Source organism: Anabas testudineus, chromosome 14 (assembly GCF_900324465.2).
Source record: "Anabas testudineus chromosome 14, fAnaTes1.2, whole genome shotgun sequence".
NCBI classification, from domain to species: domain Eukaryota; kingdom Metazoa; phylum Chordata; class Actinopteri; order Anabantiformes; family Anabantidae; genus Anabas; species Anabas testudineus.
Genome location: NC_046623.1, coordinates 11,075,791 through 11,563,377, shown reverse-complemented (window position 1 = coordinate 11,563,377; position 487,587 = coordinate 11,075,791). Strand labels below are relative to the sequence as shown.

Genomic DNA, 487,587 nt, shown 5'->3' with positions numbered 1-487,587 from the left:
TTACTCGCTAATGCCTGATCTTGACATTTACAGGTTTGCTTTCAAAATAAAATCATCAGACTATAAAGGAGAAAATCATTATTGATGCTATTTTTCTTCTCGTGATCTAATTTTCTTTCACCCATTAATGGACCCCTGACAAACATGCTCTTTAAAGATTTCATTTGCAAGACACCTTGTTGCTTGGTGTGATTTATATCAATATGCCCTAGTTTGTATTCTAAAGACACATGGTGTTTTTATAACATATGATTATATGCTAACGTTAATTATCTTTGGTATAGTGAAACCAATATATTCATTTATGCCCAGAAATATCAAAAGCCAAAGTTCAAACTAAAAATTTTAGGACTAAAAAAAAACTATTCATCTATTTCATGGTATGTCATACATTACTTAAATATGGGGAAATGAAAGTAGACACCAGCCTTTATTTTATACAACCAGACAAACAAATGGTTGAATGCTATATGTGGACATGTGAATTACAAGAATATGCAGTTTGTTTCTTACGGTTAGGAGTGTATTTGCTTTCTTTGCATTTCCTCTACTAGGTCATACTCTTGCTGATGATTGAGTTGGACAAGTTGGCTGAGAAAAAGGCTCGGGGTTATCACCCTCTTGCAGAGGGCTTGCTGCCGATGGACCCTGACAAGATGTTGAGTCCCACTGTGGCTGTAAACCCTCCTCTTTCCCAGCCATTTAAGGGCGCCTGCCAACAGTTCCTATTAAGTCTGTCTCTGTGCGTATGTGTTACTACTGCCCATGTGGGCATCACACTGCATGGAAATGTTGCCCACCTTTCTATGCAGTGATGACATGTCATCTGTTGTACTAATAAAAAACAAGCCAGTAAAAAATTTGCATTAGTACCATAAATAAAGTAGATTTCTTTGAGGTGATCAAAACTGGTCACTTTTAGCATCATGCATGGAGTCTATGCCATGTTTGCTATTTGTAATTACATTTACACAATAATTAAGTGTCATCGGAGCCTACGCACACTTCCGACATGACATGAACGCATCACCAGCCCAGTTCCAACATCAAAGCGTGCCGAGTTTCCCAGGCCTGCTGTGAGGGTAGCTATGGACTAAAAACACATTTTCACAGTGTGAGAGTTGCATTTGCATGTCATTACACAGAGATTGCTGCACAGCCCAATCAGAAATTATGTATTTTCTGATTGGATAATGAGGCTTTTCTTGGCAGCATACATAAAGTGAAGTATGGTCGGCCAGCAGCAGCAGGGAAAACAGCAGCCCTGCAGTCACCTGTCATTGTCTGCCTTTCCTCTTTTTTCCAGTGAGGTTCATAGAGCAAGATACACACAGGAAAAAGAAAAAAGAAGACCTCAAACAACTGATTTCTAAATATTTTTCTTATTTAGCAGGCACGTCTGTGAAGGTTGCACTCATGCAGTGATATAATATCACACACATCGCAGTAATCGTGGGTAATTCTTGAGTTTTAACTTTTGTTTTTTGAGAGTCATGTAAAGAGCAAAACAGACTCTTGTGAGCATAATTCATATGTGAGAAATCACCTAGAAGCAGCCTCAAAAGGCTGCTGAGTGACTCTGGACACATGTCAGGAATCTGACGGCCTGAGCCATCAACACTAGTGTTGTTGTTTATACATTAAATTCTAATAAATAAATAATAATTCCAGGCCCTATAGGACAGGACAAGATGACAATTTTGTACTGGGGTAAGAAAAGTTGAATTTTTCATTGGGCACTTGTGCTCATAAAACATGTATGGGAATTTGTGTGTGGTATAGTAGCTGTCTCCAAGTTCACACTGCAGCTTCAGCCTAAAGAGACTATCAAAAGACAACAAAATTAGGCTTAAAAGCGTATCTATGGTTCCCTAAGTGTGTACCTTTTATGATTGTTTAATATTTGAGTGCACACCAGTTTCCACCTGAGAAAACTATCAAAAAAAAAAAAAAAGAAAAAAAAGAAGTTTCATTGTTCAAGGTTGAAGACAGGACACACTCACAAAGACACACCTTAAGCCTCAATAAAACATTAAACTGCTGTCATGCCCATCATGATGAAAAGTAGTTTTGTTGTCCACAGCTGTAAAACCTTGTTCCCATAGAAAAACAAAAACAAAACAAAACTAAAAAACATCCAGATAGATTTATTTAAAAACCACCAGGACACTGGTAGCTGCACTCAGCCTGCAGCGCCTGTCCTTCTGACAAATAATAAATAAAATAATATAAAATAAAAAAAAATAAAGGAAATGCTGGAATTATGTGAGTTGAGCAGTGGGAAGACACATTGTTTTGGTCAACACTTGCCAAACGCTGCACAGTAGCTACTGATTATGTGTGTTTAAAGCAGTGAACATTGTTGGTTTGGAAGAAAAGGCTGCTGGCACAGCACTCTGCCCTGGATGGGAGATGTCATATGTCAGTGAATGCAACTTGTTTTGATGCTGCTTCTTTCTTGGCAAAGAAAGTAGCTTTGATGATGAACTTTATTTCTGGTTAGTTAATGCGTTTTGCTAACTGCTTGTGACAAAATTGTTCCCCAGCTGATGCTACCTTGTCCTCTGCACCATAGCCTACAGTTATTTGGGGACTCTAATCATCCTTTTCTCTGTTGAGAAATATTTTACACTCATCTGGACAGCAGACTACTTTGCCACAATTGGAAAACAGCATTTTCTCACTTACCTCAAGTGGCAGTTATGCAAATAGTTTTGGGTTGTTTTCCGAATTCCAGTGCTGTCTGATGACTTCTCAATAGAATGTCTTTTTCCCAACAGTTATTTTGGCCTTTTATAGCGGCAGACGTGCACGTGTAACAACCTGATACTCCTAATGATTGTTAACATTTATCCTAAAGCTACAATATGCAGTTTTCCCTGCTCTGCTATACTCTGCCACAACAAGGATGTTCCAAAACTTGACCTTAAAGCTGAAACAAATTCTCTCATTGGTTATAAGGGCAGCAACATCTCTCCACATGTTAGAACATATTAGAAATTTTCATAATTCTTAACTTTAATTAATTATGATTTGACATTTTGTGGTATGAAGTGACAAAGTGACTGCTGCTGTAAGGTTTTATGTCACCTCACTATCAAGCATTATGCAACTTCAGCTTAGTACAGTTCAAGCACAGAAACTTGAACTCAATCAACTCTGTTCCTCCCTCTCCACGTCTTCTACACCGTGCAGAAACTGCCATGGTCCGCCCAGTGCCTCAGGTAGTTGTCATTATGATATTACAATAAATGAGAACACTCCATGAGTTATTAATCAAGCAGAAGTCATTGAAGTTTTAGATTAATAGTTAGACCCTTCTAACTAATCAGAAAAGCCTCAAAAACTTAATTCTGGAAGCAAGTATCTCTGCCAGTTCTGTCTTTGCGGGACGTGTCAATAGCACCTCTTCACAATACGTTTTTGAACATATTTACATTAAATAAATATTTAAACAAACAAGAAAAGAAAAGAAAAGAAGAACAGAAAGACAAGAATCTTCAGTGGTTTCCCCTAATTGTCCCCCAATAAAACTATAATATATAGTAAAATAACTTCCACCTACTTCAGTTAAATGTTTAACACAGCTACCTGTGCAAAAGTAAAGTAGTTTACATATTTCAGAACAGTGGAACGAAAAATTAGCATTTCAGCCCTTACCTAAAATGCAACATGTCTCATTTCTGCATTGCATTCTGGTCTATGGAGGCACCTGTCAGCGTTAAGCTGTTAGCACTGCTTCAATGATGGATTTCTCCCTGCATGGCTGTTGAGTGCCTGTGAAAATGGTGAGTCTAGAAAGAAGCCTCTTTGATTTGGAGGGACTGACACTGAAGCTTGACATTTACTGTTGATGTTTTATATAGTTAAAGCTATTTCTGCTGTCAGACTTTATTGTAGCTACTGTGGAAATATCTTGACATGAGATCACAGTATCCATGACTGGTCTGTTAGCCACAGAAATAAAAAGCAAACAAAAAAATATAAGAAATGTAAGCTACACCTTCTTCAGTTACTTTTTCTTTTGTCCTTTTAGCAAAAGATGTTGAATATTTATTGAATATAGAGCTGCAATAAATTTAAGTTGAGTCATTTTAGAAGTGCATGGTTTGAAATATACAGGTAGATACCTGCAGAGGAACTCCTCCTTGTTTGGAGGAGCAACATCACACAAGTGATCCTTTATCTCAGGTTGGATAAAGTATAAATGGCTGGTGTGTTCACTGACTAATGCACTCAGAGTCACCCATGCACTCAATAAAAATTACCCCTGGGCTGAATCTATTCAACTGCTGAAATACCACTACCGTGAGGAATCTGAAAAAATAATACGCTAAACAAGAGGAGCCCTGTTATTAGGTGCATTTTTACTGTTTGAGTGTCAAATGTGTATTTACAGTAATGGGATCAGAGAACTTGATTACTTGTAGGGTATTGAATTGCATGAATGGATGCTCCAAGTACTCCAAGTACTGCATTTGTCTGTATGTTTATGCTGTTTGCTCACTGCTGAAGACTTTGAATTTTGTAGAGCTTTTATGAAGCCCTGCTATTTGGAACTTCATGATTTCAAACATGTAGTTCAACCAAACACATGAATACAAATTTAATGTAAAAATCCTTCCAGATGATAGTATTTTCCAATTTATTTCCAATTTATTATGCAGGTTTTTGGGATTTGCTAAACCAGATGTTAGCAGCAGGTTCCTTAGTCCCATAAACATACTCACTTTCCTAATGACCTATGCGCCTTACCTAAATTCAAAAGGCTTTGATCTCAACTGCCCAAATAAAGCGAACTAAAGGAGTAAACACTCCAGACCTCAAGTAAACACTATGGATTTTTGGGAGATGCTGGGTGAGTAGAAATGCAATACAGTAAGTTAATATACCCCTGTTTCAGCAGGAATCTTTATGGTGCTGTGGGAATTGAGAGTGAATATGACGGGAGGGCCTTCAGACTCAGCACAGCAAGGGATGAACAGCAGTGATCCATGAACTTCAAATACTAGCAGGATTCAAGCCAGGATCTGATCAGCCCTGGCAGGGTTACGTGCATGGGTAAAAGTGTTAGCTACATGCTGTAGAGTAAAAAAAAAAAAAAAAGAAGAAAGCATGTTGGATTCATTTTCACTGAATTTGCCAATAATCCAAGTTTGTGAATGAGGGGAATTATACATAACATGTATAAATGTTAATTTATAAAAATTATTGGAACAATAAGGCAAATTCTCTCATTTTGCTGTAGACTAAAGACATTTGGGTTTGACATCAAAAGATGTTGATGATGTTGAGAGCACGAGAGAAAAGATAACGTTTCAGCTTTCATTTCCAGGTGTTTGTCTGGATCTGATACACAACGTAGAAGAACCAACCCATTTTTCATCTGAGCAATATTTTTGGAAGATGTAGATTTTAAAATAGATTAAAGTAAATAAGTCTCTATATTTAGTTGCATATCGTTTTGTCGCAATAACTGCACCAAGCCTGTGACACACCGCAGCTTCTTTCAGCTGTTGTTTGTTTTGGGGGGTTACTCCCTTCACTTTCCTCTTTAGCAGGCAAATGCTCTAAATCTGGAGATTGACTTGTCCAGTTTAAAACCTTTCACTTTTTACCCATGATGATGTTGTTTTGGCAGCGTGTCTTTCGTTATTATCTTGCTGCTTGATGAAGTTTCACGCAATCAGTTTGGTTGTATCTTTCCTTAAATTGGCAGATAAATGTCTCTGTAGACATACGAGTTCATTTTGCTGCATACATCATCAATGAAGATGATTGAGCCTATCTCAGAAGAAACCATGCAGCCCAAGCCATGACATTACCTCCACTATGTTTCACAGATGAGCCTGTATTTTTCACCAAACTTTCCGTGACTGTGGTAAAAGTTCATCTTTGTCTCATCAGTCCATTCAACTTTGTTCCAGGATTTTTTAAGTTAATTTCTGTACCTTTTGGAAATTTCCAACCTGGGCTTCCTATTCTTCTTGGTAATGTGTTGTCGTTCTGGTGTAGCCTCTTTACTTTTGTTCATCAAGTCTTCTGCGAACAGTAGATTGTGATACCTTCACGTCTTTCTTTACAGCTCTCACAATGTTTCTGTCAGGAACTGCTGTTATCTTCCTTGACATCTGTTACTTAGTACACCAGTGGTTTCTTTCTTCTTCAGGATATTCCAAATGTTTCTACTGGCGATGGCCAATGTTTGTGCAATGGCTATGATTGATTTTCCATCTTCTCTCAGCTTCACAATAGCTTTTTTCTCTCCCATAGACAGCTCTCTGGTTTTTATGTTGGTTACACCTCTTACCTATAAATGCAGTCTAAACAGGTAACAGGCACTGGTAAGTGAAATAAAAATGACAAATCATTAGTGTATTGCATTTTCTTTAGTACTTTACAGGTAACGGGAAAATACAAGGTTTTGTTTTCAAGAAGATACAGGAAATTTAACAGTGCTCTGTACATTAACACATTATAGTCAGTGTGGTGGTTACTTGGCACAGCTGACTGAGCCGTGCACGTCGTGCAGAGTTTTCCATAGGGGGAGAGAGGCTGGGATACAATTTAAGATCTTCAGTAGTTACAGTACATGTTGTAAGAAGACAAAGTTTCTATTAGCAGCTTGAAGAAAATACAAAATGAACATTATTGTCACAGTTAACAAAACATTTAAAAAAAGACATAAATTGCACAAAAAAAGATGCAACAGCTATCATTTTGGAGATGTACTGTGTAATGTTCAACATATTTATATACTACGTGAGTAAATTAGTGGGAAAAAATAGAAAAACCATAACAAAAGGGTGAATGAAGCTGCTACTAGATACTTAATCTGTTACATTAATTTCGCTAGATTGGGCTGAACATTTTAAAAATACAAAACAAAACAGCCAGGTTTAGTTAAGAATCCTACATTCTTCCTGAGAGACGATCATGTAAAGTTAAAACCTTTTTTTCTTTTTGTTTTTTCCAATTTCATTGCAAATTATGTTGATGCTGTGGCTGAAGTACGGGCTTGGACTGTCAAAAATAATGTCCCATCTTCTCTTTAGATGTTAACACAGATTGGATATTATTATACAGTAGAATTAGGTCATTATTTCAACCACATGGAACATGGAGAGAGCATGCAGTAAACCAAATCTTAAAGTCCCAATCCAGGATTTATGAATACATCAAATGTGGGTTTATATACATGTAGAATATTGAAAGATATGGTTTACTGAAAATAATCTCATAGCAACTTTTAGTTTAGAGAGAAAGCAAAGCATGTTCTGCTCCAGTATTTACAATGCTGCTGTAAGCAAACTATTTCCACCATCAGATCACGTTTAACAATGGTGTTTAGTGGCCACATTTGGGCAGTGAATGAATAGGGAGCTCAAGAAACATAATGTCTATTAAGGTTTTTGTCCCATGAAGCTGAAATGTTTAACACAGCCACAAGCAGAACAATTCTGGATTGGGTCTTTAATAAGACATGGCTAAAAAAGCTGGCAGGGTGGCAACAATATGTAACTTTTGAGTGACAAATATAACTTATGCTCATTACAGATGGGGCAAGTCAAATTAATTTTCTCAGGATTAGCAAAATCAGTCACTTTGTTCAAATAAAAGAAAAATCCAAGCCCTTAGAAGCAGTAGACAGAAAGTGACACAGAAACCATTTTTTATTCATGGTTTTTTCATTAGTTCAGAAAAGAACTTGTTTAAAGTGAGATCAGAGCTGGAATAACATCAACCTTCAAGAGCATCTCCAGTTATCTACTTGAATACTAAAAATGATATGCTACACTAACAGGGAAACTGCAATTAAAAATACTATTAGTTCTGCTGTCATCGTGCTCTCGGTTGCTACGTGTCTCGCTACCTTGCAATGTTTGGGTTGAAATCTCACTTGAGATATAGTATGCTTTTACTGATCCAGCCAGATCATTCATATTTACTGAAATAGTGTAATTTAAAAGCCATGTCACTAACTCTTTAAAAGCACAACACAGCAATTAGCACTTAACAGAATCAGCACAAGACATCCTGGCTAGGCCGTTTTCCATCACTCTAAATTGCCAGTGAAGGCATTCAGCATCCTGAGATACCTTTACATGCTCTTACAGCCCCATCCCTGACATCTACGTCCATTAAGTTAAGACAAAGCAAATCTGTGCACTCGAGATGTGAGTTAACTAGAGGAGATAAAGGAAAAGAGGGAGTACATACATACCAGCATGTTTGAAAAACAACATGACAGAATGGGATGGTGGTGATTTAAATGATGAAGCAAAATTAATAATTTATTCATTAATCTTCTTTATGGTAGATGACACTTCCTGCAGAGTTTGGAGGCTGTTGTGTTCAGTGAGAGTGTTTCTGACTAGAACATTATAAGTTTCTTATCTTCCTGGAGGCCAGATGAACTTGAGGAAGGGAAATAAATCATCAAAAGATTAGATCTGTTACAGTTCTGATGCATAGCAAATCCCCATGTTCAACAGTCAAGTGTGATACCAATTTGTTAAAAACATTACTGAGGGGAACTCTCTACTCACCACAAGACTATAAAATTTTCAAGACTTCAATCAAACGACCCACTCCTCCAGCTTGGAGCACGGTACTTGTTCAACGTTGTGCTAGAAGCGACTCTAGCTTGATACAATATATACATATAGTAGTGAGGAATGTTTGCATGTATGTAGGCCCGACATGCCATGTTTGTGATGCATGATAACATATTTACCTTTGAAATGTATATGAATGATTATATAATTACGATACAAACATTTACAAATTTGGAAAAAAAAAAGTTGCTGATTGTGCCTCAATATGACCTTCCATGCAAAGACTGTCGGACAGCCTCACAACACACAAGCTCTTGTCTATGTATAACTTCATGCTCAAGATCAGTCGTAGTATTTTAGTTGCTCTTACTACACAGTCTCTAGCCATAGTGAGAAAACGGGGTGTCTGACTGATATATGAAGTGAACTGTGACCATTTTGATAAGGCATTAGATTTTGTTCAGGGCCAGGAGGACTAGTAGTAGGGCATTACTTTTGACTACCGATGAAATGTATAAAAATTTAAGGAATGGATATGGAATGAGTACAAATCATGATTGTGCTGCACCAAGAACAACAATGAATTAAGTTTTGCCATTAAAAGAATACTTTTCCTACTTTGGCAAAAACAAAATGATTTTAACATAACTTTCATGAGAGTCTTTGACAGTTTTTTCGTTCATCAAAGGCCTCTTAGTTTGAAGAAGGTACAGTTATGCAGAGTCTCTGTGAGCCGGTCAAAATACCTCCTCTACACTCCTGTCCATATCAGGCTTTCTATAGAATCCAATCCTGAAAATTAGACAGCTACAGGAGCTATCACATCTGGTCATGGCTCAGCTTCCCAGTGAAACACATTTCCCATAGCCATAATTTACAGATTTCGCTAGAGATACACATCCTCTGGCCAAGTCTTTGGCTTCCTGGCGTTCTCTTCTGTGTGTGTGTGTATGAGATTACAGCACTGTGCAAATTAAATGGAACAAACCCTAACTGAAACAACAGTTGGCCTTTTAGTCTGTGAAAAACTGTCTTTCACATAGGTGAAAAAGAGAAAATTAGAAAGGAATGTTTCATTAGAAAGCTGAGAGTCGTGCTTCACACTGCACCTCTTATCTCAGGCTATTTCTTTTATTCTGCGCATGTAATCATGCAGTTCCTCTGGGTCTTGAAAGCCCATATCCTGGCAAACCCACTGAATGTCCTCTTCGTCTGCTATGGGGATGGAGTTGTAGGGTAGCTCCTCTGTAGGGAGGGTGGTAAAGGTGGTAAACTTGACCCTTTTGCGCTTAGACGTGGGTGAACTGGCCTCCTCGCTGTTATCCTTTGTAGAGCCCCCAGAGCTGCCGTCACCCCGCCCGTGTACCTGGCTTTGAACGCTAGTCTGGGAACTGCCACTGCTATGGTGGTCCCCGTGGCAGCAAGTCTGTACGCCCTCCATAGGGTTACTGGGACTTTCTACCTGCTGTGGCGACATATCACACTGGGCCCTCAGTGGCTGGCCGTTTCCAAGGAACACCCAGTGGTGGGAATGGTCCATGTTGGCCTGACCCTCAGGTGGGATCCGTTTATGGCGGTATTTCAACACAAACACAATGCAGTTAATGAGAAAAACTAAAATGGCCAGGCAGAAGACACCCAGTAGAGCATACATGCCAATCTCAAGGTCGGTCATGTTCCGAGGAGAATGCACAAAGTCATCTTCCTCTTCTTCATCACTCTCAGTAGGTCGTTCCTGGTTGCTAATAGTAGGGAAATTGGTGTAATCAATGGGAACACTAGCAGGCTGCTCATTAGATGTCTCATAAATTCTTCCACTGATGTTCGGATCAATAACTGGACGCCTGGTGATGGGCACCAGCTCGATCTCACCCTCCGTAGTCGCCTCTTCCTCTGAGTCTTCCTCTGGACCAAAGCGGACCTTGACATAAACTGCAGCAGATGCAATGACACTTTTGCGTTTTGTCTTCTGGCAGGCCTCACAGATGGTCATCTCTACACGCACCATTTCGCCAGATCCCTCTCCTTCTGCCACTACGACAGGCCAGCGTTGCTGAGGCTCATGAGATACTGACACAACTTTGTCATCTAGGGTGGAGGCATTAAGGTTGTAGTCCTTGGGATCAAAGTAAGTCAGGGTGGCGGCTGTGTTGTCACTGAAAAGCATCCAGACAGACAGACTGGCCTCCTGTGAAACAAAAACAGAAAAAAACTATTTAGACGGATAGTTTTTTTAACACTGCAGAAATAAACTTTTATTTACTACAATGTCACTGATCTGTGAATATTTCAGTGTTTGTTGGTATGACAAAAATTAGTTAGTTCTTGGACAGTTATTAAGATTTAATTAGAAGATTTAGCTAATTTAATGAGTTTTCTAATAATCAATACTAGTTTTTTTTTTACTCAAAATCAAGATGGACAAACATATTTAAAAGCTAGAAAAGCTGAGTGTGCTTCAAACAATCTGAATCTGATCAATGATTTTACTGTTACGGAAATTCTTCGTTAGTTTTGTGAGAAACACCAACTCCACTGAATGTGCATGCTAAATTTTATGGTGCAGTAGAAGTTGACCCTAACACTGCTCAGAATAATTTCTAACTTATTAAGATAAGAGGCAAATGCTAGGTTTGATCCTGACATACAGAGGGTGAGGGAGAAAAGTAAGGCAAAGTCAATACGGTTCTTTCTCCAAGGAGAAATGTTAAATAGTCAAAAAACTGTGGTTCTGCTTTGTGCATATATATATCTGAAGAATATATCAATGGCTCAGACTGCATTATTTTATGACATTGACCATGATTTGAATATCTGTTCCCAATTGAGCCTTTGATGGTCTGGACTTGCTCCAATCTAGAAATCTCCAGAGTGTTTGTGAACATCCGCAGTACCATGTGCTCAGAACAAGCCTTGACATGCACACAGGCGGCATGCCTCTGATGTGCACACCAGCAAACTACTTTTATGCACGGAGGAGGAAGGGGCGGCAGGAATGACTGTGTTGTCCTGAAGGCTACAACACAGCTCGGCGCTGCAGCAGAGACAGATAAGGCACATACAGCAGCAGCAGTAGCAGCAGCGTGTGCTTCGAATGATGAGCTCTAGTCCGTCTCTTTAAGTTTGTTGTGTGTGATCTCCCTCTTTTTGTATTTTCTATCACTCTTCACTGTCTATCCTCCCCTAAAGAGAAACCAGATAAAACACCTCAATTCCTGCATGCTGGTTATCTGACAGTATTCATCCGCTGCAGAGTACACCACAACACTGGTGTCCATGTAATCAAGGCTGTGTTTGACAGCCCTCTTTGTTGATCGCTTGCTTAAACATCAGCAAGCAACCATTGAGATAGCTCACAAACAGAAATTATGTTTCTAAACAAGATTCAGAGAGTTTTAGGCTTCTCTCTCTCTCTTTTTTTTTTCTTTTTCGGAAGGGCAGCTGATGCACACCCAGTCCTTTCAGCATATATCCCTTCACTCTAATTTGGGAGAAGACTGCTATATTGCGCTGATATTCCACAAGGAGATAAACATCTATCATCTTAGCATGACAGAATGAAAACAGTCTTTGATATGCATGATTTAAATAATACATAGAATAATATAGCATATCTGTTTTATGATGGAACTACAAAAAGACTGATATATATATATATATATAACTTCTGACACCTGTTTTTATGAAGATCCAATTCATGAAAGTGATCCATGTGGATTTATTTTATTTATTTATTTTTTGGGGGGGGAGGGCGTTGCTAAAAAGAGTTTTGTTGTTGTTGTTATTGAAAAGGATGGCTGGTGCATCAAAGACACGATGAAACCCAGAGGGATTTCTGCACTTTGTAGATATTATTTTGTGCAGCTAACCTCACAAACCTTCGGCACACGACTCCACAAACTAATGTTTCTCATCCTTCATTTCCTCTCCTTCTCTGTGGCAACAAGGAGTAAACTGTATGTGCATGTAAATTGAACTTAAACAGCTTGCATTGTAAACAATGCACATGCAGAACCACTCTTCTTTGAAAGTAACATTGTGGGACATTCTTCTTGAAAAGTAATAACAGTATTTATCTTCATAAATAGCTTCTAAAGTTGCTTATTTACAACGTAACACTGAGTAAATTAGAGAAACAGAAATAGTTTATAAAGACCCTTCAAGTACTGAAGCCCTTAGTTGTGAAAAGCTTGAACTTTGTCAAGTGGAAGAGAATAATGCAAAGAGACCTTGATTTTCCAACTCTCTCCATCCATAGTTTATGTGTTTCATTCATTTCTAGAGTAATAGAGGACATTTAGAAAGTTTTCCTGTGAAACAGAATCAAATGGCTTGAAATAGCTCCAGTGCTCCTCTGAGAGCTTTGCCGGCAGAGGAATTGGCTGCCTTTTATGGCCCGGCCTTGGAGAGCACTTAGGACAATACATTACAATAATTAAATTTCAAGGTGGCCAAGAAGCGGAAAGCAAGAAAAATTGGAATTTAATGCTTGCTTCTCTCTCACTGATGCTTGATGTGGTTGCCGTTGCATTTTTAGCAACTTGCAGGCCAATGAAAGGGCAAAGCAGGGGAAGAGCTTTGACACACACACACACACACACACACACACACTCCCAAGGTAAAGCAGGGCTGCAAATTAATGTTTTGCAGATAATTGCAGAGATTCTGCATGAAAAAGCAAAATTTTTTTTTTTTTTTTTTTTTTTTTGCGTCACCCAGACATCTTTTCACATCTCACATGAGCAACAAGATCTATTTGGATAAAAGTATTTGGAGGTATCTGAAGGGTTTTGTCAGACGTGGCTTATAAGGAAATTGTAATAAAAATTGTAAAAAAACAGCACCTTTGATACTTACTACCGCACTTGACTGTAGCTGACTTTTTCTGGTGTCCTTGCTAACAATGCTGGCTGGAGCTTAAAAGATTTAGCTCAGAAATAATTTTATTACTGAGCAGTGGAACCAGTGCCTGCTTGTTGATAGAGCCACTGAAGGGGCTTGCTAATAAAACTTCATTTTGGCACTCTGGAGAGAGAAATAAAGGAACACAGAGTTCTTTGGCTGTGATACCGCAGCACTACTGCATATACTGTAATGCCATAGTTACAGGAAATACATGCAGATGGCATTGGTGTTACTCTTATGTTAATAGTAAATATCATCTATTTATAGAGTATATTAATGAATAAACTTCATAACCTGGAAGTTCGAGCTTCCATAAAAATGTAGCAAGGTTTGTGATACTATCTACACATCTTTATGACACTGAGGAGCATCTTGCAAACTAAAATAAACTAAACACAACCACTACTACAATATGAAACACTTTTGTTCCCAAACGGAATATGAGCATCTGTAATGTGACTGTGAGCACCTATTTCTGTTTGCAGGACATAATGAGGCTGGTTGTATTATTTCTCTTTTCTGCACTGTGTGATAAGTCGCGCTGTACCTGTTTGGGAGCAGTGAGGGTCTGGAGCCCGGTTGCCTTGGCCACCATAGTGTGGCTGTTGCCAGGGCTGGGCTGCAGCGACAGGGTCAGGCCTGAAACGGCGTGTACTCGCAGCTCCGTGATGGAAACCTTGTCATCTGTGACCGAGAATGCCGACTCTCCCAATACCGCATCCACTGCCAGCGGAGACTCCACCTGCAGAGAAAAAGATCTTTTATTGTTTCTCCACATGACAGAGGGACGTTTAAGTCCGAAATAGACAACAGCTTTATTGTCTTCCTGAAGCTCATAAAGCCCATGACAAGCCAATTTTGGATTAAAGTGCTTTGTGCTGTTGTTTGTTATACTGTGTCTTGAATGCATGTGTCAATGCCTCTCTGTCCATCATAGTGGGAAAAAAAAACACACAAACAAACAACAACAAGAAAAAAAACAAAAAAACAACAACATTTGAGACGAAATCCAGCAAGCATACAACAAGCTACGCTCCAAAGTGTCAGCCACCACATGCTTCAAAGTGACAGTTAGCAGAAACAGTTGTGCCCATCTAAGTGTCACCACATGAAACACCAAAACCATTTAAAGCTGGTCTCACTTCTTCGGGTAATCCCGGGCTTTTGACAGGCCTCAACACCCAGTACTCTGAGCACTTTTCAAAGATTGTCACTTTAGCTACAATTGCACCCAGAGGTCATGCGAGACTTACACAAAGAAAAAGCCATTCAGCAAAGCGCTGGCCTTGTCCTCAAGAGTGAGACGGAGAAATCTTTTCCACCTTCACATGGAGCATTTTTTCTAATGCTAGCTGGCATCAAAAAGTGTGTAATGTTAGAGCAGTGAAGGGCTTAGTGCTCTCACAACCCTCCCCCATCATCATCACCTGAAATCTTGAAACCAAATACATACATTTTTTTATTCCTGCTTCACATATTGTTGAACAAATTAAAAGTTCACTTAGGGCTTTTTCCAGAGCTTCTGATTGAGTCTCACAGTGTTATTCAACCATGTGAAACACAGATGCTGTCATCAATGTCACATTAATATAGCACGGAGACACAACCAGAAAAATAGCTTCATTTGAGAATTTTCGCCTTCAACAACTATTTATTTCTTAATTTAACCTCGGTGTTATGGCATGTGTTAATGCAACATTAAACTAATTAGATGGCTTGAAGAGTGTTTAAAATTTGTGTTGCACACCTACAAAAAATGGCATAATGCTTCTTTTCTAGTGTCTATACTCCTCTTAAACTACAGAGGTTAATAGCTCTGGATAGGAAACAATTAAGTGCTGCTGTTAGCTGTGTGAAAGCTGTGTATCCGTAGTTTCATGTGATCCCCCTGTAGCACCCCTTGATTTCCTCATCCCTTGATATTTTGCTTAATATTTTTGATGCCATTTGTACCCTGCAATCATCACAGTTAAATGATAAAAAAATGTTACAAAAGTGCAGTTGTAAATAGAAACAGAAAATAATCATCTATACTGGTCAATGTTCAAGGGATAAAAATAGGGAAGCTCCAATTCTGCAGTCAGGTTCTACTTCAGTATGCATATTGTTTGAACGTGATGAATTAATATGCCAGAAAGGAGAGTTATGGCTCACTGGGCAACACACAAACATGAGCACACACAATCTCTCACACACACATACACACAAACATAAGTGTGCATGCAATGCAAAACCCTGAGGCCAAAATAAACCCTAAATAAACTTCTAAAGTTTTCATGAGGACAACTCCGTTGCATGATGGATCACTCTCACTACAAGAGCTTTTTCCGTTCCAACTCAAATGTTTGCAATAAGCTTGGTTGGGGTAATGTTTAATTCTAGGAATAGTAGACTTGAAGACCACGAGTCATTTTATGGATCATGACAGAGGGGGTGAAGGATGCATCCTGAACAAAAAAAAATTATTATTCTGTGTGAAAATGTCTACACATAAATCTACAGCGCTCGGACCGGGTACAACTCTGCCAGTAAAAATGTTTGCTTAAAATCGATTTTCTGCTATTTCACGTTCTGTTCAGCTGTGGCTGATATTTTCACAGGCCAATTAAAGTGACTAAAAAGAAAATCATACAATTAAAATCAATATTGGTCACTATGTACAAATGTCAGAATACGATTCAAAAGATACACCACATTGTTTATTGATTGTATGAACCTATGAATATAATCGCAGAAACTAATCTTGCACAGGGTTATGATCCATGGGTGAAATATGTCATATTGTGTAGGCATTTATTATTGAGCTGTCATGTATCCAATTTCAGAGATATTTAAGAGAAAGAAGCAGTTTGTCGCTACAAATCAGGTGCTGCAGAGCAACTTTGTTATCATTGAACCTCCCCGCCTCTGCCATTTAAATTGCTGGATTTGGCTTAAAAAAATAAAACAAAATAAATCACATAAACCTCTTTAATGCATGTTCTGCTTGTCTTGTAGCTTCTTTACCCCAAATTTAACCTGAACACAACCTTTTAAACTCTACAAAAAAAAAAAAAATTCTATTTTAGATCAAAAAGGAGCCAAGCAGGCATTTTGGGACATGTGGGGTACCCAGTGATATTTATAGATCGCTCATAGCAATTCCCACCCACAGTTGCCAAAATATAAAAAGCTTGAATGTGGAGTACAACAACTTTGGGAGCAAATATTAGAAGTACACACAGGGCGATGTATGATTCATTCCTTCATATTATTGTAAGTTCAAAGGATGCACATCTCGTTAGGAGATGCTCAGTTGCCCTATGTTCCCTTCAACTCAACTGTCAGAGCCATGCTGCTATTACTGCTATTAAATAGTGATGTTATTTTTATAACATTATGTGCTACTCTGCCTTGTGACTCCACACAGGCTGGAAATAAATAGTTTCTTGTTATTAGCAAAGCTGACCAATCCTCTAAGGCAGAGTATTGCACTGATAATTTGTTCCTACAATTTAAGTTTGTAAGACATGTCAGGCATGCAGATCCACAAAGCTGGTCCAGTTCTTCAGAACAGAAAAGAAGCTATTTGCCATTTATACCTAAACTCTACATATTTTTAAATTGGACAATTTCACAATGCACTCAGGGTAAATTTTAGCTGCACTACACAATTATCTTCATGGTCACTGCCGTGTCTTCGAAATGTAGAGCTGAATATGTATTGACTCAGAAAAAGGTGAATGTCTCAGATTCTCACCTTGTATTTTAGTTTCGGTTATTATGTTCAAAAGATGGTCTCACTTGAACAATTCTGCTCTGTTGAGACTACCTTCCTGTATAATACTAAATGTTGCCCTGTTAAGCAATTCACCTCTGGGTTTTCTGTTATTTACTGTACTTTACTTGTGTAATAAAACTTATTCTGAGGACAAGTGGCTTCAACATGATCTAAGAATTTATAACTAATTGGTCGGTCTATAAAAGTTCTATTGATGGTTCTACTGTGCAGAATCCTGATGGCATGAAAGGACCTAATGTTTTATCAGATGTTCTATGTCTCAAAATAATTAAAAGCCTAACAGCAATGGTCAGAGAGTATTATTCATTCTACTGGCACTGATGCAGTCTTCTGTTTTTTAAATAATACTAGGGAGAGAACGGCTGGCACTGGCAGAGGGAAATTAAGCTTCAAACAAGCTTTTGTTGCATTAAATATGAAAACCCAGGAGAGAGATTTTCTCCCTGACTGTTATCAATTCGTGATGTTTGTGATGTATTCCAGGGTGTACTTCCTGATAAAGTGCAGCAATTTGTTTTTTTGTTTTTCTCAGACTGCCTCATTTACTTTTACCACAGTTACTGAGTTTCTCCCTATGTCTGTGGAAAACCCCCACAGAACCTTTTAAGGCGTGTTGCATCCAGTATGGGTAGGTGGCATTATTGATTGCCAGAACACAAGGTAGTAATAAAGCTATGTGTTGTTTATGTAGCCTATGGAGCTGGCAGAAGAGGGAGTGTTCAGTCTGTTTGTTTCAACCATAGCTTGGTCCACTGGCCAGAGTGGCAGGTCCTAAAACAACGTCTCGGAAGACATACTGCACAACAGCCCATTATAACAAATAAAACTAAGAAAAAAGAACGTTTTTGGAATTGTAAATTGTTCTAACGTATTTAAGAAGACCTCCACAATAATGTAATGTAATAATATGAGCCCAAAATGATGCATAATAAGGCCTCTTTAACTAAGAATAAGTTTCTACTGCCACGCAATTAGCTTTGTGAGGTTGTACTAACACACAGCGGTGCTTTAAGTTAATAACAACATACTTAAAATGACAACGCTAACACAATAATGTTTGGCAAGTAGGTTTTCCAATGTAGCACACTAACATTTGCTCATCGGCATTGTACACAATTGCATTAGTGTGATTCATCACTATAACTGACTCCTTTTCAACCAAAATGCTTTCCCCACTCCTCCACTAGTATTTCACGCCTGAGAGTACACAAAGCTATTTTGGCCAAATTTAACAGTCTAGGATGAATATTGATTCATAGCTACTCTAAGTAATGAATGATGAATGTGCTCCATGTCTGCCATCTGCATTTCTCTATTCTAGCGAGGAGAGGTCAACTGTAGTCGTGTAGCTCCTTCCGGCCCAGCTCCCAGTTGAATTTGTCATTGGTGCTGCAGGCAGGGGAAGTGAAGTGAAGCACAAATTTAGTTACACTTTACATGTTCCTGAGCCAGAAGCTCCTCTATCTGTCACTGTTAAGCATACGGTCGCATGTAGCTATGCACAATGTTGTGCTGGTGCCCTTCACAGGAAACCGTGGCATTACTTTACTGATTCTTAAAGCAAATCGATTATCATTGATGACGTTTAGGCCGAAGATTGACACTGATCAGCAGAGTTTCCTCTCTAAAGATGAGTGGGCGCCCACTCATGCTAGTGCATATTACTTGCATCACACTACATTATCTTCTGCCTACCACACTCTTCGCTTCCCGTCTCATACCTTGCATTCGGTAAATCACACTTTTGGTGCAAAAGAATATCAGTGGAAGATTTATTCATGCAAGTTGTAAATTTCATGGGCACCTTATGATATCCACTGTAGCAGAAATGCACCTGAATAAAACAAGCCACCTCTGAGGCAACAAAGCATCCCCTCACATCTACAGAAAATTGCTAATTTCAGTTTGGAGTGATTGCCACTCTAAATAGATCCAGAGAGGAGGTGAAGAATAACTTTTATTGCACAGAAGTTTGACAAAGTTGAGCAGCAGTAGGAGTGTGTCATTCACTGTTGTCCACTAATTGCGACACTGTACATTCACAGTATATGCCCATAAATAATTCCTGTGCTCGATTGGGAGACATCTTATCAGACAGAATCTGATATTATCTGAACCCAGCATACTAAAAGTACTTCACAGTCTTTGAAATTCAAACATTTTTTTTTTTCTCTTGAAGACACTCGGGAATGTTTAAGTGAGTTAGATGCATAGTACATTTTTATGGGTGCTTTTAAGACTTGTGTACACTGCTTCAACCGGCTAAAGATTCTCTTGGTGTGTAAATAAGAAAATAGAAAAATTCTGTAATAATTGTATGTCCTGTGGCATGGAGTAAAGTCAAGCATGTAAAAATAGATCTATTGCTACACTTTGGATGTGACAATTAAGGCATACAGCAAATTTTCTACTAGCAAATGATACTAACTACATGTATTTTTATTTGTTCTACTCTTTAAAACTAGAAAATGGTTAGGGGTTATGGTTAGTTCATCCTCAAGGCTGTCCCTGATTGGCATGTACAGTATATGCAGCATGTAGCGGACGTCATTGGTTAACATCATCAGAGTACCCATGTCTGACATCAATAAAGAAAACTCCCAACAAAATACAATTTGCTATTTAGAAAAACAGCTTTAGCAAATCGAGCACCGAGTCATGTTTTGTACACTTAGGTAACAGATCAATTCAGCCTGGTTACATTTTGACATCTACAAGCACTAACCCTAGAAATGATGAGTATTTTTTAGTATACTGTACTTTTCCATCAATGTAATTAACATTGACGAGCACTGAGATGTTTTCTGCCTCTTTATGCTTGTTTGCACAAAACACAAAGTGCTTCTCTTCCAGGAGGATGAACTGATGAAATACAAATGTAATAGCTCTTGAAACACAGTGAAAAAAAGAGGAAAACATGACCCCCGCTTTCAACTTTTACAACCTGTAAACTTTCAGGCAATTACACAGCTTCCCACATTGCAAAGTAAGTGGGTGCAACAACTGTAAAATAAACCTCTGCACCTAACACAAGGCACAAGTCCCCTCCACAGCTACAGACCATCAGATACACCAGGTAGAGTACAGGGAACTCCACCTGCAGTCCCTGTCCTCATTTCAATAAAATTACTTTCTTGGGAGATATTATCAACTGAATTGGACAAATCAGAATAACAGAAAAGAGACGCTGCTCATGCATTTGATTTCTTGAGATAGAGGTTGGGATGTGAGAGTGTTTACATAAATGATGTGTTCTTTTATACATTTCATGTGTGTAGTTTGGAATTTATTATCTTCTCAGCTATAGAGCTTCACAGATAGATTGCATAATTAAACACAATTCTTTTTCAATCTTCTGTCTGTTGCATGTTTTTAGATATGAACTTAATAATTTCTAGCTTTTCACATTGAATTCCTCTGAATCCGGCTCCCAACTCTCACCAGATTTGGTTGATTCTTAGAAATCACTCGACACTGCTCCATCTTAATAGGATATGGTTTAGAAGCATAATTAAGAATGGCTATGCTCATAGTTTAACCTCAAACCATTTGTGTCTTTTATTGAATATCTGTCAAATTTACGATAGAAAACTTAGGAGTACATAAACTAATCATCAGCTTCAAAAAGAAAATTCAAATGTCTGGAATTTTGCACAAAGTAGACAAAAGCTGATCCCTTTTTTTTTTATTCATATTCATGAGCTGGTGGACAATTTAAATCAGTCTCCCAAGACCCAAAAACTAATTTAAATCCTCTGACAGACAAAAAATTTCAGTAAAGGAACAACTGTAGAGCAATATTATGTTCATTTCAGAAAACCAGCATAACTATTTCACTATCTTTTGTAAAATACACACTGAAAACTGACAGTCTTCATTTTGTAATTTGAGTTTTTAAGCCACCAATCATTCCTGTAGATGTGATTCCGCAGAGATCTAATTTCTGTTTCCTTCATGGTGTTTTAACATGAGACTTTGAGGATTTTCTTTTTAAGGTTGCATTGACCTTTCATCATTCACAGTCACACCCACAGGGAATGAACTGTAGGTTCAGTGACCACTGATCACCTGACTTGAACGCACAATGAAGTGAAGCCCTGCAGGGAACTCTTACACAAGACTGAGTAAGTGAGGGATGGCATGAACCTGTGAAGACACGTAAAGTGTCCTTTAATTTTATTATCCATGTCCGTGGATGACGGTGGACGACGGTAACTCCAGATCAGAGTTTGGGATTGAAATATCTACTGAAGGCATTGCTATGTCATTATCCACAGATGTTACCAGTGTACTGTCAAAGTACAGCCTCGCAGAGCCACTGGCCACTTACAGTCAGTTAATAATAATTACATCTGACATGGTGATCAACATGTGATCATCAGGGGAGCCTGTTGGCCACCTGACGAAAGACTCAGATCAGTTTGTCTTGTCTGTTAGAATAGTTTGAGGGATGAAATCCTTTCTGAAGATCTTATTTATTTATATATTCACATTTGCTATGAGTCAATGTGGCAAGTTACGTCTGCTGGTAAATTGATGTATAATTATTCATACCTTTCAACAGATTACAAATGATCAATTGCTCATTTAAAATGATGGATTGGTGACTTCTATCTTTCCTCCCTATTTCGCCATCATCAGATGCATCCATCAGGCAACTATTCTTTCTCCTGACAGGATGAAACTGTGATCTTTCATGGTCATCAAAACTTTCACCAACCGTTAGGTCTCTTGGTCCCCGTAAATGACCGCTGAAGCATCAGTAAATCACTGCACAGGAGACAGAGCTTTTGCTGGTTCCTTAATAGGGATTTCTGAACCTGTCCTGGCTGATGCATTTTTATGCACTTTATGTCAGGGAGCTGTTTCATTTGAGAGAAGTGGACATCAACTGCAGCATACACTTACCGAGAAACAAGGAGCTCCTTGTTTTATAACAGAAACAGACAAAAGGTGAAAGAGCATAAATAGAGAATAAACTGTGGCACTGTTGTGAATATCCTTCAAGGGTGAACCTGCATAATTACAACTCCAGTGTTATGATCATAGTTGTAGTACGGCATCATTCCTCGTGTTAATTACTATATAACATCGTACTCACAGAGTTCAGTGAGAGAAGGGGAAATGGCAAAACTAAGTCAAACATGGTGAGAAACACAAGCAATCAAAGCTCAGCTGAGCTACATATAGTTGGCAGAGAAAACAAAGATGAAGAGTAAAATCATACACAAACTGTGTACTGTATCCATCAATCGCAACTTACTGACGATCTTCTGGGATTATCCTACAACTAGTGCCATAGTTGTCCAGAGTAATGAGGGATTATTACAGAAATTTCAGGTGTGCTCTCTTGAGTGTGTGATAATAAATAACAGTTTTTAATATTTTAAAATTCTCTGTTCTCTACAAGACTTCATTTTTCTCTGTGAATCCTCAGGACTGAAGTGTAAAAAGTGGTTTACCTTCAGCGTGGTGAAGCCAAGCTCCAGGCCAACCAGGACAGTCCTGTCCACCAACTCTGCTATTCTAGGGTCGGCCACCTTCAGAGAGTCCTGGACCAGGTCAGTGACATCCACCTGCCAGTCAGACCCCAGCATGGTGATGACTTGGTCAGTTCCCTCTGTGGAGGTGGTGTGGAACTGGGTCAGCACCTTGACCATGGCCCGCTGGTACTGCAGGGTGCAGCCTCGACTCACTCGGCGCTCATCATCTTCCTCGTCTGCATCGCTGTCTCTGGTGCTCCTTAGGCAGACAGAAAAAAAGGAGATGTAAGTAGAGAACGGTAAAACATTAAACATGAATCTATTCAGTGTCAAAGATGCAGCAAATGCAGTTGTACAGCTATCCTAAAACTCTGTGTGTGCCAATTCAAGGCAGGTGTTAATCTGTAAAGAGAGAAAACAAATGGGAAAACTTGAAAAGCTAAACTCAACACCCAAAATTTGGCCACGTTTGTGGAACTGGCAACCAAAAAGATTGAGAACCACTGCTAAAAAATGAAAACCATCACCAATCATAACTTGACACTTTTTAAAATTGAGCAGCTGCTGCTAAATTATGCTCAGCACTGCGGCATAATGCTACGTCTCAATTTGTGCCTTCTGTTCTTAAGGATCCCTACTCATTTTATAATTTGACATCATAACACTGATGAGAAATTTGGCACCACTCCACACAAATCCATTACATTATCGGTTCTGATGTTGTGTTATTGAGAAAAAAGTCCTCTGTGCCAGCAGCCAAGGAGATAAGTACCAAAAAGCGGAGTTTTGGACTGATGCCCTTCTTATTTCACAGAAGCCCTGGGCAGTGGGGTTAAATATGCCAGGTGCATTCCCCACCGAGTACAATCTGCGCTACAACAAGATGTACAAGTTCCCCAACTTTCCTCAGCAGGCTTGACAGTCTGCCGGCTTCTCCTCACAAAGCACTCCCGTTCTTAATCTTTGCTTATCTTAACTATCTGAACAACTTGAGATTCAGGAAAGGAAGCAGGGCTGTCAGCCACCGACAAAGTATATATATCTCACCCACTAATTCAAGGAACAAGTCCAATTACTAGGCTAAGCACTTCTGTCCTGGGGTCTCATAAATACTTACATTACATTTCATCAACAGCAAAATTCCTTGTTGCATGTACCTTTCCACCTGTCCCACCAACTGGGTTTGATTATTAATTCATCTCAGCATCAACACTGTCTACAAATCACCATTCTCACCAATACCCCAGCACTGTGCTCTGCCTGTAACTTTGTAGGGCCGGGTAGTTCAAGCTAGTTCACCTCATGAACGTCACCTCATGTGCTCCGAAAAAGCTTCAGTCATGGACGTATCATATCTGTGTCTATGGCTGATGGGATTTCCTTCTTTTGTGATACATTCAAAATGTAAAATACTTGACAAGGTGGAAAAGCTATTTTGACTTCAATATAAAAATATACGTGAATGCAAAGTAAGTGTCTGATTGTATTAGATAACATATTAGTACAAGCTGCATGTACTGTGCAAAGTACTCAGGAAAAAAGAAAATATATAAGCATTTAGTTACAGCTGGAAGTTACATAATCTTGCATATGGATTCTGTCTTACATATCACTTTACAAATTGTTTTTTAAGAATAATAATAATAATAATAATTTACTTTACCTGAATACTACTAAAGGGGAAAGCTGCATAAAAGTAATACTAATAATAATAAACAGTGACATGTTTACATGTAACATGATATGATAACATGAGAGACATGATTTGAGCCATAATGCATTTTTCCCTCAGTTCAGAATACATACATACATACATACATACATACATAGTGGCACCGCCTCTGTGTACTGACAGAGGAACTTCAGGACATGTTGTTGCTGATGTACTTAGATGGTGGGTGAGTTAACTCCACAGCAGGCGATGAGACTGCACACTCAGTTACTCATTCAGTTAAAGGCAGAGAAAAACTCAACGAGACAGCAAGACTCTGTCTCTGTCAAGGAGTTTCACAACTCTTGGCTCAGGTCAGTAAAAGTTTACCTTTCTCGGCCTGTACCTGAAAATAAGGTTTAGATTTTTTTTTTCCCCCCCCAGAAGAATTTTGTCTGTTCTTATTAGTCTCTCTGATACAACCGTACAAGCTGAAGCTTCAATGCACACGAACTGCCTGCCCGATTACTCTTGGTTTCCTTTTTTAGTGCATGTTACTGGATAATGCAGCCAGTGAGCAATTCTGCTGCACTGTAGCAAAGGCCCACTGCAGGCCAGGAGACCTTGCTGTGCATGAAGGTTCAGAATGTGTCACTTTGCAGAACTGAAGGGATGTGGGATGGAAAGACTGCAACAGAAAGGAAAATAAAAGAGCTAAGGAGGCGAGGGAAATCGTGTGGGAGGTTAGAGGTTGTGTAAAGGAGAGTCAGAGTGCTTGTGAGAGCAGTAAAATAAGCAAGAGAGAGTGAGTGATGGCAAGATTGAGGGGAGTTAGTGAAAAGGAAATAGTTGAATCAAATAATCACAAACTAAAGCAGCTTAGGCAGGTAATCATCATGATTTGATGTTCCTGGAGTGCATTTAAAATGACTAATGAATTACATTAGGCTAGATCACAGTTTGAGGTCAAAGAACAGTAAAATGGCAAAGAAGTAATAGTTAGTTGTATGTGAAATTGACATTATTTAGGACAATGAACACACACTGGCATATTTATATTTTCACTCATCGTGGACTATAAAAGTTCACAAGTGAAAGTTTTTAAGTCAGCAAGCAGAACAGGTCCTCGAGATGCTCAGAATCACCTGCATTTTTATTCTAGTGATCAACATGTATCATTCATTCATGTATCATTGCAGCCCACTCTTCTCAAATTAAAATGGTAAACATGTCATGATATAAAATTGCAATATATTTCATGTAGTAGTATACAGTACTTACAGGGCCCCCAATGTACTGCCACAGCTATGAGCTATGAGCTACCAGGTAAAAAAAAAGAAAAAAGAAACACAACATCACATATCGCTATAATGCATCCATCAAAAATGTGCCAAACATCCCCACTATACATATCACTAAAAACCCACAGACTCCTGTGGGAAGGCCATTCTAGTCAGTATCAGCACCTGCATGTGGCACCATTGAGAATGATGAGAGCGGCTTTTCTGTCATTTCCTGATGCTGAAAAGAACTACAGGGAAAAGTTGAAAAAAAAAAAATATATATATATATATATACTCTCAGTGAAACCAAATGACAGCATGCAAGACATGAATGCTTCACCTGTAGTGAAATAAAATCCATTGGTTTGGTTGTGTAGCAATCATAGTGACTGAAAATACAGCAAGAAACCTTTGATTTTCATGAAGGCACAAGGGAAGTTATATGCATAGAAAATGGCCCGGAGAATTGTAGACATACACACTTTAGAAAAACAAACTTTAAAACCACACCAATTTGCTTGAAACAACTAGTTCAACTATTGATATTCAAAGAACATCAAATAACAATGGTAATATCGTTATGCGAGAGTTATACCCCCTCTAGCAAACCCTGGGGCCTTGTAAACACCGGACAAACGGCAAACACCACTCAAAAATAACGAGGTCTGAGAATCTCACAAATCTTATAAGAGCACATATACGATTCCTCATCTGCAGGATTCACTTTTAATAGGCTGCTCCTTTTACAAACAAAAATGAATGAATAGTGCTAAAGTGGGGATTTAAGACACATTCTGCACGTCAAAATAATATACCACCTATACCCCATTATAGCCCATTGGGGATCTTTGAAAGATGAGGCTATGCAAGATGTTTTCCAAGCACTTTAGGTCATTTAAAATACCTCGATTCCTCAAACAACTCTTTAAACATGCCATTTGTATTCAGGTTGGGCAGAAATGGATTTGGTCTACGGTGATGTACTCCAGCAGCGCCGACAGCAGCCACCCGCGTGAGTGTTAATGCTCCCATTAAACATTTCCTAAATGAAGGGTTGTGGGCCTGTTTGTTACTGCTCCAAGCATGACAAGAATACTGGAATATTTTAATGAGCCCAGGTTCCTTAACCTAAGACCATATTTTTCATCAGGGTCCAGACTCGATCTGCTTTAATTTCCCACTGGTGACATTTTTTCCTCACACATCTAAAGGTGTTATATTTTTAAGGCTTGTAAGAAACAGCTCATTCATTTTTTATTGCCTGCTGGATTTTCTCTTTCATCCACAAGCTTCGGTAATATTGACATGAAGGTCACACAATTGGCCTTGATTTCTTACAATGACAGGAATGGCAGCGTATAAAAGGAATATAAGTATAAGAAGAGATAACTATATCACACTGCTACAGTCATGATTACTGTATTTGGAAAACATGACCATACTACTGCATCAGCATTGTAACTGGAAGTATATCTACAACTGTTTAACTCTGAATCATTTAGAATTCAAAGCCCCGAATTACCGGCTTCTGAGTCTAAAAATATCCTCATCTTTCACTGTGAAAAGCTTTCTGTGTACTTACTCAAAGTCAAATTAAGTATAAAATGGGTTCAGATTGGTATGACACTTACATGACAACCTTGAAGATCAATTTGCGCTTAATATCCAGGATAACCGAGAGAAGTTGAACTGCTTTTAAGTTTCTAATATTTGACAACGCAGATTTCAGCTTTCTTTGGATAATGAGTCCTCTGGTAAAATCGTGTATAAAAATAAGACTAGACAAAGATTTCTGCGCTGAACGCAGCCTGGCTGTGCTGCTTTTACGATGGCATATAGATAATCAAAGAAAATGGAGCCAACAGGTTTTAGAGCACTACCTTGAAACATACTTTTAACATTGAAGAGTTTCACCAAGGTAAAACTTTACATTAGAAGAAAGCTATGTTTTTATTTTACACCTTGGGCTGCACTTTCCTATTGATTGGTTGCTGAAAGTGTTGTTCCACCTAATACTTGTTCCAGGACGAATAAATGTTATTTATATCAGTTCTGCGAACACTGCAACATCGCTACTAACAAAAAGCACAAGTAGCAAGATCAGAAAAGGTGCAAATAGCGTTAGACAGATTGTTTAAACCACTTTATCCTGAGATGAGACTGAATGCTAGTGCAAAACCGCTCCCTGTGCATAACTGTTAGAATAGAAAGCCTAATGGTGGCAACATGAAGTTACATTCACAAATCTTAACAGTTAACTTGGTGTTCTCCCAGATGGGAACAGTAGAGCCTCACCTTCGGTCAGGCAGAATGGGAACTCTCCAGCCTTTGATGAAGCTGAGATTGTTGTCAGAAAGTTCCACCTGCAGAGGAAGTTTGGGCACCCACACGGTCAGCTCCAGCGGGGAGCTCAGGTGCTCGTAGCTGAAGATGACTCTGGCATTCATGGAGCCCCGCGTCTCCTTCCCGTTGACGAACACATAGTCACAATTCATGGACACCTAGGACAGATCAGGGTCACAAGTCAGAGACCATCTATATGGTAATGGTCACATTGGTGGCAGAAGATCTTAGTGATATGTGATGATATACAGCAGAGTACAGATGCAGCTGTCAGTGGCACAATTCATTACTAAACATTTCAAGGTTGTAACTTTCAGTAGAGCAAATATACAGCGAGGAATTCAATCTGTTTGAACGTGATGTGAAAGTTTGGGCCACATAAACCACGTCTGGCCTATACTTTCATTTTGTCTTAGAGGCCTGGTTCACCACACTCTAATAAAAAGCAAACAAACAATATTTTGGTCAGTTTCCACACACAAGAAAGGTTTCTCTGAAGAAGCCTCTCACTGACGTCTGCATATTACCCACACTAACGGGGGCACTGTTTCTAGAGAACGTATCTCATTTTGAATTTTTAAAACTGTCACTTGCATTAAAGCGACTGATACGAATATGAAGCACATTTAGCACATTGCAGACCCCCTGCTGCACTTCTCAACCCCAGTCTACATGTTTTCATTTCATCCAAACATTAAAGAAGCTAATTCTACTGGTCTGCACCAGAGACAGAAATGCTGCGTGAAAATGCTGCTGTCTTCAGTCAGACTGAAAACCTGCAGACTTTCCTCCCTTAATGGCACAGTGCTGAGAACCACAGCTGTAAACAAGGCTTACCGGCTGTGGGCTGTTCGCTGATTTAATTTGAATCTTTTATGCAGTCATATTAGTTCTTCTAAGTAACTCAGTGTTTGTTAAATATGTACAGTGCAAATTAGGTATTCAAACCACATCATAACCTTGGTGCCTCTCTTGCCCATTCTCAGCATAATGATCTATGAACAATTATACAAACACATGATATGCCAACAAAAGCTTTTAGGCAAAAACTATTTATATAATATGAAGGCTGACAGTATTTTCACATATCACATGAACTTTAGTTCATAACACCTACAAGGCACATTACTAAACATATTCATACATTTCCCCTAGCATGTGACAGTAATGTTTTGTGATATCATTTGTGACACAGCAGTGACACAGGCTATGAATTCAATATATGGATATTTCTAAATTTAAGCCTTACCAAATGCCATTTTTAACTTTAAGTCATTCTTTAGCTTTCCCATCTAGTCAAAAATCTCCAGTTCAATTTGAATTATCATAAATACTTGTCCCCCCAACACTAAATTATTAACTGCAATGGATCTGGAGGGCTTTGCTTCTGGGGTCCCATTGAAGATTTATCTAGTGGTGGGAGGTAGCTGGCATTGTAATCAGAGGATCTAATCTCCTGCAAATGGAGGTCGGGCTGGCCAGTTTTCTCAGGGCTGGGGATTCATCATAACTGGGAAGAGGTCGGTAATATAATTCCCCTCCATGCAGACAGGCCAGAGAGGGGGAAGGGTGGATGGTGGAGGGACTTCTTAAGATGACAGTCTTTCCCTCTGGTTCAGTTAATGCAATTGTGCAGGATTTGACCTCATGTTGCTACCGCAGTACAGCAGCCTTTGTGTGTTTTGTTTTATCTGCTGATGTGTAGCCCAGTGTGCATGAACCAAGTTACAAAGTAACTCAACGCAATGGCCCCGGCCACTTTGATTGATCATAGCCTGGCTTGTTGTATGTAGAGTAGAGAACATTTGCCTGACTTGTACTTCCTTCCACTCTAAAGCCACACACATATGCCCATACACACCAACGGAAAATGTGCCCTAGCTGCAGCACTGCTTCATCTCCTGCAGCTATTGCTGCTGATAAACTTGGCCGGCTAATTGCAAGTCAAAAGCTGTTTGCAATTCTGGGTATCAGTGGCCCTGTGGGGGCTTTCTGAGGAGGGCTTTCACACACTGAGCCGCCACATGCAGTCACACTACTACTAATGTGCTATGGCATCTTCCATGATGCCAGCAGATTGCCTGGGTGGAGACGGATCATCAGGACAAGTGCCAGTGCTGCCTGCATTGGTCGTACTCTGGTCACATGATGCAATGTAAAAGACCGGCTGGGTTAATAAAGGTGAAGACACCAAAGGGCTTTTCACACATTTATTCCATAACATTAACTGAATTAATTTCCCAAATGGTTTCTGTAGCTTCTGTCCTTCAAGCGAGTTCTTCAGTCCTTAAATGCCAATTTATTATGACGTGACCAGTCGCACAGCATCACATAATTCTGAGTGTGTTCACCTCATCCATGCACATAATGCGCATAAAGCAGTTAAACACATATTTCACATAATTGAGTGTGAAACTTCAGCCAATTTCATTTCATCTTGAGCAGTGATATCTCTGAAACAGATTAATTGCTATTACATCATCAGCCTATTGTTTACACATGACCACCCTAAATAAGTAATTCAACACAGTATTTACTTTCACAAAGTTACAGAATTTGCAAGAGAAATAAACCTGAATGGTCAAAAACACAGGCAGAAACTGTATATCCTGGCTTTTGGTTAATTACATGCATCCTGTATGCCGACGTGTTTCACACAATGGTGGGCTCTCGACAGCAAAGGAGAAAAGCTCCTATCTTGCGTTTGGCTGAACATGAAAAAAATCTAAAAGAGAAAAGAGTGTGTGCTCCTGCTTGGTAACAAAAGGACTGAGGATGTGGAACACAGTCCTACATACAGTACACAAAGCAATGCAGACAGTTTGCGTGGTTTGGGCTGCACAAAGATGTCCACATAGGGGTCGCTCACAGACTTAAGAAGGGATGACATTTACATCATGTGGACCCTCACGGTCATATAGATAAGAAAACTAGAAATGGTGAAAACAGAAAAAGACACATCTTCCCAGCCACATACCTCGGGTTTGTTGGAAAGAATGTTTTCAAATATAATTTTAGATAACAAGAGCAGTAAGGCTAAATTTTATAAATCATGATTTCATCAATAAACAACATAACAAGTGTAACAATGCATCGTTGACATTAGATTTTTTTTTATCTGACTATACTCAAGGGTTAGGTACTGTGCATGGGCGTGATATGAACGTATAAGGCAGCACAGTGTGTTGGAAATTTAACTTTTATTAGACAACAGGAAAGGTTAAGAGAGAAAGAGGATGGCATGCAACATCCTGGACTAGAAGCCCAGTTGCTACGGTTACATCATCTGTGTTGCAAATGTACAAGCTCCTTGGTCACCCCAAATCAAAAGAAAGGATTTCACAAAAAATGGGTTCAGACATAAATAAACAAAACCAGGCACAGACAGAGTCTGCAAATATTTCCCATGTTGGAGTTGCAATTATCCCAGAAGCAGACAGAAATTAACGCTCAGCTGGGCTGCTTAAAAGCTAAAATACACCAAGTAATTGCATAAACACCCCTTTTATTCCTGTGTTACATCTGCAGGTGCAGTTATGCTCAGTCACGATTTCCTTGTGTATCAAAAAAAAAAGAAGACAAATGATTTTCTCTCCCATGTTTCAATGTTAAGAACAGACACAAGAAGAAGAATGGAGCCTGCCTGATGGCATTCCTGTGTGGCAAGTGTTTCCAAAGCAAAACCACAATTATGCTCGATTTTATTTTCAAATTTAAAAAATCCCTTGAATTTACTGCCACATTAATCCGCAAAACTCAGTTTCTATTTAGGGATAACATATGTATGATATGAACACTGAATAAAAGTTGACATATGGCTAGTGTTACTGGGATTGTGCCTCGTAGCTGTTGTGAAGCTTTTCTTCGTGTGATGAATGTGTGGTAGCTTCCACAGCTCCACAACCAACGAGTTAATTTAACTCTGTTAGCTAAATGAGCCAGCCCCCATTAGCCTGTTGTAGGTAGGATAAATGATGTTGAGTGTGAAAATGACCTGCTTGGAAAGCTGGGACTTTGGGAAACAGTTCAGATGTAATTAAAATATAATTAAATGTATTATTGAAAATTGTGATCAGTGTATTTTAAGGCATTGTAAGGTTTATTAAAACAAACAAACAAAAGAAATCTCTGCACATTCTGGCCCGTGTGAGAGTCAAGTCCAGTTAACGCTACAACTAGATACAAGCACGAAAACATTTCCAGCCAAGCTGTGTGAATATTTAAGGGCACCTCCAAACAAGAGCTGTCTTTGATATTACTATATTTCTTTTCTTTTAGTTGCTAAATTTGGAGTTGCGCTTAAGGTAAATGTGTCACACTAATATGGAAGTGAAGCATGGAGGAAGGAGCCTTTAGTCAGGTACAGTATATGTACGGGATGACCACAGGCATATGATGTGAGGCATGTGCAGACGCGGGGCCTTATCTCTGCCTTCAGATGGGTTATATGAGTCACAAAAGGGAAAGGATGAACAGTGGGGGAATAGGGGTCGGTCTCCATTGCCTATGATGGCTGCCAAGTCCCCCCCCCCCCCATCCCCGCCTTACACACTCACACAGCTGCCTTTTCTCTGTCGTTTCCCACCTTTTACAACCTTAATAATTATTTCTGCACATGCACACGCACACAGCTACAACTGTGCACACACAGGATTGGCTTATCTGCAGCAGGCTCTTGATGCACACAGCAGCTCGGTTATTTCCAAAGAAGAAAGAAATAAAGAAATACATGAAAGTTCCAGTACAGGAAAATGACAGCCTCTCACCTATTTTTACTCTCAAAGTTAAGAAATAAAAATAAAAATGCAGCAGCCCATGGGTTGGCAAAGATCCAAATGAACAGAATCCTGAGTTGAAAAAAAGCTTCATGAAAATAATCTTAGTTTAAATGCTGTTTGAGTTGCAGTCTCAAGACATGAAGCAAGCAAGAGATGTGACATGTAGCACTGGAAATGTTTGAGGTTTATGTATTTTGCACCACATGTCTGCTGTGCTGCAAAAGTAGTGCTCGGAATAAGAAAACTAAACAAACCAGCATGGCTAACTCAAACAAGAAAATGTGACTGGAATACATCAACATGGTATTAGGCATGACAGTAACGTGTGGCATAGAAACAACAACTAAGTAGTGGAGTGTTTCACCTTTGATGAGCTCTCTGCGAAGCATTTCTTTCTGTGGGACATTTTATTGAATTGTCATGACTCGTGTACTTCCTAGGCCTGAAGGGCTCATTTTAAATTAGCCTTGAATGTTCAATGGCAGACGCACTGAAGCAAACCCACTCAATATCACATGGCCCAGCAGCTTGTCTCTAATGGATAATGAAAAATGATAAAAGACATGCTGAAGCTAGCCATCTCAGTGCAACACCTTTAATACCGACAACACACCACAACTAGAACCCCTGTCACCTAAAATAATCAAATCAATCTAGAAAACTCACAGATCTAAACTCTGCTCTGAATCATTTTCATATTTTAATGTCTTGTTATTTATTTGAACCTATTTACTTGCAACATAATGCGAGCAGTGTGAGGCAGAAATATAACAATTAGACCAGTATATCAGTAGACAGTGAAAATATATTAGACATAAACTCATCTTTTATTAAGAACCAGTCACAACCAATATGATAGAAGTCAGTGTCAGATTTAGCTTCATGGCCTCAGTCTGTAAAATCTGCAATCAAACCTGCCTCATCTGACCTTGAGGAGCTACTAAACCACCGAGAAGGATTTCATTAGCCTGACATGATATAATAGTTTTACTATTCAATGAACAAAATGCTTTTTGACACACACTGAATTCAGTTTTCTTCAAATAGAGATTTAAAGATGTGTGTTATTAGGAGACAAATCATAAGCCGGAGTCAAAGCTCATCACAATGCAAGTCACATCGCCTCCCTCCGTCTGACGGCTGTTTCCCCCCAAGTACAGTGTATTCACATGCAGCTGTTACTGTATTCATAGTTTTTCAATAGATGCACAGCTTTTGAATAAGGAGAGTCGGAGAAACTATCATCTGCCAGGTAAAATCCTCCACTCAGGGAGGCAAGCTAAAACTTTGTAGGTGTTCTGATAGGCAAAATGAAACCTTGCCACTGCCAGAATATATTTGTTCACAAAACGATATATTTTTGAACAGTTAGGATCAACCTCCTGGTAATTAGTAAGTGGGTGTAAAAAACAGAAACAATGCACAATCAGGATCCTCTTTCATCTTGCTGCCATTGTCACCCATGATTGTGTCCAACACCCAAGTGAATGTTTAAAAAAAAAAAGCCATGATGACAAGTTTGTTTGGAAGTATGTGACACACCTTTGAGAAATTGTATGCAGATTTTCAGCTCAAGAAACCAGAGAAGAACAAAAAGATGCCCTCAATTAAAATGTACCAAGAAAAGGATGTTTTTTTTTTTTCAAACTTAAAAGTTTAGTGTGTAATTTTTGAGTTTCCTTTGATGCATAAAAGGAATTTTTTGGTCTGGTGATGATTACATTCTCTTTGTCTGATTCTTTATTTTATAATGGGATGTGCTCCCTTCATATTTATAGTCTCATCTTGCAACCTGTCCTGTATCATAAAGTCTGCTTTCAGAGACTGCTATGTAGGGCGAGGTTATTATTATTATTTGTATTATTAAAAGTTGCATGAGGTGAAATAGCACCAGAGGCCGACTGCTCTGTCTATAATGTTTAATATGATTAATGGTGCAAAACAACACAGCAACACTGTTCTGCTTATACAATTATGCAATCTGCATATAGTGCAATCTATTATAATTGTAATTGACTGGAGAAAATAATAATAGTGTAATCACAGCCCCTAATGTGCTCTGCAAGTTGTTGTGATCCTGCATTAATTTATTTAATCAACAAACTAGATTTGATATTGTACTCTCAGCTCGGTTCCCCTGTGAGCCTGAGCAGTGATTGTTGTGCATCCTGGGGCCACTGGTGTCATATCTGCCTACAGCCATCAAACTTAGCTGAGCATCTAGTGAGTTTTGCACTACAGCACATCAGGTGAGCAGCAGTCTCGGGACAAGATGGGTGTGGTGCTTCAAAAGAAATTTAAAGGAAATTTACTGCTTCATTGCAATAATAAGGATTTATGTTATATTGAGTTTGTCGAACATCGATTGATTTTATCTGAGGCATCCAGTAAAGCAAGAATCAAATCAAGAGTGCATATGGGGCGGCCCAAAAGGAAGTTTTTATGTTTTCCTCACTGATATGACTATGGTGCTCAGCCACTCTCCAGTATTAGCAGGAGAGTAAAGGGATTACATTTTCTAAATTGACATCATCTTCCAGATACAGAGGTTGAGGAAATCAGGTTTACTGTACCTTAACAATGTCTTCATTTGAGGACTTGCACTGCACAGAAGCCGAGATGTCGGTGACTGCTCCATTCATCTCTATTGAGACCATTTTGACAGGAATGGCCACAGTGCGTCCGGTCAGGATGGCTGTGTTGATAATCTCGGTGTCCTTCAGAAAAAAGAAAAAAAAACACATGATATTCATGAAACAGCGAGAGGCAGAGCGTGATTTTTCCTTGATATTTCATCAGCATTACTGATGTCCACATTTAAAACGATTACCATCAGGACTCCTGTGCCTCCCAGGTGACTCTCAGTGGGCAGATCAGAACTCATATTGCTGAGATGTCTTTCATTGCTTTTCATCAACTGACATTTCCATTTCAAGTACACTTTTCTTCCAGTGAGCAACTGGAAGCAACTGAATAAAAAAGACAGACGTCAAAGAGGGGAAATAATCTTAACCTTTGCCGCTTTGGGAAACATATTTTTATGTGGTCCTACTAGGCAATTCACAGCATCGAGCTTAAAATTCAGACTACAGAAAAGGCATGACATTTACTGTACTGTTGTAGAGGATCTCATGCAACTATCCATTTTCAATTTTAGGTTGAACACATAAGTGGAAATCAGAATTGGATGTTAGAAGAGATGGGTTTTGCAAAATCTCATTAGGGATGGATGTCTGTTATCAAAAATGTTTCACTGAAGTGCACAATGAGTGTGGGAAATGCAACAGGAACTGCTTCTGTCACTATGTCCTGTAATATGTTATGTAAATTATATTAATATTACGAAACATGGCCGAAAAATGCATAAAAGCATTTTTTTCCTCATCATTTTCATCCATTTACGCAATTCTGTTTCAACACTCAGGTGTACTTAACACCTGCAATACCTACTCCTTTCTTATTCCTCTACTCAAAAAGCTCTATTATTAGATACGTTTGAATCATTTAACCATAAGATAATGATATATAGAGACATGTATAGACTTTCTCAGCTGCTCATATTCCTAAAACTAGAATGACCTAACTGCAACTCAACAGCTTTGGTTGGGTCTGGTAAGCCATTTATTCATGTATGACATACAAACACAAGGAGATAATCCCTATTAGTAAGTTAAACAATGCACCAAAAAAGCACATTCAGTTCCTTCTTTGTGTATGGCACCTACATTGACATATTATCCAATTATGCCCGAGTTTATGGAGATCATGTATTTAATACTGCTTCTATATAGTTAAAATTTTGAACATCAAAAGGGATCAAACTGTAATTAATACGAGTCGTACGCGAAGATGAGAATAATCCTTGAATTCTGTTAAACTAACCATAAACAAGGCAACAACATTTCATCCCATCGGGATTTTTTATTATGAATGCACTGGAATGCAAATAGCCAATTAAAATACACACCAGGCCTTCAGCGGAGGTTCCTCTCAATTCATTGTGCTTTTTTGGAAGAACATGCAAACCACAAGCGGGTAACACTTTTTTTTTTTTTTGTGGTGCGCAAGTAGCACAAGGGAGCCGAGGCCATGTAAATTTCCCCAAATCCAAAATAGCATATTTACATTTCTGCCCGACACTCATCTCACAGTTTTAATTAGGGTGTCGAACATAAAGTGTGAGACTTTCTTCCCCCTTTAGTTTTTCATGGATTGAGAAACTCAGTATTTATTCATAGAGGGAATTTAACAGGTAGGCTCAGCACTGACTGTTACTCTTTGTCTTAAACAAATAACAAAGACAGCCAGTTCTGAAGTCTTCTTACCGCAGAAATGATACTAGTGCAACAAGGCCAAAAGTCAGTATAGACAGAAGTTAAAGATAGAAACTCGATTCTTTTCATTTATTTTTCCATCTAAGTCTCATCTCAGGTCAAACCCTTTATTTTTGTATGGATTAACTGGTCAATGTCACAAATACAAAAAAGGAACAAAGCAAAACAACTTCCAAAACGTTGTAGTGGCTTCAATCCATTTCTCTTTTATGCATATTTTCATTTTGCATAATAACACGAATACAACACCAGAGAAACACCAGAGTTCTGAAAAGAAATATTGCAAAAACCATTCTACACTCGACTGAAGTAGAAAAGAGGGTTTATTGCTAAAAGCTAAATGCAACAAGTTCAAGGCAGACCTCAACATCAGACCTGTGTGGACTGATAACATCAAGTATAAAGGCCATATCTCACCCTTTCCATAATGTCTTCATTTGTTAGAGGTTTGAATTTTCTTACTTTCTTTCTTATTTCCTTAATTTGCATTTTATGTTGCAGTTTTTCTAGAAAATTCGTTTAGACAGATACCTGGCTAGTTTCTCTGGGTTTCTCATTTGCAGCAGACTAAGGAACATCTGCATTCAACACATGCTGGACATCATTGATCTGTCTATGAGTTACAGTATATATATATCACAGGATCATGTCCTTTACAATGACTGCTCATAGTCTCTTCTGTAGGTTCTTTGAAATCCAAACACCAGAACCTTGGACTCCATTAATAACAGCAATAGCCAGAGCTTCACTCCATTAATTTTACACACTGAGTGAGAAACTAACTGTGAACTAATGTCACTTTGTTCTATTTGTTAATCAACCTCTGGTTCGGCTTTTGACAGATCAATAAAGAAGGCTGAAGAGCTCGGCTTCTGGTCTAAAGAATCAATAATATCATTCACAGCATTCACTGTGGCGGTAACTGTACAAGATTCAGACTGATAACATTGATAGTATTAGTACTTAGAACCTCTTTTGAGCCCCCTGGTAAGTTACAGAACCAGCACTGTGTCATTGAGGACGGTGACAGCTCTTGGTAAAGCAGCAATATGTAAGAATGCTAAGGGATCTAACTTGTTGGGGCTAGCAGGTTTTTGTGTCTCCAGTTTTGACAAGACTTCAAATAAATTCCATCAACACCCACATAATCATCTGTCTAACATTCCCTCACATTCAGAGAACAACAGGACACAAAACGTTAATTAGAGCTATTCACAATCTGTCTGAACCTTTAGATTTACCCATCACATGTTCTGGGATAGAAGATGTTTAGTGCTCCACGATAATGTGTCTAAGTCCAAGCCCCATTCCTCATTTCTTTACTCTAATCTGTAGAATTTAAAACCGGCTAACTCATAAGTGAAGTAAATGTTATCCGAATTAACCCAATAATCCAACGGGTTGTTTCAAAATCCTTCCATTTCAATTGAATTATTAAGTGGAGTTTATGAATCATGGGCAGTTTATGCTAAACAAAACCCAACAGACCTAACTGACTGGACTCTGGGGTGAAATCCTAATTGAAAGACATCATCTCTAACGTCCCCCGTTTTGGCATCTGAAAAGTATTACACTACACAAGACACTTTACAATTAAACGTGTGCTGCTCTGGGAACACTAATTATGCTTACCTGAATTCAGTTTAGAATAAAAATCAGTCATCACTGCACGCAGCTATCATTTCACTTAATTACTACGTCCTGTATGCATCAGCAAAACAGTTATTAGATGTGCTGTTTAATTGTAATACAAAGATGTTGACATCCATTATCACACTGGGTTAAAAAAGTGTATTTTAACACTGCAGTAAACTAATTGAGAATAATTTTAGTAAAGCCTATACAAAATATGACCACATTAATTTATTGTTTTTTGTTTTCGTCAAATTTCTTCTCCGACATAAATGGTATTAAAAAACGGGATGACGTCTAAAAAACTGTTTTATTGAATATTTGGTCTTTTTTTATCCAGTTATGAGTTGAATTGATATAATGTTGCTTAACTGACAATTATTTAGAACTTATTTAAAGATCAATATATATTTGTAATGAATAACTGACTTGGACAAAATGGTTCATCAGATGTTTGTGTTTGTGTGCAATCTTGATTTTAATGTCTTACTCATTTACATTTGCTTTATTAGACCAACAAACGATTCCTGTTATTGTCTCAACAGTATTTACAGATAACAGATAAGTGCTTGTGGTTATTGTCATCCCATTAAATGTTATCCATTACTGTGGCATCTTGCTGGAATGGCTCACAGGCGCTTGGTTTGACAACTGAACTGTACAGAGGAAAGGTTACGTAGCATGTGAGACTCAAATGCTCTGTTCACTTATTACCTTTTGAATAATAAAGATGCTACATTTGGCTCGATGCGTATCTTTAGGAATGCACAAAGATCTAAATGTGAAAATTTGATGCGTGACTACAAGCTGTGGGGTTCGTGCAACACAAAACATCATTTTTTATTTAACATCAGGTGGCTACTGTGGCAAAGAGCAGCTAATGGAATTGGTTTCTGGTATAACTGTGACCCCCTGCTCTGCCGCATCTTTCCTGTTTTCTTCAGCTGTCTTCTCTCCGTGGAATAAGAATGTCCTGTGAAAGACGCCTTTAGTGGATTGGTGTTAATAGTGGCGTAAACTGTGTAATAAGCCCCAGGGCTGAGTTAACCTTACAATCTTGGAATTGTTTCTCCTTTTGCATTGTAAATTCATTGATAATGCAGCAGGTCAACTGTAGCTGGCACACCATTTTTGATCCCACAACCATGAAACCTCTCTTCTTCACTCTCTTTCCTGTCGCTTTTCTTTCTTTCACCTTTCTTATTTATCCTTCTTCACTCATTTCTCAGTCAGAAGTTAGTGCAGGGGTCCAGTGCAGACTTTCATCTCCATTGCTTTGTAAAAAAAAAAATGCATCATGTTTGTATTTTGAAGACAGAACCACCTCCCATCTCCCTATATCAGCAGTTTCTGAAAATGCTGATCTGTTCTACGAGCTGTCAGTGGGTGTACGCCACCAGCCAGAAAGTGCTGATTGATCTGCATCTGCGACTAAACTTAAAATGACACTTATTCCACAGCAGGAAGTTGAAGGATGTGAAAGTTCAGAGACACTCTTCTGTTGCACTGTTAGATTTTTCCAATGCTCAAGTTCCCCTGATATAAGCAACACAGACTTGCTCATAAAAAGCACTTGAGACGCTTTGGCCATGTTCGCTGTGCTAATTACAGTACATTCTAACACTGGCCATAACACGGGGTTTATATCTCAGTGCTCTATTGTGTTGTTTTGAAAGGGCAACACAGATATCAGACCATAAACTTTCATAGCAACCACTGCAATTATTGCTGTTCTTCCATTTAACCGTGAACCATAATCAGTATACTATTCATGTCACATTTCAACAGCCTTAAGGGTCATTTAAAACACATTCTTGCTGAAGAGGTTAGGCATAACTGGCCTGCTGAAACCAACAACTGCTATAACAGTTGAAAACACATACACACCACTGACACTGTCTATGATAGAATTATGATCTCACTTAAAAATTCAAGGGCAACCACTTAGAGAATCAGTCATTAGCAATTTTTGGGTTCCGATTTTCTCATTGCACCACAGAGCCTTGTTACGTCAAACTGTCTCATTAAGCTACTCAGCAACCTGCCAAATTGATAAAGTTGGTCTGTTTGATTTGCACTGACAAGACCACCTTGTTTCTGCTTCATCAATCATACATCATGGGTGTTAACATTGTTCAACTGTGGCACTTCTCTCGATGGGGGAACAGGGACATCAACTTTTTTGCATCGATATTATTCACAGTCCAATTAATCATCACAGAAGAAAGGATGGATTAAACCTCATCTTTGAAGGCGACCACAGCGGCTACCTGCAGGATGCCATCACATTTGCAAATCAATAAATGTTGCTTGATGATCAAAGTTTTTAGCTTGACTCAAGAATGTTCTTGACCAGATGCCAGCACCCACTTCACTATACCTTCTGACAGCTTAGACAGGCATAATGAGCAGGTTTAGTTGACCTGACATGGTCTCAAATTTGGTTTTGAAGTGAATTGTGACTATTTATGTCATTGAACAATGTTGGATGTTCTTGATAGACTAATTGGAAGCACTCCCACAGTCCCACAGCGTGGAAACTTTCTGAATAAATAAAGCCCAACTAGGTTAAATCTTTGGTGTGTTATAGATATTTTTTTTCTATCTTTCCATTTAAAAGAAATGAAGCCAAGTCACAAGATTCTATGTCAACTAAAATCACTAAAGATGATGACAATATCAGTCACTTTGTACTGTTCTGTCTGGTTTGAATGGGTCCTGTGCTTACATACTGCAGCTAAACAGCTTTATAATCATGTAGCAATGCAGAATGCAGAGGTGGCAGGCAGCTAAGAGAAAGTACTCCAATAGTTCTTGCCATCTTGCTTCTTAATGTAAATTTTACAAGGGAAAGTCACACAGGCAGAAATCTAATTTTGCAACACAGCTAAACACATCTGGGTACAAGATGCATGCTAATCCCAAATGTCAAGGGGACCAGAGATATGAAGCGAACCTTATGTTACAACAGATGTGCCGTACACAAAGTCATAACTGCAGCTCGAGTATATTTAATTGAGTTTTAGGTGCAGAGAAGACTTGTAATTATGCAAATATATATCGGATAAACACTGATTATTCTGGTAAAATGCCTTTTCAATCTTTGGTATTCCCAGAAACACATATTATGTTTATTTATGTAGTTGGTAATATTTATGTATTTTATGTTCTGCAGCACACGTCGTGAAATGTGCAGCCTGACTAAAGACCATACAAGACTCCCTGATCTGTAAGTTATAACCTTTACCCACCATGAAAACTGCAAAATCCCCCTAACTCTCCAACTACACGCCACCTGCATCCAGTCTTCTATATTATTTACCAACTGCAGGTACTCAGGACCTCTTGCTTGATTAATCTCCATTTGTTCCCATAATCTCTTTACTAGTCAATAATTGTTTCCTTTTATGAGACAAGGAGAAGAGGCCTGATTAAAAGAGTAATAGACATGTTAATCTTCTGGGACTAGTTGACTTTCTTAACAATTAGCAAATCAGTACAGAGAGAGCAGGTGCTGATTGTATTTGTAATGACAATACATCGGTCTGTATTATGTCTGATGCTGATACACAAGTGAAGGCTGTCAAAGGCGAGTTACATAGTTTTAGTCTAGATACAAAAATGTCCTCAATTGGATTCCTGATGACACGACAAATTTAATTACAGGCTTTGAATAACCTTGGGAGCTCATACAAATACAAGATGTTTTGGGCTATCTGGATGTACTGTAGGCTGTATCCCGTGGATTCTTAAGGACAAGGAATGGTTAGATATTGTTTGCTCTGTGTATGCCAGCTGTTAAACACACTGCAACCCTGTACTTTAAAGAGATCAGCCAGGTATGATATGCTTTTGTGTGGCTCCCAGCATACCTGCCTCTACAAGTATGTCTTCACACAATGTGTAGTTTAGTGGAGAACATACTCACGATTCTCACAGTTAAATATGTGACTGTGCATTTTGGCATTTCATTGTTTATCTAGCTTGCTGTACATTTTTTAAATGTGTATGTATTTTTTGATTTAGCCCCCATAGAAATCTGTCTATTCCTTCACTCACCATGGCCAGAGGGATGATGGCCTGAATGTCCCGCTGCACCACTGTCAGCTCCGTCACAACCTTCTCGGAATCGGGAGGTGGGTTCTGCCCCTTGTAGTCGATGTTCCAGTTGATCCTTCTCGTCACCGAGAGGCTGGTGAAGTTCTCCATCTCGAAATCCAACTGCATCACCTCAACGTTGCCCAACACGTCCCTGTCAGACCATAAAAACACAGCAAGAATTAAAGGCAAAACATCTGTTACAGCAATGCCTTCTGGAAAAAGACTGTGTACAACAAGAAATCCTGGCACTGCATTCATTTTTGGTAACGACATAGTTGACTGGATAGAGTTAATTATTGAACATGCCATTTAGTGAACTGTCAACACACTATTCTGCAGCTATTTTTAACATTTTCCTTAAGTCACCCTTTGTTGAAAAAAAAAATATTTATCAAGGGTTCAACATGTGAAAAACGGCAGACAAAAGCTTTCAGGTTGAGCAGATTAATGTGACATGGTGTATTTTTAGTATTTGTTTATTATTCAGTGATTTTCTATATCTACATATCCTAAGGCATGTCTTTTTGAGAAAGGCAAGTAATTATATATATCTGCAGTTTATTTCCTTCTGAAAAGAAGTATACTGTAGAAGAGCTGAATACATCAATATCCAATAAGCTGTCCAAACAATTTGAGATTTCAGAATAAAAGCTATTGTTTAGCTCTTGGCTTCTGGTGGAGTGTAATCAGTAATGTTACGTATTCAGCACAGCTCACATAGATTGTCACACATACTGTCTGAAGAAAAGGCCCCATCAGAACATTTCATTCAGTCAGCACCGGTCTAAACAGCTCCTTCAGTTTGACTGGTGGGTCTCAGTATTCCTGACAGATACGAGGCAGTTAACATAGCTCTTACAGATCTTAAAGGTCACAGTGAACTGTTTACAAGCTCATGGTTCACGTGGAATACTGACATCCTTTTTTATTTTTAAATGTACCTCTCTCTGCTCACACACATAGCTTCATAAGAAAAATAGGCAGCAAAGGCAACATTAATTATATTAAGGTTTTGATTTCAATGCAAAAGCTGTAAGTAGACAATTAACGTGAGTGGTCTAGATTATTATTCCTTTACTGTTCAGCCATTATGATTAGTATTAGTGAGGAGCCAGACAAGAAAATTAGAGAAGAAAGTGCACTGCAAGTTTTCTCCTGCACTTTCATGAACAGCCGAGGATCTGAGAGTTCGTTATGGTTTATGCACTAGAAGTATGTCTGAAGTGCTTTAAAAACAGACACAATAATTTAAATAAATGGCTGCACTAGGTAACATTCAATCATCCTGGTAAGACAATGCAAAGATATGTAGTGAAAAAACCCATATAAACCTCACAGTGATGTTCAGAGTCAAAGGTCAAAAAGGTTTGCACCTTGTTGGCTTGGGTTAAATATGCTGTTGTTTTGTGTCCAGTTTCTCTGTTCATACACAATTTATGCAGTTTGTAAGCATAATGCATTCTGCTGAGTATATTCATTTTGTCAAAGCACCTATAAACCATCAATCTACAATCTTAAAGCCAATATACAATAATTTTACATGAACAATGGATGAAATTACAACATGTTACATTTCAAAGTGATGAAAACATACAGAGCAAATAAAGAGAGATTCAGTATTTCCCTTGAGCTGAAGAAAATATATTTTGACATATTTCAGCACCTTGTTTTGGTTTTAGGGCCTTAAGTTTTTTTTAAATTTATTCTTGCTATTCTCATTAACACATTTTTCAAATGCATTAGCTGTGACCTACAAACTTGGTGTAGTGCCCAGATATAAGACCGAAGTACATCCAAAAGGAGAGTCGATACTGGATTGACCTTCGTCAGGAGGCCAAATACTCAGAGTACTCAAAGACTCAGAATGAGAAAGTTGCTTCATGTGTGCATAAGCGTAACAGAGGCACTTTGCAAAACAAGAACAGCGCGTCAAGTTAACAGATGATAATATGTGCGTGTTACGTTTGCACATCCATTTGTTTTTCTATTCACTGGTGGCAATTAAAGAATCATTAAATTTTTTTATGTTTAGAATGAACTCAGAACACTTGATAAACTTAAATTTAGGAAAGGTCACATACTGAAGCACTAAAAGGAGCATGACTTTGTAAAATCAACAGCAACAGTATTTCATAAGCCTAAATTAAAACTCCAATGACTTCTATGCTGTATGAGAATATGGCACATCCTGGTTAAAGGGGGGCTTTTTCCTAATCCAAGGAGCAATCACATCTCCCCCTAATTGTATTTGTCAAAACTAATTAGCATAAACATTTATTTTGTAGGACACTGGAATGGACAGAGCTTTATGTATTTACATGGGGCTCTTTTAAAGCTGATGGCTGAATGACGGTTTTCTACTGGCATTGCTAAGGTATTTGATTATTATAGTTATATAATCAGTGATTGTCTCTGAATGAACAATGTGCAGGGGCTGTCAATAAACAATCACTATTCCCTTATCTTACTGGCCAGATTCTTCCATCTTAAAGCCTGAGTTTAGAGCTTGTGCAAGAAGATTGCACATTTCGTTCTACCTTTTACTTTCAAATAACAGTAATTGAAGCGGTTGTGTGGATTTGCTTCTGACCAATCAATAACTTTTGGGAGGTAGGCTGATTGTTCTAATGGCCATGCACATGAAATACCTGAGCTCTTTCTTTAGTTTCTCCCCTCAGTGTAAAAAGTCTTTGACCAAGATCTCCATTTTACTATCACAAAGTCGCCAGCGATGTAGAAGCGATAACCACCTTCCTGTTATGAGAATCCTGCTTGTTGGGCTTGTAATCCGCATGTGAAACAGTCTCACTGCTGGTGATGGGGCAAATTAAATCTCTCTCCACCCGTGACGAGAATCACTCCATCCAATCCTCACCTTTAGCTGAAAGTGAAGCGCTCGCTGTCTGTCCTTCACAAAAGCAGAGGCCCATCTCAGCCTTCACCCCGAGAGCCTTTTAATGAAAGCTGGATCAAACTATCTGTACGACTGTCTGCCCACAAAAGGTTCCTCTCAGGAACATCATGATGAGATCTCTGCCTATTTGTCTCAGCATCACTCACTGAAAACAAACACCCCGGTCTGTCTGTGACACACTGAAGCTGTCATCAATATGGCCCACTCGGCTGAGCACATGTGCGGCCGCTCAATATAACACCGACAGCCACCACAGCGGCAGAAAGGAAAAATTATGTTCACAATGAATTAATTGGGTTTAGAGGGCATTCTGTTTTGTCGGAGCGATAAGTAAATTGTAAAACTGTAAGTGAATGCAGCACAAAAGTTACACCCTCGTTCACATAATCAAACCTTCACATTTCCCTTTAGATTTATGACCTATCAGTCAATTTATTGTGATGCGACTGTATTTTAAAAACAACTACAGTAAACACACAAATGGTTTTATTAAAACTAATCTGTGTTTTCATCTCCACTGCTTTAGTAGCTGCTGTGCTACAGTATGTCTTATTACATGCCTTTAGGGCATCTCAGTGGGATTAGAGGGTGACCTTTTCATCAAAATACTAAATTATGTATGTGTTAGCTAATTAATATAATTTGAATCCACTTCATAATGCCCCAGAGAGAAAAAGAATGGCTTCACAATGACTACTCAAAGAAATGTTTTGGTTAGCTCCGCTGCTCTCTATTTTCCTCCATCATTTAAAAGATTAATTTATCACAGGTTTCATGTAATTATTCCCCTCAGCTTTGATAACAACTAATATAAAAAAAAAACTACTGACTACTGATGTTGGGCAAACAAAATTCAACATAAATGCATTTTTAAGAAAGTGGTGGGCGGGGAAAATGTAAGTAAGTGATCTCATACCAGAAGAGCGAAGGGAGGAAGTAAACATCGCTCAACAAAGTCCGGCCTTGTTTCCATTAAGTTAATGATGTACTGTCTGTATAGCACAAAGCATATATTTTAAAAGCTGTAGCTTGGAGCTTTTTCAAGACTCAGGGGGATTTCTTTCTTTGATAAGAGGTCTGTTTGAACTGATTAACAAGGAGAGTTCATTGGATCAAAGCGCTGCACAGTAGAGGGGCAGAGACGACGAAGGAAACTGTATATAGTACTCCCTTCCGTTCAATTATACTACAAACTTGAAGGATAAGTCTATAGTACTATAAAGTCAATACTATGAGAACACATAACTTGGCTCGATCCAAATTAAAAAAACAAGCCTCCCATCGCCTCTAAAGTGCAATGATGAGTTTAATGTTGTATCATTTGTGCCTGTGGGAGGAGTAACGTGCTGAAACTTGTTTCGGTAAACAACAGCTGCGTGCAACACATATGCATAGCTTCTCACATGTTTGCCATCACAGCGCGACTCCCATATTTAGTACCACTGGAGCTGTTCAAAGACCACGGCCAAAACCCCTTAACATCTTATCTGGGCACCCATGACATAGACACTACCGGGTTAAGCAGCTGTTCAACAAATAAACTTCCCCTAATAGCAAAAAGTGTCATTTTGTGCATTTCTGCTGATGTAAATGCAAAACAAACTATTACATCGTGCACACTAGGTAGGACAGCTTTAGCGGTGTTAGCAGATGTGGCAGACTCTTATTAAATGAATGAATTTGTTGTCCTGAAGGCAACGGTGGCATCAACAACATTATTCATTTAAAACTCATTGACGGCGATCAATAATACATCGCTTCATCTGGCATTAGAATGGGACTGTTCTAGACAGAGGTTTACAGAAGAATAAATATGCCGAATAATTCCAGCACTGAGTGTGATCTGGTGAAGACAGAATCCAAGATAAGCAGAGAATAATAAAGAGAGGGGAGAGATGAAGAGATCAACAATGTGGCCTGAAGGGAAAACACTGTCACCTCATTTCCTCAGTCTCAGGTAATTTCGAATAAACAAAACCAGATGTTCAAACAGAACCGGTGCACCAATGAGATGCAAAATGATACTGGAGTGGGGATGTTTGCGGTTTTTCAGGGGGAGAGGGCACCGAGTGTGTGTATCAGCGAGAGGAGGAGGGGAGTTTATACAGTGAGCAGTTACTCGTTTGCTGCTTATATGAATGAGAACATTTATTGAACTTAGAAAAAATAATTACAATTCTTCTTATTACTTCATTTAATTGGGTAATTAGGGGAATAATTGTCTTGAGAATTTGAGTATTTTTGGGCTCATTACTGTGAAGTCTGTTGAAGCCCGCTGCACATTCTCTCACATTTCCAGTCATCCTGCAGCACAAGCTTATGCACTCAGACAAGAAAGGATACAGAGTTGGGTGCACGTTCTTGATAAAATAAAGAATATAATAAGAAAAGCTCGGAGTAAATGTGATAACAGAACTATCCCCAAAACACAACTGAATCATTGTGAACTATTAAAGACGAATTGCAGGTGTATATTTGTCAGGTTCTTTTTGAAGAATTAAAGAAGCAGTTAAGTATTCACCTTTTTATTTCTCCCCTGAACCCCATAATATTTATGCAACTAAATATGCACAAAGTACATTTATTTGGGATATTGAAGTCTGGAATATATGCAAATGAGCATTTCCCATCAAAGTGAAGCAGACATTTAAAACATATGAAAGCAAAATATTGCATTTGCATGACAATCTATCAGAAATTTTCAGCACCTCGACTTATTTGAGCTGCCAACCAGATATAACAGAGCAAAAAAAAAAAAAAAAAATCTATTTATTCTGCCACTGCTCACAGGAAACAAGTCCTTGTACTTGAAAAAAAGGTCACACTGGATGCTAAGGCTGTGAAGGTAATCTTTTTTTTTGTTTCCTACATGGCCACCCCAAGTGAAAATCTGGTCTGAAGTGACTGTTTAAAATCTGCTTAAAGCTGCTGTGTATAGGATATAAAAAAGATGGTGTCTCACTGTGGTAGTATCAGATAACAAAAACACTGTCGCGTGAAAAAAAACATTCCAGACTTTACCAATTTTCACTCACTTTAGATTAGACATTATTTTTTTTTCAGTCATGTCACTATCAAGAACAAACAGGCTGATTTTTACCGGTGACATCAAACAACACAAATTTGTTGGAATTTATTACTTTAACTTTTGTGGAACAATTTTATATAAAGAAGACTTCACAAAATAAACACAAAAATACAAGTATTGTGAACCAATTTCACAACAATTCATTTCCACGAGAAAATCTCTAGAGGCATGAAACCCTTTTATATAAAAATATTTCATGCTCATGTTCATTCAGTTTGATGGGAATAAAGCATCAAAACAGAAACTCTTCCGTGACTCTGGTCTTTATATCTTTAGATGCCTATTGTTTCACTGTTTGGCTTTAGGTGGTCACAGAATTGACTGGCTTTTTGACAAAATGCAGCTTGACACACTGTTTCTCTGCCCATGCTTCACCCCCTACTGGACATTTCCCACATGGTGACAGGGTGGCAAAGATTACATGACATGGGTCACTAAATATAGCAAGAAAGGCTGCCACTAAGGTGCTAAGAAGTAAATAGGAGAGGAGTGGTGGACTTCTTTCTCAGGTAAAACCACTCTGTGTGTCTTCTTTCTTGCTCTTTACTTTCTCCCCAGCTATAAGAGGTTCCATAGGGACGGCAATATTTAGACTAGCAGTTGCTTAGGATGCTTGGAGGCTCGATGTTAACCAGCCTAACTCCCTGCACTTCAGTTCTTAATGAATTGGACGCATCACATATTGTGATTTATGGTTGCTAATTTTTAGTTGCTTTCTCTCAGTGGGACTAGCTCAGAGTCAGGGCAAACTGCCCTTGTGTACAGTAAACAGCACACTTCAATACCAATATGAAAAACCATCAGGCCTTACTGAAAATAGCCACCTGCTACTTTTTTCACTGCTTTGAATATCAAATGTTTGTTTTTATCTAGTTTTCATTTTCCTCCGTTGGAAGAAATCTCTGTAGGCAGACTATTCAAAATCATCACAACTATTTGCGTAGCTACATTCCACTGTTTGACAGTTTTTGTTTTTTCTAATTCTGGGTTAATCGTCCCTTTGAGTAGAAGAAGGACAAGGCCACGGAAGAACTGCTTCTGCTTGTTTCTCTCTCTCTGCTGCAATTCACTGGTCAAATCATTCTAGCTGTATTCCTAACAGCAGGCCGGGCTTAGCAACTCTTGTTTCACTATCACCATAAAATTGCATTTACCATAGAATCTGGCTGGACAGAGACCATTACTGTCCTGACAAATGTGCTTCTTCACTTGGCATAACTACTGAACATAGACGAGATCTCATCTCAAAGGTATGTTAATGTTGGCAGTCACAATCTGCCTCGTCTCGCCATGTAGACGGAATTAACAGCAGATACAGTGAGACCAAGCAGATACCATCTCCATTCATTTAACTGCACTGGGTATAAAGCAGAGGGTGCTTTAGTCACCGCTTAGGGGCAAAGCTGTATTTTATCTCCTTTAACTCCTGGGGCATTTACGAAAAATATTGCATGCTTTTAAAAGCTGCCTTTAATCAACGAGGGAACAACCACTACCATTAAACACGAGGAAACCATTTTTGGAGACCTTTTGTCCATTGTTAAGGAAGACAAATATCTTTGCCTCCGTGTTGCATGAGCGAGAGCAGAAATCAAAAGCTGCAGCAGTTGGTCAGACAGACGCAGTTTGTTTAGGCTCGGGGCTGTTGACTTACCCCTGTTTCACTGCTTTGTTCTTGTTCACTTCGATGGTGGTGATGGAATGCTTGGCACCGGACTGAACCTCCCAGTCCACCTTCCACTGAGCGTTTTTCGACTTGGTCTGGAGCAGGTTCACCCCCTTCTTTGCTTTGACCCTGCAGCAAATGACAGGGGAAAAAGAATGGGATGCGTCAATTTTATTAGAGGTGATGATTTATGTGCAAGGTCAGAGGTGAACGCCCTTTGAGCGCAGTGGACTTCCTCTTTGTATTGCGTCATGGCAAAAGCAATTCCACAGATGAATCAATAACATAGATGAATGAAGATGACAGTACAATGATACATGAGAGCAGAAGGCTAGGGCTGCTTCGGGTCACGGTGTTCACTAACACTTTCTATAACATCAAATCTACAAATCTGTACTATAACCACTGGACATTTTTACAGTATTGAACAACTCTGAAAGCCTCCAAAACGTGAAAACTAATAAAGTGATTAAGTAATGTTGGAATACCTGCAGACACAATCTAATGATACATACATACATATATATATATATATATATATATATATAGATATATAGATATATAGATATATAGATATATAGATATATATATATTTATATTGAAACGCTCACTTTTCAGCCTGCAGAAGCTCAGAGAGGACATACTGCACTGTTAGGTCAGGGTTACCTAAAGAATCTCAGGGGCTCATAGAAATCCACAGTTTTTGCTCAAGGACACTTCAGCAGGGAGTATGCTTGAATATCAGAATCATACTGCATGTTGTCTTTTAATATTTCAGGTTTTCACGTAAAATATTTCATCACTATAATGTACCGGGTGGAATATACATACACGCTAAAAACGTAATTTTTAAAACAGTTTTCATTGAATATTAATATTAATCACAGTTAGTTATACAGTTACTGGTTTGATAAAACTGGATTTGATACTGTACCTACACAGACAAACAACTCTGTATTTGCATACATGCACACCTGAAAGCCATGAAATACGGTAATAGCAACACACAAGTGCTAAACATCATTCTGTTAAGACATTTACTGTAGCTGTGGAAAGTAAATATGCTCCAATATGAAGCGAGCGCTTTTCTTAACCAATGATAAGGCCTTCATAACATTGTCAGTATTTACCATTATAAGCTACTGTATTTGTTTTAGCTACACAGTCACGATAGAAGCCGCTTTAGACTCGAACCTCAAACATCATGCAGCTGCTCCCAGACAATTAATAATGTAATAAAGACAATGTTTAGGTTCACTGTGACTTTCTGGAGACAAAGTGACATTTCTGATAAAACCAACACAGAATCGGTCTCATTCTTAATGTGTAATTTGCTGTTCTTTTTTCGATAAGTATCTTGATCACAGCACCGGTTTCCACCTCAAATAAAGGGGCCGATCAAATCTGATGATGAATAATTTGACATTTTCATTTACCAGTTGGATAACAAAACAGCTGCGGCTATGTCATTAAGGTGTCCATTGGCAGAGAAAACAAACAAATACAAAGTTCCTGGTTATCGTGACTCTGGTTATCTGACCACACTGCACTGATGCATGATGTATACAAATGGCTTATCCACAGATGTGCAGAGTCAATTGAGATTATTGATTAGACTGTCTCATTTTCATGAAATACAAGCCGATGATGAATTATTAACATATCTGGCTTTCAGTCGTCTGTCTTTTGCCTTCAAGACATATCATGAAAAAGCAGATTGGAAGATACTTTGGCTAGAAACTATGACTTGCGTCAATGCAGGTAAAACTCTGAGAATCTTGTTTTCAGGGAGGCACAGGGTTGTTATCGCCTTTCCACCGTGAGATCACTGCATTTCCACTCTGATAAACAAATTATTTCTGGACAAACTCACTGAAAGCATTATCTAAAATCATATTTTCCTCACGTGTCTCATTTACATTCAGCTCAAAGTTTGAGGCCCTTGCGACATCTTCCAGATCGTTCCATTTATATTTTTGACAGATAAAAAATTCTGAAGTCCCGTTGAGGTGTTTCCATTTGATACGCTAACCTGTGCTCAGTGCACTGACCACTCATCCATGATTTTGCAAGCAATTGACTTTCAGCTGAAGCCGTCTCCCCCTCTTCAGCCAAAGTAGGCACACATAGCTGAAGAGCTTAGAATCTGTATTTTAATGATACCACCGCCATCCTCGGTTTGCTGATGATATTTAACGAGTGATTTAAGCAAACTGTGAAAGCTTATCGTCGCCATTAACTTCTCAATAGTCGCCGGGCTGTTCTCAATGTATTCCACAAGTTCAAACTTTAAGTTTAACTTTTGCTCGTCTCTTTTATTTGTGTAATTTACTGCGTGCCAACTTAATGAGTATACATTCGTCATGCTGCACAAAAAGGGAACAACAAAGCGAGCCATTGTCCCCGCCGTCCAACATGATGAATATGATCTGATGTTACAGTGTTATCGGCTGCTCTTCCACAACCCTTAATAACCAGTTATAAGAATTCACACGGACAAGTCACCAGTATAAAAAAACTGCTACTGGTTAAGGTTGAAGATTAATTGTAGCTGTAACTAGTATAAAACAGCGCCACCTGCAGGTAATTGCATGTGGACAGAAGTTGTTTGGACACAGGACCAGTGCTGTTGTTTTCCCCTGTGTAGACTGTTCCAGTTGTTTGCAGTGACACCTTTAACACGCACAGCCTCACAAATCCCCCAGTGTCCTGGCAGACAGATATTTATTCGATTACTGTATCTGAGCTTTAAGAGGATTAGAGCTGAACATTTTCATATACTGTAAATATACAATGTATATCCACCTTATAAGCAGAGCGGCAGCCACTAGCGAGGAGTCTGATGTCATGTGTGTAGAGTAGTTTATGGACATGGCAGGTTTTAACAACTTAAAGAGGAGTTTAGGCTCCTCATAAATCGTTTTTACAGTTGATATTCACCGATTTGACTGAGTTAAGTCCAACATTTATACGCCATTTTGTTGGTATTTGACATATTTCTTCTTTGCAATATCAACAGTCAGTACAACTACTGTACTACAACTCCAAGAAATCTTCCTGTGTCATATCTATTACCAAGTGAAAATCGTGTATTTTACGTTCATTGTGTTCTGAAATAAACAGAAGAAACAGTTGTCACATGTTGCAACCTTTAAAAACGCTGTTTCTTGTTATTGCACCTCTTATTGTCTTCTTTCATCAAATCTTCCACATTAGAGAAAACACGGTAATTATCTGATAGAGCACCGTCAAGGGGAGATGAAACGGAAATATGTAATGTTTAAGAAATCATCCTGATCAAGCATGTTCGCTTTGATGTGAGTTGAAAAGAGGAAATTTAATACCCTCAGACACTCACTAAATGAGGTGACCCAGTTGCTACTTGATTACTGTAGCTTGTAAAAATACTGATCATAAGAAATGATAATTACACATTATTGTAGGGCATAACCACTTCTAGAGCATTTTCTGCTAGGGATGCAACCTTGGTGAGTAATAATGTGTATTTATATTCATTACCTACACTCACCACCAGCCTATAAAAGCCACTACATATTCATCATCATCTTTTGAGATAGCCAGCATATTATACAGAACCAATGTTTTTAATCAGACCGTCCTTTTCACAGACCCTGGTTAATTTTTGCGACGCAAATGAGAGGGGACGAAGCATTACCCACGGGAGCACCGCGTGAATTGGGCTCCCCATTGAACAGTGTTAATGCTGATTAATGAAAGAACACTGCAAATGGAAAAGCTGTACAGCAGTAATCAGCAGTAATACACACCCAAATTCTAAGAAGCTCTGCGTGCCCTCCTCCTGCTGCCACACAGGAAAAGTGAAGAGGCAGTGGGAGCCACTTCAGCTAAGACAGAGCTATTACTTACTCATTCTACACAGATGCCTTCTGCCATGGCAACACCTATTAGACTGTGAGTTGGCGGACGGACTGCTAAATAGGAGGGCTTTTGGTCAACACATTCCAGGCCAGATTTCTGGAGAGCCTGTTAGTTTTCCCTAAGGTCTCACATTCAGTCTAGTATTTAGTGGCAGAATAAGTACTGTGCCGGAGCATGAAACAACCGCAACGCCGAGGTCAATCGGTGATCAATACTAAATTTACTTCATCAGCTGCAGTAATTTTGTTTTCAATTTTACCACAGTCAGAGTGTGGAAAAATCCACACATAGTGCATCTGTAAGCTACTTATTCTGCCTCAAACTTAAACTAACATTAACTAACTTTTAACAGCTAAACTGTTGACCAACTAAAAATATCTCAATGTTTTGCATGACCTTTATTCCAGTCGCCTTCCCGTCCCTTCCCTGCCGCCCGCTGTGTCTCCATGCTGCTCGAGAGTTTGGTTCACTCTCCACAGGGCACAGAAGACCATGTCCACATGACCCATTTATGACACTTGCTCCCAGAAATCATGTCAACTGGCATGCCACACATTGTAATTTAATCTAATTGGCTGCTGTTAATAAATAATGAATGCAAACCAGAATTAAATCACATCATTGCTCCCTAGTCTTTCATTTCTCCTTATTGGCTCTCTTAAAGAGTATTTATTGAAGACATTTGAGACAAATGTCCCCACAGGCAGAGCAGTGATGAAAACTGGAATTTTTCCAGAGCATAATGAGACTTTAAAAAGTGCATTTTTAGACTGTCATCACTTTAAATTTTGACAATGAAATGAATTTTTTACACTACACATGTGTAATGTATCAGATGCATCCTCCAGTAGAGACAGAAGTAGTAGTCAGGCTACACTATGTTAGGTATTACTTGTTTCCCTTTGGAGAAAAGCATAATGACCTCCAATGATGATATTTAGTAAGCGTCTGAGGCCATGTTAAGTTATCATTTCAGACACAGGCAATGATTGGATGTAATCATTTGATGCTTTTTTAATCAAATAAATTATAATGTGTTCAAATATGTAACATGGCCAGTATGAGACTGGTCGACCCAGATGTTTGATACAGGTGTTTGCCAACAGCGCCATGCTCAAGAGGCACAGCAGAGCACACTAAAACACAGTTTCACTAAATACATTTCCAGGCCTTCGGCTACCTGGCTAGGTTTAACTGAGCAGTGGCTGCCTATTAAGACTCAGAGGTAAAACTATTTCACACCTGGAAGACTCTGCTGCAAGTGTAACTTTGCTGGGTTCAATGTAAGAAAACATTAAACTACAAATGGCTGCATTTATATCACAAGTTTACACGAAGAATTTTCTTCTCATATTCACACACACTTGATGGGAGTAATTTGAGGTTTCAGTGTCTTGGCCGGAGAGACACTGGACACTAACCTGTTAAGTGCACTTTTCTTAAATAAACGCTTTTTCTGACATGCTCCTGTGGACCTGCCCTTCTTAAACATGTCAATAACCGTTTTATAAAATGTTCTGCATCAGAAAAGGTTTCCTCGCAGTAGACAGCAATTGGAGTGACAAACATGGCTTCGCCCTCGGATCACAAGCAGCAATCTTATCAATCATTTCATGCACTTTGATATCTATGGTGTTTATTTTCAGTAGTAAACAGCTTTGAGGTTTTCTCAACAGCAGTACAGAGGCATACAGCTGGAAAACCAGATGGGAGGGTGAACCTGCCAGGGACGGACTTTTTAATGGGAGGCTCTGAAAATTAGGATATGAGGAGCTGGGGAAATATCACAGAGCAGATTACAAATTTGAAACTGCAGCTGCTGGTTTGCACATGCTGGGCTGATTTATTTCTTGTAGGTGAAAATGAGCAACGCAGTGCAGTGATAAATGTGGCTTCTGCAAACGCACATTCACCGATATTAACACCCAAAATCTCCTTACAAAAACAAAGTTTGAACCGGGGCCGTTTGATATTAAAGTACATCAGAGGCGCTGTATTCCAGCTTACGGTGTGCTCTGTAATTAACACAAACAATAAAGTCACATTCGGCTGGAAGAAATGTGAGCCAGATAATTACAGGAGAGACGCAACTAAAACATCTAATGTCGAGGTAAGATATTACCCTACTAAACACTGCTATTATAAAACTGCTTTGTCACTTCTTTTTGTCAGAGAAAGGTGCTTCTTACCCTTAAACTTGAAGCATTTTATAATGCCAGTCTCCCGAAGGTAGCTGTGTCCTCCCTTTGGAAAAGCTTGCATGGAGTATGAAGTATGAAGTATTTTGTTTTTTTTACATGGGTTCATATAGTTTTTAGTAAAAATGACTCAGTCTAACAGTGTGAACTCATTTACTGTTATTGTTTTAATTGTGTGTCGACAACAATGGCAGATTATTGGCTACACAATACTAGTTAATAGAAATAAAATATAATGGCAGCTTTTAAAACCACAAAAGTATCTCATGAAGTCATCTTTAATTTGCTGCCACTGATCAAAACCACCAACAGTATGATTGTCAGTATACAATAGATAAAAATCGTACTATTGCTTTGCTCCTTTAAGTAAACATAAAGGTGGTGATATGGCTTGTGACTTGCTTTGAGGGAATCTCTTCTGAAGCCCTTAGGGAGCGCAGAAGCAGAAAATTAAGTATATTGTGGCGCTACATGCCTGAACACAGGTATTATCTTCCTATTTCTTTATCACATTCAAAGGCAGCCTGAACATGTGTGACAGAGATGCACTAAGGGAGGACTTTTTTGTATTCCACTGGATTAACCAGCATCTGGTTTTCAAACATTTTCTCTCTCTGCCTTTGAACTGCAGAAATGCTCCCACAGCACTCACCTTATTAAGCTCAGGCCTTCTTGCTCTGAGGAACAGGCCCATGATGAATAGCTGCAGTTAGCTCAAACTAGGCCTTAGTTCACACTAATCTCCTTCCCACCAACTTGTATATCTAGATAAGAATTCTATTATTAAAAATAAATGATCGCTGATGTCCTTTCAATATAAATAGTTACTGTTATACGTCCTCTTCCCGCGGAATCTTTGGTGAAGAATTTGGTGTGTTGTCCAGCTTGTGCAAGCTCCAGACTGAGCTAGGTTTACTTCTTCTTTAGCTGATATCAAAGGTAACGCAGAGCCTTTTAAATCCAGTTTGTAATTCTTTCATCATACCAAATTAAAAATCATTACTGGAAAACATTGCAAGATGTTTCGAAATCTGCCATGAGTCATTGCAGCTTATACACCACAGGTACAGTATATTTAAAGTTTCTTATGTTACTGAAATTTCATACAAAGTGTAACTAAAAAGCAAACTGAACTGTTCACACTGTGATTAACTCCATATGGGCTTAATCACAGTGTAAGGATAACACATTATTTTAGTTCAGTTTAATTAATAACATCTGAAAATGAGATTTGAGTTTTTAAGGGAAATAAGTAAATATTACTACTATGAATATTTTTATTTAACATATGCTTCTTGCCTAGGACTTAACTGTAATTAATGAATCATATCATCATGTCTTTAGACCCAAGCAATGATTTTAGTGGGTATAATATCATCACAGCTGATATACACTCTGGCCAAAATGACAAAAATAGGACCCACGACATAATAAACCAGGATCCTTTAAATAGGCTAAAAAGAACTGTAGGTGTTTTTCCTTTTTGCCAATTAATTTTGGACATTTTACAGTTATACAAGAGAACTAATGGCAGAATGATTCAAAATGTCCTTCCCTTAGGGGTGAATATGAGTTACTAATTACAACCATTCCCTCCAATCGCCATGAAAGGTCAAACTGGATCTAGGGCTTTGCCAACACGCCAACAAAATTGTAGTTTTGATGCAAACTTGATTTTCATTACCACTTCCTAAACATTCCCGTCCCTTTTTCTGAGCTTCACCACATTCAACTCCCTGCTCGGGTGTGTGCATTTCATTGAGGCCTGACTACAATTCCCTTGTTAAATTATCAAATGAAATCACCAAGACCTTTATTTCTGTCTGCCAGCCCTAAACAGATTGGACTGTGGTATTTGGCATTCACTAGTGGCACATTATGCTGCCGAGTGGGACGTCGTAAGCAAACATTTGATCCCGGCTGTGGTGACAACAGCCCACAGAACACTTGTAGTGGCACCACTGGTGAGCAAAGCCCTGATGGATGGAGTCGTGGCTCACGTTTGTCCCTTCAGCGCTGCACAGATGAAGGCAAAAAAGTAAATACACAACTAAAATGTCAGCACTTGAATGTCTCAGAGGCATTAGCTGCACTGCCTTTTGCATCACAGCAGAAACAGGTTTCTCCCCAACAGCTAAATTTGGCCAGCAAAGCCTTTTTCTCCTAACTCATCTGTAGGTAGTAGCTCCATTAGTTCCTCTGAAGGGGCACTTTACAGACAACTTTGTCACTACTGCAAACACAACAGATTCCATGCCACAGAGATATGTATAATTCAAAATAAGTGCAGATTTTTATTTGTCCTTGGTCAGTTGTGGATGCGGTGCTTTTATGTGTCCAACGACATGTCTTCAATGTTGTACTGTTTTTGAGCTTCAGCTGAAACATGTTATGATTAAAGTGTGCAGCTTAAATTTACAAAACGTTTGCTCTCATTGAAGTTTTCAAACTATCCTGCATTCAAAACAAATACTAAATAATTTCTAAAGTACCATCAAAATGAAAAGTAACATACATGGAGAAGTGTAAACAAGATGAGCATTCAATAGTGGAACTACCTCCAGTTATGGAGTCAAGTTTTTATTTTACAGAACCCTTCATGAAGAGCTGTAAAGGTACAATGGAAGATATAATGCACACAAACATGGAAAAAAATGAAAAGAAATGCACCACAATGAATGATTCCTTGTAATAGAGACCTGTTATATGATCCGCACTCCCTGGTTAAAGCAAATACTGTGTTTCTTTCTGACAAATAAACGCCCACTACATTAGTCTTTGTTGCTGAATATTAGAGCACATACAGCGAGTGGGGACCAAATGGAGACAACACAGAAAAATGTGATATTTTCATCTAAACATGGAAATAATCTAAATAAAGGGTGAGGACTTAGAAACACAAGATGAAGAAGAACAAAAAAGATTTAACATTCTGCACTCCCTCTCTCTGCAGCTTCCACCAGGTCTCCTTTCCACTCATCAAACAGTCGAGGCAGATGACCATCCACCCTGAGCAAGATCCTGCTAGAGGGTTCTTCCTGTCTCCACTTGAGTTTACTCAAGAGCAATTTGTTGGGTTCTTCTCTGTAATTCTATAAGGTCTTGACCTTATGTAAAGTGCCTTAAGATGATTTTTGTTATGTTTTGTTGCTGTATAGTATAAACTGAACTCCACTTTTTCTAGGTCAGAAATCAAATTGAAGCCTGTGTGTAGAATTGATCATGTCAACTCTTTTGGACAAAAGGTCAGATCTCTGTGGGCTTTATTCTTTTCATTCACTCTATCCTCAAAAACATCCTGCTGATACAGTGCAGGGTGTACAGTGTGCTACTAAATGACATGAGAAACTACAGGCATGTGGTGATAACACAGCAAAATACTTAACTTACTGTTACTTTAATACTTTTTTTACTGACACAAATTGCTTCACCCTTGATTACTAAAGGAAACAAGTCGACAAGAATTAGCGGAGGTGTCTAATTACAAATCTTAGATATTATATCTATGAATTCTCCATCAAGGTGGCAACACTGTCAATCTGTCCTTTGAAGGGGTATTTAAATTACTTCAGTGCTAATTGTTACTGCCACTGAATGAGCAAACTAACTCTATATATATGAAGCTACACTTAGGCTATTCTTTGCCTAAATGGCGTTTATGAGGGGACAGGTTAGGAAATAGGCTGGGTGTGGTCAGAGAAGGCATTATTTGCTATCCCATTATTACCCCTTTCTGGTAAAGCTCAGTTTCATGTATTTCATATGAGGGCGCCTGGGCTTCAGCAAAATGTATTATTATATCATCAGTCAATCAGAGGGCAAGTAAAGACTAACAAGTGAGGGAAGTTTGTGTTTCCTAGTCAGCTAGTGAAATATTACATCAACATCTCTGTTGTGTTTGTAGCTGCAGGGGGCATGTGAGAAATCTGGGTGGCTGCAGCCCTTCATAGCACATTTTTAGTTTAGAGTTTATTTGAGAAACAGAGCCGAAAGAAACTGTGTAGTACTTGACAATAGTTATAATGGCTCATCAGACATCAAAGTACAGTATCGAAATCAAAGATGATGATGAAAATGTAAAAGTAAAGAAGTAACAGTAATTGCCATGATGCTATGACATTTTGACTTTAACTTTGACAGCAGGGGCTGGAGAATGCAGCGCAGTGACACTGCTGTAATGAGCACTTAGCACAAAACACGGATAAAACTCTATTGACTTTTTATTGTGTCTTTTTTGGTTTTACTCTAAAGCTCTACAATCTAATCTTTATTTTGTGTTCGTGATGATAATTCTTGCACCTCATGGGTCCACAACAGCAGTCAAGGAAAAAATGCATCCCAGAGACAAGAGAGGCGTCAGTGTCAAGATGCAGACTGAACAACATTGTCAGTCATGAAGATAGGAGCAGCCATCTCCACAGATGTTCACTTGGCAGAGTGATGCACAGCGCTGCAAAAATACCTAATGCTCATTATGAGAGTCAGATGAAAGAATACCCCTCTAAAAGTAAACAGAGCAGCCAGGCAATGGGAGATGGCTTGGCCAACAGGGACATAATCAGCAGCCTCAGTAATTCAGTCATTTCTGACTGATATAGAAAAAAAAAGCTTACAATGTGCAGCACAGTATGGACCAGTAGTCAGGATACAGCCTAATCTGACAATTCACTGGAGGAGAAAAAAGGAGTGGAAAGCAGGAAAATCATTTAGTTGTTTTGATGACAGGCTTCTCTGGGCCTGCACAGACAGATGCATACAACTACTGATCTAATATGGCTCCATTTAGACCTACAGTATGCATTGTTATTTATACAGTGGTAGCAAAACCAAAGACAGGAAAAAGCAATGTTTCTATAATACAAAAGAAAAGCAACATGTTTTTGTAGACTAAAAAAATGTTTGCAGCCACGGGGTACTGAACACAGTGACGTCTGTTGCTATGGAAAAGATCTAGACAATATAATTACAGTGTACAGGAGAGGGTTTTAAAAGCTTCGGCTCCTTCCTCTTAAGTTTAGGTATCTTAGAAGTTTAAATCTCTGTCCTGTTCCTACTTGCTTTGACTGGATTCTGACTTCTTATTGCAAAACTCAATTACAGGCTTTAAAAGCTGTTTGTCTCTGCAGCAGATAAAAAGGCTTTTGTGGGTCTTGTGGTGGGTTCTCCCTAAAAAGGTAGAGGGGTTATAAAATCTCCCTCAAGCTATTCTAAGCTGCTGCATGTCATCAGTGTAAATGGACCAGGCAGGGATCACTTCTAGCTGGGGGTAATACATGCACTATAGACATAGGTGTATACAATTGTGTTTGTCACTTGTTTTCAACCTTGAGTGTATTTTTTTTTGAGGGTTATGTGTTGGGACTGGCCACAATCTGGGAGACAGCTCAACAGATTTAGATTCATACTGTCTGCCAAATACACTTCACAACACTATTATAAAAATTTTTTTTTGAGTGATGAAACACAGGTTGAATTGTTTGGAAAGAACACACAGCACTGTGTATAGTGTAAAAAGGGCACCGCATCCCAGTGGTGAATGGTGGAATGGGCTATTCCTTGAGGGATAACGATAATATCAGTGTTGCTGTACCACAGCTGAACCTCAGCGGCTGATAATGCATCCAGACAATAACCCCAAATATCCAAATACATCTACAACAAAATAACAAAGAAAATATGTGTTCTGCAATAGTCCAATTAAAGCCAATAAAAATGCTGTGGAATGAGCTCAAGAGGGCCATTTATTGTGGCTATGCTAACGATAACACTGACAATAAGGCAGTAAGGATGGTTCAAAAATCCTCTTGAACATTATGCAGATCCATCTGCAGCTATAACAGCAATGTAAATGTTCAATAAAGACACCACTCATTACACTATAAAAGTAAGTTATTAGCTTAAGCACATTGTGCTTGTCACTTAGATGAGGATCAGATAACATTTTATAACCAATTAATGCAAAAATCAGGTTATTCTAAAAGGTTCACGTGCCCTTTCTAGCCAGCTGATATTAGCCAACTTATAGATTCTAGCCTGTGTGGCCTTGGCAGACATACAGTTTATAGTAGTCAGGTTGGAGGTAGAATTATACACATGTTGAATTTTTTTAATTTGCAGTTGTTGGCAGTGAGAATGAATTCAAACAAATTAAGGAGATGATCCTTAGAATGGCTACTGGAAGTGCAACTAACTATTAATTATAGTATTAATAAATGTTATTCATTGTTTGATCAAATTCAGAAATACAGTAACATGCAGTAACAGTGATGAAAGTGCTAAAACTGCTCTGTCAGTCTTTGGAAAGCTGCCTCCACAGCCACAGAAGACAGAGTACAACTGTTTCTACAGTCTGAACAGCACTCCCCATAAACTGATGCTCATGTGGTAGAGTACCATTTAACCACAGCTCTTTACACTGTGGTGCATTAAATAGCATCGATGTAGATCTTCTGATCTACTCGTGTCATAAAGCAAATATAAAAACATAAAAGCTCTGTGGGCAAACGAACTGATCATCAGACACCAACTGACTCCACATGACATCACTTAATTGTAGTCATAAGGTGCATTTACATAATTCTCTGCATTTACTGTTTTCTAATGTATGGATCAAAATAAAGGCAATAACAATGTTACAGCTGTCAGGGCAAAAATGTTTCACTTGCTGCACCTCAAATAATTGTCATCTGGCCTTTCAGTGCTACAATAACAAGGCAGTGCCATGAGTGAACAACCAAGTTGAACACAAATCCTGACACCTAATCTTAGAATAGGTATCCCCCTTTTTTCCCTCCCTTGGTGTATTTCTCTGAGTCTCTCTCACACATACACACAGGATGCACATGCAGCAGCATGGAGGCGACAGCATTGGCTGGGAAGGCGTCCTTTTCGAGGACAATTATTCTAAGTAGTATTCCCATCAGCCAGAGCCATGAGCAGAAGACCCTCGGGTGAGCCACAACCTTTCTGAGGAGGCAATTGGGGAAATAGCCACTGTCCAATTTATTTGATAAGGCGAGTAGAGCTCAGACCTGCCAACAGATGCAGAGGGAAAGAAAATTGGGGCCGTGCTGCAACCTAGTTGCTGACATTTGCAGAGTTCAAATCACTATGCACACATAGTGATTAGAATAACATTTCAACCAGAGTTCAGGGTAGATATTCAAAGTTCAGGGTGCAATGGGCGACTGTTAGCTTTCAGTATACTGCACCAACTAAGAGATCAAGAAAATGTAGGGGTTACAACGTATCACTGGAGCATGAGATACGAAGGCTGTACACTCCTCCGCAGCAGTGATTACAATGAGAGTGAAAGTGGGCAAGTGAGCTTCCCTTCAAGACACCGACAATAGGAGATTAAATTCAAAGATCTTTTCAAGTGGGTGGGGTGGTGTCAGTGCTCCTGATGATCTCAACTTTTCCCTTGAGGAACTCGGGTTTCAAATTGGACAGCTCTGAGTAAAACTAGCTCTCTCTGGGGATCCTCACCCACACAGAAGCCAGTGCCAAAAGAAATGTCATCCCTCTCTAGGGACGCTCATTCACTCATCCAATAACAGAAAAGATGCCTTCACAAGAATTAAAATAAAAAATAAAAAAAAAGAAACACAAAAGGTATGGCCCACAGCATCCTGTCAATTAAACCTTTGACATGATCACATTGCTAGATTAATGTATAATGGTAATACTGTATTTTATTCATTCAGTGTAATAACAATAAACGTCAATGCTAAATACACACTGAGGGTTCCACGATGTTTAGTTCATCTTATCAGTACCAAAATATGAATAGTTCATAAGTTATTGTTTGGACAAAATTGGCATTTGCAAGATGCAACACTTTGCTCAACAACTTTAGCATATTTGTTAAATTCATTCTTCCGAATAAGAATCCTCATTAGGTTATTCATTAATAAAAAACAATTATTATGTTAAGAAACTAAACTTTATTTAATATGGTGTAAAACAGTCTATGGTTTTCAAACATCTTAAGCAATCTATGATGATACAGTGCTGGCAGCAGCCCTCTGAATGATGTCAATTATCCTGCAACAAATGACAGCAATACACTTGAGAACGGCTCTCAGCTATCTGACATACCCTTACCTTGCAGATCTACCTCTTTCAAATGCAAATCTGCCTTTATTTCCCCTAGGCACAGGAATTCCTCCCTCTACACCTACTGTATTTAAATTTGGTAGCACCTATGACGTCACTTAAAAAAAGATGCCTGAATATACAGCCTAGAGTAGCCAATAATCTGCCTGAGATGGAGTTTGCTCCACCACCAATGTCATCAAGACGTCTTTGAGCTAATGTAGAGCTGGCCACGCTCTGAACAGAACTGAAGGGAACGCTAAAGGAGATGAGTGAAACCTTCTAGGCGCCTCTCGGCCAGGAGTTTAATATGAAAATGGGAGACACTTCAAGTGGTATTTCGAGAAAGATGACATTACAAAGAAATCACATGCCCATAAAGCTGTCATTATCTGCTAGGACGTATACCCTGGCCTGCTTCCAGCTACTGTAGACCACAAGTCTGTTGAAGTCACTTCTTGGAAGAGAATACTGAACCCAGAAACAAAAACCTGCATGTCCTCTGTGTCCATGACTACAACTTTGCCCAAAGTTTATCTAGTCCCAGGCACTGACTTTTTACTTACCGCAGCCTTCGTTACTTCAAGGAATTGAAGTTTTATTGCCATGGGACCAAGATGCAATTCAGTTTGCCCACTGCACTAACAAGACTACATTCCTAATCCTTAACAGAAGTCCTTCCTCCGCGTGTTTGTCACTGAAAGGTGTACAGTATGTGTGACATTTGCAGTGTTGTTCTGCTTTTGCAGCTTAAATTTGACAGAACATCCACAGATCTTTGCAAAAATCTTTTTCCATGGTCAAAGTTACCAATCACTGCCCCTACACATGCCTAAACTCTTGATCATACATTTTAATCAGGCTTGCAATTTCTTCAGTTCAAAAACATGCCTAAAGGAGCACAAAGATTTGGGAAATTGACTGAGGCAAATTTAAGGTGAAGTGCAGAATGGATAAAAAACTACCCTGCGGCATTTTTGAAAGATGATTCAGAATACCTCAAAAATCAAAAGGCAGGAAAAATGAACCAAACAACTGATAACAGTATGCAACACCGTTTCATCCATACTGCCTTCTTGATATGCACTTCCCATACATCATTAGTATACATCGGGCATATCCTCTTCATAGACTACTGTCCGAACTCTCTCTCTCTTTTTTATTGGGTAGTGTGCAAATAATCAGGTGGTCAGCACACACCTGCCTTTACACTGGCTTTATCTACTCACCACTGAAAAAAGACCCATGCGATCTTTGAATTCATGCAACACGCACATTTCGGTGCTAAGAAACATAATAAGCGGTGGCTTTAAAAATCAATATAATTTTCCAGACTTTACCTAGATATGTTGCAGATGCCACTGGATTTCTGTGGTCCCTCTAAAGGGCAATGGCAGGGCCATTGATGAAAAGACGGACAAAAAAAAAAAATTATAGAACAAAAATTTTAATTTGCTTTTTAAAGTGCGGTGCAGCAATTAAAACAGACCTTGATTTTCCCTGATGTTATGAATGGCAATGTAACTAGCTATTACTGCATCCAGAAAGTATTCACAGCACTTAACGTTATAAATATTTTGTTATGTTACAGACTTATTCCAAAATGTACATGTACATGTGCTTTTTTCATTTTTTATTTTTCATTCATTTACAAAGTTTTTTTTTTGAATTTAAAGGAAAATAATGATTTTAATCTATTTTGGAATAAGGCAGTAACATAAAAAAGTTAAGCACTGTGAACTTTCTGGATGCACTGTTTTGTCTAAGTGCATTAAAAATATCACTTTACTCATTTTGAACCATTATTCATCCATCCATTATGATCCATTATGCCTATTATGGTGATATTATGTACAACTTAGTTAGTTTATAACCAAACTATTTTCAGACTAGTCCTGAGGTAAAGTTTTATCTAATGCCTGTACTACCACTTACTGAAATACTGTGTATATAAACCGTAAGGCTCATATCTCTCTTAAACACTGTTTAATCTACCACTAATGGCTCAGTAAAATTAGTTAATATTTAAACTGAGTTGTATTTAAATACAAACCATTAAGTTGAGCTAATCAGCTGTATGAAAATTACCTACCATAATTAAAGTGTATTCAAAATGTTCACTTCATCTAAAATGATATAATGATACAGTCTTCTACAAATTAGATATTAATGTTGAATGAAGACAATCTACTGTTACATCATTTTCAAAGTAAATATGTGGCTGAAGAAAGTACTGGCGTGATGTGACTGCATGAGACCCCCTCTACTGCTGCCGCTGCTGGAGAATTAGTTCCTTGAATTGTTGGACGGTTAGTAGAAATCCATAATTTCTAACTTCTGAAGTCACTTCGAGACTAAGCAATCCCCACATACAGTAAGACTGTAAGCAGTAAGGCTGCTTTGGATGACTCCCTATGGGCATCTCATTAAAATGCAAACACTGTGATTGTGTACCACAATCTCTATAAAAGCCGCCATACTTTTCCTCTGCTGTGCATTTTATTATCAGGCATCATGCATAATGATAGATACATAGATTTGTGCTATGAAGATACACAAATGATTTAAAGCTACAAAGGTCATTACAGTAGCTACTCAACAGGGCTCTAGGTGTAAAATATCTATTTTGGGTGTTTTTATAGTAAGTTTAGTTTGAGCTCTCTTCAACATTCACACAAACAGTTGCTAAGGACAAACTGTCCTCCGCTGTTATTGCTTTGCTCAAGGGCAACTCAACTCATTCGCTCCCATTCGACATCTTTTCCACCATCTACCAACCTTCCAGACATGGCTTTCCAACCTTGGCCCCACCGTTTCGAATGTCAAATGATCTACATTTAGGGGCATTTGGGTAAAATAATTTGGAAAAAACATTTTCAAGACGAAGAGTAACGCTCATTATATTTTGAACTCTTTGTGGTCAAGAAGATGTGCATACATACTAATGTATAGTTAAATAAACTGTAAAATAATAAACATTTATGTATAAAAATAAAACTATATCATGGAAATTATATGAAATGAAAAAACTGTACAACACCAAGCATCCTTGCTACGTTTGAACTTTTTGTTTCTATGAAATAAAGTGTTGCTCAAAATGAAGTCGCAATTTTCCATACACCCTATTGATTTATTCACAGATACATCACTGTCTTTGTCTTTATCATGCTGAAGCTCTCTCTTTCTGTTTATAAGAGTCTAAATGATGAAATTTGTTGCTCTGTCGGCCTTTTGCTCCTTCCACCTTCTGGTGTTGTGTGAAATAAATATATTAAGCTCAGCTTGCAGTGAAAAAACAGCACCACTTTGTTTAGTGCCTTGAATCAATCTCAGTCTGAATGTGTGTTTGCAGTAATTATACTAAACCTAAATGTTGGAATTAAATTGTTTATTTTAAAATCTGATTCATAGCAAAGGTACCGATATGTTTCCTATAATAAAATGATTCAATTTTCTTCCATATGGCCACTGTGCCATTCTATCCCAGCATCTCATTTTTTATCTTATCGGAGTGAAATCCTACGGTAGCTGCTGTTGACAGTTGAGGACATGAGGGCTTCACTTCCTTGTGGTACTTAGTGGTGATGAAAATGGTCTTATTTGTGTGCAGTTTATATAACTTCTCCATCCATCGTCTTCATCCATCTTTGTGTGCACTCTCATTTCTCTGCCCTTTCACCAAAGAGCAGAAACAATGATGCCAGATTAATTTCAAGGAGATTTAAATGTCAGGTGGAGAACCTGCGAAAATCAATGAAATACCAGCTACTCTTCTCTGCATACTTAATATTATGGAGTATGAAAAATCACAAAGGAGTGTTCATAAGAAAGGGAAGAGTGAAAGTGAAACTGAAGAAAAATATATTCTTTAGATTTCGATCACACCTGCATGAACTGCATTTTAAGAATCAACATAATTTGTACCTACTTTTTACTTTTTTTGCACCTTTTGTATGATAACCATACTCACTTTTACATACACAAACATCCAACATACATCTGTGTTAAACCTTTCCTACACAGCTGACGGCTCTTCCATTAAATCAGCACAAAGTTGAAAAAAGTTAGCACAGAACACCAGGTACTAAAATATCATCTTTAAATTACATGTGGGTTTGAAATGGCATTGCTATTTGTTCACAGCCTGTACTGGATGACTCCAACAGCATTAATGTTTTATACAAGCTCCATGAAATGTAAGACCATCCTTCTAAAAGCTGGAAAATAGAGCAACAGATGCGGTTTGTCCATTAATGTATTTTAGGCTATTTTTAGATCCATAACATGGATGCCACCTGTTGATGAGATCCAGCTCTCTGAAATCGCACGCAGTCGTCCCTTTTCTTTTCAAAAGAGGAAAAACAATGTCTCTGGGGAAATGTGGGAAATGCTCCTTTTGTCTCAGCTGCTTTGGAAGGGGTGTGTCCCCTGTCTGAGTGGCCTGACAGCAGGTAGAGAGTAAGACACAAAGTCAACAAACATGCGGTCTACCTGTCTCGACAGGCAGAGTGCCGTTTGCAGTAACTTTGATGAGTAAGGACAGCAACGTCTAACTGGACCAAAGTGATACTTGCAGGTACGTTTACATGCTGTTTAATTTGCTCCAGCTGAGCAGCTAATTAACTACCTAACTTGCAAAGTGACATTAGCTGCGTGCTTTGTGTTTGGTGACATGTTCAACAAGCTGGCGTGCGTGACATAATGTCTGCAACTTAGACAGGAAGGAGAATGTATTGCAGATTGTTGTTCCGTTCGTGGCTGTTGTCTCCTGTCCCGGCTCGATGTGATCGTCTGCTGCCAACACATGCTGGTTGATACATGCCAAACTGCTCAACCATATGCAAATAATGAATCAAACATCACACAGAAAAAAAAATTAAACCATCTGAACTGTACTGTTGTTCATCCAAGGCTGTATTTCTACATCATGTGTCGCCTGTTTTCCTAATGCAGCCCATTAAAGCGACTCAAACAGAAAAGGCAGGAAGTGAAGTGAATCAACTTATGTCGCACTGAGCAAATAACTATTCCAGCTCTACTGATTTCACCTCTTTACGCCTTGCTCTTAATACTCGCCGACCTGTCCTCATGTCAACCCCACCTTAATGTACTTCCCCAGGCTCCATTTAAATCACTCCGCTCCAGTTCCCCCCATCCCACAGACCTTGTCCTCCGCTCCCCTTTGTCTACTTCTTCTTCACTTGCTCTTCCTTTTATTTCTTCTCACCCGGCCAATCTAATTGCCATGCTTTGCCAAATGAGCCAACGAATTGTGCCTCCAGTTAAAAGCTGATGAGGAGTCTGCCCTATCCAGCCCTCAAACTCGTTGGGCTTGGGAAGCTCAATAAAGAAGAGAGGCGTGAACGAAGCCCACTGCAGAATGCAGATGCCACCTCTTCTGTGCTGACAACCATTGGCTGCGACAGGCAGCATCCAGTCATATTCCAGCATCCCATGAGAGTCATCTTTGCAGTTTCAAACCTCACGTCAGTGTCATTTTCATGGATCAACTGATGTGAATATTGGGTTACTGATACCTAGAGGAAACAGAAACTCTTTCTATGCCTGCCTTGTCAAATATTTACAATAACGTCCAGTCTCAAACAGTATTGTACATTTTGCTGAAGGGTAAACAGTGAAAAAATAAAGGTACACAGAGAACAGGACAGAGGTGACATTGTAAAATGTGCCTAAACAAAATGTGTAAACCACCTAGGTGGTAAACAAACCTGTGTCTTCGAAAATTCCCTCAGCTCTTAAGTATGAAATGTTTAAAGATGACATTACACACATGAAGGTATTTTTGGTAAAGAGAAATAATAAAATATACTGGTTTGGTCTTGGGCAGTTGAAATGAATATAAATGTGAATCGAACTACAGATGAATTTCCTGATGGAAGGTCATCTTCGCTCTCACCACGAAAAGGTTGGCTGACTTCTCTGGGCTTATATATTTGTTGTGTTGTCTAATGCCAGGTTCAGACTATGCCATATTTATTTTCTGATAAGATGGTCATTATGTCAACACGGTGACTATGAAGTCAAAAATTCGTGCCATGGCCTTGATGTGACATCTGACAGATGTAATCTTGGAACCAGACTAATCACAACTCAAACGATATTATGATGGCTGGTTAACTAGCTTAATCCTGATGACAGTACTCATTAAGTTGTTTGCGTCTTTTGTAAACATTTTGGAAACATAAAAAAGGCAGGGATTTTGCTGCCATCTATGATGTGATACTGGCAGCCATCCTAAAGCTCCAAAGCAGCTACTGCACACGTGACCTCTGAATACCAAATATTAAGCTGAGACTATGAAGAACAGGTAGATACCCACAGAGAATGATTCACAGATAGTTCCTACGTGTCACTGAGTTTAGCTCAGTCAGACAAAAACGTGCTCATCATCAACTTTAAACCTCAAATTGAGGTTTAAGGAGCTGTTGGCATTGATGTGTAAATGCTACACTCATATAAGAGGTGTTTACTAGAGACTATACATACTGGAGTCTGTATATAGACCCAATCCTTCCCTTACAGCGCCTCATGGCACAGATACAAAATGCTCAAAAATACTTATATATCTCAAATAAAGATCCTGTGACCTGTGGCCATGTTCCAATTTTAAATCTGAGTAAAGTGTCAATGCACTGACAGTGAAATGATTGAGAAACCTCCTAGGGGAGGCAAGTATAACAGGAAGCTTTTAAAAGGGAAAACTGCACCTGCTGGATGTTCTGTCTTACTCGACATATGGATGTTAAAAATTAGGTGGATGTTTAATTTAAAAAGCTTTTTTTAATATTACAGTGGTATCAGTTAAAGGTGTTATAAATGTGTACTAGGGTAAGTGAATATGAAAACGTGCAGAATTTCTATATAACAGTCATAAAATTGGTTCAACTATAGCTGAACTGAAGTTGCATGCTGAATTATAGACGTAGTTGTATGTATGACATTTGTGAAGTAAATTATACAAAGCAAAGTGTTTCTTCAAACCTCAAGCTAAGCTGCCGCAACAGGAAAACGGGGCCAACCAGGGCTAACTCATTATTCATGTTCCTCAGTTCCTTCCTCCAACAATATTAATGTGAATGTTGTTGGTAAAGGACATGATTTGTCAGTCCAGCTCTGCTGTCAAAATATCTGTAGTGTGTTTTACACCGTGGGAGAGAGGAGAGGAGGTGATTATGGGACAGATTAGAGGAGAGGAGAAGAAATAGGGGCAGTGGTAGATCGAGGTGAAGACGAGTGGAAAAACGGATGTGGCGAAAGTGAGACGTGTGCAGAGTGATGAGCAGCACGATGATATATCAAAAAACCTATTTAGGTTTGGACAGTCTTTGCTACTGGAGGAGTGTAAGCAATTTGCACTGATAAATCTAAGGATGTGTGTGAGAGAGTCCCAAACACAGAGGGAGCAACATACGACTGTGTGACTTTTCAGAAAAATAGTAATTCAGTAACGCAACTACATGCTCGAGTTTGTTCATATACTGTGATTTACATGAAGATGTGTCTAAATCCACCAACCCTATCTACTTTTTCAACCCTGTTTGTGCTGACTTGGGGCTATATACACACACACACAGTCATAGCAGACAAGCTCTAGGAACAGTGTTGACTTGCAGTACAAGCAACTTTTTAATTCATAAAGGATGGTGAAGCAGAACATTTTGATATTACAGCTCATGTAGCTTTTCGATTCCCATTGTAAATATCATACAGAGATGATTTCCTGTGCCTCCTTTACAGATTCAAGGCCACTTTGAGATAGCTCATAATCAGGCACAGCTAGATGAAATGTCCAGGGGGCTTGAATATCTGGGTTTTTAATCTTTCTTTATAATCTCTTATCTATCTCTATATATATAATAGTCATATACATATATAATATAGTGATCTCTGAAATTCTAAACCAAAAAGATCCCAGAGGCAGGAAGTTAAGTTGCCATTACTTGAGCAGAGGCAATGTGGATGTAATTGTAACTGACCCTGATGATGGGAGCGATTGCTGGTCATTAAACCGTAAAATACCAGCCAGGCTAGGAGATAATAAATCTCAGACATGAACGTGAAACTCAGCAAAATCAACCAAGGCCAGAACTGTAACAGCTAGGGGCTCAGTGAACGACCTCGCCTGAATTTCAATTGTGTCTTTGTCCAAATGTCCAGCTGATGACACATGCACCCACTCCAGATTGTGTGCGCGGGGACATACATGTACATGCCCATACATGCAGAGTTGTACAGAGGATCTGTCCCTGGTTCAACTAAGTGTGCACGTCCATATCAACAGTGACAGCAACAATAATAATAGCGAGCCTCCTGACCCATTCAAAGCATGAAACCATGAAAGCAGTGAGCTGAAAAAAACCATCCCAACACCATCAACCATCATACAGTTACGGCCAGGACGACTTGAGGTCTCATCACCAGCTTACGAGGCTCTGCAGCTGCTGGCCCGACATTTACTTTTCACACTGCTAGCTGTATTTTTGGTATTCAGCAGTAGTGTGCAAAAATAGAGCCTTATATTGTTTTGTGTACCCAGACCTCTATCAAAGTCAAGTTCATATCTGCTTTTTCCTTTCTCTCCCCAATAAAGTGCAGCTGAGGTGAAACCGGCTAAAGATAAAACTGGATGCCTAGTTTCCTTGGAAGACAGCCATGCTCTGCACATGGCACAAATATGGATGCATTCATCGTTCCCGTAGACACTTCTGTGTGAGGTGTTATGTGCCGTGATTGATGGTACGGTAATACAGCACACCGCTACAAGCAAATCAACACATGAAAAGGCTGTGACGGTACGCCGCTCTCCCGACCACATGAAAAGGTGATGCAGCACGGTGGTTTGCTGAAAACCTGATAAGACTGATTTTAAAGACAGACAGTACAGCTGTGAGTATAAAAATACAAACATTACATATTACATTAAATATGTTCTACAGCAGCTTATTTGTATATAAAACGATCTAAGGATCTGTTCCATTTGTTTAGGTCCTGTTGGTATTTCCTGCTTAAAAGTCATCTGCAGGAGCACATCAGTGTCAAATAAAAGTTTGTTTAGAAATTTAAAACTGCGTACAATGATGGAGTCTGAGAAAGTTGTCTGCTGTGAACTGAATTATTCTGTAATTAAACTTTACATTGGCTGCCTAAATGACACTTTAAGTTGAGAAAAGGCCTCTGATGTGACGAGGTTTCTAATGAGAAGAAGCTGCGCAGATAGCGTGAGCAGTGTTGTTAAAAAGAGCAAAATCTATACGAGCACAAAATATATCAACAAAAAATGAAACCTGATGATATGGGTGCGGGAGCTGAGCGTGCACTGTATGAGTTCTTATGTGAAAACTGAGCAAGAAGAAAAATATAAACTTAGTTAGCATCAGTGTCTAGTTTTATTTTAAACTAAAGTTTAGACGATAATATGGCTTATTGTTTTTATGTTTTTGTATCAAAGCAGAAACTATTGAAGTGTCACACAACAGGTGAAAAACAAAGGTGGAACAAAACAGAGTGCCTTCCAACAATGTGTCAATCAGACGCTGATTGTGTATACTTTTTCAAAACAGGCAAAGCTGCTGAGCATCTGACACCTTTGTTCTAAATGTGAACAGATCAAGCTGAGCTTATTTTAGGAAAATCATAAATACATGATATCTGCTATTATATTACCATTTCATTTTATTTGTTTTTCTTTCAAATAGCTTAGAATGCTGTCTTATCACCTGGTTGCTTACAGTTTGTTTTCAGGAGGTGGAAATAGATAGGAGAAAGGCCCTAAGCAAAGCAACAGTGGGGGCATGTGCCTGTAACTGTTTGCTTTAACGAGACACAAAATTAATATAATAGAACAATGTTAAAGTGATTAATTCCAAGTCAAACAGTAAAATGTTTGCTGAATCTACAGGATCAAAATTAGTAGAGAGGAGACATTGTTTTCTCTTTCTTCTGTCCCACCGTGTGTCCCATGTTGGCTGACAGGTGCATTTCTACATATAATCTTATCCACTGGAGCTTTAACATTGTGAAACATGATAGGTGGCAGATCCACTGGACCCAGGTGTTTGAGCTCTGTAAACACCCACTATTCCACTCGCCTGCCTACACACCAGATAACACCAAGCCTTGAGGGAGGCAGCACACCGCAGTCACAACACCAATAGGTGGGGAGAGCGGGTATTAGGGACCTGTTGTCAGTTCCAATTGGCTTGTTGTCCCACATAGAGCTCTCCAACGGCCGCTAAGGTAGTGGAGTTGAGCGCCTGCTTGTTTGGGGACAGATAGGGAGGGAAAAGTGAAAGTGAGATAGGATAAACTCTGACGTCTGAGCTTACTCCACATCCTCAGCCCCGGTGCCACTTTGGTCTATTGGTTTCATTAGGCTTCAATTAACTACAGCAATGATAAGGGAGGCATTGCAGCTGCTTAACAAGTTAATGCACATGCTGTGTACCTAAGGGTGCTTCAGCAAGAGTAACAGATGATGCGGCTTTTTGTCTTTGCACAGAGGCAACACTAAGTTGTTATTCGGCCTATTTTACATCAGAGGACACTTTGGCTTCACAGATCGTGTTTCTCAGTGCTCAGTTGTGACAGTAGATGAGCACCAAAATACCATTTGCTGCACAAAGGGACAGCAGTGAGAGCTGAATTACTACATGACTCCATTCAACAGTGACTGTGAGAGTGAACATGAGCTGAAGCCAAACAATCCTCTGTCACTCGCACTGAATTCAGTTTCAATGTCTGTGCCTATCTTAGGTTTCGGCAGGAGAGAATAATTAACCCTCCTTCTGGTGACATGTAGCAATTTTCTTAAGTAAATGAAGGGCTAATATTGCAAACAAATGCATTCAGACACCTTGCTCGTCTTAGGCTTGTTGCCTGGTAACCAGGTTTCATAAAAGAATAGTAAATCCTCATCTGATGTGAAGGCAATATGTTTTTGAATTCAAAAACCCACATGATCCAATAACAGAAATGCTAAATTGTTCCACTCTTTGTGTGATCATAAATTACATGTTGAACTTATTTAAATGGTATTTTAGACAGATCCTGGAAAACATTTTAGAAAAATTCAGTCACATAAATGCAGACAGCACATGCCAGCATAGAAATACTGTAAAAGGAAGTAGGCTACACATGGAAAACGACAATTTGAGTATTTCAAAATACCAGTTGTCTGTATATGTATTTACTTGTTGTTGGAAATGAATCATAACTTCAGTTTATAATCACAGGTAGGAAAATAAACATGAAATTGTAGAGGTGACTCAGGTTTGTGTACAGTTGAATAAAGGTTAATGCTGACATCCTGTGTTTGGTGTGATATAAAGTTTCAGTTTGGACTTTTTAAAAGTTTGTCCAATCCGTTCTGGGTTGCTACACTTGCTGACTTATTTAGTTTTCATATTCTATTACTCTATCACTGTGCATTTACTTCTTTACGGTGCTCAATCACTACATGGTTTAAAAGTAAAAGAAAATGCTGCTGGGAGCTGTCATATTCACTTTTTTCACTCTCTCTCTCTCTCTCTCTCATACTGCCTAACTTACACAGTAGACCCTGCTAAAAATACCTCTGCTATAGCATGAGTATCAGTTGCTGTTTTGCCAAATGGATGATTTTCTTGTCAAAATGATTTTGCACTGCAATAATGTGACTTTATCTAAACTCCAAACCTGAATATCAAGGGGGTATAAAGGGTTGCTGCAAACAGAGTTAGGCTCACAGCTTTCCAAGACAGTGGCAGGTATTATATGTGAATGACAAATCACATGTTAGGTTGGTGTGTGAAGGGGGCTGGATGAAGACTGACAAAGGGATATATCCCTACAGGGATCAAGGGAGTATGACATATCATAATTACTGTCATTGCACTGATTTTCTATGAATTCAGAAATATTGAATTAAAGCTTTAGTATTATATGTGCTCTGAGTCAAAGTGGAAGTGGTGTTGATGTACACGGAAATATATCATTAATATGAAACTAATACTGGGTACCAGATACCAAGTGTGTTTGTAGTTGAATATTGTTGTTATTTTTTTAAACTAATAGTAGTGTAGCATGAGGTTTTATCAGGTGATAATGACATATTTTACATGGCCTTCACTTGATAACTTTGAAACGTCCATATTCAGAAAATACACTACATGCACATCCACAAATAAATAAAAAGATTCAGGCAGAAAAACTGTCTGGTTTGCTTTACATGTGCAAACTCACTTTCTTGCGTAGGTGTCAAATTTATTTGAAATAGCCTCCACCCGTAGGCTGTAATACTCAGTGATTATTGTAGTTCTTAACTGTTGCTTTGTGGGTGGGTAGAGAACTAATGGAGGCTATCTTAATGGCAAAGCAATTAACTATAGTCAATTCTAATACTAAGTAGTTGGAAATTTCTTTACCAGCTTTATTACATATCACACATTGCTAATGAAGAGAGGAATAATGATCTATATAGTGTGTAGGGTGGAAGAACCACCATTATTGATAGCAAATCAATCAAGCGGCTTGATAGTGTAGTGGTAACCACCCTCCATGTGGGAGACGGGGGGTTCAAATCCCAGCTGTGGCCTACCTCCAGTAGGGGTACGTCTATCCTTGTACCCTTCTCTCACTTGTAAGTTGGATAAAAGTGTCAACAGACTAAATGTAAATAGAATTAAAGGAAAAGGAAAAATGAGCACACTGAAAATCTTGGTTATTTCTGTAGCTAAAAACTACCATAATACAGTACATAAAGCTGGACAAAGTTGAAGCAGACTCTCAATGTGAAAAACAACCTTCTGAGCTTCTTCTTCTTTGCCCTTTAGCCTCCATTTGCCCTCTGATTTAATGCATCGCCACACTGTAGCATTGATAAGTATGAAAACAAAATCCTGACTAGTCCACAAAGAACAACAAAAAAAAAAATTTAGAGAAGAGACAGCCTTCAAGCCTGAGCCTGAAATAACAACACTGCTCGGTGTCTCTTGGTCCCTCTGCTGCAGGATGCTTTCTAGCACTACAACAAGAATTGCTTTCTTAAACAAAACTCTTCCCACAGAGGAATAAACAAAGACAACCACAGCCCTTAAAACTTCACCACCATGGAGAATAATGTTTTTCTTGGATATGTTACCAATCCACTTCATTCAAACTATTTTAAAAAGAAAAGTTTCATGTGTGCCAGCTGTTCTGAGCTACCGAATGATTTGAGGTTGCACTGCCCTCTGTCCTTAAAATGTAAAAGAAATAAAAAAATCTAAGTGAGAGTTCACGACTCAGTGCAGAGCTGTGAGGCTGGAGTGCTAAACAGCCATTAAAGAGCATGGGAGGGCATAGCAAATGGCCATAACAAATGTGTCCTAGTTTGCTGGGAGGCATCAATTTTGAGGAGTGTGCTCAAAATTATTCTAATTTAAATCAGCCTAACATAACAACCTTCGAGCAGTGGGGACCTCCACTCTAGAGCCCACTTCTCTCCCAGTAAGAACAAAGAAATGAGATGAGAAAAGGAGAAAAAGGGTTTCACACATGGTGGTGTAGTCAGCGGGGCTTCACTGCATGGGGGAGGATTCAGGTGGGAGGGGCACACTCCAGTCCAGCTCCATGCAGCCTGGGAAGCGATCAGCTATCGTCTTACAAATAACTCTAACCACACATAAATGCAATTTGCAGTTGTTAGACATCACCCCTGCACTGTGAAAGAGATACAGCAGCTCTACACAGGTGCCAAAAAAACATGACACTGTGCAGATTCGTTTGACCCCCTTTACGACAGCAAAATGAGTTTTACACAAGAAATTCACAGTGGAAAAAATGGTACACACTACACCGCAGTTTCTTCATTGTTGCCAAATTACATATTGTCCTTCAGTAAGTAAAACGTTTCTATTAATATTTTAGTCAATATGACCATTAATGTGCATTTAAGTCAAAACATTTAAACATATATTGGGAAGCAGGAAGACTTACAGTGAGATAAAAACTCTGCCACTAGAGTACATCACTGCACATGCTAAAATCAATAATGCCCTGTCTCAAAAGAAAAAAAGGTGAGCATAAAAACATGAAACATTTACGAATATGCATTAAGCCATTCATGTCTTTATATAAATTTCTTTCATTAAGATTGGCTAGTTTCCCATAATGCTCAGGGTGCATTATCGTACCCATTAATCATTTACCATTACCCCCGTTGTGCTGCATAAAAGACAGGAATGCTGCCAAGGTGCATTTATTTCAGCGTTGAACAGCACGATTCCGCCTTCAATGGGCCATCGTGAATGTGCCCTTATAAATGATCTTTGTTTCACTCCTCCCTCTCGACTCTGTTGTGACTCCCAACCATCCGCTGTTTACAGTGAACACAAGGTTATGACTACATATGGCATCACAAATGAATAACATCTTAACAGCCTCAACGTAAAAGTTGCAGGGAACTTTTGTTCTTTCCGGGTCATTAAAAAGCAACAGCAGAACCTTTGTTCTGATTCTTAAGTAGCTCACAATTACTTTATGTTCCAAGAATTTAATCCAACTATTTATAATCTAAAGAGTCTTGCTATCAGGACAATAGTAAACAGTGTATATCTAGATGTTTGTGTACAGGATTTGATGTTCTGTTTTGTGAAGAACACTTACTCAAAGTCGAGTGTACATCATTAAAATCAGAAGTGAGTTGAGTTGGGAAGACGCAGATTCTCTACACCACTGCCTCCTTTGAAACTGTAGCCTACTGTACAATCCTTCACGCTGGGTAGAGCTGTATCTATTACTACAGATTGGCTGGGCAAATCTCTTGAAAGGCATCATAAAAAAAATGTAAAAAAAAAAAAGGAGGAGGAAGGGAGGTAGTAATAAAACATCGCCAATTTCTCTCTGTGACAACATGAAAGAGGGAGGCACAGGTAAATAGAGGCTGTCTGCAGTGAAAATATGGCTTATCTTAGTCTTGTCCCCTAAACCCCTGCATAGGTTTTGACGATAACCACATAAGAATATGTGTGTTGGGGGATGGCTGCTTTGTGCAGGTAGAAAATGATCTAACAGCTGAGGAAGGGGGACAGAAATTTGATGCTGACTGAGGAATATGATAACCTCCTAGGGCAGATGCCTCACAACCTGCCTATCAAACCTACACATACCGTAGTTCCCTCATCAGATTTTTCACAATATTGCATTTCTTTCACTGAATGTCATCCAATCATGAACGGAATCTGCTACTAGATAAAAAGTCACTCCGTCACCCGTTTATTTCTTTAACAAAGTAAAAAAAATGCAGCACTTGAACTCATAACTGATTACAGCACATTTAGCAGCAGTGTCTGCGGCAAAACATGTCTTGATGAATTAATCAGCTGCTCCCAGACGTGTGGGGTAATTTGGTCCACACGTCATGCAGAACTGCTGTTAATCAGGAACATTTGTGGGTTTAAAGTGCTCATTTTGCTTTTTCAAATTAATATTTTGACTTTTCTGCCTGTAGAGGGTTTTTCCACAAAGTGTACTTTCTGCTAAACCAGACATGAGGATTCATAGAGTCTGCTATTCCGCCGGGGATTTCACATTTTGTGTTTATAATAATGGAGTCACGATCACAGAGAGAAGTGAAGAAAGTTTTGATGTTATTTAAATGCTTTTAAAAATGTTTTTGTGAAATTGTGGAAGAGTTGCTTTGGGGGACTTGAGGTAAGAGTGACACTCCAAAGAAGATTCAGTGTTGTGTCTGCTGTTTTAACAATTTATAGGAAAGATGAACAAGAACCTATTTACATGAAATAGTTATCAAAAGGCTGTGCAGTCAAAGGAACCTGATAACTTTTTGTGAGATTGAGTTAACAGTTAATTCTATCAAGTTGTTCTTAAAACACTCTTTCTTGAATCCTCAAAGAATTTTCATCAGAACAATATCATGACTACAATGATTTCTTCCTTAAAAAGTTGCTAAATTACTTTACACAACTTCCAAGATAACCTTGCTTGTGTTAAAAAGAAATGGATAAAATTATATTTTTCTAGGTCCAAACTGGATTGCTTACAATAACTGATTGATTGGACCAATGTAACATAATGCTACAGTGAACATTTCTGCACAGGCCAAGCGTTCATCACAAATCTGTGGGTTGACTCTTAATGAAAAACCAAACCTAAGCAGAGGGGGGGGGGGGCACAAGGAGAGCTTGAATGAATGCTATGCAGCTGCATTTTACATCATATTAATTAAAATGGATTAATGAAAGCCATTTAGACTACAAAAAGGCCTGCACACTAATACTTAGCATGGGAATAGATGATAGGGATGAAATTTCACTCCAAACATATGGTTTAAAAATGACACGACCTGCAGTAAAATAAAAAAAAGAAGTAAAAATGAAATGATTTTTATACAAAGTCGAGCACATCACAAAGGTCCAGCACAATTAACGCTGTCAGAAAGAGTTCACTGAAGATGGATTAAGTGGTTGTTGGGGAAAAAGTGCTGATTAGATCTTCTTCAGCAACACTTTTATAACACTCCAGATTACATCATTGTCTTATTTAGCTTTATATTTAGGGTCTTAAGATCTTTAACTAGGATTAAAAATATTCTGGTTGCTCTGAACAGTGTTTGCCTCCACAACATTTTCCAACAGGGTGAAAAAGGTTTTAATTATTAAGATGCAGAAGAAGCCAGTGGTCAAAGCAAAAGCGAACAAATTTGTGTACTCCAATCAGAATGGGATCCATCTACTGATTACATCAAGTCTCTCCTGGCTGCCTTTGCTAACAATCATGGCTAATAACAGGCTGTAATGACAGGTTGGGGAGGTAAAAAAAAAACAAAAACATGCTGATATTGTATGTGTCGATGTCTAATGAGTTTCTAGCCGAGTACTTGACCCAGATGAACTTTGTGGGTTCAGGTTGAGTTAGGTAGAATGCCTAAATAAGTGGTGGTGCTCGGGTCACTGCTTCTCTCAAAAACCACCAAACACTGTGCATAACAAAGAGCCTTCAATAAATATGGATCTAAAACAGGAATCTTTCAAGCATATAAACTCAGATCACCTAAACAAAGTTACACGGCCCTGCCTATTCAAGGTTAGAGAAGGGCTGAATTCTTTTAGTAGTGGCCAAGCGCAGGAATAACCCTGCATAAATATCTGCAGTTCGCCTGGCGTGGAGAGCTGACACATGCAACTTTCTTTCAGCATTAAAAAACTAACTTGAGCTCAAAACAGCCCATTTCATTAAAATCTTGGCACACAGAAGATGCCCGTTCAGTGATTTGTGCCAAAAGGTGTTTAAGAGGAAATCCGCTCGCATTAAAGTTCACAGGGGTAAATACTTTGCCCCTTGCTGTTTGACCCCAAGTAACTTCTTCACAGTTGAGAAACAAAAAGTCAAAGGAGGGATGAAAAAAAGAAGAGAGGATGGAGGCAATAGAGGATGTAGTAGTGGTGGTTCGATGCAATTTGGCCTAATGGAAAGGCTCAGTTATATTTTGTCATTGTGAAAGTGGGAGCACTTTGAGGCAAGCAAGACTCCCCTGACCTCTTCCTTTATTATCAAAGATGAGCGCTGATAAACAGCGTTTGTCACCCTCACCCAGTGTGTACTGACAAGATGCCCCATGGCAGAGGCATTGATTCCCAAGTCATACGATCTGAACTCGCACGCGCTCCGCGGCGAGAGGCGCTGACATTTCCCATCAAAGAATCGGGAAGAGACGAGCCTATACTGACAATGAGACATGGGACACGGAGAGGAGAGAGATCGCAGAGCTGGCAGGAAGCAGAGGCTGAGGTCAGGAAGTTGCTGTCTTCCCTACAAGGAGCAAGCAACCATCTAGGTTGTTGGGGGTGAAGCCACTACTGCTGAATGTAGGTCAGTCTTCTTGGCTTCCACTACACTTTGTCCCTTCAAGTCTTTATTTGGAGCCAGGGAATTTGAATACTGTATGGCTTACCCAGGATTCAGGAGGGCTACACATTGTCCAAGAGCCTTGTAGTGTGCACATATATGAGGATAATATGAATATTATGTGTGTGCTGCTATGTATTTGTTTACTTCACCATCATCTACAGTATATTAGCAGCTCATCATAGGTTAGCATCAACTGTACATGCATGCACCGACCAAGTTGTCTAAGTCTCTCTCAGGTATGTACACGAGCCTTCGATATCCTGAAACTGAGTTGACTGTGAACTGTGAATAAATTCAAAGTTGGGTGTGAGCCCATCATTACATGTGCCTGCCTTTCATCTTATACCTCCGTCCATCCGTCTATCCATATTTTGTCAGCTATGCAGGATGCAGCAAGCTATGCAAACATATATTTACAAGATTTTAGACATCCCCAGGCCAGATCAGATACACAAAATCTCGTTTGTCTTCTTGTTCTCCTATTATTTTGGCAGATGGTCATTTAATTTTTGTGTCCAGTGTTATTTTCTGTTGAAAATTTAACTTTTCTCATTGAAAGAACAGAGATGTACTACAAAAAATATCACATACTGGGAAACACAATACAGTAGCTTTTATGTAGTACTGGATAATGAGCAGAGCAGTCACCATTATAATTTTACATCAATCTGTGAGGGTGCCTAAAAATAATATAGATGATTAAAGAACCACAACAGAGGACACTAGATAACATCTGACACACAACTACACCACATCCTAGTGCATGACAATGCACTTTTCTGACAGCAACACTGCAGCTGTGGGAGAACAAGAGCAGACTCCACGAGTGACCAGACTCTGCCCTATGCCTGGCATGCTATCATCTGCAATAACAAGTCAGACGTCTTCAAAGCTGGACGACTGAAAAGGAGGAAAATTGGAAGGAATGGAGAGTCAGTGGAGGAAGAGAAGGCTTTCTGATTTATCTTTAAAGGCCTTCTTATTGCATCTTTAATCATCTTCCTCGATGTGGAGGGACAACTCGACAGTTGGATTCCAGTACTATTGAATTCACACACTATTGAGTTAACTCGCTCAGGAGGTTCAAGCTGGGCTTTCTTCTCTCTGCCCCGACTCTTTTTTAACTCTCCTGTTTTATCACTCCTCATTTCCATCTCTGCAAGGGGCTCAGAGAGGCAGCCTGCCTAAGAACTGCAGTAGTGTGTGGATGCTAACATGGTCAGCTAAATGTTTCAAGAGGCATGGGATATGACAAAGCCTTCCTCTTGTACTACAAAGCCTTGCTGTAACTTTGTCACACCACGTCTTGACTGACAGATTCCCTCAGCCACTCGTTTCTCTGATTTAATAAAACCATTTTGTAATCTAGATGAAGGCGTACATCAGTAAAAGTGAGGAACATTGACAGGCAGAGGCTCTGTGTTATGGAGGATTTTGTGAGAACAAAATATTATAGCTGGCACTAGATCACAGACTTTACAGAGGGGGAGTTTTAAGGAGCGTAAATGCTGTTCTGAAGGTGTGAAGACAAATGCTTGGGATTCTTGGGGGTTGGGACTTTTATGAGGCTACAAGCAACAACTCTGAGAATATCTTTAAATACTGTCAATCCAATCAATTAATGTATTTATTTTTATTATTAATATACTATACACTATACACTATACACTATGACTGTACAGTGTCTTATTTCCTTTTAGCTGATGAGTATATTTGGAGGTGCAGTTGGAATCACTCCACAATGAGTTTTATTGTAGGAAGAATAATTATTAATTACCTCTTTCTGCAAGGAAAAATGGTATTGTTTTCTGTCTGACCTTAATGAACTACTGCAGCGTAATTAATACGATTAACTACATTAAATTCTGTAAGCACTTGTGTTAAAATATTAACAAAAATCATATTTACAATGTGTTTCATCATTATTCCTGAGATAGCCTGTAATGGGTTCCTCACGTTTCCATTCTTCCTGGTGCCATCACGCCTATAAGCAGAGAAAAACTTGCTTTCCTCAAGCTTTGTCAAGTGAAAATAATCACTTATTCTCTAACCCTGAATATTGTGTTGACAACCGAGGAGAGGCAAAAACTTGCAGAGAGCAGAGAGCCAAACTGAGCATGTTCCCTCAGCTCCATTTCTACAGGGTCAGACTTAAGAAATGTAACACTGGCAAATATTATTTACTGTAACAGTCATTGTGGCCCTTTTGAGACACAGCTCTAATGTCAGAAAATATATAACTGACTGTTACAGGAAAAAATATTAAGCTAGAATTTAGAAATTCTTTAGTTGGGGGAGGTTGTGATGAACTCTACCTAGAAAACAGCAAGTTGATAGCTGCTGGCTTTGTGGACAGTTATTAAAAAATATAACTATTTAAAATCAACATTTTAAATCTTTTAGGATATATTACATGTACCCAGATAAAGTTTAGCTATTTCAGTTTGCTAGGCTTTTGCTATTTATATGCTAATAAAATGAAGATATTTGTGAACTATGGATGATAATATCATAACAAATGGCATGGATTTAAATTCAATCATTCCTTTTATCCCAGCTCTTTAAATTATTATTACAGAAAAAGGTAGAAAGTCTATTAAATGAAAAGTGTATTATGTGGATTTTACGTGGTGGAAATGACCATCCAATGGACATGCTGAACTATTAACACGTGTCTTAGTTTAAAAAGCACCAGCTGTCATTATATAAATATATATATATATATGGAGTATGTTGCTGTAGGCATATCTACATTTGTGGAAAAAAGTTAAAAATAATCAGCCATTACGTAGTCAAACAACATAGGTCTTGTGCTTTAAACACAAACAGCTTTGAGCAGCAGTTCACTGGAAATTATTCATACAATCATGTCCTGAGAGAATAAAGAAATCTCTCAATGTTACCCCACCACTTCAAAAGGTGAACCTGACAGTGCTATTACCCTTTAACCCTGTCCTCTCCTCTTTATCTTACCTCTCTTTAATTACTGCTGGCACATTACTTGGCTCAGTGAAGGAGAAATTAATGAGAAGGATGAAATATGTGATTACATGCTCATTTGCCTCTTTAGACCTAAAATGAACATAAATGGCACTGCAACTCGTGCTTGAAAGCCCAACACAGAGATTATTACATGGACTGGGATTACATAACGTTGGCCACAATTACACGCACACCCTGATCTTATGCCATAAAATGCTGGAATTAATTTTGATGTTATGAAAAAACCTTTATCTAATTATGCTGCTGTGAATGAGGCTGATTATTAAGACCATAATGAATACACCCAGTGCTGTGATAATTGTTCCATTAATGGAAGACTATTTGGACATCTAAATCCTATATTTCTTATTAAGCCTGTCCACTCAGGACCTCACAAGATGCGGCATACACTATGCACACACAGCTTAGTTTGCATGCAGTCTTACTGCCTTAAGCAGAAACCTTGGACAAATTGCAGATGGTAATGTGTGAGCATAATTATAAAGAGAGATATAAGACTGCAGTTTATGACAGGAGGGAAATGACTAATGTTGGCTGAGGTCTACTGGAAGCAGGCAAATAATCTATTCATCAATAATTCTTGTGTACATGATTGCAAGGAAACAGGAAAATTCACAGAATGAGTTTCTGCTGTGCATGTAAACAGTTAGATCACATTTTTTCCAAAGGGTAAATGTATGAATATAAAGACAATAAATGCAACATTCAGGATGGAAACATAATTAATTTGCCAGCAGCACACAGTGAAGGCCTTCAGTATACACTTAAAGGAAACTTACTTGAGACTGAACTGGTCAACAGTGGAGTTGGGCATCAGGTAGAGGAAGATTTTGAGGGTCTCTCCAGGTTTCAAAGGTTTCTCAGGCAGCCTCAGGAACATGTTCTTGTCTAACTGCTTGTCCACCAGCAGCTGCTCTTGACTAGCCTGGTACAAGCTGATGCTCCCTATGCGCAGTAGGGGGTGCTGTGAGAGAGGTTCTCCCCTGGAAACACCACCACCCCTATGACCTGAACCCTCACTGCACTCCCCTTCCAGATTAGGCTCATGGAGTGTGTAGTAGAGCTCAGCCTGGAGGGTTTCACTGGTTAACCCATCCAAGAGCCCATCACTGGAACCTTTCCTCCGACCCATCGGAGCCACATTGGTGTTAAACCAGGACGGGGGCAGTTCCAGCTGGGCCAAGCATTGTGCCAGGTTCCCTTTCATGCGGCAGGAAGTTTTAATTTCACGGACATCTCGGAAGGCGTGCAGACGGACACAGGGCAGCTTGTCCTGAGCCTTGAAGTCATCCCAGTCACGGCCAGCAATGTAGAAAAACACCTGGACTGTGGGATTGTTGGAGAAGACCCGGGCCTGGACAATGAAAGCCCGCACTTTCCAGTTGACTGTTAGCTGGCCGGGAATATCCAGTGGACTGGCAGGCTGGAGCAACTCCTTGGAAAGTGCCTGATCCCGGGCAAAAGGCCCAAAGCTTATGTTGATGGCAGGGAGGTCTTTCGTTTGGAAAACTACAAAACTCTCAGAGCGCTGCAGTGGGTGTCCAGTACTAGGCCCACTGTTGCTCTTACTGCCGCCACCAATGGTTTGTCCTGTGATCTGAGCCTCTCGCAAAAAGAAAGCCAGCTGTGCATTGGACATTTTAAAGTTGGCTGGAAGGTACACATTTGGTGGTGAGGGACTGGCTGTCAATGCTGAGGAACTAAGGAGGGCATCTGAGCTAGTTGGAGAGATTTTACCTGCAAGAGCTGTGAAGAAAGAAAGAAGAAAAAAGGAGATCAGACTTTTGAATACAATATAGCTTCATTTTTACTTGACTTTAACAGAAACTAAAAGAATGTGATGCCTACAACATATAACAATCTGTGTATTATAGTGGTTTGTGAGGAAGGCAGACACAAAGAGGAATGAATGAAGTTATTAGAAGAAAGTCACCAAGGTCCGCTCTACTCAGTCAGCCGTAGATGGAAGGGGTCAACACACACTAATCAGAAGATAACTAGCCCATACGTGTCAAACATCCAGAGCAGAGGCTATCCAATCAAACAATGTTGACATACACTAGGTGCACATGGCCGTGATCTTTAACTGAGCGGCAACAACACATTCAAACAGTTTGTTTTTTCACCTCTTTGAAACAAATCATCCGTGAAACTCAGACGAGACAAACTCACAGGGGTCACGAAGGTAACCAAGTTACAGACAAATTAAGAAACGTGTGCTTGTATTTGAACAGGACACCATATACGTCATTGTCCAACACACTGCACTTGTTGAAAAAAACATTAAAATAACTAACTAAGCATAGCATAACACCTACGTTACTACAGTGCAATCATAGTAGGGCAAAACCATCGTAAAACAAACAGAAGAAATGTGACATACTTATCAAAATTACCCAGAGTTGAGCACAAAGACACAGTTGCCTGTCCCCATGGTCCAAATCATAGATTAAAAGTCCCATATTCCAAATAGTTCTATCATCGAAATCTCATCCTTTAAAAGTGAAAAAATAGGATCTTTTTGAATTCTACAAAAAGAAAAGTCCTTTCAATAGGTTGTGTGACTCAGTGGGCACTTCACAGAAGTTTTTCTTCTTTTCTGGTTTCTCTTTAGAAAATCCTTGTCATGTGTTGCAAGAGAGGAATGAATGAATGTGGGAAAAAAAAAGAAAAAGAAAACAGCAATACACTCCAGCACTTCTTCACTTGGTCATGTTCTTGTTGCTGACTACAATGGTTCCACCGAGCTTCTTGAACTTGTGCTTGTCTAATTCCCCGTGGCTTAGGTCTTGTTTTAAGAGTGGCTCTGCCTCACACAGCGGCTCTTTCAATCCCAGACTGTGCATGGCTCCGGGACAGACTCTGATAGACAGGCAGAGTCTCCTCCCGGTTGGTGGGCTGTACAGGAACTACAGACAAAGCCTCTGACACCGCCCCATCTTGCCACACCTATGTCTCTACTCTGTAATCACCATTTTAGCTCCTGGTCAGAGCTAAGACACACAGCCCTCTGAGGACTCGACTTACACCACACACACAGACACACACACGGGGGTGAAAGAAATAACACTCTCCAGCTCGATTCATCCTCTCCCTCTGGACATGTTCAGGCAGATTCTTGTGTGTGTGTGCATGCAAGTGTGAGTATAGGGTGTGTGTGTGTGAGTGTGTGTGCACGTGTGAAGTGGGGTGGGGGATGGATGTATTGCTTGAATGCCTCCAGGCAGAGAGAGTGAGAGGGAGAAGGGTAGAGGGAGGGATTAGGTAAAGATTATTGATGAATTAGCCTAGCTCTCCTTCCCTTCTCCTCCTCTTTCTCCTTTTTTTCGCTCCTCTTTCTCCTCCCCCCCCTTTTTCGTCTGCTTTACCCCCACGAGAAATCCATGAGAATGAGGGGATACTACTGGCTGGAGGGGGAGGGGTATCTGTACCGCTTCCCTGCTTCACTCACATGTGCCTGGAATTCCCATAATAAAAGAGAGAGGGATCCATGAATGTGTGTGTGTGGGCCCCATGAATTGAATGGCAAACAGTGGGGGCAACAAAAGATGAAGCCACAGTCGGGGGAAACATCCCACACTTACAAATGAGCAGTCGTAGCCATAGAGAAGCCTGGAGGAACTATAATGATGAGAGAGGCTACTTAGAGGCTGTCTAGTCTTTATCGACCGAAAGCTCCCTACCTCACAGTAAAGTGTGTTTGTGTGTGTTTGGAGCTGCTCACAATTAAAAGCGACAAGAATGCACTGCAATCCGCAAACCTTCTTCTCTTTTATTGTAAACACAGAGGCAAAATTCAAACGTCCCACCATTACTGTTTATTTTACCAGTCACATGACAGCATGTCATCACCAATCCTAGCCTCGGGACCCACTCATATGTGACTATACTAAGTATGCCTGCCAATGTTCATATCAAAGGGGCATGTTTTTCCTCTCCACCATTTAAAGCTCTAGATGACTTTATTGCCGTCTTTAAAAAGCTAGTGGATATTGGAAGAGCTTTACCCACCACTTTGCTCCATCTATCTTACTATGTCTTGAGGCAGCAGTAGCCTAGAGCTCTGCAAAACCTTGAATCCCTAGACCTGCTGGGACTTTAAAAGTGAATGTGTAATGTTCTCCGTTGCCTCTGAAAACTACTGTCAAGGTGGCCTTGAGCAAGGCACTTAAAGGAATGTGTCTCCATGTGTTGCACAAGCACCTGCTGCTGGCCAAACAGCCCAAAACAAATTGGTTTCCAGCTTGCTACTTACTGTTTTTAATGGCAATTTAGGTTTTGAAGCAGTTTGCTTTTGACTTTGTTTTTGCACTGTTGACTTGTTCTCTCCTTGTTAATGTTTTAACAAAGTCTAGGCAACACAAGAACAAAGTGCCAACATACTTATGACAACCATCTCTGAGGAGACTAGATCCCAATTTTTTAGTTTTTTGTGTATTGAACAACATGTTTTTGTTCTACAAATGATCAAATGATTATTAAAACAGTTTGAATCAAATGTAATGTAATGTTGGGGTTTTGAGTAAATCACAGACGATAATTTAAACAATAGTAAATGCTGAGCACAAAAAGAAAAATATAAATAAATAAATACAGATTGGAAATAAAATGATTAACTGTCTATCACATGAGTCCAATATGTTCCAGTACAAAAGCACAATGCTAGTACAGGAACACATGGAGAGAAGAGACGATGGAGCTAGCTTTACACTACGGGGATCTGGGAGCAATGGCATAAAATTATTAGCAGAAATCACTTTATTTTTATAAAGGTGCATTAATGACACCTTCCATATTCAGCCGTTGATTGAAAACAGAATAAAGGATCTCATTCAATCAGAGCAATAGGAAACATGTAAAAATAATTATATTCAAGGTATTGAGAAAATAATGAGAAAACAATATTCATACATAAATTACTCAGGCGTTTGTTCATTAATACAGTTTGAATATTTTGGGACAAGAACCCACTGTAACTCTGGTGTCACCAACACTTTTTCATTTTATTTATTTATTTATTTATTTAAACTGCATCCTGACCGACAGCATAGCATGCAACATGGAGCACTGGATGCCTTGTTGTGCTGGTCAGTGTTGCTTTTTCAACTAGCATATGTGTTTTTACCCAGGTGTAATTAGGGTGCAGTATACTCCTCTTGATTGCGTGTCACTAAGACTTTAAGAAGTGTGTTCCACATGGTCTATTTGATTTGTTTCATGTCCCACATAAGTTTCCTTTCAGTAGAAATGGCTCTGGGTTCTTAAAGGTTAAAATTACTGCTTGTTACAACCTTACATTCTCTAATAGTTGTCCTTAGATATAATTTAATTGTATAGTTGTATTTATTGATTCTGCTTATACAGTATATGATTAAATATGTCCATATGAACTCACTTATTTATTAGTAAAACTGTGACAGTAGATAACTATAGATATTACTGGAACAAAGCAAAAGTATACAGTATAAATATAAAGTATATGCATATTGCACCAAAAGCACAATGGTTTGTTGCCTCTGGCAAACTGCTAAGGACTTTAAACCAACGCTGACATTGATACTTTCATGTTATGCCTGAAGGCGACGTAACTAGGGCCCTGGAGTCTTCTGATCCCTCTTAAATGCAATGAAAAACTACAATGACAATATACAGATTAAATGCCATGAAAAAAAAAATCTTTGCCCCCTGCTCTCAACCCAGTGGCTTTATGGTGTCATTTGAGAAGGTGATTACAGCCTACGATGCATCAGGGTGCTCTTGTCTCATTTCAGGCAAACAGCATCACTGGGTAGGTGGGTTTTACAGGGGAACATGGACACAGATGGGTTTCCAGTGTGAAACCCTATCGTCTTCCTCTTCCACTTGATGCCCTATTAGACCTCAGGCCAAATTGAATTGAATCCTTTTCCTGTTGCGCTCCCATTACGTGAAACATCTGCTCTGTGTGTATGTGGAAGGGGGATGAAAGGGTGTCTAGTCTAAGGCACTTTCTATTCATCAGATTACTTTGTGTGATGTCAATTAATGAAAGTATTCAGCCACTTTGAGGCTGAATCAGTGCTCTTCCACTGCTACTGTTATGCCAATAACACTTCAGATAAGAAAAAAGCTAATGATTCCAACAATACTGCTGATTTATCCCAATGGAGAATTTAATCTTCAATCCACTTATAGCAGGTTTGTTTAGTTTTTTTTAGAACTACATTAACTCTGAAACTCACCTAATAAAGCGTTTTGCTTTCTCAGAAACTACTGCAGAAAAGCTTCTGTGCAACACACCTGTCATCATTCTCACAAAAGGAAAGACATTCAAACTCTTAACTGGTGCTGAAACTAAAATCACTGGGTCTGAACATAGCCTGAGGGCCGAGAGACCAGGTGGCACAAAACATCTTTGGAGCAAACGTCTGTAAAAAGCATCTGTTAAAGAGGGATGTTGTGTTGGTAACGATGCGACTAAATACACTTTCACAAGATTTTACAGTGTAACCAGGTAGGGCACATAATGCAGCCATATAAATCTGGAAACTTAGCACTGTTTAATCTCCTCAAAAACATTCAACAGACTAAAAATAGCATTGCTTAACAGTCCCAGAGTCACTGAACATAAAACCACAAAACCGTCTTGCCGCCCATACAAAACCTGTGACACATAAAAACTGGTTGCCAAGACAAGGGGAAATACAGAGAGGATCGTTATGAGGAGGGCAGACATTTGATCTTGAGAAAGAGAAGTGAATAAATGCCTCTTCAAGTAAAAGGTCAGAAAAATTGTTGAGAGGGTTTAGAGAGAATTGGAGCATCCTCATAGCATTGCTAATGTACCAGCGCCAAGGGTTTCCCTATCAATCTTTACTTTACCCCTCGTTCTCCGTCGTCTTTTACTCTGCTGTGAGTATACTGCCATTACATTCGGAGTGGTGAAATAATACCTCAGTTCAATAAAAGACATAGCAATGCCCCACGTTGCTCTAAATTACAGTGCGTGAATGCACTCAGCCAACACTGTTTGTGCACTTTTTGTCAACTTTTCAATTCAGAATTCTTTATTCATTTTCCATTTTTGCTGAGACGTGTACGCAAATAAAGACGCACAATCTAAAATGGTTCCCATTATCATTCAATTAGCTATGAATGCAACATAAAGTGCAGATGAAAAGATATGTTAGCCTGCGGATAAAGGCTGTATTAGCATCTGAAACAGTGGAATCAGTCCTATTTTTGCTCCTCTCTTAGGAATGTCTATTTCCATCGCAGTTAGACCTGGATTACTTTTACAAATGGACTGCAGCTAGATTATCTCTCAAACATGCTCTCACTGCATGTGGCTTTATGGCTCATCAGTTTTCATCTATATGAACAGGATAATTACTTTTCAAGTTTCAGAAAGAGTGGTAGTAAGTAAATCAAGTCATTAAACGGGCAATTTGCTATATGTTTTGCTACAACATATGTGCCCTGAGGCATGTATGTACTGGTTTCATTGTCACATCATCATTACCAGCAGTGCTTAACAGCAACGAGAACAATGCATTAACTAGGCTATGCAACTATACTGCAAACATAATTAGTTATTGTTGGGGACGTCCTGGATGGATTATGCTTTAATCCAACATGTCTTTTGCATAAATAAAGCCTTACAACAAGTCGCGCAGAGCTGGTTGGGAATGATGACAGGTGTACAACATGCAGCTCTGTCAAACCACAGACCTGAGTTCAACTCCGTGTGTGAGTCATGTGTGTGGTTAAGTTCAGGGACAAAAAATACTTTGGTTAAGGTTAAGAGCTTGAAATCTTTACTTTCCAACTAGTGTTCCCTCTAGGGAGTTTAGAAATTTGCTCTCAATTTACAATAAGTCATTTCCTGTGGACAAGAAATGTCTGATTCAAGAACGTAATCTGGAGAATCTACACAGTCAATTAGTGGAGATGGAGTGTTTTCTCGGTTTATGTCTCACTTTGCAATTTGGGCTGATAAAAGCACTGTAATTCCACATTAAATTCATAGTGCTGCTTTAACGACGAGGCATAATTTACAGATTAAAGGCAGAATGGAAGGAAATGAAACATTTCATCAGTGATACATGCACCCATACAAAAACATCCATAATTTATATAATATGCCAGTTGCCTTCATCTAGTCCAGCGGTGGCTATAAGGACGAAGTGACAAATGAGACCTGATTTAATGTGGACTCTGATTAAAGACTTGGTAAGAACATTTAGTTATTCCTGATGAGCTGACTGGATAACAACACCACTGTCTGACATCAAATATTTACCAACCAATTAGTCAAAAGCTGAGCTTTGAAACACGTATTGCAGGACAAAAGATGATTCATTTTGTTTTAGAAGGTCTTTGAAAAGGTTAAAAAAAGTGCTCACTCAAACTTTCTTTCTATCTTCTTATTACCTTGATCATGATAGTTAATGTGCAAAAAGCAAAGCTAAAGTCAATGTCAGTCAATGAAACACAAGCATGCTAACACTGAATCCACCACAAAAGAAGTGGCTAATGGGAAAGCAAATAAATAGTTTAGATTAAAAATTAAAAATCTCCACTAAGCTTTTACAATCCTTTTTAAATATACATTTCAGAATTTCTTATTATACAGCATTTAAATTAACTTTGACCTAACCTAAAGTCTTTTTTTGGGGGGGGGGGGTTTCTCCAAATCCATCTTTACAAACAGCACAGATTCTCCTCTTGGGGTCCACTTATTTTGACACTATTTCCAAATACATCTGGAAGCTGAAGAGGTGAACAAAGAATGACACACTCGAGCTGAACTATGAAGGTGCAGATGTTTACTATGTGTAGTAGACTGTGTTCCTCCATTCTCTGTGTCTTCCAGCATGGCCCCCTGCCTTATGTTTCACTGCCAAATAGAGCTTTGTGGGCACAGCTACTGCATGCATTAGTAATGTATTGATGAAAGCACACAAATGCCTCATGGCAGCATGATCTGCGCCTCAATACGATCTAAGGCTGATGCAATCTATAGGGCTCAAGACAACAGGGTTTTCCATGGGGGATACTCTACATGAAGTAAACTGAGCCTTGTATGCAGCAGCTGTTACAAAATGATTTCCTATACAAAACAGATTGTACAAAACAATTTACTTTATTATTTGATGCATTAAAATATGCATAAAACCTGGCTAGCTTTTAAATAGTCACTTCAGGTTGTTTGGCTGTGTTTATCTACAGTTTATTGTAAATGTAAATTCTATATATTGTCTACGAGTTCCTTTCTTTTCATTACATCATTTACATATATTTAATCTAAGTATATTATTTATATAATTAGACAATTTATAACTAATTAATATATTTACTCTACTCGAATGAAATATCAAATTTCCCCATTGCAATGAATGGATTTTGTAATGAGCATTTTAGGCATTTAAATCTAAAATGATGACATCTCTGTACATGAACAGGTCAGACTGGAAAACAAATACAAATAAATCATAAAAAACAAATAAAAACTAAAGAGGAAACAACTCAAAGCGATTTGAATGCAAAAGAAATTTCAAGATACAACCATAAAAATGAGAGAGTGCCTGAGATTACACTCAATTTACCACTATTTCATACCATCATTTTGACCGATCTTGTCAATGGCTTTGCCCTGAGGAGTGCAAGGACAATGCTGATGCATGCAATTCACAGAGACAAGACAGCTCCTACATTATTTGGCATATCATTCATAGACAGAAGCTAACTATATGTGGAAGGATCCTCATTCAGTATCAGGTTTGTGCTCTAATTTCACTGTACTCACTGGCAAAGCAGGCTTTCCTGACTTTTATTGTAATCACTGTGAATCTAATTAATGTTACATTATGCTGATTTGTAGGTTATACATTGGCAGTCTTTCACTGTATCTGATCGGATTCAGCAGCACAGCTCTAATTGCAGCCCGTTGGGTATAATAAAGCTCTGCTGAACATTGTAACAGGATACAACACTGGACAAAGCTACTTTTTTATCGCCATACTGTATATGATTTCAGCCTTCTGGTGTAAGCCATTAATGTGTCTTGGCAAGCTTAAATGAAAGCTGCATTATTGGAAGAAGTGGGCATTCGTTTAAAATGATGGGGCTCACGAATGCATTTGTAAAGGTTTTAAAACAATGAAAAGTCAGAGTTTGACCTGTGCCGAGTATAAACCATTAAGTATTGTGGCTGCATAGCGACGAGTCTCCAGTATCTCAAGCACTTCACATACATATAGACTCACTAAGGAGATTTAAACACCACAATTCTCACAGCATGTCTGCACTATGCAGAAAGCATCTTGCTTGTCATTGTTACATCCTTCTACACCATGGTAACAGTATTAGTGATGAGCTAGAATTATTTTCCAGGTTGTTAAACTAATTTACCTTGAAGGACAACTGAGTGGCCCTTCCTCTTTCACGCACAGCTACCTACAAACAGGTTCCTCTTCAAACACAAAACTTTCAAGGCTGTTTAATTAACTGGGAATAAATAAGTGCGACTCTATGTGTGGCCGCCACTACTTCACATTTCTCATCAAGAAATGGTTTGTTGTTGCTAGTACAGCTTCCAGTTTAGTTTCTTAGCCAATTCAGAAGAGATGCAACATGATTTTGTGTATGTAACTATTTAATGAAAAGTAAAACAAAAACTTGGCATAAGATGAAGAAACGAGCCCATTGGACCCAAACTCAGGTCCTGAGGAGGCTGAGAAGTGCCTGTGTAATGTTGAGGTCACACAACTGTTGCATTTATTTTCAGTATAAATGAACTATAATTTATGGGTGATCAGCTAAACCCTCCAAAGCTTTTTCCTATTATCTCATCATTTTTTTCCAGTGGCAAAATGAAAATGAGAACTTATTTTGGCTCCTGGGGGGAATAAAAGCTGCAATGAGGAAATAAGATTGGTTTGTAGACATATGTGTTATTTGCCAAGGGGTCGTAGTCAGCACTGGGTGGATATTTCCTTTCTGCTTTTGATATCCCTGTCTCTGATTAAATTTCATTGCCAGCGGGGATACTCTTCATCCCCTCGCTGGTATGCATTTCATTTAGTCATGGTATTAACATTTTTCTAACCTTTGTTTGTTCATGAAAGCTATTAGTGACTCTGAAAGCTTTAAGCCACATCCTGCTTAAAACCTGTGAACCACCTGGTGTGACCACAATCATCTTGTTCTTGTTGACCACCAAGCAGCTGGGAGCTCGGCTCCTTGCTTGAGGCTCCTTGACAATAGTTGCTTTGAGACGGACGGAGTCATTCTGTTTTCCACACTCATGGGACATGAAAAGGGAGCTTCCAGCTTGGTTTTACTTTTACCTGATGAGTCTTTTAAATACCTTAAAGTACAGTTTTGCTTTTGGAGAAGACTTAATATGCACAAGACACAATATGTTTACTTAACTAACATGTAATTAAAACTAAAGTGTTTTACATTTGTGTACTTAACCAGATCACAGTATCAAAGTGACTTCTATGAGACTCCTATGCTTTTATGTCCAACATCTATCTTAGAAGTACTACTTTAGTGGTAGTAGTAGTAGTAGTAGTAGTAGTTTCAAAGCAATTATCTGAATAACTGACTTGTATGAACATTTCCAGTCAGGACATCATAGTACAGAAACAGAACTGGTAAGATCCTCTCTGCATCAGATAACAGACTTCTCTCTATATTCGTTGTTAGATCTTATTGCTGCATTCGACACTATAGATCACATTTTATTACAGACTGGAACATGAAGCACTAGAGTGTTCTTATTCTTCTTTAAGCTCAAGCTCCTCTCCTGTGGAATCGCTCCCAGTTCAGGTTCTTGACGCAGACACCCTCTCTACATTTAAGACTAGGCTTACAACTTTCCCTTCATTAAACCTTATAGTTAGAGCTGGCCCAGGTGACTGTGGACCATCCCTTAGTTATGCTGCTATAGATTGGTCTGCTGGGGACCTCTACTGATACTGAGCTCCACTCCTCTCCTCCGTCCATTCATGTCATTAACTTTGTGTCTCCTCTCTCTCTCATAGTTGTGCTTCCTCCTCTCTGTACTTTTTTGCAGGTTTCCCTCTTTTCAGAGTTACTGGCAACCTGTCCAGTGTTTTTGCTGCTTGTTGTCACTGTTTTTTGTTGCCTGCTGTTCTTTTCTCTCTCCTCTCTCCACTCACCCCAACCAGTCGAGGCACATGGTCGCCCACCCTGAGCCTGGTTCTGCTGGAGGTTTCTTACTCTCCACTGTCACCTAGTGTTCGCTGAAGTGGGGCTTGTTGGGTTTGTCTATATAACTCTGTATACAGTTATATTTTGTATAGTCCTAAACGTTACACTGTAAAGTGTCTTGAGATGACTTTTGTTGTGATTTGACACTATATAAACAAAATTGAACTTAATTGATATTTAATATTAAGTGAGCAACATAAAAACCCAGTGGACACAAATTCATGCTGTTGTTTCTTGTATTGAGGAGTCAACTTACTTTTGTTTAAAAAAAAAGGGAGAGGAAAGATTGTTTCTAAAAACTCATGAACTAAACTTAATTTTGATCCTAGATTTCCTCAGATAACATTAGGTACATGTGGTCCACTTAAAAATAGGGAAGACCAACATATCCACTATTGCAGTGGTATGATGTAAGCGTGCAGTGTTTACTGAACCCAAATCTTTGTTTGAACAAGGCTAGACACTCCAATAGCTCCTCTCATGACACTAGGTTAAAGCATTTTCACATGACATCATACACCCTTCATAAGAGGCCCTTGCTCAATGAACATTCCCATTTTCCCTCTCAGGGGACCCATGTGACATTTTGGTTTCACAGCTTATCCACTGCTTGTGATGGCTTCCAAATAAAAGTAGCAACAGCAGCCTTTGGTCTATTGTGGAGGAGCTCTATTGTATGGCAGCCCTTCATAGTGTCATGGCCGCCACACAGCCAGTGTGGTGCTTTTTGTGTGCAATGCCTCCGCACTCTTGAGAAACAGAAAAGGATATCTTTGTTTCAGATTTCCTTCATATCACTGTCACACAAACACACAGCTTTTAGTTGTTTTGTTCCCATGGTGATGGGTTACACAACTCGCTGCCAAATCACAATAACGGCAAGCTAAAAAGGGATGTCACAAAAAGAACTTGCCCATGTAGCAGCTTAGAGCAAAAGATCTTGATCTTGATTCTTGCATAGTAACAGTGTCTTTGTTTCCACTGGGAGATGAAATAGACAGATTTTTGTTTTAAATCAAATGTTTAGTCAGTGAGTGTAGGAACTAAAATCAACAACAACCAAATAAACTCCAGTCAACATCAACAAAAGACATAGAAATGGCATCAAACAGCATCTTTGAAAAAAGGAATTTGTAAGATAGCAGCAGACTGGACTTATTTCTGCTTGTTTCCCCTCACTAACGTTCACTATCTGTATCTGTTTTGGATCACTGCTGTGAAATGCTGGGCGACAACTTGTAAAAGTCATCATCAAATCTGATGCAATGTTACGCTCTACTTTTCGGTATTTAAATGCCCCTCACGGGATAACTCTTCAAACATTCATTACCGTGGCAGTAGCTGCGAGTGTCAAATTTCTTCTACTGAACTTGGTCATTAAAATGTCAGACAACTCCACATTACTGACCATCATGTCCAAACCGTGGCATTATTGTTTTTACAAGCCGCCTTTTCAAAACAGTGCATAAACCACTATCCTCTATTTTAACATTGCCAGGCTTTTTACAGACTGACATTCACACATACTGTACCAGCTAACTAATATTGTTTTGCAGGATTAATTCCTGTCAAGGTATTACTTCCCAGAATAACCTGCCTACTTAGTGAAGACAGCTGATTCTGTCATATCGGCTTTTCATGTGTGATGAGTTTCTTTTTCTTTGCTAACCACCTGTCCAGAAAAAAGACATTTGGTGCACTGTCTTATCATATAAGTTAAGGCAACACTACTGTATAAAACTACAGTACAGACAGTAGGTGAACGAAACACAAAACACATTCAGATGTCATCAGATTAATGGCAAGTACTACATGTCTGAAGGGAACTAATATTTCAAACTAGAACTACATGATTAAGTGAAGAATAGTGCCTGTACTTCACTTCAAAAAGAAATCAAATTAATATAAGAGTGTTCTGTACTTTAAAAGTGACTCTTTAGATCATCATGGCTTTTTACGACTTATAGACATGGTTACACATACAAGAACAAAAGTGGAAGTCGAGTAATATAATATGTAGAGCAACTCCACACATAGAGGAGGAAGAGGTGGGTGAGTGTGTTGACTTAATAGAAATACACAGGACTTCAACATGGTAGACTACAATTCAGACCATTCTCTAACCTCAGAGGTACAATACACAACTTAAGCTGCATGTTTATTTGTACAAACCATGACTGTGAAGGTCATCCAACCTTAACAATGTACTTATCTTTATACTTATTTTATAGCTATATTTGTGGCTAAACCTAACTAAATGTTTTTAATAGGAATCATGATGTGGAAGGTCCAGTTCCCACTGCGGGTAAACTCTTTTATTAATGATTACAGTAATAGTAAAAGTCATGCTTATTACTGTAACAATCATGAGGAAGGCTGAGCTGCCTCCTGAGCTGGGCACTATTAAGAGATGCTTGTATGGGAAGTATCATAGGTAGGGACAAATGACAAATATGGTCATTTAGAGTTGCTGGACTATGTACTATATGGCAGCTCAAGATGAGGACATTGAGGTGTCCTAGCAAGACATGGGATTTGTGTGAGACAAAGACACACTTTGACTTATTATGTGCATTATATCACACACACTCCAAATCTGTAATCCATTTTGAAGTCATTTATTGTGACACTTCGGATGAGCCAAACATATATATAACACAGAGGTCATTTATTCCTTGTAGTGCTATCTAAACCTGATGGAAATGAAAATGATGAAAACAGAAATTAGCATAGCCTGAAGCTCCACAGTTGGAAAACAATGTGTAATTATCAGTTTCGGAGTTTGTAGGATGTTTTTCTTAATTAGATCAGTGTAAATATTAAATTTCTAGCAAAACTGAACACATTAATAATAAAAAAGACAAACTGTGTAGTTTGCACAATATATTAACAGAAAGCATAATCCTGTTGCAATGCCATTACTTACAAATGTATATGCGTTTGCATATTAGGTGTATAGAACTGTTATTTTTAGAAGACAGGGTTGCTTGGTTACTTAGGTTTATTTAAGAGTGATGTGAAAAACATGTGATCAGAAAGAAAGAAATATCTGGTAATCTGCAGTAAAAAAAAAATCAGTCTCTAAGGCTGACGAAATATGGGACCTTTCTGGATGTGCTCTGCTGTGAAAAGGACCATAAATACTCTTGGTTACAGAAAAGGGATGAATTTGCACTTTGTGGTTCTTAAAAAAACAAACAAACTGCAGTATCTAAAGGAAAGTATCTATTGCACAGTTAGGCACAAGTCTAACAAAAACTACTTTTTCTAGAATCGTATATGTGAATCAGCATTTTCTAAACAGACACAAACCTTGTTGATACAACATTAATCTTTACAATTTTATGATTTCTGCTGCATGTTCTTGGCATCATGATAGAATGTTGAAATATAGTTGAAAATATAGCCAAGAAAAAAAAAAAAAAAACAGCATTAGAGCAGGTGAAATTTGAAAATGTGCAAATGCACTGTCACTGCAATCATTTATATTGCTTTGGAAGTAGTTTATTTCTTTTCTCCAAAGGTTGAAGTTAGAAGATTATGCATCTTTCATTTTTCCCTGCTCTTCAATCTCTTTATACATGCATTAATATGGCCCAGCAGCTGACAATTGGCATACAGTTTGGAATTTCCTCATCATTAAAATGTCATTCAAACTGTCAGAAGAAAGGATACTTTATCCAATAGGACATAAAATATCATTAAAAAAGTAATTCCAGAGCTGATGAAAAAACCTCACCTGATATCAATATAACCACATGTTGTGAAACTATATTTATTGTATCTGGAAATGGAAGCAATTTTGCGGTTTATCTTGCTCCTGAGAAGTGTCCATTAAAAGATTTGGTTTTACTTAATCTGCATTATTCCTTGTGTTATTGTATATTTTTCATACTGTATACATGTTCAGAATCTGTCAGCAACCACTGACTTGGACAATGAAGCCATAAATGCCTACATACTGTAACAGAAAATAAACTGCAGATTGCAATTGTGAATAATGATGTACTGTTTACTGATTACACTGAGGTTATGACCTTAATTATGTAGCACTGTTATGCAGAAATGCTTCAGAAATAACATACTGTACATATTTACAATGCACACAGTTTGGATTTACATTTAGTCACGGATGGAAACATCAGGCAGGGGGGATTGTGAGGATGGATGCACTGACATAAAAGAATAGCACTTTAGATACTTTTCCAATCCCTTTGTGTTTCTAAGTTTATTGTTTCCTTGCTTCAAATTGGGCGTATAAAAGAAAATATTTCTTGAACTTTCTTTAGTGATTTGGCAGATAAAAGGAAACAAGTGCTGAGATTAAATATTCACGAAATCTCAAAATGCAGAGGCATATGTTTTATTGATACAGAATAAAGAACAACAGAGTCTCAGGTTTTTTGACTTTAAAAGCATTCGGAAAGTGAATGGAAGTTTCCGCATTGAGGAATCATAGTGAATACAGGAAAAGTGACGGAGTCCTCCCTCCAGAGCTATTTTTCCGCTACGCTACGAAGGCTAAGGTTAACACTCTGCTCGAGAGGCTAATGGAATGCAGTGGAGCTCTCCACTTAGAAGCATGTATGGGGTAGCACTCACTGTCTGGGGAGGTATTATGGCTTTGGTTTTGAAAAATGAATAGGAAGGTAAAGAGATTGTTTGTTTAGGGATCAAATAGCTGAGACAAAGGAATAGGTGGATGACAAAGAGCATTGCCAACATGAACACAGGTTAAGTGGAAGCCATGAATGTCAGATTCAGCATTGTTCTTTAATGGACCTAGAAATCTACACTTTTGTTTTCAGACCATTAAACGGGGCAGAGGCCTACCTGAGTGCCGTCACAGGAGACTGTAAAGATACTAATGGTTGCTGTGCCAGTGAAAAATCCATGAGGGGAAATCTCAGCATGGGGAATTTGGTTAGTGAAGTGGAGCCATTTGGTTTTCTTTGTGCTCGATTTCTCATTTCTGCAATGACCTTAACATATTCTTAACAAAGGTATCAAATATGAGTACTTTGTGAGTACTGTATAAATGTGCCATTGTGAATTTAGAAATTCTCAAATAGCCTACTAAAACTGGTGCTAAAAACCTTGTCCTAGTTCCTTTTTTATTTTCTAAAACCTAACAAATCTACCATAAAACAAGCTTGATTTTCAGCAGGCAAAATGTCATCACAGTCTACATCTGAATCTCAGTGAGGGACAATGGATCAAGATGTTTCAAACCGAGCTGACATCACTCAGCCAAACACAATACATCACTGAGCAAGCTGGGCCTAAAAAAAAATAATAATTCAAGGCTACTGTTCACAGGAACGTGTCCAGGTTGCCAGTGTGTGCTTTCCATTCTAGATATGAAGCCGCTCTTCTGTGTTGCAGTCAAAGACGTTGAATAAACAGTGCTTGCAATTTAGTCAAAAGGATTACTCAGCCTGCAGAGTGCTCTATCACTGCTTCCTCTCTGTTGTGGTGATAAAACATGGGAATGAGAGATTAGCAGTGGCAGTGTCCTCGGCCATCTAAGAGAGTTGGTCAAAGAAAAGGAGCGCAGCACAGTGGCCAGGAACAGCAAAGACATGACAAGATTACAGTTCCCTCCCTTAATGTAATGGTGACCTAAGACCTGGGTCCCTTTTACAGCTTGCACTGAAATGTCAAAATGCAAATGTAGACTACAGCGATGTAAACAAAAGTCCTGGTAGCAAGACTAAGTCTAACCATCTTTAGCACTTTGCTATTTTTACCTTAGACATTCTGTATGTTTGATTTAGTTCAGCTTACAACGCCTGCAAAGGTGTGCAAATAAATTTAGCAAAGCTCATAATATTATATATTTTATAGTATATCAGTCTATCACAGTTTAGATCAATCTCTGTTGATGCAAATGATTATTAAATGTAATTTATTAACATGATATAATTATAATTTCTCAAATGGTTCAGGTAGAATGCTACAGAGTTTGTAGAATGAAAACTGATATGATATGCATTGTTGTTGTTGTTTTTTTGTTTTGTCCCTACATACTGTATTATTTGCTAGGGATTCAACACAAACTGAGAGTGAACTTTGTTCACCATGAAGCAACCAAACAAAACATCCAGATTTTGCACAGCCTACATTTGCCTGAAGCAACAACTGTTGCCACAGATGACACAGTTCACATAATCGGGGGCACCACTAGCTCAATTATCATTAATTGTGCTGTGAAAAACAAAAGAATTGTATTCTTGCTGTCAAAACACACGGTATTGTCCAGTTTTTCCATACGGAATAAAAAAAATTCCATCCAAAAGCTATTTCCTCTCACAGATCAATTAGTTAATACAGCTGCAGACACACACACTGTATCTGAGACTGTACTGGAGGGCAAGTGAGTAATTCTCAGCACAAGGTCAAAGTGTTGTTGCCTGAGCACTTTGCAAACAATAATTCTGCCCATGTTATGTTATTAAAAATTGCTTTTCTAGCTTAATCTACTTGGTCATGGAAAGATTAGCCTCTGCTGTTCCCCTGCCCATGATAATGAAAACTGTAACACCCGGGAAACAGCACTGAATAGAATAAAGATGAGAAAGCAGTGTTAGAATGACTGACCCAAATTTTTCCCCTTATGAGCCAATCGTGTTCCCAGTAAATAACATCACTGTTATCTTTCATTGTAGTACATTCAAGTCCATTTTTTATTTTTCATTGTGACAACTTTACATCACTTCTTTTACACATATGTGCATTTTAGATTACCACCAAAAAACCCAGAATGAGCATTTTGAATTAGCGCCAGTAAAATGCACCAGTTCTGAATTTGAATTAAATTTGCTGGTTTTGATACAGTGAAGATATAACTGGAACATAGAGAAACCTGATTGTTCTGGTACCTGATTGTGCAGATGCTTGGATACTAACACAGCATTCAGTATCCAGGCATCTGTTTTTCTGAGCTGATCCGGGCATGCATCCAGATTTTGGCGTACCAACTGGTGTACCTTAAAGTCGAGAATGAACCTACTTTAGTTCTTGGCAACTAGGCTTTTACCACTTTGCTGTCTTGCTAATCTCTCAAACATATACCTAATAATGAAGGACAGAGGTGACAAAGCTATTTAATCTGTAGCACATTGTAGAAATTCACTTAGATTCACTTAGACTTCCTTGTAATTAAGTTACTAAGAAATTAAGTTGAAGACACCTGCAAGAAGGGCAGACAGTAAAACTAGTGACAGTGTGTACTGACAAATCCCTGAATTTTGTTACGACTCAGTTTCTTTTTTCTGTTTCTACTTAATCACTGAGTTTAATGACTACAGTTCCCATAATGCTTGGGTGATGAAAGAAGAAGGAATGTGTTTGCATGTTTTATTAGATGCAAAGACACAGATGACTGGATTATTTTTTTATGACACATTACATTACATTTAGTGACTTATTATTATTAATTTATATAAAAGACACTTCAACATGTGGATTGGAGACAGATTATAACCCCCTATCCTAATGTTTATGAGGCAAAAAGCATGTTTAATTTGTAAATTTCCAAGTGAAAGTTATACCCATTTTTAACATCAATTAATCTGTTTTCTTAATGGTTAATCTATTCATCATATTTTAAATAAAACATGACAACAAAATGCTAAGTTGTGATCTTATTAAATGTTTTGTTTATCCTGACCAAAAGAAAAAAAAAACATTAAACCTGGTTTAAAACTAAGAAAAACTGTGAATTCTGTCATTTTATTAGCTGAAACCATCAAATGTTGGTGAAAAATGAAAAATTACTTAAGATTATGTATTAAAAAATATTTGCATACTAGCCTATTCAACAGCCTGTTTTGTGTTCAAACAGTGTCAAATGTGAAAATGCATATGCAGGATATCCCCAAACCCCTTTAACTAACAAGATACTAGTGTGACTACTACTGGCAACAGTTTCATGAGGCCCAGTAACATCCTTATCGCACTGGATCTCTATGATGCTGCTGCCACAGGTTCCTTTTCATAATCACATTCTCATTTACTATATGAAGAAATGTGCATATGCTTTTATTGTGTAATCCACTGTAGTTGTAATTGCTTTTCCCTGCAGGTATCTTTTCTTTATACTTCTTTCAAAGACCTGATCTCTTCCTATGCAACAATTTGCAACTGACACAGCAACTACAGTACTTCACCTTGCACAGTTGCACAGCTGTTGGATTATACTGGGGGAAAACCCCTTTATCTCCATATTGATCGATTTATGAGACAGAGAACTTATCTCAGCTGTGACAAGTTGAGAAAGGCAGTATAAAGGAGTCAGCTGTCTGACATTAATACAACCATGAAGAAACTGTATTGATGGTGCTCCAAGTGGGACAGGTACAGACGGTGCAGCTGGAGGTGTCTGTTCCAGTCTGTCCTCACATCAACATGACAGAGGCCCTCACTGCTCCAGCCTCTACATCGAGCAGATGGGAACAAAAGCGATGGCTGTTTGTTGGAATTACAGAGAGCGCTCATTGATAATCTCCCAGGATGAAGAGGTTGGAGGCAGGGCTGAAGGAGAATGAGCACATCAATAATTTATGGAAACAGTATCAAATGGGCACAAAATTGTATTCATTTTTGGAGTCTCTGTGCATTTGCAGGCAGTGTTAGGCTGCAAATTTAGATCTTAAAACTGTCATCAGAATTCAAAATGTAATCAGCAAGGAATTTGAAAAATGTGCAATCCTGCTACACTTGCATTCTCAGTGATAATTACCACGAGATACTGTTTGTCATTCTCAGTTGACAAGTTCAGCTAGATGCAAATGACTGATGCTGTGATCACTGTTGAAAAAAGAGGTTTGTGGCTCATTTATGGAGCTCAAGCTGTAATATCAAGTGTGTTAACTGTGTTATGTCTGAATCTAGCAAGTGATCAAGTAAAAACTTAACACAAAAAACATGTTGTTGAACTGGGTGCAAACACAAGTACGGACTTATGTTGTACCTTCTCAAGGTTTTGGCACAACATAGGACAAAAGAGCCAGAGCAGGATGAATACACTGTGACTGTAAGATGCAAATGTTAGATTTGGAAAAAAAGCTTCTGTTCTAAGTGAGATATTATTACTGGTGTCTTTTATAACGGCTGCAAGTGCTGTCAAATTAATGAAGATCTCAATTTGCATGTGTTTTCATAACACGTTGTTCTTCTACTATGGATGCAAATATGATAATTAAGCAAATTAAATGCATAAATAACTTTGCTTATACATTGTGTTGTCCACTTGGCTTCAAGTGGGCTTGTGTGATACTTTAAAAACTGTTACAGCGCAAGGACATTTTTCAAATTAGTTGAGAGGCACAACTGAAGAGTTTTAGTTGTGCGTTTTATCAACATGCTACCATTGCCTGCAGCCAGCTTTGGCCACTTTAACGAAAGCCTAGCGCATTTGGTTTGGCTGTGTATGTTGACTTCTTCTCTGAACAGAGAAAGGACATTTTTTGACACTCCAGTATTTTCAAATCCACCAACTGCCTCCTCCATCTAGGCTAGCGCTCTTCAGTGGAGCAGAGGAGGACATCCAAAGACCAGATCAAACCCTCGCTGCAAAGATCTGCCACTCCATCTGTCAAAGCGAAAGACGTGGTCACAAATTATTCAAGCTGGCAGCATGTCTGTCAAGATGCAGGCCAACATAAAAAGACAGAGAAGCAAGAGGAGGAAATGAACTCTGCCTACTATTAATCCAACAAAGAAGTTGTATAATGAATTTCACAGTGCTCTGTTGAAGTGTATAAAATCTCACACACACATGTAAGTCTAGTTTAACACTACACTACAGCGTGTGGAATTTATTAATTCAATGGAAAAACATGGTGGATCAGGAAATAGCAGAAATATGGCATGTTTCCATCTAAACTGTATCTGAGAACATGTCCAAACTGACCTTGTTCTACCTGATGCCTCATTTCTAGTTCATATACTAACACTGATTCCCACTAATGCAGTCATTCTGGGGATTGACACATGGTTCCAGTGCCATACTGCTACTCACGCTGATTGTTCGGATGGCTCGTATTAATAATACTGACAGATGCAAATATTCATGCATCCCTCTCGATTTCCCATCCGCCCCTCGCTCCTGTAGGCTGTGTGTTTGTTACAATGCCAACACACCGAGATTCCTGTTAATTAACTGTAGGAGTGCTGCCACTTCTTGCTGATTTCTTTACATGTTTCCAAACAGCTTGCTGGTGTGAGTGCTGCTGTATGGGCTGATGATGAACGAAGCTGTTTGCCTGCCCAGTGTAACTGCACTTACACCAATGAAAATAGTCTTCAAATACACCACCATGCATTTACGCAAATTCAAGGGTTTAAGGAATGTATGAATTTAAAGGCTAAGTGGAATTAATGTTAAAACTTGTAGAGGCATCAGTGATTCTATTACTGGATCTAATCTCCCTTCTAGCTGCTGCCATTTAGAAGTGGTCACTGTGGAATTACAAATTATTAAGGCGTTCATATCAATGTCCACATTAATCAAAACTAGAATCAAATTTCATTTAAGCTGAGTGAATGCAGGATAACACCGTTTAAAAAGGTGCAAGAATTTAGCTGCCACTGTGTCATGAGAGACACATTTTAATTAGGAGTTTGGCAGCTTCCAGGTGTAGATACTCTAAAATTATTTGACCAAACTGGCATGTGCTGCTGCCTTGAACTAAGAATAAAACCATGTGTTTTAATAAATCCATCTATCTTAATATTGTGTCCAATTGCCTCATTTTAAATGGACAGTAAGGCAGTAGTAGGCAGTTGCTATAAATTATTGTACTGTACATGACATTAAAAGATAAGAAATTAGATATTGGTGGGTTATTTTACTGAATATAAAAAAGCATATAAAGTTTTGTTCCAGCATCATGACTTGAACTACTCTTGTGACATCTGTTGTAAATATGTACTATTAATGGTGATAACAAGCTTTAAAGTACCTGAAAATAATAAATTGGTAGAATAATTTTGAAGTCACAATGTCAGAGCGTCTGATTGGATCTTGAGGTTATTTTATCTGCTGCTAATTCTTAAGAATATTTAGAAGCACATTTAAAAAGTTGGAGTGGGGATTTACCAAGCAGGCAGAATAATGGATTCTGCATTTGTTAGACTTTACCAAAATTAAGGATCAGGAAATCCTGGCCTGTGCTACTTCATTTTGATTTTTTTCTGTTTGTATTTGATTTCCCTGATATTATGGAGGCATTTCCTGGAGTGTCTTTTTTTTAGCATACAGCAACTGCCAATTAGCAATTATGATGGGTACTCTTCTACTGTGGTACAAAAGAGGAAGTGTGCTCATTTTGCAACCAATACCCACTTTTTCCTATACTCCAGTACCTGTTAATTTTCAACTTGACATTACATTACTTTCCAACCTACATGTATTATTATTTTTCAAGGGCTGCTAGTGGCTCTTAGCAGCTTCATGCTCTTCAAAACAAAAATGTGATACTGGTGATGGAGATGAGATAACATCCTTTTTGCAGGGGTTTATGGGATTATGATAAAAGTTTTGAGAGAAAAAAAGTAACATGCTGTAATAACACCTGCATTTGTACAGCTGATATGATGCACTTAAATGACATGTGCTACAAGTCAAATTAGCAGGAGGCTGGTAAAAGAAAAAAATCAGATGAAGAGAAGCTGATATGATGCACTTAAATGATTGTACATCTGCTACAAGTCAAATTAGCAGGAGGCTGGTAAAAGAAAAAAATCAGATGAAGAGAAGCTGATATGAGTCATTCTGTGAAACCCTTTGAAAGCTATTAAGCAAATTTGAAATAAATCAATTACTTAATAAATGGGTTTGTATTAATTAGTTAGTATAATAATAATAATAATAATAATAATAATAATAATAATAATAATAATAATAATACATGTATTAATTAGTTTGAATATTATGTATATACACAGTAAATAACAGTAATAGCATATGTATATAATGTAGTACCTGCTGACAGTGCTAGAGCTACATTATCCACAGTCACAGTAAAAGAAAAATCCCTGTTGCATATTAATGCTAAAATATGAAAATTGAGTGTACTGCCCTCTGGACAACCAATAAGCACCTAAAAAATTGAAACATGACTGTGTTTGGCTTTCACACTTAAAAGGCTTTGCATACATATGCAACTCTTTTTGTAAGTATCTTGCGGCGTTCCACCACTTCAATTTGGGATTCTGGAAAGCTCAGCTGGAAAATGACAACACTTAGGAGGGGCTCTGAAAATAAACTATTATTAAAAGATTCCTTAGATTTACTGTATCATATCCATCAAATTAGGCAGTATCATTAGCAGCAAAGCTTTAAAAAGTGTAGTGTCCTTTCTTTAAATGTAAGACTGAATGTTTTGAGTGAGTTTGCAACAGTTTGTAGACAGCTCTGAGCATGCAATAAAAGACGTGTGTCTCTAATGGGCCTGAGACAGTTTCATTACCACTACACTGCTCTTATCATAAAAGTACAATGTGTGATGGCAATTCACAGTATAATCATGTTATGGATTGTGAATATAATTGTAGTAGTGATTCAGATGATAAAACAGTGACACAATAGTCAAGTCTTACACCCTATTATATAACGCTCACAAACGCAAGCAAGGTTATACATGCACACATTGCTAGAATAGTGAGTGCTACATGCAATCCATGTCTAATGGAATCAGTAGTGATGAGTAAACCGTGATAATAAATATACACCATTGCAATAGGGAACCATATGCAAGCAGAAGGAGAGAAGCCAAGTCATATTTCTACAGCCAAAAAGCCAGGAAGTGATTAGCCCCACTACTTAAAAATACTAAGTTAACTAATCTAAAGATGGTTGTAAATGTTAGTGATTGGTAAATTAGTTCATCACAAGAGTCTGGCAATTCGTGTGCAGCCTGTTTACATGCTCCAATGCACCACATAGCCGAAAGCAAGCGGAGATGCCAGAGCCTTCCTTCCACTGTCGAGGTGGACTCAGATTTGTTGCTGTGCGTTGCCAAGGACAACAACAACCTGGGAAAAGCTGTCAGAAAAGTGCCAGAAAATCACAGGCAGCCACCAAACATATGTATCTGTGCTGTGCACTGATGATGGGGAAAACAAGGCAGATTGTAGCTGATAAGATCCGTGCTCTCCATGGAAATGTCTCTGGATACAATGGAAGAGGAGCTGACTGTTCACACAGATAAGTTGCATGAAGGAACTCCCATTTCCCTGTGGCCACAACACTTTATGACAGCTTGAACCCACTTTTTTTATTTTTTACTTCCACACATTTTCCATCTGCTTGCGAGTGTAGCAGGACAAACTTTTTCTTTGCATTATGATATTAGATGTGAATAAGTAGGAATTTTAACCTGACAGGGCGATAATAATCGTTGGGTTTTATTCCCTGGTGATTCCAAATGTCTTGGCTATTACTTCTTCTTACAGAAAACACTGCACCTGTATAGACTGCTTGCAGACAAAGTGCTCTCTTCCACGCTGACACCCATTTGCTTTTTTCCCTACGGCAGAAAATACCAAGTAAATCCTGATAAGTGTCTCTTGTGCTAATGCATAAGGACTTCTCATCTCATGCACTTGGAAGGAGAAAAAAAAATATTGGTGCAGTTGTTGAGGTTTCAACAGCCGACCAAGTTCCCATCTGAGCTGACAGCCGAACACCTGACAAACTGTCAGCAGAGGCAGAAGGGGAAATCTCTCCAGGAACAACCTGTATATCTTACAATAACGTATGTCACACCAGTCTGTCTCTAATGAGTCTGGAAGTGGCAACAGCAAAGACAACCTTTGCTTTTTTTTTTTTTTTTTTCCTCTAGAGGTGGAGCTATGGCTCAATACAACCCCACCTTTTCTCAAGCTAGAAAGAATTTGACAGATATGATCGCGCTGATGTTATTATTGTCATCACCTGAATGCCTGCACATTTGTTATCAGTCAACTCTACAGTGATTGATTGTGAATTTCCAAAACAAAACACCAAAATTCATCAATCCATCATTTCTATCCGTTATGACAACTTTGTACTCACAGTAATTGCAGGGATTTGAAAACAGGGCGACAACAAAAGTCCAAATGAGTTGTAAGCAATCTGATACAGGCCACTTTATTTTGACGAAAAACTGAAGATGAACTCATCCGGAAGAATAAAAAACTGCTGCAATCATCTGATTTCTCAGCATATTTATCATTGTTATTATAGGAACAATGTACTATTATTGATAGAAATAAGAGCTGAACCATACTGAACTGTAAACTACAGAGGACTTTGGATCATCAGACAGGCTGACGAGGCCACCAGGAGCCTGATAGAGAAGCATCTGGATGACCATATTGTTCCCAAAGTGCCACAGGGCTCCCTTGAGCCTCTTCTTTTTCACACTCTCACTGCAGCTCAGTGTGAAGGCTCTCTGATTTAAAAAAAAAAAAAGAAAGAAAGAATAGAAAAGCAGTTCTGGACAGCCGCTCTGGCAGCTATGGACCATTAGACGACTTTCTCTTGCTTCACCTGCACGACACAGCGCATCAAGGAATCCGTTGCGTCTTCTTATTTTTACAGCCATCTTAAGTGAACTGTCATATTCAAGTTTGAAATGGTAAAAAGGTCCTTGTATTTCTCCTCCTACACAATCCATATCTCTCTGTTTTATGATTTCTTCCTTACATATAAATACTAATTATACAGGCACTGAAGTGAAATTGAATTTCTTTGATCTTACCGAGATGGTTACAGAGATAAATCCTGCCCAGGATCCTATTAGCTCTGCCAGCTCCGCATTTGTAAGGAAAAATAGCTGGCTTCCTCGTAAGATTTAAAACTCTTTTTGCATTTTTGATGGAAATGTGTACTCCGAATGTTGTCTTAAATGTGAAAGATAGCAGCCTTGCTCTGGTCTTGGGTAATATGTTGTTTCCTAGCTGTCTTTCTGTGCCAACAGTCTGATCAAGTCCATACATATATCAAACAGTTGAGAATTACTCCAATTTAAACCGAAGGTTTGTCTAAGATCGCATATACATACAAATGAACAATCACAGGTTTACAGCCAGACTTTATGAAAATAAACTAAAGGTCTTTTTTCATATGAACAAATAGTAACTTCTTCTCTCTCATTTGTGTTCACCTGGGCCGAGGTTGTGTGTCTATATTCATCATAAAGACTCCGTTTAATTAATTAGGCCACCAGAAAGTCAGAGTTTTAAAGAATAGATAATGCTTATTGCTCTGAATTCTTTTAAAAATTGCTTTGAGGTGCAATTAACACAAACACAGTTGTTACAGACCCCAACTGCTGATGCCAACTAACCATAAAGTGAAAGAAAGCACTCATTCTCCTCTGTGGTGTAGAAGAAGAGGTTTTAATTTCCGAAACTCTGTCGCGAGAATTTCGATTACATCAATATCTCTGCAGAAGCAAGCAGCTATTTTAAAGGACAACGTCACTTATCTAAGACACTATATGTCATGACATTCTGTATTTAAATAACCGCTGTGTTCACATTGATCAAATTAGTCACCAACTGCACAGACTGCTTAACAGGTTTCTATAGCACTAAAAGTGGATGAGTTGTGAAGTGGCTTTTAAAAGGACTGCTTCTTCTTAAACTCAAAATGAAACCAAGGATCTAGACGTTTCTAATTAAAATTTAAATCTTATTGTGTATTTATGTACTGTACACAGTTACTGAGATTGTCAGCATCTGACATTCATATTCTTGTAATGTGAGATTGTTAATGTAATATCACTGCAAAATATAATTTATAATATAATTATAACATATCTTTAAAAATATATAACAATGCCACAGATATATTTTGTCCCATTCATTGCATCTTTGTTTACTCTCAAACAAAATTATTTTCAAAATAAAGGCCAAGTGGGGAAAAAAACTGAATTCAATCATTATTATTATTATTAATCTGGGTCTCTGAGCTAAAAATATCAGGTTTGTTGTATAGTAACATGATTAAGACTGTTTTTAGGAATGCACCTTGGAAGTAGGCAAAAAGTCAGCTGACATAATGAAGACCCTGGAGTTATATTCTTTTAAAAATAAAAAAATAGAACACTAATCAACCTTAAAGGCCACATCAGATCAGCTGATAATGGGCTTTAGTGTTACATATTTTCATATTTCCAACCAACGTAACAGTTAATTGAATTACCATAAACTAATTGCCACACAGTGAACCTGGGGCTGAGGTCTACAGGGATCTGGGTCTCTGCTCTACATGGCTGCTAATGCAGCTTTGGTGGTGCCAGTATTCAAACACATGAAGCATTGTGACAGTGTACATTTAGGAAAGCCTAGGCTCTCAGAGAGAATTATTCAATAAACCTGTTAATCACAAATAATGAGACAGATTCATGAATATTGTCTCTGGTATGATGACTTTGGAGTTAGTTAGTTATTTATTCATTCATTTAACCCTTCAGTCCTGAGCATCACCCAGTGGTTCCAAATGTCTACAGTTTACCAGATTTTAAATAAGATAATACTGAACAATAATAATTATATAACGATGTACATTGTTAATTATTTTTAATATAAGATATTGATTTTAGAAATACAGATATAGAATCTAGGTTTAGATTTTTTTATTTATTTTTTTTCGTCCATTCAAGTAAGGTCCACCTAATTTGCATGTCACATGGTGGTGGCAGGAATTTGAAGTTTGAACCATATTTTTATATATTTATTTCTTTGCTAACTGCATCAATTTGAATTTTCATCTAAATATATAGTATCAACTATTTAGAAAAAGGTGCATATACACTGATCAGCCACAACATCAATACCACCTGGTGGTTTTACTATAACAGTGAAGATAAAATGACCCTGTATTGTGCTTGAAACATTCATTTTACAAGGTTTATTTTAATATCGTTCGTAGCACCATCTGGAACACCAATGAAGCAGCATTCTCTAAGTAGGTCATCTTAAAAGTCACAACAACATATAGTGCACTGTTGTCAGCAAAACCATACATCTACCCGTTAGCGCTGAAAACACGTTTTAAAATAGAACTGATGAGATTAAGCTTTTCGTGAATCCCATGGCTTTAGCACATCCAGCTGCCACAAACGACACATATCAGAAGTCACCTCATGAGTTCAAAACGGGAAGGTCTTTTTGTCTTTGTCGCTGAGGATTAGGATATGTTGCTCACAGGTAAAGTAATAACTGCATCATGTTACCACTAATGTCACCTGTGTTATAAACCGTGGAGTATGCGTGTTGTTGGGGATTCATGTAATTGTTCTGACCTGGTTTTTAAATGCATTTTGCCATATTTATATTGTAAATTTTTCCTGTTTGGATCAATATTTAAATATTTATTATAAGTCTTATTTATATGTCAGTGCTTCATACAGAAAATACATGAAGTGAAACATTTGTTATTAGAACCTGTCATCAGCTTGAATTGCCTTTTGCGATGCTGAATTCAACTCAGTGAACAATGTCTCAGGATAATGTCTTGCATTCTACCTACCTTCTGCTGCTAGAATTATGAACATAAAGGAATATGGGAAAAACATTTGACTGCTGTCAAACTGTGCATAAAGCCTTTACAAAATAAAAGCTTAGCCATATTTCTTCTTGGGAGAAAAGAAAGTAATGTAAAATCCCAGTTGCCATGTTATATTCTGTACTTACTAATTTGGCACATTACAAACTGAATTTGTAATGTTCAATAATTGCTCACTTGCTATTGTCAATACAATTGGCACACTGGCTGTTTTGGGCCAATAAAAACAGGCTGTAAACATTTTCCAGTGTTCAAAAGGTTCAAAAATAATGTGTGGCAAAAAACTAGCAAATGAGGGTGTTGTCTTTAAATTGAGGACTGGATGAAAAAAGTCTCTGGAAGCTCGTTAGTGCCACGTAAATGAAACTAAACATAGTACTACTGCCACTATGAGGCCTGAGAAAGAAAGAAGCTGGAAAAGTTGTACATGATATTTGATTTTTTTTTTTCCCCCGGTGCAGGATGGCATCACCTTGCATGTCCCCAGAAAATGAGCCTTGGTATTACATATTACATCACTGCCATTGAGCATATTTTCATATAAATTAGATTTTCCCCTATTTGTGATGTAAGAGGACTAAAAGTCAGAAACCCTGGTAGCAGCCCTGCAGGGACGGACTAACAAAGCAACAAATCGACAGCCTGTCATTGCCATCCATAAGCCTGGCTGCCTGGACTGAACTCTGATTGACAAGTCCCAGCAGGAAAGTAATGGCTGCATTGCATGTAGGCGGGATACAGTATAAGAGCAGTGGAAAACAATATCGTTTGAGCTTCATGCATCTCTGAAAGCACCTTCTATCAGTTTGTCACTGCAACACGTTACCCTGTATCAACACGTTGCTTTCTTGCCATGAGCTTGAGATGCTCAATAAAAACTTGTTCTAATTTCACAGGACAATCTCAATCATTTCCTTCATAGTCATTTGTAAAAAAAACAAAAAAAAAAAGAAGGATAATATCCCAGAACCACCCATTTATCTGGTGACCACTGGTGTTTGAGTGTCAGGCTTGTATGGTGATGCACGATGTGCTGTTATGTTCCCATCACAACAACTTAAATAGTCATTCCCTCACATGAAGTACAGGCAAAGGGACCACTGATCATGTTAATGCATGCTTGTCAAATGTAATGAAGTGAAAAAAGACACCTGCAGGTAAATTTTAAGATGATGCAGCGCTGCCGACTCTCATGCAAGGTTAAATGCAGATACACTGGCTGTAAGGCTTCAGTCGGCAACAAAGTGTTTGCACTCTTTGTAGTCAATTTAGTATTTCCAAGTGTGATAGATGTGCACAAGGTTCCTAACTGCAGCCCTGCTTTCATCTTGAAGCAATTCTTAGTATGCATTTAAACTACACTACACAATTTAAGGGTTAGGGTTAGGGTTAGGGTTATATAGGGTTATAAAACATTAAAAGTAAAATTAGATTTTGTTCAGTTTGTTTGTGTTTGATACATTTTTTTTGCATTTTTCATTTTAAAAGGATGTTTAGTAATCGATGTTAATAAACTACTCAAAAGCACATTCAAATGCCAATCAAGGTAACATTAATACTTCAGTTGCAGTAATGGGGCTCTTGATAAATGTTATTAGTTAAACCTGTGCTTCTCCCTTCTCCCTGACAGCTCAAACTGTTGGTGATTAAAGCATCTGACACACCTGTATATATAAGCACGCTCATGTCCCACAGATATGTTTAGAGCAAGTTGCATGGAACTGCGAAAAAAAGAGAAGAACAAAACAAAACAAAACAAAACAAAACAAAAGCGAAACAACGTTCCTGCGTCCTCGCCACTGTCTCTCTCTCTTGTTGTGCCTCTTCTTCCACTTTTATCCACCCCCTGCTGTCAGGATGAGTGTCAGGCTCTTTGCTCTCCCGGATGTTGGCTGGCAGGAAGAGGCCCCGTGTCTGTCATCAGTTGGGACAAGTGACAGCCACGTTGGCGGCCTGTCACAGCCGCCATTCCTCAGGTCGCAGAAGGTGTCTACATCAAGCATCCGCGCCCAGGCGACCCCCACAATCCCACAGACTGATAAGAGACTAGAGGAGGGGGATGCAGACCTGTATGTTTATGAAAATCATATTAAAGGAACTATGAATGATTTTTAATGAGGATATTTCTGTGTTTAGAGTAACATTACACAGACCGGAGCCTTTTTCTAGATTTCCTGTGGACACATATGCACAAATTTATATGGACAAGGACATATACTGCACTCCCACACGCTGACGTAAGTGCAGACTGACCTGTAAACATCTAGCATAGAGAAAGTCACCAAATATTAAACCCCAGACATGCAGCTTTGATTAAACCATTATTCCAAAGAAGGCAGACATCATCTCATCATCAAGTGTTGTGACCCATTTTTGACTGCAAGTGAATCATGAACAACCTTTGATAGTCCTATGAAAAGATTCAAACTGTTTGTCTCAAACTTTTCTAAGCCCGTTTCAGCTGACCTACACAACTGAAATAAACCCAAACATAGAATTCTCCTCCTCTGATATCTTTAAAACAGTAAAGGCAGAGAATCAGCAGAGGGTCATTGGATGAAGTGTTTGTAGGTATAAACAGTTTTCACGACCTCTTATGACTCAGATATAAAGAAATCAGATGATGATGTCAAACAAATTATGTAAAAGCAGCATTCAGTACTAGATATAGGAATATCCTCTATTGATTTTTCTTTTTTTTTTTTAACTCTGATAAATGTTTTTGTCTGAACCTTCACATGCATCCACTTGTATCTTTCTATTCACTGCAGTTGCACCACCTCAAAAATTACCATTGCATTCACCCACACTGGACTGAACTACAATTCTAGTGATCTAGAGAATTGCTGCCATTTACTGCATTCATGGCAGTCAAATAAAGGCTGGAAGCACTTCTGGTTATCTGTCCATCCGTATGGCCACCCACCCACTTTTTGTAAGCATAATATCTAAGGAACACTCGGAGGGAATTGCTTAATGTTTGGCATAACTGCCACATTGGACTCAGTAATTATTTATCCCCAAATATCCATCTATGAAATGTCTCAGGAACAGCAGAAGAGAATGTCTGGCCCAATTGTCCACTTGGACTCATGGATGAACTAATTAGAATATGAACTATGGACTTTCGTGCATATAAACAGGAACTAGGCAGAGGCATGGAACCACGGGGTGGTAATTTTAGTTTTCTGAGTTGAAGCTATTCTAATAACTTTAGGGGAAATAACAACTGTGTGATTCAAAGAAGTAACAAGCAGAGTGAAGAGCACCTCAAAAAACAAAACTATTGTCTGGGCTTTCTCGAGATTCTACAATGGTTTTTTCATTGGTAATTCGAGGGCTGAAGCATGAACCTTTCTAAGTACACAAAAGACCACAGACTCTTTCAATTGGGGGGAAAAACTCTGAGACTGGCACTGAAATGTTTTCCCTAGACGTCAGGGAAAAGCAAATGAGGGATCTGAAAGCTAAGCCAGCGGTGTCAACACTAAAAACTGTCCATACTAATTACTTCCCAGAGGGAGTTTCCACTTTATTCCCTCTCTGTTGTCAGCACAGTCACAGATTCAACTGCAGGAGAGCATTCGCACATCCACTCCTAGGGAATGCTCAACATCCCATTTCCATTTTGATTTGCAGACACAGTATAATACCGTCGTTGTCTTCTATTCAAATGCAAAACATGACACCATTCAAAGTTTGCACCGTATATATAGCACTGCTACAGAGATGCAGTCTACAGACACTAATCAGGAGCAGTGTAACTGCGGGAATACGCTGACATCCTGCTTCAAACAATTCAAATTGATGTGTTTATTTAGCGGATGTGCTCAGGTTTATCATAACTCATCATTGTCATGCTTTATCCTCACTCCCATTTCTTCCTTTTTGTTTTTGACCCCACCTTCTAGCTTGTCCTCCCCTTTTCTCCATCTCTGTTCACTCCAGTCTTCATCAGTCATGCACTCATTGCTGTTCTCTTTGTCTTTGCTACCTCTCCTCTCATTTCTCACACTCTCCCCCTTTGCCTCCCCTCCTTTCTATTCAAATCACTCTCCTTCATTTCAGCACCCCTCCTCCCTCTGGATTTCCTCGTGTATTCTCTTTCTCCTTCTATCCTTTCCTCCCTGTCTGTCCATTTTTCCATCCCTTCCCACTCAAATGCGATGGACCAAAGAGGTGACAGGCTGATAGCAGTGTGATGTGCATTCGCTGGGAATCATGCCACCCAACTCTCTTCTGTCAGAGCTGTAATAAACTACCTCTGCTTCTACTGATACATGGCTTAAACTTCCAAAAAGTCAAATACATCACATTAACTATTAAGACACACTTTGAATGGTACAGCAGGGATGTGCATGTCGGCGTGACTCACTCATGATCGCTGCTATTTTGCCTGCAGGCATGGTAGGATTGCATGCATAAAAAGCATGTGCTACATGTATGGATGCAACTCAGAGAGAACCCACAGAGTTTTTTTTAAGCCACTTTGCCCCTGGCATCAACATACTACCTGAGAGATCATTGCATAGTGCGCCAAGGCAGATGGGAAGCACTGAAGATCATACAAGACGCTATAAGGGCACTTTTGGGGCATTTTATGTTGCATTACAATCTAAGCACCTGTGAGTAGAAACAAAGATAAACTAATAATAATAAAGATTATGCTGATAGATTCCACATAATGGCAGATTCCATATGAGCTAATGTAGCAGATTGCAAACCATGCATCACATGTAGCCACAACGCTGTGCACCCATCACTGTTATATTTGATGGTAATAATTAGTCTTATAATAATTATGTGTCACAGGTCAATAATGAAAAAGTCTGTCAATAACAATGAGCGCTACAATATGTTTTGGAATCCAGAGTTGTAAATAAACCATAGCTGGAGTATAGTTTAGGCATTAAACCCCTTGAACACCTTTTGACTCCTAGGCTTGGATGCACTATGGATCCATCCATCCGCAAACTACACTCAATGTCAGCATGGCACATAAATTCTGAGGTGATGCGTAAGTGTCCAACGTAAATATAGATACTGGTCTAACATAATAGATCATGCACTGCTGTGGTGGCTGCTTTGAGGTGAAATCTGTTGAACCTTTATCTACACCCATCACAGCTAAGAGCGGTACTGTACTGTACTTGTAACCACACACTGTGACTATTCAGGGGGAAAAGATTTGCCTGGGTGAAGTTACTTGTTAACATAACAACTCAAAAGCAAAGTATAGATACGCATAATAAAAGAATAACTGACTCGAGCTGTGATAATAGTGGAAAAGAAAGTAAATAATGACAGAACAGATTCACCACATTTCAATTATGCACCTGCAAAATAATGTATTCAGTAGGGCACATTACAATGGGCAGAATAATTACTTCCTGCAACACTGATCATATGTGTGATTTGTCAGTGTTGTCAGATCACAGCCGGTTTTCAAGCAGAGATGCAGAAAAGGGGATAAGGTTGAAAAACGTCCTTTGTCTTAGAGAATATAATAAATGGTGCTGATATGTTTTGCCAGCATGGACTGATTTGTTGTGTTCATATTCCAATGCATGGCATCCACCAGCTACTGTATGAGTCCACCTGCTCTCTCCCCACATCATCTCCTGTTTTTCAGCCCTCTGGATCGACATTATGCGTTTCCCCTTGAACTAACTCGTTTTCTTGCCAGTGATGTATACAGTCTATCACAGAGCATCATTTTACTTGTCCAAGCTCTCTTAGTGGTCCTCTTTTGATTGGATTGGTCTGTCTCTGCGTGTGAGACTGTGTGCTGGTATTCTGGATGTCTGGCAGGTTACGGTTGGACATTTTTTTCTCCACACTCAATTTAACTTGTTTTGCCATTTCTGATAGAGTAAATCAATGCGACAGCAGCACTCTCTCTTGCCTAGGTGGATGATTTTACACTGCCAGTCTAGAATTTTTTTATTCTTCCAAACAAAGGAGAAGCGGTTGCCAACAGGGGCAAATCAACCAAATAAAATGTTGGCAGTCGAAGAGTCGAGGAGAGAGAGGAGGAGGACATTATAGGCTCAATGTGAGCACATGAGACTATATATAGCCACGTTTATGTAACAGTAAAGCACATACCTGCTACACACTGTACACAGCCACATATGTTGTTGAAGCAGCGGTTCACAGTCCATAAACTGCAGAGGAACTGAAGCAGATGCGTTTTTTTAAATTGTGAATTTTAAGATGAAACATTTAATTTACGTACTCCTTCTGTCACAGTGCTGAGCACATCCATCCCAAAGTCCCGTGGGCCTGCACTGGGAACTGACACCACAGCACAACAAAGCCGCTACCCAGCCACCAGGTCAGAAGTCTTTCCTGTGCTTCAAGCATGCAGACGGAGCAGCAGAGGAAGGCTGTGCCCTCCCGCGGAGACCTCCCTCATCCTAACTGTAAATCATCGGCTTGTCTGGACTTGAAACACATAAGTAAAATATATGTGTTACTCCAAGCCAGACAAGACAGCCGACCTTCTGACGATCTTCAACTAAGAGGTAACTTGGGGGCAACAGAATCCCCGCTCAGTGCCTCATATTCTCCTCCCACTCTGCTCTTCGATCTTCGACTTTCTCTCCAGTTCTTTCACGACTGCAGTAAATGCTCTGTCAGTCAGCATCACAAAACTATTTTGTTGAAGAGGTTTACCAACTGTGACTTGACATGGCAGAGTAGGAAAACAACTGCACACTAGCTCACTTATTCTTCAAGTGTCTCATCTGATAGTCACCATCAGAATGACATATAGTGACAATAATACGGAGGTAGCTAGGGTAGGTACACTAAAGCAAATAGCATAAACATCTGGCCCAAGCATCCTCCAAAACAAAACCAGGTGATATGTTAGTATTTAATCCTTAATGATGTCAACCAGAAACAACTGTTTGCTATAGCTGCACTATGTGTTTCTTCTGTTCTTCTGTTTTTATTTTAATCCAGAGCTGTGAGATTCTAAACATCTACGTTACAGGTTGGGAAGACAGATACGCCTTTAAAATCACACACTGGTGAATGGGGTGCTGCGGGGCATCAGTAATGAATGTCATCTGGACTACCATCACTCATAATTCAATCAAACTGCACTTGATGCTTCTCCAACCTCACTCCGATCAATCAAATTTCCATAAGCGAATTATGCTCCAGTAGGTCCTGAAGATCCTACAAATCATTCTGCTGTCATTAGAAAGGTTGAGGTTCATATATGTGCGGATCTATAGATTTCCGTGCACATGCAGAGAGTTCATAACCATGACTAGTAGAGAGTTCAGTCAGAAGGTTAACTGTTTGTCCCTGTGTCTGTTATAATCACAGAGAAATAGTAAATTAATAATTAATAAATTAATTAAATGAATGAAAAAGCCCCAAAATAATGTCACAGATGTAACTCGTGTGCAGACTGCCTCACTGTTACTTTTGTTAGAAAAAGCCATGTCAGGAAAAACTGCACATAGCAGTGGTTGTTATGGAGATGTGTTACTTAGATATGGTCGTTTGAAGCAGAACAAGTGGAGAACATAACGACAGACGTACAAACCAGATTCAGTGTTTTGAAAGTCACTTTCAAATATTCTCCCACCGCAGCCAGACGTTAACTGCTTTTACCTCCACCATTTGACGTCAGCGGTGTTTATTATTTTTCAAGAGTAGGTACCACAGCCAGTGATTCACCATTCAGAACCTCTGGTACAGTGTGTCCCAAAACTCGTGCTCTGTGATGGTGCAGTTTATAAAATGCCCTCTGAAGGCCATGACACAGTATCTACAAAAGAAAAAACCCAGTTTCTCCAGCATGTGATTTAGTCATAAATTCATAGGAGAGTAAGTATTGTGCTATTTGGAGGGTATTCCCTGGTTTTATATTGTAACAAACTAATTAGTGAAAACACCATTCACCATCTGTAGGATTTCTGTACCGCTTCATTTGCCAGGTTTAGGTTTACCTACACTGGTGTATTTACAGTATTTAAATAAACCAAGTATAATGACAATTATTTCTATTGTTGGGCATTGATTTTAGTGTTTAGTTACTTTAGTGTCTGCTAATCAAAACATTTCCTCTGGTGACCTCTGCAAATGGAGGGGTGGGAAATACAATAAATACCATTCCCTAAATATCATACACTCAATTTGTTTCTTGAATCACATTTAATAGTATAAAATATATGTACTGCATGAATAATTCATAGTGTTTCTTGAATGCCCCTGTGCCATTTACTGCTGTATTAAAGATGCAGGCTCAGGTGCCAAGCACTATCTTTAATATTAGCCAGCGCACTAGTTGACATTCATGTGGGCTGCTACTAAACCAAGGGCACAGGGCTGTAAATCACTGTCAGAGCTTGACATGGACCTGCACACCTAACTTCGGATTCAACTCTCTTGGTTAGAAGCAGCAGCAAATGATCTAGGCTTAAGTTAGACAAATAACTCCCCTTAACTCCCTTGTGCCACTTAGTCTGCTCCGGGCTGCGTTTGTCAATATCCGGTTTTTCAGTTTCTACTTCTCCATCCTGCTCAAGCTCGTTTCTCTCTTTATCCATGTCTATTGTTCTCTTCTTGCTGAATGCTGCTGGTTGGATTGAGAAGTGCCACAGTGAACCATCAGTCTCAGTAGAGCAGAGTTAGTGTCGACCAAAGCTGGTGATCAAAATCCACTTCGTTTTGGTTGGTGAAAGAGCGGATCATGCTCCCATTTACACAAAGTGGCCTCGCCTCTGGCACTGCTTTCTGAAACCCCAGTTGATGGTATATTATCACAAAAAGCAGCGCTGCTCAAAATGTATCAGACCAAAAGGTGACCTACTCACCAGACTGACCACTGCTGTCTATCAGCAGTAATCCTTCCACCCATATCAGGCTGACACACACAGGGCCACTGAAGCACTAACACGTCAGCATAATGAAATTAGACGGCATAGTTAGTGACGCGGCATTGTCCTTGTTCATTTGTGGCACCATTCCCACCACACACAGCCTGCTCACCCCTACCAGAGCCGAGTGACCAGGATATTGCTAATCGCTCACAATAGAAGGATTAGTAGATGAGGACAATGGGGGTCTAAATGTCAGAGCCCAGCACCTGCCCAAAGCACGCTCTGTCAGACAACAGTCAATGGGCAGGAGGCGGCTGGCAAACTGCAAAATGTTGCTTGTTGATAACTGCATGGCGGGGGGTGGAGTCAGAAGGCCTCTAGAGACGCTGCATCAGTCCAGTTTTCTATTTGGACCTGAAGCACATCTTTTCACATGTTCTCTAATGTTTATTAATCTAATGTTAATAAACTGTGATTGTAAGAATGAAGGTACCATTCACTTCATCCAAAAATCATCCACATAATATTCAGTGTCTCAGAAGAAATGCAAGTGTAAAGCTTTACTAGTAGCTCATAGAAGCAACAATTTTCAATAATTACAATAATTAGTTTCCACTGTAATGAACATATTGAGGATTTGTCTTTACTTAATGGTGTTTTACACATTAGTATGTTTGCTCTGATCCAAATCACTTAGTGAGTTTACAAATCAGTAATTTTTTCACCTTTGCTTTGGTTTCTTTTCACACAGACAAAAGCACTTCAATTGCAAGAACGTCCTCTCTGCTTATTTATCCGGTGAGTCTAGAGCAGGAACAAAACCGGAAAATACAGGAAGATGTTGTTGCTACTGTTTCTATGACACGGGAAAGATAATTCACAGTAGGCCTATAAGTAAAATAAGTGGGTTGGACGTTCCTCACAAAGCACCTGCTCACATTTCTCATCCTGTATCCTGTTTTGGATATGCAAAAGAAAAAAAATATATACCCATACATAATCCAATGCTCTTAAATTATGCATTTCATAGCTTATATTCTTGCTTTGGTTCAGAATGATTTTTCCCTAGTTCAAAGTAACACCTGGGATGGAAAAGAAAAAGAAAAAAGATGACAACACAGGAAAGAGTGCTGCTATTCTTAGGGTCAACGAGATTTTATGATAGTGACTTACTGTAAGGTCTTTTTTAATTAGTGGTTTTAACGACCAAGGAGCAGAACTTGAGAGGGCACATCTTGCTCACTGTCATTGGTATAAAAATCATTTCATAACAGCTTACACTCTCACAAGAAATATGGTATTCTTTAGCAGCAGTCACGCTTCCAAGCAAGGATAAGGGAGAAATATGGAACTTGCTTTTTTTTTTTTTTTTTTTTTTTTTTTTTTTGCTTTGAACCAATGACAGAAGTTCAAGACCTTCAAAAATGCCACTCTTCTGTTTTTCTTCTCACATTCTCCTGAATACAGTTTTGAAAACCAACCAAAATCAGCCTTGGCACATGACAGTAATTTTCTCACCAGTGCCATCCAAGGCACTACAAATTCATCCTGCTCGCTGCTTCACTTATGGTGCAAGTGCCTCTTACTGCTCAGCAATTCTCACCCTAATCTTATCAGAGCATACTGCTCTCAGCCAGCCAGACAACCTCAGCGGCTGCTCTTAGCTCATGATCATTGGAGATCACTTCATGGGTAAAATAGAAAAATCCAACAGTCCGTTATCAGCTGAAGGTGATACTAAAGAGGGGTTGAAGAGGAGAATTTTTTTTAACATTCTTGATAAGTGTGAATATGCCACCACAGGCAGTCACTTCAGACATTAGGACCAAGTATGACACTTCACTGCTGTTTGCCTTCAGTGTCCCAGTTAAAAATGAGCTTAGTGAAAATAGCAGGTCCAAGTCAGATACCTTACATGTTCACGTTAAATCAGACTTTGTTGATGTCAAGTAGCTAAAGTGTGAACCCAAAGAGTAAATGTAAATAAGGAAATGTAAACTGAAACAATGCCAGTGCTTAGTAAAATCATTTCAATCTGCCTACTAGATTTTGAAAATGCCAAAACATTCAGTTACATCTTCTGGGGATGATAAACATCAAGTGTTTAACAAGTGTTAAAGTTGTTGGCACAAATCATGGATATAATGAATATTGAAACAGTACCATTTGTTTCACTTAACCTGACATATTTCTTTGTTAAAGGAATAAAATAAATAGTGCAGCCATTCTTAGGCAGTGACTTTCTTTAAATGTTTCAAATTCGTCTTATAATGCACCATTTTATATCGAGTTGTTTTTGTTTGTTGTGGTCTTATTCATGTCTCTCCAGTCACTGTTGTTCCATTCATTTGAAGCATAGTCTCCAGCTATACAGAACACAATATTAGTGGCTTTAATGGCCAAGGAGCAGAACCTGAGAGGGCAAATCTTGCTCACTGTCACTGGTATAAAAATCATTTCATAATAGCTTACGCTCTGTAAGGAATATGGTATTATTTAACAGCAGCCATTCTCCCAAGCAAGGAAAAGCAGAGAAATATGGAACTTGCTTTTTTTGGCTTTCTTATAAATGAATTCATTAAGTGATAAAGGGAGAATATTAGGACACCCACCTCTATTGACCCCAGGACCACTTGAACTATTTTATCCTACATCACCGTAATAATAACTTGAGAATCGCACATATACTTAACAAATGCAGGCAAACCCCCATTCATCTTCTTGTCACACAAATATAAGTTCCTTGTAAAAGACCTTGGAGCCTGAAAGTAGGTAGTCCTTGTTTTATTTTCTTCAACTCCAAGCATCTTTTCTCAAAAGCACTGTTCAACACCGTAACACACAAAAAATAAATTAAATGTCAAACTACCCCAAACACAGCAGCCTGTAGCCTGTAAAACCTACTTGCGTTGTGGATGTGTAAGAAAAAAAAACTGGGGTGGGTTCAGAAAAGATGGGACTTGGGTTTCAGATTTAGTATCACCAGCCGTCATTGGCTATTTTTGGCAAGAAAGATTCACCATAAGAGTTTAATTTAAAGTGAGCTTCTCTATCATATTTCAGTGTCGGGTGATGTCATTGACACTCATCACTTTTTAATTACCCGCAGATCCTAAGTGAAGTTGACACCTTCATAATAAACCCATGTGTCCTTTGAGTTAATTTGACACAGTGATAATGTATCTGGATATGATTAACTGTCTAAACAGTTGCCTGTCCATCAATCACTATGATTTGCACCGAAGTGATCCATGTGGGAGTGTTTGAAAGAAGTAAAAATAGACTAATGCTTATATGAAAAGTGATTGTGAAATCTATTAATTAATTTATTATCACTACTAATAAAAGCAACCATTTTCATTTTGCATCAGAAACGCAGATTATGGGTTTAAAAACAGGTGACTAACCATCAACAGCTTCTAGCCGTAGAAAATAAAAGCCCTTAGAGGACGCTCAATTTGAATATTCACACAACAAATGGAGCTGTGGATCAAGCTGTATCTGCACATCTCAAATAACAGAAAACAGATGGAGCAAAGGACTACGGGAGGTTTGTGGGGGAATGCAAAGTCAACAAAACAAAACAAATCACAGAACAAGAACATCCCTCTTCTATTCTGAGCAAAAATACAGTGTTGATCACCCACTTTCCATGTAAAGGAGACAACCTATCAAGGGCCCTCGTACATTTGTCTGAAAAACTGTCATTACTGACAGAGAGAAAGAAAGGGATGGGGGAGAGAGGGGAAAGATGAGTGGCAGGTTATGTGGGCCCCCCCCCCACCATCCCGTTGCATGTACTTAGGAGCTGCTAAACCTCGTGAGATATTAATGTCATCTGCCTTTTGTAATTTGACTTGGGAGTTCAAATCTTGTCTCGGCTTTGCCTTTCGTCTGTAGGGTCTTACTTCTCCCACAAAGAAAAATAAAAAAAAGAAGAGAGGCGCTTGTTGGGCTCCGGTTTCAAGCAGATGTCAGATGCACCTCACTTCCTGCCATAAACAGGGATGAGTCTGCTTCTTGCAGGAGAAAAAAAAAAAAAGGTCATTTGGCAGAGCGCTCTGCATTTCGCAGCAATATTTCTTGCATATGAAGTGGTAAATGGGAGCCTTAACTCACAGATGGCACGCACTTTGGTGAGGGTCATAAACTGACTGCTTCCTCTGAGGGATCTGGTTGCGTCGAGCACCTGATACATGCTCAGGATGTCTGATAAATCCTGACAGCAGCAAACATGACGTCTTCATGCATGAGAGTACCTTTAATGTGTGAGCAAGCATGCCAACTAGCTCAAGGTCATTCATCTCAGATAAAAACAATAGATAATATACCATGTTCTAGTACTGAAGATGCACTGTTTTAGAGGTTTCTAATAAATGAACATGACCTGCAAGTTAAGCTGACCAAAAGAGGAGTTAGAAGCCACTCACATCTAGACGAGCAAGCTCAGGACACCAAGTGTAGGCTGTGTAAAGAGAAAAACCAGCACATAAAAGCAGGACGCAAGATACTAGCAGGCAGGGAGTATGTGGACTGTCATAACCAAGGGGTTGGCATAGAGTCCAGGAACATCTATTGAGTATGGGCTGAAAGTCCCAAGGTCAAAATGCAGTTCACCTCTATGGGTGGTTGAGAATGACCTGTAGGACATCCGGATACAGACTGACAAACTGGTACTGGCTAACCAACCGTACAGTGACTACTGCTACCAGGTTTGGCCTGTTGCATAAAAAAGCTATCCATCAACAAAATGATTCTGGTTTTAGCATCCCCCCTGCCTACCTTCTCTCGCTGACCCTGACCTCAGAGCGGGTGATGGCGTCTGTTCAAATCCGGCCTACATCAATAATAGATAACATTACATGATTTAAAGAGCACCATATATTTGCAACACAATTTCAATCTTCCTATTTCCCTTTTCCAATCAGGCAGCCTGACCTCAGCACTTTCAGTACACCGACAAAAGGTAAAAGGACCAGTACACTTTACATCGGATTTCCATATTCTGACTCAAGCGTTTGCAGTCCGAAAATGAGAGTCGGCCCACACAAAGAGTTAGGAACATCAAAAGTATCCAACCTCTGCCCTCTGATGATTATCTTACACCATGAGGTAGTGGGTGAGACCTGACAGAAAAAGAAAAACACAGGAGCAAATAAAACGAGCAGATGATCGAGAAGCCACTGGGCAAGATTTGAATTATGCAGCGAGGCTGTATGGAGGCGAGTTCCTGTTAAGACCAGGGAGAGATGGAAAATAAAGAGGAGCCTCAGTCCTCCGTTAATGGCTGGAGCCAGTGGATTGAATTTCAGAAGATAGTGGCACCAGCTATCAATTTTGGGCCAGATAATCAATATGAAATATGGCCTCCATGTTACTGCTCTGCTGCACTGGATTATGTCAGAGAGACTAGAGAGGCAAAACCTTCTTAAACACCCCAACATACAAATAACGCTCATGAAAATGTACTCTTTCAGAATTCTGAACAACTCTTTCACTGTGGTCTGAGATTAAAAACGTGGCTCAAGGGCATCTTGACAGAAATTAAAAGAAAGCAGAGCAACACTTCCCCTATAAAATTATAGATTGATCATCATTTATTATTTGTAATATATAGAAGACCCAGACTGGACATTTTATATTTATTAAACACACATTATCAAAGTCCAATGACCTTGGCTCTGATAAATTGATATCATTGTTTCATTTTTATGGATCAGAAATATCCCTAATTTAGATTTTTCCTCAATACTAGCCAATTAAGTTATTACATTTTTTTTTAGTTTGACCTTAAGTTTTGAGGTGAATAACATAAAATGATTTAGCTCCAATATCTTGACCTTTTGAAAGGCATTCATAAAAAGTCAAATATCACTGGGCAAATAGTCTCATTAATAGAAACGTTTTCTTTTTTGGGCAAGTGAATGTGACCTAAGGTTAAAGTAAAAGGGCAAATACTTTTCACCATTAATCCATAATATGCACTGTAAACGTACTATTACTATCATATCTAAAAAGTGACTTTATGATAATATTTTCCTCTTTGTAATGACATGTGTATTGCTATCTGGTAATGGTTCTTCCTCAAATTTCTCAAATTCAAATGAATAATTCAATTTTGTGCAAATTACAATCAGATATTTTTAATTAGGAAGTCATCTGTCTTACTGTGGATGTGGTTATTTACAGGTTTTGGCAAAGATATGTAATGAGCTGTTACAAAAAACAACACTAAAAACCACCAATACCAATACAAATACAGACTAAATTAATTAAAATTGAAATTCTCTATGGTATGATTGAATTTATTGATGCCACTTGTCAATTGATTGTCATTGGCACAGTACAACTCCTTCATATGAAATATAACCTTTGGAAAATACATTATCTTCTGTCCCACAAAGTCCATCAGTGAGCTTTATTTTTAGGCGTCTTAAATGGAGTGGGAAAGATTGAAAAGTACCACTAAAGGCGAAGGAGGACACGATGTAAGCATCAGTCCCCAATGGTTTTTATTTAGTATTGAAAGGACAAGAGTACAAGAGTCTGAAGCCTCCAGAGATCTGGCTACAGGGTAAACACTCTGTAGGTAATGGCACTGCAACAAGTGAGTGGCTTCAGCATCGCTGCTCTTCTCTGTTGAAGCACTGACACACAGGATAACGACAGTGACCACTGCTGTAAAACCACCAGGTTTACAATTCTCTGAAAATGCTTTTTATTTCATTTTATTTTATTTTTTCTTTGACTTTAATTATCTTGACCATAATGAACACTTAAATATAACTTAACATAACCTAAAAATAAAAAATAAAAGAAAGGTATTTTCAGCATAGAATATTAATTGTGTACTGTTCTTTGGAATCAAACTGATGCTATTGAGGGGCCAATAGGTCACATACTTTACAGGTAAATGGAAATAAATAAGTCAATAGAACAAATGTTTGATGAATCTTAAAGTGACTTCGGTGCAGTCTCTTCTTCGCCTGTGCTCTTATTTCGCATGACAAGACTTCACTGACTTTCTCAAGGACCAGTGACATTTTAAAAGCCTTGCCCCCTTGTTGGCTGCAGTACTGTTCTCCGTGTATGAAAAAAACAAACAAACAGCTTTTACGCCTTTTCTTACTATAGATGCACTTGTTCAAATTCCATCTATGTACTTTGGCTCCTCTTTACTAGGAAAGTGGAAGTTACAGCTTGAGGTTTAAAGTTTCAGTGCAAAACTATTATTCATTATTCTAAACTGTGAACTTGCTGTAGCGCAGCCAACCATTACAGTCAGTCACAACTGCTGCGTGACAGTCAGACGACTCACAGTCAGGCGACTTTGATATCATATCAAATCCAGTTTGTGGTTTATTATCCATTAGCATAATAAAGCAAAAACCCCTAGTTTTAGAAAAGAAACAAACTGATGATGGAATACCTAACAAAACGTTTAACAAAATATAACTCAATGTGGCTGCAAGCAGCTGTTAGCGGTGTCTAAGCCCACAGGGAAAATTATTTGACAGTGAGAAATTGTGGTAAATTCATCAGTTTGAGGTAATTTGGGTCCTGCAACTGCACAAAAACTGGTACTGGAGGTACTGCAGATTAAATCAAATTGCCAATTTGACCTAATAGTGGATTCAAATGGAATCTGACACCTGTTGGCCCAATGCAAGCTAAGGCCAGCAGAAAGTCTAACCTCCTCAGATCTCTGGCAACCAGTTCTTCTTAGAGTAGAAAACAACCAACAGGGAACCTGAACAACACAACATATGGCCTTATTTTTTTTATTTAGTTTTTTGCTTGAAATGTCACTGACAAGCTTACTGCAATTCTCAGATTAACCTGAACAGGTTTTCGTCAGGTTTTATGATCTCTATACAGTGTGTATTGAGTTCGTCATTTAAAGCTTTAAGATGGAGGGTAACACAAAATCACTGATTATTTTCTAAACATATGAAGTCCGAGACAGATTTACACAGACTTTTTGCACACAATTCCAGTGTGTGTGATAAGTTACTGTACATTTTTTTGACAGAGAATTAGCATCTCTGTAGAATATATTATATATATATATATATATATGCTCTTTAACAATGGAATCATCAAAGCCCATCTTTTATTTCATTTCTTATTACATAGTAGATGTGTTGTCTCTCTACCATGTCTTTTGTGGCCTTATGGATTCTGGTCAGCTCAGCCTGCAGCTACGTGCTGCTTCAAGGTAGACAGCTAATCAAGATGAGTGTCGGGGCAGGACCGAGATGACCGGAGGAGGAGGAGGGACAAACAATGCATTTCCTGTCTCTGATAAAAAAAACCAATGATGCATATTTACTCTTAAAGGGAAAGTTCACTCTAAGAAAATGAAGCACACTTTTTTCAGCCAAGCAGTGTTGTAATATAATAGAGAAAAAATAGTAAGAAGAATAAGTCTAAGCTCAGCAAACTGGCCCTACAGTACATGCTGCTGAATGGCGTAATATCTGAGAGGATATTTTAGAGAGCTGTGCATGTATCTCTTTGCTTGGACTAGGTTCAGTTTTTGTAGATTTATTGTGCTTGTTCCAGAAACTGTTTCTCTGGATTTAATCAGCTGGTTTGAAGGAAAGAGACTCTGGATGCTCAGTGCACAAGTGAAGGACCAGGGGAGCCATTATCTCTGTGAGATGAAGTTATGTGCCGTATCTCTTCCCTCAACACAGATGCAAGCCTAACAGGACCATGTACTACAGCCAGGGAAACCAGCCAAGTGGCACATTTCAGCAGCGTGAACACAGAGCGAACATTTAAATGCAGTTTTTAATTAGAAGAAAAAACTAAATTAGAAAAACTAAAAGCATCACGGCAGAAGAGGTTCAAGTACCTCTTGTCCAACATTGTTATTGCTGATTATTGTTACAGAAAGTCAAGCAATGGTTTGCACTTCTTAAATTTAATTTAACATTTGATAACTTAAGTGTCTTAGCACATTTAGTAACTTTATAATCAAACTTCAGTCTACACTCTGATGACAGAAATTCCTTGTGTGTGTGTGTGTAATGTACTGTATTCCCAAAGTGAGTCTAAAGATTAATGTCTGTTTTTAGTTTTCAAATTCAATATTTATTTAACATCATTTGAGTTTTTCATAGACTCATACCTTAAACTATAAACTGACCAGAAACTCATATTCTGACAAGTAACAATACTTTTTATTTTATTATTTTTTTTAGATGTAGTGTGTGGGAAGAATACTGGAGAGTTTTTTTGAGTGGTTGCATCATCCTCTATTTCACCCACCTGAACTGAAAACATGTTCCCCTGCTGATGGGATTGTGTCTCACAACCTCATCTTTCACTGTGTCAGCGATTTCTTTATAGGCTGGGGAAAAAAATGCATAGAGTATCCCGGGGACTTGTTTTGTGGGCCAAACAAAACAACAGCTGAAATACTTTCATGTTATAGTTACAAGGCAAATTTAAAGTCTTCTTTTTCTTTTATGGCCAGGCCAAAGATACAGCTTTGATAGAATATTCTTCTATCTGAATTAAATCTGTTTCACCAGGAACAGAGAACACTTTACAATTATACTTTAAATAATAAAAATAAGTAAATACATGCATCATTACGTATTATTCGAATAAATAATCTGTGGTCAAAACCTTTCATTATTGTTGTTCTGCGGCACATTTCTGATAATATTAGCAATAGCACAATTTAAAAATAATCAAATACATTCAAAAAAAGCAAAAAGTAAATCACTATTAGAAACTGTAATTAGAATATAAAATGTAAAGGTATTATATATACAGGATGCATTATAATATTAGTCAATAATTCTTCAAGCATTAATATGCAGGTAGCATTTTAAGCTAAATAAAGTAGCATAAAATAATAGGACTGAAATAAAATGAGTTCTTGTCCATGCTGATAGTCTCATCAGCCTGAAGACTGTTGTCTTTAACTTTATTGTTGCAAAGAAAATGAGTGTGTAAAAGTCTGTTATGGATAAAATCCACCACCATCGAACCAAAATATATCAAAAACCAAAAGGTCTTTGCGATAACAGATCACCAGATAAATGAAAAAACTGCAACAATACACACAATCAAACACACCACTGACAAAACGGTTTGTTGTTATTCTATTATGTACAGACATTGTACATCCACCTGATTACAATTGCACCTAAGTTGCCATTATTGTGCAGGTATTCTATAGCTGAATGACTGCTGACTGGGTATCATATTGCATGAGCAGTCTTCATTATCAGATAACAATTGCTGGTAAATGGTAACAAATAGAGAGCCCAGTAGTGGAAATGAGGCTAGATAACATATAATAAAGTTATACAAGCCTTGTGCATTCACGACTGATTCAATTACAGCCTAATGTTCGAGATTACCCAGTCTGTGATCAAATAAAAAGGACCACTTTCCAATGAAAGTACACCTAGTCCCAGCCGTAATTGCAGCACATCCAGTGTGTCACTGTAATTAAGCCTATGTAGTTAAATGATGTTGTATACCATGATCATCCTACATCCTGAGCAGCAGCATAATGACAGACAGTAACACAATGCAAGGCATCCTTTTGTTGTGTCAATGCATGAGAGCAAAAATGAGAATCTTGCCAATTTCCTAGACGTTGTCTACTTGCAGATTGATGGGTGCGTGTGTGCGCACAAACAAAAATGTGTTTGTACATGTAACCATATTGTTGCATTTAGTCATTTAGCAAAAGCTTTAGCCAAAGTGACTTTCCTGTTACACACATACACACATTTTTGAATGGCAGTCGGTGTGAGGACACTCATTATTATAATGTATTCCCCTAGCCCCCTACTGTTGCGTAGGCCATACTAATCCACTCTGTTTCAATTTTTTATTTATCACATGTACTGCCTTACCCTAACCCTACACACACAGTGAGCAAGTTGGGGCTTCGTCTTGCTCAAAGAACCGAGAACCAAACCATCAATGGGGTTAGTAGACGATTGATCCACTGACTGTGCCAAAGCCCTATTGTTCCTCCAAATACTGTAGAATGTGCGAAGGAGTGCATCAAACCATGCCACTGTCTACATAGTACAGAATACTTAGATTACTGCCGATGCTCATACAGGATTATCCTCTGGTGGATTTCCACATTATACATTTCATCTCCTCCTGCAGAAGCCACACCGCACAATAGCAGGCGACACAATGAGTGCTGAAGTAGAGATCTCATAGGCTGAATAACCATCTAGCTAACTTCTTTTTTTTTTTATTTAACCCATTACAGAAGGAAAACTTCATTTGATTTGAGGCACTCGAGATGTTGTTACTATTGTGTGCTCTCCTGAACACCACGCACGTTTTTACCAGATGCCATAGTCATAAAGGCAATAAATTACAGTATCTGTGACTAACTAAGAAACAACAACAACAAAGACAACTACCATACAGTCCATATTAACACCTGCCGGACAGGTTGGTAGTATTTCTGTTGTGATGATTTGTGTTTCTAAAGTACATGCAGCTTCAAGTGTATTATTATGATCACCAGACTTCCACATAAAACTTTACATTTTATCTAAACAGAAGGTGTACAGTGAGCAGCACATTAGCAGAACAGCTGTAGCTCCGTGTCTCCATTCATCTGTGTCTACACGGGAGGTGATCAGGCACAGTAGAGTAATTTTTAGGTCACCTGAATTTCAAAAACAAACAAAATAAAATCCTGCCCCACAAATAACTCACCTAATATACTTAGGCATACTAAAAGTACAGTATGTTGACTTTAGAAAAGCTATATCACACAGTGGAATACAAAAGAGAATAGCTGCATTTTTCTTTAATAGAGAACTGCCAGCTGCCTATTTCAAATCGTGTGCCACCTTATCCACAACCTGCCAACTGTAGTGCAACAGCAGAATCACCACATAATGGAGCTTGGTGAAAGACATGTATAGAAGCCAGCAAATTAGCACAGGTCATTAAAAGCCTACTTGACGTTTATAACAAGATGCAATAAATCTGTCAAATCTGACAGAGTATCAGCTGCAGAAAGAATGGAGTAATGATGGTGGGGAGGAGGAATGGTGCTATGCTCCAAGTGGCTTCCCTGGCGCCTATTTTCTGAATGCCACAGTGGTTGTTCATAGATATGGCAGATGTTCAAAACAGGAAAACAATATTTCCATGTTTTTGTTGTCTGCAGTTTTTGCCATTACCAAAATCACCTATCAGATACTTTTACCACCATGTCACAGAAAAGGTGTTCAGTCACCTTCTGAAGGTCAAAAAATATATATACACTATATGGTTGCAAATATACTTTGGAGTTCTATACTGAGTTCACAAAATATTTTAATAACATCTCAAAGCAGCTGACAAGGAAGTAACAACGCTGCCGTGTTAACGAGGGGTAGCAGCATTTTGGGAGAAATTTAACACTTACTCTATTATCATTTCCCGTAAAGGAAAACAGGTTTCAAAAACCAAACAATACCTTTTCATCTCGAGGAAAACTGCGCAATCTCCTCTTTTTTTGCCTGTCCACCTGGCCAGGCAAATATAAAAGCAATGAACATCAGTCGACTTTTTGTTCTGTTTGAACCACAATACGGCTTCTAGTGTAAACTGTCAGAAAGCATCATATTACATCTTGCTTCGATCTGTTCGAGGGTTAAAGAGCAGAATCTCTATTATCCTTTTGGATTTGTGAGAACCATAAAATAAAGTACGCGCTCATTGACTAGAGCTGAAAGAGGAGATGATGAAGAAGAAGGCATGTTCACGCTTCCCACACCCACATTGTACCATCAATATTTTGTACCTGCCCGCAAAGCTCAGCGCCTGTCGGTAAACAAGACCGCCTCCTCATCCTCTCCGGAGGCTCATTAAAATTTGAGTACCAGCTCCCCTTGTCAAACAGAGAGTGCTTTTCTTTCTGGGCCTAATAGTCCAATAAATATGAGGAACTTCAGCTAGAGTGACCTGTGCAACATAACAAATGAAAGTTAAAAACGGGGCAGAGAGACTTTAGGCGACAGAACAGGCGACTTAGAACAGGAAGCTCAACGCTCACATCTTTATACCTGTCATTAAGCAAAATTGTAAAAGGAGAATATTGCAAACTGAAGTGATTCCCATTCGTTTTCCCAGCTTGATGCACTTCTATTTATTCTATGATCTATAATAATACAACAATCCATGACTTACTTGATATGATGGAATATGAAGCCTAATTGCACAAAATGCTATACAAGTGTAAATGTGTGACCCTATCAGGAGGAACATGCAGTACATACAGTAAAAGGTGCCTACATAGAGGGGATTGTAAAGAAATATCTTTGCCCTTATCTCTTCTGAGAACAATGATGAAAATGAAATCTGAACTGTGGTCCATTAAAATGTAGTGCGAGAGCGATGACCTGACCCTGCGCATCTCTGAGCTTTTCTTACTCACAGCCTCCCCATCAAACACACTGCCATTTTTAAACATGTTCCAGGGAAACAACCCTTCGACTATCTTCGTGGAAGTGGCTCTAATTCAAGCCAGCTTTTGTGCAACCTGTGTGGGCAGCAGTCTGAAAATGATTACATGTGTGTGACTTACCTATATGATGAGAGCACCACCAGTAAAGCGCAGGTCAAGAGCATGTGGAGAGATGAGAAGAGATGGAGAAAAAAAAAAAAGGAAGTTAGAATTGGTTGGAATAAATAGATAAAAGAGCAGAGTTCATCCTCACACAGAGAGAATGAATTTACACCCCTAAGGAGCATAATAATGTCATCTTGAGACTGGCAATGATCACACCTTCCACCTTCATCATCCACTCCTGGAGGCTCTCTGTGATTCACTGGAAAGGAACCTCTCACACAGACATAACAGCACTCCCTAACCCTCAATTTGTGACATTTCCAGTTTCAGCTATCAACAATAGCTCTGTGTTAGTAATTATTTTTGCAGTTATTATAAATTTGACTGGTTTAATTTCAGCTCATATTTGCCCTGGGCTTGCACACACACACACACACACACACACACACACACACACACTTATCTTTAACAACTCAGTATTTCCCTTTGACCCAGTCAGGCAATATCTTCTATGGGCTTTTACTGTAAAATTTGTAATATAGTAATACATATAAATATTATTATGGAAATAAATAGCTAAACTTAACAAATGTAAAAACTGTTTGTTTGTTTTTTAATGTTATTTTTGGGCATTGAGAGTTTGACAGGCATTAAGGTCACATGTCAGTAACCTGAAGGTTAGATCAAGAAATGATAAATAAAAGGTCACTTGGTAGCAAATATTCTCAATGAAACTCAAATGAAACAACAATCAAAAATAATGGTCCAAACTCACTGTCACAAAACTTAGTTAGCTATAACTTTAATGCTATAACTATAATATGTCTGAATGTTGACTCATTTCTATTTTCTCACGTCATATTATCAAAGAAGAACACTTTGTTCCAAATAGAAAATGATTAACTAGATTGTGAGGTCTTTCACATTTGTTATAAACATGGTACAAGCAGACAAACAGCATGAGTCAAACTGTCTGTACACACATCCAGACACAAACCATATTGTTCAAGTCACTTAGAAATAAAAGACAAACAGTCTGAGCTACTTCTTTAACTTACCGTTTCTTCCTGACTGATTTAAAAGTAATCCACATTTCTCATACAGTCATTTTCACTTTCAAATAATATAAAACCTTCCATTGTGTATTTCATGACTGAGTGGACTATCTAAGATTATATAGATGCCTATATCATTTCGACTGAAGGGATAGATGGTTTAAAGTAGATAAAGAGAATGGGAGTGGTTTTCCCTATAGCTTGCTTTGAATCACTCTCATAAAAGCACTGTGAAATTTTCCTCCCACGTGCTAACTCTTAAGGTAGGTTCTTTAGCTTTCTCCTACATAAGCAATTTGGCATGCAAATTATTATAACTTATTATAACTTTGCTGCCAAGACATAATTTCATCAACTATTTTAGTTCAGCTGTATAATAAACAATGCTCAGAAATAATTAACAAGTTAGAAGCAGTTTGAACCAAAGCGGGAGTCTGCAAAAATAAATTACTGCAGAGACTTTGCAGACTGTTCCAGATATTTCCTGAGATGGAGATGAATGACTGGACCTTTGCAAATTGGTACTTCTTAAATTTGGTTTCACACATAACTGCAACTTTAACACTCATTTTCTGCAAGCTAGAGATTACACTCTGGTTAAAAAAATAAAATAAAAGTACCACTGAGCAACCATGATTCTTATGTACATGAATGACTCAGACCTACAGGGCAGATTGAATTTGAAATGGGTGCAGTCGAGACAGGGATACTACAGCTAACAACCATTTTGAAGCCAGAACAAGAACACGGCTTTTAACAGTGGTCCACAGGTGTCCCCTGCCAAAAGGTTAATGTGGCTCTGTTCTCTGTATGTGGGAGTAATTACAAAAAGCAAGACATCACATTAAGGTTTGAAAAGCTGAGAGGCTCTGCTTCTTTAGCTCTCCAGCTAAACAAAACCCAGGAGATCAAGTGCATGGTCAGTTGGAAATAAGAATATTTACATTTAAGACTCAATCTACAAAACTATTATTCTGTAGTTCTACTGTGGTGTAGCTATTAACTTATGAACAGAGGAAGTGTGTTTGTAGGGCAAAGCTGCAAATATCTATGCAATATCTGAAGCACTACTGGCTCATACTGTACAACCACATGCTATTCATCCCTCTATTCATGCATTGCAATTAGCTCACAGGATGTGTGAGCGACTGGATGACTGAATTGCACCTTATCATGCAAACCATTGCACGAGAGTGCTACAAGCTCAATCAAGCACAAGGAGCCGTGATAAAAATCACAAAAGAGAAAGGACAGTGGAGTAAAAATTGCACTGCAGGAGATCCAAGTCTGTGTCTGAAGAATTAGGGAGTGGCCACAGTGATTCCAACTGAATGGACAGAAAAACAGTGCTGTCCTTCTCGCTTCTGTTGATGCAGCTCATGCGTGGACCATTTACAAAGCAGTAACATGGATAGCAATAAAAGTGAACATAAATCATATCTGTCAGATTCAAAAGGTTTAGCCTCTTTAGACCTTTTGGTCTGTCAAATTAGACCCAAAGCTGGCAGAGACAAATAGAGTGAGACCCAAAATGTGCATTATGAACTGGTACAGAGTTTGCCATCAGCTCTAAATGGTCCCAGCAGGTGTGAGAGCGGATTTTGGTTAAGTTATCCAACATCTACAGCAATTCTAGAGGCATTTGATAACTGGCAGATAGAAATTTAAGTTATAAACGTTATATTCATCTGCATACACTAATTATCAATGAAGTGCTAAACACACATGTCATATATCTAAATCCATATATCTCTATCTTGCATCAGGAAAAGTATCCAGCGTGAAAACACGGTGACCCCAAAGGGCCAAGCCGAAAGAAAAAAAACAAAACGTCTATTTGATCAGAAACTTTTATTCATTGCCTAGAGCAAAACCGGCAGCAGGTTACACGACGAGTCAAATGTTTTACACACATAGAAACTACATTTATATGTTTTTCATGAAAAAAAAAAAAAAAAGATGAATGTAGCAGCTGCGTTACCAGCACGAGTTGCAATTATAAAATTAATAAACTACCATGCAATTGGAAGGCTGTACTAATTTTTAATGATGATAGAACTAGACATATTCCTAAAAAAACCCCAGCTGTTTCCAAATACATCAGTTATTTACGATATGAAATTTGCTTTTCTTTTAAAAAACATGATCATTTCTCAGTAACTCCAAGCTTTAGACTGGTAGTGCATGTCTACTGTTTTTGTTTTTGAAGCAAAAAAACAACAACATGTATATTTAGTTTTTGCACTGGGCTTGGAGAAAATACGTCCTGTACAGACACAAACACACCCAATGCCCTTGAATAAGTGAGCATGCCCAAACCCCAACAATAAATTGCTGATTAGATTGGGATGCAGACAGTAACACACGACACAGTACTGTCAAACTGATCATTCCCATGATTACCCAGTAGTGCAAAGAAGGACTTGTTTCTACAGCTAACTGAGAGGGAAAAGTGGAATCCGGTGATGTGATATTAAATAGGCTCCATGCACAATGCAATTTATGGTTTCCTCCGTGGCTCCAGCTGTACCTATGATTTGCAAGATTACATTTGTATTTTGCTACTACCTGAACGGGCAGGTAGAGAAAAAAAATAGTGGACACTTTAACAGCTACACGAGCTACTGGTTGCTGCTGCAGCTTTCAAGTCTGTGAAACAAAAATAGAAGATTACATTTATCCAGCATTTCTTCCAGAAACAGAAAAGCAAACACTGGCTTTACCAACGCAGCCGCAAACCTGCAGCAGGGTTAGGTGTTTGTGACAAACTCTACACACCCTCTCCTCCCTGTCACTGGGGCTTTAGCGTGTTCTGTCCTAAAAAAAAGGGAATTTACAGATTCTGCATGGGCAAACACGTCACTGCACATGCTCAAGGACATGCTTGACGCCCTATTAGAGCATTTTTAGAACATTTTCATTCAGCCAACTCCAGAGCTCCACTATGCCTGTTGACCCTAAGATTTTGTGCACTGTAAGAATTCACGAATACAGCTTTGTGGCAGTGTGACAGGCAATTAGTGGCAGATCTTTTCTGGACAGCGCCCATTTCTTGGGGGGGGGTGGATCAAGATTAGTAAAAGAAAAGAAGCACCTGGCATCAGGCACTACTGTACGTCTTTTGCACGCTCCAGATGTACTTTGCTATTTAAATAGTGTCGTTTTTTGACTAAAACATCATTGTACTGTACTGCACCCTGTAACTGTGACCAAGAATCAGTTAATCATGAAAATAACTTACATTTTAAGTGAGGGCTAAACCAGATACAGACTATAGACATTGGTTCCTCCCCTTGGAATGCATGCTAAGCTTTAAAACAGTCAGTTCTGGTGTGTCGCTGCACATCCTGGGTGCTGACATTTATGGCTGAAATGCTTAACAAAACAGACAAATGTCAACAATTACTGACCCTGACTGGAAAAAAAAACAAAGATCTGCTTTCTGTCATCTGTATTGTGCAGCAATAACGTTAAATTAAATAATACAACTACAGGCAGCATCAGGCAAAAACAGCTCTTGTACTTGACACACACACTGCAGCACATTTTGAGTCTTTACGCTGTTAACTACATTGATTCAATATTGGGATGTGACTGCTTAAACAATGATTCTGAGTAAACAGTAGTGCAACGGCTGAACACATCCAGTGAAGACAGTCCCAGAGGGCCGAGGCTGCTGTTGTGCTGCATGATCAGTGTATACAAGGTGTTAACGTACAACTTAGCTTTGGGAATATCAGTCAACTTCTTTTTTTTTTTTTTTGAAAAAAATAAAACCAAGTCCTCTTTTTTTACATTACAGTTTGAAGACTAATTAAAACCTGTGCTTAAGAAGTGAGACAACGGCAGAAAGAATATTAATCACGAGAGAAGGAATCCCTCCTTTTAGGAGCGGCAATAGATATGTCTGAGCAGAGCAGACAGAAGTAGTAGTGGGTAGAATCACAATATAACAAAACTAAATTTGTCCCAAGAGTCTACAGATTGTGACTGAACACCAAAGCGGCTACACTTCCTAACAGATGACTTACAGGTGCATTCAGCTGATTTGGTGCCACAGACTCCTGGGCCTGCGTGTCAGAAGACTGAGAACTAATTAAATACATTATGAAGCAGCAGCTGAAGTCAAAAAAGATCACCACCTCTGTCCCGATGGCTATTCACCAAGACATGATCTCTCACAGGTGCTTGTTAGGATGTTCTCACTGTGGGAGGAAGCTTAGGCACAGAAAAGAGTATTTCTCTGCTATCTGTGACATCCACTGCTGTCAGCACCAGAGCTCAACATATTTTATGTGGACTGTCTTATGTGACTTTTTCTCCCGAGTCCATTGTCAGAAAAACCTTCACAAAAACCTAATTTATCTGACTCAGATCAGCTAGAACTTCATTCTCTCAACAGTCATCCTGATGAAATCCCCATAAAGCGAGTCCCTCTACCTCCTCACCCCCTTTTCATCCACATCCTCTTCTCTTCCATCTCCAGGGCTGGTATTTTAATCTACACTTTCTTAAACGTCTCAGCAGACGTCACTTATCATGCTATTAATTTTGTGTGTTGGCGGTGCATCAACACAGTGACCTTGAGAGTCTAGCTGGAGCTTTAAGTGTGTTGGAGCCAGTATTTGGCAGTTTCCACTTATTCTCTTTGTCCAACACCTGTGTCATGGAATTACTACAGCACAGTGTACAATTTGTGTGCTCTGATTAGTTGAACAGTACATGAAAAAGCCTGCAATCCTGTGAAACCTTGGTGGGTTTACTACGATGCAATTACAGATAACATCATCGATGTGACAAGACAATGCACAAGTGTCCTGGTTCCTGGAGCAGTTGAATGTAGCACGCTAAAAAGGTTGAGCACATGTATGAGATTCTCACACGCTGTGCAGGTAAGCAGGTGCAGACCTGAGTATGAGCATACTAATACGTGTGCAGATCTGGGGCACTGCAACAGTCACGTATGGCACACACACAAATATAAATTTAAAATCAAATGTTTGCTATTAATAAAGTTTAATGGTTCTGCTGTATGTCACTGACAAACAGAGGGCTGTTAAAAGGTCGTTGCATTGGTTCATGTACTGAGGATAGAATTACCAGCAGGATTAGATGAACTGATGTAATTGGCAGATTCTTTAAAGTTGTACTGTAAAGATCTGTTACATTTGCAAACATTTTAATTATAACCACACATTTTAGCAATGTCCTCATTAATCAGATATTCAGTACTTGCAGAGGCGGCTTGGCCATCTGTGCGAATCCCAAAACGACCAAAGTCCACAATGGCCGATGGTGGACAGTTCCAGGAGGCCTTCGCCCACACTCCATTGAGCCTATAGACTGTAGATTTGTCCTTAAGGAGTTAGTAAAGGTATCTAGAGGTGCTATAAACACCAGATGCTGTTGGTAACACTGTTTGATTGCAAAAATCATAGAATAAGAGGAGTTAAAAAATAAACGAGCAGGGTCTGCAAAAGGATAATGTGAGAAAAGAAGAAAGAAAATGGAGAGTTTATGGTACAAGTACAGGGCAGGTGGGCAGTAGTGGTAGGTACCAAAAGGTTGAGGGGTTTCCAATATTTCATTACTCTTACTGTAGTTGGTAAACTTCACAACCTCTTGGTGCATTAATACCTCACAAATGTGAGACTTTGCTTGACAGGTGCAGCAGCTGAAGGATTTCACACGTTTCCTAATTCTAATGAGGTCAAATGCAGTAAAGCTGCTGACAAGTAAAAATGTAATTAAATTAGACGGGGACAGGATATATCAGTATTTGCCGGGACAATCCCCAAATGCAGATATTTAAAATCAAACTGCCTAAGTTATATGTGGCAGATGAGTAAAATACTGGATTGATCGCCCTCAGTATTTGTGATCAGCGTATAAGTAATGTACTTTCATGTACAGGTACCAGTTCTATCTCTTTTTCCATGGGAAAACATAGGGCGATAATGTAATCTCCTATACCCCAAGTTGAGACAGTGAAGGCACCTAATTGACAGACGTTAATTCAAATTGCATTTTGCAAAACAGATGGATTGGGGTTTTTTACTATATGCTCGGTGGACATGAAATGCAAGCAGACATTGTTTTCATTTTGCAAAAACACATCTGCTCATTAAAATTAATGTCTATGATTCTATCAGGAGAATATTTTCAATGATGTGCACTGATTGGTGACCAATGTTCCCATTCCCGTGTTAACTCAAGAAACCCATAACATTCACTCGGGTACTGGTAGTGTGTCTTAATACACTGTAACACACTTGTCAGTCAGATTGGTTCTCTGCACGACACCCAGTCTTATCATTCCAGAAGCTATATCTCCAACACTGACACCCACCACCATATGTAACACAAAATGACATCTTACAGAGCCCGCCGCCACACACAGAGGTCTACAGAGGCAAGAGCTCATGTTTCTGTTAAAAAACAAAGCCCGGCATAAGACATCCCTCTCCAACCAAGTGGGACATCATGTCTTCGTCTCAGCCATGATCAAATACGTTTTGTGATCTTGCTTTGACAGCTCTCTAGTTTACTCACTGGGGTTGAGCTGCCGCATTCCCATGAGGTCGCAGAAAGCGCCTGTCCAGCATTTCGCTCCCTCCTGCAGTCCCTGGCCCAGTCTTTCGCCTTTTTATAGCCCCAGTTCTTTTACTTTTTTGTTCTCTCATCCATACAGCCTATTTCTTCACATTTACATCAGCCTCTTCTCTGAAATTTGCTGCTCACTCATCCTCTGTCTGTGACTGCTGCCCCAGGGCCCTGAGGGTGGACCATTAACACAGGACTGGGGATTAAGGGACAGGCTTTCCCAGCTGAAGATCCGGCACAACCTGGACAATTCAGAGCACGGCCGCTGCACAACACACTGCCTGCATCAGACTGACCTGGAAGTATGCAGGACAAAAACAGACACACGAATATGCAGGCGAGGTGTGCACATAACTGAATTAGAGGACCAATATAGCATTTGACCCCTTTTCTGACCCATTATTCACTTACTTGTTCAGTTGTTTCGTCTTTTATGAATTAATTCTTCATTAAAAGGGTAAAAATGTATTCCAAAGTTTGTGTACCATTAAAATAACACGGTTCCTCACCCCTAGCATAACTCCTAGCTATAAATGTCTGGGTTTCAGATGAGTTTTGGTGCACATCTATTTAAGCTATGGATGTAAAGCGAGTCTACTTAAGAATATTTCTAACACTGAGGTGCAACTTTTCATAAAGAGACGCTATTATAAGCTTATATTACCCAAACTCTGTAACTAAAACACAAGTGCGCAGTGACTCACGTGCATGCACAAATGCTTGCCTGCGTTCAAACGTCCTTGGATGTTTCACCTTTAGGGTAACTCAGAAAGTGGAGTGTGGGAAGAGGAAAGTAGTCAGAGTCACAGTGCACCTGCAGGCAAACACACACTCTCTGTCCCAGTTTGTGTTTGTTTTTTTCTCCATTCAATCCACATTCAAAAATGGCTATATCTCTTCCACCCTACCTACTATCTATCTGTCCAACTGTATATGTATCAAACACGTATCAGATCCAGACAGAAATTGTGTCATTCCGAGTTCAAAAGTGCACAACACTATGGCAAGGACGGGAAACCTGAACAATGCATTTTTAGGCACTGGAAAGAGCAGAGTGTGTGCACATTCACAGTGCCTGTGGCAATTCTCAGGATGTTATCAAACCTGAGCACAATTTCCATCTGGGTGGAAGACATAACAGGCACGAGTATACAGTAAATGACTTCATCTACCAAGTCAATTCCCCTAAAGGCACGATAAATCCATACATTCATTATGAATACATATGTGACTATTAGAGTACGACGAACCAAAAACAGATTTTAATGCCATACTTTATGCAGGCTTTCAGATGTAGGAAGGAAGCTGGGTTACTATTTTTGTCTTGCTTATAGCCTTTCATTAACTGTAACTAAAAATCAAAATTACACTAAAATGCTTTTCTGGGCCTGAAAGCATATAAATGGGTGTTAAAGAGTGTACTTCTACCTCTCTTAGATCCGATTCTGAGATTAAATAAAAGCTTTTGCGGACTTTATATTCCCTTTGTATGTCTTCATAATGCCTTTCTTGAAATAACAATAGCGTTAGCTGGGTATGGGTGGTAATGAAGGCATTCAACGGTGAAATTTCCCTCTCATTTGAGGACATAATAACAATAGACAGAAATAGTGACATGGCTGTGTATGAAAGATGCTGCGGTTGGGGAGCGTCTTCATGGGGATTGGGTGGCTCTAAATCTGCCACTTCTGATTCCATAAGGCCATGCTGTCTCCTTGTACAAGAGGAAAAAGGAAGCACAAAACATTTTGCTGCACCCTTACTTTAATGCAGATGCATCTAAAACGGCTGGTGAGGTACAAAAAAAAAAAAAAAGTCTTAATGGATTATTTAACAGGACACATCCGCTCTGCATGGCTGCTCACCGGCTGTTACACAGCCTGCTTTTCTCCAGTGTTACTGCCAAGTGTCTTGGTGTGACAGCTGGCACACCTGATCTATCTGATTGGATTAGTGCAATCAGTGGGCAGTGTGCTTAAAGCTAACCAGGGTGATGTTGGTATGAACGCTGGTGATATTGTCAGTCAGGTATGAAAATAACTCTTCTGCCAGTGTCACGCACCAAAGTCCGTTTTTAAAGTCCTCCTTTAACAGCCAAGAGATTATGCCGTCTTTGTTTTAAGAAGAAAAGACTAATCACCGTGTATATGAGCAATAGAAATTATAAATTATGCTTATGAAATCTTTAGTTTGTATTTTCACTCACGCTTTACTATAACCTTTACTGTGACCTAGTACGTGCTGCTATTGAAATGAAATGGTCAAAGTTTTCAGGCTAATAAATGTAGAGGCTCAACACACTCAGCACAGCAGTAGGAAATCAACCAAATATTTACTTGACTTTATTTGACATCACTCGCACACGCATCATCACAGTGAATAGACATCACTCTAAATGTGCAAGAGTTAGCCAAAAAGCTCATTTTCATCTGCTCTCCCTGGAAAGATAAAAGATGGGTGACAAAGCCACACCTAACATCAATGTACAAGATTGAGCACACAACAAATTTTACCACTCAGCAGTTTTTTTTTAAAGAAGAAGAATAACATCAACAAGCTCTTTTTTAAATTCTTACACCTGATAGTGACTTTTATGTAAAAACCACCCAGCACATAGCCTTGGCTATGTTTCGTCTCTGGGTTTCTGTCTGACCACATTTAATACAAGTGATATTTCTGGTATACTTATACATTCCTAAAATCATATTCTCAAAATGAAACTTCATGACATTCAGAGGTCACAACGACAAACCACCAGTGGTTCAATCAAATGTGTGATAGCTCTATGGCCATGATGACAGATGGCAGTCTTCACTTTGATTGCTGAGTTAGTGCTACTTTCCCAGACTGACAAGCTGACACTCATCCCTAAATCCCGGAAGTGCCACTGAGTTTTAAGATAATAACCCTAAAATATATGATACAGTGATAATAAAAGCTAAAACAGGAAGAGTTGCTCGTCTTGTTTGACACTCAGAACACTGCATTGCGACCATGTTAGCTCCCAACTTGCTTTTACTAAAATGAAAGAGTTTAATCTGCTTTCAGATTCTTTAAGTTCTTAAGCTAATGAAAAATGCTATATGAAAAATGCATAATGTATATTTGCTTGTTTGCCATTTCATTACAAATATTGGGAGATAAGGAACGAAGTAGGGTAGAGGCACAGAAAACAGCAACAACATACAACAAATGACTGCCAGTTGTAAACTAATTTACTTAAACTGAATCATATGCATAATATTCATCCTACCTCCAATTTCTCCAATATCTGCTTAGTACCAACAGTGTGTAATGAGGGGGAATGACCTACTTTTACAAACACATGCAGCATGGCTGCCCTCTCAGAAACTCGATGAAAAACCACAGACTGTAAGGTAGACAGAGTGACAGTTTCTTAATATAGCTGTGTATTGCTTCATCAGGTGAGCAATATATTGCAATGAGGCCAGGTGTAAACACGACGACTCCCAAGTCATCCAAATGACATTTTACTGATAACTAAACTCAGTCATCTGAACATGTGATGCTGACCCTTGACCCTGGAGAATGAGTGTACCTAATGATTCAATCTCTAACTACTCATGCCATCACCAGCAGTACTGTGTAGACCAGGATTTTACATGTCAGATTAACACTCAGAAGGAGTCCAGTCAGTAAACAGTATTATTTTGAGCTGCAATCTTTTCGGTTGTTGCACAGCAGTTGCTTTCATCGTGCGCCAGTGGCTCGGTATGCAGGCAGTGCTCCTGAGCCAGCTCTTGGATTGTTTTCCTCCATTCATACAATCTTACTTTAAAGCTACTAGAGCTTTAAAGACATGAAAAAGCTTATGTGCATCCAGTTGCGATTCAATATAATGTCAGTCGGTGATTTAGGGCAGCTGCTCAGAAGTAATATTACTCTTTACAGAGAACCAGACATAAGGTGCTCTGCTAAATGATGTGGCGATATATGCTCATACAGTCTAACACACCAACTACATTACCTAGCGCATGCCATTGGAGGATTCTGCTGATGGCACTTTAACGCGAACCGTGATTTGTGATACATTATATGCATGAGCACACCTCTCTGGCTGGAGAGAAAACAATGGGACTCCCATAGACAACAAACAACAGAAATATGCCTGTTTATGCCAGAAAAACAACAAAGAAAAACACTGATCTGTGTGCCCCGCAAGGCACCTGATGCCCATTCAGACCGGCATAAAAAACAGCGCATACAGAGAGAAAGGCAAAACAGCTCAGATGTTTTTGTTTTGTTTTGTTGTTGTTGTTGTTGTTGTTTTCCTCCTAGCCCACAACACAAAATGAGCATTATTTATCCAGTGGGACTGATACGGTTGCTGCTTCATAACATATAGTCATGTGCTGATATGTGAGGCCTTTAAATCTTCTTACAGCCTGTATGTACAGTATGTAGGCTCCTACAAATCCAAGTAAAGTCAAAAGCAGCCAACAACCTGCACCAATTAGCTTACTGTGTTATGAACGTGTGATTTAATTAGCGGTGTCAATCAAAGGTCATATAAACCAGCCAGACACTTGACTTCAAGCTTGTCGACAAATTAAAAAGCTGTTTTATCTGATCTCATGTAAGCTTTGTTCTCTGTGCCTGAAAAATGAGCCACACATATATAAAGAAACGTATGGCCACACCTTCCATTGTCCCACAGTTGGTCTCTAGATGCAGCTGGAGCCTTTGGTGCTTTAAATAATGAAGGAGGTTTGAAATTCGTTCTGAAATTTTAATTGTGGTCTGGTCTGGGGATGTGCATTAGGGAGCAGGGATGGAGCAGTGGGTGGGAATGGACATAAGTGCTTCTAACTGCCTTAGGCTTCATTATGAGGGGCAGTGGGAGGGGGGTATGTCAGGGCGGGGAGATGAAAGTAAAAGGCCACTGCAGAAACAAAAAATTGTCTGGAAGTGTCTGGTCTCCACTTGCCATCTTCCCAAGAGAGTCGTGTTGCACTGTCGTCCAACTCCTCGTGTCCAAACCATCACTGTCTCCCTTTAGTATTGATCTGAGCATACATTCACCACCCGCTAACAAAAAGTTCTGCAATTAAGGGCAATTATGCCACATCTAGGACCACATGGGTGGCGCCTGGTCTCCCAGAAATGCTCATCTTCTGCCATAATTCATAAGTAATGAGACAGCTACTAAATACAGTCTCACCAAGAGGAAATGGTTGTTATTCCTGGATGATTTGGACCCTGAATGGATTCATATGTCAATTTTGCAGTGCAGTCACAATTTTATAGATAACAATGTTCAGTTACTAAAGTAAAAACATTACTATCAACTGGCTAATGCCATTTCATACGATGCAATTTTGGACTGATCATTTTTGAAACTCCTTTAGAGCTTCTCCTTAAACTAGCATTTGTCTAAGATTAAGGGGAAATATGTATTCTAAAGAATGTCAGACGAAATGTCAGTAATCTGCATTTTCTGCACAATGCTTCTGCCATTCCCCAAATCTCATGTTAGCAAAACAGATTGTCTGTTGGTAGATTCTAACAAACTGGGCTTAATGTGTCATTAACATTTGCAGAAATGCAAAACTGCGTCATTGTTTATCCCCATGTATTCTGTGTTCTTCTATTAAAACACTTAACCCCCATATGGGCCCTCTTGACCTTTAAACCCGCCATCAGGTCAACTAGAGTTTGTGAAACAAACACAACACTTAATGCAGCTGCACACAGCATATCAGAAATGACCTACATGTTCATTAAATTGTGTCTTTAGAGGCCCTCTCATCTGCAATGCAAACAAAACCCATTGTTGTTCAGTAAGCAGCTTATGAAGGTGGGAGGGGGAAGCGGGCTGTAGCATGCTCATATTAGTTTAATACAAATACAACAGTTCTTGTGGGTATGCAGTTCTTTTTCTATATGGACTCATACATATAAGTGGTTTTCAACTTAATTGCAAAGTTGGCCAGAAATAAAAATTTGATTACACTGCTAACATGATGATGCTACACATTTTGTTAAATAAAAATTGATGCTTTAGATTAGACTAATTGAAAAAGGGCGAGAGGAACCAGACACTGGGACTCACCCCCCCAGCAAAATGGCACGTTATTCTATATATTCGCCATATTCTCGAAGGTTGTTAAAATGTGACAGTTTTCACTCCCACAACCTCATTGTGCAACTTAAAAAGCTTAAAAGCTGCAAACACAAACTCAAATTCACCTACTGTGTAAGATTAATTTGCCTCCCCCCCAATGTAAAATGTTTATTGATATCAGTGCATCTGGTTAGTGCATTTTAATTTCTAACAAACAAGAGGACCTATATAGATAGTTGTGGGTTTTTTTTTTTTTTTTTTTTTAAATCAAACAAAATTTTCCAATTAAATCACACTGCTTATTGCACTGATATAATCTACAATGTGCTCAAGGCATTAAATAAAACCGGCTTTTAAGTGAATCTTTTCTGGAGTAATAAAAGCCATTGAAAATGAGTTATAATTAAATGTGTGATCAACACTGCTTTTTATGATTAAAAAAAGAATGACTTCACTGACATCCGTGGATTTAAACCTTCAAGGCTGTTAACTGTGACAACACCGAGTGTGGTCAGATGAGGCTAAAAATCCAAATCTTGCCCTCAACCTTTGATGCATCTGTTCCTTTTCTTTGCAATATTTCTCTTTCTGAAATTCTCTCTAATAATCAAAATGCAAATTACAAATACGGGGTACATTTTTTAAAAGTACTTGCTGGTGCTGGGAGCTGAGCAAAGACATGGTTATTTATCATACCTTTGTGTTAAGTCTAGGGGCTAAGCAGTTTAAGGGACGAGGCCTTTCAACGCATACAAAAAACGACTGTGGAAATGTGATTTTCTTTTACATGCATTCCCATCAGCTATTGCTCGAGACAACATCAGATGACAAATATGCTCTCCAAACGCAGAAAACAAGATCTAAGAGAGGTTTTTTTTTTGTTTTGTTTTATTTTTTTGTCAAAGAGATGAGACAAACCATTTCCCTCCTGAAGTGCCCTTTAGCAAGGCAAGTGCTGTAGGGGAAGAAGAGCTCAGTGATCAACAGCAGCTTCTGGTTCTGCTGGGCATCAAATGGGTTTGAAAGTAGTGTTTTGGAAAAATAAAAGTGTTCATAATAAACATATATGTTTCATGATCTAGATAGAGGTATTTATAATACAGCAAATGACCATTAGAAACTGCAGGACAAAGCTCTAACTGGAGCAAAGAATATGCATCCATGTGTAATTGCATAATATCCATCACGTTATACATGATGGATATAGGTATTTAGGGCTGATAATATAGAGGATCCATTCCCAAACGCTGAGGGCAATCAATGGCAGAGAAGATGAGAAGCCATAATGACTTGCATGCATGATGAGGTTAACCCCACTGCCCTGTCTCAGGCCATAAAATAAAAATAAGGGGCCTGAGCAAATACCTCCCAATGCCATTAGCCTCGATCATTCAGTGCACATCTTGATAACTCCAGCAATCCTCATGAAACAACTGTGGCACAATTACATGGAAATTCAGATGCAAGCCTGGAGCCACTTCAGTAAGACTTTAAAGTGAAATAAAGCAATCTCATGTAAAGAATCTATGCTTTTTAAATTATTTTAAAATGCAAAGCCTGAAACTACAGGCTACACACTTTTTTTGACAGCTACATATCGGACATGTCTACAGAAACAAGCTTGTAATTGAAGATTCATGGTATGAGGCCTGACCTAGGGGATTTGGTGTGGCTGAACGTGAACATGCGCTATCAAGACTATTCCTGGCAAGGAGGCAATATCACATAGCACGTGTCTTAAGTCGATCTGTGTCTGCTACTGGTAAAATGGATATGTTATGTGTACAAGGAAATCTGACTTCATAAAATAAAATATTTAAACCACAAAAAGCTACAAAAGTAAAACAGGGATGAACACAATTTACTGATCATGTAAAATAGTGTAGCCTGAGCTATTGACAATGTCCATTAAAGCATTATTCTTTCAACATATTAAATATATTACAGTCATCAACATGTCCACTTTATCTATTCCCTTGCTGACCTTTGCATGGTAAATGCCTGTGTTCGATTTGCAGACCGGAATCCACTGCCTGAGAGTAAATTAAGCAGGACAAAATATGATAATGTTTATTCTAATGCTTACGAGATGAAATAAAACGTTTGTGGCTGAAGCAATAAAGGAATAATCTTCATGCCATGTTGGAAAAGTGGTTTCACATGTTTCATATGTTCCAAATGTTCTATCTTTTTTTGACTATTCTTTTTATTTGCAGGAATTGAACACAGGTCTGGAAATAAGCTTAATTTGTATAAAAATGTAATGCATTTAAAGAAACACCTAATTACTGATAGTCAATACCACCTTCAACTCTTGTAAGCTACTCTGGGTTTCTCACTAGAGCTAATAAGATGCTCACTGGACCTGAAATGAACCACCAACAACTGCAGGGTAGAAGGTAGAAAAGTTTGTCAGGACAACCTTGGGGGACTGTGAATCAGCAGAAAAGAGAGATTCCCTGTTGTCTCCTTTAGGTCTCACATTAACTCAGCAGGCTATAGCTATAATGTCTACATAATGCATTATTGTCTGCAGCCAACCATTACATTAACATTTTTGATTCTTACCTCGAATACACTGTAAAAGATACGTAAAGAATATTGCACTTTTTTAATACTGCATTTGTGGGGAACAGAATAAACAATGGAAAACATGTGATACATCATTATATTTAAGCCCAAGATACTGCATGGGTAAAGCTCCTAAATGTGTCATATCTAGATTAACTAGGTCTAGATTAAGACATGTCTGAGCCAAGGAGGTAAACATCCTTTGGCCAGACAGCAAATTACAATAAGAGCTCCCACTACTGTAAATATACAGCACGGTGACTTTGCATCCGCTCTGCTTGCCTGCTTAGTTTTGGCTATTTGTTATTAAGTTCTCTCTGGTTTCTACCAAGGTTGTCTTCACATGGTGATATTATGTAGTTTTAACTAACTGTGTTTATTGTGTGCTAAATACAGCTGGCTGAGGAGTTGAAAATTTGACTTATGGCCAACAGTGGCACATTTACAGTGATGATGACTGATGTATAATATTTCTGGAGACAAAGTATTTCTCTAACTTTAACCAACAGTTGTGAGTTTCTAACCCAAGATATTAAAATGTTTAATAATGCTAGTCAGTCACAAAAATAATTTTATATTTAAATGTATGTTTGGTATCACTGGATTTATATTAGCAGTAGTCATGCACTAAAATGGATGTCAAAGTGTATATTTGCATCTCTGAAGTGACGCTTTATGTTTGAGCGCGGCAAACATGTTCAACAGCTTGTTACTGGCCGTTTCAATGCACTCAAACAGCAACAACTATGCGTCAGTGTTGTCAGTTTGGTGGCGGGTGGGGTCAGGATCCCATTCCCATTACAGTAAAGGCAGACAGTTGGTCCACTGACCTAGATCGTGACCTCAATTTCCAAGTTGCTGTACTGCTATCCCCACCCGTGACCACCCCCCACGCACGTACACACTTACACAAACAGCAGAATGTGTACATTAGTGTGGAAGACGTATCAGTTTACTCAACTCTCAACTTCACCAGAGAAAGCAATCCTGTTAGTGGTCCCTGAAGCTTCGAGCACTCGCAGAGTAAGGATTTCACAGCTCTTTGATTACTCTAGAAAATATCTCTGCAAAATCGATAGCGTGAATGCCTGGCTGGTGACTGGACCCCCGTATCTATTACCATAACATCAGTCTGCAGGTAAAATCTGATGCCTGCTGTGGGCACTGATAAAGTCTGCCTGCAGGTTTCCCTTTCCTGTCTTTTCATCAGACTCTGCTGGACTATATTTGCTGCACTATCCCTCAAGCTTAACAACCTGCACACGCACAAGCAAAGCCAAACAACTCCACTGACAAACATTAATTGTGTTTAGCTTGCGCACAATAATGGATGCATTTCTGAGCTGTCCACTTTGTAAGAACCTATTTAAAGGGAGCAATATTATGCTGTTTGAGGGTGAAAGCCCAAGAGATTCACAAGAATGATTTAAAAATCAGGCCCCAAAACCTCTCAGGTTGACACTCGGTGTCAGGAAGATGGATGAGAATAAGCTTCTGTAATAGACTGGCATCCTGCCTCTGGGGAGGGACCAGTAAACTTCAGCTGCCTCACACAGCAGAAACAAGAGATGAGCTGCTGGTCTCCAAGCCAGTGGCTCCAACGAGACTTACACAAGCCAGCCATCATTAAGATATCAAATTCAAAGGATGTGGTTCTCACTGTAGTGTAGTGAGTTGTTGATTCAAGGCGTATGTTAAGAATTTCATATAGTGTGTCCATCCATCATGTATTGTGTTTTTTGACAGTGTAAGGTCAAGTTATTTTTTGAAAACCAATATGTACACAGTTTTTATGTGATTACGGCAACTTTTAAATTATTGCGATGTGGGAAAGTTTTTGTTTGTAGAAAGATGAGATAAACCCAGAGGAAATTAGCACTTTCATTCCATTCATCTTCGACTCCCCTGGCGTGATATATGGGGAAAGAGTAACAGCACGAGCTGCTTAAGGCCACAGTGTCATTTTATCACTATCACAGGTCAGCAACGTCAGAAATGCACATACACTGCAGATACTGCAGTAGCTTTATTTTTAACATTTGCTGGCCAGGGTGGTAAAAAAAAACATTCCCTGAATATCTACATCCATCATATTATTTAAAAAAAAAGGATTGAATAGAGAATTAGCATTTTGTATACTTGTAACCTCACCATGGCCATAGTTTGACTTTGGATAGCTGGACCTTGTCAGAAGGGGCTGAACACTGCACACAACATCTTTTGCTTGTTGATTTTTTTCCATTTGAATCTAATAAATAACAAACTGTATAAAATCTACTACTGGTCTGATAAGTCTAACTACCTGCAACACTGTTTATGCGCCACTTAACTGTCCACCTTAGAAGCTGCTTGATCTGTAGTTTAGGAACATAACACATTCAAATATGACAACCAGGGCATCCTCTGGTGGCCAAGTACACATCCCACACACATCATAACTACAGACTCATCCCTTGTTTGAGTCTAACTGAGGACCTTGGTCGCATCTCATTTCCCTCTGTCTCTCTTCACATGATTCCTCTCACTTTATACTGTCAGGCTGTCGAATAAATGCATTCAATCACTGGATGAGTGACTACTGTAATGAGTGAAGACCCAGTGAAGCCAGTCAATGTACCACGCAGTCTGCATCACAAAGAACCAGCAATGTCAAACCATCCACAATCTTGTCTGATGCCAGAGAAGACAAATAGCTCTTCTTTTATGTACATACAGCAGAGATGACCTGGTCAAAGCTCCCCACAGCCTCACATGTATTCATCAGGAGCCAAATTCAGGTCAGTCTAGCAGACGGAGGGGTGCTCATGTTTAGAGCGTTACGTCTACCTTTACAACTGCATGCGAGAGTCATTTCCAACCAGTTTCTTACATAAAAGAAGAATAAACCTGAAGAGATTACCTGTATACTGTACAGGCAAAAAGAATAAATGTTAAATGTAAATATACTAAGGGGCTTCAAGCTCAAAAGTGTTGATAAGAGCATACACTGACATAAATAAGACACCTCTTCCACCACACTGATGAAACCTACATCATTTCCTCGCTGTGGCACTTGTCTGCTCGAGTGAAATCATGCAAGTCATGTTCCAATATGGACGTATATGTTGATTGATACTGCTCCTATCTGCAAATGCAAAGGGATCTTTTATTATCTCACCTTTCCACTGACAATGAGATAATTCATAGCAGAGGATATATTCGGTTGCATAGCAACCTGCAATTATGCATGCTGTCTGGAGAGAAGATACTCACTGTGTCCTTCTCCATTTCCTTCCTTTAAATTACACCAGAGAAGTTCCTTTTACACCAGAAGTGGACATGATAAACATGTCAATTAGCCTTGTCAAGGACAGACTTAATGCGGCCTGTCACATGAATTTAGCCGCAAATTTAACCACAGAATTAATCAAATTCCAAGCTTATACTGTATATAAAGTAGTCCAAAGTCTGACACTTCACAAGAGCTGACAGTGGCAACATCAAAGCAGTAAGGGGAGGAGTGGGAGAAAATGGCTGCAGCAGTGCCCACAAGGGAAGTAAATTAAGTATTCTACAGGGTGGTGTGTAGCATCTTGGGACGGGCGTGAAAATAGCATACGGGGCCAGATAGCACTGTTTCAGGGTCACACGATCTGCATTTTTTAGGATAATTTATTACACCTGCCGATAATAAATCTGCAACAATAGGAGCTGCATAGGAAGCCTTGGTACCAAGTTAGATGGCTGTATATCAAAGAGGACCCTCACCTTTGCTCTGCTGGTTTTAGTAACTCGAGTGTGGGGAAAAAAAAAAAAAACAATGACAAGAAAGTGGCACATTATTGGCTTTTGATAGTCCTCACTGAGGTCTGGGAAAAAAATAGAAGTTCAGAGCAAAGCTTGAGTATCACTGAGCTGCTCATAGTACCTGAAGCAGGTAGAATATAAGCCAGTTCCTTCAGGCTATTATTCAGGAAACCACAGGCTAAATCAAATACATTGAACCTCTCACTTCTACCACACACTATGCACCAGCTGGACTATCACCAACAGCCACTCAACCTCCTGTCTCCCTGTGTAAGCTCCATTTGCTGATCATTTATGCCTTAAACATTTCCATTGTAATGTTTATCCTTTGCTTCTGCATATTGCTTATCACTAACATTTGTTTGTTAAAGGCACCAGCGCGTCATTTTGGTCACTTCAGACATCACCAGGTATTATGACTACAGGTAGTCAAACAATCAGAAAACATGAGTTAGGCCATTGAGACAAATATCTTAGATTTTAGACAGTGCAGTGAGAAGTACTCAATGCAACACAGGTGTTTTTTTACTGGAAGTCTTTCTGGTTCCTCATAAAACATGAAATCAATGAATAATTTTGAATATTTTGTCAAAATATGATTCAAAAGCACAGCATGCTTTCCACTTTTAAAGCAGCAGATCTAGTGTTGGTGCCAGGGAGTCAAGTATCCGCAGAGAGGATGTGGTCTATAGTCTGTAGGCTTCTTTATTATCCCTCTATCCATCCATTCATCCATCTTCTTCCATTTATCTGCGGCCGGGTAGCGGGAGCAGCAGCCTAAGCAGAGATGCCCAGACTTCCCTCTCCCTAGACACCTCCTCCAGCTCTTCTGGGGGGACGCTGATGCATTCCCATTCCAGCCGAGAGACATACGTGTCCTGGGTCCATCCCCAGGCCTCCTCCCGGTGGGACTTCTCCAGAACTCCTCCCCTGCAAGGTGTAATGGAGGCATCCAAAACAGATCCCCAAGTCACCTAAGCTGTCTCCTCTCGATGTGGAGGAGCAGCGACTCTACTCTGAGCTCCTCCTAGTTGACCAAACTCCTGACCTCATGCCTAAGAGCCACGCAGCCACCCTGCAGAGGACATTCATTTCATCCTCATGTGTGAACCATAATAATGGCCTTTGGTGGATATATTCTGAATTAACATAACATAAATATCTAAGTTTTATATATTTAAGTTTATTGAACCTTTTGTCAGAGCGTACATGAGTTGCTCTGACTTTCAGTCTTTAAATGGTGAGCTGAGTGAATGGACTATTGATTTCATACCATGTACCGTTTATAATCATCATCATATTTAGCTTTTCTGTAATGTTTCCTACGATTGTACAGTGTAGTGCTTTGCAAAAAATCCATGGAGAGAGTCAACGTGATAGAAAAAAAATGAGCCAAAGCTCTACATTGAAGTTCAAATGCAATGTTTTTTAACCAATAGCAGCAGTAATTGTGTTTTAGCCTCAAGTGTTCACCTCATGTTGCTTGGTGATGGACACCAACATCAGTAATTAAAAAAGCTGGCTGCTGTTTATTTTTATCACGCTGCTCTGCTGTTCACTTTTTTACAATGCTCCATGTTGAGAAACCATTTCTGAGTTTTAACACAGTTTAATGAGGCATATTTGATTGCTGGCATGCATAGAGTAAACAAACAAAGGATCAGTAATAGATCGGGCCTTCTGTGACTTGTACAGATCTCTCAGTAATGTCACAGCCTATGGATCATACTACTCAGACAACTATCAGGCTTGGAACATTAAACATGCTGTATTTCAGAAGCGGCTCTTTTGTTTTTAGGTGTTTTATTGTAGTAATATATTAAAGCTTTTTCAAAAGTGTGGAGCACAACTACTGTCAGTCTTTGAAAAGAAGAGCTGCCATTTGGGAATTACCATCAATATTAAAAGTTAGGTGGCGTCAAACTTTAAGTAAAACCTACTTAGAACTTCCTTTGTGATTAATTAAATAATTAATTCACTAACCTTAGGTGGGCATACTTATTAGATCATTTGCATATGCATCATTTTGCTACAGTCAGCTCTCAGGCTGAAAATTGGGCTTTAGCTGCTGATTGGTGCAAAAATAGAGCTCCAAAAGAGTGACAGTAAAATGAAACATGAATAATAAATAGGTGGTAAATGGTTGACTGCTATTGAACTACCAATTGAGCTGAACTGAATAAATTAATAAAACATTGTTTACTCAACATTTTTCTTCAATCTGTCACATTATACCACAATACTCATTAATAAGTTGACGCATTTAACCCTACACTGTGTAACTAAATAAATGTAGATTGACCCAGTGTACAGCTGGATACTCCCTTTCTGCAGCAGAAATTTCTCAGACTAACCCATGTCAAGATGTAGTTCCTCAAAACAGGCAGGGAACCAGAAATAAGAAAGAAATGAGAAATAGTTCAATAGTTTAACCATACGGCCACTCCCTCAAACTCAATGTAATGAGAGTTTTTATGATGATTTTTACTCATTAGTCTCTGTTTGCATTGGGGTAATGGCACACTAGAATCCCCCCTTCAGCGTCTCTGCTGCAGATTTCTTCCATTTAGTCTTAATGAGGTTCACATGGGAGTTGTTCCCTGCTCTCAGTCAGGCTCTGTGGTCAGAGGTTGTCATTTTCACTTACTGCGGGCATTGTGAGGCTCTTGCAAAATGAGGTAGTGACTTCATGCTGTATTAATTGAAAAGAGGAATACACCTTTCACCCTGATATTATCATATGGGTTTTCACTGGGCCGAATTTACATTCTGATGCAGCGCATCAGTGATTTGAGTAAGGTGTTGTCCTTCATACTAGAGCAACATTCTGGTTCTCTTAAAATTGCAGATTTGTGTTTTGTAACCCAGCTGTAACCATGAAAAATGCAAAAATGTACTTCATACCATCTGCTTTGTCTAACACAAGCAAACAAACAGAAGCTTTTTCAAGCACCTGATGGAAAGTAATAAAGATTTTCTTTATTTTCAGTCTTCAATGTTTGCTTTAGCATTGTTTACACAGAGATCTACAGATGATGCATTATGAAAGTTTTCCTTTATTAGTCACAATCTCCTCTATAACATGCAGTCTTGTAGCATTTGTCTGACTGCTTGGGCATGAATTTATAGATAGCATATGAGTATGATTCAGTACAAGTATCATATCAATAGAAACATGTTGCCAACCTCTCCACCAAGCTCAGATGCCACTCAACGCCTACCAGGCATTTTCGTCCAGCAATGATCCAACTAACTACCACTCAAACAGAAATGTTAGAAAGAGAACTAAAATGAGCCAGTGGTTCCTCCTCTTAATTTAACTCTGAGCCCGCTGTATGTGCTTGCCCTGATTTTTCACAAAAACCTGTAAAAACCTCATTTTTTAGGTGCCTTAATGTAGCCATGGGAATCATTTATACCTAATTTCTCTTGTATTCACTTGGTAACCATGCCAGCCATCTGAAAATTTGCCATCCATTCATCTGGATATTTAATTGAGATACTCTACTTTTAATTTGCCAGTGTGAGCATCACGCCAAAATTGTTTGCAGTTAATAAAACCCCAACATTAACCCTTTCCTTATGAGTTGGATATGACCCAGTCCTGTTCTCCGGTGTCAATACCAGGGGAGAGGAGTTTATCTACTTAAGACTCCCATGGGGCACAGGTTGTAAACCCACAATGAGATTTATTTGCACTTCTTTTTTAAGCAATTTTTCATTTATATTTTATTCAAATTAAATCATCACCTAAAAACCTTATGTATCATGGAATTTCTTCAACAATGGAACAGATGGTGCAGGTCAGCCTGTCTCACAGAGCTGCTAACCCTCAAGGAATTTAATTAGTCTGGGCTTTCACTGGATGGATTCAGTGTGCCACAATGCACTCTTTCACATTGACTTTGGTTCTTCTTCTCTGGTTGAAGAAGAGGTGAAACCAGTTTAAACTGAAAAGTGTAGGTTCCTGGTTTAAATGCTGTTTCAGAGGATTCAGTACTTGAAATGTCTTTAGCAGAGGAAATATACGCTACAGACAACCTAAAGGGGTAATCTAGTGATTTAGTATTGTACTATTAAGTGGGTCCCCATAAACCCAATTTACAATTAAAGCAGTAGAAAATTACATATCCAGATTTTCAGAAGGAAGTGCACCTTTAAGTCTTAAATGATGACATCCGTTTTCAAATCTGAATGTAGCTGAAAGATTTATTCAGGAGAAGCAGTTGCTTTTCGACAAAAATGAATAAAATACACTGGTGTCCTTGTAGACATCAGGAGGTCATTACTGTACTTAACAAAACAATGCTGCTGAGTGTTGGAGTGGGACATACCACTCAAGTTTAGTTATGGAGCTTTAACAAAGCCAACAAAATCCACATACAAAACGGAAAGCCTGTTGTTTCTGAAGGGGAAAAGCTTTGTGGAGGCTGCAGGCCTATCTGCTGGTCTGTTGAGTGGAGCCACATCTGCATGCATTAGGTTTGGCTGTTCACGATCAATAGTGAATACGCTTCAAAGTGGATGGCAATGTGCCAGAGGGCTCCGTCAAGAAGACGTGCTCAGCTAGAAAGCATCAGAGTGTGTGGATCCCGACTTCTATTATGCTGTAGGCTTTACGTTTACCCCCTTGCAGGGAGCAAGCAAATGCTCTTATCAGCACCTCGGCTCTGGACATAAACAGAGCTCTTCAGAGGTGTGGAAGAAAAAGTGCAAAAAGCACGCAGGCATGGCTCTACAAATATAAAACAAGAAAGAGTATCACTGAATGAGGAGATCTTTCATTCTGTGTTTGTTTATTCAATAGAAGACTATCAGAGAAGATACACTACATGATCAAATGTATGAAGACTAGTCTATAGTATTAACTTGTTGAACAGCTTATAATATCATGGGTATTAATATACTGCAGTAACATCCTCTTCTCTTGTAGGAAGGTTTTCTACCACATGTTGTAACCTGACTGCAGGCAATTGCTACCATTCAGCCACAAGAGGCCTGACTCATGGTCACCATTAGAATTCTTCCCAAAGGTGTTGAATGAGGTTGAGGTCAGAGCTCTGTGCAGGGCCAGAGAAGTTTCTCTACATCAAACTAGAAAAAAATCCACTATTGTCTGAAAAATCTCTGTAAACTATAGCATTATCATTCACTAAAAATGAAACTGAAGGATCTAGCCAAATAATGAAATACCAGACTAAAAGCTTACAGGTAGGGGGCTAGTTGTCCACAAACCTTTGGTCACATATTGTCAGAAAACATTACATTGTCAGAAAGACGTACTGAGGATTAATGATTTTCTACAGCAGGTCTCTAAAGTGTACGGCGCTGTCTCCTAAAAGTCATGTTTCTATGCAACTGCAACCTTCATTACGTTTTTGTACCAAACGCAATCATTATGTAGTGAGGCAACATCCTTTAATGAATATAGTGCTACATTCATCATGGTAACGCAACTTTTAAGGAGACAGTTGGAGTGAATGGAGGGTGTATAATGTGCAGGACTGACAGACCGTAAACCCAAGGCAAAAGAATGGGTCGTTACATCAAATATATTATCAGGAAAAAAAAAAACGGCTGCCCGTATACTTGTTATTATTATTTTATTATTTATGTTAACTGTGAACATATGGTCATTTTAGTAATAGAAAGGAGCAAGAGAAATTTCATAATGTACAAAAGAGAAAAAGATATTAGAATGTGCCTTTCTCCTGTGAAGGTGTAATTAAGTGAACTCACTCTCGTTTCATATTAGATGGTATGAATACAGGATTAGTAATTAAGGAAGAGAAAGGGTGATGATGGTGTTGAACGATGGGAAAGAAAATGGGGAGAGGAAACACAGATCTAAAAGGGCTGGAAATAGTGTTTGAATACTTAACGACAGTGCCAGCTGCCAAATGTGGACATATTTGCTTTGTAGAATGCAAATCAAAAAGACTTCATGATTACAATGCAATAACACACTGATTGGGAAGCCTCAATGGCACGGCACAAGAGGCAGTCGTGTTGGCTTAGGGTGGCCTGATTACAGCTATTAAGAAGAATTTGAACAAATCACCACATTTGGCACAAGTTCGTCTTTATCTTGTTCTTTTTATTATCGGTTCTGTTGAAGACAGTCAACACTTGGGACATCTGAAGTAAGAGGACAATACAAACCCTGCAATCATAATTTTGTCCCTGAAATAATAGCTGTTCTGTGTGTTTGGGAGTAGTCAATGGGTATTAGCTACAATAGAAGCATATTGTTAATGGAATATGTCCCAAGTGTATTAGGTAATAATGCTCACAGGTAGCTGAAGCTGATCAACAACCATTTTAATTCCTGAATATATTGGCTTAAAGGAATAGATTTTTTGAGGAAAACCACTTTAAATACTTCTTTATTTTTATTTTTCACTGACAGTAGAATATGTCAACAAGCCAATATAGAGGCCAAGACATGCATGAACACAGGTAATACTGTGATAGAGTGACACTACGACAATCTTGAAGACTGTGATAGAAATGTATGGTTCATACCAGCCAGCACTAATAGCAGCTCTTGTACAGACTTGCTCTTTCTTGACACTTATCATACAGACTGAGCTGCAATCTGCTGGCCAAAAAATGCCAACAGTTGCCTCAGTGCTTGTTAGTCTGTTAACCTGTGGATGTTACATGATTCTCGCTGCCTGCGGACTTTGGACAGACTTTCTGCTGCAGTTTGGTTGTGATACAAATCTTTTACTACATAATTATTATTTAGCATTTTGTTTAAATTTTTTTAATGTCTCAGGCTAGCTCATATTTATGCTACTGCCGGTATGATATACATATTTATATTTAAAGTATTTAAAGAGTATATTTTAATTTTTACTGGACACAAGCATCATATTTGTGTGTCCTGCAGTTTTGTTGCTTTAAAGGTGTGCAAACCCCAAGTCAAAATCCTCTTACACTGTAGAGATCCAGTATCTGTACTTTGATTTTTCTAATTATATCACTAAAACTGGGATCTATTTTCATACCATTTCATCTCTATGCGTGTGGTTATATTAGCATGTAACACTAAGACAATAATGAATACCATAATATGCAGATGAATTGAACAAGTGCATGAGCTGAGCTATGAGGTGATTTTGGTGGCAACCATAGTTCGAGGCAGTTTTTCTAGTTATGCAGTAATGAGGCTGGTGTGAGGCTGACCTTGCCTAAATGACAGCTAGCTAATAATACTATTAGGACCACAGTCAGGGACATTTAATCACCAGGCTTATTGCTCCTAATATCAAAGGCTGTGAATTTTGCAATATTAACAGCCTTTTCACTTTAAATCAAAGGACTGAACAGGTTGAATTTTGTTCAATACCTTTAAACTTTTGTATGCACTTATCAATTGTACTTTTGCACTTCACTAACATTGTGCTGAAAGCTAACCTCTGGTAACAGCTTAATCAGTAACACATGATGCTCACTTTCACAATGGGTGAAAGTGGTGAAAGAGCTGGGATCCAAGTGGTGGGTGATTGAGACTGTAATTGGTGCCATGCTTCACTAACCACATAGAAAAGGTGTAGCGGTGGGTGATGGAGTGACATATGGTGGCTATGAGTAGTCAGGGGCTAATGTTTGATATGTGTGAAACTCTGACAAAACCACAAGAAAAATTCAATCCTGTCCACTTGCTACTAAATTTGAGCACCTAAAGTGGCTCAAATGATTGACCGTTTCATTTTGTTCACATCAATTGTGTTGACTATTATGGTTTTACTTTTAGCGATGCCAGCAGCATGTCTCCAGGGTTTGAATTGTTGATTGGTCAATCCATGACTTTGGTCCAAATTGAAAATTCCCATCAACTACATGACTGAGTGTCAGTATTTGTTATATACTTTTATTGCATTCTTTCAATTTAGCCATCATGTTTCTTCCTGAGATCTCAAAGCATGGCAGCATTTCTACAATTAAGTTAAAAAGGCAAGAAAGATGAGCCGTCAGATGATCAGACAAGCAGTAAACAAGCCAAAAGTTAAGTCGATTTATCTAAGCCAATTCAACAGAAGCAGAATTAAATGCGAGTGCATCCACTATGTTGCTTCTTTGCAAAGGACAACTACCATTGTACAGTGGGTCATAGCTGAACCAGGTCTGTCTGTAATCTATGATGGACTATTATAAGGCAGTAATAATTGTATCCTTTCATTTGAACAAACATAAAAAATGTTATCACTTTAACACAAGTGAAGCTCTCTCCATCTGTCTTCAAATTGGAGTATTCTTGACATCCAGTACTTTCAGGTCCAATTAAAGCCTTGTCAAACTTGTTAAGCAGTTACACCATTCTGTAGAGGCTTTTTTAAATAAAATTTTCATTCTTCCCCTCATTTAATCAACTTGAAAACAGGGGTTATGCTTTCAAAATGTGCCTCATCTTGACTACATTATATTTTCAGATTGCAGTTCAAAACTGCAGCTGGACAGAAAATCAGAGGCTTATTACACATCTAACTTCACTGCAACAATTAGTATGGTATTGATCGTCCTACAAAGATTTTTGTCCTCAAGTCTAGATAAACCCATTTCTGCACTTTTAACTCACAAATCCAGAGTGAAGCCTCAGATACTCTTCTACAGTTCAAGTATTTAAATAACTTATAATGTAGATATCAGTTCAAAAAAGAGAGCGAGAGTTGTGCTATACTCCTACTACAAGACAGCAGTATGGGACTTAACTTTAGACTATTGGGATGTTTGTACTATGGGTTTGTTTTCAGTTTTGGTATTCAGATACTCATTTTCTTTTTTTGTATTCCTTAGAAAGGGATATCAATAAAGGTGAACTGCAAAATGCATTTTTGTCTGGACTTATGTGACAATTTGGAACAGGAGTTTGACGAGCACTGGGGCCGCCAAGTTCTCCAAGTGTATAGGATTGAATAATGCAGGGGACTCGTTTCCTTTATATGTATGTGAGCACTGACAAATGACAACGCAAATACAGTCATGTTGCAGCACTATGCCATTCATCTCAGCTGAGAATGCAGACATATGCATTCAACACCAATCCCCACCCACGCACACTCAACCTGACATACAAAAAAACTGACTACTAAAAAGCTGACTAATACTCCTGAAGCTCCAGAACCCAAAAAGTGGTCAATTCAATTCCTAGACTGCAATGACAGAACCCCCTGCTATGTTATTTTATGTTACTCCCTTGCAGATAGAGAGCAGTACACTAAGTAAAAAGCATAATTCCCTTTTGTTCGCTCAAAGAGTTTTCATGCAGGCTTCCTGAATAAACTAATCTTTAAGCATCAGCTCATGCTTGCATTAAAAATCAAAGTGTGTGTATAGTGTGGTTGAACCATGGCAATGTGTGGAATCGGTTTCTGGAGGAATCATGTTCTTAAATAGCTGAATCCAGACTAAAGTAGTCAGTATTTGGAGATCAATCTCATCCCCTTATCACCTTTGGCACAATAAGTAGGCTTGTACACCTGATCACAGGGGCTTTGGAAGGCTCAAGGCTTTTCCAAGGTTTCTGAGATAGACTGAGGGGGTGCAATACAATCCTTGGCCCTGAAACATTCAGCGCACTGTTGGCCATTTTGTATTCATGAAAGCTGCAGGAGTAGATGGAACATTTTCTATAAATGGGCTTGATTAATCTGGCAGTAATATTATGCTGGGGCTACGTTAAGATGCAAACTCCTCTTTCATCAGCTCATAGCCATCACAATTATCTATTTTCAGCCTAATCTTTACTTTAATCAGAGAGGATAGTGCTGCTATTGCTAAGTAAGCACACATCTCCAATGAGATCCCGACTCTGACCTTGATAAGTGCATAAAACTGCCAAAGGCCAGTTCTACTTAGAGTAGTAAATATATGGCAACAGGAACACAACAGCTACAAGTTACTCTCTCTCACAGGTACTCAAACGTTTGGCAGAGCGCCACTTTAGACAGGACAAATCATAGAAGCAGCTGCACTTATCTATGAGTATGAATAAAAACCCAGCAGTGTCCCGCACTTCCCTTCATTTTATCCATCTTAATCATGAAGCAGTTAACCAGCCAAAATACAGATGCCTTGTGTTGCTGATCTCAGTTCCACTTCCAGGAAGAGAATAAAGCATTCTGTAAAAGAGAACAGACTGGAACCATAATTAGGTTAATGGTATAATCGCCGCAACAGCGCATTTCTTCATCCCCGTCCAAGTGACACATCTGAAGAACAAATCCATACAATCACGCATGTCTGACACTGTGACATTAATGCAATTAGCGAAAACACTGCTCTCATGGACAGTGCATTATGGGTAATGCAAAGGAATTTCTTTCCTCCACTATTCTACATAATATCAGTGCATAAAGATGATGAACATATCAGTTTGTGACAGATATCTCTGACTGATGAGGCATCAGAGTTAGCGTTACAGGGCTGAAATGAGAACTTATGAAAGGTGAAAGGAGGTGTTTCACAAACTTTGCTACCACCTACAGTGCAGTACAACTTATTTTTCAAGGAACTCATGAATACATTTCACAAAATAAAAACAACACAATGATTTAAGCTTTGTGTGAAACTTTTTTGTCCCTATGGATGTTGGATAATGTATGGGCTTTTCTAACTAATATTATTATTTAAAAACAATGTTGTCTTTTCTTTAGCTGCCTTTGTTTAATGTTTGCAAAGCTGGATGAAATCAAGAGGGAGGCAAATATTTTCCTCACACAACTGTATTTTTGAAAATCCAAGCTTCCATTTTGTCAGAAGAAGACCTAAGAGTCTGTTAATCTCAAGCCCTGCAACATATTTCGCATTAGTGTGGCCCTAATAGACCCACTGCCCACCGCCACCTCCCCCTGATGCTCCATTTAACTCGAATAGCAGGAAGAGATCACTGCATCACGGGTACAGAGACACAACTTTAGTGCTTTAGTAGAAATTTAATTCTCCATCAGTAAACCTACCACAGCATGCTACTGTGTACCAGCCCACCTTTTTGGCTACACATCCCCCGTAACTTAAGCGACTAAAGTGAGGTGAAAGGTCATGTGCTGATGTGTCAGTAGGACTTTGGACAGAGCAATGCCAACTGCTCTTCTTCTATGACTTTTATTCATAACTTCCCGTGAGCAGATCTTGGATTTCAGCTGATTAGATGTGTGATTTTTACACAGAAACATTGCACAGGGGTGGTTTGCTGCATTCTCACATCAATGTAAGTCTTCTAAGCCACTTAATCGACAGTATTTCAATTTGGTCGTTGTGGGATGTTTAATCTTTAACAAGCAGACCTCCATTTAGATTGTCTTTTTAAAATGTTTCTCTCATCATGAGTTGAGCTGTTGGAGCTGAAACTTAGACGTGTGCCCACCAAAGTCCCAAAATGATAGTACATTCATTTATAGATAAAACTACCGTACATTGATTATTGTAAAGCCCCATATTTCTATTTGGAATATGCACCCGTGGAAATGTGTTTGTGTTGCTGTGAGCTATGAAACCTTGTGCTCCTTTCTGCTCTGGCATTTTTCTGATGCTTGCACATCCTGCTGATGTTGCTTTGCTGCTTCATAGATATCCTCACACACAAATTTGTACTGAATTTCAGTTATGTGTCCCAATGTGTGGGATCATTTGCATGATGCTGTTTGCTATCTGTGCATTTGACTGTGTCGGAATCTGAAAGGGCTGGGACATGGAATCGGGGATGGGGATTGCTGCAATGGATCATGCTGGATAGCAGGAGCCAGAACAACTGCTCATTCTCCTAATCTGTCAATTTTTCTAAACACACAATAAAGTCCAATATATCTATTAAGGAGGAACAAAGCACATTTTACCATATTGTACAAAATTACAATTTCTGTGGAGCTGATAAGGAGAGCACCAGGGATTTATATAATTAACAATATATTCAACGTTGTATTTCTTACTGGTCGCCAAAAAGAGACTGATAAAGGACAAGTACTGCATTATTGTACTGTGCACACTACATACAGTATGTGTGTCTTTATAGTAAATATGCATATAGTGTATACAGTAATAAGCTGCAAAGTGACTCATCAGTGCTTTTGCAGAAAACAGAAGGAATTTTCAGTCTGACATGATGTCTCTGCCCTCTAACACCAACATGTAGTACTATACCCTCCACAGCTTGTTAGCCAACAGACAGCATCTGAGCCTGTGTTTACACTGTTTTTGCAATTAACCCATGCCTATACACCAACCTCAATTACCACTGGAGGAACAACTTCAAATGCAATGATTTCTCAGGCGAGCTATTGTATTAGGAGTGTCTGTTTTCTATTGTATCTAAGGGGCTTTTAGATATTTATTTGTGATGGTCATCTGAGATAATAATATTCATGCATGTGTGCCCTAATTAAAGACTCTTCCTCCACAACCCTTTGAAGTGCGATGCTTCAGTGGCAAAGCCTCTGGTAATCAGAATAAAAGCACCTGCAGGTTTTAATATTTGTCAGAAAGACCAGTCTAGTGAATGCAAACCAAAATCTAGGTATATGATATTGATGACCACACCCTAATTGCCAGTTTATTAATATGCCCAGCATTTCAAACACAGCAGATTATTCAAGGTCCTTCTACTTTTGTAGTGAACAGGGGTCTCTGTGGGAAATGATTAATGTTAGCAATGACTGACAAAGTGTCAAAACACAGTACATCAGAGCATGCTGCCACCACTACATTAACACCACCAGGTGCTTTTAATGTTATGGCTATTCAGCGTACACTACATTCACTGTAAGCTGTATAATCTTTCAATATCCATCAACAGTGTAAGGGACTGTGCCAGGCTTTAGTCCCAAGCACTTCTGAAACCTACAACATGCCTGTACTCAGAAACAATCTGCTCTCACAGATGGGAGACAAGGCTATAGAAGAGGCATCAATACATGTAGTGTCAGCGTTGCATTGCAAAGCACTTGCTAAATGATTAACTCCCAGCTGCTCCATACAAAGTCATAAACCGGAAAACAACAACTGGAAAAGCAGCAAGGGATCCCATTCATTTCCAGGACGAAATGACACCAGACTGAAGAGAGGTCGTCTCCTGTACAGGTGGCGGTCATTAATCTGCATACGACTTTCAGCTCTTCCTCTAATTGGCTACTGTTAATTAGAAGGCAAAAAAAGCATTCTCTTAAAGCTACATTTTACAGATGTCACTATGTTGAGTCATGGTGTTGTTTGCATGCAACTATAACCGGAGAATGTCAGAGCCAGCTCATTGGAGTGGAACAAATGAGAAGTAAAACTCTCAAGGTGATGCGCAGTCATGCGTCAAAAGATATTTTTTTAGTAATTAAAAACGTAAGAATAAAACCAAAATCACAGTACTTATTCAAACTCAATGCGCCAAGGTTTCTTGTTGTTTGTTGATGTCCGTACCATATAAAAGTGGCATTTCTTATCGTGCTTAGAGATAGATACGATAGACACAAATCAATTAAACAAGAAAATCCAGTTGAAATTTCTGTTAAAGTATTTAATTCACTTCAAAAATACATGTCAGAGTGAAAGAATTGAAATGGATATGTTCCTATATTCCTATAGGAGTTCAACAACCACCATTCTGTGACATGTCTTTTTACCTATGTAATACTGTAATACTATGTAATGCTGTGGCTAAATCACTTTTATAACGTTAATACAACGCTAATACATGCTTACAATACTTTTTTGATCGAAGAAGGAATGTTATATAGTGTCAAACAAGTCAAGCCTACATAGTATCTTATTTATTTATAGGAAGAAACATAGCACATAATGTGTATCTATTTGAGACATATGTTTTTAACAAGCTGCTCCTCTAGAATCTCTAAATTACATATATTATTTATATATGATAATAGAAACTTAAAAATCGCAGCTTAAAATAATCCAAAATTCCCACCTTTCATTTAAATTTCTGTGATGTTTCTAAGCCGAGGTGTTGATATAAGCTATAACTGAGTCTAATAGCATCTCATTGCATCATCAGTGCTGAAGAGCAGATGACATTTGCCAGATTAAATCCATGGCCTGATATCCACACTGGCTTCCCTGAATGATTGCCATGAGGCACTGCCGCACTCACGCTTCATCTACGAAATTCCCAGTGAACTCTCCATCATCCCGCAGTGTCTCCCCATCTCCATCAACCTCGCTATATGATTTCCTGTTTGCTTTCTGTGTCAGCAGTACAACATCCCACTGCTGCAGCTTCAATATTTTGTTCAGTGTCACGTGTTGTGGTGCAATCACATATTCTGTATAAAATTCACCAACCGAACCCGAGACACAGTTAGAGCACTTCAGTGCATCTCGAGGTTGCGTCTGCCATCTCAGATTCAATGGATTTCCACAAATACCTCTTCTGAACCATGGTGTCATAGAAAAGAGAAAATAAAGGTGTTGTATAAAAAGAGACTGTTGTAAACTATAAATTACATCTCCAGTTGGAAGGTCGTCAATTCGCAGATCAAGCTAAGAATGAATAGTATTTCTTGGTTTCTTTCACACACACACACACACACACACACACACACACACACACACACACACACACACACACACACACACACACACACACACACACACACAGAAACAATTCTGCCATGTCTTTCTACCCCAATTAATTAACTGTAAAGTCAGTAACATCTCATCATCCTCACAACAGCATAGCCACTTAGCCACTGCATGAACATTGTACATCTGACTAAATTATGTCCAAACTAAAGACAATTTAGCAAATCTCTACCTGCAATAGGAAACCGTTAATTTTATGAATCTAAGCCAAATTCAGCTTATTGTAAGTTCATCTCTCGCTCCTCTGAAGTAAAAGTCTCTGATTCTTTTGAAGCTTTTAGTTAAAAAACCCGCACTTTGAAAAGGAAACCTTCGTGCTTTTCTGGGAACATAATCATTTGTATGAATGTCATTGCAATATTGTATGAATTCCCCGATCAAATACAGTAATGAAAATTAAACTCAAGCATAAAAAAAGCAACTGAAGTCTGTCTCTTGTGCACACTGTGAACTGTATGAGATCATTGCTTCCTCTGCAAAGTTATCATAACCTCTGTGAGAAGTTTCATGTGGTAATCTTGTAGATTTTTTGTTTGTTTGATATCTGCAAGTTTCCCTTGGATCTGAATATAAATAAACCAGGAAGACACTTTACTTCTCTACTTCCAACCACTGCAAAACACTAACGCTCACAACAGTAGTTTAATCTGGATCCGTTTTTATAACATTAAGAAGTCAAACAGTGACAACAACTGCACAACAGCGGGTGCAGTACCTTCAGCCAAATTCTATGAGTCCGTTCAAGTAAGCTGACAGCTCAGGAGTCCCAAACCGCCAGATAAATAAATAAAAAGCTTCTAGCGACAGGGAGCCTGAGAGTTGTATGACATTTGTCTGGGATTTGTCTTGTGTGAGAAAAATAAAGCAACTACAATGTTGTAGTTGAGTGTTCTGTCTGCAGTAGAAAAGGTTTTTTCACATGTCTGAAACACGGGGAGTAAAAATTACTTCATACAAACTAATCCTCTTGAAACAAACTTTGTGCCGACACTGCCAACAACAAAATTAATGTTTGCAGATAATTGGCAACCTGTGTCTTTCATGCTAATGAAGATTAATGTTGACATAAACAACAGAAGATAAAAGATGCATGTCACTCCTGAATGTAATGAAGAAAACAAGCATTGCGTCCTAGAGGACTGGCAACAACTTTTGTCAAAACATGGAGCTGCAATCCCCACAGACACAGAAAGGACATATTTATTTTTATATCTGAAATCTTGGTTCTTAAACTGCTATGTAGTGTAAAACCTTAACTGTGTCCACGCTTGAAAGCAGTCAATTGAATTTATATTGTAGGGAGCAGCAAACCGCAGTCCACCAGCCTCGGAGTATTTTATATAGCACATAGAGCTGTAATCCATCCATGTCATAAGCAGTGTGCTGAAGTGCAGCGCTCTGGTGTCACCGGCACAGATGTTTAATCACATCCACAGCAGGGAAGCATCTGATTGGAATTCCATAGATGAGTGAAAAAAAAAAAAAAATTGAGTGCTGGATAATGACCGCTCTAATGGAGCAAATATGTTTATATAGTGTAGACATGACTTCCTGATTTAATTTCTGATAACATGTTTTCCTCTCGTCTCTCTCCATCTCTTCACCTGGACAGAAAAAAACATAGTACTCAAGGTGTAACATGTATAATCTATATGATATCTGCACTGACTCTAACAATCTAGTATTTTATGATGGCATACCATTACTCCAGTAGTGTCCAGCTGCATGAAATATGAAAATAAATATGCAAATAATAAATAGCTGAGGCGTGGTGCCTTGTAGGAGATCTCCATTATCAGGTATAGTTCAAAGAAAAATCCCAGGCAGCGTGCTACCACACATAACTGTGGACGTCTATAAGGCATTGATACAACAGGTGCCGGTGTGTTGCATTAATATTTCAACATGTGAACATGTTAATGACGTGTCAATATAAAATTAACAGCTGAAGCTCTCACCTTGACTTCTGTGCACAGATCTGGAAGTCTGTCTTTGAGATGCTCAGTTAAATTTAAAGCGCTTCCTCTGTTCATTCCTCTGAGATCTTATTTGCATACCAGCTTTGGGTAGTCCATAACTTCTCCCCGACCATCACACAGGCTGGTGGTCTGCATTTATAAAAAAGCAACTGGTGGACGTATTTTTTTCCACAAATATTGGTCCAGGTTCCCAGGAAATTCAAAAAAAGGCTCTGACCGCTTGTTAAATCCAGCTCAAGGTTAAACAGTGTGGATTCTGTCCTGGTCGTGGTTACTGGAGGGGTCATGGTAGTTTCTACACTGGCTTTGTGGACTTTGTGGAAAAAGCTTACAACCATGTTCCTCGTGGAGTCTACTAGAGGGTTCCCATGGGACTACTGTACAGGGTACAGGGATCACCGCTATGAATCATCTTGTCCTCATACAGTCACAGTGAGCTTTTGTAGTTTTTGTATTCTTGGTAAAAGTCAAATACATTCCCAGTGGGTGATGGCCTCCATCAGGGTTGAGCCTTGTCAGCTATACTGTTTGTGATTTTCATGGATTTACCAGTCATGAGGTTTGAACAGTGACTGAAATACAAGAAGCTAAAATGCATTTCCTCCACAGGTTGGTTGGACACCGTCAACATCCAGAGGGAGCTAGGAGTAGAACTGCAGCTCTTTTATATTGGAAGAAGCCTCTTCAGGTGTTGGAGGTATGGGATATAAGCCAGTTTCTAATGAAGACCTGCTTTGGTACAGTAGTTGTAAAAAAAAAAGCCAATAAAGATCAAAGTCACTATTTGAGAAACCTATAGAAGCTTGAATGATTTTTAGAAATACGTTGAAGAGGAGGGTTGGCTGGCTGGCTGGCAAAACTTCTGCACATCTCATCGTGTTGTTTATAACACAGCACCTTTGAGTGCAGTGCGGAGACCTTTGCCTGGTCCTATTTGGCCTGCTGCTTTTTTTTTTCCTCCTTGCCCTGGGCAAATTCTCTGCACACAAAATATTACAACTATTGCTGCTACTTCCCTAATTTGGCTGGTTTGCTCATCTTAAATTAGCCAAGTGCTCTTAAACAGGCAGTGACATCAACCTAAATATAATCATGCATTTACCCTAACAGACATCCGATTACTGACAGACATAATTAAACATTTAACATATGCTTTTGAACAACATCTATTTAGGTTTTTGTAGCATTTTTACTATACATTTAAATTTCAGAGCATGTGTACATATCTAAAATGTGAATAAACGATGATGACATTTTTTTTAGTTTAAAATCTTACATTTAATGGATTGTTGATGTGATAAAAATGCAGAGAAGCTCGAGCCTGTGAAAAATGCTGCCTATCAAGAAAAAGAAAACGTACACTGCCAGAGTAGGAACCTAGCCTTCTCACACTATCAGTATTTTATGGAGCAGCTTTGTGAATGGAGCTGGCAGGCACAAAAGTTTTATAGACAAACAAGAGAGCGAGCGCTCGCACAAGACACATTTACTCAATAACACAGTGATGAATAAGAGAGGCAGGCTGCACGTGCCGATGCAATAAAGTGGCGTGACAGCATTTATAAGAATTTCATTTGATAGGACAGAAAAGAGTGAGAGCTCGAAACACAGGTAAGTGTTTGCAAAATTAGATTAGAGAGAAGAATAAAAACAGGATGTACATGCCGGTATTTGTATTTGATAAGACATAGGAGACTAGAGTGGGGCGGTTAAACAGATTTCTGATTATATCTACCAAAGTCTATCATACGCAGACATGTGGCAGAATAGCATGTAAGTAAAACGTTGATGGACTGATGATGCTGATGGACAGAAATGTGTGAAATTGAATAGTACCACCAAAGACGCCTTTAGAAAATAGATCAGATAAACAGTGAGATTGTCAAGCTTATAGCCAAACTGACAAACATAATAAAAAGACAAAAATAATCATCTGATAAAAATGTTTTTTTTTTATAAATTAACTATTTATTTAGGTCTCAAATGTGACAGTACCTCTACATTTAAACAGTAAATGTCACTGACATGTTGAGCTGCTACAGTATAATCAATAATTTTACATTAACAGTGAATGAAATGACTATGTACTAAGTGAAAATGGGCACTTCCTGTGATGAACCCATAGATAAATATCACCCAAGTCTGCAATTCTCCTCGGCTCTGCAGAATTTACAGCCCTATTTCATCTCTTTGTTGTGGGTATAGGCCCCACAACTTTACAGACGTGGTTGAATGCTCACAGAGTTGTTGCTGGCATCTGGTACCAGGAGAAAAACCTCCACTGTACCTGCCCAGCACTAAATGGTTTGGTGATCATAGTGGAGCATTTAGCAGCTAATGAGCCTAAAACTGTATTTCATTTAGCAAATGATTGTTGCTCTGTATCTGCTGGATAAGGTTTGCCAACACATTACCATATACCAGTGAGGAAGATGATAATCTCAAACTGCTTGTTTTAAAAGTTCCAGTCTCGCCTCCCTTTATTCAAAATGACACAATTCCTTCTTTGGCAGAACTACTGATCTCTTAATCTTTATAACACTAATACAGTCTGTAGATTCCCCACCAAGGAATAGATTAAGTCACTACGCCACGAAAACAGCTAAATCTCCAGTGTTATACGACTCCCATGGTACTGAACTCATTGCACTGGAATGAGATCAGTGTTAGAAGAACTAAATTTGTTTCCATAGACTTTGACATCCTGAAAACAATATGAGAATAAAAAAAAACTGCTTCTGACATGTTGAACAGGTAAATAAAGTTGACAGATAGATGTAGACTTTTCAGAAATGTGAATGTTTTGCAACAGTAAATAAAATAAGTCTGTAATTTAATATTTAATTTCATACGTATTTCTTGCAGAAGACAATCTATTCAAGTGAGATCTCAGTGTTTCTTGATCTTGGCAACACCTTAAGTGATAAACGGTCATTCTGTATCCTGTCTGATATCACTGCATGATTTTCATCTTTGGTAGGCAAAATAATGCCTCTTTAGTATGGAAGACCAGCTGCTCACATCTGGCTCCTTCAAATGAGAACGAGTGTGACGTGTGTCCAGTTTCCTTAGAGGGAAAACTGGTACTTAGAAGGTATAGCTGGCATCATTCCTTACATGTTGAATGAGTTCAGGGGAGTTTACACACTAAAAACCTGATATAAAAATATCCAAAGATTTCATGTCAGGAAATTAAAAAGTAAAAATGTAGTGACATGAAAAAAACAGTAAATGAATGAATGTGATCATCATGATGTTTATGCTTTGGTTACGAAATGACCAGTAACCTACAGGTGTTCTTACATTATTTAGTCATCGTTTAGAGACATGAAGTTGAGCTGGTAAAATCTAAAACCTTTCAGTTTCTAAGAAACAGAAACCACATTTCTAGAAACCTTTTCAGCTTGCCCAGCTTCGGCAGAGAAAATATTATGAATCCCTGCTCAGTGACGTGCTGTTATCCTCTGTTAAAAGGATTTTTACTGCCTCTTTTATACCAAATGAAACATGAGTCATAAATAGCATGTGCGTGAAACGGTTACGTGAGGTGAGGTTATTCTCCTTGGCCTATTATCTTCATTATTAATGGAATGTTAGGTTCCATGACGACTCACCTAATGTCTCATAAGTGTCTAACAAACGCAGGTGATGCCTGGCAGCCACACACCAGTTTGTGTGATTGCTTTTGTTGTCGCTAGTTCATAAGTGAAATGAGCCAATTGCAAACATGACCCATTTGTTATACTGCTGGATAATCGGTCAGTAATTCATCATTCAACAGTAATGGAAAAGCACCAAGCTTCTGCGGTTTTGCTAATTTGAGGAACCAATTCGCAGCCAGTGGCGTGCAAGATACGACTGCTTTATTAAACAATGTGAGACTTTACTTTTCACTAAGAAAATCTGGCAAGAAATGTTCGATTCATGGCAACATTCCTATTTGACAATATTGAATTAATGTGATTGTATTATCACTTCAGGCAATGAACAGTTAATAGCTTGTCAGACACTCATATATTTTCTAAACACAACGTTCTTGTTGCTGAGCTTGAATCTGTTACTTTTTAAAAATGGAAACTGGGCAAAAGACAGAACAGGCACTTTAAATATCTGAAATTCGACACTGTTTTTTCTCTCAAGTGTTTTTCTTTAGAGTACTCGCTTTTCTCCTTACAAATACAGTAACTGTTGCTTGGTAACAGCTTGTATCTGCATGCAATTATTGATTTATTTACATTAAACAAATCATCATTAAAATGGCATGAATTATTTGTATAAATATTGGAACCTGCTTGAGACATGTCTCAGATTGAGCTGGAAGTGGCATCTGTCTCTCTGGAGACAGAAAAATAAGAGGTTCTGTTTTTGGTTGCCACATTTCCATATAACATATATATATATATATATTCACCATTAAAAAACAAAAATACAGGCAGTATCAAGTAGCAGTAAACAAAGAGACCAAGTTAGTCAGCACTATTTTCTGTACTCCCAGCCTAGCCTAGCAGGGCTTAACCAATTAACATGCATACAGGCATTGCCTGCTGTCTGAGAGCACCAGCAGTTCAACTCTGAATCAGTCCCACAGCATATTACTTGAACTATGTGCACGTACAGAGCAAAGGACATTCAAATGAGTGAAGCTTACAATCTACAGACATATAGCATACATAAATATTATTACACGAACCACTTATGATGATAACAAGGCACTTTCCCTTTGCACTTCAAATTATGATGATGATTCATGTTCCTTCCTACTTATTGCTGAGGCTAACCACTCCTACACATCTCTGCTGCTAAAATAGAGGAATCATTTGAATTAAAAAAAAACCTATGTTTTAGTGTAGGTTGAGTAAAAAAAAAAAAAGCACTGGCTCAATCAGTAACCCAGTTTAGACAGGCCTGAGACGGAAAGGCACATCTGTGTAACATGTTGTAACAGAAAGAACAAATCTTACACATTTAAAACAATTTCGCTTGATTGTCAGCGAACATTTGTAACACAAAACCCATCCATCAAAAAGTTATTTTTTTAATGTAGGCACTCATGTCCTGGGGCTAAATAGCTGGTTGGTTTATAGAGTTCTCTGTGGGTGGAGAAACATGCATGTCTGCCATCCATATAATGAATTTCTTCCTCTGTGACAGCAGAATGTACAAAAGTCTCATTTTACAAGAAAACCTTTTCCTTTTGATTTTAGATAAATAATGATATGATCTGGTGCTTTCACTGTAAGATAACCAAACATCCCTATAGTTATTATGACGTCTATAAAGGGTCAGGATCAGGACCCCGTTTACGCACATGTTGTAAGAGTTTACTACAGTAAACAAGTAAATACCAGTTTAAAGGACAAGAGAACATTCATTTTTCCAACCATGTTATATCACCACAATAGTGTGAATGGGCTAAATAGGTTTTAGTATGCAACAGTCAAAACATCAGTGACATTTCAGTGACTTAATGTAACTACAACACATTTGCATTAAATGCCAAGTTTGTAAAAAGATTCATTTCGTATGCTTAAGAAAAAAGTTGGTTAGTTAATCATACTTCCTTAGGCGAGCTGTTCCAAAGTTGAACAAAAACTCTTGATGGTCTCGGCTTTGATCCAAACTTTGAAACGTGCAAAAGAACTTCAGTTTTATAATCCAAAAAATTTACTTCAGAATAGAGGAAGAGAACTCTGTGCCCCCGTGTGTTTCCCTATCTTAATTTGTTTAAAAGAGAATTTATTCTTAAAAGCAGAACAGAAATATGGAGAAAACGTTCAAGTTAGAATCTTTAATCATATATCATTGACAATAAAAGAACCCGTTTGTACTGGTCAAACTAGATCAAGTAAGCCTGTAGCTGCATACATCCTGAGTGTATTTCATTAAGGGTGCATTTCACTGCTCATGAATTCAGTTCAAAAGTCCAATTTCCCATAATGATGGCTTTGAATTTAAGCTCACGCAGTTGAAAAATCTTTCAAGGACAACCTCGAGTAAGTTGCAAAATATGAACAACAAAGATCCAGTTAATCCCCCCATGCAAAGTGAATTGGTCAAGTTTGTTTTAAGAACATTAGACCAGAACAGATATCAACGACATCAATGCGTAGATTCAATTATGCGCTCAGTCAAAACAAACAGCGTAGGTTAATTTGATTTGCTATCACATACTGTATGTGATTAACGATGAGGATGTCAAGGAGATGAAATGCAGAGTAGGTACCTCAAGATGGGGATATGCCATAGTGTGAATGTATAATGTTTTATTATTTTAGTTTATTTATTTTAGTGTACTGCATGTGTCATGGACAGTTATACACGTGCGTACATTCACTGTTTTTATGTTATCTTAATTTAAATCGTCTTAGACTCACAACCTACATGGCGTTTAAAACGTCTAGCCGAGGCTCACACCATCTGAACTGTGTCAAAAACGCACTACTACCGTCTCAAATGACATTTCTGAACTTACAAGGTTTTCATCACATAATTACGTAAAGCGCATGAATAACCATGTATGCATGGTTAATGATGTTTTGAAGTGATGCATTATGCAAGCCATGTTCATGTTTTAATAACCAGGCCACTGTTGAGAAGCTAAGTATTCATTTCAAAAGAGACTTCAGACTTTATTGGCCACTTTTACAAGCAGCAGGACAGTCAGGCAAACATGCACTGTTCACTCTCCTTATTACACAGTGTGAGTGCCTCACTAGTCTTCAGTAGTCATCTTTTAAATGGATGTGTGTAGTGCAAAAGATAAGATAGAGGCAGTTGGCTTCCCTGTTTACCTGCAAGCACTCATATCAGGATTTGAACATTTTTATTCATGCCCTGTTTGTGTACAACAAACATTGATGAATGCATTGTCCGGGATATTGTAAATCATCATTGTGGGCGGTGTAGTAATCAACCGTCTCAGGTAATCTGTGTGGAGTTTCATTATCTCCCGCTGTTTGATATCATGGTACCGACAATACATTCCAGGCTGCTCGCTGGTAGATGCAGGTGATAACAGTGATTTCCTTCCTTGTCGTGGCTGTGGTGCTGAATCGCAGAATAGACTTTTGTTTGTGGGAACTGAATGGCAATTTTTGCATGCTGATTGTTTTTGAAGTAACATAAAACCTCTTTCAAGATTCATTGATATAAGTCCAGTGGACTATTAAACGCTGTGATGATGCTCCTTATGCGCGTCATGACATGAAAATTAAATAGGGGAGGGTATGGAAAAGATTCCAAGTGAACAGATAAAATATGACATTAATAGATTTTATAAAGGCAGATGTCTGAGATGTCTTTACTCTGTCTTCCCCCCCACGACATACATTATAATAACTGCTGAGACACTTTAACCTGGTGAATTACTCAAAGGCCTAGAGTAAATGACGAGGGGGAAAACCACTTAGCACACAAATCAATTACCCAAAATGGAAAGAACTTGTGATGAACCAAGAAAAGGAAATGTATTAATTTTTCTTAAGGTGGAGTCACGCAGGGGGCACCGTGGTAAAATCACAAAAAAAAAGAATCAAGCAAAATGCGTCAATTTTTCAAAAATTAATTTGGATTTTGTGCGTTTCATCATTTCCTTCACCTTCATTGGCAGCCTCTGAGAACCCGCATTTCACCTGTCCCGCTTAACTGTGAGGAAAAGGTTTAAAATGAAACGCATTTCTGTGCACTTGTTAAGTATTTATAAAAAACTGTAGAGAACAGACAAAAGACTTTGATTTGATTTTTGGGTAAAAACAGCGACCTTGATGTTCACTAATGACACTGAAATGTTTACATCTTGTTCAAAGACTAGTAGATGAATAAATAAATATCTTTAATCTTTTCTTAAATATAATATTGCAGAAAGCACATAAGAACTTATGACACATATATTTGATAGGTTGGAGCAATAAAATTGACATCAATATTCTAGCTTCTAGACTATTTGTATAAATGATTAATTGACTAGGAAATATGTTGACTAAATGACTAAGCATTTAATACCTGTGTTTGGCCAGGTTTACACAGGATTTAATATAAAACGAGACATTAAATATACACAGTGTTAAAATTTTGGAGTGATGTTGTTGTTTTTTGTGCTTTACAATGTAATGTGCATGTGTGTTACCAATACTGTTGACTTCAATAAAATGCACACTGAACATTCAGGTTTATCACCAAGCTCTGTAAGTTCTGCAATTTGTGAGTTTTTACTTTTCTGATAGGGCGTTGAGAGGCAAAATGTATACAGCTGCATTTATGTGTCCAGATGTGACAAAAAGACCTGTTTACGCTAAATTCAGATTCAGTCCAAGTCATCACACTTAACTTAATTAACACATAATTTATGAGCAAGCAGTGTTGTCTGAAGCCTGCTTTGTATAATTTCCACATACTGTAGATCTCTAAAGCTTTGAGCTCGGTCTGATGTAGTGCCAAGAAATACAAAGGAAGAGAAGAAGCAAATTTGACTGTGGCAGCGATGTCAGGGGATCAACTTCACCTGCACTGTTAATATGAAGTGTTCATTTCTATGACCTAAAAACAAACCATGTCTTTATCCCAAACATCCTACATTATGGACTGTGAGATTATCTCATTAAGATAAGAAGTATCTAAATGACTTCAATGTGCAGGTGCAGAGCCTTAGAGCAAGTTCAAATCTGGACTATGTACATATGTTAAGAGGTATTGTGCCAAACCTATGCAGTAGAATGACTGACCTATATAGGCTTGGAAATGAGGACAGTACTCTGTTTATTCTATGGACATGGATTTCACAATCTATTCTCTTAGTTATAGCAAAAATAGAGTCATGTATCACTTTCAACTTATTATTTTTATATTAACAGTGGATCAAATGAGGATGTCGTTCAAAGTAAGACAACCCACAGGGAATCATCTCCTAATTGTGCAGCTTGCTCAGCGCTACGCAGTGACTCAGCGTCTCTCAGCTCAACTTCACTTTTTAGGTTCAGTCACGCTCACTCACAGTCCCACTCATCACTCTCATCAGCAGCAGGCAGCTGTTTAACAACATATATATCTGATAACTCAGACACATAACACAACCGGTCTAGCACCAGAGAACAGTTAATAACTAGTCGGGAACATAGCGGTGGATTTAGCACAGACATATTCCCCTCAGGAGTTAGTGGAGACCAAAACAGAGCTGAAATAAAGTGAAGATTGGTGGCCAGAAACGAGACTCCTGCTTCTTGTTATAATACAGCAGAAACTAAATCAATACTTTCATGTGATGTATTGCTCTGTTTCTGAAGCACTCAGGTGCAGTTGGCACTTGGGAAACACCACATATGGACATATAATAAGATAAAAAGTGTCATCAATGCAGGCTGGTATTAATACTGGCTGAGTTATCATGGTGCGATACTTCCCGTAGCCTGGAACCTTAGTCACTGGATGATAAACGGTGCAACGTGACATTTAACTAATCTGTATCAAAACAATCAGATTGGGCTTGCAGTGGATGAAGTTAAGTCACATTTCATGTGCCTTGCAGCACAGTGTGTATGCTGCATATGACTCACTGCTCTAATTGGTTTGAGTGTTTCTGTAGTGCAGGGGAGCAACATTTCCATCTCTTAAGAGGCCAGATGTTTGCCACAGTGAGATCACGCATCAGACGCGTGGCATGTGAAGTAATCAAGTAGACACACATAAACATATGAAGGCTTTCGTCATGAGGTGGTCAAATGCAATCCTACAAATGTGTTATTCACAGGCAGAAGAATAGTTAACTGTCCCATCCCTCACTGATTTTCACTGTAATGCAACATTATTTTCATCAACACCCACCAGAGAGCCACCATCTACAGTAGTTAAATGAGTATTTATGTTGTTAATTTAACGTGTCCCCTGTGTTATATCACTGAACAGAAATATTTTCAAACTCCTATAGAAAAACCTGAAAGATAAAATAAGTCAACATCAACACCAAACTGAGCTTTTTAAAAAAGAAAACTGTATTTATGGAGGACATTTTTCAACAACAGCCACCCAGTGTGTATAATAGATTCACATGGAACAATATGCACACCAGACAGTAACACATTACAACATGCATTACTACATTAAAGAGGCAAATCTCAGCTTTAATCTCTAACATTAAATCAATATTGAAAGGGCTGTGTATGAGAAATTACCCTTTTAACACAGAGAGCCCAAATTGCAACAGTTCAAAGCTACTGGGCACTTAGCCACTAAAAGGTAAATTGTATGTTGAGCTGTTCATGTTTTTTTGCCATTTAGATTGAGGTGGAGTGTTACGCCTCAGTATGAGGTTAACAGAGGCCCTTTACACCTCAGGTGAAAAAAAAAGAGGTTAAAAAAAACTATCAGAGAATATCAAACATAGTTATTTCGACAACTTTCGAAAGGAGCAGGTGCACCCAAGTAGAGTGTACACAACTTGAATGAGGAAACAAGAAATTATCGGGTAGATGAGGAGCACAAGTCTCATGGAGACCAGGGAAATCAATGTAAACCTTCTAAAATTAAAGATGAGACTTGGCACTCTGATATAGCATCCGTTTTATTTCAAACAGAATGTGCTGAAGCACAGATTTTGAAAAAATATCTACACAATATTTAGCTTGACTACTGAGCCAGAACTCGGCTTAAAAACTGCATTTATACAAACTTGTTACAAGCCGATCTTAATGTCAAAAACAGCCTTCCCACTGGGTTAAAACTACATCTGACACGCCTGAACACAGTGTGCCCTTTCCGCAGACCCCAAGGTGCTCTGGTCAGAATCCACATACACAGTTACAACAGAGTAGCAAGGAAAATATGGCCAAGAACTTGGAATGATTGACTGAAATATAAAAAAATGCATCTGCAGATTGATGGATTTAGTGATTTTAGTTATCGCAGTACATCATGACTTGCACAAGCCTGACCTGCGACTAGTTGCCATTGGCATAGACGCCACCTTGTATTTACACATGAAAGACGGCAAACATCTGTGCTGTGGCCAACTGAATCACTTTCAATGGGATGGGCTCTCCACTCTGGCTGAATTACAAGTGGCCCTGTGATGTGTCACAGTGGGAAGTGAATGTAAATGTGCTTGACACTCATTTCCCTTGGGACACCCTGCTGTGCCAAATTAATAGCAAGTAATTCAAAATGTTTTCTATTTGGTTTTGGTTCAAGGGGTGGAACTGTCTGGGTGTGTCACCCTCCTGCCTTCACCAGCCCCGCTGAGTATTACTGCTTTAGTAGCAGCAAGGATGACAAGCAGCTAAAGTGAAAGATTACACTACTGCCTGTAAGTGAGAACCATTAATGTGATTTTGAGATAATGCCCATTGATTAATATGGCCCTGGGGGCTTTGACATTGAATGAGTGTGCTTGTCATCTCAGCTAAAAGCAAGGGAGTCTCTGATATCTACCATCAGTACACAACAGCAGGAAAAAAAAAGTCACTGCCAACATTTTAATTTATTTTTTCCCCAAAGGTGAGATGATATGAGATCTAAGCTGAGTGTGAAGAAAAGATGGGCAATATTGTTCGCTGTGGGCCTGATTAAAGTCAGTATATTGAGAGCCAGACTATCAGTTCATAGAAAATGCTTTTTTTTAGCGTCACTCACGCAGATCATTATACATCAGCCGCAGGGAGGGTGGATATCAAGTTATCTTCGGTTTCATTCTTCAAGGTTTAAGAGTATCAGCAATCTTTCTTCATCAACTCTCACCAACACGGCTGCTGCTGGTAGAGACTGTAGCCGCCGTCATCATGTCTTATCACTGCACTCGGGTGTATTAATGCCGTGTCCTCTCTCTCTCTCTGTAGTCTGCCGGCCCGGTCACATGTGAGGATTACTGTCGAGAAATATGAGGCTGACCTACAAGTCAAGTCGTGTTGACACAATATTAGGTATTTACTTTCATGATCCTATTTACTTTAAGTTGAAGTTGTGCAACTTTGCACATCGACAGCAGCTCCAAATAGGCAGAGGCTGAATGTGTGAATTTGGAGGATGTTCATTCCCAGGTGCCGTGTAAAATGGTAGCAGTAAACAGCATAAGGCTTATTAACAAAAGAACAAGCAAGGCAAGAGATGCATTGTTGGTGAGAAAATGTTCACCGGGTGTGTAAAGAAAGAAAGGAAGAAAGAAAACCCTCAGCTGTTCAGAAAATTCCTTTGAAGGCAGTTTGAAATGATGCCTTCCGGGTTATTCAGACTCATCCCCGGTCGGGATTCTGAATTTGCACAGGAAATTATAGCTTTGCATGTTGATGTACGACAATATACTGTATCTTGTACTGCTAGTGTATCATTTTAATGATTTATCTGGCAGGCACCATATTTAGAAGTGTGATAACTTGTTGTGTTGTTAAAAGGACTATCTCCAAACTAAATGTTCCTCGTAGTAAAATCAATATATGATTAGATCCATTTCACTGGCTTCAGATAATGGTATTAGGCTGATATTACATAACTGGGCATAATCACATTTGGCATCTCATACTGTTGTATTACAAACACAATGTCAGATGCAGGCCTCTCAATGGAGAAACAGATGATATCAAACCATACTGCGCCTCTAAACATCTATATTTATCAGTGAAACACTGGTTGACTTTACATTATAATTATAGGTCAATCAAAGACCTTTTCAAATTTAATTTACTGACTGTCAAAAGCATAATTGAGGTCCAACAAATCAGTTACAAAACATGATACTGGGCTGAACTAATCCAAAGAGTAACATCAAGAAGAGAAGCTGTAAATGGTGGTAGGAGCACCCACAGCCGTGACTCCTGACTCCTAAGCTGCGAGAGGGGCTCCAACAGATCCCAGGATCAACTACAGAGCTCTCAGTCCATAAGAGTGCAGTGTTAGGAACAGCTAAGATACTCAGAGAGCCTTGAAACTCGGAGGCCTCCATTAGACCCAAGCTTCATACGCACGACCCGCAGTGGTGAGAAGTGAATTTTTTTACACACAGTGAATCTTTTTGTTTTGGCGTATAGTTTCACTCCTGTATTGTTGTTGTTGTTGTTGTTTGTCAGACCTCACTTAACCTACTGTTCAGTGATCAGGATCGGTGGTGTCAGAGGTATGTTAAGGTATTGACACAGGAATACAAAGTGAACCTTACCTGCTTTCGCTGATTCGCATTACAGTCCCAAGTTAAATGGGAAAGTATGTACCACTGATCAAGTGGTGCCTCACTTTAAATTTATATATAATGTAAGTGGTGAAATAATAATTTATTTTACCACTTACCCAAGAACTAGTTTCTCGGATTACTTGAGTGCATGTAAACACACCTATGGTCAATAAGCAGCTGCCACCTCTACAGGTGCACTTTAGTGAACACGCAAGACAAACAAAGGCTTCTTACAGATAGTTCACGAAGCAGCTCTGAACCCTTAAACTTCCGAATACGTCATTTTACAGCCAACGTGAGGAGCAGTCACTCCAAGATCCTGAATCTGATGATGACAAGGGCATCGAGAGCGATCCCCGTTAATCCAGCAGTGTTCGAGTGCACCAAAGGTAAGGCCCGTTGGATTACGTGATCTCTACATCTCTGTTATTCTCTCCTCACCCTGCCTCTGCTGGAGCTCTATGAGTGACCTACAGCACTAAGGGCAAAGCAATAATTCCCCATGCACTGTCTAGAGCCTGAAGCAACATTATAGGCTTTCAGTTCAACACCAGCACCGAGGCCAACAACATAGTGGGGCAGGGCATAGCATGTAGGGGTGGGGGGCGCTTCTAAGGTGGAGGATTAGTAATACAGAAGTGGGGAAGGGGAATTCAGGGGCAAGTTTATGTTGGGATATGTTTTTATGAACCTGACATGCTGCACTGGCCATATTAATCACCCCTAGAGAAATGATTAATTGTAGAGAGTAAATAAGGAGAACGTGCACACTACAACAGTTTGGACTGCTGATTTACTGTCCAATTAAAAACAATGACTTGTACTTTTTGGAGGATCAGTGTGCACGCTTAGACAGTCTGCTATGGAAACTTAAGTTCAAATGTGTGTGGTATCAAAGCAGTATTCAGATAAGTCTCAACTGATCAATTTAATAAATCTATGCAAATGTAAAAAGAATGTGTTGTGTGAAAAGAAATACCAACACATCACTGAGAAGCTGGAAATAATGTATAATCATTTTTTTTAAATCCCAAGACAGCACTCACAATTAGCCATCAGGCCTTCAATTAACCTACTTATCAACAGTGGCATAACTGCATATGACTTATTCTACCTAAACTGTAAGAAATAACTTCATCAGAAGGTAACCGTAGTCCTTTGACTGACATTACGCTCATAGATATAAGATGTTCTGACGTTGTGGCTAAAATAGTGTCATTACTACGATAGTAAACGTGAGCTATTCCTGCATGAGTGACAATTACAGCATATGTAAATAACATTTTTCCAGCCACGCCATCATTGTGGGTTACACTGTAGAAATGTTGGACCTCGGGATATCTCCAAGATAAACATTTTGGCAGAGGTGTGATCATCACTTTTGAATCCACTCCTTCTCGTATGCGATTAACACAATTTAGCAGGAAAATAATGTGTCTGGTTAATCTTCAACTAGGGACATATTTTCTTCACAAACTCATTCTCATCTCCACCTCCTTGGATTTTCCTGAGGATTATGATCAATTTCAGAGCGCTCAGCAAGGATGAAGGTACAGTGACATTAATTCATATCAGCAGGCTAGGCTGTTAAGCCTACAGTGGTGAGTGATGTGACAAATTAGCAAAAATCTTTGGATTTTAGATGCATGTTAGAAACTTAGGCATATCTTCAAAAGGAATTACCAATCTTATCACCATGCAACCTGACAACAAAATGCAAATTGTGAGGTACTTTCTGCTCTCACAAGACACATACACACACCCAAACACACAAAAACAAGCATCACCTTATGCCAGCTGCCAGACCCACACTGAAGCCCCATTCAATATAGTAAATGGAGCAGGAAAAAGCTTCAGCTAAACACTCTGAAATTAATTTGCTCAACCTTGAAGGCTTGAATCTTTTAACTAGGCAAAAGACAAAGAGATTGTCATGTTTTGTTTTGTTTTGTTTTAGGAATCTTATTAAAATACTGTAAACACTGTTACACCTCTATGGATGTATGCACTTAGTTTGTTATGTCTACTGCTGTAATGATTGTGTTAAGGTCTCTAATACATGCTTGGACTACCTATAATTTTTATCACTACTTTTCCCTTTACATGAGTTAAACCATGCGTGTATCTGAGCACATGACTACGTCTGTGCTGTTTCGTTGTTATAGTTAAACCTTATGTAAAATGTTACAATGAGATTACAATGTTCCAAACAAGGCAAGTCTACAATATGTGCACTGATGGAACATTTTAACAACTTCGCTCTGCAGGGAATGCATGCATTATTTTTTAAAGAGAGTTGCCTGGTTTTGGTTGCTGTCTGTCCTCTTTGTCTTTGTGAAGGATGCAGCAGCATAGTTTGGGTGAGCTTAGTGTTGCTTTCTACTCCCATTACCCAAATACACAATAAGTCTATTTCTATATAATTGTTTGTGGGGCATTTACACCTGATAAAAACTCATGTCTAAGTACTTATGTTTTCAGAAAAACTGAATGACTCTGATACACAAAACATCTGTGGTCCTGCTTACTTCAAGATGAATCCTACTGAACATGTTGATTTGAGAACAAATGTGAACAATATGAAGGGAATAGTGCACCTGTACCCAAAGTATTTACCGTAGTTATGAAGTAACTCATGGCATTGGAGTAGAAAATGTGGTTAAATGTGTGGCACGCTGGGGGAAAGTGGGAGGAAGATAGTTTCCACTGGAACCCAAAATTTAACCAACTAGCCGAGTAATTGCTGAATAATTGATCAATAATTCCAACAGTCCCAGCAGACGTGGTATTGTGTGTTTGCTATACATGCACATTCAAGTATATATTTACATTTAAATGCAGTGGGAGAGCAGAGTGGAGGCTCTAATGCAGATTATTTATGTTTGCATTAAACAAATTTGTTTTTATTGAACACACCAGTTGTTAAAAATTGAACAAGGACGCAGGTTTTCTGAATGTTTCTGTGATATCAAACCATATAAAGTAGAAGATACAAAAAGATTTTTGAAGTTGTCACGCTGCCAGCACTGCATTTTATCATCCAAAAAATGAGAAAGTGGTTTTCAGAGGCTGTTACTGGCCAACAAATATTACTAGAAACTACTTTTTTACAACTTTTTTTTTTTTGTTTGTGACTGAACATCTAAAGACTGAAAAAAGTGCAGATGTCTCAAGGACATTTGAGACGAGCTGTGATGAAGAGCTACATGCAGGATGAACCTGACTCAAGTCACATCAAAGACAATCTGCAAACAGAAATATGACAAAGCTATAAGGGCAGCGTGTAATGTGGTAGGTATATCAAGAAAAGCCTGAAGTACAGTCTTCCCTTGAAAACGTTGTGGCTGCAGCTAACACTGAAGCCAAAGTGACCTTCGCTTCACTTCACTTGAAATGATTAGTCTTCAGCCTACAGGACCCACATCTTTTATCATCTCTAAATCTGAAGTAAACCCATAGTCCAGAGTAATTTAATAAGCGCTGTGTTGTAGTCGTGCTCCTCCATAATAATTAGCTTGTCTTGTCTGCGTTTCCTAAAAACAGGCCAGTGTTGCATTCATGTAACTCACGTCCTTCCTATGTCTCCACAACAGACCTGGTTACTGGTAGCAAATAATCTCCCTTGGTTAATTACTCTCCTTGACAAACATACAAAGGATTTAGGACTCCTTAACACCTAGCATTGGACCAATTCACAGTCATGCCTGATGCTGGTTGCTACGCTGTAATTGTGGTGCCTGGTTGGTGTCCAAAGAAACATTAAATACGAGAGCAGTACTTAACCTTGAAATGTTCCTTGCAAAGTATAGTGTTCATATGAGTTTTTTTATATATATTTTTTAAAGATCTTTGCAGGGTTTTCCCTGTTGTCCTCTACCTCAATAACTATTGTATGTACTGCACAGAGAAGGTACAAAAGGCCTGATAACAATAACTGAAGATCTGAGCACAAATTAAAGAAGCTGCTCCTCTGCATCACTGCAACATTTTACTGACATTCTCAGTCAAATCGACGTATTTGCTACTTGCCATTGATGTTAAATGTCAACATCTCCTCTTTATTTAGTACATCTTAAACTTTAAGCTTATTATTTTTTAATTGTTTGCTCAGCTCTAAAGACCGTATGCCGATGTGACTTATACTAACGAAGTGAATAATAGTACTGATAATTAACAGAAAAGTGAGTTTTAGGTCTCTATGAACCGCCCCTAATCCCGTTGTATTTACATCCGCCACAAAACAGATTTGCACACATTTGGTTCTATAGAAACATAACTTTAAGGAGATAGTGTAGGTTGGGTTACTTAAAACATCATTGTAAACCTCTCTTCCCACATTCCAGTATTTAACCTTTTAAAAGTCAGATTTTTAAACTTGCAGAGAAATGATAAGTTATCTGAACCTGTTGCATTAATTTCCCCTGTGTGTTTGTTTAACCTTGAACTTCCATCTGAATTTAATTTTTTTCAGCACTTCACATAAGGTTTTCACATATAACTGTGTGCGTCCTCTTAATTACACTGAAGCCCTGAATTCAGTCCCAAATAGGTTTTTTAATAGGATGTAATTTACGGTAAGCTAGTTCTTTAAAATAAATCCAGTTTGTATTTAGCCTCTGAATGGGAGATTTGAAATTTAGCACTGACTTGACACTGTGCCTCTTCACTGCTAATTGAGAGATTGCTCAGAATTAGCTTTGACTGGACCCGTTATGGTCTGTGTCACCATCTGAACTGAGTCCCCCCGCTTCACTCCTATAACTTCTTGTACTTTAAAGATAGGTACAGCTCTATTGTACACATTGTCTCATCCACTTTAGCTTTAAACCTAATAAATCTAAGCTTTCATTTTCGTTGTCAAGATGTCTGCAGTTTAAGTCTACACATGGTTTCAGGAGTGATGGCAACGTCTGCACAGTTGGCTGGAGAGCACCAGGGTCAGCTAAAACTACGGCTGCAGCAGTCTTGTGTTAACAACACTCCACCACGATCGCCACATCACAGACCAAACAGGGGAGCTGTGTTTGACCATCTTGACATTTCTCATTTTCACTATAAGAACAGAGTGACTTATTAATAGCCCTGTTTTCTTTTCAGAGAGGCTTTTCCAGACATTGACAGCACCTGGATCTGAGAGCTGTTTCATCATGTTTAAAAGCAGCCTGATGACAGCACTGAAAGATAAGAAACAGTGATAGATGGTGCTTGTCAAGTTGCGTGTTTCAAACTCCAAAGTTCTTTCTAGAAAGGAGTAGAAAGGGAAGAAGCCTTGGCTTTATTTGAGTCAGCAAACAACATATAGGAATGTTTGTGATCATAACAAGGTTGTTAAAGCATTTTTAAAAGTGCATTAATAAAAATAGGTGTGTTTGTCTGTGCATAGATGGCAACGAACTTCCCCTTATTTTCCACATCTATTGGCACGAACAGGGCAGAAGAATTAGATAAAATAAATCTTTTGAACATGGGAGAAGGACGAGAGAAAGTTGGAGGAAGCGTTAATGGGGTCCAGTGGTCATGTGCCGGTGCCCTGAGTGGCTTTGATCTCTCCTCTCTAAATCCAGCAGACTCCAATCAGGGTGCTGACAAGTGTAATTTCCCAGTTGGGGTGGAGGAGGAGGTGATAGTGCTGACAGCCCAAAGATCCCGCTGGGACTCATGCTCAAGCTATACGACATCAGCAATCACACAAGGTGATTATTTGTGCTCAAGCTCCAAAAGCTTTGGGTGTGTTCAACAGTCTGGTTGGATGTAAACAGAAATGTCGATGGGGCAGCAGCTAATGATTATATGCATTGCTTAGTAATTTGCAGAAATACTCTCTCTCCTCCATGTGATTTTGTTATTTGATGTGTAATTTACATCATTGCCCTAATTAGAGTGGACAGTAAAGGATGTACTGAGGAGCTGTTGTTAAGTTCAGTAACAGGTGACTTTTGTATATTTTTGTGATTAATAGTAAAATGTCATCTGTATATTTGTTTATTGTTTTGCTATTTCAGCTGTTGGCTGTGTCTTTATCCAATACACTGGTATACAGAGAGCCACACAGAGGTTATTTGGATATTTCTTAGGTGGTTAAGTGGATCTGTGCATTCATTTTCAGATCTTTAACATTCATCAAGCATAAAACAAACTTTTCCTTTGGTTTCTTGGCAGGTTTAACCCTGCCCTATGTTTTAATTGATAAGTAATGCATTTGATTTAATTGTTTTAAGTCACATTTGTGTTTCATTAGCCAATTCTCGTCAATTTAAACCTGAATCAAAACTCGAAATGTCAACAAAGTTGAAGAAGTTGCATAAAATGAATGTGGTTTATCATTTTAATTTTAAGCAAAACCCAAACTAGCTTAAATAAAACGGTACTTAAAACTTACAGTTCATAAACAAAGGACATTCAATTCATTAGTGCTTCAGAACTAAGGTAATTTTTTAAATATTTTTTAAGCTGGCGTTTAAAGAGCTCAGTTTATTTATTGTCGATTACTTATGCATAGTAATAATTATTTGAATTATGTAACAATGATTCTTTGTGTGAGACTGTACCATAAAGTAGGACAGCGGGATATACCCTCTCTAACTGTATTCCAGGTGGACCTCACTGTACAGAATACCAAAGAAATACAGCCCAGCATGTGGGCTTTGATAGACTTGCATGTTGCTAAGAGGAACTCCAAAGCAATGCATTTTACTTTCTGTTACAAGCCTCCCATGAGAATATCAACAGTATTCGTGCATCCTGGAAAACTATAACGAATGTACAGTGTTTCTTATTTATTAAAGATGAGGTTGAGGCTGGGTGATGGAAAATAGAGGAGAAAAAGCTGAAAAAGCAACAACGAGGACTCGAGTACAAGGCACGTCCTGTGTTACATACTGGATACACTCACCTAATGAGGCTCCGTTTAACGAGAAGCTTCAGTTCTGAGAGCAACTTTGTACAAAACGGTACCATTCAATGTCAGGTATTTGAAAAGCTATAAGATATTCAGACTTTCTAAATATTATCATTTCATTTTCTGAAAATCCACTAGGTAAAATTTACATTTTAATAGCTTTAATTATAAATGTGGTGGTGACATTATAGAATGCTTGAGTTGCATTTCATGGCAAATTATATATGTATAGTCAAGATAATTCAGTAATAAGTAATGCATGTTTATTTATATCTATAGTACATACAAAATGTAGTATGTACGTAGATTTTAATTAACTAACATGATTATTTAATTATATATTTTGTCATGTCTTTCACTCGTCTGATTGCTTCAGACATGTTTCAGTTTCAGGGCTTCATAATGAAGCTCTTTATGGGGACTGGACACCAATTTCTGTCTGATCCACTCGATCTAAGGCATTTATAATAAAAAAAAAAAATAGAAAAGAAATGTAGAGCAACGGCTGTGCACGTGCGATGGCATCAGCTCCGGGGGTGGAGGGAGGAGGGAGAGGGACACGTGTTACCTGACAGCCAGACACATTGACAGCAAAGGGAGATGCAGGGAATAGTAGTAGTCAAAGCTTTTTCTCTTCAATAAAAACAGTCATACTTGAATAATTTTAAATTAAAACCAAATGTGCTCGTCCTTGTCCAAATAGATCAGATACCTAGATATCAGTGGACAAACAGACAACACCAAAAGAGATTTTTCTGCACAGAAAAAAGGCAGGACTCATCAGTGAATGATGCCTTTTGATTACAATCAGCAGGATATTTGATTGAAGTTCAAGTAGCTGAACGTCACTCTACGTGAACTGCAGCACACTACAGAAAAATGTGTTGTCTGTGAGAACCTGCAAAGATGCATAACTGCACATCAATGAGTGGAGCCCATTCATCAGATCAGAAGTTCCATTAATGCATGTGGTGTGTTTTGAAGTCTCAAAGGATGTGTTTTTTATAATATTCATGATATAATTTGAATTTTTCAGCAGATGCTAATTTTTCAGCACTGGGAAGCAAAGAATATACCCTTCTTTTCATTTTTTTCCTCTGCTAAATTAAGAAAACATCCATTTTCAAATAAACCAAGCTAGATGCAGTTTATGACTTTAGTGTCGGTGAAGCCTAGTCCATTTTCAAGAAAAATGCATTTTCCTCCTTTACTGACAATCAACCAGGCCATTTTTTTTTTTGCTTAAATTATATTTTAATGAGCCAATTAACTGGCAAAAGCTCGACAGCAAACAATGTTAATAAGTGACTGCCTTAACCATACACAGTTTATTCTCCAATGTGAACTGTGTGCTTTAGGAGCTGTGTGGAAAGACACCAAACGAGGATGGTGCAGAATCTCCTGCTGCCTCTGTAAATCTAGAAACCTTTGCTAGCTTCCTTCAAACACAATTGTTCCTACAGAGACACAGTGTTATGGTTGTTGCTAGGATTCAACTGCTTCAGCAGCAATAACAAATATACCTAAAGTGTTGGAAAAGCGCATTTTAAATTAAATTAACACTGTATGTCATAAGCTGTGACACTTTTTTTAAACAAAAGTGTATCTACTGTATTTGTCTTTGTATAATGTCTAATATCATTAAATCTTAGGCTTTTCCTGTTTAATTTGGGTGATGGTTGTGTCTGTTTCAGAATGTAAAAACCCAGTAGAACTGGACATACTGGTGCACAGCATTACTTGACATTTGATTAAGGTGAGAAATAGTTGTGTAGTCCTTGGGACAAAAAATAAAATAAAAAAATCTACATTTTATTACTGCACTTCATGTTTCCTGCTGACACCCCCCGGATATTATACCTCTCATTCTCACTCTGCCACAGCGTTCGCTGCAGGGTCACTGGTGAAGTGCCACACACTACTTTTCAAACATGTTTGGTGCAAAGACTGGATTTGGAGCTGGCCTGCCAAGGGCTCACAACACTGTGGATGACTCACAATGCAGCACAGATATAGTCCAACTTCAGCAGCTTATCGTGTGAAAGGAGAATATTACAATCCTTTTCTTCCCAATGACTGAAGGCGAAAACTTTCTCCAAGTGCGATCTTGCCTTCAACAGACCAGAGGGTTCTATGCACTGAAGAAGACAGAAGGGGGAAATTTTTGAGAACTAAACACTAAATTATCTTGACAGGCATTAAAAGAGGAATAAAAAGAGTCATTATATTACCGAACAAAAGAGGGTAGAGGTTAAAAACCTTCATTATGTTCAGTTCTTTCTTTCTGTTATCAAGTCGCATGTACATCAACGACTGAATGGAGGAAAACATTTCATTTCAGAGCAAATTTTAGAAAGATTATGACAGAAAATACTCTCGGGCTGTCCTTGATGGATTTTCTCTCCCAGGCCATGCCACTGGAGAAGAGATTAAAGTAAACAAGGTCAGAAGTGATGGGACTGTTCACATTTCAGGACAGAGAAGTCGAATTTATTGCAAATACTCTAGACAGTGACAGAAAATTGAAGACAAGTTGTTTCCTATTTAAAGGTCATAACGTTGTTATTCTGCTGGTTATCTGATTCTTATCATTTTGGGCTCGTCAGAGACACAGGGGCCATCTTGCCGGGTCAGGTCCACAGGGTAATTTAGTATGACGAAGACAGTGAAGTCTAATGAATGTCACTTAATCAATTTACATATGCAGAGAGAGTTCTTATGTGTAGGGTTTTCAGAAATATCAGTGAAACAAACTGCATGTGGTAAGAAACTATACTCTGTTGATCACTAGTAGTCTGCAGGAGCCTGTGAATTCAAGTCACAACAGTGCAGCATCCCACAGACTCACTGTGGTTGTTCTTGTTAGCATGGATAATTCAGTTGACTGCTCAACTTGCTACCAAAACAGAGAACCTCGAAACACGTGGCCACTCGACTTCTCAGAAAGAAGAAGTGCCAGACTAGAAATTTTTGCTGGTATGTGGTAAATTTCCGCTCCCTAGGGGGAGAAAAAAAGAGCTGAAGAATTCACTGAAGGTCAAAGTAGTATCGGAATAAGAACAACTAAAACAATGATTGCATTAACATGCAGCTGGGGAGCTGTGTGCTCTTTAAAGAGGTCCAGGGAGAACGTAATACAATGGTCGCTCGTTCTGTATTCTGCCATCACGCCGGAAGGGGAGTAACACATACAAAACAAATATGAAAGTGAATTCACACTCTCAGAGGCACACATGCTTGCAGCTATGCACACTAATGGGTGTGCAAACATACTAGGAAAAAAAAGGAATGTGTATGGAATGATGGTGTCACATTTATTTTATGACTTATTGTTATTTATCTTAATATTAGAAATGGTCAATTTCTTCTTTTCTCCCTTTTATTTGCTCGTGTAGAAATGTTATCAAATTAAGTCAATTAAGAAATTCTAGCTCAAACAGAACTTGTGTTATTTTAGACATTGATGTCCCATATTTCTTCAAATGGTCGACAGGAAACTATAGAACAAAAACTTAAATCAATGTTATAACTACTTTTGAGGTAAAGTCTGCAGAATTCCTGTTTGAGATATTTCACCCTAATTAGTTTGGGCTTCCAGCTGTGAATGAGAAACCGTGTCCATATTCTGACACAATCAGAATGACGGCTGACACACAGTCACTAGAGTTGTTTAATTATTCACCACCTTTGAGGCAGCTCCTGCACGTGTCTGCAAGATGACGTCACCACGGCATGTCTCTCTGCTCTTTAACTTACGGGAAGACATTTGCATAAAGAAAAATAATAATAGAATTATTATCTGGAGAATACAAAAAGCAATAAATTAGATATTCTCAGTTCATTTAGAAAAAAAACTTTAAAGTTATTTATAATAGAAAAAAAACAACTCTAAGAGTCCTAAAGAAGAGTTTAGTGTATTTTGCCAAAATCGATCTTTTTTTTAAAAAAAAAAGAGTGCCATCCTTTTATGTAATGGCACTTTATTTTTCACAAATCCCAGCATCTGGATCTCTCATCAGCAGCACTGATCTATATACATCTCCACATACATTTGTGCAAAATGCATTTCCAGTTAAATTTATATTTGGATTTAACAGTAAAGGCCCACCTCTTCTATAGATATCTGAAAGGAAATGGTAGTATAGGAAAGATTAACCATGACTGATGTGAAAGAAAGAAATAATGGATATTCTATGGTTTTCACAGAGATTTGTCCACACAGTCCTTGGCAACATACATAAGTCAGATGTATAGAGTCCAACATGAAAATGAAATGAACAAGTGTGTAATTCCTGTCGCCACCTTAATAGTTTTCAAGTTTTCATGTTGACATTTCAGAGTGTCCATCAGCCCACAAGTTGCAGGGCGGTGATTCAGAAAAGACCACGCTGCCTGTTATTTTTCAAAGTTTTGAGCATGATTTGGGGTTTCGGCAGTAACCAAAATAGCCTAAAGTTTGTGTGGAGAAAGACTTCATTTGCAGAGAAGGTAGGACTTTGGGTTATGTTTGTCACAAATGTCACTCCAAATCACTGCTGCAGCAACAAAATGCATCTGGGTATGAATTCTGCACCTTAGGTCAGTTTTCACAAAGCAGAGCCAAGCTCTTACTGACTTCTTAGAAAGAAAAAAACAAAAACTAATTGTGTAACATATTTAATCTTGTGACATCTGTAACCTTTTGCAGAACATCACAATGAAATTTCAGCGTCGCTGTTTGTTACCTTGCTAATCGTTTTAATAAATTTAAACCAGGTGAGTACAAACACCACGCTGCTTGAATACATGAATATTTCATGGTTCACTGCGAAGCATTAGCATAAGGCTGTTTGATTTAAAATTATTTCAGGATGCATTCAAGGATGCTTTGGCAAAAGGTATTTAACTCTGGACTCGACAGCGAAATGGGCTCCTCTCGCTACGAGCAGTGTCGGATTAGTCTGTGGGAAGGACATGCTTTTGTCGGTTTTTAACATTGGGCACAAAATGCCCCAAATAAGCAATGACCTTTCAATCCATTTACAGCTTTCACTTGCCTAAATAACTTGAGTACAATGTTGTTTTTACTTGTGTATAAACCCTGGTAATCCTGCAGAGGATAAGGTTGTGTGGATATTGTTGAACTAAATTCTAAAGAAGAGCTGTAGAGATGTATTTTCTAGCCAACTCTAGCCATGTTTGAAGCAACAACATGGTCAAGATGTCTGTTTTCCAAAGTCTAATATAGTTATTTCAAGACGTAGACATTAAGCAGCTCTGAGCATTTAAAGACCTTATGTCTAATTGACTGAAATGAAGGATGGGTTTAGAACAGAAGAAAGAAAACAAGTGAACAGTGCACTGTACCTGGAAATTTGAGGCTACCGTGTTGCGGATGTGTTCAAAGGGAATAATATATGTACACAGCGCTACAGAGCTCTATGGTTTCAACCCGCATGACCCCAAAAAGTGCTTCTGTTCCTCTGTAGAGCAAGTGAAATGGATAAAAACAGCTATTGCTCCTTCCATGTACCGTGGTACATAAAAAAAATAAGGAAAATAAAAAAATAATCTGTGATATGTACTAAACTGATGCATATGCAAACCCCAAGACACACAAAAAAGGGTTAACTGAAAAGCGAACAAGTGCTTAATGTCTTATTTGAATAAATTGTTGCAGCAGTCCCATTGTTAAAACAGAGCTGCTGGTTTTGTGGATTTTTATTTATTTCTTTTATTTTTATTATTTTTGCCAGGAGCACTTCACTTCTGCATTTTCAAAGCTTGAAAATGCATTAAAGCACAGTGGTGCTGAAACCAGCTGTGAAATTGTGAAAAAGTCAGATTCATAGATACGTGATAAAAATGTTACACTAGTGGAAGTTAAGGGTTTAAGTTTCTACTACTTAGTACCTACTTAATTAAACTGTCTACTTATGTTTAAAGCTGTACTAATCAATATCTTTTTATTTTATGTGTAAGAGGTTGCTCCTAGGCTCCTCTCAGAGAATTACCGCCCACTCAGATATAGTCTGGTCATTATTCTGATTTTGACTTTTGCAACACACAAATTTTCCACTTGCGAATCTTGGTACCAGGCGCCTGGCAAAAAGCTCTAATGAATCCAGTGTAGCAGTGAAAACAGAAAGTGCCTCTGAATGAGAGATCTGACTTCACTCTGCCCTGCATGCAAAGATTTTGTTTTCTCCATTTATTATAGTTGAATTACTAAAGCAAAATGCGCCGCCTCATTAGAGGAAGTGAAGCAGTTACTGTACATATTTTGATTGAATGCCCTGGCTACTTAGTCAAACAGATTTCAACCATCCTCATTTAAAGTTATAAACAATACTTTTTAGCCATCTCAGGATTTTCTTTATTGGTTATTTGGGGAGGAGAGAACATTTCAGAGCTATTACCATCACTCAGATAAACAACAGAGCTTATGTAAAGCCAATTATAACTCTATTTTCTGTTTTCACATTATAACCTTCATTCTGCATTCTTTTGTGGATTTCCATTGTGGATTTCTGAGGTAATTCAAGAATGTAGAAAGGAAACCAAAGCACAAAGCGGCCATCAAACACCCTATTAGCAGAAAGGCTCAGCTATTGGTCAGAAAGATGAACATTTAAAAATGACATGAATCCACACCAGAAAGACGATTTATGCTTTTCTGATTTACCAAAGTCGCTAACACTGTGCAGAACAAGTCATTACAGTTGATGAATATGTAATTGGCCAAAGGTTTGGTGGGTTCAAATAAAGCACACAATACATGACTAATTATTCAAATGATTTAAATTATATTCTGCAATCTGCAAGTCCATACCTTTTTATATTTGGCCTTATAAGAATGTGTCATTTAGAGTCAAAGCAATTTTCTGCTTTGTCTGGAGCATTTTTTGTTTTATTTTTAGTTTAATTATTTCCCTTCAATACCTAACTTTAAAACAGAAAGAATGAGTATATAAGAATAATAGACTTCTTGAGGAGTACATAGCTTCTTGTTATTGAGTTTTACAAGGGCTCTAGAAAAAGGTAGAAAGCAAAACAAATTAAAAAATGATGTAAGATGTCATTAACATTCCTGAAGGAAAATATTTTATACTCAAGTTAGAAAACAGAATAATTACCCAGGTAAATGGAACTCAATGACCTGACCACATAAAAGAAGATAAGCCTGTCTAGGATGTCTGTTCTCTCGTTTGTCACTACAATCAGAAACCGTTATTATTATTAAAGTAAAACTATGATTTACCAGAAGCCTTTTATTTATTAACAACTGTCTGAGGCTATTTTGGTATTTTTGTTATTAAATAAAATCAAAATGCTGCTTGTCACCACTCCATTTGATGTGAAGTCTACAAATGGCCTAATGAATTCATAAGGTGAACCACAGCAGTTCTGGGCAAATTACAGGTATTTTTAAGGGACATTAATTAAGTGGGACAAAGATGCAGGAAAATAAAAATCTATCCAAATCTCCTGTTACCTAGTCAAAAAAAATAAAATAAAATGTATACTTTTGTTTTGTGAAACAGGAACAACACAGAAGCAAATGTTGTCTCCTATATTACATTAAGTCTGCCTACACAAGATTTATTCACTGGGTAGAAATCAACAGAAAGGCCAACTCCCAGAAACCTGTAATGTACTACAGGAAGAGTGGGATTAATAGTGAACTCACTTAAGAACTGACAACTGCATTAGGTATGTTGCAGTACCGTGGTTAAATCCGAGAAGCAAATGAAAAAAGTATGCATTCTCAGCAAAATGCTACGTGAATAAACATGCTTTATCAGTTTCCGGACCATGAGAAAGGATTTCTACAGCTTTTCCACCCACCATGAGCAAAAAAACGCAAAAACCACATTGTGTTGATTCTACTACCAGATATTTGTAAATTCTTGGCTGTATCAAGGATATTACAGTGGAATATGGGGGTTATGTATGAGAGTATTTGCTTCATGCTTAATCATAGTTGCAGAAAGCGTTTCAGAATCATTTATAACCTACAGGGTTATTGCAAAAACACAAAGATTACCAGTTCTGCATTTTTGTTTTTTTTACAATTTCACATGGTGGTCCGAGCAGGTTCCCGCTGAGAAAGAATAGGAAATGATGCATTTTATGTTTCTGACAGAAGCCAGTGCAGCTGCAGAGAAAATGAAACAAGTGCTGCAACCCACAGAAAGACATCAAGACAGATTTAAAGGAGAAAGAAGAGAAGAGGAGAATGAAACAGAGGTGTTCACGACCTCAGGATAGGAATTGTTCTCATGGTGAAGCAGTTATTTCCTCGTTGTTTGTGCCTATGCTAAAATCTTGCAATTTACAAAGACTGACAACTAGTTGAATTACAAATAAAACCCATTAAAGAAAGGAGGTCCAGTTTTTAATGGAACGACTACAACTAGATTTCTCTACACCTGAGTGTCTCATGACACTAATGAGCTCAAAGTTAGGTGGGTATCCTTGGAAGGGAAGTTCATTAAGGGAGCCAGGCAACTACGCGCTGCAGGAGTTCTGCTTGCTCAGGTCTGGAAAACTAGGTAGGCTTTGATGATGAAAACTATTGTAAAACTATAGACATGCAACAATGGGATCTGCAAAACAGTGCGGTATGTTGTGTGCATTTTCCCTCATTCCTGCCTAATTCCTTGATCAATGGCCAACTGATTATTTGGCTTTTTAGAAAAGCCATCGGGGGGGATTTGATTTACCAAAGTCGTGCTGATCTGCTTCCCAGACAAACTTTCAAGTTAATTACACAGAAAAATACCTGTATTAGTTTTAAGAATTAGCCCGAAAGGTTGTAAATGATTGATATCACAAAGCCTGCAGGTCAGACAGATTATTAACTGTACTCAAATCAGAGATGGTCTCTACTTAATTAAAGCATGTCATTCACATCATCACTCAAATTATTACTACATATAAACTGCTCTCGCTGTCATCATACAGTAAAGTTATAATGCATCTTTCTCTGAAAGTGACATTATAGTCCAGAGGATGACAGGTTCCTTTGTGCATGCAAAGCTATTATCTGTCAGTGACATGCCACACATGCCACAAACCTCTCTTGAAAAGCTGTTCCCATCAACTTCCAGCTGGTCCAGTGTGGGCGGTAGCAGTGCTGATTACCATGCCCACTCAGTGAACTTGGGGGTGGGAGGGGACTAAGCACGGAGCAGCTAGATCCAGCCGTCTAGCAATCTGTAAAATTACTTCTGTGCTTTGTGTTCTCATCTGCACATTTAAGCCCAAGTGCCGCTATGGCAGTTTAATCTTGATTCAGTCAATCTCTCTGACCTCTTTCTTTCAGCCCTCCTCCTGGTGAGGGGACCTGAGGCTCGGCACTTCCAGGGAGACATGTCAGACAAGGACAGAGAGACAGCTGGTATACATTTCTCAAGTGAAAATCAGATTGTCAGTCGACTGTGCGCGCTGCTCCCTGACTTCAGAAAGCAGAAGTTACTGTCAGTGTCAATGATGCCCTGTGGATGATCCCTGCACTGTTCAGCAGAAACACTGAATACTCCGCCGTAGGACGTGGAACAATGATTCCAAACATTAATACTTTTTTTTTTTTTATTTGAGTTTGTTGTTTTTTATTATTAGACGTGTGACATGATTAGCCAAACTATAAGGATCTTAGGATGCAGACGTCCTTCTTAGATAACTTCGATGAATAGACAACAATAGTTAAATACCAAAAAAGGACAACATGTCTAACATTTAAATTACAACTCTTTGTCAACAAAGAAGTAAAGAAATAAAAGTAGGAATAAGAAAAGCATTCAACAGATAATTAAAATGAGCAGGTTTATCAAACAACAGATACTGACCGCCACATACTGCATGTACTGCCAATTTTTACTGTGCATATGTCTTTTGGATTCTTTTTCCACTTAGGTTGAAAACACTTCTTCCTAGCTCTTTGTAGCTGTTGTTGACATACTTTATGTATCCTCACTGGGGAATTGTTTTTGGTTAGGATAGGTGCACATGTACCATAGGATTACTAAAGGGGTTTTGACATATTGACGCACCAGGAAGAGCCAGGAATCCAGCTGGTTCAAGAAACAACTGCTCTACCGGCTGAGCCGCATGTTTTCGTCCAGTCTCTGCTTCGCTTCACTCAATGTTCAATTCAGATTGTGTGAAATGCTGCTACAGCTAAGAAGAAATACCTACACGTGTATCAAGTGGCATGTGGGGAACATCAGGAGAAACCCATTCATTTGCTTAGTAGTAGTAGTAGGTGGTATTAGTAGTAGTAGCAGTACCATAAGAAAGTTCATCACTTGCAGACAAGTCGAAAATAACACTTGTAGGTAACATGAAAACAGAGCTGAGCTCACACTCCTGTTGTTAGTGACGTGATGTTGTTTACCTTTTCAGCTATTTACTGCGACACAACAACTCTCTCCTGTTCCCATGCAGTTAACACACGCTAAGAACAAATGAAAGAAATTGTACTCACCTATTCCGCAGACATTGCGAGGAGGAGATCAGCATGAAAGGGGAAAAGAAAAAGACTTATTTGCAAACGTGTATCAAGCAATAAGATGGTAATTTATGCAACTGTTAACAACTGTTTGTATAAGACATTTGTTTAATATCCAAATCTGAAAATGTAAAGGTTAATGTTTTAAATAACTTCAACCTACATAATTAGCCATAAAATATATATACAGTGTGAAATTTATCAAGTACAAACATAAAAGGCCTTAAAGGTTTCATTGGTAAGCAAACTAAATATCAGAGTCCACATTTACATCTCTTATGAAGCATCTCAGCTTCATGTTTGTGGATTAGTCTAAGGTGTGATATGTTTACAACAACTGCAGTGTGTTTAGTTTTCACATAAACAACCCCCATGTGAAACACAGTTGGTCTGTACTGTGTTCTTTAATATGTCTGATAAAAGCAGAGGCAAATAATTCTGTACTGATGCACATTTAATTTGGTAACAGCGGCGAACTTGTTGTAATACATCTGTTAGTTTTCAAAGCAGGAAACGGATGAGCTTGTCAATAAAAATCATAAACAGTTCATTTATTTATCACATCAGTTGCCCATCGCTGACTTCCACCAAACTGTTCTTATTAATCAGTAAACGTTCTACATCTTTTCATGGCGTTGCACAAGAATAACAGCTCCTGAATAAAGCAAAGAGCACTTCTTTAAAAGCTTCATGTGATATTAGGTGAGAGCAAAACCTCACTGGTTCTCACTTCTGACATCCCAGACCGTAAAAATAAAACAAGCAGCTGGTGTAAACCAGCCAGGCTTTAGCTCCAGAATTCATAATTTAACATCTTTTATTTTATTGAATTTTGTGTGAATGGAGATTAATGTTGAACATCCAATAGATAGAGCACTGTAGCCACCAGGATAAGGTAAAGAAGATGCAGCCTCACTGCTTAGCACATTACAGTGCACTAACTAAACTAGATAGAAATGGATTTTGGCAAATGAAAGCTGATGTTGGCTGTGTGAACGTATCTGAAAAGCTAGTGAGTGATATTTAATGTATTCCTTTTGTGAAAATATTCTGCTGACCTACAGGATGTGATCATACTGTTATGCATCAGAGACTTAAAAAAATAGAACAGTCTCTAGAAAACACAGAGGAAGGAAAACTCAAGTCAAGTGAGTAAGCTCAGGTTGTACGGCTGTGATGGAGTGGGCCAGCACAAAGTCCAGGTTCACCTGGACTGGGAATCTTTATTCCTTTATTGACAAAGGTCAAAGTAAAAGACTTTCAGTGGGAAAAGGTCACATCTTCTTAATGAATAAGGCTCATACCATTTACATAGTCTGCTTGTTAAAAAACACTCGCATATTTCTGTATTAAAGATACAAATAATCTTAATTAAAGGCTTGAGTGTAGCACATGTAGACACTGAAAAATCTCAGTTAGGCAGCCAAATTATACAAAACATTCTTTGTATTTCATAAACAGGAGCTGCAAAATGCACCCTGCTTAAATATTCACTGTGTAAGCTATCTGACGTTTTCTAGTGGGGAACGCGTTCATATTTGTTGCCTGTGGTCTGATTCAAGTTTAAAAATTAATGCTTTAGCAAAAGCTTTGAAAATCAGCGTCTGCGATGTAGGAGAAAGTGGTGGAAATAGACCAGGCTTCAGAAGCTGAGGCCACACTATGCTGATATAAACCTAACAGTCCATCCCTTTAGAGAGCGTGGATAGGACTGAACCACGAGTCTTTTTGATGCTTTCAGGTGCAGGCTCTGAATATTCTCAATCAGCATGACTTGAGAATATTGAGTGAAGTTCACAACTGAATGCCTCTATTCAGAAGTTGTCTCTTCTTCGAAAAGTGAGGATCATGCCAGTGTTATACAAGCTTTTCATCTCCCACAAAAATAGGCCTAGAGGTATTCAGCTGGAAACCTTCTCCCTCTGGATTTGTTGCTGAACGCTTCGCCACATTTTTCCCCTGGCTAAATGAAAAGGAGACATTTTATTTGTTTGGCTCATGGAAGATAATAGTTTTATTTTCTGTTAATATAAAATGTGATTGCTTTGTGGGCATAAATCAAATTAGGTATTCAAAGACTGAATGTTCACAAGGAATGAGCAATCTTATAGCGAAAGAGTGAGAGCAATGTAACCAAATATATACAGCTTGAGGGATAGGTTATTGCGTAGATTTATCTTGTTACACTATGGAGGTGCTGCATGTAAACAGAATCTAACAGTATTTAGGTTCATGTAGGATTCAAGCTAAGTGACTATCCTTCACAACTGTTTATTGTGATGTATAATATACTACAAATGTACGAACACTACACTGCTAACCAAGTTATAGTGCCACACATGACATTATCCTGTTGTGGTTCCCCCCAAGACCCACAGGAGCGTATGAGTGGCAGGTGTACTAGACCAAAACGGTAAAAATAATGAACATGCAGGTTACTGTACAAAAAGGTGATCTGATAATACTTCATTCATAGTGAAAGTTAAAGTCATACAAAAGTCCACATTAATTGAAAACGACCAACAAACTGATCTCTGGTGGCAAAGTCTAAATCTGTGTCAGCCAGACATTGAAACCAGCCTCTTGATTCAGACTTTACTATTCTATGTACTATATTATCTGACTTCTTCCTTTGCTCCCATCATAATTACCATTGCTGCTAGAGCTAACCCAACAATAGATTGTACCTATACAGTCATAATAAGCTGGTGCTGTCTTCTTTACAGAAGGACAGTCTCCAAATTGTAGAGTGCAGTCAACTTGTAGTAAGTGGGCTATAATGTGGAAAATCACTAAGATGGTCCTTATGTCAATTGTAACTCAATGGTTAAGACCTTTAGGCGGTCACTACAAACTGTAATGGCTTTCACAAAGTGTTGCCATGATGCTTTCTGAATGACAACCAGTATGTCTACATGATATGTGGTTAGATAGATTCAAATATAAAAGCTTCAATATCAGTTTCATTTAAGAAACATCAGCAGTAATGTAATTTGGTAAAACGATATCTCTGGTGTATAATCATAGAAAATGTAGCTCCAAATCCCATTTATGTTTGCATTACCACTATATTCAGCAGGCCTCAAATAATCCATAAATGCACAAATGAATTATATTAATTGCTAATTGCCTAGACATGCGAGCAGCTTCTAATCACGCTGAGAAGAGGCAAGTTAAGAACAAGTTACAATAAACAGATGTTTCTAACCAAAACCAAACAGAACAAACTTGCATCAATGTGAATGTAAAACTTTAATAAGCCAACAGCCAGACTTACTACTTTGCCACCAATACTGCGGGCTCTTAATAATATAAACCCTGCAATTGTTATCTCGGTGAGGAGCCAGGGTTCATGGAGAGCTTACTGTATGCTCAGGAATCTGTCCAGTTTTTAATGAGGGTAAAATGACACAGCTCTTATCTTTTTTTCATGGCAGTGTGTGCATCTCTTGAGTCCTTAAAAAAAAACCTCTTTGTGATAAACACAGCCTATCTGTAGGAGGCCTTGCAGCACCGCGCAGGCCTAAATCAGGCACTGTTGCATGGCAGATAATATGAGCTGCTAGCACTGGAAAGAAGGAGAGCAGTGTTCGCTGCAGACTGAAGGTAAACTGCACCACTGCTGCGGTTATCAGCAGCCAGTGAGGTCCCTTCATTAGCCTCTATGTCCTCTGTTTTCTCTTCATGCCTCGCTCATTGTCCTGTTCACCCTCGACAGAGTGACTGGGAGGACTCTCTGAATAGCCATAACCCAGCCCAGCATCAATCCATCTTCTACTTCATTAAGGGGGCTGCAGCATTATTGCTGGGTTGTAATGATTCCACAGATCTCCATCCCATAGGCTGAGTTTCTTAGGCTTTCGGAGATGTCATAAAAGAGAACATGAGATGTGCCGGAAATGTATGTGAATTATTAATTTCTTCAATCCCTGGAGGAACTTTGTCTGTGTGTGTGTCTGTGTGTGTCTGAGTGTACGTACGCACTTCTGGCTACTGCTTTATACTTCATACAGGTTGATTCAAAATTTATGTTGCCAGCTCCTTTGGAGAGTTATTGCAAAAAAAAAAAAACTCAAATGAAAGGCTGCTGTAATAGTAATGTGGTTCATATATATGGCCACTGCTTCTCATTCGCATCTTAGGATGGTAATGCAAAAGAGACGATGCCTTATGCGGACTATTCCAGCAGAAACACGTCAGAAAGTGGAGAACTGAAAAAACAAGACCGGGTCAGAGCCCTGCATACTACAGAAGGCTTACACACTCGAAACCTTTTTATGTTTGCTAGACAAAAGTCCTGTGAAAAGCACAAGCTTGGAATATCCTCCTAAAAAGCTGTTAACAATCTGATCAGTGGTTTGGTGTTTTTCCCCTTTCTGGCACTTGTTTTTCTTACATATAGTTATATATTATCTGTCATTACTGAACTATTTGTCATAATTTAAAAGCACTGGACCAATCACCGTGAGGAAAGTCTGATCGTTGATGAGATGATCATCAGCCTGTAGCTCATGACAGTGACAAAGGTGGCAGAATGAAGCGGTCATGCCAAGTAAAGTAGCTAAATTACTTTAGTTAAATTTTACAGCAAGGGAGAAGGAGACAGTCTGGCCGAACAAAGTGCCTGGCATCCTTACCAAGTAGCTAAATGTTAAAATTATTCAGTCAAATTAAATATATATCATATTTAGTGTGGCAATGATAAATAACGCTGCCCTGCTGATACGTTTGCTGGATCACTGGATCGTTTTGAAAGGCAATGATCTTATCTTTTGTATTCACCCATACAGGTTAGGTTAATGCTAAAAAATATTTGTATATTGTACGAATGAGGCATGAAACCTAGCAACTGCTGGCCAATGAGAAACAATTATTAACCATTTAATGGCCGTGCATATGCACCTTGTCAACTGCCATTGGCCAAAAGATATTTTGGTGAAGGTTAATAACTTTACTATACTAATAAACCAACCCAAATCCCTTTGACGATAGCAGAAAATGTGGAGCTGTATTCACAAAGCTTCCTGAACTTAAAAGTTGTAGGAGTTTCTGTTAGTAAGTAGTAGTAAGTTGAGGCTAAATCCTAGTAAAGATAAAAATTATTCACAACGTATCTTAGCCCTTAAAAAGAGCATCTAGGGAGCAAAACTGCTGTTGGAGTAAAGAAGAGGACTTTTATAAGGTTTAAGAGTTTCTTAAGCAGACAACAAAACGGTGGAGAGAGGGATATTGGAAATGTATATATGTGTATATATGTGTATATATGTGTATATGTATATGTATATGTATATGTATATGTATATGTATATGTGGGAGTGAACAACTTGAACCTACAGATTAACACACCCATGAGTTCTCACACTCACAGCACACATCATCAAGTCTTAGCAGCCATTTCACTGTCGTTTCAATATATTTTCCTGATAAACCAATCACAGCTTTTAAAACAAGGTTTTGAAAGCAACGGGGTCAACCACACCTCCTCACAGAGATAAAGGTGTTGGTCCTTTCCCAGCTCTGTTGCTCTGATAAGTTTCCTAAATCAGTCTTAGGCTAGGACTCTCAGTAGGACTTTTTAGGCTAAGTTAGGAGCTCCCTGAGAGAGTTTGTGAATACGGCCCCTGGTTTCCAGCAGCCTAGACTTCATCTTCCATTCTCAGGGATAAATATATCTGCTAACTGAGGTAAGAAAACAGAAAGAATATGGGGGTTAAAACAGTGTAAGGATCACATTGATGAAACGCTCATTGAGAGGGCCACATGCATGCCTGAATGAGGCCATTAATCATAAGCATTGGCAACCTAATCAATTATCCAACAGGGAGAGGTGAAACTAAATCCATGAACTCTCGAGTCAATGAAGTCGATGAACTCTGACCTTTCCACCAATCTCAAGCCACCCGCACTAATCAGACAGCTGTATTTACATCGACGGAGGGGAGGGAACGTGCACAGTCGCACACTCTAAATGCAGAAACCGTTTGAAAGCTTCCCAAAGCCTCACAGACAGTAGATTAGAAACATGAGGTGAGCAATGAATGAAAGGCAGGGTGTGAATGAGAGTGATAAAGAGTTCAGGGAATGAGAGGGGGTGAGGACACAATACTTATCTGCTACTGACGTCGTGTTCACAGACGCCAAATAGATCTGTCAGACTAGAGCTTCTTAAGGCTTCTGAAAGGGAAACTCAATAAAACGAAGGCAACCTGGGCAACCTCTCTCAGTTCCTCCAAGCAAGGCAAATAGGCGCACACATGAGTGTGGTATTATTGATAGACCATAAACTAACAGGGCTGTTGTTTCTCAGTGTCAGTTAGTGCTGTCAGACAGTCAGTGAAACTGTCACTTCCTGTCACGACAATGGGACGCTTCCCCTGTATCAGGAAGGGAAATGGGGCTCATAGAATCAACATGCATGCAGTCAAGTGGAAGTGTGTGCATGATTTCACATTTTCCAAGCTAAGCGCCAGCACAAATAAACATTGAAGTGACTCCCAAATGCCTTTTAAAATTCCAACTTTTTTTTTTTTTCAACCAATTTAACCAAGTTTTTACCCTTTTTCCAAATTGGTTTTGTTTATTTTTGTGCCAAAGCAGCAGTCTTTCAACTAAACATTTGACTTTATGCATTATACATGCCACATGAAGTGCATGACCTTTGTTTGAACATATTAATCATGACCAGGCATTTGTTGTTTGGGCTTAGTGTGGCTAAATTCAAACCACTGCTCATGTTTGCAAGTGAAGGGGAACTCAAACAAGCACGTTGAGTAGCGGGATTGGTTCAGGAGAAGAAAGCTTCTCAGAAATGAAAGAAAGGCTGGGACTTTTAATAAAAGGCTTAGTTTCATTATACTGAGTCAAATATACAGTAGAAATAAATAACACATCAGAGGAATATTCTCATATGCTGTGGCATTTACAACTAATACATCTCAATGTAACTGAACCGCTATGGGAGATTTAGATGGCGGTCTTCACCACCAAGAACATTACATCAAATAAAGGGAATATATCTTTGAAAGAATCATGTTCATCATTCCAGCGTCTATTCTAATCTATCCAAGAGACTTAAAAGAGATTAGGTCATCTAAAATACAGTATGTTGCATCTTGAGTTGCAGTGAATTACTCTTCAACAAGGCACAGTATGGATCAGAAGAAGTTTAGATCATTAAAGATGGTTAGAAATAATAAATTCTGTACATCTGTGTATTTGTGCTCTTTCTCTTTCTAAGAAACCACCACTTATTGTTTCAGAACTAACTAAATGCAGATTCCCTGATTAAGTTTTTTCCCCCCTTATTGTTACACATTTCCGCTACTTACTTGTTATCTTCGTCTTCACCTTACCACAACTGTCTTTTATTACACCTGCACTCATTTGCACTTGCTTTTCAGTGATGGAATTAGTCACGCGAGGAGGACCGTCGCAAATTGAACAGCCACCACTCAGTGTGGCTGCTGCCGCTGCTTCTTCCTTAACACTTGGTTAAACTTCACAAAAAAAGTGTCATTAAACTTCATATGTTGATATTTTCATTAATCAGCGAGCTAACACTGTTGCTACTGTAAAGAAATTAATAAAAAACATGTTCTTCTAATCATTAGGATGAACAAACTCACTATTTCTTATTTTTATTTAGGTTTTCCCTAATCATTTCAAACAGGTTTTCCTGTGGGTCAGCACTGCCGCTGTGTTTAAAACCAGGTCAGTATCTGCTCTCACTGGGAAACTCTGCTCCACTCAACATCCACTCCTCTTCTTGGTTGGACTGCTTGATCGATGAATGGTGAATAAACTCATCTCTCTGCAGCGTTGACCCTATTGCTTTAGTCTACAGACACTATCAGGGAATGCTGGCTGGCAAATCAATTCAGCAGTTTAGTAAACATGCTGGCACATAGCAAGGCATAAATGCAGCCAGAGTCTCGCAGTGGTATTGACCCCAAGTAAGAACAGGCAACAAGCCACCTTTGAAGAACAATTTCAGTCTCATGCTCAGCGTTATTCCTCAAAAAGCCGACCCATACTGCAGAGGAGCGCATGAAAAAAACGATAAACACACAGGCTGGGAAAGAAGTATACACACCTGGAGATATAATGCCCAAATGATCTCTCAATGCATGAAGATTCATCTGCAGTATACTGCTTGAAACCTGCTCAGTGCATTAAAATCACATATAAAGGTTCAGATTTATTAAAATCTACCTTTATTCAATACTTAAAGGGCCTAAGGTGACACAAAGAGGCAATTTCATAATAAAGTTCATAGGGGACGCTGGCCTGATTTTAATTTAGCTGATTTGTTCTGAATCTATCTTAAACTGAAGGATGGGGTCTCTCTGCGTATCCTTTATGTGACCAAATTAAAAGTAGCCAAACTACATTTATTTATACATTTTCCCTTTAATATGTCAAATGTGTTATGGATGTACCGCTCAATCAGTACATATGGGACAGTGCAGCGAAAGGAGTTAAGTTACCTGACATTGAACAAATGGAGACCAGGAAAAAGCATGTAACATGATTAGCTCAGAGTTAATAATAATATAACGGCAGACAAAACAGCACAAAAGTCACATTTCTGCCAGTTTATGTTTCGCTTGTTCAACAGGTGGTTCAAAAATCACTTAAACCTAAGTGAAATTTGGAGTTCATTCAGGAACAGTTCATTCTCTTTGACCACTTTCATTAAATATACACATGCACAGCATGATCAATTAGGGTAATTAATTATTAAGGACACACAGATGATTGGTACACTACATTAACATTGGAAACAGTAAATCTATTTAACATATTCCCATCTTTCTGTATCTGGCTCATTAACGTAGCTACAGTGATGTCACTTCAGAGGAAGATTATTCCCTTTTCCTAATATTGTATTGTTTAGTTTGCGACCAGGCAGGCAAAGCTGAAGTAGTAGATAACTGCAACACTTCTGTTATTACCATGCGTTAGTGGAGAGAACTAGAGTGAACTCTGTCCCTCTTACACTCAATTTAACAAAACGGCTTCCCAAACTGCCGGCACCTCAGTGTTTCTTGTGTGCATAACACAAGTTGCTCTTTCACCTAACATTAGGCGTAATTTATGAAATGACTATTCAAAAGAAAAATTAGAAAAGTAAGAAAAGTGAAATGACAAAAAGCAAAGTCACTCATTGTTTTTCCATTCACACTCATACAGAGCGTTATTTCTTATTTGCTTACTCATTACTCTATACTGTACAAAGCTCAGGCAGTGCTAAATTTACAGCATAAATTAACAAGAAGAGAGATCCATCTGCAAAGACGAACTAGAATGGCAAAAAAATAAATAAATAAAACAATGTAGGAGATAAGATTTTGCATTATTAAAACACTCTCTGACAAAGCCTTGCTTCACTAATTTGAACTGCAGCGGGAGGAGGCCATATCCGCTGAATTAAATATGCTGCAAGTAATGACTTTTGCCAAAATAAGCCAAAAAAACACAGGCAGAACACTTAACCTTGGCTGCTTGTTAGACTGCTCTCTCCATCCTTTGCTTCACCTGGGAATTGAACTCAATCTAACGAGGAATACTGATTAATGAGAAACGTGACACACAATGTGTGAGCCTCTATCAGAGTTCTCCCCGGATCCGCAGGAGGATGAGGGGTATGTCTGTGTGCACACCCAAAATTACAATTAGTACCTGCTGCTCTTATCTAAACAAAACCTCCTTGTGACCAAACAGTTCTAACAGTAACACTCATTGTTGCACATTCCTGTCTGGGTACTCCGGTGACCTGTGAAGATTAGTCAAACAGTGCGGATTTTTGCAGAAGGATATTTTAGTTTGAGAAAACACACTAAATAACAGCAATGTGCTCTGTGTAAATTGTGCAGGTCTGTGATATTTAAATGCTAAAAAGAAAAACAGAGAGGTGGAAAGAGAAGTTGCCAAAAGATCCGTCTCCACATTACATGCACTAAGCTAGGTGTTATACACACACACACACACACACACACACATATTCTGCCCCAGTGCACGGCCACATTGAAACAAATAGCAAATAAAATGTTCTGTTTCTCTTGTTCTGTCTCTGTTTGCCTCGCCGTTTTTAGACTAGCGGGGACACGGAGCACAACTTTGTCTTTAACTTCAGTAAACATCAACAAGAAATGTCCACCCCACATATTGATTGCTATGCCACCAGTGCTTGCTTACTGTGAAGCAGCTGTGGCAGCCTGAAGGTTTGTGTTTGGCCTATCAGCCAAACTCCACCCTGGTGGTTCCTGGGCCACTGGAAAGGACTTCTACTGGGGGGAAGTTAATTTTAGCACTCAAGGAATTACATTCAGACTCTTGTTCCTTTGGTAAAACAAAGTTCCCAAAAAGGCTTCAGGGTTCATGGAGATGTTCCTACTGCGGTTTAAAGAAACTACCGTGGCTATTTCTAAATACAAGCCCTACACAGTTACTGTGCATTTGCTGGAAGGCTTTTACTCTAACAGTCTATGTTCAACTTAGTATTACATATTTTCTTCTGGGAAAATAAAGATAATAATGATGGACCTTTTTCAGTACGTCCACTACATGCTCCTTTTTCTTACTATTGATTATTTGTGATTTTAAAGAAAATTACAAGAAAAGTAATAAAGCATTGCACAACCATACTTGAAAAGTTTAATGGCAGCTTTTCCCACCGAGTTTTTGTGTGCGTATGTGTGTGTGTGTCAGTTAGGTGTCATTTTTATCAACTGTGAAAACTAATTATTTCCACATTTCACTCCGGGCATCTGTTCTGTCCTGCAGTTCAGGTAGACTGGGATTCAGTTCATGAAGCAGTGCAATGTTAGAAGCTGTTCCCACCTGTCAGCTGCTTGACTTGGCTGAATATTGTGCTGACTGCTGCAGTCTACTGTCAAGACCGAGATAGTGGATCTGTTTATTACATAGCTGCGCTCTCTAGATGGAGGTTCTTAACCAAGAGAACTATGGAGGGCTCTGACAATTCAAGTTTTCAGTCCAGTCGAGCGACGCACTAGAAGATTTCACTGATTAGAAGCTACGGAGGAAGGAAGTAATCAGTGGAACCACTTGTGTGATGTTCTGGCTGAGACAAAAAGCTGCATTGTGTCATTATTTTATAAAGCTACAGGAAGTCCTCCAAACAATGTACAAGATGATGATAAACTGTGAAGGTGATGTCATGATGTGTGAGCTGCTGGAGTTAAAGTAAAGCTGATCAAAGCAGGACTAGACCTGAGTTTCAACTCTGTTTTTTTTTTTTTAAATGTGGCTGCAACCTAGAAACAGTAGAAAACCTACAAACTGTATAAAAACCGTCTTACTACACACTCTGAAACATTATTTGAACAATACTGCTCTGCAGGAAGTACAAGATAGGGCTGTCATTACGATAAGAAAAAGGCAATTAACAAAGGAAGAGAGACTATTACAAGCCTAAAAAGTATACGTCTGAGAGTCCACATCTGCAAGAGTGTTTTTCAAATGTATAGCTAAATGCTTTTCTGACAGGGGTTTTGTATAATGTGCTGGCAAAAAAGAATATTTTGTAAGAGACCTGCAAGAGAAAATCATAGCATCACAGGCTGAATTCTACAGTAAGTGTAAAACCATAAGAAATGTAGAGAAAGTTTGATAAAATTAAATACATATAATAATGAAAAATAATAAAATAAAATATGTCATGATATAATGTGGACAATATATATTGCTCTACCTGTTTTGTTTACCATGCAATTATAAATAAAACTGACTTAATAGCAGATCAATAATGGCTGAATGATAACAGTAACATTTAAATGTTTTACCTAGAAATAAGACATTCCAGTCATTTTTCTCTAATTACATGGCCAATGGAGATATGCTCTTAAGTTTGCAAGAGTAAGAGACCGTCTTTGTTACAAGCTGCATGCTTGACGCCCCATAGTACATTCCCTAACGCCGTACTCTAACCCTTATCATCACAACTAAACACCTAAACCAAACCCTTATCCTAATCTAAACCTAAAACCTAGTCTTAACCATCAAAAAATGCTTCATCTACATTGGGGGCAGAAAAATGTCCTCACTTGGTTGGCAAAAAAACTGTTTTTGGTGCTAACTGGGTTAAAAAATATCACACTACACACACACCAACAGTGCATTTACATAGTGATAAGGACATAAGCTGAATTTTTCAAATGCTTCATGACTGAATAGGTACATTTAAACCACCGCTGTTCTGGTCTCTGAGGAATGTGCTGACCCTGAATAAATCCCATTCCAACTTCTTAACTATTTACAGTCAGCGAAACCAAAAGGGTCTTAGATGTCAGTGCAGAGAGACAGTCAATAAAATCCTATGAAACCTCTCACGCCTGCACACACCACTGGACAGACATGAAGCCACGTACACTAGCACACACACACACACACACAAACACAAATCACCACTGCATAACAAGAGGTGGCAAAAGCCTGCAGATCATTGCTTTGGCATTTCAACCTTTTAGTATCACACCAAATGGGTCAAAAATGTTTTATTACAATGAATAATTCAAATTTTCTTATTTGCATATTTATTGTATTTACTGAATTCATTAGCACTGTGAATTCATGGCCTGGTGTGACATTATTATTTAACCGATATGTAATGACAACACATTTTTATCAGCTTGGCAGGTTTACACTGTTAAAAAACAAATTAATACAGGGGAGATCAACTAAGTAATCACTGAACCATTCAATGCGGTTATGAAGTGACAGACCAAAAACTGCGCCATTAAAAAATAAACACTGATCGAGTAAATACTGGCCCATTAACTACAAACAGGCTAGGCCATTAAGTGCCAAGATAGAGTGACAATTAGGACTTGTCCAATACATAATTGAGACAACAGAAGACTGGCTCATTAAATATTAAGTGTGACCGAGTAAAATTTGGTCCACTGATATACTAATGGAGAAAAACCATGTGAAAGAGAGGCCTATTAAATACTCACACACATAAATTTACAGCACAACAATCCTAGACAAATTCCAAATTATTCAACTGAATAAAAAACCCGTCAAAGAAAAGAAGCTGAAAACTGTAGTCATTTTAATTTTGGACCAAATAGGGAAGAATTTGATTTTCAATACACATACATAATAAAACTGAAACAAAACCAAGCTCGACTGGAAGGTGAGACAGAAACCCTTTCCCAGAAAGCATCAGTCATCAGTGTGTAACAGCTGAGTGTTTACTCAGTCTGTCTGAGACAGATCAACTAAACACTGGCACATTAAATATTCAGACCCACTGACTAAACACTAGCCCATTAAAGACTAAGGCGGATCCACTGACTAAACACTGGCCCACGAAACACTGAGGCAGACAGACGGACTCGACAGCACAGCATCTGTTCAGCATTTTCATTTTAGCTGAGGGGGAGGCACTTGCCACTTGACCCTGGGAGTGTCATCCCTATCGCTCCAACAGCTGAGAGCAGCATGAAGCAGACCACATGCTGGTCGCAAGATTTTGGATGTGGTGCCTCAAAAGAGGGTTCGCCTAATTGCTAAAAAAAAAAAAAAAAAAAAAGTGGGGTCAACAAAACCTGAGTTTTGCTGCAGGATGCCGGGATTTGAGGTGTGCAATTTTATCGACCACATGCTGCTTTTTATGTAACTGGTAAAAAAAAAATTAAATTTTAAGCAGTCTCAATGAAAAACCACAAAAAAATGGCCACAAACGTTGTGCACTGGTGCAAATTTGCACTACTGTGGATCACATTAATGTCAGCAATGAGAGTTATCACTTTTGATGCAGCTGTCACAATATGAATAATTAAAGGAGAAGCGTTCTGAAGAGATGAAAACAGAAAAGAATGAGAAACATTCAGAGCCGTGGATAGGGGGAAGATAAGATGAACGAGAATGAAAAACAAACAGGGAGAAAACTAGTGAGAGACAAGTTGTTTGAAAGTAAAAAAAGCATGTGAGAATGATCAAGAGATGCAGACACATTGAGGTTTGACATAACATTAACCTAGTTTAGTTTAGGAAACATAACAGGACTGGTTTCACTGTATCAGACAAAGTTCTTGTTATTTTGGGCTTAGACTCTACCAGCACGAAAAAAACATTTATGGGGCTACAGAAAGCTCACGTCGAAACGTACACAATGGAGGGCCAGAAAGCTGTCAAAGGCCTTGTGATTTTGTCAAATCCACTGAGAAACATGGGGCCTTAAGGGCAACACCAGAATGATAACTTGCGAGGGTAGAAGGTAATTTAGGTCCAGTCTTCTGGGAAGTAAATGCAAGAAGAGAGCTTGTTTCAGCAACACAGAGAGATCAATCCAAGGGGCTTACTACAGAGGAACCACAAAATAAGCTGTAACTCAAACCCGGGATGGGCTCTGAGCTGTCCCTGAGGTGGAGTCTGTAATCCATGATCTGACACCAACTCACACAATGGACTTGTTCTAGCCAATAAGCTTCAGCAAGAGCATAAGCATAAAGCTGGATTTGTACTTGACGCACACAGTTACATAGGTTTTGATTTATAGTTCAAAGTCAGATTATCCACGTGGATGGACAGTCTGTACAAATGATGGTAAGGTTTGCCTCGTGCCACTGCTGAATATAGAGCGGTCACATGTCCAGTATACACGGCGGTGACTATTTGCAGTGGAGTTGACTTAGCTACAAGTGTGTTACTGAAAAAGAGGATTACTGAGTCTTTTTTACAACTTGCCCAATATTGTTTTCACCTGATAATCTCTACCTGCATCAGAAAGCACAGAGATTGGAGAAAACACAAGCAGTTCAAGCTGAGCAATCACAGGTCTTTCTCTCCACAGCTGCTGTAGCCTTGAATATAGTCACTACATACGTAGCTGGACCGTCGCCCCTTATCACACTTGTATAAATCCACCTTTTAAGGACTAGAGGACTTAAGCACCTTTACAATAAGTCATTGCTTTCCCACACCTTTCACCTCACACCAACGTTCAGGCAATGGTGACCCAACACAGAGAGGACTGTTTGGGGAGTGATGGGGGTTAAAAACGGCATTATAAGGACTTTTAATTTGTTAAACTGGAGGGTGAAGTTAGGACTGGGCCACTTAAAAATAGGCTAAGCTTCAGTGATCAAATGAATCAGAGTCAACATCAAGTGTACAGGAAATCAAAATAGTAACGTCGACCTTTGTGGGAACTAATTTTGCATAGATTTGCACCAAATAACTACAAACTATTCTGAAGGACCCTCACCTCTCCAGTCAGCCGTTTAGGGACTGGGACTTAATATTAGTGTTGAGGTGTGGATTAGATTTGGTGTAAGGGCCAAGGGAATGTGTTCCATCTTCAGTCACAAACACTGCTTTGTTTATTTGAGGCAGTTTAAGCTCTGAGGTCGGTTTTACATAGTGATGTTTGTGTCATTTTATCATTCTCCCCCGTTATATCTGCTCTATTATCCAGCCATGCGAACCGCTTTGGCATTCTCAGCTACTTTTTCAGTTTAGTTTATCACTGTACAATTGAGTACAGAGATTTGTTTTGGTTGCATTTGCACTAACATAAACTTATTATTGTTTCATTCATATACTTAAGATTGACACATTAGTTCATTATAAACCTTCACAAATCTGCGCAAGGTCCAAGATATGATATATCTTTATCATTTTTTATCAGCATTATTTAAGTATATTTCGTTACTGATACACATGCGTTCGTGGTGACAAATATTAACACCAACAGGGACTAAACGTTGTGTGTAACTACATTGTCCAAACTACAGCAGCAGCAAGTCCGCAGGCAGCAGGAATCACACTAGGTGTACTATCAACAAGCTAACAGGCACTGAGTCTACTGTCAGGATTTATCAGCGTACAAGCGGCAGCTCAGAATCTATGGAAAGTTGTGGGGAAGCAAGTCTATCCAAGGGCTGGTACCTTTTACTCACTTAGTCTGCAGCAATAGTCTAAACATACAGCTTAGCGAGTCCATGCACCTTGGAGACAGTCACTAACCTTTGATTGATGCTGAACGGCATTTTAGCCTTCAGCAGGAACGTTTTTCAAAATATAGTAACTCACCTTGGTTTTAATGATAATTAAAATTTCAAACGCTACTACTAAAGGTCAGGAATTTACCACATTTCTATGCATGTGTGGGTACTTTTCCATTTACAAACAAGAATTTTTTATAATGGCACATTCCAGTGAGTAAAGCTGTATCAGAAATTCTCATCTAGAGCAAATAAAGATTTATTTATTATGTGACATCCACTCACTTACTGGCCACTTTATTAGGTACACCTGTACAATCAGCTCTGCAATGACTTTTACTTTTATAAGATCTCTCAGGTTTTAAGATAAAACTTCTAGAAATGTGATAATTATATTAAGGTCATAGCAGGAGGTGGAGTTGTACTGTAGTATCTAGTATATAGGGTTGCATTACTTAGTTAAATCACTTATTCAAATGTGTAACTTTAGCGTTAAAGTCATTCACGCAGGATTATATAACTATTAGAAATTATATAATCAATGGATGTGTGCTTTTTTTAAATGAGTACAGCTGTAGAAAAATACAACTTTAATTCCCTTGGCTCTCTCTAGTAATTGTTTGTTCTGGTAAGAACTGTTTGTTGAACTGATATTCTCAAAATTAATTTCCCAGAGAGTGCATTGTATTTTGGTAAATGTAGTTTTTTTTTTTTTTTTTTTTTTTTTTTTTAAACAAACTCCAGCTGTGCTGCAAATGCTGCAGCTTCCCACACCTAACTCAGCGGAAGACTAATAAGAGATGAGAAAGAAATTAAGCGAGGATTCATTAAAACAACAACTGCGTGATGCTGAATAACATTTTCTCCTGTTTCCCACAATGTGTTGTGAATCCTGCCAGCAGTTTGGCTTGATCTTAATTTATATTCAAAACCTCTGTCTTTACAATGCAAAACTTACATGTTGCATGGGAATGCACATCACATGTTATTTAGACTGAGATGACACAGAACTTTCCATCTGTCATTCACACAGGACAAAGCAGAAATTGTTAAAACTACAGGCAGAGGCAGGAAGCAAAAAATACTGAGTTCACTTCAGGGTAGGAGATATACATTCAATTCAGAAAGTTAGACCTTTTACTTTGCACCCTGTTAAATTGTAAAGAATAAATTTACTGTGCAGCAGTGGTATTCTGGAGGTTCAGGGGGTCCAGTCACTTCACATCCTCCGCAGTCAAGGTCCAGACTATTACCTGTCAAATATTTTCACCTAGCTTTTAAGGATGATTTATTGACATGATATAAATAAATTTGTACCTGGGAGATTTTTTACTGCTGAAACTCTTGGCTTCACTAGAATAGACCTGGTCCTACAGAACCACTCTGATTATACAGAATGATCCCTCTTACCTCTTGAACAGCATTTGGTTTACAGACAACAGTGTTGTGTTGAGCCCTGGTTCTCCACCGGTCACTGATCTAACCTGGTGTTTGGTATTTTAACCACAGCAGCACCAGATGAAAACACGAAGCTGCTACCTGAATATTTTGTACACTGACATTCCTGCATTATAAGTTTGACCTGCTGTAGACTGCACCTGATGTTTAAATACACCCACTCAAAGATGATATTGATGAGAACTTTGCTTTGGTGGATCATTTTCATATCTACAGAATTGCTTTATGATTTTATAGTAATAGATTTTATATGATGTTTGCATCATATAAAAATCTTTTTTTTAATTCACAATTTTAATTTATGCTATTCTAAACGAAGATACCCTAAAATAAGTGAAATGTACTGTTAAAATCCTTGGATGTTTTCTGGATGGTCAAAGAATTGAAAGAAAAAAAGAGACATGCCATCAAACAACTGTCTACAAGCACTTCTGGTCTAATGTTGCTTTAGTGGGGCTGAATGCCTCAGTGTGATTCCTGATGGGACACAGACCTTAAATGCCCACAGGATACAGTCTTAAAAAATATGTTTCACTCCACTTGCTTTGAACATGGGGAATGATAAAATATACAGACAAAGGGATGGTGAAAGTGTTCAGCTTGGCCAGTCCATTATGAAGAGGTGCAGAGGAAAACAATATGGTTACAAGAGTCTCAAGTCTGTCCTTGTTTAAAAAAGGAGACAGTGAATGAAAAGACTTTCATCGTGGCCTGGAGACCTCACCGTTTGTTTTATTTGTGGGAAAACAGGCATTGGATTGGTTTTCTTCTGGTGCACTTACTTTAGTAGGCACGCAAGCATGTAGATCTGTCCTACAAGCATGTGATGTCAACTGGATGGAAAATGCAGCCAGTTAGCAGTGGGAGTAGTGGAATTAAACACCCCTTTTAATCCCATTTAGTGGTATCTGGTGCCATTCTAGTGCTTTGAATAGTTTCCAAACTCTAAGTGAAATGAATTAATAATTAACGCTTGTCGTCATGTGCTTTCTTTGTTCTTCCTTGGCTAGAGCCGTCATGTAATGATCTGGCTGGAACTGTTTATTACATTTCAGACTATGATTTAGTAGCTTCAAGAGGGAGAAAAGGAACAAACATAAGGGTTTCATAAGAAGAACTGAGACTTTTTTAAAGACCATGCCATTCTCTTTGCAGAAAGAACCTGAGACATAAAAAAACCCAACATAACACAGACTTACAAATAAAAGTATCTTTTGGAAACAGCACTAAAATGTGTTATCACAAACATAAAAATGCTGTGCAATGTTCATAAAACTGTCACTGAAGAGTACACAACTTATTTATTATACAGTAAGCTTTTAAGCCAGGTATCGTAGCTGGTAACCAACAATGTCAAAAGAAAAACACACACAAAAGAATAAAGTGCCTTCTGGAAGAATAAGAACAAACCGTTTATAATGGCACGGTTGTTTAGAAGAAACCAACTCATGCAACCAATTCATGCACATAAATTTCATTATCAGTTCAACAGGAGAACAGTATTGAATTCTCGACCACACAGCCCCTCTCGTTTATCTGTCACATTAACCCCATCAAGATGGTAACTGCCCCTAGATTTTAGTTTCAGTGTTTTTATGCAGTTACTACATCAAAAAGCTTCCGCTGTGTCATCTTTCATCAGGAACTACAGAAATGCCAGACTATCTAAATAAATTATGCAAAAACAAAGCCTAATGAGGGTTTGGATTACCACGCTGCGAAATACAACCGTTTTGGACCACTGGCACAACTGCTGGTCTGAAGATGCAGGCACAGATATGATGACTCCAAAATGAAATAGTCACATGTAGCCACACATCTCTTCCTGCCTTTCTCAACTATCGACTTGTAAGGGAGTATTTATCTGGGTAAGTACTTGGACTTCTACTTGAGTATTGAGGTTGTGTACTTTATCCACCACTGCCATAGTAATTTCGTAGTAATTTCATAACGTAACCACCATACTGAACCCTTCTAGCTACTTCTATTTATGGACGTATTATGGAAAGAGCCTTTCAGGCCAGAGTGTCTGTTTGATATGTTTATTGATCTTTTGTTTTCAGTCATAGAGCTGAGTTTAAAGAAACGAAATGACCAAACAGCCTCAAAACCACTGCTAAGTAAAGACTGTTTTTGATGTTTTGGGTTTCTTTCAGTCTGAGGGTGCTGTTGGAAGTGTTGGGGGGGGATGCTTTGACTGGTCTGTGCCCAGGGACCCATTTTCATTTAATCCATCCAAACCTGTATTTTATTACTGTACTTGTCAAAAGATTTAGCAATCCCTTCGTAACAGATGGGGGCCGCCTACACAATCTCCATCCACTTGCACGAGATAAAGATGGTCAGCTGCTTTTTTGCAGCCTTGCAGGTGAAGAAGCCAAGGCTCCATATTAATGCTAACCTTCCTCAGTTCCTGGAGAAATATGGGTATGGACTGTGTGGTAACATAGACGTTTAGATGTTTCCTTATCCCCTTGTGCTGCAGAATTGATAAATTTGTACGTTATTCTTTTAAGTGTATGGCTACTATAAAATGTGGCAGGAGACTTGCGAACATGCAGCTTGTACAGTAGGTCGGACCAGCTGAACTTCTTGTCCATCACTTTGACATTGCATCTGTACCGTTTCTATAATTTATATAACAGAACAGAGGGGAAACATGACATATTGGGAGATAGAATTAAGGGCAGAAGACTGACTCAGAACAAGAGTTAAGTATCACATCCCACACATGTTGAGGATGTTTTGTCAAACTGAATGCAATTACATAAGATGAAAACAAACAAATCTTGTTTTAACATCCCTCATATTTAGAGACTGAGAGGAGTATATTCAAGGAGGAGAGGGACGATGCGTGTTGTGGGATGGATCGATTTACTATGCTCCCAGAATGGAACAGGAATGAGAATAAATACAAGTGTTTTGAAACAACTACCGCGATGTAATGCCCTTAGCAGATCTCTGAACGGCTCTCCTGTCCAAAATGCATGTGATTTTAATGGGGAATGAGGACTCCGTGTCACTATCTGTTCCATATTGAACCCGCACTTTCTCTGCTGAATTCAAATAAAAACCAAAGTTAATTACATCCTCATCAAATTCCAGACAGCTGCATTTAGCGCAGTCACCACAGAACTCCATTTGCTGCTCCATCTCTGTCAAGTGAGACAAACATTTACTGAGGCTGACACTTCCAGTTACAGACTGCACTGTGGAGGATAAACAAAAAGATCAAGTCTCTACTCACAGTGAGCCTAGAGATGTCACTAAAAGAACTGACAGAGAAGATGAATGATAAATATTTAAGTGGAACATGGTGTGCTTTTCTACTGAATGACCGATCAGCACAAGGAAAATGTTTGTCATTCTCCACCATCCTGCCATCTGTTGTTCTCTGTATTTAATAAATGGCAGAAAGCGCCTCATATTTACAGTTTACTGCACCTCTGTACAAGTTTATCTATGAGGTGCCAGAGTGGATGAAAACAACATCAAATCACCGGCAGGAGAGATGCAAACAAGCTGCCAGATATCATCAGCGGGGAAGTGCAAAGTGCAACAGCAAGGGCACGGGTGGTAGAGCGGCATTGTCAACGGTTGAAAGCTGATGGTTCAAAGTTTGTGTGACAAATGTGAGCCTTAAACTGTAAATTAACACACACCCTATTGTTATAATGTCATGAGTCTGCAAGTGTTGCTTTCAGACCTGTTTTTTAATCTTGTTTATTTCTCTATTTAACATCATAACTCATCACTTCTATGTATGAATTTATTCGGGTCTGAACATTTTCAAATATTATCTCATCTATTGTTTGTTTAGGTTTAGTTAAACTGAACTTAGACTATATGCAGCCTCACACTTATTTAACTGAGCTCCAAGCAGTTCTAAAACTCTGGGGCAGCTCAGTCAAGTTTGTGAACACAAAACTGGGAAATCTGTTTCTTTCTGGAGCTGCCTGTGGGAAATGCTCAGTGCCAATTTTAGAAAGCCATTATTTAAACCTGCAATGGCCACATGAGTGTATAAAACACAAGCTGCAAACACATTATTAACACTTGAGATTGATAAAGAGGAAGCCTTACACAAATATTTGTTTTTAATTTATTGTTTTGTATTGTTTTTTATTCGGATATGTTTTGGTTTTCTGAGAGATCCTTTATCTCTTGCTCCTTAGCTGCTAAATACACCTGTAATAACATTACGGTGCAGTTTACAGGTCAGAAAACTAAAGTGAAACACTATCCTAAGTACAGCCCATCTGCAAGTGTTTTAGCACAGGGTGGGCAAATATTTTACAACACTGTTCTTAAACACAGAGCTGCTCAGCTGAGATTAGCCAATATGGCTGTGAATGGGAGATAAGTGCAGACTTATTCCTTACGTCTTAGGGGCAGAGTCCCTGTGGGCTGACCCAAAGCTGAAACTTCCTGAAATACTACAAGCTACAACTGATTAAAGACCCCATCTGATGACTCTGCTATATTTAGCAGACAATTTGTATACATTAAACAAGAGGTGTGGAGATAAAGCTATTTTAGGATTTTCTTTCAGTGACAAAATGTTTGCATGACACATGGTTCAGTTCTAACCATTTATCAACAAACATTGATGGAGAAATATTTGGTGACAATCAAGGTAAAACTGAAAACCAGGAAAATGTTTTTCATCAACAACAAAGCTTTAAATTAAATTCATGTACATTCCCATTAAAAAAATATTAAAACTAAACGCGGGAATCTGGTGCCAAAAAGTGCTGCGACACACACTTCCTTTGTGGAAGCACAATAGCAGGAAATCGCACTGAAGTCAACAACATGGCCGTCTGTGCTCAAGCTGCCAATGGGTGCAGTATAGCAAATACAGGGACACCTGCCGTGTGACGAGCAGCTGAGAGCCAGGAGGAGGCTTTTCATCTGATTGGAAGCAAAAAAACCAAAAACCGCCATCAGTGGAGCTCCAGCCCTACATCTTCCTCAAAAAAAAAAAAAAGACAAACAAGAAGGGAGGTATCTGTTTTCATATCAAACACTTAACAGACTTAAAAAGCAGGAGGATTAAAAAGCTTTCCAACCAAGTGATGACGAGTGCAGTGACAGACTCAGTTTATTACTAAAGGCGTGCTGGCAAATTCGCATCATTTACCCAGAGATAAGACAACAGCCCTGTCCCCCCCCCCCCCCCCCCCCAACCCCCCGACTTGAAGTAAACAGAGAAACAGAGTTCTGGAGGTGTGTTATCCCACACTCACTACACAAAACTATTTAGTTTTGATGTTTGCACACTCAATTACGGTAGAGGGCAAGATAAAAGACAATACTTCAGCTCAAAACAGATAGACTCAACTTTTCTTTTTTTTTTTTGCCATCAATACTTTTCAACAAAAGCTCAGAGGAACGTAGTGCAGAGCAGGGCACAGTTACTGCGATTATGTGCGTTATTTTGCCATAATAGCTACACACATCACAATCATTTCCACTGTTCCTTTCCTCTTTAAGGGAGAGCAATTTCACAGCGTTGTGTCAAACTTGGCAAAACTGGGAAGAGATGTCTGCTACACATTCACTTATTCTTCTACACACAGCCATTCCCCTGTCTTCTAATACCCAACAGTATGGGTGCACTGTAATTTGTCAAGGCATGCACAGCTCTTGTAAAACTTTCTCTGACATGGGAAATGGGAATATGAAACAGAGAATGTTCATAAATATGCAATGGGTGTTCTTAGCACTGACATTGCCTCTGTTTTCCCATACAGATGTAATGACATTTCATATTTGATGTGGCTATATAAAGCATGATACCAATGATACCTCTGAAGTTATATTTCAAAAATAAAGTGCCATAGAAGGGTATAGTCACAGTCATACGCCAGGTCTGATTCTAATCAGGAAAAAAACACCCTGCTGTCCCTTGAAGGGGGGATGTAGATGATCAATTGATTTTTCAGCTAATCAAAATAGACATCTTGCTTTAGCTTTAATCACTTGAGTCATATTTCTAAGCATCCCACGTCAGAAGGCTACTATCAACTGATGGGATAATTAAATTACTTCTTTTAATCATTTTCCTGACCTGCCAACTTTTATGCGCATCAAAGTCCACCGGCATGAAATATGTTAGAGAACAAAAGAAGAGAGAAGCTTTATTGCACTTTTGACAGATACGAACAATCCAATAGATAGCCAGGACAATAAGCATGAAAGAGCTGTCAACTTCGCACCAACCTGACAGACTGAAACATTATACTTCAATCACACATGGATGGCTCAAGTATAGATAATGTCACACCCAAACTGTCAGTAAAAGGACCTTCATGCAGATACTGTAGATATACAGAGCCCAAGTGCTCAAGGTTCTGTACATATCATCAAAAACTGAATGATTTAATCAACATAAACATTTTAAGGAATGCACAGACAAACTGTGATGCAGATCATAATAATGTGATGACATTCATCTACACTTGCTCAGTAATACAGAATCAAAGTCACTAAAATAAAACCTTGTCAAAGTTTTATTTAGTTTAATATCAGCACAAGCATTGTGGCATGAGTTTAAATCTGGAACACGCCACCACTAATTTACATTTCTGCGAATAACAAACTGTATTACAGTCATCAGAACACTGAATTCAAGCGAACGCTGGAAAGGGTCAGAGTCACCGTGGTTTATCGATTCTTCTGTGGCTTCACAAAAATGTAAGAGGAGAGAAGAGTGGAGAAGAATAGAGAGAACAAAAGGTGAAGACATGAGCAAATGGGGAGAAAATGGCTCAGCCTACTACGGTGAAAAGAGGATTTTCAGTCACCACTGAAGATGGGAAGTGGATCTTAGTGTTTCTACTGGAATGAGTAGTTCATTTTGAGATTGATGAGGCAGGAAGGAGAAGAGTCGACAGTAGGTGGATTGATGACCAGAGCAGCATTGGCAGAATGAAAAATATTGCCCAGCATGTAGGAAGTGGACCATGGCTAGGGCAATAAGGGTTGTGGATCCCTTTGAAGTAATGTGTTCCAGCACTGAGGTTTTGAATTCAATATCATTCAAGAGACACGGCAGTGGAAAGAATGTAGTCTGAGTTTGGGATAGCTAGAGATGAAAAGAGAGTGGAGTTGAAGGGGGTGAACTTTTTAGGGAAGCCAGTGTTGTGTGGTGACTACGGCAGACAAGAAGAGTACGACGCTCGATCAGACTGGTGTACTTAAAAGCAAAAATACAAAATAGACACAACAGGTCACTGGCTTTCTATTTGTTGAAGCTATGAATCTAATATACTGACTTTGTTCTTTAACATTGATCAGACAAGAAGTCTTTCATTCTGGTCTACAAAGGTTTCTGTGCCCTATTCAGCATGTCTAATGAATAAAAGATGTCCAAAAAGACTGATTCTGATGAATTAAACCAATTCAATTCAATTCTAGCCCCCTTAGTTCCACTACGTATAATTGTAAAACATAATTAACCAATCTGTAAGAATAATTCCAAATGCCTGTTCCTAGTCGCAATCCATCAATTTTCTGGTTAAATTAAAGACGGGAGATTTACACTGTGTAAAATTTACTTAAAACTCAAGAACTTGAAATGGCTTTCAAAACGGTTTTCTCCTAGAACAGCATTTTCAATCTCTTTCATGTGGAACAACCCTCCTCTGGGGTGGAAAATTGAAATTTTAACAGTGGCAAATCACTGTCTCAACCATCCTCTTCTCTTCCCTTCCTTTCCTTGTCTAATGCAAGACAGTAAATTGACAAGGCAGAATGCAGAGCATAAACAACACAGCCAAACTAGCATATTTTATAATGAAGAGGCAAAGGCTCAGCAGAGCTTCAACGCAAGGTAAAATTCATAAAATTATACAAATCCTGATATCAATATTGAGCTGTTGTAGAAGGCCCAAGGTGTCCTTATTTGTAGACACGAGTGTGGTAATATTGACTTTAATCCTGAAGCATGAACCCCACTGTGTAAAATATGAATGGTGTTATATTCTGGCATGGACACGTGGGCAGGAAAACGCTAACAACTCTTTTCTAATTCCCTTATATCATAGGTTGTGTGCGTGTGTGTGTGTGTGTGTCTAAGTGTGTGTACGCTGCTACCATGTGTTTCATCAAAAATATGAGTCAATACAGATGGGATGGATCTGCAGTCAGGCTTAAAGGACAGATGGTTTGCGTCACGTCAATGGGTTAATAATTCAGCTTTGATGAATGTCCTAAGACATGAGCGTTAAAATCATGTGAGTAGGTTTGTTCATGAAAATGCGTCAGCCACAAAACTACAGAAATGCACAGTTAATTTTTTCAGATCTTTGCCATTTAATACTAATCATTATCATTTTGATGAGAGTTATTCAGTCATTCTTCTATAATCACTGTAACATTCGACTGAACATATAAATCTTATTATACTACAGTTTATTTGATGAGAACTTTTTAAAAACTCAGATTTGGTGCTTAATGTTTTTACAGTAGCAGAGAGACTGACCTATACTTTTAAACTAATTTCAATTTGTTTGCCTGCTGATTTAATTAACAATCCTTCACCAGAACCACTGACTTTAACTTAATATTTTCACATTTTCGTGGGTTTTTGTCTTAAAATAAACTCTGCTGAGACGTGAATCAGAACTTGAACCTATGAAGATCTAAAACCTCTATGAGCCTAAGAGAAGTGTTGAACAATATCAAATCACAACAAAACAACCATCCAAACTAACGTAGAGGAGATTCTGATCAAAAGGAATTTTTTTTTACTTTCATCATCATTGTGTAAAGATCACAATGTTTGTTTTTTTATTTGTTGCTGTTAAAATCACTAAATTAGAACTATCTCCAGGTATACAAGCTTACGCTGTAACTGATAAATGGTCTGTGGTACAACTGATAAACACTATAAACTATGGATTTCAACCCTTATTTTATCAATGACGTTCTAATTACAGCAGGTTCATAGTGAAGATCAGACAGTGACAATCCCAGGTAATACATGTAGGTAATTACCACTAACACGTAGGAACATGAGTCTTCTGTCCTTGGATTGTTTAGGTGGTAAACAATTAGTCAGTTAATGAGACAGATTTTTTTGTTTCTTAAGTCGACAGTTAATGAGAGACATCAGCGACACATATTGAGCCTCGCAGCTCTTCAGTTTGTATCGACCAGGTGAATGAACTGGTCATTAAAAAAAATCTTTTACAAATGTATTTTAACAAATGTAACAAAGCATAGTTTCCTGTGTTTTCACAGCACAAATGATTAATAATTAATAATGGTCATAAAACATCAGGTAAATAAAAGTAAATGGAAATCGCACCAGGAGCATGGTATGTAATACTCTGTATAGAGAACAGCTGGACGACAATTAGGACACTAAAGGCCTCTCTTGTAGTGGTTAATATCAAACTATTATATGAAAATGAGTGAATGAAACTTCGTACTGAGCTTCGTGAACTGAAGTCCAACTGAAAATAGACTGGATAATTTAACATAATAAATAAGCTGACAGGTTTATTTCTTTAACTGGCTTCCTTTCTATTTAGTTTTAGTACATGTGTTAAACTCTGATCCAACCAACCATTTCATCTTTAGAATTGTTTATTTCTTCCTAAAGAGTTCATAAACATTTAAAATATCATTGTAAATGTTTGTTTACACAGTCGTATGGTGCTTGTGATGCTAGGTTAAGCAAATCGTTGTTAATGAGCTGAAAACAAATACATTTACTGGCAGAGTCTGAGTATAAGACTAAAGCACTTTTAAAGAAAAGAAACTTCATTAGGACATGGATGCCCTAAAGTTTTTAGAATTTCTCTGTACACTTCACTACTTGCTAAATTCTTTTTTACTGAAAGAGCAAGTCAAGTCAAAGCAGATCCGCTTGTAGTATTTATTCATTTATTTACCCTTCTTAACCTTCGTCAAATAAAACCACCCTGATTAACAAAATCAATTTGATCTGCCTGACGTTCCACCAAAAATCAGCATGGTACCATCCACATAACCACTTATGCTGATGAGGTCATTAATTAAGCAAATGAAAGCATTCGTTATAACATGTTTCAATGTATTATTCACATGTCTACATGGAAAACATGATCAGAATTCATATAAACTGCTGCTATTTTCAGTATAACACAGAGACAGATACATGGAGGACAGGAGTCTGTGGTGTAGCCACTACTGTCAGTATGGCATTTCTCTCATGTATTATTTTCAAGATGTGTTCACGAGAATGTATCTAAACGCAGATGACGCCTTGACAAAACACACTGTCCCGCCTCCTACATAACAGTGAAGGGACATTAAACATGGATCACGGCCCCAAAGTAGGCCACTGTAGCTCCAGACACCTTCAGAAAATCTGTTCATGTAGACGACCAACAACCAACCAAGCTTCGCTCTGGTTCTTCAAGCTGCTTTCCTACTGAAAATGGCAACCTACCACAAGCTTCCAGATTGCAACCGCTTAGCTGCATTTTAAAATTTAACCGTGGTAAATGTGGCTTTTCTCTCATCTCCTTTGTTTGTGAACATCAGGCAGTGCAGGAATATGATGTGGATGTGCATCTGTATCTGTACGTATTTGTGTGACAAGACGAGGCTTTCATCACCACAGCAACAGTGCCTGGATCCGGTTCCAGGTTGGAAAAACATCTGCATTTGCTAAGCTCTAGGGCTAACGAATCTCCCTTTGAATCTTTATAAGTTCAATAAAATTAAACTGCATTTGACAGCAAACACATCTGCTCTGAAAATCACTTTTCGTTGGTCCTTCTTTAAGGGGGAAAGAAATAAAAAAAAAAATCAGAAACCACACAATCAAATCCTGCATGAAGCATGGTCGTCAGCGTTGTATCACAAACACAGCAGACGGGCACACTGAACCTGACAGTTCATCAGAGGAGCCACAAACCTAACAACCCACATCCTCCAACCCACTCCGTATCCAACTTACAAACATGAACATACAAGTAAAAGAAATATTAAATTATATTGTTTTATTCCTTTTACATTTTAATAAGCGTTATCAATAATTATGACAGGAATATCACTATATCATCACTGCACAGAGGGATACAATGAGATTAAGACTAATGGCACCTTTAGTCATATTACAAATCACACATGTGGTTGTGCTTACAGGTGCTATTTTCACACTACAATGGCTTTAAGGCTGACTACATCCAGCATAGACAGATGGGCCAAAAACAATTCCAGCTCCTGCTGTCGTGTTGCGAATGTGCTGTTCTTGTTACATGGCTGGTGTAATCAACATAAGTCGTTATTTTACTTTAATTACTTTCAAAAAGACAAACAACTATTTGCTATAAGTTTAAAAATGTTTCAGATTCCACCTGCATGTTCAATAATGGGTTCAATCTGGCTAAAACTCTCATACTAAGATATAATAACTCTGTAGTTATTAATGTTAAATCCATAAATATGGATCTGCACTCACCAGTGTTCCCAGCAAAACACAACACTTTGAGCACAATACTCCACTACAGGCTTAATGCTGAGGGCAGACAGTCAGCACTGAGAGAGATTAAGTCTGTTTTCCACTTAAGTGGCACCTCATCAACCCCTGCCCTCTTGTTTACTCGGGTTTTGCCAAAATGGCGCATGACAGACTGCACAAAGGATGCTGTGAAAGTGAGTGACAAGTACCCATAAACTCAGATACACCAACGGAGAACTTAACATCACAGTTTGAAGGACACTACAAAAGCCCCATAATTTCAAGCAGTCCCACTTTCAGATAATGCATTCCACTAAAGCAAAGCAGTCCAGCTCATCAGTTCAGGCGTGACTTAAATGTATAATCTCGCTTGCTTGATTTTCTTTCCACCCTCCTCGCAGTTCAGACGGGAGCCGGAGCCCCTGAATCTCAACCAAGCTTCAAAGCGCTGAACAGTCTGGCCTCTAGAGATAGGTTACTGTTTCACATTGCGTTGGTTACTATGTCACACACAACCCCCCGGCAAGCCTGGCAACATGCTTCCGTTGTGCCTGTTTAACCATGCTAAATCATGTTCCACTCTTGGGTGTTTTGACATTTCTGTAATTAACCAATTTCCCCTTTCTATTTACAGCCCATCGCACTATAATAACCACGTTATTTTGCATTCAGTTATTGTACACTCCACTTGACACCTATTGAGAGACCCATGAGAGTTTTTTTCAACAAAAAACCCAGATTAGGGATTACCCGTTACCTGTGGAGGGGAGTTATTTGACCAGAAACGCTTGCATCGAGAGAAAGTGCAGTTTACAGCGACAAACCGAGTATCAGCATCTCTGATATAATTTCCTGGAATATTTAGGAGTATCTGAGCTACAGCCCATCAGACAGACTGCATTCCTTGCGACAGACGTCACTGAGAGCATGTTAATGTGGATTTATTTTTGCCACAGATGTCTCACGCCATTTCATACCACTCTGCTGCTCTTCCATGACCCACAAAGGCTGAAAGCTCAGTGGTCATCTCATGGATCTAAAATCCATTATATCAAAATGTTACAATGATATCCAAGCTTCTTAAATGCATGAGGTCGAAACTTTTATAGAAGATAATTCACAGGGTAAATTGGCACAAAAGTGTCGTTCCGGAAACGTTTTAAAGAGCCACCTCTGAGTGGATCATGAGGGAGATGCACATGATGACTGAGCAAATTATGCCTCCTTGTTGCTAGAGGAAAATAAGTTGATTATTGAAAGTGAGTATTTTTTGGATACTATTTCAGATACCTGTCAGTCAGTAGGTAACAGGCTGTAGGTGAGTGGTTTGAGAGAGAAGTTGTGACTCATCAAATGAAGACTACTATATGACAGAAGGGTTTTCAATATTTGTGCTGATCGAATCATTGGTATATTAAATATGGCTGAAAATATAGGTTTTATCAAAGGATCTATTTTCAAAAGCATCTATTTATAAAATTTGATTTTACCTTGAAGCAAAGCAGATTTCATTTAACTACATACCACTAATGAGATGCAAATATATTGAGAATGTGATATTTATTAATATTTGGAAAGAACTGCAACCACAATCAAACTATTAGGGACACATCTCATATCTGAAATCATATTACTGCTACATTTCAGAAACTGTATTATTATATTCATCAGTCCTACTGTCAATATTGATGAAGATGTTTAATATAATTTGAGGAAGGACTGTTTATTGTGGTGTAAAAGCAAATCAGCGGTGATCATTTTGGGCCTGTTAAATACTTTTCCTCAAAAGAAAATCCCACACAACTCTGCAGACTTATACAGCAATGTCAGGGTTAAAAAACACAGACTACAATGTCATCTGGGTTTATTCTAGTCCCTCTCTCCCCCGCCCACATCCAGAATTTAAGTGGGATTGGAGAAACAGAGTGATTTTGTTAAATTTGTTTTTAACCAGGAGAAACTGGGTTGAACTGCAACTAGAAGTCTTTAAAACAAAAAAGCTTAAAACCCCAAAACAATTGAATTGAAGAAAAAAGAATAAAGTCAGATTATGAGCGACTTGGGAGATTTGTATCAGTCAGGATTGTCATGCTCCAAACTGCTGACCTTAATTCCCAAATCGCTGAAGGGGACAGGGCTACAAGTGATGACGCCTCTGAGTTTGTACATTTTTTTGCCATCTGGCCAACATGATCTAAACTGATTTACAAGGCGAGCATCAGTCTAACACAGCATTAACAGCTAGAAGTCCTGTGTTGTCAACTCTGCACATAGCCGATCATACAAAGCACAAGTGAAGTGAAGACCGTCAGGAAGCATTTTAAATTATGACTGTCACCGCTGAACACAGCTCAAAATAAACTGTGAGAGGTTGTTGTCATGGGGCTTACTCCTGCTGTCAGTGACGAGTGGGGGGAATTGTTCTTTTACATGATTAATGGCATGAACATTTCCACAGAAAACAAAAGTTAATCCATCCATGACTCAGTAATAATCAGCAAGGCCTTCTTTACAAATGGTTTTACAATTTACAAGATGAATGGCTTTTTATTTGTCAAGTCATATTAATTCTTTCAGTTTCAAATCAGTTTCATGTAATTTTCCTTTCCATATTTTCCAAGTTTTCGTATATTCTGTCACTTAAGCTTTGCTTAACAATCTGCACCTTGTATCCCTGCATGAAATGTATTATAACACTGCAACAGTTGACTAATTAATTGGTCAATCAACCGAAAAGTAATTAGTAGCTATCTTGATAATGTATGAACTTGTTTTATGTGATGGTTCTGCACTGCAACCTCTGCTCTCCTACACTAACAAGTTGTTGATGGTTATCAGCCTCTTCTGTTAGCCCCCTAGTGGTAAGAAAGCAATTAACTCAGCTTTAAATGTCACGATTCATTTCTAAGAGAACAGTCCAAAATATACTACAATATGTTTTTACTTAAAAACTGTTAGTTTCAGAAGAGGAGCTATCACTAACAGCTTTTGAGTAGGATGACAAACTAAGATGGATACCTGGTTCAGGCATTTTGGCAGTAGGCCTGAATTTATTCAGGCCACATGGAGCATGTGTTATTTGCAATCGTTTTGTTGCCAGAAGTGTTCAGGTGGCCCGAGCTGGATAAAGAATACATCTGACTTTTGTCTTAAATTGAAAGTGCTGTTCCTCGGGTTATTTCCCTGCATCTTACATTTAAAATAAGCTAAGTGCTTTTGAGGTGAAAGAAAAACAAAACAAAAAAAAAGAAAAACAGGCTTAGCGCCAAAGTTAATGACGTATCTGAGGAGGGTGACTGATCCAAAAAAGAGAAACATTAGCATACCACCTCAGTTTCATATTGTCATGAGAGAATCGTCTTGTTTGGTAATTGTGCTGGGATTAACAAAAGACACAGCTCAGGCAAATCATATGTGAAGAGTGTGGGAGAAAATTAGAAGTATCTTAAGTGGGTGAATGAGTGAGTGAGCATTTGTGTGCATTAGAGACAGAGGGAGCGATGTGGGGGGGGGGCTATAAATGTAGGACAGACACTGACTGGAGGGTGAGGGGTGGGAGGGAAAGTGAGGTAGAGCGGATTTCAGAGACAGAGAGAAGCAGAGCTGAAGAGGGAGGGAGGTAAAAGCAGTTGCACAAGAAAGAAGAGAGCCTTAGACGCATGGATGTCATAGTGAAGTGGAGGATTTGATTTATGTTAATCGTTCAAGGGGGCAGGAGGAGCTCACCGACATTAGACCACTGATGCAGAATTATAGAATAGGGTTTATGAGTTTGTCTAGCAGAAATGTTGGCCAGAGTCTACCACCACACATATGGTGGAGTTAAAGTCTTGTAGAGGTATTATAAATATTTTTATTTAAGTTGTCCAGACTAATCCTTCGAGGGCACTGAGAATTTTAGTCTGTCTGTGAAACCAGCCTCTTCTGGTGTTTCCTAACCCAACAAAACTACTTCATTATAATGGACATGAGTGTTAGAGTGACTAAACAAACAATGAAATGCAACCATTCCCTTTTACGGTGAGTGTGTGGCCGTTCTAGTTTTGTTCAGAAATTCATTCAAATGAATAGGACTGTCGAAACTTGCTGCATCAGTATAAAAACATTAGTTGTGACATTCAAAATTCCAGAGAGTCCAAAATACAAATTATATTTTTCAGTAACGTTAAAGCCTGCCTGTAAAACTGAAAAATTAATTTCTATCAACATGTTGGAGCAAAACCAAATATCAGAAACTGTCGAGTACCTTGAATCGAACGTCTGATTAGATTTGTATCCTTGTCTACGTTTTCTTTAATCAGATCCTGTTGTCAATCAAAATTTCCACCTGGATTTTGCATTCTGGAAATAGCTGAGGCAGAGCTGTTTTTGAATAATGTTCCCGTACTGAGACTTTATACCCAGAGTTAACCACTTTCATTTAAATGTTTTCACTTTTAAAAACTCTGTTCCCACTGTTCTAATAAGCATTTTGTCTTAAACTTCAAAATACCAAATTGCTCCCTGCTCCTTCTTCTTTTTGAACTTGTATATCAGGTAATGATTGAGAAGGCAGACTGGAGCAAGTGCTGCTGGGGTTTGAACTAACGAGCACCACAGACTTATTAAGTTTGGCTGCTGGGCATGCAGTTAGGGAGCACAGACTTTGACTTTCTGCATACTGGGATGGTTACCTTAATAAATTGTCTGTTGTGTTCCCTGTTGTGACACTTATCACACGGGGAACACATTGCCCAGCCATAATTTTATCTATAAACAAAGATAACACCAGAAATATTCCACAACAAACACGTCACCCAGGGCAAGTCTGTTATATTAATTCATTTTTAATTAGAGGAACAAGCTATATGAAGCCTTGGCTACAACAAGAAAGACAAATGTGATTTACTGATGGGTTAAGTGTCAGTGTACGTTCAACTACATTTATCAATTTATCACCTAGATCAGTGAGTTTTTATATTAGCCAACAGTCTGTGCAGGGAGGAGAACAGGGTGGTTGGATGGGTCAACAAGTCACTTACTTTATCTTTTCACTCAACGTTTTGTTCCTAATCCTAACCCAGTTCTTCACAACTACAACTGCGCATTCATGACAGACAACTGGTCCAACATGCAGCTGCCATCATTAGCGTTTGTTGATGCACAGCGTGGGATTAAATCAGGTTGGTGTGTAGATGTGGTTTCTAGGAGGCGGTGTTAGCTCGGGACATGGGGGAAGGAACCATTCAACGTGTCTTGATCAATGCTTTGTTTACCGACTGATCATGGGCATCAGGGTGGCTTCATTAATAACGACAAAGGTTTTATTCTGATGATCAAAGTATAAACCGAGATGCCGCTGTTGTGTCAGTTATAAAGTATACTCAACATACTAATGGGCACACTGAAACAGCCGGTGTATTAGATCAGACATCATGGCAGGCAATTAAAAGAGAGCATATTGACTGATTTTGTTGATTTTCCTCATCCTGTGTGGAATAAAAGAAATAATCTGCTTCTTTCAAGGTGTTCAGTCCTTGGCAGTCTTGACTTTAGCGGAGTTTATTTCCTTGTCTTGATGTCAGTCCAGTTAATTTAACTGTAGCAGCAGAGGCTGTGTGGAGAGGCTGCCTAATTAATGGTTCAACTCGAGCTGGAAACACTGAGGGATGTCTGCACCGAGATCAGCCAGGCTCTGGGCAAGAAAACCACTCCCCACAGCAGCACTGACAACTTGGCCACTATTGACTGAGTTTCTTTGGCCACAAGTGAAGTGCCGCTTCCTGTTCAATACACTTTTAAATTGTCCTTGGGGATGAATCTGTCTTTCTTTTTTGGGTTTTTAAATTACACATTAAATACTTTAAGCACTTTCTAACTGTATTTAAATTTCTATCCACTATTCTATCTACTAAATATTGTGGGTTTGTTCTATACCCATTTATCTGCCTCTATTATAACCTTAAAATATGGATTTTTATGTATTTATTTTACAACTTTGTACTTTGTACATGTTTTACAGACACGAACAAACCATTTTAAAGGGCTACTGCACAGTTTTGCAATCTCTTTCTTCTCTCAAAGCCTAGATACATTTTAATGAAGCAGCAATATGCCGAGTGACAACAAATCAAGTGTTGCATGGCAATGTATTACGAATAGGCGGAACCACTGGACAGGTACATCAGAGACCTTGGTGAACACTTTTATAATTAAAGCACCTGATTAAATGGTGGCTACCCAGGTGATTTAAATGTGATTTAATTTTTAATTGAAATGCTATCTTGGGGGCTAGTATGATTTAATTCACCAACTATTATTCATTTTTTCAGGCCCCAACTATTACCTCTAATCATTGTATTTTTTCCTTAAGTAATTATTAAGATGTATATCCATATGCAAATAATGACTGTGCCTGTGTCATTTATTACCTTTTGTTTTACAAGAATTAAGCGTCAATGGCCAAAAATATTTGTTAAAAAATAACAGCTTGGTGAATGTGACACAAGAAATATTTGCACTGTTGTCAAGTAGTATTAGTAATAGTAAGTTTAGTAGTATTAGTTGCAATATTAAGAAAGCATGGTTACCAAACGTTATGACAGGAAGACATCAAATAATAATCACGTATCACACTGAAGAGGCTACAGCAGGTCAACTGTTAAAACACTTTGTTATCTAAACTGAAGCCATGTAGAGCACAGATTATCCAACTGTTCACTTGCTGGTAATTACTAGATGCTCCACTGGTTACATGACAGATAAGTATGCAAAGTAAAACAAATACATAAGAGGGAAAATCCAGAAGCAGTGTTTTCAGAAGCGAGGTCAACTGCAAGCCGGTGCTAAAGGAGACTAGTGGGGGGTTTGCAATGATTGTGAAACTAAGCCAATTGTTGTTTCCAAATGGCCAGCTAACAGGATAAGCACTGAATTAACTGCAGGGGAAGAGTTTGATTACAAGCTCATTGAATCTAATTTCTCTCAAGAATTTGTAATCATTTTGTTTGACACAGATTTTCTCAATAAAAATAAACAAAAACTGAAGAAACTAGTGAGCAAACTGTGGACAAAGGAGCACAAACAAATTCTCGCTGTAGACAGCTTATCTATTAAAATTGGCCATTAAGTGACAGGATGACAAGGAGACGTGTGATGACCACAAAGATAACACAAAGAAAGAGATGCTGACTCCCAAATCCAAGATTAAATGTTAGTTTAATCAACAGTAAAGTTGTTTAAAAGAACAATCCACACCACACTGTGGTGAAAGTCCCGTAGAGTCTAGTGAGGCTTCAAGAGAGACAGAAAGACATGCTCTGCATTCTCTAATAGCCACATTAAGTGTCAGAGCAGCAACTTAAAAATCCCTTTGCGGTTTTTAACATTTTAAGAAAGAGCGTGATGATCTCAAAGTTGCAACTGCAACGAGAGCTGATATCATACTTTGAAAAATAAAGTAAGATAAAGCATGGCTTGAAAACTGCATGCTCACTAAAACACTGAGCAATTTCCCCACAGAGATTTGACAGCGACTGTCACACCCTCTCAGTGGAGCCTTGTGATGGCCGTGCATTTTGAACAGCAAAAGCCCTAAGAAAAATATTTGGCTTCTTGAGAAATAAAATATTAATCGTTACATAAACTTACAAAAATGATCTGTTCAGCGGTGAAGTTTGGCTTGTGGATTTTTGCTCAAGTGTATTGACTCAACTACTGATAGAAAGGACGGCTGACACAAGCATTCAAGTTTCACATGAATTTTTACTTTAAGATGTACTTGTATTATATCCAAACTGTAAAAAACACTGCATGAAAAATTACAAAAAGTTCCAAAACCCTATTCTCAACGCCTCTGCAACAGACTGTATCTACAGTACATGTTGCACATTCAGCTGCACCAAAATGTCCTGCTTCACTTCTGTTCACGTCAGGATTAATTATTCTCACTGTGTGTTGGCCTGCAGAGCGTGGTCATATGTTCACACGTAAACCAGGTGTTTCAGTCAATACTCTTTGATTAGTTGATTGGAAAAAGAAAAGCAGAGAAAAAGAGGAGCCAAACAGCATCACACGTGTAAATCTGGGACAAAGAACACTGTAGTAGCCATGATACTGAAGATTTAAAATCCTAAAACTAGGTTGAAAGGCATCTCAAACATCAACAATTCGTATCAGTTGCGTATAACCTCAGCACTCTAATACCTACTTATGATGGATTAACAGCCAGCTGGTGCAACAGTGGATCAGCAGTCAGTCAGGCAGTATGTGGATCACATGTCACTGCTTCCCCTCCCAACAGCCATAGGAGAAATCTGATCCTGTTGTGTGGTCTGCACTGATGCTCAACACAAAATGCAACTAGTTTACTGATTAAATCGTGTAATCAATCAGATCCAGACAGATTAATTTAATGGGTTTGTCATTTATGGGTTTCCGAAGGGTATCATCATTGTCCTCTGATAAGGGCCTCATGAGATATAAATCAACCATAAACGAAATTAGTTTGAAGGTGGTGCTTCAGTCTAAAATAAAATCATCTAGTAGTGGTTTTCTCAACACTTTTCTACTTATACCTGAAGTTCTTCGTTTTAGTTCTTATGTATTTTAAGGGCATATTGTTGCCCAACTTCAATTTTCATTTTCACAATGTTATTTTCAGGATAACTAATTGATTTAGTTTGATTTGGGATTTCTGTTGTGCGTGAGCCAAAGTGCTACCTTGGGGCTAAATTTGTGCATAAAACTGAAAATGTAATTGAAATCATTGCCATCCTAAAACTTTGATCTACCGACTACATCAGACGATAGATTTTGCAAGAGTCAGAAGCACCTTCTAAAGATTAGGTTGGGGGGAAAGCCCCGTCCTCATTATACTCCTCAGACAGATCTGATTTTGAATATTACACCATCATGAAAAGACCCTAAAGCCAGCACTTCATGAATCTCATCATTCATTTCACATATAATTATAGGACCTTTGGGAGCTAATTAAGATGACAGCCACAAATCCAGGTGTACCAATTAGCAAGTAACATCACATAATAACATGTATTTATTATTTAATTTTAATGTGTACAAAGAGAGTCCTTCAATTTGGTTATACTTATTATTAATATATTTTCTATGTTTTGTCCTTAGGTTTAATCAATAAATTCCCATTTCCACTTTAAAATGAAAATTAAATAGTTCAAATAAATACATGTAATTAAAGAAAAAGATACACTTTTAAACAATTCATTAGCATTTGTTTCAGTCGAACATATAAACAGTATTTTTCCTGAATCCAAACAACACAAGCTGATGATATGACAACGTGCCATCACTCATCCTGCAGGAGCCGAATGTGTCTCTGTTGGTTACATGACTTTCGGGCCCAGAGGAAAAGGTTCACAGCAATGTCACGTCCTGACACCATGCTACTGGCACACGGCCCCATCTGGCAACATCACCCCATGAACACAGTTTATGTGTTTAAACATACACTTAAACACACTTTTATGCAAAGACAAAGATCAGTGAAAGCTCCTATTTCATTAGAGGACCATTTTCACATAAAAACAAAAGACAGTCTGCAGGTTTTATCATTTCTGCACTGAGCAAATGAGCCAACAGATTAGTGACCAGCTGTAAAAAATGAGATTTAGAGTTTTACATCACATATTAGTCATTTTCTTGACAAGCTATCGAAATATAAAGGCTGCAGCTGTACAGTGATCTCTGTGATCACTGTGGCCTAGAACCTCATCTCACTGCCCACTTATTAATATTATTATTATTCTGATGTTGATTCAGGCATCACTTGTTGCAATTTATCTCATTTTACACAACTCCCATCAAAGATTTACTCCTGATGGGTTAAACAGGCTTTCACGTTTAACATCAGTGGACACGTAGCTGGGATGTATTTGAGTCAGCATCCTGCACTAAAGTAAGCTGTTGAAAACCCTGGTTGAAGCTAGTAACTGTACTAAAAGAAGCTCAAAATAATTGAGAGTAGGTTGGTAGCAGGTTGTAGATGCAATTAAAATCTCTCCACTGGTTTTAAAAATACAGTGGTAACAGGAATGGGACATATGTGAGGTCACAGTGACCTTGATGCTTTACTACCAAAAACTAATTAGTTCATCCTCACTGCTATTTGAGAGTTGTGACAATACTGGCTTCAAAACATTCTCTGATTTAGTACTAGTACTTAGACTTAGTACTAAATGGTAGATGCACTGTCATCTAATATGATCAGCATTTGGGAATTGAGCAACACTCCACTTTAGTACTCATTAAAACTACAGCAGTCAAGAGGAGTTCCTTTAGTCACTTCAAGCAGAACACACTCCTCACCTCTGCCATGTTTGAGCAAAGGGACTACAGTGCTATCATGAAAAATGACTTCTTCAAGAGAGTCGAATGTCACACTGCTACTGTAAGGCGGATGAACTTTGCTCTTCCTCTTGTTTGATTTCCCAGAGGGCCCGAGTGCTTGTTTCAGGGAGTTGGACCTCCCATCATTCATTCAGGTTCATGCTTTTCACCACTTTCAGCAGGAGGGCTGTCAGATCCCTACACATCTTAACAACCACAATAAGTATTCAGGTTCATGATATCACCTGTTCCCGCACAGCTGGATTTTGGAGCAGAGATTTCTTTTATTTACTATCCTCTTCAACACAGGCAAAGCACTCTACAAGGCTGTTTCAACGAGTTGGAGGAGAACTGTATGAGCAAACCAAACCAACCTACAAAATGCTAAATATGTTTTTAACGAATGGAAAAATAAAACTAGCATTTAATAAACCAAGTTTGCCTATAAATGAAAGTCCACCGCCAACATTTTTCTTTGCATATTTTTTATATGACATGTTGAATAAAGTAAACTGGAAACTTTTGTCAATTAGAGTTATCCCAACATTGTGGAGTTATTCATAATATCCACTCCTATTACTTCCTATCACTCCTTATTCGGCATCATATTGTAAGAAAGTTTAAATACTTTAACTTTTAACTTTAAAAACACAAAGTAAGACTTTATATAGTAGACATGTAAACACTGCATTTTGTTCTTTTAAATTACATAGGTTTTCAGTAAAGAGTGCAGGAAATGTGTTCCCAAATGATAAGATAATGGCAGCAATAGATGAAAGGGGAGAAAAATTGTGCCATCTATTGTACAAATAGAAAGCAGTTATCAGAAAAGTGCTTTTCTTAAACTGCAATCAGTGGCGTCAAAGATGCATGGCATACAAACATATGCTGTGGCACCCCCCTTAGGCCAATCAACACAAATTGGAAATGCAACAGTGTGTAACAGATGGACAGCCAGACGAATGAATGATCAGACGACAGTAGGACAGTAGGACAGATCTGGGTCAGTTCATTGCCACCCCCTGTTTCACTGTGGGAACAAAAGTACAACCTTCACCGGAGTATATAAGGCCAATCGTCTCTGCTCCATATTCACCAAACAGAGGAAACTTAACAGTAGGAAACAGCCAAACAACTACACTAAGATGTGGTTTGCCTCAATCATGCAAGGTTTTACTTCAAACCAACACTAAAGCGAAAAAGCAACTGAGAAAACATTCTAGTTTTAATTTAAAATCTCAAGTGGACTCTGAAACACACTGTCTGTAACCTCTCCATAATGTCTGTACTCATTTCTTAGATAAATGCATTGATTAAAAATTGGAGTAAGTATTTAATTCTGTGTTTTTTGGGCCATGTTTTCTATTTTTTTACTTTCTTCTTCTTTTGTGGCATTGGTTTTTGTCATCCTTTAATAGAAAACTCTTAAATTTGACCAGAACCACCACTCTTACAGCAACAAGTCAAAATAGCAAGGTAGCGGTTTCAAAAAGGGCTCATTCATCAAACCTCCTGATTGTAATTTCACTAGTCCATCAGCTGAGCAGGGTTAGTCTACAGTGACCAGGTGTCATTAGGTATAATGGATCACCACTGTGGAAACACAGGTCTTAGTTAAGAGAAATCTTAGCAGCAAGTACCATTATAGCAGCCTGAGAGCACAATTACAGCATGACTGAGCCGAATTCTGCACAGAACAGTCAAACATGCAACCCGAACTGAGGGCAGCACAGCATTTTCATGCTTGTATGTGCAACAGGCCAATAAATCAGAAGATAAGATTTTTGGACATCTGCTGTTAAATGCCTAATTATGAGAATGATCCCCATAATCAGTCCGCAGCATGACCTCACAGTTCAGCAATCAACACACTGATTCAGGAGGTGGTTGGGTTTTGACATCTGGAGACAGCTGCAGGAACCACTGATTGACTTAATGAACACGCTGATTAGTGATTGGCTCCTGTATGGAAAAGACAGGAGGGCTAGTGGTGTGCTTGATTGTTCAGTGTGGACAACAAGAGGGCTGCCTTTGAGATTTCAAAATTGATTTTCATATGATCAGGAAGAACTGGACAGATTCATCTTTTATTAAACTGAATAGACTTTTTTGACTTGATATCCAGGGTACAGTATGCAGTAGTTTATAAGTGAATGATCTCTCTTAAAATATGATAGAGATTTTGTTAATGATTACAACTTGATGTGCTTGGCTCCTTTTTATAGTTTAGAAGAAATGCTCGACCCACTAATTATACAGTGGTAACTAAAAACGATGCAAGAGGTGTTTATTCAGCTCCATGGTGATATTGGGACATGATGTGGCACTAGGTGAGTGTCGTTAATGAACATGTGTTTTTTTTAGAGGTTTGCTGGAATGATACTGCTTACAGTGGCAATTATACACATTAAGATATAAAAAGGGTGCTGAAAGAGTTTTAGGAGCCTGTAATAACATGCTCTGTACAAAAACAGAGTATATTGAACATTGAGTCCAATCTACACAGAAAGTAAATATTGACGCGTGGGGACATTTACAATGATGAAAACACAAAATGAAATTACTCTCCTGTGACCTTCGTTGGATTATATTGTTACTTTAAAGGTAAACAGTAGAACAGTAAAACTAACTTTTAATTAAAAGACTATTCTGGTCTGGCCAACCATTTATATAATGGGCCAATATACTCTTTGCCCATAGGCAGGAGGCCAGTGTTGGCCTAACATGATAATGGTTGGCCATAAGCGAAACAGCAAAGAAATCACTTCTTGCCAATACTGTCCCAACTTTGGCTTTCCATCCCGGCTAACATAGTTTGTGCTTGTGCCACCTGTCCAGAGACTGTGGAGGAACTTTAACTTTCTTACTAATAATGAGGCAGTTAATAATTGTAACGTTGCCTTGATAGATAAATAAATAAATAAGTAAATAAATAAATATAAAGTAAGTTCTTACAAAGCTCCAACTCAAGCCATTAGAAATTGCCCTACATATGTTAATTATCTCTTCTCTTTTTATTTTCAAATTCATTGTGATGCAAGGAAAACCTAGTAAAAGTACTTACGGAATTAGAGTAATGAAGTCTATGCAAAACTTTTAATTGTATGAACTGCTATCTGCAGCTTTGATAGACTTGAGCATTTAGGCCAAACTCTCCTCCCTCATGTCCTCAGAGAGCTCTATGACTAATTCGTTATTCTAAGCCTCTTTAAGGTTGGCACTCAAAAGCTGTGTGATCACTGAGAGCAGATACAAAGAATATGGATTCTTTATTTTTCTTAGTCCAATTTACCCCTCTCCATTTCCCCCCGTTTACGCACACAGTGCTGCCTATACAGTAAAGTTTGTACTGCATTAAACTGCATTTTCTCCTGAAGCAGGCCCAACGTTTTCTTATCAAAGAGGTAGAAATGTGATTATTTACAATTAACTGCACATTCATAATCAAAATCTAAACATTTCATCTACAACGCAGACGGTGTGCAGTGAAGGGGTCTGAATACTACAGAAGCAACACCTGAGGGTGTACGTTGATAACAGTTTACACAAAAACACACTACATAATAGGTTTCACACTTGTCTTTTTTCCGTGTTCAGCTATTCAAATGGAAATAAGTTGTTGTTTTTTTTCTTTCCCATGGCACAAAATGGCTATAATCTATCTGTGGGGGGTTGATAGGGTTTTAATCAATACCAATGACTCAGTGATTTCTTGGCTAGCAGCTGAGATTTCAAGGCCTCCAACACAAATGTTCCCATCTGCACTCACTGTTTTGGAACAAACACTCCCCACTCACTGGAGTTTTTTAAAGATGTTCCCAACCTGGTCTGCTGGAATAAACACTGGACTGTGCATCGACTACACAGGCCGACCTCAGGGCCGAACCAAGGACTTAAGAAATACAGAGGCCAGTGGCAGCTTTTCCTTAAAAACTGAATATTTCATATGTACATTTTGGGTTGTTGTTTCTTTTTTTTTTTTATTTGTCTACATTACCCACAATTCAACAGCTGACTGTTCAACTGAGGACGTGGTGTCTTATAATACACTTTTATGTCTTACTTTAAATTTTCTCAACATGTTATTTTCTTAACAACTTGTGATGCTTTTGAATTATTCTGAATGTTGTTGTAAAGCACTTTGAGTTATCCATGTCCCCAAAAGGTGCTGTATAAATAAACATATCTTATCTAATGTTACTAGTGGATATTGTAACCTTGAGCTGTAGGCTACAAAAGATCTTGTAAAATCACTTCATTCTAAATTCACCTATTTTTCCTCACACAACAGATGTGTCTGTAAATATCTGTCGCAGTCAATTAAGCAGCTAAGTTGCCAATTTAAACCTCGACTGCAGATGCAAGTGGGCACTGTTAATGTTAATTCTTTAACTACGACGTTGAAGGTTTGCCTGCTCAAACCAATGAATATTGAAAAATGTTCTGAAGGGTCCATCCCGAGGAGGCATTAGAACAGAACAGAATTAGAAATTAAAGAGAATACACTTGGAGAACGCAGAACAGTTTGTCCAGGGTGATGTAGATATCCAAATATTTTTTAGGCTTCAACCAGTGCTGTTGTAGCAGGTGAACCAGCAAGAGATGGTCAGGAAGAGATAGCTTTAACTAATGAGGAGAGAGACATGACAGGAGGAAGACAGCAGCCAGCATTATACTTGGGGCACATTATGGCATTAAAAACAATATAATAGAATAATACCGCAGAAACACCAAAATAAAAATGGTAGAAGTTGAGCAAAATAAGGTGGAAATTTAAGTAGAAGTACACTTGAACGCAATATGAATTCATGTCATGGCAAGGAGTTGAGAATCCCCTTTAAATGGAACCTAAAATCCACAAGGTATGGAGGACTTGACTTCTTAATGGCAGCTACAACCCTGGTTATATCTAAGGGAGATGGACGTTTGTGGGAGATTTAATTTACCAAATAAGTGCCTTCATTTGTCTGCCTCATTAGCATCAGGATTCAGACATGCTGCAAATAATTAACCTCTAAAAGCACAATTTGCATCATTGGTGTGTTTCTAATGCAACTGGCAATATGCGGCTTTATCCACCAATTGTCTTTTTCGTGCACATTTTTCTATACAACACACATTTCTGACTCATTTTGTACCTGACGTAGAGACTATCTGGGTTTGAAGATGTTCTAAATGTAACGGAGTAAACCATTTTAAAATGGCACATTCCAAAGTGCTGCGAGGTCTCGGGAAGCAGAAATTGCTGTGTCTTTGCACGCAAAATGCAAGAAAGACGCGCATCTGTTTTGCACGAGTACACGACATAAAACAAATCATGAACAGTACTGGGTCAAAAAGCATTTGCAGCGGGGCATGCGGCACTCACAAAGCTCCCCTGCCATTACAATATAGATTAGAGCAATATTTTTCATATGCTCTAATTGTGAATTAAATGGAAGTGAAATGAATCAATTCCCAGGCTTCCGGGGACCCTTCTAATACCTCATTTTGAGAACCAAAAAGATTAAAGTGAGGCTAACGGAACAGGTTCTTAGCGCACATCCATATGTCATGTCACAGAATAACAGTAATGATGCATGTGCACCTGCGTCACATTGCCCTATCAGACTGGGAAATCCTGTATTTTGCATGACATGGCCGGAGTGAACTACCTGGACATCAAGTTGATAGCCGAGTGGACACATTGGATTGAAATTCACCCAAGTGTTTCCACAAGCAGAATTTGTAAGCATGACAAATGTAAAAAATCGAGAGGCAGAGGGGAAAAGAGATACCACTAATTCGACATAACTGCTTAAGGACAAGTTTAAGTGCTACAAGTTACTCATTTATTCAAAGACAGCAAGTGAAAAGTGTTTACTGAAATGTATGACTAAAATTCGAGCTTATGTTAAAATGTTAGTCTTACAGTAGCCTGGCCCTGAGCAAACACATGGAGGAGCCTGCAGCTTTATTTTGCTTTGTGTGGGTTAAATCCTGTTTCATAGGCTTATGGTAAAATTATTATGATGTCTTTTGGACCTAATATAACAGAGCAGAGGCTATTACAACAGTCAGGGATTCATTTTCTCTCAAAGCCTATGTAACCTAATAAAAAAATTGATTATACTGGACATTGCTCAATCAGGCAGAGTGCTTCAGGGTAGGAAAAAAGGATGTTTTCACAGACCACAGTGCATACAGTAAAAGTGCAGACCTAAGTCGAGTCAGGACAGAACCTTTAATTCAATTATGCTGCACCAATAATATTTTGCAAACCTGACCATGGGCAGTTTCCTAATTCTGAGCTGGCCTGAACTACTCTGCATATGTTCAGATATTCAGTTTCCATGCAGCACAGTCAATGTTCAGATCTTTTTTTTCCTGATTGATCTGTAGGAGCATAAAAAGGTTTCAGTCTCATGAAGCAGATAATCGGTATTGTTCCAAAAATACTAACAGTGGCTGAGTGAAGTTTTCCTATCCCGAGTGAGGCTTATTCTTCTGTCGCATTTTGATAGAGCTGAAAGAGACTTTAAGGGGTTCCCAGCTGACACAGTCATCCCATTTCTCCTCGAGGCAGAAAAAAAAAAGAAACCCATCTGTAACTTAAAATGTACTGTGGTGCATGAGTTCAGGGATCAAAGATGAATTTCCGTTGAGCACAGTTAGGATTAGAATCGATTAGATCACACTGGCGGGAGGTGTTTTTTCAGTCAAATCTGATTCATTTTGCCACTTTTCAGTGCCAGATTTTTGATGGATAAGTGAGGTCCCCATTGTCACCAACAATAAGTGTGTTTGAATAAAACATTATGAAACATCAGAGCCTTATTTTTGTCTGGGTTTTTGAACACAACATAATCACTAAAGTCAGGCAAATCCATTTCAGTCAATGTTATGGTGGTCTAATTTGTAAAGCTTTTGTTTCACTGTGTTAAAATCAATATGACTACGATTCAAACTGTACGTTCAGCACATGTGCACACTCCATCCTCAAATGTGGCTTCAGGCTTTATTTGGAGACAAAGGCAACGTGATAAATTCTGTTGTGCTCACATATTAGTTGTACACATGCCAAGGACACGAACAACAAAATGTCTTTTCCAACAATGCTAATGTTTTTGAGAATGTCACGTTTCATTCAGCATGCCGGAGATGTGCACGTCACTTTAAATTCACACAGTCCATGAAAACTAGACGTTCAAGAACAACAATATTTAATATTTTATCATTATTAATTACAATTTCAAAAGGAATAATGCAACAGAGTTTAATTACAAAATACCCGAATGCGGTGTACCATCAAAATCTGAGAACATGGCCACACTGCAGGCCAAACTGCAAGGTTTATTCACATCAACTGCAAATGCCAGAGTGAGAGTGTGCGTCTCGACACGCAAACAAACTGTGCGGCACAAAGTGGCATAGCCATCACTCTGACACAGAAGGCGTCTTGTCATGTTCTGCAGATTAACAACAGGATGTGACAGCTACTACAGACAGTTATACAGGTAAAAACACATCAAAAATCACAACGGAAACATCAATTTTAATTTGTTATTACTTAGACTGAGAACATGACAGGAACCACAGCCGTGTTTCAAACTACCACAATAATATGAAATACAAGCATCATGTAAAACTAGAAAGAGTTTACCTTTTCTCCTGTGACACAACCAGAAGATCTATGACAAATGACCACATCTAAACTTACTTTTAGTTTTGAATAAAGGCTTAGCTCCAATTTACCCCCCAGTAAAATTCGTAACAGCAAAAATGTGATGTCCTCCGACAATTATTAGATTCAGTGCCGTGTCTGCAGACTGTACTGACAACTTTTAATTGTTGGGTGAGAGATACTGAAGCCACATGTCCTTCTGCTCCATCACTAAGAGACTAGAGCTTTGCCAATCAACAGCTTATATTTACAGTACATCTTCCATGACCTAAAAAATGTCACTAACTACCTCAAAGTCCAGCCAAGACTAATTTACAGGAACGTGCAGTTTGTTCAAATACACTTCCATGTCTGCCATGCTGACAAACAGCTGTGAACTTTGAGAAAACCAGCCAGGCTCAGTGAAAAAGCAATCCCACAGCTGAAAACAATATTGCGCTGAGAAAAAAAAAAATTAAGTGTTGGCCGATTGTAGAGGAGGAGGCTGAGGTTGGTTGCCAGACTGGAGCTTGCATGTCTGAGTCCTTTAGCAGATTTGTAGCACTGGGAAATCAGTGTTGAGAGGAAGAGAGATACTGCAAGATATGCTGAAAGCTAACAATCTGGTCATATTTCTTCAGTTTCCACTGAACTAATCACACACAAATCTTTCATACTAAGGGCTAACTTTCCACTGGGAAATACTGCTGAAATGCAAAGCAGAAGAGCCAACACCTCTGTGCCAAATGGTTTATCTTTTTTGACTTGGTTGACTTGATTGTCATTTATCAGGTTGCAGCTTTACAACCTGATAAATTACACCTGCTGTTGGTATAACTTATCATAAACGCCCACAGATTGTTATGTCTTGTGTTTAATACCATTAGAGAAGAATGGCTCTTCACATCTAGTCTCCGAGTGAAATCTCAGAGCTGTGTTTTGTTCCATTTCTGTTCTTACTAGGTGGAAAAAATGTAAATGTATAAAAATGTAAATGGCTGAAATGACCCATTCAAACCAGTATCTGTTACGGTGGATGCAGATAGTGTAAGATAAAGTGTTAAATATGCAGTAAGTATCTATTTCATAGCACAGGGAAGATGACACAACTTTATAATCGCTGCCATCGTTGCATTACACTCTCTGTAAGGTTATACAATCCTGGCAGCAAGGCAGCAAGCACTTTGTACAACAGGGGAGGTCTTGCCCCCCCTGTGGACATGTCGTCTGCCATCTGAACATAATGTCACATATCATTTCCTATGTTCAAATTCATATTCCATGTAGTCCTCTTAGAGGAATTAAAGGAGCCTCTTTGAGTGTAACCTTTTCTTAATTCAGGAAGCGCTCTCTCTCTCCATCAGCCTGTCAGGGGAGACAACTGGAGAAATGTGAAATATATTACGAAAGCCAAGAGGAGAGCGCCGGCATTAGAGGAAAAAAGGATTATACCCTTGAAACACCACAAAAATACCGGAATGTGCCACAGAGGCCAACACATGTGGGTGAAGAAATCCGATAAAGGTGTTAAGCAAAGAGCAACTGACAAAAGAGCTAACGTTTCAACAAGGCGTCCGAGAAAAACGGGATTCCTCTTGAGCAACGACGACAACGTGCATTACTGAACGTCTCAATACGTTTTAAAAGGTGTTTCCCTACAATGCAAATATGAAATCTGTGGTGGTAAAAATGTTAAGTCTGACTCACATTACCAGAGGCAGTGGAGAAATCTATTTCAAATCAAAGGCACGGTGGAATGTGTGTGTGTGTGTGTGTGTGTGCAAGGTGCAGTGCACAAGGGCTGATTGCATATATGATCACCTAATATAGAAGACAGACTTCCCTGCTGAGCGTAGCAGAAATTTGCCAAAAAGCTGCAAAATGCCTGCGTAGTACAAAAGCACTTATATATAGTCTCACTTTTACAGTGGGATTAGTGAATTCTTTGCTTTTAGATATATTTTGTGTAAATGTCATGGGCACATTTGTCTTAAAGGATCTGTTATATTACTATACGTTCTTAGAATATATATAATAAATAACCTACATAATATAAATGATCACTATAAAATCTGCAATGAAGTCAAAAAGAGTTTGGAAAAATTACTTCTACAATAAAAATAAACTTTATTTGCAACTACAGTGTGTTGGTCACTCATCACCACACTCGAACTATGAACTAAGAACGAGAAACTAAGACACAAGAAAAGGCTGGATGTATAGATTGGGAGGTGTAACTTGGCTCATAATAGGTTAAAGGTTTTCAGAGATATGCAGCATGAAATAAATGGCAAATCAAAGTCTACTGCTCAGGAAAAACAATGCTATCTAAACCCTGCCCATGAACCGAAGCACTCATAATTGAGCTTTTATTTACTGTACTTTATCTTGGCTCTTAAGAAGTTGAGCTTTTAGTAGACTGAAAACCAAGTGCAGGTTTATTGACCGTGATAATTTGACTAGAAAGGCTGTTCAAAGAAGAAGAAAAAAAAAAAAATCAACATGTACGCCCTCGTGATTGAGAGAGTCTGCGATTCAAACCACTCCACCGACAAAAGGGGCGTAAACAATAGTGTGCTCCTCTCACCAACAACTATCAACAAGCCCCCGAGCTCTTGGTAGAGGTCTTGCACATCACACAGCATCTAAGAGAAGCGCTGCTTCACAAAAGCTTCCTTTCACCACCACCGAAGGACAACATCCTTAGAATTCACCCCACAATAACGATTGCGGAGCCACAATGCTTCTCTAACAGCATCGACCAACAAGGACCGGCCTTTCCGGTGACGGCTTCTTTCTCTGATCGTTTCCAGTAGGTGGTTATCCTGACGTTCAGAGAGCACAGAGCACAGGTTCTAGCCTTCAACCCATCTGCTGCGGGAAAATTTATAAAAATCCAACTTGCAATGCTGCACACAAGCTTACCATTATCTAATGCCACCAGCAAATGGAACAAAAAGCCATTCCCTTAAGCACTGACTGAGAGTTGCTGGCTAAATAAAAAAAACATATGCTTCATAGACAGAAACACAAACCAAAGTGACAGGTAGAACAGCAGCAACGCAACATCTCGACATCACCACGGCACAGAAGAAGAACAGAATAACTACATAGCAACACTGAGTCATTTGTAGTCAGAAGTTGTTCATGCATATGGATAAGCAGCTTGGTGTCTACTGCGCATACGGCAGTGTTTTCCATATTAAACGACGGAAAACCTCTTCAAACGCAGCAGAGCTACGGCTTCATTTCACCACATGTAAATCAATTAGGCAAAAAAAATAATAAAAATGAGAGTCGGGGTGTCACACTGCTGCTTTGTCTGCTCTCTGTCCAGTGTCTACTCTCAGAGATAGGCTGGTGCTGGGAAGGCTGCCAACCAAATACAAACCATGACTGGGCAAACGCTGCTCCCAAAGCTGTGTTACGCAGCTGACTGCAGACACAGCCCCCGAGCAATGAGTGGTACTTAATCAGTACATTTGCCACACCTAGTTCGATGTAACACTATTAGTCATAATCTATTCAACCCATTTATCCAGGTTAACCATATTATATTCCTTCAACATGTCAGTTGCAGGCCTTCCCCCAGGAAATCATTAAGCTGAGGTGGTAAGCCACCCAGGTGTCATGATCAATTCGCATAGCAGATAATTGCCTGAACACCTGTGTTAAAATATATGACAGCTGCTGAGGAAAATACTCTCTGCTCCGTTTCTTTGGATGTTTAGTAAATAAATCAATACAACACCATTTTTGTTTGATTAATGGTTTAAAGAGCTACACATTCTCTAGTCCCGGGGTTTGCAAATGTGAGCTTTATTTCTTAAAAGCAGATTGATGATTTCATTACATTAAAGACGTATTCCGGCAGTGGCACCAATCAAAATGTGCCCGTAACATTAATATTGAATATCAAGTACTGATAGGTGGCATCAGATCCAACTCATAAACGTAAGTACTCTTTACACTACTGCACTACTATAAGTAATACTAACTGTCAACTCTAGGTTAAATGGATCATAACACGATCAATAACTAGAAAACTTGGCTTCAAACACTACACGTTATCAGCAAACATGCCTCGCTTTAGTCTCCTTGAGAGAAACTCTTAATCCCTATCAGCTCCAGGAATGTTTCTCTCTGAACCTGACCTCTGACCTTCATGTCAAGAACAATGGTAATCGAAAAAAAAACACATGGTTCGACCTTTAAGCATCAATAAAACATCACCTTTAAAAAAAAAGCATGTGCTGTAGCCCTGCCTGAGTTTATACAGAGAGTGACGGATCACAGTGGCATCTTTCTAATAAATCCCAGTGAGGTTTTTATTTAATCATCTCCAAAGAAAGAAATTACTTTGGCTTATTTACACCATCACACGTCAGGCAATATATATATATATATATATATATATATATATATATATATATATATATATATATATATATATATATATATATATATATATATATATATATATATATATATAATAGAAATATTCATTTGAGGCGATAAAAAAATGGGGAAAAATAGATTCATTACAGTGCTGTATTTTCCAGAGAGCAGTCTTAAAGTCCATGATATTGCGTTTTCACACCTGGGGATTTGTCTGCTTAGCTGTTCATCCAGCAGGTCTGCTGCGTTTATCTTGAGGTGCTCTTACAAATTGTTTACTTAGCATGTGAGTGTGACAAGAGGAGCGCGGTTTAACCCGCTAGGGAGAGCGCAGCAAGATTTCTGTGCGTGTGCGCATGAGGAACTTGAGGTCTCTAAGGCCAAGAACCTCTGGAACCATCCTCGCAGGCAGCAGGCCGTGCGCCAAATGCGTTACTGCGATCGCTTTTGACAGCAGCGCCTTCAATGTCCAAGGAAGGTGGGTTTCCCTGCGCTAAGCAACGCTGACCACAGGCGTTAGCCGGATTTGTGTAGGCAGACTATTGCAACGTGCAGCATGCTTGCTTCTTTTGCCTTTTGGAGAAGCCGTGAAGGAGGGTATATTCTTTAGTGCACACGTAGGCGTTTCTTTTGTGTGGTAATGAATTTGAGGCTTTGTGAAAGTGAGTAGGAGATGGGATACATGTATAATGTGTGAAACGCCGGAAAGAACGCAAGAAGTGGTTTCATGGAGAGACAAATTGCCTCTGTGCAGCTTACTAAAGTGTTATAATCATTACTGATCTAAGTCTACAATTGAGTGCCTCTAAATAGGACCACAGATGAATAATCAGAGACTGTACTTTAAGGTGCTACTACCCCGTTCGCCTCTCAGCAGTGGACTCAATCCATGCACTGAAATGTCACACTCTGCTTACTGCTGGAGACAGTACTGTGATGCTGCTGCTGCTGTCGCTGCTGCATCAATAAAAAGGAGTTGGATATTAAAGGGGGATTAGGGTTTTGGAGTCCCACTAGATCAGTGTACCATGTCAGAAAATCATCTTTGGGATGTTTGATCTGGATTTTGTACACTTCTTCAGCACTGAAGTCAGTCTATGTAGGCCAGACTGTAGGTTTATCTGTTGTGTAACCCTTCCACTATGAAAGAGGCGACTTTACACAGAAATACACAAACGAAGAAATCAAACGGAGTTGGTCAACTGTTGGGAAAAATGCTGCATGTGCATTGATATACACTGAATGCTCCTGCTCCTCTCTTATGCATCTCTTTACCTCATTGCTCCTGCTTGTGTCGTGTGTGCCGATGGGCATCTCTGCGATTATCACTTAATGCTACATATCTGGCACTTGTTAAGAGCAAAGATCACATATTTTTATCTCCTATGGTAATTTTTCTAATAATATTCTCCTCATAGTGTTAATCTCAGGTAGTGTACATTCAGAAATGAGTTACTTGTGCATTGACATGAAGATAATATCAATATTAAGGGGGAAAATACCACTAGTACAGTACCATTCCTACAGGAACTGTGTGTGTGTTCCCATCTTCTGAAATGACCAATCAGAACAGTAGCTGCCTCTGCAGTTGCATGTTGCAGAAATTTGGCACCATCAATTTTTATGCAAAACAATTATGATCCTGAAAGCCTGCTGGAAGGAAAAGGGGGCATGGCGAGAGGAAAGGAGGGGAAGAGAGAGGAGGGGATGGGGGGGGGAGGATAAAAATCACTCACCACATGAAAGCGCCGCCACACAGATGACAAGAGTCCATCTGCAATCCCGTGCACCTGACATGGTAGAAATCCCAGCAGGCGGATGTTAAATCCCAGTTGTTCAAGTGGCCGATGGTGGATAAATAAAGCTCTCTGCAGGTGTTGGTCTGAACGCGATGCTGTTGCAGTAGTTCAGAGGCTTTTAAGTTGGATAATGCGCAACAGAAAGACGCGTATCCGCACGAGTGTCTGGACGTATGTGTGTGTGTGTGTCAGCGTGTGCTGCCTCCAGTCGAGGTCTTCAAAAATGTTATTGTCCAGCTGCAGTCTTGACTGAGTCTCTGCGAGCAGCGAATCTAAGGCACGGCCAAAACCGCGTCTTCTCCACATGGGACAAGAAAGTTACAAGTGTCTCGCTTCCAAATCTGACAACTGGGGGAAGAAAAAGAAACCCGGTGTTCCTGAAACGGAGCCTAGTCCTTGAGTGGAAGCCGATAAATGCCCCCAAAGATCATAAATCAATGGATCAGTGGAGAGATGACGCGCGTCCTGGCTGAAAACGCAGGGACCCCGCGTGTTTAGCTCCCCCTCCCAAAAAAAGGGCTAGACAAGTCCAAACAAGAGGCAGGAGAGAAGGCTCAGTGTTATTTATCTGTATGGTTAACCATTGTCCAAATTAAAAATTCAATAATGAAATTCCTCGCGCAAATGATGGAGACGGAGACGGTGACGGAGAGCGGGGCGATGAAAGGCATCCGGCGGATCCTCACCGCTCTCTCTCAGCTGTCACAGACACTTCTTCTGGTTTCATTTCAAATCCACACTCGAGAGTTAAAAAAAAAAAAAAAAAAACCTCGCAATTCATTCTGAGCTGTCAACGGCGTAAATTATAATAATAATAAAAAAAAAAGCTCCGTTTTGGCTGCGAACCCCGCTTTTCGCTCCGGGTTCCTAGTGGTTCACCTACCGCAGCGTCTTGCGCCAGTCGCTCAGCTGGAAACCATCATGCGTAACACGAGAGGAGATCAAATCCCCAGGGAACTCCTGCCACTTTCTTATTCCGCTTTACTTTGGGATGATCAGCCGGAGAGCCGGAGCGGCGCGTCGTGGCTGCTGCTCACCGGAGTCTGAAACACAGCCAAGTCCGAGCAACTCTCCGTTTGTGCGTTTTGGTTTTTTGTTTTTTAGCCAAATGAGTGACTGGTCGCATCTGTCCGGGATGTTTTTCTCAGAGCAGGACGCGCTGAGTCCGATCGCTGTCTTCGCCAGAAGCAGCCTCGGGGTTTTAACTCCGCTCCAAACTAAACGTGTTCACCTTAAAATGGACAGAGCCGCAGCTCGAAGCTCGTCAAGCTCGCTGCAGCACGGACGCCGCGTGTCCGGCGGCGCCTTTCAAAATAAAACAAACGTTTTGTTTCTATTTGGAGTGATGTAACGTGAATTGTGTGTTTTCAGTTCAGCAGCTTTTATTATTGTATATATATATATAGGCCTGTAATGCCACGGTCTAATTTCCTCCTCTTCTACTTGTCATCTTCCTCATCATCATGAATAATAATTATTTTTATTGTTATTATTACTGTTGCAGCTCTTTGCACTTTGCTTTCTATATATGCTGAAAAAACAACTTAGTCAAAAATTACAAGCTTTACAACAAGATTATGAAATGAATAGAAACCGTATTATATTAGATACATAGGTTAAACCACATTCAAATTATTAAAGTAATGCAGAAAACCGGATCATTACATTTATACCCATTTATTTTGGGCTCCAGCTCAAGTTCCTGTGCTTGCTGGGATGTGTTTTCTGTCTCCAGACTCCTAGAATTGATTTCAGTCTGATGTCAGGGCTTTGGAGCCTCCTGAACGATGCAGATGCTTTTATTCTAGAGCCAAGACCTGCAAAATCCGGTTTTGCCCTGGGTAGGTCTGGTGAACTTGATGCAGCTCAAACCGGGTTTCATGGACAAAAAAATTAATCACGTGAATGCTTTACCCGCCCCCTCCTCATCGAGGGGACTCTCTCCTCTCTCTTCTCTTGAAACCAGACTGACTACCTTGCTTTGGTAGGGAGACAATAAAAAGTGTGTGATCTGAAGTTATGAAGTGCAAAGTTTCAGCTTTGGTTTGAGGAGGTGATCATATCACACATCAGATGTCCTGTTACACATGTTGGACAAGCGGGTGGGGCTTTAAAAGTTAAAGGGCAGATCAAGTGATGTCAAACTGAATCATCACACTTAATATTTGATGGGAATTCCTTTATGGTCAGTGACCGCCTGAAGTGTTTGACCCCCACACATGAGCAGACGTCTTGTATTTCCCCCGGGGATGCTCTCTCAGGACTTCATTGCAGACACTTCCAGGTCTTACTTAGGACGTATCCGCCTTGACTAACATCAGGTATTGACCCGGTGAGTCAATGAAATCGCACTTCTTCACCCTGAAAGGATTTTCTTTACTTTGACTGCATGTTCAGGAGCGTTGTTCTGCTGAATATATGTACAGTACTGTTAACACCTGCATTCACCCTGTTGATCCACTATGTTTGGAGGATGAGCTCGGTGCTTTGGGTCTCGAGCTGTTCTTTTTCATAACTGTGATATTCTTAGTTTTTATTTTTCAGTTATCCACAAGCCTCGTGCTCTTTGTCCTGCATCACGTTAAAACGTTTCACTTCAATTTCCTGTCCTTTGTTTTGTTTTGTTTCAGGCTGAATGTGCTGAATTCTACCACAGCGTCCATTATGTAAATGTTCCTATACAGTATGCTGGCCTAGATACTCAACACACATATTATATAGCATTTAGGCTGGTATATGTACAGTATCAATGTATATACACATACACACTGACACACATACAGTGTATACTCTGCTTTGACTTTGCTTACATGCTGCAGTAAAGTATAATTCTATTAGCACAGTTGACAGGGCAAAAACGTCTCTGTCCCTACTCTACATCGAGCCCTCTCAGATCCCCAGAGCAGAGCTGGGTTTTCTGCATACGTCTATGTAGTTGTACATGTTTTCCATATAGACCTTTGTTGTGATCTGGCACAGTGTCGATTGACTGAATGCTTTATAAATAAAGTAAAAGGAATAGAACAGAATTGGAAATTGCAAGTGCTGCGCTGTGTTAAATAATATCACATTGCCTTGCAGAAAAAAAAAGTTGGACCGGATCAAACCTTTTCTTCTGCACAGCGCTGCATTGTTTTGGAAGAGTGCCTCACGGTGTCAGTCTTTGCTATGTACAGTAGCACACTTCACCCATTCAGATAAATCAAAAGGAATGTGGAATTTTTTTTTTTTATGCAGACTAAAAGTAAGTCTGAACGCAGCCTTAGGCTACGGTGATGACATTTCATTCAGGTTGCCGTGTTTAAAGTGTTAGGGTAATGTTACAGGTATTAGAAAAGGTCTCGGCGTCCCTGAACCAACCGTGTGCCGCCTCCTCTCTAGCTCGAGTTGCCAAACAGTTTGGATCTCTGGGCGAATTACAGCAGAGCACAGGAAAGTAGGAGAAGACAGAATGAAATCTACATACGACACTGATCATGAGCTTCAACATCCACAGTTGGAGGCCAATGTTGCATCTCTATCACCTTCAGTTTCCTCTTTTCTCTATCTATCTAATATTGGCATAAAATGCACAAAGACAACCTCACGGTGCAACATTTGTCTTGATTATAATCTATCTCCCTGTTTGTTTGTTCTTGTTGTGTTTTTGTTTGTTTGTCTCTGCTTTTCTGGACTAACATTTTAAAGATGGTGGCTGTTTGCAGTAGGAAGCAGCAGCCTTCACGTTGTAGGCTGGTGGATCTGGTGAGCCTGTTTGTAATGCAGAAATATGCAGAGCTCATTGTCTTTAAAAAAAAATAAAAAATAAAACTTACCAGAATAGGCATGCTAAGTCCCACTGTGCCCAACAATTTAACAAGTACAGCTGTCTCAGCTTTAGCAGCTAATTTATCAAGACCATTTATGCAAATGAAGTCACTTGCAATTTGCCGTTTGGAACACCTGTTCTGCAGCTCAGCCGCAGGAAAACCACGTCAGAGGGGATGCTGTAGTTACCCACCGTGCCAGCCAGAGACCACGAGGAGACGTCCACAGGCTTCAGTGTTGCAGGTCTGACGTGACTGTGAGCTGCAATTATTTCATCCTCTGACTAATTGTAGAATTGAATTCTACAAACTCTTGTGACTTTTGAGGGAAATAAACTTACGCTGTGTCTCCTCTGGGCGTTTAACACCACCTGCAATCAGTTATTAGTTATACTTATTTAAATCAAATTGTTGTCCCTTCACTAATTCTGTCCAGTGTGGTAACAAATGCTCCTGCCACATGTGTACCACATTTCCATGACTAAAATGCTCACATTCACAACTTGTACATCAGATTTGTTCCCTCTGACGCAGCCCTAATGGATTAACGTCACAGCTTATTGTGCTGAACGTTGCCTTTTAACGCAGTGTTTTTTGTAGTTTTTTTAAGCTATCACGTTGTCATTTTGGCAGCACTTTTGAGCTCATGCAGCTGTTTAACACATCTTTGTCATTATGTTGTCAACAATGTAATGTGGCCGTTGTTTGATGTTCTGAATTATGAATAAAAATGTGCCAAGAAGAAGAGTCCCTTTTGTCCAACTTTGGCTGTAGCTCATTCTCCCAGAATAATAATTCCTGTTTGTTTATATATATATATATTTAATATTGTATATCATTTTTTCACTGACTAATGGTTTCTCATTCACCTGTGAATTTCCATATGACGCATGCTGAGACTCTAATATGCTGCACACCCATGTATAGATTTATAGAAAGTCAATTCAGTCACTGGGGCTCCTTTTTCTTGATGACATACTGAATAATAGTTTGCTAAGATAGCATGAGAAGCGGCGTTCCCCATGATTTGCTCAGCGCACAGCAAAGTCCTGTGATCTGAAATCTTCCAGCTAGTGAGGCTCATTATGTTCTGCCAGGATCCATTCACTGAAGTAATCATGCCAGTCAATAAGTTGTGCATGAATGCAATAACAAATGTCAAACTTTTCCCACTCCAATACTAGTAAATGCTGGGCTTTTCACTATCAATACTTAAGGTTTTTTCCAGTCTGTTGCTACAGGATCACAATTTTCTACCAACCGGTGAGTTCTGTGTTTGTGCATTCTTACTTATTTATAATTGGAATCAGTGCTGTTGCATCCATCCATGCACCAAGACTTAACCCTAACCCTAAACCTTAAACGTCTCCACCACTGCGTGATGGATTGCCATAAAATTGCCTCCCGACATTCACAGTCCCCAGAGGATGAAGGATGATTTAGATGTTTGTGAGACTTTCCACATATCCTGTCAAATGTTTCTGTATCTCTCTCAATCTGGATAGATTGGTTCAGACATTCATCGCTGTCAGATGATGCATACTATGACTTTCCCAGACCTTCTGATTTTTTGTACACATATTCACACGCCCCACAGTGTAAGTTGTAAATAACTTTGGTGATTCCTTTACTCTCCACGTAGCTCCACATCAAAATGCCATTATTCTGGTTTACTAGATCGCATACAAAAGCAATGTTTCACTTTAAATTCTCTATGTGGTCTGGGAATATAATTGTCTGCAACAATGGTTTAGTCTGCTTATATTCATATGATCACTATAGGCAAGTAGTTTTATGCGTGCACAGAATAAAATAGGCATGGGTGATATTTGTTTTCTTTAATTGTCCACCACCATACCAGTTTGCACCCTCCTCAAAATTGATGAGATCCATATTCACCTTAACTACACTGACAAAACAGTCTGCAGCCAGGGACCCAATGTCCACACTGTGAGCAATTAAAATGATCTCTTCACCAGGTCCATTAATTTCCTATAGAGCTGAGTGGCCTGAGCCGATGTGTGGACTCTCATTAGGCATGAAGTCAGGAAAGAGTCAGGAACCAGTGGTTTTGGTTTTTTTTTTTTTTCCCTTCTCCGCCGGTTTGATTTAGTTTTGTCAATACACATTGTGCCTGGTGTGTGTGAAATGGATGATAAGTAGATTTCTGCCATTCAAATATTCCCAAGGCCTCAGCAGACAAAAACATTTAGGCAGTCGGCGCTCTGTTGTTAGCTAACCCTTAATTTGATCAGAGATTGATTTTAATGAATTATCATTTGCTTTCTAACCTTGTTTTCTCATTCCTGCAAGTATTTTCTGTTAAATTTATATCTATATATTTTAGTAAATGCTTTGCACGTGCTAACTGCACCCGTATTCACCACTGGTAAGAGTAAGATACAATTTCTAGTAGTTTTATGACTACTGTCATCAAAATACAGTCACTAAAAAATAATTCTACATCTAATTTTTCATTATTCAACAGTGTTATTATTCAGTGTTCAACAGAATAAGGAAGAACCCTTACAGAAATCTCTAACCTTGCATTTATCTGCTCCTTCAATAAAGATTTAACAGATAAAGCAGAAAAAGCAAGTCATGTATAAATAAAGTAAATAGTCAAAATAAAGAAACTACCAACAGTGGTTCTCAAAATGTTGGTGTCATGGCAAATCGGTTTTAAAATGAACCAAATGCGAGGTGATTTCATTTGAAAAACTCTGTTTATGTTGGGAAGAAGAACGATGCAAACAAACCTTTGACCACTTTAACGTCTTTTCCCTTGTCATTACATCCCTCCACGTTCGTGTGCTTTTGGAAAAATTCAAAGCTAAAACAGCTGTAAATATATATGTTTGGAAGATGAACCGCGATAGCGTGAGACAAAACAATTACATCAAAACAGAACAAGCGCAGTTACTTTGCAAGCGAGATGAAAGTGAATGTGTAAGAACATCAGTCCAGTCCATCTTCACTGAGCTGCTTTTGTACTTCACAGCTTTTCAAGACGGGCTTGCAGGCTCAATACTGCCACTCTCAGTAATGTTTGATGTTGATCTTAGATCTTTGTTTTAAAGGCAATAGCAGAAAGAAAAAGCATCTCACAGACACATGGTGCAAAAGCAAAGAGCTGAACAGCAGGAAAGACTTTACAGAAATGTAAACCTAAGGTTGAGGTTGGAGTTAGACGTACTGTGTAGTTCAAAACTCTCAAGTCAGCCAAAATCAGCAGGTGCAGACGCCGAGTCAGACCTTCGAGAAGGAGGTTTGAGATGTGAAAAATTCCTGTCAGAGAAGAGACGTACTCTTTAAAACAAGAGAACACGCAAATGAAACAGCTTCACAACCACAGCTTTTCAATAAAGGAAACAATATTCCCTTCGTTGTTTGTCCAACTTTTGGAAGTTAGTGCATCTCTTGTAAAAGAAGAACAATTGATGGATGTAAAAGAGGTGTTGAAGGAGTGGGCTGGTCAGGGCAGGTGAGTGAGTGACAAAAAAGATTGAAGACAATCTTGACCGCTGAGGAATCCTGGAGGGCACAGACAGAGAGGTGAGTAACTGTTCAATCTCCCCAAGGAGGTAAAAGCAGAATGACTGGGGAAAAGATTCGTCTCTCGCAGGTACTAGACTAGAGTGATGGCAGCAGTCGGCAGGTGGTAGAGAGAAAACACTGCAGCAGTATCTAATGACAAAGTCTTCAATCAGGACAGGTGGAATAAACCAAACAGCCGGCTGGACCATCACCTGCAACTGTATGTGCTGCTTTGTTAAAGTAAACTTTAGTTGAAGTGAATTTTGCCAATCTAGTGTCCACACACTGTTCCCACAAAGAGAATAAATTTAGCCTTACAGCTTCCTCCCCATCCCTTCCCATTCACTCAGTGGGATGGCGGCACAGTTAGAGAACCACAGAAGGACGTTCGCAAATCTGGAGAGTGACAAGTGAGCGCGGCAAGAGATCGCACAAAGAGGACGAGCAAGGTGTTTCAGTGTGTAGAGCGTGAGTACGGCGTGCAGTCTGATGCAGGAGGGAGTCAAAGCACGGTGTGAAATATGTGTGAAACGGGTTTCACGCCCAGAGCTGTTTGTGTCATTGCAAGCACCTAGGAGACCCTGGCAGGTGTGCATGTTGGCGTCATAAGTTGCAATTTTCTCATTATTTCAAGATAAGAGAAGCTGCTCACACATTCATAAAGCTCATCATTGAAGGGGCAACAATATAATAAATATCTGCTGCGCAAATGGGTGTCACGGGTACTAGAGGCAGATGAAGAGCTCAGTTTTATCATCTACAGTAAGACTTTCAACATTTGATGAGCATCCCTACTTATCAGTAATGCAATAAAGTCCTTGGTCATTAGTAATTAAAATTTTTAATTGGCTATCTTTTACTATTTAGCACATTTCTTGGCATCACCAGATGAGAGTCGTGTTTGAAACATACCATCAGCAGCTGTCTGTGTTTCAGCGAGCGAATTTGTGCTATTAAAGGAGAGTGTGAAAAAGCACACATAAATGAAGGGGACGTAAACTTGTTTTTCATTTGCGCGTGACAGAATTACTGACAATTTAATGTTGCATTTCAGGCTGCTGGAAAAATATGTCTGTAATCTTGTTGCGGAGAGCATCAGCAACCGCAGAACTTTATTAAACCCCACTTATCAAGTGGTGAATCCAGCGTTTGGCCACTCTCAGGAACAAAATAAAAAGTTTTTGATTTTCCCCTGAGACAGAACTGCTAAGATATCGTCTACATTTCACAATCTAGAAATGTCTCTGACTGCACCTTAAACCATATCCCCCAACTACAGAAGAGCAAAGACTGCACACACTGATTTCCACCTTGATCATAGTCCCATCAATCTGACTATGACTCATTACGCCGCTGTTGAGCCACATACACAGGTCTCAAGGAAATCTTCAAAGGTATTTGAAGACTTGATCACACAGATGATCTCTGCCATCTGTCTGGAATAATAAAATGCTTGCCTGGAGTGAAAACCAGTGTGAAACCAGTGCTTTAATTCAGTATTTCCACAGACTGCGCTCTTCTTTTCCACAGGACCAGAATTTGTATGAATATACGTGTTAACAGAACTGGATATTGTTTTGTAAAATACCAGAAAAAACATTTCAAATCTATGTGAGGAGAGCACTCAGACTAAAGTCCCCCGGTGCACACTTCTTCTGGTTGAGTAGGCTGACTTCCTGCACACACTAATCTAGTGATTAACAGTTTCCGTGACAACTGAAAAATATGATAATTGTTTCGAGTAGTTGTTGTGTAAACTGACTGAAAAAATATGTACAACTATGTGGATCTCATTCACACTTACCACATTGTTTTCATCTCTATAGCCAGGTAGCAGGCTGCACCCAACCAGAAACGATGCAGAGCCGAAAACCAAACTGCATGTTGGGGTCAGACATTTTCTTCCACAGTTGGTGGAGAAAAACCGCTAACTTACATTTAACATGGATAAAAATGAATTCTGATGCTGCTTAACACTGTTTAACTACTTTTCAAAGCTTGTTCCGCTGCCTCCAAGTGGTCTGGAATCAAGCTAGAACGGTACCATAAAGTTCAAACTTTGAGTCATCTGACTTTCATGAAATCTTCCACAGTTCCATCTTGTTTTGGTTTGACCTGCATGTCAACACTTTGTTTGATACTGAAACTGTTTCCCTCTTCGTTTACTTTCACACGCTGAAGCTGCCAACGGCCAACAATTGTGTTCTGCCAGGAAAGCTGACCCTGAAAACTTCCTCCCAATGAGATTCTTCCAGCGGAGGCACCACTATTACAACACATCCAAACACACACATCACTCCCACATTTCATGTTAGCATCAGTCTGACAGAATCACATTAAATTACTTTTCAAATTTCATATTACTGTCTCACGATTTGAGCATCTGACTTTGCAGTTTCCTCCACTTAGAGCATTGTACCATTAATCAGTTGGCCTGGAGGCTGCGAGTAACTGGGTCACTTCCACGTGGCCAACATTGATGAGGGTAGAAATGTGTTATTTTGTCTTGTTTACAATTTCTGTCAACACTTTATTAAATTCTTTCCCCTTCCACTGAAACACATTAAAGCCTCTTAACAGCCACACAGTCGATCAGTTGTTCTTTCCTCAGCATAGAAAAGTTTCATGTTACGATTTGTTAACATCTGTTCAAATCATTCTACAAAAAGTTTTTAAAGTTATATTCTCGATCTCTGTGCAACTAAACACTGCAGCTCTACTCCAGAGCATCAGGATGAACACCTGCTACTGATGACCTTATTCCAAACAGCTAATCCTGTAATCATCCCCCGAGTTAACCTCTGAGTCAGCTGTTTCTTGTGTTCACACTATATACATTTTCTAAGCTGTCAATGCCTCTTTGTGAACTCTGTCTGTGCATGTGTTTCTACATTTCTATATTTTACATGTACTTTTTAGAAAAAAGCACCTTTATATCAGGTACAGCATTCATATACTTGTATTTTCTGTTTAACTGTGACAGTGTCACACTTACTCTCACTCGTGCTTCATTTACCGTTGACATGCCTTAACCTCATCCACAGTTAAGACTATTAAGAAAGGCTTATGTCCGCCAAACAGTGCACAGCAGGACCTTCTGGACACTGTATCACATTAGCAACTTTGACTGTCTAAATAGTATTACTACTACAACAGGTTATGAGTGCAGTAAGCACCAAGTTTTCCTTTAAAAGTGCACTTTTCTAGTATTTTTTACCAGATTGTATCAGAAGAACGTACATTTAGCTTAACATTAGAAGTTAGACACAATATCATCATCATCCTAATATTGGGGTGCCCAGGATTTTAAGTTGCAGAACAACTATACTGTACAAACACTTGAGTATCATACATTATACATTATAGTGCAACACTGACTTTATTACATTTTCATCAGCCCAAAAAAAAACCCATCCCCTGCTGCAGTATATTTGTGCCCAAGATATATTTACCAAAATCCATTTTACTCTTTCCTGTGCCAGAACAAACAGGAATAGCCTCAGATCAAAATTGCACCACACAGAGACCAGTCTCACCATAAGCTCAGAGGAAAGCCATCAACCTTATTTTTCCCATTTCCCCACAGCAGCTGTCTTCATCTCATGTCACTTTACACTGCAGATGAGACACTGCTGACTGAAGGTCAGTTGATATCAATTCCTTTGAGACCTATGAACTGTCACAACTAATCTGAACTTTGTGAATTCTATGACGAGAGACAGATTTCGACGTCGGCCGGACAAGAGAGAATAAAGTATCTGTAAATGTGTCAGTAATTGATGTCACTCATAAACAATCCAAACTGCCTTTAATAAGAAAGTTTTGTTGGAGACAGGAGACTCAGACTGTGAAAGACTGATGTCCTGGTCAGGAAACTGATTGAGGCATGAATATACAGTGGCAAGAAAAAGTATGTGAACCTTTTGGAATTTCATGTTTTTTCTACATTCGTAGATCCTCTGAAAGCTCATTTTTTGTGAGACATGACTCACATAAGCACGTTCTTTGTGTTCAAAGTTGTTGTTTTTTTCAGTTAAAGCAGCTCTAGTCCACACCTACAAACTAATTTTCTTAACAAGACTCCAGGTATGCTAACACCTGACTCACGTTAGGTTTTGAGGTCATTATTCAAATGGTTCACATACTTTTTATTTATTTATTTACTTGTTCTCTCACATGAAAGAGGTAGAGAATTTACAACCTGTAGTTACAGCAAACAATATTTTATTATATTGTTGCATTATATTGTTTGCTTGCAAATCACGTTCTTCTGACACATTTAAAATGGCCTGGATATCTTAAAATATGTAACAGCCCAAATCTTAACAAGCCATTTAACTGTCAGGCTCCCCATGCCAATGTCTGGCTGATAAAACTTTGTGTCTGAACATTTTCTTCCGAGACAACTGTTCTATGAGAAATTTGATTGGCTGTCTAAAAGCTCCCGTCTCTTCGAGTTATCCACAGAAGCCTCTAAATCATTACACCAGCCAGTGACAGATTTTTGTCCAAACAAGTGTGCAGCTACCTCCTGTTGAACATGGAAAGTCTTTGATTAAACACTTATCTATTCCAGGACACGAAAAGCACAGAAATGTTGTTTTTGAAATGTCATCAAAACACCACAAAAGTCCTGACTGGGGACTGGAATTACCACTGTCAACCTCTGATGTAGTGCATGTATGTACAATGAACACTGTGGCCTTGCATATACTGGCAGGACTGAGGTCATTAAATGACTTATTTTCAAAGGCTTTTAATGAAATGTACTTGCATTATTACAACATTAAACATTTATTTCCAATATACATAAGCAGTCTGAACAAAGGTCCACTCCCGTATTCAAACTCTGCACTTTCTTTATAATAAGTTTAATTCCCAAAGTAACTGCTCTCATATGGGATGTGCTGCTGTTATAGCATGACATGCTATGCATGCACCTTAACATACTTAATGTGTCAAAGCAGAGACTCATCTCTATTGATTCAGTTCACCTGGAAGGTTTCCCGCTGCTGAGGGTGAACAGACAAAGGAGGCTGCTCCACCCACGGTGTGTGGAGGAATGCTGCTGCAGGTCCTTTGTTTCTGCTGTGAGTACACTTCGGCCTCCGTCACTCCCAGCGTACTCAAGTGACTCAGATAATTGCAGCTTGTTTTGTCTGATTGCAGAGCTCAAGGCACCTGTCAATTTAGTGTCACTGTTACCTACACGGAGCAACACACTTTGTTATCTACTGTATAATAATATGTATTGCTCTCGTCTTTCTTTTTCTAACTAGACTCTAGATTTATTCAGTTCTGATGTTTTTGATTCGATCTTTGTTGCTGTGGCACTTGAATTTCCCTTGATCCCCTAGGGGAACAAGTACGTAAATGTTTGCATACCTTCTTTTAAAGGTGATACTAACTGCACGGGGGTAGTATCACTGGCGCAGCAGTACACTTGTCTATACTGGGTGAAAGAGTTGCAAAGTGGATTTTGCTGCATGAGAGGTTTCACTGGATGTTTTCATTTGTTCTTCACTATGATATGTATTGATTTCTTCCTTTGTGTCTCCTACACTGATTACAGCTGATGTTATCTGCAACAGATTAAGCAGGCAGCTGCAGGCTGGGGGATGACATGGTGTTAGATACCAATGGCACTAGCTGGATTTCAATCCTCTATTGATGTATTATGTTGGCAATTTTTCCTGCCAAATATTCTAAAGGCACCTCAAATTTTCCTTTGAGGCCCTAAATCTCCTCGGTGATGGATCAGGAATGATACTGACGTCTAAAACTAATTAATCTTCAATGAAATAGCGAGTTATAAAGAGAAAAGTGAAACGGGCGCTTGAGTCATTTGCCTGATATTTATGTGATGTGATTCTGTGTAATTCTAACAATGCCCACTCACTGTGCATCAGTATGATTATCATTATTATTATGTGACTATCATGTGGGTTTGGGACATTTGTGGTGTTATACACCTCTAGATAAAGCTTCAGGTTACTATCCAGTAACCCCCTCCTCTCTGATTTCACAAGAAATGCATCCCATCCGAACAACCTCTGACGCAAGGAAGAAGTGAGGGGGATGTATCAATCTTTTTAATAGAGGGGATTTGATGGTCTGCTCTGATGACTGGTTGTTCCTGAGTAATGACATCATGACTAGAGAAGTCACATAGAAGCTGATGAAGATAACGTTAAGTGAGCATATAAGTCATTGTATGATCACAGTGCACCAGGCAGCAAGCCAGGAATTCCCTCCAGCCGCTGCCCCCATTGATATACAAATCTATATGAGACAGCATGTATTGAACCAATACATGGTGGGAGGGATGCTTTAAGGAAAGAGATGGAAGAAAGAGAGATCATGTCCTGATCAGACTCACCTCAAGTCAGTATTTTTAAAACTGGTATCAAACACACACAAACAGTTTTACCTGTAAATTTAATATTTCATCCTTCATCTCCTGTTGACTGGTCATTTGCACCAATAATTGCTGCTGTTACACACAACTCAACATTCCCTTTGTCGCAGACATCTGCAGCTGACGTTCTTCTTGAAATATCCATATTTTTCCATGCGGTTATGTGCATGATTCATCATCTTCAAATGTTCCACTGTCTGCAACATCTGCCATTAAGTAAAATATGTCTGTACGTCACTATCTGCTGTTTGTCAGCACAAACAGCATAAATGTAATGTATCAAGTGAGGCAACATCCTACTACCAGCACTGATTACATCTATATAGTAATATACTGTATGTGTGAAGTTTATATTATGTACGTTGTGGGTAGGAGCAGAAGATTATTTACAGTATCACAACCTTGTACATGTGCATTTATCTCACCTCTAGTTTGGCTTGCAAACACAACCTAGTAGCTCAGTTTTAAGAAGTGTGTGACCTTCAGTTACAGTACCTTAATCTATTTATAGTGAGGTCTGTGGGTTATTACAGGGACCGTGTTTCTGTTGCTATTGAATATTTTAAAGGCCATTTTTCAAAGCTGAGAGCACCACAAACAAAATTCACCTCCATTACACTGGGGTGAAGGTAGAAATTCGAGAAGTAGCTGACAAATAAAACTTTTATCTAACTGTGCAAAATTGTTATTTTTTTGTGATTTGGAGAAACTAAAACCTTAATCCAAGCAGCATCTTTCAAATAAAATGCTTCAGCTGCTATCATATTGCGTTGAATAATACCCGGATTTGCTTTTGTGATATATTATTATTATTTAAATTGATTGAGGCATAGCCCTTAAATAACAGCCTACTTGTTCACAGGGGTCAAAGCACATCTTTATGTACTGAACTGAGTCCCCATGACAGTTCAAATGATGATATGTCAGATTCTCTTTTAGCTGCAGGACTTGCAAATGCTTTTCCTTGGAGAAGAAGACCTTGCCAAATGATGAATCAAAGCCATGTTCTCAATGTTAAATCACTTGGCTTATCCTGTAATATTTGTTTACTTGTTATTTTTCTGTTTGCAAATGTTGCTTTTGGTGCATTGCAAAGGCAGAATGCGTCAATGTGTCTTCATTCTGCAAAATATTATTATATTTTTATGGACTTGTATTACATGGATTTAGCTATTGATTATGTGGCACTTCATAGTTTAAATGGAACATTCAAGACCTATTTAGGAACAGTTTTAAACAATGTTTAAACTGGTTTCAGAACTGTCCAGTTCAATTATCTCTTATGTGGAATAAATGAATAGTCTCTAGAGAGTCCATTGTATAAACATCAGAGTCCATTGTCCTCCTTATAACATCTTTAGTATTTTATTTATCCATTTTGCATCAATTGTGTTGGCCGGGTTATTGCAGACAGAATCCAATTTAGTTATATAAATTGCATTCAGCTTTTCTATCTCTTGTTGAATAAATCTTGACGTATTGAACTTTGGATGTGGTGGTCAGTTTTGATCTGCCCGATTGTGCTTTGTTTTGAATGCGATTGATCCATTTACGTACAGCATTTTAGCAGTGCTTCTGCTTGTTTTGTGCCTGCTATGAACTGTATACTTTGACTACTATATCTTATGAAGGCTCAGGCTAAGAAAGCTACAAAGACTGTAAATTCCACCTACCATACTCTTCTCTAATAATTATTATTATGATTATTATGATGATTATTTAAGTATTCAGCCTGAAGTTTCAGATAAATGGAGGTTAGATTTTAGATGGACTCTTTTGTCTGCCCTACCTATGCATCTCCAGTTGAGGGCAGCAATACTGTTGAGGATGATCTAATCTCCTTCAAATAAAGAAACAGAGAAAGAAAAGGAGGATGACACCGTATATTGAGTTAGAGATACAATACATTGTTCTATATAGACATAGTATAACTTACATTTCTTTACTATTATACGAATATGTACATTTGATGTTCACGAGATTAAGGTCAAAGTTAAAGGTTAAAGTTAAGAGAATCATTTACTACATGCAAACTTATCTAGTAGAATTATTGCTTTTTCACTGGCTTTCAAGTGGTTAGAGAAAATCAGATCTATTGTTCTGTTTTAGTACGGTCAAACGGTCAAACTCTTGTGGAGAATATTAAACATCTCAAGATTTTAGCAGGAAATACTGCAAGTTTATGAAATACTGCAATCTTTAAATTAATTAAATTTAAAGATTGAATTAAACGTGTTTTCATTTCGCATTAGCAAGCAGGAATGGGGTGATCACTGGGGGGGAAATAAGAGATATTTATTAGTGGCATTGTACTAGAATACACAAAGTCACCCTTAAAACATCCAAATAGGCACTGTGGTTCTTACAACCAAACAGAGAAGGTGCAACATAGAGATAGGGAAAAAGCCAATAATCAAATGGGCTACTTCACCTTTTTTCTGAATGTTGGAAATATCTACATCCTGCTAAGCTGTAGCCTATTGCTGGTAAGAGCAGACGATTAATTTAGTTCACCTTCATGAGCACCCTTCTCCTCTTATATTATGTTAAATGATCAACTTGTGTCGCCACTTGTAGCCCATTTGGGTTAATGAGGGATGGCCATGGCTTACATTGTTAAATCTCCTGACACTAATATAAGAAATATACAATTTAATGTCACCCCTGTTACATTTAATAAATTTAATGAGCCTTCACTCAGACACCTTATATCTGAGGTATGTTAACAGTAACCTTTGTTTATATGTGTGACTATAACAAAGCATTGAATATTATATGTAAACAAATAGCTACACACTTTAAAATTACAATCGTCGAACATCCCCTAGAAAATGTGTTATTTATGTGTTTTATTATTGTCTTTGTAGGTTTGATTGCCTTTTTTTTAAAAAGTTCCCATTTACGCAAACGTGTGCTGAGTTCTAATATTTCCAATGGTACCTGAAGGCAGCAGCAGAGGATGCAGGAAGCCTGGCAACGCTGTCACAAAGCTAACGCTACCCCCGTCCAGCTAATCCCTGGGAATGCGTTAGCTTCGTCAACATGCTCTCACATTTACTTATTTTTAGTCCTGTAGCCTTTTTAAAAGCGTGTTAGCACATTGATAATGGATTCTTTTAACGAGCCAAGCTAGCCTAGCTGGCAGACTTTTATCTCGTTGTAGCCACAATCAGTTAAACCAGCTAACCAGGACGAGTTGTTGTTAGCTTAAGCTAGTTCGGTGAATATGGCGATTGTGTCTGGCTCCTGTGCCCGGGTAAACGGCTCCAGAAATGGGCCGTCCGTGTCAGCTACACCGTCTGGATCCGTTGGACAGTCTCAGCCCATGATAGCGGTGTGGGAATGGCAGGATGACTTGGGTTATTGGCGGCCTTACAGCGGCCAAGTGAGCGCCTACATCGAGCGATGTTTGTCACCGCGGGGCCAGAGAGGGGGAGGAGGAGGACCCGGCTCAACGAGCATCTGCCTCGGACAATCAGATCCTAGCCTGTCGCCTTATCTTATTGACATACCGAGCTTGAAACAGTTTCGCCAGGACACAGGTGAGTCTATCTCACACGCTCTGCTATTTATTACCTTGACGTTGAGATTAATTTGTAATAGTTGTGTTGAATGTTGTGTCTCGATTCCTGGGAAGTGAAGAAGGCCCTCTTAGCTACTACGCTAACGTTAGCTAGCCACTTATCGTTAGCTCACAGGGGCGCTGTTGTTTTGATTGTGTTTACATAGCATCATGCTAAGATTAGCTAAGTGCAGGCTGAAGTTATGAGGGTGGACAACTTTGTTTAATTCCCATGTGTTGTAATGTTGGCTAGCTTGTTAACCTCGTCATTACATTACATTGTTGATGCTTGTAACATTAGCATATTGTTTTGCTACTTGGAGCTCAGCTGATTCGTGTGGATTAGTTTGAATGGAGGATAACAGAGCTTATAAATGAACAATGACAAACAGCATCAGCTTGCACTGTGTGAACGATTTTGATATTTACACTGTTGGCATCTACTATCTATCTGTCTGTGTTGGGTTTTTAACTGATTAAATTAGGCCATTTTCTCTGTTATGGCCCCACTTTAGGATTTTGAAAGATAATATGGATTTATTTGTACAAAGAAGCCTAACCCTGACAATCCTATTGTTTATTTCCAGGAAAGACCCGGTCAGTACGTCGCTCTCTGTTTGCCCAATCTTCAGGCCTTGGCAGTGGTGTTTACTGGGAATGGGTCAATGACGAAGGAGGATGGACTCCATATGAGACTCGAACCTCTATCCTTTTGGAGCACAGCTATCAGGCCCGTCAAGGCACAGCAGACTTGGGTCCCCATGGATATAATTATATTGTGGATCTCACGTCTCTGGCCCAAGTTAACAAATCCACTGGTTTTAGGCGACAGGTGCGACGCCAGTGTAACCTCCCATACCCACTGGCCTCCTCTGGCCCCCCGGCTATTCCATCAGGCCCTGCATGTTCTTGCCAGCAGTGTTTGAGCCACAGCAGCACAGGACCCATGCCCAGCCGTTCAAGACATTCCTTTTCATCAGGGAGTCTGAACAGACCCAGTCTCCAAGGGACAGGGAGGGCGGCAGCAGCTCACCCCACTTCTGTCTACTCCCCATACCCTAGAAGACCTCTCTCTGTTGGAGGAATGTCCTGGGGCAGCCCCTGGCCTCCACCACCCTCTGGTAGCCAACTGTCTGCACCACGTCTGACTAATGCTGCAAGTTCAAATGGGTTAAGGTTGGTATCTTACTGATGTTTTTGGTTGTGATTTGATTTGATTTGATTTGATTTCAATGCAGGTTAGAGGAAAACAACAGAAGTGAGGTCTTCTCTTGATCGGTTAGCTGTCTGGGTGCATGTCACAGGCTCCTCTCCACCCTTTCCTCGTGTTCCGCTTTGTCTTTCCTGTCTGTTTCTACTTTGACCTATCCTGTTAAATAGGGATGACAAAAATTATCTGTAGCTGCATCCCTGCAGTGGCATGTTTGTTTTGGCTCAGTTCCAATGACTCTTGTCTCTGTCACCTCCAGTCTTTCTTCTTTTCTGTTCCTATCAGCATAGTTGTTTACTTAAATCTAATGTGAAAATGTGCAGTTCACTCACATTATCTCTGGGCTTTCATTTTTATTTATTGTATTAAGTTTCATTTAGTCTTTTCATAGCCACTGGAAATCAATCACGGTGTTACAAGTGCTGGACATTCTCTGCCTAGCATACACTGTGGTCTGTGTGAAGAAGTAATCTTAATACAAACTGTTAATTAGTCTATTATTTATAAGTTTTTGCTCAGTAACATACCAGTGTATCATTCTTGAAGTAATTTCCAAAATTGCTAATAGACACATCTGACAATCTGTATAAGTGGCTTGAATGTTACTTACTCCACAAATGGCTTGGTAATTGGGTTGTTAGTCATTAATATGGTTACTGTTGTAGCCCAGACTGCATTAAGATACCAGGCATGCAGACCACAGCTTCTTCTGGACAGGAGGTTAAGTGATGTCAAGAGGGCTTTATTTTAACAGTGAGATGTTTCCACCAGGTGTTACCATGTTCTTTTATTTGGCTGATAAGTGATCTATGAGGGTCAAACACAGGAATTGTGGTTATTTCCATGTTGAAACATTTTTATTTGTCGCCATTAATCACAAATTTGCCTCAAAGGGAAAGAAAAACTCAAAATAAGAAAAGCCCGGCTAATTATTCATGTGTGTTTGTGTGGTTGGAGCAAAGAACTTAAAATAAAAATGGAGATAAACTTGATCAGTTCTATATCACTTAGTCAATGAGTAGTATGACACAAAACAAAACAGTCCATTTCCTAATTGATTAAGCAGTGAAGTAATTTATAATGCTTAACATTTGCTGGCTCCAGCCTCAAAAACCTGATGATTTGCTGCCTTCTGGCTTTACATACATTCTTCATCAGGTAAAACAAGCAGTTTGTCAATTAGGCTGGAAAATCTTGAAGGGTAGTTTTCACTGCTTTGTGAGTTTTTATAGACTATGTGTCGGTTGGAGAAATAAACAGATTAATTGGTAAAGAAAATAATCATCAGTTGCGATTGTAAACTGAGCTCGATCATACTTAAGGCTTTGAAGAGTCTCTTACAGTTACAGTCACAGTTAATTCACAGGCAGATTTTATTTTGTTGTACTGATCTGGTGCCAAAGCTCTCCCCAATTAAATGGTCTAATTCTCTGAAGTGGATTGGGAACTTATATGGTTCTAAACCTTTGTTCTGTTATTCCTGCTGTGTTCATTGTTGCTCACTCAATTTCACTGTCCTTGTTTCCTGCCCTGCAGTGTTCCTTCCATCCCTGTGCAACTGAATGGATCCACCAGCGTGAGCTCTGCCCTGGCAGGTAAACAGGGTCACTAACCATCCATCCTCACTGTTATTTCTGCTCAATCTGTTTGGCACAGCACTTTTTGGTGGTTGCAGGTTTTATCCAGTGTAAATATACATACATGCCACACCTCTGCATTTGTCATGTGAGTGTTAGTCTCTTTATGAATAACATGACAGAAGAAAAATAAAAATGAACACACCTTAAATGTTGAGCAAACCTTAAAAAACACCAGACAGTCTTTCATACAATGACAAACACAAGGATTTTTTTATTATTCAGAGGCTACACAGGTTTTCTCATGCTGTCCAAAGCAAATGGCCATGGATGTGAAATCTTCCTACTTCATCATCTTTTTACTCAAACATAGCCACAGCTGCACCATACCTCGTTCTTGATTGATGGCACAGGGCTAAACAGCATAATAGATGTGCTCCGTTCAAGTACTATTACTCATATAGCTAATATGATATGTCCCTATACACTGAAGATTCAGTTTAGTTGACTAGTTCAGGTGACTAGAGTTCTGGCAAACAATTTGAAAGATGATATTAAATGAGACAGCAGGTTCAGCAGCACTTCTTGTCATGACTTGGAGAAAGCTGAATGTGCTGTTTCACTTCCAATGAAGCACAGACAGGCTTACCCTGCACTCATATTAAAAAAAGAACTCTTGCAGAACAAAAAGGCTGTCGAATTATTTTTAATTGTCGTCTCAAAATAAGAATTCTTTTCGCAATTTTTTTTGCGTGCTTGCTGCTTTACTGGCTCTTCCTATGTTGCTTGTTTGTCCACATTCTTGCTTTGGTAGCATCATAAAAATTATCGCTTCGGAAAAGACTCTAAAAAATATACTGTATATAAATAGAGAGGAAAAACAATGTCATGCATGATGAATAGAAAGTATTTATTTATTGAGATAGATAGATATAGATATATATATAGATATATATATATATATATAAATAACCATAGCTTGAAGTTGGTACAGTGTTGTGTACACAAAGCTGTCACATCATTACAGCCAAGTGCTTATTAGCATTTGATAAGTGAGGCTCATTGCCAGTGTAGTCTACCACCTGGTCAATACAACAGGTGTCCTGTGAATTCAGCTAGGGTTATATAATTTCATTGTATTTTTAAATTACTTGCAGTCGTGTTTGCTTTTCAGACTTTGACGTGGTCTGGTTTTATTTCAACCTTCAGTTACACATGGTGACATATTTAATGCTTTGATTTCTCTCCTCCTCTTGTGTAACCTAGAGAATGGAGTAAAGTGATACAGCAGGATAATACTGTATATAGTAGTCGGACGAGTTGTAATGATCAAAAAATGGCAAAATGAACCTGCAATGTCTGCTTTTTTTTCTGCTGCACACACATTTCTGCTGCATACAAATTATAACGGAGTTCCTCGGCTGTGATAAGCTGACTGAATCAATACAATCAGCTTGGAAGAAGCTGGGGGACCAGAACCTCATTAGTGAAAATCACCGTACCATGACTTTGGTGAATCATTTAAAATGAAAGGTCACTCATGGTGTCTTCTCCATATTTTAATGCTCATTAGTCAGTAATGAACATTAATAGTAACCGGTGCCATATTTTTCACATTTTGTTTATATGGCTGTTTGGTATTCAATATATCTCTATTACTGTTTAAATGGAGGGTACATGTTAAAACACAAATTCATCTTTGCTTGGGTTGGGTGCGTTTGTTGGATTAGTCTTTTACCAAGACGTTTTTTCATAAAAGTTCCTCTCCTTCACTTGTACTCTACTCCACCTTTGTGGCTGACATCTGTTGCACAGTTGGTAAAAAGGTTAGTTGTGGTTTGAGTGTGTTGTTTTCGACCAATTTGTAGCATTACTAGCAAAGTACGGTTTTCCGGTCTGTGTCGAACTTTGCTTACACAAATCATGTCCATGCCAAGAAGAAGCCCCTCAGCCCCCACTTATAGGGATGATCTTTTAGTTTTATCTTGGCTGGTCTGCGTGTTTCTTACGTTTCCTGTTTACTAAGTGGGAGAAAACTTTCGCTGCATCACACAATATACACTCACTGGCAACTTTATAATTATAATTATTATGAGGTTATAATTACTCAGTTCTTGTTGAAACTGTCAGAAAGAAGATAATTTTAACCCTCATTTAGGTAGTGAGGGTGCTCAAAATAATAGAAACACCTGTAAATGTTAGGCAGTCCAGTCCAACTATGAGTATATATCATCATGTTGCACAACCCTATAGTGGCAAGATTACAGCTGCAAATTGGTAAACCTTTTGGGAAAAATGTGACGTGATCTTCATCCAAGTCAAGAGTATTAACAAATATAATGTGCCCAAAGTAAAAAAATCTGATCTTTCATGTCTTTATTGAGAACAACAATAAAAAACCTCACAGTGTGAGTGGAAAAAGTATGTGAACCCTTGAATAATGTTAACAATTACAATAACAATAACCCTCAAAAAGCTAATTGTTCACATACTTTTTTTCCATTGTCGCTGTGAGGTTGGTCTTAATAAAGACAGAACATTTTTTTTGTATGTTATTGTTTTAGGCACATCACATTTGTTAATACTCTTGACTTAGATGAAGATCAGATCACATTTCATGACAAATTAATGCAGAAAATCGTGAAATTACAAAAATAGTTAACCTGCAGCTGGCTATGAGACTCCATCCCTAGCTATTGGTTAAACTAGAGTAGTAGTAGTAGGAGTACTAAGCTCAGCAAAATGTTTAATTGGTTACTTTTCATTTCACAGTTTCTCATTGTGTAAATCATGCCACATTTTACATTTACTGATTAATCACTGTCAGTGCCTCACTTCTGACTCTATAAGTTCTCAGTTGATCTTTTCCAGACTCTAAGATATCATGTTGTTTTCACTTGGCTGATAAGATTAAATCAAATTAAATGTTAAACAGAAATCCATAACTACTCGACACACAAAATCAGCTTGGTTTCAAATTAAAAGTACTTAATGCTGTGTCTGATGCTGATGTTTTGTGTCTGTGTGTGTGTATGAATGAGAGTCACGGTAGAAACATCAGCTGCTGCTACATTTCTCATACCTTTTTGATTTGTTTCTTTCTACTCCTGCATATTTCCACTTGCTGTGAATCCCCACCTGCCCCACTCTGCCCCGCCCCCCTCCTGCCTCATCCCCCACCCGACCCCACCCTACTCTGCTCCAGGCATGGCCTCCATTTTGATGTCAGCAGTGGGACTCGGCGTACACTTCACCACTGCCCCCCTCCCTCAGCAGCAGCAGCAGCAGCAGCAGCAGCTACAGCAGCAGCCACAGCAGCAGCAACCTGCTCCTTTCTCTCTTCCTCCTCCTCCTCCTCTCCAACCCCTAGCCAGCAGGCCCAGCAAGCCCCACAGCAGCAACAGCAGCAGCAGTTCAGTTAGAAGAGCAAAGAGGCAGCACAGGAGAGGTAGCTACCACGCCACCAGCCCTTCTTCCACCTCTGTTTTTTTAATTTTGCCATCATTCTGTTTTGGTCCAGTTATAATATCACAAGCTTTAGGAACATTTCATCCTGCATCAACCCACTTCCATGTGTCTTTATGTCTTTATGGGGTGTATTCAAGCTGCTACTCTTGTTGTTGCAAAGGCATTTTGAGCAGCTGTCAGTAAGGAGTTGGGATTTCTATCTCGACAACTCTGATAGAGCTGTGACTCTCTTCTCTGTTGCCATGTTGCCACTTTTATTCCATGTGTCGTTAGTATCAACTGCTAACCTATCTTAAAGACATCATTCATCACAGTAGCTTTCAATGATGTGCAGCACTTTTTATTTTCTTTTAACTTCTCACTGATCATAATGGAGGAGGCTGCTAGGAGTCAAAATGATGATTCCTAGAAATGCTGTCTTAAGTATACAATGTTTACATGTTACAGATGTGATACCAAATATGCAGCCGGTCACACTGTCCAGTGTTTAAACAGGAGCATCCAACAAGCTTGTATCAATCCTTGGACATATTGTGAAACTTATTCACTGACAAACCTTTGTGTATCATAGAGGATTTATTAGCCACCAGAAAACAAAATAAAATACTAAGTGTGTTTTGGTACAGCTTAGATAATTTAAATTGTCGTCCATGCTTTGTCGCTCATGCATATAATTACTTCAATTTATTGCCGCCTCTTTTTTCCTAATTCAACTTTGTGTTGTCCTGACTACACATTATACTTCCTCTACTTGCACCCGAATACCTGAATTAAAGGACGCTAAAGCTAAAGGACGAGCGAAACATGAAGATGAAGGTTTAGCTGCTTTTAGGAATTTGTTTCCTAAACTGTCCTGACACTCACGTGTTTGTGTGAGAGAGAAAATATGGCAGTAACGTATCCATCCGTCATGCTGCTCACTGCCATTATACATTAACTCTGTTTGCTCCATTATTTCATTGTGCATTCAAGTCGTGTTTTTCATGGTTTACATTAGCCAGTTTGATTTTAGGATGTGTCATCAGCCACAGCCTGCAATTATTTAAATATTTTCCAGAGTAGGAATCAAAGCTAATGTGGCTAATTAAACTAAAACGAGAGTGTGATTAGTTGATATTGTGAATATTTTTGTGGCTTTTTCCACAGCAGATGGTTGGACTTATTATTTCAGCTAATTCTTCGCTTTGTATTCTGTCTTTTGTCCCCGTTTCAGCCACAGCTCAGAGACCTGAGGAGGTGATTCAGCGCTACATGGAGGTAGTAGGCGGGGTGCCGGATGAGGTAAATGTTTTCATGGTCACAAGTCTTTTTCCTCTCAAATGTCACAGACAGAAACACAAAAAGCTTCTTTAGTGGTCTTTAGTATTTGCAAATTAGTCACTGTTACCTTTGAGCAGTCAGGGATGCATGTCATGTAAGGTGCAAAATAAACAGAGAAATTTCAGCAAAGCTTAGATGTTTTTTGTGGTTTTATGCCAGTGCTGGCCTTGAAATCAAACTGAATGCCATTTATTCAGCAATTGTGGCAATAAACACAAAATTTCCTGTGCCGCCCTCAGGACTGCATTATCTGTATGGATCAACTGTCCAATCCATCCGGCTACGAAACACCGTCCACAGAGGAGGGAGGCCAGAGCATCCTGCCAGAGACTGTGGGGAAATTCATCAAATGCGGACACACCCTGCATATGCTCTGCATGCTGGCCATGTACAACAACGGAACAAAGGTTACTAAAGTGCCACAGACTGCATGGCAGCTTTTATTTTTATTTTTTAAAATCATGTAGGCAGATTTTTGGCAGTTTGTGTTGTATCTGGTTGATCTGAAGAGTCGTCCTCTAAGTAATTAGTTTGACTAAAAGTGCATCTGAGTGCTTGTTTATTTATTTATATATTGATTTCTATTTTTTATCAGTGTTTCTTTTTCTGCTCGTTTCTTTTTCTCATAACTGTTTGTGTTTTCCTGTGTAATATAAAGTAATACCAAATAAGCATATTGTTAGTTATGCATATTATGCAAACATCCATGAAGGACTTGTTGTACACAGCAGAGCTATAGTTGCTTGCTGATGGAAAGAAAGGTGAAACAAAAGTCTCAACCTGTAGATCGATAAATATTTGATCAGCGCTTACCTGGTTTGTATTGATCGGTCCTGTTTAAAAGGTTCTCTGGTTGGTTTTTTTTCCTCACAGGATGGCAGCCTGCAGTGCCCATCGTGTAAGACAATCTATGGAGAGAAAACCGGCACCCAGCCCAAAGGCAAAATGGAAATTTACAGCATTGCCCAGTCACTGCCAGGTCACCCAGACTGTGGCACGATCCAGATCATCTACAGTATACCGCCTGGCATACAGGTACAGGTGTATTATCACTCTGAATAGATGTGCCAAGGCCGCTGTGTCACACAGTCACATATTGAGAATTTATTGTTATATCCAACCTTTTTTAACCTCTGTCGAGCTTTTCCCCAGGTCCTTTACTGCTGACCAGAATGACCCCTTTACAGTGTGTTTAGCAGAGCATTTGTTCAACGCCCCACCCCCTCTATAGCCAGTGATTAAGTTAAAGACTCCTGGTTATTTGTATGTAGTCGCACCAAGTACTGAATGGTGTGAACTGGAGTTCTCGACTGTAGGAGGAGTATGACACAGAAAGAAAAGCTACATAAATGCAGCGACACTGTATGTCCTGCTTAAATAAAATTTATGTTTCATGTTTAGGTGAGCTTTGAGGATAAGAACTTGGACAGATAAGGTACCGAGGTAGTCTGGTCTGTAAGTACTCTGTGTCTGGCATTCGCTACATTACACGAAAGGCCGGTTTGCAAGGGGTGAAGCCAAACGTAAGGTTCGTTGAATGACTCAGAGGGTTTCTAAATAATGTTTTAATAGATTGATGTTCAGGCTCAGCTGTGGCACAACATTCTCCTCCAGTAACAGCCACCTTTATTACATCCTTCTGGGACAATTGCGTGTCCTGCAGCATGCATGAGTGAAGATGAATTGCAGCAAAGAGCCATATGTACCACTGATCTAAAGTTAAAAGAACTCCAATCAAATTTGTATTGAGCTGTTGCTCTATTCTTAACAGTCTACAACATCACAGTTATTAGATTGTTTTATACATCCAACTGATGTCTAGCATTAAACTTTATAACTTTCCATCCATCAGTCAGTTTCTGTCCTCCTCCATTAGGGCCCGGAGCATCCCAACCCAGGACAGCCATACACCTGTAGAGGCTTCCCTCGCTTTTGCTTTCTACCAGACAACGACAAGGGCAGGAAGGTAAAAAGCAGCATTCAGAGTCTCATTGTTGTGTAGTTTATGATTTGCAGCAGAGCTGTCACACTCCTGCGGATGTTCATGTCCATGTCAGTGTTTCAACAGCTCAGTAACATGAACACAACACTCTGCATAGTGGTCCATCACCATTGTAGTGTGTTACAGCATTAGGAACATTTGGTGCTCTTTATAAAGTTGTGTTGTTTCCGTGGTGAATTAGTAGCTCATTTCCTGCTTACTAGTAACTGCAGCTGTACATGTAGCCTCTGTAATTCACTAATGGCAGATTGTATTAAATTATTCCAGTTGCAGTTTATCTGCGCTGTGCCTCTGTCTCACGTCCGTCATCAGACTCCCCAGTGTGATCTTCCCTGCAGTGGATGGATTTGAGATAATGAAAATGTCCCAGATTGGACACACAGCCTGTCCCACAGTGTAGTCAACAGCAGGAGCTTTTGACTCGTTAAAGACAGAGTAGTGTTTAGGGAACATTAGACAGCATATCTGTTGTGATTAGCTTAGCTAGTTACATAATCCAATTTTAGTCAATTTGTTTTTAGACAGCGTTACATCTATTTCTGCTCTGATGGCAGGCGGTCACCACTCTGTGCATACCGCTGACAGTCAGCGTTCCTAGTGGAACAGTTAAACACGACTTAAGATGTTGTGCTTTAATTTAATAACCAATAATCCAGAACTGTCACTAAATGCACAGAACATGTATTAGGAGTCAAAGCGCATGGAGATGTCTTTGTTATCTTGTTCAATAAACAGTCTAGATCCAAACCTACTCAGTTTACTGTAACAGAAAACGAGTTGAAACTGGAACCAGCAAATGTTTTAAAGTTTTGCCAAAAAAAGGACTGAAATGATCTGTAGATTATCAGATTAGGTGGAGTTGGTTTGTTAATGATCCACTGACCTAAACCACACCTCACATTTACTTTTCTCTCTGTTCTCAAAGGTTCTTGAGCTGCTGAAGGTGGCGTGGATGCGGCGCCTCATTTTCACCGTGGGTACGTCCAGCACCACTGGGGAGCCCGACACAGTGGTGTGGAACGGGATCCACCACAAAACTGAGATGATGTCCAACTTGTCGGGCCACGGCTACCCCGACCCCAACTATTTGGACAATGTTCTGTCTGAGCTGGCCTCTCAGGGCGTGACGGAGGACTGCCTCAAACCTCCGGGCGGCAGCAGCTAGGTCCCAGCTCTCAACGTTACACCACTAAGTTAACCCTTCAAAATCCACCTCTGTGGCCAGGGAGGTCTCCTGCCACCTGTCTGTTGTTGAGTTCACGTCAGCGTCTGCCCAGATCTCATCGAGTGAGCAGAGGGGAGGAGCGAGCTGAATGAATAAGGTCTTGAGGCTTGTCTGGGAGGATGCACCGTGGTGCTGCGAATGGTTCTCATACCACCTCCTTCATGATCACCATGTATTCCCGGAGACTGAACTCAGACACAACTGGGGCTCCTCCTACTCTGAGCCTCTTTTGTGAACCCTTCACAAACCGGAGATTGTGTTTTTAGTTTTGTCTTTCGTTTTTTTCTCCATCAAGCCTCATTTGTATCCCCTCGTCCAGTTACCATGAGAATGGGGATAAAAATCTCATTAAGCACTTTAGTTCTGACAGTTCATTTAGCTGAGGTGTGTGATTTCCCAGTGAAGGGCAGTTAACTTGTTTTCAAATTGGGAAGTTATGCAATTGAAGTGTTTCTGCTGAAAACATTTGTGTTTAGCACAATGACACACTGAAACTTTAGTAGCAAACTGAATATATATTAGCTTATTTGATGAGAAGGGGCAATACTTTACTGTTGTAAATAAATAAATAAATAAAAAAAGACACTAAAAGAAACAATACTGATAACCATTAAACAGGTGGTATCCACATAACGTGGATAGATTTGTGTATTTTTTAACACTATTTCTAATTTGACCATCTGTCGTCGTATTATATTCTCTAACCTCGTCTAATAAGCAGATGTTTAATACAGTCACATGGTGATTTTTCTTTTCTTCTGAGTTTGCAGTCTCTTGGCCCAGGGGCATTCAGCAGTTATTGTTTTCGTCACTTAATATGTACGTTTGTATTGCCATGTGTTTGAGAAGCGACGAGGCCGCATCGTGTATGGCTTGATGACCTCAGTCTTTTTGCCCAAACCGATGGGATGGAACAGGAAGACAAAAAAAAAAGAAAAGATAAAGACTTAAAAGGTTAAGAATTGTTTTTTGTTTTTTTGTGTGACAATCAAGGTCATCAAACTCGTCTTGATTAAACAAGACACGTGAAGCTGCAGCGAGCTGTTGATGTTACCGTCCGCTGCAAACTCACCTCCTGTACTTAGACGCATTATTCTGCTCACAGTACTGCAGTACAGTCCCTGAACCGAGTCTTGACATGTATACAAGCGAAACTGAAAAGAAAAAAAAACATCTCTGCAATAAAGAAATAAGGCAAATGAGTCCGGACTCCATCTGACTTTTTAGTTTAGTTTGAGTGATGTCTAGTTCCACTAGTCGGGGCTCATGAGAACTGTGTGAGGGAATGAACTCACGTGGGGCTCATAATGCTTTCGTGTGTGTGTGGGGGGAGAATATATGATCCTCTTAAATAAATAAGAGTAAACGTGCAGTGTACGCTGACTTTAGTGGAAATATTCTGTGCCATGCTCATCAGAGAGTAACTAGAGTTAAACTGGTGGTTTCTAGCAGCAGTCTGATGATCTCAGGTGTCCCTTCATCATTCATCACGCCCCTCTAATCTCCACATAGTCCCACCAGCAGCAGGTGGTGTTCACCTAACTCAAGGTGGTTTGATCTGATTTTACAGTAACATCGCAGCATAAACGGTTCATCTGACCCCAAAACCTCAACCGAGAAGCTGATCCAATGCCTATCAGGCGTTTAACGTATTTATCTCAGTGGCCTGTCTGCAGCTCTGCTGTTTCCCGGACACGGAGCTTGAACCCTGCTGAATAAACGTCTCTTTAACCTCTCAAACATTTATTTGTAGTGGGGACGTTAAAGAGGAGAACACGGCCCACTTGGCATGGAGTTTCACTTTACTCCACCTTAATGGACTCTTAAGTGCGCAGCGGTGCTTTGTGTTCAACGTACCTGTGGAGGGAGTGAGAGTGATGTACGCCGGCTTGAGGCTGGGAGGCAGGACAGTGAGAGGAGGAACACCAGACTGTTGATGTGACTTCAGAGACGATACTGTTTCTTGTTATGTAGCAGGGAGGGAACTATGAAAGGAGAATTATTGTTATATTATCTATTCTACTGAAAGAGCTGTTTGAACTTTTAGGATTTGGTTCATCTGTTTTTCATATGTACAAAAATGAGTCGTTTTAAGTTTCACTCAGTTGAAAAATGATAAAAGGGATGATTAAAAAGCTGCTGTTCAGACAATAGCCACCACCTTCTTGAGAAAATCAGTTTACCCTTAATATTAAGACATTAACATGACAACAGTTTAGATTTCTAGAGATTCACACAGCCACACTCAGGTTACTGCTGCCTTTATGTCATTAAAGACACTTTGTCTGGAGTTTATTCATGGATTCCATTGTTTCTTAAACAGGATCTGATTTGTGGTTTGATGTAATTTGGTACCAATTAGAGGCAAAATGCTCATTTCATACACAGCAGGTCAGCTCGACAGGCATAAAATAGAGACTTTACCTAAAGGCATGCATAGAGGATCCTTACGTTTACCTATAAGGTGCAGCCTGTGAGGTGTTAACTAGGTTATGTGAAGATAATTAAAATGAATCTGCTGGTGATGTGGATTACGAAAAAAAGCAGCTTTAATGTTTTCCAAAGTGGCATCCCAATCGAATTTAGGGTCAAGGCTAGAGCGTTCCCGCCACCATCTCCCATCAAGCAAGAGAGGATCACAAAGAACAGTAAATCAGATGTGTGGAGAAGGGGTTGTTGATGTAGAGATCACGTCTAGTATTGTTCAAAGGTGTTCAAATCCATAATTCCTTTTTGTAGTTGAGATGATTTTGCTTTTTCACTCCACTACAGGCTGCACACAGATCCTCGAGGCTCGAGGCATTTTCTCAGCTCAGTCACCAGTTTTGGAGTGATGCTTTTACAAAACATGTTCTCCATCTTGACTAGATTGTAAACTGTTTTGCGGCTCTGCGCCTGTGCTTTTAAATGAATTTTGTTCCCTGAATGAATTTTTCTTCTTTCGACTATGTGTCAGGTCTGTTGGTCGGTTGTGCAAACAAGGGCAGCTGGAAGGTTTTTTGGTTCCCAGTGTAGTGGAAGTAGGTGTCTGGTGAAGTAACGCAACCAGGGGGCTGCACAACTTCAATCTGTGTTTGCTTCTTCAAAGGTGATCTGAAGAAATCAAATTCAAGCAGATCATTCATTCTCCTCAAGGCTCAACTACTCTGAGTGTAATTATTTTACAAGTTGACGATTATTCACCCAGCAACACATCAAAAAAAAAAAAAAAAAAAAACAAACTCCCAAAAGAGTCAAAGTGCAAGGCAACACATTTTATTTCAAAGGCCTAATTGGCGTTAAGGTACAGCATATTAAATATCGTTAGTCCAGAGACAGTCATCGCAGAATAACATACCATTCTTTCCTTTACATGATACATTCAGGCTGACTTTAAATGAGATATTTTACATATTGTTAATGTGACGCTAACATAAGAAGGCGATTCACTGAAGGTCTTCTTTACTGCCGGCGCTGCAGGGCAGAGCTTCTACCTGTCGGACAAACTTTTCACACCATTTCGTCTCCTGTCACTTCTCATGGCTTGCGGTTGTCCCAGCACCTAATTAAGACACTTCATTGCTGCAGTTTAACTTTCAGTGGTTACCTGTAGTTACTGAGTGACTAGTAGCATCTGTTAGTGTTGTGATAGTTCCTCAAAGAGCTGTATAACAGAATATTGTATTTTACATCCCTGCACATAATGTTATATTTTAATAAATATAATAAATAAAAAGTACAAATATGTGAATATTAAGGAACCAGATCGCTATCAAAGACATTTTTTTGTCAGTAATACATTGCCACCAAATGCTGGATCCAACAACATGACTCAGTGGATGGACACTTCATAAATAAATAGCATGAATTACTGTCGTGATCAGCTTCAGCAGGAAACAAAAACCGCCGGCTGTCCTGCCGGCACTGTGTTGAGGCAGTGTTCAGAAAAACAAGCCAAGCTTTTGCCCTGCAACTTTTTGATCCACTTACATTCTGTTCCTCGAAACTCAGGATGTCATTCACAGAGTGAAACCTTCAGCCCGCTATATTCAGTCTGTAGAGATTTAGTCTCAGCACGCTGACAAAGTGTTAGTGTCGCTTGTGGAAGAGTCATGAATATCACTTTGACAAACTCCTTTTATCCCTTTGAAGTTGAGGTCTGTCCTTCAGTAATTTACTTTCCCAGGGGACCTGAACATTCACTCCACTGTAGTCCACCATGTACATGGGCCACTGCTGCAGGGACACAGCACACAGAGAGAGAGAGAGAGAGAGAGAGAGCGGTCATAATGGTGCAGGAAAAGCTTTCATTAGTATAAAGATGTTGTTGAACTTCCATTCAAAACCAGCATTAACATGAAGATTCAGTAGTTAACAGACACAGTCATGTATTAGCACAGTTCAAAGCTCCCCTTCCACATTTGCTTTACTCACCTAAACTAACTGTGTTAACTACTGTCAGCTAATATTCAATACTTAAAATAAAAATACTTTCTAAAATGCTGATACAAAAAAACTACACGTAGACTTTAAAGGGTCTGTTACAAAGCTTAAAAACAAGTTGTACATGTACATAAAGTACATGTGGGTGTGCTACATTGACACTTTTCTGTGTATTTTATGTGTCACACACTTGATTTTTAAAGTTAAGATACAGGTTGTGATACTCCATTAACTCTTAGCTTGTTTTTGATTAGACATCACTACAGTCTACAACAAGAAACCAGACAAGTCACATTTTAATGTGACCTGATCTGATTTAGTAAAATGCTCCTTTCGAATTAGCTAGTAGTTAATAAGAACCATCAGACATCATTTTACATCAATCATGGTTCATATTTCCTCTTGGTAAGGAGCGGGCGCCCCCTCAACCACCCCTGTTTTTCCAAATGTACCATCACTGGAATCTGATTGGTTGAAATCCCCAGGTCAGAGGAGGCAGGTGCTCGGTTGCTCTCCTGGACTCTCTTGCGCTTTCTTCGATTGGTGGAGGCGTCTGTTCCTGCTGACGACACAGAGCAAGTGGTTTTCACTTTCAGCTGTTGGCTTTCCAGCATGCAGCGCTACAAGGAAATTAAACAGCACCCACCTGTGTTGCAAGCCTGGCTACAGATTTCTGCAAATGGCCTGTGTGACAGAGAGAAATGAAAGCGTTCATTTTAGGTGACACAGCACTTGTTTGCATGAATCCCATGAGAATAAAATAATTTTTTTTTTATTCAATTACAGAACAACAGGGTAATTTGCATTAGGCCACTGTTCAGGCTGCATTTATATCATACTAAAAAAAAAAGAGGCAAAAATCAGGCACCATTTAGGTCTTCGCCTGTATTCTTTCATCATAGCTTAACTGCTTTGATGTCAGAATATTCTTCAATATTTCATATCATTTACATTTGCTGCTGATGATTTATTCTTTGACATCTCAAGCTGGATTTAAATCCCAAGCATAAATAAACCATAATGAGCTTAACTACCAAGGAGCAAAACCCTCCGCTCCCACTGAAATATACAGCGTGGTGACAGCTAACAGGCTGCTGAATATTCAGGTGTCTCTGCACTCACTGTAGCTGGCTCTTGATGTCGAATGTTATTTTATCTGCGGCTTGAAGGATTTTCTCCAGGCACACAATGTCGTAGGTGTTGGGGTTTCGGAAAGGGATGTTGTCTGGAAGGCCACTAACTTCTACGGATTCTGGACTGCCACGGATTAGCTTGTACGGGACCACGACGGAGCGATCCAAGCCCAGGGCCTCACCTGAACACACAACAAAACAATATGATCATAAACAAACAGTAAAGAAGTAAAAAACTCGAGTTGATCATGTAACGTTGACTATTTACCATATTTCTTGTTGAACAGTTCCTTGACTTGCTCCCGAAGAACCACTTTTTCTCCCATGCGGTTAATATCATCATCATCTGTCACGTGAACACAATCAGTGAGTGGCAACTTTCAAAATAAAGTTCCAGATGAAGAAACACGGGAAAATGCTATAAGACATGTTTTACGTACCACTTATTGAGGCGTAGGCCTTCTTCAGTAAAGTGACTCGTCGAGGTGCTGATGAAGACAATACATTAAGATTAAAAGGCACTAATATTACTTGTCCATGCTAAGAATATGGTTAATTAATCAGACCTCATGCTGTTCAAAACTCAAATATCTGTTCCTACCTGGTTTGGGAATGAGTCCTTGAAAAGGTCTGCATAGACAAAAACAGATAAGAGCAGGTAACAGTTAAAAACACAAAACAAATACCAGAATTCATGTTTTAAAAATTATTTTATCATTATTTTTCATAATGCTGATCTGTTGTTAGTGATTGTAAATGTTTTTTAGAAAAATTCCTTTTGGCTCAACATCAAATTAAATTGAGCAGGACAGAAAGCATGTGCATGTTTCCCACCTAGTGATGGTGAAGCTGATTTTGTCAGCGACTGCCAAGATCCTCTCCAGGTTCTGGGAGCCGAAGGTGCAGGGCTTCCTGAAGGGGATCCCAGGGGGAAGGCCCTCAATGATGACTGAGTCCGGATTGTTCTTGATCCTCTTGTAAGGCACTTGGACGGGGTACTTGATGCCCAGTGCCTCCCCATACTTCCTGTTGAACAGATCTTGGACCTGTTCTCGTAGCGTGTTGGCCAGGTCAATCCTGGATAGCTTGGACTCCAAGCACTCTGAAGACAGAGAAGACAATTTGGAAGTCTGGAGGTGTTTTATATCCCTGTTTACTTAGTATTAAAAGTAAGGGTAATAAACTTTTTTTAAACAGCTGAATTCAGCAAATCTAGTTTCTAAGTGGTGAGTAAAAGTCAAAACGGACACACACCTGAGAATCCAGGCCTCTTGGATATAGCTGTAGTGTCCTCTGTTACTGGCGCTGTGTCCTTAGTGTCCAGCTCTTTGGAAAAACATTGAAAGGTTAAACTTCTGTATTTATCATCTCCTAAGATTTACTGAACACAACAAACGTTTAGAGCTCCTCCTTGTTCCAGCAGCAGAGCTTTGTTCAAATGAAAGGTACAGTATAAAAAGCTGCAGGAAATCCCTGCAAGGACTTTCTTTATTTTTTAGAAGAGCACACAAACTGCTTCAAACTAACTTTAAATTGCATTTCAAATCTGCATTATGAGCTTCCAGATGGTGGAACTGTCTGCACATAGACAAAAATACTACTTTATCTTTAAAGCTTTAAATATTATATATGTATAAATTATGTATATGTGAATGCTGCAAGGTTACATACTGAAAATATACGCTGCATACACAGTCGAATGTACAGAAGGTTAAATGTTGTTTACTGATCCACATTATTTCTGGTCCCTCTTTACAAACACACAAACTCTGCTGTGCAGAAAACCACTTCACACAGTCTAAATTTGCATGATCTAAATAGGAGATGACTAATGTAGACAAAATATTGGTACTGGAAACAAATCATTACGTATTCATGACCGTGACATGCACAAAGTGGCTGTATCTATTCAGCAGGGCTTTTAGGTAACCATGTCATTTATAGCACAGAGTTAGTGAATAATGTGCCTCCCTGATTTTGTTTTCTTGGATTTAACTTGCTCTTAAATATATAATGGATGCATGTCAAGCATGTCTAACAAGAAGTGAAACAACAGAAATACCTGAATCACAGACGGGGATGGAAGGCATCTCTTGTTTTACTTGCTCAGTTAACAGCTCAGGCCTGTGCAAACAACAACAGTAAATTATTATAAAATGTCAAGTCCTTCTCTAAAGATCATTTATGTGGATGGCAAAGTATAAATAAATGATATACAACATACTGCAACACATCAGGCAGACATAATTTTTAATGTATGCTGTTACCTCTTGATAACAAACTGGATTTGACTGCTAACAGCCAAGATCTTGCGTAACTTGGCCGCTCCGAAGCAGTTGGGTCTTCGGAGAGAGATTCCCTCTGGCAGCCCGGTGACGTAAAGATCATCTGGGTACATCTGGAACTTGGAGTAGGGCACCTTGGCTGGTTCAGGTAGGCCCAGAGCTTCAGCTAAGGAAAAGGAGACAGCACTTACTGCCGGTGTTCAAGAACAATCTACATCATTTTAAAAAGTACTGAGACAAACTTGGTGCATTACAATTTGGATCTTATTCGAGTAGATCTGCCCATCAGAAACATCAGCAGACATTGAGACACTGTTCTCAATAAAGTTAATTGCTGAGAGTTGGCAACGCCATTAAAATAACTCAAATGCAAGACATAAGTAGTCGATAGTCAAACTTATTTGGAAGACAAAAGAAAAACAAATTGTAAAATTATGACCCAGACAATCATAAACATCCATCCCAGTTTTCAGATCAGCTTCGAAGCAAAGTTCTTCCCTAATTTAATTCAGTTTTCGTGTCCAATGAGGGATTAATACCAACTCTACATTCAAATGTAATAAAGATCTGCCTATACTGTTGGCTTGCTTACAGCCTAATAGTCTGATTACAGTTTCTTATAATGTCAGAAGTCTTTACAGTGATGTTGTCAACAAATACTTTCTTGTACTGTCAGATACCTGTTTACTGTAGTAGTGTTTACTGCTACAGTATTCGGCTTCTTTCATACAGTAACAGAAACACTCATTTTTTCTTAAACTCATCTGATGTGAAATTGAGATTCTTTCTTTTCATCCCACCCAATTTGCCTCACACTGAACCAATTAATTCCAATCTGATATTTAAAAACTTAAGTGCTACAATATTAATAATAAAACAGACTTTAAAAGATTAACTTTTTAATCTCTGTACACTGGTAAAGGCTGCGTACATGCAGGGGAGATCAGTCTTACTACAAAATGAATGGGCCAGACATAAGTTTCCATTCTCATATGAATGAGGGTTAAGCTCCCACACTACAGGTAGCTTACCATACTTAATGCTGAAGAGGCTCTCCACTTGTCTCCGAAGCTGGAGAATCATTTCACCAATGTCCTCCACCAGAGTCCCTGCTGCAGGAGTCACACAGATGAAAACACCAATAGCATCAAAAGAGAGTTATTACACGGGGGCAGCTCAGTTAGTGCAAGTCTTCCCACCTGTGAAAATTACTACTTCTCTCCTCGCCAACTTTATTTTGATAAATTCTGCCTGTCCCGCACTGACCTGGTAATGACAAACTGAGTTTGTGGTGCATTATTAATCACCTGAGAACGTAACAAATAGGCATAGGAGAGAAGAACGGTAAGGACAAAATGGGAAGTCGAAAATAATTCTTGAGGTCAGTGTCAGTAAAAGCCACAAATTATCTAAACTGCGCCCACAGTAAATGCAAAACATATCTGTCTTGCCATAACTACCAGCTTATCTTACAGTGGACAGTCCACGTAGCATTTTACTGAATCAGTGTTTTTTTTCCATTTTCAATGTAAGTTACAAAATTTGGGAGCTTGTACAACAAGATAATGTTACACAGCAAAAATGCTGTTGATTAAACAAACTATCTTTTATAAATTACTTGTGCAAGTGGACTCCACCCCACCTTCTGAGGATCTTCTGATGCTCTGTGAGACTGCACTGGGTGACCGAGCTTCGGCTGTGAGATGCAAGAAAAACACGAGAAGGGTAAAGATGCAGCTGTAGAATCAGGTTTTTGCTAATGTTAACTGATCTAACAATCTGAGCGTACTGCAATCAGAAAAGCACAAGATTAAAGTTTTAACACTTCTGAGGGTTTCCTCTGACACATTTCAGTGGGATGCAGTTCACTGCATTCAGCGTTAGTTTGATCATTTCTTCTGCTAATTAAGCTGCTGCTATATTAACACAACATGTGCAAGTTCTGCAGAGAGCTGATGAGGTATGATGCTTTTGCCGAAACCCCATGACCACTATAGCACATCTAAAAAGCTTCACTGGCTACAGATCAGTTACTTTCTAAACCTCTTGTCTTGTAACATGAACAATCTAACATCATTTCACATAATCTGAAAGCTTTAGTGCACACCAAATAATACCAAATGTGGCATTTGCTGCACTTACCTTTATCGCCTTTCCTTTAGAGGTCATTTGTGAAAGAAAACTTAAACAAAGCACAAGCAAATCAATAAAAAAAAAAAAAACACCTCCTGAAAGCAGTGTAAGCTAAATCCAAGACCACACTGAGTAGACTCTCTATGGTTTGTAGTACTGTAATAGGACTACAGTGTATGCACACACATTTCTAATAATGTAGAAACTTACTTGACGGTTATTTAATGTGTATTTTGCAGGATAAAGGGTCTGAAGACTGTGTGTCGTGTGGATAAAAGAAGCCAGTTTAGAGGTAGAGCGTAGTTTACTCAGGTGCTCTTGGTAAGCTTACTCTACTCACCTATAGTTTAGTGAGGAGAGCTGAACTCTGTGTTAGACAGTGGTAGGATTTGGGGGACTTGATAGGATATTTGAGGAGTAGTCTGGTTTCTCTAATACAGTAACTAACTGTTCTGTGCAACAGGACTAGAGGACAGTGTAACTCAAAATCTGGAAATGTGCACAATGCATCAGTCTTTATAACTGAAATGATGAAAATCACCAAAGTTAGAAGTTTGAATTTATTTTGTGACATTATGACAAAAACTAAAGACACTAAAGAGAGTGAGTCAAAGCCACAGACTCAGTCAAACAGCTGCAGCTGATGCATGATGTCTTTCACAGATCAGAGCTAGTGCTTGGAGGAATGGGGGAACAGAAAAGCTACAGTAGGTCAGAGTTTGGGAGGTGGGGTTTTAAAGGTTGGGGTCTTGCTTTCTAGTAGCTAGAAGGATTGATCATGGGGAAGATAAAGTATCTGGGAAAAAAAAGTGTTTTCATACGTGCTGCAGCTTATTTAGCATCCTAAATAAGTGTTGGGTGGCAGCGGTGGGCACTGGGTGGCACCACTGTGGCTGTAAAGCTGTGGGTGGAGCTGGCATTCCAGGACTTGCGGTGTGATGAGGGAGGACAAATGGATGTGGGGGCTGACGGGGCTGAGTTTACCTGCGTGGTTTTCCATCGAGTGATGGGGAGCTGGGGGAGCAGAGGGAGCAGAAGGAGCAGAAGGAGCTGTGGGAGCTGAGGGTGAAGCTGTGGCTGGACACGCTGCAGCTGTGACAGGCTCGGCCACAGGCTCGCCGGGCTCCTCCCCGCTCGTACCAGCATCTGAAAAAACAATTAGTTTGCGAGTGCCACTAACTGCAGTATAAACACAAGAGAGCAGCAGGAAATATGTTGCTGATACTTCCTGTGGTGTTGTAGATATTTCCTGTGATATTTTGATATTTCCTGTATTTTTGGTTTGAGCTTGTAGAAATGCAAAACAGACCCAGGTTTTAGACAAAGTCAAAACTTCTGCACGGTGCGGGAGACTCACTTTCTAGCGTATCACACTGTCCAATATAGGGATTCATGTTTAGCCCACTTTTACAAACTTTTCTAGTATTGTTCCTGCTATAGCAGGTTTGGTTTCCTGTTTTCGGGGATTAACTTCTGTCAGGTTTAGATGGAATGTTGATTTAAGCTTAAGGGGAAGCGATCAGGTCCGATGGCCCATTGCATGGCTGGCCAGGGTGGTTTCCCTCCATTGTTTGTTTTGACCAGCCTGCCTTTTGTTTCTGTTAAGGGCTTTAATTTTTCTATCTGTATTTGTGTGGTTAAGATCTGATTCGTTTAACCTTGTTTCATATTAAAAGAGAAAATAAAAAGAAACTCGATTTTATTTCCACTAATTCTGACTTAGACTTTATATCTAAGTGATAAAAAAATGGACAGAAAACGTTTCAAAAGAGGAGAAAAACTTAATGAAAGAGACAAACTGATCAGCTAATGCATCTCATCCTCAAACACTGACAAAGGTCCAGATGTTACTGTTAGACCAACAAGCAGATTTTAATCTTATTTTCGTTTTGAAGGTTAAATTCTGCTTGCAGCAGACACAGCAATAAAATGGTGGCTCAAGTGACGTGACATCAGTTTGACAAACCACAACTGACAGCGCTTTCCAATAAGAAACAATGGGGTCTTCAATACAGAGAATTAGACAGGTCCTGAAAGGCACCTGCCTTTACAATGTACTGATATTACAGTGTATAGTTTCAGCTGCTTAAGTTTTTAATTCCATTCAAATTTGCAATGGTGGGGATTGTATCTAAGGGATAGAACAGATGAAGACAATGCAGATCAATAAAAGCCTCATACAGTCTCAGTATGTCAGTAAAAGCCCATCTTTGGACACTGTTTATATTTTAGGAAATGAACAACTGGCTGCCAAGCGTGTGCCTACTTACCTGGCACTGTAACTTGAATGATCTCTCCATCTGGAGGCTCTGTTTTAATTCTTTTCAAAGCAATGCAATCTGCTGAAGGACCTGTGGAGATTGAACAGTGATAGAATGTGTCTGAAGGACGACTGGGAGACTTCTAAGGACAGTGCATGCCGTTTTATCTTTATTTATGATGTACATACCTGCTTCACACTCTGTCAAGGGACTCACACAAGCACTCGTTGATCTGTGAAGTAAAATAAAATGTGGGTGATTAATTACAGTCCTCTTTTCTCTGGCATGACTTAGGGTCAGGCCATGAATTGTGATGATGATTAAAAACATTCTGATGTGATCTTTTAGCCAGATCGCCCACCACCAGATAGAAATGTTACTGTGTCTTTTATCAGCAAACACAAACTCTAGGCCTGTCTCAGGGATAAAGACCAGGATAAAAGAAGAAAGGATAAAATCAACTATGAATTAAGGACTACTCTTAGAGCATATCAGAGCATCTGTTAAAGAGCAACCGTTAAATTCAGTCTGCACCATGAGTAAAGTTGGTCATAAATACGATACAATCCATCTACATGCCACTATATCATATTTCCACATCATACGTCTGGAGGGTAATGCTAAGTTTCTGTGTGGGCTGTGCTCAGACCTGCTGCTGTGAGGATTGCTGACCAGCTCGGTTGTGGTGGGCGGGATGCTTAGACTGTCAGGGAAGCTGTCTTCAGGCGTGGAGCCCAGGTCATGCTTGCCCTCCTCCCTCACCATCTTGCCAGCAGCTTCAACAAACAAGACACAGAAGACAAACAAACACTGCATCTCATTAGCCGGAGAACATCTGCAGGGTGTAAATATAAAAATATCAACTTGACAGGGCAGTTTCAGGTCGGCCAGTTCCTGTGATTAACTGTAAAGGTCCTGACATACTGTATTGTACAGATAAATGCCTGGTCTAACACAAAGCACACATGGAATCCTACCAAAAATAATTTCATTTAGCTTCCCCTCTAAATAATATAGATCATTTATCATTTTAATGAAAATGCAGGCTGCTGTTAGGTAACGAGCCAAATTATATCTGATTCTGTCTAAAGTACACACTAAAAAGTTAGTCTCTGTGTGACTTCAGACTTAGAGATATAGGATATGAAGTTGATATTACCCAATTCATTCATATTGGTGGTTTTAAGAAAATTTCATGATGATGTATTGTCTTTTTATTTTTTTACACAGCATACACTTTTTTCATTAGGTTCCCTTAAACCTATTGTACTTGGCAGGACACCTTACAGTTGAAAAATAAACTTGCCAATGCCAATATAATGATCGTATACTGGTTGATAAATTGCCTTTGCTTAGTCATCGGTCAGGCCCTACAGTGTACTGACCAGATAAGTTCACTGGATCCATCTAGCTAAAACAAAGGCAGTCTCACAGTAGGATATTTGCAGCATATTCTACAGTCATTAAGGCTATAATCAGTATTTTTAAAACTGTTTTAGGAGCTCAAAAAACTCATACAGAGACCTCACAGGTTTAATAAAATGTCACAGACTGTTTGGTGTCAGTTTTCAGGCTCGTTACCTTGTGATATAATCTGACATTTGGAAAATAAACTCAAGCACAGACATATCATATATATATAAACTTACATCATTCATCTGTGTGCGCACTTATGTTTTGAAACTACAGCAAAAAGCATGTTTTGGCCATGGTGCTGACAGAATCTATATAAAAATGCTTCACAAAGACAGTACATACGGCACACTGTGGCGTCTACATGTATAGCGTACATATGTCTGTCTATGTCTGCTATATACAGTATGATGAAATGAGGCTGTAACAAAACGCGGTTTCCAAACAAAAAACAATTCTAGACAAAAAGAACATTTTAAGTATATTAGAGGCATCTACATGAGAAGTCAGAAACAGACGGATCAGCTGTGTTTTATTAATGAGGCCAATCACGGCTCAGATACATGAGAAGACGACACTAAAACAAAATCATAATAAATCACATTCTTACCAGTGAAAATCCGTTCATCAAACATTCTGCAATATAAAAAAAAAGGCCATTAGTCACTGAGTTCAAAGACTGTTTAAGCTCTCAGTGACAAAAAAAAAAACATGATGCAAACACTGTACATGTGGAGGAACACATCATTAACAGCTCTTTAAGCACATTAGCTGCTCTGTAAACGGTCTCAGTCAAACTAACAAGTAATTGAGTCGTTCCTTTATCATCACTACATCTCTCTGACTAAAAATAACTGTGGATGTGATATACTTCTGGACTGCTTCCTCTTAAACTGGCACATGCTACTGCTCAGTCTACCACTGGCTCTTCTCCTGCTGTGATTATAATTAATCTTTAGATACAGCTAGTTCTCTACGTCTTGTTTATTTACATTTACTTGTAAAACCTTTTGAAATTGTGGCTGAACTTATGAAACTTCCAGCTGGGGAACATTTTCGATCCAGCATGCAGTTCCACTGACGTAAATGCTCACTAGAGTATCAAACGTGTATTAGTCTGCAGCCGAAAACAGTTTTTCATTATTTACTCTTTGAGAAATGTTAGCTAAAAACTAGCACCATGCTGTTTAAGGAAATTACTGAGTCATTTTTAAAATGGAAACTATATAATTGTGACCTGCTTTTAAACATTTACATCCTCGTTAGGAATTAATGGACTTGGAGCCGAGCGCTGCAGACAGATAAACAAGCCACTGGGAGACAAGCTAATGCATTGCGGGTTTTAGTCTTCTAATGGGTGGCTCACTGATGACAAAGAGAAAATATTAAATACTGTAATGCCGCCATTATCCATCAGGAATATTATGTTGTTTGCATGCTAACTTTGGCATGTTGATGTTGTACAGTTGCAAAAAAACAAGCTGAGATCTTGATAATAAACAAAACACAGCAAATGTTTATCTATTTTTTTACAATTTAGAAATTTAACAACTCATAAAACAGAAATAAAATCTGATGTTATTACACGCTATATCACCGGTGTCAACAAAGACCATGCCATGCCAAGAAAGAACATCAGAGCTTACATCTGGAACATCTCTCAATGACAATGGGAATGTGATGAAATTCTGAATTAATCACATTTTGAATCTTTTCTAATTGTATTAACACTAATGAGCTGCCTGCAGGATTCGTTAAAATATGTGTTATCTCAAACAAGGCATGGTGGCTCATTTAAATTAGCTTAAACAAATGGATGGGAGAGCAGCCGTTAGCGCAACATGCTGGCAAGCGGAAGTCTTTTGGGACGTGAATGGAAATGGTTTACCAGTCAGCGGGACTTGGTGTGCCGGCGGAACCAGACGATTAACAGACAGATGGTATAGGCTGGCTCAGCTAGTAGCCGCTTATTAAAAACCTTTTCTAAATAAAAGTTTTAGAAGAGGTGCCATATTGTAGTTTGCTGAAGTGGAGCTAGACAATAATGTTGTGGCAAGTGGGTAATTTATGATCTGCTCCCAGTGACTAAATTATATTCAGTGACTCTTTCATAAAAGCTTGCATTGATGTTTTTCATTCATGCAAAACATGTATATGCCAAAGATTTATGTCTGAGTTATAAAATATATCAAATTAACAACATTTGCAAAACTGTGGACAAACTTGTACTCAACTTGTTTATTTTCCCCCCTCTGTGTTTCTCGCTTACCGTTTGACTATAAAGCGGATTCCATGCCGCTCATCCAGGATGCGTTTAAGCTTGGGGACTCCATAGGTGCAGGGTCTCTTGAAGGGGATCTGGTCAGGGATGCCTATGATCTCCACAGCCCCTGGATCACAGGCTATTTTGCGGTAGGGGACAGGCACCATGTGATCTAGACCCAGGGCTTCAGCTAAAAGGTAGAAAACAATAAATAACCAGGTTTAGCAGGAACAGAAAGGACAAGGAAAAGCTGCCTCCAGTGACCTAATGAAGAGGTTTATAGAAGAAGATGAAACATTTAACTGTGTGCTTAAATAAAAAAGAATTCCTAGAAACAGATCCTGTCAGCCATAATTTAGAAATGGCTTGTAGACTCACAGTGTGTCTGTGACTACTTTCGAATAAGTAGAAAAACAAAGCAGATATTTCGAGATGTGAATTTATAATCAGCTGAATTTTTCTTCGCGTCAAGTGGTTCCCCCTAATAGTATACTGTGGCTAAATAAGTGTCTTACATATCACTGAGGAAAACATGATCAAACCAAAGCACTGACCCCAATCCATCAACATCCATAGATACGCAAAGAATCATCAACTGAGCATGAACAATTTGCTTGAGGAGGCAGCGATAGCATTCTATATTTTACCCCATATGCAAAAGAGGCCCAAACAAAATCAAAATGCAAAGAGAGAGAGAGAGGTTCTTCTCACCGTATCTGCTGTTGAATAAGATCTGAACGCATTCTCTCAACGTGTTGATGTCTTCGGTTTCCCGAATGAACAAGTCCCATTTTTCTGTAAGAAAAGAAGCAACAAAAACAACAACAACCCCTGTCAAATGTATCCGAGTCCAAACCTTCAAATGAGCCTTTTTGCTCTGTAAGGTCTTGAAATCTGAAATTAATCTTCTCCATCTACTCAAAGCCAACTCAGTAAATCAGTACAATCTTCTTAAAGGATTACTGTTGTCATATTAGTAGCTTAGCCCATTATGGTTAAACATCCAGAATAGTTAAGTCTTAGTTCAGTAAACAATACTTGGCCACTGTATATGTGACTCTGAAAATCGAAGGAGATTTTGATAAAAACGTCCGGCCTTACCTGATTTTTCATGCACTATAGAGAAAAGCAGCCTCTTGGAGATGTGGATGCCTGTAGGGCTTTGACCCTGCTCACCAGATACTCTTGTTGTCTCATCTGAAAATGCAACACAAATTATACATATTCAGTTCAATTAACTTTCATTACGGTCAGAAATGTTCACTTAGCCTTTTCCCATTAGTTTCCCCAGCATTCAGTACTGACGTATTATTCGACTAACTTAATTAACTGTAAAAGAGCCTAAATTGCCAGGATCAAGAATTAAACCTTTTTCCTTGTTTGTAGAGTGTTTCTATATTTAAGAAGTATGTTTTCTACTCTAAATGAATGCACCTGACTGTTACAGGATTCCTTAAGAGACAAGGAAATGCACTTTAAAGGTAAAGTGCTGCTTTGAATAAAATAATGAGCAGTATAATAGTCTGACTTCAAAGCACACTGCTAATTTATCCCTTTTCTGAGGCACCCTGGAGGCGTAGGAAGAAACATTTAAATACATTTCATTCTTAAGAGAGAGTTCACTTTTCATCACCATTATAAATGTTATGTATGAAATGTAACTTTTTACCTCTATGCACAAAAAGCAATCTTTTCAAATTCACTCACTAAAAAGCCAATGTTTGGCTTGTTCCTACATTAACATATTCACTGCAACATCATTGGGATTTAAATAAGCAGCTAGTCTAATAGTAATGTTTCACTGTTAAAATCTAGTCTTTGAACTATAAATGCACATTTACCATTGTTAGCACAGTCTTTAACAGACGTGCTTTTGTCTGTCCCTGCTGTCCAGTTGGCCACTCTGTCCTTGCCCAGGTTGAGGAGGGACATGGGCTTAAAATCCAGCTTCCCATCAGGGTGGGGTTTGGAGGACATGGGCATGCCATACAAGAAGTTTGACAGAACAGAGTTGCTGGAAGTGGCTGGACTTGATGACGTGGCTACCTGGGCAGTAGTCTTCCCTGGACCATGGCTGCTTGGTGTTATGACAGGGGTGGAAGAGTTGTGATTGACATCAGTGCTGGACTTGGCTTCTCGAGACAAATCTTCTGCTGGCCTGAGCACAGAGACAAAACCAAAATCAAGAAAAATGTTCTGGCTGGAGGTTCCACTGAATCTTAACCAGAATATCTGATCTTTTGGAGGGTTACGAACATCACAGCTTGACATCAAACTTTCTGTCTGCCAACTTAATCACTTGCCAAGCATCTCTTGGCTTAAAGTGTGTTTGCTGCAGCAAAAGCAACTCAAAGTAAGTAAGATAAATGGAATCAGATGGCGGTGTGTCTGCATGACAGATTCTTTGATATTTCAACTTGCCTTTATTTCCCTGCTCCTCCGGCTGTTTTGTTCTCTTTACTTTCCGTACTTGTCAAAGAAAAAAAGGCAAACAGTCTAACACAAATTTGAGCACGTCTTAACAACAGTTACTGTACAGCACTGCATGGATTTTCAGACTGTTCATATTCAGCTTTATTACACAGCGAGAAGAAGAAACCACCGAGTAAATTTAACATGGTAAATGGACATGGTAAATATAAAATGTTAGACTGTAAAAATGTTTTATGTTTTAATGAAAAACAAATAAGTGATATTGACTAAACTTACTTACTACATACTATTAGAAGGCTTCTTCTTTTGTATTTGCATAGCTGCTGTTGACAAAATACTATCACTGCTCCTTTTTCAGTTAGGTTATGAGGCAAAGATACTGTGGAGAAAATAACATGTAACCTGAGAACATGTTTCTGTTTAGCTGAATTAAAATCGGGTCTATCTGTAACTAATACACTACAGCCTGTCTGCTACCAATAACTATCTACAGAAGATGCCAAGACAGCTATGTGCTTCCAGCCACACACAACTGTGTGTCTTTGTAAAGCATTAGAGGCTAAACTGAAATTCCAAACATCTTTTTTGAATTTGTTTTGGAGTGATCTGATGTGAAACAGCTGGTAACATCATCTGATACAAGCATTCAAAGTGCAGGCTTCGTTTAGCAAACAGCAGTGTGCTGTTCAGAAACAACCTGAACAAACTTGTTTCACAGACTCACCTTTTTACTGTGAACTGGATGCGATGGCTCTGCTCCAGAATCTTCATCAGTGTCTTGGTGTCATACTCTGAGGGCTTCTTCAGGGTGACTCCCTCAGGCAAGCCGTGGGCCACCACACAACTCGGGTCCTTCTGGATCCATTCATAAGGCACAGGGACCAGGCTGCTCTTTCCCAAAGCTTCACCTGCAAATAACATGAGCATGAATAACCTTTGCATGGCTTCCTATACTTGCAAATAGTAACAATTACCGTAACTAGGAAGATACACATTGGAACGCACAAGCATGTACAAAGATCACTCAACATTTGGCAGATATATACTGTGTAAAGGTAAGAAAAATCATAGGTCAAGTACTGCATCTAACTGCTTTCAATGAGCCAGGGTCAAAATCATTAGATTAAATGAGTGACTCTTACTGTAAAGTACAGTGAAGACCTCCTCCACCATCTTCCTTAGAACAAAGATGTTGGATTGAGCATCCGAGGGAGCTCTTGGTTTCCCATGCTCACCATCCTTAGTCAGTTTGCTGACTTCGCCTTCCTGGTCTTTGGTATGGGCATTGGCTGTGGTCAGATTTTGCAGACATGGTGCTCCTAAACCCAAATGAGTAAAATTACATTACAGTAGCACCAAAAATAACAAGCAAACAAGAACGCTTCAGATGCAAATAACCTGTAATATGAGTTTAGAAAAGGTACATTTCGCTTTCTCTGTTTACTTTTCCCCATAATGGAGTCACTTCCTTGACTTCCAGGGTTACAAAGAAACAAAAAAAAAAAACAAGATGATTGAGGGACTTGTTTCTAAAAGTAATGCACATGTCACCTTTTGAAAAACAATGCTATATAAAATTAATGACTTGTTTGTCTTAGAATGTGCCAGGATGAAAGCTTCTCTAACAATTCCTGATTAACTGGACAACACAAAGGTCCTCAGTTCAATTCCTCCTCATTTGTTGTAGTTGAAAGACAGCTACCTGAAACCACAACCACCTGTTTATTTTGAGTTTATTTCTTGCTAAGCAAAGCAAATAGGAGCTGCTGCTCCCCAAAACTGGAAACTGGAAAAATACTTCACATTGCGAACACGAGGTGATGGGTAAAGTGTAATCAGAGGCCACACCTTCTTAAACTGATGTTATTATTAAGAAAAACGGTAGTAAGACTACATAAAAAACAAGGCTGCGAGCAGGTGGGGCTTAGTGTCCAAACATTGTTTCCTGAAATATGACTAATCTCAGAAACTTGCATAGTTAGTTTACCTGGAATGGGCAGAGAATGAACGTGCTTACAACCTGGGTAAGAGGTGTGCTGCAAACGTTTTCTCATAATACACATTACATGCACACAATGCATCTCCACAAGAACACATTATTTAGCCCTAATCACTGTAATCTAAATGTACAAAAATGAAAAAGTAGTGGCAAAAAGTTTATTAAAATAATGTCATGCTCAATACATCAAAGAATGACCTTGATCTATGACCTCTATTTCTAACAAACTGAACCTGCAACATTAACTTAAACTTGTCTCCTCCTCAATAAAGTATTTTACATGCTTCTGTTTAAAAAGTACCACAAGCATAAGATATGAAATATCTGTAATCTTGTAAATGAACAACATCAAATGTTTTGTTAAATGGGAGGAACGGTTTGTTGATATCGTTTTATCTCATAAAGGAAAATAAGCGTGTGAAACTGCAGCTGCTATGTTGATTCAATTATTTAATGTTGAAGTCATCTGATATTAAGAAAATTGCAAGTGGCTGCAGTTATTCAAGCTTTTGGCTGAATTAGCAGCTGTGTGATCACAAAACTGCAAAATCCTATTACTGCCCAATAAAGCTGCATTTTATTTCACTGCCTCCCAGACAGTTGAGAATACTGAGTATTTGCTTGCTATAATAATAGTGATCAATGCTCTAGCAAGAAAAAACAACGGAAAACAACATTCATAGTTTTGCAGAAATGCCCGACTTACGGCAAAACTTGTAGAAGTCTGTTTGGATTTCCCTCCTGGAGTTCAGGAACACTCTGCCCTTTTCTGTGCCGACTGCAATCACACTGTCCTCATGTACGGTGACACACGCCACCTCAGCATTGAGCTTAGACATCGCCATGCACTGCAAAACATATGGTCATAATTTACTCATAAATTACTACTAGAATCTCTGAGGGAGACTCTAGAGTTCATAAAACAAAACTGGTATAACTAGAAGAACTGAATAAATTGACTTAATTACACCCTCAGATACTATTACATCATCAGTGTCTGATGTTTAACTCATACATGCATGGAACAGATTCACAAATGCAATGTAGCTGTTTATTAACATGTTAATTAATTGTGAATTTCACTTATGTGCTACGAAAGGTTAATCATCTTGATATCACAGACTCAAGAAAGATCAAAATGAAGTGGCATTGTGTGATCATTTCTTTAAGACGTACCACTGAGTCCAGGGCCGACACCAGGCTGGTGAGGATCTCCTGTCTGGCCGACACCAGCGGGATGTGTGGCTCACCCCGGGAGTTCGTCCTGATGCCATCACATGCCAGCTTCCTCATCTGAGCCATGCCTCTGCAGGGACCAGATGAACACGGTTTAGGCAGGCGGCCACAATGAGACATAAAAAAAAACACATGTACACATCCAGCAGTTGCCTGCATTCAAAGCAGTTTCCTTGACCTCATTTGGTTTGACTTTAAGCAAATGTAAGCTTATTAAACTTGCATCCTGAGCATCCATGTGATACTTGAGGCTGGGAAATAAATGAGGTTAGATGAGGTGAAGTTGCAGAATATGTTCAGATGCTTTCAGAAAAATAAAACATTAACTACACACCCAAATTTCCAGTTACACTGGATAAGGCCTAAATATTGTGGTAATTTACAGGGACATAAAAAGGTCCATCCAGCACTCCACATTACAACTTTGCTAGTGTATAAAGAGAAAAGAGATATTTGGAGAAACCACAGCAGAATTAGCAATATCACTAATAAGTAGCAATATCCCCCATAATAATAATAATAATAATACGTCTGTAACTGCACCATTACCAGCAATACAACAATGGATACTTCCAGATGCTGCAGTTAACATTAGCTGTTCATGCAAACAATTCATAACTGCAAATGCATTTAATGATTCAGAATTGCATTCAGTGTAGCAGAGTTCAAAGTGAAGGATGGGACAAGAATCATTGAAGTATCTTTGGGAGAAACTACTTCAAACTGGAGTTCATCACTTGCCACTTTAAATTCCAAATGCAGATCAAATATACTGATAGAAACACAACAAACATTGTACAGAATGCAAATGATGAGATCATTGTGGTGATGCATTAGCAAGGGAAGCCATAAACAAAAACCGCCCTGACGTGACGTGCCTTCATTTAGCAGGGGATACATGAAGATTGGAATAGATTGAAGAAACGGTGGGAAAAGCACTGGGAGGAAAACAGTGCATGATGAGTGATGAACGTGAGAGATCAGATTCACAGACAAAACCGAACTTGTATTTACGTGACATTCGGCAAAGGAGTTCAAGAGACTTTCTGCTTTTGTTTTATTTTTTTTAACTATAAATCAGTTTGACAGCAAGTGATAGTTTTCATTGTTATTATCATGGACAGTTAATGGAGCTGCCATGACTCAGGATGTTTAGTTGACTCGGGCGGCCTCGTAGCAAACCCAGAGTTCGTATTGATGAGGGGAACAGAAATATGCACATTGATCCGAGCTCTCGTTTTGTGTGTAATCTACTTTATACAGTCTGTCCCTGCCAAAGAGCTGACACTAGCATTAACTTTTTTTTAAATGAGTAAGGATGATGCCCTTGCTTAACTGTTTTGAACATGGGGGCTTAAAAAGGATCACCAAAATTAGAAGGATCCGTACAAATGGTAATCCGTCAGACTGACATTCCCATCCCTAGAGCCATGCTGCTAGCTTGGTTAGAAACCTGGTCTGGAATCATCAACTTATGATTTGCCTTTGTCAAGCAGGGATAATAAGAGCACATGATCGCATATGAGCCGATTTATACCTTATTTCCTCTCCTTGACAGATGGCAACCGGAAGAATAGGAACTCACTTAAGATGGCCAAAAGGAGTCCTTAACTTTCCACAACCACTGCCGCTACAATGCTGTAACTACATCATGTATTTGAACTGAAACGTTGTAATAAAAAAAAAAGTCACCTGAGCTTTAAATGACAAGATAAACGATGCAAATAAAAGTAAAGAGGCAAACAGACAGGGATTGTTATAGAAAAACCGCTGGGCTAAAGCCAGGCACTATGTTCTCATGGCAACTGAAACCCGTCTCCTTGGAAACTAATCTCGGGGCATTTGAACAATGCAGCTCTGGCCTTTAATCTCTCCAGACACTGGGAACCATTATACTAGCCTCTGGCAAGCTCAAACCACTGCCTCAATAGAGAGAGGACAGAGAGGTAGAGAGAGATAGACAGAGAAAAGGAGAGAAAGAGGAGGGCGGGTGTGGTAGGGTTCAGCTGCACCAGTCTGAACGTGCCAAGTCTATTGGCCATCGAAATCTGCCTCCCCTGAGGCCACAGCAAACATTAGCCCCCTCCTAAATTATTACAGCCTCAAAATAGATGGCCTCTTTCCCTCACATATTTAAAAGGCAAAGGAAGTGTAGGAGAAAAAGAGCAACTTCAGTGTGAAAGATGATAGGAGATACCAGACAGGACAAGGGTTCATAGATAGGACAGGGGTAGGAGAGGAGTTCTGGGTTACAAGGTCATGAGTGAAAAAACAGACTTGTAGTGGGAATTTATGGTATAAACATTCAGCCTATATGCAGAAGAAATTTATGTCTTCCTTATGGTTCACATATACTTAGTGCCTTAGGAATGTTATCTGGAGGTGGCCCTGAGAAGTATAAGTATGAGGGTTAGAGAGAGGTAGAGCAGAAGACATACATGATTGTGGTGTTTTCTCCATGCCGGCATGTACGCATTAAACTGAGATGGTTCATCACACTGAGTCCTTCCTTGAAGTCTACTAAGATTGAGCAATATAGAGAGGAAGAGGAAAATTTTCTACTACATGTTGGAGGTTCCACCGAGATGGACATGCTGCTGATCGACGCCTGAGTCCAGACTGAAGGTTACTGCGGGCCCAGGGAAAGTTCCGCTCCGACAAACGGAGGACTGGATTCCCACCTGACGTTGGGACAGGCGGCGGACAGCAGATGTTTCATCCAAACTGAGTGAGTACAGCGTTATGAACCATTTCTTTTAATAGTGATTACCTAGGTTAGGCAAGTCGATAAATCCTGTGTGGTCCGATTGCTGATATTTATGTGTTGAAATGGTCGATAAATCCTGTGTGGTACGACAGATAGGCCTATTACTGTGTGGAAACTAATCATGTAAATCCCTTGTGGTCTTGATTGAGGGATGTTCTTGGGATCCTGTGTGGAAAGAATATCGTTTTGGTTCGTAGTAGATCCAGTGTGGTCCGAACTGAGTTTTGTAAGAAAAAGGAAAAGTAAAGAAAAAAGGAGACTATATACGCGTGTTTATAGGGATATGAACGTGTGTACTATTAAATTTAAAAATAAAATCTTAAAGTATAGAAACCCTGAATAAGAAGTCTGACATATAGCTTTATAATAGTTTAACAGTCTAGGTCCCACATGAATAAAATGGGCGTGTGACTGGAAATAAGTTATAACAAAATAAGCTTTGTGACGACGTCTTCAGTGTCTAGTTTGCGCATCTTGTGCATTCCATAGGACAGTCACAGACTGTCTGGCTGGGAAGTCGTCCTGAGTTAGTGTATGTGTGATAAGATTTGACCATACGATGAGATGGGAAAATCAGTGTGAATGAATGAAATAGTGTGTGACTGATAAGCCCATTGAATGTTTAAGCACCAGTCCAAGTGAATCTAGAAAACATGGAAAAAAAAACGGGGAAATTAGAGAAATTATCTGACCCTCTTACGGGCCCTGCTAAATTAATGGCAGATAAATGGGGAAAAGATGTGGTTGAGGATGTTCCACTTTGGCACTATATCACAAAAGGGGTATTTCCTTTACAAGGCACATTAAGTGTAGATGGTTTAAAACGTTGCAGAATAATATTAGAAGAGAAAGAAGAGGAAGTGAAGAAGAAGGGAAAGAAAGTAGGGAAAGGTGATATAAAGTGGCATGTTTTCCAGAAATGGGAAAGAGAGGCAGACATAAAGGCAGAAAAAACTGCTGCTGGAGTGATGTTAAAAATGGAAGAGTTAAGCATAGAGGAGAAAAAGAAGAATAAACATAAACGCAGGGACAGAGATAGGGTCCTGCCCCCTCCATATGCTGTCTCCACACCAGGTGCCCCTCCTCCATCAGGAATGCATCCTCCTCAGGCTCAGGCTGGAGCCTCTGCAAGTGGCCATGCAGAGAAGGATTCAGAAGAGGAGGAGGAAAGTGAGAAACTCTACCCTGACCTCTCTACTGTTTTAAATACTCCAGAAGCATCTAAAGTACAGATAAAGAAAAAGTCCAGCACTTTGTCTGATTCTACTAGTAAACCTCTGTCTCCTCTAGCAGTCTCATTTGAATATTGGCTCAGGAGCCAGGGTGATAGAAAAGAAATCAATCAATTGCCTATGATGGTTTTCCCTAACCCACAACCTATGCCACAAAATGCTCAAGCACAAGCTAACTGGGATCCAGAGGTATTTGTCTACAGACCTTGGCAACCAGACGAGCTGAAGGAAGTGGCTGAGGAGTTACCTGATCCTCAAAAGACTGGTGGGGAAAAATGGGTCACAGCAATGCAGCAATTACTGGCTATGTATAACCCAACATTACAGGAAGTGGAAGCTGTGTGTCGCAGGTTTTTCAAGCTTCGATGGGCCAACATCAGACCTGCTAACTGGTCCACTACTGCACCTGTGGGTTCACCAGCATTCAGCACCATGATGGACACACTGTATGATGCTGTGAAGGTTGCCTTCCCTTTGAGAGTCTGCTGGCCTGAGATTCACAACACCAAGCAGAAGGAAGGTGAGTCAGCTACTGACTATCGTACCCGTATGGAAAGTATTTTCTCAGCTCATTCAGGTATTGATCCAAGTAATCCTGCACATGGTCATCTGCTGAAAACTGCCCTGGTGAATGGTCTTCATCCTGATCTGAAGAGCCGTGTCATGATGTCATGCGTAGGCTGGGAAACAGAGACTTTGGCAACTGTGTGGACACATGTCTTACATGCTGAAAGAAACAAGGTGGACTGTGACAACAAACAGGTAAAGAAACTCCAAACTGCTCAGTTGATGTTCTATCAGCAGGGAAGTGGGAAAAGTCCTGGACACAGACCACTACAACACAGCAGTGCCAGAGGAAGAAGCAGAGGAAGAGGGCAGTCAGGGCCGTATAACAGGCTGCATGGACGGAACCAGATGGATAATCAGAGTAACCTGCGATGTTACACCTGTGGAGGTTTTGGACACATGTCCCGAGTCTGTCCAACAAACAGAGGAAATGCTCAACAAGAAGAGAGCAACAGAGAGGGATCTTGGCCATACGCACCTCCCCAGGGCATTGCAGTTCACTCACCAGGATTCCAGGCACCTCAGCAATAGGAAGCAGCGGGGGCAGGTCAGAGCAGTAAGCAGCACGTTGACACACTTACAGACACAGTTCTTAATGACACCCCAACTATTACATATAGTCAGTATTTACAGTTAACATCTAATTATAAAACACCACCTAGATTAAACCTCACTATACAAGGGAAAAGTGTGATGTTCCTTGTAGATTCAGGCGCAGAAATTTCTGTGATTCAATCTAAAATATTTCCTAGTGCTCCAAAAACAACAAATTATCTTAAAACAATAGGAGCATCAGGGGTTCCTGGATTTGAACCACTATCTGAGCCTTTAACTGTCTGTTTTGGAGATTATATAGGTGAACATGTATTCCTCATATCTGATGTTTGTCCTGTTAACTTGATGGGTCGTGATCTCATGTGTGCATTAAGTCTTGAGGTTCAGTGTGAACCTACTGGAATTAAAGTAACATGTGCAACTGCGGGTCTATATCCCATCTGCTTATCAGCAGTTCATAGTTCAGAAACAGACATAACACTTATGACACTGACATCAGAGGATGAAGCTCTGCTTTCATCAGTACCGGACAAATTGTGGGCTACAAGCAAATTTGATTTTGGAGATATGAAGGGTGCAACTCCTGTTGTTGTACAGCCAAAATCTAGTTTTAGACCATGTAAGCAACAATATCCACTGAGTCCTGAAGCTGTTGAAGGCATTGCTCCTGTCATCCAATCACTGATAGATAAAGGTGCTATAGTGGAATGTCCCCATTCACCATGCAACACTCCCCTCTTGCCTGTAAAGAAACCAAATGGGGGCTGGAGGCCAGTTCAAGATCTTAGGGCTGTGAATGAAGCAGTTCACCATCCGGCTCCAACAGTGCCGAATGTAACCACACTGATGTGTCAGGTTCCAGGGAATGCCTGTTGGTTTTCTGTTATTGATTTGGCAAATGCATATTTCAGTATTCCTGTTCATCCTGATTCACAATTCTGGTTTGCTTTCACTTTCAATGGTAAACGTTATACTTGGACGCGGCTAGCCCAGGGATTTTCTTCCAGTCCCACCTTGTTTGCAATGGCGGTGGCAGAAAATCTCTCACACTGGGTGCCACCATGTAGGAGTACATTGATCAGTTATGTGGATGATCTCTTACTATGTTCAACATCGAAGCATGCATGTGAAACTGACACTGTGTCTTTACTTTGTTTTCTGGCAGAAAACGGCCACAAAGTTGCGAAAGACAAAATACAATTTGTCTCGCAATCTGTGCGCTACCTTGGCCATACTATAACTCCGGAGGGTCGCAAATTGGGTCCTGAACGCATCCAGGCAATTTTGGATGTGCCAAAACCAAAGAATAAAAAACAAATGATGTCTTTTTTAGGTCTAGTAGGCTATTGCCGTCCATGGATTCAAAATTATGCGGAGATCTCCCAACCCCTGTATGACATCACATATGGGGGAAAACATATGGCCATGACTGACATTCTGACTTGGACTACAGAAGCAGAGACTGCTTTTACTGACTTAAAACAAGCTCTTGCAAGCACACCGTGCTTAGGACTTCCAGACCATACAAAACCGTTTAATCTTTTTGTGTCTGAACGTGATGGATTTATGTCAGCTGTTCTTACGCAGCTCCATGGTGACAAACAGAGACCTGTGGGTTATTATTCCAAACGCCTCTCAACTACAGAGAGAGGACTGGTTGCATGTTTGAGAGCAGTAGCGGCTGCTACTGAAGCCGTCTTGGCTACAACAGACATTGTTGCTATGTGTCCTCTCATAGTTCATGTTCCACATGCAGTGCACTCGCTTATTCTTCAAGCAAAAACAGCTCATCTTTCACCAGCTAGGCTATTGCATTGGCAAAATGTCTTACTAACCATGTCTCATGTCACTCTTAAAAGGTGCACTGTTCTCAATCCGTCAACTTTACTCCCTACAGCTGAAGATGGAGAACCACACTCATGCTTGGAAGTTGTGGAAATGACATCAACTCCACGTGATAAGCTGTTTGATACACCTTTGTGTAATCCTGACTGTGTGTTTTTTGTAGATGGATCTGCAATGAGAAATCCTTCAGATGGCTTGCCTTGTGTTGCTTATGCTATCTGTAGCGACATTGATGTGCTTGAAAGTGCCAGATTACCTGTTAATTTGTCTGCTCAAGCTGCAGAATTGTTTGCTTTAACCCGTGCTTTCATTCTAGGAGCAGGGAAAAACATCACAGTTTACACTGATTCACAATATGCTTTTAATGTGTGTCATAACTTCTATGCTTTGTGGAAGAATCGAGGTTTTCTAACTTCTACGGGTAAACCTATTGCTCATAGGATTCTCATTATTAACCTTCTGAATGCATTACTGCTTCCTGCATCAGTAGCAGTATGTAAGTGTCAAGCGCACACAAATGCTAAAGATTCAGTGTCACGTGGGAATGCTGTGGCGGATGCAGCTGCAAAAGCGGCATCGCTCTCTCCTGTCTCCCCAATTCTGCAAGTGCCTGTTTCTGTCCAGGATGATGTTTTTTCCCTTAATGATGTCTCTTTGTTGCAAGCAGGGACTGATGCTGGTGAACAAGCTTCTTGGACAAGGAAGGGTTGCAAAAAACTTTCCTCGGGTGTCTGGGTGAATCCAGAGGGTCTCCCAGTACTACCGAGATCCATTTTTCCTTTCTTAGCAAAGTTGACTCATGGTCCTGATCATGTGTCAAAAGGGGGGATGATGGATATTGTAAATAGACTGTGGTATGCACCAGGTTTTTCGGTTTTTGCTGATAATTTTTGTAGGAAATGTGTAATTTGTGCTACTAACAACATTGGTAGAACTAAAGAGATGTCTTTTTCAGCACATCCAAAACCTGAAGGTCCTTTTGAGCATTTAATGATGGATTTCATTGAGTTAACACCATGTTCTGGCTACAAATATTGCCTAGTGATAATAGATATGTTTTCAAAGTGGATTGAATGTTTTCCATGTAAAAATGCATCAGCTATTTCAGTAGCAAAGGCATTGCTTAGGGAGTATATCCCTCGATGGGGTCTACCCTCACGTTTAAGCAGTGACAATGGCTCACATTTTGTAAATAATGTCATACAGAGCCTGTCAGAAAGTCTTCAGATAAATCTGAAAACGCACTGTGCCTACCATCCAGCTAGTGGTGGTGCAGTAGAAAGAGCAAATCAGACTCTTAAAACCAAACTGACAAAACTGATGGCTGAAACGCAGTTATCGTGGGTTAAAGTTTTACCCTTGGCATTAATGTTTATGAGGGGTCGCCCACATAAAACAACAGGACTCTCTCCATATGAAATACTCACTGGTCGACCTATGAGAATGACTAATACACCGTTTCCCCAAAATAGGTTGACTTTGGCAGGCATGGATGATGAGATGGTAAACTACTGTTGTGCTCTAAACCGTGCTCTAAAGCTTATATTTCCTAAGGTCAAAGCTGCCCTTCCTGAGCCTGCAGTGGGGAAACTCCACAACATACAGCCAGGGGACTGGATTGTAGTGAAAGACCTGAGAAGGAAGCACTGGCACCAGCCTCGGTGGAGAGGACCATATCAAGTGTTGCTGACCACGCCAACTGCGGTCCGGGTGGCAGAGAGAGATACGTGGATTCATGCATCTCACTGCAAACCATTTCCAAACGATGCCTCGAACACGATGGTGGCCGGGAGCTGAAAGGAGGCTGTGCTGGAGGATCGTGACAGCAGTTTTCGTCATCGGTATGATAACAATGGGGGTTATCATTCAAAGGGAACGACAAGACCATCAAGGAAAGGACAGTAACTACTACACATCTGCACCAAATGTTGCATTGAGAGATGAAATCAGGAAACCAGAGGGAATAAGTGACAGTGCCATGTCACCAGGAACAAGTGACAGTACAACACCAAAAAGAAAGAATCTCTTACGACAAAAGAGACAACTATTTGACCACACTGACTGGAAACCCTGGGGGTTTGATGCGACAGAGATGTTCTCTGAAAGTTCTATCCGTGCTAATAGTTGGTATTCTTACATTCAGTGGCAGAAAACTAAGTTGTATGGACCAAATTCCAATGTCTTAGCCATCCAAGGACCACCTGCAAATTGGCATTCAATGTTTGAATTGGAAACAAGACCATGTCCCTGTTTAGATCCTGTTATTAGTCTAGTACAGTCTTTTTCAAGGTATAAAGAGATGAGTGCTACCTTAAGAGAATACTGTAAGTTTTCTCATCGCATGTGGTATGAGGCACGTCCAAATGCTCAGAATCATTCGAAAGATCAGAAAAACATTTATCTAACTTGTGTAGATTGGTTTTGTGACCACATGTTGCCTGCTCCACTCCCACTAAACTCTACTCAAGCTGATCCTGTAGAAACTCCTATTCAGGAGGCAAACATTACACACTCCACATGTTTATGTTCAAATGGTGATGGACAATTTATGGGTTTGTCAAGATGTGAGAAACCTGTTGCTGGTCTGACAACCAAGATAACTGTTTCAACTTCTAGACCAGTAAACATCACCTTCAAAGATGGACAGATTGTCTCTGTACATAATTCTCTTCATGCTCCTGCATATAAGGGTATACCACCTATTGAAAATTTCTATTGGTTTTGCGGAGCTCAAGCATTCTTATTCTTGCCATCAGGTTGGTCAGGATGTTGTTATTTTGTCAACCTGACAATAGTGAATTTAGCCTTAGTTCCAGTAAACATAGAAAATACTATGAACCATGTCCACAAAAGAGAAATGGCACAATTTGCGAACATTGACTCATATCATTGGCGTGTTTCTTTGGGTGAAAAATGGGGTATTGGTCTATTTCCATGGTATGGGGTTACATTTTTAGCTGACCACATTGATAATATTACATATTCAATGTCAGCTTTTGCAAATGAAACCATAAAAGCATTCCATTATTTGGCTGCTAATGATAAATCACACAGATTAACATTACTAAAGCACGAGATGGCCCTTGACTACCTCTTAGCTAAAACTGGGGGTATATGCCTAACGTTAAACTTAACAGGAGAGGCATGTGTGACTCTCATTCCTGATAACTCTGATAATGTCACTACTGTAATCACAGCACTGGAAAAGATCCGAGATGCTTTTGGTCCTTCTGAATCTGCAGGTTTTAGTTTTAACAAATGGCTCATAGACAATTTTGGTCCTTGGGGTGCTGGAATTGTGCAACTATTAATTCCTGTTGTTGTTGTGTTTGGACTTATGATATGTTTTTGTACTTGTTCACTCACTTGCATGCGAGCTCTCATATATAAATGGATAGGAGGAATTCTTGGTCAAGAGCAAACATCACTCTATGTAAAAATACCAACCAACTCCACAGATACTAATGCATTAAACATCAATGCTGTGTCTGAATGGGCCCCGGGAAACCCATTTAGTGAAAGTGACATAGAGGATGAATGCTAAGTTTTTATTTTTATTTTGGGTTTATGTTATTCTGATCATTATATTGTATCACTATATCTTGTGTATTATTTTCTGTTCATTTACATTTTTTGTTCATTCTTATTTCATTATAAGCTGTATGGTTACTTGCATGTGTTAGGTGGAAGTTGCTCTTTGTGTTGACACTTTGTGTCAAAAGGGAGGAAATGTAGGAGAAAAAGAGCAACTTCAGTGTGAAAGATGATAGGAGATACCAGACAGGACAAGGGTTCATAGATAGGACAGGGGTAGGAGAGGAGTTCTGGGTTACAAGGTCATGAGTGAAAAAACAGACTTGTAGTGGGAATTTATGGTATAAACATTCAGCCTATATGCAGAAGAAATTTATGTCTTCCTTATGGTTCACATATACTTAGTGCCTTAGGAATGTTATCTGGAGGTGGCCCTGAGAAGTATAAGTATGAGGGTTAGAGAGAGGTAGAGCAGAAGACATACATGATTGTGGTGTTTTCTCCATGCCGGCATGTACGCATTAAACTGAGATGGTTCATCACACTGAGTCCTTCCTTGAAGTCTACTAAGATTGAGCAATATAGAGAGGAAGAGGAAAATTTTCTACTACAGAAGCAGCACGGAGGAGAAATGTGGGGATAAGCATAGGCTCGGGATAATGCCATGTCAATTGCTCTGCAAGTAAAAGCTAAATAATGCCATAGTGCTGTAATGGTTCCCAGTATGTACTAAATAGTACATCAATACTGACAGTGGAACAACTTTTAACTACAGCAACACACAATACCCATGAGTCCACTGTGAAGCTAAAAAAGGAAACTCAAGATTTGTTGATGCAAATCCCGCTGTTGCTCTGTTGACAGTGAATGAGACAAACTTTGTGCTTGTGGCGAAACAACCGAGCAGATCGTTGTTTGTGGGACCTACAAGTTTTGTAACTTGTTTGACAGCGTGGTGGACTTTGTTCTTTCATTTTTAGGCAAGAGTGGGTCATTTTGACTTCACTGTTTAGTATTGTATAAAACAGGTAATCTGTCAAAACGTGGCCTTTCAACTGGACTTAATGAGCATTTCATGCCATCTCCTGCATGTTTTGAAAAATCATAGCATGGCAAACATCTACAGCTTCCACCGCTTTATGTTTCTATTTATATCTTATTATGATGCAGCAAGAAGGCACACATCATATGTTAAATCCTAGGCAAGCTGCCTTAGTGTCACTTGCTGCTAACCTCTAAGTCACTTTAAATTTGCCCTGAAACTGCAAAGCACATGTTTAAGAGGACGCAAATAGGACTTTGGCCACAAATCCAAATAACATCAATATCGACACAAGTCGGTCAAGGTGACCTGTTAAGCTTTTATGTTCAGCTAAAACATAAAACTGAGGTAGTTTTGAGGTCACATGGTTTTATTTGGCTTGAAGGACAGCAGCCGGTCTACCACAGTGCGTGAGTGTACTGCATTGCTGCTACTCCTTGTTAATTCATCGACACATCTTTTTATGGTATTGCATTTGAGGCTCGAGGTCGGCGCTGCTCCTTTTAATGTTAACATGTAATGAATGAAAAAAGCTCAATGTGGACACTCATAATAAACCAATAGCTCTATATATGCACTTGTTTCCTGTTTAAAGAAATGCTGTACATCTTTCGAAATCTAATAATGTAGTAATACACAAGGTCATTTTTACAGATACATGGTTTTTCACTATGCAGCCCTACACACATGTACACAATTATCCTAGCTAATTAGACCTGTGCTCAGGTTGAGGTGGGCAGGACGTAGGTAAAATCAAGGTAAAATCACAAACTTCATGAATTCAAACAAGTGTGAAGTTGAATCTCAATCATCTGTAGCAGTGTTTTTATAAGTGCATCCCTGTTTTGTTTGTGTTTTTCACGCAGGCAAATGAGATGCGATACACACTCCTGTTAATGATTTGACACTATTCCACTGATCTACAGGTGGCAGGAACATGCCAAGAAATGTTACAGCTTTTTCTTTTCTTTTTTTTATAACAAAGGAAATGCTTTCTACACAGTCTGCTCTGCCTCAAGGATACACATAATGTGTTTTAGTGAGTGACACTGCATGTAAACAAAAACTTTATTTGTTTACAGCATAACTTCATGGAACACCGCACATTTCTTTTTATAGCTTTTTTTTGGTGTTTGCAGAGACAGCACGATACAGCACGATACAGTTTCCATCAGGATTCAGCTATGTAACAGAAAAATATTAGTTTAAAAAGTCTTGTTAAACATTGGCTGGTCAAATTGAGGAAGCATGTGGTTTGTTAAAGAAGTTAGCTAAAATAACCTAGTCTAGTCTTGACAGTATTCATACTGTACACCACTCTTCACTACAACCCTCACCTTTCAGTGAATAATCAATGGTTAAATGAAGCACGGAAGAAACAGTAAGGTAGCAATTTTGTTATACCTACAACGACTTACTGTAAGTAAGGGTGTGGTTTGACATCAACTATCTAACTTATCATTATCACAAACAACAACAAGATCACTTTGTTTACATCCTGTGCTTGAGGCCACGGCCTTTTGGGAATGTCATCACTGATGTTACGCTCTTTAACTGCTGCAGTGCCATACAGGAATCAATTTAACAAAATACCAGAGAGATCAGCTGAACATGCTATGAATAATCACAAATAAGCTGCTTATTATTTTACAGCTAAAAATACAATACAACGCAAGAAATGGCCAAACAAGTAAGGACGCACACTCCTTTATCTCTTGCCAGTACTTCAGTGTGTTCACACCAGTTATCATATATGTGTAATACAGCCTTAACGTGTTTGGTTAATTCATCATTCAGAGTAAATCAATAATCTGAATAACAGGAAATAACATATAATATGAATACAACAGTCTGTGGGTAATAACTTTAACACGTTTTGCAGGGCTATGTGCAATATTGTTATGTAGTTATAACAAATGCACTAGTGGTTAATGGACTTATTTGCATAAGTATGAGTTGGATTTCACTTGGCATTAATAATCCATTCCCACAGGAGATTATATGGCACATACAGGCAGGAGATGTGCTCTTTGAAATTCCCATCGCACACGAGTGGAGAGGAATAGCTTTGAAAAACTGGACCCAAGAGAAGAACAAGCTTATGCAACACGACGTTAGTCGATGTCTGTTCCTCCATAGGAAACGAGTGTGTGTGCAATCTGTCCGTGTCTTTCTTCAGGGGGAATTCAATCGGCCACCACACTGAACAGCTGACGAGTTTGATCTGAGTCAGGTGTTTTTCCAACTTTGACGAGTCTGACTTCAACCAGACAGCTGAGGAAATGTCCCTCTAAAGTTGTCTGACTTCACAGTCACACGCACATTAAACACGTTGGGTTTGAGCACCATGTGTTTGTTTTCCGCTTTTTAATCTTGTTATTATTGTTGTTGTTGTTGTTGTTGTTTTAGCTTGAGAGACACTGAGCTACTTCCAGCGCTATTGCGTGATTGTAATTGCAGATAGCACTCCCATTGCTGATTTATAGCTTAAGTTTGCTTCATTTTATAAAAGTGTAACATGGTTAGACTTAACTCAGCAATGCTGTTAATCATGTTTTGCTATTTTCACATAGTTTTGCTTAACTTTAGCTAAACGTACCGCTTCCTCTGCCGCTTACACTTGCTGGTTGAGCTAGCAGGCTTTGTTGTACTAGCTGGTAACCACATAGTCAGTAATAGCAATGTATGGGGGTTAATTTAGCAAACAGTGAATCACTATCATAAATACTGCTAGCGCTCCACTTGCAAGGTTACAGGGAGGAGTCCCTTTAGGCTGAGTTTTCTGACAACCAACAATAACCTTTCTTCCACGCTACTTGCCATATGTCTAACTAATCAACGCTGGCTAATTAGCTAACGGTATCATCATATCGTTGAGCTAGCTAACTAGCTAGCTTAAACTCGTTAGCTCCACCGCGTTAGCCCTGTCGCTAGCTAATGCTAGCACTTTCCTTTCATCTCGTCACCCACACTCCAGAAATTAGGTTATAATCTGTAATTTCTAAATGCACAGCCCCGAAAAGCAACACACGCCACAAAAAGACGCCGTGTAAGTGTTATTAAATATGAAAGACAGGGCGAAATCTCACCTTAATTAGCGATTAAATAGCCTTGTTGCTGCTGTCAATCCCGGAATAGGTTTATTCCCCGTTTTAATCCATCAGAAACGCTCACAATTCCCATCCACAATGTAGCTGCACCGTCTGCTAAAACATCGTAATCCGAAACATCACAATGTTGACTTCGATCGCACGGTTTATAGTCTATAATTTGTGTATTTGTTCTTAGTTTATTTCTCTTTTCCCTTAACAGAGCAGGGTGTCCCTTTCCCCTTTCTTTGTTCTGTAATCCAGTAAAATTGAAACTCATTCGCCTCCTGCTAATCCCAGCCCAACTCAACAACAGCAACTATTGGCTACAATTTACATACAGGATTAACGAAGGAACCCCTGGAAAAAAAAAAACAACATCAGGGAACTGCATTCATATGGAAGAAATATATTTATTTTAATAGAATAGTGACAATTGAAATCAATGTCTGTCATTTGGCTGCAACTTCCCTGTGTGAGCTTTACTTCTTCACTATTCCTGAAAGACACCATCAAGGTGGTTTGATGTGATACTTGCACTTGATCCAAATTATTTTTACATTTAGGATCAGACTAAAGTGGATTTGTGGCAGCTACATGGATCTTCTGGCTGTGACAATTGTGCTGTAAAGCTCTTGTGATTGCCTGCAATGTGAGGGCATATCATCCCAGGAATAATAGACATAATCTGAAACAATTTATTTTTAAAAAGTGTATTATAAATCATGTATATAATCTGCTGCGGCAGTGTAATCTGGTTAGTTTCACTTGCTTTGGCACAAATCTGCACCAGCCTGCATTGAAATATTCTCTTAAACTCTTTCAACGTGAGCAAATATAAGATTTGTGCCTGTGCTTCACATGTGCAGTACCTTTGGCGCGCTTCTGCAAAGAAGGACCACTTATTTATTCAAATGTCAGCAGCATAACCAATCTGCCCTCCAGCAAAAAACACAGACATGTGGATAGGACCTGACATTTGCCAAGGCCAACAACTAAAAGTGATATATCTGGAGGTTAGAAATCCAAAGACTGTAAATAAAAATGTAATGTCTGGATGTTTCATCTTCACCATCAAGGAGTTTGTCCATTTTTCCACTTGAAGGAATTACTGCCTCTGCTTCTGGTTGACATCAACTCATTTACATACCAAATATTTGCCTGAGATGGGCATATGATCTACAAAGCAGAGTTTATTTTAGCTCTCAGTATGTGTGTGTGTGTGTGTGCGGGAGAACGGTTGAGGAATGGGTAAATGATTATGGTTGCTGGCTTTAACTTCCCAAACCACCAACCCCTTACTGGCATTAAATCTGACACCTCTTTGAATCGACTTAGTAGAAATATGCCGATCCGCTGTGCTTTGCCTCAAAAAACAAACACACAGAGGAGACACACATATGAAAGTGTGAAATAAAACACCACCAGCCCTTGCCCACATTGTTAATATTTAATGACTCAATCTCTGAAACCATTGCAGCAATAATCCAAAGCGTATGAACCCTCCAGCTAAAAAGTCCATGTACAATATCCAATGGAGAATTTAGGTTTTATCTGCACTGACCAGTGCCTGACCTACATGTTTTGTTCAGAAGACCCAACTCCAGGTTCCCCACATCACTCAACTTCTGTGTAAGGTCTCCTGTAAAGCAAAAGCAACCTTTGACCAACTACAAACAGGATCTCCTTATTCAGCTGATATATGGATAAAACATTTGGAAGACTTGCTTTATAAATTCTACATGTGTTGATCATATTGTAGCTAATTAAATCCAGATGTTGTCAACATGGGGAAGGATGAATTGAACACCTTAGATCAACTGTTTGGGTTTTAGCTCCTGTGACAGCCCTTCAGTAGACTTTAACACGGTCCTAGCATGGAGTCCAATGATGTACAATGGCTGAACAGTTTTTAGGAGATTGAACCAATGGCCACCTTACAAAACACCTGAAAGGAGGATTGGTATTAAAATCATCACTGTCAATTCTGTTGTCGATCACTCTCTCCTAGTGTACATATGACTGACTCTTTATCTCTGGGCTCCACCCGCAAACTTTGGTCAGTGTTTAAGGTGCAGCATCATACATAATGGGATTTTGAACTTGTTTTGTGCCAATGTGGATGATGAATATAGCTCTTCGTCCATCCATGCCCTTGGAGGATCCGATCAGGATCTGGTGCATCCATCTGTTTGCAAGCCTGTGGTGCAGAGGCAGTCACCAAACACCGGAACAGCTGGAAGGTGGTCTGATGAGTCTGTCATTTGCCTGATTGGACAGCTTAAGGCACTGGATACTTGAATGAAAGTGTAGCCACTCTGTTTTAATCCACTTAACCTACATTGAACATATTCTTTATTAGTGCTACTATTAACATTATTGTTCTTTGTATTTTATTATTTTGCTCCAGCTTTATCTTATCCTACATGTTTTACTGTAATCTTTGTTACAGCTACCATAACCCCTGAATTTCCCTCCTGGGGGATCAATTAATTGTTATCATCTCAATAATAAATAATAAAGTTAAGTAGTTGTTGGTGGCAGCTCCATGTGTGGATGGTGAATTCAATTACACTACATGTACGTTAGCTGTCCATGCAATATTTTCTTTAATAAGTAATCATTACATGAGTATGATGATACTGTGGCAGCTTGTCGGCCATGATTTGAAGACTTTTATTTAGGATACTTGAGGAGTAACCTTCTGTTGACGTTGGCTAGACAGTGCAGAGCTGCTGAACACTGAGAAGTTAAGGCCAAAATGTAGTTTTTAGGCCAGAAAACAAATAAAAACAAATATACTTATACACCTTGTATGACACGGTCAACTGGTGATCAAAATATAAATAATGTATTTTAGCCATATTTTGCTGTATGGATGTTGACAAACAAACCAAAAACAGATTATAGGTGAAGTATTACTTTTTAAGGTCCGTTTTAATACCTTCAAAGATGCTGATCACTCACAATTACTTGTGCACTAAAGCAGGATCAAGAACACAGGAGAGTGGTATCTGTAATGACTTTGCTACTAGTCCTTTCAGCAGGTTTTAAAAAAGGCGACAAATTAGTAAAATTCCCCCAAAACATCAGCGTCATCCTTCACCAGTTGCTCTGAGTGTCATTGGCCACCTACAGTACATAGGATTATTACATAGCTGAGGAGCAAAAGTAAAACGGAAAGGTAATAAATAAAACAAGCAAAGTAACTGAGACCCACTGCTTTTGTTCTTCATGTCGCTGTCCATCGGCCACTTTGCTTTCCGGTTCGAAATTCTGAATTGTCAAAGAGTTCCTGGCAACTTGGATTCAAACTTTCTAACTACTATAAAGCATCAGAAGTTGCCATATTGTACGTTATCAGCAGATGCTGATACCTCTTCATGTCCATGTCCCATTTCCTGTTTTTTTTCTTGTTTTTTTTTCTTTTGTTAACAGTACTCATGATTGACTAATAGGTGCTTTCTGCAACGACACATAAATTCACTCGAGATAGAGATTCAGTGTTTTGGTATGAACTAGAAACGGAAATGTTCTTCAGGTGTCCATCACAGGATCAGGAGGAGCATTTCAAGATGTACCTCTACATGTCCAGTTTCAGTCGCATCTCTTCAATGCTGTTTCTGAAAAGTCAAAATACAATGTAAGTGGTAGATACGAAGGAAGTGGTACCGAAATGTACCGAATGTAATGCTGTCATGCCACATAAGTTATGACAAATATAATGAATAAATACCAACATCTTTTGTACTGTCCGACTCCTGATGATGAATTCCGTTGGCTGAATTAGCACCATGCACCTGAAAAACAGATCAAATGATTATCACAGAATGACCAAAATAGTATACATATCATATTTACAGTATGGTAGATAAATATTAAACTAATTTCATTTGGACAGAACATGTCACAACACACGTGACTTGTTTTGTAATATTTATTTATAGAAATGCTGACTTGTTCCGTATAAATTCCTCTGATATGTGTATGCTGCTTGACACAACAGTGATTTTCATGCTACTGAATCTGTGAAAGTAAAGTTTTTATGCAATTTTACCGGGCTTTTATCTGGATGCCTGCGCATAGCCTGGACCAGCTGGTCGACTTCCCTGTTGTGTTCCAAGGCGTTCCTCAGGGCATCCTCAGTGCCGAGCAGCCGCTGGCGCAGGCGGTTAACCTCAGAGTCGAGAGCTGAGGGGTCCATCATGGAGTAGCGCCGGTGGTCAGGTGAAGCTCGTTCTCGGCCCTGAAACGCACAATACCCACAGAGCTGCTGTGAAATCATTTATATTATACAACAGCGTATGTGTGATTAACATCTGTAATAAAAGACGATTATACATTATTCATAAATAGAAAGCATATTATCATATTTAAACATATTACATTTTCTCTCAGCTGAAACAGATTACGGTAAATGAACCAGCAGCTGCATTTACATTAGAGTGTCCTGACTCAGCTCAGCGTGTATGTTAACACGGTATACATTCGTCATCCTAACACTGCAACCCTGAAAGATGGTCTCTCACAGTTTAAAAACAATAGATTAGGTATTAAACAGACACTAAATCCACTGTCTAGAACACAAATATTCTGTATTTGCTGAGGAATGAGTTAAAACAAAATTGTTTAACTGAGGAATAAGAGGGAAAACGTGTCTCAGAAGTCAAAATGTTCCCCTTTCTCACCAGCAGGAGCAACTTTTCTCGCAGGGTTTTGATGTCATCCTGGAGTTTCTGCTCCTTGACCTTCCACTCAGCCTTGTGCACTTCTTGGTTCAGGTCTTTCTCCATGTCCCGTGAATGGCGCCGTGATTCCAGGAGTAACACCCTCAGTTCGTTTAAACTCCTGGCAGGGGAAAGACAATAAGAGGATAAAACTTTTTGGTCATACTGAAACAAACAACCTCAGTTTTCCTCAGGTACCATTCTGGTCTGCAGATGCAGTGACCCGCTGTGAACGTGTCTGCTCTTAAGTGTAATAACAACGGAGATCAAGTGCAATTTAGCTGTCACAGATTATATGAGAAGCACATCTACTCAGACATTGCACAAAGGTCATTAATATTTAAAAGCTCCACAACCCATTATGGGAATAATATGTTGCACAGTCTGGCCAGTGGGGATTGTGGAGGCGGCCTCGTTCTCTATACATGCACGACAGGCTGGTGGAAGGATGCCCCAGTCCTATAGTAAAGCTCCCTGTGCATTCTGGCATCAACTAGTCTTTGGCCCCTTCCTGCATACTAATATCACTGAACCATGTATTTTCATTTGTGTTAAAGCGGGACCTCACACACCAAAGCGATTCTCTCTCTCTTTTTTTATTCAAACAGCTGTTTTCAGTATGTTTACATTAACAATGCATCAGATGACTATACAGGGTGTGTGAGTAAGCAACTTTTTGCTACTACATTTGCCATGTCAGTGTATATGGTGACTGATTGCTTGTTTGTGCTGCCCCCAAGTGGACAATAAAACAGTTGAAGCAAGTTTAAAAAAAGTGGAAAAGGCTTTCCATACTTGAAACAGAGTCATTCACACGTACTGATAATGCATTTGTTCTGTTCCTTCTTGTTTACACCACAGTGTCAGGTTTGATGTCCCTCTGGCGATAAAATTATGGAATTCTGTCACAAACCTGGGTGCTTTACGGCATGGCTGGACACCCACCATGCTCACTGACTCATGACAACAAAGGCTTTCTTTGTTCATTTTTTCAGTGACATTTTGCGTTGGACCATGTTATCACTTTCTTCCTTCCAACATCGTAATTATTTCTTGGGGCAAGTGTCTTGCTAGTAATTGTCTTTTTTGAATTATTTTAGCATTTCGCCAAGATAAAAATATGCAGTGTTCAAAGTTGACTTTTAGTGAGGCAATGCACATTCTGTTATTATAAAATCATAGCACACACCGAAACAGCAGCAATAACATTAGGAAACATAGTGGGACTATAAGCTAATAAAACTAACTCTGGGGAAACACCCACTGAATTTTTCAATGGATGGTATATACTTTTATTGCATACATAATTGCTGCAGCAAAGATGCACAGAAAAATATTCTCCTATAGCCAAAGGCACTTTGGCTATAGGAGAACATCAAACCCATTAATAATGTAAGAACAGCACAATGTAAAATAGTCAACAATGTAGTACAGTTAAACCAGTTGAGTTGTCAACGTGAACCCTAAAAGAAACTTCTAAATCTCTGTCAACCTTCTCTCTACACTTAATGCTCAAATAATTAACTAATTTTTTCCAAATATTATAAAATGTTTGAATCCAGATTGCAGGGTTTTGCAACAAAAATGATTGTGCATAAAATGCAACTTTGGGCAGCCCCATTTGGTTTAGTTTAATTTCAAAAGGACTAATAGTCTTTGTGACCGATTGTCCTTGTGTTTTCCTGCACAGATAATGAAGTTTGATTTGTTTCCAGCAGTAGACAAGTTATAATACAACAATTACATCTGAACCGTGTAATTATTACATCAGGATTACCACAGTCAGCGTGGTAGTGTGCACAGCAGGCTCCAGTCACGAAACTTGAAGGCTAAACTTGTTCATCACTGCAGATCCTAAACCTATCTGGGCTTGCTGAATCTGTTAATAAAGTCGATTACTTTCTCTTTTAAATTATGTTTTACTATGCATTTTTACAGCAAACCCTGTATACAGTACACATTCATCTTATGGACAATAAAGTTTTAAATTGTGTTCATAGTGTATTGACTGCACCTCAGGGTGATGTTTGTTACTGCATATGGGCTGCAGAGAAAAATAGAACAAGTCGTTGTGATGCTGTAGAGGTTATTGAAGCTCCTGGCAAAGCCACTAACCAATAGTTGTACCCAGATGAAATATTACAAAATTAAATAGTGTGATTCAAACAATATTGTTCAAGGTGACAGAACGTGTAATAAAATCAATATTTGTGGGTTCCCAGTATCTGTCCATTATCAAATTGACAAAATGATGTATTTTTGTGCATCACGTCTGCATGTGTCCAGTAGCAGGGAGGCATATTGTAAAATCAATACAGCCTCCTCTTCGTACCTCTCTTTCTTCAGCAGCTCCTGGCTGATGCTGACCAGCTGCCCGGAGGCATCGTGAGACTTCCTGGTCATGGACTCCAGCTCTGCCTCCACACGCATCTTCTCTTTGGCCAGGACTTCAGATTTCTTTTCCACTGAGCAAACTTTGCCCTCCAGTGCTGGTGGAAAAAGAATAAAGAAATATTACTGCTGTGTATAGAAGGTGATTTGTTGACAACTCACGCCTATTTATCATTCATGAGTACATTATAACTATTATAATTAGTACTGTTGTTGTTACTATTTCATACAGTTTCCAACTATGCAGATGTAAGTATATTAACAGAGCTAAATGACATTTATATATCTGTAAACACCTATAACACCTATATGAAACATAGTGAATGCTGTGTATAGCTCATGAAACATGTAGGTTGTAATAATCCAATCAGAAAAGGAAATACACCATCATATCATGTTAGTGTATTAACATTACATTCATATGACATATTGTATTCATTAGCACTCATTTAATTTTTTTTATCCTGCACTGGGCTTTTTTTTAAAGTTCCTATGTTACTTTATTTAACAACATAATTAAAGTCAAATATAACTTACACAGCAATATCTCACTAGAATGTTTTACTATTTGCAAAAGCAATGTTGAATTTGTACTATGTACTGTGCAAACATGTGCACAATACACTGTATGAAATAACTGTAAATGTAAAACACATTTGTTACATTTATAGAACCATAAACAGTAATTTGAGGGTTTTCATATTAATTCTATGTTCATCACAAGCCGACACAAGGAATCATACTTGCAGCATCTTAATTTTTAAAGATCTCTACTAACTAAACTAATTCATTTCACAGAACAGCAGAATTGTGAACTTACCATTTACCAACTCAGTAAATTAGTATATTAAAATTCTCTCTGATGAGATCTCTGATAACTGAATAAAATAATATGATATCTTTCATTTTTAATCAATTTTGGACATTTCAAATAGTGTATTATTTCCACTATTCTCTACTTTGTTATTTGCTGAGGCTTTTGTTCAAATATAATTGAGACCCCAACATGAATCATACATGGGAGGTCAATTATTGGAATATTCAAACTTAATTTAAAATAAAAAAAAGTAAAAATAAAAAAAGAAATATTAAGTGTAGTAATCCAAGTACTCTTTATTTTGTGCCTCACATAATACTTCTCTTTTTAAATTATTTACAATCTATTCTTCAAAGTGTGTCAGTTTGATTATCCGAGCTACATGAACCATGTTTTGGTTCCTTTTGATGTAATGCAACTTTTAGTTTTCAAAAGACAGGCTGTTGGCAGATTTCTCAGGGATGATCAAAGAATGTAACAGTGAGGATGAAAACAATCCACAGCGCGGTGAACTCAGTATGACTGGTGGAAAACTAAGTGAAGCCTGTAGTCACCATTCATGCAGGGCAGGGCACAGACTCAGGAAGAAAACAATGCTGATAGAATGACACTAATGAAGGTCATTATCTTAATATGACACAGATAACAAGTTTATATAATTAGAAATATGTCATTGACAGGCAGGCGATACTGTACCTCAGGCAAATATCAAGCTTAGCCCACTTAGATTTCCCACTGAGAGGAAAACGTTATATTCTAAAATTAATTTTCCTTCAGGCTACACAAAAACACTTGTCACAGTTATAGTGTGTGACAAGACACAATCCCTCTACACAGATCCGTACATTTTGAGATGTCGTGTCGTGAAATACTCGCTAAGAAAAAGGTTGCTTGATGCTCCTGGACATACGTTGGAAAATGACATTTACCTCCGATCTGCGATTTGAGGACTTCAACTTGGGACGTGAGAGCAGAGACCTCTTTCTCCCTTTTCAACAACTTCTCCGTTGTTTCTGAAGGAAGACACGACAACAGTAAGTATTTCAGCAAATCACACTGAGTGCACCGATATGTGCTTTAAGGTGCAAATAAGGTGCATGCTGCAGGTCAGAAGTTACAGTTTATCTTTTTATGTTAGTACAGGTCAGTCATTTGGCAGTATATCATACTCTATGGCAATGCAATATTTGGGTGAAAGTATATTTCCCTGGTGATTTGGGCCATTTCAGCCACCAGAGTAGTATAAGAAAACAAACTTGCTGCTACGTGCTGTAGCTGCATGCTGTGAGCAGTGATTCTGACAAACAGCAGCATCTACCTGGACCAAAGTGACATGTGCATGTAAGTACATCCAGCTGAGCAGCTATGTAACATGCAAACAAATGTTAGCTGTGTACTTCTCCCGGATGACTGTTTGATGGCTTGTTCAACAAGCTAAGGTGCATGACGAGTTGTGTTCATGTTTGTAGATTAGATATGACTTATATGACTGGCAGGTAAAAGGAAAGCTAATGTTTGACTTCTGTCTGGCTCAGGGTGGTGTCTGCTCTGCAGAGACAGATACCAGACAGAGACAGATACCAGAACAATACAACATCAAATGAATTACAAACTTTCATCGTAGTGCACAAAAAATTTGAATTTAAATGTTCTCCTTTTGCTTTTTATTTGTATTATTTGCCTTCTAACAGTAAGTAACCGCAGGTGCCAGGTCTGGTATATAAACATACTGCATTAGAAAAATACAACAAACAAGTTTATGAAAGTTTTGTTATCTTGAAAATGTATTCATATATGAATTAATTCTGATACCTTCAATATTCTGTTTTAGCTTCATCTTCTCATCTGAAAGTTCATTATCTTCTATTACCTAAATGGAGAAATGAAAACCATTACAGTGTATGCGTAAAACAACATCAACAACATGTAGGTATTTCTCCTCAGTCACTCACATTTGCATCATGGGATGAATAGCGATCGGCCTGGATGGCCTGAAGCTGGTTCGCCGTCACCCTCAGCTTCTCCTCCAGTTTCCGGACCTCCTCTTGGCTCTCTGCCTGTGCTTTCTGTAGAGCCTGGTAGTCTGTCATCTTCTTCTCTGACAGCTCCAGTCTCTCTCTCAGCTCCTCTGTGCTCTTGTCCTGCTCCATCTGAAGCTTCTCCATCTCAGCCAGTCTCTGCTCTGCCTTCTGTAGCTTATCAGTCACATTCTCCAGGGCCTGCTTGCTGCTTTTGTCCTCCACTTCGGCCCTCACTGTCTGGTTGCCCTCGGCCAGCTGGCTTTTGGCCTCCTGGAGGCGAGCACAGAGGTCTTCACGTTCCTTGGTCAGAATTGCAGCTTCAATCTTATGCTTGGCCTTAAGATTCTCCACCTCCAGCTGGTGCTCCATCTTCAGGCTATCCAGCGTGGTTTTCAACTCCTGGGCATCCTGCTCCTGGCCTCCTGAAGTAGCATGGTCACTACTCAGTGAGGCCTTTAACTCCTCTAGAGATCTCTGGTGGTCGCTTACTAAAGTGTCAAATTTAGTCTGCAAGAAGGAAGTAAAAAGGATTTTGTGGTTGTATTTGGGAAACAATAAGTGAAATGTCATATTTTAACAGACTGAACATTCTTCTTTTTATACTTGTTCTGTTTTCCTTGGTCAAAACAGCTTTTTTAGGCTTTTTGGCCGACGCTAAAGCTTCATCATCCTCAGAATATTTCAACATTAAATTTTCAGATATAAAAAGGTAAATACAGTCTTACTACTCTTGGATTAAAAGTTATATAATTCTTTTATGTTGTATTTGTATTGGATTAAAACAAATATAACATGATACCTTCCAGGTGTCCATCATTTCCATGTTTTCCTTGGTGGCCTGTTGGACTTTCTGCTTCACCTCACTGATCTCCTGGTTTTGTCTATCCACCACTGCCTTCAGCGAGTCTACCTCCTGCTGTCTTGCTGCTAAAGTTGCCTCATACATCTCTTTAAGTTCACTGCTCGCCTTGTAATGCTCCTGACCCACCGACATCAGCTGCTCATGCAGAAGTAAAGTCTCTGGCTGGGTGTCAGACCCAGGGGCAGTGTTACTGTCATTAGGCTGCTGCAAGCTTGAATCAGACCCTCGGACTTGAGCCTGAAGGTTCACAATCTCAGCTCTCCTGAGCACAAGCTCCTCTTCCAGCTGCATGATACGACTCTGCTCTTCAACTGTAGTTTGCTGATGAAAAAGAGAGCAACATCCATCACTGCTATGGAAAGTGTTGCTGGTTATTACCACAGCAGGAAGATGCCAGCCTTTCAGACGAATGACATTATTACTGTGACAGGTGGGAGACTCTGCAACAGAATGACGTCATTCCCAAGAAAAGTTGACAGTAAAGACGGAAATCAGGCATCAGGAGAAAGGAAACCAAAGAGAAACCTTTGTAGGAAGTGGAGATGACATTCCAATGGAATATAAAATACAAATAAATTGATAAGTATGTGGACAGCAACAGATTGTTTCACAGCTCGGCTCTTGTTTAACGGAGATACAAAATGATACAAGACTAACAGACTATTTCCTTACTGGTATTCTTAACAAATTAGATGTTTGTTAGATTACAAGTTTTAAATAATGATAATGAATACTTGATATAGTTACACTATGTAAGTGTAATGCACTTCTCATCAGCTTTATTACTGGCTGCAGCACACAGAAAGGGTGTGCAAACTCACTGTATCACTGAAAACAACTGTGTGCTTCTGCTGCACATTAGGTTAATGAACTTGCTGGGGAGAAATGCAAAACAGTGAGTTGAAAGAAAATAAAGGACTCTGTTGGCTGAGAGTGATTACAGAGTGAGGTGATGATTCTCTGTGAGTTTGCTGCTATGAGTGACCAGTTTCACATTACACATTGTTGTTTAATCTGTATCTGTTGTTAATATGAAAATATTGGTTAGAGCTGCTTTAAGCTATTCTGGACTAATTTCAAATTTTACTGATGCACTCCAGCAATCCCAATTCTAACAAGCCAAAGTTATTCTTCTCTAAATAAAATCTATACAAACAATTTTATGATACTTCTGTTGTGTCATTGATAGTTCATGTGTCAAATGGTAACGTCAGTGTATCATTTCTATCCAAAGTTTCAATACAAAGGAGCTGAAAGATCAATGTCTCACTGTCCAAATATTTGTGCAGCTCACTTTATGTGCAAAGGAGTGGAAGATGAAAAGAGCAACAGCCATTAACTTATCATCTACAAGCAGCCAAGCAAATATAATAAAGCAGAGAGAGCAAACCTCCAGACAGTGACACTGCATACACACAACTGCAGACATCCTCCACACACACACTTGTACTCAATCAAAATAAAAACAAGATTAAGAAAGAGGACCTGCTGCACAGATGTTAATTTCAACCATCTGGGAAAACACTCAGAGTCACTAGTTGATTTATATCAGAGATGTTGCCTGAATAGCATTCACATTACAGCATAACACACAGGAGTAAAAGAGTAAAAAAGACTATGCAAGGTTAATGTCCTTGACAGCATCTGAAGTTGATTTGAAGTCAAGAATTGAGATAGCTCAGCAACGGATCAAAGCCAAAACAAGATCAAATCTTTTTTCACCTTGGTTCTCTTACCCAACCTCAAGGATACTGCATCATGAGTGCATCTTCCCTGTTGGCAGAAGCAGACCTTACTGCATATAGGAATCCAGTGTTTCAAAGTGTTTTGTTACCTTTTGATGTCTAAAAATTGAAAGCATAAGCCTGTACGTTTTGATTTGTAATACCATGGTCCATTATTGAGGAGGCTTTCCCTCTGAAGTGCAGCACTGCATGTCAAAGTGGTGTAAAGGATGTCCTCTGCTACACTCAACAACTAGTGGTTAATGGGCAACACCACAATGATTTGTCTTGAAATATTAATCTGAGAATCGATGGTGAGTCCCATTAATGGTTTAGAAATTTCTCATGTGTTACTAATAATAACTGCTCACAAATTAGCATGCAGCCTGGGGATATTCATCAACTGCATTCTAGAGAGCTAAAATGGAAGAGCATTATTTTAAATGTTATGTCCTTGCATCCTAAAGTGTAGCTGGTAGTCAACCTTACAGTCCACAGTATAACATAGATACTATATACTTGTACACCATAGAAAGGTGGAGGATAATGTTTGACCTGTGCAGCCTGTGAGTTAAACTATCATCATCAATGAAACAAACAGGTGCAGAACCACGCAGGACAGTGGCTACAGGCAAAGAGCTCGTGCTGTTTACCCTCCTCTCTAATTCTTTCTGAAGTGCCTCTGCTCTCGACTTTTCGAGGAGCAGACTCTGTTCAAGCTGACGAATATGGGCATGTTCCAATTTCGTCTGTGTCTACAGGAAGAGACAAAGAGAAAGACAAAGAGGAGAAAAAAAAAGGCTCAAAGGGAAAGAGACCCAAAGGGGAATAACAGAGATTAGGAAAACTGTCAACAACTTCAACTGCATGAAGAAAGGGCAACTTTGTAAGAGCTGTGTAACGACTGACTTAATCATATGAAGGAAAGATTTGAAGAGAAGAAGAAATCCTTTGGTCAAAATGATCAAAACCAACACTTATTTGACCCTGCTCACATCTAAAACATGATATATTCATATACATATATATGGACCTTCTCCATTTAGCACAATAACCTATTGTACACAATAGAAAACTAATGAAAAATATAGCGTATTACCATGATAATCTAAACGTGGTATATCAGGGCTGTAGGCTGCTTTTATAATAACCAGAAAATATCGTAAGTTCTAACAAGATACTGACAATTTTTTAGCCATCAATACAATAAACAGCCAATTTTGGTATTCCCATCCAAAGTCTGAAATTGTATATAATTTGCTGTCTTGTAAGTTACATGTTCAGTAGGATTCATGCTTAGCACTGAGTGCAACATAAAGGGCAGTGTGGTCCGAAAGAATTAAGAGATGGACAAACACACTGTTGGTTTTGTTTTTTCATATAATTAGTTGTAGTTTCATTTTTGCCAGTGTTATCCTGTAAACAGGCAGGTCTATTGTCTTTTATTTATTTTCTTGTGTAAACATGGCATCCATCCACTGCTGGAGAAATAAGGCAACTACAGATGTAGTACTGTTAATTTAATCTCTATTCTTGAGTAGTGGTCTTGAAGGTTACATTCGTTTTTGATACTTCAGTCATTATACTACTAGAACAACGGTTTAACATGTGGAGGTTAAGTGCAGTAACGGCATATTCAAAAGTGAGCAAATTAAATTTACCTTCCATTGAGGTTCTTTTTCAGGGATCATCAAATGAGGTCTGTACTTTACTTAATGGATTTCAGACTCCTCTGCATAGCTTAAAAAACTACATATGAGTCACACTTTTTTAAATCCTTGCATTTTGACTTCTGCCCCAAAGATGCTGCAACTGGAATTCCCAGCTCTCTCTTTATGAAATTTCTGTATTGCTGGGGTAAGCAGTTAATCGGATGACATAGTGAGTAGAGAAGCTGTCAATCAGCTGTTTGGAGAGGTTCAAACCCAGATCATCCTCGCTTCTGAAGCGTCATTGAGCCCCTCTTCTTAAACCTCTTCTGAATGTTTATATGTGGTCTACAGAAACTGTTGAGGTAAATGCACGTAGAAATCCTTTGTACATTTTCCTTTTAGTCTTGAGCTCTCAATTATGCATTACGCTGATGTTGCTTTCTGGGTTATGTGGCATGAAAAGCTGCCTACTAAAACATGGCCCTATGGTATTAAAGCACATACTGTACATAAGCACATACATTCAATTATTAATTTTTGAGGCCTTAACAATGCTTATAAATACCTCCAGATCCCCTTTGGTGATGGATTCCTCTTCTACTCTGAACTGGAGATCCTCCACTTTCCTGTGAACATATATATAAGGTTTGCCTTAGAGAAGAAAACAGCAAAGACTCATTAAAGTCTCATGTTTTACGCGCTCTGCGTGCAATTAGTGTTAGACACGTTAGTTTGATATATAGAGACAGTAAAAACATACACCCACCAATATCTCTAAAGCTGCCTTGCTTACACAGATCCTGGTTTGCACATTTATTTGGCACAGCTTTTATGCTTCATGGCCTTTCTAACACAACCCTGCCCAATTTTCACTGTGCTTCAGACCAGCACTGGCTTGTGCAACCTCAGTGGATGGGATTCTTTGGACATCTTGGGGTACACTTGTCCAAGGGACACTACGAATTATGGCCGGCAAGAGTTGTGTTGTGAACCGCCAACCCTAGAGTGGGCAGTGGGCAACCACCCTACCAACTGCACCACTGCTGCCCCATCAGTTAATTTTGTCCATAAAACGACACATTTGTTTAAATTATAAGTCTAAATGTGTTAATCAGTGAGCTTTTGCTGTACAGGAAGACATGGGTTAGATTTACATATCATCATTCTCACATCATTCACCTCTGTGATATTACCTTTTCTCTTCTTCAAGCTGATTGGCCAGTTCCAGTTTATCTTTCTGTGTGCTGGCCAACATCGCTTTGACTTGTTGAAGGGTACTCTCATTCTCTGTTACATACTGTGTTAATAAAGAGACAGAGAGGGTGAATTTGTTTATGTTAGTGTATGTCATAACTCTTCCTTGACAGATTGTCACCACATATGTCTGTACCTGCACGTGCTGAGCCTTGAGGACACTCAGCTCCTTCTCCACCTCACATATATGGCTGGTGGCCTTGGCCATCTCTGCTCGTTCCAAGTCCCTCTCAGCCAGCAGCTGCTCAATGTGCTGCTGTTTCTCCTTCAGGGCTTCCTGCAGCGCGGTCGTGCCAGAGATCTTCCGGGCGTATCGTGATGAAGTCTCTGTCAACTTAAAAAGGACATAAACATAAAACGTTAGGAAATGAAAGGATGATAATGTGAATTGGGTTAGGAAAAAAAAGAGAAGAACAGAATGTGACAAAGCAGAAGGAAACAGAGACAGTGACTGACTCGACTCAGGATTAAAGAAAGATTACACTGACTAGATTAAGAACGGACATGAGTTAATGAGGCCATGCTTCGCCTCGGATCACTTCTAGTTAAAGTCGATACATCTGTTGCTCTGACATCAAACTTAGTTTCTCAAAAATAATAACGCAATTATTTCATCATCACAAGAAAACACTGTGATCTCAATGTGACAGGCTTTGTAAAAAGTGTACAATTATGAGAAACTGGTAAAAACCAGTTTACCGATCATGTGTTTGAACATGTGAATATATAACAGATGTGTACCTGACATGACAACACTTTCATGTGATTTTTCAATTTTTATGTGATCACGGAACAGCCATGCTATTTATCCCTTCCCTTCTTAGATGACCAAAATACACCTGTCAGCCTTGCTCTTTAATTTTTTTCTGTTGTATCTTCCCATGGAGGATTTGGTTGCTTAACAAAGTATCACACTAAAAACTAAGACTAACATTTCAACAAAAGAAGCAACATCTTTGTTGACCACTAGAGGGTGCTCTTTAAGCAGATTTGTGCCTGATGTGTGACATGTCAGTCAGTCTGGAGCTTTTGCATAAACCAAATAATACCTCACAAAAACTGTCATGGTATGTTGATTTATACTGATAAAGTTTTGAGTAATCAAAATAACATCAAATACATAATTACTGGAGTTCACGGTACTGAATTCTTCTTCTTTCTTTAGTTTAGGTGCCACTAATATGTGCTGTAGCAGCAACCACTGGCTGATGTATTAATATTTCACTATTTTGATTTACACATTTATTTATGCAGTATAGAAGTTTTAGGTATGGAAATACATCTGAATATTCAGTTCTGCATCATCACGCTGATAATTCACAGAGGTTGCTCTCAGTGATGCTTGACGCTGGTGCCAACAATTAAGGAAAGTAAAAGGGAGTGTTTTCTGGCTCACAACCAGAAGCTAAAATCAATGTGAGATACCCTGATGTCCCGTTCCTTTCAGTTTGTTGCCAACCATTGCAGCAGTTATTAGTCTTAAAGACACAGTGTGTTGGAACAAGCTATTTGAATTCTCTTTCAGCTGCAGACTGTCACAGGAGCAAAATGCAAAGTCAGTGAATCAGAGTCCCACAGTGCACAGCAACAAAATGCAAATTATTCACTACTCAGCAGATCCGGGAGTGTGTCAGTACAATGTACCCACTCATGATCCCGCTGTTTGAAATTGTAGACAGAAAACTTCAGAACATATAGCATTTAAAACTTCAATTTTATACTTTTTTTTGCATATTTTGTTCTCTTCTGGTTTCATGTCTTAGATATGTTATTTTAAGCCACTTTTATATTGTGTTTTCTACAGTATACCTCCGAAGCACATTTTAATGAAATAAAGTTTACTTACTTGATGGCTTACTTTAAAGTAATCATTTTGTACAAATATGAGTATTCAGTTCTTGCCAAGAGTTCATTGTGAAAGTTGCTACCATTCTCAAGTCTGTATGGTGAATATAAAGCTACAAGCAGCAGTCAGTTAGCTTAGCTTAACATGATGATGGGTAACAGCTTGCTCGTCTGGCCCTGTCCAAAGACAACAAATCATCCTTCTTTAAATTTTTTATCTGTACAACATACAAAGTAAAAGGTTTGAGGTCTACCCGATTGTTTGGCAGCCTCATAGTGACACCAGGACTGGCTGTGCTTTCTTAATTACAGACATGAGACTGATATCAACCTCCTCTTCTAACTCTTCTAAAAGATTAGTTTGAGCATATTCTCAAACAACTGGTTTTTACAACACCTCACACTCTGAACAGCCCCTCTACTCTCAGTATGCATTTGAAGCATATGCAGCCTTCTTACCAGTCCAGCTCGGCTCGGTCGTCCACCCACAGAGGAGGCCACCGAGCTGACTGAACTGATGGAGGAGCTGCTGGGGCTGTGGGCCAGAGAAGAAACCCCCATGGCCACCCGCTTGCTCTTCTTAGCCTTGGCTGGGCTGGTGGAAGGGAAACCGATGCGGATCACCTTGTGGATCGGAGCAAACAAGCCAAACTTGGGAAGACACTGAAAGTATCTGCAGCAGGGACAGGATAAAGAGAGAGAAGAGATTTTATTAAGCACTAACAGAACTGCTTCGTAAGTATGCCACCAAAACATATTCTGTTTATTTATAATGTGCCACTGGTTTTGGTTTGGGAATTAAAATGCGTCTTCCAGCTTTTGCCACAAAAGTAAATGGTCAATCATTAAAATCTTCTGTAACGGTAAATGCAGATTTTCATTTGATGAATAATTTGCATAATGCAAAGGGCATAGACGTTGAGTAGCAGTTGTTGTCACTAATGTGCCTCTTTCAGTATTTTATGTAAATTTGTTTTTAACAGATCCTTTTTTACTTTAATTTTCTTTCTTACACGATCCTTCTATCTTTTGTATTCTAGACATGAATAAGCTCGTCTGGGCTTCTTGCCTCTTCCTGCTGTTATTTGAAACTCTTTCTAAACTAGTATAAATAAACTGTGAACCTAATAACAAAAAAAAAATGCAAACAAAACAAAACAAAAACAAAAAACTGCCAATGGTACAGACCCACTCTGGGCTACAGGGTCGGTCAACGTGATTTCATGGACAAACAGATGAAAGCTGAAAAGAACAAACAACTGAATAGATGGATCCACAGTCTGCCCCTCAATTTCCTTTTAGGGTAAAAAGCAAAGGAATGTGAGAAGCTTGAAGCATATGTATAGTGTGTGTGTGTGTGTTTGTGTGTGTGTGTGTGTGTGTGTGTGTGTGTGTGTGTGTGTGTGTGTGTGTGTACCTTGTACCAGCTACTGCGCCATCATTCTTTCCCAGAGGCTCATCCAGCTCTACTCCACACCATTCACCCTTAGCAAAGTCGGTCTCCCCCATGTAGCGTATGACTCCCATCTTCGAGCCTCCAACCTGACACACAAAGAAAAGAGCCTGACACTTGATAAACTTGTAAACAATAGAGCAACACATATATAATATTTGTGGATGTTCTCTTAGTGCAAGAACGTTCCACTATCAAATTACATACGATGCAAATGTTTAATGCATTCTTATCAGATTCTTGTTGCCACTCAAACTATCATTATTGACCCACTTTGATCATGTTCCACTTCCCATTTACAGAATATTAGTTGTTTGTAAATGGCCTAAAAGAATGCACATATGGTTCATGCAAAAACATGGAGCAAGCAGTAATTTAATGACCACTGTTTGTGCCAAATCTGACCTTTCTCCACAAACAGCTCAAATGTTTCCTTTATAGTTTGCGTCAAAATCTTTGCAGAATTTATCACACATCTACTGAGGGCAATAAATGTAAATACAAGTAAATCCCAACAAGTATTAGATTTCATTATAGATTAAAGATTACAGAATGATTATTGATTAGTGAAATTAGTGATGGCTAAACTCCATTTCACTGTTTTAGTTTCAGGATCCCAGTATTGCTCATGCAAGCCGTTTGTTATATGGGTTAGTGGACACTTTGTTAATGCCATCATTAATGTTATTAATGTGAATTTTCCTATAAACTACACTGTATTAAAGCATCTGTGCATTACTTTGCATTTCACAACAATGAACTTCTTAACAGACTCATTGCCACTGTCTGCTTAGCTGTCTTACACTACTGAAATGTGTTAAATTAGTTATGACACTCATATTCTTCACTTCATGTTGACTAACATACTGCACAAGAATACAGATGAGCAGTGATGAAAAAGCTGAATATGTATATATTTGGTTCTAGTGTTAAAAATGAAGTTTTGTGGTTTTTAATCACACACAACCTCAGCTGACAGTGACTCAGTATGTCCTGTCAGGGTCTAGGTTTATGCTTTGCAAATCATTGGCTATATACTGTAGGCGAAACACACAGTGACAACCTGTCACAGTACTGGACAAAGTGACACTTAAGATCAGGTGGGTAGTGTCATATTTCTCTCATCATTAATTTTCTAGCTATACTTTTTTGATCAGTCATTAAGTATAGAAATTGTGAGAAAATATAGTCTTCACACATTCCTAGAATCAAAGGTATTGACTTCAGGTGCCTTTCATTTTACCAGCAGTTAGAAAAACCAATGTATTCTGTTTACGATCATATAACATTTCTCAAGTTTGAGAAGCTGAAACTAAATAAAGAGATTTTTCACCAAATGCAAATTAGTAATTTATTAAAGCACAACAGAGGCAACTGAGAAGATAAAGCATAAACCTGCTTTCTGATTAAATTAGACAAATTTCACCAAAGTTATCTACAGAAATGTGAAATCTGATTAATGTCATCTTCTTTGTCCTTTGTGATTTATTTAGGGCAGCTACCTCTGCAGTTTTCACAACTTCCCAGTCAGGAACAATCAGTTTCCTGTTGGGAAGACAAAAAATCCACATACTCTGCCATTGCAGTCACCGTGCAAGACTTAGCAGAACAGCTGCTGAGCGCCCTGCACACATGGTGACCACATGTATAGTATGAGACACAAAAGCCTATCACTGCACAACACACCTACCAAAATTAAATGTGAACCATGGCAAGACGACAGGCAAACTTGACAAAGCCCTTTCTTTCCCTTCTTTCATCTTTAATCCCCCGACTTATTATCTTTATGTTCCAGCATCTCTACTTGCAGTGAATTACATTTGGAGCTGTATAGAGCTCAAGACAGACTAAGATTTAAACTGTTGCCCTCAGTTAATTTATTGTGATAACAAGTGGAAAGTTATTTAATTAACTCTGCGTAATAACACGTTTTAGCCAATGACTGTCACCTTGGTGCAGTTATAAAATAAATCCTGTGAAATGTCTCTTTCTGTCTTATTAGTATGTAGCATACAGACCATAGATTGTATATAAAAGATAAAGATCTTTATATTTAGTCATATTGACATACAGACATTAGCCTTTATCTGAGAACAGTTTTTAAAGCCTAACACAGCTCTTACCATGTAAGCTTTAGTTTTCAAAATATCCAAATAAACACTATCGACATCACATGCTATGCCACTGAAAGAAAACACTCACTTAACCTCCACCAAACTCAAGTGCAAATGGCCTCTGGATGAATGCTAAAGCTAAAAGAGGAGAGATAGTTTTGTGCTCCCTGTAAGTGCTAAGTCAAATGGAGACAGGAATCATGTGTTCACCGCCTGGGGTTGTCTCTCTGTTGGGAAACATTTCTGCTGTTACTTTTTGAAATACTCTGAGTTCTCTCTTGAGGCAATTTCTAAATGACCGTTATTTAGCCACAAACACACATCAGCAAAGTTTGACCTCAGCTCAGGATCACTCCTCTGCAAGAAATGTGGACTAAAATGTAAAAGCTGCCAGTTTAACAAACTGTGAGTGAAAGTAGCGTGTCCTACTCCTGCTACTATTACAAAATTCAATACCAACTGGGGAAAATGGTGTTTGCTTTGTGTCCACAATGCGTAATGTGAGTTTCACACTTAGTGCTCGTTTCACCAAATATTTTAAGGCAGTGTTGTATGTCGTGGCATGAGACAACTGAATGGCAGCATATCCAAACCACTGCAGTGAGATAGATTACATGGGAGAGGCTTAGGAAATAGATGGATTCACTGATCAATGTGTCAGCAGCGATCTCTTCTCTGTTAAGTGCTGAGAGTAATCCAGAGTGATTTACAATATTGACCAGTAGGAAAGCTTCTCAAGCTCTAATTCTCCAACTGCACAGGATATGACGTAATTATCTTCACTGCCATCAGTATATTTAAGGCAACGCAACCAGGACCGAGTAGTTCCATGCAGTCAAACTTGCATACATTATTGGGAAAATAGCGTGATATCAGTGTGAATATTTAGACAAGCTTTTGATTTGTAAGGGTAGGCCCATTATTACATGAACCCATTATAAAAACACAGCAAACACAATTTTACAGCCAAGAAACTGTATTGACCCCAATATAAATTCAGTCACTGCTGTGTGACAACTCACTGGTTTTCCAACACAATTACTCACCAAAACGCGATCGCCAACACGAAGATCCTTCTCTCCGCCTTTCTTTACTGAACCACTGTCAGACATGTTGGACCCTGACTCGTTGCCTGTTTTCACAGCGCTGTTAAGCAGGCCCTCTCTGAGTGGGACCACCACTCGCTGGCCAGGAGGGGCGCCACTGCTGCCCTGCTGAGCCTGATTCTGGGCAGAGAGTGAGTCAGTAGAGTGGCTGTCACTTCCCTCTCCAACCGGCTGTCGGGCGAGCTTTGAGGGTCGCGTGAAGATGCCCTGGAGGGGCTGGCACTCAAAGTAGCGCACGCCACCCACTGAACCATCATTTTTGCCAACTAGGTCATTCAGTATGACGCCTGCCCACTGTCCTGGTGCAAACTGGGTCTCCCCTAGGTAGGCAATAACTCCTGGTTTGACGCCGTTAACCCAGACCTGTTCACCCACTGTGTAGTCCCCCAAAACATCATCACCCTCTTCAGAGATTTTAGTAGTTGGTGTGGTGGGCTTCAGTGAAGTGCCTACAGAAAAAGAGAAATATTAATTATCATTTACTGTGATCCATGGCAGCTTAAGTGTTCATGCAATAAAAACAAAATGAGGTAACAGTAAGCACAGACATTTCTGAAATGAATCAATGCTTCCTATTGTGATCACATTTTCTCAGCTAAAACTGTCATCATCGAAGGGGGTCAAGTTGTAAACACTGCGTACATTGTGATGACATCCTCATTCACAGTCAAGGAGAATCGTCTTCACACTATTCATTCTGTTTGACTGTGTCATTCTGGGAAAAAAAGCCCTCCTTGTGCGGCTGCATCCAGTTTGTGCAAGATTAGGTGTTACTCTAATTCCTCCTGAAAAGTGGGTCAGAGAGAGGTATCTGTGATGAGCCGGTGATTAACCCTGCCGTGCTGCTGCAATAATCACCAGTTTGACACATAAATGGGCTGGATCTCTATTTTTTTTTCCACAGCAGTCTGTAAACTGAGCAGGGCACCATTAGCACGCGGCCTACCGAACCACACTGTCAGTAAAAGTCTGTGTTGATCTGTGCTTGCCTGTGTCCTGGAATGGCCGGTGCCAGGGCTGTCTCCCCGACACCCTGAGAGGCGGCCTGGGGCTTTGTGGACCCCAGTGGTTGTGCTTTATGCCCCAATTGCTCCCATATGTTGTCTTGTGAAACACAACCTAGCCCAAGTGCAAATGGGTACAACTTCCAAGGGGTTTTAACTTAATGATAAAAGTTATCATGAAAAGGTGCTGCTTACAGTGGATGCTTATTTTAAGGAAGCGTTCAATTTTGCTCAGTTATAAATGATTCTTTTAAAGATAAATGGCACAGTATTCTCTTTTGTCAAAATCAGGGGACAGCTTTGTTTTTTGATGCATTTTGCAGATATTGACAATCACAACATGGGAGCACTCAGGTTCCTCATTGATCCTTAAAGTGTCAAAATGGAAATCACCCAGGGCAAACTGGTATACAGTATCAGCTCTAACTATTACTCACTCCATGCTTCATCCTTTTTGCAGTCTTTCTCATACTGCACTATCATTGCAAGTACATGCAATTCTGTGAGCAGAGAGCATTTCTATTTATTGCCTAGTGTGATACAAAAGAGTAATCCTTAAAATTTTTACTACACTTGCCTAAAGTTGGGGATTTGCAATGTAATGCACCCTAATAGTAAAGCCTGACACCACAGATGCTGATACAGCTAACAGCTAACCTGAAAACCTGATCTAACCCATGATTTGTGTTGCTGAGGCAACAGGAGAGCGGGGGTGCAAAGATCCTCGGCAGAAGGAACACTGGAAACACAGCCCTTACTTTCACTATTGTGCTTGGCCACCTCCCACAACTATCTGAATCCCACTATTCATCCGCTCTGCACAATGAAACCTCCAAAGCTTCCTCCCGTCCCTCCTCCTCCCCCCAATTATCCCCTCATCTCTCCCTACTTTGGTTACACACACACCTCTTTCTCTGGCCTCTTTGACTCTGCTTATTTATGATAATTTTCCACAATAACTATCATCTCATCATCATCATGCTCTCTAACTGGTTCTTTTTTGTTTTAAAAGGCTGATTTTGTGCCTTGACGGCTGTGTAAGGCTGAGTTGCACAGTAACAGATGGAACAGACAGCTTGTATGTTCTTCAATTTGTTGTTAATATATACTGTGTTAATAAAGGTAATATATTTTACACATTAAGGAAATCAAGATCCATAGTGTATTCAGACCATACTATAACATGCAGTGTGAAACTTAACCAAACATTTTGAGACTGACGAGACAGAACAATTACAGGGCTGAAATAAAGGACTGAAAACATCCAATTATAAACACAATTGTGTATTTCAATGTTTTTAGTTTCCCCCTTAATATCTCAAGTAACAAATCAATGACTGACTTATAGTAATGTAAGCATGGTTTTCTGCATTAATTTGTCATAAAACATGATCTGATCTTCATCTAAGTCAAGAGTGTTAACAAATATGATGTGACTAAAACAAAAAAAAATCTGATCTTTCATGTCTTCATTGAGAGCAACCATAAAAACCTCATAGTGTATAAAGTATGTGAACCCCAACAGGTTGACCCCCCATGGCATCAATAATCTCAACCAGATGCTTCCTGTAGCTGTGAATCAGACTTGCACAACATTCAGGAGGAATTTTAGCCCACTCCTTCTGCAGAACTGCTTTAGCTCTGTCATATTTTTTGGACATCTCATGTGTGTGGCTCTCTTCAAATGGTGGCCACTCCAAAAGGCGGATTTTGTCTTTCTGAAGCCATTCAGTGTTTTAGGTCATCGTCCTGTTGCATCACCACAAATTCTACAAAGTTTCAGCTGACGTATAGACATTTTCACATTATGTTGGACAATTTTTTGATACACTTGGGAATTTGTCTTCCCCCCAATCAATGCAAGCTGGCCAGGCCCTGATATTGTAAAAGCTCCTTTTGACGAGGTATGGCTCACATAAGCGTATTCTTTATGTGTGGAGCAAACACAAAAAATTTAAATCAAAATCAGCTCTAGTCCACACCTCTAAACTAATTTTCTTAATTTGTGCTTATGGGTTTACATACTTTTTCCATTTACACTGTGAGGTTTCTAGGGTTGTTCTCAATAAAGACATGAAAGATCTGATTGATTTGTTTGTGTTTGTTTTAGGCACATTGTATTTGTATAAGTCTCTTGACTCAAATGAAGATCAGATCACATTTTATGACAAATTGCTGCAGAAAACAATGGAATTCCAAAAGGTTCACATACTTTTTCTTGCCACTGTATGAATGTGAGACAAGCACAACTCTAGTTAGTGTGAATTCTGCTAAGAGCATGTCTGCCAGTTATTTCCAAGATCAAGCCATGGTTCTTGCTCTCAGGCAGCCTTGCTTTTGGTGGCAGGGGTTTGTTATAATATTATTTATAATAGTTTTGAAGGGGGGATGATAGCTTTTTTCAATTCAAGATTTTATACTCTGTAGCACAGATTTACAGAAATTGCCACAGAATTGTCACAATAAACCTGATTCTCATGAGAAGCCAAATAGGGTCAGGATGTCACTCTGTGCCATCTTTCATTTCTCTTGATATTTAAGCTATCATTTGAAACCAGAAGTAAAAATCCAACAAATAGTTGGTTTCTATAAATTGGAGACTGAGGTTCAGGTAAGTTCAGGTAAGCATGTGCAGCAGGACAACCATGCACTTCGGAGACTGGAGCAAATGGGAAAAGCTGCAGATCTTGAAAAAGGAAACTGCCTACAACTACAGCTGAGTTATTTCTGTTGAGAAACTAGGTGCCAAGGTTCACAGAAGACGTGGCATCGCAAGAGGTGGCACAGCTCTATTATGTTCGCATCAAAAGTTGCTGGAGAGAGGCTCAGATACTTTCCTCCTCTATTCACTCTCTGACTACAGCTTCCTCAAAAGCTTGAAACTGTTCTTTAAATTAGGTAAACTCTGCCAATTCCAAACACAGTGGCCCCATCAGTCTTTCCACTGAAAACAAACAAAGGGGTGGCAGAGATTTAAAGTACCAGGTTAGTGTCAAGACCATCTGGGGTATGAAACCAATGCCTCCATGCATTCACTAAGACATCAGTATTGTCCCACCAATGATGATGTGTGACCAGTGAGAATTACAATCTGAGTATTCAGGCTATTATAAACATTGGTTAAACAACTTTCCAAATACGTAAATTAATTGGGGAAATTGCTTTTAGTCTACCAAATTATAAAACAAGATGATGATGTCTATGAAATCATAGATATCTTAATATGAATTCTGATTATCAAAGTACAACAGTGGGGAAAAGAAGGCAAAGTAATAGCCATTATCACTGTGTATTTTCTTTTGTGGATAAACAGGAAATGAGCAAACAAATGAGTTCATGCATGGCAGAAACAAACTGTTTAAAACCACAGGCACAGATTTCAATCATAGTTGCATAAGGAAAGCTACCTAAAGTTGCCTATGTGCAACACAGGGATTAGTTTTTTTTGACACAGTAATCACTGAGTTCAGGAGGATGAGCTGTTATGCCCTCCACACAGGGAGAAACAAAATTTAGCTCCAGAGTAAATACAAACACAGATGGAAGCATGTTGTTTTAATGCTCTCTTAAAACGCTTACACTAAACAAACCAAGAAAAGACTGTAGTTATTATGCTTAGATTACTCATAGATTTACAGGCATTAATAGTTTGGTAAAGCAGAATTTTGGACAGTTATTTGACTAGATAAGCACAGTCAATTGTAATGTAACATATTGTAATATAATTTGTAAGTACTGATAGAGATTTTAATATACATTTTTAAAGGTCCTTCTCATCTTTGAACAGCATGTAAAAGAGAAATGTGTCCTGCAACAGGACAGAAGTCTCCGTTCTAAAGAGTTGGATCTACCCATGTGAGAATTAAAACTAATAACACTTTACAAACACTGACTGCAGTGCACGAAAGTAAATACAAGCAGTGTAAGTGTGAATTGAACACTTCCTGTTTCCCCCCTCCCACTCTCATGAAATTCCACAGTCTACATGAACCATGACACACTTACATAGCTGCCTATGATGAAAGGCCTCCCTTACACACGGATGCCGATGAGAAACAAGAGTACTATGAGACAAAGAAGGCTGGCTATTCCTCTGTTCACTTCAGCTGGGAGTGAAGCTATAATTTAGCTGAAATAGAACTAAACGTGTGTGTGTGTGTGTGTGTGTGTGTGTGTGTGTGTGTGTGTGTGTGTGTTGGTGTGTGTGTCAAACAATGTGGCTGCATTTGAGGGTGAGAACAGCTGTGATTACTTTTTCCAGACAGACACTGTAATTTTGACTCAGTGTTTTTCAGAAATGTTTAATTTTGGTTATTACTCTGTTTTTCAGTAAATGTATGGTAGCAGATGTAATTTTCCTGCATGACTCAGTGTATTATACTTAAAACTAAAGAGGTATTTTTCCTTCTTCTTCTCCTGTTTGACATAAAACATGGTACTTTAGTTTGACTTTAGTATGCATAGCCTGCTTTTTATTAAGTAAGCTCTACATTAACTAAAATTATTATTACTGTCCACTGCAAGCACAAGCTGTGAGCATAGCAATGACATGAAGCTGATGTGTTAAATCTTAGCTTCCAGTAAGTATATCTAGCTGTATCTGTATGTTCACCAGCTAGTTGCTAACTTTGTCAGTCTGGTGTTTGGCACAGGACAGGTAGTATACAATGGACTAGTCAAAGCTTGAGGGTGGCGAGAGTAAATTGTAAAGTTGTGCGCCATGAAACCAAGAAAACGAGCTGTTACATTACCCCTAAGGCTGAGAGAAAACTGTAGTTACTCTTTTCACACGACAGACAACAACAACAAACCAGGCTGGTTAAATTCTAATGAAAGCTTCTCTGGCTGAAACATCATTATTTTTAGTTCTTTATATAAATATAAGAAATATAAATTATTTTCATTGGAAAAGAGGTTGGAATCCACCCAAACAGCTGAAGACTAACAAGGAAAAAAGCTGCGTTGGATCTTTAGGTAAACACTGAAGTTAAAGAAAATAGCTCCCAGCTTCTGTGTGTGTGTAATCTAAAGCAGCTGAGTCCTTCTGAGTCATTTACACAAATAAATAAGTCATATCCGGTGATGAGACATAATAACTAAAATAAAGAAATTCTTTTTATTTTCCACATGGTCAGCAGGAGGAAGTAACTTACTGTCTTTAGGGACAACGGGGCTGGATGTTCCACCCGCCGAGGTTCTTCCCACCGGGCTGGAATGCTTGGGCCCGCGGCCAGGGATCTTCAGTCCACTGGACTTGAGCATATTCATTCTATATAGCAGGGGAGCTGGTCAGGACCTGAATGCTCCTCCCTGGGTGATGGAGGCTTGGGGATGAGGCACTAGATGTGGGAGTGTTGGCTGTCGCTCTCCATGTTTAGCTATTGGGATGAGAAAGATGAGATAAGGCAGTCACACATATGGGAACCACTAACAGACTATTCACAGTGAAACCTGATTTAAAGGATGTACACGTGCATGTGGGTACAAACATTTTAAACATTTGTGCACTACCTTACGATCTGACTTGGAAATGACTAAACATTGTATTGTATTAAGCATATGTTAAACATTTGTGAAGCTACAAAGCTATAAACCAAGTGCAGCAAGGAGTGGTCCCAAGGTTAAGATTTAAAGGTCCCTCCAGGAAAACGTTTTAAGAAAGGATTGTTTTTCTGACCTTCTTGTCATTTTGTCTCTTGCTAGTTTACAATGTGTGTTTCAGCCTCTTCAGCCCTTCAGTTGAAACTATCTTGTCACTTTCTAGTTGAACTACTCACAACCCATATGCACACAAGGCCAAAAATTGAGACCTAAAGGAAATTAGAGGTAGAAGTAGAAATTAATAAGATGTAAGCTCTATTACCTCACTATAATAACACTACTACACCACTGCTGTAATGCCTTTTGCTTGTGGCTTAACAAGTTACATTTACCTTAGTTAACTGTGCTCTGTTTAACACAGGTTTTATCCAGGTTAAGAGTTTAACACCTGGCAGTTCAGACATTTGTTCCCTGCCAATAACAGCACATTATATTCTTCAATTGACAAGTTATAATTTTCCACTACTGCATTAATATTACTGAAGACCAATGTAGGCCAGTGCCCAAGTGGAGCATGGCCTACAAATCATGGCTCAGATACCATTAAGAAGACATAATGCTGTTATAGCCTACAATAAACAACACACATCTGGCTGAGGCTTTTATACTAGACACTGTGTTTTAGGAGACAAAGCAATCAGATTTCATGTATAGCTACTTAATCATTTTCCATATTATTTACTCGCATCCAGGTGAGAGGATATTTTCATTTAGGAGCAATCAATCCCATTAAACCTGTCGAGAAGGATGGTTTAGCTGTGACTGAAGTCAAAAATAAGGCCCTACTGCTGAGATTTTCACACACCCCGATCTCATTTACATGAAGACCTGAATTAATTTTCGATTCGACAAGTGAATCCAGTGAAAACAGGACAAAATCGTTGGGGTGGTAAAGCGCACCTCAACAAAATGTAACACAACGCCAGTTTGATCCATTGTTGTAGCTACTGCGGCAACGTGGTTCAGACTGTCCTTCACTTAAACCCTGAGACCCTGCCTGCAAAAATGGCACAAAAGCACACAAATACAGGAGAATACTCACATGTTTATGGGAAATTAAAGCGTCCGTGCGGTGCCCGACAACCGGCTAACTTTGAATTTCTTGCCAGGAAAAGGGGGATTAGTGGTTGCCACTCCCTGGGATGCAAATATGGATGCTGAGCAGAAACTGAAAGGGAGAGTCAGCGTGGATCAGTGGAGGATGGCAACAACTGCACAGTGTCAGCAACAGACCGGTGATGGTTAAGGAGTTATCCTGCCTCACTAGCTCATTTTTCGGGATGAAAGCTGAAGCAGCTGCCAAGGAGCGAAGACAATCGACATGTATTTGCTGCTTTAGTAGCCGAACACTGGCACACGGGTCCTGACGTCTCCCGACACGAAACGCAGCATCAGCAACACTCAAAAGCAACTTTTCTGGTGCCTGTCTCGGATTAAAGACGATGACTGTGTCAGTTTGGACTCCCGGAAAACCTTAGATATGTGTTTCGGTCTGTCCTGGTTCTTGTCGGTGTCCCACAGTGGCACAGATTAGTTGAGTTAGCACAGCCTCCCTCTGACTCAACCCACCGGCTAGACTGAACAAAGGGGCTGGAAAGCGGAGCCTCCTGGGGGAAGGATGAGAGTAGTCTACAGTGTAGCTCACTTCCGTGACGTACTCCGTTTGAAAATATCGGGATTGAAACTGCCCCCTTGCATATCGGTCAAAACGCATGACTCACGAAGCATGACTCAGTATCACTGGTTCTACTTTTTTTAATCAGACGTGAATAAAAGCCACAAAACGTCAATTTGTTTGCTACAACGTGCTTTATTAATGGCGGGACTCCTTGTGTTCTTTATCTACCTCTACCAGTGCAAATTCTGTTGGAAATTATATAGTGTAGCAATTATAAAGTCAAAATTTTACACGAATCCAGTGCCACTTGAAACCTAATGTATATGCCGAACTGACATGCAGTTATTCATGTTTCACAATAAAATCTTCAATTAAACAAATGTACTTGTATTTCTGCAGAAAAATAAAAATATTTATTAAATAGAGGAATTCTGATGGCAGTTTGGTGCAGAGTTCTCTGACAGCGAAAACATACAGGCTGCAAACAACTTACAGGAATACTTGAAATATTTGAACTATACTGTGCATATGGAAGATATCACTAGGAATTGCCAGCCTTCTTATAATCCATCAGTTTGCATTCACTTGCCACTGCCAACAAGTGAAATCTAATTAACACAAATCTAATCAACATGTTTGAAAATACATGTTGAAAGGAGAAAAATCTGGTTTTAAAACTGAAAAATATGATTCAAACATTTGAAAATAAGATTTAAATATCTGAAACAATGTTTAATTTACTTTCAGTTTATATATATGAATCTGTCTCTTCAAAGTTTTGAAATGTGTTTTGCAAACATTCAGATTCACGTTTTTCAGACAATCAACATTTTGTTTCAGTTGTTTCAAATCTGCTTGTATTGAACCTGTTTTAACAGCCCAAAAAAATGATGTGAAACTTGAAAAGAAAAAGACAGCACTGAAAATATAGTTTTAAAACTGAAACATACAATGCAGCCATTTAAAAATCAGATTTAAAAACCTGAAAGATGTCTGTCATTCTTTTCAGTGTTACAGATCTGTTTCCTCAGAGTGTGGAGATGTGTTTTTCAAACCTTCAACTCTGTCCTTTCAGAGTTTCAGGTCATTTCTTGCATTGTTTCAGTTCTTCTGAGCCTCTTCTCACACACACACATCTAAAACTCCCAGGCCAGGCGGGAGTTCACCGAGGCTCAACCAATCATATGGCTTCCGACAGAATAAGCCAGTCAGCTAATAGAGATAGTCTAACTGTGTGTGGATTGGTCACGTTGGACGTCAGTCACTAAGTGAGTTTTCATGCCCTGTATTCACCTGCTGTTGCTGCTTCGAATGCTGCAGTACAGTCAAGTAATTTGGGTCTTTTATTTGTTTGCTCTGTATATTGTTAAATATATGGTTTACTGTTGAGTCAGACTTTTCCAGGTATGCTTGTTCCATCTTGCTGTTGTAGCCAGCAGTTAGTCAGTTGGACCTTTTATACCACTACATCTGTTGGACAGCTTTAGTTACTAGTTACTTTTTACAGATGTAGACTCTAATAAACAATCTATTGAACTACTCTAAGTACAGATGTTGATGATGCATTTATTTACTTGTTTTAATAACGTCAAATTATTTAAATATCACAGATTCCTATTCAGCTGTGTATATTGAATAAGTTTGACCCTGTTTAGTTGTACAATGATGCAGTAACAGACTTTGAAAAGCAATACCTAAAGGAAGTTAAGCTAAACAAAGTTCAGGTACTGCACCTGACCCCGGCCGACCTCAATACTAATGTTGTCACATAAGTTAAATTTGAACTTATTACTGATGGGTTCTATGAAGGCATACTAGTAGCTTAACACCAGCAGCCTCTGATCTCTTTATATTATTAGATTTAAATCTCCCTCATTCTCCTACAGCCTCTGCTCACTCTTGGGCTATTGTGATAATGTTATGTACTGTAGCTAGCTGGCTAACTGCTAGCTACAACAGCTGGACGGAAGGTCAGAAGAACTGAAACACTGCAAGAAATGACCTGAAACTCTGAAAGGACAGAGTTGAAGGTTTGAAAAACACATCTCCACACTCTGAGGAAACAGATCTGTAACACTGAAAAGAATGACAGACATTTTTCAGGTTTTTAAATCTTTTTTTAAATGGCTGCATTGTATTTTTCTGTTTGAAACTTATATTGGCTGTTAAAACAGGCTCAATAAGAGCAGATTTGAAACAACTGAAACAAAATGTTGAATGTCTGAAAAACGTGATCTGAATGTTTGCAAAACACATTTCAAAACTTTAAAGAGACAGATTCATATATACTGAAAATAAATTAAACATTGTTTCAGATATTTAAATCTTATTCTCAAATGTTCGAATCATATTTTTCAGTTTTAAAACCATATTTTCCCTCTTTCAACATGTATTTTCAAACATTCAGCTCCTGGTTTCAGTGTTTTTACTTATGATACTGTTTTCATCTCATAAAATGTTAGGATTGGTCTATGTGTCTCTAGACAAATCAACTTTCAAATCACAGGGATTGTTCAGCTTGTCCGTTCCTTTCAAAAATCCAAAGTAGAAAAGCACTTAATTATAATTAATTTTAATAAATTCATATCCATTAATGTGTTTCTAATTTTATAAAAATCATATTAGTAACTCTATATTAAACTATATACTGTATGATGTAAAAGGTGTTGCTCATCATGAATCCTGAGAGTTAATGCCTTTGACTGCTCTCATCAACCGTTTCCATTTGCAGCCACAGGAGGTAGCTGTTTTTTAACGAAAAAAAAAAAGCTCTGAAACTCCACTGAATGCTATTCTGCAAGTCCAGCACTCAAGTCATCAACTGATGGGTCTAATTTTCCTGCTGGAGTTAATAAAGAGGAAATGAGAATTAAAAGGAGCAACTGAGCAACAGATATAGAAATAATCATGTTGCTCCATGTCTGCTGGACATTCAAATAGGCAACAATTTATTTTACAAGTTCACAAAAACAAGTTTACAAGGCAATATACAAATGTTGTGCTTACAAAACGTTTACAAATGTTTTTAAAGCAGTTGTATGTTTTTTAAAGTTGTTTTAAGCAATCCACTGTGGAAATTGAGTTTTGCAACAACTTTGCAGTTTTTCTTTTCCCCACTAGAGGACGCAAGCCAATCTGACACACACTCTATTTGTCACATCTATCCATCACAACGGAGGGGGCATGGTAAAACTCTATTGCCCAAAATATAATTTTGATAAACATAGTCAAGGTAATAAAGACAATCAGTCTCTGTATATATCATTAATCTGGCATGGATTGGCACACCTGAAGCCATTGTGGATGATTGAGTACGGGAGTTGCGTTATGATGGAATACGACCTTTAATATTCAATGCTGTTATCATCTCATACTTGGTGTGTTAAAGTGTGTATGGTTTCCTCATCTGTGTGACAACAACATAGCACATCTTCATAATTGTCTTTTTTAACAAAACCTGAAAAACATGATATAAGAATTTATAAATGTAATTTGTATATGTAACAGGCTTGTATGTCAGATTCACTAAAATGTCCTGAAAATATTCTCTCCACCATCCAGCAGGTGTGTGTTTGTGAGTGCTAGGGATGTGTGGACTTCACTGGATAACAAGTGACCTGAGACTAACAGGTTGGCCCTACCTTGCAATGCTCAGAATAATAAGTGACACCAGATCAGCCACACCTTGAGGCTGGAAGACGATGATAAAGACTGACTGTGAAGTGAAATTTGTTGTTGTGTATGAAATTATTTTCAATTAATATTTATGAGATACATTTTGTACAAATAACCAATAAAATAAAGTTGTATTTAATAAAATGAAATAATAAGAATATACAACAATAAAAAAACACCAATGGTCTCTCTGTATATCTGGGACTATTTCATTTTGCTTTGTTCTTTGTCCCTTAGCTAACATCTAACTAAAGTTCGACATCTCCAATAGAAAACGGTAACTTAAGGATTTTCAATAACCCAACAACTCAGGTTGTCAGCTAACTCTTCAAACTTACACCTACTACTTGAAAACACTGGTCTCTTTATCTCCATCTAGTGACACAAGCTACAACCTACGTCTTCATCTCTCACTTTTGCTGTTTTTCAGCTTATAAATTTTGCTTTTCATCGACTCTCATTTTATTTTAGTTTGTACTTGCACCCTAAACATGTTAAAAGCTTTTTCCTAGACATATTTAACCAGCCTAACCAGACTAACCAGACACTCTCATTGGACACTGTCATGTCTACCTACCCTCAATGGATTAGAAAGACTACATGCTCTTCTTTGGATATTTCCAATGGGCTTTCAATGTAAAGGTTGTGCAAAATGTATTCAAAGGGTTTATCTAAAGTTGATATGGGGTACCTCTAAATTCTGTCAAGTCAATTCAAGAAGTCTTTTCTTGAATGACTGAGCTGTGGAGGACTAGAAACACAAAAAGACTTTGGAACACGTCTCTTTTCAGTGTGGACACAAGGACACGTGAAGACTGTGACTTAAGACATTGTGAATCAAACCTTTACTACCATTATAGACAGTAGAGTGCTTCTAACTGATGGGGAAGGAACGTCTCCATTTTAACAAGATAGTGCTCATGTGCACAGCCGGGCCCATAAAGAAATGGTTTTCCTAGATTGGTAGAAAAACCCAGCTGACGTGCAACTGGTTTGGAATGAGTGGTTCAGTAATTACATGGAGGAGTTCAGCTGTTTACATATTTTGGCCATGTCATGCCTATAAAGTTAGTCTGATTTTCACGATTTTGCACCATTTCCTTTCATTCATTCACAGTTACTGATTACAAGCCAGTAACAACCATGTATCAAGGGGTCACAGGATGACCTTAGCTGCCTCATTAATATGCAGTGTGTCTAGATAATGCCCCCTCTGTGGTTCATAATAATGGCTCAGTGTTTATGAGTGTGTGGACGTTACCCTCTCAGTCTGCTTCATAGGGGAAGTGACTGGATTACACTATAATCCCATTATGATGCTGCTACCATGTGAGGGCCAGTTGGAGGGATTAGAAAGCAAAGGCTCTGGCTTCAGGACCGGATCAGCAGCAAACAGTGTGAGTGCAACTATGGACACTTATTTCCACTCTAATGGCACAACTAAACTGTTTAGATGGCTTTGACAGACAAGGGAGGACAGCTGTCCTTACCTGGCATCTGGAGATGTACTCACATAGTGAGTATTATTGATCTTTATGATTTGATGCATTTGTTCTGATCTCTGCACCGGCAGTCTTTAAACTGGCACCTTAGCAAATATTTGATGGATGGCAACGTGAAAGTGGCAGCCAAGTTTGGTGTCAGCGTAGATGAGCTGTAAATTATAGTATAATATGGCAGGGTAAAAAAATAAAAAGGTTGACTATGGAGTCTTTAAAGTGCCATGAAAATAATTCTTCACATTTGTAGTTTTCATGTCATTTTACATTATTATTTCTTATACAAAAAAAAAAGATTAAATATATTTTTCTCACAGTAATTATAAGTCACACACAAATAAAATAAATAAATAAAAGGGCTCTACATTTCACCGTTCATCTCACGTTATTTATTTCCTGCTTTAACGCTAGTAGTTTATACTAGTAATACTAAGATTGAGACTGATCCCTCTTAAATAGTATATCCAAATGTAGTAGTTCATTATTAAACACTATTGCTGCTACACAATCCCCTCTACATAATCTCTGAATTAAAATATAAGAATCACGAACAACATCATCAAATTATACCACAGCATTTATAGTTGCAGTTATCCACATGGTCCTTTAGGTCAGCATCACAATGTTCCTGGGAAAGGTATAGGTGGCAATTAAATGTAAGGTTGTATAAAATAACTTTGTGTGCATGAGTAGCTTCTGTAAAGTGCTGTTCACCAGACAGACCCAGGCTAGGCGCAGACTTCAATAGACAAATTCAATAGATAAATTCAGACTACAATAGCTACAACTGTGGACACTGAACTCATATCCTCATTGCAGTTTTAAGAAACTTGTGGGTTTCAACAGCTAGCGAAGAGGAATTTACCTTCTAAATTATTATATTAGATTAACAGTCATTAGAGGATTTATGGTTTCTCCACAAGACTCATGGCCACGTGGGGAGAGCTTTGTAGCATTTTGATCATAAATATATGGGACTTTCCTAAAGATCAGAAGTAACAGTAAAACTCTGTCAGAAGCTCACAGTTCCTTGAGGATTATTTTAAGTTGTAGGAAACTGGCTAGTTGGTGGAAATCATCAAAAGCATGCATTTAATTCTAGGTCAGAATCACTAGAAAGCAAACCTCTAAATTACTGTCCACACCTTGTTAACCCAATTTATCTTTTAAATTTATCAGTTTACTCTTGTTAGACTGCTTCTTCATGATATCCCTTTAATCCAGGCTTATTTCAGCTAGACAATCAGCAGTGGAGTAATTTTACCTGTGCACTGAGATTATTTTGAACAATATCAACAGAATTAATAGAGTAACATAAATCTGAAGGATCTGTTTACCTTTAGCCCATCGTCTTTCTTCACCATCACCGTTTGTGTCACACAGTTGGAAATGCCCCCGTGGGAAAACCTATAAATAAAACGTGTAAAATAAAATGAAAAACAGAATTAAATTACATTAAAATAAAAACAAGCCTCAGGGTGGGTTATTTCATTGCTGATTTTAATTAAAAATACAAAAATGCTCATAAGCAGTTTTAGGGATTTGTGCAGAGTGAGCTGGGCTACTTTTCTATTAACATGAAAGGATGACTCTGTTCATAAGTGGGTAATATAGTGTGTGACGTTGACATTTTCCTCCTGACACATTTATTCTTTTACAGGGATGTGCTGAAGTTTTGAGTTTTGGGCTGAGCTGCTGCCGATGGTGTACAAAAGGTCTGTTTTGGACAAACAGCCGCTGAGAGAATGATTAACCTGGCTGGCAAAGAGGATGAGTGTGTCACTGTCAGAGTTGTCAGTGTCACTGTGTGTGTACATGACAGGAGGTGAAGGTCTGGATGAGGGGCAGAGATCTCACACTCAAACAAAGACAGCAGAACATCTCACCAACACAGAGACAGACAACATGCAGCAGCACTGACCCTGTCTAGTGTCTACTGTTCTGCATTATTGACGTTCTAAGGGGAGAGCCATCCGCAGCAGGCAAAATAGAAAACTCAAATGACTATATTTCTTCTTAAACGGCATTTGTTTTGAAAGCGTTTTTTGGCTCCCTTGGTCTAATGCAGCCAGCAGAGTAAGTGACATTTAAAGTAGAGCAGCAGCACAACAGCTGCGACTATGTCAGGGTCTCAGGAAGCAGTGCGACTCTGATACAGCAAGAGAAAGAAACATTTTTTCTAACCTACAAGCAGGAGGACATTTAACAGAAATACCAGTATAGACTACAATCGGAACAGATTACAGACTCTATTGTATCATCACTCTCTGGCTCCTCAACTTCAGCTCCTGCAACAGAAGAACATAATCAAATCTACGACTAGTCCAGTGCACGGCTCTTCCACAACCTGCGGCAATCTCAGGTAATGCATAAAAAGTGGTCTGTGTGTGTTTGTATGGCAAATAGTACTGAATTCGAGTGTATGAGGCATAAGCTGTAGACACAATAATTACTTTGAGTAGTTATGGCGCCATAAAGACGGATCTACTGGCTGTGAGCTGCCAGGTAGCAGTATTTGAATTATGTCAAGTAATCACTGGAGTTTGCAAATCAACCTAAGACGACTAACAGAGTTTAGAGTTAATAGAGTTAAGAAGCCAAATGAGCGGAAGGCGGACTGGTCAACAGCACGAGGAAATCTGGGAAACAATCTGGAAAATAATGAATCATTACAAGTATTGCACCAAGCCACAGCAAGAGGTCAGAAGCACAAACCACCCAAAAGTAATACAACAGTGTCAACATGTTATCACCAAATGCAACCTACAGCTGTGCAACTTGCAATGGGGACTTATTATTAACATTTTGTGATGTGTTAAAGTCGATTTATCCACTCAAACTACAATAAATGTGTGGTTTGAGTTGAGACATAGGAATCTTTGTGTTTGTGCAGTTGCGGACTTTGACACACTGAAAAGTAGGTGAATTTCCCAGACGCAAATCATCATATCTGAACACACTGTAAGGTCATTTGGATTATTTCATGTAATTACAGCTTAATTAAAGCTTATAGTGTTTTCAAGTCAGCTGTGACTGTCGTGTTGGACACCCACCCAAACTAGTCCCCTTTGGGTAATGATCATGTGTGTTTGGGATAATGGGGGTTTCCTGTAAAAGTCATTCAAACTGATGAACAAAATGGTCAAATAACTTAAAACGAGAATAAAAATTAATAACTTTAATTAGTTTTAGCGCTCACAGCTCCTTAGCTAGCTAGCTAGATACTTAACCGTAGTCTAAGTTTACTAACAATATAATTAAATAGCTCTTACATTTGTCTTGAAAATAAATTTTATCAGAAAACTAGAAGATAAATAAAAATATAACTAAATATAGTTTAGTTGTTTGTCGTAGCAGCAGCTAAATTACTAAATTAGCCCGCTTGACAGTTAAGCTAGCAGAGACAAAAACTAGCTAACCGCTATATGGTTATTTAGATTAGCTGAGCTAAATCTACAACTGCAATATAGCTACAAATTTAGTAAGTAATAAAATTTACATAACACAAAAACTAAATTTGGTAAATACCGGATGATAAACTGGACACAACAGAGCCTTGTTGATAGTTTTCTAGTGTCACATGTATTATTTATGTTAAAAGTTACTCACTTCTTCAGTGGATGATGGAACAAGTCAAACTTAGTGAAATTCATGCACTACTTGTAAATGTTTGACAACATTTTCTCATTTTAATCCGTGTATTTATCCCCCTTTCACATCACATGACATTATAAGTTTAAGATTGAAAAATAATATTTTTACATTCAAACATTCACATTAAAAAACACCTCACTTTGCTAAGTGTTTTGTTTTTTTTTTTTAGATCTCTCTAATCAGAGTTGTGGAAATGGCGTCAGCAGCTCTGGAGCTCATGGGCTTCTTTCTGGGACTCCTGGGGATGCTTGGTACCCTGGTCTCCACCGTGCTACCATACTGGCAGATTTCCGCTCACATTGGTTCAAACATTGTCACGGCGGTGGCCAACATGAGGGGCCTGTGGATGGAGTGTGTCTACCAGAGCACCGGGACCTTCCAGTGTGAGACCTACAACTCGATGCTGGCGCTGCCCTCTGACCTGCAGGCCTCTCGTGCCCTCATGGTGATCTCTCTCGTGCTGTCAGTCTTTGCCATTGCCCTGGCCGTCCTGGGGATGCAGTGCACTCTGTGCTTAGAGGGGTCGGGTTCGGTTAAGAGCCGCGTGGCAGGTACTGCTGGGTCCTTGTTCCTCGTTGCAGGCTTCCTGGCACTCATACCTGTGTCATGGACCACGCACGAGGTGGTCCAGACCTTTTACCGCCCAACTTTACCTGACAGCATGAAGTACGAGCTTGGGGAATGCCTGTATATTGGTCTTGCCTCTGCACTGATCTCCATACTGGGAGGCGGGATGCTGTGTGTATCATGCTTTGAGATGCAAGAAGGTGGCCGTGGGAGACGCCATGGTCGAGGGTATCCATATCCACTAGCAGGTGGTCTGTCAGCTACAGGGGAACGACTGACCTCACAGACATACCGCAACCCCACCCTTCAAGTGGGGGGTGTCAACACATCCCGCAGGGGGCAGACACTGATGCGCAGTACCAGTGGCAGCTCCCATTCAAGCATCCATGGAGTCCAGGGAGCCAAAAAGCCCACTGCAGCAGGATATGACATCACAGGATATGTCTGAGGTCACCGTCACTCCATCACACCTTTAAACGTTGCTCCCATTACCACCTATGTTCCATTATATATATTTGTATATTTGATCTAACTGAATGTTGCCATTATACACTTGGTGAAGCAACAAGACAATTAAAAATACTAATAAATAATAAAAATATTGAAATAAAAGTCAACAACATTACAAGAATGTAATTAGACAATACGTGGCTACTTTACTGAGGTATTTTCTAATTTTGTTTTTTACATGAGGTGAAATGTGGAGGGTTGTTTAAAGTGTCTAGGGTGAAAACAGGCTGTGGCATATTTGAATCTATAATCAAAATGTCCTCATATTCTTTATATGTGCTTTTTTTGATAACACAATCATTTGTCAGTGAAAAAAAGTCATAAATGTGCAAACTTTACACTTGACTGCCTCATGACAATTAAATGACATAAAACATGCCTGTGGTAACGGAGAGATTTAAGTTTGTACACAACTGAATATGTGTGAAACATTTGTGAAAAATTAAATGCATTTGAGTATGTTTATTGCCTTACTGACACACCAGTAAACACAGCTGAGAATCCCCGTTGATGTTATTTCCACATCCCATGTGTTTTTCAAGAAAGCTAATTACATTTCACAAATATAGTAAAGATGAAATACAGACGCTGTGTCTATATTTCGGTCCATAGAGCTACCCATCTGTAAAAAAGGCCAAACAGGTCAACTACAGTAGGTTTCACAATATTGGATATTCAATCCATAACAGTCCATGACAATAATGTGGGATGCATTTTCAGTACACAAAGCGTCTGTTTGTCATTTGTTTGTTTGCTATTGGTCAGTTTTTGTCTATTGGTCAGTCTAACCCCTTGTGTAGCATAATGAATGGTTACGCACGTTTCACTGACTGCTGCAACTATTTTGACCTGTCACAGCAGCACAGGTGCCATCATTAAAACTGATGCTTGTGCTCCATTTAAGTGTCCTAGAAAACCGTGACAAAGAGCCAGCATTCAACATTTCCAGCCAGTGTCAGTGTTATCAGTGACACTTATCTTCCCTTTCTGTTAAATGCAAACTTTATACTCTTAAAAAGGTGTACTTATGAACTTATAGAGCAGTGGGTTCCATACAAAGTCTGTTTGTCTGGTGTTTGAGCTGTTGTTTTTACAATCTGGAATCGGAAAAAGATCACAGCCCTGAACTGAGGGCAAACAGAAGATCAACACAAACAAACCTAAACTAACAAAGTCACCACTTCAGCCTGACCAAGGCGCAGTTTATGTTTAATCAACGGGTGGAACGTGAGACCAGACTACATGGGAAGTCTAGGTCAGTTTAGAGATATGATAGTTCACTGAGAGTGAATAGTGCTGCTCTCACATCATTTCAGCAGAAAGTAACAGAAATGCCACATAAAAAGACAAAAATGAATACTGTGCCCTTTTTCAAACAATCCTGAGTATTGTTTCATCAGAACATTATCTAAAACTAGATGGAGACCAGACTTCAACGTGTTAGGGATGTAATGAGACAATAATATGCTGCAGGTCGTCATGCTGGTCAAATTGTTCACAGGAACTGGCCACACTCCAAGGTCAGGCGGGGTCTCAAGTTTGTGGAAGGTTTTACCAGAATCTTTAGTCAGCAACAGACATTAAACAGCAACAGATAATAATGTGAGTCTCAAACGAACAAGAGGTGCTGCATTAGCAAACCATTTGTTTTCCTGGACTGAGGTTCTGTCCTGCGTTGTTGTCTGTAATTTGTTTAAGAAGATCAGAAATTCCAGATTACAGTCCCCTGCAGTCAAATGCAGAGATAAACAGGTCAGGGCTAACTCAAACATTTGACCGAAAGAACACTGTAGATAAACGGGACACAGGACACAGGCATACGTTAAGCTTGTGGGAAAGACAAATATCTTCCCAACATACAGTGGATGACCCTCAGCATTGCAGGACATCACAGTTCACAGTGTTAGGAGAGAAAAATAAACTTATGAGAGTTTCTCTGTGTGTTTCCAATGTTTGTTTTGATTTTTTCCAATTATCCATACAAAAACAGACAACTTGTGTCTGAACGGCTCCATCTAGCGTCCAAATGTAGAAAAGAAAATTTAAACTGAAAAGTTGCCAGAAAGTTTTCATTGACCTTCATACTGTATAATATTGCAGGGGAGGTGATCGACATGTGCATACCTCTTTATTGATTACTGTGAAGTCGGGGGAATCAGTGTCTGTCTGAACAGATCAACCAGCTGCTAATGATGATCACTTTATATCCTTTAGATTCAGAAAAAATCATAAATAAAAATCAATCACATTCATTTCATCCTGTTTTTTACACACTTGTCATGAATAAATATTCAGTTTTTTTTATTATTATTATTGTTATTTCTTCTCATCCTTCACTTCATTCTCCTTCTGTTTCTCCTCTTCCAGTCGCTCACGGCCAAACTCAACCACCAAAGGTTTCCCTAGCAACCGGTATCCATGGACCAATTGCAGGGCTTTTTGTGCTGTTTCAGCATCTGCCAAAAGAAAACAAATACACCTAATGTGTAAAATGTATAAAGGAAAGTACACAGCTCACTTTAGTGGTACATACACAAATTAATGTCTTTTGCTGAGTAAGTGCAAACTGTTTTTCACCTGACAGCGTGATGAAGGCCTGACCCTTCATCCTCCCAGTCAGTAGGCGGTAAACCACTGGGGGACCGTTCTCTGGCTCAAATCTAGAGAACAACGCCACCAGCTGCGCCACTGATGCTTGTGCACTGAGGTTCTTCACACACAGCACCTATAGTATATAAAACAAAAAAAAAAAGGAGTCACTGCAGGTGGGTCATGGAGTGGGTCTGCCCATTCTGTCTGCTCCCCTTATATACATATAGTGCTCTCTCACTCCTGGAAAGAAAGTGATTAACCTCATTTACTGAAATGGGGTAATTTACATGTCATACCACTGCAAACTCTTTATTTAGCTAATGTTATGAGGCAGTGGCTGTTTTTCCTTTTCATTTGACAGACTGAAACAAATCCAATTGATGAGTCAGTGATTCTGAAGAATCTTGACGGTTTTATTTATTTCATTTTAATTCCTAATTTTTAGGAGCATTAAGATGTTAAATACTGAATACTGAACTGCTGAGTGTCTGAGCCTGTTGCAAACACAGTTTTAAATCAGTGGCACTCTGTCTCTAATGCTTTTCCCACGAGGAAGGTTACTGCATTTTAATTGTCGAATGAGCTGTGCTAGTCTGAATAAATACTACATTTTATTACTAAATGGTGTGTAAAGTACATAGTGATATCAGCAGTGCCATATAAAACTGGATTTAAAATGAAAGTATAAACTCAGCTGTTACATAAATATACCACATATTGTGATAAAGTGCATACTTTCAGGTGATTTAATACCTCTTATTATAGCCATATCGAAGGGAAACACTAGCTGGTGGAGCACTGAGAGCAATTCTATTTTCTTTTTTTTTTCATGCATTAAGCAGTTTCTCAGGACTGGCTTTGACTGAGAGCTATTCCACTGACTGAATTACTAGCTTATAACAAACATCTGATAAGCTAACCAACAGAATCATCTTGTTCACACAGTAACTGAAACATTACAGCTGGTATTTGTAGAAGATGATACCTTGGAGGGTTTTCCTGGCTGGTAGTTTTTGAACCTTGAGATGCTCCGAACTGCTTCCTCAGACTCACAGTTATTCTGGATTTCTTCATCTGTAATTGTCTCAATCCTTCCTGTGACAGTCAGGGGTCCATCTGTTCCTGACTTCATCCCCTCACACAGACTGCCGATTGGCTGGCTTATAATTATCTTTGTTGGAGTCACTAAAGATGGATGCCCAGGTTTGTCCTGAGTGGGCTGCTGCTCTGAAATAGCTGTTCTTGACTCTGGCTGTCCTAATGATATACTGTTGTCACGCAGTGGTTCAGAATGATGCTCAGTGGTGCCTTCTGACTGGTCATGGTCTGTCTGTGAGTTCAGTAATTTGTCCTTGTCTCTCTCATTACAATTGTTTCGTGATTGGTGAGATACAGTTCTGTGTGTTGACAGGCGGGATGATGCAGCTGTGTTGCTTTCAACGTCCTGTGGTAAAACTTTCCGGCTTTCCTGGCTGAGAACATCTCTGTAGAGAGAGTCCATTGGGTCAGTAGATGATGCCCCCTGCTGGCCTTCCTGGTTGTCTTCATCTGTGGAGGGACATTCAACAAGATCCCATTTATTGTTAGATTTTGTCAACCCAGCCTGGTTTGATTTATTATTTCTGGTACTACTAAGTCTATATGCTAATTCAGGTATAATTTATCTTGTTTTGAAGCTTAACCTCTATAAGTATGAAAACTTTAGATCAAGTTGAAGACTGATAACTAGATAATGCACTTTCACGTATCTAGAAACGCCGTTCTAAAGCCGCATTGAAAGAAACTGTACATTCTGTCTATTAGTGCAGGCACATATACAACGCAGTTTTATTTAGATCGGCTAACACTCCATACCTCGATGGTAAAGCGCGGTGAGAAAACCCAGCCGGTCATTTCCCTGAAACAGAGCTTGTTCGATCTCCATCTCCCGGCGGGACAATGGCCGGCTGGCTGCGAAGCGCTGTGGGCGGGAAAGGAGTTCTGCCCTTGCTTCGATCTTGTCTCGGATCACTTGAAGGCGCTGCTGTCTCGCATGCGGAGCTGCACACACACCATGGGACTGTGAGAGAACAAAATCAGGGTCAGACATTAGCGTGCTGGATGAATTTTATAATGCCGTGTATGTTCCTGAAATTTGGCCCACAGAAGTAAATGAGTGTAAAATATATTAAACAACTAATCTGATTCACACAATGTATGTATTTTTCATCTGTTGATTAAATTCTGTCAATGTGTTACTTTTCTCCAAGAGAAAAGTGATTTAAAATGACAACAAACACATTATTTAATGAGTTATATTTATATGTGTGCAGCCAGCTCACTGTCTCCAGCAGGTTGTACCTTCTCCTCTGCCTCTGTTGCGTCTCTGCTCTGCCACAGCTGGATCTCAGCATCAGTGAGGCCCAGCTCCCGCAGGGTGGCCAGTTCCTTCTCCCCATCCTGCAGAACCTGGAACTGTGACAGGCTCCTCACTCCAGCTGCCTGCTCCCCAAACGGCCGATAGAGTGCTGCTGGGGCAAAGCACTGCTTCTTGGCTACACACCTATAAGACAGAATTTATTCCAGCAGGACTTTGGTTTGTACAGTACACAGTGTGCACATCATGCAGGATCAAACGCAGCCCTATCAAAGTTGTAGGTTTTAAAGACATGTTTGAAATTGCTTGGCCTAATTTCTGTTTTTGATATTTTACAATGAGAAATTACCTTTAAAAAAATGGCTAGGCAAGAACTGGCTGTCCTGAGGATTGAGTATAGAAAATCAGGCTGTCCTTGATAGTTTCAGAAGGTATATTATTTACTTCCTACTAGTATTATACTACTAATTTATGTTCCTTTTTACACTATCAGCTGTAAAGAGTCATAGAAAATTGTGCAAGAGTTTTGCCGGTACAGTCATCCAGTGGAAAATATTATATTATTAAATATTATAGAGTTGCGTGTCATCGGTACAGCAATGATCAACATGGATACAATGGTAATGATAATGCCAGCTGGCAGTACACAAAAGGCGGTCAGTGAATAAAAAACATATAAAACTGAACTGTGCTACACAATTTGATGTTTCCATCATTTAGATACTGAAAATTTGGAAAAAATATCCTCCATACATTATCATGTTATAGTTTTAATGTATCACCCATCTTTTGCAGATAAAAACATTTTCATACCGGTCTATGTCAACATTGGTGTGGAGCTGCTGCAGAAGGAGGCTGTGAAGCTGCCGCTGGCCCTCAGTCTCCTGCTCATCCAGCAGTGGGCCATCCTCACAGGATTGCCGGCTTACTCTGACAATTTTAACACAGGGAGGGACAGTTTAGACAACCTGTGGATTATATAACAGTAACTAAAGGGCACATCCAGCACTAGATCCTGTTATTTTGTAATAAAGCATTATTTTGTGGAAGCAAACAGCACTGGTGTAGTAATAGAAATACATAACTTTTGTGAGGCTAACTGGTTAATGGTTTATGTAATCATCTAGAAACGCCAGAGAATAGCAAAACAATTGCAATGCCAATTTAATGAAACATAAGCTGCTACAAATAAAACTCAATTCAAATTTCTGACAATCCCCTGAATACTAATAATAAATATATCTATGCTTGTTTTGAAAAGTGACTTAACTACCCAAGTGCATAAGCTATACATTTAAACTAGTTCTGCCTGGACCTGGTACAGCAGTAAAATGCATCCTGATGACTGTAACACAGGTGCTAACAGTTTATAAAGGTCATAATAATATAAATAATATATCACAGAGGCGATTTTTATATATATAACATTTTTACTTTTAATGTTTTCATTACATTTGTGTACATTTATATTTTTGTATATTTACTTTTGCGTACGGTTGAATGCAAGACTTAATGATGTTTGATTTTTTTTTATATTAATTTATGTAAAATCCATGTGTTACTTTTATGTTAGTTATGAACCGAAAATTCTCCCACCACCGTTAAAAATACATTTACTGTAAGCGTAAGCGTTAAATATATTTTTTCAAGTCACTCTAATATTAGCCTCGGTGGAGGTCTAACGTTATAAACCACCTAAAGTGTTTTCTGAGAGACATGACAGTGAGCTAACGTAGCTAATTTATTCCAGCCAGCGTTTATTAACTCTTCGTTTGGTTTATTTCCCTGCAATAACCGAGCGGTAAATGTGAGACCTCTACGACAAGGACACTAGTTAAGGTTGCATTAAGAATGCAAAAAAGTTTAACGCATTTTAAATCTTAAACCTATAAACATAACAGCTAAAGCGTTTATTGGAGCCAGTGACAGCAGCTAATGCTAGCTTGGTTGGCTTTAGCTATCTCCATGACAACAGCGGCGCTTGAAGTACCGAATTATCGACGTTAAAGGTCCGTGATGATTTTAAACTGGTATTTTCTGGTAACAGCAGAGTCAAACCAGATTTTAAGCCAAATTCTTTTGGTTCAAATGCCACAGCGTTTAATTACTGCTAAGTAAGTGTCTGACAACAAAGTAGTGTTACCTTTTCATGCTTCCGCTTTTTTTGTATTTCCAGTTCCGACGTGTGGAATCATGGGAAATGTAGGAGAGTCCGGACATAAAGTAAAAAAAAATAAAACAAAACAAAACAAACAAACAAACAAAAAACTATGCAATGTTTCCTAAATTTGATCAAGACAATTATACTTGAGCGTTTAGGGAAGGAAAATATAGTCATGAGTGATGAAAGAAATTATAACAATTAAAAAAAAAAGAGCTATATATGGCAACCAGATTGCTTTTTCCATCTCTTTTGCTATATCTTGTATTAATTTCAGTGACATTAACGAAACATATTCTATTTTTAATGACTTCGTTGTCACGACAAAAAAAAAAAAAAAAAGCGAATAAAACAAAATAAAACGCAACAGAAAAACAAAACAAAAAGATAAATGTATTAGATTGTTGTTATTTTTTAAATGTGCGACGGCTGAGTGTATAATAAATAATTGGTGTATTGTTTTATTGCAGATTTTATTCATTACAAAGGAGGAACTTGTATCACTCACTGTTGTTGTGGGCGGCACACTCGTAACCATGGTGACCGTACACAACAAAGATGGCGTCGGCTGTGTAGCCTCAACATACCTTGAATATATTGCATAAGTTATAGCTTAATGATTTTTAAACTCATGACAAAAATGAGATAAAATGTAATATATAAAAACTAGACTAACAATAATAATAAATGTGAAGTATGTTATTAGGCTTAGGGTTGACATTAAAACAAAATCAACAATCAGTAGGATGATTTTTTTTCCCCATCTATAGATATACGCCCTAATTTGCTGCATGCATTTCTCTTGTGTATATTCTGTTGAACTATACTTCTTAAGAAAGCGGAACCAAAAAACAAATAAATAAACATGTGCCACGCCCCCTTTCAAACTGAGGGTGTGGTCATAGTCATGTGTGATATCATCTTTGACTCACCTTAGTCCATCTGAGCTGTTCTATATTCATTAAACGTAATGCTGCAAAATATTCAATACACCCCTCCCAACTAAACCACCCAGCTTAAGTGTCCTCAATTAGCCCGCTCGCTGACGTCAGCAAGGTGACATGTGTGCCTCCCTTCACCATCTCTGAGCAATAAGCTGCTTGCTTCTGCACCATGGCATTCCTAGATAGGGGTTCATGGATGCAAGGGGAGCAGCGATGCTTGCATTCAGCTCAGTTTTCCCATGCATCGGTGCGCGGTTGTGCTGCCGCCGCTGCTGCTGCTGCTGCTGCTCTCCTCACAGCCGCCTGCCTGCAGTCGGTGTCAGGTCGCCGGCAGCTCACTCAGCCCCGCTCCGCTCCTCTGCAGGGCTGCAGGGCTGCGCAGCTCCTGACTGACAGAGAGATGAGGGGTGGGGACGCAGGGTGGGGTCACAAGCAGGGAGAGGCGGAGGAGGAAAAGGCAGAGAGAGAGAGCCCAGCCCTTGAATGCACGGCAACAACACGCCGACAGAGAGAGAGGGAGAGACACAGAGAGACTGGCTGTTTTTTGGGGGGAGCAAAGGGAACCTTCGACGCTGCGGATATGAACTGAAAAGAAACACTGGAAGAGGCAGGGATCGTGTATCTAAATCCCCAACATTTAGTGTAAAGGTGGAAAACTAGTGCCCCCTAAACCCTCATATCTCCCTACCAGTTCTTATTCAGATACAGCTACACCCAAAGCCCCGAGCGACCCCCTCCTGCTCCTGCTGCTCCACCCCTCCGCCGCTGCACCGCTCCGGCAACCGAGATGCACACGGAGACCCGTAACAAGAAAGTAAGTGCACGTTATTGACTTTGCCCTGGCCAATGAGAAACAAAAAAGACATCTACCTGTGTGGACGATCTGCCTATACACAAGCAGAGTTGACATTGTCAGCTCAACATGTGCCAAATATGAATGTCAGCGAGTCTGTATGTGTGTGTCTCTAACAGCCAGTTGCAAGTGCATCCGTGCAGGCGAGCAGTTTATTTTGCAATTAGTGGAAGAGTTTTGTAACAGCGACCTCAGTGCATTGCAAGAGCATCATGCTGAGATCACTGTCATTTCCACGATCAGCACGGAAACCTGTCTATCTGTGGATTTCTCTCTCTCTCTCTCTCTCTCTCTGTCTCTGTGTGTGAAGGGTTAGTTCAGGTTCAATTTGAAACGCTGTGTGATCTGTGTGAGGCAGGAAGGAAACGGAAGGCAGAAACTGCAGCTTGCAGGACACCATCTTAGCTTTTAAAGGGCCAGCAGCCTCTTTTCAAACACAAACACACAACCTTTGGAGGCAGCTAGGTGCACTGCCTCCAGCTCCAGTCTGCAAAGGGGCCCTGCTGCCGACTTGTGCCTTTAAATGAGCCTTGTTTCAACAGAGTGTGTTTATCTGTCAGTTCAGCTGGCAGCATGTTCAAAAGTGAATTTAACCTGACGTGTGTGTGTGTGTGTGTGTGTGTGTGTGTGTGTGTGTGTGTGTGTGTGTGTGTGTGTGTGTACAGTCCTGTTATGTTATGGGATAGAGAGCTGGGGGCCAACACCTGTATCTTCACTGCACCTCAGCTCCACATCTGCCAATTTACAGAATGACCATATTCTTCGGTGAAGAAGTGAATTTGCAACGACAGCCAGTAATGACAATTCAAATAAGAGCAAACAAATCTGCCTTGTTCTTGCTATTTGAAAATTAGTTTTGTTCTATTTATCTGTGTACTTAGTTTTTACTTCTCTCCGCATCAAAGCAATCGTGACATTACATCCTGTTTCAGTGTGGAGTGGGGAGCAGTTTCGTTTATCTCAAGGCTTGTCACATCTAGACCTTTAGGACTACTAACAATTATTTTGATAATTGATTAGTCTGTTGTCCATGTTTCACTTAATTAATTGGTTTTCTTTATTTATTTTCAGTTTCCAAAGTGACTGCTTCAAGGAGCTTGATTTGTCAAAGCCAAACCTAGAGATGTTCTAGGGCTTCATAAACGATGTTACAGTTAGTTATCAAAATACTTTATTTATTAATTGAATAAGTGGTTATTGGTTATTTAAAAAATGGTTTCAGCCCGACAGGTCTTGAATTATTTACAGAATCCTACTTGCATACCAGGAAGATGGTTTGTTCTTGATAACTATCACATTCAAGTGGCACTTCCTACATCTTTTTTATTTCATTCCATTTTAGGAAATGTTTATATTTTGTTAATCATGCTGAGACAAAAACATTGTAATCATTTAATACATGCACTATGCACTTGCCAAAATCTGCATTTGTAGGATGATCAGCAGACTGTTAAAATCTTTACATTTAAAAACTTTATCAGGAAGGTATTCTTACCAAGGTAATTTGGCTTTAAATTTGAATAATCAACTATATGATCAACTTTTTTGCTTTCTTGGCCGCCACCCTCTTTCCACTGAACTTCTCTAAGAAGAGCTGAATGGTGGATTAGCATAGCTTGGTTACTGTACCCAGGTTGGGTGTCTGTTTTTTGCACCAAATCTGCATCAATGGTCAAAGTGCTTTGGGCCCCAGAGCAAACATGGGACTGCTTTGCTCATTGAAGGACTTTTTACTGAAAGAGTAAACCAATAGATGTATGCAGATCATGTCTGTAGCCTTGTAACTAAAGAAAACCGCTTTTACCTCCATACCATATAACCATGCTATTTTAACATTAACCACAGTAAATACTTTCCATCCCATCCACACTGCTGTTGCTATAACTTCCTTTGTACAGTCATAATTAGCATATGCATTATACAGAAAATGAACATTACTGCATGTCTATAACCCAGGCAATGCAAATGAAGCACAGCATCTGAGTCACAATCACCTCATTTGCCAAATACAGTAAATCTGCTGGAATCTGCAGCCAGCAGCAACACTTATACTCACTAGGCTTTAAAAACAGTGAAAAAGGTGTTAGCAGAGCACGGGCATAATTATAATTGCTGATTGCTTGAATTGCTGATGTTTTTCTGCGTTTGTAACATGTTATTCAGAAAAATATTTAAAGCAGCAGGAGGCAGCAAAAATACTGCTTCAGTTATGAGAAACACTGAAAATGGTGCAAACATTTGAATTTGTAGTGCATATGTGTTTGCATGTACTTTATAACTGAGGTCAGTGCTGTGTTATTTGGTGCATTTCGATGAAGTGGGACTGTAATGTTGTTCTTATCTCGGTTCCATAAGGGACACATGTTGGACTGTGTCCAAATTACATTCAATCAAATTGGGTCAAGTAGAGTTGCCTTCTGTTGCTTGGGTTTTAGACCTGTGGGTCTGATACCTTGGGTGGATCAGCTGATCTCAGCTGATCTTATGTTGTGACATAATAATCACTGATGAAAAAAGTGTTCTTGAGCCAGAAAGGGAACATAAACTGTAAAAAAGCAGATAAAATGTACTTGGTAATTGTGTTGGTAGTGTCACCTCATTTGGGTCTATTCACATTTTCAGTCAAACTTTCTACTCTGTAGTTATTTCTTTCATAGCTAATGCACACTGCCTGATTTTTTCTCTGTTTATTTTAAACAAACAAGACACGTGTTGAATGTATAAAGAGCTTCACAACGAGTTTGATGCTTTTAGTGCATCTAAAAGCGTCATGACCTGTAATGAGAACAGTTAAATACAGTGTATGTTACATTCGTGACCTGATATGTGCTATGAAAGCAGACATTTATTACTCAGTCGTAATATTGCTACTTTAGGCTGTATGAGCCGTCAATTGTTTAGACATAAAAAATGAGTGTAATTTTACAAGTAACTGCAGGTAGGAGACGTGTATTGCACCTCACAGTAATGGAAGTGAATAACAGAGTGTAAAATGTTGATGATATTATATACTTATCATAGTAGCTGAATGTGGCAACACCGTCAGAGCTCCTTCATCCTTTATTACTGTGTTTTTACTTTTACCTTTGAAACTGATAATTATTTTTTGACGCTGTGGGAATGGAAATCAATTTCATCTCATCATAGTTAAAGGTGGCGTGATATTTGTAGTTAACTGATAGCAGTGCACTGGTTTTGCACCACAGAGGCACAACTTGGGTGTGTTTGTGTGTTGTAATGTGTGTATTCAGGATCAGCTGGTCTGAAGAAGTGAGACCATGGCCAGCCATACATTCCTGGGCAGGGCATCGGCAACAGTGCCCTTGAATACAAAGTCTGCTGGTGTGTGTGTGTGTGTGTGTGTGAGAGAGAGAGAGAGAGAGAGAGCAAGAATGAGAGCCGATGCCACACAGGCAATGATTAACTATACTGAACAAAGTTTGATCAAACTGCTGAGATTGTGGATATGTATCCCCTTCCGCAATACACTTACTAACATATTTACACACACACACCCCTCCCTAAGTTGTCAGGGTGACATGGATGGTGAGGGGGCCCAGAATCAGCCAGTTGTTGCAGGCATGTCACCATAGCCTTCTAAGTTCAGTTAAAATAGCTGTTAACCAAGCAGAAGTTCTTTCAACCGAGCTTTTCTATATTTCATAAATGAGAAAAAACATATTTTTTGCCATCCTATCAACATGTGGAACATTGCCAACTGCACTGAACTTTGTACCAATGAATTGTGTATCAAACAACTCAACTAACTGGTGGTTTTAGAAGTTTTATTTCATTATGTACACGTCTATGTGCAACCACTGGTTTCAATTAATTTGAGTGCATACAATTGTTGGAATTATGATGCAAAATGATCTTTTACAATAAGCCATTAATTTCATCTTTATTCTAGTGTTTGTTCTTGGTTGCACTTTTGACTCATGGCAGGTACACCTGATGTAAAAGCTAGCAAATCCAAAGATTGCAGAGAGGACACTAATGCATAAAAGCTACTGCTTCAATCAGCTGTTCATGCACCATAGAGTCAATTTTGCGCCACCACACCATTAGTTTTTTGAAGAGGAAAGACTGTGGTTTGAGAATCTAGCACGAGTTCCTTTAAAAAATACGCTGTAGTTTCACATTTTCTAAGCAGAGGCAAATGTGAGCCTTGTACCTTTCGGGAAATGTAGAAAAACCCCTAACTGAACCAGAAGTAGGTGAGGCAATAATTTAAGGGAAAGTAGGTGGTCTAAAATATAACACCTGATCACAAAAAGGGGCTTGGCGAGTGTTGGATGTCATAAATTGATTTTTTGTAATGAAGCAGAAGTATCAAGGGGTGCATTTGCAATTTAAAGGCACCTGTGACCTGGAGATTAGGACTCTCATGCTCCGCTGGCTGAGCTAAGGGCGCTCTAATAAATGTGCTGTAAGTGTTTTCCAGGTGGTGAGGATGTGTCAGAGCTAACCGGCTCACTGCACTCTTCCATTTTCCATTTTATGTGATGCTCTTATTCAGAGTAATTCATGTCGTGTGTAGCCGTACAATAAGCTTCAGGTCCTCAATCACCAACATTAAAAGCGACAAGGGATGAGTGCAAAGGAGTGGATGACAGCGTGCTGACAGAAATGTCTCTGTGGCCACCAGATGAAATGGAGAGGTGTCACAAAGAAATAGAATTGCTGGAAAAGAGAGCAGAGGAGACGCACTGACGTGTTCCCTCATGGAAGCTTGTTTCAGCCGTATTGTGTTCATGTCTCTGGCGGTGAACTGGTTAGTTGGCCAGCTGGCTGCCTGACTGCGTGTATGTGTGAGTGTGCATGAGACAGATGAGATAAATGAGTTTGAGGTATGAATACACGGTGTGAGGAATGGACTGGGCGCATAAGGGCCATCGCAAGGGTCATTGCAGGCGAGTGGCGTTTTGCTCTGGTCATTCAGTCAGTGAATCACTGAGAATTAATGGGAAGCAGGTAGTCTCGAGAGCAGAAGTCAGATCTGTGTTTTTCTTGTCCACATTCCACTACACAGTCAAACAGAGCTCCACAGAAGTGCAATTTTTCATGTCTTCCTAGGAACTCACAGTGACCTATAATGAAATACACACAAATATACAGAAGTCGGAGAGGAAAATGTCAAATAAACAAGATGCTAGTGTTATGTGAGATGGTGAAATATGTGCTAGATCCAAACATTTCATATTTGTCTTCCATTATTTATGATGTCATTGTTTGTGTCTCTTAGTTTCAGTTAATGGAAATCATATTGTGACAGCAATTTCTGTGTTTTAGTCAGTAGCAACAACAATCATAAATTTGCATTTGTCCCTTTAATGTTTCAACATGTTCCAGTGCATGAAGTCGGCTCTGTAAAAGTGTTTTTTAGAAGTGGGTGTGGAAAAACTTGATTGACCTGCACAAAGCATTCAACACCTGGGATGAACCAGAACAGGCCTGGACTGCAATCAGGCCTTATTGCCTGGCATGTCAGTTCAGGGCTATTTCTTATAACTACTGTTCTTGTTCCCAAAAGAGATGAGACTGTTGCTGTCACATACTGAATGTATATGTTTGAGGATCCACATACTGTGTAGCTGTAGCTAGGACAGATGATTCAATTCATCATATTCAGGTGGGACAACATAATAACCTATGCTAAGTTGGTCCACTGTACCTTGAAGTGTCAAATGAAGGCTTGACAGAGTTTCTTGCCCTGAATTCAGCATGGCATTGCAAGGGGGGAAACAGAGTTGTTGTTGGTGTCACTGTGTCTTTTTTTTTTCTTCTTCTGTGTTTGCTGGGCAGCCTTGCTTGGGCTGGCCTGCCCCAGGGCTTTAGGGCTATTTATAGAGACACGACACCGTTTATATGGAGAAGGCAGAGCAGAGCGGAGCTGGCTGATTCTCTTGTCATGATACCAGAATTCAACCCTGGACACCATTACTAACTTTAATATCCAAACAGCTTGTCTACTACAAATACCACGGAGAGGAACCATCAAGCAAAGTGTGTCCATTCTAAAACCACCTCTGCAGAGTGTTTTTATAAAGCTGTGGAGCTTTAATTTGGTTTGTCAATAAAGTATCCCATCTCTCCTATCATCTTTTTTGGTTACCAGCTTGTACTTCACAGTGGAGTTAACCACAAACAAATCACAAAGCCACATGGAAATGTGGGTTAGATTTCCTCAATTTAATTAGTAATTAGTTTTATTAATATCAAGAGATTTCTCAAACCTATTCCTTGTTTCCCTTGTTATGTTATGAAATAAATACTCTGCTTTAATTTACGAGGTTAAGTGTGGCATTAGCCATTACAGCAATTTTCTTACACACACACACACACACACACACACACACGCACACACACACAGACACACACACACAGACACACATTTTTGGGGCTTATAAATTATGGAAAAAGTGACTTAGAAGCAGTTGTATGGCCAAGTGTAGTCTAAGGTAAAGAAGAATGCTTTCACATTATCTAGTTAGCTCAAGAAGACTTGGTTGGAGATAGGTATGTCAGGAGATGGCTCCATTAATGTAAATACAGATGCTTCACAATAGTAGAACCAGGTCACTGGTGTTTATTAATGACGTGACTGCTGCTAAAAGCATTATGATGAATCCTGACATGTAAGGGCTATAGTCTGTGTTCAGATTCAGCCGAATGCTGCACAACTGATAGGATGTGACTTAATATTGCAGATAAACAATGACCCAAAACATACAGCAAAAGCTTCCCAAATATTTCTTAAGGCAAAAAAAATGGGATTTTCTTTGTTGGCCAAGTCAGTCACCTGATCTCAACCCAACAGAGCGTGCTTTTTACTTACTGTAAGACCGACGAAGGAGCCACAAACAAACAGCAGCTGAAGGCAGCTGCAGTACAGGCCTCTCAAGGGAAGAAACGCAGCATTGGGCCATGTCCATGGGTTCAAGACTTCATGCAGTTACGGCCAAAAAAAAAAGGACTGAAGGCAATCCTTGTGTTTGTAATTATGTTAGTTTGTTCCATTATTTTTGAGACTCCAAAAATAGGTGTTTGTTTGTTCCATTACTTATTAAACTGAGTGTTAAAGACACATTTCAGAATTATTATTATAATTTGATAATTAATAAGACCTAATTAATTCATCAAAAAAGTGGCACAAGTGTGAAAGAAGTGGCTACCGATCACATGACATTGTGGTTTGAGAATTTTTCCCATGAAGATCCGTTAAATTGAATTTTCTTTGGAGTTAACTGCCTATTAATCAGAATAAATGGCTGGCTTGGCTGGATAAAAGCTGTTAACAGACATAGAACTGGCAGCTGTTTGTGAATGACTTGCGACTCTATCTTCTTCTTTTTTCTTTCTATATTTAACCGGCCGTTCTGTCACTAACGTGACAAGAAAAATTAAGATGATGGAGGAGATATGGAAATGGAGAAAAGAGGGTTGTGGTTGTAGGAGTTTGGGATGTGTGTGTGTGTGAGTATAAACAAGTGCCGATGAGCACATCCAAACGCAGTTTCTTGGAACAGCTTGGCCAGCACAGTAGCCATCTGTGTTGACTATACATTGAAGTGACAGTTTAACTCTGTCCGTCCTAATGTGCTAGTCTGTCATCCGTGTATGTTTCTTGATTCTGGTAACATCTTAGTTCTGCAGGTTTCCATATGTTCATTCGGAACAAACTGTAAATGTGAAACTCAACACTTCCTGGAGGCTACTCACGGCCACAATAGAGAAATAAACACAAAAACCGACCTAAATCACTGCACTCTGCTCCACCTTCTCTCTGCTCTGCTCTGCTCTGCTACTGTCCAGTCCTTCAGGTATTAGTTATTATTGAATCACAAGAAATACCAACTGCTACAGAACGTACCAGCTAAGCAGAAATAATTAGCCTCAGTCAAAGCCAGGTTGTTCAGTGAATCTGGGTCACAGGGTCACAGAAACCATTGGCAGCACCGCTTCACATTGAAATATGCTTTGGAACGTATTTCAACAGCAGATGATTATCAGACAAAAGGTGGATTGACATCTTTTTTTCAAGTTGTCATACTGAAAGTAAACAATTGTGACTACGCTTGATGTACACATCAACTGTTTACTTTAAATGTTAGAGATTTCTGCCACTGTTTAATGACCTGATGGTGGTGTAGAGGTCACACACTCACACAAACTGAAGGAATCAGGGTACTGTATAAATACATATTTGTATATTGTCCTGGGATTAGGTTAGTAGTAGTAGTGTGCAGAAGTGTGTATTTTTGTGGTTACTGCTTAAGGCTTAATTTGAGCTTTGGTAATTTTTTCTCTGGTCCTTGCTGCTGGTCTCAGTCACTGTCAACAGGCTGACGGTGTCTTTATGGAGTTAAAGGTTAGATTAGGTTGTTTAAGCGAGCTGCTAGTTCACTCACTAGTTTTCTAACAGTTTTATTGACCTGTGCGCCGTCATTTACTAGTTTACTGACTGACTGAGTGTGAAAGTGCAGCTGTACATAGAAGACTATCACACAGATTAAGATCTGTAGGTTGTATTGCGTGTGTGTTTACCTGTGTCAGCTGTACTTTGTTTTTGGTGCTAATTGGCAAACATGACCTATGACAAATGAACCAGAAACTGAACTTGATCTTGAAATGTCTCAGTGCTCTAAAAGAACCTCTCCTCTATTGTTCAGGCTGCTCCTTGTCATTTTGTTGGCTAGCTGGTTTGTTGGGTAGTGGCCTGTGTCAGAGCCGTTAATAACATCTATCTTTTCTTGTCCTTCTCTGCTTTCTGCATGGGATTAATGCACGTTTACAATTTACGGTTACATGGTTCACTTGCTATATTCTGCATTATACTATGCTATATTATACTATATACTATATCTGTTTTAAAACATTTCATCCACACAAAGTAGTCCACTCTAGGTGTTTAGTAGTAGTATTTTTTGGATCTGTTGGAAGATAACAATATTTAGACAAACAAGCAATGTAAATAGGCGACCTCAAATCACTTGCGTAAATCAGTCAGAGGAGGAGGATTTGTGTGAATTCCACTGTTGTAGTTTGAAACCATGCAAAGTTTCCAGCCCGCCTACTGCACTTCCAAAGAACTCTGACAGGTAACGCACAAGCACGCACACATACCTCTGAAGCCCACAGTATTTATAGTGTATAATATCATCTGCACTGCTATTCAAACAAAACAGCACATTTGAATATACACCTCTCATTTGATGTGAAGAAATATAACATATATCACAATTTTATGACATTTTATGAACCAAACAATTTAATCATTCCTCTGGTATTTAAAAACACTGTCTCACCGACAATCTATAGCACATTGTATTTCCTGCCTGGCAGTGTTAGTGTAATTACCTGAAGTTACCTGGCGATAATTCAGCTAATAGAACACCAATACACAACCCATGGGCATAATGACTACCACACACAGCTGCCATTTCATAATGTCCAGGCACATATTGACAATTCGCTTTGTGGTACTGTTGAAAAGTTGGAAAGTGGAATTGATTCAAGCTCAAAACTGTAAGTGTGGAATTTACAAAAAGAAGGAGCTTGGTGTTTATGTAAGAAGATTGCTCAGCAACTAGAATTTAGATGTCTCTCCTTTTTTTTTGCTAAGGAAAAAAGAGAGGAAGCTCGGGCTCTGGATGTTCAAGTGAGAGGAAGTGTGTGTGTGGGTTCATTATTGGAGGCTTGATTGTAGCTGAATGTGTGCTTCTAGTGGGAATGTGTGACTGTGAATTATGTGAATGAGTGTGTGTGGTGTGGAGGGAGAGTGATGAGGGGTGGGGCTAGTGTAGTGTGTGCATATGTGTGTGTGTGTGTGCATTTGCATGCACATGTACACACTTTTTTTTTTTCCAGTGGGCTTGTGTGAATGTTTGCCACATGCCAGTGTGCATGCCTGTGTTGACATGCTTGTGTAGCTGTGTTTGTGTGTACGCGTTTCTGTCGTGCGTGTGTGTGAGGATATTGGCCGTGTCACCTCATATTAGGGCTTGATGTGGTGGTGGTGGTGGTGGTGAAGAGTGACCCCCTACCAACCGAGCTACAGTCATTAACAGGGGCAAAGAATCCTGTCGCCATGGTAACCATGGCCATGCTGCCAAAACGGCCACAATGAAAAGAAAAGGAGATGTGGGAGGGGTATGAGAGGGTGGGGGGAGGGAATGGGGTGATGGTGGTGGTGTGGGTGTGTCTGAAAAGGGTGTGTGTGTGTGTGTGTGTGTGTGTATGTTAGAGATAAAGGTTATGGGAATGATGGCGAGAGACAGAGGCAGATGATCAGATAGTCAGGTCACACTTTCTGAAACGAACAAACTCAAACGCACACATTTGCACGATTTCTTGGGAAAATGATACTGATCTTATACAACAAATTGTTCTTATGGAAGAATTCCTGTTTACTTTCACACCAGCGCACCCACTTGAGATTGAACTGGAGGTGGAGAAGGGTTAAAAGTTGTGGGCTGATCGTTAGCACATGACCACAGCAGGTTTCTGTCCTCATTATACAGGGGATAATACCACACACACAAATAAAAGCCTCTGTGTTTTCAATGTAACGTCATAAGTGTTTTTACATCAGTAAGGCTGGCTTTTTGTTGCAAAACCAAAAGTTAATATAGATCTTGTATGTTTGATTTCAGACATTACTCTGAGCTTTATTAGGTACAGAATACATCATAACATACTGTAGGAGAGAAGTGCAATAAAGCACCAGACAGAATAGTAAAGATTGCACATGCTTTCAGGCATCGTGCTGAGCGGATCGACTGAAAAGGAACGCTTTCTCACTTGCTGTAAATTCTCTGGACAATTACCTGCTGTGTTTGCACATGGGCTCAATCGGACATTACCAGGACTTTATAATAGGGAGAGAGAACACTGCTTAATGTCTGACATGGACATTTGTGTTCTCGCATACAGCCACCTTTGGATGATGACGAGTAGTTTGGGATTCTAGTGCAGGTCTCAAAACGACTTTAAGGTGATCATGGTTTGGAGCTCATTTCCCTTTGCTGTGTACAAGCTTCAGTAAACAAACTCAGGGTACTGAACACAGAACAGTAGAGGTGTGAGAACTGGTTGAACATCAGACAGGTAGCAAAGTCCTGAACTGGCAGAGGGTTTGCAGAGGGCAGTAGTCTAAGTGAGAGATGAGAAGTGCCTGAATAAGCACCTGTTGCTCCTCCTTGGTAACTCAGGCTGATGTTGTACAGGATCAGTCTATAAGGGCAGTCTGCACCCAGGCTCCTCATTATCCAAGCTGGCATCACCACAGTACTGTTAAGGTGAAACTGCTCAGAATGGGCCTCCTCACAAGCTCAGTCTTGCCCAAGCTGAGCTTGGATAGATGCCTGCACCTCTTGAGATGGGAGTTGGGAGAAGAAGAATTGATGTGTGACTGTTTGACATTTGTCTCAGAACAAACACATTAATTGCTCTCACATTCTTACATAATTTAGTGTACATCAATTAAGTGATATCAATCAATCAATTGATAATAACTCGTTCCCAAATGTAATTATTTGTTATTACATACACCTACACACTGATGTGAAAAAAACTACTTGTCTGTAGCTCAGAGCTTTTCATCTCCAGGCAGTTTAACTTGACCACATTAATATCATAATCTGTAAAAAATGAAAATGGTAAAATGCTGTTTAAATTATGCATACAGAAAGTCTCTGTTTGGTGAAACACATTATACTCCTATGAACAAGGTGTAATGCACCTGCTGAGCTGGTCTGAAACCATTTTCACCAATGGCCTTTTCACTTTTGTTTATTTGTATAATGTGTGAAGGTGCCTGCTAAAAAAGTGTGAGCTCCCCTGCATCAGCAGTGACTCTACAAATTAGTTTTCATTAGCATAGCTACTCCAGAAGCTGTGATGCAATTTCTTCTAATATGTGTTGTGCAAAGCACACTGCAAATAAGGTATGTATATATGCACAAATGCATGCATTGTGAACTGAAATAGAAAAAAAAAAAAACTTGTATTGGTAGTTATTGGTTAAGTTATTGGATGTCGGCACTACAACATTAACCTGTGGATTAGATGTCAAGAAGTCAGCGTCCGTCTGCCTTTATTGTATCTTCTTATTTTAAAATACAAGTGTAAAATAATAATATAGATTTTATTTTAGACTTACACAATTTCCACTCTTTGTAATCTTTTCAAACAGGCATCAACACGTGGGCCCAACTTTTGGTTTCTGTTTGATCTTTTTGATCTGCTCAGACAGTCTGAGAGACAGGAAACATTTTATAACCTTTTCACAAACTCCATCTGGTGAATTTGTTTGTGTCTGTGTGAACGGGTGAGTGCTTATCCACACACTCACCCGTGTTTGAGGTTAGTTCCGACCTACGAGTGCTTTGGATTCAGTGTAAGCTTAAGAGAAGTGCTCTGACCACAGCCTTGCGGTTTGAACACGTGTGTGTATAGGTGCATGTGTGTGTATGTAGGGATAATATTATTTAACTAGCACAGAGTACTCAAACTGTGTCTTGTGTGTGTGTGTGTGTAAGTGAGGATAAGAGAGTGTATAGGGAAGTGGTGGACAGCTTTGCGTCATTAGGGTGTGGTGTGATAACAACCAAGCCAGCTTCGCTCTCACTCTCTCTCCTGCTCTGTTTCTAGGCCCCTCGCTCACTTTCTCTCTGTTGCTCTCTGCCAGATGGAGACACACCCAGTTCTCTCCTGCACTTTTTTGTCCTCTGTTTTCTCTTCTACATGAAGGTAGTCGAAATATTGCCAACAAATTATAGACAGCTCTAAGTTTGAAGTGACTAAATTGCAGTTGCAAACACTTCAATGGATACGGGTCCTATTTGGCCACTTTCCAGTTAGCAGCATCTGTCAGCCATAAAAGAGCCAATCAGCAGCAACGTGAGTCAACTAACAGAGCTCCAGAGGAGAACAAACAATGGGATACTGAACAGCAAGAAATAAAAAATAAAAAAAAGACAAATCCGGCTTGTCAACGTGGGAATAATGTGGAAAATCACGGCAACATCTGGCAAACTGTATCAACCAAGACCAAGAGTGGTCACAAGTGCATTCACACCAATGGGAAATGAACCCAACCTACATGTCTTTGGGCTGCGGGTGGACACGCACTCAGGCACACGGAGAACATTCAGACTCCACACACACCACGCTTAGAACCCAGACGTTCTTGCAACAGCGTTAACCACCATGTTGCTCTTCGCGTCACCTTTCACACACAAAACGTAAAAGTGTTTTTCTCCGTGCAGGTCCTGTGTGTGGGTTTGTCTTTTGTTTTTTTGTGGTAAATATGACCCTGACCTTGAACCAGTGTTACAGGATTGACTCCAGTCAGATTCCCCACTGTTGAGAAATCTCCCCGCAGCGTTTTACTTATGGATGTTGAAGCTATAACCTGCAAATTTTGACCCAGGAATGTGAAATATGAGCAGTGTCTGACGTGACTGAAAGACTGCAAGCTGGAGCCGCGGACGGTGATGTTGTTGACTGTACAGGTGTTGAAATGCGATGTTTGTTTGTGCAGCAGAAGGAAAAGAACAGTAAACACATGTCAAGCAAAATGACCAGAGGAGTTATAAAGCTAAAACTGCTAAAATAATATAGTGAAATGATGGTTCAACAGCAGATGAAGAATATGTGTTTAAGAAAAAGCATTGTAAGTGTTTGACCTGGAATCAAACCTCAATATTTATGACTGAGGTTTTGCCCATTAGTTGACATGAGGGTGGTTTAAAATATGTAATAAACAAGCGCAGTGTCACTTAGATGCACATGAAAAATGGTCTGTCCTGTTTACGACATGAGAAAGTAAAAAGGAACAAAAATGGAAAATCCAAATTAATAAAAATGGTGCATTCAGGCTGAATTGACAATAGAATCAAAATATTCCTCAATCTTACTTTAGTCCACATTAATAACAGATATAATTTTGTTAATTGCGATGCTCTACAGCTAGAAAATAATCTTTTCAGTCATTACGTCAAATGTGTAACCAACTATAAGGTGGCCTTCTCTCATCCTCCCACTTGCTCTGCTGCTCCAACGTTTCTTCCACACTGTTGATATTTTCGTGACCTCTGTACGACAGACAACAGCAGTGACCTTTGACTGCAGTTGTGAAACATTTCTGGTTGGTCAATGCTGAATCGCTGCTGTTGTTTTTGAACTTCATTCAGATGTTTCAGGTTGTGTGTGTGTGTGTGTGTGTGACAGTGAGACCTAGAGAAAGATCATTTTAATCCTTGTAACATTCGGTGCATATTAAATGAGCACCATGTAAAAGTCTAAATAAGTTACCGACCACTGCCTTAAAAAGAAATCTGCATCTCCTGTCACTAGACATGCTTCTGTATGTGGATTTACAGTTGCTCTCTGAATACCTGTGTTACCTGACTTCTCTGAGTAATCCAGATACAGGCAGTGCTGTGGGATCAGGTGTCTGTGGTGCTCTGGACTCATGGTCACTCTGCACACATCTCTGTGTGTGTGTGTGTGTGTGTGTGTGAGGAGCGAACGTTTCACATCTCATGTTTCACCAGCGAGTGTCAGAGTGGCTCAGACTTTCTGCGGTGTCTCCTGCCCATGTCCTGTGAAAGTCCTTGGAGGGAGGACCTTGGTGCTTTACGAGGCGGTGAAGGCTGAAGGAGGGGCGGGGGGGAGTCGAACTGTCCGCGAGTGGCTGAGGAGTTGGTCTTCTCTTTGCCAGAGTTTGTTGTGTGTAGGGGAAGTAGATGTGCAGTTTCTGTGTTGTGTGTCAGCATGCATTGATGCAAGATGACAGCCTCATGTGATCGTCCCTTCACATTTATTCTTTTTCTGTACGCATTAGAAAAGAAGGAGTCAAACTAACATTCAGGGATTGTAAACGGGTTACGAAGAGGAGAGGCAAGAGGAGGAGAGTGTTAGTTAGTGGTGAAGGAAAAGGGAAAAGGACGAATACAAAGACGTGTAAAGTCACAGCTATGTGTGAAAGAAAACTTTCCTTTATTCTTCTCTCCTCCTCTGTTTCTCTGCAGTTTTCATTTTACACAGCTACTTCTGTTTCTGGTTTAAGTTTGCCCCACCTTGACTCTTCACCTCCTCCCACCTCTCTTTCATCTCTTTCTGTGCTCCCGGTTCCTTTTAAGCCTGTTTTCTGCCTCATCGTCCGTCACCACATTGCCTCTCATCTCATCCAGCAGCAGAGATCTTTTGCTCCACATTGCAGGACACTATAGAGGTTGCGTGGTGTGGTTGCAACATGTAAACACAAAGACAGAAGTAGGGCTCAGATCCTTCTGTATGGGTTTATCCATGTCACCTCAGCCCCCTTCATGAGCTTCCTCTTAACCAGGTTTGGATACGGATCACATGGTACAGACACCGGGGAAACTAATTAAATGCTTTCAATGTTTAAATGTCATTTAACTGACTCACCAAAAGAGGGCAAGTAAAGCACACGTCTGTGCAACTGAGAAAGGGGTGAAGCTGAAACTTTTATTACATAAATTATTTGGCGTAATTCTATGTTGTGAAGAGTATGAACCACGCTGTAGACTAGAGTCTACGCTGACAGGGAGACGCTGGCAGACGGTCTCATATGTCTCATATTAATTGGTCCAAAGCGGGTTGAGTAGTTCTGCATCATAAGTGCGTCTGCTGTCTGGAAGTGTTGCTCCTACATAATACAGCTGTGCAGTGGGCTCTCTTGAATTGATGTGAAATAGATTTGATTGTTGCAGGATTGTTTTACCATTAAATATGATTTATGTGCTGATAATAAGCACAATAAGTCTTGTTACCAATTTTTCGCAGCATGCTCCTCAGGTCTGGACTTTCAGAAAGCTTGTTATTCTCTTTTTATGTTATTTGTGATCGAAAACAGGTTTAAGTTCACAAACAACACACCCAGCCTTCACCAAACACCCAACTGCCTCCTTCTTCGTCTCTGTCACATATTAACCAAGCACCACCCATCCCTGCACACACATGCACACACAAAATGAGGGATGTCAAGTGGGAGAAGAACAATACGAGTGGGAAGGGTTCCTGTGTGATTTTGTCTATCTGAATGAAGCGACAGCCAAAAGCCTCAGACCCTGATAGCTCAAACACACTCGGATATTTTCGTATGCTGCCTCTTTTCCATGGGTCCTCCTGCTTCACAGCACCAACTCTGTGTGAGGAAGGGTGGGTGTGTGTATGTTATGGACTCCAGTTACAGGAGTTGTGCAATGTTTGGAACCTCAACTGGAAACCACTGGAAACTGACCTCCCTGGCCTCTCCCGACCTATCTGCTCCACCTTCTCTCTGAGATTTCATTTGGTCCTGTGGTTCATTACAGTGACTCCCAAAACTAGAGGGAGTCACGGGTTAAAGTCTCAGCAGCTCTCAGGTGGCACACAGGTGATAAACACTGCTGAAGTCATTGGCAAGTTAATATCAACCATGTTAGATGTGGGTGAGACTCACCCATGGTGTAGTTCTGACTGTTCCAGACAGCGAGCATTCGCTGCTGCAGCCCTCTTTGTCTCCAGTTTAGGCACAATGGCTGACTGCCGTTCTCGTGAGCGTGCCCTGCTATTTGCTGCTGCCGTCTGAGTTGATGAGTCTCAATTTTGCTGTAATAGACCTCCGTGTGACCATGGCAACTACAGAAACGATTTTATTGGCAAAGGTAGAAAATACTTAAGAATCTCAAGGAACCATTCATAGAATAAGTACATTATTCTGCGCCATTCATGTTGACGATGGCAGCATCGTCAGGAGCTGGAAATAAATGACAATCTACGACCGACCTGGTAAACACCTTGTCTTTGTCCCTTTCTTCCTCTCTCTACTGAAATATGTCAAAATAAATGTAATGGCTGCATGAATTCTATAAAGACGCATATGATTTTGACTGCTTTAGCAGTCAGTGCTCTAAGAAATTACAGTTTTATATCTGAACGCTATCGGCAGCGTGTCAGGAGGATGTTAGACGGCACTGTGAACTGAGAATGAACCTAGAGTGGTATGAGCAGGCGACCATTATGAGGAAAAAACTTTCTGCCTCTTTTTATTTCAGTTATTTCTCTTCCTCTTCTTACACTGATTAGACTCAGGCAGTGGACTCCAGACAGAACGGCTGCTGTTTGTGCCTGTGAAGTATTTGCCCTCTTCCTGATTTTTATTTTTTGGCATATTTGTATTAACTTATATGATTTAGCTAATTTTTTATATTACACAAAGATAACCTGTGTAAATGCAAAACAAAAAATATTTTTTTACATGATGGTTTAATTAAGTGAGGAAAGAAAAAGCTGTTCAAATCTTCCTGGCTCTATGTGGTAAAAAAAAAGTAATTGCCCCCTACTTGCTAAATCATGAATAAGCTGTGATTAACCACATTCTGGTAAGCTGTGCCACATTTAACTTGCCACACCCAGGCCTGATTAATGCCAGACCTGTTGAATCTAGACATAGAAGCTGTCGGACAAAGTGAAGCGAGCTAAAAGATTTAAAAAAGCAACACATCAAGTTCGAAAGAAATTCAAGAACAGATGTGAAACAAAGTGATTGATATGTATCAGTCTGGAAAAGGATACAAAGCCATTTGTAAGGCTTTGGGCCTGCAGCGAACCACTGTGAGAGCTATTATCCACAAATGGTGAAAACTTGGAACAGTGGTGAACCTTCCCAGGGGTGGCCGGCTCACCAAAAGGACTCCAAGAGCACGACTCATCCAGGAGGTCATAAAAGAGCAACCCAGAGCGACATCTAAAGAGCTGCAGGCCTCACTCGCCTCAGTTAAGGTCTATGTGTTCACGATTCAACAATAAGAACAAGACTTGCGCCTGCGCTTGTGATGAGAAGGACTAAAAAGGACTGAATGCTGTGTGCCTGCTGCTGTGTGTGTGTGTCTATGTGCACGTGACCCTTCGATATAGGGTGTTTTTTGGAACATATTGGGGAAATTGCTGTATGTGCATTCATGGGCGTGGGCAGAACTCGACATGAGGCGTTTTATGTGTACATATGTGTGTGTGTGTGTGTGTGAACGCTAAGGATGCATGAACACAGTGTGGCTGACTGGGGCAATCCCCCCGGCCCTGCATGTGTGTGTTTTGGATGGAGGGTGGGGGTAGGGGAGGCAGCAGTGACAGAAAGGAGAGTGTTGACCCAGATAGTCTCTCTGTCCCACCCTGTCTCTCTCTCTCTCTCTCTCTCTCTCTCTCTCTCTCTCTCTGTCTCTCTCTCTCTCACACTGTAAAAAATATGCTCAGTAATTGCTTTCATTTCTTGTTGGATTTAAAAAGAGGGTTCAAATAAAATGTATTATGTCATGTCAAATGTCATTATCTACTAATACTACTGATTATAATATAATTGTTAGGATGTAGATTTTGTTTAAGCTGACCAGGCACTGCGCGACTTCTATTAATCACGTATGCGTGTTAACTCACAGTCCACTCACGGGAAGTGTTTCTTAACTCGCACTTCCCGCTTGTCGGTGATGATGATGGTGCTCACGCTGAACATTCGCACAATCGCATCGTCCTCCGCTCGAGTTTGTTAACTTTCAGTTCCAATAAACGGACAGAAATAAGAATAAGTAGCTCATGAATTGAACTATATTAAAACGCAGTAGGTGATCACAGAAAGTCAGAGATGATGGTGATCTCAGTCATTCAGACTACAACGACATGAAGCAGCACACACATGTAGGAAGTTAGAAGTCAGAACCAGAAAGTGTGTAATAATAAAATTTTAGTTTCAATACTAGATAGCATTTTTTAACCCACCCAGATATTGCTGCATGAGGCAAACATGGTGTTAGTGACATCATTTCTCACAAAATGATGTCGGATACATGTAGTATTACTGACAAATTCTTCTTCTGTGTTGGATTGAAATGATCTTCCCCACAAAAACATACATGATAATAATTGTAATAATAGTTGTGTTGACTCAGATTTTTAGGAGCTAAGATTGTTGTTGTAAGGAATATTATTAAATGAATAAAATAAGAATAACAACCCTTTGCATTTGAATAAAAGGCAAACATGTTTTTGCTTTTAGGAATTTGTCACTTTTTGCAGCAGTTTCAGCAGCATCCCTCCTGTCAGCTCTCAATCCTATCCATCTACTCCCCCTGTCCCACATTGCAGATATTAAATTCAGGGATATTTTCCTTTTGGGGTTGTGGGTGATCTGAATCTTGCTTTAAACTTTTTTTTTTTTCAATCTTCTACTATAGAGGTAGTGGCAGGATTTGAATACTGCTCTGAATCTCTTACCAGAACATAGGAAGTGAATGGAAAAACCTCCCTCAGAAACCTGCCACACGACTCTGCTCTCCAGCTCCCTACAGCTTAGCAGTAACAGACTGGTTGTTCTGAGCGGGTGTGAATGTGTGGGACCATATGAGGATGAAGCAGAGCGTTCAGTTCACGCTCAGTCAGCTTTCAGCAGATAAAAATAGATTTCAAAAGTGCTCAGATTCGGCGGTATGAGGCCCAGAGACAGCTGTAGTGGACTGGTCCACAGCTAATCTTTTCCTCCAAACTTAATGTCAGTGAGTTTTCACAATAGTTATTGGCCTGATGTCATAATTTATAATAAAAAATCAACAGATCAATCGGTGATAATAGCGATCGAGCTGTTGATTATCTCATTTTGATTTTGAAAAGGTCCAAAGTGATCTCTTCATACTGTTTGTTTGTGCTCACTTTTGTACTATGGCTGCTCCTGCAGAACAGATGAACACAATCAACCACAGATTCTTCTTTAGGTTCATGCTAATCAGGCTTCATAGTTGAAATCATTGTAGTTTGCTTAACCTGACACTGCAGAAAACTGATTTACATAGTCCGGCAGAGGACTTCCTGACCTTTTAGGTACACGGATCAGTTGATGAATAGTTGCAGCTCTGGCTTAGATACGGGCTGATTTCAAAGGTAAACGTTGGCTTTCTCTTGTTTTCTCCATGTTTTTCCTTCTTGTCTCAGAACATTCATTATGTTCACTAAATGGTGTCACGCAGCCACAGACACAGATTTTATGGTTGTGTTGAAACGTTTCTAGTGCATCTCGAGTCCCTTCTGCACCACTTGCGTCTACCAATACATTGTGTTTGCGCCGACTATATATACTTTGATATATTGAGCCATTGTTGACACTCGTAGAGTAATTTACCGTGGTTGTTGGTGTGGTCTGTTGTTTGGACACTCCCACGTCTGATTATGTTGATGTGCAGCTTTAAATCAGTGTAAATGTTTTCCAGGTCAAAGAAAGGTTATCCTTAACGCAGCAGTGAAGCTGTGTGAGTGAAAACGTCCTGCCCCTCTCTCTCTCTCTCTCTGCGTTTTTTTCCAGTCTTCCTCGTCTCTCTTTATCCCCACCCCAACTTCCTGTGATGGGATCAGAGGCTGAAGGGGTCACACCCATCCCACCCTGTTTTATTCCTGGAACTCCACAGTGGGACCCCTCCTCTGGGGGGGAGGCACACACACACACACACACACACAGCTTGTCACTCCCCATTTACACATGCACACCATGTGCATACACACTGACACAGTGTCTCACCATCACTACTCGTTAATGCTTCTGTCCGCACACGCAACCCCTGACCCCCACACTGTACTCCTTCCCCTTCACTGCCTTGTCTGCCAGCAGATGCAGATCAAGTCTGATTTGCAATAGATTCTCAGTGTTTGCTCCATTTTCTTTGGTTTGGTGAAGTGGGTGTGGTTTGTAAGCAGAAACACAACTCCATGTAGTCCAGATGACTTCAAATGTCAAGGTAGAGTCTTTTTTCTCCCTTTGATTTACTGCTCTCATGATGCTGTTAACCAAACGCCAAGGAATAATTTGCAAATCCTCCTTGATCCAGGTCTGGCTGCAGCATGTGAACCTTCCAGACCAGAATACCTTCAAGCAAATTTATGGTTTTGCTTTCTGTTTCACTCAATCGACAGTATGCAGTAACACCCTTCATTTCAAGAATTATTAAATAGTACTGCTGGTTATAGTTGATATCAATAGATTGCAATGATAACGAGATGTCCATCTTTATGTCAGTGTTCCCACCAATAGTTAACAGAGGTTTCTGTCCTTATGAGTGTGTAAAACCCCTAATAGTGGCTCATTTTCAGTTGGAATTAAGGGAGTATGTTTGACTTGCAGCTGGTGGAGTTTTGCCCTTCAGCTGTGCCATCTGCAGCTCTTTCCAACAGACAATAACAAATCCTCCCTACTCAAGACCGTCTTACACCTAAAACAAATATGGTGCTTTGTCTCATGTTAGGCTATGGAGCACCAATTGTGATTTGAACACCTTCCTTCCTAATTTCCATCCTATGATCAACAGCAGCCGGTAATTGTTTACATGTTTCCATTGGTTGAATTAACACCTTGGCGAAACTTTAAAATAAGACAATGAAGGCGTTTGATTCAGAGCTGTGTGGTTCTTGAAGTAGGGCCATTTTTATTCATAGTGCCTCCACGGACGTGAATGACCAGGTTCGATGTGAAGGGCAAGTGAGAAGTGGCCAATCGCAGAAGAGAAAAGATGATAATGAGGCCATTTGTAGTAGAGAAATGCAGACACCAACTCCCAAGCAGTGACCTGAACATGAATTGTGCAAAATAGTTGACAGAGACTCCATCAAATCAAGCATCTCCATACACATTATTTTTACTCCTAAAGAAGGGGGTTATGATCCATTTTGCTTTGTGCATGCTGCTAATTCTTAAAACGCACACGTGTTTTGACCTTTTTACCCTCTTGCATTCAGAATTTACATGCGGTTACATTTACAACTGTATGTTTGCAGTTCCTGCAGTTTTCCATTATATCATCTTCTTAACTCTATAAACAGCTACACGGGATGTTTTTTTCTTTCATGTCAAGTAAAAGTACTTCCTTACAACCGACAAACAACACATACCGGTACAGAACTAAATCTGAAAGTTGCACTCTGTGTGCCCTCGTAGCAGCAGTACCTTCTGGTCTATTTCCTGCGCTTGTTAGTGTGGAAACTGGACTAAAATTGAACAGTTTCACTTTCTCTGATGTGTTTTTGTCTTAAAATGGCGACTCTACCTTAGAGAGAAGCGTTGAAGCAGAAACATCTGATGTCACCGTCTGTCTATTACAGTCGATCAGTGAACATTTTTAATGTTTGATTGTTTGGCTTGTTAAATAAAATAAAGTAGAAATAGGGATGAAGAGGTAAGATGTAAAGTGCAACATACTTTAAAATATGTACTGGGGTGTAGTTTTAACTTTGTTGTGTGTGAGTTGCTGGTTGGGGGGAAGGTGTGGTACAGATCTGCCGTTACCTTTGTTTAGATACACAGAGGGGGCTCTGTCCCCTCACAAAGGGCCTGAGAGACCAGTGTGTGTGTGTCATCTGTGTGTGCTGTGTGGGAGGGGTGGCGCTTGCAGCCACACCCAGGCTGATTGGATAGGGCCCCACCTCACTGTGGAATCCAATAGAGCTGGGTCACATGCCAGCCGGCCTGATCGTCAGTCACAAGCAAGACGGAAAGAAAAAGAAAAAGAAAAGCGCTTCCTCCGATGATGAGATCCTAAAGACTGATCTGAAAATTTCTTTTGTGACGTCTCTCGCTATTAGATTTGGGAATAAAGAATGAAACACATTGAGCCCCGTGTGTCCTGACACCTGTTGATCATGACCTGCTTTAAAGTTTTCCCACGCTGAATGTTGTCCACTTTAACATTTAAACCACTACCATCACCACCGCTTTAAATGTCACAGGGGGTAAAACTTATATCTTCAGCTTATTTACCACAGACTTCATTCATAGAACAAACAGTGTGTGTAAGTAAGACATTAGATTAGCCCGTGGTTCAATGCTGCTGCAGCTGGATTGACATTTTATTGATGTGATGTGAAACTACTCCTTAGTTCCTATTTTTCTTATAAATTTTAAACACCATAAAGAGCAAAGCATTACATGTTCATAAAAAAACACCAACTCTCATGGTTTCCTGTTGATTCTCTTCCAGAATATCAGCTATTTCATCACATATATAACTGTAACGTGATGGTCAGTACAGCAGGGTCGCAGTTGCAGACAGCATGCAGACAACTAGCTTTGTGTATTTGACAACATTGTGAGAAAGATTGAAAAAAGAAAAGCTGTGAAGGCATTCACTATCATTTCCTGTTCTCTTTTCAATGCTTGCTCATGATAGATGGCTTGATTGATACAAAGCCATGCTGCTCCATCCCATTCATCTGCCCAAACGTGTAGTAGAGTGTGCAGGTTGGACCGACCCCATCCCAAAAATGAATGTTGCCGCTTGTGTTCAATCGTGTCGTGTGTATATTCAAGACATCCAGACTTAATGAAATGCAGCTCAAGTGCTGACACGCTGATCTCACGAAGTCAGATTTCTATTTAAAACCACAATGCTAAGAAATTCTACTGAAGTGTCGACTGTAACCGCATTCACATCAGCAACAGCTGAACTCAGTGGGGAAGGAAACGAGAAGGAACGGGAAGGGAAGTTACTTTTGAATTTTTTCTTCTATGCAAGTAAATCAGCCATGTTCAAACAGCGGGTCACGGCCTCGGTGGGTTACAATTGTGGAGACAAGTGTGACAAAGAAATATATATTTCTTATTTCTCACTATTTAAATTAATTGTTTTTGACAGGCTCATTTATTATTGCTGTGTGGTTGGAAGACTGATATTAAAACATGATCAAAAATAACTATCGGAGAGCAAAAATCTACAGATTTCATAAACTGGGTTTTGAATAAAATACACAAATCCATTGTTAACCCAGTCCAATTTATTCTACTTGTCAAATTAGAAGATTTTGACATAAACCTCCTCCAAATACACACCTCACCAAATATTTAACTGTAGGTATGTAGGTGAATAAAACTTGTTACTGTACTTTACCAACTATTAATAAGTTCGTACACAGTTTATAAAAGTCTCTGAGAGAGTGGTAGGAATTTAAATGTGTTAGAAAGGAAGTGGTCATGGAGAGAAAATGGAGACAGAAAAGAAGAGAGGGGGTGTGTGCAGCACTGCAAGTGTGTGTGTTGAGTCCTTCTGCCTCTTCACTCCCCACACCCCTCTCTCTCTCTCTCTCTCTCTCTCTGTATCTTGCTTGGCTTCCAGAAAAGGGTGTGTCCGCCTGCCTGCCGCTGAAAGGGAGGGAGGGGTCAGTCCACGGCTACTCCTCCCTGCTCTCTTTCTGTGTCTCTGTTATTTCTCTTTCACTCTCATTCCCTCAGTGGCAGCCTCAGGATTAGGCCTTTGTTTCTCTGCTCCTCGATCTCTCTGTCTTCAAATTTCTAATCTATTTTTAATCAGACTGTGGGTTTGTGTGTGTTTTTAACTACCCCACTTTTTTGGCAGATTTTTTGACAGGGGGGGTTCTTTAGCTGGTATTAGAGCCGAGGTAAAGCTTTCAGTCATGGTTTTTAATTTTTTTTTTTTTTTACCTCTAAACTCTACTGTGTCACTTCCTGTCTTGCTTCCTCTTCTACCTGTCTTCCTCCTCTTCTACCACACTCCTTTTTTCACATTTGATTTCCGCTTCTCTTGCTTCCTCCTCTTCTCTTCCCTCCCACTTCTCATTGCATCTTCAAATCCTTAACAAATCCCCTCCTCTCCCTCCCCCCCCTTGGCCTGGAAGTTTTGACTTGCTTTACACCTTGTTTTTAACCTTTCCTCCCCCTCCCCTGTTTCCTCTGCCCCTCCCCCCTTTCTTTTTTTACTCCTCCTCTTATCACCTCCTCTACTCCCTCCTTCAACCCCCTTCCTCCCTCAATTACTCCTTTCTGCTCTCACCTTCTGTTTCTTCTCCTCTTCCTCAGTGCCAGTCAACTCCTAAGCAAAAAAAGAGTGCTGCCTGGAAGAAGCAGAGGAGCCCGGTGAAGCAGAGCACGCTGACCCGGCAGCAACCTCCACCGCCATCGTCACCTCTGCCACCCCCGGCCCGGGAAGAGGAGGAGAAGAAGGAGGAGCCGGTGACCCGGTCTCGGTCACCGAAGGAGAAGGTGGAGGAATCTGGCGTGGAGGAGCGAGAAGAAGTGGTGACAAAGTCTGTGAAGAAGAAGAAGAAGGAGGAAGGAAAGAAGGAAGAGCAGGAGGAGGAGGAGGAGGAGGAGGAGGAGGAGGCAGCTATGCCCTCTGTACAGATCAAACCAGAGCCAGAGGAGATGGAGTGCACGGTGAGGAGGGGTGGATAGAGATGATCGGTGTGATTAACAAGGGGGTGGGAGTAGAGAGGCGGATGGATGATGGCCAGGTGGGTGGGGGACAGGTGAGACAGAAACTTGCTAAGCTCGCAGCTAGAAGTGTTTGATCAAATGGGATTCACACTCAACACACGAAGGATTAAAGTGTTTTATCAAAGAATTAACAGCAAACATGGCTGCTGTATGTCAACTTACGTCAACTGATTCATAGCCTCCATTTGACACCAACATCCAATCACAGATCAAAACCACCAAAGACACTCGAATGGAATCAGTTAAAATTAATTAAAATTAGTTGTAAATTTAATCCGCAAATGTGTTGCTCAAATCATCTTCATTAAAACACCAACTCTGAGCTACATATGGTCTATATTTTGAGGTGGGTTGGCTCAGAAAAATAGAAAGAACTGAAAGAGAAGTCACATGGGTGCTTAGTGATAATTTGTCACACTAAATGTGGCATCGATATTGCATCAGTTCTTAGTCATGGTTTCACTTTATCAGCTGAAACTTAGTAAGAGTTGGAGTATCTTGAGTTATTTAGAAAACTAAATTACCTGAAGGTCATTTCCTGTACATGAGAACTGGGGACGATTGAAAAGGAAGGACAGAGTGAAACTAAAAATCTGCGTAGTGGATTGGTCAGTGGAGCATGATGAATCGATAGGTGTGTGATTGGATGGCGGGTTAATGAGTAAGAGGAAAAGTTTGTTTTGAGTTTAGCTGAAATGTGGTAATGTGTTATCTCTTGATGAAGCCAGATGTTGTTTGTTTTTACTTCATAGATGAATCAGCTTGACAGGTGATGCTGTAAGCCTGACTCTGTAGGTTCAGCAGTTCCCAGAGACTGTAGCTATGAAATCGCTGGACATTGAAACTGAATGAGACTTAGTGGTGAAAAAGCTTTTAACCTCAAGGATTAAGGCGGCAGTCAATAAATTAAGCAGACTATAAACTTCAAGTGGGTTCTCAGCATGTCTAAAGACGACAGGAAGTTTCAATGTCATGATGGTTCTTTCTGATCTGTCACCATGGCGCCAAGGCAGTGAGGGAGCATGAGCAGCAGGAGTTGTCCTGGTGGTGATAAAAAGCTGTTCAAAGTCATAAAACACACCTCATGAACAAACACCTAATTGCTCTCACATGGTGAAACGCGTCAACATGTACAGTTTTGCATCTCGAGCAGCAAAGTTAGTTTTTTGAGCATATCGGCAGAACAGGCTGCATGAAAGCATTAGTGTGAAGGTCAGAGGTCACAGAAATGCAAAGCACCATGACAACAGACTGTGTGAATCATTTTGTGCAGAAAAGCACTTCTTGAAGCCAAACTCTTGCTATGGTCTCCCTGCACAGTTCCTCAGCTGTTTTATTTCTCATGATCAAATTATTTCTCTAAATTAGAGGACAGCCAACATCTTATACCTGTCTCTGTGTTTTATTTTCTGAGGTAGAGAATTTTATTTAAACTGCTTTAGGAAAAACAGAGGTTATTTTACTGCATCTGTCTTCAGTATTCAGGTTTTCTCTAACAATGGCAGAGAAGCACATGAATTGTACATTAACATAATTGATTGCTGATAATGTGTTGAACATAAATTTGCAGCCTAGTCCTTTAAATCAGGACGTTACTTACTCTTAATAGCAGAAGACTTTCCCACTGCTTCAGGAACATACTGGATTTAATTGTTGTTTTTATAGTTTGTCCTAAATTAAAATGCCTGATCTGGTTTGACTGAGACCATTTGATTGTGCTGACGTTTCAATTACATTAATTATACTGTATCTTTATGAGTTTTCAATAGGTCATTAGGATAATTATATTTACCTTTTCTTTTACCAAAAGCCACACCGTGTTCTTAGCTTTAATCCATGGAAATGGTAACCATTGGTGGCTAAACTACATTTAAATGGAATATGATCAAAGATACATTGGGAGTGTTTGCATTTGTACTTGTTGATCTCATACCTTACCGGTGCCGTCATGTAGGTACACCTTTGAGATTCTAGCTTTAGTGTTAAGTGGATAGTTACAGCCATGTACTAAGTTATAGTCAGAGTCAGAAGAGGGTATAGAATAAAGGGTGTGAGCAGTAATGATAAGGTGAGACCTGTCAGAGTCACAGGCTCACTGTAGCCGCCACGGATGCAGCCCACATATTGAGGAAGGAGGGAAAGGTGTTGTCAGCTGGATGGGAGCAGGCATGAAGAGAAGAAGCTGTCGGAAGTGTAAAAAGGCTGAAAAAGAAGAGTAGACGGGCAGAGGAGAAGATACAATTTCACTTCGAGGAGACATAATGAAAGAGTGCAGACGAGGAGAGGAAAGATAGGAGGGAAGGTTGAGAGGTGGAGGTGGAGAGGGTGTGGATGTTCAGATAAGGACAGGCTGCACTGCACAGTTGTGACTGCCATCCATTTTGCCTCCTCCGTTTTGTGCCTTCAAGCCAGCAGCAGGATCATGCACACTGAGGCAGGCGGCACGCTTTGGTTTACATTAGGAAAGCTAATAATGCTAATAGGCCATCAGAGATAGCAGCAACTAGGAGTAGAGAGATTTATCTCTATTTTCAAAAATAACAATAAAAGATATTAATAATATGCTGGTTCAGCTATTACACATTTTCACTTCGAAGCAGTAATAAAATGTGTTGCACTTCTGTCCACAGTTTTCACATACAGATATGTTTTCTGCCACGTCAGATGCATGTCTCTGGTGTGAGAGCTACCTGTCAAACTGTTTGCCTTGACCAGTTTGTTACAGTACAAAATAAGCGCCCCACGCTAACTAACGACGAAGCCACGGCATCACTGGAATGTGTTACTGTCCTGTTATTCTGATTGACATGTCATTTGATGTGCTGAGCAAGATTTGTGACACTACGCGACCCATAAAAAAAGCTTCCGACCTATAGTTAATTGTATGGTGTGTAAGAATGTGGGATAGGCATGGTTGGCCCTGTCGGGGGGTGTTGTATTTAAAAAGGGGCCTAGATTCCCGGTCCCCGCTAATATCCTCAGATTGTAGTTTTTCTTCGTAGCTTAAAGCTCAAGTTTAAGATTGCATTGAGCAGAGGCCGATAAATAAAATGAATTTCAGCCGCTAAGATTAATTTGAGCTCATGAAAGGAGATTGCATTCTTACCACTCAAAGGGTGGGGGTTGGGTGGAGTGGTGTTGCGTAAGGGCTCATTAAGCAGAGGGTGTGTCTGTGCATGTGTGTGTGTGTGCTGACCACACCTCTGTGGCTGCCTGATCAGAGGGGAGTGGAGTTTCCTGCCTACAGATAAAGTCTCCAGGAAGCAGATCCTCCTGGTGTTCACTCCACTGGGAACCTGCAAACATTAAAACATGTTATATGGCTCGCATTATGTGTATTAGCACCGCCTTTAATATGACTTGTTTAAATCACTGTTTATGCTCCACAATGTTTTTATTGTGCTGGTGTTATACGTTCTTCGTTGAGAGACGATGGCATTTCTTTCAAATAATGGTTTGAATGCTTTGAAATTCGTTGACAAACTTTTATTTGACACACTTGAGATTGAACGGACAAATATGAAAAGAAATCCTACAAACATCCAAAGACAGAGAAAATCTAGCAAATACAGTATCCAGAAACCAGCAGCAAGAGTGGATCTTATGTTAACACATCATCACATTAGAACACCAACTAATTAGCAATCAGAAAGATTCACATTCAGTGTCCACAGATATTTGAAATGTGGTCCAAGGCTCCACTGGCTGCATTGGTTGAATCAGACCAGGTTATGCAAGAACACAATTAGTTTGTATGATGAGTTAGTTTGAGTAACACAGTCTTAAAGTGTGCTAGGAAATGTCCGACATCTAGTGGTATGGCGATAAATCGATAAATCAGTCTACTATTTTGTGCCTGCTGCAATATTTCCAAATGCAAAGGTCCTTAGTTTACCATCACATAAGTCAAGGTTTGCATTGTATGCTCGGGCTTTCTGAGGATTTTTCCACAAACTGCAGTGTTGGAGTTGAACAACAACTTCTGGAAGCAAGAGAACTATTTGTGGACTGAGCACAGAGGGCTGCACGGGCATGGGACCATGCTGAACACTCCAGAAATGACAGACTGTTATGGAAAGGAGAAAAAAAGAAACCCCGCTCTGAATTCAGGGGAGGATCTGTGTGGTATTTTGATCACCGTTGTTATCCTCATCTTACGCAGAGTGAGGTGAAGTGTGTTTAACAGTTTGTTGTTTCCAAAAAGAGGTAATGAGAGAAAAGTTGGGGCCGAAGACAGAAAAGAGGAATTGATTAAACAGGCTGACTGGTTTGTACAAGTTGACTATTGTCACAGTGTCAGAATGTCAAAGGTCACTCTGGGACCTTCTCATGGAAAGAAAAAGTTAGTAAACTCTTTTTCTCCCGCATACTTGATCTCATCTCATCTCTTCTCTTCCCACCGTTGATCTACTCCACGTTCTCTATCAAGCTCCCTCTCCCTCTCCCTCTCTCCGTCTTTCTCCTCTATCTCTCTCTTTCTCTCTCTCTCGCCCTAATAGGATATGTCAAGGGAGGCTCTGCTTCCGCTCGCCCCATCGCCATGGCAACCACGGCTCTGGCGGGAGTAGCCTGACACCCTCCTCCCTTCCCCGCTCCTCGTCTTCCTCCTCCACCTTTCCAAACCAGCTTCTCTCTCTTTCTCTCCCTGCCCCCTCCCCACTCTCTCCCTCTTTCTCTAACTTGCCACTTCAGCCAAAGGCGAACACACACGAGCACGCGCACACACACATACTGAATACCTGCCAGCACAGCAGTGAATAGCCCTGTAATCTCTCTCTCACACACACACACACACACACACACACATATGCACACAAATACACGCGCACACAGACATACAATGAGGCCCTCTATGCATATGTGTGTGTGTGTGTCACTGATGTATGCACATAAACAAGTCAGTTGTCCTCCAGCAAACAGAAGCAGTCATGCACAGACAGACCACAACACATACACACATGTGTGCGCACACTCGATGTGTGTTTGTGTGTGTGAGTGTGTGAGAGCATGAGACATGAGAGGTTAGATGTCAGAATTGAAACTTTACTGTGCTTTTGCCACGAGGGCTTTGCTGGCATGAGTGTTAGTCAGTATGTGTATGCTTGTGTGTGCGTGTGTGTGTGTGTGAGAGGAGTTATGTGTGTCTATGTTAGAGCATTCAGTCCATTCATTGGATAACACATTCACAATTTTGGGATGCAGAGAGAGAAAGAGAGAGATGTGGTGGTGGGGGGAAAGGTGAATGCATTGCAGATATTGGATGGATGCAGTTTCCTCTGCTGGTGCAGGATGATGATGTCATAGTTGGCAGCTTACTTCCTCCAGAGTAGAGCTTCCAGGAAGTAGAAACAGCTGCCCCGAGCAGGAGAGGAAGCACACTTCTGTTTTGTGTTGATTGTTATAGAGCAAATTTACTAACATGTAGTTCATTAAGCTGGTCAGCTGAATTTTAATGCTTTTGTTTTGGATTATGCTGCGTATAGTGTACTAAGGGGTTTAACAAACACATGAATGTGTGGGTCGGTCCTGGTGGTTGAATACCTTGAGAAATACCCGCCGACTTTTCCAAAATCCACAGTCATTCGCAGCCTATTTGTGGTGCGATTATCTAGACGTGCGAAGTGTGAGTGTGAACCTCTCTCACAAACTGTTGATGTGCACATACTAGTGTAACACTGTGAACGTCTTCCAGGAGTCTGTTTCAATATGAGTTTTATGATTTAGTCATTGATCATATTAATAATAATTGATTGCAGCAATCACTAAGATACATGTGATAGATGTATTTGTGTGCATACACAGCTGCAGTTGTGATGACTGTGGTGCCACTGACTGCTCTCATGCAAGCCTCCCTTCCTGTCATCTGACATCAGCTGCAGAAATCTTGATGTTCATAAGTCATTCTGTCTATTCAGCTCTAAAATTAGGATGTTATTAAAACCAAGTGAAAAAAAAAAAGCAGTTCCAGTTTGGTGAGATAAATTCACCTGTTTCCAACACAAACAGACTGTTTCCCGAGTTAAGCTGAAGTGGCCCGGGTGTCGACGCTTGTCCGTAATGAGCATTACTGGTGTCTAACGTTTTACTGCCAGGATGACCGAGCCAAGATGTTTGTGTTTTTTTTTCCATTTACATACGATGATTTTGAAACGATGGATGCGTCAGTAGGTTTCTCCACCCTCAGGGAGGAGGTTTTTAAAAAGGACAAACTAATTACACAATGTAATAAACAAAAAATCATTTTAAATGTGATTCATTCATTTAAACAGTTTAAAGTTTCCCCTTTATGAAGCATGTCAATCAAATCGTCTTATTTTGCCTGTTGTGTGTAGTATAGTCACATAGACTTTACATCTGAAAATGAAGGACAGTGATGATTCCAGCACTTTGAAAAGAGGACGTGCCTGGATAAGTGGAAAACTGAAGTCTGCAGACGTTGTTGATATGACCCATTCAGGAGGCATCTACCCAGGATAGACCACGTGCTGTGTTGGACTGGAATGACTTGTGAACTATTGTCTCTCCCCACATACACTTTCTGTACAGTATATTCCACAGCTTAATGCAGCAGGTTGAGACACATTCTTCTAGTGTTACAGTGAGGTGTGCTAAGTAAGAAAACTAGATTGAAAAGAATTTCAAATAATTCTTAAAATAACACAGTGGAGTAATATAAAAGCCTGCCAAACATCTTTTCACTTAGAGGAAGTTCTTATTTTTATTATGGGGCTCCTCCTTCTGACAGTTATGATGACATTTATTTGTGTCTTCATTGTATAGACACAGGGAACAGACATACTGAACATGTGCAGATGCGTGGATGGGGTGTTGCGACACAAACAACCAGACGGGTTTTAAACAAGTCCAGTTTGGCCCAGCTATGTAAGCTACTTGTTTGGAAGTGAAAGCAAAGTGAACAGTAACATTTTTCTAATTAGTTTCACGGCTCCTTCCTCTTCATTCCCTTGTCTCTCCAGAAGAGTGAACAAACCTGTTGACAGCAGCCACATGTTGTCAAGACACTGACACTGAATGGTCATTCTATACAACCTAAAATTAGAAAATGCATATTTGTGTCAGAGCTTTCTCTAGCTAGATCCTGATTATTCTAATCAGACACTTGTGACTGACACCATGCTGTGTTAATAGACGGGTTTCCTGTCTACAAATAATGAGGATGCGTGCGCAGCAGTGGAGTAGAAAACACATTTCCGCAATATTAGAGTAGTTTCTATATAGACGTTTTAGGCCTAAGTGATCTTTTATATATTCTTTTTAACAGCTGTTTAATATTTTCTATACTAAAATCACACATGCATAGTTTGACATCCGAAGGTGGCGTTTTCTTTTACCTAAGGAAAACTGAAGTTGCAGCATGCCATCATGTGCAGCGCTGCACAGCTGTAATTAAAACTCGACTAGAGGTTAGTGTCAGGCCATCCCGTGTGGGCGTGTGGGACGAACAAGTTACTAAGCACCCAGGAAATCAACACCGTCAACTCCGATCAGGTGACATTAGACGATGATAACACTGGCTAATAGAAACAGCGAGCAGTTCTGGGATCAGGTGGGGGAACTAGAGAGAGAGAGAGAGAGAGAGAGAGAGAGAGGAATAGACTTTCTGACCTTTAACGTCAGGGTGGGGGAAGTTGGTGGTTCTTAGGGTGGGTCTGACTTTAAGGGGTGGAGCTGCTTGTCTGTGTGTGTGTGCTGTGCTGGGCTGGGCAGCGTGCTCCATGGCTAATATCTCCCCCAGCTGTTGTTTTTGTCTTTATTATATCAGCCATATCTCAGCTCACACTCCACCACTTCAGGCAAACACACACACACGCGCAGAAGCAACACTATATATACATGCACATATCACTCCAGCACACGTGGAAGTCCTGATTAAATGGTGTTAATCACAGGTGACACTGACATATTCTGTCCTGGCTCACAGTGTACCCCAGAGTTGATCTGAGCTCAGGACCTATTGATTCCTTCCTCTAGAAAATGGTGACACGGACTAAAAGCCTATTAGGCTTCAGTGAAACTCAGTTTTTACTAAACACGCCTCACCCTAAGTCTATTCTGTCATTCAGTTTTTTTTGTACCACACAATATCACATTCTCTACCAAAGTCCTGTATGCATGTAGAAGGGCAGGAAGGGTAGTGTTACCAGATCTGTTGGCACCATCTGGGCAGTAACTCGTGGCCTTTATCCATCAGATACACAGGAACTGAACGTAGCTCTTACCTGTCTGCACCAGTATCTGTGAAACTACAAAGATCAGGCAAATCAGACCGATAACGGATTAAATGCAAGAGACATGCAAATGCACGGAGGCAAAATCTGCTGAGTCAGAACTTCGTCACAGAAACCGAAACTAGAACTAGGTTACTGCAGCTTGTACGGCTTAAATAATAAGTAATCTATTGTTGCAACAGTTTGTCGAAAAGCTCTCGTAATGGTCAGGAGCCATTTGTGACTAGCCTTATTAAATGTAATATCATTTTGAACTTTTTAATTTAAGTTCTGACATTTCTGATTCATACAAAGCTGCAAACAGTATACAACATTGTTTAAAACATCTGCCACCTTGAAAAATAACACATGACAGTCACAGGGAGTGTTTTAAGGCCATCTCTTAGGAAGCAGGTCATTAAAATGTCATTTCTTAATGGGAATTTTGTATAATAGCTGTTGCTGTTGGTCCCACTTATCACGTAATCTGTCATCTGTAAGTTATGTGGCTAATGATGAGGTGACTGTGTGATTAAAGTGCCAGCGTTGCCAAAGCAAGCATTACTTATTAACCATTTCTTTTTAACTGGCACGGTTACAAAAAATAAAAATAGTGATCTGGGATCAGTTTGTAGCCAAATTCGTTGGAAGCATGAAAGAAAAATCTGCATCTCTCTGAGTATGTGATGAGTCATGTTTACAGTAATACTTCAAAATACTTCACTGCTCCTCTAAATCTCTCGTTACTTTATCTGAATGAGACCCAGTGTGGGTACAGGATGATTTAAAGGCCCCTGGACAGATCATATTTTTCTCTCTGCCTAGCTTTCTCACCAATGCAGTTACAGCTGCTACCCGCCTTCCATTCAAGTTAGAGATCACATGAATTAATTGCAAGGTGAAGTCTGGGTGACCCATTTTATGGTGGAGCAGTTGAACTGAGAAGGGAAGGGGGGGAAAAGAGGCGCACTCCGACGAGCATCGCTGTAACGCGTCTAGCTCTGTCGGGGGTTTTTCATTTTTTTTTCATTTCGTTCGATGGAGTTTATTGTTTTAAAGGGAATTGTCTTCCAACCGTGGCAGATTGTTGTGATCGTTTCAGACATAGATGCAGATAATCTTTACCCAAGGGCAAGAGGAAGGTTTAAGTAGTATTTTTAAGCGAAGCGCAGCTTTGTGCGAAAAGAGAGTCGACATAGAAACACTGGGTCTGTGCTGAAATCTGAATCAGGATTGATGAGGAAGCATTGTTTAGCTCTTGGCGATGTTGTATTGTGGTAAAGCACCTGTATATTCTTAATAAAAGCAACATATGTTGTTTCAGCCTCAATCCTCTCAAAGGTTTCTCTCCTACCAATCTGTCCTTGAGTGCTCTCAAATCTTGACTTTCAGAGTATCTGCCATTCAGATGACTTCAAATCTAACCAACATTCATTTTGTGTGTGTGTGTGTGTGTTTTATTTTCACTTTGCACCATGAAAGCAGGATACATTTTTTAAAATATGAAGGCGCTGATGTTGTAGTGAGAAGGTAGTTAATAATAGTCGTGTGCACTTGTGTAAAACAGCCTCTTGAAGTGAGCTGTGCATACCTAAAGAAAAATTGATTGAATATGCTTTGGTCAGATTTTAGTATGATTGAGCTGTATGCCCCCACCTCCAAATTAGCACCAGTGCTATGCTTCGTTTTACACTAATCTCTCAGTCCTTCTATCAGAAAGTTTCATACAAGTTCCTTTTTCTTTCTGCCTCTCAGATCAGAGAGCTTGCAGGAGTCCAGTGAGGTTTTCCTTTTCTCTATTTTCTATTGGACTTCAGCCTTTCAGTCTTTTCTTTTGAGGATTTTGCAAAGATTTGTGGATTTAATCTGAGCAACTGTGAAAAGAGGAGAAAAGGAGTAGAGAGCAAGAAAAAACCCAACAACACATGAGAAGGGAGGAAAAAAATGAGAGCGAGTGTGTGGAAATGAAGCCAAAAAAGGGGATGAGAGGGTGAAGTGGGAAGAAACAAAGGTGTGGTCGATGTAGAGAGCGAGAGATGCTGGAAGGAGGAGGCGGGGGGCGTGGGAGAGAAAGGTGAAAAGGGTGTGGTCGTGTTAGATGGAGTGAGAGAGTGAAATAAAAAAAATAAAATAAAAGGCAGGGAGAGCTGGGGGTGAAGTGATGGAAAGATGAACGGACTGTGAGGCAAAGGGAAAGGAGTTGGTGGTGGGTGGGGAACGAGTGGAAAACATGGAGTCAGCTGATAGCTCCCAGTTTCCATGGCAACGGTAGGCCTTTCCCACCCACTCTCTTTCTCTCTCTCTCTCTCATCTCTTTTCCTCTTCTCTGCCTCACCCACTCCCGCGCTTCTTTCACACTTCATTTTCTTTTCAGTTTTTTTTTTTCCCCTTTCTTGAGGATGACTCCCTATTATCACCACTCGGCTCTGCTCCCTCCTCCTTCGCTGATCCCTCTTTTTCTTTATTGTCCTTCTGTTTGCTTTCCTTGTGTCCTCTCCTTGGCTTTTCCTTTCGTTTCCTTTCCCCTTTGCTTTTTATGTAGCTCTTTAAATTCCTTCTTACCTCAGCCAAGTTTGGTGCTTGTCCTATATATGAGGATCTCATATTTTGTCAAAGCCTCCTTTCCTTTCCTTTCCTTTCCTTTCCTTTCCTTTCCTTTCCTTTCCTTTCCTTCTTTTACTGACATGGATACTCAGTCTGTAAGTTTCCTTGGAGTGAATGTTTCTTGTCTAAAACGCGGCCACCTGTAATGCAAAAACATGCCAAACAGACGGTATTCTCCTTTAATGTTGGTCATTCTCATATGCAATGATTGTTGACTGCGGGGGGTGTTTACAAACCTTTGTATCTGCATCCTCATCCCCCGTCACAGGGCCCAGGCTTCAGCTGAACTGTGTGACCCGATAAAAGGGCGTAGTGCAGTCTCCACCCTCTCCTCCTCTCTAAGAGCCAGCTATGCTCAGCTGAATTGGATGGAGGCCAATTCCTGGACTCTCTCTCTCTCCATCTCTCCTGTTCCTCATTCACTTTTTTTTTTTTTTACTCCGTCAGTACCAGTCTCTCTCAGTCCAGCCCGGCTCTCTCTGTCACTCTTTCTCTCCCTTTTCTGCTCCTCCTCCCCAGTGTCTCACACAGGAGCCATTGTTGCCTGTGCTTTCGATCTATAAGGCAGCTCAACAATCGGGGGCTGTAGATGCGAATAGGGTGCCCTGAAAAAACTAGGGCGTAGCATGGGCGTAGTCATTGATCTGGAGATGAAGCAGTTACTCAAAGAAAACTTGGTACATAAACAGTTGAGTTCAATTTCAACCTGCTATAAATTCATTCACTCCCAGTTTTCTTTAATGATATTCTTAATATTACTCAACAGAGAAACATAATAGTCACATGGATAATTGAGCAGTATGGGTTTACAGGTTTCAAGTTTCTCAGCCTCATTTATATATCATCAGGTTTTGCTTTCTTTGGCTAAATACCCATGAGCCTCTGTGTTATTATTATTATTATTAACCAGAATAATCCAGATTTTTAGTATATTTTTTTATTGCTACATGACAAACAAGTTACCAGGTGCAGTAGATTCTCTGAAAATAAACAAGACCCAGCATTCATGATATCCACGCTCTTAAGGCTGTGCAATTGGGCAATCAGTTAAAAGGGGTGTGTTCAAAAAAATAACAGTGTGGCATTGAATCAGTGAGGTCATCAATTTAGTGAAAAAACATGTGTGAATCAGGTGGCCCCCTATTTAAGGATGAAGCCAGCACTTGTTGAACATGCATTTGAAAGCCTGAGGGAAATCGTTCAAGACATTGTTCAGAAGAACAGCGTACTTTGATTAAAAAGTTGATTGGAGAGGGGAAAACCTATCAAGAGGTGCAAAGAATTATGGGCTGTTCAGCTAAAATGATCTCCAATGCCTTAAAATGGAGCGCAAAACCAGAGATACGTGGAAGAAAACGGAAGACAACCATCGAAATGGATGGAAGAATAAACAGAATGGCAAAGGCTCAGTCAATGATCAGCTCCAGGATGATCAAAGACAGTCTAGAGTTACCTGTAAGTACAGTATTGTTCAAAATAATAGCAGTCCAATGTGACTAACCAGAATAATTCAGGTTTTTAGTAAAAATATTTTAATGCTACATTTATTGCTGGAACAGTTTGCATATGTCAGAATACTTGAAGAGGTCATTTGGCCTCACGCTGAAGAGGACTTGCCGTTGAAATGGTCGTTTCAAGACAATGACCCCAAACACACTAGTAAACGAGCAAAGTCTTGGTTCCAAACCAACAAAATTAATGTTGTGGAGCGGCCCGGACCTTAATCCAATCGAGAACTTGTGGGGTGATATCAAAAATGCTGTTTCTGAAGCAAAATTAAGAAATGAAAATGTAAATGAATTGTGAAATGTTGTTAAAGAATTATTTAGTGATAACAGCTGAAAGGTGCCACAAGTTGGTTGACTCCATGCCACACAGATGTGAAGTAGGCATACAACTAAATATTAGTTTAGTGATTCACAGAATTGCTAAATCCTAGAAATGAAAGTTTTTACAGTCAACGGCAGACACTGCCATTTTTTTTAACACACCCCTTTCAACTAATTGCCCAATTGTACAGCCTTAAGAGCGTGCATATCATGAATGCTGGGTCTTGTTTGTTTTCAGAGAATCTACTGCACCTAATGGTAACTTGTTTGCCATGTAGCAATAAAAAATATACTAAAAACCTGGATTATTCTGGTTAGTCACATTGTACTGCTATTATTTTTGAACAATACTGTACATCAAGTCTTGAAGTGCTCCAGTTGCTCCAGATAGACAGTAGCACAGAAGACAAATAGGGAAACGACTTCTGTTTTGCTGGCTTGTTTTGCTCCTGCTGGCTATTCAGACAATAAAGCATTGATCGGCAGGCTTCACTTAATTGTGAATACATCACAATTAAGTCTAATTAGTACCAGTTTGCTGTTTACATCTATTATGCTGTCCTTTCAGAATAGTAATTCATATTATGTTGAGCATGAGTTGACTTAACTAACTTCAGGAGTCATCATGGAAAATCTGAACTGAAACTTTCCTCAACCTGGTTGGTGGAAGCACTTAATAATGCAGTGATGTAAATCTGATGGAGAAGTTTGTCTGCTCTAAAATAAATATGTATTGGGGGTTTCAAGTTGTTGTTGAATGACTTTATGTTCAAATTTCTAAATGTCTCTATATTTATATTTCTTCGTCCCCACCGTTGTCCCCGTGTGTCTAGCAGGCAGATGTCAGCTGTTCACAGCCAACAGACCTAAAGGTCAAGACCGAGTCGCCAGTTTGTAAGACGGAGCCCTCTTCGCCCCAGCCGTCTCCTGCTGAGGACCAGACCGAACCTGTTGACCTGTCCCTTAACAAACCCCGCTCCTCTTCGCTCCCTGCCGCCGCAACAAGCACCACAGTTAACCCTGCACCCAGCAGTGCTGTGACCCAACCCAGCCTGTCAGCCACACCAGTCCCATCTGCGGTACAATCGATAGGCTCCATGGTAACTACAACCTGCTTCCATTGAATCTGTACAGTCTACACAGCAGGGTCAGAGTAACCAACCGTATTTCCCTCCTCTTGCCTCTCTAGGTCCTCTCTCCAGGTTCTATCCTGGCCACGCAAGGTGCTGGGGGGCAGCAGATCCTCCACGTCATACATACAATCCCTTCGGTCAGCATGCCCAGCAAGGTGGGCCAGTTGCAGACCATCCCGGTGGTGGTGCAGTCACTGCCTGTTGTCTACACAACCATGCCAACGGATGGCGTCGCCACAGCAGCCATTACAGTGCCGCTCATAGGCAGCGATGGGCGCTCAGAAGGATCAGGTGAGTGGTTCAACCAATTCAACCAACAACCAGAAGATGCTTAACATCACACACACACCGAATGCCGCATGCTAGCATCGTTATACTCCAGCTGCAAGTCCAAAACATACTGACATTATGCCACGTGTCAAAACAGCCTCCTCCGGTACTTCCTTTATAAAACCTACACACCAGCAGCAGTGAGTCATGCATTGTGACAGATTAGGCCACTGTACTATTTTCAAACTTGTTCCCTTAGCTGGATACTGTGCCTTGACTTGTCCACTTGTCAAGTGATGACAGGTTTGAGCTGCGAGCCACACTTCCAGCTATTAAAAGATATAATAATAAAAAAGTGAATTTCTTTTAGTGAGTCACGACTGAATTAAACTGTGACTTTACTTTATAGGTTAAATGTTATGTTACATACAGGTAATGCACATTATAGGATTTGCTAATATTATTACCACTACCATTTCAATTAACACCAGTACTACTAATCTAACGACTTATGAATTTAATATTACAAGTATCCTGTGTTGCCTCACTTTATCATTTAGTGTTTTAAACCACAATGAAACAGCATTTTCTGGGCACCTTTCTTCCTTTGACGTCATAGGCTTCATGTTAAAACAGGAACACAAACAAATAAACATCCGTTCAGTAAAGGTAAAGTTGGAGATGCTGTTAGATAGTTCTCTTCTCCTCAGTCACGTTTTCTGACAGTCACATTTCCTGCCATTGCATTTCCATCAATTCCGTCACTTATGCTCACACTGTCATTTATAGGTATCTCTCACCGTCTCAGAGGAGTACAGCATGTCTCCGGAGGGCGACGTGTATTTGCAGTCAGGGGTCTTTTAGATATATTTTCTGTCTGCCTTTCTTTGTCATGCTGGTGCTCTCCATATGTGCCAGATGATTGATGAAGAAATTCACAGAGAGAAATGTTGCATGTTGGGGGGGGGGGGGGATGTTCCTGCTCCAAATTCATCTGTCAACAGTTCTGATTCAATCCTCTAATATTTTGCGGCGGTTGAAGTCTCAAGATGTCTCATAAATGAGAATAGGTACTCGCTTTGCAGGTTGCTCAGTAACTAATAATCTGTTTTTTTTTTAGCTTGTACTGAGTTAAATTGTGCTCCTCGAATGCCCGGACCTTCTTTGACTGTAAGATTAATCAGTGTGTGAAAAGGTGATCAATAATGATGAACAAATGAGGGAGAGAAGTGGAGAAGTCTTTATTTCAAACTGCCTGCTGAAGTCAGTTCGTCCTGCTGTCATCCGGAGCGCTTTAACACTCTAAGCCGTCCAGTCGATTGATTAAACAACGATGAACAGAGAGGTTAAAGGAGGTGTAATCTATTCCCGAGTAAACACAAAGGGGAAGCTCGACATTTGCTCAGACAAGCTGGCAAAACAGAACTCCACCCCTTTGACAAACTGCTGCAAAGTCTTTCAGTTAATTCAGTTTAGTTCACCTTGGTTTTCTAATCCAAACTGGTGCAGCCTCAGACTCAGGAATGTAAAACAGGGGAGCAGCACCTCAAACAGTCTGTGCTGCTCAGTGTATGTCGGCCGTATTATTTAGTGGTTACCCCTCTTATCTGTAATTAATAATCCTGCTCAGTTGTTCTAACAATCACGTCATATACATGAACCCTTTGAAGCTGCGTTTGCACTGAAGAGTAACTTGAGGTCAGAGTGAGAATCAGCTTCCTTTACTGTATTCAACCTGTAACCACACCTGCTGTAACAGTGATGTAGGGATGTGCTGACACACCTTGGACGTCTGCATCAATGCTTAAGGTCAGCAGCTCTTTAGAGTATTAGTCCACTTTATATGTTTGGCCACTCAATGAAACATGAGCAGTTAGATGTTCACATTAACCAGCACTACGTAAACCGTTCTAGGTAGTTTTCTGTTAGGGCCAGGTGGATTTTGACGGTTCGGCTGTCATTGAAGGAGCCAAATGTTCTTGTAGCTCGTATTGAAATCCTGTTTTGTTGCTGCTTTTCACACCCGGGAGAGCTACAGAGAAGAAACAGCGACTGAAGACATGAGCCAGGCGGGGGGAGCGAGAAAGCAGGAGAACAAGATGGGAACTTTGATATTTTCTGCTCTTTTTTCCTGTACCTGCAAAGAGATCAAGCGGGAGGCAGCTGGTGTTTGCTGTTCGTGTGCTGTGGTGTTGTGTTGTGTGGGAGGAAAAGGAGAGGCAAGGCTAGATAAGTAGACACGCATTGAAGAAAAGAAGTGAGGCTGTGTCGCTGAGGTGGAGGTTGAAGTGTTGGGGAGCCGAGCATGCTGCAGGGGAGGATGTAGAGAAGAGGGTGCGGTGATCGAGAGGAGAGGAGATGAGATGTCTTGACTTAAGAGAAGGAAGGCTGCAATGGCGGAGGGGTGGGGGCAGCTTAATTGTCTCCAGAGACAAACAACACTTTTTTGGTGTGCAACTCTCCACCACACCAACGTCCTCACACCAACACACACACACATATTCTCCACCCAAATTCCTTGCGTCACTCTTCCAACTGCCCCACCCCTCCTCGGTCTTTTCTGGGCTGGCTGGACTTTGAACAGTATGGCTGCCACATTCCTGCAGATAGAGGCAGGGGAGGGGGCACTTGCGTTGTCATTATGTTTTCAGACCATCTAATTAATCATCATAGCCTAAATAGTTTGATGCATGAATTGTTCTTTGTTTGCCCGTGTCGTGTTTTCCACTTTGGTAATGTTTGTGTTAAACTGCAGCCTGTGGATTTAGAATAGAGGGAGCGATAGAAGAGAAAGAGAGACACGGACTGACACAGAGTGAGAAAAGACTTCATAAATGAGTAATCCATCCGAGCACTTGTAATATTCAGATAATGTCTAATGTATCTTTCAATATGAGCAACTTTTGTCACATACTACATACATCATTAATAGGAAACTATACATTATAGAAGCTTTACATGTGATTACATTGATTTCCTGCATATAAGCTGAGCTGAATGGGAATTTAAACAAATACCCAGCATTTATCAGGAAATTTCTTATAAGCCTTTACTTCCAGCTATTGCAAATGAGAAAGCAGGACCACAATTTAAAAAATGATTATCTTCCACCGTGAACAAATGGAATTCAGCTCTCTACCCGCAGCCCTCCAAAATTTGAGGACGACCGGCGGAGACCCCTGATAGCCTTGGGTGATTTGTCTTTCAGTTCATTGCTAATTAGCATTGTCTGTGAGTCCTGTAGAATCATTCTCATTAACATTTCTTTGCGTCGTCCTCGTCTTGCTTTGACGCTGTGAAAGGCTGCTGAAATGGAAGAGAATGAAAAGAAAGACGACATGCTTCCCAGGCAGAAAGCGTCACATTAAAATGTGTTTAGAACACGTAAGAAATGAGGAGACGTGCACAGTGATCCAGCACGGACACAAATTCAATCCGTCAATTTAGCAGCATAGTAGACCACACCAAACTAAACACACACACGCTCACACACTTGGAGCAAGTCATTGTCTTGCTAAGTTTCTGGAACCCAGGCATTGTTAAGAAGTTATTAACCCCCTGCTGCTGTTCTCTTTTGTCTGTCTCCACTCTTCCTGTCATACTTTTATTCTCTCTCTACCCTATGTTCTATTTCTTCCTATTCCTTATTTCATCCACTGACTTTTCTCTGTGAACTGACCCCATGTCCTTCCTTTATTTATTGTTATCTTCTTATTTGTACCCTCCTTTCCCTCCTTTTCCTTTCTGTCTATCCTCCCGTCGTCATTTTCTGGTTCTGTCCTCTCTGCAGTTCGTATTAAGCCAGGTTCAACGTCTCCAGTCGAGTATCAGAGTGACAGTGATGCAGAGAGCGGTACAGAGTCGGGATCAGCCTCCCTCAGTGCCCAGAGCCTTGACGCAGGGTGAGTCCATGCTTCTCAAGGACGCAGGAAACACATTTTTTCATTCTTCAAAATCCATTTTCTTACAGGATTTAAACAACCAACTATTCCTTTTAGGACACTAAAGCTGTTGTTTACTTCTAAGAAAACATTGATCGATTGAGCTGGATGCTGTGTGGAGGGTCAGCCTTGCTCCCCCAGTGGCCAGTCATGTTAATAACATATTAAAAAAAAAATCTCTAGACCTCCATCATCCATCTGACTTCTATAAAACTGGTGACAGAAAGACCATAAACCACGCATGGTGTTATCCGAGTGTAAAGTTCATGACACCAGTTGGCAGGGTTTGTAAGAGAGGCACTAATGCGCAGCAGGGTTTATGGGTAATGCAGTCTTTGTGTGAAACAGTTCCCTGGCCTGCAGCTTCCTGAGTAATTACATTACTGCAGCGCTACCATGACTGGACACTTATATAACCTTATATAACCCTCTGTACAGCAGAACACACTGGAGACGCCCTGGCTATATCACAGGGAGACAAGTGCGCGCATGTCTTTGCAGTGTGTGTGTGTGTGTGTGTGTGTGTGTGTGCATGGGCCTGTACAAACTTCATACATGAGGATTTGGTCCTCTAGAGAAGTGTGAACATTTAAAGGTTACTTGTTAGGCTCAAGGCTGCATTGTGAAGGTCGGGGCAACAGTGAAGGCTGTTACCCTATCAGGGTAACCCCATTTGTATGTGTCTGTGTGTGTTTATTAGTGAATCAGGTCGCAGCTCCAGCCACACCCAGTGGGTGAGGCTGCTCGAATGCAACAGAAATTCAGGGTGTGGACATAGACGGTTAGTTTAGTGCCGTATGAGTTTGAATGTGATTGAGAGAGAGAGAATGTTTAAGAGAAACAAAGTGTTGTGTGTGTTTTTTGGTTTGTGTGTGTGTGTGTGTGTGTGTGTGTTGCTGGGCAGGGCTGTCCCAGAACTGGGGTATAAACAAGGTTACGTAATGCAGTTTGCCGTCACACCTCCTTGTAAAATGGCTAGGGAGAGCTTTGTTTTTTCAGATCAACTTTATTTAGAAAGCCTGTTTGAAATGTATATTCAAAAATAGAATCAATCACACGTAATAAAATCAGAAAGAACAGGCACGTCTGTCTTAATCTGAATGACAATTTAAGGCCAGGATGGAGATAGCAACAGAAACAGAATGACAGAAAACAAACTGGTGGGTTAAGTTTGTCAGATTCTCCCCTCTTGCAAGGAGAAGGGGAATGAAAGATGGAAGAGATGAGAGATTAGAGAGATACAGTAGTGTTGAAGTGGAAGCTGTTGTACAGCTGTGTTGAACCGTGCGAGTCTCTGCCTCCCTCTTGTGGCCATACCAGGACCCTCAAATCTACCTGAGTGTGATGAGAGGGGATTCTTACTCCTCATCTCTACAGTACAATGAGAATTGCATGATGCAACCTCAACACAGTGTAGCTGAAATATCAACTCCACATCACAGACACAGTCTTGTTGATTGAATCACTCCTTCCTTTCTCAGATCCGTTATGGACTTGGAGCCTGTCGATCCAGATTCGCCAGACATCAAGAGAAGACGAATCCACATGTGCGACTATGAAGGCTGTAAAAAAGTTTACACCAAAAGTTCCCACCTAAAAGCTCACAGGAGGATACATACAGGTGAGAAAAACAAACAAAACACATTGTCTCAAGCTTTCTCTACTTTCCCTTGCTTATGTTTCCCCTCCCGCCTCTCCCCAGGAGAGAAGCCCTACCACTGTACCTGGGAGGGCTGCACTTGGCGCTTTGCCCGTTCCGATGAGCTGACCCGGCATTTTCGCAAGCACACGGGAATCAAACCTTTCCGCTGCACCGAGTGCGACCGCTCCTTTTCCCGGTCCGACCACCTCTCCCTGCATCGCCGGCGCCACGTCATGATGTGAACTCTGACCTCCTCCTCCTCCCCCCATCTCCACCTCGAACCTCCCGGAGAAACAAACCTTTTACCCCCTGATGTCTCAAAAAATCCCTCACAGCACATCTTGTACCAGAGCCCCCTTCCTCCCCCCCACTGCACACAAACCTCTGCTACTTCCTGTTTCGCTCCTCACTCCTGCTGAAGTCACATGAGCAGATTAAACTGTCCCTCCAGCCTCCTCCTCCTCTTCATCTTGAAATCACATGAGCATCAGGAATGAGTCTGTGTGTTTCTGTGTGTGTGTGCACTGTGGAGGGTAGTGGATTTTTACTTTGTGTGTTTCAACACATCATCATCATCATCATCATCATCACCGTCCACATAACAGCACTCCCTCATGAAAACAGCCCCCTCCTACCTTCCTCCAGCTCAAGCCCCCCTGTCACTTAATACATCTCCTCAACAGAAAGACAAGGATGGACTGAAAAACCTCCAGCAGCTGGGATGTTCATCCATCCACCCATCTGAATATCCATCCATCCATCTATCCATCCATCCATTCAAAAGAAGAGGACAGGACATGAGGAGGAATAGTCTGTTTGTTAAAACAAGAGGAATCTAAAACTGATGTCTCTTCAGCTGCACCTTTTGTGTTTTACACTTTTATTTCTGTGCATATCCGGAGTTGGGAAGTGATGTAAAGCTCATATTTTATGGATTTTCGGAAGGAAAAGAAGCAATTCCCCCCTTTTTTTTTAGCAGATTTTTATGTGAAACTCTTCTTTTATAATCTTTTTATTTTGACTTGAGGAAAAAAAAAGACAAAACAGAAAGAACTAAATGAGACTAGAAATCTGACCAGGCATGTGATGCCAGTCTTTATTACCTGAAAGTATACTCCATCAGGGCTGTGGACATTTTTATGCTGATCCCAAAAAGGTGTTCGTTTTATTCCCAGCCCTTTTTCTGAGCCACTCTTCCCGTCCCTGAAGAAGTTGCTCTTTGTGTAAACATGTATAGAAACTGTATCTCCAACAAGTAAATGTCCTTATTTGTCTGATCTTCAGAGTCCAGATGAAGTGAAAATTTAGATGCTTCAGCTTTCCTGGTTTTATTTGGGGCTAAAACAATCAGAACAAGGTGGATTATATGATTTTTAAATCCCACAGCCTTCGGATCAAGTGCTCACTGAAGCGCAGTGGAAGTAGAAGCATCCCAACTCTGTGCATATAGGTGTGCGTGTGTATGTGAGCAGCTGAAGCAACATCAAATACCTAATTCCTCTTGGTCAGACATGTCGACGAGTCTGACGCTGAGAACTAAAACTGGTTTATTTTGTCCCCCTTTGATCCCCCGTCACCTCTTCCTTCATGCTCCCACACCCGCCCTTCCCTTCCCTGGTACACGGAGCTACAAGACTGTGAACTTTATAAAGATTCATTTGTTTTCACTGTATCAATCACATTATTGTTGTTTACGTGCCCCCCCCCCCCACCTCCTCTGCACACACTTTTCTGATTCTTCTTCGATAACAGTATTTGCTTTTTATGCATCGTTGTAGCTGTTGTTTTATGAAATAAGGCCTTTAGTTCTGTCTTTTTTTTTTTTTCCTCCTTTGCCATGGTTGACACCCGTAACAGAACGGCCTGCTTTGTTTTGTTTTTTTTTTTTAAACAAATGATTTCAGATCCTTTCGTTGTGTTCTGACGCTGTGAAAAAGACAGAGGAGACGCAAATCGTTTGAGATTACAAGCAAAATGCAGGGAATGGGGAGCTTCTCTCAGTGTGTGTGGTTTTGCGCGTGTTGTTCAAATGTGTGTGTGTTAGTATGTATCTGTGGGTGAGCGTGCATGATTTGAGATAAACGCATCAGAATTTAAGATTTTTATAAATCAGTTCCGGGCACTTGTTGTTCTTTTACCTCTTGCCCGTTGAGCCTTAATAACTGAAGTCAATCTGTAAGGGCGAAACCAGAACCACTGACACACGACATATGGCCAAAGATGAGCTACGAATCTCTACTTTTTGAAATGTGACATTGTTTGAACCCAGGAAACCAGTCTGTGGAAAAGTTGTCCCTCACAGTGAGATTAGTAGTCAGAAGCAAAAGGTGCTACATCTTGTTATAAATGGGAGACGATAATCTGTTGCTAGGATTTTATATTGTGAACTTTCTGAGAGGAAACATGCTGGGTTGCTTTTTTAAAACAAACATTAGAAGGGAGCTCTTGTTTTAAATAAAAGCTGATTTTACAGTTTATGACGATGGCAGAAGGGAAACATCACACTAACAGGTTTTTGAAAATGCAGTATTCATTTTAAAGGAACCTGGCAACTGTCTCCATTAAAATGCTCCCTACAGCATGTCAACAAAGTACGAGTTCTGCAAATTGAAATCGTAGAAACCACCTTTCAGACATTGTACCCAAACATCATACAGCATAATAAGCCATCTGCACCTTACATAATCCACGGATCCCGTGCTACTGAAAGTCAGGGTGACCAGGCCGTCTGTCAGTGGTTCTGGGAGAAACCAGGCACTGTGTCGGGCTGCCACAGTCCATAGTGCCTGGGGTTTAAACTACGGGGAAACTAAGCTCTCTCCTCACTAGGATTTCTACAAGGGAGGGGATCAATTCTCTTTCAACTGAGTTTGTTTGTGCAAACCTTGTTACACCAACATTGCCTCAAAAACTAACAAATTCTGTTTCTATGTTTTTCCCCTTAAGTATTTAAAACCTATCTAACATAACCTCATTGTTATAACTGTGCTGAACTATACAACTAAATAGCACATTTACCAAATTACACTATTTTGAATAGATTTATGCATTTGGGAAAAGAATTGACCCCCGTGACCTTGCCCTCTAAACCACAATGTCCGTGTCTTAAATGGGCTGTTTTTCAGCATCTGATCTGGGCTGAACTTGATTATGCAACATTATGCAGACCTCGCTCCAGGCGCTGTTCTGAACTCAGTAGTACGGCACTAGCTGGTAGTCGGACAGCTCACAGCTTAAGTTGTTTCAAGACCCTCAAAGGAAAGTCAGGACATGTAGAAACTTGGCGCTCACCAGCCGCTCTCAGAGAAAGATGCATACGGGAGGCGGCTAGGGTGTGCGATCAGTGGAACATAATCCTGACGTGTCCCTTCTACAAACACACACACGGAAAACTAAAACTTAGCTTTGGTGATGCTGTTCTGTGCCATTCAGTCGTCGTCATTTCAAAAGCTAGTAAGTGAGAGAGAAACATTACACATCCGATTTTTCATAAAGTGATAACAATGTTCCTGTTTCTCTGAACCCCTCTCCCCCCTTCTGCATCAACTAAAAAACAAACAGACAAAAAAGTTACTAAGCACATCTTTCTATAAGAGTATATGCATTTAATTGCAATTTTCTTTCTTTTGTAAACTGTTGATAAAGACATTAAGGAGAATTACAAATAATTAAAAGAAATCCATGTACATAAATGTATATAATCAAAATGTGCAGAGTAAATGTAACGGGTGAATTTCTATTTTTAACACTGACTAGATAATGTGAAAAAAAAAAGAGACAGTTTCTTTCCTTCTTCCTCCGTTGGTTTGATGATATGTGTTTTATCATGTGTTCATCATTTTCAAATCTTAATAATACATTTGTTTCGTAGTTTCTTGAAAATTGGTCCCACTTGTGTTGTGCACACTTGTGTTGCATGGAGAGTAGCCTTCCTGTTTTCTTATAGTGACGTTGGTGAGCATGTTGGTGTGTATGAGTCGGTGGGGTTCCACTAACATTAGTGACCCGGGAAAAACAAACAAACAAACAAACAAAAAAAAAGAGTCTCTCTGAAAAATAAGTCATGATTTATTCGGTATCACTTTAATACAACAGACCTTAAGATTTAAAATATCACTAATGAACTGAGTGAAATGTGATATTCAGTTGGATTGGGTCAGAAACCTTTTTACCCTCACGCTTTAGGTGTGCTCAGACACAAAGTTCCAGGTCTCATGGGGTAAAAACATTTTACTATGGCTGCTTCGTTTACATGAACATCAGACTAATTGCAGGTCAGTAGGTGCAAACATATCCGACTTCCAGGAAACCGTCGACAGCCTGTCGTTGCTTAGAGGAAAGTAGCTCGCCAAATTATACATTTCTTTTAGTTTTGAAAAACTAACAAAAGAAACTGCTTTGTGTTCTAGTTCCTTAGCGAACAGGCATTAACTTAGAACGGGGACGGAACCTGAGCTCCTCTTAGACATGATATCGTTTTTATTAAGGACACAGGGTTGCTACGATAAACTCGCCCTCACTCTCATCGCCCTCTGTGCTGAAATATTTAAAGCAGTTTCTCGATCCTCTGAAACCTGTCTGCATGCCGTGAGACCTCTAGAAATACTATAAGTGGGAATTTCTTTTTTTAACAAGGGCAACAAGCTCTTTGTATTTCTATCATTGTTACTCCACTGTGGTCGCCGTGTGACAGAAAATGCAGCTACGTTGGTATTAAACAAAGAGAGACAACTCACACACTAAAAGCTCTAGTGTCACTTGGAGGGATAGTCAGTTGTTCCACATCAAAAGCCTGTTGATGATGACCCAGACAAAGTCTTGATCCTGGAAGACTGATGCATGTGTTGGTGTTTTTTCTGCTTCCTGTTGTTTTTGTTGCAGTTCGTGCAAACCTGTTTTCCCTGGTATCCCCCCCCCCCCTACATTTTCTGTTCACGTATAAAACAGGAATCTTCACCTGCAAACTGAGACATTTATGAGGTTTTGTCCCTGCTCAGATCTTAACGGGTTAGAGTTCATGCCTGAAGGTGACGTCACTGACTGTCCGGTCCGTCTGTGTGCGAGTGCCTCGACTCACCACAAATCACTTCCTCTGCAAACCAGAAATTTTAGGTATTTTCTATTGAATGCAGTAACTTATGGGCCAGTACTATATTATACTCAGTGCAATGCAGTTATTATAATAATACAATTATTAATAATTTTCTCTTTTTTGTATTTGTACAGAACAAATGTGTAAAGATCAGTGAGGAAAACATGAGCTTTTTGATACTGTGACACATGGTGTTTGAAAGTCAGTTTCTCCCTGTACAGTTGTGATTATTTCCCCCCTCCCTTCCTTCTTCTTTTATAGAATAAAAAAATGTTTTTGGTGCAATTTAACGCCTGATGTCTTTGTGTGATTTTGTTCTATTTGGATGATGCTTCCGTCAAGAATCTAAAACAGGAGTTCACAGTCCGAGGACGAATTGATAATGTTAATGAAAACAAATAAAAGCTATTGAAAATGTACGTAAATTGTTAATAATACTACATTATGGGATGAACATTGTCTTAATGCATAATACTTATAGTGCTGAGCACTCCACCAGCAGAGGGCGCACTGTAACAGAAGATGGGAGCACAACTGAACCAATTCAACCAGGGAGGATGAAGGCCTCAAACATCCATTTCAAGGAGTCAGCTGAGGTAAAGTTCCAGGTGTAAACATCTGCTCGAGTCAATAATTAGCTCATTTAAAATGTGGTGAGCTCCTTATAAAAAAACGACTTACCTTGGGTTAACATAAAGAAACTTGTGTTTACAGAAACGTATCCAAGTTTCATTTGCAATTCAGAGAGAGAGAAGACCATTGAGATGAAACTAGGATAATAAAAAATGTGCAAGAAGTCAGTGTGTGTGTGTGTGTCTTTGCCATTTTTCTCTAAATGGTTTTATTAGACTCGTGAAGTCATGGTCAGGCCAATAATTTGCACACACACACAGCGACCGTCACTGAATCCATACAGATGAGACAGACACACACCATATAAATTCAAGGTACGTGAATGAAAACTTTGTCTCCGTCAGGTCGGTGCAGTTCACTGCACAACGCCATTCTGTATTTTATTTTTCTACGTTCGTCAATCATGTGAGTTCCCTGCCACCCTAACTGACAAGTTGTTTTTGGCCACGAAACCAGTTGAGTGGGGAAAGCGGTTACCTCCCACACGGTGGGTCACTAGTTCACAGGCAAACTGAACCTTTTGACTTGTTTGTGTAGCTTTCCTATGAATTATACGGAAGATAGTTCAAGAGCAGAATTGATATGATTTCTCAGGACAGTGAGAAGCCTCTACCTCCTCACTTTGCAGGAAAACATAGCTGCATTAGGAGCAAAACGGTTTATTGAAATGGGCGAATTGTGCTTGTGCAACTGCTAATAACTCTCTCGAATATTCCACAACCCACAAAGTGTGTTTGACTCCGTGCAGCTTCTAACACATCGAGCGCCACAGTGGTCCAGACTGGTTTCAAAAACCACCACAAAGCTGTAAAGTGAACACAAACATGGCTGCACGTTTTGAAAGCAGCTCTGTCGCCATACGCGGAGGATCAGTTTAGTTTTAGTAAAGTCAAGCTACGTCTGGCACTAAGAATAGTGTTTATGAGCTTAACACAGTATTAAGTGATAATGTTTAGTCATGAAGTGAGGTGGATCTCGTCGGCATTGATCCTACTGGTAGAACTGGTTCTGATACTTTGCTATTGAGCGGTCCACTCCTACAGCAGTGCTGCAAATAAACAGATTCAGAGAGGGCGCCTGTGACTCCCAATGCTCTCAACAGCATTTCATTTCCTATACTTGCCACAACCTTCTTCTCTCTTTGACAGAAAACTATTGACTAAGAGGACGTACTGTAGAAACTCCCTTCTTCATATGCATCTCCCCCTATTCCAGGATATATTTTCATATGGCATTTGTCCAGATGTCAGGTAACTTTAACAAACTGTGATCACTCAGGGTTTCTTGGAAGCTGCGCACACTTCTGAGAACATGATCATGTCTGACTGCACTGCTAAAAACCAGTCAGTTCAGACAGACAGGATTCATTATCTTACTGTGCTACCTGTGCAATACAACCATTTAAGACCAGTTTAAAACAGCTTATAGGTTGTGGGTTTAGTGAGTCTTGTCCAAGCAGCTCACTGCCAGATCCTAGATCCAGGTGAACAATATAGCTGATCCCTGCATGTCTGAGTTACAAGTCACAGACTGCAGGTGCTGAGAGTTATTTTGACAGCTATGTTGGCTGGTTTCTCTCTACCATCTTCTCACGCCATCTGGGCATGGCACGGTGTGCAAGCAACTGTTGTATACAACCCTCTCATAAATGCAAACGGTTAAAACAACGCCTATACACAGTAAGACCGGTCAGGCCCCGCTGACAAGATATTGAAGCAGTTCACACGAGGTTGTGTGAGTGAAAGGATCCTCACCTTGAGTGCACTTTAAATGAGTGTGACTGCGACATCATGTTGTCCAAGTCTGATTTACTATTATTACTATGATTTAAAATGTTCCATTGTGTCATAGTGTAGAGGCTAAAATCATTATGTTTGCTGCAATTTAAGTGTCACCTTGAGCGCTCTGTCTACAACCCAAAAAGACCACGACCAACACAAACCAATACAATGCCAGACCAGGTGATCTGGATCACCTTTCACTCTGCCCAAACAGTCCACAGAGGCCATGCAGTCATTCCTAGGTGATGCACACTCAAGCAGGTGTTTTCTTTTATTCTTGCCAATTATATCTCTGCTCGACTTACGGTTGGGCGTGATGATAATGAGATTTAAGTCACATACTCACTAGTAAATATGTGCTATAAAATCTACAGGATGGTTAAATAAGAGGGTTTCTTAGTAAGTGAAATGAAATGTGAAATGTTAACATAGCAGCAACTCTTGTGAAGAAATGAGTGGCCTTGTTCTTTTACAGTGCAGAAATCTGACTTCTAAAGTAGATTTTATAATGTCTAAAAAAGTGCCAGCTCTTTACTTCCAGTATTTTTAGTGTTTGTTTCGATCTTCATATCAACTACTTAATTGCACAATCTGCTTAGGTCTCTGTGTTCTTTACTGTATGTTCCCCTGAGAGATATTTAACTCTGGCAGGATTGCAGACAGCACCGCAGGATCAGCTGGACAAGTTTTAACAGGAGTTTTACTGCTCCGACTGTGGAATGAGCAGCAAGCCAAGCAGCCAGCTACACCAGGCCCCCAGGTGAACGTTCAGGAGGCTGAGTCCAAACAAAACGTACCAGTACAGCAAATGAAAAAGCGAGTGACTGTAAATAAACAGGCAAGTCATTTAGGTACATGCAGGGAACAGTATGTAGCACTGCTGCTGCCAAGTTCGGTGCCTGTTAGCATCTGGGAACACCAGGAGAGGTCGCAAATATGCCAAGTCATTGATCTTTTACATTTTTTTTATGCACCCTGAACATCCACTAAACATGATAATCATCATAAATACTGTATCATGAATATAATATATGTTCATATTATATTTTATAATCATAGTGTTCGTTGTCTTTTTATTCATACAGTATTGTATTGAAAGTGAGATGATGAAAGGCAGGATAAACTACTGTATATGGGAAAAGACAAAGATAAACCTAAAAATATTATTTAGCAGATAATGCTAATTACTAATATATATTTACGAATATATTTGTATTTAAGTTGTCTGGCAGGAGAATGGTATAGGTGTATCACACTGACAAACATATTTCTTGGTGATTCATATTCTATAAAGAGACTAACATCCTTACACACACGTGCACAGTAGGTTACGTGTTAACATTGAAGGCGTTGTCCCAGATGATGAGGCAAATCTCTGAGGTCTCTGTTGAAAGCATCTTGGCACATACATAATGATTACTTTCCCTGCCAGCAAACTAAAGTGGCAGACTCCACCCTCCCTGACTTTATACCTTCATGTTCAGTCTTATTATTATCACCTAATTATTGCCTTTTTTTCTGTTAAACCATCAGGTTCATTTGTGTCACGCAGTCCCAGGAGAATTTCCTACTGACGGGGTCACCTTTCACCTGCCACGTCACGCTAAGACAATCAGGTATCTTAAACAGACGGAGCCGTAACGGAACAGAGGAGTCGATGCAGGGGAATGATTAACTCTGCCTTTTTGTCTGTCTTTCCGTGAATAACGTCTAACTTTACTATTTGACCAAATCTGCTCTTTTGTTTCATTCAAAAATCTTTCAATTCACACTGAGCAACCCGTTGCCCTGAGACGAGTTGCATGGAAGAAGAACCAGTCTGATCACTGGTCAAAGCTTTTGGGGCTTCCCTCAAGGGGAGCTGTAAACCTGCAGTTCAGGCAAAGAATTCACTTGAAATGTTCAGAACAGATGTCAAGGAAGTGACCAACCAGAGTAAATAGCTCTGCTCTTTAAGGACACTGTGAATTAACGCATCAATGATGATTAAGAGGTTATGGGTAATGTGAAGGTAGCAGGCATGTAGCTACATTAGCATTCATTTGACCACCTGACAATAGTAAGTCCACACTTTTAGCTAAGGTTTGGTCTCCTCCAGCTTCTCAAGGAATTATTGGACTCTTTAGTGATTAAATGCTTAAATCTGTTCATCAGTCATTGCAAGCTTTAATTGATCTGCCATCCCAATGTGACTGTGAGAAAACTGTTAATTAACTGTAGATAGCAAATAGTTTTCTTCCATTTATCTTTTTGTTTTTTTGTTTATCATTGAGGATTGCTCTGTTATCACCAAAGAAACAAGAAAACACTTATTTTATTAATCTGTTTATTATTTCATTGCATCATCTTTGCACAAACTTTGTTCTTATTTATCGGTCATACATAATGATGTAAAAAAAAACAACCAAAAAAACAAAATTAGACAAGCATTTACATAAAACCGATCTAAAATCCCATTAGTTTAAAAAAAGGAAACAAATATTAATATAATAATAAGAAATAAATCCAAACAAATATTTACAGAGTTTCGTGCTAAAGCTAAAACTACAGTTATGTACACAGTGGGTGGTCAGAGATCCCTCCTTGAGAGAGACAGGAGAACTTGTTTCCTTGGGAAGAAACTTAAAACAAAATAAAGAAGAAACAAAAAAAGACAATCATAGTGTTGAAATACAGGATGTGTTTCATCTAACTGAACACACATAAGACCAACCTGAGCCAATCAATGCTTCGCATTTGTTAACCTCCATGGAATAACAGATGGACTGATTCTCAGCACAGCACGCCGAGTATCAGGTTTCTATGGCAATAACATGATCTGCAAACTGAGTTAAAAAGATGCGACTGTCAAAACGTTCTGGCATCGTCCACATGTTAGTGTTAGAGAAATGCCAAGTCTACGTAGCTGCTCGTTCAGTTTGTGGTTTCAAAAGAACAAAGACATACAGTGTTATTGACACAAAGCTCTTGAAAACAATACGTCCTGTATCATCCTGCTACAGGATGGTAAGTTTCAGACCTGTACTTCCAGTCCAACCTGCGTTTCCTACAGGCAAGAATAGAAAAGAACTGCACATGCTGATCTGCACCATGTCCTGGCATGAGAAGCAGCAGCAAAGTGCCATAAGCTGTACTCCCCTTTTAAGAGCTGGTGGTTTCCAGTGTTGTCGTTGTGTATCCTAAACCTTTAGAGAAAGAATGAAGGAAGGCATAGAAACAGGAAAACTACTTTTACTGGATACTTTAATAAAAAAATCATAATAATTTAAATATGTGATCATTACTAGAATAGTAGTTCTTGTCTGGTGGTCAGCTGCCTAAAAATATAAATTATAAATCAATTAACAAAAAATAAAAAATAAGATTAATCAGGTTTTTTGTTGCTAAATGTAAACAAATCTTAAAGACACACCCACACACACACACACAAAAATCATATTTTGGCATACATTGCCTGCAGTCGGTGAAAGTGTTTGCATCTGCAGGTCTAAAGTGATGTTGCTATTACTTTCCTTTCCTATATGTGGCACAGGTCAGTGGGTGAATAACTGAACTAGTTCAAGAAGTCGCAGCATGATGTGAAAAATACCATTTAACATATTTCTAACCATAACATTACGAACCCTAACAGTTTTTCTTTAACATGTCACACATACAACGGTACATACAAAGAACAATGTTTATTATGTTATTGTAGTGATATTCCTACTCGCAGTGAAGTGCTAGAAAAAGATATAATTCAACATTATAGATCAAATTTAACTGATTTTCTCAGGCGACTGATAAAATAAATGGTTCCCATTCAAATATGAAACCATAAATCACTGCTGATTTTGTAAACTACATGATATTGATCTGTATAGACGTTTAAACTTCAACACAATGTGTCATGATTGTCACAAAAGAATGAAGAAGCCACAAATGGCAGTGCCATTTAACCAGCCATTAGTTCAATTAATCCAACAGGACTGGCTCTGCAGAACTGTAACGCACTAGACGTACTGTACCTCAGAACAATCAGAAAACGATTATATAAGAGCTCGATCCACCCATCTCTGTGTTTCTTAAGCTGAAGTGTTGAACAAATAGAGCAGAGAAAAAAAAGAAAAGCAGGAAAAAAAAAAAAACGATGCTGAATAGAAACTGCGAGCGAACCGCAAACTGTCAAAGGAGCTCGGTTGCTGCAGCAACAGGTAATGTCATGGATACAAACATTGGCAAACGGCACCGCTCTCTGAGCTCGACAGGTATTACCTGAGCTGAAGCAGGTATAACTCGGCGATTATTAACTTTTCCATGGAGGGATTGCGTTTGATTATTTGTTTGGTCTTTTTTTTTTTTTTTTTTAAAGCCCTTAAAGCGACATTGCATCACAAGGAAGTTTCAGTGTGGAATATTACCCATATTAACATTCAGTGTAAAAAAAAAAAAAAAAAAAGTCAAGTATAAATCTCAATACATTCATCATAATCTCAGACTCATATACGCACACATATATAAACAAATATGTACAGAGGCAGGACACGGGGAAATCCATTTTTCCACTTCTCCTTTAAAGTTCGTATGTCAAAATGATAAAACATGTCGATGATGATGATGAAGTTGGCAGCAAATATGTAGGAAAACAAGTAGTTCATGTCGTTGTTTACAGGAGAAGAAAGTGAATCCAAGGTGTAATCAGAAGGAGAGCCAAATCCTTTAGGAGAGCCTGACACCACAGTTCTGATGACTGCAGTACTTGCAGTAAGTAACGCATGTCAAGTGTGTGTAATTGCATACGTACCGAGTTCAACCAATGCATGTTTAAAAAAAAACTCAACTGTTCAGTGGTGAGAACAGACGCCTAAGTCATCTCTGAGTACTCGGTAGATCATTAGCTCTTGCTGTAGCACATCAGGAAACATGTTGACTGATAGCAGGCGACCAGCATTATCTCACATGGAGAAGCTATAAAGCTAAACAGCACAAAAACGTTGCATAGTATACTGTGCAGCCATGTTTGGCAGCTCTGTTCATCACAACCTGGACTTTCCCTATTTCCATAAGACGGGATGCGATTAGTAGGTGCAGTGACAAGGATGTGATCCCTCACAACTACATCACTACCTGTGTCGGCACTATCAGTTCTCAACTGAACTCCTGGTGGTCCTACTTTAGATCATGCTCGACGCCACTCAACTTATGTTTGCATGTAGCACAGGAATAAACAGGGATGACTTGGGTTCTGTATCCACTCCTGATTCTTTAAATGCTGTTGGTTCAGGCGGCTCTGATGTTCTGTCTGGATACTGCTCTATTTGTGTGTGTGTGTTTATATATACATGTTTATCTGTGTTAATTCTGGTGACGCCTCATGTGCAGGGCCAGGTGGTCGGAGCGTGAGAAGCAGCGGTTACAGGCGACGCACTTGAAGGGTTTAGCCCCAGTGTGTTTCCGGTAGTGTCTGGTGAGCTCATCCGACCGGGCGAAACGCCAGTCGCAGCTCTCCCATGTACAACGATATGGTTTCTCACCTGCAAGAGAGAGGAGGAGGCTGTGTTAGCAATATAATGTGCATTTTCTCATTTGAGTAATGGTTTGATTCAGACAGCATCTGCTTCAGCAACAGCGCACGCTCCTCAGTTAAAAGCCAGTTAAGAGCTAAACAAAAGACCAGGAGGAACAGGATGTCTGTCTGGCCATATTAAAATCTTTGCATACGTATGTAAATATATTAAAAAGATGTGCTTTATTGTATAAAATATAAGAACTTTCCTTACTTCTACACAATGACTGATTCCTGCTTATGTCAATGTACAATGAAAACAAGCTTAACTTAACTTGCTTGCATGACTGCATATGTCACCTTTATTTTTTATTATCTGATGCTAATGCACACAAAGACGGCCTGTTCTGAAAACTCTCTGTGTTGAAGACATTTTGACATTTAAGATTCAAGAGTTGGCCGTTAAATGGTAACCAAATGAATGCCAGAAACAACCTTTGGCAAGCAAGATCACTTTTCAGTGCCTTCCTAGCCATTGTCTAATTTTGGAGTGTCCTTGAACACACCATTGGTTAGATGCTTACCCCACTAAAACACGATAAGCAGTTGATTCCTTAAATTACAAACACAAAGTCCTCTTGTGTTGTTTCTGGAAAATCTACCATGAAAAGATTATTTAGTTTCACATCCTGGTTCCTATTTTTGTAGTTTTATTATAATTATAATTATCAGTTAACAATCTAGTCCCAACCATTTGTTCCTGACATACTGCTGCCATGATGGAATACTGTTGAGATATGACTGAAATAATGTCCTTTCACAATAAAACTTAGTCCCTTATAATGTTTTCAAACTAAAAATTCATCAAAAAAATAAAAAATAAAAATTTCAATTCATTTTCATGAACCTGAATGGGTCAGATAATATTGTTTGACACAATGGGCTGATCTATTGGGTCGGGTGGCAACCACATAACCCAATGTAAGATCTATTAGGCCTGTTAATACATTCAATTGTATTCATTTATTAAGGGATTTTCTTGTGAACAAGAGTGAGAAGAAGAGGAAGAAAGAAGCACCCCCCCTCCCTTCACCACCCTTTCCATTGTTCCATTAAATTCCTGAGAAGTAATGAGGAGCAGAAAGCGGTAACCACTCATCACAGCTCAATTTGTTAGTAAGTCTAGTGGTAACTGACACACCTTTATTTATACCTACATACTGTATGTCATTATCAAATTGTGTGAGTGTGTGTGTGTGTGTGTGTGTGTGGGGGGGGGGGTAATAAAAGGAGGGTTCATGGTACTGTAGGAGAGTCCAGTGTTTGTCAATCCTTGCACTTTGTGGTGGTTTACGTCTGTGGGAACTCTAAATGTAAATATTTGTTTGAGGAAGAAAAAACATTTATATTGTTAGAGCTCAAGGATACACACAAGAATCATCCAATCAGATGATTATAAAGGGGTACCTTTATAATGAAATATATTGACTGATGGGGCTGAAGAACATTCTTATATTTTATAAAATAAACTTGGAGCAAAACTGTAATAAATTACAAAATGCATCTCAACCTCTTGCACTTGCTTGTTGTATCTGTAATGATGATTTAGAAAGAAACATATCCCAATATTTGGAGGTAGTTGTTTTGTATAACAAGGTAGAAAGACAGAAAGCATGCAGGATTTAAAGCGCTAAAGAACAACGAGCCAGATAAATCTATCATGACACTTACCCTACCCCACCCAAACACAGTCATTTCTCCGTGCCAAAACGTGCTATTGCCAAACAGTGAGCTAATCATCAACAAAGCGAACAAGCTCTTTTGAATGGGCTGGTATGCATACGACAGGAAAAAAAAAATGTCATTTTTCATAGCCGACGTGGAAATTAATGTCTCAGAATCAATGCAAAGCATGAGCACAAACAGAGAGAAGAAGAAGGAGATAACTAAATAAATAAAGCGCCACTGAGCCAGATTCCTCAAACTGTGGTTTGGTACTTTGGTACTCCTTTTCTGACAATGCTTGAGGAAACTCTCATATCAGTCAGAGTTGAGGGAGCGTGACAGCTTTGGCCATTTGGGTCATCAAGTGCTCATTACCAGTGTGGCCCCTGTTAGTGCTGATTAGATAGCTTCTGCTATTGACGATCAATCACTTAGCGACAGCCATTAGCAGAGCCGAGTCCAAAGAGCACAAGAAGACACAGGTGACAAATGATATATCACTTATGTTTGTGAGTAAAAAAAGTTTTTTGGATTTCCTCTTTCATTGAGCAGTTGTTTTTAATCTAACAAGCGCCTAAAGCCCACATTAGAGGCTCCGAAGCACTACTGCTTCCAAACTCAACAATATCCTGTTTCTGAAGTGAATTGCTCTCAATGTGTGTGCAGAGGTGGAGCACTAATGTCTCAATATAAAAGACTGAGGCTCTCGACCCACAGGTGTGTTTGGTTTTTGCTCTATAGCTGCGCTGTCGGGGTCAAAAGCACAGCCGTCTCTCTCAGACTATTATCCTCGAGGACTAGCAAATAGATGAAATACGAAGCATGCACACACTGAACAAACACACTTGACTGGTGTATATTCCTAAACAAGCTGCCAAGAGGTCAGATGGAAACCTACTCCACCATCCATCCTCACATGCTTTCATTTTCCCTTTTTCTAAAAGACAATATTAAGTTTAAGGGAGAGTTTGGCAACTTATGACGCCATCATGACATGAATCTGTTCAATGACAATACCCTGTCTGAAAATTCAAGTTTCTTCGTAAGGTTTTACTAAAAACACAGGTAAAACTAAAAGGCATCAAAAGCCTTTAGAGGCATTTGTACATTGCACTTAACTTCTGTTTGATCAGGTGGTTGATTAGAAACAACCAAACTATTATCTCACTCCCACACTGTACACTAATGGGTGCACGTATGAACACATTATAAATCATAATGGACAAACACACAGGCTCAAACACGCAAACACAACTCAAAAACTGAAATGTGCAGGCTGTGTAACCGCTACAGTGCATCAATCAATCAAGGACAAAAAAAAGAAGCTTTTTTCAGGCTGCTGTGTACCTAGCAAGGAACATAAAGTATATGTTTACTCTATAGGAGGCCCCTAATCTCTCTGACACCCAAAACCTATGGAATGAAAAACTAGCATGGGAGAGAAAATAGTCTCTTCAGGCTTTATTGTAATCATGTGTTATAATGCATTTTAATGTAAATCTTTCAATAAAATCAAGTGGATGAAATGCTCCACACATTTTAACTGTGCTACTTTTAAGTAGGATATCGCTTCTATATAGTTAAAAGGTGAAACTATAGAATCACACAATGCGTCTTATTTCTTCTACTTTAAACCATTTGTGCTCTAAATGACTATATCCAGTCTAGTATAATACAACAAGAGTGTGGTAATACTCTTTATAACCATCTCTACCTGGTTTTAATGAGTCAAAGAGCAAACATTTTCAGGCTTTCCAGGACGCCCATAAACTCTTTGTGGACCTCTCAGCTTTATCAGTTCAGTTAGTGTTTGTGAAGAGGGCTGGAGGGTTCCCTAATCAGGCTGATAGGACTCTACTCTTTACACACATACACACATACAAATGCACACGTACACACCGCAATACAATTACAAAAGTCAACGCACAGAGCTCAAATGGCTACTGAGGCCATGGTCAAAGCTGCGCAGCCTCATTACAAATACAAGTAGAAATACTGTAGTTTAAAAATACTGTATTACAAGTCCTGCTTTCAAAATTTATAAAGGTATCAGAATGTGCTTCAAGGGTGAAAAAGTACGAGCTTTCATTTGCTGAATTCTCTAAGCCCTCAGCCTGTCTTTTATAAAGGGTAACCATCAGTCATGAGCCAGTCCCGGCATGTATTACATGGGTGGAAAGGTGCATACTACACGTCACAGTGTTAACACGCATATAATCATAGCTATACCAAAAGTTTCCAGGCTAATTCCAGGCCCTGTTTGACCTGTGGGAGGAACAAGCTGAAGAAAGTCAGGGTTTGAAAAGTGTCAAAACTACTAATTAGACACGGTGATGATTTTAAACACAGGACCTTGTTATTGTAAGGCAACATTGCAACTCAATGAGCCACCGTGCTGTCTCACCCTGAACGAGATAAGCAATTTGAAACCTGACACAAAGAAAGCTAACTGCCAAATACACTGACCAGTATGGGAAACTGCAGTAACTATTGAATGACTTCTTGAGAAATCATAGTGGTAGGAGGACTACCACCATTAGTAATGGTGAAAAGCAGATTGCAAAACAGGATGCAAATCATGTGGGGAAAATGAAATTCATACTAAAATAGAAAAAATATGACATATTTCATCATATCATCATGTTAACATACATACTTGTTCACACACCCTCACAGCTACACAACTTCCTGATGCCATCGCCTCGAAGAGGAAAAACAACAACTACAACAACAACAACAAAAGAAACCCCAATAAACTCATATCAAAGGGTTATAATGGTAACTCTCTGCTGATGGGTCTCTGCTGTAAACTATATAAATATGTATATTTATATAGAATATATATACTATGTAAACTAGAAATAATGCTTACAGAAATTGTTTGTATCTGTTTAAAATCCCATAGTCAGACCCTTATGAGTTCACAAATACTTTTATCATTAAGTCGGGGAATCATTGTCCATTGAATGTAAGCAAAGGTGTAAATACACAGAGTGGTGGCTTTCAGTTAAGGCTAAGAGTATGTGTGAGGATTAATAATAAAAATTAAGAAAATATCTGGAGCAAGGCAATAAATACAATCTTAAAGTCAACTAGTAGCCAAATGTAAAGAGACTATAATGTGGGTTATGTTATCTTTTATATTTGCTGTGGATAGAGGGCTGGCAGCAGCATTTTGTGTGAGCTGGAGGTGTGAAACACTCAAGTAGGCAAACATTAATCAAAAGATAAAGCATGAATAACTGTTAAAAAGTAAGCTTTGAATTAAAAATAGTTTAGTGTTCAGTTTTTAATGTAAAGTTTCATGTTACCAAACTGATGATGAATTTAAGCTAAGTGAACCAGATGAAACTATTTTTGATGTATCTTCACTGATAAAAAAAAAAAGAATCAGTTAACAGCCACTCAGCCAGAAAGTCTAACGTACACAGAATTCGATGATGGTAGATTATTTATCTAAGAGGAAGTGATTCACAGTATATTCAAAAGAGAAAGGGAACCTAGGAAAGTGCCTGGTGGCATTCCAACGTTCAGAGGGCGCGGGATAGCCCTCATCAACAATTAGTTGTTTGATAGAAATAATTGAGAGTAACAGAGAAGAGAGATTATAATCCAGCCAAATCACTCACACGTTGTAAAAGACATGATTTGGCAAAAATATAAAGAGAGAGAAACAGAAGATCTATGCCTTTTGTTAATTTCACTTGTTTTACCTGGAGCAATTCGTAGAGTTTAGGAAAGTCTATTCAATCTTTCTTTACTTTCTTTACATGCTCAAATCATGAGTCATCATCAACTGAATGCAAAACAAGACAGGGCAAGCCTTGTATTTCCTGATCATACATCTGCTGGTAAGATGACCAGAACATACCAACCAGGATGTTCAATGTTTGCATGAGCTCTCCACATACTTAGTTGGGATGCTGCATAATGGACTAAATGTTCTGTCTTTCATACACTGTATCCAGGACGTGAGCAAGAAGTACAGCTAATTCCTGAAACCATGTGGGCAGTATTCGTCAAGGCAAAATGACTTGACTTTTGTAACACTGGGCTGATTTTAAGTGATATCATGTTGATAACGTTTACGGTTGCATGTTAACAGGAAAACCCGGGTGATTTAAGTATTGACAAACTGGTCAGTCAAAGACATATCACCTTGTTTGTTCATCTTTGTTAGCTTAGCCAAAGTGAAATGGTGTCAGTGTAATCATGTTATACATATAATCATTCAGGCTACTGGACGTAATACTGCCGATTTCAATTTAACTGCTATATGTGATGTTGGCTGAATAACATGAAAACATCCACTATGCATACATGAGCCCATGTTTCCCTCACACTGTCATTTCAAGTACAGTTTACATGCATTCATATTTATCTCTTACTGCCGTCTTGTATTGTTTTGTTTCTCATTTCCACTGCATATTTTATAGATTCTTTGTCTGTTTTCTGCTGTATCCTGCTTCTGCAGCAATCCAACTTCCCCACTGAGATCCATAAAGTTTCATCTTATCTCTTTATGATCATCGAGACCCGAACACTCCAACCAGGATGTTCACTTTTTGAGGTCTATCTGTATTTGCACATTCATTCACATGTTTGTCCCAGCCCTCTGTCGCCAGTTTTACACTGGAGTAGTGCTGCAGTGTTAATTGCGTGAGTAAATCTCTTAGATCCCGGTCTTAGGCTGTTGGGAATCCACAGGTTTCAATTTACAGAAAGGAAACACATCGAAACCAGCCTTCCCCCATTCTGTCAACCCCCACCTTCCACCTAGTATATCCTCTGAAAAGCGACTGAAAAGCAGGAGTAACTGGTTTGGCCTCTGTTTTACTAGTGTGTCTTCCCTCTTTTTACCCCTCTTTCCTTCATCCTCCCCTCCTCTGTCCCTCCTTTGTTCTCTTCCTGGCAAGACTCAGAGGACAGGTATGAGCACGTAAAAACATGGCGGAGGAAAACAAAAACTCTTGCAAACTAATGTTGTTACTGCACTGTTTTTCTATTTCTTTGTGTTCATTTCTATTATAGTTACTGGGCGTATCGAAACTGGCAATTTGACAAAATATGCAAAATACAAATAAATATGATGAAGCCACCTGAACTCAGAGATTAATAGTAACAGAGGTAACATTGTGACTGGTTTGAATCCCAAGATTAGTTAATGATTCCAGACAGAAAGACTGAAATAAGATGTCATTACAGGGTAGCACGCAATTTGTGGAAGGCTGAACACACACTTCCAAATCATGTGTTCAAAATTTGAGAGGCCTCAGGTTGTATAGGAAGTTATATTGCAGAAAGCTTTTTCTTACCTGTGTGTGTCCTTTGGTGCGCCTTCAGATGAGAGCTCTTTGTGTAAACTTTGGTGCAACCTGTAAAGAAATCACAGAGAGCGGTCATAAGTCAGGTCTAAACAAAAACATTCTCACCTGACATAATGTTTACCTAGGCCATAATTCTGTGATCCAAGGAGTTATTATTTATCCATGACCCGAAGAGATTTATACACTGGTGTCCACATATATGCCAAACAGGTTATTTGGCAAGGAAAGTCAAATGAATCATTTCAAACTGTATGTGGAGGACATTACTTCAAATAGAGTCACATAGAGTTGATGTACTTCTCCTTCTGGATGGTAAACTTCATTTCTGATCTTTTTTCAGTGAAATGCATGTGAGGGATAAGCAGTAAGCATACTGTAACTTCATTTTAGGACAGGTCAGTGTGTGTTTTACTTTCCAAACAGTTACAAGTATTCTAAAATTAGGCCAACATTTTTTACCGTGAGACTTGTTTTAGTAAGTAGCAGACAGACCTGGGTAGTCACAGAAATGAATCCTTCTTTTCTCCAGCTCTGGGTTGTTCCGCCTGTTATATTTGGGACCTGTCAGGACGCCCTGGCCGTGGGTCATCAGCAGTGCATGGGGAGACAATCCCGTTACCTTGAGCCCTCCCAGACGCTGCTGGTATGGAGGTGGAGGTTGGGGTGCTAAGCTGAGCAGCTCTACCTGGCCATCTGGACTTCCTGGCTGGGAGTTTGGGGGTGAGGGTGGCAGACTGTGGGGTGCTGCATGCTGAGATGAATTAGGGGTAGCCTGGTAGTAACCATGGTGCTGCTGCAATTGGTGTTCTGCCATCATGTAATTGCCATTTGTAGTTGGCAACGTGGCACTGCCAAGGTTCAAAATGTTCCTGCTATTGGTGGAGCCATGGGCTGAAGGACTGGTGTGTGACAGTTGTTGAGTTGTGGTGAGGTCGGCACAGGTGGTGATGGGCATGTGGTAGACCTGCGGTTGGGGGGCTGGGGGCCCAATGTGAAGTTCTGTGTCCAAATTTGGTTGCTGCTGCTGCTGGGACCCTGCACTGACCACTCCACTTGAAGACATGTCTGGTTTGATGAAAACATTGTTGACTACCGGCTGCATGCTAAAGACGGAGGTGAAGTCTGGCAAGGCCTGGGTGGTGGTGGTGGGGATGGAGCAGGGCACCTCCAGCCCAGGCTCTGTCTTGATCTGCTGGGGAGTGAGGGTCTTGATGTTGGGCCGATAGAGACCAGTGCGGAGATGAGTGGTGCTCGGAAGTATGACGTTTACGTTGAGGCTGTAAGGGGTAATTTTGTCATCGGAGAAGTATTCATCAACTACAGAGGCACTCTCTCGTCTGTACTTTTTGTCACCAGTGTCAGTCAACGGACTCAAGAGAGAAGTATTGACCTGGGGGAGGTATTTGTCCAAATCTAGCCGAGTCTGAAAAGAAAGAAAATGGAGAGAAAGAAAATGTCAACATGTGCACTGAAACAGCAATTTGCTAACCATCAACCAACTTCTGATTTCCCAACCTTCCTACCATGACTTTAGCAGAAGAAGCATAAACCTGTTGCCAATCAAAGGTAAGCACACTTCCAAGTCAACAAAGCATCGGAGCCAACTAGATCATGAACACTAAGGTGTGTCCAAGTTGCTACTGCTCAAACTCAAACATTTCTCCTTGCAACAATTTGGATTTTGCAGGAGAACGAAAAATAAATGATCCAAGTTTTAAAAAGACTGGTACTGTACAAAAACGGCCTCTTCCATCCTTGTATCATCCTGCTGGCTTCATCCTCCCTCATATCTTACATTCCTGTTTTCTAGTGGAGCTCACTGCCCTGACTAACAGCCAGGATGAGGATTAGGGGCCAACAGCTGTAGAGGGACTTTACCTACATTCAACATTAGGCTACTTCTGTTGCCCCCAGGGGTGCCAGGTGTTTTACTGAAGAGCACCTGCTGCTTATTTGGAGATAAAATAATTATCTGTTGTTGTGTTTAGTTAAGTAAAGTGGTACTGGTGTTACTGTCTTTGTCATTCAGCAGCTGATTATTAGGTGTCAACAGTAATATAAGCTGTTTTGCAGCTGATAAAAACAAACACTGGTATGCAGTGAGATTCATTTTGTGACACTTAAAGGCTGTTGAGGATGCTGACTCAAACTTTCACACCTTAAAGCATGCTACTACAACTTTGTGCAAGAATAAAAAACCCAGTTTCCTTAATCATCTTTTTTCTATAGATGTTTGAGTAGGACATGAACACAACGATTTGACAACAATAAGTAGTTGGGAAAAACAAACACACAGGTTTTTCAACATAAGAATCAGATTATGATGACGGTTATTGTTATTTCCTCATGTTAGTGGGGAGACACAACTGTCAGTCAAATCAGATATACTTGTGTTTCAGCTGTAGAAATAGTAGCTTCGTTGAAATACAGAGAAAGGTTTTCACGCAACAAGACTAGACAGGCAGAGTGTAGAGGGAAAATACATTGCATGGAGTTTGTTCAGTTTGAACAGAAGGCACTATCTGATCTTAGTCATCGCTTACTGGTGTGTGTATGTGTGTGACATGTGTGTCATTCAGAGTTTATGAAGCATACAGTCACTCCTTTAGATGTGCACAAGCCCTTAAGAAAGCAATCCATCCTGCAGAGACCACACATACATACATACACACTTCTGTTTGTGTAGTTGTGCAGTCACTGACATAATGCATTCCCTGTTCTCTCGCTTTAACCTTAAACATCAATAACTCCAGCCCTTACCCATGTCCTAACCCAAACCCAAAAACAAAGTGTTAAGCATCAAACAGCCTAAATGTCCTCACATTAATTGCACCTCATCAATCTAACATTTCTCTACACATCTACATAAAAATATGTACAAACACAAAAAAGTTCGTACAAATCTATGACTGTATGTGTCATAGCAATGCAAAGATAGAGCAAATGTGTGCATTTCTGTGTGTGAAGATAAGCACACCACCCCGCTCACATGCACTCAACCGCGCACAGGCACTCACTACACACAAAGAGGTAGACAGTTCCCTCTGTGGGTGTGGTCGATGGAGGTGGTTGGATGTACGAAGCAGGGGAGATGGAGAAAAAAAATAAAAGCATTCAGCCAAATCAAAACAAAGACTGTTTAAAGTATGAGAAAGATATAAACACTGTCAGGTAAAAATAGACCTGCCAGACAAATCTGATCCCCATAGTGACAACAGAGACACAGTGCTGAAGACAGAGTGAAGGGAGGGAGACCAGAGATGGTAAAAAAAAAAAAAAAAAAGGTAAAGGAGAAGCAAATAAGAGAGAACAAAAGACCAAGAGAGCGAGAGAGAGACAAATTCCTGTGAGGGAGGAAAGTGAGCAGCCAATTATGAAACTGATACTGATGAATGAATGCGGGTTGTTAATCTGGTGAGGACATCAGAATGGATTCAAAGTGACGGTTGTCCTGATGGGGAATCTACACGCTTCTAAGAAACATGGAAACCAACACAAAATATTCCACTGTGTCAGAATTCAGAGAAGCTCATGGTTTTGCTGCTGCTGCAAAGATGAAATGACAACGTAATGGTGAACATTTACTGCTCTCAGTCGTGTAGCTGAATGGCTGTTTACGGTCATATTCGACTGATTTTCTTTCTTTTATGAGCGTAATGGCAACACTTATTAACAGAAATTACAGTATGAAATGAGTTCCTAGACTAGCTTGGAGTTTGAGCATTAGTTTACTGTTGTCAATGTTGTGATTATCCAAAAGGAAATCCTCTCTCTCTCAGCGGAGTCCTGGACCGAATCATCTGATTTGCGACAAATGACCTAATGAGGTGGTGATGTGTTCGAGGTCAACTCCGGCAGCTGAGCATGCACAAAGGAGAAGAGAAGTGCTGTTTCAGCGCTGTGACTCTGCAGTGCTTCTCAAGTGCCAGCACCAAATACACATGCCTCTGTTAATACGTTTTTACACACATAATGTTGCATGTTATTGATCTTATTCTCTGGGCACTTTATCTTGGGAGGTTAATATAATTGTATAATTGTGTTTGTACTTATTTATAAGTAGACAACTACACTTGGTGTTTTAATGTGGTTTATTTTTAATATAAATACAGTTTCTTCCCTCTTGGTTAATAATGGTTCACTTTCTCTATGCATGCATTTGTGTGTGTGTGAGTGTATTTATTCAGACTTGTTCGCTGGGCTAATAGATCACATTCACACCCCTTGTCAGCAGTGCAATCTGAGCACTTGGTGAAATTAAAGTCTTGGGTATTTACTGAGGAAAACGTAAAACAAAAACAGCCTCTCTGTTTCCTTCTGACTGAAGGGCCCTGTCTGCCTTTCAGGATGGGACACAAACAAGTCCTGTATCCCGCTGCTGTACTGGCAGGTATAACTCTTGGGTGCCCTTGGCCATGTCCCCTGCTGGACTGCTGCTGATCCCTCTTGCTGTCAGCTCTCTGCTCTCTGATATGCCTGCATGGTTTTCTCACTACTGACTAACATTTAACCTCTTTTGTGTGATTGATGTGCAAAGACAACTTTTTAGTTACTTACTTTGATTAACATCCTACATACTTAGCAAACAGTCCATCAGTGAATGTATTCAAGTATTCAGTATGAGATGTGATTCAAGCTCTATAAACTTCAAAGAAAACACAAGTCAAGTTGAAAGGAGGACTTTGCATTTTAAGTGTTTGTCCTACAACTATTTTTTAAAAAGTTCCTTTTTATTAGTATCTTGGATACATTAAACAGACCTGGTTTATGGACTACATTTCAAATCTCTGTATCAGTTTATGTGCTTTACAAGCAGACTGAGTCAGTTAATTATTGGAGAACATGTACAACTTCTCTGCTATGAATCCTTCTGCCTGATAACAGTCTCTTATCAGCCATGTTCAGGTTTATGGGATGCTGTGGGAGTTTCCACATTTCCAGCCAATTTTACATCAAACCTTAAAGGACCTGTGCATGTTTTAGGCCAGACAAAATGCTTTGTGCTTCTAACCATTTTATCACATTTCTTGATGCCACTATTTTCCATTCAGTGCATCAATATCAGCTTGCAAAGACTCAAAACTTGCGTGACACAGTAATCCACAACAATCCTGTGTGATTTGCTGACAAAGTTACATTTCTGTTGAGTGCAGCTTACAGGATTATGAAAGTCTGCACTTTGTTACCACACTACAGCATCATTTTGGCCAAAAATAAAAAGTAGAAAAGCTCAAAGAAACTATAATTTCCACCTTCCCATAGTGTCCAAGCCACACATAACCATGCGGGGCATACTGTAGAGCTGAATCAGTTTTAATGTCACAAGTCTGCCGTAAAGAAGCTGCCCCGGATCTGCCAGATTTAGGTCACGAAAATGTCTACAAAATACCAAAGAGGTTGTGAAACGCTTCATCTTCACACATATTTTGCCCTATCCCAGAAGATCCCAGACTACAAGGGCCACTGTCCTCATCAGCCCTCTTCTTTCTAACTGCAAAAACAAATAGCTGTGTCCGCACAACAGTTTTCTTTTATGATTCTTAGGAATGCAGAGAAAAAGTGACCATTTGCCTTTGGAGCTCCATAAAACACACAGGACTGATAGCGCCGGGGCCCCTTGGTCTGCTGGCTGTGAATCAACAGAGCATAAATGATGGCACGGTCATCAGAGCAAAAACAAAACCTTTGAGACTGAGGAGATGTTTTATGGCCACTTATGGAGGGAGAGATAGGTAAGCTTGTTTTGGATTTCCTGGATGTTGTAATTACATGGAATAGCTTTTAGTAGTTAATATATGTTATAATATGTGCAATGTTTGGGTATGTTTGTATGCAACATATAACCTCTGTTCAAATCAATGTGGCACTTTTTTGAAAGAGCAAAGCGTACAAAATGTCAACGCAGTATTTAACTACTTCTTTTTTTAAATACGGAAAAACCACAAAATGACTTCATCTTTTGTTTTCATTCACCAGAAAACCTTTTCACTGTTTTTCCAGACAAATTAAGGCAAAACAGTAATAGTCATTAAAGGGTTTGCAGACCACAGGCATTAGAAAACAGTCAAATATGTCTGCAGAGTGCGTGGGTCGGTACAGAGACACGGTTGGGCATGATGGTATGGATGACTTCAACAGACAAACAACTTGAACAGAGAACAGCATGAGTCAAGTGATGGCAGGGGGGCCTGACTGTCGTATGGGTTTGCCAATACATACAGTAAATACCAGGTTATCAACGGAAAATGTAATTGTTGCCACAAACACCTATATTAAAAGTCAGAACTCTCCTTATACCCGAAAGTATTTTTAATGCATAAAGATTAAAAAATTGCTCAATCTGCCCAACTGCCTCCAAGAAAGAACAAAACATATTAATCATATCGTTACTTTCAGCACACTTCCCACCACCAAGCGCTGTGGGACTCTAGCAAGCTGAGACACGTTGTCAGCAGACACTCGCTTAGATGCAAATCAACGGCATGTGTTGTCCTGGAAGTCAAATCGTTAGTCAAACCTAAACCATTTCATCCTTCAGCTGCATGAAAATGTCTGTAGGAGAGGGTCAGTCTGGTCTCAACACTGTGAGCTACAAAAAGAGAAGTACGTTTTAACCATATCTTGGTATTGATCTTCAGGAATCATTAGGCGTGACTGGCGACAGACTCTTGATCTGTGCACCATGAAGTTACTCTGTAACTTCGCCTGTCGTCTGCATTCAGTCTTACAGGAAACCCCTCAGTGATATAATGATGAAAGAATCTGGAGATAGTTTCATATCAGTTACTTATTCTGCCTTTACTGACCAGGAACATAATCAGATTCAATCTAGACTAACGCACACAGAACCGAAGCAAATGAAGGCCCTAAAATATTATAACGAGCACTAAACCTTCGGTCCTGACCATCCAGTCGCTAACTCTGTACATGTAAGTTGTTTGCAAAGAAGAAATGGCACTTTTTAGTATTTCTGCTTCCTGAATGACTGAATTTGTTGCTTTACTTGTTTTTGCATCATAGTAAATGTAATATCTTTCATTATAAACTGTTGTAGGGACAAAGCAAGATGACTTTTTACCATTCAATCTAGCCTAGATATAAGGAGTAAGTATAAAACTATCTTCAAATGATGACTGCAGTTATACCTTTAAATACAACTGCTCAAATGTGGAAGCAACAGAATGAAGTTTCCCCAATTATGCAAGAGAAACATCTACAAATAACTATCTTTATACAAATAAAAGCTAAAACTAACAAAATAACAGTCAAAAACGGACTAAAACTAAAATCGGAAGTCAACAGAGCCTGAAGAGCGAGTGGATTTGCAGACCGGTTTTTGATCCGACTGCTGAGGAGCAGGACAAATGTGTTGTTACACACGCTAATGACACCGGTTACAAAGAATGATGAGGACATTTCAAAGAACTAAAAACCTGCATGCGACTAGTGTTTGAAGAGCCCCATCAGCTTTCTACTGCTGCTGTGACTTTCTCGTGAGGTCGGTTGTTATCATCCTCTCTCTCTCTTTCGCCTCGGGGCAGCCAGTGCAGATGCGGGCCCTGCTCAGACAGGTCGGGCGACATACTGCTGTCACGACACTGGAGCGAGTTAAGCTCTCTTTAAAACACGAGCACGACACAAAGGCCTGTTTCACAGTGGAAAAAAAAAGAAAAGACAAAAGACAAGCTTTTTTTTTTTTTTTATAGCCCAGAAGTTTTAGCTTGAGCCAGAGACGGACTCAAGTGGAACTGTGATCTGTGTGGAATGTGTTTGAGAAACCGACTTGAATTAAGAGCACATGAGGTAAACCCTCTCTGCTGCGCCTGGCATTCATTTGCCTAAGGGGGGACTATTTCACTTAACCTGACTTTCTTTGTTCTTGACAAAGTCATGTTTTGCATAACACCAAGTACTCAGTGTTACCGCCATAAGAAACTAGAAAAAAGAAAGCAGTGTTTAGTGATGTTTTTCTTTGTTGAAATATATAAAATATGTTTGAAGTGATCAGTGTTATATTGTGTTAATGATCAAGTCAGTAATTAACAGTGAAAGCCTGCAGGTTTTCAGCAGCATAAAATGTGATTCTTGGAATCCTTGAGCTTATTCGAGTCATAAAATGCATCTTTTTTTATGACTGTCACTGTCCTGTGTTTATCAGCAGCAAGATCTCTTTATCTGCAGTGTTTTCTACAACACACAAGACTTTTCAGTCAACGTCGTACCTGATTTAGTTTAGCATTACATACACAAAAGCAAGGTTTCTTTAACAGTCCCAAACCAATATCTGTAATAATACAAAGCCTGAACTCTACACACACACACACACACACACACACACAAAGGAGATCAAAAAGAAATCTGCATATGTTTCACTCCTGCCAAGAGATGGGGGTTAGCTTCTGTAATCACACCCGTCCAGTTAACAATGCCAATAAAGTGCGTTCAAAACAGCTGCAACATGTGACTGCTCTCATTGCATGTTTGCATAAAAATCAACATATGCCCAGTCCGCTCCACACACAATGCTTTGTATGAAACGTGTTTCACGCAGCTACTAACACACGGCCAAGCATCTACACATATCCTGCAAAAAAACCCACCAAGCAACAAGTGCACAGCCATCCTCCACCCATCAGATCTACGGTGCTCTCTGCGCTGGCCGGTCATGTGGGACCCTCAGAGGAGTGGAGCAGTTTTAGCCTCAGGTCTCGGGGTGTGCTCCCTGTTTACCAAACACTTGGCAGCAGGCCAAACTCAGCACAATCTGAAGGTGTCTAGTTTCTGCTTGAGCTCTGTTGTGATCACCGTGGGCCAACTTACAATCCACAGCCATTTAACTTTAATGCCGCTGTCATGTCTCTGCTGTGATCAGCTGTTCATGTATAATAAAGGAGGTGGTAAAAAAAAAAATGCTGGTTATCCTTTTGTTTAATTCATTTTCTACCATCAATAAGGCACGGCGACCTGCTACACCATGACACAAGCTACTTCCCGAATGGTTCGGGCACACTTCTGCCATCAGAGCGACAAGTATTCACAGGATTCATCCTGAAACAGACACATCTAGAAAGGAGTGCAATGACTGATGGCGAAGAAGCCATTTTGCAGACTTGTGTAAAATTCAACTGGCTGTTCTTCATCATGTGATCAAACCCCATGACCTAACAAAGCAGGAAACAAGTGCATGTGTGTTCAGCTCCTCTCCGATCAACCTAGTGTTTGTGTAATTTGTGCACCTTTGGGGCGAGACTCAATACTCTACATGACAAAAGACAGCAGTTCCTGTCTTAGTTTTAGCCTGTTTACAATAAATCCAGGTGCGATTATTAGTAAATACCATCACATTAAGAAATTATTTGCAATTAGTGCACAGAAATCGATTTTATTCACCTGTCAGATCTAGTGATTAAACAAAATCTGCATAACTGCCACCAGTTGCTCCAGACACAACTTACAGGTGAAGACAGGTGTCTGTGTAGGACTTTGACCTGTCTGCCTAACGTTACAGGTAAGCTGCTGCTTGTCACAGGTAAAACCTGCCTGGTTAATAAAATAAGAGCACAACATGCAGAGTTGTTTTTTATCCTTAACTACCTTTATTTTGGCTGCAGCCTGCAGCCACGGTGCCGGTTAAGATGTGAAAGTGAAGGTAACAAACAAAAACCTGCTAACATTCAATTACAAATCACACCCTGATGGACCGGACCTCCGAGTCACCGGGAGGTCTGCGGGCCTATGGAGACTCTCACCGCGGGTTTGACGTCGTCAAACACGGATGCGTCCTCTGCGCCGTCAGCTCCAGACAGCCTCACCGGCTTCAGCTGCGTGAAAACCGCCCTTTCGTCCGTCTTGTGAGGCGGATTCATGGCCAGACCTACACTCGTTGCCATTGGAGTGATCACCTGAACAAATATATCTTCTTCAAAAATGTGGATTACGCGCACATGCAGAGTTATTGGCGTTAAACGCGCCGTAATGGAGCTCAAAGCTACTGTGCGGTGTAAATCCACAGCCCTCCCCTCGCTCGTCTGACTCCCAGGTAGGTTTTACCTGAGCTCAAGTATGGACCTGCTACCTGGAAGCGACGACGACACGCGGCGCAGCCAATCAAAACGCGGGATTCAAAGGCGGAAAACAACTGGAGGGCATCGGACACACACACACACACACACACACACACACAGACATGAAAACCTTTTTTTATTCTAATCATGTTTCTTAATTTATGCTTTTAAACGTGTCGTTGAAAGGGAGCCTTGCTTGTGGTTGTACAGGCAGTTCAATGTGTTGTGTGTTACAATAACAACACAAGTGGCTGCAGCCTGAAGGATAATATGTCTTTGGTCACCATATTACTCTTTTATATTCAAATCATGCGTAACAATATCAAACCAAAGAAATATTAACAAGTTATCACGACTCTGTATTTCATTGTCATGCCGTGCTCATGTTACAGCAAATCATCTTTGATCTTTGCTGATTTGACTTATTTACAGCATTTACCTGGATGTTTTAACAGCTTCTGTTCAGAGCATCCTCTCCTTCAGGTCGTTAAGGATGAAGACTTTGTGCGTTAATGTGCTTCGACATTTCATTGACTGTGAAATAGTGTTAACAGTTTAAACATGCACAAGTGAACTGCACTCTTTAAAAAACATTCCCTTTGCTTTATTATGAGACATCACACTGTTTTCAAGACGGCACTCCAGTAAACATGGTACCCGTTGACCGACGAGGACAACTTAACTCTGATTACACAATAAAAATCTTTACTTTTAAGTAGATCAACCTGACATTCACTTGTTTATCTTGTACTGTTATATATTCAGCTCCATCTAGGTGTCAAAAGATTTTAATTATTCTGGCACAAGGCCCAGATTTATTCCACTCATCAAACCTCTTTGGTACATTTTGTCACCATGAGTAAAAACATACCTGTGGGGTATTGTGTCAGCATACTCACTGTCACTCTAGAGGCCTACATGTTGTTACAAGCCGTGAGAAAACGCTAGTACTGATTCATTTTATACTGAATATAATAGCGGGACATTTCTGATCTGGTCTGGTTTGTCTTACTGGTTGTCCTGGTTGCATGTTTCTAGACTATAATTATACCACAGTGAAACATAGCTGTAATAAAAGCTTGTACAAGATTTTGCGTATGCTATAAAACGTTGGTGGCATAGATTCTAGGTCAGCGGATACCACCTGGATTTTTGCAAAACCCATCACTACTGTTGTTGGCTCGTGTTTGACTTTATTTTAACAAATACCAAAGAATAGCAATCACTCACAATTCGAGGCTGTAGTCGCAGGGACATACTGTATCACTAAAATTGATTCAAGCGCTGGTTTGTCCCCTGTTTTTGACACGAAGACAGCCTGGAGCCACAGAACCAGATCTGTCAGATACATTATTGATGATTAACATTTAAGCACACCTCTTGAAATAGGCATGGGCTGCTTTTGTTGTGCCATTGTTAAGCAAACATAGTGATTGCACAAGAAAGTATTTTAAAATGGCACTCCACCTAACATCTTTTGGTTATAAAGCACGTTGTTATTTTTTGCTAAATATGCTGCACAAAAAGAGCATAAGCAGACATACATCACCTAACTTCAAACTGCTAAATCTATTCTCTATTGGGCAGACCTAACAGTGTATACTGTGCCTTTTGAGGTGACACATATTTTCATAACTGAGAGGTTTCCATAGCTGGATTATTTTAATTTACCTATTGTCGTGGATGCTGATTATTTTGAGTACTACTTATTGTTTATGAATAAACTAAAAACCTGCTGCTGAGACTTTAGCTCCAGGCATGTTCTTTCTGCTCAGATGCATGAAGAACTTGATGATCTTTCTTTGACTTATCATGCCATGCTAAAGTGAACAAAAGCTGAACCTCCAGGCCCGCTGAGATCTCCTGTATATCTCTAAACACCAACAAAAACACAAGTTTTAATTGGTAAGTTTGTAAGAATAATCAGATAAAAATACTTCTTTTATTTATATACTCTGCTATTTGGACATTGGTTAAAACATCCTACATTTAAAGGCCTGATATGATGCGGGATTTTCCAGTTGTGGTGTGAAACTAATTTACTTAAATCAGACATCAGAAGACAAAATAAAAAATTGGTTCATGCGCTTATCACCTAATCATAGAGGAAGCCACATGTGAGGAGGATGAGAAGTAACTGGATTCACCGCATTCCTTTTAGCCTCTATGTCTTTCTCTTTTTGTAGTAGTGGTATATTAGGCAAAGGGCAGATGAGGACATAGGTTCCACACTCAGAAGCTTAACGCTGCTTGTCATTGTGATACAGTACATCTGCCAGGAGCCAATAGGACCTTCAACTGATTAATGAGATTTCTGGATCACAAACTTTATTTCTTTCATTTACATACAACAGTTCCAATTAAGACAAAATAAAACTACAAGCTATTTGGTGGACTATGTTGTCACTAATCACCCAGTGCATTAGTAGATGGTCCACCTCGCACTGGGCCCACAGGTTGCAGCAGGTTGCAGATTCTAGACTTTAAAATGACCTAGATGATACTCATGCCTCTGTGTTTAGAGCTGGCACACCAGTCACCTCTTCCTCTTACAGCCCTTTCCAACAAAATGAAACCTCTGGCTAGTGCCACACGTTTTATTTCTTTCTGCATGCTGCAAGCTGGTGTTAATCAAGCTCATTTGTAAGCACCGCTCTCGCTATCAGTACTTGCTCTTTAAATGTTTGCAAAGAGTCGACTGTCGTGTAAAACTGAGTAATCAGACAAAAGGTTCTTTGGTAAAGTAGGCAACCAGATACACAATAGTCACCCAGGGTTTGAGAAGTACTATACAAAGCTGGGGATACCTACAGAAAAACAACTGTACTAGCAGCTCTCCATCAGCTGAGTGTCTAGAAAGAAGACACTGTGTTTAAAGGGCAAACTGGTAAACTGACTTTTGACAAGTTTCTATTTGTCCTTAAGTGGCCCAGCCGTTGTCTTTATGGTGCTTACTATTATGGACTGTTATTACAATAGAACAGGTGTTGTGGGGCTTCTTTCTCTCTCTCCGTTTGTCTTGATGGCAGAGAGAGAGAAAGCCCAGCCTGCCATCTTGATGAACAATCTGTGTGTGCTGCTCCACCCTGCTTACCTCTGCAGCCTCAGCCTCATCATCCTCGACCATCTGTTCTACCATCAGCTCGTTTGTCCAGTCCAGTTGATGAAGCCGTTCAACGGGGCCACACCAGGCTTAGTCCAGCAGAGTGTCATTGTTAACTTCAGGGAACCTACTCTTCTGCTCCCTGTCTGTGTAGTAGAAGCCATGTCTTTGCCACATCTTTTCATTGGCTTTTGTGCATCTAACAACATCACAGTTAAGAACACGTATCCTGAACTGACACATCAAAAAATAAAGGGCTAACCTGTTAGGAAAGAAATGTAAGTTGTCTTTAGATCAGTTTAAGAGTATTTATAATGTGTAATGTTTGTCTGGGTAGTTTTTAGTTCAGTATTTCTTTAACTATTTATGTGCTAAAGAAAATATACTGAAATAAAAGAGATACTCACTGCATTAAAGAATTACACTAACATGGGCAAGCAAATGAATTATCCTGTTAGGTAATACACTTGCACATGGTGACATTGTTGTGATGGTGATCGTTATAATAAGGATGGTGGTTGTGATAATAATGATGGTAATGCAGTGAATGCATCTTTTCATTGTGCAGTGAACTATGGGCATGCTTAAATGAAGGCTGGCAGTAGTGCAGTGAGGTCACTGAGAGAGATTTGACCTTCCAACCAGCAGTCTGACAGTCATTCACATTGAAATTCCTATCAGGAAGAGACTTCCAACATTAGATTAGAAAAAAAATATATTGTCTAACATTTGTTTCAAAAGGTAACTTTCACTTTCAGGCCAACATTCATTGAGAAAATGATAATCTGCTCTAATTTAATTATTATAATAAGTTTACAGTATTACACACTACATATCTGGTATCACCTGGATCACTGCCAGGATATTTTACATGCTAGTGACAACTTGTTTTGGCACTTCCGGTGGCATTACAGTAAGTGAACACAAGCTGAACGCCTTCAGTCCCGCTGAGATCTGCTGTAAATCTCTAAACACCAACAAAAAAACAAGTTTTGAACCGGTTGATTTGTAAGAATAATCTGATAAAAATAACAAAAACAGAGTTCTCTCATTTATATACTGTGCTGCTTGCACAGAGGTTAAAGCATGCTAGATTTAATGAACTGATATGATGCGGGATTTTCCAGTTGTAGTGTGAAACTCTTTTACATACATCAGGCAAATATAATCTACAGAACAACCTAAGCAAAAGGCAAAACCTATATACAGGAAATATTTAATGTGAGAGAATGGAGAAAAATGTATAAATGAAAACTAAAAGAAGAGCGATATAAAGATAAAGAAACAGAGAGAGAAGGAATATTTATACTGGCTCTATATGCTCTTATCACCCAATCATAGAGGAAGCCACATGTGAGGAGGATGAGAAGTAACTGGATTCACCACATTCCTTTTAACCTCTATGTCTTTCTCTTTTTGTAGTGGTGGTATATCAGGCAAAGGGCAGATGAGGACATACACACGTGGACAAAATTGTTGGTACCCTTCCGTTAAAGAAAGAAAAAACCCACAAAGGTCAATGAAATTACTTAAAACTGACAAAAAACAAGCAATGTCTGATTTTCATGAGTAAATTTTTATTCATTATTACTTTTGTCAGTTTTAAGTTATTTCAGTGACCTTTGTGGGTTTTTCTTTTTTTAACGAAAGGCTATTAACAGTCCACGTGCGTAGGTTCCATAGCTTAACGCCGCTTGTCATTGTGATACAGTACATCTGAAAGGAGCCAATAGGATCAATACCTTCAACTGATTCATGAGATTTCTGGTTCAGTTTTAAAAGGCAGAATAAAACTGCAAGCTATTTGGTGGGCTGTGTTGCAACTAATCACCCAGTGCAGTAGTAGATGGTCCACCTCACATTGGGCCCACAGGTTGCAGATTCTAGACTTTAAAATGACCTAGATGATACTAATGTCTCTGTGTTTTTCGACCCATAGAGCTTGCACACCAGTGACCTCTTCCACTTACAGCCTTTTCCAACTATGCCCCTTACAAAATGAAACCTCTGGCTAATGCCACACATTTTATTTCCTTCTGCATCTTGCAAGCTGGTGTTAATTAAGCTCATTAGTAAGCACCACTCTCGCTTTGATTTGTTGGTTGATTACTTAGTGTTAGAGTTTTGCCTTGAAGGAACATCAGTACTTACTCTGTTTGCAAAGAAACAGAAATCTCTCCTTTACAAAAGTAATCAGACGCTTCTTCAGATTGTGCTCAGGTGCATCATATTTACTTTCACTTTTTCTTTAGATGCTTTTATAACTTGATTTAATTCTACCTGAGGCAAATTAAACGGATTGGGCATGGTTTACAAAGGCAAATTTCTAGCATGCAAAGTGCAACATTCACACTGCAAGTCAGGACAACAACAAAATCATGAATTCAACGATCTCTCAATGATATTTTGTAACCAGACATAGATCAAGATAATAACTCTTTTTTAAAGCTTTGAGTTCCCAGGAGCACAGATTGTGTTTGCCAAACGGAGTAATCTGACAAAACGTTCTGTGGAAACGAAGTACACAATAGTAACCCTTGGCTAGAGAAGTCCTATACAGAGCTACCTACAGGAAAACAACAGTACTAGGAGTGCTTCATCAGCTGAGTGTCTAGAAAGAAGACAGTTTGTTTGAAGGGCAAATGCCAAGTTGCTGCCTGTCATGCTATCATTGTGCAGTGAACTATGGGCATGATTAAACAAATGTCTCACCTTAGATTGTTCTTAGGAATGACACCTTCAGTACCAGTCTATTTAACTTTCTTAAAGGTGAGCTTTAGCATTACCCTGAGAAAAAGTAAAGCTGATGTTTAATCATGACCCCAATGAACAGCACTATGTACAGAGGTGACACATTTTTTTGATGGTTTGTCTTCAACACAAGTCTCTGACTGTCCTTGACAAACGCTAAAGCTGCATTAAGTGATACTTATTGTGTGTGATGTAGACAGAGGTGCATGAACAAAGAGACAACTTTCCACCTTAATCTGCAGTTCTCTTCAGGCCTATGGAACAATTTAGCGTCTTTCTGCTCATTGATTAGATTTCACTACCTGCTGCAGTAGATTGCAGACAGACTCACATTGACAGTTCTTACCCAGCACCAAATAACAAAGATGATATTTCCCTCATAGATCAGGCTGGCAGTAGTACAGTGAGAGTCATTCAGTGAGACTCGACCTGTTAACCCACAGTCAGACAGTTATTCACACTGAAATTTATATCAGTAAGAGACTTCCAAAATTAGATTAGAAAAGAAATATTGATGCATTGAGCATCAGTCAATTATAAAATAATAATCTGCTCGACTTTAATTGTTATAATAAGTTTACTGTATTACATAGTACATATCCGGCATCACCTGGATCACTGCCAGGATATTTTACATGCTTGTGCCAACTTGTTATGGCACTTCCGGTGGCATTACAGTAAAGAGTGATTCGTCATGTCTAAGTTGTCCTGTTGTGAAAATTCACTGGATCAATCATTTTATTGATGGTGTGTTCAGTAGGAATCGTCAGACAGTTTATAGCAGTAGGAACTGTAACTTTTTTAAGCCAGTGTTACCATTAAAATTAATGGTTAAACACAGTATATGACTTAATAACGCAACAAGAAAGCTGTCATGTACAGTAAGATGGTTTAATTGATAAATATTCCAAACTATAATTATGACAGTAAAAACAAAGCAGCTGGATTTTAGAAAAGAATTCACAGATTGAAATTACTTTTTGCTTCAGTAACTATGCTGCAAGTCTTTTATTATCATTTTTAGGATAAGGCGAGGATCGAGACAAAGTTTAAAGTTAATAGTCTGAGACAGAGAAGCATCTGACCAGTCGGCTATGGATATGCTGTAGGCTTGAAAATTAGAGAAACCATTGAGAAGAGAACTACTGACAATTTACTCACAAAAAATATCTTAACAGGACACGAAATAAAGTAGTTTATGGTTATAATGTAACTCAAAATCAGTTCAGGAAACTATTAGTACAATAAAGCAACATGTTTCCAGTCACTGTTGTTAAATCAAATTTCTTTTCTTTTTAATTAGAAAAAAGACCAGAACAAAAAGCAGATGATTTGTCTGTATTTTTAGACAAAAAGAGATTATTATTCACAAATAAGTTTCTAATCTGATGATTGCCATGTCTGTGCACGTTTCATTAACAGCTAATGTAGTTCAGATCTGATATTTAAAACTCCATAGAATAGCTAAAGGTAAAGTGACTGACTCACTGGATATTTGCAGATCGTGCATAATATCACATAACCTCACATCTTATTACCAGAGAAAGCAAGAAACGTGTTTCGCAACCCCCAGCTCTTTGATAACCTGCAGGATGTCTGCCCATATTTGGGTTTCAGGATGTCCTGGAATTCCTTCAAGTGAAATATGAGTAAGTTGGTTACATCATTGTGCAGAGAGCAGAAGGGAACAAGGGGGTAGAGTACACACTAAATGCTGTGTTATTCATTTCCTGTAGCTGATAAACGACTGAGGCAGCCCACTCACTATTCTATCACGCTGAAGCCGACCATCCAATAATCACAAACGTGACGTAGATTAACAGACAGACTCAGATGTACATATACGTTTTCTTTCAGTTGTTTCTCAAATGGTGGAACAGTTTTCTCTTCTGGTCCCAGCATTAGATGCACCACTCACTCCAGTTTGCCAAACAAACTGCACATTGCTGATTGTTAATTTAACCCCTGAAGACAGAAATCTCCCACCATATCAAATTACCCCTCCAGCTGTCTGTGAGGGAGAAACAATGGGGAAAAGCGAGAAAGGCAACTACCAAGAGAAAAGAGACGATGGCTGAGCTGTTATTAACCCTTCATTGTTGGTGCGCAAAAAGCACCCCTTCTGCTGAGCTGTGTCTACCCGTCACCCACCTGGTTCTGTCTGAGACGGAACCAGTACGGGTAAAGGTTTGCTACATGTCTCAACTCTTTTTAATGTGCCCATAATACCTTGATGCGAGGTATGCAGGTTCTTTTTGGAAATTAGTATTATGGTATCGATCTTGTGGAGCCTGAGAATTAAAATCATACACACACACACACCGTTCAGTAGTAGTAGTGCAAACGAGGTTTGCAGCCTCACATACTGCACGGTTAAATCTGGAAAACAAAAACACTCTAGTTAAAGTTGAAGAATGAGGTTCTCCATTAAAGGTAAATACAACAAAAACATCCAGTGTTGTGCTTTAAGTCAGTGTTGACTTTTTCAATATTTAACCAAGAAAGCAATCTTAATAAACATATGTCAGTAGTCAGTACTATTGATGTGAAATACAAGTTGATGGCTTTGATCAAAATAATTGCTGAAATTAGCTCAACAAGATCAGTGGCCACATCTTTAGGTACACTTTGCCAGTACTTAAGGTTTAACTTCCTCCTTTGCCCTAGAGCTGCCTCAGTTCTTAGGCCTTAATATTATTGTTCACTGATGCTACATACTGTACATACAGCTGCCTCCTTTTCTCAAAGTAGAATTATTTAGCTTTAATAACACGCCTGATTTGATTCCTGATTTCCTGATTTGAGTCATTTGGATTAGCAGGAAACTGGTTATTGCTCTTACAGGAAACTAGTGTTACTGAGGTGAATAATTCACTTTGAATATCATAAAACGTCTGGAAGCACAGCATGCACATTCACTGATGAAGCTACACATTCACACACATTTTGGCAGCTTGTATCGTTCAGTTTAAGCACTTGATCACACACACACATCCCATACAAAGCTCCCTGTGTATTAGCATCAGGTCGCTGGCTGTCCAAAGGGATGTCACGCCAGAATAAATATACCTGTGACACAGGAGCATTATGAACAACAATGTGCAACAATGCACCATTGAAAGGGTGACAGCCAAGTGTCATTTCATTTACTGGCAGGTAAAGCACTGGACACCTGAGACGATATGTGTGGGTGAGTGTGTGTGTGTGTGTGTGTGTGTGTGTGTGTGTGTGTGTGTGTGTGTGTGTGTGTGTGTGTGTCTAAAATTGATTTAAAACTCCACTTCATAGCCCGACCTTATCACTGATGCTCCCCATGTAAGGTGGAGAACATCTTTTGAAATATAATGATAATTGTACATTACAAAATGATGCAGTGGTTCAACTAACGTCCTACTGAAGCTACAATAATACCAAGATGAAAAGCACAGTAGTGGAATACAACAGCGAATAGTAAAACTCATGAAAACTGTATTTAATAGTTATTCATTAAACATTTTGCAGTTTATCTTTCCTCTTTCGTATGGTTTTCTTCATTTAAAAAAAATATTTTTTTATATATTTATGTTTTGGCTTCATATCATCCTTATTCCTCCACGTTGCATTTGAGGATCAAACACCAGAACATATCCTCTGTATGCCTCCGTCCCTGGCTAATAAAACATGCCTGTTCTTTTTGAGAGGAGTGATTTGGTCAGAGTCTTCACTGTCCTCCGTACCTTTTTCATCCAAGTATTATTAGACTCTGTCATCAATTTGTACAAATCAACATGTTACCTTTTAAGACAAGGATGTCTAAAATGCTGTCCAGCTGGGCTGTGTGGATTGTTGTGAGGACACCAGCAGGTGACACATTATATTTCTTCAAGCCCACAGCAACCTACAGCAGTGTTGTTACGTGATAAAATGACAGCCATTAATAATGAGTGAGATAATGTGCTATGCCTGGTTGACTGTGGAACGGACACCAGACTCCTGTTGACACACACACGTCAGACCAAAGACTAAAGACAGTCACAAATAACAGAAGACATTTTTGCTGTGAAGCAAGATAAATACAAACACAACACTGTTCTGGTAAGATCTGTATGACAGAGCCACAGGTTATATGAAATCAAACCGAAACTCAAACTAAAACTCATGGCACTGTCCTAAAGGTACATTATTAAATGTCCTGGTAGTCGTGGCTGTCTCTCTCAGCAGCTACTGTACTAAGGAGCAGAGAAAATAGATGAAGTGATGGTTGTGTAAAAGTGTGTTTGTTGATTTCTACACCTTGAAACAGCAAACACAGCAAATTCATCATGTTTCATAACTGTTGTAGTGTAATAAAAACACTTCAGGTCAAATTGCTTGATATAATGTGTGCATATCCACTGGAACATGACTTAATTTTTTTTTCCTAGATTTTTTTTGTCATAGGTCGAAGTGCGTGTGTCACATTTGAACAAGGAGAGAAGAGAATAACATGTAGAGAATGAAACATGCCTCGAGTCACGGCTGCTGCTGTTGGGAGGGCATGAATAAGGTATTTTAGAGAGTTCCTCAGAGGGACAGCGTACACACCTTCATGATTATTTCAGTAAATTAATGGAGTCTTGTGAGTTTGACAACCTCCCAGCACATTTCTCCCCAACATAACCAGGTCCAATCAGTCCCAATAACTGAAAACGCCTGTGTGGGTGTGCAGGTCCTTTAATTATTTAACTACAGGCTTGTCTAACTGATTTGAGGTTGGACAGGAGTCAAATTGACTGTTAAGTAAAATGGAGGGTGTCTTCAATCATTCCTGTGTTTCCACTTTACAGCATAGAAACCAAATTATTTATAGAGAGGTACCATAAACAAGCCATGAAAACATCTCAGTACAGTATGTTACGTACACAATAAATACCTATAATTGCAGTATTATTTCCACTAATGTAGCGGCTGCCTGAGGGTGAATTGAACTCGAGACAATGCAGTTACATGTTTGAGCAAATGCAAGCAAAGCAAAAAAAAAACGAGTTTGTTTGATCCCTGCCTGCACGCACCGGCAGTAGCAAGCAGCAAAATCCTTTCCACTGCGTCACAAACAGCATTCCTAGTTTCAACGAAGAAACCTGATTGGTGGAAGCATAAAGTCTGGATTCAAACAAACTATCAAACTGTTGTTGTGTTTTGGCAACCGCAATAAAACCAAGTACAAGTGCTGCGGGGCAGTGAGTGCACTCTGATGAAACACCTGGCTTCGGCTGTGAGTCTGTGAGAGTGGGTCAATCAGTATAATAGACTGTAAGCATTGGATTCTGATAGCTGTACAATTATTGATTAGTACAAGACGTTTCAAAAAGGTGGAACAGAGGTGACAAAGGGGTGGAAAAGTAACAAGGAAGAGCTAGAAGAACATTGTTTATTATTGTTTCAAAGGTAAAGAGGTTAATTTTCACATTGTACAACTGTACATGTAATATCTTAATGTGAATAAAATCTGAGTTTATGAAATTTGCAAATCATTGCATTCTGTCTTTATGTAGCTTTTACAGAGTGTTGAAGTGTGTGGACGTTAAGGTCATTCAGCTTAAACAGATACAGAGATAGAGTAGCTGCCTCTCCACATTTTTCATGTTGCCATGGATCACGCACACATTTAGGTAAATATGGAAGTTTGTTGCCAATTTTTGTTTCAGCTTTTAACCTTCTGACCAAACCTTCCCTGCTGTTAATTAATCTCTTGCCAAAGATGCTCTAAGGGAACACTAGAGAGTCTTTGGGACCGGTTGGGACATGACAGAAACACTCAGCTGTTTGGCAGAAAACAACCATGTATGTGTGTTTGTTTATGAGACACAACGTTCCTGTTCACTGAAAGAGATCTGACAGAGATGCAGGTAATGGTACCTTCTGTTTCGGAGCATCAGTAGATAAAACTTTAACACAAACATTGGCTAGCAATGGGAAAATTTACATTTCCAGATAATTTGTCTTTGCAAAGGGGTGTGAATACAGTTCAACTTCACTGACAATCCATTCTGGTTGTAACATGTCTATCTTATCTCTCACCAGCTTTTGTGGTGCAGAGCGTTCATGGCTTCACAACATATGTCTTCTTATCTTAGTCTGACAGGTACCTTTTCAGATACACATGGAGATTTGGTAGATAGACTCTGCACACATGCACAAGCACACAGGTGAAAAATAGTTTTCTTTTGTTTGAGGTTTCTTCTGTGAGATGTTCCTGTCCTCCGTTACATCAAGTCTCACTCCCCATTTATTCATTTTTATGGTTTCACCAGGGATGGGGGGAGGGGGGTTAAAAATGAAATGGCTTGTTTCATTTCAGGCTTATGGCACCAACACTTCAAGATATATATATATATATATAATATGTATATTTGTAGATTCAAATTTGGAAAAGCCGTTTGGGACAATTCAAACAGTTGTCAGTCATCAGACAGTATGAATAGCAGTCTGTTAAAAACTAGCATTAAAGTTCAGTGTTTAGTGTGATCAGAAGATGACTTGGCAGTTGTAGGAGGCCAGAGAGGAGTTTTCCATTCACCTTTGTGCAGACCCAGGCAACATTTTTCAGTTCTTTTTGTGGGCGGCGGCAGTGACTTCATCACTGACGTGTGCCGGCCTCTGTAACTACTTGACTCAGGCTCAACAATGTGCTCACAAACGTCTGCACATGATTCACATTGTAAATAGCTGAACTGATTACGCACAGAGAGGAAATGGCAGAGAGAGAGAAAGAGAGGGAGACAATGAGCGAGAGAAACTCACGACAATGTGAAAGATGTGGTCACAAGGCTGATGTTTTAGCACTTGCTCTATTCAACACCAGTTTAAATGTATTCTTGGAACAGTCCACAGCATGTGGGCTCACCCCTCACAACAAAAAGATTTCAAAGTGGCTAAAAATGACTATACTTTAGCACACAGGGGAAATATATCTGCCCACAGGGACTGAACACAGAAATCTATAATAAAGTTAATACCAAAGATATAATAAAACAAAGCATTTATTCTGAACATATCCTGTGTTTCACTTGTTTGTCATTTAAAAAAAAATTACCAAGTTTAGGTATTTTGAATTAAATGCTTTTGAAAAAAGTAAGGTTTGCATTATTGTGGACATGTAGATCAGTACAGTGGTTTATACCAATATGACATTTATGACTTAGTCATCATGGCAGCAATCATTTTATATTTGCTGTTAGTGCCGTTCAGCATAATTTACCTGGAATCTGTAAAGTCTTTTACTCCAGGAATAGGTGCTAGCAGTGTTGTACAACAATGCATTAGAAGCAGAACCTGTTTCAGCAGAGAATGACATTAAAACACTAAAACACAACTTAAAATAGGACAAATGACAAATAGGACTAGAATGGTTGTTGAGAACGTGTTGAGGGAGCACGCTTCTCTCACAGTTTAGGAACAAAACCATATTCATCTCTATGATTTCTGAGTCCTTCCTTTAATATGTTATTAAGTATTTCATATTTCACTTTTTCAAAAACTGGTCTTCATTAAGATAAAATAATTATATGGTATCAATTACAGCCCCATCTCTCTCCTTCTATACATCTATTTGGTTTATGATCATTATCATGTAATGTTTTATAAGCAAAAAAGAGCTCATACTTTATACTATGTTAATATTTATATATGTATTTTACTTTAATTTAGTATTTTAATAATTGAAAAAGAGAAAAATACAGTGAAAGAGAGGCTGTGTCGGCTGTTTGCTTAGTTTAGCATGTTTTCTCTGAGATTATAGCAACAAAAGTGGTGATACTCTGCGACCTTTGACCAGGTTCATTGTGACAGTTACTGTAGTAGACGGTGATGAATGGACGTTAGAGCTAACCGACTGTCCAAACACTGACATTCATAGCCATACACCTCTTTGTTATATCAACACACGGACACTTTCTTCACATGTGTGAACCGTGTATTTGCTGACATGAATTACTCAACACCGGACCAGAACTGTGGATTTATATGATCTGAACTTCAAATTAAAAAGCAAATTGTGATAAGACACATGGCTAATCTTTCCTGAAGCGGGGGAGGAAAGATTTTTTTTTCATGCCACAAGGAAACTGAGTCATCACAGTCACAGCATTTTATACAATCCAGTACACAATAATACAAATAAACACAAATACAGAACCATATTCAAAAGATAACAGTGGATGATAAGAGCAGACTATGGTATGTTGCATCAGGGTGTCTCTGCAGTGAGTAAGGCTAAATTTCCCCTGGTATTTCTTGTCTAATTTGAGTGAACTGAAGAAAGGTTTGCTGGATTGAAGGGATCTGTGGGTTTTCTCTTAATCATTGTTCTGGCTTTGTGAGGTGAAGCAATACAAGACTCAAGCCGGGTCCTGTCAGCGGCCCTCACAAACGAACTTAGTGGTGATCACACCTAAAATCTAAACTCTCTAAAAACCCAAACCGCAGCATCTTGACCTGGGAGAAATATCAGACATTTACACTGCTCAGAAAACAATCTGGTCTGTCACATGTTAACGAACTATCGTGTAAACACAGCCTGTGGTTTCTGCACAGCGGGTCACATCTCCCTCTGCTGGACTAATGCAAAAACAAGTGATGACATGAAGTAAACCGTTTTAACACAGAGGAATTAGTGGGCGCTAGGAGCTAATGTAAAATAGTTCAACAAGTTGTAAACTTGTTTTCAGATACACTTGTTGACAAATTGCTGATGAATTCTTTTGTGTTTTGCACAAGAAAAAACCTGCCGCACTTACAAAAAGTGGAGGCCCAAGATTAATATGAAACGTAAAATGGACTCAGAAAAAGCAACAGATTGCACCATAGTTGCCTATCATTGGTGCTGTATCGTGATGTCAGCCTGGGTTGGTCTGTTTATTCTATTCAGCAGTTGTAAAGTTACTGTAATGCATATTGATGATCTCAGCTCACCCACACAGATTTCACAGACTGAGGTGACGAGGTGTCAGATTTCTTTCCGTAACGAGGTCCTGTGCTAAACAGACGTGAAGCGGCCCAGAAAGATCAATTCATGTGTGTGTTTGTGTGGGTCTGAGAAAGAGTGTGAGTCTCTGTATGTGTGTGTGTGTGTGTGTTCGAGGGATCAGAGCTGCTTAATGACCCCTCCAGAGAGACCACAGATAATCTGCTGCCCCTCTGGGACACACACAAACTGTGCTTCCCCACTTCCAGCCAGCTGCATTTGCTTGTGGCCTAGTGTGCGAGGGTTTATGAGAGAGTGCTGCTGCGGGTTGAAGGAGGTTTCAGAGGGGATGAGTGTGTGGAGGTGTGGGTTTTAAACTGGTTTAATTCAATTCAAGGCGACCTTTGGTTTTTGCTCATTTCATTTCAGTAAATTCGTCCTAATTGTCCCACAAGAGGAAATTCTTTTTAGGTGTATTCCCTTTGTTGAAAGATAAACAAAAAGCTGATCCGTTCAAAAGAGCATGAATAAAAGCAAGAAAAACAAAAACGGCATAAGAAATCATTTCAAAACATTGCTCCAGTTTCCTTGTTCACAGAGTAACAAGGAAACTGAATTCACTAAAATGATCTCATGTAAGCAACCTTAAGATGCCCGTCAATATCATACGCATCACGTGTGTGTAGAGGGGATTTTAGGGTTGCTGAAAGGACAAGAAAAGACTGAAATACTGAACTACTGAAACGCATGTTAAATGTAGCTTATTCAGACAATCTGACACAGACTAGATGACTGGAATTTGTAGGAGCCAAATGTCCATAAGTTGCAAATCATTACAAAGAAAAAGCTGATTATTTTTAGCATTGCGTGATATATAAATAACTTACTACCATGAATCTTTGAGTGTTTTCCCCTTTCTGGCCACCTCACTAAAACAGGATGTAAAATACAATCCAAAACAAATAGCTTCTATGTGTGACGTAGAAACAAGTTTCATCTTAATGAGGAAGGCAGGATATATTATAAGTGGGTTTTTTTCTAACTTAAGCATAACATATAAGCAGCACCTGTGCAGAAGGATCCAGACTGGGTGAATCCAGGTGAGCGCTTTGATCTCTACTTGGCTTCACCTCTTCAGTCTGCCTCAGTTGGTACACATGAAAGGCAAAAGGGTGTTTTTTTTTTTTTTTTAAGGCATCAGTTTTTGGATAGAGACTGCAACTCCATGTCAGTAAGGTGAGTCTGACAACAGGTATATGTTGCATTTGTACTCTGTCTCTCCCCCCTGTGGCGGTACAACTCTGCCAAAGTACTAAAAGAAACAAGAAAAAGACTAATTCTGTTTCTAACAGAAGCTCTTCCGAATTCACACACAGACACACACACACACACACACACACACACACACACACACACACACACACACACACCTCTCCCAGGCTGCAGTGGAAGAAGTGTTTCATCGTCAAGCAGCGCTGACATGATCAGCCGTAACATCACCTTAGGCTACCATCAGCTTCAATGTAGATCACCTGCCAGCAGAGAGCAGAGGTGGGCTGATCATGGAGAGAGACCATCGGGAAGGTGTAAGACACGTAACTCCCCAACAGGTGGCGGTAGAAGCCGGAGATCCCAGTTAGATGCCAGTCCACACTGTTTCCTATTTTTGGCATTGAGCCATATTTATATTAGGGACAAGTTATTCAGGGCTAATTTGCACCTGATGTTCACTTAATGAAGACGAGACAGACAGAAGGGCCCTGGGAGGCCAATCTCCTGACATGATGTCGAAATGATACCATCTCCCAGTAATTAAGTTGCAAACATTTACACCGAAACACACAACACAATCCCACATCTCACATACAGATACAGACACACACACACACACACACACACACACACTAGTGAGACACTAATGAGCTTAACAACCTGTTCTAATCAAAACACCATCATGGAAATTAATGAGAGAATCTGTCACCTGGAAATGCCTTGAGGGTTTTTCTTAGATGTTAATTTGTTCAGATTTTTGACTGCGTTTCGGTGCTCCTGTGGTGCCTTTTAGAACAAGTAAACTTAATTTACATGGCACAATAAAGACGATGCAGAGGTGTGTTAACAATCTCATTTAGATGTTTTAAAAGATGCTGTAAAAAAGCAGAAAAAGAGTCACAACATTTTCACCGGTGTTAATCATAACTACAGTTAAATGTTGCACTTTGTTAACAATCCTTTCATTTAATGGAGAAAGGAATTTCTTGGCTGTGAAGTGATGCTCACTAAATAACGACCTCTGATGTTGTTTAGTTAACTATTGACAGACCAAATAGTAATTGATGGACCACTTTAGTTTGTCACTGTTTCAAAGTTTTAATGAAACAAACTTAAATCACATTGTGCAAACATTTAATATTGATATGACTCCACCACAGAGCTGCAACCACTGCTGCTGCTAACAATGTGATACTGCAGATATGCGCAGGCGGCAGCAGCATACGATGTTCCTAAACTCAACCCACAGCGTTTCCTCCCTGCAGTGTGAAGAAGCTGCCTTGACTGACTCTGTGGTTCATTAGCATACAGGTTTATAAAAAGGCTTCATTAAAATTGCATCGAGCATTTCAGTGCCTTTAATAAAAGTTAGTGCGAGTGTCAAAACCTCTCCTGTTAACCAAACTCACCCGGCGCAGAGCTGTTGGAAACTCTTACATCATGTGGTCTGAATCCTGGACCCGCTCCTCTGAGAGCAGCATCTTCTCTGTTTGCGGAGTAATTCATCCAAATGAAGATTGGTGTTCTTTGGTAACGACTGCAGGTAGTCGTGCAGTTGCAACCTCTTCTGCTCTCTGGCAACTGATTGAATGATGTAGATCTCACATGTATTTGTGTGAAACTTTTTGGTCAAGTGTTGGTCAGTTACTGGGAAAGAAATGCTGGATCAAGCCTTACTGTCTGGGCCTGTTAGCTCATTGGAACTGTTGAACTTGAAGTCCATGGGTGTTAACGTAGGAGCCACTGTGACACTTTAGATCCAGTCAAAATAAAACTCTCTCTCATTATGTGGGAATCTCCCTTTCTCCTAAAATGTTCCACCTTTTAAATTGAAATATCATTTTAACGTCCAGTGCAGATGATGGTCTGTTTCTGCTGTGTTCATTAGTTCAGAGGTCTGAGTGGTAGCAGTCACTCCGGGTCCATCATCACCAATCCTTGCTTGCTCTCTTTCCTGTTCTAATTGCACCAATAGTTGTGCTGCTGCTGCCCATTAGTATAATAGCCATTAGTCTGTCTTTCCTTCCCCCAGACCACCACTCCCTGCCTTTACTACACCTCTGAGACACACACTTACACCCAAAGCATAACACGGACATGTGGAGAAGCATGTAGAAGCACACAAACATGTACAGGCAAAGTGACATGAATCATTTCTTCTGTTCATCTTCACGGTGTTTCTTCGATTCATTACTAACCCACCCTTACATGAATTTCCTCCTGCAGAGTCTCAGGCTCACACTTTTCCACACACAAACACGGCATGCTACTGTAGCATCCAGCGATTCTTCCTCAGCCAAAGTAACGAGCTAATGTCGTGCTCTTGAGCAGATCTCATAGTAATAGCTGATCTCTCTGCCAACATGCTGTTATGAGACTAGAGAAATGGAAAATGGGGAAATTATTTATCTCACTAACCCTGCAGAAGTGTATTACAACCTTTCCTTTTACTTAGTATTGGAAGTGTTCTCTGACACTTTCCACAACAAGACCATTGCACAAAGTGGGAAACTCCTGTCCGGCCATCATTGTTAAAAATGGAAAATAAGATCTGCTTGAAATCACAATGGAGGAGATAAGGAAGAAGGCTACCATCTGAGGAGGAGGAATCAGGGACTGGACACGCAGAATAGGAGAAGTGGAGAGGGATCACAGCATCATTATTTCATTGTTTGTGGAGGGAGATCCACATCCATATCCAACAGTCAATCAGCAGCAGCCTGGGGTATGTAGGGGGAGTCGGGTGCGTTACTGGTAAATGTTAAAAATTTCATTCAGTGCTATGTATCTGTCACTCATTGCTTTGGGGCAATAGAGCAGGTAGACGTGTGGGTAGATTACACAAAGTGAAAAATGTTTTTAAATATTAAAGGTGCGCTCCGTTGACTGACCCAGTGCATGCAGCAAAGTTAAACATCAGAGACTGGGACACAGGATGAGAGCACAGATAAGGAAGAGGAACCCATAGGGACTCATCTCCCTAATCTCCATCCTCTGCCTAGCGCATCTTCAGCCTGCAGTCTCGGGGTGATTTGTTCCTGCAGTTTCAGACAGCTGAAGCACTGTCAGGGTTTCACCCATCAGTTGTCTCGGAAGCAAGAGATGTTGTAATCATAAGAGGTGTCAATCACAGTAGATTAAGGCAGGTCACTTGAGTGGCAGTGTGCTGGGACTCTCCTGTGTCAGGATGTCGGCTCGATCAGAAAAATACAACCTGCTTCTGTGTGCACCTGCGCCTGCTGTACATGTGGGAACAAACAAATATAAGCCCCCACCCCCCCACGGCATGAAAGAAAGATGGCGGCATGAATGATGTATTTTACTGTTGTGCAATACAAACACATGGTGTAAGGTAAAATTGGAACGATGTGATGGCTTTTGTAATTTGGTCTGTCTGCTGCAGAGTCGAGGAAGAAGGAGGAGTTGATTGACAGATGGTTCAACTATGAATTTATCCTTTTGCTCATAGCAGAATGATAAACATTTGTCTACATATAAGACTGTATTTATCTATTCATTAAACTTACACAAGTTAAATAGCATTTGATCAACGTGTTGGAGGTTATTGTGATGCGTCAGATTCAAAGATTCAGAAAAACATGATGGAAGAATGAACCAAAACTCTAGTGCTAGTTGTTGTCAGTCCATGTACAGACATATAGTATATATCTTTTACAACCTAGCACTTAAGAGGTACAGCAATTTAGTGTTTCACTTCTATAACGGAGGAGGACTGGCAAGAAGCAGAACTGTAAACAAATGGTCCAAATCAAAGCAGAGGTCTGAGATATCATGACTTTTATTCCCAGGTATGAACATGTTGAACTGGTGTTTGTGTATGTTTCTGACCCTTAGCTGGTCGGTGAAGTTACAATCAAGATGATTTAAAGTGATTGGGAAACTCCCCTGCCATAAATACTGTAGACAGACAGATGGACAGAGGAGTTGGCAGCCAGAAAAGAAATCTGACAAAGAATAAAATGGGAGGTAGATACACGAGAAACAGTAACATTGACACTTATGTCTGTTAGTGTGGATACCTACAGATGACAGCTTATCATTCTTCATCTGGTCAAAAATGCACGACAATAAGTTTGGTTCAGTTACACCTCAAAAGAAACGTACCCAAAGTGAGCTACAAAGTGTTTCACACATTATAAACTGTGTAGTTAGAGTGCTGTATTTTTTAACAAATTGTTTACAAAATTCCTGTTCATAGATCAAATGCAGTGTAATCAGATTATTAAATCTGATTTCAATCTATTTCTTCCATGTTTGACAGTTGGCAAACCGAAAGTACAAATCTAAACCCGGACCTGTAACTGTTGCTATTTAACGACAGATGAGGATCAATGATATGCAAATGCAAACTTTCTTTCTGATGAAGTCTTTTTATCTCTGATGTGAACATGTTTGTACATGCAACGTCTAAGGCTCTTTTTCTCCTTTAAGAAGACATACCAAAACACAACTGTGACCTGGGAAAATAATTTCTTTTCCACAAATAACAAAACAAACAAAAACAAAAAAGCAAATCAGTGATTACTGAGTTTAATTTGTTTGTTAGGATACAGTGTAAATGCAGGGGCAGTCAAGTGGTAATATAATGAGTAAAATATCTTATTTATTTTTATACTGATTAGTAAGTAAACCAATGTTAATACTAATGTTTTTATTCTTTCTCTATTTGTTAATTCTCCAGTACTTGTGTGTCCATCCTGAGTCTCTTCTTTTGAATCTGCTTTTGTTGGTCATTTTAGCACACAAATGAAAGTTGAGCTTGTTCAGAAGCAGATTTTCAGTCTGTATTCTTCCTCCTAAGCACCTGTTTATGTTAAATGCAAACTGAATTCAGTTAAAGATGGGGGTCAGATCTTCTACCAAAGCATAAACATAATCAGTCACACTTGTCAAATATAGTTCTGCAGAAAACAACAGGAACCCTCACTTGTCTTTAATGCAAGCTTTATATATAACAGCTGTCATGACGCGATAACTGTCGGTTTTCTAAGTAATATGGAGGTGAAGGTGGAATATGTGGAAGTTTAAACAACATGTTTTTGGCACAGTAATTAACTCACGTCACCAGATAAGGTAGGTGTAGGTTCCTCTTTCTGGGCTCAGATGCGTCCAGGTAAGCCCTACACTACAGTCCAAACATGAGCACACCACACGTCAGTGCCTTTTCACCAACTGAGCCAGCAGAGATGAGAATATTATTCAAGGTTCAATGTGGTCCACGAAACCTAGAATGAATAACCACAAAAGCATAATGTAGTGAAACATCTAGCATCAATTACTGGTGACATGTGAACCACGAAAGGTAACTAATGGGCACGTGTTGCTGTTCAGGTTCTTCGGTTCTGTTTTGATTTCTAAAATAAGCTCCTTTTTGCTTTGCAGGCCAATTCCTTTGTGTTTGCTGTTCATTGAGGACATCGGGGTTTAAGACAAAAGGATAATTATGAGTTAAAAGTTTGATGGTATTTTTACAGCTTAGAATATCACCTTATAAATAAAAGTTAATTTGCATAGCCCTCATTTGGGGTGTTCCTCCTCCCTTCTCGTCTTTAGTAGGTCAAATGCACGATGAATTGTGTTGAGGTCTGGTGGTGGACTCCGCCAGTCTAAACCCTCCACTTTTTCCCTCTGATGATGTTTTGCTGTGCGATTAAGCAAGTCATTCTGAATGATAATCTAATGAGAGCTTGTCGAGAGCTCTCACTGGAGACCTGCGGAGGCCACAAAAGGTAGCTAGATTTCCATCCACGAGCTTTGTGTTCATCCTTTAGTGCAATAAACAGAAAAAATAAAAAAAAAATAAAATAAAAAAATGTTTGAAGGTTGACTGATGTGGAAAGGTTGCAAAGTTCACTTGGATCAATAAATAATGCATGTGCACGTGATGTGATTTAAATGTTCACTGAAGAGATGAAAAAATGGCAGACTAAAATTTGTAGCATTCCTCAAATGAATCCATGACTAACACAATTACACCAAAAACCCAGGCTTTTTGTACATTCTTATTTTAATTTACTTAAAAATCTCTGGGAACTTTAGCAATAAGCAGACAGAACAGACTGAGAGAGCAAAATCTATCTGTTGACTTCGAAAGACTTTGACACATACATGTATCTAATGGCTTGTAATGTCTGCAATCAAGGGACTGACGGGTTTTATGACCTTCATGTAATTGAATTATTGTGTCAGATGAGTGCCAACTCCTGTTTGGAGTACACACTCATAAAACAGAGAGCCTTGTCTGCAGCTGCATATTTTGTCTGGCAGTTACCACACAGTGGATTGGTGGTCAGGTTCACGAAATATCACTGTAGGTAATCTGATCTGATCGTCTCATTTCAGCGCGAGAAATCAGATCGGTAGCCGTCACCGCAGAGGTCTCTGTTCTTCTCTTACAGGTAGGTGAAACATCTTAAACAGAGCAAAAACAGAATGTGAGCAAAACCACTGGGTTTGTGCAGAAGCAGCTTTACTGTAATGTGCGATTTAATATATATTTTTATACTTTAATGTCTAATCTTTCAGTTAAATGTTGCATTTCTGTTAAATTAAATGGTGGCTTATTTTATCTCTAAATGGAAGGTTATATATAAATATATATATATATATATATATATATATATATATATATAAATATATATATATATATATATACATATATATAGCTTATTTTATTACTATTTTATTTCTATATTTAATTGTGCTGTATCACCTCATATTGTACATTTGGCAAAGAAAAGTGATTCTTATTCTGATTCTCTTTGGAAATGCATTTTTTTAATCATTGCTATCCATCTCTTTCTTGCTCTGTCTTGAATCAATACACAGTAAAGATAAAAAACAAACGATGAGCTCCAAATGACCAACTAGGCTTAAGTGGTGCAAATTGATTGTTTGCCATGCTGTACCACTGTGTGTATATAAATGTGTGCCTGTGTTAGTACATGGAAGTGTGTTTCTCTTCCTGTCTAGGGTTATGTCCCTGTGTGTGTGTGTGTGTTATGTCTGTGAGTGTTTGGATCAGCCCCACAGGGAGTGTGTGCTCTGTGATCCAGGTAATGCAGACCAGAGAATGAACAGGAGAACAAACGAGAGGTGGCCGCCCTCCATCCATCTTGACTCTCTTACTGGCCTCGTCCGTCCCGTCTCCATTTATTGATCGATGAGCTGATGCTGGGGTTGTGTTTGTAGGGTGATCGTGACAACCTGGTGACAAGGCTCCACGGGGGGAGACAGAAGAAAGTGATTCTCACAAAAACAGAGGAAGAGAGCGAGAAAAGCTGATCCTCTGGGCCTGATTTGTCAAAGCCTCAAAAACTGTGTGGAGACTAAAATGAAAACACATCAGATATATGGAATAAATAGTTAGAGACGGTTACTGCTTAACTTTGCATGTGTTTCTGACACAACACCTATGTTATAATGTAACAGGAAAGCTCATGGAAGCCAGACAATAATCCACTTTTTAAATTGCCACTCCAACCCTTTGTTCTCTCTCTCTCCCCTGTTTTTTGGCTGATTGGATTCAAACTACAAACCCATTATTCATCCCATTTGGGAGACATTTCTGAGGCTTTAGTTCACAATCACTGCAGACATTTCCCTATTGGTCAGTCAATAGTGGTCGCACGCAATCTACACCCAACATCGTAGCATGTGACTTCCTTATTGGCATTCCCCTCAAAAGCAGCATGTGATTATAGGTGTTGACATTCAGAGGGATCAGCTCTTTACACTGCTAATTAGTAACACTGCACTGATTCAAATGATCCATCATGGCGGTGCCTTGCAGATGAAGCCAGTGATTTATCATCATGAAGAATGAGAGTTGAGTTTCACAGTCTTCTCTGGTTTAAAGTCTCACAAAAGAACACACGTGGCCACTTTGCTCCAACTAGATCTCAGGATCTGTCTTAAATTGTGAATTCAAACATGAGCTTTTTGTTCTTTTAACATTTTAACAGTTTTCACTGTTTTACTTGTTGCTGAATGAAGGTTTTGTCAACATTTAGTAATTTAAGCTAATAATAAATAAAACCCATACAATGTTGGTAAAATATTTACTTTAAACGACTGATACTGAGTAAAGAATCAATTTCAATTCATTCATTTTCATTCATGTATTGTTTTAGATTCATTAACATTAAAGATATAAGTATAATCATATCTTATTTTAGATGCAGATTTCACTTTTTCTTTAGCCCAAAATAAAAGTTAATCATTGAGCGTCACTCATCGTAAACGGCTGTGAGGCTTCAGTTGGTCAGCTGTTTTACAGACAGCGACAGACACCAAGCAGAGCGCATCAGGTCAATAGTGATAATAGCTGCAGTCGGAGGTTTGTCTGAGAGCGGCAGGACAGAGACAGATGTGGCTGCTGCTATAGATCCACGCTGCATTATCTGCCAGGCCTCAGGCCAAACGACAGCCACTCAGAACACAATGGGAAGTCCAGGTACACACACACACACACAGAGGAAGAACAGACTGAGAGAAAGAGGAACATTTATTTTGTTGCAAGTAATTATTGATTTCTTGAGTTAAAACATCCCATACAGACATTACAGGTACAATATTAAGTAATTAGTAGGAAGATGGGACAGGATGGATGGAAAGCTTTTATTTTTTCAATGAGGGAAATTGTTCATGTTGTAGATACCAAGGACGGTAGAGTGTCATTTTTCTGTTTCAATATATAAACAGATTTATGCACAGAGCTAGGTCCATAAAGATATAGTTATCACCCAAAATCAATGCCCAGCCTACAGATGAATTTGGGGCAACATGTTCAGTAATTACATTCGGGTGTTTTGATGCAATCTATGTAATAACATGTACATAAAAAGAATGAACAACACACACATACTGTACATACACACACATGATCCCACCCAGAATAACTGTGTAAACCTCCATCAGTTCAACATAACCTGGTCATCTGATACACACACCTGAGGTGACTCACACACGCATGCCAAAACAAAGCTCTCCTGACTCCTCACAATGAGTGTTGCCACCAGAGCCACCAGGGGAGTGTGTCCATTTGAACTGTTCTGTTGTTGAGCTATTATCCTGAAAACAATGATATACAAGAAGAAGAAAGGACGTTTAACAACACCCACGCCTGCAAGAAAAGGTGATTCTGTTGTTTAAATTCAAAGAGATGAAGTGATTTGACTGAAGGTTACAGATGGGAGATGAAGGGTTAACGGAAAACTGACTGAGCCACCAATAGACATTACTTAATAGATTATAAGTTGTGGGATCAACTGACTTCAACTACATAAAATTCACTAAGATTTCCTCATTTCATTTCACAATCTGTGTTGACTGAATATTCAGCACCACGTAGGGGGCGGCTGTGACTCAGGATGTAGTGCAGTTCTACTGATCAGTGATCCGTGGTTCAATTCACATTATTTCAGTTACTGGGAAAGAAATAAGAATAAATAATTTTTATGTGATGTTTTACAGATTGTGCAGTTTTTCTCTCAAGATATGTAATTTGTAAGCTGTCTAAATACAAGTTAGTTGTTCAGTTGGTTTCATTTGAGCACATGACAAGTGAAAGTCAATTCAGTGTCTCAGAGAAACTCAAATGAGTCCTCAATTTATATAAGAGCTAAATAAGGTGTTGGTATTAACTTATTCATTGTGTGTGTGCGTCTGTGCAGTGAATCGAGCTCTAAGAGGTCCAGACGTGAACGTATGGCAACATGGCTGACCCCCAGTGCTGTAACACTTGTAGAGCAGCGCGCTGGCCTGCAGGTCCTATTGTTCTGCTCCTGTCAACCGCAGGACCTTGTTTTCCAGATGACCCCCAATTAAATACCCCCCTCTGTCTGCCTTTCCTGTGCCAGTTGACCTTACAGGGCTTTGCTGCTAAAAATGTGGGAGTGTGAGCGTCTATAAGTGCTACTTTGCTGTGTTTAATATTGACAGACTGTGTACTGTATTTTTAACACAAACATAAATAGTCTAACGGGTTAATTGAAAATAAAATGTAGAAATCATAGAAATTAAAATAGGAATTAAAAAAGCATATGAGAAAAAGCACAGGCTTCACAGGAAAAGGACTGAAAGGTGAAAACAATTTCAGAGAATGTAGACCTAGGAGCTCATTATATAACTTTGCAAAAAATATCTTATATCTGTGCATCGATTATGAAAATTAATGAAAAAACATACATGCTGGTTATTATGATGATTATGTGCCAGAATTCATTTATCTGTGTGTCTTTCCGGGTGTCAATCTGTAAGTAATAACAAAAGCAAGACTTCACAGCTATGATATTGGCATAGTCAAAGCGCTACGTACTGATGATATATTAAATGTACTTTCCTCAGGACTTCTGGATCAGTGATTGTTTCATCATTTGTTTCTGAAAATAAAAAATAAAAAAATGGAAATAAATAAATAAAAATAGCCAATAGGGTACTGTAGAGCACACATCTGTTTTTCATGTTGCCCGTCATATGTTGTGCCTGAAGGAAGAACGGAGGGGGCCAGAGGAGGAGGAGGAGGAGAGGAGCAAGGACTTATATGTCAGCGGCCATAAAACAAAGTCATCATCACCCCCCTTCAACCCATTTTCTCTCCTTCTTCTTTGCCCCTCAGGGTGATCTGTAACTCCCCTGCCTCGGCCCTCTTTATTTCCTTTAATCCCCCTTCTGATCTCTGAGCTTCGTGTAGCTACTGTTTAATCCTCTGTGCGCTGCTCTTTTAGCCTGTGTTTCATTTCAGTCATGATGACAAACAGCCAGTGAGCTCACAGCAAGCTCTGCATGTGACCACGTGAGACAAAAGAGACACAAAAAAACTTCCCAATTCTGCAAATGAGTAACTTGGATTAAACGTAAATTAGCAAACTAGTTGCTTTTATGCACGTTGTAGTTTTTCATGCGACATTCCTTTAAAACACACACACACACACACCTGAGGCCCTTAAACTTCACCCAAGCAAAGATATCAGATTCTTTATTTGCTCCCCGCAATCGTTTGTTTAAGTAACACTGATCTGTGGAGCCAGACAGTGAGGACAGTGTTGTGGCCTGTGGAACGGCCTGTTGAATGTGAGAATGTGTAATGAACAAGAGGCATTCATTATAGATCACACACATCATTTATTCATCTGTCTGCTCTGTTTGTCTGTAAACATGCCTGTGATCCAGAGTGTGTTGCTATGTGACTGTATGGTTGCTTTTGTAGTTTACGTTCTTGTGTTTGTGTGTATTTACGTGTCGTCATCCCATGTTTCTAGACGTTACATTATTGGAGGACCATCTCTGTGCATATATGTGTGCAAAAGGTAATCTTGTGTCTTCCAAAAACATTATTATTATTATAACATTTTTGCATTAAACTTGTTTTTGTTGTTCAAAACAACATCCATCAAAACATGAATGACTCACCATCAGGTAGGTCTGTAACTTTCCCAGCTCTCTCTTTTCATACCAGTGCTCTCTGCTCGTCTTAATGGCCTCTGAAATGCTGATATCAACGAAATGCATTAATGCTGCTGTGAGTGAGACAGCTTGATGAGTGCCGAGTGCAGGTGATGTATGGATCAAATCTTAGGGAGTCTCTCTCCAAGATGGCAGGATGGTAATTTGTTGTGTTTTGACATGTCCAGATATCAATATGGTGCATTATGGTTGTGCACTTCATTTCAGCTGAACACACTTGGGAATATGATAAAGATGAAAAAAAAAAAAGAAGACGTCTGAGAACAAGGACTTCCTAGTGAACATAGTTCAATTAAATATATGCACTAATATTTGACTTGTCTTATTATCTTAAAGTTGAAAGCAAGGTTGATGTACATTACAAACATATCATCCTCACTGTGCAGCTGTATAGTCGCAAAAATATTAAACACATGTCACTGCACATGAAGAAATAGTTGCAGTGACATCAGTTCTATTAAACAGGAACAGTACTGGTTAAGATAACGGACAGCAGTAGCTTAAAACTTAGAGAAGCAGGCAACTGAACTCTTTGACCACTGAGTGACAGAATCTGATGAGCGCCAAGTGCAGATGTTATGTACTTGAGGTCAAGTCGGAAGCTTAGGAAGCCTCTATGATGGGATGGTAATTTGCTGTGTTTTGACATGTCAGATGGTAATATGGTACATTATGCTCTTGCACTTAATTTTATCCAGATCCATATGGGAATAGGAGTACAAAGCTGCTTAGAGTGCGTGATAGAAAATTGATGGTGACTTAAAGGTCTGAGAAAATAGGTTTGAACTGACATTAATTCATTTCAAATGTTGGTGAAATCAAATATATATCAGTATAAACATTTGTAAGTGTATGTATCTGCATAAAAAGGAAGGTCAATTACTGTATTCTTCTATCATTGAAAAATAAAGACAAAGGAGACTTAAAAACAATTGTTTTGTACATGACATGAAGTGCTAATTAGTATGTTGCTGTTAGGAGCTCACTGGGTTTTCAGCACTGTACCTCCTACAAGTCACTTTGTTGTAGCTCTATCACATTAATCATGTCCTAAGATCTAATTCAAGAAAAACGCTTTACAATGTAAAATGTAAATGATAGTAAAATGTAAACACACACTGTTCTGGCTTCAGTATCATTCCTGGCACAACTGAGCCATTCATGAGCAGCAGCTGTCAGTGACAACTAGTACTATATCACCATAGAGGGGACAGGATAGCCTTCAGTACTTTGGCCCATGTGCCATATGGTCTCCCACGGCTCCAGGTAAAGCTTAACCAGAAAGACCAGAAAGGCTTCTGTGTGTGGTTCTTATTTCCAAAGTCAGTGTGTTTACACTAGACCTAGCGTGGTAATTACATTTAAAGCACCAAAGTTTTTTCACAAAGGTTAAACTTCAAGAAAATGTAATTTGACTGGTTTAAGTCCTGCATGGTTAACATTTTCTTTATTTTGATCTCTCTCTCTCTCTCTATTTAAAATAAACACATGAATGGGAGAGAGTCAGTGGATTTTAAAAGTAAAATATCTATAAAATATTGATGGGTTTGTTTTTAAATAGATGTAATGGATGAATTGTACAAACGAGGAATACGTTTAGGAAAATAATTATGAAAACAACATGCAATATATTTTACTGAGACGCAGTAAAGCTGTCCAACAAACAGTCAATACTCTGTTCAGTGATGAGCCTGCCAGTATCCCCATAACAACCCTCATTACCATAACAACTCATCAGCATCCAACGTTGTTCTACAATCAATGACGCTTTCCACTAACCTCCTACTCAACACTGTCATCTATTCAGTTAATAATTTAGACTTTTGATTGGTTGACGAGGGTCAATTAACCAATTAAGGGTCTTGGACGACATTTGGGTTTTTGTCTTAGTGTCAGTCTTTATCTGTCGAAACGATTGACACTGGGGCTAGTTTTGATTGACAGTCTATCCACACATGTCACCTCAGGGCACAAACTGAATGGTCCAGCTGATCAGAAGTCCATCTGCCATTTCACATTCACTGTAATTGTAAATTCGATTTTCTTGGGTCAACAGGTGACAGAAGAACATTTGTAAATAAGATCAATGATGGCCCGGTGGAGTCAAAGGTAAACAACACCCCATTTCTTCATTCTCTTCGTTCTTTCGTTCCAAGTTGAGCTCCGGACAAGTGCTGAAAAGTAAAGTATACCATGATGGCACAAGTCAAGAAATCTGTCAAAGAACAAGAACCCAGGTGGAACAGTCCACACGTTCCTCTGCTCAAACTTAGTTTGGGAAAGTAACCAAGTATTGTGACATTTGCCATTGAATGAATATTAAATAATATTAAATAAATAAATCATTTTTAAATGTACAGGTTTTTTTTTTTGTTAAGATAATAAATAAAAAAAATTATTAGATAGATAGATTAGGTAATAAAATATCACCTAATCAGATTTCTCCTGACACCTCGCTGAATTTCTGGTAGTAGCCTGATTAGAGTGAATTTGATCAACAGCAAGTTCCCACGCAATTACGTTCACAATAAAGAACATATATGTGATTGTATTATAGTTACATAAAAACGTAATCTCCCATCACTTTTCTCAAACCAAACAGTGTTTTCCAAAGTCTTAAGAAGGTACTTCTGCTGCCTAACCCTGATCAAACCCTGACTGTATTCACCATGATTATAATCGCACATACAAATCATACAAAGAAAGAACTTAAAGACATTAGTTCATGATGTGAGAAAAAGCATTTCCGCTGCATATAACTTAGGGTTTTTCAGAATGATTTAATATGAACAAGTCAGGTGACTGGTCTGTGTGTTCTCCACCCAGGTTTCCCCGCTCTCCGTCTACTTCTTCCTCTCTCTCTCTCTCTCTCTCTCTCTCTCTCTCTCTCTCTCTCTCTCTGTCTCTGTGTCTCTGTGTCTCTATGCACCTTGCAGTAGCTGTCATTAAATATTCATAGCTCCATTCTGGGCTAATTGTCCTCAACATGACAGAGAGCAGTGGAATGAAATTAACCCATTAGCCAGGAACTGCTTTCATCAGAGCAGCGGGCCCAGGAAGTGTGTGTGCTATACTGCATGTGTGTATGTGTGTGTGTGGTGAGCGTGTGTGTGATGTGGGAGACTTTACTGTATGTCCTGAAGTATTGCAGGTCTGTGTGTACATGCATGCAAGCATGTGGAACCACTTGAAGCATGCTAGACAGATGCATCACACGCAGCTGGAGACATGTCTGTATGTAAATGTGTGTTTTCTTCTTTGTGATTTTCTTTCTTTGTAATTGATGTTTTTGTGTAATTTATTCAATAGTTTTTGATCCTTTGGCCGTTTGTGGCATCTTTTTTTCCATTACTTTTGTTCAGTTGCAGCTTAATATCATGTTTTCTGTGTGCATTTGTACTAATTTTGCTCCAGTACAGTTAGTAGGATTCTTATTTTTTATACTATACTATACTATAACTGCTCATTTCCTTCTTTCTTTTCTTCTCAGTTTAATTCATGCATTTTCTTTTTCCTTCATACATGTTTCCATCTTTCTTTCTTCTATCCTGGTCACCAGGAGACTCTCTCAAAGCTCAGGTCAATAGCGCTCCATTGAATGTATTGACAAGCTAAAGTGGTCCTACTTAACAGCACGGAGAGCTACGCTGTCATGACCGTCTCCAGAGACGAGCGAGGACGAGGAAAAAAAGGAGGAGAGAGAGAGAGAGGGAAAAAATCTAAGGAGATTTTAAAAAGGTTAAAAATTATTTTACATTGAAGATCAAATTAAAAGTGGTAGACAGCAGCACTGTAAATAATTAAATTAAAACTATTATTTAGTTTTGAATTCTATCGAGTAGGAGTTGACTGATGTATGGATTTCAGCATCTGAGGACTCCACATCTGTGACACAATTAACTTGATAAACGTGCTGAGTTAACTTCGTTCGCCTCTGGGACTGAGCTGCTACCTGTCAGCTAATTAAGACACCGACTCATTTCTGCCTCATTAGTGATAATTTCTCATTCCCTCCCCCCTTTGTTTATTTCTAATCCTCTGTTCTTTCTCCTTCTCAGTCTCCCTGTCAAAAAAAAAAAAAAAAACACGTCCTCCATTTGTTTGTTTTTCTTGTTCTGCTGCATCTGTTGCAGCAGAGAAATTAAATTTGATAAACGACTCGATCTTTAAATATTAATTATGTATTAATTACATTCGCAAGGCAAAACAAACCTTGCTTAATGATTTATGAGGATCAGTCCCACTTTACTCACAATTCCATTGTCCAATTAGAATCAGGAGAGAGGAGGGAAATGGAAAGGCTGGCAAATTAAAACAATGACACACAAAGTGATTAGAGTGTGTGAGAGAGAGAGAGAGATTGTGACTGTGAATGCGTGTGTGTCTGTTATCATGCTCAAATTTTTGGGTAACTGCATCCAGGACAAGGAAAAGCCGCTTCGAGACCAAGAAAGAATGAAAATGGTTGATGTGCAGAAGCCCAGGGAATGAAAGAGGACTGAAACAGAGGCAGACAGTTTAAGTTTGTTGTCAAGTCTGGTCACCTTGACCTTTGACCTGCCTGCTGTGTAGTCTTGAATTACATCTCACGTAGAGCTCCGCGTGACCTCACTCTGACCTTGAGCTCCACAGAATCTGAGCAGAATCTCTTCGTTCCTAATTTGTACTTTGTTCTCTGCTCATTTAGATGTGACTACTGAGACCCATCTCACCTCTATCAGGTAAAACAGTCGCAAAGACCTTATCATAAGAAAAAAAAATGTGTGTGTGTGTTTGTGTTTGTGTATACACACCCCCGTGCACATTTATGACTTCTTGTGAATTGATGTTCATTCACCCACTTGCTCACACAAGGTCTCTCTTTCTGGCTGTGTTGCACACGCTTATCACCTGTTCCCCTGATACCCTGATAGTTGGCTGTCTCATGGGCAACCTCCAACCTCTTTAGACACACACACACACACACACACACACACACACACACACACACACACACACACACACACACAGCCTTCCAACTCTAATAAATATTTCAAAGGCGGAAAGTTTAGTAAACAAAGGTGTGTGTGTGTGTGTGTGTGTGTGTGTGTGTGTGTGTTTGTGTGTGTGTGTGTTGAATTGGAGTTACAGAGGGATGCTGAGAGGAGGTGTCATATTTTCCTTCTACCCCTCTCTCATCTCTTCTCCTTCTCTTCCTCTCTACTCTCCCAGCTTCTCTGAAATTTGATCTTGTTGGGCTGTTTTAACCAAACAAACACTGACCAGCGTCCTGTGTGCAGCAAAGAAGAGGAGGGAGATTGGATCCACAAACCACAGCCTGCAGCATCAGGTACACACAGTTACATTATTAGAGTCAGTGTTTTTCCTGGTGGATGTATTAGTGTGTGTACACGTGCTCTACTTTTTTCATTTATTTTTTGTAGGAACTTTAATCTAGATGAGACGCTCAGATTCAGTGTAGTTTTGTTTGGATTTCAAACAGATTCTGTATGTGGTGTATTTTATTTCTGTAAAGCATATAAAAGTATTAAAGTTCACCTTGTTGTTTGTTACCACTTGTTTTAAAACAAAAGAGATTTCCATTTTGTTACTTATGCTTATTATTTACAAAATAAATATTACTTAAGGGTATGAATCACAAATTTGTGTGCATCTTTTTTAACATCATAAACTTCTTTTGTAAATGTGTGACTTCTCCATTTCTGTAGTTATTGTCTATGTGCTGTGCTGTCATTTTCTATTAAGTAAATCTAGTACGTGTAATAAGGTGCGTTTATGTAATATTGAGGGATCTGATGGATCCTGTATAGATTAATTAATTTATTGGTAAGTACTGGTAAGTAGTTAAAAAGCAAAGAAACATGTATAACTTTTTATAGTCAGGGCAGAGCATGTTTAGTAAATCATCCCACAACTTTATATCCTTAAAAGGTTATTTATGAAAATACAAACTGATTGATACAAATTTGAGGAAAAACCTAGACAAGCCAGACTTTTAATGCAGCAATAAAGGTAAGTCATTGAGGTGAAGAACATGTGATGCTGCTTTGACAAAACAACGTTTGACTCTGTCCATTTACTGTACGCTTCTGTACCCAGAACATCCTCTGAAAACTAAGACTCACAGGCAATAACATTAGATATGCATTCAGATTTAATGTGTGAAGCAATCCATGTTTATGTATTTCTTCCCGTGTTTGAGCATTTCAGTCTATATGTGTGTGTGTGTGTGTGTGTGTGCATGTGTGTGTGCTGCAACATTACTCTGTCACGCAGGAGTGTGTGACACAAGAAGCTCCAACTCCCCAACGCAGAGGCAGAAATTATCATATCGCCAGCTCCAAGTAAATAAAACATTAAAGACTCACAAATTTGGCTCACAAATCTGGAGAGTGGGAAAAATTTAAAGTGCTTAATACTTAATACACACTTTACAGTATCTTCTGCCGTATCAATATGTAATGAGCACTAACTGCAAGTCCGCTAATCCAGTTTTACTCCTGTATACTGATGATGTGACGCGTGACAGCTTATTGTTGTGTCATCATTTACTGTTAAAATTGTCATTTTGAACTCAAGTCATGTAAATAACATGGAAACACACAGGGCTCATCACAGTTCAGTACAATAAAAGCAAACTACAACTGAAAGCTTCTATTAAAGTATTTTAATTGGATTTCTTTGCAGTCATTTACACTTTAATATATTTGTTTACAGCTGTTTTTCACTTTCAGAATCAAATTCTCACAAATAGAACATCTTATTAAATTAGAGAAGTCACACAAGTCAAGATGTAACAGACATAAAGACGTGTAAACATATTTGATAAATGCTTATTCAATTCAATTCAATTTTATTTGTATAATAACTTATGTATAATAAAGTTGAACTCTGCACCTCAGAGGGTTCCAGTGGACAATTATGAAAGCAGAGGGAGGTGAATATGAAAAGGCAGCATTGGTGGTATGGTCATGTGGCTTGGTGTGTTTGTGTGTATGTGTGTGTGTGTGTGTGTGTGTGTGAACGGGGGTCAGATAAGTAGGTAGGTGACAGCAGTGAGAGCAGGAATTGTGAAACTGTAGCCGAGCCTAAGCCTATGACAGAGGCCCACACAGGACGAGAAAGAGCGTGAGGGGGGGAGCGTGAGAAGGGGGTTTAAGAGGGCTATGAGACTTGAGAAAAGCCTGGAGGTTCACCCTGAGAGGGAGGAGCGAGGGGACACTGTAGGGTTATGGTTATGGTTATGTTTAGAGAAAGATCATCTTAATGGTCATTTTATGGGTTTCACACCCTGGTGGCGTTAGAACATCCTGTTTCTCGAGTGTCAAAGGTCTACGATTAGACAAAGATGAATATGACACACACAGTAAAATAAAAATATCCCATTTGAGCTCATGTAAACAGTACATATCACAGTAAGTCTGCAGTGCATTCTGTCATTGTAATTTGGATTTTCTCATTTTTTATTTAAAACAAATGTTTTTCCCTTTATTGATCACACAAAATGAGAATTCACACTTCACTCTTCTCAAAACTTATAGTTTTAATGTAATAAGCTATAAATAATCTCTTACTTGTATGAACAGTTCGACCCTCATGACTGCTTCCTGATGTGATTACCATATATACATACTGTGTGTGTGTGTGTGTGTGTGTATATATACTGTATATATACACACACCAAACCACAAGTGAGGATTGAAAGTGGTGGTGGCGCTGGTGGGGAGATGGGAGTAAGACAGCATAGTTGTGGTGGTGGTTTGGGGTCGTGGGGTGGGGCTGCTGCACCGAGCATAATGGGAGCAATGGGAGCAGCCCAGGCAGCATATGGCCAGGCTGGGCTGCCTGCTGGTGCACCAGCTGTGGAACTGGTGGCCGAGATCACACAACCACTAAAGGACCCATCATCCACCCCTCCCTTTTTCCTCCCTCCATCTCTCTGTCTATTATTCTTGCTTCTGAGTTCAGTTTACTTTTTTCCATAAATAGTAGCAATAGTGTGTTTTTATTCTAAATCTAGATTAAATACATTAATTCATTGAAAGTTATTGATCCTGTAGAAATATATCTTATATTTTATTTTATTGGTTTTGTTCTTCAGTTAATCATTCAATGTTGTTTTATATACTGTATATATAACTCCCACATACTTTAAATGGTATTACCCTAACAAATGGTCACCAGTTGTCTTTTGGAGCATAGATATGAGTTAAAATAGCACTGTCACAATCAGCTGTCAAAGTTGTGTTTTGTCATCCCACTCATCCAGCCCGTCCTGTCACACAGCCGTCCAGAGGGTAACTTATTTCTCTTTAATCTGATCTATTGCCCCTTAAAGTGGGTGAAAATGTTTAAATAGCTGATGCACATTTTGCACAAGTTGGTGGAAAAATGTGACCAATTGATCAGTTCAGCTGGCAAATTGTCCCTGATGTATATTTCTATGTATTTAGTTGTACTGGCTTCCCCATGCACCTATTTTGTAGAAGATTCCTGGAACTTACGTGACAGGTCAGTCTTGTGTGTAAGAAACAAAATTCACAGCTGCACTAGCTGTGTACGTCTAGATAATGACACACGATATTTTGTCTTTTAATTTGGAGGACTTGGTCCAAGCGCTGCAGGATTTCACAGCAACAAATCCAAATGGGACAGCTAGAATGAACATAGTCCTATAATTAGTGTTATTAGGACTGGTAAATTGTCACATTAGCTTTAAACTTTCAGTGTATATAAAACTTGTGCATAATACAATCAAATTATCCAAATTACATCAATACAGAATGTAACATACTTAAACCCAGACCCCTCCCCACCGTGCTACCCCCACTCGGATTGTCCCCATTCAATGCCTCAGCCAACTTTTTATTTAAATGACAACTCCTAACAGACCGACCCCCCCACACCCACAGCCCCACCACCACTCTACTCTCTCTCGTGCTCTCTCAGTATCTCTCCGCGCTGCATGCCCCCAGGCAGCTCCTAATGCAGAGGGACAGGAGGTTGATGGGAGTGTGTGTGTATGTGTGTGTGTGTGTGTGGAGGGGGTTAGAGCAAGATGAGTCAAGATTTGGATGTGTCATTTTCATAAAAGCATCTCCTTTTTGTTTTGAACACTACAGCTTCAGTTTCCTTCCTCCTTCACTTGATTGTCAATCGTTGTCGTTCATTTCCTGTTCTCACCTATTTCTCAATTCTCCCTTCTTTCCTACTCCCTTCCTCACTCCTTCTCTTTCTTCCTTTCCTACTCTTGCTCCTTCTTCACCCTCGCCACCCCCCCTCCACGCCCTCCCCTCTCTGTGCTTCTTTATATCTCAATGAGGAGCGATCACAGCTCATGGTAAAGATGATGTAATATGAATGAGGCCATCTCAAAGGCATCAAACCAGCAGCAGAGCATCCCAGAGGGCCGAGCGACCAACTTCACATGCAGAGAAACACTAAGAGACGTTTTTTTTCCGGTCTCTTTTATCTCATGTTCGTTTCCCCCCTCGGCCCCGGTCCCATCTCTTGCTTTATCTTTGGTCCTCTGTGTGCAGTTAGCATGTGTTTGTTTCTCTTTGAACGTGTGCGTGTGTGCATATGTGTATGTGTGTGTTTTTGGTCTATGTATTGTAGAGAGGGCTTTTAAGTAATGTCATGCCTGCTCAATGTTACTTTTTCATTCCATAATACTTCTTTGACTTGATATTTTTATATATTAATATTTGGGAAAAATCCTGTGAAGCTACAAATTCTTCCCAAACATCTGGAAGCCCTCATCTTACTCTTGCGGCTGCACCATGGCACATAAAGAGTATAGCTTTATAAAGAGTATAGAATTAATGAAGCAAACAAGGGTCAACAATTTAAATGCTTTATTTATGCTATTAGTGCATGTTGAGAAATTGAAATGTCCCATTGGAAGGACATGATATTGGGTTTGGAGGAAGCTGCACTGGAGTTATTCAGTACCTTGGTGGTACAAGGCTCAACTATAAGAGGCTGCTAAACATACAGTAACACACAGAGTAGTTAGAGATATTTACTACCAAGTACATATACATATATATAAAATTAATACCTTCAGTGGTTTGCACATCTGTTGATTGTGGACAGACCTTGTAAATAAGTGGTTGCTCTTGTACAACTGAAATGCAGGTCAAGACATAAAAACATGAAAAATGCATTTCTACTTCAATGAAGGATTGTCAGGGCATCTGGTTAAGGTGAACGTTTAATCTGGAAGGCAGAAGCATTATTTATGATGATGTTGCACTTCAATCAATAACATGTGGCCTTAATCACCCTGACAAAGTTATACTAATCCTCTCTACACACACACACACACACACACTCAAACACACCGACATCTTCGCATAATCTTACACATCCACCAAATACTATCATACTAGGGATAGTTTTCATTGCAGCATCAAGTATTAATCATGCTTTAAAGAGGAAAAGAGGGGAGGAAGAAATTTCAAAAAGCGACAGACAGCCTGAGGAGTCTAGGTTTTTTTTTTTGGGATGAGGAGAATTGTGAAGTTTATATGGAAGACACTCTCCTTTCAGAACACAAAATAGTGCTGTAATACATTGTTTAATAATTCAGTTAAAGTTAACATATTGCAATGCGTTTCAATTCTTCTTTCCTGTAAACATATTGTAACTCATATCCTAAATAAAGGTGAGAGAGAATCTTTGTATTTCTATTTAAATCAGAGTCTCTAAATAAAAAAATCATTGAATAATTGAAAAATAGGTGAGCCTTTAATAATTCACTGGTACAAATGAGCAGAGGATGGGAGTGATTAATGTTTTAAACTCAGAGTGAGAATCTTTACCTGACCTGCTGGCCGCTGGACACACACACACACACACACACACACACACACACACACACACACACACACACACACACATATTCACATTCACACACACACACACAAAAACAATACCAGACAAACCGTGTGATTTAGTGAACTCAAGATGAGACAGCAGCGGTGGTAGCAGGTACAGCAGCTTCAGATGAGTAAGGCAGTAATAGAGTGACAAGAGCGAGAAACTGAGAATGAAATAGAAATAAAAACACATGAGCTCACACGCTGCCACTACCCACATGTAGATAATGCTGATGTTATGGTGATATGGATTCTGAAGATTACCGTGGAAAGCAGATAGGAACCTAAAACAAAACACATCCACACACACTATCAGTTCATCTGGCTTGTTCATTGCTGCTGCTGCTGTGTGTATTTATGTTTATTTTAATGAGGACTTACATTGTACTCTATACTGTTTGATGTACAGGTGACCTGTAGGAAACATGCACATAAACATAGAGACAAGCACCCACTGTCTCCTCATCTCTTTTTACTTCCTCCACTGCCACTTTCCTTCCATTTTTTCATCCTTTCCTCCTGCTCCTCACACACCCTCCCTGCATTTATCCATTTCTTTTTTTTTATCTTAAATCCTTCGCTCTCTGCGTTTGTAACTTCCTACTCCCCTTTTTCTCACCCCTTTTCTCCCTCCCTCATTCCCTTTCTATCGCCCATACAGGATGCAAGTGCTGCGCCCGTGGTTGCCAGGCAGTTACCACGGAAACATTGTGCATTATTGATGGAGTATGCTTATTGCGTCCCACCAAGCAGCACCCAAACTGTCCCAGCAGAGCACAACAAGCAGTGCTGCTTTCTAACTAGCAGAGAGAGCATCAGTAAAGATGTGGGGAAATAAACAAAAGACAGATATTCACTGTAACATGTCTGCAAAGCTTTAAGCATGAGATGACCAAGATGTCAATTTGATGATTTTTTAAATGATAAGATACATAAAAATAGAAATTTCAACCTGACTATTTCTAAGAGGATGCTAAAATGTATTTATATTTTGAATTTGATCTACTGTTAAAACTTTTGTGTAAATTTATTGTTATTACTAGAGAGCCCTCATGAACTGAGAGAAACTGCTCTTTCATTTAAGGGACTCATTCTGTGACACAAACAAAGATGCCAAAAACCTTCATTTTTAGGATGTGTTGTTGTTGTTGTACAGTTGCAAACACTTAAACTCTGTACAAAGCACAATTTGGTCAACAGTCTTATTTTATATAGTCATATTTTGCTGTACTTATGAGGTGTGTTCAGTATTGACTCGTGTTACACTCTTCATGTGTCACTTACTTCTTTGTGAGGGCACGCTTCATTCAAACAGTATGTCATGCACACTAGCCAATCAGTAATAATTAGCCATCGCTCAGTGCCTCCACTCACCCAGCCGGACAGTCAGCCGCGATGCAGCATCACTCACCTGTTGTGCCCCAGGCGACGCCTCCATCCTGATCCCCATGATGCAGCTGTTGCCCAGCCACTCTACTGCTCTCTCTCTCTCTTTTTAACTTTCTTTGTTGTCCGTCATACCTTGCACCACCTTCACATCTAATGCTGCCTCTGAATGAGGCTTATTGTGCAGCACTCATGCTGTTGCTGCCGCATCACCCTACACGAATGTCTCTTCACAGTCCGGCATGAGTTGTGTCTGATCATCATGTTCAATGTTATCCAACGTTGTCCAAAAGAAGCAGTTGTTTCTTAACCATCGTCTGTGCAGATTTGAGATTGATATAAAGTCATTAGAGAATAAGAGTGTTCCACAATATTGATGTATAGGCCATATAAAGTAAAATATCCATCCTTTGTATGATGTCAACATCTGGTCCTAGTCATACAATATGTGTATGAAAACTGAGAATGCATCCTACAAATCCCAGTTTATAGTCCTTTGGTAAAATTGAATTGGTCCTGAAAAAAATAAAATAAAATAAAAAAGAAAACCAGCAGAAAACAAATAAAAAAACAAAGATGAGGGCAAGTGTTAGCACGTCCACAATTGGCAGGCCAGACTGCGCTAAGGCCTCAGGGCCCCATTGGATTCTCCCAGTGCCACATCTCGTAAGGAAAAAACAACAACATCAAAAAAAAAAAGAAAGAATGAAGGAAAGCGAGCGCGAGCAGGCGCCTCTGCTTTGAGCAGCAAACGGGAGCTCGAGTGAGGAGGGAGGAATGAGACTGGAAGTTTATATGTGTTCTCTCCCCTTGAACCAGGGGACTGGCTGAATAAATAATACAATAGATATTCCTGTGATGAGGTCTCGGTGCGCCATTCATAATTATTTCATTGTAGCTGTAATGAGAGCGCTGGCCCTCCTGATGCGCCCTGTGCAGACAGGTAGGCCTCTCCGGAAACCAGGGCCCAACGGTAAGAGATGGACTAATGCTGCAGCTGCACACAGGGTACAGGTCAGACATTATTATTAACCTCTCACAGCTCTTGTGAGAGGTCTCAGGGATAGGACTTCAAAGCATACTGGCATACTGTAGTATGTGGCACACAGAGGCAATGAGACTTGGAGCTGTTATTCTAATGATGTTACACACTGAGGATTTTAATGTCTTTAGCCTTTTGAGGTAGGAAATTAAATAGGTGCAGGATGGCTGGCTGCAGACACACCAGAGCAACAGGTGACCTGAAATAACGCAGGAAGTTGACATTGAAACAAACCATGAGATGCACTTTGTCAACATGGAAGACACGTAATGCAACTCAGGTTTTCA

General features: G+C 39.4%; 9 protein-coding genes and 1 long non-coding RNA gene across 18 annotated transcripts; 5 read left to right on the top strand and 5 right to left on the bottom strand.

Annotated features, from left to right (window-relative positions):
- Positions 1 to 7,425: 7,425 nt before the first annotated feature.
- Positions 7,426 to 258,701, bottom strand: tmem132e (transmembrane protein 132E). Of its 2 annotated transcripts, none has more exons than XM_026372763.1 (9): positions 258,033 to 258,701; positions 86,402 to 87,368; positions 50,506 to 50,646; positions 42,808 to 43,000; positions 35,356 to 35,499; positions 27,957 to 28,162; positions 22,707 to 22,986; positions 14,011 to 14,205; positions 7,426 to 10,746 (listed from the first exon to the last, which is right to left on the bottom strand). In XM_026372763.1, exons 1-9 carry the CDS (start codon positions 258,091 to 258,093, stop codon positions 9,676 to 9,678), a joined length of 3,258 nt encoding a protein of 1,085 aa, XP_026228548.1. In that variant the 5' UTR covers positions 258,094 to 258,701; the 3' UTR covers positions 7,426 to 9,675. The 2 variants fall into 2 exon arrangements, with proteins under 2 accessions (XP_026228548.1, XP_026228547.1); XM_026372762.1 differs by lacking the exon at positions 258,033 to 258,701 and adding an exon at positions 88,006 to 88,448.
- On the top strand, positions 69,183 to 76,013 carry LOC113170612. The gene is made up of 3 exons (XR_003299654.1): positions 69,183 to 69,288; positions 73,324 to 73,619; positions 73,719 to 76,013. It is a non-coding gene; the product is annotated as an uncharacterized LOC113170612 (long non-coding RNA).
- Positions 258,702 to 274,824: 16,123 nt separating the features above from the next.
- On the top strand, positions 274,825 to 287,422 carry dtx2 (deltex 2, E3 ubiquitin ligase). Of its 2 annotated transcripts, XM_026372023.1 has the most exons (9): positions 274,825 to 275,398; positions 276,006 to 276,594; positions 278,165 to 278,223; positions 281,411 to 281,653; positions 282,887 to 282,954; positions 283,233 to 283,400; positions 283,867 to 284,028; positions 284,870 to 284,959; positions 285,921 to 287,422. In XM_026372023.1, the coding sequence occupies exons 1-9, from the start codon at positions 275,083 to 275,085 to the stop codon at positions 286,158 to 286,160; spliced, it is 1,935 nt and encodes a 644-aa protein (XP_026227808.1). In that variant the 5' UTR covers positions 274,825 to 275,082; the 3' UTR covers positions 286,161 to 287,422. The 2 variants fall into 2 exon arrangements, with proteins under 2 accessions (XP_026227808.1, XP_026227809.1); XM_026372024.1 differs by lacking the exon at positions 281,411 to 281,653.
- A 2,031-nt stretch (positions 287,423 to 289,453) lies between these two features.
- gtf2ird1 (GTF2I repeat domain containing 1) lies at positions 289,454 to 322,710 on the bottom strand. Its single transcript, XM_026372022.1, is given in 28 exon segments — positions 289,454 to 290,386; positions 290,388 to 290,435; positions 291,095 to 291,204; positions 291,289 to 291,326; positions 291,765 to 291,957; positions 292,044 to 292,121; positions 292,216 to 292,263; positions 292,377 to 292,405; positions 292,610 to 292,877; positions 293,030 to 293,101; positions 293,838 to 293,899; positions 294,043 to 294,226; positions 295,092 to 295,172; positions 295,703 to 295,756; positions 297,178 to 297,339; positions 298,464 to 298,544; positions 298,643 to 298,686; positions 299,104 to 299,230; positions 300,478 to 300,503; positions 302,137 to 302,320; positions 302,842 to 302,925; positions 303,232 to 303,327; positions 303,972 to 304,288; positions 305,288 to 305,471; positions 305,706 to 305,882; positions 307,269 to 307,410; positions 307,739 to 307,868; positions 322,430 to 322,710. Coding segments are annotated over 27 exon segments (3,036 nt in total). The 5' UTR covers positions 307,865 to 307,868; positions 322,430 to 322,710; the 3' UTR covers positions 289,454 to 290,365.
- Positions 314,121 to 318,684, top strand: LOC113170109. Its single transcript, XM_026372025.2, has 2 exons — positions 314,121 to 316,833; positions 317,000 to 318,684. The coding sequence occupies exon 2, from the start codon at positions 317,064 to 317,066 to the stop codon at positions 318,306 to 318,308; it is 1,245 nt and encodes a 414-aa protein (XP_026227810.1). The 5' UTR covers positions 314,121 to 316,833; positions 317,000 to 317,063; the 3' UTR covers positions 318,309 to 318,684.
- Positions 322,711 to 323,864: 1,154 nt separating the features above from the next.
- clip2 (CAP-GLY domain containing linker protein 2) lies at positions 323,865 to 352,914 on the bottom strand. Of its 3 annotated transcripts, none has more exons than XM_026372084.1 (18): positions 352,043 to 352,914; positions 350,553 to 350,777; positions 344,336 to 344,844; positions 341,140 to 341,264; positions 340,182 to 340,395; positions 338,014 to 338,211; positions 337,817 to 337,920; positions 337,189 to 337,249; positions 335,625 to 335,726; positions 333,185 to 333,568; positions 332,317 to 332,892; positions 332,177 to 332,234; positions 331,294 to 331,377; positions 329,489 to 329,645; positions 327,118 to 327,277; positions 326,487 to 326,675; positions 326,170 to 326,229; positions 323,865 to 326,052 (listed from the first exon to the last, which is right to left on the bottom strand). In XM_026372084.1, exons 2-18 carry the CDS (start codon positions 350,665 to 350,667, stop codon positions 326,041 to 326,043), a joined length of 3,108 nt encoding a protein of 1,035 aa, XP_026227869.1. In that variant the 5' UTR covers positions 350,668 to 350,777; positions 352,043 to 352,914; the 3' UTR covers positions 323,865 to 326,040. The 3 variants fall into 3 exon arrangements, with proteins under 3 accessions (XP_026227869.1, XP_026227867.1, XP_026227868.1); XM_026372082.1 differs by lacking the exon at positions 335,625 to 335,726 and adding an exon at positions 334,970 to 335,020 and having other exon boundaries at positions 352,043 to 352,913; XM_026372083.1 differs by lacking the exon at positions 335,625 to 335,726 and having other exon boundaries at positions 352,043 to 352,913.
- Positions 352,915 to 359,605: 6,691 nt separating this feature from the next.
- cldn2 (claudin 2) lies at positions 359,606 to 362,957 on the top strand. The gene is made up of 2 exons (XM_026373325.1): positions 359,606 to 360,154; positions 361,616 to 362,957. The coding sequence occupies exon 2, from the start codon at positions 361,640 to 361,642 to the stop codon at positions 362,459 to 362,461; it is 822 nt and encodes a 273-aa protein (XP_026229110.1). The 5' UTR covers positions 359,606 to 360,154; positions 361,616 to 361,639; the 3' UTR covers positions 362,462 to 362,957.
- Positions 362,958 to 363,695: 738 nt separating this feature from the next.
- On the bottom strand, positions 363,696 to 369,956 carry rbm41 (RNA binding motif protein 41). 2 transcript variants are annotated; one of them, XR_003299672.1, is made up of 8 exons: positions 369,615 to 369,956; positions 368,285 to 368,401; positions 367,456 to 367,657; positions 366,970 to 367,174; positions 366,101 to 366,663; positions 365,101 to 365,248; positions 364,648 to 364,979; positions 363,696 to 364,249 (listed from the first exon to the last, which is right to left on the bottom strand). XR_003299672.1 is itself a non-coding variant. In XM_026373320.2 (7 exons), exons 1-7 carry the CDS (start codon positions 369,689 to 369,691, stop codon positions 364,840 to 364,842), a joined length of 1,452 nt encoding a protein of 483 aa, XP_026229105.1. In that variant the 5' UTR covers positions 369,692 to 369,956; the 3' UTR covers positions 363,696 to 364,839. The 2 variants fall into 2 exon arrangements, 1 of the variants encoding a protein (XP_026229105.1); XM_026373320.2 differs by having other exon boundaries at positions 363,696 to 364,979.
- Positions 369,957 to 370,313: 357 nt separating this feature from the next.
- klf8 (Kruppel-like factor 8) lies at positions 370,314 to 421,728 on the top strand. 4 transcript variants are annotated; one of them, XM_026373321.1, is made up of 7 exons: positions 370,314 to 371,390; positions 396,283 to 396,639; positions 410,194 to 410,460; positions 410,550 to 410,784; positions 414,554 to 414,665; positions 416,186 to 416,325; positions 416,407 to 421,728. In XM_026373321.1, the coding sequence occupies exons 1-7, from the start codon at positions 371,364 to 371,366 to the stop codon at positions 416,586 to 416,588; spliced, it is 1,320 nt and encodes a 439-aa protein (XP_026229106.1). In that variant the 5' UTR covers positions 370,314 to 371,363; the 3' UTR covers positions 416,589 to 421,728. The 4 variants fall into 4 exon arrangements, with proteins under 4 accessions (XP_026229106.1, XP_026229107.1, XP_026229109.1 ...); XM_026373322.1 differs by having other exon boundaries at positions 370,315 to 371,390; positions 410,197 to 410,460; XM_026373324.1 differs by lacking the exons at positions 370,314 to 371,390; positions 396,283 to 396,639 and adding an exon at positions 408,673 to 408,986 and having other exon boundaries at positions 410,197 to 410,460.
- A 6,442-nt stretch (positions 421,729 to 428,170) lies between these two features.
- Positions 428,171 to 446,439, bottom strand: klf5l (Kruppel-like factor 5 like). The gene is made up of 4 exons (XM_026371032.1): positions 446,139 to 446,439; positions 436,882 to 437,812; positions 436,378 to 436,437; positions 428,171 to 429,365 (listed from the first exon to the last, which is right to left on the bottom strand). The coding sequence occupies exons 1-4, from the start codon at positions 446,277 to 446,279 to the stop codon at positions 429,187 to 429,189; spliced, it is 1,311 nt and encodes a 436-aa protein (XP_026226817.1). The 5' UTR covers positions 446,280 to 446,439; the 3' UTR covers positions 428,171 to 429,186.
- Between the last annotated feature and the right edge of the window lie 41,148 nt (positions 446,440 to 487,587).

Excerpts from the sequence above, each read along its gene's own strand:
- tmem132e (XM_026372762.1), bottom strand. The coding sequence starts at position 88,084 with ATGGGACTTTTAATCTATGATTTGGACCATGGGGACAGGCAACTGTGT. Across the intron at positions 22,987-27,956 it reads CCCATTCTGCCTGACCGAAG|GAGCACCAGAGACAGCGATG; the intron begins GTGAGGCTCTAC and ends TGTCTGCCTAAG. Across the intron at positions 10,747-14,010 it reads CCCTCACTGCTCCCAAACAG|GAGGCCAGTCTGTCTGTCTG; the intron begins GTACAGCGCGAC and ends TTTGTTTCACAG.
- dtx2 (XM_026372023.1), top strand. The coding sequence starts at position 275,083 with ATGGCGATTGTGTCTGGCTCCTGTGCCCGGGTAAACGGCTCCAGAAAT. Across the intron at positions 278,224-281,410 it reads CGTGAGCTCTGCCCTGGCAG|GCATGGCCTCCATTTTGATG; the intron begins GTAAACAGGGTC and ends ACTCTGCTCCAG. Across the intron at positions 281,654-282,886 it reads AAAGAGGCAGCACAGGAGAG|CCACAGCTCAGAGACCTGAG; the intron begins GTAGCTACCACG and ends TCCCCGTTTCAG.
- LOC113170109 (XM_026372025.2), top strand. The coding sequence starts at position 317,064 with ATGAGTGCTACCTTAAGAGAATACTGTAAGTTTTCTCATCGCATGTGG.
- clip2 (XM_026372084.1), bottom strand. The coding sequence starts at position 350,667 with ATGAATATGCTCAAGTCCAGTGGACTGAAGATCCCTGGCCGCGGGCCC. Across the intron at positions 340,396-341,139 it reads GGCGCAGTAGCTGGTACAAG|ATACTTTCAGTGTCTTCCCA; the intron begins GTACACACACAC and ends TCCCTGCTGCAG. Across the intron at positions 337,921-338,013 it reads TCAAGGCTCAGCACGTGCAG|TATGTAACAGAGAATGAGAG; the intron begins GTACAGACATAT and ends TTATTAACACAG.
- cldn2 (XM_026373325.1), top strand. The coding sequence starts at position 361,640 with ATGGCGTCAGCAGCTCTGGAGCTCATGGGCTTCTTTCTGGGACTCCTG.
- rbm41 (XM_026373320.2), bottom strand. The coding sequence starts at position 369,691 with ATGTCCGGACTCTCCTACATTTCCCATGATTCCACACGTCGGAACTGG. Across the intron at positions 367,658-368,284 it reads ACCAATGTTGACATAGACCG|GTGTGTAGCCAAGAAGCAGT; the intron begins GTATGAAAATGT and ends TCTGTCTTATAG. Across the intron at positions 366,664-366,969 it reads CACCGCGCTTTACCATCGAG|ATGAAGACAACCAGGAAGGC; the intron begins GTATGGAGTGTT and ends GTCCCTCCACAG.
- klf8 (XM_026373321.1), top strand. The coding sequence starts at position 371,364 with ATGCACACGGAGACCCGTAACAAGAAA. Across the intron at positions 371,391-396,282 it reads CGGAGACCCGTAACAAGAAA|TGCCAGTCAACTCCTAAGCA; the intron begins GTAAGTGCACGT and ends CCTCTTCCTCAG. Across the intron at positions 414,666-416,185 it reads GCCCAGAGCCTTGACGCAGG|ATCCGTTATGGACTTGGAGC; the intron begins GTGAGTCCATGC and ends TTCCTTTCTCAG.
- klf5l (XM_026371032.1), bottom strand. The coding sequence starts at position 446,279 with ATGGCAACGAGTGTAGGTCTGGCCATGAATCCGCCTCACAAGACGGAC. Across the intron at positions 436,438-436,881 it reads TCATTTCTGTGACTACCCAG|GTTGCACCAAAGTTTACACA; the intron begins GTCTGTCTGCTA and ends ATTTCTTTACAG. Across the intron at positions 429,366-436,377 it reads GCACCAAAGGACACACACAG|GTGAGAAACCATATCGTTGT; the intron begins GTAAGAAAAAGC and ends TCTCTCTTGCAG.